The following is a 576716-nucleotide window of genomic DNA, read 5'->3' on the forward strand; positions in this document are numbered from 1 at the left end:
GTTAATGCATAGAGCACACTCAGCCTGGTACCTGGCACATAGAAAGTGCTCACTGAATGGTAGCCATTGTGACTGCTTTGTTCTCATCTGTTAAATGGGTGTAATAACTGTTTCATCCATCTGTTAAATGGGTATAATAAATACCTTTTTATTTTCTGGGGTTTTTATGAACAGCAAATAAAATAATCAATTATAGTGCCCTGAAAAATAGAGAATTGAGCTAATATCAGGGTCATTTATTATTTGAGTAAAAAGCACCTCTTAATTGTTCACCTTTCCTAAGATAGTCTAGGTTCTAGCTACTAGATTCCTTGTAGAAACTCTGCTATGAAAGATTCCTTTGGGCTATGGTGAAATTAGAAACATGGTCCATTCTTCACCCAGCTTGCCTTGTTGTTCGAAGAGATCACCCCAGTGTCTGCAGTCACATAACCCCAGACCACTTTTACTGAGGTGCGTCTGTGGTTGTACGGTTGTGCTGATGTAACTATGACTTGGTTGACGTGTTAATTATGCACAGTCATTGTCCATTGTTCTCTAACCTTCCCTCCATTGTCTAAGAATCAAAATCTGTGATTGTTCCTTATGGTAAACACCTAATAAAATATGACAAATGACTATCACTGAGTTGGGGGCTGAAAAATGCCTTTCACAGCCTAGATGATGTCACATCCAGTTATCCAGTCAGTGAGGCCACCCACTGATGTGTCATCAGAGCAATAATTAGTGTGTCAAAGGGCGACCAGTCACATAAGCATATTTGTTTATTGGCTTTGAGAGTCTGTAGATCATATTACATTGTGCAGTCAGCATTGAACCACCCATGTTGGGATGCTGAAAAGCAGAAACCAAGCAGAAGGAAACGGTAAGTAACGCATGGCCATCCAGTTCTGGCAGAGAGCTAATACTCCTTTTAAATTAAAATAATGTCATCTTTCACTTGAGAGAAAGACAGATTTTATTTTCTTTCTAATGACAAAACTTAAGTAATCACCATGAGAGCTAGCTACTTTTCTCCGACTTGATGGGAATCCGTGGTTAAAACTGTAGGTTTTCTTCTGAAGTACATAGTAAACAGCTCAGGGAAATGATTACTGTCTGGTTTAATACTAATTTTAGGCCAAAAGAAATAAAGAATCCTTGAATTTTGTTTCCTTTGCAACTGTGAGAAGTTTCCTAAAGAAGGGAGTGGTTTTTTTTTATTTTGTTTTGTTTTTTACTTTCTGTTTCACAGGTTCTGTAGATAACATGTGGACGGTTGCTTTGAAAGGTGTTAAATGAAGCAAAATACTAAAGGTTATTACTGTTTATCATCACTCTGGGTTCTTTTAATACTATCTGTGCTTTTAAATATCAGGGTAATTTATATTCAGAAGACAAATCGACCATTTGTCTCATTCACATATGATTTAAAATTTCTGTGGCAAATATTATTGCAAATCACAAGCTCTATTGCACTAATATACTCTTAGCCTTGACCAAACATGATGCTGCTCTTTCAAATGGCAGTTTTACTCACTTTAGTATAATTGGACAGATGATTTCGTTTTAGCTAGTGATTCTCACTTAAAGGAGAATGACCGTCATTTTCCAAGGTAAAGAACAAGGCAGGTGGGCTCCTCACAGGGCAGGCATTGACATGCTTATCGAGAGTGCAGAAGCAGTGGTTTTTCCTGGTGAGGTGTGCATCATTTTTCCGTGGCAGTATTTGATTTGCAGTTTGTTTGAGTGCTGGGACCTTCTCCTGTCTTTGGGCATTCAGTTTTTCACCTATGATGGCGCTCGTGGGAGGAGGTGGGTAATTTTCCGTAGGCAGGAATCTGAGCATGGGCTGGGCTGTTGCTTTGTCCTCCCAAAACAGAATCTACACTGGATGACTTTGTGGCTAATGGTGCAGTTAACTTACAACTTCTGAAGGGAGACCATATCTTCAGTCGTCTTAGTCCATGACCTCCCCTCATTGTGAGGATTTAGTCATGTCTTATTAAGTAAGTGCTTTCTCGATTTTTCTTAAAACCTTGAATTTTTTTTTTTCTTTATAAAGCTCTGTGGTTTAGCGTGCAATATTTGATTCCATGTCTACTCTGAAAAAGGAGTCCTGGTGGCATAGTGGTTAAGTGTTCGGCTGCTAACCAAAAGGTCAGTGGTTCTAAGTATTTCGATCTCACCAGTGGCTCTGTGGGACAAAGATGTGGTAGTCTGCTTCCGTCAAGATTTATAGTCTTGGAAACCCTGTGGGGCAGCTCTACTCTGTCTGTAGGATTGCTATGAGCCGGAATCAATTCAACAGCAATGGGTTTGGTTTTTTTGGTTGCTCCTCTGAAAAAGTACAGCAGACTGAGTGATGTTCTCTTTTATATGAAGTTACCTAATGGTTTTCTGTATTTTGACAGCTAAACAGTTAAGCATTGAAGCAAAATAAATAATAAATGAAGAACAGATAATACAGAAATTTTATATAGCTGTTTAAGATCATATAGGAATTACAATTTATTAGTATGTCTTTTAGGAAGTATTTTAGTTCTCCAGCATGTATTCAGAGAGCTAGGCACTTAAACTGAATAAATTTCATTAGCCTGACACACAAGTCAGGCAGGTATGCCATTTGTTTTCTCCATGTTTGATTCTGTTGTCTTCGGTCAGTACGTGCAACATGTTCACACCAACTGTAGCTTGTGGGTTAGTGGGATCTGCATGTGTGGCATTTATTTTGATTTTCCCTGAAGCTTAAGTGTTAAGTCAGAATTTAGCATTTCAACAGAAAAATCACGAGATATGTACGTAAAACTGGTTGAATGATATAACAAAGAAAGACACTCTGGTGCGTGTTTTGGTCAGGAATGCCTTGGTGAACTCCCATAGCTGCTCCTCAATGGCTAATGGAGGTGAGTGCTTCTATGTTATAATATGAAAAGACAGGTTTCCTGGCTCTTAAATGAAACCCCATAGTCTGGTGCTTCACTCACCAAACAATATTTATATAAGTACAATATTTATATTTAACAAATTGTTATTTTCCTGTAGTTGTTTAGTAAGTAGTATCCTATTACAATTTTAACCAGGTACAACTCAATTGCTAGCAAAACATGTCATCAATAGTTTCATTTTTCTGTTATGTATTTAAGTTCTATTCTACACACAAACATATTTCAACTAATTTGACCATGATGAGAGAGTTTGGTTCTCAAACCAGATAGTTTACATAGAAATATAACCTTGGGTAAATCATGGTCATACTGCCCATCTGAATACAATCTCATCTTCAAAGATCTTAAATCTCCCTTTCTTTTTCCTTTCCTCCCTTCATTCATTTTCCTACAAACATTTACTTACCACCTACCATGCGCCAAGCAAGGTGGTGGGCTCTGGTGATGCAGTAGTGAACAGGATAGATGCAGTCCCTGCCTTTAGAAGGCTTGGAATTTGGTAGGACAGTTGGGCATTATGAAAATAATTACACAAATAATTCAGTTATCAAGTTGGTGGGAGCTAACCCAGTGCATAATCATAACAACCCTCCCACCTTCTCCTGAGAGCCGTGGGTCACCCCCACCTCTCTTCATTTAATCAAGACATGATTAAACCTATCATTCCAGGTAGGAGTTTGTTGTGGGCCAGGGATTTATATTCTGTGTGTGTGCTCATCCTCTCTGATGTACAATGAACACTTCCCTTTTCAAGGCTCTGTATTAAGTGATAGGAGGGGGATGCAAAAATGAATGACACATAATCCTTGTCTGAAAGATTGGGAAATAACATATGTGCAAAAAAACAATGTCTACCTATTTATTTATCCATCTCTCTTAGTTATCTAGTCCTGCTATTACAGAAATACCGCAAGTGGATGGCTTTAACAAACAGAAATTTATTTTCTCACAGTTTAGGAACCTCGAAGTCCAAATTCAGAGTGCCACCTCTAGGGGAAGGCTTTCTGTCTCTGTTGGCTCTGGACCAAGGTCTTTGTCTCTTCAGTTTTTGCTTCCTGGTTCCTTGAAGATTACAGTGTGTCTTGGCATCCATCTTTCCCTGGGTCAAGGAAATTCTCAGTGCAGGGACCCCAGGTCCAAAGCAGACTATTTGCTCCTGGCTCTTCTTTCTTGGTGATGGTGAGGTCCCTCTCCTCTCTGCTCACTTCTCTTTCCTTTTATCTCTTGTAAGGCAACGGGTATGACTCAAGGAAGGGTGTGCCTTGAGTAAGGGCATGACTTGAGTAAGGCAGTGGTTTGAGTAAGGGTATGATGTGACTTAAGATACACCCCACCCTAATCCCATCTCATAGAGATTTTAGGATTTACAACACATAAAATGGAGAATAGTTACGTAATATTGGGAATCACGGCCTAGCCAAGATGACGCGTATTTTCAGGGGACTCAATTAAATTCATGACATTCTACCCTTTGCCCTCCCAAAATTAATGTACTTGCTACATGTAAAACACGTTTACACTATCATATCACAAAAGTCTTAAATTGACTCCAAGTCCAAAATCTTATCTTCTGAATCATCTAAATAAAATATGGGTGAGACTTTAGGCATATTCCATTCTGAGGTAAAAGTCCTCTTAATCTGTGAACTTGTGAAATCTAGATTACAAGCTATCCATTTCCAAAGTACAATGGTGAAACAGGCACAAGGTAGGCATTCTCATTATATATGAGAGAAATTGGAGGGAAAGAAGGAATAACAGGTACCATGAAAGCCCAAAACCCAGCAGAAAAATTTACATTAACTCTCAAAGTTTAAACATAGTCCTCTGCTCTCTAACACCAACTGGGCAATAGCCCTGCCCTCCAGACTCTGCGTGTTGGCCATGTTCTCTAGATTCTGAGTAGAGACCTCTCCACCCTGGGCTTCAGCTCCGCCTTCCTGGCTCACTGGGATGGCAGCTCTGCTTCCTTGTCTTTGTGCAGCCCCATTCTCTTAGTCCATCCAAGTGGTGACCCCAACCCCTCAGCCCTGGCAGGCCCCATTTTTCTGCCCCTTGGGCATGGCAGCCTAGTCCATAGGAGTGGAGACCGCATCGCCTCGGCCTGGCAGGCCCCATTCTTTTGCTCATTGGGCACAGCAGCTCCACCCTCTCTGCTTTGAGTGGCAGCCCCATCCCCCTGGTACACCTTATTGGCAGGCCCACACTCTGCAACCAAGTTGGTGAAGATCTGACTCTTTGAAACCTAGGAGGGTACGGCCCCACCTTTTGAGATTCAGGAGACCATGGCCCTATCCTTTGAAACCCTGGAGGCCATAACCCCACACTTTGATTCTGTTTTCATTTTGCGCAGTTCATTTTTAAGTCCATCTTCTTCTGGCATTTTACTATAAGCAGTTAGAAGCCACATGGTCCCTTTAAGATATTGCTTGGAAATCTCCTCAGCAAAATATCTAAGTTCATCATTTACAAGTTTTACCTTCCACCAAACATTTAAACGTAATTTAGGCAAGTTCTTTGCCACTGCATAAAAAGTATTGCCCTTCCTCCACTGTCCAATCACATGTTCACCATTTTCTTTTAAAGCCCCAACAGAAGCATATTTAATGTCCACATTCCTAGCATCATTCTGTTGCTGGTGCCATATGTATTCTTTAAGATGATAGACTTTCTCTGTAGCTCACCCCACTTCCTTCTGAGCCCTCATCAGAATTGCCTTTAATGTCCATAATTCTACCAACAGTCTCTTCAAGGCAATCTAGGCTTCTATCTCTTTGAGCCTCTACCCGTTACCCAATTCCAAAACTGCTTCCACATTTTAGGTATCTGTTAGAACAGCACCTTACTCCCAGTACCAAATTCTGTCTTAGTTATCTACTGCTGCTATAGCAGAAATACCACAAGTGGATGGCTTTAACAAACAGATTTATTTTCTCAGTTTTGGAAGCTAGAAGTCCAAATTCAGAGTGCCAGCTCTAGGGGAAGACTTTCTGTCCCTGTTGGCTCTACAGAAAGGTCCTTGTCTCCTCAGCTTCTGTTTCCTGGTTCCTTTGAGATCTCCATGTGTCTTGGCATCCATCTTCCCCCGGATCTGGAGGTTCTCATCACAGAGACCGCAGGTCCCAAGAATGCGCTTCGCTCCCGACTGGTCTTTCTTGGTGGTAGGGAGGCCCCTCTCCTCTCTGCTTGCTTCCCTCTCCTTTTATCTCTTGTAAGACAAAAGGTATGACTCAAGCAAGGGTGTGACTTGAGTAAAGGCGTGGCTTGAGTAAGGCGGTGACTTAAATAAGGATGAGTAAGAATACAGTACGACTCAAGACACCCCCCAACCTAATCCTGCGTTATAGAAGTTTTAGGATTTACAACACATAAAATGAAGGATAGTTACATAATACTGGGAATTATGGCCTCGCTAAGTTGACACCTATTTTGGGGGGACACAATTCAATCCATGACACTATCTAATAGAGGTTATGATTAATTAATTCAAGAATTCTTAGGAAGGTAAGAAAACATCTAGTTTGGGTGGCTTTTTAGCTAATCTATAAAAGGTATATTGGATTTTGATAAGGACTACAAGTTCCTGGGTTGTGTAAACGGTTAGCATACTCAGTAGCTAACCAAAAAGTTAGAGGTTCTAGTCCACCCAGAGGCACTTCAGAAGAAAGCCCTGGTGATCTACTTCCAAAAAAACAGCCCTTGAAAATCATATGAAGCACAGTTCTAATGCTCTGATGCATGTGGTGTCGCAGTGAGTCAGAGTCAACTCGATGGCAAGCGGTACTAGCATAACCGAAAAGGCATCCAGGTAAAAACAATCAAATAAACGAAGGCAAGAAGGTGGGAAAATTCAAGGCGTATTGAAGGATTGACCCAAGAAAGGAAAACAGGAAACAAACCATCCAACAACAACAACAAAAAAAACAGTTATATGGAAGTAGAAGGAAGTAAGTTTAGGAGGATAAATTGAGGCCAGATTGTTGAAGGTTTTAATACCTGTTTAATTTAAAGATATATTGGAATTTACTTGGTAGGTTCCATATGTTGTTACATGCCATTGAGTCAATCCTAACTCATAGTGACCCTATATGACAAGAGTAGAACTGCACTATAGGGTTTCCTAGGCGACCGGAGCTTATTGCCCGGACTTTTCTCCTGCAGAGCTGCTGGGTGGGTTTGAACTGCCAGACCTTCAGTTAACAGCAAGTGCTTAACCATTGCACTACCAAGGCTCCTTGGTCCCATATGGTCACTCATAATATTTGACCTAAGAAGCCTCTTTAGAAAAAAATTAATTGATTATCATTAAGGAGGGTGAGGAAAGCCAGCTAGGTCTGTTTCAGTAGTCTAGGTGAGAGGTCAGGAAGGCCTGAATTGTTGCTGGTTCATCTGTTAAGCCTCTGTTTTTGGTTTGAAGCAAATTTTTGACAGTGCCTTGAAATTTCCCAGAGATCATCTCAAGAATAAAGAAGCCATTAGGCCTCTCCTCTTAAGTGTCACAAAGTAAGTGCTTTCTAACCGGCTTAAAAGCCAAGTTGTCTTAGTCTGTTAAGAAAGACATCCTGGCCTCCAAGAGCACTTACAATACAAATATTTAAAATGGAAAAATCATAAGGATGGCAAAGCAGAAAGATTTTGCTTTACCTTGCTACAAATATTTCTGAACTGATTTTAGCCGATTTATGAATAAATGATTTTTCCAGTCTTGAGAGTTAAATATTTAAAAGTTAGCTCCCTTTTAGAGTTCATGTATAATACAGGGCTAGTTTTCTGTGCTACGGACTTCTTTCTACTCTTCATTTCCTTAGTACCTTATAATTATTATTCTTATTCTATCCTTTTTCAGCACCCTGCATGAAAATTATTTAAACATTTCACAGAAGTCTTTTGTGAAAGAAGAAAAGAAATTCAGTTTGTGGGTCTCAGCAGGAATTAAGCTAATGCAGATTAAAATAATGCCGAAAAAGAAGTGCTTATCTGCAGGCAGAGGGCCCCTGATTGTCTTCCTGTGCCAGATGATTAGTGCGGTGGAAGTACCTCTTGATCGTAAGTATTAACGTTTTAAAACTGTTAGGCCCAGGAGTCAAAACCTCCCCGGCATTTACCATCACTCTGAGCTGTGTGAATGGAGAGGGTCTCTGTGATGCTGAAAAGCTAATCACAATTAACTGGGCTTTTACCTTCAGCACCTGGTGTTTATCAAGACTCACACCCTAGAAATGGCCATGGAAATGGTTAGACTTATTGTTCTCTCCCTATCATTATCCTCCTTCCCCATCAGGTGCCTTTCGTGTACCTTGTGGGGGGCTTTGGCCTGAGAAGGAGTGAGTTTTGAGGCTGCCCTGATCCTCCCAACAGGCAGCTCTTTATAGAAGCAGTTCTGCAAGAAAATAATTCCAATCACTTTAAAATGGCCACTTCACCCTCTCTCTTCAGAGTGTCCTGGAAACGATTAGGGGATGGTCACTCTGCCAACCCTCCACCCCACTGTATCCCCAAGCCACCCATAGCTCATTTCTCTGGATTCAGACAATGCAAATTTCACATTTTAATTATGAATTTTAGATGAGTCTAGGGCTAGGAAATGTATCTTACCTAAATCCTAGCGAATAGACTTCTTTGATTTAAAATCTGTGATCAAAGACCCAGATGCAAATTTTGAGAATAAGACAAGTAATCTGCAAAAATACTGTTTCAGATGGAGCAAACAACAGCTATTGTATTAGCCTCCTCTTTTCCTAACAGTAAAGTGTGTGCTGCACTTCTCCCTGGTCTGGGGGAGTCTTTGTGACAAATGAAGTTAGTTCAAGGTTCTAACTGGTTGCTTTTCCTGCAATGGAAAGCTGAATTTCAAATCTGGACAATTACTGTACTTCCGAATTGATTTATCCTTTATCCCTAATCTGTACAACCTCTTTAAATCCATTAGCTTCCTGAATAGAACATCTGTTTGGCAAGCTTTCCAAGGTGCAAGGAAGATAGTACTTTCCTAGGGCTGTCCAATTGCTGGGATGTCATTTTTTGCCACAGAGGCTGTAACTGCCAGTAGGAAGGCATTAAGAAGAGAGGTGATTTGCCCCACATTTAGTTGACTTCCTTTGCTGTGCTGTTATAATCTAAAGTACAATAAAATGCAATTTTTTATTTAAAAGAATATTAATCCAATAACCTTAATTTCAATGTTGTGCATATAAAAATATATTAAATATTGTACATAATAAATATGTATATTTTATATAGTATCTCTATATTATATATAGATACTATTGCTTAAGTCCATTGGAGTAGAAATGCCTAAGCAAGCATTTGCCCCAGCAGAAGCCCGGAAAAGAGAAGCAAGCTCTTGAGAGAAACGTTTTTGTTCTCTCTTGGGTTAAATATATTCTCCCTTAATCTGACTGCTCAATCTAACAATCAGAGGGAAACAGTTACCCAGGGCTAACTCGGTTATCGCTGCTAATGGAGAAGAGGCACAGCCATGATGAAAAGAAAGTCGGGGCTAACCCGGCAGTCTTGCATTAACCTTTGCAAGGAGTAAGGACAGGCAGCACTGTGGAACCATTTGAACTGCATGCTAATGTGATTTCTCCCCTGCCCCTGTCCCCCTCACCCCTTCTCCAGTCCCTAAGCTGCTCCTTGGCGTGGGCACCAGCAGCACCTGGGAGGTTGAAGAATTCTGAAGCAGAAATATGCTAACAGTCTGAAAAGTTCAATTATGGAGTTGGTGATTTTTTGTTGTTGTTGTTATAGCAACCTAAAAATTTAAATTCATTGCTGGACTTGCCTGAGATGGAGCATTGTAGCAATGTCCCATTGTTGGGTATTATTACCATGTGCATAGTGATGGCTGGGATAATAGGATCAGACACTACACAGTATGTGACAACTCAGATTAATTGTAGATTTCAGCTGTTTTTCAAATTGAACATAATTACTTGTCCAGCACGACATGTATGGAATGGAATTAGCCGTTCCTCTTCCTGGAAGGATCGTCTTTGCCTCCAGCATTGCTTTTGTTCTCCCATATGTTTATGTGGATAAATGCTATAGGACCAAAACAAAAAGCAAACCATTAATGCAAGTTTCTTTCTCTTGCAACTTCCCAACTTCAACCTTCGCTATACTTTTTTTTTTTGTAGATCAAATCAAATAGACGAGATGCACCTTTTATCTTCAGGGTTCTAACGTTCTTATTACTAACATATGGTTTTCTTTAATCCTGTTTGCCCACTCACCTGCTGATATTGATGGGGGAAAAGCAAAACTACTTGAAGATTGTAAGTGTCTTTCTACAAATTACTAGGCAGTGTGAAAAATTGATCATGTCTTTATTTTTCTAATTACTACTGTGAATTAAAAGCACAACGTTATGTTTTGTGACTGATGTCTTCTTAAGCATATGTGTTTACTGTGGCTAAACCTTGTGTTTATACTACAAAGCAAACTTAATATATTACCTGCATGAATTCTGAAGACTCAGGTATTGCTCTTTTTTCTTTTGCCCGTATGCTGCTTTACTCATTTGTGACCGTTTATTCACATCTGATGTAACTCAATGAGAAAATTCACAAAATTTAGAAAGAATGACTGTCTGGTTCTAAATGCTGTTAAGTGCTTGCTGGAATGAAGACATGTCTTTTTGGTATCTTTTAGAAGGTGGGTGCATGCAGAAGCCACACCTGAGTCAGAAGCTAGATGCCCTTTTACACTTCTTGAGCCTTCAGGCTGTGTAGACTAGGTTTCTGGGTGTCATCAATACAGTAGCCCAGCAAATTTGACTGTGGTTTGATGCAAAAGACAAGCAAGCAGGCCCTGCTGTTATCATTTCTGAGCGGCTTCCTCTAAGCAAGAACTGCTGCTGCCTGTGACAGATGAGCCACCTCTGTCATCTGGCTACAAAACAATTAGTCTATTTTCCAGAACCTGAAAATTCTTTTGATACTGGATCAACCGGGAAAGTTCTGTAAAATCCCCTTTTCCCTTATTACTGCAAAGCATTTGTTAGTTGCCAGGCAAATCTAAGCACTATTGGAAGGTACCTCCAGATGGTAAACTCCTGGCAGGTGGGAGTGGCCTCTCAGCCAGCTCTTCTGTAGACGTGTGAATAGACGGTCCGAGTTTGAAACCACCATGTCTGCACTTCTCTTACTCCCAGCAAAGCCCAAATCAGCCTGAATAGCTCCTAAGAATATCCTTACCCACTCGCCCACGTCCACCATTTGCTGCATATGGCGTACCCCGCAGCCTTCCTTTATTTCAAATATTATACTCCCGGAGTCTCAGGATCACTTGAAGGTGAAACTGGTCCAAATAAATAAAATCACGATAATAGTGCAAAAAATAGCTGACACCATTGTACTATAGCATTGGCATATACTAAGAATTTTATACGAATTATTTAATCCTCCCAGCTACCCTAGGAGATAGGCACTACTTTTAAACTCCATTTCGAGAGCTTACAGAATTTAAGAAACTTGCCTTGAGGTCTCACAGCTAATAACAAACAGATTAGTTCTTAACCAACAAAACGAACTGCTAACTAACAATGGAAACTGCCAGGACTAGAGGAATGAAGGTTCCGTGTACAGTCATGGAGGCTGGGAAGAGCAACTGGCTTATTAGCTGGAGGACAAGGAGGAAAAGATATTGCTAAAGGGAGGGGAAATTTATACTGTCCAGTATCCTACTATTACTACTACTAGTAACAGTAATTTATTGGTACACAATAAATGACAGCAATGATGAGCTTAGCTTTTGATCTATTCTTTATGTGTCGTCTGGATAGTTAGTAAGAGATGCCTGGTAGACAGCAGTAAGACTGACAAGAAGGCAAGAGAACAGAACCATGTTTACAGACATTGGATGTGGAGGTGCTGGGTTAAGCACTGTAACAATTAACTGCAGAAAAGAAGGACAAAAGCAGAGGGCAATGACTAAGTTTTGGAAGATGCTTGGTTGGCAGGTACAAGAGGTTGCAGAAAGGAAGTACAGTTCCTGGGTGGAGAGGAAAGGGCAGATCCAGATGATGAAAAATGAGCTGACACAGCAGTAAAGGAAAGGAGAGTGAGAGGCCAAGAGAGAGCCATGGGAGAAGTTGCATGACGCAGGAGAAAGCTACTGGGGCAAGGCCACCGCATGGCACAGTTTCAGGGGCACCACTCACACCATGGTTGGTGCCGTGGTTTCCCAATGGCGGCACTACTGACATTCGTTGACAGAATCTTCTTTGTTGCTGGGAGCTGTCCTATGCATTGAAGGGTGTTTAGCAGCAGCATCCCTGGCTCCACCTGCTAGATGCCAGTAGCACCCCCAGTTGTGACAGTCAAAACTGTCTCCAGACTCTGCTCCCAGTTGCGACCCACCGGTCTATGTAAATGGCTGTCCCTGGAGTTGGGCATGGCGCTAACTCTCTACTAGGAGCCAGCTGGGAGAGTTTACTTCTCTTCTCTGTTTTGTGCCTTCCTAGGCGAGTTGTTTTGCTGTGCTGAGCAGAAGAGGAAGTAGGTATAGATTATTTCTCACTCCTTTTCTGCTCTAACACTCTGATTTTGACCTGTTAGAGCAATTTCAGGAGAGATGGAAGCACAGATGCCAGGTTTCTTCAGATCAGATTGTTCTGGGTCAGAACCATTTTCCCCCTAAGATTTGATAGTAGACAACCAGATATCACTTTGGAAAGTGCAGTGGAAACATAGACTCCCATAATAAGGACCTTCCTCAAGCTGTTTATCTTCTAAATAAAATTGTTTTGTCTTTGTTCCTAATTCACCTACCTTCTGCCTTTAGTAAGACATGTCAAGTTTCCAATTTAACAATCTTTTTGATATTAACTTCCCAAATTAATTTTTTTGCCAAAGTATATTAATTTACATTACCTCATTCCTAAGAGAAACACACATTTACCTCCTAACTTACATTTCATTGAAAGCCATTGTTTAAACCAAAGTACCCATCAGAGGAATTTCTCATCGTTACATCAGAAAAGAAACTGTCTTAATGTTCGGCTTGTGCTGGCAATTATTCTCCCAGACTTTCGGTGTGAAAAACAGTGTTTGTGAGTGCACATAAAATTACCAAAAAAGGCAGTTCTGCCTTGACTTCCCAGCTTTAAGTGACTTTTAGTTGAAAATCTACTGAGCTGTGTGCCGCCACAGTGGAAATTACTAAAAACATTTGGAGCATATTTAGTCTACAGTAAAGGATTTTTCTATGGAAAAAAAAAAATGCTTGCTATTATGATATTAAACTTTTTTTGTTTTACGTTGTCCTTCTTTCTACAATTAAGTGGTACAACCTCCAACCATCACCCAACAGTCTCCAAAAGATTACATTATCGACCCTCGGGAGAATATTGTAATCCAGTGTGAGGCAAAAGGGAAACCTCCTCCAAGGTGAGTATGCCTTCTGCTTTGTTGTAGTACTGGAACCCGTCAGGGGGAGTCTCTGAATATAGAAATAAATTCAGAAATCCGTGTAGAATAAGTTAGGCCATGTAGAACACTTTCTTTCTTGGCTGGATAGTTCTCAGTGCAAACGACTTCAGATTACCTCTAAGTACATCTAGCCAACTCCGCTGGTCCATTTTAGCCCCTCAAAGATATTAATTTCTCAGGTCCTGCATATCCCTAAAGTATCATTTGAAAGTTCATTGTTTTGTCTATAGGTTTAATTAAAATCAGTTTTTTCTTCTTAAAAACCTGGATTCCTGCATTTCCATACTTACATTCTCCTGCAAAATGCGCAAATATGGTGGAGAGATGGGGAAAGAGCCTTCTAATTGTGGTTCTGACATTAATGACCTAGTGACATGGGTAAACCCCTTTTCCCTGGGCCTTATTTTCCTCATCTGTAAAACGAACAGGTTGAATTTGAAGATTTCTAAGATCTTTTCTAGCTCCATAGTGGTCCTAAATGGCTTTCCAAACTTGGCAGTGTTCAGTACTCAGGAGTCTCCATGTGGACCTTGATGTAAGCACAGCGTAGTATTGGAGAGTTGGGAGGAATGTAGAGATAATCTTGCCCAACCAATATGTTTTACAGATGAGGAGACTGAAGCCCAGTTATGTTAGGTAATTTGGCCAAGGCCATACAGATAGTTAATGGGCAATCTGTAACTTGTCCAGTAATACATGGGAGTTTAGGAGAGTTGGATTATCATTATTAAAATAAAGAAGTGAAAGTTTCTAAATATTGGGTATCTGAGTTTGTCTGTTATGGATCTGGTTAGACTATCACAGATTATCACCTGAAAAAGAATTACTCAGTCCCTAGGTAGCATAAATGGACTACTGGACTAATACCTAAAGGTTGACATCTCAGACCCACCCAGAGGTGCCTCAGAAGTAAGGCCTGGCAATCTGCTTCCAAAAGGTCATAGCCTTGAAAACCCTATGGAGCAGTTCTACTCTGTAATGCAGGGGGTTGTCATGAGTCAGAACTGACGCCACAGCAACTAACAACAACAAACAACAAATACCTAAGTATGTCAAAAACTTTCATCAAAGATTTGCTTCAAAACAATACGTTCTGCCATATTATTGGAAACTCTCTATTACTCAGGCTCTAATGTGGCATTACCCATCAGATTCACATTTAATTTAATACCTCCCCTAAATACGTAAATCAGGGTTTCTCAATCTCCAAAAAAAAACCACATCAAACCCGTTGCCATCTAGTCGATTCCAATGCATAGCAACTCTATAGGAGGGTAGAACTGCCCCACAGGTTTTCCAAGGAGCAACTGGTAGATTCAAACTGCTGACCTTTTGGTTGGCATCCAAGCTCCTAATCACTGCACCACCAGGGCTACTTCTTAACCTCAGCACTATTAATATTTGGGGCTGAATATCTCTTTGTTGTTGGAGGTTGTCATGTGCATTACACTTAGCGGCATCCTTAGCCTCTACCCACTAGATGCCAGTAACCACCACCATCCCTGCTCCCAAGTTGTGACAACCACTGCTTATCCAGCAGAAGAAGCAATAGGCAGGGAAATCCAGGTGGGCCTGGAAAACACAGTGAAGTTTAGAGATCCATGCCTTCATATGAGCATGGCCATTGTTGATTCATGACTAGTTTGGAAGTATTTAATTACATGAGTGCTGTGACTCTAAAAGCAACCTTTCACTTAAAATGAGAACGAATAACCTCAGCTGACAATTGGAATACTTCCTAAGGAATTCACAAAATCATTTCTAGAATTTAAAACTCTCAAAATATGTATTATATAGAATCACCATTTTTAATAACCAATATTTAAAACAACAATGAACTCCTATCTTTTTCTCTCCTTCCAACCTATGCTTTTCATTTTGGTAACTTGAAACTAGTCTGATCAATTATATATATAGATATATGTACAAATACACATATATATCACGCAGAGGGCTTTCTTGTCACATTTCAGCCTGGAGCAAAGTTTTATAGACAGGTTATCAAGTCAATGAACAATGGAGTTTACAATAAAAATGCTAATAAAGCTCTAAGAGCTTATGCCTGGGAGACCTGCTCCTTTTTTTTTCCCTTTGAAAAATAACAGGCACTTTGTGTGTATGATTTTCTTATTCAGTCAGATTTGGGCCGGTTCTAATGAAAACATGCCCCTTAAAAGGTACAACCAACACTTTTTCTAAGTCATGATTCAATGAAGCGTTTTAGATATGGGGGCCTATTGCTCTTTTACCGAATATTAAATCTAGTCCTTATTTCTAGAAACCTACAAAACTTCTAGGAATTTGTTAACAAAATAAATAATCTTGTTTTTCTAGACCATTAACCAGTTTAACCCTTTATGTGTTGGGCAGCTTCTCCTGGACACGTAATGGGACTCATTTTGACATAGATAAGGACCCTCTGGTCACCATGAACCCTGGCTCAGGAACCCTCGTAATCAACATTATGAGTGAGGGGAAAGCGGAGACCTATGAAGGCGTCTATCAGTGTACAGCCAGGAATGAACGCGGGGCTGCAATTTCTAATAATATTGTCATCCGTCCATCTAGTAAGTGAGACTTGTCAACCAAACGTCATGCTTTTTAAAGTATTGCTCCAAGACTCAGCATCTGTTACAGCATCCAAATACTATTACTAGAAAATAATGGAATTGCTTCCAATATTCTGACTTTATTTTACATTAAAATTATTCCTCTTTTCTACTTTGTCCTAACAAGTGCCTCACCCTCATGCTTTGCTAATCCAATGTGCCTTCGATACAGGTACTGAGTGAAAAAGCAGGGTTGAGAAAAATGTTTCTTCCCAGAATTAATCTAATTAGCTATTTCTCATGTATTTTATGTACGAGCAAACTTCCCCTAGTCAGGTGGAAATAAGTTCAGGATGGAATGGGTAATTGAGATCTAAGTGCTGTTTCAGTAAACATTTTTGTTTTCAAATTTCACGAGAAATAGAGTGGCCTCAATACCTTGATATTATTTTGGCTTTTTTGCACTGGTCATTACGTAAATGCTCTCAACAACCTTGGGATGATGTATTAAAAGAACGGTGACCATTTGCAGTTCTGGTCATTTAAAAAATTTTTTTTACACTTCAGCCAAAGATTAGACAGGCCCATAAAACAAACAATAATACATGTAGCTCAACCATGTATACAAGATTAAGTGGGCACACCAGTCCAGGAGCAAGGACAAGAAGGCAGGAGGCGACAGGAAAGACGCATGAATGGAAATGGGGAATACAAGTTCAAGAAGGGGAGAGTGTTGACACATTGAGGGGTTGGCAACCAATGTCACAAAACAGCATGTGTATTGTTTAATGAGAAACTAATTTGCTCTGTAAACCTTCACCTAAATCACAATTAAAAAAATTATTACATGTAGAATATGTATTCATTATAGAAAAAATTAATTTCAAATAAACCAAAAAGAAACTGAAAAATTACTCGTGAATCCTAATCGCTGCTCAAATTTTTGTTTCCATTTTTTCCTAGGCAGATATGTATGTATGTATGTATGTGTTTAAAAGGAACTCATTCTGAAGTACTATTTTATAACCTTTCTGACATCAGTGTATCATGTATATTTTCATGTTAATCTTATCAGTAGGTATACTTACATAATATATATAATGCCATACAGTATTCAAAGGTGTAAATGTGTGATTGTTTATTTAACAAATCTTTTGACATTTAAGTGTTTTCTGTTTAAAGGAAAAGAAAATGCTTGCAGCAAAATTCTTATGTACCATTTGAATGATTTAGTTAGTATAAATTTCTAGACTTAGAATTACTGAGTCAGAATTTATACTTTTAATGGCAATGAGTGAGAATTGTTATTTGTCTTACATTTATTTTACTTTCCAACCCTGTATATATTTTTAACCCTGTATATAAAAATTTTGTAGTTATTTTAATGTGCATAAATTCTAAGTTATTATTTCCCTAAAAGTTTAGAAAAATGAACTTTTTATAAAATGTATCTTTTTATAAAATGTCTTTATTTTTCAAAGCAGAGAGAACTTTAGCAGTTAATATTATATTTAATAGGATCACCATTGTGGACCAAAGAAAAACTTGAACCAATGATACTTCGAAATGGTCAGCCTTTAGTACTTCCCTGCAGGCCTCCAATTGGATTACCACCACCTATAATATTCTGGATGGATAATTGTAAGTTTTTAAAAAATGAACTTTTCTTCAAGAGTCTTATGATTATTGACTTGTTATGATAAATTACTGCCTTTTGTGATTTATAAAATGTTTTAGAGATGCTCAGGAAAATAAATGCTCACTGAAACAAATAACAGCCATTTCATTCACTGACTCCACCGGTATTATTGAGCACCTACCATATGCCAGGCACTGCTTTAAATAAACAATACAAATTCCTTGCTTTCATGGAGCTTATATTCTTGGCAACAGGGGTGTGAGAGGGAGGGGCAGACAATACATGCATTTAGTAAATATGTGTCAGCTGAGGATAAGTGCTCTGAGGAAAAATAAAACAGAATTAAGAGGAAAGAGAGTGATACTGACGGGCACTGCTTTAAATGTGGTAGTGAGGGAAGACCTCTTACCAAATGTCCTTTGGAAACCTGAAAAAAATGAGTGAGCATGCCCATGGCCCTAGGTGTCTGCCCTAAGGCAGGAGCCTATCCAGTATGTGTAAAGACCAGCAAGGAGGCCAGTATGGCCAGACCGCACGCGGCAGGGGACAGTGACAGACCAGGTCAGAAAGGCCACAGGCGCTCAATAGAAAGGACTTTGGCTTTTACTCTGAATGAGGTAGGGGGATGTGGCACTTGTAAAGTCTCAAAATCATCTGAACGTGTAACTGTTGCTTTTCCACATTGCACTGCTAGCTTTACATCCATTTTTAGGTTCTTGGCAAAACACCTTGAATTTTCAAGTGGAATTGCACCTGGAATATGAGAAAAATTCAGATCAGTATAGCATTCTACTTGCAAGATGACATTACATAGTTATCCACATCTCCTTGCACTGTTTTCATATGTAATGCAAAGGAACTCAAAAGGCAAAGTGTCCCCCTGGTGCAGTCCCATTTTCTTTAATCTGATCTACCAACATTCATTCAACAATAAAAGGACAAAAGGAGAAATGGAAGGGACGACAACTCTTCATATTCATTAAATTAATATACATTATTTTTCTGAATTATTTTTAAAACACTTCTTTCCCTAAAGGTTAAGCAACTTAAACCCATTAATTTATGACCACTAATCAAACGGGTTCTGGGTTTTTTTTAAGCAAACCCCAGAGCTCTGGTGCTTGCAGTGCTTAAGAACTTGGCTGCTAACCGAAAGGTTGGCAGTTTGAGTCCACCAGCCACTCCTTGGAAATCCTATTGGGTAGTTCCTATAGGGTTGCTATGAGTTAGAATAGACTTGATGGCAATGGATTTGGGTTTTTTTGTTTTGTTTGAATCAAACTCCCATCCTGATCAAAAAATTGGTTAACTTTCTTTCAAATTCTAACTCCATGTTTCCCTCCCTTTTCCTGCCACAGAAAGAGTGCAGGCTTTTAACCATACTTTTACATTTTTGTGAAATACAGACGAGGCACCTGTGGCAGGAGAAGCACAACTGCTGGAGTCTAGCTGGAGAAAGAAATCCTTCCAGGATATAACACCTGGCTTGAGGGATGTGCGGCGTCTCCTAGTTCTCTCACTTCCGGGCTCAGGAGTTTCCACAGTTAAGCTCCACGCTTATGTTAGCCAGACAAGTGTAAACTCACGCACAGATCCTTGATCCCACCTCCCTGCATTCTTAATCCATTTAGAAAGTCTTTCCCTGTGCCTAAGGCTAGATGGTTTCTTAGCCGGATGTGACGGAAAATAAATTGTCATGCTGGAAACTGGAAAGGCAGAGGGCTGGCAGCCAGTCATTTAATCCTGCTGGAGTATTTACGGTGCCTCTATTAAGGGCCAGGCACTGTTCCAGTGTTAGAACAGTGGACAAAGTAGAAGAAGGTCTCTGCCCTCCTTTGCTCAAATTCTAGGGTAGGGAGGCAGGCAATAAGCCATGAATATGATAAGAAGTCCCTGAGCAGTGCAAATGGTTAACAAGCTTGGCTGCTCACTGAAAGGTTGAGGTTCGAGTCCACCCAGAAGCACCTCAGAAGAAATGCCTCGCAATCTACTTCCAAAAATCAGCCACTGAAAACCCCGTGGAGCACGGTTCTACTCTGACATACATGGGATCACCACAAGTTGGCAAATCGACAGCAACTGGTTAACTGGTTGGTTGTTGTTGTTGGTTGCTAGCAAGTCGATTCCGACTCATGGGGACCCCATGTGTACAGAGTAGAACTGTGCCCCATAGAGTTTTCAAGGCTGTGACCTTTCGAAAGCAGACTGCCAGACCTGTCTTGAGAGGTGCTGCTGGGTAGGTCGAAGATAAGTAAAATTTACAGTATGTTAGAAAAACCAAAAACCAAACGCAGTGCCGTCGAGTCGATTCTGACTCATAGCAACCCTATGGGCCAGAGTAGAACTGCCCCATAGAGTTTCCAAGGAGCGCCTGGCAGATTCAAACTGCCAACCCTTTGGTTAGCAGCTGTAGCACTTTACTACGCCACCAGGATTTCCAGTATGTTAGAAGGTGACAAGTAATTCAGAAAAGAAAGAGTAGAGACTAGAAGTGGGAGGCAGGTCACACATTAAATATTGCTATCATTGTACCCTATTGTTAATTGTTCATTTTATTGCCTGACGGCTCAGACAGAGCAAGGTCTCTGGTATGCCTAACACCTAGCACAGGGCCTAGCTCACGGTTAAACCAAAAAAAAAGAGAAAAGAAAACCAAACCTGTTGCCATCGAGTTGATTCCAACTCATAATGACCCTATAGGACAGAGCAGAACTGCCCTACAAGGTTTCCAAGGAGCGGCTGGTGGATTGGAACTGCTGATCTTTTGGTTAACAGCCTGAGCTCTTAACCACTGTACCGCCAGGGCTCCAGTTCATGGTTAGGTACTCTCAGAGTATTTGGTTTCTAACTATGGTGTGTAGATAGTACCCATGGTAAGTATCCTTCAAACCAAAAAACCAAACCCAGTGCCGTCGAGTCGATTCTGACTCATAGTGACCCTATAGGATAGAGTTTCCAAGGAGCGCCTGGCAGATTCGAACTGCTGACCCTCTGGTTAGCAGCAGTAGCACTTAACCACTACGCCACCAGGGTTTCCTAAGTATCCTTAGAAGCTTCCTTAATGCATTTTCTAAGGCATGTGTGTCTATGTGCTTAACAACTGGGTAATAATTTAAACATGAAGAAAAGCCATGCCAACTCTGTTTGTAAAATTTTTTTTCAATTTTCACTTGATTAATAAAACACTTGACTACGTAACTCTAATCTCATCTCTGCCTGCATGCAGAGAAATTGGGGTCAGACAGGTACAGATGAAGTTTTAATGTGTCATTTTTTTTTTTTTTTTTTTTTTTACAGCTATTTGCTTTTATTCAAAGAGATTTAGAGAGAAAAGAATTATTCAAGGGAAGTTCACGGAACTATTAATGAAAGAAATGTTTATACAGATACATTCATCTCGCCGATCTGCAAAGTGGCTATTTTATGATGGAATGATTTTTACCTTGTCTCTTTGCCTTTCTCTAGCCTTTCAAAGACTCCCACAAAGTGAAAGAGTTTCCCAGGGTCTAAATGGGGACCTTTATTTTTCCAATGTTCTCCCAGAGGACACCCGCGAAGACTATATCTGTTATGCCAGGTTTAATCACACTCAAACCATACAGCAGAAGCAACCTATTTCTGTGAAGGTGATTTCAGGTAAGACTTCAGCTTCTTGAATCTCTCTTTCAATGACACTTACAAGTATGAGTAGAATATATTAAATATTAACTATGATTAAATCCTTAATACTACCCACTTTGAAGTAAACGGGTTCATTGCTCAGGAAACTACCCGGCAAAGAAAAGAGTAAGCATACCCTAAGTATTGTATTTTACTCTTTTGTTGTTGTACTTATTCATCTTTTATGGCCACTACTGGTTTTGAATTAACCTTCAGAATATACTTGGTATTCTGAGTATTTGGGTGTGCTTTATGTCACAGGATACCTTTTACTTGATAGTCCTGCTACTTAAGTTATGTCGCATATTGCCGGTTGGGGGTGGCTGAGTGAATGAGCGAGTTAGTCATGTACAATGTGAAGCAGTTTTTACTTCGTAGGGATGAGACTTCATCAGCATAGCTGTATTCACTTGCTTTTGTTGCCCAATATTTTTTTGACCCTCCTCCCCTACTTTGTGCATTCTTCATGATATTCTGTTTATTTCAGTGGATGAATTGAATGACACTATAGCTGCTAATTTGAGTGACACTGAGTTTTATAGTGGTGAGTTCTGGTGATTGTAACCGACACTCTCTCCTTCATTGTAGAATTTAGTTCACTAACTTCACCTCCATGGCTATTTAACCTTATTTCTTGATGAAATTTCTAATTACATGTTTAATACTACTAGTATAAATGTATGTTGTATGATATTGTAGTTGTAAACCTTCAAATATATGTCACTAAAACATTTTCCATGGTGTATGTATAATAATGAGAATTATTTCTAACTGTTTTCATGTAAAGAACCATTTCGCGTGGTTTGAAAAAAATCTTTCATGCACATTTGGAAATATAGTTTTTGTTTTTTGTCCTTTCCGTAAATGTTTTCTTGTGAGCTAAATAAAAATAGGCAGTGTGTATTAACCTGCTAGATTACTAACTCTCAAACTCTTAGTAACCTTTGACAACTAACATTAAGTGCAATTTCAAAATAAATCATCACATTTCCCATCTGTTTTCACATGACATTATCAATGTAATGAGCAATAGTATTTCTCTTAGTTTTGTTTAAAATCAAGTTATTATCTTGAGATATTCTTAAATATATATAAAAAATATACATAATTTAATTTCACTCTTTTAAACAGAAAAGAATTTGATTTCCTAAAGAGAAATCCAAAGTGTAGAGTCTGTGAATGAAAATGGCAGGCTCTGGATACTGGGCCATCTTAATTATCTATAAGATAGAATACCTGCTGTATTAGTTTTTCATCCTTGAGATGTGAATTAAAAAACATTAAAGTGCCTTCTATGAACAGAGTAGACATGCCACACCTCCTGCCTTTATTTTATTTTAATGTACTTCTGAAAAATACAGGCCCCAAAGAGTTCCCAAAGTGGTTTCAGAGAGATATGGTTTCCCCCCAAATTTTTAACATCTTAGGAAAACTCTGTTGTCTCTGAAGTAACCTTCTCTGGCATTCAGGTTTTTGGTTTTTTCCTGAGAAATGGAATAATTCATAGATTACTTTTTTATTCAGTATCTGTGAGCATCAAATAGACATAATGCATGAAAGTGTTTTGAAAACTGTCAAGGGCTTTAGAACCTTAAGATGGTATATTTTCCACTTCAAGTTTTTCAGAAAGGCCATCAGGAGATAAGGTCACAGATTGAAAAAAAAAAAAAAACACACACACACACCAAACCCACTGTCCAGCCAATTCCGACTCATTGCAACCCTATAGGACAAAGTCGAATTGCCCCTGTAAGGTTTCCAAGGAGCGCCTAGTGGATTTGAACTGCTGACCTTTTGGTTAGTCGAATTCTTAATCACTGTGCCAAAAGGGTTTCCACCGATTGAAAAGGCCTCCATAAAAAGGAATGTAGCTTATATAAATCTTCCTAAGATCTCTAACTTCCAAAATAGCTTCTTCATATCTTGGGGTCCTCTTTATTTTTTCATTGAGGAAATCAATTTCAATGTATTTAAAGCCACCATGATTTTAATTTATGGAGTACAATTTCCAGATCTCAATCAGCCATTCTCTAGTTTTGTTGTCCATAAAATGTACTGTTCGGGGTCTTGATGTGTTAAGTATTCCCCACAGATTTACTGTATTTTTGCACAAATAACACTCCCATGTAAATAACACACCCACACATATAACAGGCGGAAATGATGAAACTAAATGAAATAGTGCTGGCATACTGTGGTTGGCAAAAAAAAAGTATAATACATGCTTTATTTGCATGAAAATATGGTATCTCCATGATTAATCTGGCAAAATTGACGATATCATTGTCACCAGTATAAACCAAAATAAGTTTTCCATAATCGTATCTTTCCTAAAAGTCTTAACGTTTTCCAGATGATTCAAAAAAAAAAAAAAAACCCGTTGCCATCGAGTTGATTCCGACTCATAGTGACCATATAGGGCAGAGTAGTACTACCCTGTAGGGTTTCCACTGAGCAGCTAGTAGGTTCAAACTGCCGACCTTTTGGTTAGCAGCTGAGTTCTTAACCACTGTGCCACCAGGGCTCCTTCCAGATGATAGTTAATTCTTACTTTGACCTGAACCATAATCTTATGGGACATGTAGTTAGATAACAGGATTTTCCTCTCTTTCTACATTTTAAAAATACTTCAACCCATAGAAAATCCATAAAAACCTAACCCAAATTAAGAAAATATACCAAAGGAAAACAAGGCCTTACTATCAGTGCTCATATAACCAGAATTGCCTCTATTCCTCATTCACTGCGTGAGTGATGGCTATTTTCAAGGTAGAGTGTGTGTATGTGTAGCTTAACAAATCTCACACTCAATGTTAAATGGTTTAGAAAAGGGCTGAAAATTTTAGACAGCTATTTTGACAGTGAGCTGTGTTTCTAGAAATATTCATAACTAGAAATTCATAACCTTTAATGCATATTGATTTTCTTCTTTGCAGCTAAACCAAGTAGAGAGAGGCCACCAACGTTTTTAACTCCAGAAGGCAACGCAAGTCACAAAGAGGAATTAAGAGGAAATGTCCTTTCACTAGAGTGCATAGCAGAAGGATTGTGAGTTAACATTTTGCTTCCTGGTGTACATTTCATATACAAATGTAGTAGGTTGATAAAGAGCGTTAATATCGTAGAGAAAGAGTTGTCTTATACTGCTTCCATAAGCATCAGGAATGTTATCAGTGATCACCTTATGATTGCTATGATTGTAATTAGGGTGTGTCACCTTGCTATTGTGGTGTAATAAACCTCACCAAAACCTAGTGGCCTCAAAATGTTAGCTATTTATTATTGACTGTTTATCTGCAGATCTGCAGGGAAGTTCTGAAATACGCTGGGTCCATCTAATCTCTCTTGGGCTTGTTCCTGCATCTGCCAGGTGGCTCAGCTAGGGGTTCAGGATTCTGAGGATCTGCTGGCAGTCACCTGGGGCAACTGAGCTCTTAGCCATTAGTTTCTTACATCCCTCTAGCAGACAACAGAAGCTCACAAAGACTCTTAAGGCCTAAGCTTGGAACTGGCATGCTGTCATTTCCACTACTTCCCATTGGCGAGTCACAAGACTGACCCCACATTCTTTGCAAATATCTCAACTGTGCACACCCCAAAACTGATGTGCCTTTGACATGAGTTGCAGAGAAGCCTCAGCTGAGATACAAGAAGAGCATCCTCAGAGTCTATCTCTTATGCCTGGCACAGAACAAGTATTATTGATATGGGCACATCTGCTGAAAACCTTGAGTGAAATCTCAGAAACCTGCTGCCCTCCCAGGCTGTGACCTGTGCTGTCCTTGACCTGGACACTCACTGGTCTCATGCTCTTTCCCAAAATAGGCCTCCATGAATAAATTGACTTCAGGAGGCACATGGAGACCTCTGCTGGCCAAGATAGGAAATCACACTACACTCAACTCACTTCCTGAAGTAACTGAAAACTAGTAAACCCTCTTTTAAAGATATTTTAGATTTCTATCTTTTCCAATACAATTTTTTAAAAAACTTCCAATTTTCTTCTTCATTATGTTAGAAAGTGGTCTAATCTACTGATCTCCAACCTTTTCAGAGCGGAGGTACCTATCATAGTTTCCTAGAGCTGCCATTAGCAAAATACCATACGGTGGGTGCTTTAAAGAACAGAAATTCATTGTCTCACAGTTCTGGAGGCTAGAAGTCCAAATCGGGCTATCAGCCATTTCATGTCCTCCTGAGGCTCTGAGAGAAGAACTGCTCTGTGCCTCGCTCCCAGCTTCTGGTGGCTGTCACTGATCGTTAGCGTCCCTTGGCCTAATGATGCGTCTTCACATAGTGTCATCCCCTGTGCTGGTCTCCTCTTTTATAACACACCACTTGAGGGGGATTAGAACGCACCCTACTCCATCTTAAAAGGCCGTATTTCCAAACAAGCTCATGTTCACAGGTACCAGGGGTTAGTACTTCAACATATCTTTTTTGGAGGACACGATTTAATTCAGAACAGAACTCATTCTCACAATTTGTTGACTCCCCTTTCCACAAATGATATACTTCTTTAAAAAACCAAAATATGGTCAGTATTTGGAAATTTCACAAAACTCCTGCAAGAATTTTAAGTGCCTTGGAATGTTGTAAAACCAAGACTCTTTTATCATTACAAACCAACAGGCGTTAGACTCATGGAATCACAGTATTTCTAATTCTTAACAGCTACTCAGTGAAACAGGCCTCGAAAATAATTCATGGCTTTGTGATGTGTAAAATATGGTGTTCATGCTTCCATCCCCATCTTCTCAGGTTCAGATCATGACAGGCTAATTAGTCTAACTGTAAGGAAACATCACAATGTTATCAGATTCCTCATGTGTACAGTATCTTCAGTTCTTAAAAATAATTTCACATCTTCTACCTCTTTTTATATTCACAGCATGTTTTAATTTTAGCAGCTACCATTTAATCAAATAAATATGTTCAATTACTTTCATTCAGCCAAACAAACCAAAAACAATTCTGTAAATAGTTCCACTTGCATTTCTGATGACAATTATTGTAATCTTCCTGAGGGCCTAGATAATATGTTTTTGTCTTTACCTTCCCAACACATAGCTCAGTACTTGGTATATAGTTCAGCACTTAGTAAATGTTTATGTTGAACGAATTTTTTATTTTACTGTCATGAAAATCTTCTGAAGTTGTTAGAACCAGTCGAACACTATTGTCCCCATTAAGGGAGATAAAGAAACTGAGGCTCAAAGAAGGCAGGTATCCAAAGACAGAGATCAATTTAGGGACAGGGCTGGGTCTTTCAAGCAGGTCTTTTACCTCCAAGCATGTGTTCTGGCATTTCATCCAGGTCCATATTTCATAATTTAATAAGAAATGTAGGTAGGTGAGAAATAGTGTAATGGATGAGTTTGATCTACTCTTGTTAATTGGTATAATTATTAAAAATATCCTAATAATGAAATTAAGGAGAAAATCACTATTCCTCTCATTACTTAATTCATGTGATCATATAGCCGGTGGTAAAATTGATGTGGAAATGCATGTAAAAGTTCAAGGACACAGACATGTACATCAGCGCTTTCTCTGTACATTTTTAACTTAGCTGATGAAAAATTATACCTCAGTATCATTAATTTCAGAAAGGAGCCCTGGTGGGACAATGATCAAAGTGCTCAGTTGCTAACTGAAAGATCAGTGGCTCAAATCCACCAGGTGCTCCATAGGAGAAAGATGTGGCAGTCTGCGTCAGTAAAGATTAAAACCAAAACCAAAACCATACCCATTGCCTTTGAGTTGATTCCAAATCATAGTGACCCTTTAACCTTGGAAACCCAATGGGGCAGCTCTACTCCATCCTGTAGGGTCACTATGAGTAGGAATTGGCTCAGTGGCAGTGGGTAGGTATCATTAATTTCACGGGAATTGTTTTGACTGACACAGCATGTTCATTTAAATTTTTCCAAGAGGAGTTCATTGATCAGAACTTGGAAGAAGATAATCAGGCCCCTTCAATAAAGCAGCTCCTGCTAGAATTTTCACTGCATCATTGAAGTCAAAGTTTAGGGTGTGCCATAAATTAGCATAGTCCTGATCATGTGAAAATGCTAACTTACAGACTTAAATGCTAACTTACAGAGTAGTATTTATAAAAGTGTGATGCTTATTAAAAATATTGATATATTTGTCATGATCTCTATATAAAATAATTTATCATAAACTTGCATGAAAATTCATACCTCAAAGCAGTCTCAAGTGAACTCTTTTTTTGTAACCTTATTATTTGTTTATCCTACCAGGCCTACCCCTATAATTCACTGGATAAAAGAAGATGGAACATTACCCATCAACCGGACATTTTATAAGAATTTTAGGAAAACACTGCAGATCATTCATGTTTCAGAAGCTGACTCTGGAAAATACCAATGTATAGCAAAAAATGCCTTAGGAGTCATCCATCATACCATCTCTGTTACAGTTAAAGGTATATCATTATTTAAAATGCATTGCCCTTGCCTTCATGAGAGGCCTTATAACTTCAATTAAATAGGCCTTTGATTATGTTCTTTAGTAATGAATATAAGTTTATATCAACATTATGGTGCCTTGACTCTCTTCTCATTGTTATCTATACTGAAATCACATCAGGTTAAAATTTTTCTCCCTCAAATCTTCATTTCAAACTGGATGGTGCCTGGCTACCATTACTGAATATTTTGATCAAAGATTCTATAGAAGAATCCTGATCAAAAGGCGGGAAATGCAGAACAGAATTTAAAATTCTCATGGGCTCCAGACTTTCTGGAGTCACGGAGTCTGGATGAACCCCTGAAACTATTGCACTGAGATAAACTTTAAACCTTAAACCAAAAATATCCTGTAAAGTCTTCTTAAAACAGAAAACAGTTTAGTTAAACTAGTAAAAATGTCTGCCTTGAGCGTTACGGTCTTTTAAGAACTATCTATATGGGATCAAATAGAAACAACTTGAAAGATTAGACAGGAACCATAGGGGGCAGTGAGTTTATGTTAATGGAGGAAGAACAATTCAGATAAGGAGGGTGAGAATGGTTGCACAACTTGAAGAATGTAACCAGTGTCATTGAATTGTACATGTAGAAACTGTTGAATTGCTATATGTTTTGCTGTGTATATTCTCAACAACAAAAATAAATAAAAAAATTTTTTTTAATCTTCCTTCCAGAATAATTCCAATTAAATAAATGTAGAAGGAAGGATGTGAATAGAAAGCTGCCATTAAAAAAAAAAAAAAAGCCATTAGAACCCCTATAATAATTACTACCTGCAAGAGCCACTGATAAATCTAAAATACGTGGTCAAAACTTTAACGAGAAACAGAGTATTTGGATAGCCTCAAAGTATTTCTCTCAAAATATTTATTAATTACTGTTGTGGTTTGGTCATATGCCCACAAATTCTTTGACGCTTTGCCTCCAGGAAGTGGTGCTTAACTTCTTTCCCCATGAGTACAGGCTGGACTTAGTGACTCACTTCTAATGAATAGAATATGCAAAGGGGAAAACAGTAACTTTACAGTGGAGAAACCTGGCAGACGCCACCTTAACCAAGCAATCAAGGTTAACATGACCAATAAATCATGTTGACGTCATGAGCTCCATGATGTAATGTGATGAGAAAGTCCATCACCTCTGTTGTATTTTTCTCAAAAACCCATAACCTCAGTCCAATCATGAGAAAACATCTGATAAACCCAAGTTGAGAGACATTCCACAAAATAAATTGTCAGTACTCTTTAAAAGTGTCAAGGTCATGGAAGACAAGAAAAGGCCAAGAAAGTGTCAGATTGGAGGAGACTAAGGAGACATGGCAAATAAATGTAGTGGGGTATCCAGGATAGGATCCTGGGATAGAAATAGGACATCAGTGAAAAAACTGGGGAAAACCTAATGAAGTCCAGAGTCTAGTTAATAGAATTATACCTGTGTTAATGTCTTATTATTTTTTTTTTTTTAAGGAGTCCTGGTGGCACATGGTTAAGCACTTGGCTGCTAACTGAAAGGTCGGTGGTTCAAAACCACCAGCCACTCCATGGGAGAAAGATGTAGCAGTCTGCTTCAGTAAAGATTAAAAACAACAAAAAACTGTTGCCATAGAGTTGATTCCGAGTCATAGTGACCCTATGGGACGGTAGGACTGCCCTATAGGATTTTCAAGGAGCAGCTGGTGGATTCAAACTGCCACCTTTTGGCTAGTAGCTGTAGCTCTTAACCACTGTGCCACCAGGGCTCCTGGGGCTCTTCTACTCTGTCCTGTATAGGATCGCTATGGGTCGGAAACAACTCAATGGCAACAGGTTTCAGATACTATGGTTACCTAAGATGTTAACATTAGAGGAAGCTGGGTGAAGGGTATATGGGAACACTTCATACTATCTTTGCAACTCTTCAAAAGTAAAATTTTTAATTGCCCCCTAACTTTGTAAATATATGTATTCTACAGGGCTCAGAATTTAAATTCATGTTTCTTAGCCCTACCTATACCTGTAAATTGCTCTACACCTTTGATAAATCTGTCACCTCTTTGATGTCTGACTAATTTTAATAAAATAAGCTGATGATATTTGTATCAAAATGGTCTAGAAATAACACATACATGTTATTTACTTTGTAAATATATGTAAATAATACATCCTTCCAACATTCTTTTGAAAATCTAAAGTGGTACTTGAAGCATTGCTTAAAAATCTATTCACTCTAAAAAAAGACTAATAAATGTTTTACAAAATATTGTTAAAATAGTTCAATATAGTCTTCTGCTAAAATAATTGATTCAGATTGGTGTTTGGTTTATTTCTTCTCTCAATAAAGCGGCTCCATACTGGATCATGGCACCTAGAAACCTCGTGCTGTCCCCAGGAGAAGATGGGAGCCTGATCTGCAGACCTAATGGCAACCCCAAGCCCAAGATTAGCTGGTTAACAAATGGAGTCCCAATAGAAAGTAAGTTGGCTTGACTGGCTCCAGTAGCAGTAAGAACATGTCTACATCTGAACAAATGGTGATAACATAACTTGGGTTAAGGAAGGAAGCCATATATCAGTTGAACAGAGGAACCAAATGTCTTTAGATGATATCATATTTATTATGATTTTGAGTGGTTAGTTTATGTTGTAAACATAATGATATGTGTGGATTGGGACTTGGCAATATTTCCTTTGGTTTTTTATATGGATCATGGATAAAATGACACAAGCGAAAGTAAACATCACTGAAAAGTTTAGATTATCTTCTTTGTTCAAAATATCAAGTGACTTATGGCGGTCAAAGGAATGGATGGGGAGAATAGGAGTAGAGCTAGTGGATATGACAGGAAGAAGCATACCTGTCTTACTTTAAAGAGTTTTCATTCATAGATAGATAGATGGATGGATGGATTGTTGGATGGATGGATGTTGTAGAGTCAGCTCCAACTCATGGCAACCTTAATGTACAAAAGAATAAATTGTTGCCCAGTTCTGTATTACCCTCATGATTGCTGGCATGTTCGAGTACATCCTTGAGGCTACTGTGCTAATCCATCTCACCCAGGGTCTTCCTCACCCTTGCTGGCCTTCTGCTCACCAAACATTATGGCCCCCTCTAGCGATGGATTCTTCTGATGACATATCCTAAGCAAGCGAGTTGAACAATGTTCTTTTGTAATCCATATGGTTTTCATTGGATACTTTTAGGAAATAGATTGCCAGGCCATTCTTCCTCATCTGTCTTAGTCTGGAAGCTCCACTGAAACCTGTCCAACATGATAGACCCTTCTGGTATTTGAAATACTAGTGGAATATCTTCCAGCATCATGCAACACACAAGCTACCACAGTATGGCAAACTGACAAGTAGGTGGTGGTTTCATTCCTAAGTATAGCCTAGATGTTCCCCAAGTTCTCTGGTCTTCAGAGGTCACTATCCCATTTACCCAAAGAACAGCATGTCCTCTGACCCCCATCACATGCAGAAAGCCCGATCTCTTACCAGCTTTTCTGTTCTAAGATTATCCTTGAGCAATGCTGAGCTATTCCTGGCTGCTGCCCGTCACTTTGTTCAACTACCCTCCCTGCACTGCTGACCCACTTCCTGCCAGCTTCTCCAGGCGGCTACCACACTGCCCATCACAGTCCCCACAGTGTGGCCACAGGCCCTCCTTTAATCTTTTATGTCACAGCAAAGATCAGTTTAACAAGCTTTTGGTTAAAGGGTTGAGGATAGTAGATGGGAATTATAGCACAGAGAAAAGAAAAAACAAAAACTTAAAACAGGAGATTGCGCCTCTCTGCTCCATAGAGACACACTAGCTCTGCTCTTCCTAGACCACGCCCACCACCAGCTGCCCCTAACCCAACAATCTTTGACCATTTCCCTCTTCCTGGAGCCCAGATCTTCTCTTAGACCCAGAGAGAGAGAAAACCAGTTACTGCTTCAAACAAACCCAGCCTCAGTTCACCCTCCTGGTCAATAGCATCATAATCTGCAGAGACATTTTTTTATTTATAATAAAGACAAGCTTTAGGCTTATTAGATAGAGCAGCTTGGCTCCTCATTGCCTCCAAGCCAGAATCAAATATTGGTCCTACTTTTTAAATTGTCTTTCCCCCAAACAAAGTGCAGTGTTCCACTAAAACGGGTTCAAAAACTGCTGGCAGATTTAGTATGGCACAAGCCGTGCTTCTCGCTATCAAGGTTTCACAATTGCAGGCCTAGCCTGAGTAATAGCACCCTGTCCCCTGAGTGTTCGGGGGAGTTTGTTCTGCTCTGCACAGTATTATCAGATACTTTGAAGCAGACAGGCTGTGTTTACTGTAAAAGAAAATATGTTCCTGGAAGAAAACAGACTCTAAAGAGGCCAGCAAATGGGGTTTGGATGTTTCCACTCCCAATTTTAACCATGATTCGATTGGGATCAGGAAAAACTGAAGAGAGCACTTTGTGGCTTGGTTTTCGGAAGCTGCTGCCACTCTCGGGGATATCTGAGTAAAAACTAAGAGAACAAGTGGAAGAGAGCCCAGAAGTAAGAAAGAGGCTGTATTGTGCATTTTATGATTTTCTTAGAAATGCACAGAGAACAGTAATAAATGATGGGACATGCTCAGCACTTCTGCACCCTACTTGGCTGCTCAGAGGTTCTGTGGGGATTTATGGGAGGTTAAACGTGCACCTGGGATCGAGACTCAGCAGAACTGACAAATGGGAAGGACCATCCATCTAGCCACTCTACAGGAAAAATGGGCTTGCCAGGGAGTGTTGAGAAGACAGATCCTTAAGCTGAGCAGCCAGGGAAATCAGAAGCCGGAATATTGAAATAGAAGTGGGCCGGTGACACAAGACTAAGGGGAAATTAAACAATAAGGGCAAGCTTTCCTTTTGCTTTGGTCTGCTCACCACCCTTTGAAGCTTAGCATAGGCGTCATCGCTCAGAGGACCACGTGACTAGTTATATAAAAAAAAAAAGAGCTTCGAAAATGCTCCTGATAGGTAACAAACAGACAAAAACACCCAACTAATAGCCATCCAGTGGAAGCTGACTCGTGGCAACCCCACCTGTGTTACAGAACTGTGCTCCATAGGATTTTCGATGGCTGATTTTTCAGAAGCAGATTGCCAGGTCTTTCTTCTGAGGAACCTCTGGATGAACTCAAACTTCCAGCCTTTCAGTTAGCAGACAAGTGTGTTACCATTTTCACTACCCAGGAAATTCTCACTAATACACACCCACGAAAACCCGTCGCCATTGAGTCGATTCCAACTCATGGCAAGAGCAACCCCATGTGTTTGGGTGGTACAAACAGTTTCCTCTTGGAACCCACCCAGCACTGCTGCAAAAGAAAGACCTGGCAATCTGCTTCCGTAAAGATGACAGCCAAGAAAATCCTGCGAAGCTCAGTTTTACTCTGTAACAAATGGGGTAACCACTAATAGATATTTTCCTTTTAAATAAAATATTTTGAGGATCATCTACAAAAGGTCTGCTTTGGGGAGCAGTGGTCTCTTGGAGAAAAGTTAGGCCCTTCAGTGGTAACCCCAAATTGAATCATTAGGCCCACAGCAGAAAGAGTTGGAACAAAATTTTTCCAACCAGGTTCCATCCAAATGGATTGATTTCTTCCATCCCCAAATATTTTTAAGTCCCATGGGAAGGAAAAGAAGGAGGCAAAGCAAAGATATGTAAGAATTCTACAGTTTCTACAGATCCGGGGCCCCTCGGCCTCTTGTGTGCCTCAGAGCAGTCACTCAAGTGGACAAGCAAATAGCAAAACACCGCACAGCATGGCAGCAAAGCAAGAGGCCCTGAACCCTGCCAGGCTGGCCCCTGGTTCTGAGAGCAGACACTGTGCTTCCATATTTATACCAAGATGGCATAAAATCAAAACATGCTTCCCCAAAAGGTACCTTTCTCCACATCTGGTGGCCAAACTAAAAGTGCATGGATTACAGTTTGAACAAATCATAGCAGGTGACGGACCTCACTGCTACCTGCACAAAGGTACTAGAGAAAGACAGCTGTTCCCTGCCTCTCACCCTGAGCACGCGCTCTACCCACAGATTCTGCTAAGTGGTCTCTTGGGTGGACACAAAATCTTACACAGCTGCATTCAAAGAAAGCCCTACCTGCCCCCACTTTCTTTTAGCCTCCATTGATCCAAAATAAAGAGGGAATGAGGAAGAACTGTCAAGAAATAGCTAGAAGTTTGAGGAGCTTTTGGCATCTTCCTTTTCCATCCTGCTTTTTTTTTTTTTCCATGAATTTAGAAGCCCCCAACATTGCCTGTGAGGTTTGGGGACAATTCTGGAAACAGGGGACTGGTGAGTGTTTCCCATCTGCAGCCTGCTGAGTTGTGCACTGCAGAGATGCACCCAGCAGTGCCGGGGCTCAGGGGAAAGATGACACAGAGATGCTGAGAGATGAGGCTAGGCAACAGAGAGCAAAATCTGCCTCAGGGTACAGTGGCAAGGAGTTGGCATGGTTAGGATTCCTAACGTTCATGGAGCCTACAATAGGCCACAGAAGTTAGCTGGGAGCACGAGCTGACTTGCTGACAACGCCCTCCACCCAAGGGGCTACAGAAACTGTGGGTGGACCAGCTGCCAAGGGTGGGAGCAGGGAACAGCTGTGCTTCTGCTGCATCATTCTGCAGCGAGCTGTGGGTGTCCCAACCAGGTGCCTGAAGCCCATCATCAGTGCCAGCAGAGGCGCTGTCAGGGGACGGTATGACCAGATACACAGCCTTCTCATTCCTGACTCATGGGTGACCACCTACGGACACACCCTGCTCCCTCTCTGCAGGCTCTGGCTGCCAAGCAAACATAAATACTGGAAAAGGAGAAATGGGATCAGGGAAAGTGAGGGATGAGACTTGGGTTCTGTTAGCAAAATACAATGTCATTGATTTGCGACTGTGCAATTGAGACCTGTAGCCTTCTGTTTTACAAAGTGGAAGAATTGACTCAAACGGCATCTGGGTTCTTATTCCACTGCCTTCTAAAGCTCTGCCCCCCTCCCCCTGTCCCAGGACTGACCAGGTTACTTTAAACTTTCCTTGAAGCAAAACACAGGCTATATTAAATGTGGAATTTGCCCAAAATCACCTAAAAAATTTTTTTTAAAACAATCTTCACAAGTCGGGAAAAAGAACACAGCTGCAGAGAACCTGTGCTGAAAGAGCACTTTGATTTTATTGTATGACCTGCAGTGTCTGGGAGGGTGTGGAGGTAGAACCCAGAGCCAGAAAGGAATGGTCTCAGCAGGATGGGGCATTATTCTTTCCATGAAAGACCTTTCAGACCTTTAGAGTCAGCCTTAGATGACTGTCTAGAAATTCCTTCTCCTTCCCATCTGCCTTCCCAAACGTTTTTTAGAATATTCTGGTGTGAAGTGCCTAAAAGACTTCTAGGTTATAACTATGATAGAATGTGTGGTGGACAGAATAGTGGCCCCCAAATATGTCCACGTCCTAATCCTCGGAACCTGTGAATATGTTACCCTAAATGGCAAAAGGAACTTTGTAGATGTGATAAAAGTTATGAACCTTGAGATAGGGAGATTATCCTGGATTATCCTTTTGATCCCAATCTAATCACAAGTCCTTAAAAGTAGAGCATCTATTCAAGCTGTTGTCAGAGGGAAACGTGACTGTGGAAGAATGGTTAGAGAGATTCAGTGTTGCTGGCTTTGACGATGGAGAAAGGGGGCCACAAGCCAAGGAATGTGGGCTCCTCTGGCAGATGGAAAAGTTAAGGAAACAGACTGATCCTTAGAGCCCCCAGAAAGGAGCACAGCCTTGCTCACACCTTGGTTTTTGCTCAATAGCTCAGACATGTTGGTTTAGCTCAATGAGACCCATGTCAGAAGTCTAACAGACTTCAGAACCGTATGATAACAAATGTAGGTTGTTTTAAGCCTCAAAATTGGTAGTCATTTGTTATAGCAGCAGTGGAAGGCAAAGACAGAATGAATGTGCACAATACTTTGGATATGGAAAATAAAACAAGGATGAACAAGTATAATTTATTTTCATCAAAATGGATTAAAAAACCATAGATAAACAAAATGTTTGAGATTTTTAAAGTAATAAAGGCAACTAAATGCAGTCATAGACATACTTTTTCTACCACCCAAAAGAAAGAAAATGTATTTAGAATGAAATTAAAACCTACTTAACTGGTTCAAATTGCAAAAGCTGTTTCAGAGAACGTAATATTATTTACTTTGGATTTCCACGGACATGCTAAGACAGATGCCTATACCCCTTTCAGAGTACTTTCAAAGCAATATCAAGTCATAACGTAATGGTTAGCATTCATAAAAAGGAATTTATCTCCAATAGCTCAGCAACTCCCAATAGTTGGGCATCCTCTGGAGTAAATTCTCACATATTATATTAACCAACAAGTTACATTTCACGTCAGCAAGCATCTTCCTGGTCTTAACATTTTTTTTAAGTACTTATGAGATTTAGCTGAAAACACTGTCTTTAAGAGAAACTTTACACAGTTTATTTATTATACTTCAATATGGGAATTTCCAAAGAAGAAAAATAAATATTTTCATATTTAAATATTAACTCCATTCATTTATTTCATTACTTCTTAAAGAAAGCAGATTTGGACAAGCTACAATGTCTCTATATTTTTTTACTAGCTTTTGCAATTCTTGATAATTAACTTGCTTCCTCATAGATAATTCCTGTTTCTTGATGAATTAGGCAATATTTCCTGAATTTGTATTATAATTTTCACCTAAATTTATGCTTTTTTTCTGTATCTTTGCTATGTCTGATAATTTTCAGTTCTACAGAATCAATCCACGTAAAACTAAATGAAAATGGAGCATATACCCATGCTGATAGATGATAACTAAATCCTGAGGAGGAAAGAGTTATGGGTTTTGAGTTCTTAGTCTTTTTTTTTTTGGTCTATACCTAGATCAGTCTGTATTTACGGGGTTGCTATGAGTCGGAATCGACTTGACGGCAATGGGTTTGGTTTTTTGGTTTACTTACTATACGTAGGCCTCGAGCTTTACAAGTTTAATATACATCTTTTAAGCAAAATGGACTAAATACGTACTTTTTATTTTTACACCCAGTTGCTTCTGATGACCCCAGCAGAAAAATAGATGGCGATACCATTATTTTTTCGAATGTTCAAGAAAGATCAAGTGCGGTTTATCAGTGCAATGCTTCTAATGAATATGGATATTTACTGGCAAACGCATTTGTAAATGTGCTGGGTAAGCGTTCCCTTCCTTAAAGTTTTATGAAAAAGATGGCAGATTAAATTAATGACTGCCATTAATTCCCATTCATTCAGCAAGAATATACTGAGCAGCTATTATGTACAATGCACAGTACTAGGAACTGTAAGGGATACATGAAGAAGGATAAAGAGACAAACCTTACCCTAGAGGATATTACAATCTGGTCTTAATGTTCTTTCATAACACAGTTTTTGAACTGACAAGTTTTTCATTGTATAAATAGCCAAATAGGCTGTTCTACTCACAGATGGCTAGACTACGTATCAAACCCCTCAAAAGGAAAACAACATTTGTCTGTGATAATAACTGAATGTTACTGCCATATCTGTCCTTGGAAACTGACAAGTTGAAATAACAATTTCATGATTCCAGTTTTTCAAAAATAAATCATTAGTCATACTGCTTGGCCTTTATTCAATTCATAGCAGTACATTTATTTATTTATTTGTAACAGCATATTTAGAAAACCATCAAAGATATACTCAAACACATTCTGAAATGGATGGTTTGCATGAACATTTTATTTTTCATATTCTAATAACAAAATACCAAATTTGTTAAAATTTTTGTGAGAATTGTTTTTATGGTGCCAGAGATTTCTATTTCAGCCCTTGAAGATTAGTATGCTCCCTTTTCAAGCAAATTTAAAATTAAGAAGCCAACAAATATTTGGTGTTTTTCCTTCAAGCTTGAAATGGAAGTCAGAAATCACGTGAAGAGCTTAGCAGTTAAAGCATTGACGGGTGTTTAGGAAGCAGTTTGACTTCCGGTTCTGTTGCTTGGTAATCACACTAATCAGCTCTCTGCTCTTTTCTGCCATCTTGCGATTCCCACCACTCCACCAGCCCATCCCCATTATAACCCTAGTGTTATGATGGGTCAGTCATTCAACAAAAATGTACTTGGCCATTGTCTTTTTTCCAGACACTGTGCTAGTTTCTGGGGATAAAATGATTTAAAAAAAAAAAAAAAAGACATTCTCTGCCAGCAAAGGACTCACAGTATAGTAGAGAATACAGATGAATAAATCAACAATTAAAAATTCTGCCTCTTTTTTCTAGAATTGATAGCATTTGAGGTATACATTTGTATGAGTTTGTCAAATGTATATACCCATCTAGGTACTACCACGCTTAAGTTATAGAAGACTTTCATCAGCCCCCAAAATTCCCTCATTCCTGCTTGCAGTCAATCCCCCCTTACCCTTACCTTGGGAAACTAATGGTACGCTTTGCTCTAGAAATCCCTATAACTGAATTTATATAGCATGTAGTCTTTTGTGTCTGGCTTCATTCACTTAGCATAATGCTTTTGAAATCCTCCACGTTGCTTGTTAAAAAGAAAAAACAAAACTGTTGCCATTGAGTCAATTCCGACTCATAGCGATCCTATAGCACAGAGCAGAACTGCCGCATAGGATTTGGCTGGTGAATTCAGACTGCTTCACACTGCTACCTTTTGGTTAGCAGCTGAGCTCTTGTTAGTTCATTCTTTTTTTTCCGAGCAATATTTTGTCATTTCCAGTGTACAGGGTTCACACATATTTTGCTAAATTAATCTCTACATATTTCATCATTTTATTGCTATTTTAAGTGTTGTTTATTTTAGCATTTTATTATTTAATGCTGCTAGTCCTAGTGGCGTAGTGGTTAAGTGCTACGGCTGCTAACCAAAGGGTCAGCAGTTCGAATCCACCAGGCGCTCCTTGGAAACTCTATGGGGCAGTTCTACTCTGTCCTATATGGTCGCTATGAGTCGGAATCAACTGGATAGCAACAGGTTTGGCTTTTTTGGTTTAGTATATAGAAGTACAATTGATTTGAGATACTTACCTTATATCTTCCTCTTTCGCCTCGCTAAATTCACTTGTTTAGTTCTTGTGGTTTCTTCATAAATTCCTTAAGATATTCTGCTATACCACCATGGTTTCTGTGAACAAAGTCAGTGTTACTGAAAGAAAACACAACAAAACACTATGCCCTAGAACATAATGAAAGTAATTAATGTCATTGAATTGTACATGTGAAAAATGTTCAAACAGCAAGTTTTTTGTTTTATATACAGATATACGTATAGATATAGATATTTACCACAATTTTTAAAAATAAATTAACTAAAAAACAACGACAGTGCCACTGTGCCCTCGTAAGTCCTGGCAAATAAAGTAGCATGGTACCTGATGGGGAATAGAAGGGGGGACACATGTTAGTTGTGCTTTACTGTCAATTCTAATGGCCTTGAAACAAGTGCGGTAAATACACTGTGAGCCTAAAATGTATTTTTTATTTTTCATGTTTATTCTGCCTTTAAAAAATTTTTTTAGCTGAGCCGCCGAGAATCCTCACACCCGCAAACACACTCTATCAGGTCATTGCAAACAGACCTGCTTTACTGGATTGCGCCTTCTTTGGGTCTCCTCTGCCTACCGTTGAGTGGTAAGTAATGGTCCTATTTTTCGTTTAATACTTTACATTTGCTAAAGCCCTCATTATCTAAATATGTTGTGTTTTTGTCAAAGAAGAGAGACAGGAGAGGCAATGAAGAATCCATCACCCTGTTAATTATTAAATCCATCCATTCATTCACAAATATTTATTAATTACCTGCTCTGTGCCAAATACTTTCACATACATGATCTATTTAGCAGTGCACACCGTCAACCACAGAGCTGGATGTAAATGTTTAAACACAAATCTCAGGCTGCTGTATCTCACAGTGCCGTGGGCATCCCCTGGGACTTGGTGAATGGTGATTGGAGGGTATGGTTGGGGGGCATTCCTTGATAATAAAATAGCATTTGGGGTGGGGAGGAGGTAACAAAGATTAGTCTGGGCTCTATAACCTCAACAACAGATTTTATTATTCCCAGCGTTTAGTACATTTCCCACCTGATCTTCCTGACTTGGATCCAGCCGGGCTCTCCTGTGTCCTTTCACTTCCCGTGTTAGACCACCCCCTTCATATAGGTCTCCTGATATAAGTCCTTCACAGCTCCCCCCCTCCGACACCGAGCATGCTTACTTTAGCTTAAGCTGGGGGAGACAAGCCTGGGATAGGCAACAGCACAGAAAGAATGAGTAAAAGAACATTAGAACATTCGTTTATTGATCATCTAACAGCTGCCAGGCGCTGTGCTGGGCTCCGACAACTGATGTGCGAACAAAGACAGGTTCAGGATTTAAGGAAGGAGCCCTAGTGGCACAATGGTTATTCACTCAGCTACTAACCGAAAGGTTGGTGGTTTGAACTCAGCCAGCTGCTGCGAAGAAGAAAGATCTGGCCATCTGCTTCCATAAAGATTACAGCCAAAAAAACCCTATGGGGCAGTTCTACTCTGTCACATGGGGTGGCTATGAGTCAAAAACCAACTCCACAGTGCCTAACAACAAGGATAAAGGAAAGTCTCCTTCTCCCACCTCAACCACAGAGGAGCAGACTGATGCTTGTGCACGTGATTTCCTAGTGAAGGCGATGGGGTTAACGCTTAGATTTCCAGGTTGACTTTCTGTCATTCCTTTTCCTCTATCCTTACCTGTCCTATCTAACACTCTCCAGGAAGCTGAATGTTTACCTACTATATATTCTTTATTTTTTTCTCCTCTGGTTATTTCCCTATTCATACTTTCAGAAGTACCACCCTTTAACCTTGAAATCAAAATCTCTTTTAAGAATTGTAGCCTGCATTTACAGTTACATCACGGGTAATGATGTATTTATTAAATTATGGGGTAATTTATTAAATTATGGATCTCTCATAACAAAAATTCCGATTTAAAGATTTCGTATTGTCAGCCTAATTATACAAGCACCATTTATCTTTGAATTCTCCAGCGTTACACCTTGTCTTTAAATTTATCCCACTGACTTATAAACATGCAACGTGCTTGTGTTGGTGTCTCTGAATTTGACATTTTAATATTGTGTTGACCTTGAAAATGGCATTTTATATCTGGCTTTGAATAATGAATCTTGTTTTCTCATTGGGGTAATTTCTTTAATGAAGGTTTAAAGGAGCTAAAGGAAGTGCTCTTCGTGAAGATATTTATGTCTTACATGAAAACGGAACTTTGGAAATCCCTGTGGCCCAAAAGGACAGTACGGGGACTTATACATGTGTTGCAAGGAATAAACTGGGGGTGGCAAAGAATGAAGCTCGGTTAGAAATCAAAGGTAAAGCAGAGGTCATGATTTCTTTTTTCAACTACTATGTGACTTTGATCAAATTCTCCAGCTTTGGCAATGGATAACAATAACATTAACTTTCAGATCCAACGAGGATCATTAAACAGCCTGAATATGCCGTTGTGCAAAGAGGGGGGACAGTGTCCTTTGAATGCAAAGTGAAACACGATCATACCTTAATCCCCACTATCATGTGGCTGAAGGACAATCGTGAGTTGCCCGATGACAGAAGGTATTTGAAGATGATTTCTTTCCTTTCTCTTCTTTCTCTTTAAGCTACTATTAAACTAAAGATTTATTGGATAGGGACTCAGCAGTGAGTTTTTTTTTATGTTTCTGAAGCCTGCTGTCTCCAAAATAAAGAGATAAGCATTTTCTCCCTGCTGTAAAGTGTTAGGACCTAAAAAGCTATCATGTTATTGAAATAAGACACTGAGAATGTTTGTCGATCTTTGTGTGTTGGTCTCCTCTGTAACTTGGGATGGTAAAATCCTTCAGGCCTTGGACAATGTCCATTGTTTTGTTTTGCACAGTGAAGTCTCAACAGATGTTTTCATTATCATTCTACAAAAAGCAGATCTCACCAGAGTGCGTCTGGGTCCTTGTCAGTATAGGACTCTAGCTGTTATTTGGATAGTGACTTTTATTTTGATTTTATCTAAAGCCAGTGAAAGGAAATGGACAAAATAAAGAACGTAAAGCATTTAAAAGAGCTTGAGAATACTGCAGTTTGGAATGGGAGAAAGGCCATGTCGTTTTCCAGGGAGGCCCTGGAATTTGTTGAATGAATAAATTTTAGCAGTAACAGAGTGGCTACTAGGAAGAAGTACCCAGCATTCTACTTCTGAAAAGAATTAGCCAGTGAAAACCTTATAAATAGCAGTGGAACATTGTATGATATAGTGCCGGAAGATGAGCCCCCCAGGTTGGAAGGCACTCAAAATACAACTGGGGTAGAGCTGCCTCCTCAAAGTAGAGTCGACCTTAATGACGTGGAGGGAGTCAAGCTTTCGAGAGTTTCACTTGCTGATGTGGCACAACTCAAAATGAGAAGAAACAGCTGCAAACATCCATTAATAATCAGAACATGGAATGTACAAAGTATGAATCTAGGAAAATTAGAAATCATCAAAAATGAAATGGAACACATAAACATCAATATCCTTAGGCATTAGTGAGCTGAAATGGACAGATATTGGACATTTTGAATCAGGCAATCATATGGTCTGCTATGCCGGGAATGACAACTTGAAGAGGAATGGAGTTTCGTTCATCATCAAAAAGAACGTTTCAAGACCTATCCTGAAGTACAACACTGTCGGTGACAGGATAATGACCATATGCCTACAAGGAAGATCAGTTAATATGACTATTATTCAAATTTACTCACCAACCACTAAGGCCAAAAAAAAGATGAAGAAATTGAAGATTTTAACCAGCTTCTGCAGTCTGAAATTGATTGAACATGCAATCAGGATGCATTCGTAATTACTGGTGATTGGAATGTGAAAGTTGGAACAAAGAAGGGTCGCTAGCTGGAAACTATGGCCTCGGTGATAGAAAAAATACCAGAGATTGAATGATAGAATTTTGCAAGACCAATGACTTCTTCATTGCAAATACCTTTTTTCACCAACATAAAAGGTGACTATATGCATGGACCTCGCCAGATGGAATACACAGGAATCAAGTCGACTACAACTGTGGAAAGAGATGATGGAAAGGCTCAATATCATTAGTCAGAACAAGGCCAGAGGCCAGCTGTGGAACAGACCAATTGCTCAAACAAGAGTTCAAGTTGAAACTGAAGAAAATTAGAACAAGTCCACAAGAGCCAAAGTACAATGTTGACCATATCGCACGTGAGTTTAGAGACTATCTCAAGAATATATTTGACGCATTGAACACTAATGATTGAAGACCAGACGAGTTGTGGAATGACATCAAGGACATCATACATGAAGAAAGCAAGAGGTCATTAAAAAGACAGGAAAGAAAGAAAAGACCAAAATGGATGTCAGAAAAGGCTTTCAAACTTCCTCTTGAATGCCGAGCAGCTAAAGCAAAAGGAAGAAATGATGAAGTAAAAAAAACTGAACAGAAGATTTCAAAAGGTGGCTTGAGAAGACAAAGTGAAGTATTATAATGACATGTGCAAAGACCTGGAGATAGAAAACCGAAAGGGAAGAGCACGCTCAGCATTTCTCAAGCTGAAAGAACTGAAGAAAAAGTTCAAGCCTCAAGTTCCAATACTGAAAGGTTCTATAGAAAAAATGTTAAATGACACAGGAAGCATCAAAAGAAGATGGAAGGGACACACCGAGTTGTTACACCAAAAAGAATTGGTCAACGTTCAACCATTTCAAGAGGTAGCATATAATTAGGAACCGATGGTAATAAAGGAAGAAGTCCAAGATGCACTGAAGGCACTGGCGAAGAACAAGGCTCCAGGAATTGACGGAATATCAACTGAGATGTTTCAACAAACAGATGCAGCATTGGAAGTGCTCACTCGTCTATGCTGAGAAATTTGGAAGGCAGCAGGGAACTGCCAGAAATTCAGGCTGGATTCAGAAGAGGACATGGAACCAATGTTATCTTTGCTGATATCAGATGGATCCTGGCTGAAGGCAGAGAATACCAAAAGGATGTTTACCTGTGTTTTATTGACTATGCAAAGGTATTTGACTGTGTGGATCATAACTATGGATAACGTTGTAAAGAATGGGAATTCCAGGACACTTAATTGTGCTCACTCGGAACCTGTACATAGATCAAGAGGCAGTCCTTTGGACAGAACAAGGGGATACTGCATGGTTTAAAGTCAGGAAAAGTGTGTGAGAGGGTTGTATCCTTTCACCACACCTATTCAATCTGTATGCTGAGCAAATAATCCGAGAAGCTGGACTATATGAAGAAGAACCAGGCATCGTGATTGGAGGAAGATGCATTAACAACCTGCATTATGCAGATGACACAACCTTGCTTACTGAAAATGATGAGGACTTGAAGAATTTACTGACAAAGATCAAAGACCACAGCCTTCAGTATGAATTATACCTCAACACAAAGAAAACAAAAATCCTCACAACTGAACCAGTAAGCAACATCATGATAAAAGGAGAAAAGATTGAGGTTGTCAAGGATTTCGTTTTACTTGCATCCACAATCAACGGCCATGGAAGCAGCAGTCAAGAAATCAAAAGATGCATTGCACTGGGCAAGTCTGCTACAAAGGACCTCTTTAAAAGTGTTGAAAAGCAAAGATGTCACCTTGAAGACTAAGGTGCTCCTGAACCAAGCCGTGGTGTTTTCAATCACATCCTATGCATGCAAAAGCTGAACAATGAATAAGGAAGACCAAAGAAGAATCTGTATCTTTGAATTGTGGTGTTAGTGAAGAATATTGAATATGCCATGTACTGCCAAAAGAAGGAATAAATCTGTTTTGGAAGAAGTACAACCAGAATGCTCCTTAGAGGCAAGGATGGCGAGACTGCGTCTTACATATTTTGGACATGTTTTCAGGAGGGATCAGTCCCTGGAGAAGGACATCATGCTCAGTAAAGTACAGGGTCAACAGCAAAGCGGAAGACCCTTAGTGACATGGATTGACACAGTGGCTGCAACAATAGGCTTAAGCATAACAAGGATTGTGAGCATGGCGCAGGACTGTGCAGTGTTTCGTTCTGCGGTACATAGGGTCCCTATGAGTTGGAACTGACTCAACGGCACCTAACAACAACAGAATGGCTACAAGCATCGCCCCGTCTTAGAAAGAATATTGTATTCTGGTGGAAGTGGTTCCTGTGGTTTTCATGCAGCTCACCTAAACCTGTGGTCCCTAAATTGTGCTCTTTTTCTTACTGCCAAAAAAAAAAAAATCAGTTGCCATTGAGCGAATTCCAACTCATAGTGCCCCTATGTGTTGCAGAGTAGAGCTGTACTCCATAGGGCTTTCAAGGCTGTAACCTTTTCGAAGCAGATTGCCAGGCCTTCTTCTGATGTACATCTGGGTGGGTTCAAACTGTAATCCTTATAGTTAGTAGCCAAGCACTTAACTGTTTGTGCCATCCAGGGACTTGCTTATTAATAGCCCCCAAAATACGTTTGTGGACTTCTCATACCTATGCCCAGAGTTTTATCTAGTTCTGTGCTTCAACTGGTCAGTTTTATTTGTGGAATCTGCTTTGATATGGACAAGAAGGTTAAGTCTGCTAAAGGTTTCACCGGGAAATTACCCGAGCAGACATTTTATGATTTATACAGCCTCATTAAAACCACACACGGATTCCATATACATGATTTTTGACCCACTGAGTCTTTTTCATATCCACAAGTTACTTCTGTAAAACCTTAGCGGAGTTTGCTGATCTAAATCTTCCTGTTTCTAGCAATAAAGCAGATTATTATTCTTTACCTTTACCTTCTCCAATGAGCGCTTACAATGAGCCCCGGCAACACAGTGGTTAGGCGCTCGACTGCTAACCAAAAGGTTGGCAATTCAAACCCACCAGCTGCTCAGTGGGAGAAAGATGTGGCAGTCTGCGTCCATAAAGATTATAGCCTTGGAGATCCAATGGGGTAGTTCTACTCTGTCCTATAGGGCTGCTATGAGTTGGAATTGACTCAACTGCAGTGGAATGAGAGTTTATGCATTTGGGAAAAATGACATAAAATTTCTGCAGTAAATAATAAATCATTTGAAAATAATGACCTTGTTAGAAATGGAGCTGGGTGAGTGGTTTTCACACGTTCTTTAGCAGCCGAGGACTTAGTAAAGCCCTTTCTGCAAAAAGAGTTAACTGGAGAGCTGTCCCACCTCACCTCCGATGCCCCTGAGAACTTTAAGGAAGCTCCAAAGACTCCAAAGGCATGGTCAAAAGTCACTGTATCAGATAACTTAATATCCCTTCTAACTCAATATTTTGATTCAAGTATATAGTTTTCCAGCTGTAATCATTATTAAAGCAACACAGATTGTATAGATTTAGCTCTAATGCATTGCAAATCTTTATCATCTTTCTCTTTTATCAAGTTCAAGGAGTTTCCTCACCCCAATAAAGGAATCAGGTGTGGTTGGATGCTCATTTCAGCTGCTCTGAATGTGTCACATTCACAGGTTCACTGTTGACAAGGACCATTTGGAGGTAGCTGATGTAGGTGATGATGATGGGGGAACCTACACATGTGTGGCCAACACAACTCTGGACAACGTCTCTGCCAGTGCCGTGCTTAGCGTTGTTGGTAAGAACAAGCAAGTACAGCACGACCAGTTGCCCTGTATTAGACTGAAAAGAAAAATTATAAGTATGAAATATTTTCTTGTTAAATGTTAACAATTTTATAGGTAAGTTAAATATCCATGCTTTTCTTCTTTTTAAAAAATGTCTTCAAGGCAATTAATTCAGTATACATGTACTCTGTAGCAGCGCTGGGATAAAAGGGTGAATACAGACATTAATGATATTTTTATAAGAAACCTGGGAAAAACCATCTACTTTTATTTAAAATTAAGAGTTTTTCCCCCTAAATTATTACTGCATGTTTATCAATTCCATGTCTCCACAGCTAAACAGAAAGCTTAGTTTTATAATCTTAATCATGTGGAATCTTTGTCTTCTTGTGCTATCTTGCACCTGTCCATGACTAATTTTGATTAAAATCCTTTATATTAATGTCCTTTCTAGCTCCCACTCCAACTCCAGCTCCCATTTACGGTAAACTAATCTGAGTCTTCTTTCTCTATTTTCTGTCAAACCATCTCATATTTGCAGAAAAAATTAATTTCTTTGCTTTCTCCATCACATTATTATGTTTCTTTGAGGAAAAGGGCTCAGTTGAGTGTTAGGTTTTATTGCACATTTACTGCTATCAATCATTCTTTCCCTATGCCCTGGAATTTTTCACTGGGTATATTGCCTGTCACTTCTAAATATTTCATGTATTATTATAAAATTATTTCACCTAAGAAAAGTCTCTCTTTAATATAATTTCCTTATAAAGTAGCATAATGCTTTTTCAAAAGCCGTTATCCACATTTTACAGAATGAAAAAGCTACTTAAAATACCATTTCACAAATTAGGTTTTTACTTCCATCCAATAAAAGTTGTTTTGGAAAAATAGGCATTGTTTGGGGATTCCATTTTCAAAAAGTTTCCACAGAACAGAAATGGATGTTGAGGACAATATTTGGCCTTTGTATCAAAGAAAACTAATCCACTGGGTGGTAACCAAAGATAAGTCATTAAATAAAGACCAAAGGAGGGATGGTACCCATGTGTGATTTTTCTAAGTCTGGAAAATAAAGGAGGAATTACTTCCAGAAATATTTTTGTTTACAGAAACTTCATTTTACTCAGCACTTAAATAGAAAAGTTAATGTTGTGGCATAATTCTTGCTTGGATTTTACATTAAGAAAAGAAAACCATTGCCATTGGGTTGGTTCCAACTCGTCATTAATTACCTGACTCGTCATTAATTACCTGACTCAATAGCCTTTCCTTTGCAAACGTGCACTACTTCTTTACTGATAGGAAAAAAGTGCCCATATTTTTGTATGGCTTCTAGTTCCCCAAGAGCCAGATAACTACCTGGATCAAGGCTAAGAAAAGAACCAAGAAATAACTTTAACTCTCTGAATCTCAGAAACGCCATTAGAAGAGGCAGACATGTTTGGCGGCACCTTTGTCCCAACAGAGTATCTGTACCCTGGTTTCTCTGAGAGTAAACACACCTCCCCAGGTGCCTATTGTGTGGAAAATCGGCTTATGTAAGCATACTGAAGACTGCCTAGATACCATCCATTTTAGAATTCCCTTTAAAATATTAATATTCTTCAGAAACCCCCAAATCTGTAATTTATCACATTTCAGATAAAACATTTGAATTTTTTTTAAAAACAGCAAATTTTGTTTGCCTGTCTTCGTTTTTGAGCATTTGGTCTTCTCTTTTTTTATCAGTCCTACTTATTAGAAACAAAGCTTTGATATTATTTTTTATGTTTGTGCTCATTCATGCTTCTGAGGAGAAACACACTGAGCATGCTGAGGGACCACACAGCCCTGCTTCACTGATGGTGGTCACAAATGATTTAGTCCATTGGAAAAACAAGCCAGCGGGACTCAGTAATGGGTTACCTCAGGTGTTCTTGTGTGTTCCCAGCAACCTCAGTCGTTTCCATTTTGTTTCCATTGCATGCCATTGGCCATTAGCTGTGGTGTGTCTTTAAGATGCCCCTCTTGAATAGCATCGTGAATAAAGGAGAGCCTTGTGAGGACAGTGGTTAACCAAGATGTGTGTTTTTGGTGTACAGATGTCCCAAATCCTCCCTTCGATTTAGAATTGACAAATCATCTCAACAAAAGTGTTCAGCTGTCATGGACACCTGGTGATGACAACAACAGCCCTATTACAAGTATGTGGTGTCATTTGATTTAACTGATAAACTTAATGGCCATTTTTAAAAGAAATTTATAGTATGCAATTTGAATTCCTTACGGAGATATTTTCTGGCGTTCTCTCTTCTTTACCAGTAGGACAATGCTTCTATTTAATTATGGACTCTCTTCAGAGCCAGAGTTTTTCTGTTTATAGCTTCAGGCAGAAGGCACTAATTAATTGCTGAGGGTGTTAACTAAGCAAGTATACTTTCATTTTGTGTTTAAGATCCCTAAGTATCACCTTAAATTTCTACCACAATAAGAGGATGAATTGTAAATTGTTGTTGTTGCTGCTGTTAGGTGCTGTCCTGTTGGTTTCAACTCATAGTGACCCTAAGTATAACAGAATGAAACACTGCCTGGTCCTGTGCCATCCTCACAATCGTTATTATGCTTGAGCCCATTGTTGCAGCCACTGGGTCAATCCATCTTGTAGAGGGTCTTCCCCTTTTTCACTCACCCTCTACTTTACCAAGCATGATGTCCTTCTCCAGGGACTGTCCCCTCCTGATAACATGTCCAAAGTATGCAAGATGACGGCTCACCGTCTGTGCTTCTAAGGAGCATTCTGGCTGTACTTCTTCCAAGACAGATTTGTTCTGGCAGTCCATGATATATTCAATATTCTTCGCTAACACCATAATCCAAAGGCAACAATTTTTCTTTGGTCTTCCTTATTCATTGTCCATCTTCTGCATGCATATGAGGTGATTAAAAACACCACGGCTTGGGTGAGGTGCACCTCAGTTCTTATAGTGACAGCTTTGCTTTTTAACACTGTAGAGAGATCTTTTGCAGCAGACTTGCCCGACACAATGTGTCATTTGATTTCTTGACTGCTGGTTCCATGGCTGTTGATTGTGGATCCAAGTAGAATGAAATGCTTGACAACTTCAATATATTTTCCATTTATCATGATGTTGCTTATTGGTCCAGTTGTAAAGATTTTTGTTTTCTTTATGTTGATATGTAACCCATACTAAAGGCTGTCATCTTTGATCTTCATCAGCAAGTATTTCAACTCCTCTTCACTTTCAGCAAGCAAGGCTGTGTCATCTGCATATTGCAGATTGTTAATGAGTCTTCCTCCAATCCGGATGCCCCATTCTTCTTTATATAATCCAGTTTCTCGGATTATTTGCTCAGCATACAGACTGAATAAGTATAATGAAAGGATACAGCCCTGATGCACACCTTTCTTGGCTTTAAACCACACAGTATCCCCTTGTTCTGTTCAAACAACTGCCTATTGGTCTAAGTACAGGTTCCAAATGAGCACATTTAAGTGTTCTGGAACTCCCATTCCTCGCAATGTTATCAATAATTTGTTATGATCCACACAGTCGAATGACTTTGCATAGTCAATAAACACAGGTAAACATCATTCTGGTATTCGCTGCTTTCAGCCAGGATCCATCTGACATCAGAAATGATATCCCTCACTCCATGTCCTCTTCTGAATCTGGCTTGAATTTCTGGCAGTTCCCTGTTGATTTACTACTGCAGCCACTTTCGAATGATCTTCAGCAGAATTTTACTTGCATGTGATATTAATGATATCGTTTGATAATTTCCACATTCTGATGGATCTCATTTTTTGGAGTGGGTACAAATATAGATCTCTTCCAGTCGGTTGGCCAGGTAGCAGTCTTCTAAATTTTTTGTCATAGATGAGTAAATACTTGCAGTACTGCATCCATTTGTTGAAACATCTCAGTTGATATTTCATCAATTCCTGGAGCCTTGTTTTTTGCAAATGCCTTCAGTGCATCTTGGACCTCTTCCTTCGGTACCATCAGCTCTTGATTATATGCTACCTCCTAAAATGATTCAATGTCAACCAATTCTTTTTGGTACAATGACTCTGTGTATTCTTTCCATCTTCTTTTGGCGCTTCCGGCATTGTTTAATATTTTCCCCGTAGAATCCTTTAATATTGCAACTCGAGGCTTGAATTTTTTCTCCAGTTCTTTCAGCTTGAGAAATGCCTACCATGTTCTTCCCTTTTGGTTTTCTATCTCCAGGTCTTTGCACATTTCATTATAATCTTATATTAGATATTCATTTTGCCCATTACTCTGGAATAAAAGGATCGAGGAGAAGGTGCTGTAATTCCCAATCTATATATTAGGAAATTGAGAATTGGTGAGTAAAGTGACTTTTCAAATCCAGAGTTGGTAACAGAACTGGGTGTAGATATCAGATCCATTAACTTCCAACCTAGGTCTGCTTTCTTTTCATTGGACACACTACAAAATGGCACTTTCAACAATGTCAGCTCCTCACCTTGATGGCCTAAGCCTAGGGGATAAAAGCAGGTAAGAGACCATGCAATAAAGACACTGAAAGACCTTAAAAAGTTTTGACTATAGGTAATGGTAGAGTTCTAATTATGAAACTGAAAAGATCCTTAAGAGAGCAGAAACAAGTCAGAAGCCTAAAATATATTATTACCTTCAGGTAGACACTGCAGAAAAACTGAATATGTCTCTGATGACTGCCTAAGAATACTCTAAAATGATATGTGTGTTGACTTATTGCACCTCCTGGTAAAGAAGAATATTTCCAATGAAGTTCAATGAAGGCCGCCTATCTATCTTGTGTTATTTAATGCTGCTCCTTCCTCAACTGAGTTTTCAGGGTCCTTGATCAGAACATTCATTCTGCCATGCTGAGTCTTCCTGCTAATTCAATACATTGGCCAGATGTGCCTGGTTGCCTGGGATGCTCAGAGGTGCTCTTTACCTATCTTAAAACAATGCCATTAGATTTCAAACCATTTTCCCTCATTTATTCGTTCAGTTCTTTATTCAGCATGTATTTATTGAGTGCCTAATTTTAATATGTGCTAGGCTTTGTTCTAAAACAAAACAATCAAAAATCTCTGCCCTTATGAAGCTTTTATTTGGCGACACAAGATAAAATTAATTATATATATATATATACACATATATAATTATGTTGTGAAAAATGCCATCAATTATAAGGGTATATATATGTATACATATATACACATGCACACACACATACACACTGCTCAGATACCCCTCACGAAAGAAACTGCTACAAGGAAAATTAACTGACAGACTCCATCTGCTGCACCTAAGGGATCCTCAGCGTTGTTCACACTGCGGTCATGCTCTCCCAGAGCTACTTCTAGCCAGAGACTGAGCACAGCAAGGCTCTGGAGCTGGGCCAGACTTAGTGCAGGGCTCCTGTAATGGGCCACCTTTGCGCCAATGCTCCCTGTAGACTGGCTGAGACAGTCTCAGAGCTACAGTGCAGTCAGAGGCTTTTTCTGTTCACTCCTTCCTTCTCCCTCTCCTTAATCAGACATCAGATCTGTAATGTAGACTGAAGGTTCTCCCTGCCTGCAACTGCTTTTTCTCCCTATTATCATCCATGGGCATTTCTCCAAGTCAATCTCTTGCACTTCTAATTTTCTCTTGGCATCCGCTTTCTAAAGGGTTCAAATACATACATTATCTATACACACATGGTTTGAATGTGTATGTGTGTGCACACATGCACTATGCCAAAAAAAAAAAAAAAAAGCAGGAAAAGGGGATGAGGAATATAGGCAGAAGAATAATTATGAATAGAGTATCAGGATAGGCCACACTAAGAAGGTAACATTTGAGTGTGTAAATACGTTCACGAGAAAAAGGTGAGTCAGCACACTATGTAGTTATCTAAAGGAAGAACTTTCCATGGAGAGCAAAGAACAAGTGCAAAGGCCCTGAGGCAGGGGCATGCTGCTAGGAGGCTAATGTGGCTGGAGTGAAGTAAGCAAGGGGAAGTGGAGCAGGTGAGAAAATCAAAGAAGTAAAGAGTTGGTGGGCAGTGGCAGAGTGTGAAGGTGCAGGGTTGGGAAGCCGTTGGAGGGATATGAACAAAAGAATGGTGATTTGATCACTCTGGCTACTGTCTTCAAAGTGGCCTATAGGAGATCAAGAGTGGAAACAGGAAGACCAGTTAGGACCATAGTTCTCACACTGCCCTGAGATGCCCTGTGGCGTCGTAGCAGACTTACAGGAGTACCTCAGGATATTTAAATCTTGAGGAAAACACAGTGACATCTGTCAGACACAACATGAACTATTAGCTCAAGTCAGTTTGCAGTTTCAACATTATATTGCTGTCATATTTTAATAAATGTCATATTTCTGCACAGCTGTGATAAAAAGCAAGTACCACATGAAAATCATTGTGGAGCAGGAAATAAGGATGATGGTGTCCAATATATTTCCAGTGTTTGAGAAGTTGTTCAGTGCCCAATAGGTTCCAAGTTGTTAAGACATAAATTTTTATTAAGTTGTATGAACCTAATTACTTAATAAATGGAAATATTAGGTATTTCTTTGGGCTTAAGGAAGACAAAAAAAAAAACCTTACTGAGACATTAAGTGTGCCATGAACCAAGAAAGTCTGGGAATTTCTGAATTAAGAGGTTATGCAGCAATTCACACAGGAGATGACGGTGGCTTGGGATAGGCTGAGAGGGATGGAGGTGCTGAGAAATGGTCAGATGTGGGATATATTTTCAAAGTACAGAAACAGAACTATTGGAAATTTGAAAGACGGGAAGGATCCAAGAAATCCAAGGTTTTGACCTAAGTTATCAAAGGGGAAGGGAAGAAGAACCAGATCAGTTTCGGTCCTGTCCAGTTTGAGATGCCTTTAGAGACAACCAGATGGAGTTGTTGAGTCAGCAGTTGGTTATCCAAGTCTGCAGTTCAGGGGAGAGTCTGGGTTGCAGACACAAAGGTGAAAGTCATCAGCTTACGAGACTGGAGATCACCAGCAAATCAGTGTAAATTTAAAGAACTCCAACTTCAACTTAACCCTAGAGAACTACAACACATATAATACTTCTAACTTTTTAACTCACCTTTGTATCTGTAATTCACAACTTGGTACCTCCTATTATAAAAAAAAATTGGCCATCTTTTCATACATTTAAATTTTCCTAGGGATATACGGATCACTTCTAAATAGTTCTAAGTAACTAAACTCAGCATACTAGAGAAAGAATACCAAATATTATTGGATGTCAAAAAGTATTGGGGATAATGCTAGGAATCTGATATCAAAATATCTTCATAGGATTATTCTTAGGAGTAAAACAATTCATGTTTGGCTACTCTTATGAAGTCTTTTTGAGTTATTTCTAGCAACCAGCCCCTTGGATGACATTTGAATTTCCTTTTTATTTTAAATACCTATTCCTACCTTTAGAGGAGCCCTGATGGCACAGTGGTTAGGCACTTGGCTGCTAACTAAAAGGCTGGTAGTTCCAACCCACCAGAGTTTCCATCGGAGAAAGATGTGGCAATCTGCTTCCGTAAAGATTTACAGCCTTGAAAACCCTGTGGGGAAGTTCTATTCTATCCTGCAGGGTAGCTATGAGTCAGAATCAACTTGACAACAATGTGTTAACTCATAACTTTTGCCCATTTTCCACTTAGTTTGTTGGTCCTTTTCTTACTGACTTTTTGAATATGTACTTAAGGAAATTAGCCCTTTGATATTATGTGTTACAAATATTTTTCCTGATTTGTCCTTTGTCTTTTGATTTTATGGAATTTGGGGGAAGGGGCTACAGAACATTTTTACTTTTTCTGTGTTAAATTTATAATCTCTTTCCTTTTTTTCAGTTTTTTTATTTAAATAATATTTATTGTGCTTTAAGTGAAAGTTTACAGATCAAGTCAGTCTCTCACACGTAAGCCTATATATACCTTACTCCATACTCCCGCTTACTCTCCTTCTAATGAGTCAGCCCGCTCCCTCCCTCCAGTCTCTCCTTTCATGACCGTTTTGCCAGTTTCTAACCCTCTCTACCCTCCCATCTCCTCTCCAGACAGGAGATGCCAACACAGTCTCAAGTGTCCACCCGATGCAAGTAGCTCACTCTTCATCAGCATCTCTCTCCAACCCATTGTCCAGTCTCTTCCATGTCTGATGAGCTGTCTTCGGGAACGGTTCCCGTCCTGGGCCAAGAGAAGGTTTGGGGACCATGACTGCCGGGATTCTTCTAGTCTCAGTCAGACCATGAAGTCTGGTCTTTTTATGAGAATTTGGAGTCTGCATCCCACTGTTCTCCTGCTCCCTCAGGGGTTCTCTGTTGTGCTCCCTGTCAGGGCAGTCATCGGTTGTAGCCGGGCACCATCTAGCTCTTCTGGTCTCAGGATGATGTAAATCTCTAGTTCATGTGGCCCTTTCTATCTCTTGGGCTCATAGTTATTGTGCGACCTTGGTCTTCTTCATTCTCCTTTGATCCAGGTGGGTTGAGACCCATTGATGTATCTTAGATGGCCGCTTGTTAGCATTTAAGACCCCAGATGCCACACTTCAAAGTGGGATGCAGAATGTTTTCATGGTAGAATTTCTTTTGCCAATTGACTTAGAAGTCCCCTTAAGCCATAGTCCCCAAACCCCTGCCCTTGCTCCGCTGACCTTCGAAGCATTCAGTTTATCCTGGAAACTTCTTTGCTTTTGGTCCAGTCCAGTTGAGCTGACCTTCTCTGTATTCAGTATTGTCCTTTCCTTCACCTAAAGTAGTTCTTATCTACTAACTAATCAGTAAATAACCCTCTCCCACCATCCCTCCCTCCCTCCTCGTAACCACAAAAGAATGTGTTCTTCTCAGTTTATACCATTTCTCAAGATCTTATAATAGTGGTCTTATACAATATTTGTCCTTTTGCATCTGGCTAATTTCACTCAGCATAATGCCTTCCAGGTTCCTCCATGTTATGGAATGTTTCACAGATTCCCCACTGTTCTTTATCGATGCGCAGTATTCCATTGTGTGAATATACCATAATTTATTTAACCATTCGTCCGTTGATGGACACCTTGGTTGCTTCCAGCTTTTCGCTATTGTAAACCGTGCTGCAATAAACATGGGTGTGCATATATCTGTTCGTGTAAAGGCTCTTATTTCTCTAGGGTATATTCCGAGGAGTGGGATTTCTGGGTTGTATGGTAGTTCTATTTCTAAGTTTTTAAGAAAACGCCAGATAGATTTCCAAAGTGGTTGTACCATTTTACATTCCCACCAGCAGTGTATAAGAGTTCCAATCTCTCCGCAGCCTCTCCAACATTTATTATTTTGTGTTTTTTGGATTAATGCCAGCCTTGTTGGAGTGAGATGGAATCTCATCGTAGTTTTAATTTGCATTTGTCTAATGGCTAATGATCCAGAGCATTTTCTCATGTATCTGTTAGCTGCCTGAATATCTTCTTTAGTGAAGTGCGTGTTCATAACCTTTGCCCACTTTTTAATTGGGTTGTTTGTGTTTTTGTGGTTGAATCTCTTTCCTTTATGGTGTCTGCTTTTTTATGCTGTGCTTAGAAAGAAAGGTCTCTTCCTCTTCAAAGATGATTTATAAAATTCTCCCATGCTTTCTTCTACTCATTTTAGGGTTTCTTCTTTTTACATTCAAATCCTTGATTTGTTTGGAATTTATTTTGTTAAAAAGCATGAATTAGGAAAATAAGAGCTTTTTGAATTAATAATAAATATTTCTTATGATGAATATCTTTGGCAGTTTCCCACATTTGATAATCACATCTCTGCACCTTTGCATATCCTCGTCCTCTGCCTGAGACATTCCCTCTCCCATACCTTTCTCCTCATTTGTCTAACTCATCCTTCAAAACTCAGAATGAAGTGCTCAAAACCACTTAGGTGAACACTTCCTTATTCCGCCTCCCTTACTCTGGGTAGGTACCTCTGCTACGAGCTCCTATGATCTGAAGAGTCTGTGTCAGCCTCTACCACACAGTGAATATGGTAAAAGTCTGTTTCTCTCCTTGTTTTCCACGAGCTCCATATCTCCAGGGCTGAACCCAGTTCTGACACTCATGGCAGGTGCTCGTCGTTTGATGACTGTGTGAAAGAAGTGCATGGTGCAGATAAGTAACTGTCCACCACATTTATTTGGATTTTCTGAATTTTGGAAATTAACTGAAAGGTTGGTGGTTCGAACCCACTCAGCAACTCCACGGGAGAAAGACTTGGCAATCTGCTTCTGTAAAGATAACAGCCAAGAAAATCCTATGGGGCAGTTCTAGGCTGTCACCTGGGGTCGCTATGAGTCAAAAGTAACTTGACAGCATCTAAAAACAACAACTTACATGATTTAAAAAATTAGAATTTCTGTTCTCTTAAAGAGGGGAAACTTACACACGACTGACGAAGGACCCTCTCATTTCTACCAAGTAAACCTCAATGTGACAGACCACGATATTTTTCATTTGTGACGGAATAATAAGGATGCTTGCATGAGAATTAAACAAGAATCGACAACAAGGTCTGATTGATAACTACCGCACAAAGATCACATACTCAGAACCACCGAAAACTTTAAAAAAAAAAAACTCGTAGCTATTAGAATGACAACTTTCCCAAGAATATATGGACCACTTAAACAGTTTTAAGTCACTAAATTCAGCATACTAGAGAAAGAATACCAAATATTATTGGATGTTCCTAAGTATTGATAATAGTGATAGAACTCTGAAATCAAAATATCTTAATATAACTTTTCTTGTAAGTAAAGCCGCCAGTCATGTTTGGCTACTCTTGTTAGATTGTCCTATTAGTTATCCCTAGCAACCAGCCCCTTGGGTGACTGAATTCACTGTTCTGGGTTTATGTGTGTGTTTTGCCCAGAATTCATCATTGAATATGAAGATTCAATGCATGAAGCAGGGCTGTGGCACCACCAAACTGAAGTTTCTGGAATCCAGACCACGGCGCAGCTGAAGCTGTCTCCTTACGTGAACTACTCCTTCCGAGTGGTGGCGGTGAACGGCATCGGGAGGAGCATGCCCAGTGAGGTGTCAGAACACTATCTGACTAAAGCAGCAGGTAAAGTCAGGTTTCTGTGACATGAAATAAAACAGAAAAGCTTTCCGCCATTTGAAACAAACCAAAAAAAAAGAGCTTACACATGTGTGGCTGCTTAACTTCCAGAACCAGATAAAAATCCCACGACTGTGGAAGGACTAGGATCGGAACCTGATAATTTGGTGATTACTTGGAAGGTGAGCTATGAAGCCTTCAGCTTGCTTCAATATATTTTTAGAGTTTTTAAAAAAAAGTTCTTTTAACGTAATTTCTGCATTAAAATCCCATCTTACTCATTTTTGAACGATATATATATATATATACACGTTATATTTCTTTATATATTTAAGAGGCAGTATTGTTGATCGCTGAAATCTTGGCCTGTGGACCAAAATACATGGTTGCAAATCCCTGCTCTACCATTTACTAACTGTATGAACTTAGGCAAACTGTTTAACATCTCTTTTATGCATGTATATCATGGAAATAATAATAGAACAAACCTCATATGATTAAAGAAGTTAATACATGTAAAGCACCTAGAACAGTGCCTGGCACATATAAATATGCTCAATAATACTAGCTAATAGTATCATCATTATTTAGAACCATCTGGAAGGCATGCGCCAAAATACTTTTGATAGTTAACTTTTTTTATTTGTATTTTCTGAATTTTGAAAATTAACATATATTTACTTGTGCAGTTTTTAATATTATTTTAAATGGATCCATCCATTATTCATGTCCAAACATAAATACATGCACAAACAGGATAGAATGGCAGGCCAGCCTCTTGTTTGTTTGTTTTAATGGAGTAGCTTACAAGTTTCAGTCTCCAAGTAAAATGGGCAATGACGTGCTATCACGTGAACAGGAATATGTAAAAGAAACTATAAAATTGAAGTGTTTTTAAGAGTCACCCACCCTTGGCCATGGAGCTAGAGTTGGAGAAGCTTATGTGATATTTACTGCTTTATGTAATTTGCAACCTTTGAAATGCTGATCCCAAACAAGCTTTGAATCTCCTCACAAGTGAAAAAGATAAAAGCTCCCTGGAGAAAATTGTTAGGAGTTGTATTTTAGCATCTCAATACTCACTTTCTTCAGGTCTGAGAATTGAATTCACTGTTCCAGAAAAAGGCTGTGCAGTCCATCTGTTTTTAAAGCTCTGGTTATTTGGCTTTTCTTGTAGCCCTTGAATGGTTTTGAATCTAATGGGCCAGGCCTTCAGTACAAAGTTAGCTGGCGCCAGAAAGATGGCGACGATGAATGGACGTCTGTGGTCGTGGCCAATGTATCCAAATACATTGTTTCGGGCACACCAACCTTTGTTCCATACCTGATAAAAGTTCAGGCCCTAAATGACGTGGGGTTTGCTCCAGAGCCAGCTGTAGTTATGGGACATTCCGGAGAAGACCGTAAGTGTCTAATGCTGTTTCATTTATACTTTTATGAAAGTCTAGGGTTTGCCTCCAGCAAAATGAACTTACTAAGGTACATGCCACGGCCATCTCCAGAGATGCTGAGGTTGGGATGGAGGGAGGTGGCAATTATTTTGCTGACCATCTCTGGTCATTTAAATAGCTTGCTGTGTAAAAAAGAGATATTCAGAAGGTTAAAGGTGGTTACTTTAAAATATATATATATTGTTCTCACAAAGTCCAATGAGTAGATACCAGAAAATCTACTCTCAGCGCTTGAGAATCCTTAGGATAGGGCTGGGGCATGCCCCAAGCTGAAATTATGAGTGACATTTTTGCATGAAATCCAAAATAACATTGATACTTCTACCACCTCCCTGTCCTTTTCCTAGTCCCGATGGTGGCTCCGGGGAATGTGCGTGTGAATGTGGTGAATAGTACCTTAGCTGAGGTACACTGGGACCCAGTACCTCTGAAAAGTATCCGTGGACACCTACAAGGCTATCGGGCAAGTGAAGCGACACCTTCATGTTCTTTCCTCAGTAACAGAGCACCAGCATAAGCACACAGCAGAAGGTTGGAGGAGACCTCGGCAGTCATTTGGTTTATAACCTCAGGCAGGGCACATATAAGGGCCCCAACTAGTGTTGAATCAAAATCTCACTGCCTGCAAAGTTAGGAAAAAAGACCTTTCTTCGTTTTTCCCAAAGATGATCTAACATTCTGCCATCTCAAGCATTAGCGCAGGCACCAAATGGGGAAAACTAATTTTAAAAGAACAACATGTAACAAACCTGCACTTAACTTTAAAACAATATCGACCACATTTTTTGAACTCACTAAATTATCCTGGAAATAATTTAGACGTTTAACATAATTCAGATTATACTTCAAGATCATGTGGTCATAACGAGGTCATGTTATGTACATCAATTATCATTTTTTTTTAATTTTTTATTGTGCTTTAAGTGAAAGTTTACAAATCGAGTCAGTCTCTCATACAAAAATTTATAGACATCTTGTTTTTTTGCTATATACTCCTAATTGCTCTCACCCTAATGAGACAGCACACTCCTTCCCTCCAGTCTCTATTTTCGTGTCCATTTGGCCAGCTTCTGACCCCCGCTGCCCTCTCATCTCCCCTCCAGACAGGAGATGCCAACATAGTCTCATGTGTTTACTTGATCTGAGAGGCTTACTCTTCACCAGTATCATTGTCTACCCCATAGTCCAGTCCAATCCCTGTCTGAAGAGTTGGCTTTGGGATTGTTTCCTGTCCTGGGCTAACAGAAGGGCTGGGGACCATGACCTCTGGAGTCCTTCTAGTCTCAGTCAGACCATTAAGTCTGGTCTTCTTATGAGGATTTGGGGTTCGCATCCCACTGCTCTCCTGCTCCCTCAGGGATTCTCTGTTGTGCTCCCTGTTAGGGCAGTCATCGGTTGTAGCCAGGCACCATCTTGTTCTTCTGGTCTCAGGATGATGTAGTCTCTGGTTTATGTGGTCCTTTCTGTTTCTTGGGCTCATAATTACCTTGTGTCCTTGGTGTTCTTCATTCTCCTTTGCTCTGGGTGGGTTGAGACCCATTGATGCATCTTAGATGGCTGCTCGCTAAAATTTAAGACCCCAGAAGCCACTCTCCAAAGTGGGATGCAGAATGTTTTCTTAATAGATTTTATTATGCCAATTGACTTAGATGTCCCTGAAACCATGGTCCCCAAACCCCCACCCCTGCTATACTGGCCTTCAAAGTGTTCAGTTTATTCAGGAAAATTCTTTGATTTTAGTTTAGTCCAGTTGTGCTGACCTCGCCTGTATTGTTGTCTTTCCCTTCACCTAAGATAATTCTTATCTACTATCTAATTAGTGAAAGCCCCTCTCCCTCCTTCCCTCCCTCCCCCGCTAATTATTTTTGTTCTTGGGAAGCACAGAAGACTGATTCATGGAGACTTTTGATTGATAGGCAAAGAACTTTTTGCACCAAAAAAAAAAAAAAAAAAGTCACTACTTTGATTTGCTGTCCCTGACTCCTAGAGGTCAATTTTTGTACTGCATCATGTTCAATTTTATTTTTCTAACATTGCCAAATTCTATGTGTGTATGTTGATGTCTCCTTTAAAATACCTTTAAATTTCTAAGAATAATTTTAGAGAGCATCATCAACAACAATTCTGGATTAGTCATCAAAGTTAATCAGTTCATCTCTCCAAAAATTATACCTATATTTTCAATTAAATGATTCATTTTGGCCTAGTGGAAAAGCCCCTGGACTTGGAGTGGAGGATCCTTGATAGCTCTTTGGTCTTAGGCAAATCACTCAGTGGCCTGGAGCCTCTTCTGTAGTATCATAGGAGGAGTAATAATACAACCTCGCTGTGGTTGAGTCGGAATCGGCTTGATGGCAACAAGTCTGCTTTACTGTGGTGGTTGTTAGGACTAAACTAAGTGAGATATTATATATGAAGTTCTTTTAGCTCTGGGAAAAAAATATAAATATTGGATAGTAATTTTTATTTTTAGAATATTTCCTACAAGTAAAAGACACTTAAATCCTATTTTCATCCATTTGTCTCTTGTTCTAGAAAGAACTATTTGAGTCTTACGCTGTTACATTTATTTCACTTATACTCCCCCGAAAAGTTATATAACCCAGCTTTATCATGTATCTTTAACTCAGTTTTCCTTCATTATCTGTGAGCTTCTAATCCCTCTTGCCTCAGAATCAATATTCATTGGTTTTGCCAGTAATTTTCTTTTTAAGTGCACCAAGGAAATTTTCTGGAAAAAAAAAAGAAAACTTTAAATTTGTGAGCACAAGGAATTCTGTTTGTTCCTTTGTATGTGAATGACTTTTGTTCTTGGTGTTTCAGATTTACTACTGGAAGGCACAGAGCTTATCTGAAAGAAGCAAACGTCACATTGAGAAAAAGATCCTCACTTTTCAAGGCAGCAAGACTCACGGCATGTTGCCTGGACTGGAGCCCTTTAGCCACTACACAGTGAATGTCCGAGTGGTCAATGGGAAAGGGGAGGGCCCAGCCAGCCCTGACAGAGTCTTTAATACTCCAGAAGGAGGTATGGGGTAGACACGTATCTGAGATCTCAGGAACATGTGCCACAGCCTGGGGGAACTCCATGTGCCAGATATACTGGAAACCAAATGTGATTTTCCCATAGATGAATATAGTATACACGAAGATGGCAAAACATCAGTTCATATGAGGCCGAAGGGGTAAATGGAAGCCTTCAGAACACAAAATCCTGTCCTAAAATTCCCTCTCCCTTGACTTAAATTTTGTCTTCACATTTAGTCATGTTGCCTGAAACCCTGCTAATATTATGCTTATTTGGGTCATCAGCTTTCTGACCTAGAGTGAGTTATATAAGCCTAAATATGACAACATAAGAAAAACACCTAGCAAAGAAAATATTTTTTGTAAGTTGTAGTTCACTTCTGAAGTTCCTTTCTCAGAGTACCTTCATATTTATTCTGAAGTTGAGCTGTGTTAGAAGGTAAGATCAATATACAAAGATGTAGTAATGGGAAGAGGAGTTTGTGCACAGGGGCATAGGGAGCCTGAGTGGGTGGGGAGAAAGTAAGCCACTAGTGAGAAACATTTGTTGCTGTGGTTAGGTGCCATCAAGTCGATTTCAACTCGCAGTGACCCCATGTGACAGAGTAGAACTGCCCCATAGGGTTTTCTTGGCTGTAATCTTTACAGAAGCAGGTTGCCAGGTCTTTCTTCCACAGAGCTCCTGAGTGGGTTAGAACCATCAACCTTCGGGTTAGTAGCTGAGTGCTTAAGCACAAAATGACAGGATTTAGTGTCCCAGGAGGAAAAGAGGTGAGGGAGAATTTCAGGTTGACTCCCTGTTTTCTGGCCAGAGTGAATGATGCCATTAATGGGTCTGGAAATACGGTAGGTTGGGTGGGGAGGTCATGATCATGAGGGAGAGCAACCACCATCAATCATCTTCATAAAAAAGTAAGCAAAAGAAGACTGGGCATGTTTCCTCTGGAAATTTGGCAGGCTCTGCCTTAAAGAACCCTAGGCCCCTCAGGCCTCCCCCAGGGCCAGGAGTGTGGCAGCTTTGGAGCTTTTTTTCATCACCACTGGCTCCTGGCCAGCTGTCAGCTCTCGGGCTAAGAACAACTGTGCACCTGGGCAAGCTGGCCCATGACCAAAGCCCAGCAGGCAGCATATTCTGACTGTTCAGAAGACACCTGGTTTGTTGGGAAAAACGGTCCTTAATGGCTCAGAACATGGCCGCTTCAGCTCAAAGGTTTGGTTAAAATAATTTTACTAGTAACCAAACCCATTGCCGTCGAGTCGATTCTGACTCACAATGACTATATAGGACAGAGTAGAATCGCCCCATAGGGTTTCCAAGGAGTGGCTACTGGATTTGAACTGCTGACCTTTTTGGTTTGCAGGCAAATACTTAACCACTGCGCCATGATGGCACCAGTTTGCTTTTATTGACACCATCCATGAAACAACTAAGTACTTAAATATTTGATATGGATCCATATGAAAGCTAGTCTTTATGTATTAAGGGAAGATAATTTGAAGCTATGAGTCAGAATTGACTCGACGACACTGGGTTTTTTTTTTTTAATTTGAATCTAAATGAAAAATAGAGAAAGAGGTTGGCTGAATGAGTACATGTCACAGGTTTGTACTAAAGTATTTTCAGCTGCTTAGGAATAAGAATGAGTTATGGAGAACAAAACACCTTGAATTGGGTCAATATGGTGAAGTAGATTATTTTAATCGACCATGAAACATTCACAAACCTTCGTGCTGACTGTACGTTCTCGTTACCAGTCCCCAGTGCTCCGTCCTCTCTTAAGGTTGTTAACCCCACACTGGACTCGCTCACCTTGGAATGGGATCCACCAAGCCACCCAAATGGCATTTTGACTGAGTACACCTTGAAATATCAGCCGAGTAAGTCAACTGGGAAGAGGAGAAGGGAAAATATGATTAAAAAAAAAAAGTTTTTTTGTGCCTGTAGACTATATACATATACTTTTTAGTGCTATTCCAGAAGGAACTTCAAATTTTATTTTTGAAGGAAAAATTATGGGTTTTGTATGTTATTGAAAATTAAGTAATCTGTAGAATAATACAGATTTTTGAGGGTGGAGTTTAGGGGAGGGCTATCATTACCTTATGTAGGCAGTACCTGTAACTAGTAAATGCTAACAAAAGTGGTTACTTTGGCACATGGCTTCTGGAAAAAGTTTGAGATTGTTTGATAATACACAACTCCACCTGCAAAACACAGAGATAAGAAATGCTATTATGGTTCAACTATAAATTCCTCTCCCTTGTAAGCCAATGTAAGCTTTCTCTCTGTTATGCCATGTAATAACCATATATGTAAGATATATATAGGTGAGATTGTTGTTTTTTGGTGCCATTAAGTCAATTTTGACTTATAACAACCCCATGTGACGGAGTAGAATTGCCCCATAGAGTTTTATTGGCTGTAATCTTTACAGAAGCAGGTTGCCAAAACCAAACCCATTGTCATCGAGCTGATTCCGACTCATAGCAACCCTATAGGACAGAGTAGAATCACCCCATAGGGTTTCCAGGGAGGGGCTGGTGGACTCAAACTGCCGACCTCTTAGTTACCAGCCAAATGCTTAACTGCTGTGCCACCAGGGCACCTTGCCGTTTTATCGGAACTGTAAAATATTATCACTTAGTTACGTCAGGCAAAGCATGAATGTCGGTTCTGACTCATAGTGACACTATGAACAACAGAACGAAACACTGCCTGGTCCTATGCCATCCTCACAATCGTTGCTACCTTTGAGCCCATTGTTGCAGCCACTGTGCAATCCATCTTCTTGACGGTGTTCCTCTTTTTCACTGACCCTGTGCATTACCAAGCATGGTGTCCTTCTCCAGGGACTGATCCCTTCTGATAACATGTCCAAAAAAATAAGCAGGGACAGGATTAAAAAATTCAGTGTAATCCAGGTTGACACTTTTATTCGACACATGTATTTATAATAGTATTCCTGTAACAATTAATTGTGAATGCACTTGTTTGTTATTTCTTACTGACAGTTAACAGCACACATGAATTAGGCCCGCTGGTAGATTTAAAAATTCCTGCCAACAAGACACGCTGGATTTTAAAAAATTTGAATTTCAGCACTCGATATAAGTTTTATTTCTATGCACAAACATCAGCAGGATCCGGAAGTCAAATAACAGAGGAAGCAGTAACAACTGTGGATGAAGGTAAGATGGGTATGTATAAAATCCATATAATTATAAGTGTCCTAAAGCTATCACTTCAACTGAAATTTATGCTTTCTCTTTCCTTCTTAACATGGAGTATGCATCTTACCCAATTACTACAAACGCTTTTTTGTAAGTTCTCATTCTGATGTATTATAAAATCAATTATTTAATTCATATTTGGAATAACTATTTGATATTTGTTTTTCAAATCCAAGTAAAACTTTTAATCTCCCATTAAAATATTGGGGTGGGAAATTATATTTTGCCACACTTGAATTCAAAGCTCAAGGCAATGTTTTTTTCTAATCTAGACTTATATATGTATTTATATATATAAACACATATAATACACATATATATACACATACAACATACCAAAAACCAAACCCACTGCTGTCGAGTTGATTCTGACTCATAACGACCCCACTGGGTTCCCAAGGCTATAAATTTCTACAGAAGCAGACTGCCACATCTTTCTCCCACGGAGCTTCTGGTGCTTTTGAACTGCCAACCTTTTGGTTAACAGTCAGTCACTTTAACCATTGCACTATCAGGGATCCCTCTGGTTCTGATTCATTGGAAAATAATTTGCTAGTTCACATATTGATTTAGATTTTCTAGTAAGGAAATTGGAACAGTCATTAAATAGTGTGTTTGTTTTGTGTTTGAGCAACGAATTTTGTGTTTTGGTATTTCATCTGGTACAGAGAAAGCAAAATAGCCCCATCAAAGAATCTTAAAAAAGAATTTATATCATACTTTTAAAAATAATTCTGGAAATACTCAATTCAATGAAAATGATCAAAAATATTGCAAAAGGTTTTCTGTCTCTGCATGTCGTTAACTTGTTGAAGTCCTTAAGAATTATTTGTTACATTATCTTCCATGGCATAAGAAATGGACATTTCCTCTCCCCAAAAAATGGTTGGAAATATTCTTAGCCTCCTTAGATAATATGCAAGCATGAGTAATGCACCTTAAGTAATGTGTGGATTTGATTACTGGGTAGGTTTGGAAACACCAACCTATCTTTGACCCCGGGACCTGGTGTGGTAGACTTTATTCTTCTTGCATGCTTTAGCATTTTAGTAAGTGTTTTTATATCGCTATACATGCTCATGGGTGTGTTACATCTAACTATATAGTGTCCTATTTCTGTTTCCCTTCATTAAAGCTGGTATTCCTCCACCTGATGTAGGTGCAGGCAAAGGTAAAATGATTAATTTGCATGACTTTATTCATGTGTGAAATTTGCAATGTTAAACATGGGGAAGTGCAGCATGGGTAAAAAAAGAGAAAATACAATGTGGTTTAAAACACCAAATGAAAGATAATAAAAATGAGACGATCTTGGCAGATTTGGGTTTTAAAATTAATTTCTAGTCTTTTTTACAAGTAGAAAACTACACGTTGAGTTCTCCCACATTTTTCACTCGAGTTATCCCTGGTCCAAATCCTAATCTTAGCTTTGAATAATATGACTGCGGCTGAATCAGACAGGACCAAAGCTGTGGATTTGTTGCAGGTCCTCTGTATGGGCATACCACATGTGACCAGTTGCTGTAGTCAACTCTGACTCATGGTGATCCCATGTGTGTCAGAGTAGAACTGGGCTCCACAGCGTTTTCAGTGGCTGATTTTTCAGTAGACTGCCAGAGATTTTTTTCTGAGGTAGACTTGAACCACCAACCTTTAGGTTAGCAACCTTTGCACCACCCATTAACTCCCAGGGTAAAAACAGCTTATGAGGGATCAGATCAACCGAGCCTCCTGTTCTAATCTGAATTAGCCTCACTCTTCATAGACACAACGTACACTTAGCTGGCATTACACTCCACCATCCATTTGGAATTTCAGTTTAGCAATACCCTATAGCCGGCATGGAAAGAAAATTTTCCCCACCAGGATCCCCAATGAGCGAGTCTTTCAGTCAAGCCTGCATGTTCTGCTGAGTTGTGTTACTCCATCCTGTCTTCACCAAACTGCTCAAGTCTCCTCCTTCAGGGTAATACGGGGTAATAACAAACAAGCCATAATTGGTTGCTTTTGTCCTTCCTTATTTCTCACAGCTCTCTGGGTGAGAAAGATTTGTTGGGAGACTGGTGCTTGAGTGAGTTGTAATATGTCTTCCACCTTTGGCAGTCCCAGGGTGCCCACAATCTTTGACCCTTGGCTATTGGTTGAGAGGTCAGCTTCTTAGGGAGCAAGATAGCCCTACCACAGAGCACCGTTTTCACGTGGAGTACCTATGGTCAGGGGTGTTCTTGGGCTTTGACAGACTAAAAGGATGCAATGGGAATGAAAAAAAAGAAGATAGACGTGCTTTGCCCTGAATTATTCAAATCTTGTGAGCTTATGCCTGATACATTTCTTCTGTTTTCCTAGAAAATATACATTTCTTCTATTATAAATTCTATATGTTTATTCTATATATAAAATGTGTGTTTGTTTATATTTGGAGCCTTGCTAAATTGTAAAATGCAGATCAGATAGATGTGGGGGTGACTGGATGAGAACTGTAGTCGTCAGTAATCTTCATAAGTTATACATGTGTTTTTAGGCTTGAAAGAACAAAGTTGAAACAATTCCATAATATTGTAGAAAGAAGTAAATCTTTTATATGTTTGCTTTTCCCCTGGGATAGTTAGGTATCAGTTAAAATCCTTGGTTGTTTTACAATCGTCTCCTGCTGGGTTCCCCTCATAACCTTTAACTGGAGGATTCCAGTGGAAGTCCGGCCCGTTTTCCTGCTCAGTGAACAGGTCACTGTGGCTGTGCCTGGAGCTGGTAACAGTCGTGTGGGCTGCAACAGAGCTGTGCTGGCGTGCATTTGCACTTTCCACTGGCTTTTCATTTTAGAACAGGACCTGTATTCCACTGCCAAAAGACATCACCCCCTGTTTTTAATGAACTAAAATGAAAATCTTTATTAAAACAAGTTAGGTTTTACCATTTAATGTTAGCAAATTAAATTGTGAATTACTTATGATTGTAGGGACAAGCAAAAATAGGGTGTTTGAAGGTTTATTAAGCCCCCAATGTTGAGATCCAAGGATCTCAGATAAGAAGGGAAGCAGCTTACAAAATAGAGCTAAATCTGACTTTATTTTCTAATTTTTTTTCTGTTAATAGTGCAGCAGGAATTAGACATTGCTTACATGAAATGATGACGTTTTACTATGGTGAGATTTTAAACTGCTCAGGAATAATTTGTTATCCTGGGATTTCCTTCCTTAAAAATATTTCTTTTTCTAGTCTAAGAATGAATTATATCCATTTCTCTATTTCTCTTCTCCATTCGGAGTTTAGATGCTCTCTGAGAGAGGCAAAAACAAGTTTTCCAGAATCCTTCCAAATTTTAGTATTTTTTTGATATATATGTATATATACTATTTATATTTTATAGCAGCTTGTGTATTCAAACTGCCAACCTTTTGGTTGGCAGCCAAGCTCTTAACCACTGCACCACCAGGGCCCCTTTTATATTTTAATTTAAAAAATAAAGAGAATTAATAAGAGATAAATCATTGGGAGAAAATGTGTGTGATATCCTTAGCTATAGAAACATCAGCTAGTAACATGATTTTAATTCATTTCTGATCAAAGAGGGGAAGAGATGCATTTGAATTTACTTTTTCTAAATTGTTTTTTACAGAATTTAAGATATGTTAATGAAACTCAAACTTTCGGATAAATAATTACAAAAGAATTGTTTAAACCACAAAGTAGTCGCAGGGATAATTTAGTTAACCTTATTAATGCCATACTAATCCTTTTCTTACCTCATTCAATATGTTTAAAATGAACATGGAAATACTCTTGAGATATCAGGAATCATTTATTTTGATCCATTCACTTGTCTGGCTAAATCTTTAATATTTGTGTAAGAATTGTAGTTGTTTGGCTGTATTTGTTTAATTTCTATGTCACTTTTTTTTTTATTAAGTAGTTTCGGTCTGGGATTCTAGGAAAATTGCCAATAAACCTGTGGAGGTATCAATAAAAATGAACTTTCTAACACACAGATAATGGGTTTGGATTATGGTCCATAGCATTTTACTCTCTCATCCTTGTTAGCAAGGATGAGAGAGTAAAATGCTATGGACCATAATCCAGACCTGTTAGAACAATTTGTGCGGCTACTAGTTAAGGTGCAGGAATAGAGAAAATAGGGAGAAACCAGGGATAATAGGGAGAAACTACGTTGCTAGACAGGAACTGAATCCAGAATCTTGACTAATTAGCAGCCTGCTGTTCTGAGCCAGTTAGGGCTGAGGGGAGGCCAGACTCTCACTATCTCACTATCCTATCATATCCAGAGTTGTTGGCCCCACTGCTACCAGTTAGGTCAAGAAGCGAGGAAATGTTAGAGAACCAGTAAATCAAGTTTACAGTTCACGACTTTATTTGGCCTGGAAAAAAAAAAAAAGATTGCATAGAAAGTTCAATCAGTTCAACAGCAAATATTTATCTGGCACGTAAAATCTATCAGCCTTAGGCCCTGACTCTGATGTGCTCAAATCTGGCAGAAAAGATCAACACATAAAAAGAATAATAGATGCCAAACTAGTAACTCGAACAAAATTCCATCAAAGCACAGAGCAGTGAACCATTTCTTTTACCAAACAGGGATAGGAAATGCTTCACAAAGAAGTCATACTGAACTGGGCCTTGAAGGACAGATAGAATTTTGGGTGGGTGGAAGAGTGGGACATAAATTCCTGGCAGAGAGGCGGAAGCAAAGGCATGGGGTTGGAAAACTCAGAGAACGTTTGGGTGATACGCAGCAGTCCAGGTAGAGGATGTGTGGAAAAAGAGAACCCAAAGTAATTGAGGCTGTAGGCAGTGCCAGATGTGAACAGCCCTTCACAGCTATGAATGCCTTGCTAAGGAACTTGGGTTTTCCTGTAGGCAGAGGAAAGCCACCCAGGTTCAAGCAGGGAAGTGAGAGGAGTATATTTGTAGTTTAGGAGCCTAAAATGTAGGCAACTACCTACCCGCTGCCTACTCACAGAGAAAGGCTTATGATAAGGACACTAAAGCCAGACTGCTGGGAGAGCTCAGGTGAGAGATGACCTAATGGTCTCATTACCCTTCACATCAAGGTGCTCAATGGGTATATGTTCAGTAAGTGAGAAAGTGGATGGGGGGGGGGTTAAAAGGCAGGAGAGTTCGAATTCTCTATGATAATAAAGTGGTCAAACACCATAATCGTAAGAAATTGGGATATCTTCTCTGAATGTCTTCAACAATAATCTAAATACACTTCTATTAGAAATATTTCACTGTAGTTCTGTCTTGAATATCTTCCATAATTACTCCAGGACTAATTTTTTCAGTTCCATGATTCTAAAAATTTTTAAAGAAAATTTTACTTTGCCTGGGTTCTTTCTGACTGATGTCTTACACACATGTACATATTTACCGTCTCTGTTGATTGATCATATTCCTATCATTATCTATTCCTTTATAGGAAATTTTCTGAAAACTGAAGTTAATTAGGCCCACAGAAGGGTTCTGTATTGTTCAGTAATCACTTTTGCTCTAAGGTGTTTCTCTGTGCTCAGCACAGAGGGGCACACAGCATACATGTGCTATCAACTTATATTCCAGTGGTCAAGTACATTACTTTAACTTCTTTAATATGTTTCTCTTTTTGATCCTAAGAAATGCTATTTCATTAAATTTATTTCAGTAGAGGTCTTTAGCTTCTAGATTAGTGGCATATTTCAGAATTTAATTTTAGAACCTGAGTAAACCCATTGACACCTGTCTTAGTTATCTAGTGCTGCTATAACAGAAATACCAGTGGGTGGCTTTAACAAAGAGAAGTTTATTTCCTCACAGTCGGGGTATCATCTCCAGGGGAAGGCTTTCTCTTTATGTCAGCCTTCTCATCAGTCTTCTCCCAGACTAGGAGCTTCTCTGAGCAGGGACCCCGGGTCTGAAGGACGTGCTCTGCTCCTGGCACTGCTTTCTTCGTGGTATGAGGTCCACCCGCACCCCTCCCCCAGCCCCGCACCTCACTTCCCTTTCCTTTTATCTCTTGAGAGATAAAAGGTAGTACAGGCCACACCCCAGGAAGACTCCCTTTACATTGGATCAGGGATGTGACCTGGGTAAGTGTGTTAACAATCTCACCCTAATCCTCTTTAACATAAAATTACAATCACAAAATGGAGGACAACCACAGAATACTGGGAATCATGGCCTAACCAAGCTGACATGTATTTTGGGGGGACACAATTCAATCCATGACAGACACTTTCTAATTTATTATCCCAGGATTTTTTTTCCTCTGAAATAATAAATTGGCCTTATTTATTTTAACTACCCAAGTTAATCTATCTATACATATATTGTCTTTAGTTGATAGAATTGTCAGCTTCAGATACTCAAATAACATTTTTTAATGACTTTAGATGTTGTCTTTACTCATTAGTGAACAGAAAGCATCATATAGTCTCCATAATTTTGGTGTTTTAAGAAGTTGTTTAGAAGTAGCACTATTGTTTTTCAGAACATGATACGCAACAAACTCTTAACAGGTACGATTGACTTTCTCTCTTGGATGTGTCAAGTGAAATAGTTCTTGTTCCTTTTATTCTTTCTTATATTCTGTTAAAGCATATTTGGCAATTCGTTTTGCAACTTCTCTTCCAGTATACCCTAACCACCCAACATTCTCGAAAGCATGAGTTCCTCACCTGGGGTCCAAGAACTTCCCGGGGTCAGATTCTCAAAGAAGCCTATGACTCAAAACAAGTCAAAAGCCACTATTCTAAGGAGCATTCCTCCTAACTCCAACACAAATTCTTTAAAAACCCACACTGAGATGACAAATAGAACTGAAAAGCAGCCACATTGGATTGGGTTTTACCTTGCAGCCTCTGAAACTCTGTGACTTCTGTCCCCAGCATTGTTCAGTAATCCCCCTCCTGCTGTATGTCAGTTAAGGAAGACTGAGGTGTTTCCTGGGACTCTAGGTACTGCATGCCAGTTTATGTTATTTGGGACTCATAAAACAGAGCTCATAAATTGAGTTTTAGTATATATCATTATTTCGGATTGTTAATTTCTTTCCTAATTTAATAAATGAAAAAACTTTTTGTAATGAAAGTGAAGTATGAGTGAACCCTAAACTTCAGCAGTAAATTCCAACTTAATTTTTCTTGCAAATTTTCAGAGTATTTAAGCTTATATTTGTGTGTACGGTGCTGTGATTTGATTGATTGTTTTATTTTTCTATTGTATATTCAGTTCAAGCAGTAAAACCCAGGATCAGGGATCTTACTGCCGCAGCTGCTGAGACCTCTGCCAATATCAGCTGGGAATATGAGGGACCAGAGCATGTCAACTTTTATGTTGAATATGGTGTGGTAGGCAGTAAGAAACAATTTCATTACCTGATTTTTAATCTGGAGGATACATTTCAAGAGATTAAGAACATTTTTAAGAATTGGCTGTGGATCATCCTGAAAAATAGCTTGACCCAATTAAATGAATCCAATTTATCTAAAAAATTATAGTGGACTGTCAGCCTATGTATTTTACACATCACTAGGAAAACTTTTTTTCATATTATTGAAAACAAAAGAGAGAGTAAGTTCAATTGTATATGTTGTTTTCCTATCATGATACTTAAAAACTGGTCCTAAAACCTCCACATGTACAAAATAGTACTAATGACTCATTATGCGTCTAAGTGCAGTAGAAAAGAAGAAAAGTTTGTTCAAATTGGACCTTGATGTAGCAGAAATCAAACAGCTGACTTGAAAGTAGTCATTTTGCCCAAAATATCCAACAGAATTTTGCTGGAAAATGCTGAAAATTAACACTTTGGGGAAGCATAAATTGTGTTTCAACTGATGATATATTCCCAAGTCCAGTACTGTACGTACAGCCTGGTCACATGTACCAGGGGATGGGGAAGCCTTCATTTTCAGCGGTTTGTGAAAACTCAGCCCCCTACTCTTTACTGCAGAGTGCTCTGTGTATAATAAGATGGGTGGGCAGTGAATGTTTGTGACAGAATGTGGAACACAGTCCAGTTGTCTACATAGGCCTTTACCATACAAATAAATACTTTTCTCAATAACTCTGTCTTTAGGAATAGCATTACTCTGGAAAGGTTAAATCTATAAATTGATAAATTTGGAGTATTTAAGTTTACAAAAGGATTCATCCTGTCAATCTTCAAAAACAATTCTTCCCATAGTTCATTTGAGCTACTTAATGGATAACAGTTCTTTTTAGAAGCATTTCATAAAAACTCAACACTTTTATGAGGCAATGTGCAGATTAAAAAAGCTTCCTAAGTATTAAAAATAACATATAATACAATGGGAGTGTATGCAATTAATGTGCAATCTGGATATCCAGTCAGTTTTCCTCTGAGGATATTTTCGTGTAGTTTTGTTTCATTTAAATTGATTTATTTGACATGACTGGGTGTGTGGTAAACTGAAATAATAAGCCTAAGTGTTCTAGATTTTGTCTTTAGCTTATAATTTTTTCTTTCTTGAAGTATTTAAGTGACTTCTGGTCCCTTAAAATATTCAAATTTGTTGTTTTTTGCAAAATTTCCGTAGGCAAAGAAGAATGGAGGAAAAAAATTGTAAATGGTTCTGGGAACTTCTTTGGGTTGAAGGGTCTAATGCCAGGAACAGCATACAAAGTTGGTATTGGTGCTGAAGGGAACTCTGGTTTTGTGAGTTCAGAGGATGTGTTTGAGACAGGCCCAGGTGAGGCACATACCACCCCAGTCCTGGCTCACACTTGGAGGTGGAAGCCCTGAGTGCTCCCGTCTGAGACAGGGCTAGTAGAGCTGTGTTATGGCGTGGGCCACAGATATCTCTCCATGGGGCCCTATCGGGTTGGGAGTGTTGGTTTTGAATCGTCTTTGGCTCTTCATATCAAACGAATTACAGAATTAGCAAATCATCTTCTAACCACATTCTTGCCAAAAATAGAGGTAAAATAGGATTTTTAATTTACATTATTTAGATAATTCCATTTTTCATATCCCTTAGCATGTATAAACTTCCCTTCAGAGTTAAAATGAAATTTTTGAAATGCTTCTGAAGCTGAAATAAATCTTACTGACAAAGTCACAATTTTTTATTCCAAAATGGACTATAACCCAGCAAAACTTGCAGTTTGATTAGACAACAGCTGATGTAACTATTCTCAAATTCATATGGAACAAGAAATTGTACAATTCATATATTTTTATCACCCAAATTTGACCACCTTAGTAATTTGATCGTTATCAAATTAAATAGACAAATTAAATTTCCTGGAATAATTTAATTAAAATGAAAGTTCCTGGGATAAAGAAAAATGTTCATATGAAATACAGGAATATTCATATTTGCTCACAAGATTGAAAACCATCTCTGCTTCTTTACATTTAAACAAGGGTTGCGTGGTGTGTGTTCGTTTTGTGATTCTTACATCCATGTTGTGTTCAGACACTTCATTCATTCTTGAGAAAATGTCGCATACCCTGTAGAGCCCACAGTCAAAATGTGTGTTTCATGTCTTTCATTTCCCTGGCATTATGATTTTTAAAGTCATTTCTTGTCATTTAGAAAAATACAGTTATACGTGCTTTTTTAAAAAAAGAAACCAAATGTAATATTCAATAACTTATTAAATTACTTGTTAAAAATATTCACTTGCTAAAATCGTAATGTTTTAAAGAAAAAAAACTTTTTTATGTTATTCTGTTCCTTGTGTTCTTTATATTCATTTATGTAAATATTTCTGGAAAAATACGGACTTAAACTTGGAAGGGGAATAGCTAATCGATTTATGGTTACTATTACAAGATTTTTGTTTGTTCTTATTGATAGTGTTTAGCTTCAAAATGCTGAAAGCTGAAGTAGGTATCCTGTCCACCTGCCACTGGAATGCTGTAATAGTCGAATACTAACATTTAGTGGGCTCTATAAATTTTTTTTTATACCAGGTAAATGCTTTTCGTGGGTGTTTTCATTCAGTCTTTACAACAATCCTATGAAGTAATAGGCACCATTATTTGCTTACTTACACTACACATAAATACTCTCAGAAAGGTGGAGTACCTACCCAGGTCACCCAGCTAGAACGTGGTAACCGGTGGCCATCGAGTTGAGTCTGATTGACGGCAACCCCATGTGTTTCAGAGTAGAACTTCACCCCTTAAGGGTTTTCACTGGCTGTAATGTTACAGAAGTAGACCACCAGACCATTCTTCTGTGGTGCTGCTGGTGGATTCGAACCATTGGCCCTTTCAGTTAGTAAAAAAAAAAGAAAAAAAGCAGAGAGCAAACCACTTGCACCACCAGGGACCTCTAGAATGTAGTAGAGCTGAGATTAAAAGCTAGATCTTCCAACACTAGATTAAGTCTCTCACCAGACCCACAGTACAGGGACACAGAGGCCCAGGCCCCACTAGAAACAGGTTGTCCTGGAAACGACCACTCAGACAGTACTTGATAGATCTATTCAGCAATTCTGGACCTCTAAAGTCCCCTGTATTCTCACCTTGCAGGCCTAGCTAGAATTAGATACACTCTCAAAATCAAGTTTTGACCTTATCTATCCTTCTACGGGACAAAAGAAACCCTTTAGAATTTTTTTTTTCCTCAGTGCCGTTACATGTACAATTCCAGCACCAGCTTCCATGTGGCTTAAGGTGAGTAATTGTAACATGGGCGGGCCATGCCCACCTGCCAGTGATGGAGAGATTGGACAAAGCCCAGCCAGTTAGTGTCGCTTTTTACTTATAAATATTACCATTAAAAAGGTACCATAAATATTGATTGAACCTTAATGACCTTAGTTAACATTTTACCTCTATGAATAAATACTGTAGCATTCTAGAATTCCTCCATTTAACGTTAATCCAACTCCATTGTCTTCCAGTTTACAATGTTCTATCCTTCAGGGAAAAGGAGTCCTGGCAGCTCAGTGGTTAAGCTCTGGGCTGCTAACCAAGTGGTAGGAGGTTGGAACACATCAGCCGCTCCATGGCAGAAAGATGTGGCAGTCTGCTTCCATAAAGATTACAGCCTTGGAAACCCCATGGAGTAGTTCTACTCTATCCTATAGGGTTGCTATGAGTTAGAATCAACTCGATGGCAATAAGGTTTTTATCTCTCAGGGCTGCCAGATTGACTCCAGTGTGAAAGCCTTATCTTCTACGATCCTTGCTCCCCCTCCTCTCCTCCACTGTAGGTTCTGAGGTATAAGAATGTCAGTAATTGGCAAGAAAGCATATCACTCTGGCTAATTGTTTAACTCTGCATTAATGAGCCACTTCTCTGTCTGAGTTCTGCTAATTTCAGGAAGCCAGACTCAACTCGTATATATGCTTGCTTCACAAATCTTCTTAACGTGACACCATCTCTGCCTTTTACAGACTGGGTTTTTTAGTCTATTCCTTAATTTTTTCCTGTGGCACAAACTGAAAAACGAATCTAACTATAGGTGGTGTCTTAATACCATGATTCCCCATGTCCCGGTAGGCCCTCTCAATACCACCCCACCGCCTGTCCTTCGCTCTTTACCTCTCTCTCTCCATCTCTGCATCCCTTCTTCCCTCATAGCTCAAAGGAGTTAAAGCAGATAGGTTTTTATCTGGCCCAAAAGTTTTTTTGTCAGCTGCCTCCAAACTTTGGCCAAGGTTTTCTTCCCCCTTTCTAAATATTTCTGTTTTATCTAAATGAGAAGTTTTCGTATATAGGAGAGTCTTCAAAAAATATGTGGTAAGAACAAATAGCGATTTCTCTCACCTTGCCTCTCCTGTGTTTATTTGACCTGCTACCACAGAGCACAGGTCGTATTCATGGTACAACAAACAGTGTTGTGTTATTACAGAGCAGGAAGCTTTTGTTAAAAACTAATTTCTAGGAAACAAAACACATTTAATTCTTCTGGCTTATATTTTTTTTTCATGTTCTTTGTATTTGTTTATTTGTTTGGTTGATTGGTTTATGGATTACTCAAGTAATAAAAAACCAAACCCATTCAGTAAAGTCAATTCCAACTCATAGTGATCCTGTAGGACAGAGTAGAACCCCATAGGGTTTCCAAGGCTGTAAAACGTTATGGAAGCAGACTGCCACAGAGTGGCTGGTGGGTTTGAACCACTAACCTTTTGGTTAGCAGCTAAATGCTTACTCAAATAATACATGAATATAGTTTTATTCTAAAAATTGCAGATAAAGTGAAAATCAGTTTTCACTCTCTTACCCAATCCTGATTCCCACCCACTGAAACTTGGATTGAAGAAAGAAAGCCCCAAAGGCTTCATTCTGAATGTGTGTGTGAGAGAGAGATGTACAATAGTGCTCATGATTTGACTTTGTGTATATACCTGCATAAAGCAGTTAAGATAATTTTAGAGTGTCCTATAGAGATATGGAAAGCCTGATGGGGTAGTAATTAAGAACTACTGCTGCTAACCAAAAGGTCAGTAGTTCAAATCCACCAGGTGCTCCTTGGAAACCCTGTGGGGCAGTTCTACTCCATCCTATAGGGTCGCTGTGAGTCAGAATTGACTTGACAGCAACAGGTTTGGTTTTTTGGTTTTGTGGAGATAAAAAGCTTCTTCGTTATTCTGGTCTTTAGCTCCCCTCATATGGATAGGAGCCCTGGTGGTACAGTGGTTAAAGCACTTGACTGCTAGCTGAGAGGTTGGCTGTTGGAAATCACCAGTGGCTCCGAGGGAGAAAGATGTGGCCATCTGCTTCTGTAGAGATTTACAGCCTTGGGGTCAGTATGAGTCTGAATTGACTCGAAGGCAGTGAGTTTTTTTCTTATATGGATGGGAAGTCAATAGAAGCTGTTCTTTTCACTTACATAGTCTTTGTTTTATATCAATTTCTTGTGCTCATGTGTGTGAATATGTGTATGTACACACATGCACGCACCCATATTAATATATTGTGCCTGCCTACTCTTAAATATGATATCATAATGTGGTAGTGAAACTTTTTTTTTTTTTAGACTTAGAGACAAATATTCATAGTTGCATAGTTGGAGGCTGCCAGCTAGCAGTTCAGTTTTGGCAGTCACCCTCTCTGCAGGATAATGTCTCTGCTAGTACTTGAATATCTTACTGCATTTTGCCCTTATCAGTTGTGTTTAATTACATGAAAGATGTAAGTACTGATACTATTGATGACAAGGCCGTATGTCATTAAACATGCTAAAGGCTAGGACTCTCTCACTTCAATCAAATGCTCAATCCACTTATACCAGTTAGTTCTTGGCTCAGTTTTGAAGAAAAAGCACACAAAGACCATGTATGAAATGACAGAAATATATTGCCAAAGGGTATGTAATGATGGATTTTAAAAATATATTTACCTTTCTCAGAATGGAAAGTCCCTAAACATTTTATTTGCAGATTCATTGTCTAGGCATGCTTTCAGGAATGCATTATAGCAGTATAGCATAACGGCTAGTAACGTTTTCTGGAGTTAAACAAACATGGGTCAAATCCCAGCTCTCGTGCAAGTTCTTTTCCCTCTTTGAGTTTATACTCTCTGGATTTATTCCTAATGCCTACCTCAAAAGATTGCTGTGAAGATTAAATGAGATTATGCCCACGGCCCAGTGCCTGGCATGTAGTAAAAGTTCAAAATGTGCACTGTCATTGTTATTATCATTGCCTTCATCTTCATCATCATCATGATTATTATGGTATATGTATGGAAGGGGGAACTACCTATTCTCATGCTTCAGTTATGCCTGATTATGATACAGCTCAAACCCCCACAAATGAGGCACATGAAACGGAGGCATAAGCGTCTATGGGGAAAGACTGTTGGTATTTGATTTGTATTCCAGATAATGTAATTCCACTTCTCATTTATTTTAAAAACACACATACACACGTTTCTCACGTTCCTTTCCACACGTCATTTCAAGCATTTCCTTTTTCTCCTGCCACTTTGTGTAGAGAAAAAGGAGGCAGTAGAGTGCTGTTCTTACAACGTGTAGCAGAACATGGGATACATGCCACCATACTTATTTTCTCCATCCAGAGATCACATAAGCCTTACACAACCATGTTAATGTATTCAGAAGAAATCCGATCAAATTAAATGTGTGATATAGACATGCTTATCAAGTCAAAAGAAGACCTTTTACCTTGAGTAGGTTATGGTCAGAAGAGAAAAAAATAAAGGGCTTTTGAAACCAGACTCACACCAATTTATTTAAACAAATCCGCATGGGCATGTCTGAATAGCCATTGATGCTGCACTTTGTCCCATGTCCCTTTGAGTGACACTTTTGAATGATACCAGAAATGCTAATTATTTCATGGTTTTCTTAGGAGATTTGCATACTGTGACTGGTTGAATAAGGGGCTTCACATTTATTTAATTAAATAAAATAGATGAAGACTTAATGAAAACCTATACATCTGAATGAGTATTTTCCCTTCAACCCAATTACTTACTCTACTTATACTTCCACTGATCATTATATTTTGAAGTCTTTTGAATGGATTCTAAGCAGTAACAAGTAATTGATCTTTTGAGGGTGGATTCGATTTTTCAGAAATTTCCAGAAGTCATTCAGAACCCAGTCTTGTAAAAGGAGATGAAAAACAAATCTAAGTAGTACTTTGGGTGCAAATTGAGATATTTTATAAAACAACAAGGCTGGTTCTCTTGTGTAGATGGTTTTCTTTTTGAACAAAGGACTTTCAAAACATGTTGAAAAACAGCAGCATTATTGCATTGATATTTTAACCTCCAAAAGTGGTTCCTTTGAAGGAAGAATACTCCATTATATGTATACATTCTGTACTGATTAAAATTCAGTGTTATATTCTTATCATCATGCTTAACAATGTACAGTTTACCCTATAAACAGTAAAATTTTTAATTGGTTTGGGAATATGTTTATATTGAGAATGCATAGTTAATAGACATAATACATAGCTACGAACACAATTTCATGTCATTAGCATTCAGATTTCTCTATTTGAAAAACCTGAATTTTTTTAATTAATGAAAAAAAATTTAAGCTAAGTATTTATAAAACTCCTGATTGATAAGTGACAGATTCCAATATGGGGCTGAGTATAAAATTTATAAAAACTCACATGCTGAGGCAATGTTTTATTACAAGGTACTGTAACAATTCTCTCTGCCTTGACCCATTCCCACCAACACTGTGAATTTGTTTTCCAGCAATGGCAAGCCGGCAAGTGGATATTGCAACTCAGGGCTGGTTCATTGGCCTAATGTGTGCCGTTGCTCTCCTTATCTTGATTTTGCTGATTGTTTGCTTCATCAGAAGAAACAAGGGTGGTAAATATCCAGGTAAGAAAGAAAGATTAAAATTGCTTTATAATGCTGCATAATTATCCATTAAACTGAAAAGAAATCACGAGCATAATCATGTACATTGCTGTAAATATATCTTCCCAGAGTCATGAAATCAAACTTGCTGTTCAAACAAGTTTTGATCCCTTTTTATATAATAAACAATCTAAACATTCTCAAAGCTCACAAGGCATTGGGGGGGAATAAATCAATTTGTTCTCTGAAGATATCAGTGACTCTCCTTTAATCCAAAAAAAAAAACCATTGCCTTCGAGTCGATTCTGACTCATAGCAACCCTATAATACAGAGTAGAACTGCCCTAGGGTTTCTTATGAGCTACTGGTGGTTTCAAACTACTGACCTTTTAGTTAGCAGCCAAATGCTTAACCACTGTACCACCAGGGCTCTGCCACTTCTTTAGGCTCCAATAAGTCAGGATACCCAAGTAGCATCTGAAACCAACTGGGGGAGGAGGAAGAAGAGGAAGGTACACGAAGTCTTCTCAGAGAGAGTAATGCATGAACTGTGTCTTGATATTGCGATGTATAACATTGCTTTCTTCAGCTTAATGGTTCGTGATGTTTAGTGGGTCCAATGGATTTATGTTTTTAATTAGGCCATTTTCATTTTGGATTTACATTCATATAGTCAGTAAATAGACTGGTAAATGAGGTGGGAGGAGTCTTAGAAATTTGAAAATCACGTCTTCATCAGGTGAGTAGGAGACTTGGGCCAAAATGCTTAAAAGAAGTCGACTTTACACAGCCTCTGCCAGACTGAGTCCAGCACAACTAGATGGTGCCTAGCTACCACCACTGACTACCCTGAAAGGGATCACAATAAAGGGTCCCAGACAGAGCTGGAGAAAAACATAGAACAAAATTCTAACTCACAAAAAAAGACCAGACTTACTAGCCGGACAGAGAATGGAGAAACCCCGAAAGTATGACCCCCTCAGTCACTCCTGAGGTGCACCCTTCAGCCAAAGATTAGACAGGCCCATAAAACAACAAAATTAAAGGGGCACAGCAGCACAAGGGCAAGGACTAGAAGGCAGGAGGGGACAGGGAAGCTGGTAACAGGGAACCCAAGGTTGAGAAGGGGAGAGTGTTGACATGTCGTGGGGTTGGTAATCAGTGTCACAAAACAATATGTATACTAACTGTTTAAAGAGAAGCTAGTGTATTCTGTAAACCTTCATCTAAAGTACAACAACAACAAAAAAAAGTAAAAAGAAGTCAACTTTATGAGCTAACAAATGTTAGAATGCCCCAAAGCAATAAAAACATCAAACTATATGCATGGCTACATATGTAACATCAACTGTGTATAGAATTATTTTCCACTGAGGAAAGCACAGGGTCAAAAATTAATGATGTCATTTTGAAAATTTTAGTAAAAGAAAAGGAAGATGCTCATGCTGATCCTGAAATCCAGCCTATGAAAGAAGACGATGGGACTTTTGGAGAATACAGGTTAGCCTCTGCTTCTCATTTGCTCCTCCTTTCTTTGCTCAGTAAGACACTGCACTCAGATACTCACCATACAACAGGACTTGGCTAGGAATACGCTCTGCCCAGCATGTGATGCCTACCTCACATATTAGTCATAAAATTTAATTTAGAAACACTTCTATGTCTAAATGTTTACACATTCCTCATAATTAAAACATTCCCACTTTTCATTAAAAAATTAAAAAATAGATTTCCATCTTAGTCATAGTGTTGGTCGTGGGATGTTTTCCACTCTGCCATATGTTCCAGGAACATTTGCTGTATTGATCAGCCCAGCAAAGCTGGTGCGCTACAGTAAGAACAAAGCAACAAAGACCCTACAAAACCTCCGTTTCGAGAGAAACTATACTCGTCATTTCTGAACTACGCGTTTAGCCAGCATTAATGATCTTTTAAATCTTGGTTTGGAAGCTAGTTTTTCTAAAACAAGTGCCCATACCCTTGCCCATTACTCATAAAATGATGACAAGATTGTTTTAGAAGCTGTTAATTATGAAGAAGTTTCACAGCCCTCTAGGGAATGTGTTAACTCACAAAACTTTGACAATAAATTCTTGGCTTGGCTCCATCATTAACGAAATATTTTAATATGACCTGTGTGCTAAATAGTTAAAGAAAAAAAAAAACCCTTTTGACAACGATATTCTTGCATAGATGTTGTGGGTCTTTGCAAAAAAAGGTAAATGATGATTTTGTTAAGTTTGTTTAAGCACAGAAACAAAACATTTATTCATTTATTTAAAAGATTGGGACTTGGTTGTTCCAAAGGGACTCTTTAGAGGCTTTATTTACACCTTGGTTTTTCTTTCCATAAGCCTCTTGATTATATAACATATAATCTTTTAAATCTGTACTGAATCCATGTGAAGGCTCTCTTTTTTATTGCCAGAAGAAAAGGCTTTTAGGTGAAATAAAATATTTCACTATTTTGATTGCCAGATGGCATTTATAGATAATAAAATATTTGTGTTCATTTTTGCCTCTCTCTAGAGCTCATTTTTGGTATTTTCATTACGATATTACGAGGGGTGAAATAATGCCCCAGATAAAGGACTGATTGAGAAAAACCATAGATGTTCAACAAAATTGGCTTCGTACCAGTTTCCATGCAGATAGAAGTGTTGTGCTTTGGTGTCTCAGCACCTAAGCTTTTGTATTGTGATCTTCACTTCAGCAGCGATGACTATGGTTTCTAAAAATTTTCAGAATTTCTGTATCTCATGATACAGAAGAATGTTTAGTGAGGGTTGTCTTGATGTCAGATGTTGATTCTGAGGCTGAAAGTGTATGAACACTTCAGGCAGCCCCCACACCCCATCCACTCCAAAGGTTTCATCGCTCATTAGAGCAGCCCGAAGGTACTCATGGAAACCCTGGTGGCAAGTAGTGGCTAAGAGCTACAGCTGCTAACCAAAAGATCAGCAGCTGGAATACACCAGGTGCTCCTTGGAAATCCTATGGGGCAGCTCTACTCTGTCCTATAGGGTCGCTATGAGTTGCAATCAACTTGACCGCAACAGGAAGATACGCAGAACGTAGGGCAGCCATGCCGTAACACTGAATGAGTAGAAATCTTCACTAGTTTAATTAGCTTTTCCAGACATTTCTCCCATCTAGCAGGTGAGCTGGTAATTACCACATAACTTCTTACTTTTAGAGTTCTTGTGGGTAGAAACTGATGTGGATGTGCACACCCCTGCCTTATTTATTGTGATGATACTGAATTTTTATTTTAGCCTAGAAAATTGTGTATTTGCATGATGCACTTCACACACTCTCCACGTGCTGATGGCGTCCTCGTCTACATTACCGTGCTCAAATGCATCTGGCAATGTACTGCTCACCTCGTGAGTCCCAAATATCACCTTGCTATTATAGCAATGTGGAAACCCTGGTGGCATAGTGGTTAAGTGCTACGGCTGCTAACCAAAGGGTCAGCAGTTCGTAATCCGCCAGGCGCTCCCTGGAAACTCTAGGGGGCAGTTCTACTCTGTCCTATAGGGTCACTATGAGTCGGAATGGACTCGACGGCACTGGGTTTGGTTTTTTTTTTTTTTTTTTTGGTTTTATTATACCAATGTGAAACCATGATCTGATGTAAATGTAACTTTCCTAGGGTTACTATGCAGGTAATCATTAAAACCTGATTAAAATCTAGGTGGAACCTGAACTAGCTTGGAATCAAGAGACTTACTTTTATTCTCAACTCAGCCATTACCTGTGATTCCTTTAGATATGACACTTAATTTCTCTAGATCTCAATTTTTTTTTCATCTATAAAATGAGCCAGTTGTTCACTTACTAGAAGATCTCTGAAGGTTTCCTTTCTAATCCTGTAATTTCTATGGTGCTCTACAAGCTATCTACTAACAACCTTTAATATGATTTTGGGTCCTAGAGCAGTATGTAGCAAGTGGTTGGTTACTGGCCTCATGATCACCGTGTTTACATCTATTTGGTCATTTTTTTTTCAATGTTAATTCATATGTGTTATGTTTGTCCCGTGTCTTCAAATGGCTGTCTTTAGTTTATGCCTTGAGTTTCTCAGGACAGAAAAACTTTTAATTTGGGCCCATTAAGTACAAACCCAATTGGTTCATGGTTCATGTGTGAATACGTCGATCTGGGAAGTGTCAAAGGAAATAAGTTCTAATGGGTGTCTTAAACTTGAAACACAATTTGGTGATTTTTTAAACGAAGTTAAAGGTTGATAAGGACATTCCCACAAGTAAAATCAATTCCTTAAATTCCCAACCCCCCTTTGTTACTAATGTGGCTTTGTCCTGTGACGTCCTGACACTACCTCAGAATGTTTTCCCTTTGGTTTCTTTCCTATTTAAAACATTCAGAAGACCTTTAGTTTCTTCGATGTCACAGTTAATGAAAATGGTCCCAACTGTTTATTGCAGAATCCTTTTTCGTTTTTTTGAATAATACATTTGAGTGCCATTCCCTTCTCTAAATCGCCAGGGTCCCTTCTCTATCTACTTCACACCTTCTGGAAGTTTTGAGCTCTGTATTATTTATTGATTCTTACTCTTTTTCATTTCAAAAAAATAAATTAATATGCTAATCACACACAGACACAGAAAATTAGGGCTATTGTAAATGTAAATTAACTCTGTTTATGATTTGCTCATTCTCCAGCCTGAAATGAAAACAGGTTCTCTGTGATTGGCTCCATGCCAGAGGATATTTACATAGCATAAAGAGAGATGGAATTTCAATGGCCAAATCTGATTTTTTTTTTCCCATGTGCTGTAACCCTGTGCCCTCACTCCAACACCCACCCCCAAGCACTTACCCTCTGCAGCTTTCTTTGTTTGTTTCTTTAATTATACAGACAGTAGGATCTGCATCCTTACTAGCATATAGAAAAATCAGAGAAACAATGCAGCCAACTGTGTAAGTATTGTCTTATTCTTTAGATCTATTCTTTTTAAAATCAGAATGAACCTAGGTCATAAACCATATGCCCATGATGCTTGAATTCATAACTTACTATGTACATGGAGGCTCTTGTCATGGGAATCCTGTCATTCATGTGAACACAGTCCTGTTGCATGCTTGCTGACCCATGTTCATAATGCTTGAATGATGCTAAGATGTGTCACATTTGTTTTATACTTAAGCTTTAGTTTGCTCAAAACCATGAACTAGCTTATGAGCATGATAAATAATAATGGGATTTTTAGAGAGGGGGTTCAGAAAGATTGTTTGAATGTCAATAAAACTGAAGCACGGTTGGGCCAGCATAAGGTAGTGTCTACAGAAAATTCAGAATTATCACAGATTTATCCACCATTGCTGAGTTTTACTCTGTAGGCATTTAATGGGTACTTTTTTCCTGTATGCATAACCCTGATTTGGTTGCTCTTGAAAAATAAATCAAACTCCCTAAAATTTATTCTCAGGATAAGAAAAAAGAAGAAATATATTCCAGTGCTTTGTCTGACATCATAAAATTGGTTAAGAAGGAATTCAATTTTTCTCAGTGTTAGAATCCTCAGGAATTTCTAAAACACCCACTGTCTCCAGTATTGTTATTTTACAATGAATTCATTCAACCAGTATTTATTGAGTGCCTACTGCATGTCTGGCCCTGGGGATTAAAAACCAGCAGAAGATGGTCCCACATTGGGATTTTATATTCTAGTGAGGGAGGTAACAAAGAAAAAGAATAATTTCAGCATCATGTGAAAAGTGCTATGAAAAGGATACAACTAAGGTGCCAGCTGAGGGGGCTCCGGAAGCGAAAGCCAAGTAGGCTGCATAGAAGGAGGTGGAACAAGAAGTCTTCCCAGGGGAAGGAATGAATGCGGGAGCTGAGTTTTGATATTGCAATGTGAACATGTCTTTTCACCGCACAACCATCTTTCTTCATGAATATAAGTATTAATGTATTTTGTAGCTGTGTATACCATATTGTGACTTATTTTGAATTTTTAAAAATTCTCATAAAAACGCAGATGAATTTTTTTTTTGGAAAGCTTCAAATACTATGTAGCTAAATAAGCATATGACTTTCAAATCATCTTCTCTAACTTTCAAATCCCTCTCATTTGGGAAACTACCCTTTCACACTTAAACTTGACAAGGCAACTTCCCTTGGCACAATGTCAAAAGCAGTTCATTTGCTATTTCATTATAAAATCCATCTTTGAGTAGAAAAAGACAAGCACTAATGCGCTGCTCTAACAGACTTGTAGGCACTCATCACATCTGGTAAGTTCTAAGTGTGTGTGTATGTCACACACGTATTTCTTATGAAAAAAAAATCTCTCCAAGATGGGGAGCCTAGAACGGGGAGGAGAGGTGTGCCAGGAGACAGACACTTCTATTTGTTGAGTGCAAATCATGTGTCAGGCATTGTGTTCATGTCTTTCATCATTTTTTCCTCATTTAGCCAGATTCTAATTATTGAAGTACAATATTACATCATACCACATTTTTCAAAAACTAGTCTTAAAAATATATTGCTGCCTTTCAACAACTTTTCCTGGAAACACGCTATTTGTGGATAGACCACCCCACTTCCTTACTTCTCTTCCTTCAAACATGGTCTGTGCAGCTGTCAGATTCTCTGTCATCCACTATGGCCATTCATTAAGCTGGAATGAAAGCTTCCAGGGAACTTTTTTTTTGCTGGTCGTTATTCATGATTGATAGCATTGTATATGTAAAATTCACAGGAATCTGCAGACAAATATAATTAAGAAGAAACTTTAGTAATGTTGCTTAAAAAAAAAATACATAAAAGTCAATTTTATTTCTATTTACCTGTAAACAAATGAAAAATATTTTGTAATGATTCCAGTTATAATAGCAAAAAAATATGATGTAGGAATAAAGCTGACAAAAAGAGCTCCCACCTCTGTATTCCTGGGTCTAAGAGCCCTGTAGTCCGTTCCACAGGTCGATTTGTCTATATCTGCACCAAAACCATACTCTCTGAATACTACCCACCACCACCAGTAACCATCAAGTCAATTCCAACTCATGGCAACCCCATGTGTGTCAGAGTAGAACTGTGCTCCATAGGATTTTCAAAGGCTGATTTTTCAAAAATAGATCTCCAGGCCTTTATTTCAAGGCACCTCTGTGCACTTTCAAACCTCCAGTCTTTTGACTAGCAGATGAGCACGTTAACCATTTACACCACCCAGAGACTCCATCTTAATACTGTACCTTTATAATATGTCTTGATATCTGATAGGTCACGTCCTCCAACTTTGTCCTTCTTGTCAAGAGTTTCTTAGATCTCCTTGGCCCTTTTCATTTACATATAAATTTTATAATCAACTTGTCAAGGTCCACAGAAGAACCTGCTGAATTTATATTGGAAATAAATTGAATCTAAAGAGCAATATGAGGAAGGTTGACATATTTACCATATTTTAATCTTCCTCTCCATAGATTAAAGCCCTGGTGGTGCGGTGGTTAAGAGCTATGGCTGCTAAGCAAAAGGTCAGCAGTTCAAGAGTCCACCAGCCGCTCCTTGGAAACCCTATGGGGGCAGTTCTACTCTGTCCTGTAGGGTCACTATGAGTCAGAATAGACTAGACAGAAATGGGTAACAGGTTCGGGCCCATAGATTAGAATTCCTCCATTTATTAAGGTCTTCATTAATAACTTTCCAAGTTTTATTTTTTCATAGAGGTCTTACACACCTTTTTTTTTCTTTTAATAGTATTTTATTGTGTTTTTGGTAAAGATTTACACAGTAGTTTAGGTTCCCACTCAGCAATTTCTACACAGTTGTTCTGTGACATTCTCATTTTTCCACTGTGGTTGTTCTGTTCTTATATATCTTTTTGTTAGATTTGTTCCTATGTCACATTTTTGTGCTGTCATAACAGGAATCATTTATTTTATTTTATTTCCTAATTTTTTGCAAATACATAGATATATGACTGAGTTTTATGCTAATTTTGGGTCAAACAACATTAGTAAGCTCTCTTATTAATCCTAATACTTGACTATAGACTCTTCTGGATTTTTTACATGCATAATTATATCAGTTATCAATCATGACAGTTTGCTTTCTTTTTAATGCTTATGCCTTCTGTTTCTTTTACTCATCAAACTGCTTAGTATTTTCAAAGCATTGTTGATTAGAAGTGGCAATAGCAGCCATCCTTACTATCATCTCTGATGTCAAACAGAAAGCTTTTGACATTTCACCATCAAAAATAATGTTTACTCTAGGTTTGTGTAGATACCTTGATGAGAATAATGAAGTTATTTCTATTCTTAGTGTGCTAAAATTTTTATCACAAATGAGTGTTGAATTTTGCCATATGCCTTTCTGTAAATCTATTGTGATGATCACATGATTTTTCTATTTTCTTCTGCTAATATGGTTTTTTTTTTTTATGGTACATTACATGAATTAGTTTTTAATGTTAAACTTGCAGTCCTGGCATAAACCCATGCTGATGATGATATATTATCTTTTTGGTAGGTAGCTAAATTTTATTTGCTTATAATTTGAGGTTTTTTTGATCTATGTTTATAGATGAGATTAGCCTATAATTTTCCTTTCTCAAAGTGTTCTTGTTGGGCGTATCTATCAATATTGTACCAGCCTCACAAAATGATTAGGAGTGTTTCCTCTGGGATGTCAAACTTAACATGTCCAAAATTAAACTACAATCTTCCTCCCCAAATATCTCATGGTAAGGTCAATTCCATCCTTCCCATTGGTCAGACCAAAAATCTTGGCTTCATCCTTGCTTCTTCTTTTTCTCCATCATTCCACATCCAATCCATCAGAAAATCCTGTTGGCTCTACCTTCAAAATACATCCATAACCTGACCACCTCCACTCTTCCACTCTGGTCCAAATCACTCCTGGATTGTTGTAGTAATCTCTGTTAAACCCTTAGAATAGAGGTGAGCAAACACTTTCTGTAAATATTTTAGACTTTATGGGCCATACAGTCTCTGCTAGAACTACTCAACTCTGCTGTTATAGTGCAAAATCAGCCATAGACAATATCTAAATGAATGGGCAAGAGCGATTTGGCTGTAGTCTACAGATCTGTCCTCTGGAGGCTATGCTCAACACTGATGACAGACTAACACTTTTAAAATTAAGTCAGATCATGTCACTCATCTGTTGAAAACCCTCCAGTGGCTTCTCATCACATTCAGAGTTAAGGCAGAATCTTTGAAATATCCTACAAGGCCTTAATCTAGCCCTGTTACCTCACTTATCTTAACCCCTACTACCGTCTCTGTCTCACTCATTCAGCTTCAGCCACACCAAGCTCTTTGCTGTTCCAAGAACTTGCTAGGCTTGCTTCTACCTCAGGTCATTTGTACTGCTATTCCCCCTGCCAGGATCACTCTCTTACCAGCTATCCACCTGAATAACTCATCTCTTTTAAGTCTTTGATCAGATGTCACTTCTTAGCAAGGCCTTCTCTGGGCATCCAGTTTAACTTTCAACCTTCCATTCCCTCCCTAACACATTCAGTCCCCTTTTCTTGCCTCTGTATTTTCCATAGCACTAATCACCTTCTAACATACTATATAGCTAATTTTTTATTATGTTGATTATTTATTGTCTGTATTTTCCTCCACTGGAATGTAAGCTAAATAAAGGCAAGGTTTTTAATCTGTCTTGTTTGCTGCTATATCCCCAAAGCCTAGAACAATACCTGTATTAAAGTAGGCACTCAATAAACATTTATTAGATAAATGGATGGATGGATCAAAGACCCATGGATAGATGGGTGGGTCAAAAAAATGCCCGTTGACTAGAATTTCCTGTAGTATATTCCTTGGGACATTAGTTCTACAAAACAGAAAAGATTAATTATTAGAATCCAGGTTATAAAATCCTACTCGTTATTGAACTCTTCAGTGGAATTAACGCCCTCATCAAGTCATGAGCAATATTTCACAGGAATTATTCAAGAAAAGCCTAGAAGATAATGATTAAATTTCATAGATGTTATATAAGTGATTCTTAGGATAGAGACTGGTTTCTATGTCCCCTGAAGTGTCCCAAACACAGACCACCACAAGATGCTGCAATACCTCCCCAGGGGTTCATTAGCCACATTGGGAATATAGTTCATTCGGTTTGTGACAAGAACTTGTGTATTATTGAAACAGTTAATTTTTAACATCATACGTCAGTGTAGTATGAAGCTAGCATTAGTTTCCAGTCTTGAGACTTTTTCCTTGGAGAAAAATTGAAAACCCTAGTAGGATTCTTGGCCAAAGAGCTGAAATTTTTGTGTACCTTGAAACATTTGTATCTTGGCTAGAAAAAAAGACTCTCTGAAAGGGAAGGAGCAATAAAGTCCTAGCGCAAATTGCTGGGTGAAATGCTACAGCTAATGCAACCTGTTTTTTACATTAAGATTTTTTTTTTTCCAATATTGTGTATGTTTCTTCTTTTGTCTGGCATTTTTTTCTTATATGAAGGAAAACACAATATTGGATCCTGTCATTATCTTTTTTTCTTTATTTACTTTTTCACTGAATGTTACCTATTAATGAATAACAGAATGAGTATACCTGGTTACATAGCCATACAGGTAGATGTTCTAAAACATAATGATTCCTCTTCTACTTCCAGAGATTGTGCTTAGGGGATTCCATAAACAAATAAGCAAAAAAAAAAAAAAAAAAAAGCCTATAAATTTTTATTAAATTATACTCCTCAGATTCCTGGCCAACATGAACAGGCTGCATAACACACATGAAAGAAGGGAGTAGTGGGGTAAAGATGAGCACAGGAGAAGTATGTTTTTATATTTTTTAATCATTCACACTCTTTAGAATATATTGACATGCATTGATAGTTCAAATCTAAGACTTTTAAGTCAAATTGTGTCTCTTTCCAAATTAGTAAGCCTTTACCCATTAACTAAAATTCTTTCAGAAAAAAAAAAAAACAACTGTATGCTATCAGTGTAAGGATTTTGCTTTTCTTCTTAGGCTATTTTCATTTGTTTCTTCTGCATCCTTTTAATGGAATTTGTAGGTCTCTTGAAAGGTAAGGTTGAAGTTTATAAACCTGGCCTGCACTCAATAAGAAAATTATTTGAAATGCAGGATTTTGCTTTACCTTCTGGCTCAGAGGAGAAAAAAATCCATGTTTCACATTTAACCAAAATCATTTTCCATTCATATTCAAGGAATCAGAAATATTAAGCAGTTTAACATACTAACTTCTCTACTTGCTTTTACCCCATTTTGAATTCAAAATAGTGATGATTTTTAACTTTTTCCAGTTCTTCCTTTTGCAATACTTGTGATTATCTCTGAATTGCTTTCAAATCACGAGTCAGAATCTGTCGTTGAAATTGACATGTGCAATAAGAAGCCATCCACTCTGCTGAAGACTTCATGATTAAACCATTTCTGCCCCTGATTTCCATCCCAACCATATCCTCGTAATTGGAGTCAACCATACAATTAGATTTGCTGGGAGGAGCCCGGGACTCCATCTGCTTTGTCATAATTTGCATGCATGATCTTTAAAAACAAAAAACCTTACCTAAATGCCAGTCTTGACAAAAATGTTTTCTCTCTTTTTCCAGTGATGCAGAAGACCACAAGCCTTTAAAAAAAGGAAGCCGAACACCTTCAGACAGAACTGTGAAAAAGGAAGACAGTGATGATAGCCTAGTTGACTATGGAGAGGGGGTGAATGGCCAGTTCAACGAGGATGGCTCCTTTATTGGACAATACAGTGGTAAGAAAGAGAAAGAACCGGCTGAAGGAAATGAAAGCTCAGAGGCACCGTCTCCTGTCAACGCCATGAATTCCTTTGTTTAATTTTTAAGCTCTTTGCCAATATCCCATTTCTCGATAATGTTTATCTTAAGCACTTGGTTGTTTACCTTCTCATACTATGAACATAGAGGCAGAAAATGTGTTTTCTACTGTATGTTATTATTATGAGAACAGTTAGAGCAAGAACATAACTCATTCAAATGATATGTTAATATGAGCTGGAGTGCAAAGTGCATACTTTTTTGTTCAAAATGGGTATTCTTGAGTTCCTCAGAACTGAAAAAATAATACAGCGACATCAACAAATCATGTTATTTCCTCCTAAGGATACAGATCAATATGATGCATGAAAAACGCTACACATTTAAAGGACACACCTGTGTATGTTGTGAAAACATGGTTTGATACTTTGTTTATACTGTCCTCTGCCGAACCCCTAAATATGAATTCCGTTTTCATTGTCAAGAGTGTTACTGTAGTATTTTCTAGAACTTCAATGTCTTTGTGGACATTGTTGTGAAACTGGTGACTCTATGTCTAGCTGTTGTTAGTCTTTTTGGGAGACTGTTAGGAACAGTATGTACAGTATATACTTGCTAAATGAGGTAATTATGGTAGTTGCATTTGCTGATGCTTACTGAGACTCTGTTACCTGCTCTCTGCTCCTGTTATTCCGTAGCCTTCTTGATCTGCCAGGTATTACAGCAGTGCAGTGTTCTACTTTTTCCATCATCTCTGTGGTCGATTGTTCCTAGGCATAAACGGTGTGCATTGCAGTGCATTTTGGCACTTGTGCCATACTGAAGGAATTGGAAACAAACCACTAAAATTTGATTTCAAGACTTATTCCAGAAGACACAGGGCAAGATACATGCCGTGCCTTCAGACAATAAGCATTCCATAGCATACTACAATCTGTATTAGCCAGTATGCTCAGCCAGAACTCCTAGATGACTGTCATTGTCTAGAAGTCACTTTTAAAAAGCAGAGATAAGGAAAACTGCAATGCTGAAAAAATGAAATGTGAAAACAATAATAATTTTAAGGAGCATTTGTTTTTCCATAAGCACAAAAAGAAAAGCTTTTTCACCCACAAGGGCACATGATGATTTTATGGTTTTGTATGGTTTCTATTAAAACAAGTCAAATTCAGCAAGAAAGATGTCAAGTTGGTAAAAAGACAAAATTTTTTAAGTTATTCCAAAAATAAAAACATACAACAGCATGCTGACAGTCCTAAGTTATTCTCTAAGTCTTTACCCATGTGATAGCTTTTGGAACTCTCTGCAGCATTAAGCAATGTGTATGCAAATTGGTGTGGTCACATTTCAGGATCAAAGAAATCTAACAAGTGCTAACAAGGCCTACAGTCAAAGTAATTCCATCTGCAGTATCAAAAATAAATATCTATAGTCTATCAAATTCATGAATGATATATATCAAATGGTTTACCTCCAAATATGAAATTCTAGAACAACCTATGGTTGAAGGAATGCTCAGTTTCATTTGCCAATAAATTGGTTTCTCATAACTTGCATCAAGTTTAATTTTAAGTAAAGCTTTTTATATGTAGATATTTTGTTGAATTTGTAAATACACTTAAAGTGTAGATGCTATTTGCTTATAGGTGTGACATACAAATAAACATGCAAACAATGTTTATGCTGTACTGTGTAAGAAGTAAGCTAGTTAACAGAGTGCGTGGGATTGGAAAGCATCTACTAAATACTTTTTGGGTTTTTTTCCCCTCCCCTTTGCTGTGAAACTGAAATAGTGAACTATTCTATAGGTTGACAACTGGTTTCTGAAAATGAACTCTTCAGAACTTTGCCTGTGGGACACCATAGTCTGAATTACCTGGCATCTTTCATGTATGTAGGTAAAGCACAGTTTGAAGTAATTCCAGGTAACGATGGCCCTAAATACATTCAGGTCTCCATATTCACGTCTTCCAGATCAACCTGTCCACTGGAAATCCAAAAAGACAAAACAGGCTTGCCTTGTGTCAGAGAGCACAAAGAGAAAAAGTTACTTTCAATTTGCCAATGTTTTGGAAGAACGGGAATAGTTTTTACGCTTCCGTAATGGTAGATGCCATATTTATCTGTGCATGAAGGGGTCCCTTCTGTAATTGTGCAACTGATTTTGTATTAAAAATTAAATGTGGTTTGAAAAGTCCCTCTCTCTCTCATAATTTCTCACGTTCCCAGTGGAGTGTGAATGTCCAAGTAATGCTACATGTAATGGTGCAGGCAAATGTAAATGGATTTCCGTCAAAAAGTAATTATGAAACAGTCTTGCTCTCTTTGTGACTTTTAACTTTTTCACACAGAAATTTCCTAATGTTTTAAAATACTGCAAATTTGGGGTTTTTCTATTTTTCAAAGGCTATTTTTATGTATTAAATGCAAAGAAAATTAAACACAGAGCGAACTACAACATGACACGAAGTTAATAAAATAGGGTATATAAAAAATCTTTTTTAGTGAAAAGCAGAAAGAGATATTACAAGGCTTTTTGCGAAAAGGTCTGAGAAATCCGGTGCTGCCTGGAAGGCCACCCTCTCCTCCTGTCCTTGAAGCCCAACCTCCACAAGCCAAGTTCCCTGGTTTCTGCTGTTTGTCAGGACCCCTCTCTCCTGCTTGCCTGGGCCTTCACCCTCCCCAGTCCCAAGCTGCTTGGATTTCTTAACTTCTCCTGCTTAATGAGACAGCTTGGACGTTTACAGATATTACTTTCATGTTATTCACTCCCTTCTCTCTACCCCCATTCTTCTAATTGGCTCACACCTGTCTGGCTTCTTAAACAGCTGAGATCTGGATAGTTCCTGGGTGTCACCACCTGCCCCTTATTCACTGTTCCCCTGGTCCCAGCTTTCTACCCACAGAGCTCGCCTCCCTCTACATTAGTCTGATAACATCATGTTACGTAAGCAAACTGTAAAATGTGACAGAGCATAGCAGTTCTGCCGTGGAGGGCATTTCTGTCACTCAATTTAGAAAAGCACACCGGGACCACCCTCCTCCCCTCACACTGTAGGCTAGACTCACAGTCCACAAGCTGAGACCATCATCAGTCGCAGCTCTGTTTAGCAACAGGGACTGGCGAGATGTAAGCCTGACCATGAAAATACATTACTGCGTTGATGCCTTCTTGTTCAGATGGTTTATAATGGCCCTGGTTTACTCTTAATGGTTGGTTTTGGAAATGGCTTGTGGAGGCAAGGGAAAGGAATACAGGAACTGAGAATTCTCATCACCTAAAAGGAGCTCTGGTGGTACAGTGGTGAGGCGCTCGGCTGCTTACTGAAAGGTCAATGGTTCGAACCTACCTGGCCCCACAGGAAAAAAGACCTGGTGATCTGCTTCTGTAAACATTACAGCCTTGGAAACTCCATGGGGCAGTTCAACTCTGTCATACAGGGCTGCTATGAGTTGAAATCAACTCATCTGCACAGGACAACAAAGAGACTTTCTCCTCTCATAAGATTTTTCCACAAATTACCACCAGAGGGCTCCTGTGTTCTTAACCAGACAAAGGAAACCTTACTGCAGTAAAAAGAAGCTATTCAGAACAGTACATCACATCACTTCTGGTACTCTCATTGTGATCCGATAGTCTACAAAATGATTGCCTGCTACAGCAGGGGAAATGGAATTTGCAGCTTTCTGTGATGAGTTCACAACTTCCAGGGAGTAAGCTTGGGGCACTGTAAGCATCCTTGTCATTGCTACAGGTTGGTAGGATAAGGGAAACCTTAAAATGGTTTTGCCCCTTTCTCCAGAATATGATTATATCACCAAGTGTTTATGTTTTGAGATTGGATAGCATAACAAGGACATTTAAAGCATGAACAGCTTTTGTTTTTAACTTTAAAACAAAAGCAAAAATAGGGGAGTTGGAGAATACTACCAGTGGCCAATAAGTCATTTCTGACTCGTGTCGAACCCGTGTGTGTCACAGGAGAACTGTGCTCCATAGGGTTTTCAGTGGCTGTTTTTTCAGAAGTAGACTGCCAGGCTTTTCTTCCATGGCACCTCTGGGTGGACTCAAACTGCCAACCTTTTGGTTAGCAGCTGAGTGTGTTAACTGTTTATACCACCTAGGGACTCCAGGAGAATACTACCAGAGTATTTACATTAAATAAATTGACAGTTTCTAGATTGAAGTGGAAACATCACTGGACCAGAAAAAGAGCAGGGTTCACATTCCAGCTCTACCGCGAACTAGCTATGTGGTCGTGTATGAGTGAACCCCCTTAATCTTCTACCTCTTCAGGCCTCCATTTTCTCAACTTTAAAATGACAGAAAAAAGTGATTTCTAAGGTCCTTTTCTGCTTAAACCCTGTGGTTCCAAATAGCAACAACAAAAATTATCTGAGCACCACTCCAGCCAGGTATTTTACCCAGGGAGGAGGATACAAAATGAGTGAAATCAGGTGTGGTTTCTGCTCTCGTCAAGCTTACAGCCTGGTGTGAGAAGAGAGACGTTAACCAAATAACCCCCTGGTGAATGTGTAGTCCCAAACAAGATAAGAGCCGTGAAAAGAAGGCACATGGGTCCATGAAGGGAACTAATGGGGAATCCTGACCTGGACAGGGTGGACAGGAAGGCTTCCCAGAGGAAGCAGTGCCTGAGCCCAGGAACCAAGGAGGAGAAGGCAGGTCAAAGCCATTGCACAGACAAAGGCCAGAGTGCCTGGAGCAGACGCAGGGACTGGGTCATGCTGGCTCTTGTGGACCACAGGACAGGTTTTGGTATTTATTTAAGGAGCAGTGAAAAGAGGGAAGTAATTGAAAAGCTTTAAGTAAAGGGGTTATATGATCAGGTTTGTATTTTAGGGGGAACAAAATCATGGGCTTTAGTGCGGTGAACAGATTGGAGGAGAGCCAGAGAGAATGATAAGAGATCGTTGGATCACCTAGATAAGACATGATAGCGTTTGGAGTAGGATCCTAAAAGAGGAAATAGAGAGACGTGGGTGGATTGTAAAGGTATTAGGAGGTAAAATTGACAGGAGTAATGGCTTGGATATAAGGGGTTCTGACTTGCCTAAGGAGATATATGGGGTTGCTCTTCACTAAGGTGGGAACATCAGGAAACAACCAGATTTGAGAATAAGCTATGAATCCTGGCTAATAAATGATGAATTTGAAAAGCCTGTGAGACATCCAAGTGGAAATGACTAGAAGAAGTTGGATATATAAAGCTCAAAAGAAACTTCTAGGAGGATGAGTAGTTTTGTAAACCAGGGAGCATGGATGAGAGAATAAAGAAGAGGCCTGAGGACTACACCTTAAGAAACTCCAACGTATAATGGACATGAAGAGGCAGATGGACCTCTAAAGAAAGCCAATAAACAGGAGCAAAGAGTTGGGAAAAAATAAGGAGAGTGTGCTGTCTTGGAAGCCAGTGAAAGACACCATTTCAAGAATAGAGAAGGTTAACAGTGTCACATAATACTGAGCAATCAAGTTAAATGGAGATTGGGAAATATTTTTTTAATTTGAAGACATGGAAGTCATCCGAGACCATAGTAAAAGGTACTGGATGGAGTGTGGTAACAGATTGGAGTGAGGTTAGGAGTAGATGAGGAAATGGAGACTAGTTTTGCCATTACCCACATGGACAATCCATCTGTCACTGGGCTCAGTTCCTTAACATCCTCGTTTCTGCCTCAGCCTCCCACTCCTACTGCTCTACCTCCAGTGTAATATAATTCAAGCATCCCACTCTGCCCACAGCTTCTCCTCCAACCCATTGTCCCCTCTGCTTTCTCCCAACCCTTCAACTTGTTCCTTTTTTCCATCCCTTCTCCATCATGAATTCTATAGTCCACCATTTTTAAAATACTCCTTCTATCTTTTGCCCTTCTATCTTTTCTAAATACCTGTGGAGGTATCATATGATCCAGGATCAGGTCTACCGTCTGCTTTCTCCCACCTGACCTCTAGAAGCTGAGAGATATCATGGAAAACATGGATATCACTTTAAATTCATAAATATCATCAAATGGTTCAACTTTCAACACTACCCAATAACCTGCTGTTTTTCTTAGGTAAACTTACATTTTCATACTCAGCAATGACTATTTCAAATCTTCTCCACTGTCCTCAAACATTCAACCCTACCTCTTTGCGCTACCCACCTTCACAAATCACTCTCTGCAAAATGACCTTGCGTCATAATTGACTGAAAAAAAAAACATCTATTTGTGGGAATTGCCTCTTCATCTTGCTGACAAACTAAAATGCCTGCCTCAATATGCTCCATCCTCTCCTTCCTCCTTCCTGTTAAAATAGAGAAGCCATCTTTCCTCCTGTCTACTACCATCCTTCTACCTGTGTCTGGGAATGACTCTACTCCTTGGTGGATTCTTATCCATCAGGCATCTCTTCTCCTGCTCAACTGGATTTTTCCTACCACCTCCAGTTGCCATGAGTTGACTCCAACTCATGATGACCCCATATGTGTCAGGGTAGAACTGTGCTCTATAGGGATTTCAATGCCTGTTTTTTTGGAAGTACATCACCAGGCCTTTCTTCCAAGGTATCTCTGAGTAGACTCGAGTTTCTGGTGAGCAGTCAAGTGTGTTACCGTTTGTACCACCCAGAGACTTCATTTAATTCCTCCTATTGGCATTTAAACATGCTCAAGGCTCTCTTACCTAAAACAAACATTCAAAACTTTTGAATTCTTCGCCCCATACATGCCCTTCAATTATCATCTCTCCTCTTCATCTCTCCTCCACTTCATGGTCAAAAAGTTTGAAAAAGTTGAAATAATATCAAGAAAAGTCAACGAAGATAATCAAAGAAGCTACTATTTGCCAGACAATACGTTCTTTCTTCCTTCTTCAGCCATAAAACTTGCCCATCCAATCCCAATCATTTTGTCTTGTAGACAGTGTCTTCAGCTGTAATTATTTAGCTCATTGTCTCAGCAAATGACTCAACAAACTTTCTTTTTAAAGCAGAAGCTCTCAACCTGCATGTTGGACTCAATTGGGGACTTTAGCAATCCTGATGCCTGCCCCTAATCCCCAGTGTCTCTGATGAACTTGTAATTGTCTGGGATGTGGCCTGGGCATCAGGATTTTTTAAAGCTCCGCAGATGATTCCAATGTGCAGCAAGATTAAATTCAATGTAAAGAAATAACTGGTAACCACGCTATTATGTGTACACTTAAAGCATTTAATGAACAGTATTTTGAATAAATTTCTTCAGATAGCCTACTGAGGGATGTTAAATTTTCTTGTACTCCTCTCATAAAAAACTGTATCTAGAGACATTGGGCTCCTAATAAATTGCTTGAGAAGAATGTAAAATTGTGCTGCCATTTTGGAAAACAGTTTGGCAGTTTCTTGAACTGTTAAATATAAATTTACCATATGATTCAGCAATTCTGCTCTTAGATATATACCAAGAGAAATAAAAACATATATCCACACAATGACTTGTACACAAATGCTCATGGAAGCACTAATCATAATAGCCAAAAAGTGGAAACAACCCAAATTCCCATGAACTGACAAATAGACAAAATGTAGTATATCCTTACAATGAAATACTGTTTGGCAATTAAAAAAAAACAAAACTGATACATATCACAACATACTGATACATACCACAACATGGAGGAACCTCAAAAACACTATGCTAAGTGAAAGCCAGTCACAAAAGACCACGTATTGTATGATTCGATTTACTGGAAATATCCAGAAAATGCAAACCTACAGAGACTAAGCAGATTAGTAGTTGCCTGGGGCTGGAGAACAAACCCTGGTGGTGTGGTGGTGAAGTGCTATGGCTGCTAACCAAAAGGTAGGCGGTTCAAATCCACCAGGCCCTCCTTGGAAACTCTATGGGTCCTTTCTACTCTGTCCTATAGGGTCGCTATGAGTTGGAATCAACTCGATGGTAGTGCAAGCAGTTTGTGACAAGTTGCTAACCCAAGGGGTGGCAGTTTGGACCCATCCACTGGCTCCTTGAAAGAAAAGGCCCGGCAAGCTGTTTCCTTAAAGATTGTGGTTGGGTGCCACTGAGTCGATTTCGACTCATAGAAACCCCATGTGGCAGAGTAGGACTGCCCCATAGAGCTTTCTTGGCTATGATCTTTACAGAAGCAGAGCACCAGGTGTTTCTACTGCGGAGCCACTGGGTGGGTTTGAACCACTACCTTTTGGTTAGCAGCTGAAGGTTTAGCCGTTGCATCACCATTACAACCAAGAAAACCCTATGGGACAGTTCTGCTCTGTAACACATGGGGCTCGCCATGAGTCAAGGCCTGACTAAGTGGCAGCTAGCAACAATAAGATTGCAAGAGTTGGAAAATCCCTGGGTGTGCAAGGACTGGTTCTCAGCTAACCCAAAATATTCACCTTTCAAATGATCGATATCCTCCTTCCTTCCATTCTCTCAGACAGTAGAAGCAGAGCTTGGGGTAATGCTATGTATTCACTGGGTTTTAGTAAAAGAGATTGACAAACCAACTTCCCCAGGCCCCCAAGGCAAACCTACATGTGTTCTCCCTTGGCACCATTTCCCATTTTTGTCCCCCTTATTTGTGGCTTTCCCTTTGGCCCTGTTTTTTTATGTTTTCTTTGGCTAAAAAAAAGTAAATAAATAAATAAAAGCTTCTAACTCCCTAAAATGAAAAGATATCATTTAACTTTATATATGGTACTGCTGGATGTTAAGTACAAGAAAACAGGCATGGAGCAGTTTTCCCAAAGACACTATAAACAGGTATATTTTCAGAATAGGGGATTGCCACGCTGAGTGGAGCCCGTGACCCACCTTCTTTCAGGAAAATAAACAATAAAAATAAAAGCAGCAGCAACTGGCATGTTGATGCTTTCAACTGACAACTGACAAGGGAGGAAGAATGGGGAGGGTGGAGTGATAAGTGGAGAGACACACACACTCTCTGAAGGGTAAAGGCATGGGGTTCCGAGGGTTGTTTTTCTCACTCCTTCCTTCTCCTCTGCGTCTCTCACCAAACTCTCAAGGGCAGAATTCTGGTTTCTGAGGTCACTGAGGTAATATTAGAAGCCCCCTTTCATTTGCAATGAACCGTGAGAAATCTACGCAGGCCCGTGCGGGAAGGCTCTGCGCATCTCCAGTGCTGTGTGGAAATGCCAACGCATTGAATGTTGCTACCACAGCTTTCTGGTCTTCTTTTGTGGCCGAGTCCAGAAAGGCAGAAGTAGGGACAGAGGCGCTTTTAGAGATATTAATACAATTTAAAATCCCAAGGTACAAATGTGAAATGAAATGCCAAATGTAAACATGACCGCTGAATCCTTCGTAAATTATTTGATATTCTTTCACATTCCATCCCCTAAATGGTCACGCTGACCAGATCGTGTAAACAAACCAAACCAGTTGCCCTCAAGTGGGTTCCGACTCATAACTATGCCTACTAAATGCCATGTGCTTATACTAAGCAATTTATACAACGTTGCCATTTAATACTTTTAGTTATCCTGTCATGTGGCATCTCTTTTCTTTCACTGTTGAGGAAACTGAGACTTAGAGAGTTTGTTTTACTTTCCAAAGATCACACAGCTGTAGAAGAACCTAGCAGGTGAACTTCTGTGTTTGGCTCTAAAACATAAGCTCCTTCCCTCTTTAAATTATTTCTCCTTAAGCCTAAACTACATAAAAGTATTCCTCCTTAAAGCTAAACTATATAAAAATCTGATATCCGAAACAGGAGGAAAGTAGCCCTATAGATGGAGATCTGTCCAGTTAGGAAAGACTAATATTTAAAGGAAATGGAAATTCTTCTGTTTTTAAAGACCAGTAGCAATTCAGTCCAAGGTCAACAAACCCAAAAGGCTATGAAAGGGAAAAACATGGCTGCCCCCGGGTGGCTGGGTTTAGGGCTCTCTATCCAGTCTTGGGCCCCCATTTATGTCATAGCCGAGCCCCACATCTTGTTCCTTTCATGTTTTAGCACATAGAACACAAACTGAGAACAGCCACTTTTTGCGAATCATCCCAGCTCTGATGGTTGTTAGACTGCCAGATACTGCTAAAGGCAGAGCCAAAGCTTCCTTGACTTTCCCCATACTTGTGAGTGCTTCGTAAAGTCTCTTAAAGATTGTTGGCACTCATTAGAGGTTGGCAGAGGTGTGTCATGATGATTACTTTCCATAGAGATGGGAAGAACACAATGAGAATATGAAAGACGTATCTAACTCTTTATCAGCTCTACTTTGGGGAGCACGCTGCTGGGCAGACAATGACTTTAGGATCTCAGCCAAATCGGATCTTGCCTCTCTCTTAAGTGGAAAGACAAAAAGAAGAGAGGGCAATTCAAAGGTCTGGATTTGCTGCCCTGCATCTGGTTACTACATGTAAGAATACTTCCATCCAGCAGTCAATTTTTTTTATGTCTTTGAGTACATAGCCAATGTTCAGTATTTCAGGTGAGCTGGAGGAATGTCAACAATGGTCTCTGCACTCAAGTCACCTTCAGAGCAGTTAGAGAAACTAGGTGCTCTCGTGTCCAACAATTAGGGATCTAGGAAAAAGGTTATGCTGCTTTCGAGGACGCCTACTTCAGTGCAATGCTTATTGTTGTGTGTTATCCAGTCAATTTCTACTCATAGTGACCCTACAAGACAAAGTAGAGCTGCCTCGTAGGGTTTCCAAAGCTGTAATCTTTCTCCCACAGAACTGCTGGTGGGTTCAAACCATAGACATTTAAATTAGCAGGTGAGCACTTAAGCATTGAACCACCAGGCCTCTTGGAGTGCAGTGCTTAGCTCCTTAAAAAGGCTTAGTTTTCTGCAAATCTTCTCCCTAAACATATTTTTGTTCTCTAAGCTATTCTATTACTTAAATCCTGTATTAGTTAGTGAATATGAACCCTTGGCTATTATCACCAATAGCACCTTCTAGAAGTGAAAATTCAGAACAGCAGAAAGAGCTGCCAGAAAAGATGGAACCAGAGATTGTACAGAGTTATAAAATAGCTCAAAGACAATGAAAGACAGAGATAACTAGGAAGGATGCATTAGACAGGTGTTGTGTGACAACGCAATGGGACCTGAAACGAAGGTCAGCCACATCTCCAAGAGACCAAAGAAAGACTCCAGAACCAGTGATCATGACATTTGATTTATTGGGAAGCTTACTTATGGGACTGTGGCCCAGGGCAGTGGCTGGACCAGTTTAGCTAGGGACACAAGCTTAAATACCATTCCAGCTGGGACCAAGGCTCATTGTTTTTCTTCCACATCCTTGGACAGCCAGCATTCCCAGGGACTTCACGTCCAGGCCCAGATGTTTTCCTTCATGTTATTAAGGCTTTCCTCGGCCTTGGCCACTGGCCTAGTCATGTCACTCCTGGCCTTGTACCATAGCCCCGGTCCGTTCCAAGTTCATCCCCAGCAAGCTTCGAGGAAGAGCAAAGCTGACTCTGTTAGGACGGGGTGCATATAGCTGAATAGCATTACCCTACAACGAGACACCCAGGAATCCTTTTTGCTCATTTCAAAGACTTTTACAATTTTTCCTGGCACAGTTCAGTGTGATTGGAGGGAAGGGCCCTGGGGGCAGGGGCAGATTACACACTAAGTAACATACAACGGGCTTAATTGTATTTACTTACTAATCTGTAGTACACAAATTCACATGGGTTTCACCATACCCTTGATGTAGTAAAAAAACAGGTGTAATTGTGCACTACAGATCAGTAAGTGATCACAAGTAAGCCCGTGTGTACCTTGCTTAGTGGTAATCCGTCCCTGTCTGGGGGGATTGCCTTTATCACACTTTATCAGGGTAGGCTCCAATAACCTGTTCTTCCCTCCCTCTTCCCTCTGCTTCCTGGATATATCAGCTCATTTTAGATGAGTTAAAAGAAATATTGATATCTGTGTGATCATAGGCAAGTTACTTTTTTGTGCCTCAGTTTCTTCATCTGTAAAATGAGGATAATTTGGTACCTACCTCACAGGGTTGATCTGGGGATTAAATGATTTAGCACTTGCAAAGTACATAGAACAATACCTAGCTTATAGAAACAGTATTCTGTGTTTGCTATTATTATTGTTTTGGGGCTGGAGATAAGTCTAGAGAAGGAGGCAGGGGCTGGATTATGAAGGGCTTTCAAACATGACCCCTCCAGTCCTCCTTAAATAAATCCCTAAAGGTGCTGTGACTTGCATTTTTAGACCTGCGCAGATAAATACCCATCAACTCTGCCTCATTCTCCTACAAAACACTTCCATTTCTCTGGACTCACTGAAATCACTGAATGTGCTAGTGTGACATTGTGCCACAAAGTCACCAAACCAAAGAACAAAATAAGGGAAACATGGTCATCCACTATGGGTTATTAGAGTGGTAAAGATGGACAATGGCTGTGCGCTAGGGCCTAGCTTTAGGTACGTTGCTTAACTCTCCAGGTTTTCTTTTCTTCATTTTGAAGACAAAGGGTTAGACTACAATTATCTCTGAAGTTTTTGCTGTCTCTTACACACTGTGCCTCTTAGTTAACAATTTTTGCTTAGAAAGGACACAGCTTTTACACATGTAACCACAACTTAAAAATTTGGTAAATTTTAACATCTCCTATAAGCTTTGAAATGTACTTTAAATTTCTCATAGGAATTATTAAAAATTCATTGATGGGCTTGAGTCTTCTGGCTCTCTCAAGTGCCCAGTGAGCCCCACACCAGTCAGCCTGCCTCTGTAACTACAGCACTCGGGGGCAGATCCTGAGGTGGGAGAGGCCAGGACGGCCTCAGGCCCAGGCTACTGAAGACTACGTGGTTCTTCCCACTTCCTTTTGTAGGAGATCTTCTCACTGGTTTTAAAAGAAACTAAAGGGTAAATCCACCAAGGTTTCCTCCAGGTGCTAATAGCATTCTCTGCCCAGGGTCACTCTGAGGTAACACGAGGAGGTTGACATCAGTCCTGTCAGGGAGAGTTTTGCTGCTTCCTCACAGACTGAGGACACTGTAAGGCAGGCCCACACCCATCTGTCCTTTCAGAGCTTTGGCAACGTGTGTCAGCTCCTTTATGCATTGTAATTTTAGCTTCATTCAGATTCACTGAATCTTATTAAAGGCTGATTAGCTGTCTCAAGGTCTTGCTGAAACTAATCTTCCACACCTCTCGTCAGGACTTGCACAGCTCCTTGTGCCCAGAGAAAACTCCATAAACCAGTCTCCTTTGAGTCTATTCCGACTTATGGCAATTCTGTGTGTGTCAGAGCAGAACTGTGCTCCACGGGGTTTTCAATGGCTGACTTTCAGAACTAGGTTGCCAGGCCTTCTTCCATGGCACCTCTGGGTGGATTCGAACCTCCAGCCTTTGGGCTAGCAACCAAGTGCATTAACCAGCTATACCACCCAGGAAATCTGAAGACTCCATAGCTCCCATGAAAGCTTGCTGAGTCCAGGCAAGTTTCTTTAGGTGCTGCTTCCTCAGTCACACGTTTAGATGGGAAAACAGGGATGAGGCAGGTAAGGCCATAGCAGGAGAGATGCATCACACAGTTCTGGTTCAGATGTTGCACCAAGGAATTTCTTCCCAGGTTGCCTTACTAGGGAGGAGATGAAACATCTAATTCTCTCACATTTCATTTTAGTTCAACTGAATGAAGTGAATTGTACACTTAAAACAAGTGAAGTATATGCTAAGTAAGTTATACACAGTTGGATTGCCTTCAGTGTTGCCAGTTTTGAGGGCTCTGTGATTAAAGGAGCAGGCCTAGGGTTCCGCACTGCTGAGTTTTAGATATTGCTCCTCCTCAGCCTGCCCAACATCTCCCTATTCCTGAGTGAAGAGAGAGTGAGCCAGAACCAGAGACTTAGACAAGGGAGAGATCTAGAATGGTGTTCACCAAGACATTAACAGTTTTTCTGTCCAGAAAGTAGGGTTTCAGTCAATTTTTACTTTGTTCTCCAAACTTCTATATTTTATCTGGTTTTTGGTACAATGAACTTACATTATTTTTCAGGAAAGGCAATAAAGCTATTTTTTTATTTTGGTAAAGAAAAAGAGATGTTAAAAACCTTTCTTTAAGAAGACATATTGAGAGACTGTTTCTGATTAACTGATAGGCTGACCTTTTTGTTTCATGGACAAGTTATTTATCTTGAAAGTACCTTTTGTCTGAAAATACTCTAACCCTTTCCGTAAGAAGTAAGCAGTTAGGTCATTCTGAGATGGAAGCAGATATCCTAAAAACACGGCATCAATAGCCTTCAGTAACCCATTCGTGGTTATTTGAAGGCAAGTGCCTGAAATTTGAACTGTGTTGTCACTTTGATTTTTCATTATAAACTAGAGACCCATATATCAGTGGAAAATACCCTCAAGATATAATAAAATTGATCAAGAATGCAGTAAGCCTTTTAAAGTTATTCATTTCAAAAGAAAAAAACATTTTTCCCTAATACTTGAAATAAATTTAAAATATTTAGCATCTAGGATTTTCTGTTTTGCACAATAATTTAAAAGCTTAAAAGAAAATTAGTGTTGGATTAATAAGATAGATCAGCAGCTAATCAAATAAACAAACAGAAAAGTCTCAATTTCACTCAACTTCCTGCTGAACTTCCTACTTAAGAAAAAAATGTGACTCTGGTCTCCTACTCTCCTAGCTGGTGCTCTGTGGAAGAAATTGGCTTTTATTAAAAAAAAATTAAGACAAGTTATTTCAGCAAATATTGATTGGGAGGTTCCTTTGTAGTTAGTCCTGAAATGGAAAAGACATGGTTCCTATATTCTAGGAGTTTGCTTTCTTCAGCCTCAGAAATGAATTGATTGATCTGGTCTGAAGGGAACAAAATTAAAAACAACAGTGACATCAACTTAAAATATAGTGGCAAATACATAAATTAAAAACACAATTAAATCACACTTAAAAAAAAAAAAAAAACCCAGCTTCGGAAAGATCTACAAAATGAGTGGCTTGAGGAATGTTTATTGAATCCATTCTCTGATTTGTAGAAGTTGTGGTAGTGGAAGGAATAGCTAGTTTGGCATAGTTCACCACCAGGATTCTTCCATAAGGGTGTTTATTCATGAGCTTGTAGGAATCCCAGATATTTCTTTTCAAGTAACCAATAAACTTGCCCACTGAGACTACAAAGGAGATTCGAAATGGATTTATATACTGACAGGTAAGTAAAATTTAAGACCCTCCCTTAGTTCTATTCTTATCTTATAAACCTTCTTTGTAGGAGAATAGAATTCCAAACCACATGGATTCCTAAACCACTTAAACCTGCAGTCGCCAAGAATCACATGGTTTACAGAAGATGTGGCAGATATTTAAAACCATCCTGAGCCAGTTAGGTCTTGAAAGAACCATGAGAACCACGTGAAAGAAAGTATTCCACCTGGTCCCCTGGAAGAAGATTGGGGTGGAGGGCGGGGGTGGGAAAAATCACTTCCCAGTATCGTCTCTCATTTCTAAGAAATAAGCCCCTCTAATTCAGCACATTTCATAGTTGATAAGTATCAAGCTGCCTGAAAATGACCACTGAAGCATGAACTGGAAAAAATAATCCGAAATAAAACAGAGAACAAAATGTCCCTGCATTATTATCCATGGCAATTAAAATTGGCTTTAGAGAAAATGAGAAGGTCTAAGAGAAGAAAATGGAGAAAGTCTAAAAGAAGAAAAAATAAATAAAAAAAAAAAAAGGAAAATTACATTTTGTGAAGAATCCAGGCAGTGATTGATGGGAGAAATAACCATTGATTTAAATTACAGCAGGCCTTATGTAGGGCTTGAAGGAGAATTTTCTGGCTGTTCTAAGTTATTAGACACAAGAGAAAGTTGCCCGTCTCTTGTCTGAAACATTTTACATCCCAGATATTCCCTTTGATTCTCATCATCTATTTTGTTCAGTAACTTATCATGCCTGATGGAAGCCACCCTAATGCAGTTCAAATCATATGCCCCTGAATCTCTGAATTTTAGTAAGTAGCCATAAAAATTTAGGAATTTAGATTTTTCTGATGTAAAAGTTTGCCAGCACATACAAATACCACAACCAATTGCCATATAATCAATTCTGACTTATTCAATTCTTACTCATGGTGACTCCATGTGTGTTAGAGTAGAACTGTGTTCCTTAGGATTCCCAATGGCTGATTTTTCAGAAGCAGATCACCAGGCCTTTCTTCCAAGTTGCCTCTGGGTAGACTCGAACTGCCAACCTTTTATTTAGCAGCAAGCATATTAACCATTTGTACCACCCCTCCCCCCAGGACTATGTATACATATGTATACACACACACACACACACACACACACACACACACACATAGAGCCCTGGTGGCACAGTGGTTAAGAGCTCAGCTGAAAAGGTCAGCAGTTTGAATTCACCGGCTGATCCCTGGAAACCGTATGGAGCAGTTCTACTCTGTCCTAGAGGGTCAACTCGATAGCAATGGGTTTGGTTTTGTTTGGTATACACACACACACACACCTATAAAGTCTAGCATAGTTTATGCTGTTTAATGTTAACTCATTAAAAAAAAAAAAGCACCTACAGTGTGCATTGCACTGAGCTGGACATTGGGGAATACAGTGTGACATATTTTAAATTTTTAGAAAAAAGCAACACAATAAAACTAATAAGTGATAAGATAATTGTGCCCAAGTTTGTTCATCACAGTGGATAGAGGCTAAGCTGGCCTAGCTACAAAAACTGGCCAAGAAAGCAGCTTTTTAAGGAGATTTGGTTTATACTAGAAGCCTTGAGTAGGGGACAGAGGAATAGACTAGATTCAGTCTAAATCCTAGCAATGATCAGCTCTGCGCTAGCTAGAAAGGACTTAGCAGTGGAGAATCTGTGAGACTTTCAATATTGAGGGTCTGTCCACTGTGGCAGAACCATGAGAAGAGGCTGACATAAAAGGGGATCCAGTCCCAAAAAAGAAGACAAAGTACCAGAGTCCCAGTCAGAGGTGAGCGGCTGAGGATGTATACAGTAAAGGCAGTCTCCGGATACTGCACAGGCTACCTACTAGAAAGAAAAGGACCTTAACCAGAAACTTAGCTAACTCTTGGGCTAACATGAGTACAAGGGAGAAGAAAGTCTGAGGGCTGAGAACTGCTTCCCCTCAGTAGCCACTAGACTACCCAGAGTTCGGCCTTTGAGCACTAGAGCCTCGGAGGACACACAGAAGCTCACCCAGTGGAACTGGGCCATTGGTCTGGGCTCAAGAAATATTAGCAGCCCAGTTACTGGGGGCCAAGAGGGAACCATAAGGATGGGTCATCCCTATGGTCTTTGCCACCAAGTTGCTCACGGTAATGAGAGGGGGGCTGAAACCAGAAAATTACTGCAATATAAAGCACATCACCCTGTCATAGTATTTCATCAGCTGTCACTTTTACCACCTGGATAAACTTAAATAGTCCATCTTCCCCAAAACAAGCCATTTATTCCTTGAGAGGGCATTGCACCTCAGTTGATTTTGTGAACACAATGTAAGCCTTTCGTTCTTTGTGATTCTTCCTCCTTAATTCATACTGTTCAAGCAGCTGCAACTAAGCTAGACCTTTGTTACAAATTCAGTAGGAATGTTGTCCTTTATTGCTGCAGCCCTGATCTCATCTTCTTTCAGTCATTGCTTTCTGAAGTTTGGCAGGTCATGAAGAACATTTGTTGTAAAAGTGAGCCTTTTGAAGAGGCGGAGCCAAAATGGCAGAATAGACAGATGCTTCCGGCAAGCCCTCTACAGCAAAGACCCGAGAAAACAAGTGAAACGAGTATATTTGTGACAAGCTGGGAGCCCTGAACTTCAAAGGTAAGCTTAGAAAATGAACTGAGGGGCAAGGGAAGGAAGAGACCATTCAGAAGCGGAGAGGAGTAACTGGACCTGCATCGCGGGGAGCCCTCAGGCACCATTCCCAGAGCGGTGGCAATGGTGGGCCGGTACTTAAATTCAGCCGCAGTTTCGTCTGAGAGAAGCAGCCAGCCATACAGCCTACTCACACCTCCGGAACCTAGAAGAACTGCACTCTCAGCAAAAGCTAAGTACTTGGGTATATTTTACTGCGTTTCCACACCCCCAAGCTGGCTTCAGCTGCTGAATTCCCTGGACCTGAGATAGGCACTGTTTACCACCTAGAGCCATCCTCCCGGCCTTGGGGAAGGAAAAAATTTGCAATTGGGCGAAAAGATAATTTGCTAGCTCCACTAACCGGGGGAGCTCAGGACAGAAGCGGCTTCTGCCCAGGCATAAACCGTCCGTAGACTTTGAGCACCTTTCCCTTCTGCATGGACCTGTGTGGGCCTATTTCAGGAGAATAGGCCCTTGTTGGCAGACCAACCATTTCAGCCGTGTGGTTGAGCGGTGGGTGTTTGATGTTTGACATTGCTTTGCCTATTAAACAAAGTCCTCACCACATCAGGGACCTAAGGACTGGTAGCTCCACTCAGGTCACCCAGCCACCCGCCACAGGGGTCCAAAGATTACTGGTACCTCCCAGTCCTTACAACCAAAAACTTTGGGTACCCGTGGTCCCTCTGCAGAACCCACCCACCAGCACGCTCTAGGGAACAGGGATGCACTTTCCTCAGAGACACTGGGGGTCGGTTCTCAGCCCCCTGCCTTGTTCAGAGTGTGACCCCCTGCTGCAATCAGATGCCAGAATATATGTCAATCACCCCTGTCCCTCTGAGACTGTAGGACAGAGCCTGTACCACACACTTGATGATCAGCTACCTGGAAACCTGAGCTAAATTCACACAAGAAAACTGAATGGACTCCTAGACTGATATACCTGATAACAGCTCTAGCCATCTGGGGACAGGCCGTAAGAGCTTCAAAGGTGAAAATAATCAAGCTAGCTCATTCAAGCAACCCATAGGGGTATACCAAAACCAAACAAAGCAAGAAGTTATGACATAGTAACCCACCGAAAAAAAACCCGGTGCCGTCAAATGACAGAGTAAGCAAACATAAACTAATATAATAACTTACAGATGGCTCGGAGACAATAGTTAATATCAAGTCATATAAAGAAATGAACCATGATCACCTCAACAGGCTCTCAAAACAAAGAATCCAGGGATCTTCTACGTGAAAGTGCATTTCTGGAATTACCAGAGCCAGAATACGAAAGTTTAATATACAGAACCCTTTTTTCAAGACATCAGGAAGGAAATGAGGTAATACACGGAACAAGCCAAGGAACACACAGATAAAGCAATCGAAGAAATTAGAAAGGTTATTCAGGAACATAATGAAAAGTTTAATAAGCTGGAAAAATCCATACACAGACAGCAATCAAAAATTCAGAAGATTAACAATAAAATTTACAGAAGTAGACAACTCAATAGAAAGTCAGAGGAGCAGAATTGAGCAAGTAGAAGCTAGAATTTCTGAACTCGGAGATAAATCACTTGGCACTAAGGTATTTCAAGAAAAATAAGATAAAAGAATTAAAAAAAAATGAAGAAACCTTAAGAATCACGTGGGACTCTATCAAGAGAAATAACCTACGAGTGACTGGAGTACCAGAACAGGGAGGGACAACAGAAAATACACAGAGAATTGTTGAAGATTTGTTGGCAGAAAACTTCCCTGATATCATGAAAGACGAGAAGATATCTATCCAAGATGCTCATCAAACTCCACATAAGGTAGTCGTTAAAAGAAAGTCACCAAGACATGTTATAATCAAACTTGCCAAAACCATAGATAAAGAGAGAATTATAAGAGCAGTGAGGGATAAACAAAAAGTCCCCTACAAAGGAGAGCCAATAAGAATAAGCTCGGACTACTCGGCAGAAACCACACAGGCAAGAAGGCAATGGGATGACATATTTAAAAAATGCAAGGAAAAAAATTGCCTGCCAAGAATCATATATATCCAGCAAAACTGTCTCTTAAATATGAAGGCGAAATTAAGATATTTCCAGATAAACACAAGTTTAGGGAATTCATAAAAACCAAACCAAAACTACAAGAAATACTAAAGGGAGTTCTTTGGTTAGAAAATCAATACTATCAGATATCAATCCAAGACTAGAACACTGGGCAGAGCAACCAGAAGTCAACCCAGACAGGGAAATCAAAAAAAAAAACAAAACAAAGCAAGATTATAAAAATTAAAAAAAAAAAAAGCTCAAAACAGGGTAACAGCGATGTTATTATATAAAAGAAGACAACATTAAAATAATAGAGACTAAGAAATGTAATCATACACCTTCCATATGGAGAGGAAGATATGGCGATACAAAGAAATAAAAGTTAGGTTTAAATTTAGAAAAATAGGGGTAAATAATAAGATAACCACAAAGGAGACAAACTATCCTACTCATCAAAGTAAAATACAAGAAAAAAAATAGAGACTCAGCAGAAACAAAATCAACATCAACCAATAAGAGGAAAAAATATATATATAAAGATAAACTACTCAGCACAAAAAAATTAAGCGGGAAAAAGAAATTGTCAACAACACACAAAAAAAGACATCAAAATGATAGCACCAAGTTCCCCTATCCATAATTACTCTGAATGTAAATGGACTAGATGCACCAATAAAGAGACAGAGAGTGGCAGAATGGATTAAAAAATAAGATCCATCTATATGCTGCCTACAAGAGACACACCTTAGACTTAGAGACACAAACAAACTAAAACTCAAAGGATGGAAAAAAATATATCAAGCAAACAACAATCAAAAAAGAGCAGGAGTGGCAATATTCATTTCTGACAAAATAGACTTTAAAGTTAAATCCATCAGAAAGAGTAAGGAAGGACACTATATAATGATTAAAGAGACAATATACCAAGAAGATATAACCATATTAAATATTTATGCACCCAATGACAGGGCTGCAAGATACATAAAACAAACTCTACCAGCATTGAAAAGTGAGATAGACAGCTCCACAATAATAGTACGAGACTTTAACACATCACTTTCAGTGAAGGACAGGACATCCAGAAAGAAGCTCAATAAAGACACAGAAGATCTAAATGCCACAATCAACCAGCTTGACCTCGTAGACATATACAGAACACCCCACCCAACAGCAACCAAGTATACTTTCTTTTCTAGTGCACATGGAACATTCTCTAGAATAGACCACATATTAGGTCATAAAGCAAGCCTTAGCAGAGTCCAAAACATTGAAATATTACAAAGCATCTTCTCTGACCATAGGGCATAAAAGTGGAAATCAATAACAGGAAAAGCAGGGGAAAGAAATCAAACACTTGGGAACTGAACAATACCCTGCTCAAAAAAGACTGGATTATAGAAAACGTTCAGGATAGAATAAAGAAATTCATAGAATCCAATGAGAATGAAAACACTTCCTGTCAGAACCTTTGGGACACAGCAAAAGCGGTGCTCAGAGGCCAATTTATATCAATAAATGCCCACATCCAAAAAGAAGAAAGGGCCAAAATCAAAGAATTATCCCTACAATTTGAATAAATAGAAAGAGAACAACAAAAGAAACCCACAGGCACCAGAAGGAAACGAATACCAGAAATTAGAGCTGAACTAAATGAAATAGAAAACAGAAAAAACAATTGAAAGAATTAACAAGATCAAAAGCTGGCTTTTTGAAAAAATCAACAAAATTGATAAACCACTGGCGAAACTGACAAAAGAAAAACAGGAGAGGAAGCAAATAACCCGAATAAGAAATGAGATGGAAGACATTACAGCAGACTCAACTGAAATTAAAAGAATAATATCAAATTACTATGAAAAATTGTACTCTAACAAATTTGAAAACCCAGAAGAAATGGATGAATTCCTAGAAACACACTACCTACCTAAACTAACACAAACAGAGGTAGAACAACTAAATAGACCCATAACAAAAGAAGAGATTGAAAAGGTAATCAAAAAACTCCCAACAAAAAAAAAAAAAGCCCTGGTTCAGACAGCTTCACTGCAGAGTTCTACCAAACTTTCAGAGAAGAGTTAACACCACTACTACTAAAAGGTATTTCAGAGCATAGAAAAGGACGGAGTACTACTAAAATCATTCTATGAAGCCACCATATCCCTGATACAAAACCAGGTAAAGACACCCCAAGAAAAGAAAATTATAGACCTATATCCCTCATGAATGTAGATGCAAAAATCCTCAACAAAATTCTAAAATTTAAAAACATATCAAAAAAATAATTCACCATGACCAAGTGGGATTCATAACAGGTATGCAGATGGTTCAACATTAGAAAAACAATTAATGTAATCCACCACACATATAAAACAAAAGACAAGAATCATGATTTTATCAATTGATGCAGAAAAGGCATTTGACAAAGTTCAACACCCACTCATGATAAAAACTCTCAGCAAAATAGGAATAGAAGGAAAATTTCTCAACATAGTAAAGGGCATTTATACAAAGCCAACAGCCAACATCACCCTAAATGGAGAGAACCTGAAAGCATTCCCATTGAGATCAGGAACCAGACAAGGATGCCCTTTATCACTGCTGTTATTCAACATTGTGTTGGAGGTCCTAGCCAGAGCAATTAGGCTAGATAAAGAAATAAAGATCATCCAGATTGGCAAGGAAAAAGTCAAAGTATCTCTACTTCCAGATGATATGATCTTATACACAAAAAAAACCCTGAGGATTCCTCAAGAAAACTACTGAAACTAACAGAAGAGTTCAGCAGAGTATCAGGATACAAGATAAACGTACAAAAATAGGCTGGATTCCTCTATACCAACAAAAAGAACATTGAAGAGGAAATCACCAAATCAATGCCATTTACAGTAGCCCCCAAGAAGATAAAATACTTAGGAATCAATCTTACCAGAGATGTAAAAGACTTCTACAAAGAAAACTACAGTACACTTCTGCAAGAAACCAAGAGAGACTTACATAAGTGGAAAAACATACCTTGTTCATGGATAGGAAGACTTAACATTATAAAAATATCTATTCTACCAAAAGCGATCTACACATTTAATGCAATTCCGATTAAAATCCCAACAACATTCTTTGACGAGATGGAGAAACAAATCACCAACTTCATGTGGAAGGGAAAGAGGCCCAGGATAAATAAGGCATTACTGAAAAAGAAGAACAAAGTGGGAGGCCTTACTTTACCTGATTTTAGAACCTATTATACTGCCACATAGTCAAAACAGCCTGGTACTGGTACAACAACAGATACCTGGGCCAGTGGAACAGAATTGAGAATCCAGACATAAATCCATCCATATATGAGCAGTTGATATTTGACAAAGGCCCCAAAACTGTTAAATGGGTAAAAGATAGTCTTTTTAACAAGTAGTGCTGGTATAATTAGATATCTGTCAGCAAACAAACGAAACAAGACCCATACCTCACTCCATGCACAAAAACAAGCCCAAAATGGATCAAAGACCTAAATGCAAAACCTAAAACAATAAAGATCATGGAAGGAAAAATAGGGACAACGTTAGGAGCCCTAATACATGGCACAAACAGTATACAAAACATTATTAAGAATGCAGAAGAAAAACTAGATAACTGGGAGCTCCTAAAAATCAAACACTTATGCTCATCCAAAGACTTCACCAAAAGAGTAAAAAGATTACCTACAGACAGGGAAAAAGTTTTTAGCTATGACAGTTCTAATCAGTGCCTGATCTCTAAAATCTATATGATACTGCAAAAACTCAACTACAAAAAGGCAATAACCCAATTAAAAAAGGGCAAAAGGTATGAATAGACACTTCACTAAAGAAGACATTCAGGTAGCTAACAGATACATGAGGAAATGTTCACGATCATGAGCCATTAGAGAAATGCAGATCAAAACTACAATGAGATTTCTTCTCACTCCAACAAGGCTGGCATTAATCCAAAAAACACAAAATAATAAATGTTGGAGAGGCTGTGGAGAGATTGGAACACTTCTACACTGCTGGTGGGAATGTCAAATGGTACAGCCACTTTGGAAATCGACTTGGCGCTTCCTTAAAAAGCTAGCAATAGAACTACCATACGATCCAGCAATCCCACACCTCAGAATATATCCTAGAGAAATAAGATCCTTTACGCAAACAGATATATGCACACCCATGTTTATTGCAGCACTGTTTACAATAGCAAAAACATGGAAGCAACCAAGGTGCCCATCAATGGATGAATGGATAAGTAAATTATGGTATATTCACACAATGGAATATTACACATCAATAAAGAACAGTGAGGAATCTGTGAAACATTTCATAACATGGAGGAACCTGGAAGGCATTATGCTGAGTGAAATTAGTCAGTTGCAAAAGGACAAATATTGTATAAGACCACTATTATAAGAACTTGAGAAATAGTTGAAACTGAGAAGAAAACATTCTTTTGTGGTTACTAGAGGGGGGAGGGAGGGAGCGTGGGAGAGGGATATTCACTAATTAGATAGCAGATAAGAACTACTTTAGGTGAAGGGAAAGACAGCACACAATACAGGGGAGGTCAGCACAACTGGACTAAACCAAAAGCAAAGAACTTTCCTGAATAAACTGAATGCTTCGAAGGCCAGTGTAGCAGGGGCAGGGGTTTGGGGACCGTGTTTTCAGGGGACATCTAAGTCAATTGGCATAATAAAATCTATTAAGAAAATATTCTGCATCCCACTTTGAAGAGTGGCATCTGGGGTCTTAAATGCTAGCAACAGCCATCTAAGATGCATCAATTGGTCTCGACTCACCTGGATCAAAGGAGAATGAAGAACACCAAGGACACAAGGTAATTATGAGCCCAAGAGACAGAAAGGGCCACATAAACCAGCGACTACGTCATCCTGAGACCAGAAGAACTAGATGGAGCCCGGCTACAATTGATGACTGCCTTGACAGGGAACACAACAGAGAACCCCTGAGGGAGCAGGAGAGCAGTAGGATGCGGAGTCCAAATTCTCATAAAAAGAGCAGACTTAATGGTCTGACTGAGGCTAGAAAGACCGAGGTGGTCATGGCCCCCAGGCCCTTTGTTGGCTCAGGACAGGAACCACTCCCGAAGCCAACTCTTCAGACATGGATTGGACTGGACAATGGGTTGGAGAGGGATACTGGTGAGGAGTGAGCTTCTTGGATCAGGCGGACACTTGAGACTATGTTGGCACCTCCTGCCCAGAGGGGAGATGAGAGGTTAGAGAGGGTTAGAAGCTGGCGAAATGGACATGAAAGAGAGAGTGGAGGCAGAGAGCGGGCTGTCTCATTGTGGGGAGAGTAACTGGAAGTATGTACAAGGTGTATTGGAAACTCTGGTGGCGTAGTGGTTAAGTGCTACAGCTGCTAACAAAGAGGCCAGCAGTTCAAATCCACCAGGCGCTCCTTGGAAACTCTATGGGGCAGTTCTACTCTGTCCCATAGGGTTGCTATCAGTTGGAATCGACTCGACGGCACTGGGTTATTTTTTTATTAAGGCGTATATAAGTTTTTGTGTGAGAGGCTGACTTGATTTGTAACCTTTCACTTAAAGCACAATAAAAATTATGAAGAAAAAAGTGCACTCTTTCCCTCTGTAAGCAGGGTGTGTATGTGCGGAAGCCAAACCGAAGGCAAATAACTTCACAAATCACCTTTCTGGCAGGTTTTGGAACACTTCTCTTTTTTTTTTTTTTCCTACCTGTAGATGCCTCAGGGGAAACATTTTCTGCTTAAATTGACTCTCATTTTCAGGTGTGTCTTTACATGCCACACTTGCTGCCTGGGCCTCTCACCACAGACCTCACATCCTGGTAAGTCCTGTCTTCTCGCTTACTGTCCAGTTGGCAGTTCATGGATTAAATGGATGCATTCGCAAGTTCAGAATCTGTGGAGTATGCTTAAAGCCGGCATATAGTATAAAATAAAGTATAATATGTTAGACTGTAGAGTATAAGCAATACCTTTAGGGAATGATACATAACCAGATGATATTTTATACAAATACACCAGGTCATTGCTGCATAATACAGAGTTGATGGTACACCTGACGCTTAGTGCATGAGTGAGGCTCAGGCAATGTCGTGAGCCTCTCTGTACTGTCAAGAAAACTTCAAATGTAGTGTTGAAGTGGACAATTTGAAATTGTGCATTAGATGAATTCTTATTTTTCAGGGCCATATAACTTGTGACCATTTTAGAAAAGGTTCAGATGCTATAGAAAAACCACCCATATCTTCCAAATGTGTAAATAAACAAGTTTTCAGGAAAACCCAGTGTCTGCTGTAATTGAAAGAAAATTAAACTTTACAGTTTTGCGTTCTATATTCCTCGCTGTGATGCTGTATAGGCAGATGTTATTGAAATCTCTAATGATTCCAGATGTAATTTGAAGGAAGAAGCATTACACAAATAAGGAAAAGTTAAACATAAGACTTCTATGAGAATTGTCCTTTTCAATACATAAAATTTCCCACTTCACTGAAGCACATTGGAAAAAGAATTACAGACAAATATGAAAATATTTATAATGGTATATGTGCTACACATTACAAGGTAGTTTTCAGAAGGAGGGGGCAGAAGGAGAAGTGGGAGTGTACCTTTCCTGTGGGCAGACTGCTTACAAACACTCTAGGAGCCAGGGAGTTTGGCCTTATACACACTTCATATCTGCATCTCTTTCATCTAGATTATTTAGACAAAAAAGAAAACTGACAAGAAGCTGAACAGGCTGCAGCCTTCAAGCGAGGGCAAGTTAGCAAAGCCAGAAAATTAGTTATGGTCAGTTTAATATATTTTACTGTTTATTGCAACACAATATATTCTAAGGCCAGTAATTACCTAACAGAAATCTGGTGGTGTAGTCGTTAAGTGCTACAGCTGCTAACCAAAAGGTCAGCAGTTCGAATCCACCAGGCGCTCCTTGGAAACTCTGTGGGGCAGTTCTACTCTGTCCTATAGGGTTGCTATGAGTCGATATTGACTCGACAGCAACAGATAATCATCTAACAGCATTCGTGCAACAACTATCTCTGTAAATACATTTGCATGCTTCTCCTCCAAAGAAGGGATAATATTATGTTTATTAGTCCCAATGACTTTTACACATGTAACTCAAATTCACCAAATCCTGTGTAGCTCCACAAACTTCTCAAATGTCAACTCTGTTAAGCCAACCAGAAAAGCCGTGCACTGATTGAATTTATAGCTTGACAAAGGAAGGGTGTGGATGAGATTACCACAACCTCTAAAATTATGTTGATATGTGCAACTGTGGGTTTTATAATGCCTGGGTAGGGGATTTCCAATAATAAAACATCTAAAGGCTTCCAGACTTAATGTAATGCTCATCTAGTTTGGGGCTTATAGAAGATGGAGAGGAAGAACAGGAGTGAGCAACTAATGGGAATGAAGGGGGTAATAATAAGGTCCATGGTTAAGGGCACTGAAGCCACTTGCAGAGTCTCTCAAGCTCAGCACTATGGGTATTTTGGACAGAATAATTCCTTGGGGGGTGTGTGTGTGTGTATGTGTGCATGTGTGTGTGTGCGCACGCATGGGCACGTGCTCGTGTCAGGGGCTGTCCTATGCATTGTAGGATATTTATTTAACTGTATCCCTGGCCTCCACACACTAGATGCCAGTAGCACCCTGATCCCCTATGTAGCAAAATGTCTGTAAAAATGTCCTCTGTTGAAAACCGCTGCCCTGCTGGAAAGCAGGAAACCCGATAAGTTCCTGGTGTCTTCAGGGGGAGTTATAGGGAGCAGCCACAATCCATCTTCACCGATACATTTCAGGATGTAGAACTGAGCGAGGGGCTACACAAGGAACTACACGGTAACAGGAAGGCCAAGAGTCCATTTGCAAGGTGACATAGAGAAGTGAGAAAACCAGGGGTAGGTTAAGTCCCTTTACCACATTTTATTGGACCTTTTTAGGCGAGAATAATTTTAGCAGCCTGAAAACCAGAATTAGCTTACCTCTTCATTGCTCTGTGCCTCAGGCATTTCAAACAAGCAGAGATGGCTGGATTAAGGAATTTTGAACACCAGTGTTGTCATTTCTTTGGGGCCACTCCCATCACTTGAGCAGAGGAAATAGAAGCCAAAGCCCATTTTCCACCCATCATTCCACTGGGCACTGCAGAACTCCATAGAGTAAATACTTCAAGCCACAGGTCAGTTCTTCTAACCTGAAAGATGTTAGTCCTTCACTAGATGTGGGTTGGAATCAGATTGTTTCTCATAAGCTAGTTTTAAGAACAGTTCTAAAAGGAGACGAAGACCTAGAATGAATGACCTCCTTTAGAATTTTTCTGGCTATGATATATTTCGAGACTTGAAAAGGGGATTAAATATATAGCGCCCCCTTATCTCCCAGATGCTTCCTATTATATTATGTAAATCCTCAGGTTCAAAAACAGCCCTAGTTCCACATTGGGGTTATGGCAAGTAAAAAATATATATATATATGAATATGGGGAGAAAGCCACAGTACATAAGAGCAGAAAGCGCAGACAAGGCTGTAGGGAACAAGAAGGAAAAAGGTCTGCACCAGAGAGCACGCAGAATGGGCACTGGAGACAAAGATCTTGAAAATGAAGTAAAAGCAGCTCCAGTGGGGCACAGCAACACCAGGGTACAGCCATCCAAAGCCTTCAAGTAAGGGCAGGTGAGGTAACCTTAGTGGAATAGTCAGTAATCTAAAATCAAGAGTGTGCTATGCACAAGATTCATGCCAAGGTTAGACACTTACCTTAGTCATCCAGCATTGCTATAACAGAAATACCACAAGTGGATGGCTTTAACAAAGAGAAATTTATTCTCTCACAGCCTAGTAGGTTACAAGCCCAAATTCCAGGTGTCAGCTCCAGGGGACACCTTTCTCTCTCTCTTGGCTCTAGAGGGAGATTCGTTATCATCAATCTTCACCCAGACTAGGAGCTTCTCTGCACAAGGACTCCAGGTCCAAAGGACACGCTCTGCTCCAGCACTGCTTTCTTGGTAGTAAGAGGTCCCTAACTCTCTGCTAGCTTCCCTTTCCTTTTATCTCTTAAGAGATAAAAGGTGGTGTAAGCCACACCCCAGGGAACTCCCTTTATATTGGATCGGGGATGTGACCCAGTAAGGTGTTATAATCCCACCCTAGTCCTCTTTAACATAAAATTACAATCACAAAATGGAGGACAACCACAGAGCACTGGGAATCATGTCCTAACCAAGTTGATACACAAATTTTTTGGGAGACATAATTCAATCCATGACAACACTCAAGTACTTTAACATAAGAAAGGCAAGCTGCTATAAATTCAAGTCAATAAATGTTTTTTGTCATTTTTCTAAGTACTTCTGGAGATAAAAATATGAATCCTTGTTTTCATGTGTTCACCATCTGTTAGGTTTAGACAAGGTCATAATTTTTTTTTTTTGAAAGCAAAATGTTTCCACTCCTAGGTACCTACTTAAAGAAACGAGAACACTACATCCACAGAAAAACTTGTTCAAGAATTATTCATAATAGCAAAAAAGTGGAAAGAACCAACTAAATAAACAAAATATTGTATATCTGTACGATGGAATATGATTCAGCCATAAAAAGGAATGAAGTAGAGGTACATGCTACGACATGGATGAGCCTTGAAAACATTATGTTAAGTGAAAGGAGCCAGACAAAAGACCACGTATTATAAGATTCTACTCATATGAAAGTCCAGGATAGGGAAACCCATAGAGACAGAAAGTAGATTAGTTGTTTAAGGTTTGGGGAGAGAATAGATATGGGATGATTGCTAAAGTGTGGGGGGTTTCTTTTTGAAGTGACAAAACGTTCCAAAATTAGATAGTGATGATGGTTGCACGAGTCTGTGGATATATTAAAAACTAATGGATTGTACACTTTAAGGGTAAATTTTACAGTATGTGAATTATATCTCAATAAAGCTGTTATTTAAAAAAAGTGTAGAAATTGTTGAATTGGTGTGTTCTGCAGTATGTACTCTCAAGAACAAATAAAATAAAAAATTGTTTTTAAATTGTACTTTACGCCTTAAGAAATAAGAATAGTTGTGGAGATAAGAATACCCCACTCAGAGAGATGAGAAGTTTCACAAGAAAGACCTCAGGTTAGACCGAAGGAAAATTGTCTTTTACTGTTTTCTCCCTAGAAGATTATTCACAATATAAAAGTTTCTATTTTAACGGGACATCAGTTTTGCATATTGAGGGGCTAGAAAAAGAAGCCCCTCTCTGAATAAACTAAGAAAAGCGGGTACATTCAGGCAGGAATGGATCCAGTTAAGACAGAGTTCAGTGAAGGGTGTCCCCACCCACCTGCTCTGCTTGCCCCTGAGCACCACAGCCTGGACCTGCATGTAGTGTATAACTAGGGGACCACTGCCCCACACAGGCATTTAAGAAAGCACCCACCATAGAATGGGCTCTCAGAGAAGGGGCAGCAGCAGCAGCACTGATCTTCACAGTGTGGCCCTGGAAGTTACTTAGGACAACTGTTCTCAAAGTTGAGCATGTATCAGACTCACCTGGAATGTTCGAGCACCAAGCCTGAGTCCCACCCCCAGGGTGTCTACTTCAGTAGGTCCTAGGCTAGGGACCCGAAATTTGCATTTCTAACAAGTTTGCAGGGGATGCCAATACTGCTGGTCTGGTAGGGTGACCAGCCATCTAGGTTTGCCCAGGACCAATAAGGTTCCTGGGACCTAGAGCTTTTGGTGCTAAAACTGGAAAAGTCCCAAGCAAACCAGGATGAGTTAGTTACATTATTATGTCTGGAGACCACTTTGAGAACCAATGTTTAAAGAGATAAGATCAAAAGGTCTTGACAGAAATTCGGATTTGAAGGGTGAAAGAAGGAACAGGATGACCCTCAGGATTCTGGCCTGAGCAAACAGGTTCATGGTGATGTCAGTGGGTCCCAAACTTTGTTGCACATTTCAATCACCTGGGATCTTTCAAAAAAATATTGATGCTGAGTGCTCGCTTCAGCAGCACATGTACTAAAATTGGAATGATACAGAGAAGATCAGCATGGCCCCTGCACAAGGATGACACACAAGTTCGTGAAGCATTCCATACTAAAAAATATTAATAATAAAGTATGTAAAAATGCTGGTAACACCGAATGAGGGTGAAGTATGCACAGCTTGATGAAGGCAAATGATTCACTAAAATGTGCACAAGAAAAAAGAACCTTTTCATAATTGCTATGGCGTATATAATTTTGAAACAACAGCAACCAAAAAATATATGTGCCAGTATATATGTATGTACCCACTAACTCACTGCCGTCGAGTCAGTAGGTAGGCACGTATGTGTAGAGGTATGAATATGTGAGTATATATGTGTGTATTAATAGGTATATGCATATGTATATGCCTGTATATAACCATAACAATAACCATATGCATATATAGTCATACATATATAATGAAGCACATAGGAGGCACAGTTATAGATACTTCTTAGACATAACCAAACACCTCCAGGAGTTGGTTTTCTGGTTTGAAGGATTAGGACCTCCTGGGACATCTTGGTCAATTGGCATCGTATAGTTCATAAAGTTTATGTTCTATGTCCTAGTTTGGTGAGTAGTATCTGGAGTCTTAAAAGCTTGTGAGCGGCCATGTAAGATACAACTATTGGTCTCCACTCAACCAGAGAGAAAAAAAAAGGAAACTAAGGGCTCAAAGAAGAAACTAGTCTATAGGACTAATAATTTACACAAATCACAGTCTCATCTACCCTGGGACCAGAAGAACTAGATGGTGCCCAGCTACCACTACAAATAGGTAGACCCTGATAGAATAGAAGAAAAATGTGTAACAGAGTCTCAAATTCCAAAAAAAAAAAGAAATAGGCTTACTGGCCTGGTTAAGACTGGAGGACCCCCTGAGCCTATTGCCCTGAGATACTCTTTAAGCCTTGACCTAAAACTAGCCCCTGAGGTCAACTTTTAGCTAAATAACAGATCTGCTCACAAAATAAAGAATATCACCTATGAGTACTGTGCTCCTTTAAAAAAAAATCATCTCTATGAGGCCAAAACGTCAAAAATTACTTTAAAACAAAAATCAGAATGTAAGGGGCAGGGAAAGGTGATTAATGGAAATGGAACAATCAAAACAGAAATAATGAGAATGTTCACACATTGTGAGAAATGTAACCAATGTTACTGAACAATTTGTGTAGAACTTGTTGAATGAGAACCTAAAATGTGTAAACCTTCACTAAAAAACACAATAAAATATTATTAAAAAAAAAAAAGACTGATGATGGGCCTCATCCCCAGGTATTATAATTTAATTGGTATGGAATGTCACCTGGGCAGTAGAAGTGTTAGCAGCTCCCTAGGTGATTCTAAGAGACCTTGGTGGTATAGTGGCTAAGAGCTACGGCTGCTAACTAAAAAGGTGGCAGTTTGAACCTGCCAGGTGCTCCTTGGAAATTTTACGGGCAATTCTACTCTGTCCTCTAGGGTCGCTATGAGTCGGAATCAACTTGACAGCAATGGGTTAGGTGATACTAATACGGAGCAAAGTTTGGGAACAGTGGGGTTATGCCCTTCCCTTAGAATGGAATCCAGGAGGAGAGTAGGTGTGTGGGGGCAAATTAATGAGTTTTAGGTCTCTATAGGTGGGGCCCTGGTGGCGCAGTGGTTAAGAAATCAGCTGCTAGCCAAAAGGTCGGCATTTCGAATCCACCAGCCACTCCTTAGAAGCCCTATTGGGCAGTTCTGCTCTGTCCTACAGGGTCACTGTAAGTGGGACTCAAAGGCAGTGGGGTTTTTTCACTCATCTACCACTGAACTATCAGTGATTCTCAACCCTGGCAACATATTAGACTCCCCTGGGGAGTTTTTTAAACACATTGGTACCTGGACCCCACCTCCAGAGATTCTGACTTAATTGCTCTGGTTTGGGTCTGAGCAATAGTAGTTTAAAAAAATCTCCCCAGGGGATCCTAAGGCACAGCCGGAATTGTGACCAACTGATGGAAGAGGGCGTATTCAGCAGGCAGCGGTGTTATTGTTAAGCAGTATGAGTCTGTCCTTCATTTCCTTACTGAAAAACTGGTGATAATTCAAAAGTAACTATTAATAAGAGAACGTGTGTATTCTCATCCAGTTTGGGATCTTCTAGTTCCTCCCGTTCCTCTTTTCAGGGGCAGGTCATTCTTGATCTTGGTTGATTTATGCTAGTTCACTTCTTTGTACCAAGACCTTTGTTATTGCTTGAAGAAAATTCTCAAACAGACAGAGAAAATTCTCGGAAATTTATTTTTATCACAAGTGCGATGAAATGTGCAACCAGGGAAGTTTTGTGTCCCCCCACCCCCCACCCGCAAACACTCCGCAAAGGCATTTCACTTGCTACTTTACTTTTGCAACCAGCATTGGAATCCTGCCTCCTTTCTCTCTAAATCCAAGTTCTTGGAATTCTGCAATCTTCATCTCTCTCGGGATTCCAATGCTTAGAGTCCCTCCATGGATTTTAGCCCATGGTCCGTTGTTGGAAACAAGTCTTTCCATTTGGAATCTGCCCTGTGATTGGATTCCCCACTGGGATGCCATGATGTTTCCTGTGTAGCACTTTCATTAAGTACCCTCAGCAACCCCAGAGCTGGATCATTTCAAACTGCGAATTGTGGGCTATTCTCATAGATCATAATCTTACTGAGTTCAGTTTCTTTGGGTATGTTGTTGTTGTTGTGTGCCATAGAGTCGATTCTGACTCACAGAGACCCTATATGACAGAATAGAAATGCCGCATAAGGTTTCCTAGCCTGTAATCTTTACAGGACCCCCAGAGCTCCTGATAGGTTGGAACCATCAACCTTTCCTTTTACAGTCAGGCGCTTAACCATTTTGCCACCAGGTCTCCTTCTTTGGTTATAGAAAATAATATTTTTTTAAATTTTGCTTCTCTTGCCTGTTCTTATTAAAAGGATAACCACGTTGCCAATCTTTCTGCATTCCTGGACAGAATGAAGCCGTTCAGTCAGGGTTTCTGAACCCAGGACAACCTCAAGACTGGGATTATCAAAACTGTATCTGCGTAACTGACCAGAAGTTGACTGGCCTGGCCCTGATGACAAGGCAACGAGGGAGCACCACCTAGAAAAAGTGCTCGGCCCAGGTGGCTGATACAGAATAGACTTTCCTGAAGCTCTGCTCTGGATTCCCCTGTAGGTCTTCACAAGGTTTCGTACAAAGTCATTAGTTCAAAATCGTAGGTAGCCAGTAACAGAGAGAGCTCATTTTCAAATGGAGGTGCTGCAGGGGCACCATCCAGTGTGTCATTTTCTTAGAACATTGGACTTCAGAAATGAACACAGGACTGTGTAAAGAGCTTGGATCACAGCATGGGAAATTTGCTGAAATATATATCCCTGGGTGGCTCAAACAGTTAAGCACTTGACTACTGGCCAAAAGGTTGGTGGTTTGAACCCACCCAGAGGTACCTCAAAGACAGGTCAAATGATCTGCTTCTGAAAGGTCATGGCCTTGAAAACCCTATGGAGCAGTTCTACTCTGCACACATGGGGTGGCCATGTGTCAGAATCAACTTGATGGCACCTAACAACAACATCAACTATATATATATATAAAAAACAAAAAAACAAACCCATCGCCATTCTGACTCATAGCGACCCTATAGGGCAGAGTGAATATATATATGAATATATATTTTCTTTGACCCATCATTCCTACCCCATTTAATATATCCTAGGAGATAATCAAGGATATGCGCAAAGATTTAACAGAAATCAGTATAACAAAAAAATTTTAGAAACAAACTACACATCAAATAATAAGGGACTTGTTAAATTCTGGTTCCTGGATTCAGAGGAATACTATGCAATAATTAAAAATGCTAGCATAGAAGAGCAATGTATCTTCTTCCTTCCCAGCTCGCTGAGGTACACATATACTCTCATCTACATCAAGGCTTGCCACAACAATGACTCTGGGAAGGAAGGTGTCTCTCTAGAGGGGCATAACTAAATCCACAAAGGGAAGAGGTGCAAGTTTGGCTAGTAGAAGTCCAAGGTGATCCTGATGTCCTTCACTGGATTGAAAATCACTGCTATTAAAACACATTTGTTTGTGCAGAAAGATGTTTGGTATATATTAAAACGAGCATACAGTATGATAACATTTTTCAAAATATTTATATGCAAGGAAAAAAGTATCAAAGAACATATAGTAAGATAATAACACTGATTTTCTCTTGATGATATTTCCTTCATTTTGCCTATTTGAATTTTCTCTGCAATGAGTATGCATTGATTGTGTAATTTTTTTAAGGAAAAATTTCATGACGATAAAAATGGGCCAAAAATGAATTAAAATATGCTAAGGAAATTATACTAGTTTTCTATTATGTTCCACAAAATATTTTGTGACGCTACAACATGAAAAACATTAATAATAAACAAGTATTTGTAAACATTTTATACACTCTTATTTTTTAAGGAACAGAGCATTGAAAGTTTTTTGTATCCCTGAAGAACAGGAAACATCAGACAAATCTGAGGGCTTATAAATACCGTGATGGTAGCAATTACTGACTCTATTGGCAACTGACTTTGACCTATTTTTTTTTAACCTAGAAAACTTGAATTTAATCATTTCCTGACAAAGAAATGCAATTTCGGCTGGCCCTGTTTTTGCACCTTGGTGAGTATTAGTTGTCAAAATCCATTTTCTGCCTGTGTGGAATTGTCTTAAAAGATTTAATAGAGGTAATTTTAAAACATATTCAATTCTTTTTTTTCTACAATGTATGTATCTGCAAGAGGAGCCCTGGTGGTACAGTGGTAACACTCAAACCCACCAGCCCTTCAGCAGGAGAAAGATGTGGTAGTCTGCTTCCGTAAAGATTGTTGTCGTTGCTATTAGATGCTGTCGAGCCGGTTTCAACTCATGGGGACCCCATGTACAACAGAAAAAAGCACTGCTCCATCCTGCGCCATCCTCACAATCATTGCTGTGTTCGAGCCCATTGTTACAGCCACTGTGTCAATGTATCTCATTGAGGGTCTTCCTCTTCTTCTCTGATCCTCTACTTTATCAAGCATGATGTCCTTCTCCAGTGACTGGTGCTTCCTGATAAGATATTCAAAGTACATGAGAAGAAGTCTCACCATCCTTACTTCCAAGGAGCGTGGTAGCTGTATTTCTTCCAAGGTTGTAAAGGTTACAGCCTTGAATACACTATGGAGCAGTTCTACCCTGTCCTATGGGTCACTCACTATCAGTCAGAGTCAACTCGATTGCAATGGATTTATATATCTGTCTATTCTGCTGTTTAATTTTGTCAAGCAACTAGAAATTCCACTTAGTCATGGTTAGTATCCACACATAGGTACTACTAACCTAAAGGTGAACTTTCGAATCCATCCAGTAGCATCACGGAAGAAAGGCCTAGTGATCTGCTTCCGTTAAGATTACAGCCAAGAAAACCCTATGGACACATGGGGTTGCCATGAGTGGGAATGAACTCCATGGCAAAGGGTTTTCAATGGGATGTCATCATCAGCAGGTAATGCTAGTAAAATACTTTCAGATTCTTAATTGACAAATATACAAAAAATTGACAAGTAATTTTTTTAAAATAACTGCTTTGAATGTAGCAATTGTCCCAATGTTGAGTTCTTACGAAGATTTTATAGGCAAAGTTTCCTCTTCTAAACAAGCAGTAGCTCTAAGCTAAAAGGCCAAATTCTCCATGTCTCTGCTGTCTTTAATAAACTGAGAATAGTTTGCATTAGTCATAGAAAAGATGTTTCCAACAATTACTGTCTTTGATTCCAACCTTTCTACAGCTACAGCAGCCCTGCCTTTGGGTACAGAATACTAACTAAATTTCTTAGAATCTTCTCTTTAAAAATGCATGCTCAGTTTCTTCATGGAAGCAAACAAAGAATCTCACCTTTGTAATTTTGCCATTCCCCAACCCTAAGGTAATTTTCCAGCTAGTTTTGCTGATAATGGAGGAAAGAAGAATTGCTCCAGATGGTGAGCTACTCATTCTTTCTGTTGAAAATTCCCTCCCTCAGCAATGTGAGCCACAAACCAGTGGTAGCAGGTTCTTGGGATCATCTGAGACTCTCAGATTACACCTTGGTTGGTCAGAGAAGGGTGGTTATGATCTATATCTACCCTGGATTGCTCTGTGGGACTCGACCAGTATCTGAAATGAGAAGGGAATGCTGAAGGTCACTGCACCCATCTCCCCAGCCTCTATGTAGAATACCTTTCTCACACTTCCTGAAATTCTAAGCCACTCCACAATTGCTCAGACAGCCCTCCCAGACCAGGGAACCCCTCTCTCTGGAGAGAAGATCTTCACAACTAAATTAGCTTGAACAGAAGAGGCCGTACTGAAATAGGTCCTGCATTTCTAAACCTAAGCGTGCTATAATCTAGTCCAGCTCTCTAGGGTTGCCCATGGTTATGTTGTTGTTATTAGTTTCCATTGAGTCAGCTCCATCTATGGCAAACCCATGTACAATAGAATGAAACAAGTTGTCCAGTCCTGCACCATCTTCATCATCATAGTTATGCTGGAGTCCACTGTTGTAGCCACTAAATATTTTGAAGGCCTTCCAACCTGGGAGGCTCATCTTCCAGCATTATATCAGACAATATTCTATTGTGATCCATAGAGTTTTTACTGGCTAATTTTCAGAATTACATGACCAGGTCTTTCCTCCTGATCAGTCTTAGTCTGGAAACTTGGCAAAACCTGTCCACCATGGATGACCCTGCTGATGTTTGAAATACCAGTGGCATAGCTTCCAGCTTCATAGCAACATGCAAGGCACTAAAGTACAACAAACTGACAGATGGCTGGTGGCTGGTTGAATTATCAACCAGAAAATGCTCAAGCTGATTATGTATAGTTTTAAATACATATAATATGTAAAAAAAAAAATACACACACATATATATATATGTATAGTAAAATATATATATTAAAAATACTGGAGCCTATTTCATCACTTTGTCATGCGTTTTGACTGAGAAAGTTAAGGACAAAGAAGCATAAAAAATGCATTGGCCCCACGGGCTTGGGGAACTGTCTACAACGTGTAAACCTTATCTGACATGTGCTGTTTGTACCTTTTCTTGTCCATAATAACTAAATGGGTATGAGTACGTGTGTGTGTTTACATTCTCTAAAATACTGAAGGGAACTCTAAAGTGTGTGAAAGCATCTCATGTATTAAAAAAATTAATATAATGTACAAAATTATTAGAGAAATTATGAAATAATAGCTATTCCTACAAAATGACCCTTCACTTTGTAGAAGAATTTACTCCAATTTCTATAAATGACCAGATCTTCTAAATTAATTTTTAGTAAGGTTCTATCTTCAAGCTGTAGGTCATTTTTGAGGAACACATTGTCCAAAGATATAAGCATTTCAATTCTCTGAATCAACCCCCACCTCTTCCTAATGAGATCACCTGGCGGTTGAAAACTTCTGCCCAGAAAGGATTTTGCTGAGTCTGTGTTCAGGCAGGAAGGTTCAACAGCTTATGTTTCTAGACACTTTCTGCCAAGTATTTTAAACCAGAAAATTAATATTTTCACTTATTATATGGTATAATAATAATATAATAAAGTTTTTTATTATATGGATAACAGTTCAATGTCTCTAAGTCCTGGAACAGTTCTATTTCTGAAAAGTACACATCTGATCAGAACAAGTTTGGCCAAGTCAAGTTGAAAAAAACATGTTATATCTCTAAGGCAGCAGCTGCAATAAAAGAATTCAGGACGAAACTTGTCTAAAACAATAAATTGCTATAAGGGAAGTCTTAGTTAATCTACATGTAGCATGAGCAGAATACCCAAAGGAGGAATATAGTATTTCCCAAGTCCTCAGCACCCTTAAAAAAAAAAATTATTACGGTAAAAATACATATCAAAAATTTGCCATTATAACCACTTTCAAGTGTCCGATTCAGTGACATTAATTACATCCACCATGTTGTGCAACCATCACCACTACTTCCAAAAGGTTTTCATCACCCAAACAGAAACTCAATGCCCTATAAGCAATAACTCTCCATTTCTGCCTTTCCCCAGCCCTCTATGCATTTGTGTATTCTGGATATCTCATATAAGTGGAATAATACAACATTTGTCCTTTTGTATCTAACTTATTCCATTCATCATATTTCCAAGGTTATGTCATAGCGTGTATTGGAACTTCATTTCTCTTTGTGGCTTAATAGTACTCTGTTGTATGTATACACCACGTTTTATTTATCCATTCGTCTGTTGATGGACCCTTGGGTTATTTCCACCTTTTGGCTATTGTGAATAATGTTGTGATGAACATTGGTGCACAAGTTTATCTGTTTGAGTTCATGCTTTCAAGACTTTTGGGTATGTAAATAGAAGTGGAATTGCTGAGTCATGTGGTAATTCTGGATCCCTGGTGGCACAGTGGTTAAGAACTACAGCTGTTAACCAAAAGGTCAGTAGTTTGAATTCACTAGCTGCTTCTTGGAAACCCTATGGTGCTGTTCTACTCTGTCCTATAGGGTCGCTATGGGCCAGAATCGACTTGATGGGAATCGGTTTGGTTTTTTGTTTTTTTTTTTTTGGTTTATAATTCTATTCTTAACTTTTTGAAGAATTGCCAAACTATTTTCCACAGTAGCTGCACCATTCTACGTTCCCGCCACCAATGTGTAAGAGTAGTGATTTCTATACATTCAGCGTCTTTTCTTATGTAGAATCCTGTTGGCCTAGAGATCAGTTCAACACATTCCAGGGACATTTTGTAAAAGAAAAAAATGAGGCTCGAATAGTTATTACACCAAATCTACCCAGCAAGCAAAGTTTTGACCATTCATCATCCACTAGTGCATTGGCCCAATGGGTTTGGGGAGCTGGCTACAAACTCAGTAGTCCGATACATCTTTTGAACAATATTAAATAAATATATAAATGCCTTGTTGTTAGGTGCCTAAACATAGCCAATTAGCTATGCCTGACTATACCTAGGTTATTTACCAGCCTCTGTGTTTTTAATTACTCCATAATCTCCCCTGGTTTTACCTCAGATTTGAGGGAAGTATAATTTTCCTAATTTAATGTAAATCTTTTTATAGACTCAAAGGATTCCTTGTGACTGTACAATCCTTAAACTACGGTTTAGATTCTTCTAGGGGGCTTGACATCAACAGCATTTACTGTTGGTGTTTTTTCCCTCTGTCTCTAGCAAGAGATATATTTGCCTGAATATTTATAACTTATTTACAACCTGGAAACCCTGGGGGCGCAGTGGTTAAGTACTATGGCTGCTAACCAAAAAAGGTCGGCAGTTCGAATCTGCCAGGCGCTCCTTGGAAACTCTATGGGGCAGTTCTACTCTGTTCTATAGGGTCACTATGAGTTGAAATCAACTTGATGGCAACGGGTTCGGTTCAGGTTCAGTTATGCACAACCTTTCCAGGTTCTCTGCTTAGAACTCCTGATTTTTTTTTTTACTATTGCAACAAATTAAAAAAAGAGAGAGAGAGAGAAAGAAAAAAATATAGCTACTCTATGGTTGTATTTTTTCCAACCAATGGCAGCTGACTTTGAAATCACTTAAGCCTTCTCCTATCATCACTCTTCTATCAGCTATCAAGGCTGAAGTTGTGTTTTGCTTTACTTTCCACTATGACTACTACTATTTAGCAATAGTTTAGTAGGCTAAAATTTTAATACAATTATAACATACTATTAATTTTTTTGTGAAGAGCTCACCACTTTTCCAGAACTTAACCTTTGAACAAATTTACATTAAAAAAAAAAGTTTTTGAATCAAAATTTAAGAACCGTATCTCAGAGACTACATATGCAGAGTGGAGAGTTGAGGTGACAATGAGATAGTAGTTCCCACCATGATCTTATCTCACTTGTGACCAAATTGCTTTGTGACAAATCTGATGAGCATCAGAAATCAGATTTGTTCCAGGGTGTGTCTGAACCCAACAATCCAGGGATTCAATTGAATTTACATATTTTATGAGAAAGAGTTTCTTAAATGCTCCAATTTCTTTTGTACAGGTAGGAACAACAGCTATCACAGGCAGGATTGGGCATCTCCTTCCTTGGGTCTATGAATTAGTCTTCATTATGTAGGGTTGCTGTGAGTTGGAATTGACTCAACAGCAACAAGGTTTTGGGGTTTTTTTAATTTTATTTTTTTTATTGTGCTTTATGTGAAAGTTTACAAATAAGGTCAGTCTCTCATACAAAAATTTATTTACTCCTTGTTGCTCTCCTCCTAATGAGACAGCACACTCCTCATCTCCACCCTGTATTCCCCTTGTCCATTCAGCCAGCTCCTGTCTCCCTCTGATTTCTCATCTCCAGACAGGAGCTGCCCACATAGTCTCATGTGTCTACTTGAGCCAAGAAGCTCACTCTTCACCACTGTCATTTTCTGTCTTATAGTCCAGACCAATCCCTGTCTAAAGAGTTGACTTTAGGAAAGGTTCCAGTCTTGGGCCAACAGATGGTCCTGGGACTGTGACCTTTAGGGTCCTTTTAGTCTCAGTCAGACCATTAAGTCTGGTCTTTTTATGAGACTCTCAGGTTTGCATCCCACTGTTCTGCTTGATCAGGAATTCTCTGTTGTGTTCCCTGTCAGGGCAGTCATCAGTTGTAGCTGGGCACGACCTAGTTCTTCTGGTCTCAGGCTGATGGAGCCTCTGATTTATGTGGCCCTTTCTGTCTCTTGGGCTCATAATTACCTTATGTCTTTGGTGTTCTTCATTCTCCTTTGCTCCAGGTGGGTTGAGACCAATTGATGCGTCTTAGATGGCTGCTTGCTAGCATTGAAGACCCCAGATGCCACTCACCAAAGTGGGATGCAGAATGTTTTCTTAATACATTTTGTTACACCAATTGACATAGATGTCCCTGGCAACAGGTTTTTAAGGAGCCCTGGTGGTACAGTGGTTAAGTGAATGGCTACTAATCGAATGATCAGCAGTTGGAACCCACCAGCCGCTCTGTGGGAGAAAGATATGGCAGTCTACTTCCATAAAGATTTATAGCCTTGAAAACCCTATGGGGCAGCTCTTCTCTGTCCTATAGGGCTGCTATGAGTAGGGATCAACTCCACAGCAACAGATCTTTTGTTCTTTTGTTTCATTTACTCTAAAAATGACACATTAAGAATTCCCAGTAAGTAGAGGCTGCTCTTTTTTAGAGGCTGCTCAGATCAGTTTCCCTAGAAGCAGAGCTCGAGGTAGGGATTTTTGTGCTAGTGATATATTGAGAGAAAACTCTCAGGAGAAAGGGAAAAAGGGAAATGGAGAGGGCAAGATATGATTCCAGCTGGAGTCAGGCTTCAACCTGACCCCACAGGGAGGTTCTGAGCATGAATTGCACCTGAGAGTTGATCCCAGCCTAAGGCAATGGGGCCAGCTTTTTGAACCCCCTGACCATCAATCATTGGCTACAGGCTACCCCAGATGGGCACGGGGAACACAGATGGAACACCTCCAGGCTAGGTGCATTCCATCAGGCTGAGGGTACCAATAGCATGTACTAACTGGGATCTTAATGAACAACAAAAATGGTATTAAAAATAAGCAGACTGTTAACTTTCTGACTTAACCAGGTGATTCTTCAGGCCTTGTGCTGCCTTAGGCTGCCTTGCCATGTAGCCGTTCTTTGTTTTCAAGGGTTGCTCAGTTGCTCGAAAGCTCAAGATGAATGTAACAGGGGTGTCTGTCATCCTACCACTGGAGATCTCCTAGTGGGCCGTGGTGCTCAGCTAACGACTTCTTCTACCTGCAGGCTGAGAGGAGCCCAGAAATACTGCATCCTCAGCTACCTGGAGGTGGGTTTGTCCTTTGTTTACTTGTTGGGACATTATCTAATCAATGATGTCTCTTTTTCCAAGTATATCTGGGGCGGGCAACCCAGACAACTCTAAAGAAGGAGACAATATTCCTTCCTAAAGAAAGGAGACACAGGTAATATAATTCAAAGTTGAGGAAATCACAACTAATTAGGAAATAGGGGAGATCTGCTTAGTGTATATCTCTTTGTTACCTTTAGAAGGAGCCTTGGGTGTTCAACTGCTAACTGAAAGGTTGGCATTTGGAAACCACCAGCTGCTCTGTGGAAGAAAGATGTGGCAGGCTGCTTCCATAGAGATTTACAGCCTTGGAAACCCTACGGGTTTGCTGAGTCGTTATTGACTCAACAGCAGTGGGTTTGATTTTTTTGGTTACCTTTAGAGCTAGACAGCAAAGTGTTTTGGTTTAGTCTTTGACTGGAAATTATTGTACAATCTACTGGTCTACTTAGCTGCGTTACTGACTCCCATAATAATAAAAAAAAAAACCAAATCTGTTGCCATTGAGTCAATTCCAACTCGTAGTGACCCTATAGGACAGAGTAGAATTTCCCCATAGGGTTTCCCAGGCTGTAATCTTTACAAAAGGAAGCAGGACTGCCACATCTTTCCCCCGGAAACACTGACGCTTCAGATAGCAGCCAGGACTCCTTAATGATTCCCATTAAAGAAAATTGCTTTGAGTCATATCAGCCCTTAGTGACCCTATAGGACAGAGTAGAACTGCCCCTATAGGGTTTCCAAGGCTGTAATCTTTATGCAAGCAGACTGCCATAGCTTTCTCCCATGGAGCAGTTTTAAACCACCAGCCTTTTGGTTAGCAGCTGAGCTCTTAACCACTGCGTCTCCAGAACTCCTTAGTGACTCCCATAAAAAAAAATCCCATAAAAAAAAAAAAATCCCATAGAGGGGCGTAATTGACTCAGTGAAAAATGAAGATTCATAAGGGTCTCAAGGCCATTATGCTGAACATGAGTACTCACTGTTCTGCCTTAGATAAAGAGGGGTGTAGAATGTTGAATTCAGTGCATACCAACCCCACAATGCCACTTGACAATTGTATAATCTAAAAACCATAAATTCCCAGCATGAACGTATTTTTGTACCTCTAGCCTTTTCTCTTAAAGAACAGTTTATTCAAAGAACCAATAGCTTTACCATTTGTTTTTTGTTTGTTTGTTTTGTTTTGTTTTTCTCTCTGTGATCTGGGAGCAGAACAGGCATCTAAGGCCATTTGAGTGTCTTACCTGCTGAAAGGCTTGAGGAGATCACATCAACCACTTAAATGAGAGGATGTACAGGAAGGTAGTTGGACATCAGCCTAATGTTAGTGCGCAGGCTTTTCCACGAATTGTTCATTTAAGGCAATTTGTTTAGGTCTCTGGGAAACGCTTTGTATCCTAACTGTTGCCTAGTAAAGGATGATGATTATAAATAATTGGAGACAATACTTGGGTGCTTAGCACTGTTCTAAGTTTGGGAAGTATCTGTGTAGGGAAGCGAATTCTCTACATGTGCTAGGAAATTACACAGTGGAAGTTTTGCTCAATTCAAGGCCAAGTGGGGTGGATGGCTCATGTGACTTTACTAAATCCGTGTCTAGACAAGGAAGTAGTTCTCAACTCTAAGATTAGAAACTTTCCAACACTGGCAATATCTATCTTGTTCTTCAACCACTATTGTCATGAGCCAACAACTCTGATGATAATTAGAAATTGGTGTTTCTATATCTCAAAGTTATACCCCCAAAATAGAAGTAAATAAAACTGCAGAGAATTATTTAGTCTAGAGAAAAATGTAAATCATAAATTTTAGGGCTGGAAAGAACCTCAAAATATTATCAGGCTCACAAAATATTACAAGTGGGGCTACAAGTACTTAGATAAACATTCATGCACCGTGCAGGATGGGTTTTTTTTCCTCCTATTATCTACAAAGTGCAACCAAGCAAAACATCTTCTTCAAAAGCTTCAAGTCAACATTGACTCATAGTATTAACCAAGCTGGGACTCCCGCATCTAGTTCCCACAGTTAAGAATCTTCTTTGGCCAGCCCCAACGAAACTATGCCTCTAAAATGATTACAGAAAAATGGCCAACAAGCCCTGAAGTTAAACATTTTTCCCAATAATTCCTATAGTATTATTAGAAATACTTTGGAGCCTTGGTTTCTGCTGCTTTTTTAGGGTGGGTCTGAGGCAAGCTTACCCATATGCTGAATTGATCTAGCTGCCATTGCTCCTTAATTTCTAACGGGAACTTTGATTTTCTTCAAATGAAAGGCCATGGAGGCCAGTGATTTTATACTATATACTATATACTGTAGATATCTCGAATGGCTGTTTCACTTGAACAGACTCTACTGGTTGAAATAATGATTAAAATCATCATGTACTTTTTTAACAAATTTTATTGATCTTCTATTATGTACTGTCCTATGAGTTGGCAATGCATTTGTTGTGTTTTGTTTTATTACATATCAGGTACCATTCTGAGTAATGGGGACACAGCAACAAACAAAATAAAGTCCTTTCCCTTGTTCAGCTTAAATTCTAATGATGGAGACAGGCAATAAACCAATGATTATATAATGTAGTCTTTGGTAGTGACAAGGGCTTAAAAATACATAAATCAGGGCAAAGGGATAGAGAGTGTCAGAAGACCACAGGATGGGGAAGTGGTGGTATTTTAGGTAGGGTTATTAAGGGACATCTCTCTGAGAGGATGGCATTTAAACAGAGACCTAGAAGAAGGGAAGAAGAAGGAGGTAAGAACAACTGTGAGTGAGAACAGCAGGTGCTAAGGCCCTAAGGCAGGAGGGCCCTTGCTGTGCTCAAACAACAGCAAGGAGCAAGTGTGGCTAGAGCCAGGGGAGACAGGCAGAGGTAAAGGCACAGAGGTGGCTCAGGCCAGATCATGTAATACCTTGTAAGCCAAGGTAAGGACATACAATCAAATCACATTTGCCAAGTACCTACCAGCACAGTATGCCATTGTAGGCCATTTCTAGCACAGAGAATTGTAATAAACAGCCCCTGCTTCCTGGAAGTTTTGCAAAAAGCTTTTTCAGAGCCCTGCCAGTATTAGCCAGAACAACTGTGCAGGCCATTGGCAGACCTTTGGAAATCTTTGGAGAGCTCCTTAGGAGTTTTAAGTATAGTCACAAATGTATGCATTCAATAAAGCCAGCTTAAGGGTCAGGTTTTTGTGACCTTTGAAAAATCTATCCTAAGTAAAACTAGTTTCAATTCACTAAGAAGACCTTCTAGTCTGTGAAAGAAGAGGGTGGGCCTCTCTGTTGTCAGTTTAATGAAAATCTTTTACAAAATCCATGTGTGTGATACAAAGGTTTTAGAGGCTTTACTACTAAAAACTGTAAAATCTGAGATTGAAAAGATGATGGCTGCAGATAACTATGACCGAGATTGATTTTTTTGCAAAATATTCCTTTTTTTTAACCTAAGGAAGTACTTCTAACTCAAAAAAATAAAAAACAAATCCTAATTGTTCCTATATGGTTTAAAATAATTTCTAGATCATCTGCTTTCTGTATGAGAAAAAATTAGTTCTACATAAATTTGCATGTGGACACTGAATGTATAGATTTATAAATTTTCTAGGGCATGTTGAATTTAGTTTGTTACTGTATTTAAGTACCAATTGATGGAAAAAAAAGGGTGTCTTGTTATTTCCTCTGCTTCTTATTTTTAGCCAGATTGAAAGACAAATATAGCAAGTACATCTTGTTTTTGAACTGAGATTAACAATAAGCAATTACGATCCTTTATTTTTAATCTTAACTTTGGTGTTTTCCAAGAGGAGCAAAAATGCTTCATCTGTGACTCCAGGCTTCTGTATGACCCATATATCCAACCCAACAGCCACACCATTGACAATGTAATTACAAGTTTTGGACCAGATGGAGAAAAGAATTGGTGGCAATCTGAAAACGGTATGATTAAGTTCCTTTCCAAGTTTTTATTTCTTCATATTTTAATTAAGCATCTTCCTTTCTGTGTGGTTTTAATAATGTCACAGCAAAAAGTTGTACTGGAATTGAACAGTATTTACCAGGAATGTACAGCTGCATATAAGGGCAAAATTTATTTTTGTTTTAAAAAAGAATATTTTCCTTTAGAGAAATCAAAGTGTATTTTAAGCACATAATTCAGAATGTGTCACTGTTTCTACGTGGGAGGAGGAAATACCTGTGCATCCTTTTGTTCTTTGTAAAAAATAAAGAAGTTTATGAGGTGTTGGTAAGTTAAGCCCTAATATAGAACACACAGGTGAATGAATAACTGAATGAATAACTCCAGGGAAAACCTGACAGCACTATGTGCTTTTTCCTTCTGTAACACACATACCAAAACCAAACCCATTGCCTTCAAGTCAATTCTGACTCACTGCTACCCTGTAGGACGCAGTAGAACTGTCCCACAGGGTTTCCAAAAGCATACTCTTTATGGAAACAGGCTGCCACATCTTTCTCCCATGGAGTGGCTGGTGGGTTCAAGCCACCAAACTTGAGGTTAGCAGCCGAGTATTTAACCACTGCACCACCAGGGTTCCTGGGACCCTTCTAGTTTTCCTTACCCCCCCAGAAAATGATTCTACTCACCACATGTCTATATGTTGCAGTTTTGGCTGCAATCCTCTGTTTTCTTGATACCTCTAAGTGCATTTCCTTTAGGGATTCCTAGACTACTGGAGGAGAGTGTGGAAATAATCTTAATACATAAGACAGTTTAGGGCAAGATAAACATGAGGCTTCTTTTCTATGTTATCCATTTGACAAATATATGATTGGTGTCTACTAAATGCCAGTTTTCTTGTTCTTTTTTAAAAAATATTTTATTTATTTTTGATGGCAATATACACAACCAAACATACATCTGTTCACAATTTCTGCATGAACAGTTCAATAACTTTAAAGACTAAGTCACTTTGAGGACTAAGGTACACCTGACCCAAGACATGGTATTTTAAATCATCTCATATGCATGCAGAAGCTGAATAATGAATAAGGAAGACCGAAGAAAATTGATGTCTTTGAATAACGGTGTTGGCAAAGAATGTTGAATATACCATGGACCTCCAGAAGAACAAACAAACCTATCTTGGAAGAACTACTGCCAGAATGCTACTTAGAATTAAGGAAGGTGAGACTTTGTCTCACATACTTTGGACATTTTATCAGGAAGGACCAGTCCCTGGAGAAGGACATCATGTTTGGTAAAGTAGAAGGTCAGCAAAAAAGAATAAGACCCTGGAAGAGATGGACTGACACAGTGGCTGCAACAACGGGCTCAAACATAGCAATAATTGTGAGGATGGTGCAGGACCAGGCAATGTTTTGCTCTGTTGTACATGGGGTTGCTATAAGTGGGAACCAACTTGAGGGCACCTAAAACAACAGTTCAATAACATTGATGATATACTTCACAATGTGTCACCATTCTCACTATCTCTACCCATTTTGTTTCGTCACCATTAATTTAGGTTCTCTGACTCTTAGAGTTCTCTTCTGTGCTTTACATTAACTGTTGCCAGATTAAGCTCTAAATACCAGTTCACTTCGGATCCCAATTATGGATCTCCAGTTGGAATCTCCTTAATGAACACAAGGCTGTTTTTACCACAGTCACTTGTTTTCATTAACGAACAGTGTCCATTTTTTTTGAATAATTATTTTGACCCTCATGTCCAGCATTTGTTCCATGTCTCCTCAGAAGCAAATGTCCATGTATCAGAGCCAACTAGGTAGAACAAGAATTCTCCACCAGACACTTCAGAGAGGGGAAAGTAGATTTCCTTTTCTAAGGGATAGGGAGCCCCTGACACAGACCTGGAACATGATGGCCCTCCCAGTAACAGGCCCTTCCCAAGCTGTCTGGCCTGGGACTCTAAGCTGAATCCCAATTTACTGCAGCCCAGCCACTGTGCTCTAGAGATGCTCTGTCCAATATGGTAGCCCCTAGCCACATGTGGCTATTGAGCACTTGAAATGTGGTTAATCTGAATCAAGATGTGATGAAATTATAAAAACATCCTAAATTTCTAAGCCTTAAATTGTAGGGAGAAAAAGTAAAATAATGAATAACTAATTTTTTAATATTGATTATATGTTGAAATGATAATTTTGATATATTGGGTTAAATTTATTGTTAAAATTAATTTCACCTGTTTCTTATTACTTTTTTTTAAATGTGGCTACTAGAAATTTTAAAATTATAAATGTGACTCATTATATTTCTGTTGGTCGGTGCCGCTCTAGAAAGACCTAGAGAAAGCCTCAGCATGTCCAGGTTGGGGCTGACCTTCCTCGCCCACGCTAGAAATGGATCACAGCTATCCAGCTCAGTGCAAAGTCCTGATCAGGACACTTTTGGCTTCTCATCAGCCATAGACAAGCCCATAGATCTCCACTCCAAGGGGGAGATTCCAAGCTGTGTTTTATGTCAAGAGACAATAAAACCGTAGTTCAAACGACTGTTAGCAGTTGTTGGAAGAAAAGGGTGTGTTGGTTTTTAATCATGCTAAGGCTTGATAGCTCATGTTCCTGTGTAGTTAAAACTTGTGTACAAGGAAACGAGCCCTCTCTTTCCATCTGTGGAAAATGTTGTGGCACCCTCTTGGTGGGATATAATGCTGCCACACAGTGGCTGTGTATTTTACCATCAAAACGTGGGTGTGGGCACCATCAGGAGAAATCCTGTGTTACTGTCACATAGATCTTCTCCTGGGCACAGTGTGGCCGACAGCCTGGGAAAGAGTGGTGATCACCTGCCATGTGATTTCAAAGAGGCTTTATTTCATGCAAGTAGTGGGGATGGGAGGGCAGTTAACATTGATAAACAGGGGTCTCTCAAAATCATTGATTTTCTTCTTTCTGGATTTTTCTTTAGGTCTTGATCATGTCAGCATCAGACTGGACCTAGAAGCATTATTTCAGTTTAGCCATCTTATACTGACCTTTAAGGTACAGATGTACAGGCTTGCTGCCCCTTTATCTATTTACAGAATGTTTGGTGTTTACCTGGTATTTCACTTCCTTGCAGAAACCAAAAAGCTGTGTAAATCCAGAATTGAGCTGTGTATTGTGGGTTTTTGTTCTTGGATGAAAAAAAAAAAAAACTGCTTGTTAATCAAAAAACAAAACAAAATATCTTAGAAGAGTAGAAGACACAATCAAAAGGAAAACTTCAAACACTGGGGTGATAGGAACCTCAAGAACCAGAAGGATAGTTTTCAGGACAAAAAAACAGGAACTGGAAATAATTTAAGGAAATATGGAAAGACTGTGATTAAGAAGGGAATAAAAAGTAAAAGGTTTTTACTAAAGTTAGTCAGATGTCAGAGCAAATCACTGTGTCATTCTTTAATCATACTAATTTTGATGACATCCTGGTGCTATATTTTGGCAATAAAAAAATGAATATAAAGTAAAAAATGAAGAAACACCACTCTTCGCCCTGAAAGAGCTCACAGTCAAGTGATGGTTACAAACATATAAATAGAAAATTATAATACAAAGCGAAAGTGCAGAAATACAGGTATGATTAGAATGCTAAGGAAATTCTTTGTTAAAGACACTAAGTTGGCTATGGAGAATCAGAGTAAACTTTGTGGTAGGGTTTTGAAGGATGTGTAAGAGTTTGTAAGAGGAACAGCATCCTAGGCAAAGAAAGAAAAAAAAAATTGCCATTGAGTCAATTCCAAGTCATGGCCACCCTTTGGGTGTCAGAATAGATTAGAACTGTACTCTGTAGTGTTTTCAGTGGCTGAGTTTTTAGAAGTAGACAGCCAGGCCTTTCTTCCAAGGTGCCTCTGGGTGGACTCAAACTTCCAAACTTTTGGTTAGCAGCTGGGCTCATTAACCATTTGCACCACCCAGGGGACTCCAGACAAGAAGAACCACATGCAAAATGCTGTAAAACATTAATTGTATTTGCTCTTTTATTTATATGTCATCTTTCTTCAATTAATAATTCACAGAACCATAAATACTAGATTCTGAAGATAAGGTATGTGCTCATAAATACTTGCTTGAAAGAGTTTCTCAGTGTGTTTATTGTATATTTAAAAATAAAGTATGAAAAAATGAAATTAGAAAGCACAAACTTTCAACCTGAAGGATAATAAAGCTACCTTTGTGAAGCATTACAAGTTTAATTCGTTTTTGCATAGACTTTTCAGCCTGCCGCAATGTTAGTTGAGTGTTGCGCGGACTATGGACGCACCTGGAAAGTGTTGAAGTATTTCGCAAAAGACTGTGCTGCTTCCTTTCCCGACATCTCATCTGGCCAGGCCCAGGAAGTGGGAGACCTTGTCTGTGACTCCAAATATTCAGATATTGAACCCTCAACTGGTGGTGAGGTCGCAATTCCTTCCTTGGATTTCTTTTATTTAAATGAAACTTTAAAAAAATCTGGTTACTTTAGATTTTTTAAATTTTGGTAGTGTTTACTGAAACGTAACTTGAGCTATTAGGTTTTTTTTAAGAATGAAAAGTGTCCAAATTGAAATGGGTTCAGAATCCATCTCAAACATAGATAAAGAGCAAATACCACCCCCCCCCCAAAAAAAAAGACCTGTAGCTGTCAAATCGATTCCAACTCATAGCGACCTTATAGGACAGAGTAGAACTGCCCCCCGGGTTTCCAAGTAGTGCCTGGCGAATTTGAACTGTCAACCTTTTGGTTAGCAGCTGTAGCTCTTAACCACTATGCCACCAGGGTTTCCAAAGAGCAAATACATTATAGGAAATAATCCTGAAGGTTAGTGGGGGATGAAATTCAGCCCACACCCCACTCACAAGCCTGAGCACCTGGCCCAGGGCCCCTGTTCTAAACCTTGCAAAACAGCCGCATAGGCTAGCAGTAGTCCTAGTCCTGGATTAGCTGTCTCATCTCCATGACTGCTATGCAGACAGATTCTGCAAGAAATACCCTTCTGAGCAAAGCTGATGACCAGCAGAGGGTTAGAGTGAGACTGCGATTAGGGGGCAGTATTTTCTCAGGTAGAGCAGAGAGAATTGGTGGCAGAAGGCAGCTCCAGAATCCCTGCCAGATCCCAACTTAATGACAGCTTGCTGAACTGTGAGCCTTCCACTTCACCCCAGTCCAGCTCGAGAGCTCTTTCCACCAGCGGTATCACCACTTCTGTCTATATGGACCAGTTGGCCATACAGACCCAAAAGGTGACTGTTTAATCATCTTCATTCTTTTTCATTCTTGATAGTTTTGTTTATATGTTCACCCAGGTAATAATCTGTATCCAACACCAGCTAGCACACAATAGTTCAGGACTGGCATGTAATAGTTCACTTCCAATAAGGTCAGGATCTCTTCTTTAAGAGATTTTTTGACAATTGTGTTTTTGGGTAGAATACCACGAATTTACCTACATTTGTTTTACAGGTTGTTTTAAAGGTTTTGGATCCCAGCTTTGAAATAGAAAACCCTTACAGTCCTTATATCCAGGGTATGAATCACTTTATAATTTTCATATCAACTTCTTTTTTTTAATTTCATAGTACGAGGGTGTATTCCTTATTGCGTTTCTGTAGAATATTAAGGGGATATCAGCCAAGGAGGGTTCCTTGAACCAACGCAACCTCAGTTTACTTTGATTCATTATTTTCCTTTCTCTAGACCTTGTGACACTAACAAACCTGAGGATAAACTTTACCAAACTCCATACCCTTGGGGATACTTTGCTTGGAAGGAGGCAGAATGATTCCCTTGACAAATACTACTATGCCCTGTACAGGATGGTTGTTCGAGGGAGATGCTTTTGCAATGGTCATGCGAGTGAATGTGGCCCAATGCAGAAAGTGAGAGGAGATGTTTTCAGCCCTCCCAACATGGTGAGTTATGAATTCAGAAGAGGAGTTGGCCCTTCTGACTGCCCTCCACTAGCCTGGTGCTGAGTGTAGATCAGAAGTGGCAGCTTTGTATTGGGGCAGGTAGTGTCCAACCTGACCCAACAGGCCATCTAGAGGAACTTCTGGTTCTCTAAATGGATTTCCTGTGGGTTCTCCCACACATTGGGCATCCAGCAAAGACCATGGTTGTATCACTGAACTAATGAGCAGAATTTTTGATTTCAAGATAGCCCATCATTCCCTCTCTTGCTTTCTGTTTGTATTTTAGGGAATAGGGATTTGATGGGGATGAACCATAATCTCACATTCATTCTCTGACAAAAATTGATTGAAGGCTTGTTGTGTGTAATCCCTTGTGCTCAGTGATAATGTGTGTCAGTAACACCTGATATGGGGAAAATGGCCAATTCAAGTCACTTCCTTCCACTACAGAGACTGTGTCTTCCCATTGCAGATCTCTCCTATCTTGAGGCTTGTCTTAAAACTTTGAGGTAGTAAAAGGATTATATTTCTCTGCAGACCTAGTGGCTGCTAATACTTTTAAGCTATTTATTAGGCATAATTATACAAGCCTTGATGTTAAGACTATTGTACCTTCACACTCAGCTTCCTCTAGGTGTCACTGGAAATAGTTTCTCCCTTTGCAAAATGCACCGTTGAGAGCATTTTGTGAAAACCCAAAAGAATCACACACTTATCCCCAAATTCTTTCCCTTTTCTAACTCCCTATTCTCCCTTATGCTTCTAAGTCACTCCATACACACACACACCCCATGTCCTCCCCTGTCCTTTCCCTCCTTTTAGTGAGACTGCAACAGTCTGCCCTGAAACTAGAATTCAGAAAAGCTAAAAAATGTATTGTAAGTGTTCACTGAGCATCTTAACTTTTTTTGTTGTACTTTAGGTGAAAGTTTACAACTCAAGTTAATTTCTCATACAAAAATTTATACACATATTGTTTTGTGACATTAGTTGCAATCCCCGCAATGCGGCAGCGCACTCCCCCTTTCCACCCAGTTCCCTGTGTCCATTTAACCAGTTCCTGTCCCTTCCTGGCTTCTCATCCTACCTCCGGACAGGAGCTGCTCATTTGGTCTCGTGTGTCTGATTGAACTAAGATGCACACTCCTCATGTATATTATTTTTTATTTTATAGTCCTGTCTAATCTTTTTCTGAAGAGTGGGCTTTGGGAATGGTTTCAGCTCTGGGTTAACAGAGCATCTGGGGGCCACAGTTTTGGGGGTTCCTCCAGTTTCTGTCAGACCATTAAGTCTGGTCTTTTTATGTGAGTTTGAGTTCTGCCCCACACTTTTTTCCTACTCCCTCCAGGACTCTCTGTTGCATTTCCTGTCAGGGCAGTCATTGGTGGTAGCTGGGTACCATCTAGTTTTTCTGGTCTCAGGCTGATAGAGTCTCTGATTTATGTGGTCCTTTTTTTTTTAGTCTCTTGGGCTAAAATTTTCCTTGTGTCTTTGGTTTTCTTTATTCTTCTTTGCTCCAAGTGGGATGGGACCAATTGATGCACCTTAGATGGCCACTCGCAAGCTTTTAAGACCCCAGACGCCCCTCACCAAAGTGGGATGCAGAACATTTTCTTAATAAACTGTGTTATGCCAGTAGGCCTAGATGTTGCCCAAAACTATGGTCCCCAGGCCCCAGCCCCAGCTACTCTGTCCCTCAATGTGTTTGAACATATCTAGGAAACTTCTTAACTTTTGCTTCGGTCCAGTTGTGCTGACTTCCCCGTATCATGTGTTGTCCTTCCCTTCACCGAAGTTTATCTTCGTCTACTATCTACTTAGTGAATTCCCCTTCCTGTCCCTCCTCACCCTCGTAACCATCAAAGAATGCTTTTTTCTGTGTTTGAATCTTTTCTTGAGTTCTTATATAGCGGTCCCATACAATATTTATCCTCTCGGGACTGACTAATTTCACTGGCATAATGCCCTCCAGATTCATCCATGTCATGAGATGTTTTGCGGATTCATCATTGTTCTTTATTGTTCCATAGTATTCCATTGTGTGTATCTACCATAATTTGTTTACCCATCTGTCTGTTCATGGGCACCTAGGTTGTTTGCATCATTTTGCTATTGTGAACAGTACCGCAATGAACATGGGTGTTCATATGTCTATTTTTGTGACAGCCCTTATTTCTCTAGGCTATATTCCTAGGAGTGGGATTGCTGGATCATATGGTATCTCTATTTCTGGCTTTTTAAGGAAGTGCCAAATCCTTTTCCAAAGCGGTTGTATCAAGAACATCTTAAATTTTTTTAAATGTAAAAGGTAGTTAAGCAAATAATAAAAAGTAGTCGAGGTTGGTATTATAATTAACATATGGGAAACTAAGACCAAGACAGGCCCCAGGCCTCGTATTTCATTTCCCATTTAAAGAACCCCAAAGTCCTGGAAGTTAAGCCCTCTTTTACCTCTTTATTTATCACCTGATGAAGGTTCACGGTCAGTGCATCTGTCAGCACAATACAGATGGCCCGAACTGTGAGAGATGCAAGGACTTCTTCCAGGATGCTCCTTGGAGGCCAGCTGAAGGCCCCCAGAACAGCACTTGCAGACGTGGGTGACAATGAGTTCTCGGCATAGGCTGAGGGTGCTCAATGTTTCCTTCTTTTGGAGAACATTTACTTCATGTCTGTGGGCTGCAGGCAACAAAGATTGAGAAACTTTGGCTCTCGGTTCCAATTTTGTGACATCCTAATATACTCAGTTAAGGTCCCTGGATGGCACAAATGTTTTACACTCAACCGTTAACCTAAAGGTTGGTGAGTCAAACCCATCCAGCAGTACTGTGAAAGAAAAGGCCTGGCAATCTGCTTCTGTTAAGATTTTAAAAACCAAAAGCCAAGCCTGTTGCCATCAAGTTGATTCTAATTCAAGGCAACCCTACAGGACTGAGTAGAACTGCCCCATAGGGTTTCCAAGGCTATAATCTTTATGGAAACAGACTGCCACATCTTCCTCCCATGGACCCACTGGTGGGCTTGAACTGCAGACCTTCTGATAGCACCTAAGCACTTAACCACTGTGCCATCAGTGGTCCTACTATTAAGATTACAGCCAAGAAAATCCTATAAAGCAGTTCCACTGTATAACACATAGGATTACCATGAGTTGGGACGGACTCAACGACAACCACCAGCAACATCTTCAATTATTACACATGAAAAAATCACAAAGTTCTCAAACTAACTTAAAAAATGAAACAACATTCATGATGAGTAGGACCTCTTCGGAGGCGGGGGAGGGCTGACTTGTAATTATAATATCGACCCCAGGAATTCTGGGAACACAAGATTTGGGACTATTTTCCTGAATAATCATACATTTCTGACCTTAAACCCATATGTCAGATAATAGAAGAGAAACGAGGTCCATGACTGAGTTTGACATGCTGTTATATTTTTTATAAAATATTTTGGCTAAAAAGGTTGTTTTGTTTTGTTTATAATAATATCTTTGGTGCCTCCAAATTTTGATGAACTTCCAAACAAATTTGTTATCCAGTTTCTTTTCCCAGATTTGGGAAAAATAAGTTTTGAAGGGGGTGGAAAGTTCACTAGAAATACTCTCACCAAAAAAAAAAAAAAAAATCTGTGAGAACCACAGTATACAAGACCCAGGAAATATGCAGTCTGAGGTTACACTGTTTACAGGGAAAAAACCAACAAGACAAACAGAACAGACATCACCACTAAGACAAACAAACTCCTCCAAACAGACCATCTTTCCTTCCTTTCTCCTGCTGAACCCCAGGTAGGATGAAAAAGGTGTCCAGCCTTCTTTCAGTCCTCCTGCCCTGTCATGAGGGAGAAGCAGGCCCGGGCTCAGGTGTGGTCAGCAGACCCAGGTTTCCTCCAGGGCCCACACTGCCCTCCTACAAGCCCTAGCCTCCTCCTCTGTAAATTGAGGTGTCTCAAAATGATGCCTTCTCCAGTGCTTTGCCAGCTCTAAAATCTCATCTCAGGATCCCAGTTGTTATGGACTGAATTGTGTCCCCTCAAAATATGTGTTGGAATCCTAATCTCTGTACCTGTGGATGTAATCCTGTTTGGAGACAGGATTTTCTTTGTTATGTTAATGAGATCATACCCAAGTAGGGTGGGTTCTATATCTAATCACTTCTGAGTGATAAAAAGAGTAGATTAGCACAGATGGGTTGGTGGCGGGTGGGTGCAGGGAATAAAGGCCATGTGAAGATTGCCAAGGAATGGAGGAACTCGGGGCTACAGAAGCTTAAAGCAACAAGGATCTTCCCACAGAGCTGACAAAGACAGAGTCTTTCCCTAGAGCCAGTGTCCTTGAATTCAGACCCCTAGACTCCTGAACCATGAGAACATGCGTTTCTGTTCTTTAAAGCCACCCACTTGTGGTATTTCTATTATAGCAGCACTAGCAAACTAAGACACCAGTACCCAGAAAATTTGATGTAAAAAATCTAAATTTACAAAACATAAACCAGTAAAATTACTCCTTACAGAACAACAACAGAAATATTACATTGTAGGGGTTCTAGATCACCCAAGTGATATAGAAGCCTGGGTAGTCAAGTGGTTTGTGATAGGCTGCTAACCTAAAAAGGCTGGCTGCTGGAACTCGCTCAGTGGCTCCTCAAAAGAAAGGCCTGTCAATCTGCTTCTGTAAAGATTAAATGCAAACCAAACCCATTGAGGTCAAGTCCATTCCAAGTCACAGCAACCCTAAAGGACATAGATAGCCGAACTGCCCCATAGGGTTTCCAAGGAGTGGCTGGTAGATTCCCACTGCCGACTTTTTGGTTAGCATCCAAATGCTTAACCACTGCCACATCTTCTCCCATGCAGCAACTGGTGGGTTCGAACCACGGACCTTTCAGTTAGCAGCCAGCACTTAACCACTGTGCCTTCACCACTGCATAACTAGGCCTCGTCTAGTAAACCCTATAGATCAGTTCTACTCTGTCACATGGGGTCACCACAAGTCAGAGCTGACTCCCTGGGAGCTAACAACAACAACATATCAAACGTTTCAGGAACACATTTTATAGAGCGTATATGAACAGAATCATAGTGCTGGAAGGATCCTTTGAATCACCTATTTTAACCCTTCTATTTTTTATTGGCACTGGGGTTGGGGATACTTGATGTTTCTATAAAAAGAAGATGGAGTGGCTAAAATATGCCCACGATTAGAAAATGTAGTGATTAGTTCATGAAACCCCGTTAATCCCAAAACCTCAGCTAGTCTCTCAGTAACTCTCGTCCCTTCCCTGAGCGTGTAACTGTAACGGCCACTCTGACCGCTGTCACTTTGACATGACCGTGTACCTGGCCAGCGGCGGCCTAAGCGGGGGCGTATGGGAAGACTGCCAGCACCACACCGAGGGGCAGCACTGCGACCGCTGCAGACCCCTTTTCTACAGGGACCCCCTCAAGCCCATTTCGGATCCCTACACATGCATTCATGAGTCCCCAGCCTTGGATCCTGTCCTTTCCTCTTGTTGGAGCAAATCCCCATGGGCTCCCAGTCCCTGCTGCCTAACATCACCTCCAAACTGCTCTGGTTTGGGGGAATAAAACCAAACCAAACAAAAAGGCACCTGGTATAGTGGATTCTGACTCATGGTGGCCACGTGTGTTACAGAGTAGAACTGCTCCATAGGGCTGTAACCTTTATAGAAGTAGGTCGCCAGGCCTTTCTTCTGTGGCTCTGCTGGGTGGGTTGGAACTGCCATCCTTTAGTTAGGGCAATAGGGAACTGCCAACAACACTTCAGTTTTAAAAACCTTTTCTTCCCCTAGACAAAATGGGCCTAGTTCTGTCCCAGTAATCTTGCAGCAGAGGTCAGAAGCTATTCTGGATTCAACCAGGAGGAGGTGATGGTTTCAAAAGTTGCAGCAGACACCCTCAGTATCCTAGAGGGCAGCTCAGGAAAGTAGCTAAAGTAGTGAAATTGGCGAAAACGTTTTATTTGCCGTAGACAATTCAATTTGTCCTGCTTGTTTTTTTGTCTCCCTCTCCTTTTTTTTTTTAAACCTTTAAAAATATTTTCATTTTACCTTTAATTTCAGCCTTGTTAATGAAATGTTTCAAGCGTGCAAAGAAGAGTAGAGGATGATATATCAAATCTTCATCTTTTCTTTACCCTAATCAAACCTCAATCTTAGTCAAAACTTAATCTTTTACCTGATAACTTCCAGAACTTCCTTTAATAAAACACACAGGCACACTTGATGTCCCAGCTGCACGTCTGCCCTGTTTGTCTCCTTCCCAGGGATAAACTCTCATATATTTGGCATTTATTCTTAAAATGTTTTTTACACTTCCACACATTTTTGTATCCACAAACCATATACATCGACACGCTTGCAAATTTTAGACAAATGGTATCATGCCTTAAGCAACTTGAGTACTCCCTTTAGCTTAATATTTTTGAGATTTGTCCCTCTCAGGTATCATTAGTTCTTTAATTTTAGTTTTCTTATAGAATTCCTTCCTATAAATATGACAAAATGTATTTGTCCCTTCTTCTTTTGATGCCGCAATACACGTTCCTGTATGTGTGGCCTTGTGCACATGCGCAAAGACTGTCCCTGCGATATATAAACTAGAAGAGGAATTACTGAGCCATAGGGTATGCCCTTCTTCAAAGTGGCTAGGTACTATTGAATTGTCCCCTGAGCCACTGTACCAATTAAGACTCCCACCCTCACTCAGTGTACGAGAGTTCCCATTGCTCTATATTCTTATTGATGCTTGGTTTTGTTGCATTTGAATTTTTGCTGACGTTGGTTTTTCCACACTTTAATTTTTCCTAATGAAATAGTATCTCATCATTGTTTTGATGGGCATTTCCCTGCAGGACTGGGACTAAGGTGAAACCAGCAAAGCACCTAGGTCCCAAAATTTAAGGCAGGACTCACTTTCAGGGTCAGGTAAGTGCATGACTGACACTTGAACAAGCCTGAGAGAGTGCCACCTTAAATTTTGCACCATAGTTCCAGCCCTGCTGTACATTCTTGCATAGATAAGTACTCCAGCCTGATTTCAAATACCCAGTGTCGATAACTGGGTCTGAGATTTTACCCTAATTGCAAACTAATGAGTTAGCCTGATACTCTTTCATGGATACTGGCAGAAGACACTAGACTCCTGGGCCAAAGACAGGAGACTTTATCACAGCATTGCAAGTAACAAGGGCATTGGGTTGTGTAGGCTCAGGTTTCCCTTTGCTCCTCAAGTCCTGTGGGCGTTACACAAAGGATCCCAGATGGATCTTGCACACCTAGTGAGTTTGTGCCTCTGCTGAGAAACTCTGAGCTTGGAGAAATCATTGCTTTTATAGCAAAAGGAAGCAAGCCTGCTCTTTTTCTGAAGAAGAGGTTACCTCATCCCTCAAGGTTGCTTTCTGCAAACAAAACTGAGAAATGACCTGAGTAAGTAGAAGCCTGGGCCTTGTATTGTTGGCACACTCAGCAAGAATGTTCAGGACACTCGGGACCCATAGAGGGTTGCCTCTCCCAATACGTAGAAGTCCTGCTTCTTAGGCTATATCATTAATGTACGGTTAAGGAGGTGGAGGGGGGAACCTGGTATGAAACTGTAACTTCAAACTGTAAATCATCATAAAACATAAAATAGAATCTTATTCAGTAGCTACCTGTTATGAACTGAATTGTGTCCCCGCCAAAATGTGTGTCAACTTGGCTAGTCCACAATTCCCAGTATTGTGTGACTGTCCATCATTTTTGTCATCTGATGTGATTTTCCTATGTGTTGTAAATCCTACCTCTATGATGTTAATGAGGTGGGATTAGTGGCAGTAATGTTAATGAGGCAGGACTCAATCTACGAGATTGTGTCTTAAACCAATCTCTTTTGAGATATAAAAGAATCAAGCAGAGAGCTGGGGACCTCATATCACCAAGAAAGAAGCACGTCCTTGGGGTCCTTGCACTGAGAAGGTTCTCAACCAGGGGAAGATTGATGACAAGGGCCTTCCTCTGGAGTCGACAGAGAGAGAAAGCTTCCCCTGGAGCTGGCATTTGGACTTCTAGCCTTCTAAACTGTGAGAGAATAAACTTGTTTTTTAGAGCCATCCACTTGCGGTATTTCTGTTATAATAGCACCAGATAACTAAGACACTGCCAGAATGCATTTAATATCCTAGATTTCAAACTTTAAATCATTATAATGCAGAAAAAGTAAAAATGAATTTTTTGCTAATATTACTCAATAGACAGCTGATTGCACAAAATTTTATAGTCTGTTCAAAACTGACACAAAAAACTGGATTCTCAGAAAATTCACTTTAAAGCATTCTTTAGAGTCATTTCCTAATTGTCCTACAATTTTTACCAGAACTTGTAATTACACACACGCACACATACAACTTTTACTAATATTATAAAAGCTAAGTGTTTCTAAAAGAAAATGAAATTGCTCTGAGGTGGAATCAAGGAAATACAATGTTTGAAACAGATAATCTAGGAATCTGGAAAGATATTTGGAAAACAAATGTTTTCAAACACATTAAGCAAAGTCTTGTTCCTTAAGAACCACTTACTGTTAACCTTGGTGGTGCTTTTGAAGGAAAGAAACCAAGGACAGAAAATCAGTACCCCAGTCGTGAAATTTGAAAGTCATTCTTTGTGAGCAAGGAATTTTTCCATGAAAGAAAAATGAGGAACTTGTAACAAACTACCATAATTAGACTCCCCAGCATCAACTGGTTTACCTAAACACATGTCCTCTTCCAGTTTACCTAAACATACATGTGTATACAAATGACGTATATTAAGAAGACCAATTAACATTCTCACATAAGGTTTCTTGACATTGTCCTTATTTGAATCTAAATATTTACATAATCAGATTCCAGACATAAGAGTTGACTAATTTTAAATCTTCTATGATTAAAACACAGTCAAATATGATAAAGAAAAACAAAAATTTGGTGACCTCTGCCATTGATAATAAAAGTTCTCTGGAATTAGACCATGTGACACTAAGAGATTTTATTGGACTTCTATCTTAAAGGCTATGACTGAGGTTTATTTCAAACTAAAGTTTATAATCCACTCACCCACATCCCTCTTCCAAGTGATACTTCTGTGCACAGCTAAATTATACTCCGGAACTCAATGCTAACCTTTTGGAATGTCTCCCAAATAAAGCTGAGCTTTTTACTTTTGGCCACTTCTAAAATGAATCCAGCTTGTTCCTTCTTTTCAGGAAGCAACTGGCTTGAATTAGAAGAAAAGTGTGGTTTTTCCAAACTAAACAGAACCTGATACTCTTTTTTCCATAGTGCCTTAGTTATCTAGTACTGCCAGAACAGAAATACCACAAGTGGGTGGCTTTAACAAACAGAAATTTATTTTCTCATAGTTTGGGAGACTAGAAGTCCGAATTTAGAGAGCTGGCTCCAGGGGAAAGCTTTGTCTCTGTCAGCTCTGGGGGAAGATCTTTGTCTTTTCAGCTTCTGCTTCCTGGCTCCTTGGAGATCTCCATGTGTCTTGGCATCTATCTTACCCCATCTCTTTTATATCTTAAAAAAGAGATTAACTCAAAATACACCCTATACTAATCCAGTGTCATTAACATGACAAAGAAAACCCATTCCCAAGTGGGATTAGAACCACAAGCATAGAGGTTAGGATTTACAACACATATTTTGGGGGGACATAACTCAATCCATAACACATAATAAGATTTTATCACTGGTCACTATCCAGTAATAATCGAAAGACTCTGTTAGACAACTGTTTGCTTCAGTGACACCAAACAATTGATTTGACCGGGTTTTTTCCATTAAGCTCACTAAACTAAATGGTTGTTATGTACACACAACTTTTTTTTTAAGGGTTTTGTTTTATTAATCCAGAGAAGACGTGTATAAATACGGACATGAGTGTTTCTTAAAATCAGGATATCCATCTATGTTTATTGCATTCCTCAAAAGAGGAATCCTTTGGAAACACAGCACTACAAAGCTACAAGAGACCTTGGTGTTCATCTAATTGTGCAACCCTAACTGTTTGAAAGTTTTTCCTTACACTAGATTAAACTCTACCTTCGATAACTCCTACCCTCTCGTCTTTGTTCTGCTCTCTGGAATTATTCACGCTATCGGCTTCCTTTTCCATCTGACATTCCTTCCTTGAGTTGTACAAGTTCCTACTAAAAAAATGGTTGCTATTTTTGTCGCTCTTTTGCTACCGGTGAATGTTCCAGAATCTCTTCATCCAAGCTTTTGTACCACTAGCTGATTTTCAAAAAGAAAACAAGGATTTGAACATTTCTTATTGTTTTCTCCCTTTGTTTCTTGTAGGTGTTCCTTCCAGGGAGGATCAAAAAGAATTATAGTGTTTATCCTTCTGATGTATTTTTCTGTGATGGGTGTTTTAGTTACCTAGTGCTGTTCTTCAAAATACCACAAGTGGATATTCTCTTACAGTTTAGGAGGCTAGAATTCAGGGCACCAGCTCTAGGGGAAGGCTTTCTCTCTGTTGGCTCTGAGGGAAATCTTTATCCTTAGCTCTTTGGTGATCTTCATGTGGTATGGCCTTTATCTTCTCCCATCTCTGCTCTGCTCACTTGTTTAATCTATTATATATCAAAAAACATTGACTCAAGATATGCCCTACGCTAATCCTGCCTCATTAACATAACAAAAACAACCCATTCCCGAATAAAATTATGACCACAGGCAAAGAAGTCAGGATTTACAACACATATTTGGGGGAACGTAATTCAATCCACAACAATGGGAAAGGACAGATTTACTTTCTAACCTTGTTTCAAAGATTTGCTAGACATTTTTTGTGGGTTTTCTCTCTCTCTCTCTCCCTTTCTCATGCCCTTTGATGCCTTTACAGTGTATATAGACAGAAAGAGAGCCTTGGTGGCACTTGGCTACTAACCGGCAGTTCAAACCCACCCAGTGGCTCTGCGGGAGAAAAGACCTGGCAATCTGCTGCAGTAAAGATTGCAGCCTAGGAAGCCCTATGGGGCAGTTCTACTCTGTCATATAGGGTCACTACGAGTAGGAATCAACTCAATGGCACACAACAACAAATATACATATATATATTTATATAAAGAGAAAGAGAGTCCCTGGATGACCCCAACAGCTTGTGCTTGACTGCTAACCTAAAGATTGATGGTTTGAACTGCGGAAGAAAAGATCTGGTGATTTGCTTCGGTTAAGGTTACAGCCAAGAAAACCATATGGAGCAGTTCTACTCTTTAACACATGGGGTCGCCATTAGTTAGAATGAACTCACAGCAACTAACCACTATATATATATATATATATATATATGAAGGAGAGCCCTGGAGGGGCAGTGGTTAATGCTCTCAACTGCTAACAAAAAGGTCAGCAGTGCAAAACCACCCCGTTCCTCGGGAGAAAATAGGGCAATCTGCTTCTATAAATATTTATTGACTTGGAAACCGTATGGGGTCGCCGTGAGTCGGAATTGACTCAGTAGCCATGGGTTTGGGTATATATATATGTACACACACACATATATATATATATATGAAACCCTGGTGGCATAGTGGTTAAGAGCTATGGCTGCTAACCAAAAGGCCAGCAGCTCGAATCCACCAGGCACTCACTGGAAACTCTATGGGGCAGTTCTACCCTGTCCTATAGGGTTGCTATGAGTCAGAATGTAGTTGATGGCAACTGGGTATACATATACGTGTGTGTGTGTGTGTGTGTATACATATATATCCACCAGGCCCTCCTTGGAAACCCTATGGGGCAATTCTGCTCTGATCTGTAGGGTTGCTATGAGTCAGAATCAACTAGAAGGCAATGGGTTTGGTTTTTGGTTTTATATATACACTTACACACACACACACATATGTTGTTAGTTTTAAGGGCCCCGGTGACACAATGGTTAAGGGCTCAGTTGCTAACCAAAAGGTCAGTGGTTTGAACTCACCTGGCACTCCACAGGGCAATGATGTGGCAGTCTGCTTCTGTAAACATTTACAGCCTTGGAAACCCTATGGGGCAGTTCTATTCTACTCTACGGTAATGGGTTGTAGGCGGTTGTTAGTTGTTGTCGAGTTGATTCCAACTCGTAGTGACCCCATGTATGCCGAGTAGAACTGGTTCATAGAGTTTTCAAGGCTGTGACTTTTCGGAAGCAGCTCACCAGGCCTGTCTTCCAAGGCGCACCTCTGTGTGGATTTCAACCACAACCTTTTGGCTAGTAGTCAAGCACTTAACCATTTGTGCCACATTTTAGCACAGCATCCCACTCTTACCTGTCTCTTGATCTTATTCTCGCCTTCAGAGTCTTTTTCTTTTTTCAATCTATGGCTATTAACATCCAGTTTTTATAATAGCAGTCTTCTTCTGTTTCTCTTACTTTACAATCTTCTAAAAGTCTTTAAAATATATATATATGGAATTATTCAACATTTTCCATGGCCAGAGAAATCTAGGAGTCATTTCTGAACAGCCCTTTCTCATCAGTCCTATTATTTAAATAAGCTTAATCGTTTAAACAACATAAACTAGTTATACCAAAAAAAAAAAAACCCGTTGCCTTCAAGTTGATTCCAACTCATAGCGACACTATAGGACAGAGTAGAACTGCCCCACAGGGTTTCCAAGGAGTGCCTGGTGGATTTGAACTACCAACTTTTTTGGTTAGCAGCTGTAGCTCTTAACCACTACTCCACTGGGGTTTCCAAACTAGTTATAGTGTGGGTAAAATGCTATCCTTATGTTTCAAGTTTCCCACAATTTGCAAGAACTAAGACAAAAAAAAAAAGAATTTTTTTGGATTGAAGACAATGAATGTGTATGTCTGTGTCCTCAGCCTGTGAATGTGACCCTGATGGGACTTTATCTGGTGGCATTTGTGTGAGCCACTCTGATCCTGCCTTGGCGTCTGTGGCTGGCCAATGCCTGTGTAAGGAGAATGTGGAAGGAACCAAGTGCAACAGGTGTAAACCCAACCACTATGGACTGAGTGCCAGCGATCCCCTCGGCTGTCAGTGTAAGTCAACATGTGCAGGTCTGCCAACACAGATGCGTTTCCAAGCGTGGGGATGTCTCTGTCAGCCCTAAAATTCAGTAATGTAAAAACATAAGAAGAGGCCTGCCAGCCTCTGAGTTTTTAAAAATGATGCAACACCTTCTGCAAACTATAAGGAGTTAGTGGAGGAGAACTTTTCTCTATAGTTCGCTGAATTTATCATAAAAGACCAGCAGGGGGCATTCGTATTTTCCCCACTGAAACAAAAACAGGGGAAAATGCCAAGAAATGTTATACCAAGTTGTGAGACCTTTAGAAAAATGGCCTCCACCAGGGCTCTCCTGAGAGTTACATACAAATTCATCAAGTTACATTATGCCTTTCTGCATAGATTGATGTATTTTAGGCAATTTTCAAGAGCTGGTTTCTTTCATTTTATTTTAAATCATTTTTCCCCTTTCTTCTCACGCCCTTTCTAGTATTATGTTCACTGACAAAGAGAATTAAAGAGCCAAGGGAGGGGTGGGAAATAGAAAGGACCTCAGCAGTTTTCCGAGGCAAAATGGACAGACTCTTGGCTTTAGGATCACAGAAGTTTAGAGCTGCCTGAGGCCCCCTAGACTTTCAGATTCCTCAGGGAACCCTGGGTAAATCATTTCCATTTGTCATAGAGTCATGCTCCATATTTCTGCCCAGTTAATGAACTCTGGGCTATTGATATGTTTAGAGAGCAGAATTCTGAAGCTTTCAATGACAAAATGCTCCATCATTTTGAATTTGATTGCAAAATTAAATTTCATGACGATGAATTATGGTCGAGCCACTTTGTCTCACACCTTCCTGGAGTTTCCTCTGGTTTAGTGACTAACCTGATGTCCTCGGAGAACAAGCTGACTATTGTTTCTAGTTTTGTTTTTGTTTTCTTTGTTGCAGCTTTATTAAGATACGATTCACATACCATACAATTCGCCCTTTAAATTGTTCAATTCGATGGTTTTTAGTACATTCACAAAGTTGGGCAACTATCACCACATCAATTTTAGAATATTTTTATCACCCTGAAAAGAAACTCCATACTATTTAGCTATCACCCCCAACCCCCACTCCACCCCCAGTTTTAGGCAACCACTAATCTACTTTCTGACTGTACGGGTTTGCCTATTCTGGATATTTCATATAAAGGGAAGCATGTAATATATAGTCTTCTGTGTATAGCTTATTTCACTTAACGTGTTTCCAAGGTGCTCTCCATGTTATAGAATGTATCGGTACTTTATTCCTCTTTATGGCTGAATGATTACATTGTGTGGATAGCCCACATTGTGTTGATCTGTTCATCAGTTGATGGGTGTTTGGATTGTGTTCATGAACATTGGTTTTTCTGTCAAGGGAATCAGCAGAGAGCATCCTGGTAGCATCATCCCTTAGCCTTCATAACATAAGCAGGATTCAGAAATGTCTATGGGTGAAGGAGAAGTAAGGGAGAAAAAAAGAGGGGAAGAATGAAAGGAAGAAATAATAAGGCAGTAAGAAAGAGAAGAGAGAGGGAAATGATACCCGCATCTGCCAGAGAAGGAGCCATCATTAACAACTGTGACACTCAATAACCCCTGCCCCTGAGTCATCCAACCTGGCCAGCATCACTCAGGTTAACTGTGCCAGGCTCTCCAGCTTACACAACTTCCTACATTTGTTTGTCTCCTCCTAAATGCCAACCAATAGAAGAACAGGAGGACTCTGGGGGTGTCTGGCACTGGATTTCCTGTGCAGGATTTATGTAGTACACTAATCGCAGAGCCATTCAGGCAATATACTTGGCAAGGCAGGCTACTCTGTGTTCTTTGGGCCACATGTTTTGCTCAATGTGAGCTATTAAAGACAATTTCAAACAGTGGAGAAATAAGAATGAGAATAACCATGTATGCTGTGCTTTCAGCCTGCAACTGTAACCCCCTTGGAAGTCTACCATTCTTGACCTGTGATGTGGATACAGGCCAATGCTTGTGCCAGTCATTTGCCACCGGGCCACACTGTGAAGATTACACTGTATGTATTTGCCTACAATTTCCGTTTTATATCCAGCATGTCGAGTTCTACTGCCATTGCCCAGAAGAGACTTGGTCTTGTTAATTACTCTCCTTCTCCTATTGCTCTATTTCACTTTGAAGCCTGATGAGAATGATCGTTAGAAAACTTTGGTACTTTGCGATGTGCTCTTTGAGTCAAGCTTATTGGCAGCTTTTAAGTGAGCAAAGTTCGTGCTTCCTATACTTGACTGTGAGCAGTCATGACATTGGTTGGGGTGGTGTGATTGGGAGACTCTGAAGAACTTCACTTCTCATCAGGAGAAAGTACATAAATTAGGGCATTAACATCTTACCTCCCAGATCCTGCGGTCAAAGTGAGCCCATCCTTCAAGGGCCATCTCAACCGCCCTTCCTCCATGAAGCTTTTTGAAACCCTTGGATGGGATGTCATTGTCCTGTCCCTTCCCATAGCACTTTGACAAGTACCATATTCTGCTTTATATGCTATATTGCCATTATTTGTGTCAACAACATGTCCCCCACACTGTTAGACCACATCATGAACTGCCTTACCTTTCTCAGTGGTGGTTTTTAAATTAATAAAATCTATGAAAATCCTGAGTCAGATAAGGTATACCTATCTGTTATCATTACATATATATATAGAGAGAGAGAGAAGTAGAAGAAGGAGGAGGAGAAAGAGGAAGGGGAGAAGGAGGAGAGAGATATCAGTTTAATTAAATTGACTTGGCCCAGTGCTATGCTACAGCTAGCTCATACTGGCTTGCTAGAGCTGGTTATTAAACTTTCAGTTATTTTGCAAGTCAGTTGTTAAAAGTAACCATTATTAGAAATTAAGTTGTGAAATTTACAATTAAATAAATTATGTTTTTAAAAGGTACTAAATGCTGAAACACATTACTTCCAAATTGTTTTACAATATTTTGTTATTATCTGTGCTCCAATGTTATTTTTGCCTATTGTATCCATATGGTAGAAATACTGTGTAATGGCAAGCTACTATCCATCTCTTCCCACATCCTCATTCAGTGACATCGTGTTGGTAGCTTGAAATGGGCTATGGTAGGGGTATTTACACCATGGAAATCACTGAACAGTATAAACCAGCCCCTCCTACTCCCCACCTCAGAGAGCTGGTTGTTAAACATTTACCAGCATACCACTGTATTGGACTGACCCAACCCAGGCACAGAAGTCCATAGATTTATCCATTGTTTTCCTGAAGTGCCAAGCAGTAGAATAGAAGAGCATTTATCTGTCTCTTTTTGGTCCACCAGATCATGGGATCTTATTCCTACTTTCTCTGCTTAACAATATTTTGGACAAAGTCTTGAAAAAAGAAAAAAAAAAAAGCCCTTAGGCTTAAATATAATGTGGATTCCTGTGGGAAATAAACATATAAGCATGGAAATATACGAGCATATATGTTCAAAAATTAGTAGATAAAACATTCTTCACTCCATAGGAAATGTGTCATACAATTAGGGAGTTCAAACCCAACTCTTTTCTTTGTTCTCCAACATTGGTAGCCCATCATGACATTTTAGAAAGAAAAAATAAAAACTTAACCTAATAAAAGAACAGTGACCTTGATGTGTCTGAAGAAATTTAGTTGCTAAATGAGAAACATATGTCTATTAGGACTTTGTACAAATATTTTAAGTCATTTTATTGAAAGCATATTAGGATGGAGCGGGGGAGGTAGGGGAAGAAAGCAAGGATGTAAATATGAAGAAGAGACTCTGCGTAAGATAAGGCAGATAACCTAGAAGGTTTGCATAAAAGAGAGAGAGAAAGTGAGCTAGCTCTCAAAATGTTAGGTCACCCATGGCAAGCGCTATGACCATGAGTAAGAGATACAAAGAGGAATGTACAGTGGGTTAACAGGATCAGCAGACATTAAATCAGATCATTCTAGCAAACCTCAGATTCCGGGCTGACTTTTTTTGTGTATGTGGTAGCCCTCTTTCCCCTCTCCCACCTACCTGGTAACCACTAATAAATGTTGGTCTCTATACACTTGTATGTTCTAGGTAGTGCATAAAAGTGGATCATGTGTATATTTGTCCCTTTGTGACTGACTTATTTCACTCATTCAGGCTGACTTTTTTCCTTGGCCGGTTAATTGTCACACATGCAGTGCATAGGCTTGATCATGTTTGCAGGAGGAAAATAATGAGCTGGGGCAGCCCCATGGGAAACTGTTCCTCATGGCTGAGTCCAGGGCGTCCACCAGGTGTGCCACATCCACATCTATCATTGGTGCCCTGGACCTGCCCCAAGGTGACCAAAATGGCAGCCCACCCTGGCCTAGAGGGTGTTTTCACAACCACATCCTGAGTGAAGCAGTTCATGTCACTTTTTTTCCCCTAAACTGAAGTTTGGTTTTGAAAAAAGATCAAAAATTCTTAGCAACATTTTCTAACAGATTATATCACATTTAAATGTTTAAAATGAATCATTTTGAGTAAAATTGTGGGTGAAAAAACATGGATAATTTAATACGCCCACTCCAAATAACAGTTTCATGGCTATTAAAATCTAAATTTTATCTGAGCAGGTTAACTTGAGATTTAAGAGGAAAGCGTTTTCTGAGCATTTTATACTAAGTATTATCAGATTTAAAAAAAAATAGTTGTTTATATTTTACCAGCTGTTTATATTGTATAAAGGTCAAGATGTTGCAATGATAAAAATGTCTTGAGCAACAGAGCTGATTCTCAAGCTGAGGCCACATTATGCCAAGATAACTGGCTCAAAAACTAACAATTCTACTAACCTGGGATATTCATATAACATCTCAAAATCAGTTTAATTGATATTTTTATCCCAAAACATTTCAGTGTTGTGTAAGTAAAATCTCCAGAGATTCTGGTGGTGAGGGAGCCTGTCAGTGTTGTAAAAGCAGTTGGAAACCGACTGGGAAAAGAACTTCTCCTCAGATGACCCTAAACAACTCAGTTTGAGGATACATTTGTTCTGTCAGAGGAACCGTGTGGCTCCCGTTGCGTCTCCCCACAAACAGCTCTCCTGTCCCCTTCACTTGCCACCCTGGGGATGGGAAGCATTTGTCTACAGAGACTATTACCAAGTGCATAGACAAGAAAAGCTACCATCTGATTGTTCAGGTGGTTTGGCTATTTGGTATGTGTCAATTCTGTTGTGGTCATTTTAATATTATACTTCAGAACTGCGAACATCTTCCTAGATGGAATCAACTGAGCATGTTCTCTTCGTAGGTGGGATACTGGGGACTGGGAAATCGTCCCCATGGATGTTCTCCCTGTGACTGTGACATTGGAGGTGCTTATTTGAACACGTAAGTCAGTAAAATAAATGAAAAAGTTGTGGAAATGCTCCTCACTCATGTTTCCACATAAAAGCACATTTTAGTCTGATTTGCTCTTAGTCATAGGTGAAGAATTTTATTCCGTGACAAAGGACATTGATAAGTGATGACCTAGAGACAGTAACTACAACCCAGCTGTTTTATTTTACTTCAGCAATTTCCAAGGGTGAGGTAAACAATCCAACAGCCTGGATATCTCACGCTGAGGTGTGTAGAAAAAATAGTTGCCATGGAGTCAACTCTGACTGACGACTACCCCATGAGTAGAACTGTGCTCCATAGGATTTTCCACAAGTAGATCGCCAGGCCTTTCTTCCAAGGTGCCTCTGGGTAGACTCAAACCTCCAGCCTTCCGGTTAGCAGCCAACCGTGGTATCCATTTGCACCACCCAGGGATACTGAAAAAAAAAAGGAGTGTGTAAATGCCTGAAAATGTGTGACTTGACCTACCACGGACACCAACTTGTTGTCATCCTGTAAGAAAAGGCCCTACCTTCTCCTTTCTCTAGTTTTCAGGGCAAAGTCAGAGAGCTGCTGAGGAAAGAAGTGGCTACCTGGGTTCCAAGGGTCTGGATTTGCTTTTCAAGACAAGACATGCTGTGCCCATGGCCTCAGCAACCTTTTACAGACGATTGATTGATCATTCAAAGAACTGATCCAATCTCAGGAGGCATTTAGCCCAGCACCCCCCGCCCCCTTCATTTTACACTCTCCCCCTCTGCCTCCTGCCTTTTTTCACAGTAGATTTATTTTCCCTCAGGTGCTCCCTCAGGGACGGGCAGTGCGAATGTCGCCCCCATATCACTGGCCGCAGCTGCACAGAGCCAGCCCCCGGCTACTTCTTTGCTCCTTTGAATTTCTATCTCTATGAGGCAGAGGAAGCCACGCCACTCCAGAGCCTCGCGCCTTCGGTTCGTATTTTATTTACTTTCTCTACAGACTTCATTTGACGGAGTGTCAGTAAATACAGAAAGCACACCCTTGAGATCATGGTTAAGGTACTTAGAAAAGAATGCTTTTGTCCCCAAACGCAGATCAAAGTAGAGTTTATTATATCATGGAGCTGTAGATTATACAAATTCTTGAGGCAGAGCCTGTGTTTTGTTTATCTTTGTAACCCGGTTCCAGAACAGAGCCTGGTCCACGGCGGCCTGGCACATAAATGTGGGTTGGATTAAATTGTAAAGAAACAGACTTTACTTTTGCTCTTTAGAGTGCCTGTCAGATCAAATGTGTTTACCTAGCTTCTCTGCCTGTCTCCCCGACGATAATAAGCCATCTGAGGGCAGGGAGCATGTGACTCAAGTTCGCCACTGCACTAGTGCCTAACACGGGCCCTGACACGTAGCATAAACTTTATAGATATCTGTTGAATGACTGAATAAAGTATAATAAAAAAAAAAGTGTCGAATGTGCTCCCTGGCCTCCTAAAGCTGAGCTCGGATTCGCAGCTCTCAGGGAAGTTGGGGAGTGTCACAAGAGTGTGTGGTTGCAAACGTCACTTGGCACTCCCACAAGTCACAGTTCTGTAGGAGATTTCCCCTAAAAACTTTTTCTAAGAATCTTGTTCAGGGAGCAGACAAACACAGAGGACATAATTAGAGAAAATACCTGTTAGATTCATAACGTTCTCAAGTAGGACCCCAGCCATAAATAGGAACATGGCAAAGAAAATGGTAGGAAAAAAAAAAAAAGGCTTCAAAGACAGAAAACGTGGAGCCGATTGTGAAGACAGGATTCGGGTAGATAAAGAAGACAAGGGAACGCATTCCAGCTTCCAGTGCCTTACCTGTTCCTTATCTGCTGGTGGGGAGGGTGAACATGTTCCTTCGGACCCTTGGAACTTGCTCTGTTAGTGACTGGAATTAGGGCAAGAGCAGGAAGATTTCATGGTCCCTGTTTACACTTTTATCTGCAGTGCATGGAATCAGAATGAAACTGTCCTATGTCTAGATTCCTCTTCATGATTTTTAAAATTGTTTCTTTATGATGGTGACTGAAAAAAAAGCAATATTGGTAATTATGTCTAGGCCATAACTAGAAATACAGTAGTTCCTTTTTTTTAAGATAAGAGAACATGAAACAAACATAGTTATCTAAAATAAATTAGAGTCCCTGAGCGGTGCAAACAGTTGAGTTCAACTGCTAACCAAAAAGTTGGAGGTTCAAGTACCCAAAGGTGCCTTAGAAAAAAGGCCTGGAAATATACTTCCAAAAAATCAGCCGTTGAACACCCCATGGAGCACAGTTCTACTCTGACACACAAGGCGTCGCCATGAGTCAGAATCAACTCAACGGCATTTGTTTTTTGTTTTGTTTTGTTTTTATTTATTATTTATTCAGTATGCACTGTGTGGTGAGTGGTGACAAGTGATTAAATAGGATAATATCACTAACGCTAATACAGCTCTGATCTGGTCAAGCTGGGCTGTAAATAGACTGTATGAAGGAATATTGATTTCAGTTGTTAGGGGGTCAAGTTATTTTTGACATAAATCGTTACTACTCTGTCCATGACTTAAAGAAAAAAAAATTGAGGATATAGATTGATCCTAAAGGGTGTGTGAAACTGTTGAAAGCACTGGAAAGTAATATCTATGACGACATTTAAGAAAAGGAAATTCAAGGTGGGAGCGATATTAAGTATCTAAAGGATGATGTGAATAACTTTCCTCCTCCACTGGTCTTTTAATTGTGGCATAGAGGATTTCAATTGGGCACCATTTAATTATTCGTGCACTCTTTTAACAAATACTTATTGTGTGCTTACTATGTTGCAGCTGCTGATACTACTACTAATAAAACCTCCATTTATTTAATGCTTCGAGCTTAAAGATTTTGTACATTTTCTCATTTAACTCTCAAAGCAACCTAAGTATTATCGTCCATTTTCCAGATGTGGGAAAGCATGAGCAGTTAATTAACTTGCCCAAAGCAGGGTTTCGAGCTGGTTTGGAATGTTCAGTAACTGCCAGTTTAAACGAGGGCAGCATACATGTTGCGTAGCAACCATATCTGTTGCTCGTGGGATTTTGACCCCAGTATTTTTTTTTTTTTTTGGAATCAAGCAGCAGTGCCCTACTCAAAGATGGTGGCCTGAAAATTTCAGGAGCCTGATGCAGAAGTTCGGATTATTGGCAGAATTATGGAGGCTACACATGTTCAAAGTAGCGCAGGCGGCAGAGCAGGCACTGCTGTTTGTTTCCTAAACTGGGGTCAAAATCCCACAGGCAATAGATTTGGTTGCTATGCAACTTGTACGCTGCCGTCTTTTACATCAGCAATTCCTGAACTGTTCCAAATTGGCTGGAAGTTCTGGTCCAAAGTCACACAGCTAGTAGGCATTGGGGCCTGGGCTCAGTCCCAGGTGCATCTGGCACATCTGGCTTCAAAACTCTTGCTCTTAACCCCTTAACATGTTGCCCACCCATGTGTATAACACCGGCGATACAGACCTGCTAAGGTGATATTGTTGTTGTTAGGTGCTGTCGAGTCTACCCTGACTCATAGCAACCCTATGTACCACAGAGCGAAACACTGCCCTGTGCTGAGCCATCCTCACAATCATTATTATGCTTGAGCCCATTGTTGCAGCCACTGTGTCAGTCCATCTTGTTGAGGGTCTTCCTCCTTTTTCGCTGACCCTCTACCTTACCAAGCATGATGTCCTTCTCCAGGGACTGATCCCTCCTGACAACATGTCCTAAGTATGTAAGACTCAGTTTTGCCATCCTTGCTTCTAAGGAGCATTCTGCTTTTTCTTCTTCTAAGACAGGTTTCTTTGTCCTCTGGCGGTCCAGGGAATATTCAGCATTCTTCACCAACACCACAATTCAAAGGCATCAGCTCTTCTTCGGCCTTCCTTATCCCTTGTCCAGCTTTCACACACATACGATGTGATTGAAAATATCAAGGCTTGTGTCAGGTGCACTTTAGTCTTCAAGGTGGCATCTTTGCTTTTCAACACTTTTAAGAGATCCTTTGCAGCCGATTTGCCCAGCGCAATGCATCTCTTGATTTCTTGACTGCTGCTTCCATGGCTATTGATTGTGGATCCAAGTAAAATGAAATCCTTGACAACTTCAATCTTTTCCCCATTTATGTTGCTTTTAGGTCCAGTTGTGAGGATTTTTGTTTTCTTTATGTTGAGGTGTAATCCATACTCAAGGCTAGAGTCTTTGATGTTCATCAGTAAGTGCTTTAAGTCCCCTTCATTCTCAGCAAGTAAGGTTGGGTCATCTGCATAATGCAGGTTGTAAATGAGTCTTCCTCCAATTCTGACGCCCCATTCTTCTTCATATAGTCCAGCTTCTCAGATTACTTGCTCAGCATACAGACTGAATAAGTATGGTGAAAGGACACAACCCTGACACACACCTTTCCTGACTGTAAACCACACAGTATCTCCTTATTCTGTCTGAACGATTGCCTTTTGATCTATATACAAGTTCTTCATGAGCACAATTAAGTGTTCTGGAATTCCCACTCTTGACAATGTTATCCATAATTTGTTATGATCCACACAGTCAAATGCCTTTGCTGTTGTTGTCGTTGTTGTTAGGTGCTGTCGAGTCAGTTCCTACTCATAGTGACCCTACACACAACAGGACTAAACACTAACCGGTCCAGAGCCATCCTTACAATAGTTGTTATGCTTGAGCTCATTGTCGTAGCCTCTGTGTCAGTCCACCTCGTTGAAGGTCTTCCTCTTTTCCACTGACCCTGTACTTTGGCAAGTATGATGTCCTTCTCCAGGGACGATCCCTTCTGACAACATGTCCAAAGTATGTAAGATACAGCCTCGCCATCCTTGCTTCTAAGGAGCATTCTGGTTGTATTTCTTCCAAGACAGACTTGTTCGTTCTTTTCACAGTCCATAGTATATTCAACATTCTTTGCCAACACCACAATTCAAAGGCATCAATTCTTCTTTGGTCTTCCTTATTCATTGTTCAGCTTTCACATGCACATGACGCAATTGAAAATACCATGGCTTGTGTCAGGTGCACCTTAGTCTTCAAGGTAACATTTTTGCTCTTCAACACTTTAAAGAGGTCCTTTGCAGCAGATTTACCCAACGCAATGCGTCCTTTGATTTCTTGACTACTGCTTCCATGCGTGTTGATTGTGGATCCAAGTAAAATGAAATCCTTGACAACTTCAATCTTTTCTCCATTTATCATGATGTTGCTCATTGGTCCAGTTGTGAGGATTTTTGTTTTCTTTATGTTGAGGTGTAATCCATACTGAAGGCTGTGGTCTTTGATCTTCATTAGTAAGTGCTTCAAGTCCTCTTCACTTTCAGCAAGCAAGGTTGTGCCATCTGCATAATGCAGGTTGTTAATGAGTCTTCCTCCAATCCTGATGCCCCGTTCTTCTTCATGTAGTCCAGCTTCTCGGATTGTTTGCTCAGCATACAGATTGAATACGTATGGTGAAAGGATACAACCTTGACAAACACTTTTCCTGACTTTAAACCAATCAGTATCCCCTTATTCTGTCTGAACAACTGCCTCTTGATCTATGTAAAGGTTTCTCATGAGCACAATTAAGTGTTCCGGAATTTTCATTCTTTGCAATTTTATCCATAATTTGTTATGATCCACACAGTCCAATGCCTTTGCATAGTCAATAAAACACAGGTAAACATCCTTCTGGTATTCTCTGCTTTCAGCCAGGATCCATCTGACATCACCAATGATATGCCTGGTTCCACATCCTCTTCTGAAACCAGCTTGAATTTCTGGCAGTTTCCTGTCAATATATTGCTGCAGCTGTTTTTGAATGATCTTCAGCAAAATTTTGCTTGCGTGTGATATTAATGATAAACCCAAACCAAAACCAAACCGACTGCCGTCAAGTCAATTCCATCTCATAGTGACCCTATAAGACAGAGTAGAACTACTCCATAGAGTTTCCAAGGAGCACATGGCAAATTCAAACTGCCAATCTCTTGGCTAGCAGCCATAGCACTAAACCACTACATCATCAGGGTTTCCAATATTAATGATACTGTCCTATAATTTCCACATTTGGTTGGATCACCTTTCTTGGGAATAGGCATAATTATGGATCTCTTCCAGTCAGTTGGCCAAGAAGCTGTCTTCCATATTTCTTGGCATAGACAAGTGAGCACCTCCAGCGCTGCATCCTTTTGTTGAAACATCTCAACTGGTATTCCATCCATTTCTGGCATCTTGTTTTTTCCCAGTGCCTTCAGTGCAGCTTGGACTTCTTCCTTCAGTACTATCGGTTCCTGATCATACGCTACCTCTTGAAATCATGGAACATCGGCTAATTTTTTTGGTATAATGACTCTGTGTATTCCTTCCATCTTCTTTTGATGCTTCGTACATTGTTTAGTATTTTCCATAGAATCCTTCACTACTGCAACTCGAGGCTTGAATTTTTCTTCAGTTCTTTCAGCTTGAGAAACGCTGTGCATTTTCTTCCCTTTTGGTTTTCTAGCTTCAGCTCTTTGCACATGTCATTATAATACTTTACTTTGTCTTCTCAAGCCGTCCTTTGAAATCTTCTGTTCAGTTCTTTTACTTCATCATTTCTTCCTTTTGCTTTAGCTGCTCAACGTTCCTAAGCAAGTTTCAGAGATTCATTGGACATCCTTCTTGGTCTTTTCTTTCTCTCCCGTCTTTTCAATGACCTCTTGCTTTTTCATGTATGAAGTCCTTGATGTCGTTCCACAAGTGAGCTGGTCTTTGGTCACTAGCGTTCGACGCATCAAATCTATTCTTGAGATGGTCTCTAAATTCAGGTGGGATATACTCAAGGTCATGTTTTGGCTCTCATGGACTTGCTTGAACTTGCATATGAGCAATTGATAGTCTGTTCACAGTTGGCCCCTGCCCTTGTTCTGACTGACAATATTGAGCTTTTCCATCGTATCTTTCCACAGATGTAGTGAATTTGATTCCTTTGTGTTCCATCTGGTGAGGTCAATGTGTATAGTCGCTGTTTATGTTGGTGAAAGAAGGTATTTGCAATGAAGAAGTCATTGGACTTGCAAAGTTCTATCATTCGATCTCTGGCATTGTTTCTATCACCAAGGCCGTGTATTCCAACTACCCATCCTTCTTCTTTATTCCCAGCTTTCACATTCTAATCACCAGTAATTATAAATGCATCTTGATTGCATGTTCAATCAGTTTCAGACTGCAACAACTGATAAAAATCTTTTATTTCTTCACCTTTGGCCTTAGAGGTTGGTGCGTAAATTTGAATAATGGTCGTATTAACTGGTCTTCCTTGTAGGCATATGGATATTATCCTATCACTGACAGCTCTGTATTTCAGGAAAGATCTTGAAATGTCCTTTTTGACAATGAATGCAACACCATTCCTCTTCAAGTTGTCATTCCCAGCATGCCCTTGCATAGTCAATAAAACACAGGTAAACTTCTTTCAGGTATTCCCTGCTTTCAGCCTGGACCCATTGACATCAACAATAATATCCCTGGCTCCACGTCCTCTTCTGAATCCAGCCTGAATTTCTGGCAGTTCTCTGTCGATACACTGGTGCAGCCGCTTTTCAATGATCTTCAGCAAAATTTTACTTGCTTGTTATATTAATGATATTGTTCGATAATTTACGCATTCAAGGTGATGTAGAAAGGGATAAGTTAGCCCCTACCATCTAGAAGTTTCTACTATGGCTAATATATTTACATAAATAGCTCGGGATGAGACAGGATGGGGGCAGTGCCATATGACATAGGCAGTCAATAAGTGTATTAGGATTTCAGAACCATGATAAACCCCTACAGATAGGCTTAACACAGAGAATAATTTAGACCCTGACCAGAAAACAATAAGTCTTTCAATTGGTGGAATAGGTGACATGACAGTCGAGCCAGGAGAAGTATAAGCAAAGGCTGAGGAAAGAAATAAGGCTGGTGTTTTCAGGTGGAGCCAGTAGTTTATATAGGGAAGAAGTATTTGAAAAAGAAAATTAGGGTCTCCTACTATGGAAGCCAGCAACCCTGATGGCATAGTGGTTAAGGGCTATGGTTGTTAACCAAAATGTTGGCAGTTCAAATCCACCAGACACTTCTTGGAAACTCTATGGGGCAGTTCTACTCTGTTCTATAGGGTCACTATGAGTTGGAATTGACTCCACAGCAATGGGTAACTAAGGAAGCCATCTGTCAATTTGTCATACAGTGGTGGTTTGTGTGTTGCTGTGATGCTGGAAGCTATGCCATTGGTATTTCAAGTACCACCAGGGTGACCCATGGTGGACGGGTTTCATCAGAACTTACAGGCTAAGACAGGCTAGGAAGAAAGACCTGGTAATCTACTTCTGAAAATAACCAATGAAAACTTTCTGGATCCCAAGAGAACACTGTCCAATTGCTGGAGTTATTTTGATTGAATTTAATGTGGTATGACTTAATGCTAATTCCATAATATATGTCCGATTCACTTGCTTTGAACACATTATCAGGAGGGATCAATTGCTGGAGACGATCATGTTTGGTGAAGCAGAGGGCCAGCGAGGGCGAGGGAGACCCATGGTAAGATGGATTGGCACAATCGCTGCAACAAACATGCTGGTGATCATGAGGATGACTCAGGACTATGCAACATTTCATACTGTTGTATATAAGGTTACCATGAGTTAGAGTCAACTTGTCGGCAACTATCTATCTACTAAGGAAGCTAAATTTTATTCTTTGGGCAATGAGAACTCTTTGAAGCTTTCTGAGCAAGGGAATGATGTGATGAAGATTGTTTTCAGAAATTCTTATAAACTTTATCCAGCAGAAGTGAAGCCTGGATGGAAGGGAATATCAGATAAGAAGCTGTTATAATAACCTACACAGGAATAAACTAGATGCTAAATTAAGAGGTAGCAGAGAGAAAAGTTGGAGATAGAGATATGAAAGGAAGTGAATGCAAGAACATATATCTTATGAATAATTGTTTTAATGCTCAAATCGATGAATTAAGAAGAATTATAATTTTCTTGGTGGGTCTTCAAAAGGAGTTATAAATACACACACACATACGTATATATAATATGCACACATACATAGAAAGATACACATACATAGAAAGATACACACACATGCATATATACACACGTACACATACATTTAGGAGTCCTTGGGTGGCACAAACACTTAAGCACTCAACTACTAGTCAAAGTATTGGCATTGTAAACTCATTCAGAGGCACCTTGGAAGGTAGGCCTGGCAATCTGCTTCCAAAAGGTCACAGCTTTGAAAACCCTATGGAGCAGTTCTACTCTATACACATAGGGTCACCATGAGTTAGATTTGACTCAGCGACAACTCACAACAACACGTATGTTTATATTTGTATGTGTATACACATACACACATATCCTTGCTACTCAAAATGTGGCCTGAAGACCAGCAATATTGGCATTCCCCCAGAGCTCATTAGACCTGGAGGATCTCAGGCCCCGCCCCAGCCCACTGAATTAGGGTCTGTATTTTAACAAGAGCTCCAGGTGATTCATAGGCAGTGTGGGAAGCACTGGTCTATTTTCTTATAGAAACAACCTGTAGAGACAAGATGACTTAAAGTCACAAGTTATTTCAATTGAATTTAATATAGTATGAGTTAAAATTAATTCTATAATATATGCTTTCAGTATAAAATTAGTTTATAATTTTGTGTTCTAAGGTAAACACAATTGGTGAGAAAGAAAAAAAGGGTAAGCATAAATTCAGTGTGGCCCTTCCATAGGGTCCTTATCACAGTGTGGTCCAGGAACTAGTCAGAGATCATGGCTGAGAGTCTGAATAGTAAAGTTTGGCATAACGGGAGCTCCTGACGGGGGCCACAGTTGACCACAGGGTTGTTTGCTTAGCTACCAGGGTACCTGTAAAATTAAACTTGTTTGTAAAACCAACATTTGGAACAGGAGCCACACAAACCTCAGTGTCCAAAATGCGGTGAAAATTCAGAAACATGGAACACTAAGAGATTCCAACTGGGTCAGCAGTAGCTGAATAGACTAAGGAGATGATAAAAAACAGAAGCCCACAAAAACTGGAGTTGCATGACTCTATGATTCCTGTGCTTTAGTTTGGCTGATGGAATTTGGATATCCTGGTGTAAACTTTTGTTATTGTTGTTAGGTGTCATCGAGATAGTTTCGACTCCTTTCTACTCCATGCAACAGAATAGAGCTAAGCCATAGGGTTTTCTTGGAGCTGTGGTGGTGCAATGGCTAAAGCACTCGGCTGTTAACCATAAGGTCTGTGGTTCAAATCCACAACTAGCTCCAGGGGAGAAAAGACCTGGCAATCTGCTTCTGTAAAGATTACAACCTAGGAAGCCCTTGGGTGCAGTTTTACTCTGTCATACAGGGTCACTGTGAGTCCAAATTGACTCGACAGTGCACAAAAATAACAAGAATCTTCACAGAAGCAGATCACCAGGTCTTTCTTCCAAGGAGCCACTGGGTGGGTTCAAACTGCCAACCTTTCAGTGCACAGATGAGCTCTTAACTGCTTGTGCCAACACAGCTCAACACAACCTCTCATAGGGACTTATAAGACTCACTGTAAGAACCAAGAGCGGTTGGTCTTGATTACAATATCTAATGAAACTTTGAATCTCTATACCATGCTTATTGTTAATTTTCTTCAAATTTCCTCATGAGATTTCACATTAAAACATTACATTTGCCTTAAAAAAAAAAAAAACTACAAAACTGGCAGATAAGAATAAAATTTAATTAAATATTTTCTCAGTTTAGGCTTTCACTATTAAAACATCCTCTAAAAATGTGTTTGGTGCTTTGGTGAGAGGCATCTGGAGCCTTAAACGCTTAGCAAGCAGCCATCTAAGATGCATCAATTTGCCTCAACCTGCCTGGAGCAAAGGAGAATGAAGAACACCAAAGACATAAGGTGAAGATGAGCCCAAGGGACAGAAAGGACCACGTAAACCAGAGGCTCCATCAGCCTGAGACCAGAAGAACTAGATGGTGCCCAGCTACTACTGATCACAGCCCTGACAGGGAAAACAACAGAGAATCCCTGAAGAAGCAGGAGAACAGTGGGACGCAAATCTCAAATTCTCATAAAAAGACTAGGCTTAACGGTCTGACTGAGACTAGAGAGACCCTGGAGGTCATGGTACCCGGACCCTTTGTTAGCTCAAGATTCGAACCATTCCCCAAACCAACTCTCCAGACAGGGAATGGACTGGACTATAAGATAGATAATGATACTGGTGAGGAGTGAGCTTCCTGGCTCAAGTAGACACATGAGACTATATTGGCAACTCCTGTCTGGAGGCGAGATGAGAAGGCTGAGGGGGACAGGAGCTGGTTGAATGGACACAGAGAATACAGGATGGAGAGGAGGAATGTGCTATCTCATCGGGGGAGAGCAGCTAGGAGTACATAGCAAGGTGTGTATGACTTTTTGTATGAGAGACTGACTTGATTTGTAAACTTTCACTAAAAAAACAATTTATTAATTAATTAAAAAATATATATGCTTGGTGATATTACGGCCACCAAAATTTTCCCTTTTTCACAGAGAAACAAAAAAGTATAAACTGCCTGCACTTCTTCTTCCTGCACCAGAATAAGTCATGGCTGTTAAATATGAACCATGACTATCTTTTAAATTATGGTATAATCTGATATCAGAACTTTTGATGGCTACTGTCTTAGTTCTCTTGTGCCACTGTAATAGAAATACCACCAGTGGGGGGCTTTAAAGAACGGAAATTTATTTGCTCATGGTTCTGGAGGCTAAAAGTCCAAATGAGGGTCTTGGCTGTGTCGATTCCTTCCTTGTTAGTAGCTCTGGATGTTCTTGGCTTCCCTGGCTTGTAGACGATCCTTACATGGCATCTCTTTTCCCCAGTATATGCTTGCACTTCTGTGTCTGCGCTGCCATTTATATAACTCAGAAGTGATTAGGTTTTGAATCCACCCTGCACTGGTATGACTGATTGATTACATTATGTTAGCTTGCATTATGGAAGGTGATTACATTATATTAGATTAATCCACAGATGTAGGAGTTAGGATTCCAACACACAATTTAGAGGGGCATGACTCAATCCATAATTACTTAAACTGCCTTTTCTTTTCTTTTTAAGATATCAGCAACAGCTTGGCCTGACTGTGATGTCTATTTCCAGCAACAAGGAAATGAGTTCATAATTGACAAAGGAAATATAATACTGAGAAGAAATCAGAAGCAAAGCATACGTGCTGAGGAGCAGAGTGAGGTAAACCATTTTCATAAAGGCATTGTCTACTGTGTCAGAAAGGAAAAATATACAGAAAGCTCTTAGAACTGTGCCTGGTCCGTGTAAGCGCTGTCACAGTAAGCTCTTATTATCCACACAAATAGAAATGCAGGAAAGAAAGAACCACATTCAAAGTAATTAGAGCCTCTAGGGTAAAGCTTTATTCCTTCTCAAAATGAAAATTTCTGGAAAGCTGGATGCTAGAAAGATGGAGTGTCGGCAACAGGGAATTCAAATTTCTTGTCATTTTAGGAAGAAGAGGTATAGTGCTGAGGAGACGGTCCTTCTAGTTGGAAAAGGAAGGAGACCTGCTGATGTCCCCTGGGGATGGTTCTATGAATACGCTCTTGATTTCAATGTGGTTGCTGTTGGTCAGTGCTGGCATGAGTGCTGGAAAGACAACGGCTACCTCAGGGCCCGGCCACCAATGGCTTCAGAAGCTCAGAGGTGACCAGAAGGCCTTGTAGCCATCCAACAATTAGTCACTGAGAGCCAGGGCCACTTTAGGTCTGTTTGCCTACTCATCTGTTTGTTCCCTCATATATTTATTGAGCATTCTATGTGTGTATTTGGAAATGAGTATGTCAGAGAAGCAAAAAAAGCAGACATCGTCAGTCATGCTTACAAACCCAGTATCTAAAGCAGTTCCTTACATTTAATAGGGAGTCCCTGAGGGGTGCAAATGGTTAGCATCCTCAGCTGCTAACCAAGAAGTTGGCAGTTTGGATCCACCCAGAGGCACCTGGTGATGTACTTCCAAAAAATCAGCCATTGAAGACCCTATGGAGCAGTTCCACTCTTACACACATGAGGTCGCCATGAGACAGAGTCGGCTCCACAGGAACTGGTTTTTTGACATGGCACCTGCCCTCAAGACCTGTAGAGGAGATGAACCATGTACACCAACTACTAATACGTGGCAGAGGGAGTTAAGCGTCATAAAAAGAGTGCATATAACGTGACGTGGACCTCAGATTGGGAGATCTGCCTTAAGCTGAAAGGGTCAAAGAAGGCTAAAAGGGGGATGTCCTTCCCAGGAGGTCTGTGGACACCAATTGTTGCAGCTGCGCTCTTTCCCTCCTTGTTTCTGTTCCCACACCACATCCCAAAGAAGCCTTCTCGGACTCTTTAGGCTGGAAATGTCTCATAGCGACCCCATGTACAAGAGAACGAAACATTGCCCAGTCCTGCTCCAATAGGTAACATAAAATCTGCCATTTTAACCATTTTTCAGTGTACAATTTAGTGGCATTAATTACATCCACAATGCGGTACAACCATCACCACCCCTGTTTCCATGACAATGTGTTAAGAATACCTGAAATAACTCATCTAGAAAAGCTCTCCTGAAGACCCAATATGGATTTATCTTTCCTGTTGCTTCCTCTGACACCCTCTGCTCTCCCGTCTGGACGTAATGAATTGTTTCCATGTCTGGAGTCCCACAGATCAGTAATTTTTAAGCTGCAGGTCATGCCTATTAGTAAGCAGATCATAAAATCAATTTAGTGGGTCAGGTTAGAACAAAACAGAAGAATATATAATATGGGCATATTTTTGTGAAAATTTTATTTCCATTTTGTATAAGCATGTGCAAGTATGTGTGTGTGTGCACATGCACGCACAGTCACTCTTTTAGGTTGGGTGCCCTTGAAGCCTAGATTAAGATGGGGATTTGGGCACATATGTTTTAGTGAGTGAGCACTCATCAGAAAAAACCCGTATGAGAGTGAGGGAAGTAGGACAGGGAAGGAGAAACAGCGAGGCAAGGATGCCGTTTCCAGTAAAATCTAGCTTTAGCCTAACCCCCAGGGAATCTCAGAAGCACAAGGGCCAGTCTATTGTATGACTATATCAATCAACCTTCCTTCCGCTGTGGGCTGCCAGAACAGATGTAACTTCTCAGGTGAGGTTGCTCCTATCATCCAAAGACAATTTTCATGAGAAGGGGCACTTGTCAGCTATTAATCCGGTTGCCATTGATTCCATCCCGACTCCTGATGACCTCATGTGTGTCAGAGTAGAACTCTGCTCCACAGGGTTTTTATTGGCTGATTTTTTGGAAGTAGAGCACCAGTCTTTTCTTCTGCAGCACCTCTGGGTGTACTTGAACCCCTAGCCTTTTGATTAGCAGCTAAGGGTATTAACCATTTGCCAGCAATCACAGGAGCTGCTGGATGGACGAACTGGTCCACTGAGCAGGACACTGGTCTTAGGTAAAACAAACCTTGGTTTGAATCATGGGGGAGCTCAGGAGCATAAATTGCAGGCAGAGTTGTCTGCCTGGGAGACACAGTGCCAGCCTTTTATGCCCTCAAATCAGTCAACAGTTGGCTGCCAGCTATCCTGAGTCAAGGGTGGGTGGCCCAGGAGGGCAGTTCTCCAGAAAAGCAGGTAATTGTGAGCTGTTAGCAGCCACACACGCACCACCTGCGGAATGGGTGCACCAACCAGGTAAAGGGGACCTGGGAGGGGCCCCTACAGTGTCTACTGCAATCTTGATGGCATTTTTTAAATGTTTGAAAAACATCACATGTAAATAATTTTACATATTCTTCAGGTGGCACAAAAAGTTAAAGTGCTCGACTACTAACCAAAAGGTTGGCAGTTAGAATCCCCCCAGAGGCACCTCCGAAGAAATGCCTGGTGATCTGCTTCTGAAAACCCTATGGGGCAGTTCTACTCTGCACACATGGGCTTGTCCTGAGTCAGACTCGATGGCGACTGCTTTGGGGTTATTAAAACCTAGCCCGGTGGTGTAGTTAACATATACATTTCTGACTCCACTGCAAGACGCTGAACTCCTCTGTGGTGGAGGCTCTGTCCTGTTCACTGTTGCATCCCTAATCCAAAGCCTGGCTTGTAATTGTTACTAAATAAACATTTACCAAATGAAGGGCAGTTTGGGGTAAATCCCAGAGCAACTTGAACTCCAGGCTAAGTAAATTGGGCGTCATCCCGTTGGCTGCTGGAAGAGTTTGTAACGCGTCGTTGGCAATGATCTGTAACGTATATTGGACAAAGGAGAGAGTGTGGGGAATAGCCAAGGGGCTATTGCAGCAATTCAGGCAAAAAGGAACAAGAGTTGGAATGAGGGTGGAGGCTGTGAGCGCAAGAGAGGCAGTTGCAAAAACAATTAAAGAGGTATTATCTACGGGATCCAGATGGCCAAAGGCTGACATCCAGTACCGAGACCGTGGGCGATTCTAATCAATCAGATGTGGGATAGAAGTTTTGTGCTTGACATACCTCAAGCAGATAGAAGAAGAGACATTTCTCATGTTTGCATGAAAGGAATACCTAAGAAATAAATCCAGGTGGATTTTCTCATAGTCAAGCGCCATTATGCAAAATCCATGAAGTAGGCGTGGGAATATTCTCTTTCCCTCCATATTTTGGCCAGAACTCCAAGGTCATCGGTGTGGAATGTGTTCAGCTCATTAGCACGTGGGGTACTTCAAACTAAAACGGCGCTGCTTTTAACACAAGCGTTCTCTGCAGTAACATACGTCCCAAAGCTGCGGTTTCAGCACTTTGTTCTCAGCAGGATTCTGGGCTGTATCCCAGATGGAATACTTTATCCGTGGCCCAGATGGATCATATGCACATCAGGAAATACATTTTTTCCTGAATTCTTCCAGGCCTTGACTACAGGCAAAGCTATGTACATTCTCTCTCATTTCAGGGCTCGGTGATTTTTGGCCAGGCACCTGCTGTTCACATCGTTCTCGCAGAGCCAGTTCCTGGGAACCCTCATACATGGACTGGCCCTGGATTGCCAGGGTTCTCCCTGGGGCTGGTTTGAGATTTGCTGTCAACAACGTTCCTTTTCCCGTGGACTTCACTATCGTCATTCACTATGAAACTCAGGTATCCTTTAACTCCCAGCTTCTTCGGTGGTAAAAAGCTAACAGAACGACGTTTCGAACTACATGTTTCCATTTCAGCCTTGTGAGATGGGTTCATCATAAAATGATTTGCTAAAAAAGTAGAACATGTGGAAAGCATTATAAACTAAAGATCTTCTTAAAGCTATTGAAGCAACACAGTTAGCCATATGCACACACACTTTATCCCATAGAGAGAAGCTAAAATTGGAAGAATGTATTAAGGTACTAGGTTTCAGGACTAGTGTTTGTATAAGAACCATAAACAACTGAAATAACACAAATCCTGTCCTCCTGGGACTTTTTATTCTAAAAATGTAATAAACCAACACAAGTGCAGAGATGCAGACTCATAAGGTTGCAGAAGAGGCATTATTTGCATTTAGATTTTACCCTGCAGTAAGAGAAAGACTACAAGCAGTCTGCTCCTCTAGGCTGCCACTACCATGCAATCTCCTCTCCCTCCTTTTTAGAAATATCTGAGACAGTATAGAAAACAAATCAAAAAAATGCTGGATCTAGAGCAGTAGTCATAACCTTCTCTTTGAACACTCACCCTTTTGATAAGCCAATAAGCCATGAACCATCTCCCGTGAAAAGTATTGTATGTGGCTTGGGGTGAAGAGTTTTAGAGCCCCTGCAGCCCCCTGAGAACCACATTCTGGAGGGCTCCCTGTGTGTCACAGGACCAGAGCTGCGATCCACTTGGGAACTCTTGCTATGACACCACTCTGTTTCTCACAAATGAAAGCCAAGGGACTTCAGTGAATTTTAACCTGGTGAATATGACAAGAAAGTCATTTAAAAAAGAAAAATGTATTAACGTATCTGTAGAGAAAACAAGGCGCCCCAGTAGCACAGGTGTTAAGCGCTTGGCTGCGAACTGAAAGGTGGGCGGTTGGAACCCACCAGTGGCTCCACAGGAGAAAGACGTGGCAGTCTGCTTCTGTGAAGATTCACAGCCTTGGAAACCCTGTGGTGCAGCTCTACTCTGTCTTATAGGGTCACTGTGAGTTGGAATTGACCCGACGGCAGTGGGTTTGGTTTTTGTTTTTTTCAGTAAGGAGAACACATATATAACAGCTTGAAAAGCTTTTCTAAATTATAAAACTTCCAGAGTATATCCAAGAGAAAGAAGATTCCAAATTATCATTCTTTGTTCTGTGATCCAGGGAAATGATGGATTAATTGACTCCTTGGGCAAAGAGTTATAGATTAGACCTCTCAGGAGTGTCAGGGTTTTTCCAGGCCCACAAGCTATAGCTATAGCCAGGAACAATATTCTTTCTACCTGGATCACAATTCAGACCCCAGAGAACTGGACTTGAAAGTGAACCTCTAAGACCTCTTTCAACCCCAAAATTCTAGACTAAAACAAAAAAACCCACAGCTGTGGAGTTGATTCCAACTCGTAGTGACCCTACAGGACAGAGTAGAACTGCCCCACAGAGTTTCCAAGGATCGGCTAGTAGATTCAAACTGCCAGTCTTTTGGTTCGTGGCTGAGCTCTTAACCAGTGCAAGACCAGGGCTCTCCAAATGGACTAAAGTTTACAAATTCAATTCCAAGTACCATCCACTCTGTGTGTTTGTGTGTGTGTGTGTGTGTTCAGAGCAGGTTCCTACGTCCTTACACACTTTTACTAAAAGTGACATGCTTTTATTTGATGCCCATCTAGTCTGCCACTGACTGGGCTGTCCAGATTGCAGTTAATCCCCATGGAGGGAGGCAGCACTGCACACGCAAGACCCCACAAGCAAAGCCCCTGTCTTCTGCTTTACCAGCGGCTGTCAGGTACGCTTGGGACCTTTCCTCAAACATCGATGGTTTCTTAGAATTATTCATCAATAATTTATATCCTGGAACTAAGTGGGAGAAGGGATGTATTGAAGAGGACTATAACATTTACTGAGTGCTTGTTGTGTGCTCAACTATGCTTATATTTAATATCACATTTAATCTTTTTTATAAGGTAGGTATTATCTTCAACTGGTAAGGGGGAAATAGAGGAGAATATTTAAATGACTTGCCCAAGTCTACTACTAGTGTGGAACAGAACCAGGATTCCAACCCAGATTCCTGTCCCTAAATCTTGAAAGTTTCTTTTCCATTTCCCAGTCGACCTTGAAATGTAAGAAAGTGAAATGCTACAAGAATAAGAATAAAATATTTAGCTTGAGTTATCTCAAACAGCTGAGAGTCTATGAGGCAAAAAGCTATTAATTTTGATGCCATTAATTTTGCCTCCTCAGAGATTTGTAGCAAAACAAAACAGAGACCTTGTTGATATTAGCCTGACAAATAGGAGGAAGGACATCTATCCCATCCTTTTCTTGGAGCTGCCATGACAACTCATGGTCGACAGTTTCTAAAGCTTTGCTGTTTGGCACAATCTTATGGAAGAGCCATGGAGAATCTGAGCATGAGTTTACCATCCAGCCAACCCACCCATGCTGGTCTCACCTCACCCTGGCCTCGGCCCCACAGTGGAGCCTACTTCACAGCACAAGTAGAACACTGTAAAATGCTCTGGCCATTTAGGTTATATAACTGTACTTCTGACTATAAATTTGAGTTTTTTTTTTTATGTTAATACAGAATCATGCTGCTTCCCACACCGATCTGTTTAGAACCAGATGTGCAATATTCCATAGATGTCTACTTTTCTCAGCCTTTGGAAGGAGAGTCCCAAGCTCATTCACATATCCTGGTTGATTCTGTAAGTACCACAGAGTTTTGTGGGTGCTTCCTTCTACCCCGAACTCCAGTATGCTCTCTCTGGAGAAATGCCTTTTGAAAAATACAAATATATTTGTTTAGTTATAAAAATTAGTGACTATCTACTTATAGCAAGGAGCTCTGTTGGCACAGCGATTCAATGCTCAGCTGCTAACTGAAAGGTTGGCAGTTCAGACCCACCACTCCTCAGGAAAAAGATGTGGCCCTAAAGATTACAGCTTTGGAAACCCTATGGGGCAGTTCTACTCTGTCATATAGGGTTGCTATGAGTCAGAATTGACCTGATGGCAATGCGTTTGGTTTTTTTTGTTGTTGTTTATCTAGTTATAAATATTACCTAATAGCAATTGCAAATCTTATCTAATACTATGTGCCAGTAACGGTTTGAAGTATTTTTACACATTATGTCATTTCATCTTCACAACAATCCTGTGTGGAAAGTACTCTCATTATCCCCATTTTACAGATGACTGAACTGAGGTACAGGGAGCTAGGGAGTGAGGAGTCGGGAATCAGAGCCAGACTACCTTCTCTGAGCCACACAACATTGTACTAACATTACAGAAAGTTTGAGAAAGAAATGCCACCACTTTAATTATTATCATTTTCTAGTTCCCATTTATAGACAATATAATTTTATGTTATTATAGTCAAGATGCTCATCTAATTGCATATACGGATTTTTTCACTTTACGTTATGTCATGCATTTTCTTATGTTGCTATGCAGTGCTATCATTTTTAGAACCCATTCATAATGTTTCCTTGAGTAGCTTCTTTCCATTTCTTCCACTCTCAATGTTGAGCCACGGGAGTTTCTTCCAAACCGCTTGCTCTGTGCAGTCTGACAGGTCCAGGCTTGTCACTAGGTAGAGTTCGGATATTGAGTAAATTCACTTAATTTACTTATCTATTCCCCTAATTGTTATTATTTGAGTTGCTTCTATTTTCACTACAATGTATATTTGGTACATATTTTTAAATGTTTATTTTACCCAAAGTTTCATGACTCTTGATATAACTTGCCAAATTATTTTCTGGAAGGTATTGACCAATTAACTTTCAGGGTCAAGATGTATGGAAGTACAGCTGCATCTTACCATTAGCAAAATGATAGAAAATTGTGTAAGAGTTTTTTTTAATTTTATGGATTAAAAAATCAAACTGCTTTTTTATTGTATTTTTGAATATTTGTGAGAATCTCTTAATATCATGACTTAATTCACAAACTAAGGAATTCACAAACTAAGGTCCTACAAAGTTTTATTGGAACACAGTTATGCCCATTGGTTTATGTGTTATCTGTGGCTGCTTTTGAGCTGCAAAGGCAGAGTTGAGTAATTGCAACAGAGATCATATGGCCCACAAAGCCTAAAATATTTATCTGATCCTTGACAAAAAGAAGTCTGCCAACCCCGAATTAATTAGCTGTATTTCCATGTTTGGTGAATTGCGTCTTCTGAATTTAATTTTTCACCATCAAACTTTTAAAATTTATACCCTGGTACTTTGATATAGCACTCTGTATTTTATCTGGCAGCCCTAGCCAAGGTAGTCTAAATCCTGCAGCCCGAAGGATTGTGTAAGAGTTGTGGTGAGAATCTATCATATTAAATGAAGTAGAAAATAAACTTCCGAATGGGAGATTTAAATCATCATTATTTTCCTGTCCATACGATTGATCTCTGCAGAGGAACTTTAAATAGAACTGTGCCCGTAAAGCAACATAGCAGTTGCAAAAGGAAGAAAATCTAAGCCAACAGATTTAATTCATGGGCAAAAATACTAAAGGCTGGGAACCCAAGCAGAGTAAAGAATGGCAAAGGGAGAAAATACGGAAGTCCTGGGTCACTAAGGAATGTTATTAGAATAATAATAATAGTCAAACTCAAATTTATAAGAGGGACAGAGAAAAAGAGGAAGACCCTCAATAAGATGGAGTGACACAGTCGCTGTAACCACGCACTCAAGGATAACAATGCTCGTGAGGATGATGCAGGACTGGGCAGTGTTTTCCTCTGCTGTATGTAAGGTCACTATATGAGTTGAAACCAACTCAAAGGCACCTAACAACAAAAATATGCTCCATATCCTAATCTTACTGAACTCAAAGATTATACCTGTTGCTGTCTGTATTAAATGAATCCATCCAAATTATCCATTCATCATCCAGTCACTGAATATGTATGGGTCAGGAACTGTGCTGGCTCCTGGGGTGTAAAACATGGTTCCTGCCTTACGAGAATTTTCAGCCTGATACAGATGACATGCATGTTTAAAAAAAAAAAAAAAAGAACATTGCAAAGATGCTTGATAGATGCAAAAATTAAGTGGATGATTTGAAATTAAATTCAAAACGTATCTATTTGATCCTCTTGCAATCATTCTCTTGCATGTAGTTATGGGAAACCCCGAAGCCTGAATAAAAATTAAGGGAGCAAACAGATACTGGCAAACTCTCAGAACCTCAGAAGAGGCCCTAAGTCCCTGTTTTAGGTCAGATTTTCTGGAAGCAGAAACTGAGACAGGGGCTCGGGTGCATGTGATTTACGGAAGGCACGCTCCCTGGAGCAGTGAGAGGAATAGGATGGGGCAGGGGAAGGAAGAAACCAAGCAAGAGTGTGGTCTCCACTGAAGTAAAACAGAGCAGGATTGTACCGCAGAATCCATCCCACTTTGAGGCAGAGAAGGCAAACCTAGTGGAGCAGTCACTAAGCTCTTGGCTGCTAACTGAAAAGCTGGTGGTTTGGAACCCACCAGCTGCACCTCAGGAGAAAGATTACAGCCTTGGAAACCCTATGGGGCAGTTATACTCTGTCCTACAGGGTCACTATATGAGTAGGAATCAACTCGATAGCAATAGGTTTGGTTTGATTTGAGGCAGAGGGCTGGGCTTTCATGTGCCCAAGCCACTGGCTGTAGGCTCACACACACATACAGTCAGGGAGTGAATACATTCCTGGACAAGGTGGCTGAGTCCAATTTTCTGGAGAAGGACACAGAAATTTTCTGGAGAGCAGTACAGCTATGAACCTCTAGCAGGCAATGCTCACGGCAGCTGGAGGATGGTGCACCAGCCTACCAGAAAGGACCTGGGCAGGCCACCAACAATGTCCACTGTAGCCCCTGAGCTGGGATGTTTGGTCAGGGGAAGTCACTAGACATTTTATTATTGCAGATTAATGTGGCTAATTCCACACCACCAATTTTGCAGCTCTGGGAAGGGACTTGACTGTTTAGGATGTGGCCCTTTCAGAGTTCTTTCTTCTCTGTAGGCTGGATTAACCATTACATCTAAGATCAGGATGCGTTGCCAAGAAAACCAGATGAAACCTTTGTTCAACCCTGGAAGCTCCCTCTGCACAAATGCCTTTGTTTGGCAAACATACTTAGACGGTTTAAATTTGTTTTCATTCACCCTGATTATATGACACGTGCTTCCACAAAAATGTGTTTAGAGTCAAACGTGTATTATCTTCTAGAATATAATCTTTACTCTAAACACATTTCATTTTGTAATCTAGAATATAAAACTGCCATTCTTCTTTTAAACTGTGGGATGAACCATACTTGGTAACAAAAAGTCCTTGGGAGTTTCTAGGAGAGTGAGTCATGGCATCACAAAATCCCACAGCTGACAGGGACCTTTGTCATCTGCTTCATCTGCTTGATTCCAGGGTGGCCAATTCTAAACCGGCTCAGACCAGCAGCTGTAAATAATTAATCCCTGATGGGCTGCCTCACCCCAGCCCTATCCCATCTGGCTTTCTTCTACACCTCCTCCCCCGCTTGGCCTGTGTTTGGAGAATACAGATTAATTTTAGTATTCACTTAAAGATACAATAGTAGAAATGTATACACTTCTTTATAAAACAAATTTTTATTAAGTACTTACTGTAAGTTAGACATTGGCAGGCATTGGTATAAACAAGACAAGCATCATCCCTACCATCCTGGGGCTTACTGTCCAAAGAAGAGATGCAGACCATTAAATAGTCAAAGACAGCAAGGTATGAGAGGTGCTGGGTGCTACAGCAGGTCTCTGCACATGGACCAGGCATCGCTGAAGGCCTCCTAGAGGAGATGACATCTAATCTGAGCCCAGACTTGGCCAACAAAGGAGGAGGGTAAATGAGGCACAAGAGTATCAAAGACCCAGTGTGGAGATGGAGCCCCTAGGTGGTACAAATGGTTAAGACACTCAGCTGCTAAGGAAAAGTGGGAGGTTTAAGTGCATACTGAGGTGCCTTGGAAGAAAGGCCTGGGAATCTACTTCCAAAAAAGCAGCCATTGAATTTATACACTGCTAATGGGAGCATAAAATGGTACAACCACTTTGGAAATTGATTTGGTGCTTTCTTAAAAAGCTAGAAATAGAACTACTACATGATCCAGCAATCCTACTCCTTGGAATATATCCTAGAGAAATAAGAGCCCTCACACAAACAGTTATATGCACACCCATGTTCATTGCAGCACTGTTTACAATAGCAAAAAGATGGAAGCCACCAAAGTGCCCATTAACAGATGAATGGATAAATAAATGATGGTATATTCACATAATGGAATTCTACACATTAAGAACAATGATGAATCCATGAGGCATCTCAGAATGTGGAAGAATATGAAAGGCATTATGCTAAGTGAAATTAGTCAGTTGCAAAAGGACAAATATTGTATAAGACTACTATTATAAGAACTCAAGAAAAAGTTTAAACACAGAAGAAAATATTCCTTGATGGTTATGAGGGTGGGGAGGGAGGGAGAGAGTTATTCACTAATTAGATAGTACCCAAGAACTATTTTTTAAAAACCCAGTGCCATCGAGTCGATTCCAACTCATATCGACCCTACAGGACAGAGTAGAGCTGCCCCATAGAGTTTCCAAGGAGCACCTGGCAGATTTGAACTGCTGACCCTTTGGTTAGCAGCCGTAGCACTGTTATTTTGGCCTTTGAAGCATTTGGTTGCATTCAGGAAACTTCTTATCTTTTGGTTTAGTCCAGTTGTACTGACCTCCCTTGTATCGTGTGCTGTCTTTCCTTTCACCTAAAGTAGTTCTTTGGAAACCCTGGTGACGTAGTGGTTTCAGGGGATATCTAGGTCAATTGGCATAACAAAATGTATTAAGAAAACATTCCATCTGACTTTGGTGAGTGGCATCTGGGGTCTTCAACGCTTGCAAGCAGCCATCTAAGATGCACCAACTGGTCTCAACACACCTGAAGCAAAGGAGAATGAAGAACACCAAAGACATAAGGTAAAGATGAGCCCAAGAGACAGAAAGGGCCACATAAACCAAAGAGTACATCAGCCTGAGACCGGAAGAAGTAGATGGTGCCCAGCTACTACCGATCACTGTCCTGACAGAGAACACAACAGTGAATCCCTGATGGAGCAGAAGAACAGTGGGATGCAGATCTCAAATTCTCATAAAAAGACCAGACTTAATGGTCTGACTGAGACTAGGGGGACCCCAGAGGTCATGGCCCCCAAACCCTCTGTTAGCTCAAGACTGGAACCATTCCCAAACCCAACTCTTCAAACAGGGATTGGACTGGATTATAAGACATAAAATGATACTGGTGAGGAGTGAGTTTCTTGGCTCAAGTAGACGCATGAGACTAAGTGGGCAACTCCTGTCTGGAGGGGAGATGAGAAGGCTGAGGGGGACAGGATTTTGTTGAATGGACACAGAGAGGAGGAGTGTGCTGTCTCTTTAGGGGGAGGGCAGCTAGGAGTACATAGCAAGGTGTGTATAAGTTTTTGTATGAGAGACTGACTTGATTTATAAACTTTCACTTAAAGCACAATTAAAAAAAAAAAAAAGCAGCCATTGAAAAACCTGTAGAGCACAATTCTACTCTGACGCACATGGGGTCACATGAGTCACATTAGACACCATGGCAACTGTTTTTTTTTTTTTTGGTGTGGAGACAGAGCGTGAAGAGTTCAGTGTGGCCCAAGTAATGAGTCTCAACTTCATCCAACCCAGCCTCCCCTTTTTATTACAAATATTTCACTGTAGCCTTTGCTATTGTGAAATAGAATTCATAGGCATTATAGTTTGTCTGCACATATAACTTCCAAAAATATCAGTGCGATGCACTAATATTAATATAAAAGAGGAATAAAAGGAAAGTAATTTATGAAGAAATAACGGGTATCTCATTACGTATATGCACAGGCATGAATACAGGAGAGGACATAATGAAGTAGAAAGATGATCATGTACATGGAATCACTATATACGAGACAACCAGGAAAGCAAGGGTATTGCATTGATGACTCAAATATCTTGAGCTGCATCACCACTGGTAATACAATTTTCCAAAATAATAAATGTATCTTGGTAAAGTTCAAAACAAAATATAGACTTCTCTTGACTTACATGGCAATTGTATCCCTAGAAAATTCAGTTGGTATAAAAGCTATCTGAAAGATAGTTTATGTTCATGTGTTTAAAAAATGTACAGTTAAATCATTATAAACAGGGTTTTTTCCTTCATCGATGTTCAATAGAACATTCGAAAGCTGTAGGGGACATGGATGATTTTCCATTTTGTGAAATTGCTCTGAGCATTGCATAATGTCTAACATTTCTGGCCCTCACCCACTAAATACCAGTAACACACCCCACCCAATCACTGTGACAGCCAAAACCACCCCTACACATTTCCAAAATGCCCCATAGCAGGGCAGTACCTCCCCTAGAAGAATCCTGGGTTGAGGAGGAGGGAGTAGCACAATGAGATGAAGCTTAAATTTTACCCTGAGGCAATTGGAAGCCATTGAAAGTACTGAAGAAGGGGATATCTAAACAAGCTGCATTTGAAAAGATCACTATGACTAAGTTGCAATATTAAAGGATTCTATGGGCAAAATGTTGAATGACACACCATCAAAAGAAGTTGGAGGGAACATACGGCATCGAAAAGCATTGGTCAATGTTTGGCCATTTTAGAAGGTAGCATATGATCAAGAACTGATGGCACTGAAGGAAGAAGTCCAAGCTGCACTGAAGGCATTGGTGAAAAACAAGGCTTCAGGAATTGTCCGAATACCAATAGAGATGTTTCGACAAATGGATGCAATGCTGGGAAATGATCACTCACCTATGCCAAGAAATTTGGAAGACAGCTACCTGGTCAACCAACTGGAAGGAATCCATTTTTGTGCCCATTCCAAAGAAAGGTGATCCAATAGAATGAGGAAATTGTAGAACAATATTATTAATAACACGCAAGTAAAATTTTGCTGAAGATAATTAAAAAATGGTTGCAGCAGTACATCGACAGGGAACTGCCAGGTATTCAAGCCAGATTCAGAAGAGGACTTGGAACGAGGGATATCATTACTGATGTCAGATGGATCTTGGCTAAAAGCAGAGAACACCAGAAAAATGTTTACGTATGTTTTACAGACTACAAAAAGGCATTCAACTGTGTGGATCATGAAAAATTATGAATAACATTGCACAGAATAAGAATTCCAGAACACTTAATTGTGCTCATGCAGAACCCATGCATGGACCAAGAGGCAGTTGTTCCAATAGAACAAGGGGATACCTACGTAGTTTAATATCAGGGAAAGTGTGCATCTGCGTTGTATCCTTTCACAGTTTTCTAAGAGGTAGATTCGGTTTCTAGCAGGGCTTCGACCCATAATTTTTCCCCTCCCAGTTATCATTCCATTTCACCCAAATTTTTAAAATTCAGATCCATTCCAGTTTCACTTCCTCAGCCATGACTGAACCAGGCAGAACCAGTCCGAAGTCCCAGTTGGAATCGATTCCACAGCAACTAACAACAGCAACATAGATAGAGAACACCACTGTCCATATGTAATTGAAAAAAACAAAACTTTTTAAAGAATTTTGTGGCATTAGAGTTCCAAAATAATGCTTTGGGATGCACTAAGTCATATTTTTTTAATTTATCACAAACAGCCTACTTAAAAGTCTTTCAAATCTAGACAAATTTATCAGCAAGTGAAAATATAATAATAATGACAGTAAGAAAAAAAAAGGCTTATTTTACTTTCTTTATCATAAGTCAATAAATGTGAATTTTAAGTTAAAAAAAAAAAAACGTTGCCATTGAGTTAATTCTGACTCACAGCGACCCTGAAGAACGAAGTAGAACTTCCCCATAGGGTTTCAAAGGAGCAGCTGGTGGATTTGAATTTCTCTCTTGGTTAGCAGCCATAGCTTTTAACCACTGTGCCACCAGAGCTCCGAATATTTGGTTAAAGACTTCTTAAATAAATTGCAAGTCTTAAAATCTGTAGTCCTCAGCAACTTAAAGGATTGGATTGAGTCTCTTTTGAACCGTGATTCTCATAGATCACAAATGTTATTTTTCTTTTGTTACTACAATCTTGAATATCAGACTGTTATGATGATATGTCTTCTTTTCTCATTATTTCAAAAGCTTGGTCTTATTCCCCAGATCAATTCTTTGGAGAATTTCTGCAGCAAACAGGACTTAGATGAGTATCAGCTATACAACTGTGTTGAAATTTGCTCTAAAATGGGACCTCAAGTGCTCCCTGATGCATGTGAAAGACTTATAGCCAGCGTGTCTGCTAAGCTACACAATGGGGCCGTGGGTGAGTATCAGTCTAACGGCCCCTACTGAAGCACTGCAGTCTGTACAAATGCTTTTTAGAACGTGGGCAAATTGATTTAATTTATTTTAGCATCCGCTCCACACAACCAATTTAAATATCCAACACCCAATGACTAGATACACAGAGCAGCCTGTCGATGTGTTGGAATCATAATTCACAGTACGGTTAAGTGTATAAAAGTGAAAGCCCACAGTAGCAATGGAAACCTAGGCTGCTGGAAAAATGGTCCTAAAAAATACGTATGGAATCCTGGAATTTGGGGGCTGAAATGAACTGTGAACTATCTCTTTCTTCCCAAAACCTTGACTTAATAAATGAGAGAATTAGAATTCGAAGATATTATGACTTACCTGTGTCACTTAGCTATCAAGCATGGTTTCTCTACCTCGGGACTATTGATATTGTTGGCTGGACAATTATGTGTTCTAGGGTGGGCATGGTCTTGTGCATTATTGAATGTTTAGCATGCCCTCTACCCACCTGATACCAGCTGAACCCCTTCCTGCCACTTGTCCCGTAGGGGCGGGTGCTAATTAACCAGTAAGCATGCTACGTACCGGTTTACAGCAAGCAAGGCACACACAGGCTTAATTGTGTTTACTCACTAATCTGTAGTGCACGATTTCAGCTGAACAAAAAGTTGTGGTGAAATTGTACACTACAGATGGGTAAATAAACACCAGTAAGCCCGTGCATATCTTGCGTATCGGGTAATCCATCCCTGCATAGGGGGCAAAATTACACCCCTCATCCCGTTTGAGACTCACGGCTATAGAGTGACAGTTAAAATGAGAGCTTGGGCTTCCTGAGTTTTAGACAAATGCTTTTTCCATTTTGCTATAGGGTTATGAATTAAGGCTGCCCATAATCTCATGAAAGATATGAAATAGGGGAAATCAAAAACTGGTAGGTAGTAAAATTAATGAGTGCTGGCTAGGAGTTGAGGAAATATGAACCATGCTGTATTACTGGTGGGAATAGAAAATGGTACAACCGCTGTGGAAAACAATTTGGCAGTTTCTCAAAACGTTAAACACAGAATTACCATATGACCCAGCAGCTCCACTCCTAGCTATAAACTCAAAAGTCTTGAAAGCAGGGACTCGAAGAGATACTTGTAATTTTTTTGCAGCATTATTCACAGTAGCCAAAAGGTGGAAACAACCCAAGTGTTCTTCAACAGATGAATAGGTAAACAAATTGTGGTATATCCATACAATGGAATATTATTCAGCCATAAAGAGAAATGAGGTTCTGATACATGTGACAACATAGATAAACCATGAAAACATTATGCTGAATAAAATAAATCAGACACAAAAAGACAATTATTATACGATCCCACATATATGAAGTATCTAGAATAGTCAAATGGGTAGAGACAAAAGTTTATTAGTGCTTACCAGTATTTAGAAAGTGGGCAGACTAGGAGTTATTACTTAAGGGTTACTGAGTTTCTATATAGGGTAACGAAAAATGTTTGAAAATTAATAGTGATGATGGTTGCATAACATGGTGAATGTAATTAATGTCACCAAATCACACACTTAAAAATGATTAAAATGGTAAATGTTTTGTTATAGGCATTTTACCTCAATTAAAAACAAACAAACAGCAGGTATACCCCAGCAGAGTAGAGTGCAATGTAGAACATCAGCAATAGAAGTCATAATAATGCCAATAAGAATAATTAAAACAATTTATTTAAGTCTTTCATTAACTTAGATAGTTATGTTTGTTGGGTGATTCACTATGTGCCAAGCACCGTTCCAAGTACTTCAAAGTCAACACACATTTAATCCTTACGACAATACCACGGGGCAGATCATATTATTATCTCCTTTTAACAAATGAGGATATTTAAGGATTAGAGAGGTACCAAATGAAAGGGAGGAGAACTACAACCACTAACAGGATGAGGCACTCTCCCACTTCCTTCACCTCTAACTGGTTGCTTTGTTCTCTGCAGCTTGCAAGTGTCATCCCCAGGGCTCAGTTGGGGCCAGCTGCAGCCGCCTCGGAGGCCAGTGCCAGTGTAGACCTGGTGTGGAGGGGCGCTGCTGTGACAGGTGCTCAGCGGGAAGCTACGGCCTGGGCCATCACGGTTGTCGCTGTACGTACGGATAAACAGATGCAGGGAAAACACACCCTGGGAGTTTGAAGGCAGGCAAAGCGATGTGAGGAGTTTAAAAGGGAGGGGCTTACGGAAATTTGCCTACATCATTCACTGTCTACGTTGATAAAATGTACTGGAATTTTTTTCTACTGTACTTTAGTCACCCATTCAATGGCCACTGACCGTGCACAGAGCTCTATTAGGTACCATGAGTGATGAACAAAACACGGTCCTTTCCTTCTGGAAGTTTACAGTCGATATGGAATGGATTGTACTCCAGGGTAAGGAGCCCCAGTTAATGCACTTGGCTACTAATTGAGAGGATGAAAGTTCTAGTCCACCCAGAGCTGCCTCCGAAGACAGCCTTGGTGATCTACTTGTGAAAAATCAGCCATTGAAAACTCCGTGGAGCACAGTTCTACTCCGACTCTGGGTCAGAGTCAGTAAAGTGTGGGGACGCAAACCCAGCCTTATTATCTGTCACGTAACCCCTGTGGCCAGAAAGGCTAAAGCAAGGATGAGATTGGGAGGCCGAGAAAGAGGGCGACACTATTGCCACCTCCCTGATGCTGGGATTGCAGACAGCCTGGGAACTCATTTTATAAGCCACCCACTAATAAGGATGTAGTTGGGCTTCGTTCAGAGTTGATCGTTTAGGCCTCGCGGCTGTCCTGTTGAGAGTACATGGTCATCTGTCTGCAGCGTTAAACGATCAGAGAAAACCCTGCTTCCCACTAAAGCCCCCCTCAGAACCATGAGAACCTTCAGGTGGTTGATTCTCCTCTCAGGTGGGGTCAGAGAGATGGCACACCCTACTGAGCATTTCCTACCCAACATAGCACTTAGGTCCATCATTTGCTTTTTCTTTCTTTTCTTTTTAAAGAATATTGTGAAGTATTTGAGATACACGAAAGTTATATACAAAAGATCAAACGTTTGTACAACCCTGTCAAACACACAGCTCAAAGGATCCAGCAACTTAGCAGAAAAGTATTGAGACTTTACTGTCTCATCTAGAAAAAAGAAAAATCCAACTATCTTGAGAGGGGTTCCTATATATGCATGTATATATGTGTGTACATGTGCATACGTGTACATACACATATACACATACAGGTATTTTTTTTTTTTTTTTTTAGTCTGAAGATTTGAATCCTAAAATAAGTGAAAATTTAACTCATTGAAAGCATGTCACTTGTTTGGTTCTTCTGTACAGGGATGGATGACCCAGGAAGCAAGGTCAGCACAAGTATGCCATCATCCATCCCTGTCAGGGAATATAAGTTTGATAAGAGACTGATTCTGTAGCAAGGCGCTGTGGGATTGGAAGGGAGACAGACGCCAGCCATACCTAGAAGCAGAATATTTGGTGTGGTGAAAAAATGTGAAATTGTTCAGTACAGATCTCTACTGGGTAATCCGCCCTTGCCTCTGTATAAACAACAAAAGTGTGTAAGTCCCAGTTGTTCCCTTGGTGCTGTCCTATAGCCATTTATTGAATGAATTAATGAATTGTTATTTAGCAAACATTTGTCTGTACTCATTATATGTCAGGCTCTGTTCTAAGCACTTTCCAGACTTTATTTATTTTGACTGAGGTGATACAGGAAGTTAAAAACTAAAAACCATTTGCCGTGGAGCTGGTTCCTACTCTTGGCAACCCCGTGTACATCAGAGTGGAACTGGGCTCCACGGGGTTTTCAGTGGCTGGTGTTTGGAGGTAGATCATCAGGTCTTTCTTCTGAGGTGCCTCTGGACGAACTCGAATCTCCAACCTTTCATTTAGCTGCCTAGCACCACTCTGACAATTTGCACCACCCAGGGATTCCTATGGTAAGTCAGGGAATGTAAAAATCAGAGCTATAACCCTTTCGCTGCCATACCACTCACCCCTACACTCCCAACGCAGCTTCTCTTTGCTTTATCCAGCATGTCACTGCCACCCTCAAGGCTCAAAGAACTCTTTATGTGACCAAATAACGGGACAGTGCCCCTGCCATGGAGAAGTGGCTGGCCACCACTGCCATCAGTGCCTAGCCGGCTATTTTGGATTTCCCAATTGCCACCCTTGCCCTTGTAATGGGTTTGCTGAGCTTTGTGACCCAGAGACGGGGTCATGCTTCAATTGTGGTGGTTTTACAACTGGACGAAACTGTGAAAGGTAAGGAATTGATATACACTTTTTATTTTTTTTCTTTTGTTCTGATCCTGTAACATTCTCTGAAAGACCACTGAGTAGAAACTGAACAGTATTTAAGTGTGAAATGAATGCTATGGAGTGGGGGGAGGTGGAATATCATTCCATCGTCCTTCAAAATCATTTTATGAGCCAGAAAATATTTGATTAAGTTAATGACACACATTTTCCTGGCACTTTGCTTTTTATGTTCCTTGAAATGTGATATATAAATCAAGTGCTATTATATTGAGTTCAATGACTATACCGTGGGATTTTCACTATAAAAAACAAAATCCTTTCACAGAGCAAATGATCATCTCCTACAACACTGAGTTTTGTAAGTCACGCCATCCTAAAGCATAGCAAATCCACATTGGTTAATATGTGAGCTTGCCCTGGGAACATTTTGGAAAAAAGAAATTGCCTTGACAGGTGCGTCGATGGTTACTATGGAACTCCTTCTTCAGGACAATCCTGCCGTTCTTGCCTGTGTCCAGATGCTCCCTCAAGCAATCAGTATTTTGCCCATTCCTGTTTTCAGAATCCTTGGAGCTCAGACGTGATCTGCAATTGTCTTCAAGGTTATGCAGGTATGCAGCATAATGCATCATGTTTTTTCCTTCTGTCCCACTCTGCTGTCTGAAAAATGATTACATGTTCATAATGCATCTGCCTTGGACAAACGAGTGGTGCAGAATATGAGGTAAGTGAATAGCAAGAAGATAAACCAAAAAAAAAAAAAAAAAAAAACCCGTTGCCATCAAGTCTATTCCAACTCATAGCAAACCTATAGAACAGAGTAGCACTGCCCCGTAGGGTTTCCAAGGAGCGGCTAGTGGATTCCAACTGCCAGCTTTTTGTTTAGCAGCCAAGCTCTGAACCACTGCATCAACAAGGCTTCGGTAAGAAGATACACCTTGGTAAATTGCTGCTGTACTGGTTGAAGAATTGGAATGATCCAAAAACCAATGACTGAGTTAAAAACTCATTCTAGTGAGCTATAATTGTTTCTAAATGATGCTCTGAGAAACCAACTGACCAAATGAGATCAAATTAATTGGTTATTATTTTATTATGTATTAATTTATTATTTATGTATCAATGTTATTACTATTTAAGTAAATTTATATAGCAAACAATTAAAAAGTAAAAAATTTAATCAGTAAGTCTAATGTTTTTGGGATATAACACTAAGCAATAAGTTTGATATTTCAAAGATTGACCTGATTTTTTGAGGTGCCTTGAATCAATGTTTTAGGGCTTTTTTTGGCCCTGGTTGTTTTGTGTTTTGGCCCTGGGTGGCACAAATGGTCAACTGCGGGGCTACTAACCAAAAAGTTGACAGTTCAAACCCACCCAGAGGTGCCTAGCAATGTGCTTCTAAAAGGTCACAGCCATGAAAACCCTATGGAGTGCAGTTACTCTGAACACATGGTTGCCATGAGTTGACTTGATAGCAATTGGTGTGTATGTGTGTGTGTTTTGCAACACTGTATAAGTTATGATGGTGCAGTGGTTAAGAGTTCAGCTGATAACCGAAAGGTCAGCAGTTGGAATCCACCACTGTTCCTTGGAAATCCTATGGGGCAGCTCCACTCTGTCCTATAGGGTCACTATGAGCCAGCAATGGGTTTGGTTTGTTTTTGGTGAGTATAAGTCTTAATTCAGAATATGTATCTGACACTCAATCAAAAATTTTGTTTTGAAGAGTTTTAGCATAAGTGTGACATTATATTGCAAACAAGAAAATCTTATGAAGTCTACTTGATATAATTATACTTAGAAAAGATGCCATTTTTTTCTTCAGTGACAATTACCATCATGGTAATAAATTACATGGCTAATTTTTTTTCTTATTTGTTATTTCTAAGGTTATACATGTCTCTGTTTAATTCTTACCTCTTCAGCCCCTTCTCCACCCCCAGCTTGGCTTGGTTGGTCAGTTTTTAGTAACTGGGACCATGTTTGTGGGTACAAGAGCATGTCCAAATGGGATGAACCAAAACATGGGGACCGCCACAGTTTGGGCACCTAAACAATTGCAGTTGCCTAGTGATTGGGAAGACAAAGGGTATTGTATGGAAGGAATGGTTTCTTTACCCAGTGTTAATAAAAACACCTTCAAGGTGTGTGGCAAGCAAACAACACTCAACTCACCCATCTTCACTTCCTTTACTTCACTTCACTTGCGTGTCTCAGGCTGTTGCCCTCAGTCTTTTTCTTTAAGGCTGCTTCATGGTGTTCATTTTAACCATGTTACTGCTTTAGGACCGGGTGAAGGTTGGGAATCAGCAGGGAGAACAGGAACTGAGATTAGCTTCGGGTCCTGAGCACACTAGAGTGGCCTTAGTTATATAAGGACCTTGGAATCCTGTGCCCACAACTCCATAATTTTAGAAGAAAGACTGGAATCTATTCTTCATCAAGGCCTTTTCAGTTCTGAAATAATCTTTTTACTCTCTGAATGGGTAATAAAAAAATGAATATTTTGTTTTAATTTAGAACACGTTTCCTTATTCATCCCAAGTGTGCGATTTTTCATCATGCCTAGAGGAGCCCAATTATTCTCTATTTATGACAATCCCCACTCCTGCGCTCCACCCCACCCTCATCTCATCTCGTGCCCTTTCCCTGCCCACCCTCCCGCCCCGCCCCCACAGGTATTCAGTGTGAAGAATGCTCCGCTGGTTTCTACAGAAATCCAAGAATTTCAGGAGCACTTTGCCGGCCTTGTGGCTGCAATAAGAACATCGACGTGACCGATCCAGAGGCCTGCAGCCGGGTCACAGGGGAGTGCCTGAGGTGTCTACACAACACTCAGGGCCCAAACTGCCAGTTCTGCAAACCCGGTCACTTTGGATCCGCCCTCAATCAGACCTGCAGAAGTAAGTCCCAGGAGGAAATGCTGTGGTTGAGCGGCAGCTTGAAGATGTGGTATAAGTCCCTCATGCTCACTTCAGCTGGGCCAATCCCAGCAAGCAAAAGTAGCCCCCACTGGGTGATAGGGCCACTGTACTGAACTCATTAGCGGAAACACAGGATGGAAAGCCGCCACCCTAGGCATTCTCAGATATGGCCACAATGTGCTACTCACTGTTGTTATTAGCTTGCCTTTTGTGAATTTTGTCTTTAACACCTGTCCTAGTGGATTCCAAACATTGTTTCTCAGAGTGTGGACCATGGTGCACCTGTGCCAGGATCATCGGGGGGCAGGAAATGGGGGGTATTAGCATGCAGATTCCTGGCTGTGCCGTGCGGGCCCACTGCACTGGCACCTCTGAGAGTGGGGCCCGGGAATCTGCATTGTAAAAAGCTCATCAAATGGCTTTAATGTAAAATATGAGAATCATTGATTTAGAAGTCCACAAGGGTTTGAGTCTATGATAAAGAGAGGGAACAAACTGCATGTTTTTTTGAGATATCTTAAAATTTCAGCTCACCAAATCAATTTAGTACACTGTTTTTTCCAGCTCATTTAAATGAGTGGAACTTTGATGAATGGCTTGGGCAAAAAGTAAGCAATGGGTGATTCTAACTGTGGCTCTTGGAACATAGAATGTTGAACCATATGAAATAACAGTTGAATGGGCTCAATCTACTTATATTCTTTGATAAATAGTGGTTAAGAGTTTGGCTGCTAACCAAAAGGCCAGCAGTTGGAATCTTCCAGTTACTCCCTGGAAACGCTATGGGGCATTTATACTCTGTCCTATAGGGTCGCTATGAGTCAGAATCTACTGGATGTAACAGGTTTAGTTTTTTTTGGTTTTTTTTTTAATTTTGTTATATTATCAGGAGTCCCTGGGTGGTGCAAACAGTTAAGCACTCAGCTACCAGCCAAAAGGTTGGTGGTTTGAACCCACCCAGAGGTGCCTCAGAAGACAGGCCTGGAGATCTTCCAAAAGGTCACAACCTTGAAAACCCTATGGAGCACAGTTCTATCTGCACACATGGGGTCACCATGAGTTGGAATCGACTGGACAGCAACTGGAGAAATATGCAGGCCTAACAAGGCTTTTGTGTAGTTTGTTAAATCCTGTTGTTATCATTGATTTTTACCTCTAACAACTGCTTTGTGACCCCAGGATGCTCCTGCCACCCTTCCGGTGTGAACCCTGCTAAGTGTCCCTCTGGTCAGGGACCCTGCCTCTGTGACCCTGCCACTGGCTCATGCCCATGTCTGCCAAACGTCACCGGCCTGGCTTGTGACCGCTGAGCTGACGGATACTGGAATCTGGTCCCTGGTAGAAGATGTCGGTTATGCGACTGTGACCCCCAAACTTCTCAAAGTAGCCACTGTGACCAGGCAAGATACTTAAAACTTACTAGTGTGCTCAGTCTAAGAATTGACGATGAGACACAGTTCCAGATATGTAAAGTGCATTTTCTTTATCTACTGTTGTTAACTGGTGTTTTAGACAGGATCAGCCTTACCCAGGGATCGAGTTGGCATTTATCAAGGAATGAAAAGCACCAGAAAAAGAGGAAGAGTGTCTCAACATTAAGCTTTGCCTGCCTCAGTTTACTCTAGGCCTCTCTGTGACTGGGAAAGTCAGAATTCATATACAGAAAAGCACAGACAAACTTCCCCTTCGCTATTTCATGCATATAATCACAGGGAAGACCCATGAAATTGACAGTTAATCAGGTTTATTCGTCAGAATGAAAATAAGCAGATGCCTTCAGGACCCATATTCCATTTTTAAAAATTGGGCTGTCCTTCTCATCTGGCTTACCAATTGCTTTACATATGGGTAAGTGATACCACGAGACCAGCAGCCATTGTTCTGAAGAATGCAGGCTATTGTGCTCAGAGCAGATCCACAATGTTTAATGTACAACTAGTGCTCCTTAACTGCACATGGGATTTTCTGTCAATTAAACAATGTGCACAGATCTGTAAAAAGAATATAGTCTTATTTATGGAAAAAACTATTTGTTAATGTCATGATTCGTTTTTTTGGCTTAGTGAATATATTCTTTGAAACTCTTTTCACATTAATAGAGATTGAGGTAGGGGGAAGATAAGATGATTGAAAAAAATATGACAAGACATTTTGGAAAGAGTCAAATTTGCGATACAGAGACCAGGGTTTACTTGGAATCAAAACATTAACTTAAGAAGCCAGGGTCTTTCCAAGTAATGAGCAGGGCTCATCTCTCATTTCAGCTCCCGTGTTCAATTTCTTATTCCAAGGTCAAATCTTAGGTCAACTTTTGACGATAGTTCTTACACATAGAATGTGTTTTCTCTTCTCTTCATTTCTCTCCTTCCTTCCCCTGCTACACATATCCACCATCTCCTTTTTTTTTTTTAATAAACTTTTATTTTAGAATAGATTGATATACAGGAACATTATGAAAATAGTACCAAGTTCCCATGTACACCACACCCAGCTTCTACTATTATTAACATCTTGCATTAGTGTGATACGTCTGTCACAATTAATGAACCAATACTGATTCTATGTTACTAACTAAACTCCATACTTTATTCAGATTTCCTTAGCTTTTTACCTCAAGTCCTTTTTCTGATCCAGGATCCCACTCAGGACACCATATTCCATTCATTTGTCATGTCTCCTTAGTCTCCTCTTGGCTGTGACAGTCACTCAGGCTTTCCCTGTTGTCGATGACCTTGACAGTTTGAGCAGTACTGGTGTTTGTATTAGTAGAATGTCCCTCTCTTGGGACTTGTCTGATGTCATTCTCAAAGTTAAACTGGGGTAATGTATTCTGAGGAGTAAGACCACAGAGGTGAAGTGCCACTTTCATCACATCATAGCAACAGCATCACTGTTGATGCTGGTGTTGATCACCTGGCTAAAGCAGTGTTTGTCAGTTTTCTCCACCGTAAAGTTCCTCTTTCTTCCCCCTTCTTTCCATGCTTCCCTCTTTGGCAGGTCGTCACCACATGCAGCCCACACTTAAGGAGTGGAGGATTATGCTCTGCCTGCTTGAAGGTGGACTACCTACATAAATTATTGGAAATTCTTCTGGATGGGAGATTTGTCTATGCTTCCCCCTATTTATTTATTTATTCAATCATTTATTTGTGTCAGTGTGAAATCATGGATATTTATTTTGTACTTGGGTTATAGTCCAATACTAGTTTATTTTGTTGCTCAAATTTTTCCCAACTTTGGGCAGTGGGAGTGCTTTAAGTTGACACTATGTCCCTTTGACATGTTCTCATTATGTGGATTTTTTGTTTATGTTTTTTAAGCAGTTCTTCACTTTCTGGTATTACAAGATGCTCCAGACTCATCCTGTAGCTATTTCCTGCCCCAGTCCTAGAGCCAGCCATTTCTCCAAGGAACCATGATACCTTTTATTGGAGAATGGTATTAGAAACCAAGACCTGGGTGCTTGGTGACCGTGCACTTTTTTATATGCTCCCCTCCACCTGTTGGCAGCAACCATGAAACAGATTGGTAGATCTCCACATAACTGCTTGACTTCCTAATTCATGAGGGATTCCTAATATTCATGATGTCACTATCTGGCATGCTTCTCAGAACTTTTGGAAAGCATGATTCTAGCAGCAATCAACAAAGACCACAGTTCAGTCATGGAGGTCAGAGGCAGCCCATGAAACTGAAAATCAGACAGCAATGGTTTAACCAGATAGCCTCTAATGACAAGGGCACTTTGGGCTTTCTGGTCCATAGGGGATCCCTTGGTAAATGTTGCTGTCTATGATCAGGAAGCACTTTCATTGGAGCAGAGGAAACATGTGGACATTAAAATTCCCAGCTATTGAAACAACCACTGATAAATGTCTCTATGTCAGCCCGGAGGTGGTCCCTAGTGCACTCCCACAGAGAGATTCAAACATTGGTCCAATATTTTCATCAACAGTTTAGATGAAGTTGTGGAAACATGCTTATCAAATTTACAGATATTGCAAAGTTGTAAGCTAATATAATAAAGGCAGAATAAGATTCAAAATATGCCAGCAGGCTGATATGTAGGCTGGAAGCAAGAAGATAACATGTTAACAGGGCTGGGTTTTAGAAATCCATTGCATAAATACAGGGTGGGAGTAATAAGTTGGCACCGACTCAAGGGAAAAACATCAGAATTTTTGTTGTGCACAGGCTTTACGTGAGCTGGCAGTGTGGCAGGGCTGCCGCCAGGGTGATGCTAGGTCAGGCTGGAGTAAGGGGAGTGCTCTGCCCAGGTTCAGGAGAGTCATTGTTCCACACTCCACTGTACTGGCTGGGTGGCCCCAGGAGCATTGTTGTCATTTCCGAGTACCATATTTTAATATATTGACAATTAGTGTTGACAATATATTGACAAACTACTGTTGACAGTATATTGACAAACTACTATGTGTCCAAAAAGAAGACACCCTGGCAAAGTGAATAGAACTGTACTATTCTACGATAAGGGTTTGAAGGAATTAGGGGTGGTTGGTCTGTAGAAGTGAACCAAAGGCGAATTGAGATGGCCATCTCCAGCTGGGGAAAGGACTGTAAGGGGGAAGAAACGTGTTGTCTTTTTTGTGCAACTCTATAAGGCAGGACTCTGAACAAGGGGAATGAGTTACAAGGAGAGAAATTATGCATTAGTATGGTATAAGAAAGCAGTGCTCAATAATCAAGGACAACCAGGCTCCCCATAACTCCCTCTATGTGAACAGAAACTGGTGTAGCGGGAATTCCCAAGATGGGTGGAAGCTTGATAGATCCAGGCTGTTGCTTTATCCAGTTACTTATTCACTAGAAGCATAATTATGAGGTTGTTGTTTAAGCAGGTTTAGTCATGTATAATTTAGAACTGCTACAATAGTGATTTGTTTCACATTTTTCTTTGGTTAATTATTCAACCTTCTTGGTTTTCAGAAAAGCTGGTCATGAAACCCAGTTGGGAAGGTGCAGGAAAGTTCAGTTCTTTCCCAAAAATACAGTTAAATAACTGACATTAAACAATTAAGCCTCAAGTACAAAAAATGTGTTTTTTTGTCAAACAACATAAACCCAATTGAACTAGTCCAATTGGTAAAAACTACATCCTACATTTCATATTTGGAAAAATTAATTGCCAAATTAATTGACGAGTGTGAGACCAGGCCTTTGGCCTCTCTCTAGAACTCCCATAACTGTAGAGGAAAAGAATGTGGCCCATTTCCAATTATGTGTTGTGTTTTCTTTTGCATCTGTGTATGTTTCTCAATTTGGGGCCACCTGTCCTTGAGCAGCTGGAAGCAGGCGGTATATTCAAGAAGGCTAAGCCAAAACTCATTAACTCATGATTGTTGGTATTGTTGGGGTTGATTGCTGGCCGTGGGAATCATCCTTCCTCTGTCTTGCACAGCTGTATGTTCTAAATCACCGGAGGGAAAAATGTGTCCTGTTAAAGTACATTATTTTTTTTAGATCATAAAGTTTGTCAATTCCTCACCCATGTCTGTTCTCACAGCTTACAGGCCAGTGCCCATGTAAATTAGGCTATGGCGGGAAACGCTGCAATGAGTGCAAGGAGAATTATTTTGGCAATCCACCAGGGCCATGTGTTTGTAAGTATCAATAATTCTAAAAACATCTGAGTACAACCAACCTGGCCCTGCCAAGGGTATGCTTCAAACCAAATGAATTTTTAATTCCTTTATTTGGTTGTTGCTTTTAACAGTATAGGCTTACTTAGAAAATTCACAAAATTTGATCCAAGTTTTGAAAATAATATTTTTGTAGTCCTGCAAAAGAGATTATTTTGGCCATTGTTAAAACTTTTAGCTGATATTAAAATTTATAGCTTATATTAAAATTTCTCAAAGTCATCACAATGGAACTGACCTCTGGGGTCATGACTTGTAGCCAATTTTCTGCTATTTGGAAGCAAGTTGAGAAAAATAACTACTCAGCGTAGAGAAACAGGCTGGTCAATGATCACAGGAAGCCAGTAGAGGGGACATTTCCTCACAGTGGCTCTCAGGAATCCAGGTCTATCATGTATTCACTTATTCATTTCTTTAACAAATTTTCATAGAGTGCCTGCTGGGTGCTCTAGGTGAACAAGTAAGGCAAGGCCCTGGCCCCATGGAACTTGCGTTCCAGTGTCTTCATTCCATGTATTAGTGCTAGTTGTGGGATTTCGAGCAGTGCTGTCTGGTAGAACTTTCTGCAGTGATGGCAGTGGTCTACATCTGCATTGTCCAATGTGGTAGCCACTAGCCTATGTGGCTCCTGAGCAATCGATATGTGGCTAGTACAGCTGAGGAGCTGAATTTTTATTTATTTAATTTCAATTATCTTAAATTTAAATAACCCTATGTGGTGAGTGTCTACTATATTGAACAGCTTAGATTTAGTCTGGATTGGTTCTAGGAGGTAGGATTTTTGAATCTTCTTTTAAAATTAATGTCCAAAGGCAGCCAATCCAAAAAGTGCCAGCCGTGATGGTCTTTTCATTGTAGTCACCCCTACAATCATGCATTGTAGCACTTTTTTCCTCTCCGTTCTTTTATAAAGGTATTTTTGTAGCTAAAAACATCACCGTCATTTCCTTGCATCATTCAGGTGGATAACAGATTCTCAATGATTTTTCCCTGAGACCTACCTACTCCGTCCTCTATGTGGAATTGCTACTTTAAAAACCAGGAAAGAATTTAGGCTCTTGGAAAATTTGTCTTAGACAGCCTTTTCCCCTGTGTCCCTCTCGACAGTTCAATAATCTTATTTCACAGAAATGCTTTCATTCTTTATACTGACACAGCAGAAGAAATATTGCAAGTGGTCAACTCAGGCCACAGACCCCACTAAAGCTTCTGGGGAAGAGAGGCTAATGAGGGGGAAACTTGGCCTCCAGCTGGTGAGATGACATAATGCTGCCCCCACAGGGCTCCTGTGAGGCCTCTGGACCAAAGCGGAACGTGCCAGACAGATGGTACCTAGCTGAGAAGCCTAGTTTGCTAATGCATTTTCACTTGTAATGGGCATTATTTTTACTCAAGCTGTCAAATACATTTTTAAGTCACTTGTTTCTTACAATTAGTCCAAAAACCTAGGCCAATGATTCTCTAACCTTCTGGAAATTGCTGTAATGTTAATAGCTATCCCCATCCTTTAGTCTCAGGCTTAGTCAGAAACCTAGTCAATTAAAGTGTTGTATGACATCAGTTTTGTTTTGTTTTGTTTTTTATTAAGACAAAATGAATTGAATGTTGCCCCTTTGTTTGAGAATGTAGTATTTCTCCTTAAAATATGGAAGACAACGTGGGTCAGCACATCCAGTCTGGATTATACTAAGAAAAATGTGGTCATGGGAATTCTTAGAGTCTGTGACATGCTTAAGGAGCTCTGGTGGCGCAGTGGTTAAAGCGATCGAGTGCTAACCAAATTATTGGCAGTTCAAAACCACCAGCTGCTCCATGGGAGAAAGATGTGGCAGTCTGCTTCCATAGAGATTTATGGGGTCACTATGAGTTAGAATTGACCGGACATGCTTAAATCACCCCACAAGGCAGTAGCAGCAGTCACTAGGACACCATCTATCATTAGATCCACCCCACTCAAATAGGTGAAGAACACTCAGGCACACAACAAAATTGACAGCGGATATTTTCCATATATAAGCTATGGACTGATGGAATACTTTCCATATACAAGCCATGGATAGTGGAATAAAGAGAGGATTGCTGTACTCCAATGGCCACTGCACAGATCGCTGAAAGTATACTGGTTTAAAATGTTCACCCTAGAAATGTGAATTGGAGGGATTCTTAGAAGAGAGGAGAGGGCTTTATTCTTGAGCTAGTTGTAAGCAAGAAAACCTGGTGACATTCTCTGCTCTTCCTCTCTTCCTTTTTAGCATGTGACTGCAACAGGGAAGGTACCCAGACGCCCGCCTGTGACCAGAACACGGGCAGGTGCCGCTGCCGAGAGGGTGTCGGCGGCCAGCGATGCGATCGCTGCGCCCAGGGTTACGGCCAGGAATTCCCTACTTGTCTTCGGTGTCACTCGTGCTTTGATCAATGGAACCTCGTCATTTCTTCCTTCTCAAAAGTGGTGCAAGGGTTAATGAGGCTAGTTGTTAACATGGAAGATAAAAGAGGGACCCTGCCTGTCTGTGAGGCCAACTTGAAAGGCCTCAGAGAGAACATGTCTGAAATAGAAAGGATTTTGAAGCAACCCATTTTCCCATCTGGGGAATTCTTCAGAGTCAAGGATTATCATGACTCCGTTCGGTAAGATTTGTGCTCAAGTAGCAGATAGTTGAGCTTCTGATTTATCTTCAGTCCTGCTGAGCGTTAACGTCCTCGTTCAATTTAGAAATGCATCTACACTCACGTCAGGGAAATGACAATTACTCAGTAAACAAGCAAGCTGATCATCTTGTTGTCTGTCTCTTTCTTACCTATTTAAGACTGCATGTGATTTTTCCAGATGTCATCGATTATAACAAAAAGGGAGTCATTAAAAGGGTGACAGGGAAGCCTAGGAAACCCTGGTGGCGTAGTGGTTAAGTGCTATGGCTGCTAACCAAGAGGTCGGCAGTTCAAATCCGCCAGGTGCTCCTTGGAAACTCTATGGGGCAGTCCTACTCTGTCCTAGAGGGTCGCTATGAGTCAGAATCAACTCGATGGCAGTAGGTTTGTTTTGGTTTTGGGGAAGCCTAAGCCCAGCATAACTGAAAGACATGAAATTGGAAGTATGCTATTTTTTTTAATACAAATATATTTTTTTAACCACGCACTCAGAAAACTTGCTAAATCCTCCCAAGTTCTTCCATTGTTTAGAAGCCCATACATTAATGTGAAGTCTTACAACAAGTATAAAAATTCCTTTAAAACACAAGATCATTTTAATTACATTTTATTGAATCTTTTTTTTAATTCATCAGACATTTCTTGATATTAGTTTGGTTGTTGTGGGTCAGGAGTTAGTAAACCAAGAATCCAACCTACCACCCATTTTTGTAAATAAAGTTTCATCGGAACACATCTACACCCATGGATTTACGTATTGTCTGTAGCTGCTTTCCCACTACAGAGGCAGAGTTGAGTAGTTGCAACAGAGATACTAGGGCCTCTAAAGTGTAAAATGTTTACTGCTTGGCCGTTTACAGGAAAAGCTTGCTGACCTGGTCTGGGGAAAACCAGGGTGAACTTGGTATAGTTTCCACCCTTATAGAAGCACACAGTCTAGTAAGAAACCAAAAAACTGTGATTATGTATCAAAACAAAGAAACACAAAAAAGTTACCATCCAGTCAATCCAACTCATAATCATCCATTTGTTTCAGAGTAGATGTGTGCTCCACAGGGATTTTCAATGGCTGTGACCTTTTGGCGGAAGGTAGCCAGACCTTTCTTCCAAGGCACCTCTGGATAGATTTAAACCACCAACCTTTCAGTTAGCATCCAAGCACTTAACTATTTGTGCCACCCAGAGATTCCATATAGCAAAATAGCACTGTACCCAAAAAAGTTCCTGCATTAGGGAAAGTCGTTAGTTACACAAAGAAGACACAACCCAGTTGGGCTGTTCAGAGGGAGGTGAACTGCATCCTAAATGCATCCACAGGGACTGGGAGGTCAGATGACCAATTCGTGCCGGCAGGTGAGGACAGGCACACCCAGATCCTTCTAAAGACTGTTGCCCTGCAGGAAGGTGGGTTCCATGTTCCTGGATCATCCCACTTTTCAAGAGATGTCAGACATGTGGGTTTTCATGTGAAATGCCCCCATTTTTAAACACTGGCAGCTAATCTAATAGTGCTTTTATCAGCTATTAAAAATAGCACAGGGAGCCCTGTATAGGGCACAGGAAAGATGTCTGAGGGTAAGCTTTGGCCTATGGACCACTGGCTTGTGGTCATAGATATCTAGGAAAATGACAGAGAAAGTAGAACTGAGAAGGTGAAATGAGCCAGTCCACAGCGGATGTTCTAAATAAAGAGACTGTGAGAGCACAGAGCAGGGCCAAAGAAGAGATCAGGCCTGAGACATGAGGAAAGCAGGGGCACTGAGCCTCTTCAACCAGAAGCCAAAAGGCCTTCCCCTCTTGGCATCTGCTGAGCTCCTGTTCCTCTTTAACAGCCAAACAAACACCACCTCCTCCCTGAAGCCTTCCCTGACTTGACCAGAGGCAGGCTTGTGTGTCCTTCTCTGTGTTTCCACCTCTTTGTGGCTCATTCGCCACTGCCTCACTGGGGACTCCTGAGGGCAGGGACAGCCTTCTCTTTGTGTTTGTGTTCCCTGAGCTTGGTGTAGTTGTATAATACATGTTTGCTGAATAAATAACAAAGTCAAAGGGAGGGAGAGGGCAGGGAACCCAGGGTGTCTTGAGCATAGATTCAGAAGTCAAGCGACCTTGGTTCAAATCCACTTACTAGCTATATGGCCATAGACAGATTAATTTCTCCAAGCTTTGGTTTCCTTATCAAAAAAGAAGATAATAGATTCTATTTCATAGGATTCTTGTAAGAAGTACTCAAGACTAGCCACTTAGCATGATGTCTGTCACATAGTAAATGCTTAAGGAGTACCGATTATAATAATAGTTATTATATAGAGCCCTGGTGGCAATCTGGTTAAAAGCTTGGCTGCTAACCAAAAGGTGGGTGGTTCAAATCCACCAGCTGCTCCTTGGAAATCCTATGGGGCAGTTCTACTCTGTCCTGCAGTGTCGCTATAGGTCAGAATCAACTCAATGGCAATGGGTTTTTTTTTTTTTTTAATTATTTATTATTATTATTATTTGCCTAAAGAATCACTGTTATGACAGTTGGAAAAGTCTGTAGAAGGGAGAGCTAGAGGAGGACATGCTAAGGAGCATTACTCAATGCTTTGCACTTGTCCCAAGATATATTAGTCCCATAAATTTGTATCATAGTTTTCCACAACTGCACCTTTCAAGATTTGTACCCAATTTCCCCATTGGGAGGACTGTAATTAACTATTCAGTTGAACCAACTGTGTGGGCTGAACCCAGCAAATTGAAGCAGGACAAAGAAGTGCATCATCAAAAAAGAAGGTGACGGAAAAGAACACACCCATGGGTACACTCTCCAGCAAGGAGCTCTCCTTTTCACTAGTGGAAATTACAATTAAACCTGTGCAGCAGTGGCACTGACACGAATCTTGCTGATGGTAGAGGTAGTCTCAATGAAGAACTGATTTTCACCCTAGGCTGGGGAAAGGGTTTGTTTTATCATCTGTTGAAAGCCTGATATAGACCAGGCCTCTTAGATGGATTTCAATGAACCATGTCTGAATAAGTACATGCTTTTGAAATCCCAAGCGAAAGGAGACAGAGAGCGTACACCATTGAAATTAAAAGTTTTGAAAGCTTTTATTCTACTAGACCTGGTCTTCTGGTCATACTTAAATGAATAAGTGTTGAAATATTTCAGGAACTGAATTAACAGGAAAGAGATGGGTAACATACAAAACTGCAAATGGTCAAATGCAAATTTGGAGGGAAAAAAATCCCTTCTAACTGGGGATACCTAATGATGAGGGCAAGTTTTTACGTGTGCTCCCCCGCCCCAATCTATCAAATATGATACAAGTTTAACCACATATACCTTCATTTTTCCCACAGGAAACAAATCTTGCACCTAAGTGAGCAACTGACAACAGCGTATGCATTTCAAGACTGGAACAAAACAATAGTAAGACTGAGGAATGAAGCAGACCTCTTGCTGGAAGACCTTCAGGAGGAAATTGATTTGCACTCCAGTGCCCAAGTTGCAAGCATTACCGGTAAGAGAAAACGCACTTCAACTGCCTGTTTCTGTGCAAAGTTTGATGAAATCCGTAGTGCATTCCATTAGTGAGTCACTCCGTGCTTACCACCATCGTCCCCGAGCACTTCAGAAATGAAAACACACCCATTAAAGGTATGAGTTGCACATGAATATTCCAACTTTTTAAACATTGCAGAGTCTGGATACCATTTGCTGAAAATAACAAAGTAAAGCTAACAATGTCTGATACTCAACAAATACTAAAACACAAAATTATCTTCTGATGCCAAACTCTGTGAGGAGTCAAGTCATCAAAAAAAAAAAAAAAAAATTAAAAAAAAAAAAAAGTCGTCAGGCACTCAGTAATTCCAATACGGGTATAAGGAAATGAGAGAGGTATGTTCTTATCTCTTCCTGGGTATAAGTCATTCCATTTTCAGCAAACATAAATACAAAAGAATATGAGGCGAAAAGGAAATAAACACATTTCTCACAAGAACCTTGTAGGGACTGGAATCATGAAACATACCAAAACAAACCAGTTGCCATTGAATTGATTCTGACTCATAGCGACCCTTGAGGACAGAGTAGAGCTGCTGCATAGGATTTCCAAGGAGCACCTGGTGGATTCAAACTGCCGACCTTTTTGATAGCAGCCAAGCTCTTAAGCACTGCAGCACCAGAGCTCCATGATATGAAACATACTACCTGTTACCCGTTGCTGTGGAGTCGATTCCGACTCATAGCGACCCTGTAGGACAGAGTAGTACTGCCCCATAGAGTTTCCGAGCAGCGCCTGGCAGATTTGAACTACCGACCTTTAGGTTAGTCGCCATAGCACTTAACCACTACACCACCAGGGTTTCCTGAAACATACTGGAAACATACTAGAAGCCATTAATTCACATCACATAGTTCTTAAAAATGAATATGAGTCATGCCAAACACAAGATCACCTTGGAGGAGAAATGGAACCCTAAAGCAAAACTTTGACTAGCTCATCTCCTGAGACGAGATCCCTGTTATATTTGGAAATGGACAACCTCTTGCTACCAAGAGAGACAGCACTGAGCTTATTCACACCTGACCAAACCAACTGAGAGGTGAAGGGAAATATATACATGAAACGAATCTCTAGGCAAAATTGTTGACTGTTTTTCTTTATCCCATGCATATACTCCTTTTTCATCTAATCCTGAACCTAAAAGAGAAAAATCAGATGGAAATTAGAGCTCTAAAGGGAAGCCCAAATTTAGTGAAGTAAATTCTTGCAAACATCTATTGATGATGCTCAATAAGTACCATGTAAAATTTTAAAGAGTAAGGGGAGTCTCTGGATGGTACCAATGGTTAACATGCTTGGCTGCTAACCAAAAGTTTGGAGCTCTAATTCCCAGCTAATGGCCCTCATGCACAGCCACAGCTCATCTGTTAGTGGAGGCTTGTGGGTTGCTATGATGCTAAACAAGTTTCAGCAGAGCTTTGGGGCAAGGCAGACTAGGAAGAAAGGCCTGGCAATCTACTTCTGAAGATCAGCCAGTGAAAACCCCATGGATCACGATGGTCTGATCCCCTAAGAGATAAGGGGGATGGTGTAGGGCCGGACAAATTTTTGTTCCACTGTGCATGGGCTTGCCATGAGCTGGGGACGAACAACTCAATGGCAGCAAACACCAACAACAACAAAAAGTAAGGAGTTTCATTCATGATCTGGAAAGAAGGTGCCCCCGAAGGAACCCAAATCCACCAGAAGATACCCCAAGCCAGGTGGATAAAGTGAAACTGCCTCCGTGTTCATCCCGTCACACTGGCAGTCTCACAGCCGCTACTGACTCTTCTCTCAGTGCCTGACCCTGTGCTGGGAAGTAGAGACAAGGAGATGAACACAGCCAGCTCCTGCCCTTGAGTTATTCCAGCCTACTGGGGAGACAGGCATAGAGAACCTCAAACAACAGAAATACTGTATTAGAACATCTTCAAGCTGCTCCAGGGACAGAATAACAGGAACTGAATTCTTCCTGGGTTTATTAGGAAAGGCTTCAGGGACCCATCAAAAGTCTGTTGCCATCGAGTTGATTCTGACTGATAGTGAGCCTATAGGACAGAGCAGAAGTGTCTCATAGGGTTTCCAAGGCTGTAAACCTTTACGGAAGCAGACTGGCACATCTTTCTCCTGCAGAGCGGCTGCCCCGTTAGAACCACTGACCTTTCAGTTAGCAGCTGAGTGCTTAGCCACTGTGCTACCAGGGCTCCTTTAACTTCAGGGAGTAGGTGACAGTTGAGTTGGACTTCACAGGATGAAGATAAATTTGCCAGGTAAATAAAGACAGGAAATCATTTCAAGCAACAGGAACTCTTTTTTTCATGATATACGAAAAACATGATGTATTCAAAGTATGGTAGATAATCTAGTGGAGGAACCAGGAAGGTTTAAAGAAAAGGTGTGATTGTCTCCTGCCTGGATTATGGTTATGTAGGGAGTGAAAATGTGGTTCCTAAAATACGGAGTTATTGTTTAAAGGCCTCCTATACTATAATTTATGTTAAAACATGCCATATTACTTTTATGAGTTATTTTCATTAAAATATGGGAAGTACAGAGAAGTGCTTAAGAACACCAGCTCTAGAGTCAAACCATCTGGGTACAAACACAGGCTCCATCTCTTATCATCCACAAGACCGCAGGCAGATAGATCACTTACCTCATCAGAGCCTCAGTGTCCTTATTTGTAAAATGAGGATGGTCATGCTCATGCACACCTCACAATGTTCTGTAAAGATTAAGGAAGAAAATTGATGGGAAGTTCAGGCACACAGAGAACACTCAACACATGTTAGCCATGGTCATCAGCCTCAACATCTGGGTCAGCAAATCACAGACCAAAGGCCAAATCTGCCCGCACCCTGTTTTCGTAAACAAAGCTGCATTAGAACACAACCACGGCTACTTATTGATTGATTTTCTGTGGCTGCTTTCACGCTACGGTGGCAGAGTTGAATAATTACAACAGAGACACTATGGCAGGTAAAGCCTAAAACATTATCTAGCCTTTTGCAGAAAAAGTATGTCAACTCCTGCTCTATATAGTTAAGTACACTTAATTGGTTTATCACTTTACCATTCATATAGGTATTCATAATTAGTACCTTGCATTTGTGAAACACTTTAAGAGGCATTTTCATATTATCTTACATAAAAAAAAACAGTTGTCATTGAGTCGATTCTGTGTGTCAGAGTAGAACTGTGCTCCATAAGATTTTTAATAGCTGATTTTTTGGAAGTAGATCACTAGGCCTTTCTTCCAAGGAGCCTCTGGGTGGACTTAAACCTTCAATCTTTTGGTTATCAGCCTAGAGAGGTAACCGCTTGCATTACCTAGAGACGCCTTATCTCACTAATCTTCACAAATTATTATTGCCAATTTAGAGACAAAAACCGTTGCCTTTGAACTGATTTGTTCAAGGACCTACCCAGTTAGTAAGGGGTACGTCCAGGACTCAACCCCATGTCTATGAACTTAAATCTCAATGCTATTTGTATACTATATCTGTATCTATTACACCCTGTCTAATCCATTCTGCTGAAATGCAAAATCAAGGAGGAGGATGCTGAATCTTTGTACTGATAGTTGAGACCAAGACAGTAATCAAATTGTGGAATGGTTCTCTCAATTGCCAACTTATAATTTCATTTGTTTTCACAAAATTTATCTTACTTCATGTTGATGTAGATTCCTCAGAGAATATCAAGAAGTATTATCAGATGTCATCGTCTGCTGAAAAGAAAACTAACGGAACTACTTCCGTCATAAACAACACTGAAAGCACCAGGAATGACTTACCTACCATCTTAGACACAATAACCTCGACAGGAAACTTGTCTTTGGAAAAATTAAAGCAGATTAAGATACCAGATATCCAAATATTGAATGAAAAGGTAAATAACTGTGATGATATAATAAAAGTGTAAATGTAAAAAATAAAATGTAAGTCATGACTTCATTTTATTTTTTACTTTAAGAGGCTTTCTTGAGTCACGGTTTGATCAAAATCCAAGAATAAAGATTGCGGCTTAATTTTATTATTTTATTTTTACTTCATTTTATTATTTACTATTTCCAAAGTTGTATAGATTATGGACATGTATATTATAGGTAAAAGGTCATTTCTATCTTAAAAAATAAAGTTAACAAACAAAAAAAGCAAACTGCTGTCAAATCAATTCCGACTCATAGCAATGCTATAGGACAGAGTAGAACTGCCTCGTAGGGTTTCCAAGGAGCAGCTGGTAGATTCAAACTGCTGACCTTTTGGTTAGCAGCCAAGCTCTTAACCACTGCACCACCAGGGAACCCTAAAAATTTGACTATTAACCCCCAAAACTATAAGTATAAAAATGACATTAATTGATACAATAATTTAGATTTTTTTTCAGTTTTTTTTAGTGTACTTTAGATGAAGGTTTACAGAACAAACTAGTTTCTCATTAAGCAGTTAGTACACATATTGTTCTATGACATTGGTTAACAACCCCACACTCTCCTTTCTCAACCTTGGGTTCCCCATTACCAGCTTTGCTGTCCTGTCCGGCCTTCTAGCCCTTGCTCCTGGGTTGGTGTGCCCCTTTAGTCTCATTTTGTTTTATGGGCCTGTCTAATCTTTGGCTGAAGGGTGAACCTTAGGAGTGACTTCATTACCGAGCTAAAAGGATGTATGGGGGCCATACTCTCAGGGTTTCTCCAGCCTCTGGCAGGTCAGTAAGTCTGGTCTTTTTTTGTGAGTTAGAATTTTCTTCTACATTTTTCTCTAGCTCTGTCCAGGACCCTCTGTTGTGATCCCTGTCAGAGCAGTCAGTGGTGGTAGCCAGGCATCATCCAGTTATACTGGACTCAGTATGATGGAGGCTGTGGTAGATCTGGTCCATTAGTCCTTTGGACTAATCTTTCTCTTGTGTCTTTAGTTTTCTCCATTCTTCCTTGCTCCTGAAGGGATGAGACTAGTGGAGTATCCTAGATGGCTGCTCACAGGCTTTTAAGACCCCAGATGCTACTCACCAAAGTAGAATGTAGAACAGTTTCTTTATAAACTGTTATGCCAATTAAGCTAGATATTCCCTGAGACCATGGTCCCCACAGCCCTCAGCCCAGCAATTTGGTCCCTCAGGGATTATTTAGATATTTATTCTGTTACCTGGGAAACATTCCATTGGTCACCTCCATGTGCCAAGTATAAACAATTATTGAAGAAACACATATGAATAAAACAGTGCCTTGCCTCAATGAGCCTGGATGGGAAAGCCCACATGTAGAAGCTAACATCTTGGTATATAAATGCCCTCTTAGAGAGAGATACATGCTGTTGTGGGGCATTCAAATGCTAGACATAATAGATACTGGAATTTAGTCTAAAATTATAGTATATGCCATTGTTAGAGCATAGAGTTTATGGAGAATATGCAAGGCTATGTTTGAGACGAATATGTTTACTCATTATTTAAAGTAATGGTTGGCATGCCATATTGTGACATAGGACTCTGGGAACATGTTGCTCTTTAATATACATATATTCTCCCTGAAGGTGTGTGGAGGACCAGGGCACCTGCCCTGTGTGCTGGCTCCCTGTGGTGGAGCTCCCTGCAAAGGCCCTGAGGGGCACAGGTACTGCGGCGGCCTGGGCTGCCATGGTGCCCTGGCCGTCTCGTGGAACGCCCTCCAGAAAACCCAGGAAACAGAAACTGTGATTCAGAATTTGGACAGCCAGATTCAAGGGTTGAAGAATCAGGTAAATAATGTCTTTTCTTGCTTTATTTGTAAAGTTGTAGGAATAAAGAAGCACACCTGTTTGAAATTTTAAAGACTGCCCTTTACCTTCCAAGTGAAATAGGATAGATCCCAGATATTAGGTATACTTATGCCTGAAAATATAGGATAAAAATGTAGATATGAATATAAGTGTAGATTTAGGAATAGATGTAAATATTTATATATTTTCTTTTACATATATTACATATAAAATATGTATGTATGTATCTGTAGATATACCATGATTTTACACAAATAATAGGTGCCTTCTACATTTGTTTGCTCCCTCCCCCATGATACTGCAAAAAAAAAAAAAAAAAAACTTAGCATAGTACGCCACTTCATGGCGGGGTGAGAGGGGAGAGCCTGGTTGGCAAACAAATACAGAAGACTTGCGTTATTTGGATAAAAATGTGGTACCTATAAAAATGTGGTCCCAGCTGGCCTTATGTCCTTGCTTCTCTTGTTCCACAGTCCAAGTTCTACAGCAAGCAGTTGATTGACCAAGCTGGGGGGAACATGCCTACACATATTAAATGCTGAAAATTTGTATTTACATACTCACAGTTCTGTGTTGTTACATAATTTTCATTTATATATGATCCTTCATTGCTTTAACAATATTCGTTGAGTACTTATTATGTGCCAAACATTGACCTAGATGTTGGGAATATAGCAGTGAAGATCTCACTGCTGTCCAATCAATTACGACTCATAGTGATCCTATAGGACAGAGGAGAACTGCCCCATAAGGTTTCCAAGGCTGTAATCTTTACGAAAGCAGACTGCTGCATCTTTCTCCCTTGGCGCAGCTGGTGGGTTTGAACTGCAGACCTTTAGATTAGCAGCTGAGCACTTTAACCATTGAGCCACCAGGGCTCCTAGCAGTGAACATACCAAAAAAAAAAGTTGCCATCAAGTCAATTTCGACTCATAGCGACCCTACAGAACAGAGTAGAACTTCCCCATAGAGTCTCCAAGGAGCACTTGGTGGATTCGAACTGCCGACCTTTTGGTATGCAGCCATAGCAGTTAACCGTAACATCACCAGGGAACAGTGAACATAGCAGATGCAAATCCTGATCTTACATCCCAGTGGTTAAAATGAAATTTTAAACTATTCTATTGCCCTGTCTCAAAAAAATATGAGTCCTCACATTATTTAAATGAGTCCTGATTGCCACTGTATTAAGCTATCAGTTTAGAAAGATAATTCATGAAGTACATATTAGCACAATCTAGCTTAATCGGCACATAAATGGAGAACTGGAAAATGATGGAGGGGAAGTTGTCATGTTTATAAAATAGTGCACTATTTTCATTTTGATTAGAAGGGGAAGCGTGCCAGAGAGATTGGGAGAGAATTCTCAGTAGTTGACTGTGACAGAGGATGGATTACAGAGAGATGCTTTAAGAGTGAAGTAATTTAGCAATCTCTGGTTTTCTGAATATGGCATCGACTAATCTACACTGAGATTTCAGCTGTATCACTTGGTACTTTCCCATCTATTTATTTCTGGAATAGTCATTTTACTGCTATCCATTCCTAGAATGCTATTCATTTTAAAGTTAAGAAAGTTCTAAAAAAGAAGGGTGAGAATGGTTGAACAACTTAAAGAATGTAATCAATGTCACTGAATTGTATTTGTAGAAATTGTTGAATTGGTATAGGTTTGCTGTGTATATTCTCAACAATGACAAAAACAAAATAAATTATATATATATAAAAGAAAGCTCTAGAGAAGTAAAGAACAAATCTTTTAAAAAGCCAGATTTAAGGTGCATATTTTTAATCATGTAAATATTTCTTTTTAGTTTTATCATTTGCCAATGGCTATAATTAAATCCTTTTTCACAAATCCCCGTATGGCTCAAATTAACCAGCCTGCTTTTGTAGGGAAAGATAGGGCAATTTTTTTTCTAATTATATTTGATCCTAATTAGCCCTACTTCTGTCACAATTAATTTATTCAATTAAGCTCAGCTTGTTGGCAATATTGTCCTATTCTGTTTTTTTCCCCCTCCTCTCTCTACTTTGCTGGAGTTCCAAGAAAAGCCCATGACCTTTCTCAAATCACACAATCAAGGATTTGCACTTCTAAGTTGGAAGCCTTTTAGTCCTATCGTTCCTCCACCAAGTGTATAAAGTGTTTGGAATTTATCTTTGTAGCTCAGCTCAAACTCATTTATTAAAAGGTGGAATGCTTTCCTGTTAGCGTTCAAAGAAGGCACATTACTTGAATTCGAGGAATATTTAGGAGAATAGCTATTTTAACTTATGTAAAAGAAAATGCTCTCAACCTCTTAAACGTGATGATCATTGTAGGTAAAGTTCTACATAATTTCTGTGAAAATTGCTGGTGTTATAAAATGCTAAAGTCTCATTAAAACAGAATTCATGTTTTAGGTTTGTATCAGGAAAAGTCATGAATGCTAGGTCAATATTGTTTTCAAATATTAATTTCGATCACAAACAATGTTCTTAAAGATAAATTCACATTATTAAGAAATCATGACAATGAAAACAAGTAATAACCACCTTGTAAAAGAGTACTTTAAAATGAATCTATGGTTTAATTATCTATACCTCTATTTAGTTTTTAACGACAATTTTTTTTGGTTCAGCTAAATAATTAAACACCACAAAACGAGCCTAATTAGTGTCTACTTTCCTCATTGTTTTTTCTTATTCCAGATCAAAAATATAAGTAAACTGACGGAAGTCTCCAAGACCAGTGCTTTACCGTTAAGTGAGAAACTGCATAATATAAAAAACCGAAGTGAATCTGAAAAAGATAAAATGAATCTTTTAATCAAAAAAGTGAAAAACTTTTTATTAGGTAATCTTTTTAAATATTAAGACTGGTTTTTGTTTCATTTATATTAATTGAAAATGGCATGCCTAAGTCAGAAACATGATGTATGCCTTGGTTTAAAATTTCTTAATGAGAATAATCCGAAAATAAGAACTCTGTGCCAAAAAAGTATGGCTCTCTGAATACAATTAATTTACTAATAAATCCTAGAATTTAGTAAGAATCCAAACAAACAAACTCGGCATTTAAAGTTATTGTATTTGTTAAAAAAGAAAAGTCCAATGTGATGACTCTATCATTTTCCCTAGTGTCAGGATTCCATCATTTTCTCTGCTGACAGAGAACGCTGTGAGATCGAGATTTGCCAAACTTTAGTGTATCAAGTACTGTAGTGAGGTGGCATCTAAAAAACTGATAATTAACTATTGCCATTATTTGCTATTTTCCAAGCCTCTTGTTAGCCTTCTGTGCCTGACCAAAAGGAATAATTTGATTCATTATTCATTGTGCCTTATTTTGGGAGAGGTTTGTTTTAAACTTGGATAATTATTAAAGATAAATATCAAATACTGTGACTGGAAATTGACCTGAAAAGGCACTGTCTGCAAATAATGCAGCTCGGTTACCACACCACGTGGAAGTAAATTCGAAGAGGCTTGCTTTTCCATAGCCCTTTTCCAAATTCAATAATTTAACACTCTCCACATGAATTAGTTGACAACTGGGGTTTCCATTACAATCTCTGCAGTCACTTCATCTGTCTGACTTAGAGTTTGTTGTGATTATATTCACGAGATACAGGGTTTGATAAAATAGACATGAGTTTTAGTTATCTAGTTGACTTGACAGCACTGGGTTTTGTTTTTTTTTTTGTTTTTGGTTTTAGTGCTGCTATAACAGAAATACCACAAGTGAATGGCTTTAACAAAGAGAAGTTTATTTCCTCACAGTAAAGTAGGGTAAAAGTCCAAATTCAGGGTGTCAGCTCCAGGGGAAGGCTTTCTCTCTCTGTCAGCCTTCTCGTCAATCTTCCCTCAGACGAGGAGCTTCTCCACACAAGAAGCCTGGGTCCAAAGGATGCGCTCTGCTCCCAGCACTACTTTCTTGGTGGTATGAGGTCCCCACTCTCTGCTTGCTTCCCCTTCCTTTTATCTCTTGTAAGATACAAGTGGTGCAGGCCACACCCCAGGGAAACTCCCTTTACATTGGGTCAGGGATATGACCTGGGTAAGGGTGTTACAATCTCACCGAATCCTCTTTAACATAAAATCACAATCACAAAATGGAGGGCAACCACACGATACTGGGAATCATGGCCTAATCAAGCTGACACACATTTTTGGAGGACATAATTCAATCCACGATAACATGATTACCTAAAATCCACTTTCTTCTTTAAGAGGAAAACGTGCCTCCAGAGGACATAGAGGAGGTTGCAAATTGTGTGCTTGACATCCATCTACTAATAACATCACACAATCTAACCCACGAGCTTGACAAAATAAGAGAACTTCTACAATTCTGTGAAGACTACAGAACAGATGAAAATAAACTGCAAAAAACAGTGGATGGAACCCAGAAGCTGTCGGTGAAGGCAAAAGTAGCTGAGTAAGTACAGCACTAAAGTTCTCATCCCTGTCTAATAAATCATCTTCTATAAGGCCATCTGAAAAATATTTGCCTAGGGAGCTATAACATTCAAACGAAATTACCCTCCAGGAGTTTGGTGCTATATTGAGGGCTAAGCTCCCTTTGGAGGTGCCAGGAGAAGCTGGTCAATTGGAAGGCTGTGTGCAGGGATGCTTGTTTCCTGTTTTGCTTAGACTCAAATGCCTTTTCAGTGGTCTGTTATCTCTTTATCCTAAGTATATATGCCATATACTAGTTATACGCCAATAGTTTAACACTTGATGGGAATATTGATGAATTTTTCCCTTCTACTCTATATCCCCCCTCCTTTGGTACTTTTGATATCTGCTATAATAAGCAGTATTTTGAAAATCAAAAGAAGAAAAAGAATACAGTAAAAAAAAAAAAAAAAAGATATATGGTGGTGGAAAATAGAAAATGAACACACACGCTCCAGGAATGACACAGACATAAAATGATACGGGGGGAGAGGTGTTGTGAAGAGGGAGAATTCATGGACGATCACTGTACCTGTAGTGGAAGAAGCTAGAAAGGGAAAAAGATATTACCACTGAGAATAGAGGATGGGTTGGCTGGAGAAGTGGTGTTTTGCAATTTAGTTAATTTCGTTCTGGGCAAAAGCATTTCAAATTATGCTTTTGCAGAGGTCTGTCTGATTTTCATTCTCTTGGTACATTTCTTCCAAAGGTGGTTTTAACCCCATAGATCTAAGTATCTGGTGAATGTTGAGGTGAGCTTGTTTCTGTCAAATAGACGCTATCACTTGGAATGCTTGTGTATTTTAACCTCTGACTGGGCCCCTGAGTGGCTGGAATGTCAGTGAAGCTTAAATAAACCTGAATAAACACAGCCTGAAAGCACAGGCCTTTAGCTCTCTCTTTGCTCCCTGTGGAGTCTCTTGACTCTCCCACCCACTCTCTAACAAGGATTCAGAGAGTGTTGTTTCAATTTTGAGAAATTTAGGGAACTGAGATGGGCCAAAAATAGTTTTTCTGCTAAAAGATTGACAGTTATATACCCCAAACCTCTCTGCTTATGACAAATTAAGAAGAAACAACACTTCTGTGTCCTTAATTTCCATAGCCAGCCAAATCTGTATTTATTAGGTATGATATATATGTCTGTTTTTATTGGCATTTAAATACACCTGTTTCTGAAAACAAGCACTTCAGCACTTTGCCACGCTTAACCCTGGTGGCGCAGTGGTTAAGTGCTATGGCTGCTAACCAAAGGGCTGGCAGTTCGAATCCGCCAGGCGCTCCTTGGAAACCCTATGGGGCAGTTCCACTCTGTCCTATAGGGTCGCTATGAGTCGGAATTGACTTGACAGCACTGGGTTTGGGTTTTTTTTGGAAGAGTAATTTTACTTCACTTTATAAATAATTCAGTCAAGCTTTTGGTTCATTCTTGAGATGAATGAACTCTCAAGGTGAAATAAATGAATAATTTTATATTGATCTAATCTGATATGTTAATGTCTTACTTTAGGAACACATCAAATGCTCTGTTAAATCTTGACAAAATGTTGATCATGTTGCGGCAAGTTCAAATCACTCAGGGACAGGCAAATGCTACCATCACACAGCTGACTGCTGAGATAACACAAATGAAAAAGAATATACTGCAGGTATTTCTCTATCTTCTTTGAACTATCCTGAGTCAGATTTTGAGTGTGAAAGCAATACAATAGTTTTTATATGTGCCAATGTCATGCTCACCCTACCTGTCTGAAGGGAGAGTTACGAGGCTATAATTAGATTATGGAGGTATCATGCATTCAATTAATATTCTACAGAGCTTTCACAACATCATTTCATTTAATTGTCCACCAGCCGGGGAGACAAAGAAAGTGCTACCACAAGTTTTCAGATGAGGAAACTAAGATTCAGGGAGGTTGAGGGACTTGCCTGAGGTCACACAGCTAATGAAAGATAGATTTGAGGCCAGGGTTCATCCTCATTTCCTAGGTCTGCTATAAGAAATTACAAAAGCTGTGGCTTAAAACAACAGAAACTTATTCTGTCACAATTTTAGAGGCTAAAGCCTGAAATCAAACTGTTGGCAGGGCCATGTTCTCTCCAAAAGGTGGACAGAAGAATCCTGCCTTGCCTCTTCCAGGTTTTCGTGGCACCAGGTAGGTGTTCCTTGGTTTGTGACAGCATAACTCCAATCTCTGCCTCCATCTTCACATGGCCTCCTCCTCTGTATCTCTGTGTCTAAATCTCCTTCTCTTTTCTCTTTAAAGACACCAGTCATTGGAGTTAGGGTCTACCCTAATCTAGTATGACTTCACCTTAAATTGATTATATCTGCAAAGACCCTGTTTACAAAAAAAGTCACATTCACAGGTACCAGGGGCTAGGACTTAAACACATCTTCTTGGAGGACACAACTCAACACACGACACCAGGGAAAGGAATAGACCTTTCAAAGCTCACAAGCCAAAGAATTAAAAGTTTATTGTTGCAAAGTTTTTGTAAATACATTTGCATGAAATGTCATCAGAGTATCCTAAAACCCAAAGAATATCTTACTCAAAAGGAAGTGTTGCACCCAGAGTTCTGTGGGAGCAAAGCCACTGTTTAATCCACAGTGTGGACTAGGGTAGAGGAAACCTTGCACATGGAGGACAGGACAGGATCCAGTCCCATGGTTAAGCCTCTTGGTGTGAAGTCTTCTTCCTCCAAGGTCCCTTCCTTTAGCACATCCCCTTCCTAGCACATTGGGAGTTACTCAGCCTCTATTCTTCATCTGTGTTTTATATATCCAACTACATGCACCTTGAGAAGAAAAGCAGAAAGCAACAGAACAAGAAGTAGTGTACCAGTAAACAAAAAAGCCTATGAGCAGCCATCTAGGATACTCCACTAGTCTCACCCATTCAAGAGCAAGGAAGAATGAAGAAAACTAAAGATACAAGGGAAAGGTTAGTCCAAAGGACTGATGGACCACATCTACCATGGCCTCCACCGGACTGAGTCCAGTACAACTAGGTAGTGCCTGGCTACCACCACTGACTGCTCTGACAGGGATCACAATAGAGGGCCCTGGACAGAGCTGGAGAAAAATGTAGAACAATATTCTAACTCGGAAAGAAAGACCAGACTTACTGGCCTGACAGAGCCTGGAGAAACCCTGAGAGTATGGCTCCTGGACACCCTTTCAGCTCAGTAATGAAGTCACTCCCTAGGTTCACCCTTCAGCCAAAGATTGGACAGACCCATAAAACAAAATGAGACTATAGGAGCACACCATCCCTGGGGCAAGGTCTAGAAGGCAGGAGGGGACAGGAAAGCTGGTAATAGAGAACCGAAGGTTGAGAAGGGAGACTGTTGACAAGTCATGGGGTTATTAACCAATGTCATAAAACAAAATATGTACTAACTGTTTAATGAGAAACTAGTTTGTTCTGTAAACCTTCATCTAAAGTACAATAAACAAACAAAAGTTAGATATGAAGAGGTTGAGTATATAGAGGAGCAAAAAAAAAAAGGACGGGGGCATATTTTCCCTTTCCAGGCATGTGCTGTAGAGCAAGGCTCAACAAACTAAAGGCCATGAGTCAAATCCGCCCACTACCTGCTTTTGTAAACACAGTAATAAAGTCTTATTGGAATAAAGCCATATTCATTCACTTATACGTTAGCTATGTCTGCCTTTGCAGTACAACACTACAGTGTTGAGTAGTTGCAACAGAGACTACATGGACCAAAAAAGGTACAGTATTTTTTATCTAGGCCTTTACAGAAGAAGTTTGCTGACCCCTGCTCTAGAAAAACTCTTCCATATATGCCCAAGGGCACTGGTAAGGACTTTCATTTCTAAAAATATGGTGGACTAATAACCCTGAGAAACCCTCCTAGTAGTAAATAAATAAAAATGTTGGATAGGATATTTTTTTTAAACTAATTTTTATTAAGCTTCAAGTGAACATTTACCATTCCAATCAGTCTGTCACATGTAAGTTTACATACATCTTACTCCCTTCTCCCACTTGCTCTCCCCCTATTGAGTCAGCCCTTTCAGTCTCTCGTTTCGTGCCAATTTTGCCGTCTTCCCTCTCTCTCTATCTTCCCATCCCCCCTCCAGTCAAGAGTTGCCAACACACTCTCCAGTGTCCACCTGATTTAATTAGCTCGCTCTTCATCAGCATCTCTCTCCCCCCCTCTGACCAGTCCCTTTCATGCCTGATGAGTTGTCTTCGGGGATGGTTCCTGTCCTGTGCCATCAGAAGGTCTGGGGAGCATTGCCTCCGGGATTCCTCTAGTCGCAGTCATACCATTAAGTATGGTCTTTTTATGGGAATTTGGGGTCTGTATCGCATTGGTCTCCTGCTCCCTCAGGAGTTGTCTGTTGTGCTCCCTGACAGGGCAGACATCGATTGTGGCCAGGCACCAACTAGTTCTTCCGGTCTCAGGATAATGTAGGTCTCTGGTTCACGTGGCCCTTTCTGTCTCTTGGGTTCTTAGTTGTCGTGTGACCTTGGTGTTCTTCCTTTGCCTTTGCTCCAGGTGGGTTGAGATCAATTGATGTATCTTAGATGGCCGCTTGTTGGCATTTAGGACCCCAGACGCCACATTTCAAAGCGGGATGCAGAATGTTTTCATAATAGAATTATTTTGCCCGTTGACTTAGAAGTCCCCTCAAACCATGTTCCCCAGACCCCAGCCCCTGCTCCGCTGACCTTTGAAGCATTCATTTTATCCCGGAAACCTCTTTGCTTTTAGTCCAGTCCAATTAGGCTGACCTTCCTTGTATTGAGTGTTGTCTTTCCCTTCACCCAAAGCAGTTCTTATGTACTGATTGATCAATAAAAAACCCTCTCCCTCCCTCCCCCCTTTGTAACCACAGAAGTATGTGTTCTTCTCCGTTTTTTCTATTTCTCAAGATCTTATAATAGTGGTCTTATACAATATTTGTCCTTTTGCCTCTGACTCATTTCGCTCAGCATAATGCCTTCCAGATTCCTCCATGTTATGAAATGTTTCAGAGATTCGTCACTGTTCTTTATCGATGCGTAGTATTCCATTGTGTGAATATACCACAATTTATTTACCCATTCATCCGTTGACGGACATCTTGGTTGCTTCCAGCTTTTTGCTATTGTAAACAGAGCTGCAATAAACATGGGTGTGCATATATCTGTTTGTGTGAAGGCTCTTGTATCTTTGGGGTATATTCCGAGGAGTGGGATTTCTGGGTTGTATGGTAGTTCTATTTCTAACTGTTTAAGATAACGCCAGATGGATTTCCAAAGTGGTTGTACCATTTTACAATCCCACCAGCAGTGTATGAGGGTTCCAATCTCTTTGCAGCCTCTCCAACATTTATTATTTTGTGTTTTTTGGATTAATGCCAGTCTAGTTGGTGTGAGATGGAATCTCATCGTAGTTTTAATTTGCATTTCTCTAATGGCTAATAATCGGGAGCATTTTCTCATGTATCTGTTGGCTGCCTGAATATCTTCTTTAGTGAAATGTGTGTTCATATCCTTTGCCCACTTCTTGATTGGGTTGTTTGTCTTTTTGTGGTTGAGTTTTGACAGAATCATGTAGATTTTAGAGATCAGGCGCTGGTCTGAGATGTCATAGCTGAATATTCTTTCCCAGTCTGTAGGTGGTCTTTTTACTCTTTTGGAGAAGTCTTTAGATGAGCATAGGTGTTTGATTTTTAGGAGCTCCCAGTTATCTGGTTTCTCTTCATCATTTTTGGTAATGCTTTGTATTCTGTTTATGCCCTGTATTAGGGCTCCTAGGGTTGTCCCTATTTTTTCTTCCATGATCTTTATCGTTTTAGTCTTTATGTTTAGGTCTTTGATCCACTTGGAGTTAGTTTTTGTGCATGGTGTGAGGTATGGGTCCTGTTTCATTCTTTTGCAAATGGATATCCAGTTATGCCAGCACCATTTGTTAAAAAGACTATCATTTCCCCAATTGACTGACACTGGTCCTTTGTCAAATATCAGCTGCTCATACGTGGATGGATTTATATCTGGGTTCTCAATTCTGTTCCATTGGTCTATGTGCCTGTTGTTGTACCAGTACCAGGCTGTTTCGACTACTGTAGCTGTATAATAGGTTCTGAAATCAGGTAGAGTGAGGCCTCCCACTTTGTTCTTCTTTTTCAGTAATGCTTTGCTTATCCGGGGCTTCTTTCCCTTCCATATGAAATTGGTGATTTGTTTCTCTATCCCCTTAAAATATGACATTGGAATTTGGATTGGAAGTGCATTATATGTATAGATGGCTTTTGGTAGAATAGACATTTTTACTATGTTAAGTCTTCCTTGGATAGGATATTTTCAAATTTTCTTGAAATTCATACGTGATCTAGTAAGAATCTGAGGAAATCCTCAGAGGCAAAAATAACAGGAAAGCCTGAATCCAGAGAGGTAATGAAGGACCAACGCAGACAGCAGACGAGGGCATCTGCCAATCCCTGGTATAAGAGAGCTTTTGGTTTTACTGAGCACCAGACATGAGAGACAGGAAACAAAGATCACGCAAGGATGAAACAAGACCCCAAAAGGCAAAGCTCTCAGTGAGACTGTAAACTTTAGCGTGCACAGGCACACACACACACACACACACACACACATAGAGCCAGTAATGAAATGTGTCTCTGGATAGACAGGGAAAAGTCTCCACTAAGAATATCTAATCACAAACTGACTCACACGTGAGTTTGGGGCCAGACTCGCACTACTCTGCGGCCCAAAAAACTAAGCTAAAAATTTCATTTAAAGTTGTCTTGGGTTGGTTCTACACCAGGTGCCTGACAAACACAAAACCCCTCTGAAGGAGTATACTTTAAAGACAAGCCTCAAAGCGTTCCCCCAAAACACATAAAGAAACGAATTGCCATAAACAAGAGCCATCGGAGACAATAAACAATGGAGCCAGTATACCAGAGATTGTGGATATTAGCATTATTGGATACACAATATGCAACAAGTACCTTTGTTAGGTTAGGAAAGTAAGAAAAGCTATCAACATTTGACCAGAGAACAAGAGACAAGAGATAATAACAAATGGCCAGTTAGATTTTTAAAAATCCCAAATAAGACTAGATATGACAAAATAACCATTGAAATATGAAACAAGTATAAGATGCTTGTTATTGTTAGGACCTGAATGAACTGGAGAATAGAAAAATAAATTGTATATCTTAACAATGGAATGTTTTAAACTGGTAAAAATGAAAGAACTAGAGCTATGCAAATTAACCTAGATGACCGATACATGCATAATTTTGAATAAAAAAAAATCAAGTTGTAACAGTATACATTATATTTATATAATGTTAAAAATAAAAAATACTATCTACTGTTAGGAATACCACATAGTATGTAGTACAAAGAATACAGAAGCACATGAAAATGACAATTATTAGATTCCACACAGTGGTTTCTATTGGGGGAGGGAGAGGAGATTCAATTAGAAATGGTATACTGAGGGCTTAGATCACTGTCAGTGTTTTCTTCTTTAACTGGCTGGTGGGTATAAGGGTAGATGTCATATTATGTTTTAGACCCTTGTATGTTTGAAAGCCCTGGAACCCTGATGGTGAAGTGATTAAGAGCTCAGGCTGCTAACAAAAAGTGGGCAGTTGGAATCCACCAGCCACTCCTTGGAAACCCTATAGGGCAGTTCTACTCTGTCCCATAGGGTCGCTATGAGTCGGAATCAACTCGATAGCATACAACAACATGTTTGAAGTATCTCGTTGTAACATTTTTAAAATATAAATGAAACAGAAAAAGAGAAGGCACTGTGTTCTTTTCCTTTATACCCACCTTATTTTCAGAGAGGTTAGTATATCGTGTATTTTCTTGTTTGTTTCTTGTTACATAGAGAGACTTTTCCCTTTCTGGTTTTTAAATCAATAATAGACGGAAAATCAAGCCACGAAGGCTAAGAATGAGCTGGGATCAGCACAGCAGCAGTCAAAGCTGAAGGATGGACTTCCCCTGCTGCGGCCCAAGTTACAAAGGAATCGAGACCGAGCTGCCAGTGCAAAAGCTCAGGCTGAATCTGCCCTGCTCAAGGCTGGCCGCATGGCGAAGGTCGTTAGTCCCACCACTGCCACCAGGAGCAGTCAAGCAGTACTTCTGTGAAGGATAATCATTGACGTTTAGGCAAACATCTGGATCCCAGATTTTTGTGCTATTTATCAGCCTTTCCTTTAGTACTGATTCATGACGAAATGATGTATGTTCATAGGGAACCTGTTGGGCACGAAGGCACTTCTGCAGTGAAAGATGGTCTCTGTAGAAGGCACAAGTCCTCTGGCCAAATCGTGTTAGAGTGTTTCTTCCTCATCCACCCATCCTAGTATTCTTAGTGGTGTCCTGGTCTAAGAGTCCACAAATCAGTAAATCAATTTTTTCCTGACCTTCCAAATTTTCAAAATTTATGACATTTGACTACACTGTATATATTTTCCCTGTACTCTAATTAAATCACATAATGTATAAAGAAAGAGTAAATGAAAGCCACATGCCAAAGAACAGAGATCAAGTTACAAAAATCAGAGTAAGTTAATTAAACAGTTGTGGAAAGTGGCCCATTAATTTAGTTTGCTGAAAGAACCCATCAACTCATTTTCTTAGCAGGAAATCATTGGTTTATTCCATAATATAGTAGCTTAAATGAAAGGAAAAAAATGCTCAAGTGTTTTTACAATTTGTCTGTTCCGTTGCTTTTGATTCCCGATGTGCTGAGTAAACGTTCCACTGACTTAAGAACATTTTCTCTGGAACAGAGGTTGAGAAAGGTACTTCCTGCCCACTCCTCTTCACTTCCATCCCCTGTTCCTGGCTCAGACCTTTATTCATCTACTTAATATTCTAGGTTGTCAACCAGACAGGGTGACCCCAAAGATTTCCATTCTAATTCCAAGGGAAGATCTCATACCCCATACTTCCATTCCCTTCCTACATCATTTCTCCCTTACCTTTTTACCAACCAAATAATGGATACTGGCTGCCTCTAATTCTTCACCACCCACTCCCTCCTTAATCTTGCATGTGCAGCTGAACCATAGATTTGTCATGAGTAGGGGCTGGGTCATTTCTGTCCCACCTTAACATAAAACCCAACATAGCAGGGCAAATAATTGGTGCCCCACAACATGTTGCCTTATCATGGAATAATGATTGATATTTTGCAACAAAGATGTTTCTCATTGTTTAATTAACTAAAGCTGAGATTTTTTTAACCTGACAAAACAAACATGCAAATTAAAGCCCCACTGGAAATATAAGAATGATTCAAGCATAGTGACTGGATTTTGGTTTCTTCTGTATTCCTTTTATGATAGTAGCAGGAGAATCATCACACATGTGTACATGCTCTATAAATATTATCTGATGATGGGAGTGTTGATCTGTTACAGGGGTTTGTTGAGCTGAAAAAACAATTTTCTGTTCTTCAATGTAAGACAAGCAGTACTGGACTGACAAAGGAAACATTAGGAAAACTGAAACAGATAAAAGATGCAGCAGAAAAATTAGCTGGAGATACAGAGGACAAGATGAGACGAATAAAAGGAATCTATTCTTTTGGAGCCCTGGTGGTGCAGGGGCAGTTCTACTCTGTCCTATAGGGTCGGAGCCCTGGTGGTGCAGGGGCAGTTCTACTCTGTCCTATAGGGTCACTATGAGTCAGAATTGGCTCAACAACAATGGAGTTTTAGTATTCCTTTTACCCACCCCACTAACTTGACAATAGCATCATATTCTACCTTCCTGGTGGAATTTACACCAACTTCAATTTGTCATTGACCCAATTTAACCATATATGAATCAACTGATGATAAAGACGTATTAATTCGGCTTTTGTTTTTTGGCTTCTTGCTGGTTTTACCTAGAAGAGTGTTAATGAGTTAATCTACATTAACCATAACAAACTGAGATTGCCTTCAGTCACCTTGAAATGCCCTTATCCTAACCCAGGGGCTCTCAACCGGGAGTGATTTTACCCCCTCACCCCCCACCCCAGGGCATACCTGGCAATGTCTGGAGATATTTTTGCTTGTCACAACTGGGCCGGGGGGGGGCTACTGGCATCTATTGGGTACAGGCCAGCAATGCTGCTAAGGTAAACATCCTACAATGCATAGGACAGCACAAGAAACAATTATGTAACCCAAAGCGTCAATAGTACCGAAGTTGAGAAACCCTGTCCTAACTTACACTGCACTTTTTTCCTCTCAGGCAAATAACTCTTTCGTGGTCAGTATGATCTAGTATCTAGGGCACTGAGTCAGCTAGCATAAATCTGTAGGTGGTTTCGAGTCAGTTTCAACTCATGGTGAGCCTGCAGGACAGAAAAGAACTGCCCATAGGGTTTCCAAGGAGAGGCTAGTGGATTTGAACTGCTGACCTTTCTCTTAGCAGCTGAGCTCTTAAACACTATGCCCCCTAAAAAGGACCATATTCTAGACAAGGATTTTTATCAAAATGGAAATCTAGGGTACACAACTTATAGTAAACGTAGGATACATGGCATCAGAAAGTTAATCAGGACCTTTTGTTCCCCATGGTTGATATTCACAGTGATTTCTCTGGGCAGTCATCATGGCCTTCACTGCCTGTAAATCCTCAAGAAATAATCAAATGATGAATGGCATAGTTTTACTTTCGGTTTTATTTATTGTCTCCCAAAACTTGAAAATTAATTACATTCATTTGGAATATAAGTAACTCTCAAAGTATTAAAATAGCCAGACTATTCACTTATAAATACTCCTTTGTTACAAAATGAGTCTTAGGCCTTACAACCACTTATATCAACACTAGAACATGAAAAAAATGAAAATGTAGCATAAGTGTTGGCCAATGTCAGGAAAAAGATATACCAAACTAGGGTATGTTATCTAGTGATCTCTCAGAGGAGAGCAGGGAGGGGAAAACCGCCGCTTTTTATTTTTATATCAGTGTTTTTAAAGTAGTGGGTTTGTGGGTAGTTTTTTTTATTTTTTAGTACTTTTTTCAGTACCTTTCTAATAATTTTTAAAAGGAAATACCTGAAAAGATTCAGTAAGACAATCAGAGAATATGTTTTAACTTTACTCCATAGGCTATATCATGAAAATCAGTTTCTATTATTCTCCTTACTATAGGAGCAAACATATGGGGAGAATATTTCTGCCTTAGGTTTTATATCGGGGTCCAAATTGTTTCCACTTATCCCCATTGGTAAAAACTCCTGTAACTCTTGAGGTGAGGCTGGAAGAAAAGCTTAAGTTAGGGGACGTGTCAGAGAGGTCGAAAACAATGCGTTCCGCTGCTTCTTTTTCACATTAAGGGTATTTTCAAAATTCAACAAAACAGAAAAATAAGACACTGATTTGGCTGTCTTCTCTGTTCTCCTGCCACTGTGCTTTACTCTTTTCTCTTGGAAAGAGATGCCCATGAAATCCCAAGTGGGGCAGCACCAAAGTTAAGAGAGTGAGAATGGGCCCCAGCCTACAGACAGGGCTCTGCTGTGTCAGTCAGGGTTGCAAGAAATAGAAAGCATACTCAAGTGTGTTTAAATGTAATGTATTTATAAGCTGCCAGATGCTCCTTGGAAACTCTATGGGGCAGTTCTACTCTGTCCTATAGGGTCGCTATGAGTCGGAATCGAGTCAATGGCAACGGGTTTGGTTTGGTTTGGTAATTATACACAGGGTTGTCTCAATTATTTATTTACTCCATAACAAACCCCTACCCCAAAATTTAATGCCTTAAAACAACAGCCATTTTTCATGATTGCGTGGGTCGCCTGGGCGGTTCTTTGCAGGTCTCACCTGGGTTACTCAAGTGGCTACATGCTGGCAGGCCAACACGGGGCAGGAAGGGGCTGGATTGCTGCGCCTCTCTCTACATGGTCCTTCATCCCAGGCTGCTTTATAGCCCGGTTGTTTTCAGGAACCCATGAGAAGAAGAGCAGAAGCTGCAAGTCCGCTTGAGGTCCCACAACATTCCCACCACTTTCTTTTAACCAAAGCAAGTTTCAAAGACAGCCGAGGTTTGGGAGGAAAGGATAAATGGACTCTACTTCTTGATGGGAGGAACTAGAATGAATATATGATGATTTTTAATTTCCCAGCAGAGTTAAAGGAACCAACAAGGGGTAGCAAGGTACTGGATGACTAGCTGCAGGCAGCCACCATTAGCATCCCTAGGACCGAAGGTGTAAGGGAGTAAGGGGAAGCAGGAGTGTTACCAGAGCCCTGTGAGAACGCCAGCATTAGGAAGGAGGCCACTCTGCAGGAGCTGGAGTTGAGAGATGTAACAACGGCCAAAACCAGGCATGGTGACTGCTCACTCTTCCCACCCTCTGGTCACTTGTCAGTACCATCCATTGAACAGATGTGAATGAAGGCCAGCGTGCAAGGGGGCCCAGCTGATGCCATTCTTGGCTTTCCAGGACATAATACAGGATGAAATCTGGACCTGGTGGGGCAAATGAAAAGTAACCAGCATAGTCATTTGATCTTACCTGGTAGAAACCAGAGCTTCAAACCGGTTCATTCTGATTCAAACCCCTGCTGAGAATTTACATTTTTAAGAAGTTCCCAGGAAATTACATATAAGAATCACCTGGGGATCTTGTTAAAACGTAGATTCTGATTCAGTATATCCAGGGCAGAAATGCAAATTCTTATGTTCTACTAGAGGAGCAGAACCTGCAAGTCCTTTTGAGGTCCCACAACATTGCTGCCACTTTCTATAGGTCAAAGCAAGTTTCAAAGGAAGCCCAGGTTTGGGAGGAAAGGATAAACAGACTCCACTGTTTTTGTTGTTGTTGTTTTCTTTTCTCTTTATTGTACCTTAGCTGAAGTTTTACAGGGCAAAGGAGTTTCTTCTTAAACAGTACATATATTGTTTTATGACATTGGTTAAGAACCCCACGATATGTCGACACTCTCTCTTCTTGACCTTGGGTTCCCTATTACCAGCTTTCCTGTCCCCTCTTGCCTTCTAGCCCTTGCCCCTGGACTGGTGTGCCCCTTTAGTCTCATTTTGTTTTATGGGTTTCTCCAATCTTTGGCTGAAGGGTGAACCTCGGGAGCGACTTCATTACTGAGCTAAAAGGGTATCCAGGGGCCATACTCTCAGGGTTTCTCCAGTCTCTGTCAGGCCAGTAAGCTGGTCTTTTCTTGTGAGTTAGAATTTTGTTCTATATTTTTCTCCAGCTCTGTCCGGGACCCTCTATTGTGATCCCTGTCAGAGCGGTCAGTGGTGGTAGCGGGGCACCGTCTAGTAGTACTGGACTTAGTCTGGTGGAGGCCATGGTAGATGTTGTCCATCAGTCCTTTGGACTAATCGTTCTCTTGTATCTTTAGTTTCCTTCATTCTCCCTTGCTCCCGAAGGGGTGATACCAGTGGAGTACCTTAGATGGCCATTCACAGGCTTTTAGGACCCCAGACCCTACTCACTAAAGTAGAATGTTGAACATTTTCTTTATAAACTATGCCAATTGAGCTAGATGTTCCCGGAGACCATGGTCCCCACAGCCCTGAGCCCAGCAATTCAGTCCCTCATGGAATTTGCATGTGTCTATGGAGAGTCCATGACCTTGCCTTGGATAAGTTGTGCTAGCATTACCACTTACCTATTGTCTAGTATTTTTCCATCCCCACTCCTCCCTCGTAACCATCAAAGATTGTTTCTTTTTGTGTGTAAACCTTTTCATGAGTTTTTACTTAGACTGTACTTCTTGATGGGAGGAACTAGAATGAAGGTATGACCTCTTTTAAACTACCAGTAGAGTTAAGGGAACCAAAGAGGTTCTACTAGAAACATAAGAGTCTTTTTTTTTTTTTTAAGTTCCAATATGCTTCCAATGCTGAATTCCCTTTTCAATTCCAAATAGCCTATATGTGAAAGTTTTCCGTGACAGAAATCTCACCACCTTCTACAGCAGCCATTTAGTCTTTGAAGAGCCATAACTACTAGAAAGTTCTTCTTTATACTCAGACAAAATCTTCTTTCATGTAACTTTCACCTGCCAGTTTTCATTCTATTTCCTCAGGATGACAGAGGACACATCTACTCTGCTTTCTTAAGCTGGCCCTTCAAATAGCTACACTGCATGCCTGGAATCTTCTTTTCTTCATTTGGAATATCACCTGTTAATTCAATATTTGTTCACAGCTTCAAATTTCTTCATTAATCTCGTTCTTCCCTCTAAACATATGCCAGTTTGACAATTACTCTAAACCAAACTCAGTATCCAGGTGTTATCTGACCAAGTAAAGTAGGACATTCCCCTTCCTTTTTCTAAAGGTTTCACTTCAGCCTAAGGTCAGAGTTTCTTTTCTGAAGGCCACCTTACTCTGTTACCTATAGCTCTCTTTACCTCGTCTATCCATTACTCTATGGCCTCTTGCTAAGGTTTGCTAAAAATCCCAGATGTTTGTGGAATAAAGAATGAATAAATGAATGCATGCATGGATATGGATAGATGGATGTACGGACAGACAGACAGACAGACAATCAGGTAAAAGTGAAGCCAAGAAAGAAATCATTCTGCTTTTACTGTTCAGGGACTTCGGTATCAGCAAAGGAGACTGAAGAAATGAAAATATCAATCCTTTTTACAGAAAGATAAGGAAACTTTAAAGTGATGAACACAAGTTAAAAAATGAAGTTAAAAGAGCAAAAATGAACCTTTGCAAATATAGCACTTTACCAAAACCAATCAAGGCTCATCATCTGTCTTTTCATTTCTAATCAGTTCTAACTAACAACAGATGTTTATAAATGCCCTTAGAAACATTTTTAGACAAAAACATCAATCTGTCTGCTCTAATTTCTGTGAAACCCTTAAGAAAATCTAGTGAAAATAAATCTTTTATCCATTGACCCCAACCACAAAAATAAACATATTTTTATAAGACATACAAATCCCTGTGTTGGTATAACATGGGAATCCATGTGGAACCTATGAAATAGGAAATATATCATTTCTTTCATTTTCTTCTTTCAGGTTTAGAAAAGAAGATTGAAGATTTGAATCTAAGCAAGAAAAAGCTGATCAACTGAGATGTTTGGAAAATCAAGTCACTGCCATCAAAAATGAAATTGTTGAGCAAAAAAATAAACATGCTTCCTGCTATACTTTGGCAGAGTCCAAGTACAAAAGCCAGTGCACTGGTTTCTGGCTTCCAACAAGCAAACAGGCAGAGCTGTGCTGAACTTGTGAAGCAGACCATCAGCCTCCTTGCCTTCCATTTCCAGCTGCTCTCCTTGCAGATCTGCTTAGGGTGGTTGGAAGGCAGAACTGAGGTCAAATAAATGTCACTTCATATGTTATGGCAAGGCGAGAAAAAGAGATTGACTCTGGTTTCAGAAAGCCTTCCTCTTGCCTTCCTTTTCCTTTCGTAATTTAAAAATAACTGGCTACATACGATGAGTATAAATTTAAACAACAAAAAAAAAAAAACCCAAGCCAACTGCCATGCAGTCGATTCTGACTCATAGTGACCCTATGTAACAGAGTAGAATTGTCCCATATGGTTTCCAAGGAGCAGCTTGTGGATTTGAACTGCCGACTTTTTGGTTAGCAGCTGGAGCTCTTAAACACTATGCCACTATTTGCTGATACTCAATACAGTCAAATGAATCTAAACTTTTAAATAAATATCTCTAATACTACCAGTTGCCATTGAGTTAATTCCAACTTATGGTGACCCCATGTGTGTCAGAATAGAACTGTGCTCCATAAGGTTTCAATGGCTGATTTTTCAGAAGCAAATCACCAGACCTTTCTACTAAGGTACCTCTGGGTGGACTCGAACCTCCAACCTTTGGTTAGCAGCCAAGTACGTTAACTATTGCACTACCCAAGGTTCATCTCTAATAATACTAAAAAAAATAATAATAATAATACTAGGATGGAATAAATATGGATGGCATGTACTAGATGGTCCTTTTTTTTTTTTTTTTTTTTTTTTTACTGGGGTTTGCTTTTATTTGTAAAGCTATTGTTCTATTATGAATGAAATACATACAGTTCAAAGTGTAACACATGTTCACACCCACTTTTTTCTTTTTTTCGACCAGAGGATTCTGTCTTCTCCAAATGGCATTGGATCAATATTAAAAAAGAAAATATTAAACTACTGCAGGCATTTTTTGCTGTAAAATCTGATACCTATTAAAAAAAAAAAACTAGCAATCAATTTTTATTCTTCAGTATAAAAGATCAGATTGTCTCACTTGCAAATGGATCTATGACTTTCTTTTAACTGATTTTGCATGTATGTTACAGAATAGAGCATATTGCTTCTGTTTGTGAAAGCTGTCCTTCAGAGGGATTATTTTAAGGGAGTTTGGCCTTACATATTTGAATAAGAAATAATATACATTGACGCTGATGTATGAAAGGGGGAATGCAGCTGGGACCATTTCTACTAAGAACTCAGAATAAATGGATTTAAAAGTTCGACAAAGGGACTTTAGGATTACACACAAATATGAAATTTCTTAAAATGTAGGTTATTGAGAAAAATTGCAGAATCTATTTCCCTGGAGATCCTGAAAAACAGAGTAAAACTTTTCTACAGGAAGGACAAACCAAGAAACCTGTCTTAAAAAGTATGTTGTAATGTCCCACATATCCAGCACTGAAACTTCTGGAAACCTCCACCAATGGTCCATAAAAAGTCCCGGAGAGTTGAAAAAAAGTTAACTGTCACAAGTCTAAGTACTCCAAAGTAGAGGGTGGAACCATACTCTAACTTTCCTATCAGGATGCTGACTTTAAGCTTTGTATAAGCGATAGACTTGATTTTATAAGCTTGGTTATCTGTTTGCAATACCAACGTTCAGTTGTTCTTTCTTTTCAGGCAAGGGGGCATGGGAAGGGTTAACAAAGGAAGGGTTTCTGTTGGCTGACTGGGAAGACTAACTGCTGGACAGTTCTGGAGAGACAGAAAAGTAACCAGCGATTAGGAAAACACAATAATGTGAGGAATCAAGTTAAAGGGCAAGATGTACCCGATCATCTCAGCAGCCCCCAAGGCTTTGCAACTTGATGAGGTTAAAGTCAAACCAGGTGCTGTCAGATTGACTCCAGCTCATGGTGACCCCACATGTGCAGAGTAGAACTGCACTCCGTTGGGTTTTCAGGGCTGTGACATCTTTTGGGAGCAGATTGCTAGGCCTTTCTTCTGAGGCATCTCTGGGTGGTTTCGAACCACCAACCTTTCAGTTAATAGTCAAGCACCTAACCATTTGTGTCACCCAGGGAATCCTTGATGAGGTTAGGAAGTATGTAACGTACTTCCCAGAAATTGCAATTAAAACTGGTTTTGCAGTTAAAACTTTGTTGATTAAAATAATAAGCTTCAGTTATCTAAAACGTACATACGCAAAAAACCTAATTTCTCAGTAATGTCAGATAACTTCTATTACATTCTGTATCAGTTGTTCAAGGTGTGATCAAGGCAGAGACTCATAATTTGTCTGCGGGCATTTTTTGCTATAAAATCTGCAAAGTACATTGCAAAGTACTTTGACAACATGTAGCAAGTATACATTGCAAAGTACTTTGACAATGTGTATCCAGATCTATCCTAAAAGCCACTGTTGATCCTGTATGTTAAGAAATTAATTTTAAATATTAAAAAAAGCTTTGTGGATAATTCATTGCAGGACTGTGTATATTAAAAATAGAAAGAATCTAACAAACACTAAAAAAAAAAATTGAATATTATAATTTTACCAGTCTGAGTTCTTGGATATAAAAACTAAAAGCTAATTATAGCTTATTAAGCAAGAAAGGAATTTATTAAAAGAATATAGCATACAAAATTGAAAAAAATGGGTGAAGATAATGCAACTAAGGACAACTGCGTATCTGGGAATATAGCTAAGTACACACATCAGTAACACTCAGGGTAGGAGGCCAGCGCTGGCCCTGCTGGACACGATTCACCATTCCAGTAGCGCCAGCTGTGTCTGCACCTTGGTGCACCCCCTCACGACTCAACATCCCTGGTGGGAACATTCAGCTGGTTGAGCCTCATGGCATGGCTTGGCTGACAGAGAGTGAGAAGAGTGACTAAGTGCCACCTTTGGCTTTGGCAGCGGGAGGAGGGTTTTGCTTCACCTACCTTTGGAATTCCTCCAAGATAGGAAAGACGGTTTGGCGGCAGACATAAAAAAAAGTTACGAATGTCCATTATAGTTCACCTCTTTGACTTCCTAATATCAAAATGCCTTCTACCTTCCATTTCTCCTTCCAAACAAAAATAAATGCTTCCACCAAACATAATGTAACAATTACTCTGTCAACTAAAAACACATCTACTTTGTCTTCAAGGGAAAACAGCCCAAAGTCTCATCACCCACTGAGGGCATCCAGCTCTAAAGCTGTGGGTTCCCGCTGAGCTCTATTTGTTTTTCACTTCTGTTCCAATTCGTTCCTGATACACTGCAACTTGATATAAATTTAAAGTTACCACCAACATACACCAAGTATAGAACAGCGGGGAGAAGGAAGAGGAGATGAAAGGAAATTAAAAGTATTTTAGACTTTATAATTAAAAATACAAATACATACAAAACATAGCAAGTACTAAGAAGTACGGATTGAGGCTGCAGACTTCATTTCTCTGTTCAAAAGGGTATAGCTTGGATTTATGATCTTCCTTCTTTATTTTATAGTCCATGTTCCCTCTGCCTTCAGGAAGCATCTCTTTACCAGGAAGGGTGACTCAACCTTCTCTCCAGAAGATTCTAAGCCTTTGAAGGTCAGCAGGCATAAGGGTAGAGTGCTGTTACATAACATTTTCCCCATGAACATGGCGGAACTGGGGCTGTCTAGATTCTAATCCATTCCTCCTTGCTCCCACTGTGCTCTAGCAGACTCGTTTCCCTTACATAGTTGAGATCAATTATCCCAGCCAAAATTATAACCCTCCTTTTTGCCTGTTTATCCTTTAACACAAGGAGCCTGGATAACTGAATATTGGTTATGCATTCCAATTCGGTGGAATAACTGTTGTGTCATTTAGTGAAAACAAACCAGAGCCCAAAGTCACAGGTAAGGGAAGTACAAGTTCGCCTGTGAGCCATTTTGATATAATTGTCAGCAGTGTCACATATAATTCCATTCTTGGTTCTTAGATCTATGTATTCTGTTTATAGGATGCTCCACCAGCTTTCATTATAGAAGGCATGGCCCTGCCTACCGTCTATTTTAGAAAGAGGATTTGATATGGGGAGCCCCCTTCCCCAGAAAAAAAGGAATTTAACCAATTCAAGTATGCAAAGTACCATACATAGTCAATAGATGCTACTTTAGAAAATATGATTAGCAGATATATTTCCATTCTTCATATGAAATATTTACATATATCAACATGCATTCATTTGTCTTTATCTCTGTTATCATTGTTCTAATACTTTCCTGCTCACAAATAGAGTTAGCTTTGGTGACACACACCAAAGGCTAGGGAATAGATGGTTGGCTGCATTTTACCTTATACTCACTAGGTGGCAACGAGTTAAGAGATCAAAGATCTCTCCAGTCATTCCAACATGGTGCCAAGAATTAAAATCTAATCTTCAGGACTGTTACTTCTTACAGCGAGGCCTTGGAAATACAAACATTTAGCCAGCAAAACATTCACAGTAAAAAAACTTTAACATTAACTGGTTGAAGAAATTACCTCTGATGGGAAAAGATATAAAATGTGTCAGAAAAATACTAGACACAGCTAGGCAATTCACAGAGACACCAGATGCAGGCATGACAGGGGCTTTCATCTGATTTACTCCCTGATGTTGCCTATTGTTCAGGAAAGATATTTAAGAAATTTTTAAATATAAGAGGTTTAAAGAATTCCTTAGCCCGATCCTCTCATTTTCTGGAGAATACTAAGTGAGGTTGACTGACCTACAGCCAGTTGGTAGAAATGCCAAAGCAGGTGTCATGGGAGGTGTATCCTGTGGCATGAGCCATTCTATTGCACCAAATGCTCTTTCAAGACAACTTGCTCTTTAAACTGATCTTAAAACTAAAACCAAACCTGTTGCCGTTGAGTTGATTCCGACTCATGATGACAGTGTCATACGGAGTAAAACTGCCCCATAGAGTTTCCAAGGAGCACCAGGTGGATTCAAAACTGCTGACCTTTTGGTTAGCAGATGTAGCTCTTAACCACCACACCACCAGGGTTTCCCCAACTGATATTAGTGGCCTTTAATGGCCTTATTTAAATGTAACAAAGCAGGTCATTTTCTCAAAAATGACTAAGCAATTTCTTACATAAACCATCTATGAGGTAAATATTTTGAACATGTCAATGAAAAAAAACTTCACAGAAAGGACAAAGTAGCTAACCAAACAGAAATACTTTATCCTTGAAATGTTATTGAACAAAAATGTACAATCTTTTGGAACTATTATGCCTTTTGAGAATAGCCAACTAAGCAAGCATACAGCTGTAGTTATTAAGCACATTCAACAGAATTATTTTAAGAGTCCTCAAAATTTCCCATGTAGTTTTTTAAAAAAAAAAACCTTATAATGTAACTTAAAAATAACAAGATGAGGCAAATTTTAGATATTAAGTTTTATGATACATATTTATTCAACAAATTTCATTGATTATGTAGGAAAACAAAAATAAGGCTAACTACTCAAATAACTACTTAGTTGGGAAGACTGGATCTCTATGATATATAATCAATTCCTAGAATTTTGTAATAATAAATAAGACAACAATCCAGATTATTACCTCTGTTAAAGTGAATATCTACTTTAACTCAAATCATTCTCTTGATTCTCAGATTATTGGGCCAATTAAAGGTATCACCTCACTGAACTTCTCAGAAATTAGAAATGGAGTTAAACCTGGGCTGCAAATCTAACAACCAAACCAATGTTTGAAAATTCCAGAGATCTGTACCATGGGAAGAAGCTCAAAGCTTGGAAAAGCTGTATAAACATTCCATATCTAAAGATAAACACTTGGGGATCTTTATGACATTCAGGTTTAGCTTTGTGTTGGCCATTCTACATTATGACTCATCTAGGGAAGGCAAAATATAAATGGAAAAGATCAAATATTCAAGATTAAGAGAACAATCGCTTTCATTTGGAAATAGGGAGTCTAAAATGTCTTACAAGTAAATGTAAAAAGTCAATCTATTTAAACATGACTAATATGGCTTTTTAAGTATAAAGCTTCTTCTATAAAATTCCAGTTCTACAACTCTTCAGACCACCATCATACATTCTATACAGCAGACAGAAAGACACACATATACTAAATTTCCTCCCTAACAAACTTAATTTTCTTTCAGCTTTTCACTTTGGAGGCAACTCTGATACACAAACAATTTGAGAGATCTAAATGTTTACATTGGAAACGCCAGTGCCATTGTGGTTAAGAACCACAGCTGCTAACCAAAAGGTCACCAGTTCAAATCAACCAGGCGCTCCTAGGAAACCCTACGGGGCAGTTTTACTCTGTCCCATAGGGTTGCTATGAGTCGGAATTGACTCAACGGCAACGGGTTTGGTTTTTGGTTTTCAAACGTTTATATGAACACGTTTCTCTTTAAGAAAAAAAAAATCAGCTTTCTGTCGATGCTGAACACAACTTCCCATATTTGCATCAGAACATGGTAGCAAAGGAAGTCTTTAGTAAAAATTAGTGGAGCCTTGGTGGCGCACTGGTTAAAGAGCTCAGCTGCTAACTGAAAGATTGATGCTTCAAAACCACCACTTTCACAGGGAAAAATGTGGCAATCTGCTTCCGTAAACATCACAGCCTTGGAAACCCCATGGGGCAGTTCTACACTGTCCTATAGGATTGCTATGATTAAGAATCGACTTGATGTCAACAGGTAACTGTACATTTGCATCCAAAACCAAATAGACCGTAAGACTTCCTACTCAACTCAGACAAACTCAAGTTGTTATAAAGTACCTGCATGCTTCAGGAAATGTCAGTAAGCTTAATTTGTTTTTCCCAATTTTTTCGGCCAGAAGACACAGGCTCTTTTCTCTGGAATGTGAACATTGTCTGCCATATGTAAATTCCAGAGTCTAATGAAGTGAGCTTGTACACATAAAAGGTCGCATTTGACAGTGAAGTCACAGGAAACTTTATTTTTTTTTAATTTTGAAATAATATTTTATTAGGACAAGAGCTACACATACTCACTATAGAAAAAAATCATAAAATAAGAATAATCATCATTTAATACTTTAGGTCTGTATATACAATTTCTGAGTGGTCCCTCCTTTTAGTCCCTCAAGTATTATATAATACATACATAACGTACTTTTTTTTTCATAATTGGAGTCTATTTTTTTCTCACTTACATCATGGAAATAGGTCTCATCTTTTTATGCAAATGTTTATTATTCCATGACATAGATCTAGCATAATTTATTTCACTAATCTCCTATTGATAGTCATTTAAATTATTCTAGGTTTTTTCCTCCTGTTAACAATATTGTAAACATCTTTATATGCATAATTTGTCATGTTTTCCCAATTATTGCCTTAGGTTTAATTTCTTTATATAGAATCAAAGCCATGATTATTTAAAATTTTAATACATATTTTAGGTTGCCCTCCAGAAAGGCACAATTTTACCTTCCCAATAACCGTTTCTGCTAGTGCCGTCAAGCACCTTGCAGCTTCTAACATGACTGTGAACATGTGGTCACTTCTCGGTGATTCTCAAGCACATTAAAAAGTGCAGAGCAGTCACTGAACAAGTTTATGATGGGTTAATACCTATATACTAATTAGCATTGTATGTATCTAAATCACAGCAAACTGTTCACTTTTTAATATTTCCTACTGAGTATGCTACATGCTTTTTAAAGTCCTAATGGGTATTGCGTATGACTCATTTTAGCTAAAGAATTACCTGTCCATGATTTTCCCCACTGTGAGAACCACAGGCATAGTTCCAAGCATTTAATCCCTCATTCCTGAATTTATTCAACAAATATCTGGTAAGTATCTCCAGGTGCCGGTTCTGCTCAGTGCTGGAGAAACTAAGGTGTTCTCAAGGCTCTTGCAATTTAGCACATAAGAAAATTATGTACATATAAAAAAACGTACATATATTGACCATTTATTTGACAAACACTCATCGCACTGTGCTGGTGCTGGGATACAACAGGGAGCACCAGAGGCAGAGTCCCTGGCCTCGTGGCACATTCCTTCTAGAACAATCTAGCAAGACCACCTCCAATAGATATGAGTCCTAGTATTGTGCCTGGGCAGTGAGGTTGAGAGATTTCATACATGAAGTGCCATCAGAGCTGGGCTTTGAACAGAAGCAAAAGCTCACACCGGCAAAGAAGAAGACAGCCCAGGCAGAAGGAACTGTATAAGACAAAAAATGGGGCTTAGGTTTTTGAGATGGAGGCTACAGCATGGCCAGGGAGGTGGGGTGGGGGGCAGATTTCAAAGAGCCTTGTGTACTGTGCTAAGGCACCTGAACTTTGTACTAGTTTCACATAAGGAAACTGAGGCACACAACGGTGATGTGACTTACCATGTTCCCAATTGGTTATTTTAAGAGCCTTGTCATGTCTGTCAGTAAATCCATTACTGACTATGAATAAATAAACCAAAAAGACAAACCCGTTGACAATGAGTCAATTTCAACTCATAGTGACCCTACACAGTAAATTTTAATTTCACAGGCCTTTGAATTTGTATTTCAAACTAAAAACCCCATCTTAGCTGACATTTATAGTCCACTTTATTCAAAGCCCTGATGACGTAGCAGTTAAGCATCGGGCTGCCAACCAGAAGATCAGCAGCTTGAATCTACCAGCCGCTCCCTGGAAACCCTATGGGGCAGTTATACTATGTCCTATAGGGTTGCTATGAGTCGCAATCAGCTCGATGGCAATAGGTTTGGGTTTTATTCAAAGAAGTATAACAAGTATTTATACTTCAAAACAGACTCTCAGAATTTTCATGTTTGGTTTTACACTGTTTATAGACAAATACATTATCCTTATTTAAAAAAAGAAGTTAAAACATTACAGATAAGGACAAATCCCCTTTTAGCCCCTACCCAGACCTCAATCCTGTACCTTCCCCCAAATTACCCCACTGTTTGCTATGTTTCGTTCTAGAACTTTGCCATTGTTTATTCATATATGTGTGTTTACTGAAAATAGAAAACCATAAAGTTCTTCCTTCATCTTAGATTTTAACCCTTATTGATTATCACCAACAGTGTGTGCACTTAAGATAAGCCTGGCCTTCCCTAAATATAATAGATACCATTAGAGCTAGCATAATTCCTGGCACACAGTAGGTACTCAAGAAATGCTTGCTAAAGAATGAGAGAAATAGTGCTTTTAAAGCTTAAGGTTCTAATTAGATAGGCGGACTTGGCCAAGTCAAATGTCAGCCAAATAGTGCTGATATCACCACCTGGATTAAAAAGTCCTGGGTCAATGACCGGATTGTCAACTCCATAGTTCTTGATTTTCAAATAAGATCGCTGAGAAATCATTTAGCCCTAGACTCTCGCTAGAATGCAGGTTAATAACTGCATTTCATTAACCATCTTGAAAAGAACAAAAACAACCTGCAACATCTTTATCTGGCAAACAGCCTAATATTTGAACTAGCACCAAGTCCTGGGGTGAGACCTAGTGCTGACTTGTTTCTGATGTGATAAAACGCTGCCGCCCGGCTCTGGGTGGGCTGGCCTTCATAAATCTGATTAGCAGCCTGGACAGCTGCAAGCCAGCAACCCTGATGAGATAAATGCTTTCTTTCCAGAAGAGCAGGCTTATTCTTTTAGAAGAACTGCAGTTGCAGAGTTAACTCATTTAGAAGGCCAAGGGCATTATGTTTGGGAGAGATGAGGCAACACTGCTGCTGTCTGAAAGAAAGGACAGCTTTTACTAGCACTTCCATCATCTCTGCAACGTGCTCCTATCAAGGATCCCGCTTCCCAGAGTAAAACACTGGGCTGGGAATTAGGATCCGCTCCCAGTATAAGCCATGAATAGCAGCAGTACATCTTAGTTTGCTAACTAAATCCAGTTCCCTGGCTCACTCTAGGTAATAATTAACAACCCAGCCCAATCTATTCTCTTACTGCAAACCTTGAGCCTCTGATACAAAGCTGTTACCTGAACCATAAACCAAAGCCAAACCCTTTGCCATCGAGCTGATAGAGACCCTATAGGACAGCAGGGTTTCCAAGGAGTGGCTGGTGGATTTGAACTGCTGACTTTTTGGTTAGCAGCTAAGCTCTTAACCACTACACCATCAGGTCTCCACCTGAACCTTAGTAGGTTCAAAATATAGATAAAATAAAAAAGCATTTTTTCATTCAACAAACGTTTCCTACCTATGTGCCAGGCATGTGACTAGGAACTCATCAGGAGACGTGGCGAGATCCTCAGAGGCAAACTGAGAGCAAACTTGACCTTTGAAATGGAGAGAGACAGAAGGAATCTGGATAAAAAGATAGTGTAAAGAAAGTTTTTAAAAATTAAAATATTGGAATAAAAAAGATTTTTTTCCTCCACTGGCTTTACTGAATTTCAGCATCCTTATGAAAATGGGGCAAGTAACCACCATCAGCTAAAACAAAATTTTCAAAATAGTCTTTAAAATGCATTTTTAGATGGATTGCTATAAGAGAAGGACTGGGTTTAATTACCAAGTGTTTCTAAAAATAAGCATCAGGCACTGAGTGTTAGCTGCCTACTCGATTTGAAATTGGAGTTTTTCCATGAGGAATCCCTGGGTGGTTCAAACAGTTCATGTGCTCAGCTGCTCACCAAAAGTTTGGAACTTCGAGTCTACCCAGAGGCACCTCAGAAGAAAGGCCTGATGATTTATATCTAAAAAATCAGCCACTGAAAACCCTGTGGAGCCCAGTTACCAACTACCAGCTGTTTTGATCAGGGCCCCAGTGGATGGATCCTTGCAGAATGGGAGAAAAATGTGGAACAGATCTCAAATTCTTAAAAGTCCAGACTTACCGGACTGGTTAAGTAGAGGACTCCCCGAGACTATCGCCCTGAGATACACTTTAAACCTTAAACCAAAATTATCCCTTGAGGTCAGCTTTTAAATAACTGATTGACTGATAAAATAAAGAATATCACCCATGAGTAATAATCTCCTTTAAAAAGTCATCTTCGGGAGGCCGAATGGTCAAAATTACTTAAAGCAAAGATGAGAAGGTAAAGGGCAGGAAAACTAGAGTACTAGAAATGGTAGAACCAGAACAGAATGAATGAAAATGATGACACATTGTAAAAAATGTAACCAATATCACGGAATATTGTGCAGAAATTGTCAAATGGGAACCAAATTTGCTGCATAAGCTTTCACCTTAAACACAATAAAATATAATTTAAAAAAGAAAAAAAAAAAAAAAACCCTATGAAGCACAGTTCTACTCTGACACACGAGGTCACCATGAGTTGGGTTAGACTGCAGGCCAACTGGTTTTTGGGTTTTTTTTTGTTTGGTTTGTTTGTTTTCAGTAAACATGGTGATTCTCTTACCAGTGAAGGCGAAGAAAATATAATATGTCAGAAAAATAAAGCTTGGGTACATAAGTTGTAGCCAAGTCTCATGGTGTTTAATTGACTATATTTAAATTAATCCTGCATGAATCTGATAAAATTTTCTTTAAAAGAGCTTTCCTAAGGCTCTCAGGCCCTACTTCGATGTTAATCTCTCTCCCACTCATTTTTGAAGTGCCAAGTTAGTAACCAGGTGCAAAAATCCATAAACAAAGAATAAATAGTGAACTGAAAAAAAAAAAAAAAAACTGCCCCATTTAGAGGTTTCTATGGCATTCCTGTCAAATATAGATCAGAATTTAGATGGGGGGAAAAAAAGGTTTGCAATGAAAGGGCATAAAACCAAAAAACCCGTTGGTGTCAATTCTGACTCATAGCGATCCTATAGGACAGAGTAGAACTGCCCCACAGAGTTTCCAAGGAGTGGCTGGTGGATTTGAACTGTCGACCTTTATGGCTAGCAGCCATAGCTGTTAACCACCATGCAACGCAGGGTCCCGTGGGCATAGATGGGTAGAAATAATGTGCCATCCTATCCCCTTCTGGATCAAAAGCATCATTTTGCCAACTTCTTGGGACCCCTGCAGTGGTTATGCAGCTGTGCAGAAAGCAAGGAAGGAACTTTGATGAGACCTTCTTACACCTACTTTAGTGACTATTTTAAAACATTCTAATAGAAATTTGTGACATCTCTTGTAAGATATTTAATACATGTTGTTGTTGCTGTGTGCCATCAAGTCGATTCCTACTCACAGGTACGCTACAGGACAGAGTAGAACTGCCCCACAGGGTCTCCTAGGCTGAAATCTCTACGGGAATAGATCACCAGGTCTTTTCAATAGATCACCATTTTTAGGACAGTGTTGATAAAGGACTTACCTGCATCAGGCAGGATAAGCTAGGTTATATCGCAGTTAAATAATAAAAATAAAAAACCTCACAAATCTCAGGCTAAAAACAACAAAAGTTTATATCTCCCTCATGCTACATATCCAGAAAAATTTACTGGGTAATATAATATATACTAGCTTCAGGCATAGCTGGATCAAGAAACTCAAGTGTTATCCTTGGGGATCTGCCCTTCTGTATCCCTCAGTTCTGTTTTCCTTTGTGTTGGCTCTAGTCTCAAGCAGCCTCCACCAGTTCCAGGCTGATCCATATAATTCGAAATCTAGACGAAGAGAGTTTCGCCTCCCAGTAATTCCCACAAAAATCTCAGAAGTCACCCTAACTGAAAAATTTGAGTTGCAAACCCATTCCTGAACCAATTCTACAATGAGGGAGATGGAAATGTACTGGTTAGCCTAGAGCTCATGGAAGGATTTAAAAAAAAAAAAAAGAGAGAGAGAGAGAGTTGCTACTGAGTGAATTCTGATTCATGGTGACCCCCTGTGTGTCAGAGAAGAATTGTGCTGCATAGCATTTTCAATGACTCATTTTTCGGAAGTAGATACCAGACCTTTTTTCCAAGGTTCCTCCGCGTGAACTCAAACCTCCAATCTTTGGGTTAGCACCACCCATGGCCTCTCATGGAGAGATTAGTTCCAATCCAATTATGTCGGCTGGAAATTGGAAAGGAAGTAGTTCCCTTCAGGAAAATCCAGGGGATGTTACCAGATCAAAGGAGAATGGATGTTAGGCAGGCCTAACAGTTTCTATTATATAGTCAAAGACTTAAAGTGCCGTGACTTCTTGCCCAATTCAGGCCCCGATAGTTTCCATATCACAGGGTATAACAGTAATGATACCTATGTGCTCCCTTAACTGTTAGAACAAAGGGTTATCCCACTTTATTTATTCACTCCACATGTAGATATTGAGTGCCTACAATATACTGGAAACTCAGCCACCCAATGCGATTACAATATCCAATAAGATATAGTCCCTGCCATCAAAGAGCTCCTGGGAAAGAAGGCACTTAACATATATAACTACAAATTATTGTGCTATATATTATAAAAGAAGTATGTACAAAGTGCTATGATGTAACATTTGTCCTGAATTTTACTAGTCATTGAACTCATTTTTCTAGATCAATTCCGAATCTCACAAAGAACACTTAAACCAAATTTTCAAAACAGCAAAAATGTACTATTTTTCATGAGAACAATGTTATGTAATAGGCAGGTTTGGGGTTCTAAAGATCAAAGACTAGAAAGTGACTTCTTTGTTGTTTCCCTGTCAATCAAGGATTTAAAATGAGACACATAAAGTGGCATTCTAAGGCTGTGTGGAAGTTAGGGTGACCTTGAAAGCATATCTTGTTTTTTTCAAACAAAAATAATGAATGCCTCAGGGAGATAACCGTCACACACAGTCTTTGCCAGGAACAGCCAACAATTCGCAATCCCAACTGTCATTCAAAATGTGGCAGAACTCTCCAGTAAAGACTGCCTTATGCTGAAGCAGCTAGTCCAGGTGAGCGCCAGTGAGGAACAGAGAGGGTCTTGTCATCAGCTGTAGGGAAGCCTAACCTATTGCCATCGAGTTGATTCTGACTCATAGCGACCCTGGTGCAGTGGTTAAATGTTCGGCTGCTAACCAAAAGGTCAGCAGTTTGAATCTATCCGCCACTCCTTGGAAACACTGTGGGGCAGTTCTACTCTGTCCTAGATGGTCGCTATGAGTCAGAGTGAAGCCAAGATAGATTTTTTTTAAAAAAGGAGCAGATTCGTTCATCCTAAATTTGTACCACTTCACCCTAAATTTCTTCAGAAATCAGAGGAAGTTGTATGGAATATAACAGAGAGGCAGACACTGTGAGTGAAATTTGGAATTATTCCTAAAATGAACTCAAGTCAGGTGGTGATATTTCTTTTTATCCTTGACCCAAAAGAAATTCATGTTAAGTAGAAAGTGCACATTTTAAGTTCATTTTAAAATCTAAGAATAAAAAACAGACTAGTCTTTATTTACCTTCATTCCTGAAACATTTATTGAGCACCTACCATGTGCCTCATGTAATGTTCAGCAATGTTTATACAAAAATGAATACTACACAATCCTTGTCCTTGTCTCGCTGTCTACTGGGGGAGATAAGGGCATAAACCAATAGTTACAGCATTATGTCATGTGTGCTGCAACAGGCTTCCGCAAGGTGCTGGAGGGCAGTAGGGTGTGGAAAGGGGGGAGGGAAAGCCTTCGCAGAGAAAGCCACGTTTAAGCAAATTCTTCAAAGACGCATGGTTGTTCACTAAATTGACAGGGTCACAGGTAGCCCTCCTAACACAAAGAAGATTGCAAAGGCATGAAGGTATAGAAAGTATGTTGTGTATCGGGAACTTCAGGAAGATCACACAGGGTGGGGGGTGGGGGAGCATTAAAGGCTGAGTGACATGATCAAGGCTATGCCTCTGGAAAATCCGCCTGATGGTATTATGGAGGATTAGATGGAGGCAGGAACACTAGCCAGAGAGTTCCTGCTGGCGTTCAGACCAGAAGTGAGGACAACTGAATTCAGGCAGGGCAATGAGGCTGGCACAATGGGGACATGCCAGCTAGTTGCTAGGAAAGTAGAAATGGCAGGACATTGTGATCCATTATAGGTGGGGCAGGGGGGTATGAAGGAGAAAGAAGTGTCCAGCATGATTCTTAGGCAGGCTCGGCTTTATAGGCTGGAGATTTGCTCAGTTGCACAGGGCCCCCCACTCAGAAGGGTCCCACACTTGGTTTAATGCTCTGTTGGCATTGTCTTGAAATTCTTAGTAATTTTTGAACAAGGAGCCCCATATTCTCATTTTGCTCCGGGCCCTGCAAATCATAGCACTGGTCCTGTTCCCAAGTTTCTGTCTTGAGTTAGTGGGTGGATCATGGTGCCAATAATTGAAATCAGAAACAGAAGGAGGAAGTTTTATTCTATGAGAGCTGGCTGGAAAGATGAGTTCAGTTTTGCACACATGAATTTCATGTGCCTGTGGTTCATCAAGGAGCCCTGGTGGCACAGTGGTTAAGAATTCAGCTGCTAACCAAAAGGTTGGCTGTTCGAATCCACTAGCACTCCTTGGAAGCCCTATTGGACAATTCTACTCTGTCCTATAGGATTGCTTTAAGTCATAATCAACTTGATGGCATCCTATTTGGTTTTTTTTGTGGGTCATCAAAGAAGAGATATTCGATTGGCTGTTAGAGAGTCAATGTAAAATCCAAGCAAGGTACAGGCTGGAGATACAGATGTAAGGGTCACCAAGGCCAAGGTGGTAGCAGAGACCCTGGGTATGGATGAAAGTATGCAGATGAAAACGGAGCTGGAGACAGAACCTTTGGGACACCAATGTTTACAGACAAGAGGACAACAGAAATGGAAAAGGAGAAACCAGTGTCCTGTGAAGAAATTCCGGGGGACTGTGTCCTGGAATCCAAGGAGAAAGGAATCTCAGGAAGGAAGGCGTGATCATCTGAACCACAGGTCACAAAGCGATCAAGTGAGACAACAATGTGAAAACGTCCATTGCATTTGGCAATTACAAGGTTGGTGGCAATGACACAGCAATGGTGAAGATGGACGCCACGCTGCGATGGGATGAAGAAGAGAATGGGAGAAAGCAGAGAACCTAAGTGCAGACTATCCTTTCAAGAACCTGAGGTATGAAGTCACAGGGAGCAAAAGAGTAATGTAGATGATATACAGGATAAAGGCAGGTTGTGTTACTCAAGGTGGGGGTGAAATTGAGGTTTGTATATTAGAGGGAGAAGCCAAGGAAGAGAGAGCACACAGAAGAGAGAGGCAGGAGTTCCTAGGTGAGACGAAGGCACATTTCCAGGACAGAAGTGATAAAGGTAGAAATGGAGATAGACAAAACCCTAGCCAGAGTGGTCAGAATGTGAGTGAACGTTATGCATACCCCCCTTACACATACACAAATTAAAAAACAAACAAAACCCCTCTAAGTTCTTCAGCAGCATTAGGCTTACCTACTCAGAGTGCGGTAGTCTGGAGAGTGACGGGCTTTAGGAAGGTGAATTTGCACACTGGGAGTGTCACTGACCAGGGGCTAGTATACCAAGGAGCATGGAGAGCTCAGCTGCAGTGAGAGCAGAAGCCAAGGTCAAGGAGGCAGAGCTGAAGATGCTTGCAATTTTTATGGATGAAAAGCCATAATATGCAACTTTGGCCGAGGGCACTAAAAGCTTGACAAGAAGAGATCTGCCTTTGAATATTTTTATTTTAATTAAGTTCTGAAGACCTTCCATTGCAATATTAGACACTCCCAACAGGGCAGGCTTTCTCAGTGCTCTCTGGGCTGCTTAGCCAGCACTCAGAATTCTGAATACCCTTTGAGGCAAAAATGTCAGGAGGCCGAAGCAGGGCATGTGCTGATTTGGTGAATAATTGATGCCTCACCAAGGCCTAAGGCTCCAGCCTCCCTCAGCCAAGTGGGTGTTACAAACTCGTAAAGCAGCATAATCTAGGATCTAATGATTAAACTTCCCCGGACTTTATTTCATTGCAGCTAAGTTAAAAACTGACCAACTAGCCTCTTAAACCCTTAGAAAACAAGCAAAATCTCCAGACTGGACAAACAAACTAACTATACTCCCCCGATTCCAGGCACATCTGCCCAGAGCAGGACTATAGAGCTCAAGCGTCAGCTCCATCCACTGCTAATCCGGCAGGACTGAGCCAATTCACAGAAAGGATGGTGAGGTCCCCACCAACCTTTTTTCCCTCTCCAACCACCAGGAGATTAGTGCGTTTGTATTTATCACTAATTTAACCACACAGGTCACACTCAGAACTGTTTGAGATCCATGAGAGGCCCTCTCCCCCACCTCACCATCTGTAGACTACAGAGTCCTTCTCTAGAATCGTCGACGTTGTGATTTATGGTGAGGGGCGGCTCATGAGATATCTTCAGCTGCGCGGCTGCGCCTACCCTGTCAAGGTGAGATGGGAAAAGGAAGAACAAAGATTAGTGTCACTCGAGACGTTAACTGAATTAAAGCCATCGTCTGGGTTCGAGTAAGAGGTAGACTTTTAAAAACTGGATTAGGTGGATAATTCGATGCTGTGATCTTTTCGGTGACAGGGACCAGGGGGAGGTCCTGAATAAATGTGTGCGCAAAGAATGCAGAAGGAATAGTACTTCCCTTCCTTCGTGTGAACACACTGTAGATGTCGCGCACTCTCACACTCTGTGACACCGAGGGGTTCACGTCTTTCGCAGGAGTAAGCCCGGCAGGTCAATCCTCTTTCGAAATGGTTAACCTGCCCTCCCGGTGCGCGCAGTGCAAGAGTTTCTAGCCTCGAGCACCTTTTCGTGACTCACATCTCACAAATGTAAATGCACGAGTCCGCGGTAGGTTCCCGAGCAGCCCCCCCCCGCCCCGCCTCGCTTCCCTATCTGAACACCTATCTCCGAGACCAGCCCCGCCACATCCTGCCTCCCGCGCTGGACAGCTCGACCCCTCCGCGCACCCCGGGGCGGCCCAGCAGCCCCTCACAGTGAACTGGAATAGCAAAGCCCCGCAGCGAGCACCCGCAGACGCGGCCTTAAAACAATAGAGGAATCCCCGGAGGGTTGGCCCGAGACCTCACCCCCTCCTGGCCAAGCTGTGGCCTCCCGCCGCCCGCCCCCTCAGCCCCTGCCCGCCGTGTGCGCATGAGCGGAGGCGCCTCCCTTGGTTCCTCCCTAGGCGAAACTTTCTAATTCCCTTCTTTGGGCTCGGGGCTGCCCGCAGCTGAGTGCGCGCTCGCACCGGGGGTGAGCAGAACAAAGTGGCTGCGCGATTTCCCCCTGTCCCCACCCCCCTCCCTCGCTTCCGTGGGAGCGGCAGGAAATAGAAGGGCCCCTCTCCTCTCTCTGAACGTTTTTGCCTTTTTTCCCCTCCACCTCTCCAGAAAGGAAGACGGGAAAAAAGGTCAGGCGGCTCGCCGGGCGTGTTCTCCCCTCCACTGCCGGGTCCCCTTGGCTGCAGGGACCCCGACATGGAGCTACTCCAGGTGTTCGCTTTCGGTTTCTTAGGTAATTCTGTGGGAGCGGTGGGGCAGGGGAACGGCGGGCTTGAGGGAAGAAAACCTCAAAGCCGGTTGCTCCAGAGTCGTGGGAGTTCGGCAAATTGGAGAGGTACTGGGGAGGAAATTCTGCCCCTGGGATTAAACGCCACCGTCCTGGCCTCGGTGGTGTCTGGGAACCGCGCGCGCGGACCCGCATCCAGGGGTTTCCGCGGCCGTCGCTTGGGTCTTTGCACCTTCGGCCCCTTAACGCTGGGTTTCCCCACCGCGCGGGGGCAGGCTCCAGGGGTGCAGGGCCTCGCCACGAGGACTCTTCCGGAGCCCGTTTCACGGGAAAGTGCCGAGCTCAGTGCAGGCTTCGTCCTGGGAACCGATTGGGGCCATGTGGCTTTAATTTACTCTCGCCGTTTGCCTCCGGATGGCACCAGAAACAGCTAGACCCGGAGCTTTCCTGGAATGGCGAAGCGTGCAAGCCACTCCAGAGCCGCAGGGATAGTCCATTCGCCCCTCGCTCGGAAAAGCGGCCTCAACTGCAAGCTCCGCACTTGGCTCCGGGCCGAACGCCCGGAACCGTCGCGCGCGCGCGCGCACACCCACCACTCGAACCTCCGCGTTCACAGATGTCCGCGGGCACACACACGCACTCTCATACCGAGGATGCACAGGCTGCTGCGAGCACGCGGGTGTGCGGCGTTGGGCGGCCCGCATCTCTGGGTCCAGCTCCCGGCATGTCAAAGTGGCGGTCCTTACAGCCACATTTTGTGATGAGAGCTGCTACCCCGGGCGGATCAGGGTGGGCGCAAGCGTCAGTGGGTTTCCCGGGAGTGATGCTCTCGAATGAAGGACAACCGTGATGACGTCTCTGTTTTTCTTTCCGCATCGTCCTCCTCACCACATCCCTGCCTTCCTGGCCCCTTCCTCGCTCATCTTTCCATTGTGTCTCTCTCCCTTGTGTGCATTCTGCTTTCTTGTGAATCTACTCTACCCCTGCCCCTCCTTGTTCTTGCTCTCTGCTCGTGTCCCCAACCCTGTCACCAACCCCGCCTGCAGCCCTGTGCGGAGCCCTAGTGCGCGCTCAAGAACCTGAGTTCAGCTATGGCTGTGCCGAGGGCAGCTGCTACCCGGCCACGGGCGACCTTCTTATCGGCCGAGCGCAGAAGCTCTCGGTGACCTCGACGTGTGGGCTGCACAAACCCGAGCCCTACTGTATCGTCAGCCACCTCCAGGTGAGGGCGGAGAGACTTGCTCACGGCTCAGCTCGCGCCGCCTCCGGTCCAGACCTGAGGGGCAGGCCCAGGGGACTCCGCATCCTGCTAGCTATCCAGATAGGAAGCGCGGCCAGTCAGGGAGTCCCGGGATCAGGCTGGTAGTTCGCCCTTCTCCCCATCTCAGTTTGCACAGTCTCATCCGCCAAACATTTCCTGCCGCTTCCGCGCGCTAGCGGCGCGCCTTAGACCTGACCCTGGGACTCCAAAAGGACCGATTTTTTAAAAATCTTTTCTTTTTGGAAGTGTTTCTTAAAAGCAGTTTTATCTTTTCTTTTTTATACTGAACAATGATCTTGGATTTTCCCCGGAATTATCACTTGGTTAAAGGGTATCCACTCACAGACGCCTTGCACGGTGACCCAAGTCACTGAACCTATTTTTCTTACTAAGTGGTGTTTCCACCTACCTGTATTAAATATCAGGATCAGATACTTTATTTTTTTTTAAATGCCCTGGTTCCATGGTACCCTGACAGAAGAGGACCAAATGACATTTCAGCTCAAGCCCATTGCCGTCTGGTCAATTCCAGCCCATAGCGACCCTATAGGACAGAGTACAACTCCGTAGCACTTAATGGCTACACCACCAGGGTTTCCTGACGTTTCAGGGTGTTTCTAACAGTGTGTTTTTCAAAAGCAGTTTGCTAAAAGTGGATCCAGATTTTAGATTTCAGAGGTCATGTTTTACAAAGTCAAAACTAATTTTAAAAGATGGCAGGAAATATAAAGTATCCAGAATCAGAATGTCTTTCCTTGATTAAAACAAAAAGAGAGAAGCTGATATCTGGCCTCTAACATAAGCTGAAGGTGTTAGTGTCACATGCAGGGCAAGCTCCAGGCCAATTGCTCTAATTTTGGTCACTCCACCCATCTGTAGATCTGCCCTTCAGAAAGACAGAGTGTTGTGTGGTTTGCACAGGAGATGCCTTAAATTGGAGTCACTTTTACAAAATGTTAAGAGAACCCATTCTGGAGACCTGATATATTAAACTGAAGGAATGTGGTAAAGTGGATTCTACTTATTTGCTTCCAGGTTTATACAAAGATGTCTAGACTGCTTCCTTCTGATTAGAAGGGAGGCTATAATTACACTTGCCTTTTTTTCGAAGTTCTGGTAATTGTTCCCTGTACTAGTTTCCTTGACTACAAGTTAATGAAGGCAGCTGATGTTATCTTTTCTAATATTAACATTTAATTTTTACCTGAAATATTGTGCTACCATTCAGAGACCTAAACATCCTGTAAATGAATCAGCAGGCTCTGAAACCAGCTTCGACAAGAATGAGAATTGGACTAATTGTCTTAAAAGCAGGTAGAGCCAGACTCTCTTGTTTTTATAATTAACCATGAAATCTTGGAGTGTGTTTTAATTTTTCACAGATAAAAGGACCTAAAAGAAAGGACTGGGCAGCCACTTTTCTCAAACATTTAATGGGTACAAAAATTGAGGCAGGGAGGTTGTTTTGTCCAGGGTGCCACTGCATCCCTGATTGTCCGGTCTCTACTTTTTAGTTCAGAAGCCGTGGTGGTGCAGTGGTTTAAGCACTTGGCTGCTAACCAGAAGGTCAGCAGTTCAAACCTACCAGGCACTCTTGGGGAGAAAAGACCTGGCCATCTGCTCCCATAAAGATTACAGCCTAGAAAACCCTATAGGGCAGTTTTACTCTGTCATACAGGGTCTGCTGTGAGGTGGAATAGACTCAAAGGCACAGAACAACACTTTTTAGCTAATATATCTTGCCAGTCTCCAAATCCTTTTTGGAAGAAGATAATAACTAACAAAATAATAACTAACTAGATAAATACAAATTTAAAAGTGCAGTCTTGAAAGAATATCACCCTTGCTCAAGCACCATTTCTAAGATGTATGCAGGTCTCTCTAGATTTCACCCTTAGCATTATTTTCAGACTTAAGAAAAATCTGCATTTCAGGAAGTCAGACATAGACCAGAACTCCATGTGAAAAAGGGAACTAGGAAGCCATATTGTTTATTGTTCACTATGATGAAGTGTGAGGAGGGTTCCCTGAACTCTCCTGACCCAACTGCTAGGGTGGCTGTGGTTCCCATTTTGGGGAAAAGGAAAATGAGATGAGAAATTCAGAGCTACTCTGAAACTTAAAGTCTACACTGTGAGTCAGAATTCGCTTGATGGCAGTGAGTCAGTAAAAAAAAAAAAAAAAAGTACAGTACCTTAATTCTGAAGTCCGTGAATGTTGCAAACTCATAACACATTCAGCTGCTAACCAAACAGTTGGAGGTTCGAGTCTACGTAGAGGCACCTTGAGAGAAAGGCCTGGCAATCTACTTACAAAAAAAATCAGCCATTGAAAACCCTGTGGAGCACAGTTCTTTGACACACGTGGTGTCGCCATGAGTCAGAATTTACTCAGAGGCATCTGTTTTTTTTAAATCATAATTCCAGGAGTAAAGGTACAATTCGAGGCTTCTTGGGTTGTCCCCAGGCTATGGCAGTCCCCAGTAGAGCAGGACAGCCCAATACCACCTTCCCCAGATTTTTTGAGCAGTGTGTAGGTTAGCGTTCATGCTGCCACCTCTGATTCACTGTTTGAGCAGATTAGGAGCTAGGAACTCTTGTTCTCTAAATCCCAAACCCGCTGTAAATACTTCTGCGTTGTACTTGATTTCTGCCTTATTTAAAAGGTTTTGGAAAATCATGTTCTTTTTTTTTCTCTCATTTTCAGTTTGCTTCGTATCAGCAAAAATTCTCTAATACCTCTTTCACCTTTTACTTTAGAGTAAGCTTCTCTAGCTATTTATTGGAATTGAGGTTTAAGCCTAAAAATTTGATTTTGATTAAATTAATAGTTTATGGAAACAATGCCCTCTTTTACTTTTGACCTTGACTTTTCAGAGAGGAAGGAATTCTTTTCAGAAGTGTTTTAGACTTGGTAAATTAAAGTGATAGGCATGTGATGAGGTAAGTCATTTTGCCACATTCATTTTTCTTGATGCAGGTAGGCTAAATCTTACACTGTGGGTTTGATGAGTTGTTTTTGTCAACTTGTGAGATTCCTTACAAGACTCATGAAATTAACTTTGTTTTCAGGAGGATAAAAAATGTTTCATATGCGATTCACAAGATCCTTATCACGAGACCCTCAATCCTGATAGTCATCTCATTGAAAATGTGGTCACCACATTTGCTCCAAACCGCCTTAAGATTTGGTGGCAATCAGAAAATGGTATGTGGTCTGTGTGGGAACAAGTTCCATGGGGTGTGATTGGATGGTAACCTGGTTGGGGGTTACAGGCTCTTGAGTGTGTGTAATTACCAGTGGATTCTTTGTCCTGTAATTACGGCCTTTGACAGATTTATTGCCTAGGGCACTAACTTCTCTTGGTAAAATCTGATACTCCTTCCTGAAGCATGCACTTCCTATAAGAAAGCCGTCTTTCATGCTGGACCAAAGAAGTGTTTGGTAGTCTTCATCCTGAGAGGAGCTTTCAGGGAGTGTGTGTATGTTGGTGAGCAGGGTGCAGTCCGGGGAGGGCGTGGGAAGGCCCTGTACTATCTCAGGCCTTTATTCTTCCGCAAAACATAGCATCTTTCATATTGTTCAACCCCGAAGGAAAGGGCAGATTGACAGTCCCCCAGCCCCCGCTTCTGTCTAAAGAAAATTTAATACGGTACTGTGAAGGAGACTTTGATATCATTTTTCAAAGACTCTGTCAACATGAACATGACTTAGTTTCCCCAGTGGCCCCTTTTCCTTTCTTTGTCCTTTGGATCTTGGTTTAATAAATTCACCAAGTAGGGTAAGTTACTATTGCAGTGAAAAAATGAGCCCAGATTAATTTCACATTTGTTTCACACTTGAATGCTGAAATTTGGACAATAAATGTATAGTATGTTTGTTAATTAACAAAGTATCATCAAATTAAAAAAATTATGAGAACCTCTCTCAAAGCATTAAAACTAAACCTGGCCGTAAAAAGCATTGGATACCGCTAGATCATTTTATTGTAAGCCCTATACCTGAAAAGCGTTTGGATGCTTGCAGTCATTTATCATTTTTAAAGAAAAACTCCCTCAATAGACTTTATTGTCATTGACTGTTAAATTGCACCTGTTTTCTAGAAGTCTCTTGGTTCCTAGCAAGGGTATTCATAGGTTGGTCTTGGGAATCCATTGGTTACAAACTTGATTGCGATAGACTGCTCCGGAGAAAGCACGTGTCATTTAGAGCTGTGTTAATTCTTACAGGAGAATATGTGGGTTGATAGTTAAGTGTGAAGCAGAGTTTTCTATAAATCTGCACTTGAGTCACAGAGGACTTCTGAAATAGCATAGCGCTTACTGTAAGCAGGGACTAGAAGTAATTCCTGTCTGCTCACGTTCTTCCAGTGAAATGGAAAGGCCATTAGAAAAATGCCTAAAGGGTAGGATCAAGACCGTTCCCACTTTAGTCGATAGACAGTAAAACATTTTTTCACGTGCTATAGTTCCATAGCACATGAAAACCCTGGTGGTGTAGTGGTTAAGAGCTACCTCTGTTAACCAAGAGGTTGGCAGGTCGAATCCACCAGGCACTTTTGGAAACCCTGTGGGGCAGTTCTACTCTGTCCTGTAGGGCCCCTATGAGTTGGAACTAACTTGATGGCAGCGAGTTTAATTTTTGGTTTTATAGTTCTATAGACAGATTTTTCTTAATTATGCAACGAGCAAATTGATGACTACACCTTTGAATTTGTGGGGCAAAAGAGGCCAAATGCTAGAAAGAAGGAATTTTTAAATAAGAGGGCTTGAGTTCTCTGCCACTTTATCATAGGAGATTGGATGAGGTTAGTCTTTAGAAAGTCAGGCTGATTGTTACTGTATCCCGTCATCTTTCAGTTGCCTGATAGTTCACAATTAAAGACTTCCTTTGTTAATTTGTTTCATCTATTTTCTGTGTGTTTTGTACAAGTTGCACTTATACATGGCAGCACTAAATTATCAGTGCTCAGGCACAAAAATGTACTGGGAGTGTACAGGTACTTTTAGCATACCTTTCACAATGATCCATTTCTAGGTTTAACATAATCAAATGTATTATAGAAGAATGATCTTGTTTCTCTTCTCTGTGTATTTTTCTCCCCATATTTAAAAAAACAAACCAAAAAACTGTGGTCCTTTATCAGGTTATCAAACCTAAAATGCTGTGTGTTTTTGGTGAATGCATTGCAGCCTATGTTCTTATTACAGAAATGGCGCTAGCCTTGCTTTGTACTTTAGATTATTTCCTTATCTCTTAATTTTGAACAAATATTGCAGGTTTTTAAAAGCCTGGCAGAGCAGAGACATATTGCTGCTTAGCTTACATTTTCACTCAAAAAATAAATGTCCAGAGTAGGTTTGTAATATGGGTCTTTTAATAAGTTAGATAAGGTTAGTTAGTATGATAATAATTTTTTTTTTTTTAAACATTCCAGCTAACTCATATCCGTTCCAGTGACCACTTTTCCCCCCAGTGGACTTGGCAGTTGTCCAGCAGGAGAGTTTATTTCAAAAAGTCCTACTGATTTCCTGAAAATACACCATTCTGTGACATGATTCATTCTGACACATTCCTGTCTTCCTGCATTTAAGACTTCTTTGGCTGAGAGATGGACCCCAAATGTTTTCTCAAACACAGGAAACGTGGAAAGATCTCCTTTATCCTACAGTCAGGCTTGAGGGCCATAGAAATTGGGGAGGGGGTGCTTTCCATTGCTGGAATTCCAGTGGCCTCTTTAGTGTGTTAAAGCTGGGGCAGGTTGACCCTCAGGGCATGGTGCAAAGGCTCATTTGTTTGTTCAGGCTTTGGCCTGAAAGGGGAGATGTTAGTATTTGTTCTGGACCAGTTTATTTATTTGGCCGACTCTTTGTCCCTTTGGCATCGTTTTTCAATTGTGGCAGTGCATTCAAAGGCTTCCCCATTCTAGACCGGTTTTTCTAAATTGGAATATAGCTACCATATGTGGTAGGCTCTTATTTATTTTCCTTGCTGCTGCAGAGGAAAAAAGGAATATTTGTGTTTCTACTGGAAGAGGATTGTGTCCAGTGCTTCAGACTGCAAGCTGACCCCCTACTGTGCACAGGAAGTGCCTCCCGCCTTTCCTCTTTGGCTCGGGGGATCTAGAAGCTGTTTCATTTCTTTCTAAGCAAAGGATGTCTTTCTTGACAGCAACGAGAGGCCTTCTGCCAGACATCTTGCTCTTAGGAGCAGACTCAATTATGTGGAACTCCAGAAGGATTTATAGACACTGAAGAGTCAATCTGACTGGAGCCTTGCCACCTGAATCAGTGCAGTGGTTTATTATCTTCACCTTCTGCCTAAGGTAGAATGCAAAGAGGATTTCCAGGAAGAACCTAAAGATCATTTTAAACAATAGCTTCAGCTGTTCACAGCTGTTCCTGTTTACCTTACTGTTTCCTTTTTCTTTTAATTTTTTGAAATTTTTAATCTCCTGTAGGTGTGGAAAATGTAACAATCCAACTGGATTTGGAAGCAGAATTCCATTTTACCCATCTCATAATGACTTTCAAGGTAAGGAATCCATAACTTTCTCCCAAATGACATGTGAGAACATTGTGTAATTCCCCTTTTGAAATGGATGTGTGAATTGACCTAAGAACTTGAATATTATCATTTCCATAAATTGAGATAATTGAGCAGCTTTTTAAATGCGGGCATGGATAACTACAGTTAGGAAATACTCTATCTTCGTGGCATTAAGTAGAGAGAGCCACTATGCTGAGGTAATTCAACTGTAAACTTTTAATTAGATGTCTTTTTATTTCCCCATGGAGAGAGGCAGCTTTGACTCTCCCCCAGACCACAATAAAACATCTGGAGAGTAAATCCCTGATCCCTTGTGTTTATGTGTTAATGCTGAGTTTGGTAACTGAAAAGGAAGCATATTATCTTTGGTTTTCAGGGTGTTGCAAAATTTGTGGGAACAGTTATACTGTTCCTTAAAAAATGCACACGCCTTCTTAAATGTGGCTTTTCTCACCGTTTTTCTTTTAGAAATGTAAAATGACTCCAGGACTAGGGAATTTCTCTGTACAAAGTGCCTTTGTTTCTTCTGAAGCAGCTGCCTGGAAATGACAGACTTCACATGGCTTAAAGTACATGTTGCTGCACATAAAACCCATCATTTACTTATTGCTTCTCAGATTAAAATCACTTTGAATAGTTTTTTCAGTTGGAGTTGGGGGTCTCATTTGCACCCTCTCAGGTTAGGAAAAGTTGCCAGGGATAGATTTACCATATGGGCAAGGGGTGTCGTTAAAAGTCTCAAAAGTGTCCTCTACCAATGCCTGGGAGGCCAAGGAGCAAGGGTGGCTCTGGAAGTCAGAGCGTAACCAGGGGGGACATTGGGACTGTGCAGTTCCTAGTCCTGAGCTCTTCATCCCTGTGTCCACCCCCCAGTAATCTGCTGTCGTGCCAGGGCAGGAAGGTTGCGCCGTGACCTTGATGCCTGATAAAAAGAGTGGTGGGGAGGGCCTTCATGAAACCTCTGCATTTAAGACTTCTTTGGCTGAGAGATGGACCCCAAATGTTTTCTCAACACAGGAACTGTGGAAAGATCTCCTTTATCCTACAGTCAGGCTTGAGGGCCATAGAAATTGGGGAGGGGGTGCTTTCCATTGCTGGAAATGTGTCCTTCAGGTCCGAGCTCGTGCATGAAAAGCACCTTTGCGGTTGGACTCCTTGTCACTCAGACCCTTGTCTCACTCATAACCACACGCTCAACCCAGCGGTTAGAATTTAAACTCAGCCTCACGTAGGGATTCTCATGCTAAACAACACCTAAAAGTACTCAAAATCACCTTTGTTAACATTTTTTGGTCCCACCTTTTGGACTGACATTTTACTTTGGAAAGGACATCTCTTAGCATACATGGGTAGTTCTGAGTTCATTTATATTCAAAAGTCCTCTGGGTCCGTGTTCTGTAGTTGAATACTCATTTCAGATGAAAACAGTGGGCCAGAGATGTAATTGTGCATGTAAGTGCCAAAGGCTTACTAGAGGAGGTGGTGATTGAACTGAGACTCAGGAATGGGCACAAGAAATCAGACATTAGTTTATGGGAGGAAATGTGTCCTTCAGGTCCGAGCTCGTGCATGAAAAGCACCTTTGCGGTTGGACAGACTTGGGTATGAGTCCCCATTCTGCTCCTTCCTGGTATGTATCACTGGAGCTTTGGCTTTCTCACTGCTAAAGTGGGAATAATACCTAGTTTACAGGGTTCTGTGCGATAACCCTCTGAGTTAGGAGTAGGGAGAACCTTGCTGCCGTGGCGTGTAGTGGAGACTTGATGAATAGTTCTTATATATGCTGATGCTTAACATGTAGTGATTGCTGTATACATATGAGTGAGTGAAGTGAGTGGATTAATGAATTCAACAACCTTCTGTTTGCAAGAGACTGCCCTCACCCTGTGAAAGAGCATGATCACTGTTCTCCAGGAGCTTCCCGTGTTACAAAAGAGAAGGATATACTTGCAGATAATTTGTAATACTTGACAGAATGTGCTGGCTGCTATAACAGCAGTTCAGACAGTGAACATTGTATTAGCATGGAGGGAGGTGGGATTAATTTTCACCTGGGAAAAGGAGACAGTCTCACAAGCAGAGGACTAGGCTTGCATTTGATCTGGGCCAGGAAAAATGAGCAGGATTCGGTGTGAGGACATGGAGGGATATGCCATTCTTGGCAGAGGAAACAATCTGAGAGCAAAGTCGTTCGTGGTGGTGGGACAGTTCAGAAAGCATTTGCTTAGCGAGTACTATGTAGCTATTCCTCAAGTGTGAGGTAGTGCTGGGAAGAAAGGGAGGTAAACGTGAACAGCAGATTAGAGTCAGAAGGACCTTGACTCCATGCTGATCAGTGTGAGCTTTATAGGAAGTAGGGAGCCATTGGCAAGGAAATGTGAACTAGGAAATGAGAGGAAGGTAACCCAAGAGGAAATGAGGAGGGACTGGGACAGAGAGAAGAGAGGGCAAGTTGGGAGGCTCTTGTTGAGGTAAGTGTGAATGGAGGGCTTGACTTAGGAGAGGGCTGGTGTTAATGCAAAGGCTGGCTGTGATTCTCAGGTAGGAGGGCACTTGCTCCTGCAACCCAGGAGTCCTATCGGTATTACTTGGAAATATTTTGCAGATCACACATATCCCCTCGTTGCCAAACTTTGATAACCTCTGCTACAACTGCCTATGGGAATCATTGCCGTGAGGAGCCCCTGTTTTCTAAGGGCAGCCAGTTAGGTCCTTTAGAATCAAAGATTGAGCCATGAACTGGAAAGAGCATAAATTCGAAAGATTAGAAGCAGAACAGCTGAAAGAAGAGCTGGATAAACTAGGAGGTTGGTGATACTATTAGTAGTAGTGAGGACAAGAAGAGAATAGAGGTTGGGGTGAGAATGAAGAATACTTACTCTTACCCGTAGTTGTCAGCAAAACTCATAGGCTAGCAAAACTCAGTATATACAGTATGTGTTTGTGTAGTAGCTAGATGTTTCAAAACTCATAGCTCTTTTATTATAAATTTGGAGACAATTGTGCAGAAACTAAGGCCTGAGAAGGTTGATGAATAAACAAAGGAGAGTAGAAAGACTTTTGTTCTTTAAGTAAAATGTGTTCCAGTTTCCAGCAGCTTCTTAGCGCCACAGGAAATTGAGTAACTCATCAATGGCCCTTTGGGACTTGGAGGTTTCCAGAAGGGTGGGAGAAGGAAGCACAGCCAGGACTAGCTTGAACACTTTTCTTCCTTACTCCCTTTTGACCCAGAGACACCAGACAAGGCTTCCCTCCCCAAGTCTCTCCCTAAGTACCCCACCCAAGAGCCTGGCCTTATAGGGAGTTCACCATGCTTCCTTGGCACATGTCATTCAGTTTTTTTACTTTTCCTTTTAAAATTCTAGTCTAATATTCTCTTAGGTTTAGTAAAGTACCCTTTCCTTATATTCCTGAATAGGTGGAAAATTAAGAACCTGAGCAATTAGTAAGCAAGGAAGTCCAAAATCTATCAGAATGTGATCTCCCATTTTCTTATCCTTGACTACTTTTATCAGAGAAAAGACCAGCAGGGTTCATAAGGAAGGGAAAAGTGGGCTCAGGCATGTACTAGTTCTCACTATTAGCTCTCACTTAAATTTCTATTAAGCATTGATTTTAATTGAAAAGTAAGTGTCTTTATTCAGGTTCTGTCTTCCAGGTCAGTTTAACTCATTTGCTCTTCCTCCATTGTAATTGGACTTCCGCTTCCCGTAATGCACTCACCGTGTTCATCAGTGCTGAAGCATTTGACCATTTGCCTATTTTTAGTGCTTATTCTGCTTCGTCCCGTGAGGATTAAATGAAAAAATGTAATTAAAGTTCCTGACATCACTCTCTTTCCTTCTTTGTGTAGCCTCTCATAAATACTTTTTCCTAAAACTCTTCTTTGGCTCCCTTTCATTCTTGTTTTTTGCTTTCGGGGGGAAATTCCATACTTGGAGGTTTCAATACTGTGCATACACAGTGACTCCCAAGTCCATATTTCAAGCTTCGTTCTTGTACCTGAGTGCCATACCACTATTTCTAATTGTCCTGTGGGCGTTGCCATGTTGGTAACCCTGGCACACCTCACTTGTAAAACCAAAACCAAATGCCTTTGCTCTTTTCCCATGTCTTTGTTATAGGTAACACTGTCCACCCAGCTGCCCAAGCTAAGATGCCTGTGTTCCTTCTCTCTCTCACCTTTTCCACTGAAATCTAATTGTTCACCAAGTGTAATTCAATATACCCTGTCTCCCTTAAAGTCTCAGAGCAGTCAATCCCATCCCTTTCTTCCTATCCCTGTGTAATTACTTGAATTAAGACCTTCATCTTTTTTTCTATTGTAATCACTTCCTACTTGGTTTCCCTGCATCTTATTTTTTCCTTGTCTGAAAACCCTACCACAAGAGTTATTTTTCTAAACTAATCTGAGCATTTCATTCTATCTGCTTAAATCCTACCGTGTTCCTCATTTATTGCAGATAGAGTAAATCCCTTACCATGACAAACAAATTCCTTCCTATTCCGGCCCAGCCAGCCTCTTGTGCACCTTGCAGCTGCCTTCACCCCCTACCTGGACCCTTTTAGGATCCAGCTTGATGCCATCTTCTCTGTGAAGTACTCCTCAGCTTTTTGAGTTAGTAGTTCCTTCCTCTTGTTTTCCCAAAGCACCTGCATGTGACCCTGCTGTGGCTTTGACGTACTGTATTGTAAATGATGTATAACCATATCTGTACCTTTACTGGATTGTCTGTAGCACATAGAGAGCATATAGACCACCGTCTGGTACCAAGTAGGTAATCATTACACATCTATTGAGTGAATGAATGAATGAATGAATGAGCATTCAGACTAACCAACTGTATTGTGGACTTAATGACTAAATATAACAAAATTTGTTTGCTGTTAAGGCCAGTTTCTGAACAGCTTCTAAAGAGAAGCAGAGCTTAAGAATCTCATAGGGTGGGAAAGTGCAAAATTTAGAGGCTAAACACTTTTCTTTGCAAAAAGAGGCTTCATGGAACAGCTTGAAGTATTTGAAATCCAGCCACAGTCTGAAATACCAACCACATGCAGTCAGAGCTTGTGGCACACAGTTGAGTGATATTTTTAAGTAAGATTTTAAAAAATACAGATTACTAGTAAAAACGTCAAACATGCCTCTTTCTTCCTGCTTCTAGACGTTCCGGCCAGCTGCTATGCTGATAGAACGATCGTCTGACTTTGGGAAAACCTGGGGTGTGTACAGATACTTTGCCTATGACTGTGAGAGTTCGTTTCCAGGCATTTCAACCGGCCCCATGAAAAAAGTTGATGATATAATTTGTGATTCACGATATTCTGACATTGAACCTTCAACGGAAGGAGAGGTTTGCTTTTTTTTTTTTATGTTCTACTTGCAAACTGACCTTTTGATCTTTGCAGAAATACCAATTACTCTTATATCTATTTTTAGGTGATATTTCGTGCTTTAGATCCTGCTTTCAGAATAGAAGATCCTTATAGTCCAAGGATACAGAGTAAGCTTGTTTTCAAATAAAGGCTTTGGTGGGAAATGACAGTCGCAGAAGAACTATTACCCAGAGCACTAGTACCCAGAGTCTAAATATTCAGTGCTAAATCCGCTCTCTTCATTGTCTTCCGTCCTCTGCACTACCCTACCTCAGGTTCTTGAAATTATTACTAACCAAAGTCCTCACCCATGGGGACAGTCTTGATAAAAGTTTTATGTCATAAGTACTCGAACAATTTCTGTGACCATAATTCTTTCTTTTATTGCTCAGTATATTAATTAGGGTATAGATTAAGCTGTTGTGACAAAATATCCCCTAAAAATACAGTGTCTCGAAGATAGAAGTTTATTTCTCTCTCACAAAGTCGCCCAGAGGGGTTTCCAGAGAACCGTAGTTCTGTTGCCGCAAGTAGGGTTGCCGGTTCCGATGCCACATGTCGCGCTGAATGCACTTATAAAAGTATTCGTTGTTTATCTGAAATTCAGATTTAACCGGGTGTTCTGTATCCTTAGTTGCTACATCTGGCAACTTCAGCCATAAATTCACCCGGGTTGCCAGGCTTCTTCTCTCTTATAGTCATAATCCACATGGTCAGAGCTAGACCACCACACCATGGTCTTGTTCCAACCTATGAGAACTGAGGAAGCGGAGGGCAAGCAGCTTCCATGTAAAGATGAGGCATGGAAGTTGTACCCATCTGTTTGCATCCTGTTGGCCAGAATTAGTCACGTGGCTATACTGCCAGAGTGGCTGGGAAACATCTCTCGCTGGGTGGCCATGTGCACTGCTGAAAGTCTTGAGGGTTCTTATTGTTAAAGGAAGAAGGGAAGAAATAACGTGGCAAAATTAGAAGTCTCAGCCATGCTCAATAAGATGAGGTCTGTATTTCAATTTCACAGATGAGTAAACTGGTTAGAATAACATGGATAAGGTGATATGGCTGTTAAATAGCAGAGTTAGACCTTGAACCCATGTGTTCTGATACTCAGGTCAGAGCCCTTTTCTGCGTTCAGCAGCTATGCATATGTTGTTACAGAACTACATTTTGATTGGGAGGCAGAGTGTATCGTGGTTAAAGAATGGGCTTTGGAGTCAGATATACCTGGTTTTGAATCCTAGTTCTGTCTTACGGTAGTTTTGTGATCTTGGGCAAGTGATTAAACTTTTTTTTTGAACCTCTTGTTTTTCATCTGTAAGGTTTGTAATATTGACCTTAGCATTCCTGTGGAGGGAAAATGAGTTAATGTATGTAAACTAGCTATCAAAGTGCCTAACAAATAAAAGGTGCTCAGTAAATTGAAGCTGCTGTTAGTTGTTGATGCTGATGTCATCAGCTGTGCCTTAGGTCTTGAGTAGCACTGATACTGTATGTCCAAGTGAAAAGATGGGACAGCCTCCTCTGCTGTTAAGGTGCAATCAATCAGATGAGCAGAGGCAAGGGTGATTCTTTCTGGTCTTTCCCAGCTGTGCGTGGCTCTGCCAAGGCCCCATGGAATAGCTTGAAGCATGGAAGAGCGGGAGAAGCCCAGGGAATATTGCCAGTAAAGTGCTGCGTCCCCACTTAAATTAATTTTACATGTGGCCCAGACTGTACCTAGTCTATAATTCACTCCCTCATTTTATTGTAAAACAAATATTTAATGGCATGTCCAGTCCTCTGCCAGCTTCTGAGTTGTTCCCCAAATCCAACTGGGAGAAATGTTCACATGGGCTCCATGCAGGACTTCAAACCCTTTTTGTTCTGGTTCAAGCCACTGCTGAGAATTTGCATTTCTAACAAATGCCCAGGTGATGCTAAGGCTGCTGGTTAGGGACCAGTTTTGAGGGCCACTAGTAGAGCAGTAGTTCTCAAAATTCATCATACATAGGAATCATCTTGTTAAACAGTCGATTCTGATTCAGTATATCTGAGGTGGAAATACAAATTCTCAGCAGGAATATTAAACCAGAATGAATTGGTTTGAAGCCCTGGCTCCATGACGAACACCTCCTGAGTTCCTAAAAAGGACTCACCATCTGCTCCTTTTTGGGAGAAATTTGTGGGACTTGAGAAGTGTGTTGCCATTGTATCTTTTTGTCTTCTTGTTGGTTGGCTTCAGAAAGTCCATTTCTACATTAAGGAAGCATCCATTTTAGCCAGTCATGCTTTTGATTTACTTTGTAATGAAAGGAACAATGTCTTTTTAGTTGTCCTTATTGTTGAGACCTCTGAGACTCACTTCAAAAGTGAATTTGCCTCTTAGAACAGCAGTCAGTGTGAGGCCGAGCTGTTATTTGAACTGTCATTAAACATGGTGGGAGTGAGTGGGGGAAGCATATTGCCCTTCTGAGGGCGTCCACAAAGGTCAGTTCAAGAGTTTCTAAATACTCCAGCTGCTCTTCAAGTTTGGTTGTTTGGCCTCTTCTCAATAGACACTTGTACTCGTTTTGTGCAGGAGGAAATGTTGGCATTCATAAATTCCATTCAGCTAAGTAGTACCACGGTTTCTGTGTTTAGTTTTTGATTTTACAAAGAGCCTAAGTTTAATGCATGGAATTTCTTTTTCAACCCACAGCCATTTTTATAGTCTCCATTGTAAATTATTCATACAAGTATTTAAAGTTACATTTGGGCTTTGGAAATATCTGATGCATTGGGCCGCTATCCTGTTGTCTTGTGTTGTAAATTATTAGAACGCATTAACATAAATGAAAGTAAAGCTTAGAAGCAATTTCAGGCCTCAGAGCTAAATAAGAGGGCAGATGGACTAATCTGTCTTTTGGGATCCACTTAAGCAAGAGCAACTTAGTAATGAAAACACCATTGGAGAAGGTTGAGTGGATCTTGTTTTATCAAGTTACTATAAACTGTAGGAAACCCTGGTAGCATAGTGGTTAAAGTGCTACAGCTGCTAACCAAGGGCCGGCAGTTCAAATCCTCCAGGCGCTCCTTGGAAACTCTATGGGGCAGTTCTACTCTGCCCTGTAGGGTCGCTATGAGTCAGAATTGACTCAGTGGCGCTGGGTTTGGTTTTTTTGTTTATAAACTGTAACTGATAGCTTAACTTCTGTAATAAGCCTCGTTCTACAGACCTAGGAAGAACAAGGAAAAGTAAGATAAGAGGAATTGGTCTGAAGTAACTCATAGTTGGGAAAAAATAATTTGCCCCAACATCCTAGTATTAAGCTCCTTTATCCTTAGCAACGTTTTGTAAAACTATAATGAAAAAGTTATAGATTGAAATGTTCCTTAACAGTCATCCCTAGATTGTGGCTGTTCTATAGTGTTAAATCTATTTTAGTAATTTGGATTTCATTTTAGTGGTGGGCATTTTCAGGTAGTATTTTCCTTACCAAAAACAGACACAAAGGTGTGCTTCTGTCTGTCTTACAATAATAGTGAGAGTCGAAGTGCCTCGATAAACCCTTTCCCACCTGAATTGAAGTTTCTGACTTTGAGAATGACACTGATTGCTCTGGGAACCAGATGGCATTGCAGTAGTTTAGATTTCTGTATGCCAGTGGATTCCAGCAGCTGTGCACTTCCATTCTTACAATTTCTCCACTTCCAGCCCTCCCCCTAAAACACTGGCCTACAAATAAATCTACCACAAAATAAACCTTCTGGTTAAAGTAATGAGAAAGTCACCTCTCCTCCTGCCAGGGATGGTCATGTTATGTTAAGGTTTACTATTCCAGTCATCTAAATCACACGGGGTGGTAAGCTTGACCTAAGCCATTTTCATTTGCCATGCCTTTCCGTAAAGAGAAATGATGTTATATAATTGCAAAAGAATTCTTGCTTGTTTAACCAGACTTTTCATCTTCTTGATAAACTTCATAGATCTATTAAAAATCACCAACTTGAGAATTAAGTTTGTCAAACTGCATACTTTGGGAGATAACCTTTTGGATCCCAGAATGGAGATCAGGGAAAAGTACTATTACGCAGTTTATGATATGGTGGTTCGAGGAAATTGCTTCTGCTACGGCCATGCCAGTGAATGTGCCCCTGTGGATGGATTCAACGAAGAAGTGGAAGGGATGGTAAGCACGTGCTCTGTGAGGCTTTCTCCTTCGTACAAGTGATTCTAAAAAGCAAATGGAAGCTAGTCTTACCTTAAACTTTTCACGTTTGTCAGGGGTTCTAGTTTTCCAAATTTACATTTAGCCCTTTGCACCATATTGGTGTTTGATTGTTGGTTTTCTCTTTGGTGAGTTTCTTGGAATGTGAGAATGTAAGAACGCTGAATTAATTTTTGGAACTTGGTGCTGCAGGCTGTTGCTAAAGTAGATATTTTAGTCAACAAGGTTTAAAAAATTGTCTAAATAACAATCACATCTGCCTTTACGTTAGGGAAGATTAAAAACCGCAAGCATGCCAGTCTTAGTGCAGAAGGCATAAATTAATCCAGCCCAAAGATACTGGAAATTTTAAGCCACACTGGTAAGCTGCATTTAGGGATCAGACTTCATTTGTTCCTATCTTATCTCATTCAAATTCCTACCCCATTGTATGCTGTGTTTTCAGATTATATACCTTTTTAAATTCTGAATTTGAATGATTTGTCAAATGGATAGAGGGAGGGTTAGCGTATTTTACCAGTTCCTAGGGCAATTCTTATAGACCCACAGAATTTTAAATCCAGAAAGGACTTTAGAAGGTCACCTAAACCAGCCGTCGTTGTTGGGAAAGACCAGTGACTAAGTAATTTGCTAAAGGGCCCTAAAATAAATGCACGGCAGATGGGAACTCAACTCTAGCTGGCCGACTGCCCTAGTGTACCTTCCTCCTTCCTTTTCATTTTTTTGTGTCATTTTTAATATATATAGCATAAATTTTGCCTTTTTAAACATACAGTTCAGTGGCATTAATTACATTCACAACGTATGTAACCATCATCACTATTTACAAAACTTTTTCATCATCCCAGACAGAAACTTTGTACCCATTTAAGTAAAAACTCCCCATTACCTCTGGTGCCTCTAATCTACTTTCTGTCTCTGTGAATTTGTCTCTTCTTAAGCGCTCAGCTGCCAACTAGAAGGTCAGGGTTCAACCCTACCAGAGGCGCTGTGGGAGCAAAGACCTGGTGATCTGCCCTAGTAAAAAAAAAAAAAAATTTTTTTTTTTTTTTTTTTTTTTAAGTACAGCCTAGGAAATTCTATGGGACAGTTCTACTCTGCACATAGGGTCACTATGAGTCAGAATTGACTCAATGCCACACAACAACAGATACTTCATATAAATAGAATCAGACACTATTTGACCTTTTCTGTCTAGCTTATTTCACTTAAAATGTTTTAAATGTTTATCAGTGTTGTAGCATGTATCAGGGCTTCATTCCTTTTTATGGCTGATTCCATTAAGGTGCCCTGGTGGCATAGTAAGCGGTTAAGCACTTGTCTGCTAACATAAAGGTCGGCATTTCGAACCCACCAGCCGCTGCACAGGAGAAAGATGTGGCAGTCTGCTTCTGTAAAGATTACAGCCTTGGAAACCCTGTGGGGCAGCTCTATTCTGACCTGTCGGGTCGCTATGAGTTGGAATCAACTCGATGGCAGTGGGTTTTAATATTCCATTGGATGGATCTGCCACATTTTGTTTTTCTGGGTCTCTCTTCCTGATGAAGAGTGTGCATTACTTACTTGCTGTTTGCCTTTTCAAAGATCATTAGTCCTTGACAAAGAAGGTACAAGATTGAGTGTATTCAGCCCTTCTAAAACAAATGCCTTGCCTTTACTCCAGTTAAAATTCTTATCGCATAGTTGAATTTTTAACAGAGCTTGAAGGGAGGGCTGTGTCTCTCCAATCTTGTTGCCGCATCTTTTGGAGAATGTAGGTTATATTTACCTTGAAGTATAACCAATCTGGTGTGTCCTGTCACTATCAACGCTTCTCGCAGTATGTTATATCCTTTACTCAGATACCACAGTGTGTGGTATGTGCTTTGGAACTGCCTTTCATTCTGTGTTAAACCACCCTGTAATCAGAGGATTTTAGTCGTCTTCTGGCTGCACAAGGTGGCCCAGGCGGACCTGTCTGCCCTGTTCCTGAATTCCATTCTGTAGAAAGCACTGTTAAAATAAGGTGCCTGTGCACACGCAGATTTCATGGGCCAAAAGCGCTTATTTATCATTTGTATGTCTCAGGGATCTTAAGCATGTCTTATAGTGACACAATTCAAAATGGTGAATCATGGACCCTTTGATAAAGCAAGTTGATTTGTATCTTCTGCTGAGATGTTTGTATTTCCTTACTTAAGAGAAAAAAATAAATGCAAATATGGTAAATGGTTAATTTTTAAAAATCTCATTTTGGTTAAAAGTCTTTTTTGTGCTGTCCCGAAAGTTAAAGTCAAAACAAAAATAAAACCAACAACAACCTTTGTGTTGTATAGCATAGCAGTAAAATTTGCAGTCATGTAACTTGGTTCCCATCTGATATGTATGCATTTAGTTCTGCACTATAACGTTTATAGACTTCTATTACCAAAACAAAAAAATTTTTTTTAATGTTAAGTAACTGGTTTTATTTTTTCAAAAATTCTTAGGGAACTAATTTTGTTCATCTGAGTTCTTTTCATAGATACTTTGATAAAATACTTATTGAGCATCGGTTATATAATAATTCTTCTAGAGACTGGAGTTACAGCCATAAGCAACACAGATAAAACTCACTGGGGCCAGGGAGAAAGGACAAATAAAAACAAGAATCCCTCACTGTGGTAAACTAGAGATTAGTGTGAAAAGAAGGGGTTTATGTTTTTCCATTGATTATGGAGAAAATCTGGCCATTCGCACAACTCTTACTTTGTCCTGTGTTTGTGACTTTCAGGTCCATGGGCACTGCATGTGCAGGCATAACACCAAGGGCTTAAACTGTGAGCTCTGCATGGATTTCTACCACGATTTACCTTGGAGACCTGCTGAAGGCCGAAATAGCAATGCCTGTAAAAGTAAGTGTCGACAGAAGGGACATTTTGAGTCAGTTAGGACCCCAGGATCCATTTTCTGACTCACAGCGACCCTATAGGACAGAGTAGAACTGCCCCATAGAGTTTCCAAGGAGCGCCTGGCGGAGTCGAACTCCCGACCCTTTGGTTGGCAGCCGTAGCACTTAACTGCTATGCCACCAGGGCTCCATTTTCTGATTATAATAGTACACCATTTTGCAGTGGGAAAAAACTTACTCTTCTTTTCCCAGCTTCAGCCCAGTACTCCTTAGGAGGCCCACAATTGTATACAATTAAATTAAAAAATAGCACTTACCGAGCACAACTATGTGTTTAACGCTGATTGGGGTGCTTTGGCTTTTATAGTAAAAGCCTGAGACGTTGTCCCTGACTTTGTACCTGGTTGTTTTTTTTTTTTTAAGAATAAAAAGGTTTTCCTTTATTTACTTATTTTAGTTTCTCGTTCAGAAATTTGTACACAAATTGTTTTGACATTGGTTGCAGTTCCCAAAATATGTGAGGACGCTCCACCTTTCCCTGTAAACCCTGGGTTCCCTGTGTCCTCATCCAGTTTTCCTGTCCCTTCCTGCCTTTTCCTCTAGCTTTTGGGCAGGTGTTGCCCATTTGGTGTCTCATACCTGATGGAACTAAGGATTACATTCCTCACATGTGTTGTTTGTTCTATAGGCTTGTCTTATATTTGGCTAAAAGGTGGACTTTGGGAGTGGCTTCAGTCTTGACTTAGCAGGGTGTCTGGGGGCTATAGTCTCGGGGGTTTCTCCAGTCTGCCAGACTAGTTAGTCTGGTCTTTTTTTGTGAATATGAATTTTATTCTACATTTTTCCCTTCCTCTGCTGGACACCCTCAGTTGTGATCCTTGTCAGAGAGATTGGTGATGGTAGCTGAGCACCATCTAGCTCTCCTGGGCTCAGGCTGGCGGAGGCTTTGGTTCATGTGGTCCGTTAATTATTTGGACTCATATTTGGCTTGTGTCTCTTATTTTCTTTATTCTCTTTTGTTCTCAATGGGATGGGACCAAATAGATGTGTTTTAGATGGCCACTCCCAAGCTTTTAAGACCTCAGATGCTACTCAACAAAGCAGGATATAGAACATTTTCTTAATGAACTATGTTATGCCAGTTGACCTAGATGTCCCCCGAGACCATGGTCCCCAGCCCTCAGCCCCAATAGCTTGGTCCCTCAAGGTGTTTGAATACATCTGGAAAACTTCTTTGACTTTGCCTTGGTCTAGTTGTGCTGACTTCCCCATGCTGTGTGTTGTCTTTCCCTTCACCAAAGTTAACAGTTGTCTACTGTCTAGTTAGTGATTCCCCAACCCTCGCCCTCCCCCTCCTTTCTAACCATCAAAGATTAGTTTTTTCTATGTGTACACCTTTTCTTGGGTTTTTATAATAGTTGTTGTTGTTACGTGCCGTGGAGTGAGTTCTGACTCATAGCAACCCTATGCACAACAGAACGAAACACTGCCTGGTCCTGCACCATCCTTAAAATTGTTTTTATGCCTGAGCCCATTGTTACAGCCACTGTGTCAATCCATCTTGTTGAGGATCTTCCTCTTTTCTACTGACCCTTTGCTTTATTAAGCATGATGTCCTTCTCCAGGGACTGATCCCTCCTGACAACATGTCCAAAATATATATAAGATGCAGTCTCGCCATCCTTGCTTCTATGGAGCATTCTAGTTGTACTTCTTCCAAGACAGATTTGTTCGTTCTTTAGGCAGTCCATGGTATACACAATATCCTTCACCAGTACCACTGTTCAAAGGCATTAGTTCTTCTTTGGTCTTCCTTATTCATTGTCCAGCTTTCACATGCATGTGATGTGACTGAAAATACCGTGACTTGGGTCAGGCACACCTTAGTCTTCAAGGTGACATCTTTGCTTTTCAGCCCTTTAAAAAGGTCCTTTGCAGCAGATTTTCCCAGCGCAATGCATCTTTTGATTTCCTGAGCACTGCTTCCATGGGTGTTGATTGTAAATCTAAGTAAAATGAAATCCTTGACAACTTCAGTCTTTCCTCCATTTATCATGATGTTGTTTGTTGGTCCATTTGTGAGGATTTTTGTTTTCTTTATGTTGACATATAATCCATACTGAAGGCTGTGGGCATAACGCAGGTTGTTAATGAGTCGTCCTCCAATCCTGATGCCCCGTTCTTCTTCATATAGTCCAGCTTCTCGGATTATTTACTCAGTGTACAGATTGAATAGGTGTGGTGAAAGAATACAACCCTGACTCACACCTTTCCTGACTTTAAACCAATCAGTATCCCCTTGTTCTGTCCAAACAACTGCCTCTTGATCTATGTAAAGGTTCCTCGTGAGCACAATTAAGTGTTCTGGAATTCCCATTCTTTGCAATGTTATTCATAATTTGTTTTGATCCACACAGTCAAATGCCTTTGCATAGTTAATAAACCACGGGTAAACATGCCTCTGGTATTCTCTGCTTTCAGCCAGGATCCATCTGACATCAGCCATGATATCCCTGGTTCCATGTCCTCTTCTGAATCTGGCCTGAGTTTCTGCCAGTTCCCTGTTGATATACTGCTGCAGCTGCTTTTGAATGATCTTCAGCAAAGCGTTGCTTGCGTGTGATATTAATGATATCGTTTGATAATTTCTGCATTCCGCCCGATCACCTTTCTTGGAAATAGGCATAAATATGGATCTCTTCCAGTCCGTTGGCAAGGAAGCTGTTTTCCATATTTCTTGGCATAGACAAGTGAGCACTTCCAGTGCTGCATCCATTTGTTGAAATATCTCAATTGATATTTTGTCAATTGCTGGAGCCTTGTTTTTCGCCAACGCCTTCAGAGCAGCTTGGACTTCTTCCTTCAGTACCGTCGGTTCCTGATCATATGCCACCTCTTGAAATGGTTGAACATCAACTAATTCTTTTCAGTATAATGACTCTGTATATTCCTTCCATCTTCTTTTGATGCTTCCTGCATCGTTTAATATTTTCCCCATAGAATCCTTCACTAATGCAACTCAAGGCTTGAATTTTTTCTTCAGTTCTTTCAGCTTGAGAAACATGGAGCGTGTTTTCCCCCTTCAGTTTTCTATCTCCAGCTCTTTGCACATGTCATTATAATACTTTACTTTGTCTTCTTGAGCCGCCCTTTGAAATCTTCTGTTCAGTTCTTCTACTTCATCAGTTCTTCCTTTTGCTTTAGCTGCTCAACTTTCAAGAGCAAGTTTCAGAGTCTCCTCTGACATCCATCTTGGTCTTTTCTTTCCTGTTTTTTCAAAGACCTCTTGCTTTCTTCAAGTATGATATCCTTGGTGTTGTTCCACAATTTGTCTGGTCTCCCGACATTAGTGTTCAACCCATCAAATCTATTCTAGAGATGCTCTCTAAATTCAAGCAGGATATACTCAAGATCATATTTTGGTTCTCATGAATTTGCTGTAGTTTTCTTCACCTTCAGCTTGAACTTGCATGAGAGCAATTGATGGTCTGTTTTGCACTCGGCCTCTGGCCTTGTTCTGACTGATGATATTGAGCTTTTCCATCGTCCCTTTCCACATATCTAGTCGATTTGATTCCTGTGTGTTCCATCTGGCGAGGTCCATGTATATAGTCACTGTCTATGTTGGTGAAAAGTTGCAATGAAGAAGTCGTTGGTCTTGCAAAATTCTATTATTCAATTTCCAGCATTGTTTCTATCACCAAGGCCATATTTTCTAACTACCGATCCTTCTTCTTTGTTTCCAGCTTTTGCATTCCAATCACCAGGAATTATCAGTGCATCCTGATTGTATGTTCTATCAATTTTAGACTGCAAAAACTGATAAAAATCTTCAGTTTCTTCGTCTTTGGCCTTAGTGTTAGGTGTGTAAATTTGAGCAATAGTCGTATTAACTGATCTTCCTTGTAGGCATATGGATATTATCCTGTCACTGACAGCGTTGTACTTCAAGATAGATCTTGAAATGTGTTCTTTTGTAATTGATTTATTTCACTCAGCATAATGCCCTCCATCCCCACGTGCATGTCAGCTTATCATACTGTGGGAGCTTGCATGTTGCTGTGATGCTGAAAGTTGTGCCACCGGTATTCAAATACCAACAGGGTCACCCATGGTGGACAGGTTTCAGCTGAGCTTCCAGACTAAGACTAAGACAGTAGGAAGAAGGGCCAGGTGGTCTACTTCAGAAAAGAATTAGCCAGTGAAAACCTTATGAATAGCAGCGCAACACTGTATGATATAGTGCCGGCTGATGAGCCCCTCAGATTGGAAGGCACTCAAAAGATGACTGGGGAAGAGCTGTGTCCTCAAAATAGAGTCTTCCTTCATGATGTGGTTGGAGTCAAGCTTTCAGGACCTTAATTTGCTGATGTGGCAGAACTCAAAATGAGAGGAAATAGCTGCAAACATCCATTAATAATTGGGACCTGGAATGTACAAAGTACGAATCTGGGAAAATTGGAAATCGTCAAAAATGAAACGGAACGCATAAAGATCGATATCCCAGGCATTAGTGAGCTGAAATGGACCAGTATTGGCCATTTTGAATCGAACAATCATATGGTCTACTATGCCGGGAATGACAACTTGAAGAGAAATGGTGTTGCATTCATCGACAAAAGGAACATTTTAAGATCTTTCCTGAAGTACAATGCTGTCAGTAATAGGATAATATCCATATGCCTACAAGGAAGACCAGTTAATACTGTTGTTCAAATTTACACACCAAACACTAAGGCCAAAGATGAAGAAATCAAAAATTTTTACCAACTTCTGCAGTCTGAAATTGATCAAACATGCAATCAGGATGCATTGATAATTACTGGAGATTGGAATTCGAAAGTTGGAAACAAAAGAAGGGATCAGTAGTTGGAAGATATGGTCTTGATGATAGAAATGATGCCAGAGAGCGCATGGTAGAATTTGCAAGTCCAATGACTTCTTCATTGCAAATACCTATTTTCAACACCATAAATAGCAGCTATATGTGTGGACCTCACCAGATGGAGTACACGGGAATCAAGTTGACTAGGTCTGTAGAAAGAGACCATGGGAAAGCTCAATATCATCAGTCAGAGCAAGGGCAGGGGCCGACTGCGAAACAGACCATCAATTGCTCTTATGGAAGTTCAAGTTGAAGCTGAAAAAAAATATGTCCCTGAGAGCCAAAGTATGACCTTGAGTATATCTCACCTGAATTTAGAGACTGTCTAAAGAATAGGTTTGATACATTGAACACTAATGACTCAAGACCAGAGGAGTTGTGCAATGACATCAAGGACATCATACATGAAGAAAGCAAGAGGTCATTAAAAAGACAGGAAGGCACAGGACAGGAACCATCCCCGAAGACAACTCATCAGAAATGAAAGGGACTGGTTAGCGGGTGGGAGAGAGACGCTGATGAAGAGTGAGCTAATGATATCAGGTGGACACTCAAGATTGTGTTGGCAACTTTTGTCTGGAGGGGGGATGGGAGGATAGAGAGAGAGGGAAGCCGGCAAAATTGTCAAGAAAGGAGAGACTGAAAGGGCTGACTCAAGAGGGGGGAGAGCAAGCGGGAGTAGGGAGTGAGATGTATGTAAACTTATATGTGACAGACTGATTGGATTTGTAAACGTTCACTTGAAGCTTAATAAAAGTTATTTAAAAAAAAAAGACAGGAAGGAAAGAAAAGACTAAAACATGTCAGAAGAGACTGAAAATTTCTCTTAAACGTCTAGTAGCTAAAGTGAAAGGAAGAAATGATGAACTAAAAGAGCTGAACAGAAGATTCCAAAGGGCAGCTCAAGAAGACAAAGTAAAGTATTACAATGACATGTGCAAAGACCTGGACTTAGAAAACCAGGAGGGAAGAACACGCTTGGCATTTCTCAAGCCGAAAGAACTGAAGAAAAAGTTCAAGCCTCAAGTTGCAATATTGACTGATTCTACACGGAAAATATTAAACAATACAAGAAGCTTCAAAAGCAGATGGAAGGAATACACAGAGTCACTATACCAAAAAGAATTGGTTGATGTTCAACCGTTTCAGGAGGTAGCATGTGATCAGGAACCTATGGCAAGTGAAGGAAGAGGCCCAAGGTGCCCTGAAGTCATTGGCAAAAAACAAGGTTCCTGAAATTGACGGAATACCAGTTGAGATGTGCTGGAAGTGCTCAATGCCTGGAAATTTGGAAGACAACTACCTGGCCAACTGACTGAAAGAGATCCATATTTATGCTTATTCCAAAAGAAAGTAATCCAAAAGAATGCAGAAATTATTGAACAATATCATTAATATCAGGTGCAAATAACATTTTCCTGAAGATTATTCAAAAGCGGCTGCAGCAGTATATTGATGGGAAACTGCCAGAAATTCAAGCTGGGTTCAGAAGAGGGCATAGAACCAGGAATATCAATGCTGATGTCAGGTGGATCCTGGTTGAGAGCAGAGAATACCAGAAAGATGTTACCTGTGTCTTATTGACTATTCAAAGACATTTGACTGTGGATCATAACAAATCATGGATGACATTGCAAAGAATGGAAATCCCGGAACACTTGATCGTGCTTATGAGGAAGCTGTACATAGATCAAGGGGCACTCATTCAAACAGACCAAGTGGATGCTGCCTGGTTTAAAGTCAGGAAAAGGTGTGCGTCAGGGTTATATCCTTTCACCGTACTTACTCAATCTGTATGCTGAGCAGATAATCTAAGAAGCTGGACTATATGAAGAACAGGACATCAGGATTGGAGGAAAACTCGTTAACAACCTGCATTATGCAGATGGCACAACCTTGCTTGCTTAAAGTGAAGAGGACTTGAAGCACTTATTGAAAAAGATCAAAGACTATATAGCCTTCAGTATGGGTTACATTTCAACATAAAGAAAACAAAAATCCTTCCAACTGAACAAGTAACATCGTCGTAAACGAAGAAAAGATGGAAGTTGTCAAGGATTTCATTTCCCTTGGGTCCACAATCTACACCCATGGGAGCAGCAGTCAAGAAATCAAAGGATGCATCGCATGGGCAAATCTGCAAAAGACCTCTTTTACGTGTTAAAAAACAAAGGTGTCACCTTGAAGACTAAGGTGCGCCTGACCCAAGCCATGGTGTTTTCAATTGCCTCGTGTGCATGTGAAAGCTGGACAATGAATAAGGAAGACCAAAGAAGAATTGATGCCTTTGAATTATGGTGTTGGGGAAGAATGATGAACATACCAGGAACTGCCAAAAGAACGAACAAACCTGTCTTGAAAGAAATACAGCCAGAATGCTCCTTAGAAGCAAGGATGGTGAGACCACATCTCACGTATTTTGGACGTGTTAAGAGGGATCAGTCCCTGGAGAAGGACATCATGCTTGGTAAAGTAAAGGGTAAGTGAAAAAGAGAAAGACCCTTAATGAGATGAATTGACACAGTGGCTGCAACAGTGGGCTCAAGCATAACAAAGATTGTGAGGATGGTGCAGGACCATGCAGTGTTTATTCTGTTGTACATAGAAAAAAGAAAAATACATAGGGTCGGTATGAATTGGAACCGACTTGACAGCACCTAACAACAACAATATCCTCCAGATTCATCCATGTCATGAGATGTTTCATGAATTCATCATTGTTCTTTATTGTTGGGTAGTATTCCCTTGTGTTTATATACCCTAATTTGTTTATCCATTCATCTGTTGATGGGCACTTAGGTTATTTCCATCTTTTTGCAGTTGTGAATACTGCTGCCATTAACATGGCTTTGCATACGTCTATTTGTGTGACAGGTCTTATTTCTCTAGGATATATTCCTAGGAGTGGGATTGCTGGATCGAATGGCATTTCTATTTCTAGCTTTTTAAGGAGGCGCCATATCTGTTTCCATAGTAGTTGTTCCATTTTACATTTCCACCAGCAGTGCGTAAGAGTTCCAACCTCCCCACAACCTCTGCAACATTTGTTATTTTCTGGGTTTTTTTTATTAGTGCTAGTAATATGGGGTGAGATGGCATCTCATTGTAGTTTTGGATTGACACAGTGGCTGCAACGGTGGACTCAAGCATAACAAAGATTGTGAGGATGGTGCAGGCCTGGGCAGTGTTTCGTTCTATTGTACATAGGGTCGCTATGAGTCGGAACTGACTCTACGGCACCTGACAACAACAATGGCTGATGATCACAAGCATTTCCTCATGTGTCTGTTAGCTGTCTAAATGTCTTTTTTTTTTTTTTTTTGAGTGAAGTGTCTGTTGATGTCTTTGGTCCATTTTTTAATTGGATTATTTGTCTTTTTGTTGTTGAGGTGTTGAAGTATTCTGTAGATTTTAGAGATTAGACCCTTATCAGCTATGTTTTAGCCAAAAATTTTTTCTCGGTCTTTGGGTTCTCTTTTTACTCCTTTGATGAGCATAAGTGCTTAATTTTTGGAGCTCCCAGCTACCTAGTTTATCTTCTGGTATTTGAGCATTGTTAGTTATGGTTTGTGTTCTATTTATGCCATGTATTAGGGCTTTTAGCATTGTCCCAATTTTTTTTTCCATGATCTTTATCATTTTAGGTTTCATATTTAGGTCCTTGATCCAGTTTGAGTTAGTTTTTGTGTATGGTGTAAGGGATGGATTCTGTTTCATTTTTTTTAACAGATGGGCATCCAGTTTTGCCAGCACCATTTGTTTAAAAGACTGCCTTTTCCCTGTTTAATGGACTTTGGTCCTTTGTCAAAAATCATCTGACCATAGGTGGATGGATTTACATCTGGTTCTCGATTCTTTTCCATTAGTCTATGTGTCTGTTGTTGTGCTAGTACCAGGCTGTTTTGACTACTTTGTTCTTTTTCTCCAATAATGCTTTGCTTGTCCAGGGCCTCTTTCCTTTCCACATAAAGTTGGTGATTAGCTTTTCCGTTTCATTAAAGAATGCCGTTGGTATTTGGATAGGGTTTGCATTATTTCTGTAGATCACTTTGGATAGAACTGACATTTTCACAATGTTGAGTCTTCCTATTCATGAACATGGTATGTTTTTCTATTAATTCAGGTTTCTTTTGGTATCTTACAATAGTTTTTTTGTAATTTTCTTTGTATAGGTCTTTTACATCCCTGGTTAGATTTACTTCTAAGTATTTTATCTTTTTAGGGGCTATTACAAATGGTATTGTTTTCCTGATTTCCTTTTTGAAGTTCTCTTTATTGGTATATAGGAATCCACTTGATTTTTGTGTGTTTATCTTGTATCCTCCTATTCTGCTGAATCTTCCTATTAGTTTCAGTAGCTTCCTTGTGGAATCTTTTGGGTTCTGTACGTGTAGGAGCATATCATCTGCCAATAGGGATTGTTTTACTTCTTCTTTTCCAATTTTGATGCCCTTTATTTCTTTTTCTTGTCTTGTTGCTCTAGCTAGTACTTCCAGCACAGTATTAAATAGGAGTGATGATAAAGGGCATCCTTGTATGTACCTGTTTTTAAGGGAAGGTGATTGTGAGAGAAAAATGAAAAGAAAATGTGGCATGGCAGATCGACATGGTCTAAGAGATATGGAGTTGACTTTAAGAGTTTGGCCTTATTTCCAGGCTACCCCAGCAACGGCCTCTGACTTATTTCCATCTACCCATATATCCATCCCAGGGGTATTCTCTGGGCAGAGGTGTGGTTTGTCACTGTCTTCCCCCTCAAACACAGACACAGTGGTTCTGACATGGTTTTCTCCCCTTGAGGAGCATGCCTACTTCTGTCCCCACTGGAAGACTGTTGGAGAAGTTCAGAAACTAGTGAAGACTAACGTGGTTGGGTAGGTAGGTGGGAGTGAGCTGGCCTTTGATAAATAGCTATGGGTGTTGTTTAGGTAAAGAGGAGGGGAGGAGGGGAGTTCAGATAAAATGAACAACATGAGTCACGGGACATTCTCGTGATCACCAGAGCACTAATGCTGGGAATGGATTCAGAGGTTTAAATTCAACCAAGGTACTGAGGACCAAATTCTGCTAGGCACTGAAGGTACAGTAGTGGATAAGACACAACCCCTCTCCACAGAATGTTCTATTCCAGGGGAGAGGGCAGCCAAGGTGGGAAGGCCAGTATGTAGAGCCCCATGAGAGCCAGGCTGAGTTAAGATTTGTTGTGAGAAAAGAAGAGGAATTGACTTGGATTGCTGAGCATGAGAGTGAGATGAGTAAAGCATGCTGGGGCAAGATGACTCTTGCAGGTGTTCAGAGGAGGCAAGAAGAACTGCTATCAGGAAAGCTGGCTAGATGGGCTGTCAAACAGACCTTAATTATTACTAAAGAGCCTGGTGGTGGGAATGGGGAGGAAGGGACTCAGTCCTTCACTTGCGGTCCTCAAAGCAGGGAGCCCTAACAGGCTTTCCCAGGAATATGTCACCCAGAAAGTCCTTTGGAGTAATGTCCTTCAATCCAGCACCATTCTGGGTGAACTCCCCAGGCATCCTCCACAGAATGGCAGCATTCCCCTTACTGATAAGCTTTCAGAGGAACTTTCTTGAAGGGTTTTCAATTTTTAATAGCCCATTCTCTTCCAAAGAGAAAGGCTTTCCTTGACATTGGTCTCTTCACACAGAGTGTAACTGCAATGAACATTCTGGCACTTGCCACTTTGACATGGCTGTGTACTTAGCAACTGGAAACGTCAGTGGAGGAGTGTGCGATGATTGTCAGCACAACACAATGGGGCGCAACTGTGAGCAGTGCAAGCCATTCTACTACCAGCACCCGGAGAGAGACATCCGAGATCCTAATACCTGTGAACGTATGTCGGGGAATGCCACTATGTGGGACCTACTTCTGGTTGTCGTTCAGATAGAATACTCTGGTAGTTAACACCCTTCTCTCAGAGTTCATACATAGCATCAAACCCTAAATTGTTATTTTAATTGCTGCATAGGATTCTGAGGATAGAATTTACTTGGTAGTCAAGCCTTCTTGAGTCTATTCTTGTGAGATTTGGAGAGATGAAGGGAACATGTATACTCGTACAAACACATACGTTGTGTTTCCTGATGCTTTTAATCTGGTGCTTTCCATTCTTAGGATGTACCTGTAACCCAGCTGGTTCTCAGAATGGGGGAATTTGTGATAGTTACACTGATTTTTCTGCTGGTCTCATTGCTGGTCAGTGTCGGTGTAAATTATATGTGGAAGGAGAACACTGTGATGTTTGTAAAGAAGCCTTCTATGACTTAACTGCTGAAGATCCACTTGGTTGTAAACGTAAGTATGTTTTGCTAAAAAGTTTGGGGTATACATGTGTACACATGCACACACATATGTACTTGTATATATGTACGTATTTTATAGTCTCGTATGTAGATAATTCACATTTTACTTTCCAATTCTAAATCGTACACTGCTACTTCAGACTTACTTGGTTTGCTTTTCTTTCTTCTTTTTGCCTTTAATAAAGCTTGTGCTTGCAATCCTCTGGGCACGGTTCCTGGCGGGAATCCTTGTGATTCTGAGACCGGTTACTGCTATTGTAAACGTCTGGTGACAGGACAGCATTGTGACCAGTGTCTGGTACGTAAATCTTAATTGCCCAAGTCAGGTAGTTTGTGAATGTCACACTTTTAATAGAGAATGCTTTTTTGCCACTGGATTCTACCATCAGTGTTAAAAAGACATGAGTAGACAATTCATAAAAAGAAGGATTACTAATTAGTAATTTGACGTGTTCACCATCACTATTAGAACTATAAATGAAAACCACAGCGGAATACAATTTTTACAGACAAAATTAACAAAAAATTTTTAAAAGTTATATTGCTTAACGTTAGTGATAATATACTGAGGTTCTGGTACTTACATGCTGCTGCTAGAAAATGCAAATTGGTTCACCCTTTGGGACAAGCATTTTGGAGGTAGGTATCAGTAGCCATTAGAACTGTACATATCCTTTGATCCAGTAATCCCACTTCTGGGATTCTGCCATAATGAAATAATGAGGAATTGGACAAAGATGTATTCACCATGAGATACATTACATACTTTATTAATCAGAGCTAAAGGCTTAGAGGAAACCCTGGTGGTGTCGTAGTTGAGTGCTACGGCTGCTAACCAAAAGGTCGGCAGTTCAAATCCGCCAGGCACTCCTTAGAAACTCTATGGGGTGGTTCTGCTCTGTCCTGTAGGGTCGCTATGAGTTGGAATCGACTGGACAGCAGTGGGTGTTTAGTTTTTTTGGGTAAAGGCTTAGAAGCAACAGTGGGAAAATAGTTAAGTAAATTTGGGGGCTCCTGTATGATGTGATATTTGGTTGCTGTTGAAAATGACAATAACATGAGGAAATGCTTATGCTGTTATGGATAAAAAACACAGGATGTGAATAGAATCTTAATTATGTAGGGGGAAGAAATGCATCAAGAAAAACAAAATCTGGAAGGAAATACGCCAAAATATTCACAGTAGTATTCTGGGTGGAGTAATTACGGAAGTAATTTTAAAAATTTTCTGTGTCTTTTATAACTTTCTTGTACTGCTTTTTTTCATTTGGAGAAAAACATTCACTGGCTCCAAATGATGCTTATGACCACTAAATATGTATATTTTCTTGCATACATCCTGATAGATTCTTACAGTAGATTTCTGGAAGTCTAATTTAAATTGGTGAACCTGGTTTATATCTGCTCATTAGGAAATATGTATTTGTTGAGGTACAAAAGGATCTTCTCCCCTGTATAGATTCTGTCTCATTGCTTGTTATTTCTGTCTCTGAGGCTGCCAAGACTCAGTAATCTCTTCACCTTCCAGTTGTGAGACTAGTCCTAGCTTTATGCTGTGTTTCCACGTAGATAAATCCTGAAGGGTTTTCCTTAAGGGCTTTATGACAGACTGAATTAGGAAAATTTAAACACCTGCCAAATATTTGCCAAAATATATCTAACTGCCAGAGTAATTCTAATGAAGAAAATCAGCATCTTTCCTGCTTGCTCATGTTAATTATTGGATGGGGGCTATCTGCAGGGCAAATACACTCTGTGGTCTGGCATTTTCATGTGATTATGTATATCCTTCTGGCTCCAGTGCCACAGTTTGGGTTTATTTCAGAATAATTATTCCTTTTGTTAACTTTCTGCTTTCACAGTGAAAATGAACGTTTGGTAGAACAACCAAAACACGCCATAACTTGCTTCTTGCTGAGTCTATTATGTGTTTACAGGAACCTGCTTTTATATGTTTAATCTTTTGTTCTGTAGCCAGAGCACTGGGGTTTAAGCAATGATTTGGATGGATGTCGACCTTGCGACTGTGACCTCGGAGGAGCGTTAAACAACAAGTAAGTGGAGCTTCACTTAGACCCTTGTACTTAGTGACCGTGGAAAGCCTTCGTGACCGCTAGTGAAGTGTGAAGTTTGTCTCTTAAGACGATAGTGCAGAGTACAGTCATCTTTGCTTTGAATGTCAGATAATCAATCATGTTTACCTGAGGTTTCGATGTTTTAAAAAATTTATCCATTCCAAGAGTTAGCTTTGAAGACTTCAGTAGGTTTATGGTTCTGGTTTTTAATATTGTTGTTGTTACTTGTTTTCGTGCTTTTACTTTTCAGTATTTTTTAAATTATGGAAGCAATGTGTGCTCATAGTTTTAAAAACTTTCAGACAATTCTGACAGATATAAAAGTGGAAAGTAAAACTGTTCCTTCTCATGCCCTTTGCCCTGAGTTCCACTGCCTAGAAGGGCCACATTAACAATTTCTTGTGTCTCTCTAGAAATTAATAGTGCTCTATATATTTTCTAAAAAATAAACATTTTTTCTTATTTCTTTTTAAATAACATATTAAGTCTTTTAAAACAGGCAAGTGCAAATTAAACAAATACATAGCCCATGATTTCTCCGTTTAGCTTTACTAATGTTTCTCGAAAATAAAAGTAAATAAACATCTACACATTATCTTGCAACTTACTTTTCTTACCTGGAGCGCTTTTTCAGTGTCGGCATGTATTCATGTCCCTCTTTCTTTTTAATAGCTTTTTGATATTCTCTCATGTGGAAGTGCCATGATTTATTTGATTATTATTTTTTTTTTGTAAATGTTGTAGTGATAATCCTTGTAGTCGTTTGTAGACTAGGTTCCCAGTGATGGAGATGGTAAGTCAAAGTACTTGTGCATTTTTCATTTTAATAGAGAATGTCAAATTGTCCTCCAGAGAAGTTGTACTAGTTTATTTTCTTAACAACCAGTTACAGAAGTATCTTTTCCTCCAACCTCCCAGCAGCTGGTGTCATCAAGCGTTTAATTTTTTGCCAGTCTAAGAAATGGAAAGTAGACTCTCATTTCAACTTGTGTAGAAAGTCTTTTCATTTTCTTCTTTTTCCTCTCTTTTTTTTCAACTCCCAAGTCCATTAATGAAAATTACATAAAATAATTTTTAGTTACTTAATAAATATGTTTGTATTCCTTGACTAGATGAAACATGAAACTACCAAGAATTTTCATATGTACACATTTGGCAAGATGGAAAATTTGAGAAAGATTAATGAACCACCTTTGGGTCAAAGGGAATTTTGGTCTCTGTTTGTTACTGGATCACAGTCAGAACATCTGGTAAAGATAGTATAAGTGACTGCTGAGAGAATAGACAGATGTTTCCTTGTAGCCCTGAATCTTCCCTGAGAGAACATGCTGAATTCATTGAGCAGGCTTCATGTACTCAAAATTGGATACTCTTACAAGATTATTTCTCAACATCATAGTAGTCTGCTGGGAAGGAATGATATTTTATGTCAAAAGAGCATGTTCAGTTTGGCCTCTTTATTTGTGTTTGTTCTGTTCCAGATTGTAGAATGGATTCAATACAGCATGTAGCCTCTGAAACTCCAGGGTGAATTTCTGTTCTTAGAAAACCTCCAGAGGAAAGGAAGCTAGGATAATTCTGTAAAAGCAGAGCAGAGAGACACACTGCTGGTCTGCTCATGGAATCACTTCTCCGACTTTGTCACTCCCAGAACACACGTTGGTTCTTTTAGAAACTGATTCAGTTTAGAGCTGTCTTCACTCCTAAAACCCTTGATTAAATGAAAGTGGCGTACGTATTTCTCCACATCCTGTCATAAACTCCGGAATGTTTATCTCCCTGTATTTTACGATCCATTCTGCGAAATGGCTCCTATTTCCTACACATCTTTATTTTCCTGTATTTCACACGCTTTCTGTCTCTGTCTTCACCCACACACAGCCTCTGTCCTGCCCTCTGGTCTCTCCCATAAGAATTTATCAAAACCAGAATGTGTTAACCAAGAGAATTCATGAAACAAATTTTTTAGTGAGGGTTTTAAAGCAGGTAATCATCTGATCTTTTGAGCATGATTGATGAGATGCCCTATCTTTTGGCATCATGGGTGGGAAAACAAGAACATTGAAAAATGCCCTGTAGTTCTGTGACTGTACATCATTTTATGGTGACCCTTTTCAGTGCTTTATGGTTTCTTCCCAAGAGGAATTTCACTGGGAGTCCCTCTGGGGTTGTGGAGGCCAGGTCTTCTGAAGTACTAATTCTGCTAGGCGAGCGCTTGGCACATAGGTGGCCCTCAGGAAATATTTGCTGAATGATTGATTCTTTGCAACCACTGTATAAATATCTTTCATACCTGATAATATTCCTGACCTTTGGCTTAGACACGTAATAGGTATTGAGTAAATCTTGATTGAGTAAAGAGTTTGAGAAACAAAAGATCTTTAAGAAATCTGTATTAGTTCCCTGTGGCTGCCAAGACAAAGTACCACAAGGTGGGTGGCTCTAAACCACAGAAATTTATTACTTCTCAGTTTTGCTGACTAGAAGCCCAGATCAGCGTGTCAGCAGGGCTGTGCTTTCTCTGTAGGCTTTAGGGGAAAACCCTCTGTTGTCTTTCCTGGCTTCTGGTAGTTCCAGGCATTCCTTGGCTTGATACTGCAGCATAACTTCTTAGACACGTGGCATCCTTCTGTCTGTCTACCTGTGCCTTTTCTTTTTTAGGGCACCACTCAGATCGGATTAGGACCCACCCTACTCCAACACGGTCTCATATTAACTTAACTGATAACATCTTCCGAGATCCTATTTTCAGACAAGGAAGATAGGATTCATCTGACTGAGGAGACTGGGGAGGTTTTATGAAAGAAGTAGTCCTGAAGGTTGGAGAGGATTTTGACAGGCAGAGAGAGGACAGCAATGACAGGAGCAAAAAGAGGTGACGGAGGAACGTGGGCAGAGATGGTGCCAGAAAGGCAAGATCAGGGAGTTTCCGTGTAGACAATGGTTATTATGGAAGTTTTTAAAGAGCAGAAGGGCATGGTCTAACCAGCATTAGAATGTTAACTGCAAAGCTGGTGCAAGACAGACACAATAATAATAAATGGCTTTACACTGGTCCAGGGGAAAATCCAACAGGATCTGAGCCAGCGGTCTGAGAGCGGCTGTCCCCTGAAAGTGCCACACATGCATTCCCATCCTTGTGCCTTCACCTGTCTTTTGCCTCTCAGCCCAGAACGCCCTCCTGCCCACCTGTCTCATTTATTTAAATCTCAGTCATCTTTCAAAATCAAGCTCAAATTCCATTTCCTCCACAGTGAGACTAAAGATTTATTACATATAATTATTCTTCTAAAAATCATATTTCATAGAAATGGTGTACCTTACCATCTTATATACTCCCTCCATGAATTTCCCTGTAACTAGACACAGATTCAGTATATGGAGTCAGTAAGGTAGAATAATGGGCTTACCAAGGAAGTAAAGATTGATTCAAAAGAAAGTTGACAATGGACTAAAATGTGAGTGTATGGACACCAGGAACGTAACTTCCAGGGCCAATATTTGCACAGTAAATACTTGCTGGGGAGTGTGACTTGTCTGAAAGCAAAGAGAGAGGGCACCAGAAGAAGCAGTTGTTTTCATAGGATGGCTTATGGAAGTTGCTGGAAGCCAGGCAGAGGCACCATGACTTAATATAATGAATAAGAAGAAACAATTGTGAGTTTCTGTGAAATGATGAAAGTAATGCCATGGGAAGAGTGGTCCGGCAGTGATAGACAGGATTGACTGGACAAGGGAGGGAGAAGAGTTTGAGAGATTAGTTTAGGAGGTTGGTGTAGAGTAAGAGCATTGGGATAATGACGTACTGGATTAGGACAGCAGCAGTGACAAAAGGGAGGAAGGTCTTAAGTTGAGAAACATTTTGAAAGTGCAAAACTTGGTTATTGGGGATAAAGGAAAGGGAAGGTATATCTTACCTACAACACGAGAAGAATTTTAAGCCTGCTAACAGAAATAGTAGAGTTGAGGATAAGAAGTCAGCGTGAGAGAGGAGGAGCAGTTTGGGACAAGATGGATTGGAGAGATGACAGCTGGACAAACCATGGAAATGTTCCATTGGTAGCTGGATTTACAGAACAAGAGCTGAGTAGCCAGTGCTAAGAGCTGTAGGTGTGAGGGCCACTGTTGGTGTGAGGGCATAAGGGGCAGGTAAAGCCATGAGAATGAGCTCACTGGCATGCCTGTCACTGACAACAATTCTGTTGATACTAGAGTTATGTGATTGCCAGGACTGATAGTAAGGAAATTCCTTTTACATGGTCAGGTTCTCATGGAGTTGTTTCTTGTTTAGAATTGTGCTGCAGGTAGAAGGCAACATCAGGAATCTGCCCAATATCTGTATCTTCATTTTCATTGGCCTTTTCAATCAGAAGAATCTGGTTGTTTTCTTCTTCAGCAGTTCATGTTTTGAACATTTGTTCCCTCAGTAAACATCTGCTGAGGAGGAAAGAAGGGTTTTCTTTTGTCTGCGTGATGTAATGTCTGATGCCTAAATTTCTATAAATGGCTTTTGTTGGTGGACTGTGCCAAAAGAGTTGGAGATCCTAATTGGAGCAAGCTTTCCTCTCCTGGGAACTGGCTATGGGATGTTGAGAATTCCTATTCCTGTAGGACGATAATCACTCACATCACATACAGGAAGAGGACTTCAGCTGGACCATGACAAGGCTGTCTGAGATGTTTTTAATAAACCTCTGAGTGTTAAGTTTTCCTGTGAGTTGTAACTTGCCTTGGATACTTGGTTTAAAATGAACTTTGGGAAGGGGTTTAAGGTGATGATTCCAAATGATATCTTGACTTTAATGAAGTAACAGTAGATGGATGTCATTCAGTTTTACCTTGTACACAAGGTCATGATTAAGGAGAAAGAGAGGCATAGGCTGAGACCAGAAGGAGTACCTTATAGTTTATCCCGAGGCCTTTATTACCTGTCTTAGTTAGCTAGTGCTGCTATAACAGAAATACCACAGATGAATGACTTTAGCAAACAGAAATTTATTCTAATGGTCTAGGAGGCTAGAAGTCTGAATTCAGGGCGCCAGTTTCAGGGGAAGGCTTTCTCTCTCCCTCAGCTCTTGGGGAAGGTCTTGGCATCAGTCTTCCCCTGGATCTGAGAGTTTCTCAGCACAAGGATCCCTGGTCCAAAGGACCCGCTCCACCCCTGGCTGTTCTGTCTCGGTGGTAATGAAGTCCCTGTCTCTCTCTGCTTGCTCCTCTCTTTTGTATCTCAAAAGGGATTGACTCAAGATACAACCTAATCCTGTAGACTGTGCCTTGCCTCATTAATTTAGCTGCCTCTAATCCTTCCTCATTAACATCATAGAGGTTAGGATTTACAATACATAGGAAAATTACATCAGATCACAAAATGGAGAACAACCACACAATACTGGAAATCATGGCCTAGCCAACTTTACACACATTTTGGGGGGGATACAATTCAGTCCATAACATTACTTAAAATAGTAATGACTAATAAAAAATTGTTTTGTTATTTATATTAAATCTCTTATTTTTCCTTTTTTGATTTTTTATTCTGGATACATAGCCTTCACACATTTATTTGTTCACCCATTGTCTCTTGAGTGTAGCCTGAGTGGAGCGCATGGGGCCAGGCCCCAAGGGGGACTACTGAGATGAATAAGGCACAATGAAGCCCTCAAGGAGTTTACAATCTAGAAGGGGATTGCATAGGTCTGTCAATATTTATACTACAACGGAAAAAGTGATAAACATCATAAGAACAATACAGGTAAGGAACAGTTGAGGTCTCAGAAAGCACCGCTTGAGAAAGCAAGAAGGAGGGAACCAAACAAGACTTGATGAAAGTTGAACTAGGCTTTGAAAAATAAGTGGAATTTGAGGACACAGTGACTCAACTTTAATGAGCACCTACTATATGACAAGCTTTGTTGTAGGTATTGGGAAGAGAGGAGTAAATGAGATATAGTTAGTTTCCCTCTCAAGGAAGTGGTAGCATGAGGAGGAAGTGGTTCGTCCCTTGGCGTGGGGGTGGTGTGAGCTGAATCTTGAAAGAAGGATATGTGGATCTTTGCTGGGTAGATAAGGGCAGAGGGCATTCCAGGCCTCAGGAAAAACACGAGCAAAGGGAAGGAGTCATGAATCACCTAGTGCATTTGAGAAATTGCAAGTAGTTCAGTATGATTAGAGGGGTGTGGGCAAAGATGAGGTTGGAAAGGTAGAGAAGGGCAGATCATGGAGGACCTGGAGCACCTCCCCAAGGCCATTATGCAGGAAAGTGGTATAGTAAATGCTTAAGAAGATCACTGGGGCAGCTGTGTGGAGGGTGACAGTTTGGCTTGGAAAGTAGGAAGACTGGCAACAAGGATGCTAATTCCAAGACTGGTGCTTCTTCCTGTGAGCAAGAGAGAGAAGTGAAGCAATGGCATAGACAGTAGAAAGAGATGAACAACATGCTAACTGCTAAAAATCACAGATTTGGTTCCTGATTGGATGACGAAGGAATCTAGAGAATACCTTCTAGGTTTCTGACTTACTTGACTCAGTGGGTGGTGGTGCTTTCACCCCAGTAGAGAACAGGGGAGAAGAGCAAGTGAAGGTACAGGAAGGATTGAGTGTTGCCGTTTTGGATCTGTTGGTTTGGAGTGCCCCTGGGACAGCAAAGTTAGAGATATTCATTACCAGACCAAAACCAAACCAGTTGCCATCAAGTTGGTTCATCAGGTTTAATAGAACTGCTCCGTAGGGTTTTCTTGGCTATAATCTTTATGGAAGTAGATCTCCATGCCTGTCTTCTGGGGCACTGGGTGGGTTTGACCTGCCAACTTTTAGGTTAATAGTTGAGTGCAAACCTTTTGTGCCACCCAGGGACTTGAGATGTTCAGTAGGGAGCTGGATGTTTGAATGTGAGGCCAAAAAAAGGGCTTGCGGATGGAAATAAGGCAAAAAATACAAGACACCAAAGCAGGAAAGTTTGTGATGTCAACAGAAAGCCTCAAGGTGGTGCAGATGGAGCATAAGTGAAGCAAGGGTGATAGAGATAAAACTAAAATGACTAGGTCATGGAGAGCTTTCAGTGTCATGCTTTGTGGTTTGAGATTCACAGTATTTTTTCCACATATTTATTTTCTGAAGGAAATTAGAAAATTCTACATGAATATTTCTCTCCATTTAATATTTATGGCAAGCGTAGATATGCTTCCAATGAATTATTTTCTGTGTGTGGTGAACACAGCTGATGTGGCTCTCGTCTCTCTCAGCTGCTCTGCAGAGTCCGGCCAGTGCTCCTGTCGACCCCACATGATTGGACGTCAGTGCAATGAAATGGAATCTGGTTATTACTTTACCGCCTTGGATCACTACATCTATGAAGCAGAAGAAGCCAACTTTGGGCCTGTAAGTAGGGAAGCGCTTGGCACTTGGTAAAGCAGCATTTTGTGGGCAGTAATGGAGCCGCGGTAGTGCAGTGTTTAAGTACTTAGCTGCTAACCAAAAGGTTGGTGGTTCAAAACTAGTGGCCACTCCACACTGTGGGAGGAAGATGTGGCAGTTTGCTTCCGCAAGGATTACAGTCTTAGTAAACCTGGTGGCAGTTCTACTCTGTCCAGTAGGATCACTATGAACCAGAATTGACTCAGCAGCAGTGGGTTTAGTTTTGGAGTTTTTAATGGTGTACGTATACTTTGTAAAGAGCATACTTGAGAAACATTCTTATAGCTTTTGTCAGTGATCAGGATCATGCCTTCTGGAGAATAGTCACAGTGAAAGCTCAGTAAACCTACATACAGCTTACAGGTAGACTTTGGCATGTTCGTTAATAAGGCTTTGGTGTGCTTGTTTAAGACATTTATTTCTATAAGGAAACTTTTTTTTGTTGTTCTTCTTTCCATTTGTAACTGCTCCAGAGTTGTTGTTGATCTTGCATCATAGATACTTAGTCAAAGGTATTGTTTCATTTATTGCTAAAATAACACACAGGAGCCCTTGTGGCGCAGTTGGTTAAGTGCTCAGCTGCAAACTAAAAGGTCGACAATTCACACATACCAGCTGCTCTGCACGAGAAAGATGTGGCAGTCTGTTTCTGAAAAGGTAATGGCTTTGGAAACCCTATGGGGCAGTTCTACTCTGTCCTGTAGGGTCGCTGTGAGTCAGAATCAACTCGATGGCACTGGGTTTATTTATTTTTTTTGTTTGCATAACACACCATCCTAAAATTTAGTGGCTTAAACGTACATCTGGCACTGTAGTTGGGATGACTGAAACAGCTGGAGGCTGGTCAAGCATTTCTCTCCTCATGGCCTCTCCAAGTAAGTCTCTTGAGCTTCCTCACAGCATGGTGGAGCCAAGATAGTGAGACTTCTCGTATGGCTCTAGCTTCCAGGAGGGAGGAAACAGAAGCTGCTAGGTCTCTTAAAACCTGGGCCTAGAAGTCCAAAACTGTCATTTTCTCACATTCTCTTGGTCAAAAGTCACAGAGCCAGCCCAGATTCAATAGGAGGGTAGCATAGGTTCCACCTCTTGATGAGTAAAGAAACACCCACATGCCCACAGAGAGTGAAGGAGTGGATCTCTATGGGTGTTATGTAATGAACAAAAACACATGCTTGAGTTAAGCAACTCAAATTGATTCAGTCTCAGTGGCAATCACCTCCCTGTAGTCAACATTCATTATATCAAGTTTCTTCACCTGTACTTGGAGCTTGAAACTAATGCCAGTGAAAGAGACCGCTAGGCATAAACCCACTAGATACTGGAGAAGCCTTGTAGAAAATTTGGGAAATGTCTCAGCACTCCTAAACTTGATTATAATAGTACTTGGGCTGTTCTCTTTCCTTCTTTATGCTTATCCCCCTGGTCATAGCATATAAGGTACATTCCAACTTTTGAGTCCCATCTCTAATGTCCCAAGACTACCCCAACTACAAAACTAAAAAGAAGTCAATTTCCTGTTCACGTATCAAAAACATTTTTTTACAATCTACTAGGAAGGAAAGTGTGACTATAAAAAATAGATATTTCCACGGTTTCCGACATTTGGGTGACTTCAGATTTCTTTGACTATTGGAGTTAACTGAATTCCATTTCAATTACCATTCCTCTTGTCCTCAGGGGGTCAGCATAGTGGAGCGGCAGTATATCCAGGACCGGACTCCTTCCTGGACTGGAGCAGGCTTCGTCCGAGTGCCCGAAGGGGCTTATCTGGAGTTTTTCATTGACAATATACCATATTCCATGGAGTATGACATCCTAATTCGCTATGAGCCACAGGTAAAGAAACCCCTCAGTGGGCCATCAGTGGGATGGGAGGGTCACTGGTGGCAAAAATTTTACTTCTAATGGACATTATATATTTTTGTAAAATTTAGAAGTAGCATCTGAATAGATCAACTTCTGACTTTCTAACCTCCTTCACGGAAGTTAAAATGTATATTTTTGTTTCATTTAATTCAACAAACATTCAGAGAACTCTTGCTAAGCACTTAACTGTGCTGAGAACTGAGGTGGTAACAAGAATGTGTAAGATCTGCTCTTTCCCCTCACAGACAGCTCAGCACAGTGATGGATGCATACCCCTAACCGTAGTAAAGGCAGAAGGGGGAAAAGGCAACAGCAAAGATACAAACGGTGGGCTGGGCTGGGCTGGGCTGGACTGGGCCGGGGCGGGCCGGGCCAGGGGCTACCAAAATGTTCCGTGAAGAATAAGATCTAGGCCCAGGGGCGCATTACCCAGTAAGCAAGGTAAACACTGGCTTCAGTGTTAATCTGTAGTGATCAATTTTACCACATCTTTTGGTGAAACCTATGTGAAATTGTTCACTACAGATTTCTAAGTAAACGTGCTTATCTTGCTTACGGGGTAATCCGTCCCAGTCAGGGCTTGTAAATTTGAGAAAGGCTTTGATTCTGTAGGAAGGTTCTGTGGGGTTGGGAGAGATAACGTGCCAGCCATACCTAGAAGCAGAATCTTTGATATGGTGAAAAAATGTGAAATCGTTCACTACAGATGATCTAGTAAGGAAGGTAAGTACCGTGCTTACCTTGCCTATTGGATAATCCACCCCTGTGTAGTCCTTACAATGTAGAGGGAATTTTCATAAAATGACACAAAAAGGGAAGGGAATCTGGAAGTAAGGAATAGCATGAGCAGAGGAGAGGGGAGAAGGAGAGTGTTTTGAGAGTTATTCCACGTAGCTAGGTAAGGGAGATGGTCGGAGATGCTGTTAGGAGAAACACGAGGCTCAGGAAAGGAGTATGGACTCTGTATTAACGGCGCCTGGGAAGGCTTCCAGGGATACCACTGTCTGCAAAACAGTTGAAGGATTTTGAGTAGGGGGTGGTTGTTATCTGAGCTGTACTTTAAGGACTGAAAAGGACCTTGGGGAAGAGGCAAGGAGAGCAGTTGGGAGGCCGTTTCAGTGTCTAGGTGAGAAGGATCAAGGCTGGAGCTGGGGCAGCAGCAGCAGAAATGGTCAAGAGGGAGGGAAAAAGCACCCTGTTTCCCATTTAAACTTGGCAAATGGCCCGTTTAGAGACGTCTGTATAAACAGATGGGCAGCAGTAGACTAAAGCGGATGATCTTTTCGATTGCTTTTTATTCTAGTTACCCGACCACTGGGAAAAAGCTGTCATCACAGTGCAGCGACCAGGAAAGATCCCAGCCAGCAGCCGGTGTGGTAATACGGTACCCGATGATGACAACCAGGTGGTGTCTTTATCACCAGGCTCGAGGTCAGCGTGACAGTGGTTTGCAGCTCAACAAAGCTCCCATGCAAATTAATTTTTCCTAATGTCTTGCCTTGCAAGTTGTAGTTACAGCTTCAGAGCCAGATGTTGACTTTCTCCTTTTGGGATTATCAGCGTAGAGTCGTTTTGTTTTTTTTGTTATTTGTTTTTTTTCTTGATGCTTCAAGGTTGACTTTTTGTTGTTGTTGCTTTTCTGTTTGTTTTGGAACAGATATGTCGTCCTTCCCCACCCCGTATGCTTTGAGAAGGGGGTGAATTACACAGTGAGGTTAGAGCTACCTCAGTATACCTCCTCTGACAGTGATGTGGAGAGCCCCTACACACTTATCGACTCAGTAAGTGGAAGACCCTTTCTGACAATGCAGGAAAGGCTGGGCAAGGAGCATTCACCTGCTTCTTCAGAGCGTTTTATTCAGGGTTAACGTTCAGAGGTTAAGTGGAATCATTCTTCCTTACCTCAGAGGCTATTTTGCTGATTTGTTTTAATAAATTCCACCCTGTGGAAAGGATTTATTCAAGTTGATTCCTTGTGGAAGTAGGAAGTGACTTCAAAAAGTACCGTTTCAAAAACCATCAAGCTGTGTAAAGTATTTCTAAACTTGTGCTGGCAAGTGTATTTAAGAATGGCGAGGTTTTTGCTTTGTTGTCTAATGAGTCTAGTTTTCTCTTTCCAAGTATCAAAGAAGCGTTGGGGGGTTTTATGCATTTACTTGCTTTAACTGATGATATGGGACAATACCATTTTGCTGTTCTTGTTTCGTCATAGCTTGTTCTTATGCCATACTGTAAGTCACTGGACATCTTCACTGTTGGAGGTTCCGGAGATGGGCTGATCACAAACAGTGCCTGGGAAACCTTTCAGAGATACCGCTGTCTGGAAAACAGCAGAAGTGTTGTGAAAACGCCAATGACAGATGTTTGCAGAAACATCATCTTCAGCATTTCCGCCCTGTTACACCAGACAGGCCTGGGTAGGTAGTGCTTAGAGCTGCAACTGCTGCTGCTTCATTTTCTTCCTTGAGAGCCAAGAGTATGGTTGGTACCTCATGGTACATCAGAATGCTTGCCCTGTCACAGTCTGTCATGTTTTCTAAAATATTCTAGTGGTAAAGGATTGTTGGAAATGAAATCGATTTATAAGAAATAACAAATAATAGATGACTAGGGGAAAAAAATCTATGAGAATATATGGTTTCTATCCAGAGTGGGGAGTTGGGATGGAATTAGAAAAACGTCAAACAACCGAAATGTATGTTTTTCTGTTGGAAAGGTCAGACCAACCCCTGGGCTTCTGTCAAATGTCCTGTGATATTTGAGCTTTGAAGGCCTGGGGGAAAACCATAATGACCTCCTGCCTAGAAAAACTGCTTGTTCTCTGCCAACCCTGCCTCCCGTTTCTTCCGTCCCACTCATCGTAAGGATGGTATTGTTTTAAGTCGGAATTCTGAATGAGCCATAGTGGTAAAGGAGAGTCGGGGGAGCCCAGGAAAGGGAGCGGACCAGTCAGAGGCATGTGCGATGTGCCGCGCTGATTTAACTTGCAGGGTCAGCTGCTCAGTGTCTTAGATTCTGGCCTCTTTGCCCTGCAGCTTGTGAATGCGACCCTCAGGGTTCATTAAGTTCTGTCTGCGACCCCAACGGAGGCCAGTGCCAGTGCCGGCCCAACGTGGTTGGAAGAACCTGCGACAGATGTGCTCCTGGCACCTTTGGCTTTGGACCCAGTGGATGCAAACGTAGGTTAATTGGGAGAAAAACTTGTAATGTGTTCATGAGCAATACTGGTGTGGGTTCCGTATCTCAAAAAGGCAATGCTTCACTCCTGAAAATCAGTGGTGAGAGCCCATGAGCATTCTGAACTGAGTCCAGTTGCCCACTCAAGCACTTGATGGGACAAGGGTGCTTATAAACAAGGGTGTTTTTCCATTCACTGAGTTTCTCAAGGTGGTTTTCCTTGGTTGCCTGTTCTGTCAGCTTGCGAGTGCCATCTGCAAGGATCTGTCAATGCCTTCTGCGATCCCATCACCGGCCAGTGTCACTGTCTCCAGGGGGTGTATGCTCGGCAGTGTGACCGCTGCTTACCTGGGTACTGGGGCTTTCCGAATTGCCAACCCTGCCAGTGCAATGGCCATGCCGATGACTGCGACTCAGTGACGGGGGAGTGCTTGAGCTGCCAGGACTATACCACAGGTCATAACTGTGAAAGGTACGTGGATGCTGCCTCTTGAAAGTAGAGAGGAGAAGGTAGTCCTTGGCTGTGCAAACATTTTAGACAAACCACAGACTTAATTTCCACATGTTTCAGTCATTTCTGCCCACTTAAGTATTTTCTAGAAATTCATTCATGTATTTAATTAGCACTTCTATGTGCCAGGTGGAGCCCTGGTGATGCAGTGGTTTAGAGCTCGGCTGCTAACCAAAAGATTGGCAATTTGAATCCACCAGCTACTCCTTGGAAACCTTGTGGGGCAGTTCTACTCTGTCCTACAGGGTCGCTGTGAGTCAGGTCGCAGCAGTGGGTTCTATGGGTATGTGCCAGACACTGTTCTGCTGCTAGTGATAAGAAAGAGAGCAAAACTGGCATGAGTCTCTGCCCTCTTGGGGGTATACTCCAGGGTCACCATAGAACTGTATAGAAATCATATCCCCATCTCAGATTTCTGGCCTAGGATGAGGGTTGTGAAATGGGAATGCCTAATTTGGGTCAAAGTAGAAACCAAATCCAAATGGGATTAATCATTTTAAATAGCTTTGTATTTTAAAAGTTTATGCAACTGCAGTTTCTAGGAGACCATATACAATGTGAAAAATAGGTCAGTTCTCCAGTTTGCAAATGTCGATTGAATAATTATGGCTGCAAAGCACTGCAGTAGGTATGGTAAGAGTAGGGTATAGAATATTGCCTCTAATAGCATTAGAGTTTAGTCCAGTACGTAAGAAATTATCCATATGAAAAAATTACATGCTCACTTATATTATTCATTACTAATTAAGAAATGCAGACATACTAAAAAAAAATGTTGCTGTCATGTCAATTCCAACTCAGGACATTACTATTAGACCTTTTTTTCTGGGGTGAAAATCTCCACCTTTCCAAGTCAATAAATTTTCATCTCTTCTAATACACAATCCATTGTATATAAAATGTTTGTTTTAAAAAGCCACTTGTGAAACATTTTGGCAAATGCTTCAGTCAGTACAAAAGGTGCTCATCAGATGAGAGAGAAATCATTGGCGAAAACTGAATGGTGATTAACTTCCAGCATGAAGATGAGTACAGGAGCCAACGCGTGACTCTGGCTCTGGTTCTGTGCTAGAGTAGCAGCCAAGAATTTGGAGGTTCCATTGACGCCTGCTTTTATTAGAAGTTATTCCTTCCAACCCCAAAATTGTATTGTAGAAAGGTAACATAGAAGCAGCTATAGAAGATTTTAAGGAGGAGATTAATATATTGCTGTCATCTTTTGTTTGTTTTCTTCCGTTAATTTTTTATTACTGTTCTTTCACTGGGAGATGGAGAATGAGTAAGAGAGAAGGAGACAGATGAGAAAATCAGATTAAAAAGGGGAGAAGAGCGGGTGGATGAACATAGGTAAACAACAAAGGTGGTTGTCCACAATACTGGTTCGAAATCAGTCACACTGTGGAATGTATTTGAAAGAACGCCCTGTAAGAGTGGCTTGGTTTGTATCTGTGACTCCCTTTTTGATTTTATTCATAAAAGGGTTTTGATTTCTTCAGAAAGAGAATAAGAAAGGGCATGGGAGAAGGAGAGATTTTTAGCCCTAGGTTGGATAACAGAAATTTTTTATTAGGTATTTGAAATTCTGCTATCTACTTTAAGCCAATTTCTCATCATTCTTTTTCTCATTCCAAGATGATCAGTTTCATCCCGTGAACTTGAAAAAAGAAGTCTAGGCTCACCTTACTCCCAAGGGGGGAAGTGTACGGGAGACAGGAAATGAACATGAATTTCCGTCATAATGTATTTGGACTTACTTCACCTAGAAAAGTCCCGTAGAAAACTTTCTCGGAAACTGTTGTACAAAATTGCTTCATCCTTATACCCCAGCACATTATTAGGGAACATGTCCTTGTATTATATCTTAGGACTGTGTCTAATTAAATTAACTTCCTTTAAACAATTTCTCCTTATATTTCTTCCTCCCTCCCTCATTTTTTTAAAAGTGGAGTAGTACCTCTGCCTCAGAAGAACTCGAGAAGCAAACTGAATGGGAAATCCTTAGACCCGAGTGCCAGGCTCAGTTCTTCTTTTCACTTGCTTTATAACCTCCCCGAGTATCCATTCTTCTGCCCTAAAATAACTAGGTTGAATTAGATCATCTCCAAATTTCCTTCAAGCGATTACATTATAGAAAGTAAAAAAAAAATTAAGCTAATTACTGTTCATCTTGAGAAGCAACGTGATGTAGTAAAAGAACCCCTTGCTTAAAAGGAGGCTGAATTCAAGTCTTGACTTCTTATTAACAAATCTTGTTAATCACTTAGTCTCCATGGATTCCTTATCTGTAAACGAAGAGGCTGGACCTGTTGATTTTGGGGGTCGATAACTGGCACCCCTCTTCCCTGCCCAAGTTTGGCACTACCTGAGGGATGGATACAGGAGTCATACGGCTAGAGATCCCGCCTGTTGGCTCTTTTACTGGTTAAAGATGGATTGCAGTCAGGGCTTTAGATCTGTGGCCACCCTGAACTTGTGAATACGTCACCCCACCCAGCCCTGGTAGAGTCACACAACTTCCAGCCACCCCCACAAGGACAGGTCCTTTAACAGAGTAGATCAGAACAGACAGGTGACAGGAGAATGCAGACAGGAGATGTGTCGCCCCATCTGAGGCGGAGTGAGCGAGGGGCTGGGCCAGGGCGTTACTCCAGTGCTGTGGTTCTGCAGGTGTGGTCCCCAGACCAGCAGCAGTAGCGGCAGCACCTGACAACCTGTTAGAAATGTACATTCTTGGGCCCCTGCCCAGGACCTACTGAATTAGAAACCCCAGGGGAGGAGCCCAGCAATCTATGTTTAACAGGGCTTCTCAGTGATTCTGTTAGGAGCTAAAGATGAGAACCGATGCTGTCATGGAAAATCATCCACGTGGAAACATAAGCAATGGGGAATCAATGCTCCTAAAAGGAGATGACAGTTTCTAAGACTTTTTCAAGCATCTTAGAACTGGGGTTCATGGCTCTTTCTCTCTTATGATCGGTCTAGGTGCTTGGCTGGTTACTATGGTGACCCCATCATTGGGTCAGGAGATCACTGCCGCCCCTGCCCTTGCCCAGATGGTCCTGACAGCGGACGCCAGTTCGCCAGTAGCTGTTATCAAGATCCTGTTACTTTACAGCTTGCGTGTGTCTGTAATCCTGGATACATTGGTAAATAACGTGCATACTTTTGGTGGCAAAGAGGGAGGAAAAGATGTTAACGAAGAAAAAGGTGTATGAGTTAGCTAATGTAGTTTCATTTTTATAATCCTTACTTGAAAGTAAGGGGATCTGAAATATAAAAATTGCTCTTTTCCTATTTGGCACATGGGGCAGAGTCAGTTTTTGAGTCTCTATGTTAATAATGTTATAGTATAGAGCAAGAATAGCAAGCTTATTTAAATCCATCAGTAAAACCCTATGAAACGCTTTGTACTTTCTACTGTTTGTAGAAAGAGCAATTTACGTTTTACTTTTCCCTTCCTTTATCCAACTCACAAACAGCCCTGGTCTCGTAAACGGTTAAGCGCTTAGCTACTAACTGAAAGGTTGGCGGTTCGAACCCAGCTGGCTCTGCAGGAGAAAGACCTGGTGATTTGCTTCCTTAAAAATTGTTGTTGTTGTCAAGTGCTACCGAGTCGATTCTGACTCATAGCAACTCTGTGCACAACAGGGTGAAATACTGCCAGGTCCTGCGCCATCCTCACAGTCATTGCTATGTTTGAGCCCGCTCTTGCAGCCACTGTGTCAGTCCGTCCGTTGATGGTCTTCTCTTTGCTGACCCTCTGCTTTACCAGGCCTGATGTCCTTCTCCAGGTATTGGTCCCTCCTGACAACATGTCCAAAGTACGTGAGATGAAGTCTAGCCATCCTTGCTTCTAAGGAGTATTCTGGCTGCCTTCTTCCAAGACAGATTTGTTCATTCTGGTATATTCAGTTTTCTTTGCCAACACCATAATTCAGAGGCATCAATTCTTCTTTGGTCTTCCATAAAAATTACAACCTAGAAAACCCTATGGGGTAGTTCTACTCTGTCACATAGCATCTCTATAAGTCGAAATTGACCCAGCACCACCAAACAACAACAACAACATCCAGCTTGTAGCAGAAGTGTCTCAAAGCAGTGAACTGGCCAAGTGGTGGGCAGAAGGAAGAAAAGACTATATCATCCAGGGAATCCCCAGATAGCTAACTCAATCAAAGGTAGATATATTCTTCATTGTTTGTTACACGCACATTATCTGTCATCACTCAGTGACTTTAGCTGGTTGTGAAAATAAACTCCCTTTTATTTCATCCTTGATATCATGTTTCAAATACTAGTTATGACCCTCCATAGCTCACTAAATATTTGCACATGATTTCAGGATTTCTGAGAAAGGGGAATTGAACATCATTAAACTAGTGGCCATTGAGTTGATTCCAACTCACGGCAGCCCCACGTGTGCCACAGTAGGACCGTGCTCGGCAGCCCCACGTGTGCCACAGTAGGACTGTGCTCCGTAGGGTTTTCAATGGCAGATTTTTCAGAAGTAGATCACCAGGCCTTTCTTCTGAGATGCCTTTGGGTAGACTTGAACCTCCAAGCTTTCAGTTAGCAGCAGAGCACATTAACCATTTGTACCACCCGGGGACTACTGATCATTATTAAGGACTCCGTTTTTCAGGTTGCTCACAAAGGAGCAGTGGCTTTTCAGTTTATATAATCACTGGATTAGAATTCTAGTATCGAGCTAAACTTTACATTGTTAAAGCATTATTTAGCTGGCGTCCCATGTGCTGAAAGAAAACTCTTAGAACTGTCCATGAGACACTGTGGCCCCTGCAGCAACCAGTCTGTGGCAGTGCTGGTGACTGCAGGATACTTCTTGCCCTTGACGACGAGAAGCCTGTTCCTTGCTTGGAAGAAGTGGTTATCGTTGCCCCATCAATACTGTAGTAAAGGAGCACATCGTTGCCCTGGCAGCTGGCTGTTTCCTAGGCAGGAGTGTCAGGTGACTGGTGAGCATTTTAGTCAACAAGCTGAAAGTGTTGTTCTTGGTTTTATCCGACAATAGGCTCCAGATGTGATGACTGTGCCTCGGGATTCTTTGGCAACCCCTCAGATGTGGGCGGGACCTGTCAGCCTTGCCAGTGTAACCACAACATTGACACGACGGACCCAGAAGCCTGTGACAAGGAGACAGGAAGGTGTCTCAGATGCCTGTACCACACAGAAGGGGAGCATTGCCAACTGTGCCGATTTGGCTACTATGGAGACGCCCTCCAGCAGGAATGTAGAAGTAAGACGAATAGTTCCCACCTTCTGTTCATAATCGGGATTGTATCCTTCGTGTATTTATTTTGTTTGGGAAAACACATGTTCAGAGAGAAAATTTCACCCTCAACCAGAGAAAAATGGGACTAACGTTTTTTTTCCTTTAAATCATCTTCTGGCAGGACTAAAGTCTGAAGATGTGGCCCAGTGCCTCAGGGAAGACAACCAAAAGGAAAAACTATGTAGCTGTCACCATGATAAATGTTACCCAGATAGAGTTTATTGATTTTATGTTCTGCTCATGAACTTTCTGATTGGATGGGACTTATAGATTCTAAATACCCACTTAGGTCCACAGCTTTTCTGATGCCATTGATGGAGTAGAGCCTTCCAACTGAAGGAGAAGAAGTACCATCTCTGAAATCTCTTTCAGAACTCCTTATTTCTCTCTTTTCAAGAGATCAGCCAGCATTTCCTCCTGGGCTGCTGCCAAGTCCCCAGGCCCCCTGTCTTTGTTTATAGAAACATGTCTGGAATGTTGGGGACCAGCAGGACTAGATTCCTCAAGGCCTTACTAGCTTAAAGGGCTTCCACCTGCTATGTCCGACACATTCGTTACTGCTCTTCTCTGCCAAGAATTTGAAATTACTAGATTTCTCTCAGTTCCCACTGGCATCTTTCTTATTATTTTCACTTAAATCCTCAAGTTTTAACATGATTCACCTGCAGCTTGTTAAGTCTGTGTATTTTGAAAATACCACTAGGCAAAATGTGCCATTGTGCATATCTGCCTGGGAAGTGTCAGCTCTCTGTAGTGCATCCTAAGGACTTCAGAGGAACAATGGTTTTGGGGTTGTGGGTTTGCTTTGTGTGTGTTTGTGTGTTTTGTCACCTCTCTTCCTTTCTCTACTTTTTTGCATGTCAGGGTCGAGATCTGGAGAGGAGGGGTAATCTCAGCTGTTTGCTGTAACTGAGTTTTGCACTATCTGTATATTGGTGAATGTGAAGATAAGTGAATCTGACCCCATTGCTCTTTTTCAGAGTGTGTCTGCAATAACCTGGGCACGGTGCATGAGCACTGCAATGGCTCTGACTGCCAGTGTGACAAAACCACTGGTCAGTGCTTGTGTCTCCCGAATGTGATCGGGCAGAACTGTGACCGCTGTGCGCCTAATACCTGGCAGCTGGCCAGCGGGACTGGGTGTGATCTATGCAACTGTGATGCTGCCCATTCCTTCGGGCCATCATGTAACGAGGTGAGGGGCTGTGGCTGGGGGTGTGGCTGTTAGGACATAAGGAAAAATGCCCTTAGGAAGGAGCCTAGGGGACAGCTAGCCCATTTGGTGGCTTTGCCCCAATTAGAAAAAGGCACCTTCTCTTGGTGGATGTAGCCCTGCACCAGGGCACACAGTTTGGCTGGCACAGCACAGGCTGGATTTCAGCTCTCACCATCCCCCTTGGCTGGAACTACCTAACTGCAGAGAGGCCCTAGCTGACCCTGCACAGCATGTCAGTGTGTTGCCCTGGCTGCTATGCAGACTCATGTCAGAATGGACAAGGGTATGGTGCCTCTCTTCAAAACCTGGCCACTGAATCAGACTTTCTTCTTAGCTATGCAGCTTGGAAGGAACCAAATAACCAAACACAGCACTATAAAAAGTTTAATTGTGCCTAACATGCACTAATACGCAGTGCTCCCTCAGGCAGGTGAGTCACAGGTAGGCTCAGGTGATCTGTGTGGAAGAGTGAGGAACCCTGTGAGTAACATGGGATGTGCTGTGGACCGTCCCAGTTGCAAAAGAGTAGTCAGGAGAGGAGATGCTGCATGGGGTCCTCAGCACCTAAGATCAAAGGACAATTCCATTTTCCTAGTCAGGAGGTGAAGGTAAACAGCTCAGTCCCCCTTCTGCCCTGGAGCCTGCTTGACCGAGCTCTGTTCTCTGGCCACAGTTCACGGGGCAGTGCCAGTGCATGCCTGGCTTTGGAGGCCGCACCTGCAGCGAGTGCCAGGAGCTCTTCTGGGGAGACCCCAACGTGGAGTGCCGAGGTGAGGCCATGGCGTGCCAGGTGGTGATGCTCTCAGCTGCCCAGAACTTGGTCAGAGGGCATGGGAACAGATGTGTACAAGGGAACAAGTGTGGCGAGAGCTTTTTGTAAACTCTAAAGTGAGGTGCAAATTAATTTTCTATAAGAGCTCTATGTTTAATTACGAAAGAAAGTCATGCTCGTTGTAAAAAAAAAAAAAAAAAGGCACATCTAGCCTTATAAAAGCATAAGTAATAGAAAGTGGATACGCTTACCCTCGGGGTAACACTTGTCTCTGCACAGACACACACACCACAAATGCACAATTTTTTTTTAAGTGCTTTTAACCAAAATGGGCTCATATTAATCATATAGTTCTGCAAATTGATTTCTTCCCCCCGAACAGTATTTTGTGGCCAGCTTCCTTGCCAGCACATGCAGAGCTAAACAGTAGATTCCCTAAGATCATTTGGTTCCCTGCATCAAGCACACCTTGCTGATGGGGAACGCTCTTAGTGGGTGTGCTCTAGTGCAATGTTCCCGCCAGTGAGAACTGGGGGGTGATGTCGGCCTAGGGTCTTCATGCACCAGGGGAATACATGGTAGGTGCTCCTCCCAGGCTGTGAAATGTGAATAAAACCCAGATTCTCATTTAGGCTTATGATAAAACTAGGACCGTGAGGGAAAACTTGACATTTTCTTAATTAAAAAAAAAACTCATTAAAATCATGTGAATCATAATGATTGCTTAATCTTTATGCTGTTGTAAAATTTTTTGACCTGCCAAATTGCTTTTCAGATCTTAAAATAGAAGGATTTATGGGAAGGATTTAATAGGCTGTTTCTACTCTTTTTTCTATTCTTTCCTTCCTACTTGGGTTTTTGCCCTATGTTTTTAATTTTTAGCAATGGATAAATATTGTCCGTAGTTTATTTGCTCTTTTATACATTTTCTTTGATGCACATAGTCTTAGTTATCTACTGCTGCTATAACAGAAATACCAAAAGTGGATGGTTTCAACACAGTCTAGTAGATGGTCTCTCACAGTCTGGTAGGCCAGAAGTCCAAATTCAGGGCATCAGCTCCAGGGGAAAGCCTTCTGTCTCTGTCATCTCTGGAGGAAGGTCCTTGACATCAATCTTCCCCTGGACTAGGAGCTTCTCAGCACAGGGACCCTAGGTCCAAAGGACACCTCTTCTGGGACTACTTTCTTGGTGGTATGAGGTCCCCGGTCCCTCTGCTTGCCTCTCTCTTTTATATCTCAAAAGAGATTGATTGGCTTAAGACACAACCTAATCTTGTAGATTGAGTCCTGCTAATCCCAATTCTGTAACATCATAGAGGTAGGATTTACAGAACATAGGAAAATCACATCAGATGATAAAATGGCAGACAATCAATCACACAATACTGGGAATCATGGCCTAGTCAAGTTTACACATATTTTTGGGGGACACAGTTCAATCCATGACACACATCTGAAATTATAGGTCACTATATTTTTTTTCTTTTTTTATATAGAGTCACTGTGAGTCGGAATCAACTTGACGGCAGTGCATTTGGTTTTTTGGCTCTTGGACTCTTAAGAGGCCCAGGTGCAACAGTGGTTAAGCATTTGGCTCCTAACCAAAAGGTTGGAACTTTGAATCCACCAGCCACTCCTTGGAAACCCTATGGGGCAGTTCTCCTCATTCCTATAGGGTCACTATGAGTCGGAATTGACTCGATGGCAGTGGGTTATTAGACTCTTAAGGAGCCCTAGTGGCACAGTGGTTAAGCACCTGGCTGCTAACCAAAAGTCAGCAGTTTGAACCCACCAGCCACTCCACAGGAGAGAGATGTGGCAACGTGCTTCTGTAAAAATTTACAACCTTGGAAACCCTATGGGGCAATTCTCCTGTGTCCTATAGGGTCACTATGTCAGAATTGACTCAACGGCAATGGGTTATTGGACTCTAAATAAAGTATGATTTTTGGGCGGGGGGAGGGGGGAATATACTCTTGTGGTGAGAAATCATACAGCTCTTCAAGTTAGCAAGTCGTTCAGTATCCCCTATAAAAAGATCAAAAGCTTAGATACTAAGTTACTTTAGTGCCTAAACCCATCTCTTCTTTAGCTGCAGGAAAATGTCAAACAATAGACAAGACCAGAACACATTGCATATGATTTCTTTTTCAAATTGAGGCTTAACCAGAGGGGTTTGTACCCACATTTTAGATTAGATTATGGCTTATTTCGTGGAGAGGGATGTTGTGTGCTGTGTCAATAAACAAGTTCTTTGTCATTCATCATCCTCCAGTCCAGATGTTGGTCCTTAATGGGTTGACTCGCTCGATACTCAGCAACCACTTCTATTGGAAAGGGATGTGACATCCAATGGACCAGTTGCTCCAAGATGTCTCTTGAAAGTAAAGCCCTTCTTGAGATCTGGTTTCACCAGAATTTTAAGTACTTTTCTGTTAAATTCTTCAATCTTGTAATGCCCCAAGGGCTTGATTTTTCTCAAGATAATGGTTCTGTCATCTTATTCCATGACATGTGGAATAAGCATGTGTCATTGGTAAAGCTGTTTTGGCTGCCAAAGCTCTCTGACCTTTTGACCCATTTTAGCTTTTTAGCATGAAAAGCCTGCTACCCAGAATGGACTCAATCAGAGAATTGTTCATTTAGTACTTAGAACTTTAACCCTTACCCTTTCATCTTTTCTTTAAACTGACAATCAGGAAAAACAAAGGAGCAATGCAAAACGAAAACTGAATACCCTGCAAAGAAACACTGATTTGCAGAGGGAGATTGGATAGAAACACAACACGTGTGAATACTTCTTCCTTCCTGCTCCTCCCTTTGGTATTGCATTTCTTTATTTAGGGTAATCATAGTTCTAGTTAATGAAGAAACTCTGAAGATCATTGGACTTTATGGGTTCCACATGGTGCTCGCTGGATCCCCGTGGCTCGAGGTCTGTGGGTCCATGAAGAGCTCCCCTAGTAAAGAACGTAGGTTCTGGAGCCAGGCTGGCTGGTTCAGATCAAGCAATACTTACATATTAGAATAAAACTAAGTCTTTCCACCCAGCATACCCCTCCTCCCTTCTCTGTTTGATATGAATCTTTCTAGTCCTTTTTCTGGGCATTTACATACATATATTGTACACAAACATATAGTTTTTAAAAATATACACATTCAAGATTTGCTTTTTTTTTTCTTATTCTCTTTCAGATCATTCCATATTCATGACTCTAATATTATAATTTGCATATTTACAACCATTCAGCCCCCTCCCATAAAATAAAAAGTTAGCTTCAAGCCCTTTGGAGGTATGATAAGCCTCTCTCTAAGAAAGAACTAAAAATACCCCTAGAGCAATTGTCAAGTTCTAGATCTTAGGGGTTCCATTATTCGCTTGCTTTCCTACTAAATTCTGTCATCTCTCCACCTCCATCTGTAGGCTTTTTTTATGGGAATCAGAAAGCTCCTTTCTCCAAAGTGTTAAAATCTAGGGTAAGGGTAGCTGGCCTATTGCTAACTTGGCCAATTCAGAGGTATGAAATGTTGATGCATCTTTTGGAGTGTTAAGCTCTATACCGTCTCTCCTTTGTGCCTGCACTGGCTGGGCTGGGAGCATTTGGAAATGGGGGAATAGGAAAAGCATTTTGAATCACCCCAATGAAGGTTGCTGTAAGCCCTCAGTGGCCAGGAACCAAGGACACTGCATGTCCAAAATGTCCTGTGGCAGTCTGTGGAGGAAGCTCACCTACAAAGCACCCAGAGAGAATTTAGATTGACTTAACAATGGGGGGTTCATCTTTGTGCATACAGATGGCCAGGAGCAGGATCTGTACTGTCTGGTGAGGGCAAGGGCAAGAATGCAGAAACAAGACTTCAGGAGTACATTCTTATACAGGAATGTAGTCACAAATGGAAATGCAGTGATGAGAACTCGAAGGGACTGGGTCTAGAGATCAGGGGGGATAAGAAGAGGCGTCATTCCAAATTAGATGGAACTATGAGAAAAGAAAGGAGCCCTGGAGGGGCAATGGTTAAGCGCTTGGCTGCTAATCCAAAGGTCAGCAATTCAAACCCACCAGCGGCTCCTGGTGAGAAAAGACCTGGCAATCAGCTCCCATAAAGATTACAGCCTAGGAAACCCTATGGGGCACTTCTACTCTGTCATATAGGGTTGCTGTGAGTCAGAATCAACTTGATGGCACACTACACAACACACTGAGAAAAGAATGTGAACTCTTCTCGAATTGTGTAATTAATTGCCAAACATTTCTTCAGTTTCAAATCTTTTTTTCAGTTGAATTGGTTTGTTAGAGGGCACAAATTTAGACTTTCTGGTGCCACCTACTTAACAATATCCTTATAGAAAGACATAAGTCATAGCTAAGTATTCTCCTTATGGAAAAAAAATGTAGTTATATAAAAGACAAATGAGTTGAGCCTCAAACTTACAATTGGTTGAATGTTCCTATTGTCCACCCGGGTTAGGGCTCTTGGCCGATCATGCCAAGTTTGAACAAGCCCACCACTGTGCTGGGATGGGGAGAGGATATCGTCCACCCACCACCGAACATGCTGGAGAAAACCTCAGCGTGCAGCTCTGCATTGTGCCCTTCAGGAGTCACAGGGTGGGCATGAGGAATCTTTCTGTTGATTCATAGATAGCAAAGAGAGGGTAAAGTTTTCATGTGGGGCCTCGGGCTCTTAGAAAAAGCTAGTCTGTCTAAACCCTGGCAGATTGGAAATGTGGGGCATAGGCGACAGGCTGGCGGGTCCTCATGACAGCTGGTATCTGCAGAGGAAATTACTTTCCTGACTAAGGGACTATAGGACATGTAGAGGCAAGGCTATAGGAGGTGACCTCAGGAAACAGACATAGCTGGAGAGTCATGGGGGATTTGGTTTCAAAAGTCAGTTAAGACCAAATTATGAAAAGCCTTGAATGCCAGGCCATTGAGGGTAGACTTTATTGGATGAGCAGAGACGAGCTGGAGGAGAGAGTAAAGGATATAAAGTAAATAGAAAAGCTGTTTGTATCTGATAAATAGGTACCTAAGCTACTAAGGAGCTTTGGTGGCACAGTGGTTAAAGCACTTGGCTGCTAACCATAAGGTCCGTAGTTCAAAACCACCAGCTGCTGTGGGGAGAAAGATGGGGCAGTCTGTTTCCATAAAAATTACAGCCTTGGAAACCCTGTGGGACAGTTCTACTCTGTCTTATAGGCTACTGTTTCCCATTCTGGCATTGACTTGCTAGTGTTTTCTTTTGGGCCTCAATATCTGTAAGGTTGAGTGCAATAGTCATCTTTTACTTATCTCTCAGGGACTGTATTTTAAATAATGAGAACACTTAGTAAAAATAGAGGAAACCTGCTGACCTCAGAGAGTATACTTACAGATAAAAGTAGAATCCTTATGGCTCATTGCAATGATAACTGTCGTATTTTGAAAATGTGATTGTTCACCTTCATGATTTATTCATCTTAAAGACAGGCAACAACTGAATGCTACGTGCACTCTTACACTCTTCTTTTCAAGAGACAGCCTTTGACCCTCTGCCAGATAATCCCATTTCCTGAAGCAGCACTGTGCTGCCAGTCCACCTGAATTCCCTTCTCCTTCTCTTAAGAGAAAAACCGCTGGACCTTGTCAGCCTGCACAGTTTATGATTTTTAGATCTCGATGCGTGAGAGAGGTGATTGGAGAATCTCCTTCATAAGTTTAGTGTCTGTGAAGTTTTAACTTGTTAGTTGCAAACCATGCTTTCTGCTTCAGCCATGTGAGTGTGGGAGTTTCACAGGAAATACTGTTAGGGAGGTCTTTTCACCAGGTTGTAAATGCGGCCCTTCAGTGCTCCCCTTCCAGGTGACGCCCATCAGAGAAGCAGTTGTTGAAATCTAAAGGCAGGGAAGGAAGCACACGTCCACAGGGGTTTTAGCAGTTTCCCAGCTTCACTTTGAAGTAAAAACCTGATGCATTTTAGGGGGGTCATTTGGTGTCCTTCTAAAGAAAGTTCAGGATCGACTTTTTCAATGATGAAACAACAGTCTGTGAAATCTATTTTCATTTGGAGAGAAGGCCTGTTGGTCAGTGCAGCTGAGCTGGTCGTTGTCTTCTAGAGAGAGCTGAACCTCTGCCTGCCCTTTGGAATGCTGGCCTGGCCTAAACCCCCAGCGCCGGATGAGGAGGAAAGCTTTAATGCAAGCGCTTCTCTTTTAAATGCTACAGTGTCAGGCTAGTATTTTCCCCTCAAAGATGTCCATGACAGAATGAGAGCAAGACATGCCTGTAACAATGAAATAAATTATTTATTATAGAAAATAAAAATAAATTCATCATATGCACACATCTCTCTTGCCTCAAGCACGAATCTAGTCAAAGCTTGTTTAGGACTGAACTAAAGCGTACCTTTGCATTGCCTGTGGGAAGAAATAATTTTCTAAGCAAACTAAAAGCATGTACACCATCTGCCTTGGTTTTTCCAAGCTTAAGGGAGATGGAGTAAAGTAGGCACAGGCTTGCTGTGCCTGGGCCCCCTTCTGTAGGGCCACCCACCTCTGACTAAGTGGCTGGGTGCCTGGGGGGCAGGAGCAGACAAAGCCATCTAGCTTCCTGCACATGGCATCACTTTTTCCTCTGTTTAACAGAAGATTTTACGTTTGCGCATCAGCCTACATTACTGAACTCCCAAAGCCCCAACTCCCTGTTCCAGCTCCACCTTTTAAATAGTGAAAAGAAAAGGGGAAAAAATTAACATACATAAAGAAAACTGGAACAGCTAGAAAAATAACACAGTATTCTTCAAAATGGGGTCTGCTGACTCTCAACATCAGCATCACCTGGGAACTTACTAGAAATGCTAATTCTTAGGCCTCACCCCAGACCCACTAAATCAGAATCTGGGAGTAGGGGTAGGGGTGGCAGCCTGTGTTTTCAGAAACGCTCCAGGTGATTCTGGTGCATGTCCAAGCTTGGGAGACCCTAACATAGATGACCCAGGCAACTTTTAGCTTTCTGGAAAATGACTGAATTTTACCAAATGATACGGAAATCTCTTTCCAAAATTTAAATAACAAATCCCTTAGGTCCACCATTATCTACATTTTTCTCGTCGTGTTCTTAGAAATTGATGTAGGTTTTCCCAAGCCTTTCCCGTTCTGTCTGTGCGGTTGCATAAGAGATTACACTTAAAAAAAAAATCCCATGGTCAATTGAGTTTGCTGTACAACTGGGTAAAAACAAACTGAAACAAGTTCTTTTCCTGCATAATACCTGAGTTTTAATATGCTGATGTATGTTTTGAATCTTTAAGAGAAGGGTATAGAACACAGCTGCATTTCCAAAACTTAGCTATTTTCAAGGAGCTTCTCCTAGAACTAATTTTCTGTGGAACACAAAGTGATCCACAGCTCACATGATTCAGTATGAGAACACCCAAGAACACAGGATAAAGGAAACATGCCTATAGTGCCTAGCAAGAAAAACAATCTTTAAAAATAAAAATAAAAGGTTGATTTTTGAAAACTCAAGGCATCAAGGGAATACTGTGCGTTTTAAAATCCTGAAGGTAGAGGACTAGAATATTCCAAACTTTAAATATTTGAAGAATTGTGATGTTGTAGGCAAATATACAAAGATGAATGTAAGGCCATGACAACTTGGTTTTGTTTCTTTTTTTCCTTTACCTAATAGAAATGTGAGCAAGCAACATTCTCGGCAGGAGACCACCAGACAATTTGCAGAGACATAGAAAGTGATGAAATGATAATAACGAAAACTAGCATTCATTGAGTGCTTATTATGGGCCAGACACTCTTCTAAGCACTTCATAGTTAAGATATTTCATCTTCACAGTAATCTTAGAAGACTGATGTAATCACAACCCTTTTTACTGATGCAGAAACCATGACTCAACTTTCTAACAGCCCAGGGTCACATAGCTGGGGTGTGGGAAAGCCAGGATTCAAAACCAGTCAGCCTGAGTCCCCATCTTGCCACTGGAGAACTTGGAATGTAGTTGGTGAACAGAGGCAATGAAAAGATAAACTAACACAGCAAGGCAGAATGTGGTAGGCCAGTTGAATGGCACAGGCTACAAATACATCTCTGTGGGTTAGAAGGAAAGGAAGTATGAGCAGCAAGCAGGGCCATCAAGGAGACTAGTTTTGGAAGAGGTTCCTTTAGAAAGTCTTCCAGGGATAGATTGTAGCTGCTGACCCAAGAAGGTTTTATAAAGATATCAGAGAGCGAGTCTGTCATGCTTTACTGCAATTGACATTGCACAGTTCTTTTTTAAGGGTATGTGAAATTGACAAAACAACACCTAACAACAACAACAAGAGTACCTGCGTGCCCGTCCTCAAAATGAGTTCAGGCCTCATTCAGCTAAGACTGTAGAACTCCAGTTAACAAGTTAACCCTGTGCTAGGTGCTGAGCATGGAAAACTGGTTTAAAATGTGTCACAGCCTAGTTAGGGAAATAAGATACAGTTGGCCCTCTGTATCTGTGAGTTCCGAACCTACAGATTCAACCAACCACGGATAGAAAATATTCAGGGGAAAAAAAAAATGTTCCAAAAAGCAAAGCTTGACTTTGCCTTGTGCCACGCAATGTGCTGAATTCACACCAATCGGGTGGTGTGTAGAGTCCCCTGCTGTAGCCCCCCACCATTTCACAGACCCTCAGCCTCTCTCCAGTGCTCCTTGTTTGAGCATTGTTCGCCTTGCATCTCGTTCATTTGCTACTTGTGTGTGCCCTTTGTTTCTGTGAAAAAATGGCTCCTAAAAATCAACTAAGGGTTCAGAGCAATCTCTCAAAGGCTAAGTGTGATGGGGTTGAGGAGAGTGAGAGGAAGGAGTTGAGGGCTAGTAAAGGAAGGCTGGGTAGCCTTGTAAAGTGCTGTAGACTGGGCAACTTAAAGATCACGGGCAAATCGTTCCCAGAGGAGCTCAAGAAACAGAAGAGAAAGGCAACCTTCCAGAGCACTTCTTCAGTTGTGATGAAACAACTATTTACATAGCGTCTACCTCGCAGTAGGTAGTATAAGTGATCTTGAGATGATGTCACCCTTTCAGGACCACTTAGTTTTTGTACCTCTGGGGTTCACTGGGAAGCTTCTGTTCCATTGACAGTAGGTGCTGTTGGCAGGCAGGGCCCTGTGTAACCGTTTGAAACTGTAAAAACAGGCAAACCCTGCAAATCACTCTTCTACAGGGTATTATATGAGGTGGTGCTGATCACTGAATTTTCGGTAGGAAAAAGATGAATTTTGAAAATTTTTATTTGGTACACATATGTAGCTCTGGACTCTGGGGGTAGAATTTGTGGAACGAGACATAAAACAAAAACCATATTACTTACGAAAAATTTAGACATACTCAGTAATTCAGCATGCCCTCCATTACTGAAAACACATAGTATAACCCAAAATAATACTACTAATAAAACACATAGTATAGTATGAACAAAAAATTAAAAGGAAAAAATAATTGGGTCAGGAAAGGGTTAAAGTATACTGGAGGATGTGTGTAGGTTATATGCAAATACTACGCCATATTCTATAAAGGACTTAAGCATCCCCAGATTTTTGTATCCAAGGGGAGTCCTGGAATCACTGTAATTATGTTTGGTTTTTCATTTATTTATCCCCACCTTTTCTGAGAAGGAAACCCTGGTGACATAGTGGTTGAGAGCTACAGCTGCCAACCAAAAGGTTGGCAGTTCGAATCCAGCAAGCACTTCACTCTATGAGGCAGTTCTACTCTGTCCTATAGGGTCGCTATGAGTCGGAATTGACTCAATGGCAGTGGGTTGGTTTGTTTTTTTCCCAGAAAGGACTTAAGGCTGTAGATAAAATATGTCTATACAGGTTTACAGGTTTTTGTTTTTCACATACTTGTACAAATACTGTGAAATGTCAAGTGTTGATACAAAAATATCAAGCATTGATATAAAAGATTTGGAAACCTGGTGGCGCTGTGATTAAGTTCTGGGCTGCTAACCCATTGGTTGGGGGTTCAAACCCACCAGCCGCTCCATGGGAGAAAGATGTGGCACTCTGCTTATATAAAGATTTATAGCCTTGGAACTCCTATGGGGCAGTTCTACGCTGTCCTATAGGGTCACTATGTGTTGGAATTGACTCAATGGCAATGGGTCGTGTTATGGGTAAGCCAGAGTTCAGTGGCACAGCCATTGTGGTAAGTAACATCAGCCACAGCCATTAGCCAAGAAAACTGATTTAACTCTGTGCCATTTAGCTCTGCATAGGTTGCCAGCCCAATGGGGCCAGTGAGAGTTGGAGACCGAATGTCTCCCAAGGTCCATCTATCACTTCTGACATTTTATGAGCCTGTTGTTTTGTATTGCTGAGGGTGGTTATCACAAAGACAGGGACTCACAAATTAGATTCTACTTAGCTAAAGGCCAGTAAAGCACCAGATACTTAGAATTCCTTTAATGTTTTTCTGGTTCAGTTTTCTTTCTGTCAAATTAGTGTATTTCACCAAGTATTCACCCTTCTGTTTGTGGCTCAGATGGGGTCAGGTAGCTAGGAGCTGCTTATCAGTGTTGTACCTTGTCCCAGGTGCCCCGTGTCTTCAGAACGTACACCTGAATTGTCTCTGCTGCTGTACCCTGCAGGGAAGTCAAATTCAGAGGGAGGTGGAGGAGGGAGGCAGAGACAGAACAGAGGTCAAGAGCATAGCCCACGAAGTTGCAAAGTGATGAATTAGAATCCTGGCTCTGCTGTTTCCTTGCTCTAAGACTTAGGCCAGGTCATGCAATTCCTCTCAACCTCAGTTTCTACATCTATAAAATAGTGGTAATTATAGCACCTATCCCATATGGTTACTGTGAGGGTTAAATGAGATGGTGCATGTAAAGAATTACTACAATGCCTGGCGCACAGTAAGTGGTCAATAAGTGTTAATCTTTTTTTTTTAATATTATTTTTACTATTAGTGTTACAAAGTGGTTAGCAAGGGTTGTGTGTGAGCTGTAGGAAGCTGCTGCAGCCTTTCCATAAGCCTTTGGTAAATTGTTGATGGCTGATACCTTCACATTGTGACAGTGACTGAGGGTTCTAAATGCCAATCTTGTCATTAAAGTTTGTGATCTAGCAGGTCAGCTGGCATTGCCGTTTCTCTTCTAGCCTGTGACTGTGACTCCAGGGGCATTGAGACGCCACAGTGTGACCAGTCCACTGGCCAGTGTATCTGCGTTGAAGGCGTTGAGGGTCCACGCTGTGACAAGTGTACTCGAGGGTACTCAGGGGTCTTCCCCGACTGCACGCCCTGCCACCAGTGCTTTGCTCTTTGGGATGTGATCATCACTGAGTTGACCAACAGGACCCACAGATTCCTGGAAAAAGCCAAGGCCTTGAAGATCAGTGGTGTGATTGGGCCTTACAGGGAGACTGTGGACTCAGTGGAGAAGAAAGTCAATGAGATAAAGGACATCCTGGCCGAGAGCCCAGCAGCAGAGCCACTGAAAAACATTGGGAATCTCTTTGAGGAGGCAGAGTAAGTAGTTAATGAGCCAGAATAACAATTCACAATATTTTTGCAACTTCGTGAATAAATAGCAAAGAGTTCCTGGCATGGTGCTGACTAACTGTCCTTCCATCAGGAGGCATGGTTAGTCCTGTGAGTGAAAACAGATTCTGGGCCATTCATTTTCCAGCAGTCTTTACTCTGGGTATTTGGGTGAGTGAACATTTGCACATCATTGGGGACCGGAATTCTTCAGCCTGCAGTATTGAATGTAACCATGTTATAGTCAGCGGTCTCCTTGAAACTAATGCTCTGAGGCAGTAGAGTGGGAAGAACACTGGATCTGGAGTCAGAAGAGCCATAATTGAGTCTTAGCTCTGCTCCTTGCTAGGCTTATGAATTTGGATAACTCAATTCCCGAGCCTCTCTTTTTCTCTCCTGTGAGTGTGTGTGTGTATTTGGGAGAGGGTAATAATAATTGCCCTTACCTTACAGAGTATCAAAAGGATTGATGTATGAAATGATCCTGTAGTTTCAAAAACATTATAAATTGCTGTTATTACAAGTTTTGCTGCTACTGGGGAAAATCCGTTACCACAGATAGGACTCCTTATTTCCAAGTTCCTTAAGCTGCTCAGCCATTGGTCCACTAGACTAGTGCATCATTCATCTAATTATTGCAAGTTCGCTGTAATGAAAAATCCCCTTCCTAGCTCTTGTTTAAGAAATTACCTCTCAGACTGGATAGTGTTTGTTTTGCCAGTGAAAGCAGAGAGAATTGAGCTGAGTGATGCTGAACTTCTCAGGGATAATTTTTCCACCCTTTCTCCTATCCTCATCCATTCTAATTACCCTTGCCAAAAAAGGACCCTAAAAACCAACACAGTAAGATCTAGGAGCTGAAGGAAAAACCAGAAAAGGTATGAAGCATTTGTGATTCTCCAAATGCTATTTTTTCTTTATAGATTTGCCATAGAGCCATGAGTGATGACACTTTTTCATAGCTTAATCCTGTACATCGAGAAAGTGATTTTACATTATGACAGAAGACAGTAATATTTCTTTGTGTGATGGGACTTTAATCAGCATCTCTAAGAAGACAGACAGGAGTCCCTGGGTGGTACAAATGGTTAAGCACTTGACTACTAACTGAAAGGTTGGCGGTTTGAACCCACCTAGTCCTGGTGGCACAGTGGTTAAGAGCTATGGCTGCTAACTAAAAGGTCGGCAGTTCGAGTCCACCAGCTGCTCCTTGGAAACCCTATGGGGCAGTTCTACTCTGTCCTGTAGGGTCACTATGAGTCGGAATCAACTCCATGGCAATGGGTTAGGTTTTTTTTTTTTTTTTTTTTGAGGCACCTTGTAAGAAAGGCCTAGTGATCTGCCCCCAAAAGGTCACAGCCTTGAAAACCCTATGGAGCACAGTTATATGCTGCAAAACATGGGGTAGCCATGAGCTGGATTCAACTCGATGGCAACTCGTTTGTTTGTTTGTTTTTTGGTTTTAAGAAGCCAGACAGACCTTTCATCTCAATATTATGTCAGCCTCCTAATGTTCTGCGATCACAAGTTCAGAAGGCAGTAGTCTGTGTGTAATACCACTAAGGAAACAATTCTTGGCCTGCTTGCCATACATCTCTGGGGGAAGCAGAAAATCTGGTGTCCTTTGAGAGCCTGCCAGAGAGAGATTCCATTCATGAAATAGCTCTGTGTTGCCTCAGTATACATTTAGATAGATAGCTTTTAATCATCTCAGGAAAACTGGTTTCATTGATCTTTTTTCAACCCAGTGCCCTAGGATGATGCATGTTTTAGGGTCCCCAGTGGCCTTACTTTAAAATGCGCAATATTAGATTTGATTTTTTTTTAATTGTAACATTTTATGAGACCTGAAAAGAAACGAAAGCCTTGTGTGAATCAGCAGATTAACAAAAGCAAAAAGAAACTGTGTATTATAACATCCTCAGGAAAAAAATCACTGGGTTTTGAAAAGGTAATTTAATCTACCAAATCAGATGATCTCTTTAAGTCTTTCTTTGAGTTGAGTCATGGCATTATCGCCTTGAAAATCATGTTTCTAGTGGCTCCCAACCCTTCAGCATCTCCAGATTTCCCAGGTTTTTATACTGACCAGTATATCTTTGAAAAGACACATCAGTTAGATGATCTAGTAATACGAGCTTTAAGGTCTCAAATATTACTTTCTTCATGATTTTATATATATGTAAAAGCATCTTTTACTGTGCATATAGTAACATACAATATACTATGCACAGTAATATACAAACAGGTACCTAAAATATGGCTTTAGAGATAGATGAGATACAGAACAAAACAGGTGGGTTTAGCTTTCAAGTAAATATTATGAAAGCTAAACATTTATATTTCATTCTCACTAGATACTACCTTCTTTCTTATGAAAAAAGGGCTGTTTGTTGGTAGAAGGAGGTTCCTTTGATGGAACCTTGCTTGAAGGGGAGTGTATGAAAAGGTGACTTTGCTGAAACCCCCACTGTCTACCTCGTGGGCTGAAGGGCTTCCTCTCTACATGTTCCATCTTGAAGGAGATCCCTGAGGCTCAGAGAAGAACATATTTCGTGGGTTGTGGGATTATGTGGGCTTGAAGCTGTTTACATATGAAGCTGCAGCTCCACACTCTGACCTGTGCACATGTTACAACAGAGATTTGGAATCCCTCAGATGGCCTGTTCTCTACAGCACAGCTGAGTGGTACTCTGTGTTTTTCTTCAAAATCTTTGAAGAAAGAAAAATTGTTAGATTTAATATAATGTCTCTTTGATAAGGAAAATAAAACCCATACTTAGAAAGAAATGAATTCTTACCAATTACTGAATTTATTTGAAATTACACAGAACAATGGATACAGTATTAGTAGAAAACGTAAAAATGACACTTTAAAATTCCTATTTGGTTTATTTTACATGGGTAAACTTACTGTTCTCTTTACAGGAAGTTAACCAAGGATGTTGCAGAAAAGATGGCTCAAGTAGAAGCAAAATTATCTGACACGGCGTCACGGAGCAACAGCACAGCTGAAGAACTAGATACTCTGCAGACAGAAGCAGAAAGGCTAGACAACACAGTGAAAGAACTTGCTGAGCAACTGGAATTTATCAAAAACTCAGATGTTCAGGGTGAGCGTTTTTGGTGCAAATATTCACACGTGGACAATGGATTTAACCATCTGTCTAAACATTTAACACAGCACTATTAGAAAAAAATTAAGTGCTTTGTAATAGTTTCTAAACTTTTGCTCAGTGAGTCTCTGGCACAAATGAGGATTAAAGTCCCCATTTTACAAATGTGGGAGCTAGGGCCTAGAGTGACTAAGTGGCATAGCACAGGTACCACAGCGTGAGTGGCAACTAGTTGCATTAGAATGGCATCTGCTTTCTGATTATTCCAGAGAGTGGGTCAGCCCCTCCCCTAGGCTTTTGTTGAAAAGGGGCCCTCTTGAATACTTAAGAATTTAAGTGGATAATTCTGTAAATCCTTTTATGTTGGAATGTTGCTTGGTCAGGGAATAATATCGTAAATCCTTCATTTACTGATGTCATAGGCCATATACGGGACCCTCCCTCAAAAAACAAAAGCAAGTAGAAATGTCAGATCGCACTGTCTATCCTTGTTTTGTGCACGATTGCTTTATTTTTTTGGCTCGGTCCCTAAAGCCAAAACACATCATACTGTTTTATGTACACCCTAGCCATTTGAGTGGGTTTAGTTAAAAGAGTGAGAAAAGGGGACAATCACTTGGATTGATAGGCTTCCAGAGCACAGCTCTCTAGGAAGAACTAGATATTTGCTGTGTGTAGGAATAACATCTGTGTGACTGAGTTATTTTTTCACTTTTCATCCAGATTTGTGGCCTCCTCCAGACCCAGACTCAGTGCTAAGGGGACAAAATATATTCATTGATTGTGAGAGAAAAGATATACTACTTCATAAAGATTTTCTTTCTTGAATTTTTTAAAACAAAATTGTACAGTAAATTTAGGGTTTCAGACACCAAATATTTGTATTGCTTGGTGAGGAGATCAGGTATAACAGGATTAACTGTGGGCAATTTAATTTCATGCCATAGGCGCCTTGGATAGCATCACCAAGTATTTCCAGATGTCTCTTGAGGCAGAGGAGAGGGTGAATGCCTCCACCATAGGTCCCAACAGCACTGTGGAGCAGTCGGCTCTCACTCGAGACAAAGTAGAAGACTTGATGATGGAACGAGAGTCCCAGTTCAGGGAAAAACAAGAGGAACAGTCTCGCCTTCTTGATGAACTGGCAGGCAAACTACAAAGTCTAGACCTTTCAGCCACTGCTGAGATGGTAAGGTTTGGGGGCTAGGCCTTCCTGATTGCTATAGTATGAAAAACAGCCTGCTTTGTCTGTAATAAAGGAGCCCTGGCGGCACAGTGGTTAACCAGAAGGTCAGCAGTTTGAACCCACCAGATGCTCCATGGGAGAAAGGTGTAGCAGTCTGCTTCTGTAGAGATTACAGCCTTGAAAACTCTATGGGGCAGGTCTGCCCTTTCCTGTAGGGTTGCTGTAAGTTGGAACCAACTCCACAGCAACAGGCTCAGGCTTATCTTTTATAAATTGTTCACGTTACAAGTGAGTCAACAGGAGTGAAACTCCCAGGCTCAGGTCTGTGGATGTGACAGTATGGGGTATCCTTGACGAAGCTGGATTAAAAACAATAGTGCACATGTTTCCAACTTTCCCTTTCTTCTAGCTGTTTCTCTGTGGTATAGGCAAAGAACTATGTCTAGGTTCCCATACTATTGTATTGACCCAGTGACTGCTTATTTAAAGTTGATCCTTTTTATATTGTGTACATTCCGTTTTTACTTTGTTCTCATTCAGAGTGCAAAATCCATCTCAATGGAGGAATTCAAAATTATTCTGGGAGGAACTTCCTAAAAAAATTAGAGAGAGCCAAGGAATTTTTTTTCATGGGTGTTAGCTAAAATGTTCCTTTGTTCCGGTAACTTTACCTCGTGAAGATTAACCCTGAGAGCAGCCTTGAAAGTAGATTCATTTCCCAGAAGCTTTTAAAAAGTAACCCTGGAGCCAAATGGAATTAGGTAGTGAGATTAATGAAAATCAGGCAGAAGGCCAAAAAAAGCCAAACTAAGCCTGTTTCTTCCTCTTGTTTCCTTTTTGTTTTTCATGAAAAGGGTACCTATCTGAGAGAATTTGGAGGGTATTTTTTGTTGACTAAGTCTTGTGTTCGCTTGGCTAGAACACAGGTGCATAAGATACTGTGAAGAGTTGAAACTTTGTTACACTTTTGTCTTAGTGATAAGGAGTTCTCAGAGAGAAGAACATGCTGTCTGTACTGTATTGTGACTGGTATTGATGGCTACAGGGTTTTATATTCATTATCTCATGAAACTTTACAGTATCTGTGGAGTAAGCACATCTCTTGTCACCATGAAATAGAAAGCAAAATGGAGACCCAGGTGTAAATTGTACCTAACAGTAGACAAAATTGTTATAGACAGGAAATACACATTCTCTCTTAGTCTTCTTTCAGTACTGATTCCATCCTCACAAATTATAATAACAATCAGTAATCGCAAAGAAAATCTCTGCAAACTAAAATGAGGAGCTATACATGTGAGAGGATTCTTGCTTTGCAACAGAAGGCATCTCATGAACTGGTGGGAGTAGTAGGGGGTTCCTTTGATCCTTTCCTGTGCTTCCTTTTCCACCTGGTAAGCTACCTAGGATTAGCCAGCTTCTTTAGTTCTCTTATCTTTATTTGCTAATTATTCAGTGAGAACTCCCCTTATAGGTTCCATACTGCCATTTCCTTGAGTAAAGATAGATTTTTGCCCCTTTGCGTTTTTCAGGTACCTCCAGTCCTTTATCTTTGTGTTTATTTAGCTAGAACCATGCTTTTCTGATGCCCCTGTCTGCTAAGACAAAACAGATCTTCTAGTGTCCGGTCAGATTGTTTTTAGAAAGCACCCCTGAAGTCTTACCTTTCCTTCTCGACTAAGATTCAGGTTCTCCTGTTGCATTCAGGATGAACTTTATTTTCTGAAGCTTTTTATGTACTGTAAACCACATACACGAAAAACTATTTTAGTTACTAATTTAAGATGTAATAGGCTTATAAACGTTTTAAAATTATTAGACTAAAGAGTTTATTCAAAAACAGTATTTTCCTTGTTTTGGAGTATTATGTTAACTACTTTTCATTTCAGTAAACACTTTGCCTCTTTTCAGCATGGGCATTTTCCACAAAAGGATAGCTCTACATATAATTTTTTTCCTGTTCAGCCTTCTCCATAATATAACACACTTGTAATTTCTAAGTTTGTATTTGTATGCCATGTCCCTGCATGATCTTTGAGAAGCTTCTGGTAGATTAAAAAAAGGATGAGTATGTGTGGAGAGAGTCTTTGGAAAAGCTGTATTCCCTGTTGTTAGTACTGTTTCCTCCCTTTATCTCATCACATCTGGAATGTTCTCCCTCTTCCACTGCTTAAATCCCACCAGCCAGCAAATCCTCCCCCAACTACTACAACCCTGTCGTCTCACTTTCTGCTCTCCTTCATACTTACTGCATCTGACTTTTACTGGCTGGTTTATGGCGGATGATCCCATCTTCCTAAATAGATGGAAGGTTACTAAAAGGGTAGATAAAGGGCCTCTTATGTCACTGTAGTCATCAGAGCAGTTAACATGGCACTGGACCCAAAGAAGTTTCTCAGTAACTATTTGTTTAATCTAACTGGTTAGCAGAAATGGAGACATCTGTTGGCTCTCACATTGGAAGAATTCACCTTGATATAGCAGATAATATTTGCGCCCTGGGCAGAGCCCATATGGTATTCAAATTCATTAGGGCAAGAGGTACTGACAAGGGATTGCAAACCTTCATTATGTCCTTGGTAATAAGCAGATCAAAAAAAAAAAAAAATTTTTTTTTTTTTTAATAAGCAGGTTAGCTTATTCCTGAGCTCTTTTCTTTGTTCCTCTCTCCATCCTGCCTCCTAATTCTGCTTTCAAGCACCCTTGCTGAGGACCACCTACATGCTCTCTGGGGCCACCCAGGCCCTGCACAGCTGTTACATTGCAGCAGACTCACTATCTGAACCCTTGTGCCTGACCCTTGGCTGTTACAGACCTGTGGAACGCCTCCAGGGGCCTCCTGTTCCGAGACTGAATGTGGCGGTCCAAACTGCAGAACTGACGAAGGACAGAAGAAGTGTGGGGGGCCTGGATGTGGTGGTCTGGTCACTGTTGCACACAGTGCCTGGCAGAAAGCCATGGACTTTGACCAAGATGTCCTAAGTGCCCTGGCTGAGGTGGAACAGCTCTCCAAGATGGTAATTCTATAGATGACCTCAGTTGCTTTTGTTGTCTGTCTGCTCGCTTTAAGTTGTGGACTGGAGAATCTGAAAGGGAGAAATCAATTCTAAATGCTGACTACAATGGAAAGGGAATTCCACAATCAAGTATGAAAGTTTGTGTTTTTATGAGATCAGCGAAAGAGATGGGGAGGTTTTATTCATAGGTAGTTGAAGATCTCTTTTACTCCCAGGAGGGAATAACATGTGCTTTAGAGCAAGAAGCTTGAATCTTAGACTGCCAATTACTTGATATAATCATGTTACTTATCATGGGTCCAGAATTATGAATACATCCAGCTGTACCAAATACATTCTGTACTAAGCAACTGAGCATTTATTTTTCTAAAGTGACATATACTGTTAGCTGGGATATTTATGTTGCTCCCTGAGACAAAGACTAGGGAACATTTTATAGGTCACCAAATGTTTTGGAGGAGTTAAAAAAAACCTTGAAAAATTTTTGTATGCTAAAAATTTTTATATGCTATATTAGCCTTGGTGGCGCAGTGGTTAAGGCATTCAACTGCTAACCTAAAGGTCAGCAGTTTGAACCCACCAGCTGCTCAGCAAAAGAAAGACGTACCGTCTGCTTCTGTAAAGATTTACAGCCTTGGGAATCCTGTGAGGCAGCTCTGCTCTGTCCTGCAGGGTCACTATGGGTTGGAATTGACAAGACGGCACTGGGTTTAGTTTATTATTATTATTTTTGGTTTGGCCTGTCTACATAGGAATATTGTGTAGGAATCCGTCTACTGAATACTTTCAGTCTGTATAGGAATAGTCTTTTGTTGAATGGAAGAAATTTGTTTCCAGAAGCCCATGATTCCAAATGCTTTAGTTTTTCAACATCATTTTATAGACCATTTCTAATATTCTCTTCTTCTCTATGAAGAGTGAAACTGTTCCATGGGTAATTTATTCCTCATATTCAGGTCTCTGAAGCAAAACTGAAAGCAGATGAAGCAAAACAGAATGCTCAGGAGGTTCTGCTGAAGACAAATGCTACCAGAGAGAAGGTGGACAAAAGCAATGAGGATCTGAGAAATCTGGTCAAGCAAATCAGAAACTTTCTGACCCGTAAGGAAATTCTTCATTGTTACTTTACTTTTGGACATTTGTCTCTGTTTGGAAGGTCATGATTCAAACCTATATTTTAGATAACAATCAATTTCTGGCAAAGATAACATTTCCAAATAAGAAAAATTTCTGTAAGAAGTGTTCCCGTATCTTAAAAAGCTATGTACATGCATACAAATAGCCTTCTCCAAAGTTAATGCAGATACAGGTTAAGTAGCAGATCAACAAGTCAAACGTTTATTTTGAGAATTGGATTTGGCGTTTATATTAGAGATTACATATAATGGCATTAGAACTTTATCTCAAAGAATTGGAATTTGTTATTTTGTCATTGCCCCCAAGCTTTGTAATCGTATTATTTCTAACATATTATATCTATGGTTAAACTCTGTAGCATACGTATCCCCTGGAGAAAATCTAGAAATTGTGATCCAGTTCACAAATGCTGCTGGTCAGTTTGGGTATTATCAATAAGGATAGTTTTGGCTGCAAGTTACAGAAAACCCTCTATTGAAATTCAGTTAATCAGAAAGGATGTTTATTATCTCACTAACAACAATTCAGTCACAGGACCACTGCATGGTTCAGGGAACCATGTATTTTACATCTTCCTGCTCTGCCATTGGCTTTGTTCTCAGGCTCATGGTAACATAACTTCACATAAAAAACACAATATCTAATCAAAGAGGAGACCCCCTACGTATTCCTTTGCTCTGTTTTTTTTTTTTAAGAGAGGAAACCTTCCTAGAAGCCCTCAAGCCGTCATCTTATAAATCTCACTGGGCAGAAATGAGTCACATGCCCATGCCTAAGTGTCACTGGCAAATGAACGGGATTGTCATAATTGGCAGGCTAATCAGGATTTAACTGAGGCGATAGTTACTTTATGTTAAAGGTAGATGCCTGAACAAAATCAGGTTTCTGCTAGCATGGAAGAAGAGGAAATGGCTAATAAGTAAGGAACCAACAGTACTTGCTGTGAATACCTTAAGGGATATCCTGTAGAAGCCATCATTCAATCCCATATTTTCCTGGTATTAAATGCATTGGGATCCATATTTTTGTTGACAGTTAACAAAATATAAAAATGAGTGGTCTGAGGTATTTGAAGCTTAATTTCATCATCTTTTTTTTGACCTTTCACATTTTACATTTGCAGCTTCTTGGTTTCTATCCTGGTTCTCCAATTTCTTTGCCTTGATCATCTCCCTTCCTGTCATTACCTGAACTAGATAATTTATAAGGAATATCAACTCCTGTGCCTGCATTTACAATAGTATCTTAACTATTCTTCCAGCCTCAATCAAAGTTTTCATTGCCTTTTAAGATCAAGCTTCAACCCTGGTCTCTCTGGTTTTCCAGTCTGAACCCATTCACTCAACTGGACTTTCACGTAACGTGCTTTGCCTGTACTGTCTCTCCATCCAGATATCTCTTTTCTTCTTTCAAATCCTATTTATTCTTCAAAACCCGATCAGTTCCCTCATCCTCCATGAGGCCTCCTCTCACTCACTACCCCAGCCTATCACAAATGCCAGTAGTACTCATTGTCTGCAGTTACTTTTTCACATATGTAGGTCTCATCTCCCCACTGAATTAGATTATAAATTCAAATGGGAGGTGCGTATCTCTTGGTCTAACCCCAGTGCTGTTCACGTAGTAAAGATGCACCTATAGGCAGCTGAATGAGTGAACCCATCTTTGCTTTTCACAGAGGATGGTGCTGACCTGGATAGCATTGAAGCAGTTGCTAATGAAGTATTGAAAATGGAAATGCCTAGCACCCCACAGCAGTTACAGAACCTGACAGAAGATATTCGTCAACGAGTTGAAAGCCTTTCTCAAGTAGAAGTTATTCTACAGCAAAGTGCTGCTGACGTTGCCAGAGCCGAAATGTTATTAGAAGAAGCTAAAAGAGCCAGGTATCTGAAGACATTATGGCATTTACATGGCTTATTTTGAGTAGTTGGCATGGAATATACTTCTTTAACCAATGAAATCTTTAAGAGTGACCTGTGCGATTCCCTCTGGGTCATTTGTGGAAGGCTAGTCTTTAAAAAGAAATGTCCTTTGTACTCAGAGGAAGTACTTTTTCACACTCACGTATGTTTTCTCATTCTTTGACTCAGCAAAAGTGCAACAGATGTTAAGGTCACTGCAGACATGGTAAAGGAAGCTCTGGAAGAAGCAGAAAAGGCCCAGATTGCAGCAGAGAAGGCAATTAAACAAGCAGATGAAGACATCCAAGGAACACAGAACCTGCTGACTTCGGTGAGATATTACAATCATTGATAGGAGAAAACACATATACTCACTTATCAGAAAAGTAAGTGCCATTTGATACGTTATCCAAGAAGAAAAATTCTTACAGTGGAACATGAAAGGATTCCTTTAATTTAAATGGTTGGCAGTTGGAATCCACCAGGCACTCCTTGGAAACCCTATGGGGCAGTTCTCCTCTGTCCTATAGGATTGCTGAGTTGGAATCGACTTGATGGCAACGGGTTTGGTTTTTTTTTTTTTGTTTACTCCATTAACAGTCACTAAAAGTGAGTAGACATACATTTTCAAGGAAAAAAAAAAATTCTGAAGACCCTGGAACACTAAACTTTCATTTTCTCCCCTACAAGAAAGCCTAAGAGAGGTAAACACACGTTGACTCCTGTTCTTTCAGAAAATTTACATAACTATTCATAGTATGACATATAATATTTATTTCAAAATCCAGTTTTACGAAAAGGCAGCCTACACAGCATCTCAAGATTTTTAAGGTGATCGCTCACAAAAATTTTATTAGTTTTGAAAACCACTGGAAAGAAACGAAGGTAAGAACGTCTGTCTCTGATGCCTGATTCTAGAAGAACCTAACAGAGGCTAACAACCTGTTCAGAATTAATGGAAAACAAATTTTATAAGCAAAATACTTAGACTACCAGATATTAAAGGCACTCACTAAGTAAGTTTTCACGTGGCTTTAGTGCTTTATTCCAAAAATCCTAATAATTTTAATTCTGTTTTATCCTTTTATTTTTCAAAAACCAGTTCTATAAACAAATCTTTTTTCTTCCAATTTTAGAGAAAGTTCATTTGTTTTTTCAAAAATAGGTGAAGAAAACTGGCAAGTCGTCCAGTCCCTCTCCATGTTCTAAGAGTAACTTTGAAACTGCACGCTCCCAGTACTCTGTGCTGTCAGCCTTCTTAGGTCAATGATCCCTTCTGTGTAAATTCTGAGATGGTTCTGAAATGTGCTTTTCCTACTGTTAGTTGATAGAAACCTCTCGTATACCTGTTCTTCAGTGAAATGAAGCCTGACAGCTCCACAGCCACTAACTTCTTCAATCTTGAGCATCTATAAGGCTCTTTCTTCAGTCTATCTGTTCAATTTTAGAAAAATTGTTTTTGTCCACCAGACTGTTTATGTTCTAGCCCTTTAATTATTATGGGATTTTTCTACCTCAAAGTTTTTCAAATTTCTCCATGCACTGTTAACATTTTAGTGAACTTTACCTATTTTGGTCACTTTTTAAAAATTACGATGTTTTGAAAAGCAAATTCAAAAACATTAACTACATTATAGGTGAGATATTTGGCTTGATGGTACAAGTTAATATGGTGGGTTTGTTTTTCACAGACCTGGGTGAGGGTCAAGAAGTGTGTTTAGGTTAGTAACAATAGAGAACCTCTAATTAAACAATGCTAATGAAAGCCTGCGAGAAACTGTTCACTCATTTAAAAATAAAACGATAAAGCTTATCTTCCAGAAACTGTAACCACTCTCTAAGAGTATTTTTCTAATATATGAGAGAACTTTATTGGGTCAAGAACTGATTGGTTTAAAATGTTTGCATATTTTAGCATGTCTATGCTGACCCATTAGTTTAATTAGGACACTATTGTTACTCAGAGTTAATTCTATGGAATAGACCCATCCTTCAAGATCACTTTGAAGAAATACTGAATGTCCAATGAAAATCAATTCTGTTATGGGACAGACTGCTTACTTTGTTGTTGTTGTTGTTGTTAGGTGCCGCCGAGTTGATTCTGACTCATAGCGACCCTATGCACAACAGAACGAGACACTGCCCGGTCCTGCGCCATCCTTACAATCATTATGCTTGAGCTCATTGTTGCAGCCACTGTGTCAATCCACCTCGTTGAGGGTCTTCCTCTTTTCCACTGACCCTGTACTCTGCCAAGCATGATGTCCTTCTCCAGGGACTGATCCCTCCTGACAACGTGTCCAAAGTATGTAAGACGCAGTCTCGCCATCCTTGCTTCTAAGGAGCATTCTGGTTGTACTTCTTCTAAGACAGATTTGTTAGTTCTTTTGGCAGTCTGTGGTATATTCAACATTCTTCGCCAACAATTCAAAGGTGTCAGCTCTTCTTCGGTCTTCCTTATTCATTGTCCAGCTTTCACACGGGTATGATGTGATTGAAAATGCCATGGCTTGGGTCAGGCGCACCTTAGTCTTCAGGGTGGTATCTTTGCTCTTCAACACTTTGAAGAGGTCCTTTGCAGCAGATTTGCCCAATGCAATACGTCTTGATTTCTTGATAGCTCCTTTCATGGCTGTTGATTGTGGATCCAAGTAAAATGAAATCCTCGACAACTTCAGTCTTTTCTCCATTTATCACGATGTTGCTCATTGGTCCAGTTGTGAGGATTTTTGTTTTCTTTATGTTGAGGTGTAATCCATACTGAAGGCTGTGGTCTTTGATCTTCATTAGTAAGTGCTTCAAGTCCTCTTCACTTTCAGCAAGCAAGGTTCTGTCATCTGCATGACGCAGGTTGTTAATGAGTCTTCCTCCAATCTTGATGCCCCATTCTGCTTCATATAGTCCAGCTTCTCGGATTATTTGTTCAGCATACAGATTAAATAGGTATGGTGAAAGAATACAACCCTGACGCACACCTTTCCTGACTTTAAACCAATCAGTATCCCCTTGTTCTGTCTGAACAACTGCCTCTTGATCTATGTAAAGTTTCCTCATGAGCACAATGAGTGTTCTGGAATTCCCATTCCTCGCAGTGTTATCCATAGTTTGTTATGATCCACACAGTCGAATGCCTTTGCATAGTCAATAAAACACAGATAAACATCCGTCTGGTATTCTCTGCTTTCAGCCAGGATCCATCTGACATCAGCAATGATATGCCTGGTTCCACGTCCTCTTCTGAATCCAGCCTGAATTTCTGGTAGTTTCCTGTCGATATACTGCGGCAGCCGTTTTTGAATGATCTTCAGCAGAATTTTGCTTGCATGTGATATTAATGATATTGTTCTATAATTTCCACATTCAGTTGGATCACCTTTCTTGGGAATAGGCATAAATATGGATCTCTTCCAATCAGTTGGCTAGGAAGCTGTCTTCCATATTTCTTGGCTTACTTTGGCTACCTTTTAAAGATCAACGTTTATTGATTCCACTTTTAAGAGACGAAATGTGGATCCTCACCAGTTGCCCTTACCAGTTGAGAACTCTTCCCATAAATAACTTTGTATGTTTATAGCTTTCAGCTGTAAATTTCCCAGATTTTATGCTAACTTTTCAGAGTTTTGAGGACCATTACTCGTTTCCATGTCTTCACCAGTTAGCCAGAAGCATTCAAATTAACTTCCCAGGTAGTTTCTGAGGTGCAGTAACCTCTATTACTGGAGTTTAATATTTACAGCTGATAGGAAAAACTAAAATGGTGGCAGGAAGTTATAAATCATATGTTCCCACCCACATTAATTTAGAAAATTTATGTGGAAATCCCTCTTCTCACATCTGCTTATTTGTGAACGTTCTTCAGCCAAAGTTTGCAGGTGTCCCCAAAATGCTTTCTCAACACATTAAGCTGCCTGAGTGTGGCTCTTCCTGTCAGCAAGGAAAATTTTTACATGAATTTCAGCCTAGATCATCAGAAATACCAAAAAGGATAAATACATGAGATGTAGCAAAGACTAGTCAGGCACTTTTTATATAAACTTTCTTGAAATTGTTTTCTTTTTAGCAGTGCTTTTAGTCTAGAGCAAAATGGCATAGCAGCCTTTTAAATCTACCTCCAAACTTGTAATCCTTCCTACTATTTCTTACATTAATGGCTTGCTGGATGACTGACATGGTATTTTCATATTAGATTGAGTCTGAAACTGCAGCTTCTGAGGAAACCTTGAACAACGCCTCCCAGCGCATCAGTGAGCTAGAGAGGAACGTGGAAGAACTTAAGCGGAAGGCCGCCCAGAACTCTGCGGAGGCAGAATATATTGAAAAAGTAGTATATACTGTGAAACAAAGTGCAGATGATGTTAAGAAGGTAAGTAGATCTTCGTAATTTTTCAGTTATAAAGCAGCAACTCACCTCCTCATTGCCTTCCTTGGAATTAATAAGGGACATGGATAAACCTAACATGGTTTTTCATCAGAAACATCTCAAAGGACCTGTTTTGAAATAGCAGTCTTCAGAGACACAAATGAAAAGGACTGGAAGTGGCTACGCAAGTGTCCAATAAGCATGACCTAAGGCCCACCCTCAAATCCAAACTTAAATAAGGGTTTAAAAGAATGAAATTAATTTAGCTTAGAGGTAGACGTCTTTAAGATAAGCATTTGAGCTTGTACTGCTTCACTATATTTCAACTAGGAAGATCTTTATGAATCTAGTTACCTGGCCATTTGATAAAACTTTAAAAAGCAGGATGGAAAAAGCTTGAAGAGTTCACTACACAAAGTAGCTGGCAAGAAACCAAATCTCAGCCATTCCAGACTCATTTTGGATTAACCACCCCTCACTTCTCTTTGGAAGACTATATCCTTTGCAGAGAAAATTTCACACCAGCTAGAAGCTAAGTAATCGTTGAAACACACATTCAGTTTCTTAATTTGTATGGGCAAATGTTCATCTCCAAAGAAACCTTTTTAAATCTGGAAGGGAGGTTGCCCAGCTACCACCACCAACCATTCTAACCAGGGTCACAGAGATGGTCCTGGACAGAATGGGATAAAAATGTAGAATACCACTCAAATTCTTAAAAAAGGCCAGGTTTTCTGGACCAATTGAGACCAGAGGATTCCCTGAGATACTCTTTAAACCTGGAACTGAAACTATCCTGAGATCACCTTTTAGCAAAATAACAGAATGGCACACAGGTGTAAGTATGGTGCTGTGCTAAAAAACCATCTATACGAGACGAAAAGGTCAATGTTTATGCTGACACAAAGATGAGAAGGTGGCAGGGGGAACTAGAGTACTAGAAATGGAACAACCAGAACACACAATGTTGACACATTGTGAAAAGTTTAATATCACTGGATAGTTTGTATAGAAATTGTCAAGTGGGAACCTGATTTACTGTGTAAACTTTCACCAAAAAACATGTTATTTAAAATAAAAAAAAAAACTTTGGAGGTGAGGTATTGAAAGGGTTAAATGACTGAATTTCAGTTTTAATTTCATACTATTCAAGATTTTTCCCAGAAAATCCTGTAGTTTTTAGGCATCAAATGAGGGTAACATTCTACATTTCTGGGTCAGGAAAGAGAATAAGACAATGTCATTGCCCCAATATCAGTTTCTTTCCCATTGTGGTTTGTAGTTTCCTACAGTTCTAAGGTCATAAATCTCCCAAAAAAGTCTTCTTACAGAGCATTTTCCATGAATATGACATTACAACAAAAAAAGACTGAAATCCCTAAAATGAAATTTCCATTCTTATTGCTTTTGTTTAAAGTGTTTCTCAAAAGAATCGTTTGCAACTAATTCCACACCCAATTTCTCCTCTCACCCACCTTTTGAATATGGTACAACCTTGCCCTTCCTAAATCTTTTTCCACCCTAATTTTCTGATATCAAGACTTCTTAAGTCCTAAATTAGTTAAGATACAGATGGTCCCCCTTGTGTTTCTTCAAAAAGGACCTTCTTTGATAGCTAAATGCTTGTATCTCAGCGTATCTACTTCTGAGAACATCTGCTTGGGTTTAGAGTAGTGCTGTAAACTTCCCCATAGAGAACTGCTAATCAGCAGAACAGAGAGGACCTAGTCCTAGAGGCCTGCTGCAACTCTGAAATTTCCTTGAAATGTATATTTTTAAAAATTGTGCCAATTTTGTATCCAATCCGGTTTCACTACCATTGAGTAACTTTGATGAAGCCTGAGTACCCTTGGTGGCCCTTAGTCTAGAATGCTTGGTGTGCAAGTCAGTATGTATGTGATCCAGGCTTGCCACGACTATACCGTTGCTCATACATGTGCTTGCTTACACACCATCACCACTTTGTTTCTAAATGTGGAACTGCAGACTCTGGATGGTGAACTCGATGAGAAGTATAAGAAAGTAGAAAATCTAATTGCCAAAAAAACGGGAGAGTCAGCTGATGCCAGAAGGAAAGCTGAAATGCTCCAAAATGAAGCAAAAACTCTGTTGGCTCAAGCAAACAGTAAGCTGCAAGTGCTGAAAGGTAGGTATTTCCACTTAGGCTCATGTTTTCATAAACTAATTTTAAAGTTTTGGCATCCACAGAGTTTTTTATTTAAGAGATGGAAATCCATTCACTTTGTTTCAGGCAGTTAAGTGTTAAGTAAGGCCTTACAGGCAAAAAGGACCAGTTTTAATTTTGAGATCACTGTAGGAAACCCTGGTGACATAGTGGTTAAGTGCTACGGCTGCTAACCAAAGGGTCGGCAGTTTGAATCCACCAGGCGCTCCTTGGAAACTCTATGGGGCAGTTCTACTCTGTCCTATAGGGTCACTATGAGTCGGAATCGACTCGACGGCACTGGGTTTTTTTACTGGGTACTATAAATAACCCAGAATAACTTTTTCACATTTTATCTCCCACAGATTTAGAAAGAAAATATGAAGACAATCAAAAATATTTAGAAGATAAAGCTCAAGAATTAGTGAGACTGGAAGGAGAAGTCCGCTCACTCCTAAGGGACATAAGCCAGAAAGTTGCTGTTTATAGCACCTGCTTATAACAGAAGAGGAAGGGCTATAAGATGGCTGAGGCGACCAAAGTAATAATACCTACATTTTAAAAACTGACTTAATGATCTTCAGAACACTCTACCTATTTAATGTTTTTAATTACCAGATTTTGTATGGAGCTAAATAAAATACAGTGCTTTTGTATAAATATCTACTTAGTATAATTCTTAAGTTCATTGTTACTTTCACTGATTTAGTGTCCGTGAATCTCCTTAACAGAGAATGTTATTTTTGCTGTAAAAATGGATTTATAAACAAGTTTGCTGTCTCCCTGGAGACCCTACTTTCTACTGTGTCTATAAGCAAGCTATCACTCATCTGCTTGATAGATCAACATCCTCCACAAATCCGTCCCCCAAATCACCTCCCAGTAGGGTTCCCTGGCTGAAGTTAAGAAGGTGGAATAATTTAGCCAGAGCTACCTTCGCCACTTCATGACTGATTAGTCACTCCAATCTCCCAAACTCCTAGTGGTATTCCCTTATTCTAAGAAAGACAACATAAAGAGCAATTTCTAGAAAATCAGGAGGATGAACTGTAGACTTTGTAACTGTTACCATCTAGAATGAGTCTATTGTCACTGAGGGGAAGGTTTAAATTAAATCCAGCCAGTTTCTGGACACTGCCTTTGCCAATGCAACAATACTACTAAGAGTACAGCCTGATGCTCAGTTTTTGTGTTGAATTTTGTTTCACTACTAGAATTTCTCTGCTATAAATCTGTAGGTTTAACCAAAACAATCATACAACAATCACTTATTCCACAGGATAAAGAAAATAGGTGGAATGCAATAGGTAAGCCTGTGTCAATGTTACAGATGAGCCAGCCCCTAAAAGTGTTTTTTTCACATTCTTCTTTGAGCAAGACTATTGTGTGTACCACTTAACCACCTCCCACATACCCAACACAGCTGCACTTGAAGCTGGGTCTGGACCAGGTATGTAAACAGCTGTAATTTAAACAATAAGGTTACTTTCCTCTGCTCCAAACCAATTATTTATCACTTTTATTTTGGTAAGAATTCTACTAACTAGCAAAATGGTCATGCCTCACCACTACTACAGCAACTGTTATTTTTCCATAGTTATAAGTAGTTGATTTAAAATGATAGAAACGCTCATTACTCCCCATTCCTTCCAAGCTTTTTCTTTTCCTGATGCCTAACTCTTCACCTGTTCTTTCCTGCAAACAACTAAAAATCTCACTTTGAAACTTGAAATCAGCACAATGAACTGGACAACCCAGCCCCATCCTTCATGATCCAAGAGAATATTAAAAGTATAGTATATAATACAAATGAACATTTAAAACTTGCTTTATCCCTAGAATTTTATTCCCCATCTGGATATATTTGCATTCTCATGTTGAGTGGGAACCCTTAAAGTTGGGTTTTGCTATTTTGTGTCTCTCTATAACTAGGATTTCATATTAAAATACAGTTCACTGTTCCCTAATTAGAAAGGTATTTCCTCAGAGTTGGGGGACAGGTTTGAAGTTTAAACTAGCACTTCACATATTAGGATTTCAGAACAGATTTTAAAAAGATGCAGAGCTCACTTCTAATAACAACAAAGCATGTCTCAAATCAACCCTCCTGCTGATAACAATTGTAAACTCTGAACAACAGCAAAAAAAAAAAAAGTAAAGGCACTGGAGAGCAACCAAAAACAGGCAGGAAGTAGAGATGTGACACCTTGAAGACGGGTGAATCTCCCATTTTAACAACTTTTCATTTGAGAAGAGGCTCCAGTAAGCAGCAACTTGGATAAAAACCCAGTCTTAATGGTGGATACATGACAGAGGTAGGAGAGCAACTAGAAAGTGAGGGGGAAATCCAAGAAAGGAGAGCACCTCAGGAGATGGGCCCCCAAATACTGTACATACTCTGCCCATCTCTGGCTGATCCTTGACTACACACACACACGGCAGACTTCACACGACCCAGCTAAAGCTAAAACAACTGAAACATTGACTTCAGCTGCTGCCTGCTGCAAGGAAGAGTTTGGAGTTTGATTCAGCCAAGTTACTGCCTGCTGAAACAAAAATTCAATATTCTTCAGAAGTACAAAACAGAATCCAGTCTTTACAATGTATCGTTCATAATAACCACAATACAACCCAACATTACTGGACATCATGAAGAAAAAGGAAAATGTGACCCAGACCTAATTCAATTAAAACCTGACAACTACAACTATGATCCAATGATGGCATCAAGAAAGATGATAATAATGACCTCCTGAATGCTTTGATACTGTCCTACAATGTGAAAAACGATAAATACTAACATTCTGAATTACATCTTAGCCCTATAAAAGCAATAAAGAGTAAGAATAAGAATACACACGAGAGGTAGTCCATAAAGAAAAATTGAAGGACCATCTTGACATTGATTCAGAATAACCAGTAAATGAAAGACCACATTTATTTCCATATCTTCATTCCCCAGTGTAATATATTTGAGTGTCTATTTGAATTCTGTAGATAAACCCCATTAACACAGATAACTATATAATGATCCTTCAGACTTGGAGACCTCAACGGCGGCACCTTAAAAATCTCTTAAAACACAATAAATTCTGCCTCTAAGCTGCAAAAACTTGGGGGTTAAATAAAACAAGTGAGAACATTTTTTATTTACATCAGTTCAGTTTACGCATATTTGACTCGTTTTAATGACTAACTTCTGTTTCCAATATGAAATCCAAGTTTAAAATAACTTGATCACTTTGCTTCAAACACGCTGTTCACACACTGTACTCCAGTTCCATTGTGTAAGTAAATTCAACTTTACTGTATCAGGAATAAAAGCTACTTAATATAAATTCAGTGAAGTTGAAACTTTCATAAACAGCATGAAAACATGGGGTTGATGGAAATTTTCCAGGATGCTACTATAAGTAGATTTTTTTCTGCAATATTAATGCACTGAAATAAAATAATTAAGTATATTTAAAATATAGATGTGGGATTACTCCATTCTGTCCAAACCTATTAAATACCTTCCAAAAGTTTAATACAGTCCTAGAAATTCTTGGAGCTGTAAGCATTTCCTGTTCAGAAATGTGACTTCTACAAAAGCTCTCAGGAGATTTCAGGAAAAAATATATATAATCTTCTAATTTAAAAGTTGATTGATTTGCCAAATGATGCAGCCAGGTTTGCTTCTCTAAAAGCTTCTGATAAGGTCTGCAAGAGAAGAAATTAAAAATCAAAGACAAAGTACTTGTGGGTCAGGAAATTTTAGTAACCATTATTTCTGTATGCGTTATAGTTACCGGATGCGCGTGACAGACTCTTGCTATATCTTCACAGGATGCTCCATATTCCAAAGCAAGAGCAGCTTCATTTACCATTTCTCCAGCACCCTTTAAAATAATAAGCCAAGAAGTAATTTTGTTTCTATGGCAAAAACAACTACATGCTAATAGAATACCAGATGGTTAAGAGAGCAGGCTTTTAAATCTTAAAATTGCCTAAAATTTTTTTGTTTGCTGTTACAACCTGCCTCAAGAAATGCTTAATAGATCAACAACAACCAAAAGTGTGTGTGGTTAGACAAATATACATACAAGCATATATGCATATGAGTATGAATAAACGGATACATATGTGTGCACAGATAGATGTACTGTAGGTATATGTACGTACGGGTGTGTGTGCATAAGTGTATATTCACATATGTAATAAACCACCCATGAGACACAGTTACAGATACTACTTAGACATAACCCAACACCTTGGGAGACTGGTTTTCTGGATTTGAAGGCTCTAGACCAGTCTTGTGGGACAACTCAGTTAACTAGCATAATACAGTTCATGAAGTGTTACGCTCTATATCTCAATGCAGTGAGTAGTGTCTGGGGTCTTAAAAGTTTGCAAGCAGCCATCCAAGATACAACTACTGGTCTCTACTTATCTGGAACAACAGAGAAAGAAGGAAACCAAAGGCTCAAAGAAGAAACTAGTCTACACGACTAATAGTCCTCAAAACCAGAGTCCTCATCTACCGAGATCAGAACTAGATGGTGCCCGGCCACCACGATAGATGGATCCTAATAGAATGGGAGAAAAATGTGGAACAGAACTCAAATCCTTAAAACGTCCAGACTTGACTGGTTGAGACTAGAGGACTCCCCAGGACTACAGCCCTGAGATATTCTTTAAACTTTAAACCAAAATTACCCCCTTGAGGTCACCTTTTTGTTAAATAACAGACTGGCTCATAAAAAAAGAATATCACCCTCGAGTACTGAGCTCCTTTAAAAAATCGTCTATATGAGGCCAAATGGTTAAAAATTATTCTAAGTAGAGCAGGGAAATTAAAGTACGGGAAATGGTATAACCAGAACAGAATGAATGAGAATGATGACATTGTTAAAAATGTAACCAATATCACTGAACAGTATGTGTAGGCATTGTTAAAAGGAAACCTAATTTGCTGTGTAAACTTTCACCTTAAACACAACAAAATATTTAAAAAAAAAAAAAAACTTAACAGAAGTTAAGAGCTTGGGCTCTGGAGTCAGAGGGGATGGATTCAAATCCTACCACTTACTAGCTCAATCACTCAGTGGTTCTTTCTATGTGCTCCATTCAAGCACACAGAAGAATTTCTTTATCGCTAAAATGTTGTGAAAATGAAATAAAGTTAATGAAAATAATAAGATCACTGTTACATAACTGGGACATATACTTTAGACTGAGTGGTCAGGAAAAGCTTCTCTTCAAGGCAACATCTGAACTAAGATCTGAATAATGAGGCAGCCATGCAAAGATCTGGACACAAAGAATTCTAGGCAGAAGGAACTATAAGCACAGAGCCCTAGGATATGAATAAGCTTGTTCTAAAACTGCGAGCAGGCTTATGTGGCTTGGAATTACTAAGCAAAAGGAGGAGAGCAGAAAGAGATGAAGTCAAAAATATATGAAGAAGCAGATTCAGTGGGGCCTTGAGTGCCAACAGTCAGAACTTGAGATGCACCAATGGAGGTTTTTAAGCAGTGATATGACCTGGTGTATGTCTTAAAGGAATAATCTTAAAACTTTTACCAGTAATTAATAACCCCACAATTTAAGTACCAGGTGATTTAAAATTAATTTACCAAACGGCAAAGCCTTCCAGAAATCCTAATGGCAATTCTCTAGTTTTACAATACTCACTGGTCCTAGAATATGTGCTCCCAATACTCTGTCCGTTGATTTCTGCCCAAGAATCTTCACCATGCCATCTGTGTCAGCGTTAGTCTTAGCTCTGCTGTTAGCAGCAAATGGGAATTTCCCAACTTTGTACTCAATAGCCTGTGAGACAGAAAATGACAACTCACATCAGCACTGGAAAAGTCCGTGCCCAGTGTGAAATCATCTATCATTTGTTCAGAAAATAAATCCCAAGGAGGCAATTCTTCATAGACTATATATAAGGAAAGACCAAATACTGACTAAATCAATCTTGGGTGCAAATGCAAACAAATGCAAATGTCTATTCATCTGGTTATATTTCAAAGCCAAATTATAAAAGTTTTGGAATTACTAATTTTTGAACTACAGGCAACTTATCCTTCTCTACACTGTTGTTGATAAATCTAAGGAGTGAATGATCCCCTTTATAATGTCAACAAAGGAAAAAAAAGGATAATGGCTTCAGTGTCAATTTTGCTGTATGTACTTTCAACCACAAAATTATTTTAAAAATATATATAAAAACTAAACTATAATGTTCTACAGTTATTAAAATACATTGATGCAATAATAAAAATGCTTTTGCTCAACCACCAATGTCATTAGCTTAATTTACAGATCAGCATAAAATCGCCCAAGTTCAGAATTACCTCTTCTTTCAACTGCTCTTCTGATTTGCCAACCCAAGCAACTTCAGGGTGTGTGTAAATCACTGAGGGCACACAATTGTAGTCAATGTGCACAGCACCACCTGCCATTCCTTCAACACAGATAATGCCTTCATCCTCTGCTTTGTGAGCCAGCATTGGACCAGCAACCACATCACCAATAGCATAAATACTACCACAGGGATCAAAACAAACAGTGAACTTTTAAAATCTTAGATACAGTCATCTTCAGTTATACCATGGTAACAAAAAAAAGTTTCTAGTTACAAAAAAAAAAAACTAGATCACCAAAAATGAAGCAAATACAGCTCTTCAAAGATCTATGAATGAGTTCAATCTCTAATCTCTGGTCAACGAAAAAATTCAATTAATTAGTTTTTATTTTATACTTGTAAGTTTACTATCCTTCCCCAAAGTCAATGCATTTTTTACATACGACAAGAGTCTATTTTCAAAAAAGTGATATTTGAAATAAATTCTAAAATTATTGCAAATGCAGATAATTATCCAACTTACTTTGGAATTTTAGTTTGGAATCGGGTATTCACTGGAATTCTACCTCTGGAATCTAGGTCAATTCCAAGCTCTTCCAGTCCTAAATTCTGAGTAAAGGGTCGTCGGCCAATGCAAACCAAGAGTACATCACAAGTGATAACTTCAGCTTTCCCACCAGAAGCAGCTTCAATACTACATAATGAACAGTGTATTACTGTTAAATACACATCTACATAAATAGTTCATTTAACTAGAAATTTAAGACCAGAGACTTCTCAAGTGTTGATATTTCTAACAAAGTTTATTATAAACATAACAAGGATTAGGCAATGAAAAAACACACACACCCACTAGAGATCTACCATTAAAACCAGGGCTTCAAACCAGTTCAGTTATAGCCAATAAAGCAAAACCGGAACAGATTCTAATTTTTACAATTTGGATAACCGGAATGGGAATAATTATGGGCTGAAGACCTGGAATGGAAAACTTGTAATGATGCATGAGACTGGATTATTGGCAGGAATGAGGAGGGCAACACATATTCAAAGCAGCACGGTAGGCTGAGCAGGGCACCAGTGTTTCCAGCTGTGCAAAATTCATTCAAAGGGCAAGAGATTTGGTTGCTATGCAACATGTATGCTGCCCTTGTTTCCTAATAGGGAGATTAAGTTTTTAACAGGGCTTTGACCCAAAATTTTTCCCATTCTGGTTATGGTTCCAGTTCACTCAAATTTTACAAATTCGGGTCTGTTCCAGTGTCACGACTGAACTGGTTAAGAACCAGTTTGAAACCCTGATTAAAACCTCACAAAAACAGCTTGTAAAGCACAGTAGTTAAAAACATAGGTCAGGGAGTCAGAAAGACCCACATTCAAGTCCTGGCTCTGCAACTCACTAGCTGAGTAACTTTAGGCAAATTATTTCACTGAATTATGTAAGTATTTAAGAAATAGAGTGCTAGGCACATACCAGGCAATCCAATTAATACTAGTCATTATTACGGATTTCTCCATATAGCTGCCTAGAAATATTTAATTAATCTTACTAAATGTTGGGAGTTTGAAAATTTCAAATGTATACACTGAAGAGATACATTACAATAATAACAACAATGGTTTAATTTTTCTACCATCAACTTAATCATGTACTTCAACGGACTAATTTGATAAGCAACATTAAGCTATGTTAAGCAGTAGCACGGTCTCGAGTTACCAAAAAAATGAAATTTGTTAATCTGATTTTAAAACTTGTTTTTCTTAAAGAAACACACAGACAAGCATATATCAAAAACAAATGCAGTGTACTTACGAAACATCAATTTTTCCATCTGACTTCTTGGTAGCACCAGTAACCTTTGTATTCAATTTAAATTTAAATCCCTGTTTTTGAAGGATGCGTTGAAAGTTTTTAGATATCTCCATATCAATTCCAATTCCACCAACATGACCCAAAAACTCAACTGCTGTCACATCTGCACCAAGTCTTTGCCAAACTGAACCCTGTAAATAACCATAAAAAAAAATTATCATTAAAAACAGAAATAAAGATTTCTATAGCAAATTTTTACTAAATCATCTTCAGTAATGATATTTTCTTATTTTGCTAATATGTTCCTATTAGAAGCGCTGAGGTTTAAAACTAACACTGTAACAAATATATATAACTCAATATATTCACTCAACATTTATTGAGCACCTACTATGTCCTGGAGCCCTGGTGGCACAGTGGCTAAGCACTCAGCTGCTAACCAAGACGATGACAGTTGAAACCCACTGGCAGCCCCAAGGAATAAAGATGTGGCAGTCTGCTTCCTTAAAGATTACAGCCTTGGAAAGCTCTATAGGGCAGTTCTACTCTGTCCTATAGGGTTGCTATGGGTCAGAGCTGATTCAACGGGAACGATTTTTGGTTACTGTGTCCTAGGCATCATTATTTGGTGCTAGGGATACAAAAGTGAACAAAACAAAAATCCCTGACCTCAGGGATCTTATATTCCGATAGGGGAGACAGACAAGTAAGTACAATTCGTGTCAGAGGATAATAAAGTGCTATGAAAAAAAAAAAAAAACAGAAGTGTAGAAGAGAATTAGTGAAGGGAGAAGGGTTGCAATTTTCAACACTATGGTCAGAGAAAGTCTCACCGGGAGTGACACTTGTGCAAAGACTTGAAACGGAGTAAACTACAGGCATTCCCCGGGTTACGAACGAGATCCATTCCTAACTGTCTTTAAGTCTTTAAGAGCTGAATCTGTAGGTAAGTCAGAACATGTGCATATGGTTCTTATTTAGCCTTACTTTAGTGCAAGAAAAGCCTCGAAGCCTTTTTCAATCACTTAAAAGCTGCACACGCAGCAAGCGAACGTGACTGTGATGAAGAATTTGTCACAAGTAGAGGCTGAGTAAGGGTTGGTTCGATCATTTCAAACTGAGGACAAATTTACATAACAGTAAACGGCAAGCATGAGTCGTAAGTCAGACATTCATAACCCAGGGACTGCCTGTATACAGATAATTGGGGAAAGAATGTTCCAGGAAGAGTGGAATAGCAAGTGCAAAGTTTCTGAAGAGGAGGAAGTAGGCTCTTAGTGGTACTAATTACTTATGTTTGTAAAATATTAAACTTGCTTTGTATTTTATTTTCTCAAGGAGGTAGAAATATTAATTTTTTTCATTCAATTGTAATTTTAACTGAGAATATCTTTTTTTTTTAATTAACAATCTTCATTAAGGAATTACGTTACAAGAATTACGTTATGCATATCAAAGAAGTACTCTCCACGATTCAGAGTATTTCAGACTGATCAAAAAGGATGACAAACTAATGGATCTGGTATCTACAAGATCTAAGTACTAAGCATTAAGGCAGGCAATGGAGATTCAAATATCAATAAAATTCAATTCCTGACTTCAGGGAGCTCATGGTCTTATAGGAGATACACACATGAACAGATAAATGCAACATATTGTTATTATTAAGTGCTACAGAGATGGTGACACAGTATACTAAGGACTGGAAGAAGGAAATACCCAAGCTTCTCTAGACAGAAGAAAGAAGTCTTCACTAAAAAAGTAACTTCTAAGTTTTTGGTATTTATTCTGTCAACAAATGTTTATTGAGTAGTAATAGTAATAACAGTAATAAGAAGTAGCATGTGAGTACTTCTTATTCTCTATCAGGTACTATCGTTGTTGTGAGGTGCTTTCGAGTCACTTTCGACTCATAGTGACCCCATGTGACAAGAGCTGAACTGCTCCACAGGGTTTTCTAGCCTGTAATCTTTACAGGAGCAGATTTCCAAGTCCTTTTTCTCATGGAGCTGCTAGGTGGCTTCGAACCACCGACCTTTCCATTATCAGCCAAGCACTTAACCACTGTGTCACCAGGACTCCTTATCAGGTACTGTGTTAAACCCTAGATATAGAGTGAAACAGCATTCTCTCTGCCCTCACAGACTTTATGATTTAATGAACAGGTAATATAAAAAAAGTGAGAATAAATACGAAGCACTTCAGTGCAATGCAGCTGAACACACAGCAAAAGCACCTAACACCTAGGTGGTCTGGGAAGGGCTCACAGAAGTACAGGACTGGTGGAGGGGAGGAAATGCTCCAAGCAGAAGGCAGGCCTGCAGGGAAGAGAGAGCAAGACTTTTTCAGGAACTGATATTTTGATACACCCAGACATAGTTTGAGGGGGAGAAGGCTAGAAATGAGGCTAGTGAGATAAACTGGGTCAAATCATGTTGGCTTTTAAGCAACAATGAAGAGTTTGGATTTATCCTAAATGGAACAGTGAGCCACTAAAGGATAAGCAGGGAAAGGACATAATTAAATGTGTGTTATAAGAAGATCACTCCAGCCACTATGGGGAGAATAGATTAGAAAAAGATGAAAAAAGCCAGGGAAAGCTAGGGCAAGACACGGAGCTGGCCTGAGCTAGGGTCTAAGTAGTATGAATGAAAAGAAGTGGGTATATTCACATCAGGACCCCAGTGACTGAATGTGGGGCATAAAGCCATGGGCATCAAGTCACATATAACTCCCAAACTTCTCGATTACACCCCTACATTGATGGTACCAATCACTGAGATGGGGAATGTCACATAATAAGGAGGTTCTGTTTGTTTGGGGGGGTTAAGTTATATATTTACTGAATCGAGCACCTGTGAGACATACAAATAGAAATGCTGGTAGACATTCAGATATAAAAGTCCAGAGACAAGAGAGGAATAGGATGCAGGTATTTGTGAATCCTTGGGTAACTGAGGTGGGGGTGAGGAGAATATTCTGTGGAAAGACAAAAAGGATCTGGGATAGAACCCTAGAACAGAATCTCGAGTAATGCTAATAATGATAAGGAAGGCTGAGAAAGGGGCACTTGCATAGAAAATGGATAAGGGTCACCCCAAAGGGTAGATGTAAGACCAGCACAGTACAGAATCAGAGAAGATGAGGAAAGAGTTTCAAAACCAAGAAAATGAGCAATGCTGATTATTTCCAAATACAACAGTGGAGAAAACAGTCCAATGGATTGACCAATATGTCTATCTGTGTCCTTGTCATGAGTAATTTAATGGCACAAGAAGCCATGAACTGAGGAGTGGAAGTTCATGCAATAGAGTGCGGACAGCTACTTCAAGAAGTTTGGCTGTGAAGCGGGGAGAGGGAAAAAGTAACTGGAGAGGAACGTGGAGTAGAGAGAAGGATTCTTTATATGTACACAAACCTGCGCCTGAGTGTGAATGCATCTGAGCAAGTGTGCGTAACACAGACACACACATACAGGCATGCTTAAATGTAAATGAGAAAGCAGTAGAAGTTTGAAGACTGAAAAATAAAAGAAATAAAGACTATAAATCATAAAACCAAGTCTCCGAGATGGCAGGAGATGATGTCCAACAAAGAACAGGTAGGAAGATCAAAAAGAACAAGTGTAACGACAGGTAAGACATTTTCAAATCCAGGGCATCAGATTGAGGAAGCTGTCACCTGATATGTCATATTTTGTAATATTTAAGAGACAAGGTCATCTGTGGGCAGAGAAAGACAGCGCAGTGGCAGAAGTCTGAGAAGAATGGGAAATGAAACAGCCATTTCAAGGACCAGGAAAGGGTACCAGCTAGAAAAACAATGAGATTGTCAACAAGGCTGAGTTCCTGACCAAGAATTCATACAGGCACCAACCTGCAAATTGCATGTTTTTCTCCAGGGGCAGTCAATAGCCTGGGTACAGTATTAAAAAATGTAGACAGCTAAATTCAACCAGGACTGGAGCTATGTCAAGGAGGTGAGTTAACGGTGAGGCAAACGACTCAAGGACACTTGAAAAAAAAGTGGTTAAAGTAATGGACTATGGAATCTAAGCTGATCAGGAATGTAGTATTAAGGTGAGAAAGGGCAAATACGGGAAAACTAGAGGGATCTATAGACTAGAAAACCTAGTAAACTGAAAAGCCTGTGTACGAAGAGTAACTGAGCAAAAGAGAAAAGAAAGGTTGTGGTTACAAAGTGGAATGTCTGAATTATACCTACTCCTTCCTCACTTACTATCTCATTCTCTGACATTTCGCATCTGTGACAACAGTAAAAAATCCCCTCTCTATTTTGTGCATTACCCAGGAACCAAGGCAAGAGGGGGAGGAGGAGGGTGAGGTTTGTGAGGTCACGTGGGCCTCCAGGTGTCTGTACTACCCAGGTTGGGTGAAGGAGCCATGCTGGCCTGCGAGTACAGGGCATGTGGGCTGCACAGGAGGCACGGAGGCTGGGCAAGAGCAGCAGAAGCCAGGGCCGCAGGAATTGGGCGAGGGACTCGGAAGTCTCTTCTTCCAAAGAGGCCTCTCTGCTATCTCCACAGCCTCTGCCAGGCCCACGTGGCCAGGCCTCACCTGCCAGCAGACCCAGAAGCCGCCCATCGCTGAGGCCCGTTTCTGGGGCCAAGAGAGCAGAACGGTGGCGGCAAGGTGTGAGGGTCCATGTGTAGGCCTGGAGCACAATGCTGGTTTTCACATAACAGCCTGGCCTTTGGAACCTAACCATACCAATAAGTGAGGACTAGGTGTAACTATTTCAGAGGCAGAGCAATGCAATCATTAAGGTACAACTGCCCTAGGGAAGACTACTAAAATGGAGGGAAGAAGAGGTCATTAGAAATTTAAGTTGCCATATGAACAAGAAGGGAGAACACTGCAGGAAGAAGAGAGAAACAGCATGGAGTATTCAGGGAACTGAAAATAGTCTGACATTTCTAAAGCCAAAGTCAAGAAGGATTTAGATGAGAATGGAGGGGAGCCAGATCATGTAAGTCAAAGTAAGGAGCACAGTCTTTATCTGGAATGCAGTTTGCTCAACCTAAGAGCGGTCTTCAAATATCTGAAGGGCTGTCAGGTTAAAAAAAAAAAAGAGGAGACTAATTATATGGAACAGAAAGAGTGGATGATAGAGGGAAGTAAATTTCAAACAAAGAAAAACACTCTAATGATTTAGCACATAAAGTTTTCTTGAAAAAAGGTGAACTCTTCATTACTAGAAGTGTTCAAGCAAAACTGAATGTTGACCTGCCTGAGATGTTAATAAGCAAAAAATTAAGAAGACGACCTTTCAGTCCCTTCCAACTCCATGGAGATAACAGCGGACAGAAAGAAGCCACTTACCAATTCTACACCTATTACTCCTGCACCAATGACAACCATCTTCTCTGGAACTTTTTTTAAAGACAAAGCACCTGTAGATGACACTATCGTATCTTCATCAATCTATAAGGAAAACAAAAGACACAATCAATACTACTTGGAAAAACTTAACAACTGTAATCTGTGACCTCATGTAGTACAATCACTAAAAATATTGTCATTTACTTGTTTTGAGATATTTATCTCCGACTTCTATCCGTATGCCAAATTTTGTCAAATCCCATTAAAATGATACTTTTAAAATTTTATCATTTGGTGTTTCAAAACAAAATGGCCAATTTTAACTTCACGTTGAATTCAAATATATCTTAACACAAAGTATTCTATATCTGGTCCAAATCGCTGCAGAATAAAGACAGGCAACTCCCCGAAGTGACTGACTGTCAAAATACAGTACTTCAGTCAAAAATCTCTCAAAATTCATAAATAGCATATATTAATTTACAAAAATGTATTTTTAAAGGAAAGTTGTAACAGTTGTAAATTATAAAGCATAAATACCGTGATTCCAGGAAAGGGAGTAACTTCTGAACCTGTAGCTATGAGAATGTTCTTTGTATCAATAACTTGAGTGCTCCCATCAGCCTTAGAAGCAGTGACCTGATTTTTGCCAGTTATCTTCCCATATCCATTGACGTGAACAACCTTTATAAAATAATGTTTATAAAATCACAAATTTTAAACTATTTTTTGGTAAACATGAATAACAGGAAAATTTACCGTATTAAATAAATTTATCAAATACAAAATGCTTCCTTCTTTAGTAACGCTACACATTGAGCAGCAAAAAACAAGCCTTATATATGTCAGAGAAAGCTATTTCAGGTTACCACAGTGTTGTAAATTAAAATATCCCCTAGCAGTCACAACCAAATACCATCACTCTATTAGCACAGAGCAATATTTAATGTGCATATAAAATAAACCAGAAATCGGAACATTAAACACACTGACCTTATTCTGTTTGAATAAGTGAGCAATTCCACCTGTTAAAGCTTTTACTGCAGTACTCTTCTGCTCCATCATCTTCTCTAAATTCAAGCGAACTTCAGGCACTGTAATTTGTTAAATAAATTTTTAGTCTTTATCTAAATTCTTGAAGCTACATGTGATATTTTTCCCTAATCGGGGTCTGGAAAATTTATGCCTAACGCTTTTAGCCAGTTACTATAGATCAGTCAATTCCATCTCACGGCGCCTCCTCACGCGTCAGAGTAGACCTGTACTCCACAGGGTTTTCAGTGTCTGATTTTTCAAAAGGAGATCACCAGGCCTTTCTTCTAAGGCACCTCTGGATGGACTCCAACTGCCAACTTTTTGGTTGGCAGCCAAGTACTTAACTGTTTGCATTACTCTAATGTTTACAGAACTGTATAAAATGCAGTATTAATTTTTTTTAATTTAATAAATGATGTAATTATCATAGCTGAAAAAAGAGCAACAGCCTATCAAAATTAATGAGACCTATCAAACACTGTAAGAAATCCACTTGCAGAAGAAAAGCAATCGAAACTAAAACAGTATACACTACTGTAACAACACAAGAAGCCCTGGTGGTGCAGTGGTTAAAGTGCTCAGCTGCAAACAGAAAGGTCGGCGGTTCAAACCTACAAGCCACTCCACAGAAGAAAGATGTGGCAGTCTGCTTATGTAAAGATTTACAGCCTTGGAAATCCTATGGGGCAATTCTACTCTGTTCTGTAGGGTTGCTATGAACTGGGATCAACTCGACAGCTGTGGGTTTGGAGGGTTTCGGTTACAAAATAGTCTCCAAACACCTTACGATGGTGAAAAGTCTAGAAGAGGTTTAAGTAGAAATGGCAAAGTATCACCTCAATTTTAAATCATGACAAATGCTAAATTTTATGAAATAAAAACTAATAAAAATACACATTTGAAAAATTCCAACGGAGAAGCTTAATACAAAAGAATTTATTTTAATAAACTAAATTTTAATTACTCATTTAACTCAGAAGAGAACTCCAAAACAGTAATGTAAGATAAAAATGCTCAATAGAATTTTAAAGGTAAGTAGGGTATCTTCGAAATCAGCTCATGCAAACGACGCTGACCTCAGAGATGAGAAACAATGGCCCTGAGAGATTTCTGCTTTACCCAAGGACACAGAGCTTGAAGATGAAGCCCTGCCTACAATGCAGGGCTCTTGACTACCCTTCTCTCTCTTCTTTCCTTACATCATTTCATTTTTCATCTAATTTAATATATCTGCTTTAGTGCACATGCATCTCCCCTCATCGACTGGACTGCTTATACTGCAGCTCCTTCTTTTGGAAGCCTACTCATGCAAAAAAAAAAAAATGAAGGAAGAGTAATACTCCAAGGTGTGTTTGAGACCCTCTCTGGAACAGACTGCCTTTTTCCAAGTACTGGTCAACAGCAACAGCTGGAGAGGAAAGATGGAAATGAAAACAGCCCAAAACGATGACAGGAAATGTTCTTGTTAGGTGCTGTGGATCGGTTCCAACTCATAGCCAACCTATATACAACAGAGCGGAACACTACCCAGTCCTACACCATCCTCACAATCGTTGTTATACATGAGACCATTGTTGTAGCCACTGTATCAATCCATCTCGTTGAGGGTCTTCCTCTTTTTCACTGACCCTCTACTTTACCAAGCATGATGTCCTTCTCCAGGGACTGATCCCTCCTGACAACATGTTTGAAGTATGTGAGATGTAGTCTCACCAATCTCGATTCTAAGAAGCATTCTGGTTGTACTTCTTCCAAGACAGATTTGTTCATCCTTTAGGCAATCCATAATATATTCAATATTCTTCGCCACCACCACAATTCAAAGGCGTCAATTCTTCTTCGGTCTTGCTTATTCATCGTCCAACTTTCACACGCATATGAGGCAACTGAGGACACCATGGCTTGGGTCAGATGCACCTTAGTCTTCAAGGTGACATCTTTGCTTTTCAACACTTTAGAGAGGTCTTTTGCAGCAGATTTGCCCAGTGTAAACTGTCTTTTGATTTCTTGACTGCTGCTTCCATGGCTGTTGATTATGGATCCAAGTAAAATGAAATCCTTGACAGCTTCAATCTTTTCTCCATTTATCATAACGTTGCTTATTGGTCCAGCTGTGAGGGTTTTTGTTTTCTTTATGCTGAGGTATAATCCATATTGAAGGCTGTAGTTTTTGATCTTCATCAGGAAGTGCTCCAAGTCCTCTTCACTTACAGCAAGCAAAATTGTGTCATCAGTATAACGCTGGCTGTTAATGAGTCTTCCTCCAATCTTGATGCCCCTTCTTTATAGACTCTAGCTTCTCGGATTATTTGCTCAGCATACAGATCAAACAGGTATGGTGAAAGGATACAACCCTGACGAACACCTTTCCTGACTTTAAACCACACAGTATCCCCTCGTTCTATTTGAATGACTGCTTCTTAATCTATGCACAGGTTCCTCATGAGCATTATTAAGTATTCTGGAACTCCCATTCAAGAACAGGAGATAGATATACCAAATTAAAATGTTATAAAATGTACTATTTCTTTTTTCACTATACCTCACCCCTCTCTCCTCTGCTCTTTTCACAACCAAGAACTGAGAGCTTTCTTCCATTATCTGTCCCTATCACTTAGGGACCCAGCCTTCCAAGTGAACTCGAGGATTCAGGAAAGTGAAAACTGACTCTTCAGAAAAATAAAGTGGAATTTCGTGCATGCAAAAGTAGCCATAAGACAGAAAATGTCAATGGTGGAAACCTGGATTTCAGTCATTAAGTGGCTCTCTCTACATTTTCAAGATTCTTTATCTTAATCTTCTCTCGCTAAACATATATCACACATAAACATAAGTCTTTAGCCACAAAGTCAAGTCAAGCATAGCTGGTAAAAACCAAACCCGTTACCGTCGAGTCAATTCCGACTCACAGTGGCCTTACAGGACAGAGCAGAGCTGCCCCATACGGTTTCCAAGGAGTGCCTGGTGGATTCAAACTGCCAACCTTTTGGTTAGCAGCCCTAGCACTTAACCACCTGGCCAGCATGGCTGATAATAGTGTTAAATATGAAAAGTACACTTACTTTCAATTCCCCTGGATGCAAAATCTTTTCCATGAGCCATGTGGTAAAGATGAGAATTATTCAATAAAGCCTAGAGGAAATAAAAAGATAAAATTATCGAACGTTCATAAGCAGACTATACACAATCAAAAACAAAAAAAAACACTTATGACATTCTTTCTGTGAAATAGTACACAGGACTACATACCAGTTTTTGCTCTTAGGTAATTAATCTAACACAAACAATAATCATGTAAAAGATAGTCGACAAACAAAAATGAAGACTTGTTGACTTTCTGAAAAATCAAAGGAATAAGCACATACTTCAGGGTGGCGCATGAAAAAGGCAATCACGTTTACATACATAAAGGAAGGACCTAAAAGAAGAATTTACTACCTAATTCTTCGCACTGGTAAAGGGAAGCTAAAGAGAAAAAATTGGAATGTCAGTGTTTTTCTGAATGGAAAGCCCAGGCAGTGAGATAAGGAACTATTTCAGGAATATGTGGCAGGCTGGAGAGTCTAAGTTTTATAAAGGAAAACTGTTTTTATCATCTGTGAGTTTGTTTTTTAAATAACTACATTATTCATTCTAGCTTCAACATATCTTTCTAGCTGGTAGCTAATGAAACACTGCTGCACTGTACAAAACATATGCTCACCTTAGAAGGAATACAACCAACATTCAAGCATGTTCCACCAAGTGTATCATTTTTCTCAACGCAGACTGTCTACAACCAAAGAAAACATTTAACAGCACAAAACCTATAATGTTCCCGTCCGTTAAAAATTTCAAATGCATTTTCCTTAACTCTTCTGCAAAACATGCTTCTCAAGCTGTGTTTTTCAGTGACTAAAATATACAGCCCTTTATAATTTATCATTTGAATTATACTAAACTCTTTCAGGCTAATTCAAAAGTAAGTTACTCTAATATATATTTCTGTTTAACGTTACCGAATGCCACTTTTAGTTCTAGCACTGTATCTTCCAAAGTGTGATTAGAAAAATAATAAGTATTGGGAAGAAGGAAAAAACAATGGATCTCCTTTCCATCCCATGAAAATACTACAACCAAACAAATCCTCTTTCCATTAGTCTCAGGATTAAACATACTACAGAGAGTTAAGGAATTATCTATTATACTTTCACCTATGAAATATTTTGTGAACATGATCAACTCCGTCTAAATAAAAATGAATCAACATCTAGTGTGAGGGCAGACCTTACCTTGAAGCCTAACTGCGCAGCTTTAATAGCAGCAACATATCCTCCAGGACCAGAACCTATCACTGTTACATCGGCATCAACTACAATAAAAGCAAATTGATATAAAATACTAAATTGCTTAACATTTACTAAAAACAGCTCACTTGAAAAACAAACAAAACACCTTCTGATATTTAAACCTCTAAGTAAACACAAATAACCTACATTTTCTACACAGTACTACTTCATTCCTAGGTATCTGATGTTCTTTGATGCTACTGAAAATGGCATCATTTTTTAAATCTCATTTTCCATTTGTTCATTACAGTATATATAAATAAAACTGAGTTCTGTATACGTGCCTTGAATCTACTGACCTTGCTAAATTCTGTAGAGGCTTGTTTGTTTTGTCTTGTCCGTAGTAAGTTTATACATAACAAAATACTAGGTGTTTCAACAATCTTCACGTGGACAGTTCAGCGACATTAATTATGTTTATCATGTTCAACCATCACTCTTACCCATTCTCAAAGTTTTCCATCGCCCTTAACAGACGCATTGAGCATTAAACATTGAGTCTTCCTTTCCCCCTCCCTCCTGCCCACCCCTATCAACCACTAATAAACTTCGGTTTCTATACACTTGCCTATTTTAGATGTTTTATGTAAGTGAGATCATACAACATTTGTCCTTTTGTGACTGACTTATTCACTCAGCATAATGTTTTCAATGTTCATCCATGTTGCATGTAGCACATATCAGGACTTTATTTCTCTTTATGGCTGAATAATATTCCACTGTATGTATGTACCACATTTTGTCTCCCCATTCATCTGCTGAGCTGTATAGGTGTATTTAAGGATAAATGACAGGCATTGAGTGACACTAACCCTCCAGAAAACAGCCTGAATAATGGGAAGAGCCTCAGCTTTAGAATCTGATATATCTGGCTTCAGATCGCAGCTCTACCACTTCCTAATCATGTGACATTGACCAAGTGGCTTCACTTTTCTGTAATACAAGAATAATAATAACACTGCCTTAAGTGACTGATGTTTGGATTAAATAATTTTATATAATATCTTTGTGTTTTAAATAAATTTTAGACCCCTTCTTCCCTTTCAGGTCCTTAACTTCTAAAATACCAGAAAAATAAGCTTCCCTATATTTTGAACATTATTTGAATATGAATCAATTTTGTATATCTTGAGATAGTAGGCTAGCCAGAATATTTAATTAACTATCCTAGGTATTTAGCATATAAAGATAAAATATTAAAAATTAACTTTCATCAGCAGCCTACAAATATAAGAATTGCAATACAAATGTACGAATAAGTTCAATTATTCCCTTTCTTGATTCAACTTCAAATAAAGCAACAATGACTTTTAAGAATTGGGAGACAGTTATATCCCTCATCCTTTCCTCTTCTTAGCCTTACAACCCCCATTAGTCTAGCATTTAGCAGTTTATAACACACATCCACATATGTTCTCATGTTTGATTCTCCAGAACTTCCTATGAGGAAGGTAAGGGCAGTGTAAATATGATCATTTCACAGATAAAGAAATAAGAGGTTCAGGGAGTTCAGTTAACTTGCCCACGGTTATCTAGCATGTAAGTGGCAAAGACAAGAAAGAAATCAATTTTTTACTCTACTTCCAGTGGTTTTCCCATTATTCAGTATTATTCCACTCCTTAATTTCAACCACCATAAACCAAAATCCTCAAGTGCAATAATCAAGCTTTATAATTACTAGCTATGTGACCTTAAATGAGTTATTTAACCTGCCTCACCCTTCAGTGCTTTACCTGCAAAATAAAGACCACAAAAAATCTGTTTCACACAGTTGTAATACAGATCAAATCAGATAATTTATGTAAATAGCTTGGTACCTGGAACATACATAGTATGTACTCAAGCATGTGGCAGATACATTCTGACCTATGAAGATGACAATTTTAATTCTGTACCCCCACACATATACCACTCTCTCTCTCTCCGTCCTAAGGGCTAGGAGTGCTGGCAGCATTCAAAAACATCTGTTGGCCTCCTGAACAAAATCAGAGCCTCTACCAGAAGACATCTAAGTTATTCAACCCAATTATCCATAAACCTAAGAATTCTGCTGAATAAATGAAAGTACTGATTCTCCTTGGTTGAGATACCGCGTAATAATTAGGATTACCCAATACATGAAAAAAAATAAAGTCAGTCCAACACATGAAAAAAGTATTACATCAATTTTTACTGATCCATTTGTGATTTTTGGCCACCCTGCTTGGTTCCTTCATTCATGTGTAGAAATAAACATATAAAAAAATTTATTTCTTATTTTTAAAACTTGAATGAAATGATGACCTACACAATACCCCTTCATTTGAGTTCCAATTTTTAACTTCATAGTAATGTAAATACAAGCTACAAAAATGGGTTTCTTTACTGAATTTTAACATCTTTTCCGATTAAAATATATAGGTTTATTGAAACAAAAAACACAGAAAGGCAAAAAATAATCATAATGCCTTATATCCCAGAGAGAACCATTTTTAGAGATTCCTGCCAATCTTTTTAAATGCCAATTTTTATAAAATTTAGATTTTGTCATAAAAATGTTATATTCTTAAAAAAAAATTATATTTTGTTTTTGGTGCAAGTTTACATATTAGACTAGGTTCCCATTTGACAATTTCTATATAAATTGTTCAGTGACATTAGTTACACTTTTTACATTGTGTCAATATTCTCTTTAAACGTATCCTGGCTGTTCCATCTCCGGTACTCCAGTTTCCCTGCATCCTTATCTTTGTTTAAAGTAAACATTAACCTTTTGATCTCATATAGATGGTTTTTTAGAAGAATACAATACTTACAGGTAGTATCTTTTATTTTGTACGCCACTTTGCTGTTTTGCTGAAAGTTGATCTCAGGAGAATAGTTTTGGTTCCAGATTTAAACAGTGTCTCAGGGTGACAGTTTCAGGGAATTCTCTGGTCTCGAGTGGTACCGCTAGTCTGACCGTTCTTAAGAACTTGAGTTTTGTTCTACATTTTTATCCCATTTTATCCAAGACCCTCTATTGTGATTCTGGTTAGAACGGTCAGTATTGGTACATGGGCACCATCTAGTTCTTCTGGTGTCAGGGTAGATGAGGCTGTGGCTCATGTAGGCTAGCAAACTAGTAGACTTGTTTCTTCTCTCAGATTTTGGCCACCTTCTTACTCTTTTGCTCCTGACTAGTAGAGACCAGTAGTTGTACCTTAAATGGCCACTTGCAAGCTTTTAAAGACCCCGGATGCTACTCACTCCACTAGGATGCAGTACAAGAACTCTGTGAACTATATTATGCCAATTGACTGAGTTGTCTCACGAGACTAAGGTCCTAAGCCTTCAAATCCTGAAAACCAATCTCATAAAAGTGTTTGGTTTTGTCTGAAGAGTATCTATAGTTGTGTCTTCTATGAATATATGTGCCTGCATACATATGTCTGTACTTAAATGTACATATAGATACTTCTTTCTGTGTACACATATATAAATATTCTTCCCACATTTCTATAACAAGACATTATATATTGGTATAATTTGTATGTATTTGCTATTATAATTCTTCAAAAACATTTTAATGACTACATAACTGAATTAAATATTTTAGATTTTGAGCTTTTGAGTAGGTATTTTTATTTTTAGTCATTGATATGCAAATATACATAACCCATGGTACTAAAAATGAGCAATACATTTAGTTTAGAAAACAACTTATTTTAGTAAGCAAAGCCAGGAGAAGTGAACAAGAGATAAAAGAGAATAACCAAGAAACTAGGGTTTTATTTTCTAACTGATGGTGTAATACTGGATTTTCTTTTAATATAGAAAGTATCAAAAACTCAAAATAGTTCACCTCTCAGTGAAGATACTTAATGTACCATTCCATCATAACACCATGAAAATTTTTGGAAGCACTAAAAGGAAGAAAAAGGCGCAGAGTCTGTATCTAAAGATTTTTCAGCAAAGAATACATGAGAGTGTGATCTAGTGACCCCCATTTAACACAGGGTGGAAAATAAGGCTGGGAGCAGCTAAGTAACTTGCACAAAGCTGCACAACTAGTAAGTGAGGTAGCCAAGATTCAAACCAAGACCTTTAAATCCTGAAGCCTATGCCTGTATACCATTATGTTCTACTGCCTTCCGAGAAGACTCAGATGATCCCATAATCTCCAGGGTCATCAGGAACTCCAAGTAAGACAAGAATATGCTGTTTTACTATCAGAATGAAATCAATAAGTAATTTATGAATGTCTACCCTATGAGTAACTCTTCACTACTTTCAATAACCTTACAATACAGTTGGGAAAAACAGGTACATATCAAAATGCAGATAAACCAAGATAACTTTTAAAAATAAATTTTAAAAAATAGAAAAAGAGATGAAGATCAGGAAAAGAGATACAAGAAGTTATCATGAATTACCAAATTCACTAAATGAATGTAAGAGATACTTAGCAAGAGCAGTACATATCTGGTAGAATGGCCATGTGGATTAAAGACTGTGCCTGAGACAGAGCCCTCGGTGCATCAGTTATTATCTTTGTTGCAGAGTCCTTATTTTGTGCCGCACCATACTGGCCAGAGCAGTAACTAAAACAGACATGGTCCCAGGGCTTATTTACTCAATAAATATGTACTGAGTACTTACTGTATGCCAGAAATCATATTAAGGGCTAACAAAACAGACATAATCTGGGCCCTGATAAAGCTTCCATTCTTGAGGAAGTAACAGCCATTAAATGAACACCTCAGATAAATATAAATATGTATATAAAATGCTTGTTACTTTGTCCACCCAAAAGCTTTACACACTTTATATATATGGGTACTAAAGGATTTACAATTTACTCGATGTCAAAGGATCACTAAACTGACTCAGGAGCGTTCAATTAGCCTATTCCATTAAAATCTAAGTTCCTGCTTGGGACTGTCTATAAATAGTAGGTACCGAATAAATCTTTTTTGAATGATTCCAAACGTACAGATTTAGTCATGGCAAGTCTTTAAATTGTAGCTATGAAAATGAAAATCTAACATTTCTCCTGCTCTGTGAATTGAAAAGAATAAATAACATTCCCATCAATTAAAAACACACTAGAGGAAATAAGTATGTTGTTGTGTGCTGCTGAGTTGATTCCGAGTCAGAGCAACCCTACAGGATAGAGCAGAACCATCCCAAAAGTTTCCTAGGCTGTAATCTTTATGGGAGATGGCCAGGTCTTTTCTCCCACATAACGGCTGGTAGGTCCAAACTGCTGACCTTGCAGTTAGCAGCTGAGTGCTTAACCACTGCTCCACCAACCCGTTGCCGTCAGGTCAATTCCAACTCATAGCAACCCTACAGGACAGAGCAGAACTGCCCCAGAGGGTTTCCAAGGAGTGCCTGGTAGATTTCAACTGCTGACCTTTTGGTTAGCAGCTGAGCTCTTAGCCACTGCACCACTAAGACCCCTTAAAAATCGGTACACTAGATCCAACTTTTTTCCCCATTGTCAAACCAGTATTTTTTTTAAAAGGATTTCTTGACCTGTTCAAAGCTAGGATAAACCACTCACTCATTGCTGGTCAATGGTTAGCAGAATCTCACCACCTTCTTCTAAGAGTAAAATATCCAAAATGCTAATGGTTTGAAGATAATTAAGGATACAGGATAAAATTATTTCACAGAATGCAGGGAGGGTGATGGTCATGGTTCATCCCAGTCAATGGTTTTTATGATAAAGCTTCAAGCCATCATATGCAATTTTACTAACAACCTATATGAGTGAATCCAGTATGTCCAACAGATAATCTCAACAACCAAAATCAGTATCTTTGGTAGCAAAACCACCAGTTGCCGTCGAGTCAATTCCAACTCATGACAGCTGCATTCGTGCCAGGGTAGAACTGTGATCCACTGGGTCTTCCTGACTGATTATTGGTATTCCTCAAACTTCACAAGCTAATTCCCCACTCGGACCTTCTTACTCCTATTTCCCTCTGCCTGAAATAGCCTCTTTACTCTCCCACTTAACTCAGATCCCTGTTCAGACATCATCTCCGCAGAAAGGTCTTTCCTGTCATCCTATCAAAAATAGTCTCCTCTGTGGGATACAGACCTCAAATTCTCATAAAAAGACCAGACTTGATGGTCTGACTGAGACTGGAAGGACCCCGGAGGTCATGGCCCCAAGACCAGAACAACCATTCCCAAAGCCAACTCTTCAGACAGGGATTCGACTGGACTGTAAGACAGAAAATGATACTGGTGAGGAGTGAGCTTCTTGGCTCAAGTAGATGCATGAGACTATGTGGGCAGCTCCTGTCTGGAGGGGAGATGAGAAGGTAGAGGGGGACAGAAGACAGCTATTTGGAAAAGGGAATACAGGGTAGAGAGGAAGGTGCTATCTCATTAGGGGGAGAGCAACTAGGAATACATACCAAGGTGTATATAAATTTTTGTATGAGAGACTGACTTGACTTGCAAACTTTCATTTAAAGCACAATTTAAAAAAAAAAAAAAAGTCTCCTTTCCCCCCAACGACCTGCTTTAAGTTTCACTTATCACTTCCCAAAATATTTATCTGTACTTTTGTATTGTTAGTCTCTTACCACCATACTATAAGTTCCAGAAGAGCAGGGCTTTGCCTTGTTCACTGTCTGGAAAACACTAGTTGCTCAATAAACATTCAAATGAATATATGAACAGATGAATTCTAAAACAGATCATTATTAGTTTTTCTAATATTCACTTTCTTGTTCATTTAAACACAAACGAACTATCAACTAATATGAGAAAAAACAGTTTTACTAACAAAGTACTTACTTGGTTGATCTGCGTAAGTTCTCAGAGGCACTGCAGAAACTCCCTGTAGGCCATGAGATGTTCGACTGAAATGGCCTCTCTAGAAGACAGAAAATAAAGTTCCTACCATGTAAAATATAAATTCAAAACCGATGACTACTATACAGGATAAATGAAAACATAATGATTTTAGGCAAACCTAATAAAAATAAGGATTGTTATGTTCCATTGCAATACAGAGGTTATACTATCAATTTCTCCTTTGACAGCAACAATCATTTAAACTTTTCAATCTCACTTGCCACACTATTTTTATTATGAAAATTCAACAAACCACTTCATACTTGCCCTAATAAGAAATGTATTCAACGGTGTAACTTTTATTATGTTTTCAGAAAGCATGACTACTTTTTAGTGCCAGTAATCATTTTAATGTCATAATTAAAACTCTTAAAGTTTTAAGTTCTAAGTACCTGAATAATCTACATTTATGACAACCCTCTCGTACTTGTCGTTTTTGTTTCCTAACTCTAATCTCCCATGTACGTACAGTCCGTATTTACCTAGACCAATCTATTAATGTTCCATAGCCAGCAACTAACCCGCTGCCCTGGAGTTGATTCCAACTCATGGCAACCTTATAGGGCAGAGTAAAACTGCCCGAAAGGGACCAGCTGGTAGAATTGAACTGCCGACCTTTAGGTTAGCAGTCAAGCTCTTAACCACTGAGCCATCAGGGCTCCAACTTGGAACAGAAAATTAGACAAAGTAACTTTAGAAAATAATGTACTCATATTCTGGCACTACTATAGTTTTACAATTTGCACCATGATCTCTACAACAATCTCTACATGTGAATGGCAACAGTTTCCTAGGAACAGTGAGGTACAAAGGAAACAAATAGTTCCTATCACAGCAGGTAAATGGGAGGCGATGACAAAACCTACACTGATGTACTAATGCCCTCTATTTCAAGGCAACGCCGGTACGTGAGGTGAGGACAGAAGATCTAAGATCAGCAGATTAAATGTCAGTCCTGAGTTTTAGTCCCAGTTCTGCCTGGCACTAACAGCGTGACCTCTAGCTGTTAAGTTTCTGGAACTCTGGCTACTCACTTTTGAAACAAGCGGGTTTGATACCTACATTACCTGTAAAGTCTCCATCAATACACCAGCCAACATCTCATATACATACAATGTGGCTGTAGTTGATACACTGATGAAACGGAAAGTTGTCATGATAGTAACACCCTGCAACTAAAAATACCAGTCTCTTGGGCGGCCTGAGGGATAGCAACGGACTCAGTCTGAAATCTCAAGCAATGAAGGGACTTCAGAGAATTCCAAGGACCATTTTTTCTGTCGGGGCTGACTGTGTCTGAGCCTTTTAAGCAGTGGCCCCAAGGCTGCCCACTCACGGCAGAGAGTTACGTCACTCCAGGGCCTGGATTGAGATTAGAAAGGGCAGAAGATATAAAGAGGCAGGCAATACGGGGCCAGGACGGCTTATATTTCCTCCGCCAAGGTGGAGCGGCCTGTGTGTGCGCCGCCTGCTCCCTCGGCTCGGGCTGAGGGGTGAGATGTGTGTGACTGCCGGTCGTAATGACTCTCCACAGCCCCGTCTCCCGCCTGCGGCAGCCGAAAAATGAGCCGTTTCCTCCCAGCCGCGGCTTTGGCTGAGCCGGTACAGAGGCGGGGTCGGGGGTGGTCCCGCCAGGCCGCCGGCCTCGCCTACCACCGCCAGAGTTAGGCCGCGTCCCAGACCTCGTCAGCGGACGTCTTTATACCTGTGGCCCTGCACGACCCCACCCAGTCGGCCCTCACCTTGGCCACAGAGTAGTACACACGGCTCCAGCTCTGCATTTTTCCCCTTGCCTTCCCTTTCAGCCAATGCTTTCACCTCCGCCGAGCACCTCCGCCACCTCGCCAAGGTCTCCCCGCCCTGCGCATGCCCCGGCGCAGCCTGACGTCATCGCCTGCGGACAGCTTGATTGGTCCGCGCGCTCCTGGAGGAGGCCTCCGGACGAAGCCTGCTAGTCAGGCTTGGCGTCGTGCCTGTCGTAAAGAGCCTAGTGCTTTGTGGCTGCATGGCATTGCGGGAGCATTTTAGGGGGTGGTGTCAAGAGGTGACATGTAATCTTATGCTTAAAAACCCGTTGCTGTGGAGTGGATTCCGACTCATAGCGACCGTATAGGACACAGTAGAATTGCCCCATAGAGTTTCCAAGGAGCGCCTGGTGGTTTTGAACTGCTGATCTTTTGGTTTGCGGCAGTAGCTCTTAACCACTATGCCACCAAGGTTTCTGATCTTTGCTTCGAAGAGAAAATAAATAACCAAATAAAACTGTTGTTGTTGTTGATAGGTGCCGTCGAGTGGGTTCGGACTCATAGCGACCCTATGCACAACAGAATGAAACACTACCTGGCCCTGCGCCATACTTAAAATCGTTATGCTTGAGCTCATTGTTGCAGCCACTGTGTCAATCCACCTCGTTGAGGGTCTTCCTCTTTTCCGCTGACCCTGTACTCTGCCAAGCATGATGTCCTTCTCCAGGGACTGATCCTTCCTGACAACATGTCCACAGTATGTAAGACGCAGTCTCGCCATCCTTGCCTCTAAGGAGCATCCTGGCCGCACTTCTTCCAAGACAGATTTGTTCATGCTTTTGGCAGTCCATGGTATATTCAATATTCTTCCCAATACCGCAATTCAAAGGCGTGAACTCTTCTTTGGTCTTCCTTATTCATTGTCCAGCTTCCACACGGGTATGATGTGATTGAAAATGCCATGGCTTGGGTCAGACGCACCTTAGTCTTCAGGATGACATCTTTGCTCTTCAACACTTTGAAGAGGTCCTTTGCAGCAGATTTGCCCAATGCAATGCGTCTTTTGATTTCTTGACTGCTGCTTCCATGGCTGTTGATTGTGGATCCAAGTAAAATGAAATCCTTGACAACTTCAATCTTTTCTCTGTTTATCGTGATATTTCTCATTGGTCCAGTTGTGAGGATTTTTGTTTTCTTTATGTTGAGGTGTAATAAATACTGAAGACTGTGCTCTTCGATCTTCTTTAGTAAGTGCTTCAAGTCCTCTTCACTTTCAGCAAGCAAGGTTCTGTCATCTGCATAATGCAGGTTGTTAATGAGTCTTCCTCCAATCCTGATGCCCCTTTCTTCTTCATATAGTCCAGCTTCTTGGACTATTTGTTCAGCATACAGATTAAATAGGTATGGTGAAAGAATACAACCCTGACACACACCTTTCCTGACTTTAAACCAATCAGTATCCCCTTGTTCTGCCTCTTGATCTATGTAAAGGTTCCTCATGAGCACAATTAAGTGTTCTGGAATTCCCGTTCTTCGCAGTGTTATCCATAGTTTGTTATGATCCACAAAGTCAAATGCCTTTGTATAGTCAATAAAACACAGGTAAACATCCTTCTGGCATTCTCTGCTTTCAGCCAGGATCCATCTGACATCAACAATGATATCCCTGGTTCTACATCCTCTTCTGAATCCAGCCTGAATTTCTGGCAGTTCCCTGTCTATATTCTGCTGCAGCTGTTTTTGAATGATCTTCAGCAGAATTTTGCTTGCATGTGATATTAATGATATTGTTCTATAATTTCCACATTCAGTTGGATCACCTTTCTTGGGAATAGGCATAAACATGAACCTCTTCCAGTCAGTTGGCCAGGAAGCTGTCTTCCATATTTCTTGGCATAGACGAGTGAGCACCTCCAGCACCACTGCATGTGTTTGTTGAAACATCTCAATTGATATTCCATCAATTCCTGAAGCCTTGTTTTTCGCCAGTGCCTTCAGAGCAGCTTGGACTTCTTCCTTCAGTACCATAGGTTCCTGATCATATGCCACCTCTTGAAATGGTTGAATATCAACTAATTCTTTTTGGTATAATGACTCTGTGTATTCCTTCCATCTTCTTTTGATGCTTCCTGAGTCATTTAATATTTTCCGCATGGAATCCTTCACTATTGCAACTTGAGGCTTGAATTTTTTCTTCAGTTCTTTCAGCTTGAGAAACCCCGAGCATGTTCTTCCCTTTTGGTTTTCCATCTCCAGCTCTTTGCACATGTCATTATAATACTTTACTTTGTCTTCTCGAGAGGCCCTTTGAAATCCTCTGTTCGGTTCTTTTACATCATCAGTTCTTCCTTTTGGTTTAGCTGCTCGACACTCAAGAGCAAGTTTCAGAGTCTCCTTTGACATCCATCTTGGTCTTTTCTTTCTTTCCTATCTTTTCAATGATCTCTTGCTTTCTTCAGGTATGATGTCCTTCATGTCATTCCACAACTTGTCTGGTCTTCCATCACTAGTGTTCAGTGTGTCAAATCTATTCTTGAGATGGTCTCTAAATTCAGGTGGGATATATTCAAGGTCATATTTTGGCTTTTGTGGGCCTGCTCTGATTTTCTTCAGTTTCAGCTTGAACTTGCATACGAGCAATTGATGGTCTGTTCCACAGTTGGCCCCTGGCCTTATTCTGACTGATAATATTGAGCTTTTCCATCGTCTCTTTCCACAGATGTAGTCAATTTGATTCCTGTGTGTTCCTTCTGGTGAGGTCCATGTGTATAGTTGCTGTTTATGTTGGTGAAAGAAGATATTTGCAATGAAGAAGTCGTTGGTCTTGCAAAATTCTATCATTCAATCTCCGGCATTGTTTCTATCACCAAGGCCATATTTTCCAACTACTGGTCCTTCTTCTTTGTTTCCAACTTTTGCATTCCAATTGCCAGTAATTATCAATGCATCTTCATTGCATGTTCGATCAATTTCAGACTGTAGCAGCTGATAAAAATCTTCTATTTCTTCATCTTTGGCCCTAGTGGTTCGTGCGTAAATTTGAATAATAGTCGTATTAACTGGTCTTCCTTGTAGGTGTATGGGTATTATCCTATCACTGACAGTGTTGTACTTCAGGATAGATCTTGAAACGTTCTTTTTGATGATGAATGCAACACCATTCCTCTTCAAGTTGTCATTCCCAGCATAGTAAACTATATGACTGTCCGATTCAAAATTGCCAATACCAGCCCATTTCTGCTCACTAATGCCTAGGATATCGATGTTTATGCATTCCATTTCATTTTTGACGATTTCCAATTTTCCTAGATTCATACTTCATACATTCCAGGTTCCGATTATTAATGGATGTTTGCAGCTGTTTCTTCTCATTTTGAGTCATGCCACATCAGCAAATGAAGGTCCCGAAAGCTCTACTCCATCCACATCATTAAGGTCGACTCTACTTTGAGGAGGCACCTCTTCCCCATTCTTCTTTTGAGTGCCTTCCGACCTGGGGGGCTCATCTTCCAGCACTATATCAGACAATGTTCCGCTGCTATTCATAAGGTTTTCACTGGCTAATTCTTTTCAGAAGCAGACTGCTGGGTCCTTCTTCCTCGTCTGTCTTAGTCTGGAAGCTCAGCTGAAACCTGTCCTCCGTGGGTGACCCTGCTGGTATCTGAATACCGGTGGCATAGCTTCCAGCATCATAGCAACACACAAGCCCCCACGGTACGACAAACTGACAGACACATGGGGGCCAAATAAAACTACCCTTTGCTTAATGGGTGCTACAGAAGTAAAGGCTGGCAAGCTGTCATTTGTGCTAGGCATTCTCCATCACTTTTCAGGCTTCATCTCACTGCATCTTGATGGCAGTCGTATTAAGTAATGAGATTTCTGTTTCTTGGCTGAGGCCCAGATTGCTTAAGCAGTACTACCAAGGACTCCCAGGGAAAAGATAACTGCAGCCCTGAAGCTAAAGCTTTTGGTCTTAACTACTGCTTAATTATTTAACTATTGCCTCTCAAATATCATGTTTGTAATATGTATGCCTTTTTTTATGCCATACATGTATATGCCATACGAGAGATGAGACCACAGACTTTGACATCATAGCATCCTACCCTAAGTGAGTGAGGCAACTGGAAATATGTAGAAAACACCCTACTTTATACCCCCTCAGTTGGAAAACACACCTCCCTGGTAGAGCAAATTAAAATGAGAGGAGTGGTAGATGAGATTTTAGGATTTCCATAAACGATGGTAAGTTTAAAAGGGTTGAAAACGTTGTCTTCAAGATTGAGCATGGAGGTCTAGTGTGTGGTTCTTGCTTTGTGGTAACTGTATATAGTGTGGCTAAAACTTAAAACCACTTGGTTTCCCAAATGTCATGGATTGAATTGTGTCCCCCCAAAATATGTATCAACTTGGCTAGGCCATGATTCCCAGAATTGTGTGATTGTCCACCAGTTTGTCATATGATGTGATTTTCCTATGTGTTGTAAATCTCACCTCTATGATATAAATGACACAGGATTAGAGGCAGTTATATCAATGATGCAGAACTCAGTCTACAAGATTAGGCTGCATCTTAAATCAATCTGTTTTGAGACATAAAACAGAAGCAAGCAGAGAGACCTAGGGACCTCATACCACCAAGAAACAAGAGCCAGGAGAATAGTGCATCCTTTGGACTTGGGGTCCCTGTGCTGAAAACTCCTCAACTGGGCAAGAATGATGACAAGGACCTTCCCCCAGAACCAAAAGAGAAAGCCTTCTCCTAGAGCTGGCACCCTGAAGTTGGACTTGTAGCTTCCTAAGCTGTGAGAGAATAAACTCCTCTTTGTTAAAGCCATCCACTTGTGGTATTTCTGTTATAGCAACACTAGATAACTAAGACACCAAACTTTCAAATGAGGGGCTACTAGGTCACTTCTAGCTATAAAGCCTATGGTACCTTCACACTGAGTTGCAGAGATGGTTTATGGAGAACCAGTAGTGGCCGTAGCTCTTAACCACTATGCCACCAGGTTTTCCAATAGTCACAGTAGCTACTTGTAGATGTTTGTTACTTTGGGGGCTGCACTCCATTTGAACCTCCTTTCCATGTTTGAGGATTCCACTACAGTGTAACACCAGACCCCACTAGGAAGCCCAACTGGTCACCTTTGCCTCTCCTGGTCCCAGCAGCTAGAGCAGACTTAGAGCTTAAGCTCTGCCAACCAGATACTCCCACTGGGGCATGAATCCAGAGAGCTGGCACAAAGAAACTGTGACAATTTAGAATTCATCCCACTGGCAGCAGCAGGGGCCTCCAATGTCGAGGGCCATTGGTGGTAACAGAGGTGTCCTACGCAGTCCCTTTCCGTGGAAAATATTAGTGGAGATTTGGACACCTAGCTTCCTGTCAGTTTTCCAAGCCTGCGTCACACTGATTCTGTCACTACTTGATAGCCTGTCAATAAACTCCTTTTCTGTGTAAGCAAACCAAAGATTATTTCCCAGATTATTTGCTATCCAGAACTCTGATTTGTACACTACAATTTATTGAAAAGCTAGTATGTGCCAGACATGTTAAATGAGCTATTTTTTTAATTTCCTAACACTGAAAGACAGGTATTATTAACCCCATTTTATAGGAAAGGAAATGGAAGCTCAGAAGGTTAAATAACACACCTAAGATAATGCAGTCAATAAGTGGCAAACTTCAGTTTATCTGCCCTTGCTTTTTCCACAATTCCATACTACTTCTGTTCATGCCTGGCTCTTTTTCTCTACTACCTCATACCTCCTGTGGTGGAAGACTTCTGATTACTTAATCCAGGTTTCCTGGGGTTGAATTTCCCCATCTGTTTGTTATGGGACAAATTGGCCCAAACGGTTTTCAGATTTACTGCTGTACAGCCCTCTCCCCTAGATACTTTGTGTTTTATTTAGGAAATAACCTACCTCATTTCCTGTATCATCTCCTTTTTTTTTGGAGAATTTTCATTTTCTTAGATGATGCTTAAACAACAAAACAAAATTGTACCAAAATGCTAATCTGAGTGTTTGTTGTTGATTGGTAAGTACTGTGTATTGCAGTTACAGTGTACTTAATGTGTAAGTAAACAGAATAATTTAGTTAAAAACAGCAAATACTTTCTTCCCAGAAGGGGGCAGTGTTCTCTCTTACTTGATCACATCCTACAGTTACTCCCAATAAGGCAGCAAACTCAATAAAGCCAATGTGCATTTCCAGGTATTAAGGCAGGGATTTACCATTATGCTTCAAAATGATTAAAAATACAATGACATCAGGCCGTCCATGTACCATCATCAACAAATCAACGATTACTATATATTGTTTGTTGAGCACCTAAACAGTTGTTATCCAAAACCAAAATCAAACTCATCGCCATGGAAACGTTTCCACTGTTTAGTGACCCTATAGGACCAAGTAGAACTGCCCCACAGGGTTTTCAAAGAGTGGCTGGTGAATTCCAACTGCTGACCTTTTGGTTAGCAGCTGTACCTCTCAACAACCACACCACCAGGGCTCCAGTTAGTTGTCATCCAGTGGATTCTAATTCATAGTGATCTCGTGTGTGTCGGAGTAGAACTGTGCGCCACAAGGTTTTCAGTGACTACCTAAGAAGTACAAAATATCATGCAGGACACTGAAGGCAATGCAAAAACATTATCAGCAAATTTCCCTGGTTCCAGAAAACTCACCATTTAGTTGAGGAAATCAGGCATCCATGTGAGCAGAACAGAAGTAGCAGAAAACAAACCAGCCCCAAGCTGGCCCTTCTGTTCACCACCTCCCCCGCCCTACTCCTCACCAACAACCATTAACCAAAAGACTAACTCCCTTGCCTCCTTTAAGTCTTTGCTCAAAGCTCATCTCAACGAGGGCTGCATAAAATTACAATCCACCCTGCCTCCACCCTGCATGCTCATTCTCCCTGACCAAGTTTTATTTTTTTCCACAGCAGTTATCATCTGCTAACATACTGTATAATTACTTTATTGTGTTTATTTTACAAAGTTTTTTTACTGACAGTAGGATCTAAGCTCCACAAGGGCTACGATTTCTGTTTTGCTCACTGATTTATTCCCAGAACCTATAAACAGTGCCTTGCATGTTATAACCTGTTAAACCTGTTGCTGTCGAGTTGCTTCCGACTCATAGCAACCCTATAGGACAGAGTAGAACTGCTCCATAGGGTTTCCAAGGAGCAGCTGGTGGATTTGAACTGCTGGCCGTTTCGTGAGCAGCCGTAGCTACTAACCACTGCACCACTAGGGCCCTTTGCACATTATAGGCAATCAAAAAAAAAAAAAGTTGAATGAATGAAAGTGAGTAGAAAATAAAAAAAAAAAAGATAAAAATGCTGAAGGAATTCAGCAGAGCTTCAAACAGCTTCATTCTAGTTCAAACCCCTGCTGAGAATTTGCATTTCCACCACAGATAAATGGAATCAAAATCTATGTTTTAACAAGATCCCAAATGTAGATTCTGATTCAGTATATCTGGGGTGGGAAGGCAAATTCTCAAGAGGGGTTTGAACTGGAATGAATTCATTCGAAGCCTTGGAATTTAGAGACCACAATGGGCTGTGGCCCTGAGGGAACGCTTCATGCAAGACATAATTACTTAAATTGGCTTTGAAAGGTGGGTAGGATAAAACCAGGGAGAAAGCTTGTGCCATTGGACAAATTTTCTCAACTCTCTAAATTGTTTCCTCATCTGTAAAAGAGAGATAACAATTGCAGATGTGAAAAAGAATTAGAGAAAACTTAAATAGTGTACCTGGCACATAGTAAAACCAAAAAGCCAAATTCATTGTCATCTAGTCAATTCCGCCTCCTAGTGACCCTATAGTTCAGAGTAGAACTGCCGTACATGGTTTCCAAGGAGCGGCTGGTGGATTCGAACTGCCGACCTTTAATGGTTAGCAGACATAGCTCTTACCACTGTGCCACCAGGGTTCCTAGGGCCTTAAAAATGGAAAGTAATCCCGAAGCCAACTCTTCACGCATGGGTTGGACTGGACAATGGGTTGGAGAGGGGTGCTGGTGAGGAGTGAGCTTCTTGGATCAAGTGGACAGTTGAGACTATGTTGGCATCTCCTGCCTGGAGGGGAGATAAGAGGGTGGAGGGGGTTAGAAGCTGGCGAAATGGACACGAAAGGAGAGTGGAGGGAGAGAGCGGGCTGTCTCATTAGGGGGAGAGTAATTGGGAGTACGTAGCAAGGTGTATATAAGTTTTTGTGTGAGAGACTGACTTGATTTGTAAACTTTCACTTTAAGCACAATAAAAATTATTAAAAAATAGATACGGAATATTGGTCAGTGGTAAAGTATAATAATGGTAACAGCAGTAGTAATAACAGTAGTGATGAAACAAAATTTGTAATCAGTTAAGGTGAGAAGGTTATTTCACTTAATGATAGTTTGGGCAGTTAATTATTATGGCTTCTATTTAGGATATGCGATTGTGAAGACCGGAAAAAAAAAATCCTAATAGTCTTTTATGTTGTCACTTACCTGAATCATAATAAAGGGTATAGTAAAGTTTCACTTAAAAAAAAATGGAAAATATTACTACGACGGCAACAAGTTTGGTTTTGGATTTTAAGAAACAAGAAACTGGACCTTACTCTTGGCTTAAAGGATGTAAAAAGAAACATAGGAGCAGGTTTATGAATGAACTAGATGTAATAAGGTTAGATGCAAGTGGATCCAAGAGATGTAACCTTTGTGGAAACATGGCTATCCCTGCCAATATTAAGTGGATTCTCTAATGTTCTGTAGCAAAGAACATAATCATCATCTGCCACAAATCACACATTTCTTTGATTACTGGCCACAGGCAAAGTGGGTATTTTCTTCATTTGTTTACTAGAATCAAGAAGAGAAGTGCTCAACAAAGTAATTTCTGCAAGTCACCCTTCGGCATCTTTTGAAGAACTACAAATATTTTCTGTGCCAAGGAATCTCTGCAAGTCACCCTTTGGCATCTTCTGAAGAACTACAAATATTTTCTGTGCCAAGGGTGTTACACTTTATTATTATTTTTCTGACAAAATGACATTTTTTAGCTTGTTAGGCTGGAACATGCACCCATCTAACATTTTTTCTGGAAGCAAGTACAGCCAATCCTTTTAAGGTCATCCTTTTTTTTTTTTTTTTTTGTTTCAAAGACAAGAACAACACTCTCTCCCCAAAAGACAAAATTCTCTCTTAGGATAGCAATCAATCAACAAATCAACAAGCAGTGCCCACAGTGTGCCCAGCACTACATACCGTACTGTGAGGGATATAAAGACTCGTTCTTCTTTTTCCTTATTTAACTTGTATGGAAATTTTCAAACACACACAAAATAGACAAAATAGTACCATGAATCATCATACACCCATCACACAAACTCAACACATACCAAATCATGGCCAATATTATAGGTTCACCTATGACACCACCCACTTCCTCCTCCTGTTTTATTTTGAAACAAATCGAAGTAATCATATCATTTCATCCATAACAATTTCATTTTGTATCCTTAAAGTATAAGGATTGTTTTTTAAAGCATAAGGATTTTTTTTAACAGAAAGTAAAATTTAATTCCTTAATATCCAATCACTGTTCAAATTGCCAGTTGAGACTTCTCATTCTTGACCTCACTTACAGAATTTTTCATATATATCAGGCACTGTGACGAACACTTTTCACTGTAAGCTGTATGCAATTTGATCTTCCTAACACCACCATAAAGAAGGTAACACTATCATCCTATGTTTTAAAACTGAAGGCACTAAGGCTTAGAGATTTTAAGAAATTTGTTCTGGTCACTGATTTTAGAAACTGTACATGAATAGCAGGAGAGTCAAAACCTGCAGAAACAGAAAACAGGAATAATAACAGTAGATTATTACAGATATGAGTAATAAGGATTTAAAAGTGGGAGAAATCTATGTGTGCTATGGCAGACAGAAAAACCACCCTAGTAGACATAGGTCTGAAAATCCATAACACAAACTGTTAAGATTTTCCATGGTCTTGAATGAATGAGAATTCCAAAGCAAAGTTATTTTAAGACGAAGTTGAGGAGGTGAGTTCTCAGAATTGTCAAGGGCTCACAAATGATCAAAACTTGCTTTTATTTATGTGGCTGCAATATGTATTACAACCAACAGGTAGCAGCAACATGCCGACAATACTAACCCGATGCCATCTATTCTGACTTACAGCTCCCCTACAAGACAGAGTAGAACTGCCCCATAGGGTTTCCAAAGCTGTAAGTCTTTACAGAAGCAGACTGCCACATCTTTCTCCTGCGGATCGGGTGGTGGGTTCCTCACTAGGGCTGGTGTTTACCTTGTGCAGTAACTCATGGTGTCACCCCTTCCCATGGGCCTCCTCCTGTGCCAGACCATACAGAATCCTTAGTTATTTTTTTGTACTAATCGTAATTCCCGTGTATCACTCCTTCTTTTCCCTTAATTACTACTTCATTCTAAAAAAAATTACTGATACAAGTTCACAAATACTAACTACCACAATTTGTAGCTGAAACACCAAAAAATATGCCAAAATCAGTAACTATAAAAACACCGTCAGTAATTAAAACAACAGCACATGATTGTAGATTGTGTAGCAGAAACTACGTGATTCGAAGTGTCATTATAATTAGCTAATATTGACAGCTCTGACCATAGGGCATTAGAAGGTTCAAAAAGCAATTTAGCATAGAGCTTTAGACTTAGAGGTATATTGACACAAGTAAGCTAGGACCAGAGCCCTGGTGGTACAGTGGTTAAGAGCTCTGCAGCTAACCAAAGCATCAGCAGTTCAAATTCACCAGCTGCTCCTCGGAAATCCCATGGGGCAGTTCTACTCTGTCCTGTACAGTCACTACGAGTTGGAATCAACTGGAAGGCAAGGGGTTTTTTTTTTTGTTGTTGTTGTTGTTAAGCTGGGACCAGTTACTGGAGAAGGACTCATACTTGGTAAAATAGATGGTCAGCAAAAGAGAGGAAGGCCCTCAACAAGATGGATTGACACAGTGGCTACAACAATGGGCACAGGACCAGGCAGTGTCTCCTTCTGTTGTACATAGGGTCACCATGAGTCAGAACCAACTCAACAGCACCTAACAACAAGCTGGGCTTACAAAAAGTGTTTTTGTGGTTATAACTATAAGGATATTTTTATCAAAAAACAATACCCTTCTGCTGAAACACTGCACAAAAATTTTATAGGCAGGTCATTTTGGTGTTAGCCCCTCTGACAGTGTCACCCTGCGCAGTCCAAACCCCCCTAGTGATGTCACTGATGGGTTCGAATCGCCATTTGCCTAGCTCTTAACCACTGCACCAGCAAGACTAAATGTCTTTAATTCTACCTGTACTCTAATCAGTAACAGCCTTGCCTTCAACTCTCAACGGCTGAAACATATTTCAGCAGATCTCTGAGTACTCTGACCAAAGGTTATTTAAGGAACACAAAAGAAATAAAGAGGCCCTAGAACAGTATTTCTCAAAGTATGATTCATAGACACACCCCTCACACACATTATCATCACTTAGGAGCCTTGTTAAAATGCTGATTTTGAAAACTTAGCACAAGAGAAGGTTTTAAAACATCTCACTACTAATTTTTAATATTGATTGCATGTTGAAATTATTTTTTTTTACCTACTGGGTTAAGTAAAGTATATCATTAATTTTAGTACACTTTTTTTTTTTTTGCTTTTTTAAATGTAGCTACTAGAAAATTTAAAATCACTTACGTGGCTTACATCTGTGTCTCACACTTGTGATTCCCATTATATTTCTATTGGACATCTCTGCCCCAAAGCCTAGAGATAAAGCATGTGATTCAAGTCTGGCCAATCAGAGCAACACATTCCCACGCCATAGTGATTCTTTCAGGGACTTGGGACACAACTGGAAAGAGTGAAACACAATCTTGTTCCTCTAGACATTCCTCTCAGTGAATATAGGAATGAAAGACATTGTAGCCATCTTGCCCAATGCATGGTCCTAAGATGGAGCACACATCAAGGAATTAGAGCCAATAAATGACATCTTGGTGATATCATTTGAATCCTGGGTGAAGCCACGCCTGTACTTTTTTCTATCCTTGGGCCGTTCAATTATATGATCCAATACATTCTCTTTTTGGGTTAAGTCCACCTTGGTTGAAATTTCTATCCCCTGCAACAGAAAAATTCCTCATTGGATTCTTTTGGATTTGGCATTGGTGATCTCTGAGAGCAAATTGGAGTGAAAAAGAAATGGAAGCTACAATCCAAGTATTGGAAACTGAATGTAAGGAAATGCTGGCAGAAATGTAAACATGACATTTGGTAGTTAAAAAAAAAAAGAAAAGATAGGATAGGATTTGCTCAAAGGAGGAATGAATCAAGGAAAATAGGTTTTCTGTTTGTATTTTATTTGTTTCCTTTGACTTGGGGAGAACTGGAATACCCTAACTGCCTAGTTTTCTCTGGCTTTGGGATCAACAAGAACAAAACATCTTCCCATCACCTTTTGAAGACTGTGGCCTTAAAGTCTGAGCTTTCCTTACCCTAGAAGAGAGTTAAAGCATCTTTTCAATTAATCCATATAACAAGTGACAAAAGCCTAAACTATGTTAACAGAGGTGCAGAGAAGAAAAAAGATTGAGGAGATTGTAAGAGCACACAACTGAAGGGCTAGTGTTTGACAAGAGGTAAGTGATGAAAAAGGAAAGACAAGAATGATGCTCAGTTTCCTTACTTGGGAAACTTGGTGTATTGTTATGGTGCCTTTCACCTACAAGGGAGTATAGGAGGGAAAGCAAGCATTATGGAGGTTAGACGTGTTAGTTCAATTCTGAGTTCTCTAAGGGCCACAGGGAACTGTGCTGGGGTTGTCCTCTAACCTTTTCTTCTCACTCATACTACAGCACAGTCCCTTCTCACCCTGTCAGAAGGACTACTCCAAGAAGCCCTCTGCCTCTGGAGAGCTCCAGGCAAAAATTGGACACAATTTGTATCTCTGACTTGCAGTCTCTGTTCTCAACAAGTCTTCTGGGGGACTGTTGCCGCTGAACCTCAGACCACTGGCTGGAATGGTTACCCTTGTCCCTAGCCCTGTCAGAGTTTTCAAATATTTATTATGACTAGACTCCCAACATTAATTTGTCACGTAGAATCTCCAACCAACCATTTACCACCTGTTCTCTCTCCTCAAGAAAAAGCTTATCCTCTTTTCAGATAGTCACCAGCCTCTAGACATTGAGCTCTAGCTCTATAAATACTGGCTTTCTTTCCCTGGCTTTACCTCCCAAGTATCTCCTCCAATTTAGGGGCTTCTCTAATTGCCTGACCCTCCTTGTCTGAGTCGATGAACCTATATATGAAGAGAGATTCTAGCTCTCTAATCATCACCAAAATGCAAAATAAAAGAATTGTGAGATATTTCTCATATTTAAGATTATCAGAGATTTAAAAGACTGTCAAAATTCTGAAAAAAAAAAAAAGCTGTACTCCATTTTCAGGCATTGTTGGTGTGATTAAACTGGTATGACCTTTCTGACATGTTTACCATTGTGTAAGTAAACTAGCAACTACATTTCCAGTTTCCAGTTATTTATACTAAGAAGAGATTTTCACAGGTGTGAAAAGATTTATGAACAAAGATGTCCACAGCATACTATAACCCCGCTTGTATAAAACTACATGCGTATATCAGTATGTACATATTGTTGCATGAAAAGTTAATTACCAAAATGCTAACAGTGAAAATACCCCTGTATCATTCTTTTAAAAATATTTCATTTGGAAAAAAGATTTAAATGTAATAATGCAAAACATATTAAAAGAAATATAAATGTAAATATGTATTTTTATGTCTTTTATATTCCAAAAACTAATTATACATTCAATCATACATTGACTACATAAATCTTTGAAATTTCTGTATGGGATTAATGCCATAAAGTCATAGAAAGGCAAAGGAAAAACAGGAAAATATTTGCAAAACACATTGACAAAGGCTTAATATTCCTACTATTCAAAGAACACTTAGAAAACAATTTTAAAAAGAATATTCCAATAGAAACATTGGTGAATAACTACAACAAAAAGAAAAATAGTTCACAAAGGACAGAATACAAAAGGTCAGAAAACATGTGAACCTTCTATTGAACTATAAATCCCATGAAACCCTCTACTGATTCATATTTGTGGGGTGAAGCTTTTCAAGCTCATCTTCAAATCAACTTATTTGATCCTCAAAATGAGACTATGGGTATTATTATTTTTCCCATTTCATAGATAAGGAAGCTGAGGCATAGAGAGGTTGACTACTTGCCAGAGGTCAACAGCTAGAAAGTATTGGGCAGGGATTTAAATCCAGGTAGTCATATTCTAGAGCCCATCCCTTAACATCACATCATATTTAAGTACACATCTCCAAGCAACATCTAAGAATGTTACCTGCCTATTCATACTCATTTCATTCCGCTATCCCCCAGTTCCATGTTCTCCAGCCACACTGGCCTCGTTTCTGATCCTCAAACATGCTAAGGCCTTTTCATGCTGCAGGATCTTTGCATGGCCGGTCCTTCTGCTCGAAATACTCTTTCCCAGCTCCACCAAGTTTGCTTCATTCATTCATTTATGCATTCATTCATACATACATTCAAACTCTATGCCAGGACCTGTAGTAGGGGTCCAGAATAGAATAGTAAACAATTCAAAAGTAAATTCTGGTTCATTCTCATCCTTCAAGGTTCAGACCAAATGTTATCTCTTAGGGAAGCCTTCCTCGACCACCACTTACAACGAGACTTCTGTTCTCAAGTTACTTATCATTCCCTGAAAGAGCCCTGGTGGCACAGTGGTTAAAGCAGTTAGCTTCTAACTGAAAGGTCGGTGGTTTGAAACCACCAGCAGCTCTGAGGGAGAAAGACGTGGCAGTCTGCTTCCACAGAGATTGAGAGCAATGGAAAAGTTGATTCTACTATGAGTCAGAATCGACTCAATTAGCAGTTGGGTATCGCTCCTTGCAATTACCTTGCTTATTTATTTTTATTTTCTCATTATCAGTCCCATCAAGAGGGAAGCTCTAAGAGGGCAAGGACCTTGTCTACCCTATCCCTAGATACTTGATAGTTACTGAATAAATAAACAATGAGAGAAAAGAGTTAAATAACTTCTTTAATGTTTTAGAAATACCCTTTAAGCTTTCTTAGGTTGACTACCCTCTCCTTCTTTGTTCTCAAGAAAAATATTTAAATCAGATTAATTTGAAATGGTTCCAACTGGCAAACAGGATACCATAAACACAGGTAACACTCCAGGATCAATTGAGTCCTTTTACATCCATTTTTGTCTTTTATTTATTTAATTAGGAAAAAAAAAAAAATTCCAGTTCTGCAGAGCAAAAGTCAAGGGTCAGGAAAAGGCCAAAGATTATAAATTACATAACATAGCATAAAATAATCTCATGTTTACTTTACAGTTCATGTTTTCTTTAAACAGTATCAATAAACATTCATTCAAACAAGTTGTTCTCCCATTATATTACACACCTAGTACACAAAGATTGATTACAAAACACGATAATGTTTTTTAGATGAAACAGGAGTCCTGATTTTTTTTTTCTTCTGAGTCAGCCTTGGCTGAAGGGTGTTCAAAATAAATTAGAAACTTCTGTTCTTTGTCCAGTGTAAGCTCAAGAATGGGCTTGGCTTAGAGTAGAGGCACAGGAAATGGCAGCTCTCAGGTCACACCCAGACAGTAAAGTTGTTTTACCAATTATCCAAATTTCTTGATTTTTTTTTTCTTTCTTTACAATCTTCACCTCCCCTTAGCAACGATCAGTTGGAGCTAATTACTGTCGTCTTTAGATGATTGTTGGAAAACCAGTGTGGTTAAGTGCCATGGCTGCTAACCAAAGGTTGACAGTTCGAATCCACCAGGTGCTCCTTGGAAACTCTGTGAGGCAGCCCTGCTGTGTCCTATAGGGTTGCTCTAAGTCAGAATTGACTGGATGGCAATGGGTTTTGGTTTTGGTTAGATGATTGCTGAGCTTTAAAATTCGACATGAACTCACTAGTCTGTGTTTTTTTTCCCTCAGCTCCTTCCCTTGTTTTTCTCACTTGTTTTTTTGGTCCCTATAAATTCCTGAGTTTGAAATCCCCGTCTTAAAATAGAAATCAAAATGTCCTAGTTTAATACCATATTAAAGTCAAGATGGCTTTCAGCCAGTATGCATGGGTGTGGCTTTATCTATTATTTATGCCAATGACCATTCTGATTGGTCGGCACCCATACTGTACTTTGAACATAATTCTTGCCTAAATTTCTTCTAGTCATATATTTAAATTGGACGTGTATTTTAAGTTGACTGTTTGAGTTGATACATTGGACATTCAAATAAATGAAAAACTTTACTACATATGGAGGCCAAAAAAAGGCTTCTAGGCAAAGAATTTAAACCCTGTTAAATCAACCTGTGGGTGGACAAGTGAAAATGTTTACTAAATGAAAAGACCCTAAAATGTATTTATTTAATTCTTTAGGTTAATCCTGTTCACTCTTATCCATGTGGTAAAAAAAAATATTACTATTTAGGATATAACTGATAACTCAGTCTTGAGACTAAATTTCATAATCACAACATATTTTCAGTGATACAGGGTGGTTTCACTTACTTGGTTTGGTTTCATTATTGTGACAAAGCTCTTCGTAATCAATAAATGTGTGCTTTTGTCCTATATCTTTACTAAATGAGTTGAGGGATGAGTTATGTTCCATGTTTTTGCTGCATTAGTTGGTTCTAAAGACGAGATATCCCCAGCACTGTTCACAGGAGTCCCTATGGTCTGTTCATCAAATCATTTCCTAAAGAACAACTGTTTACCTCAACTCCAAATTACACATTATTATTGGAATGTTGGCTATCTCCTTAAAACTCTGTCTACTAATAAATTTCAAGGCTTTTGCTATGCATCAAACATCCTAAAGAATGATTCTACTGTTGAATGTTGCTATTCTACATTTTATCAGGAAAAATATGAGTGCTTTAAAGAGTTTTTTTCTTCTAGTATGTATCGATCTATTATTAACTTTTGAATTCATAGCTGGGATCTTTCTACGGGCTAAGGTGCCTGATTCTGATGTTGATCCCAAACTATTTCTACTTCTTGTGAGCCTTTGTCATAGCCCCGCTAGGATCAGAGTCGTAAGAATGGACCCTGGGCAATAGAATACCAATCCTAATGATATAAAATAGGGGAGGGGTGTCCAGGCTCCTCCTCTTTCATGTTAGTGTAAGTAGCTTAACAGAGCTTTCAGATGAACTGGAGAGATACCTACATTGCCGTGGCAAATAGGAAGGAGGCCTCTACCTTTTCTCTTCACCAGGAATTCTCAGTCCTGTTTGCAGATTTGGGAGCCCTGGTGGCACAGTGGTTAAAGTGCTTAGCTGCTAACCAAAAGGTCTGCTAAATGAAAGGTTGGCAGTTCCAACCCACCAGTGCTCTGTGGGAGAAAGATGTGGCAATTTGCTTCTGTAAAGATTACAGCCTTGAAACCCCAATCAACTTGTTGGCAATGGGAGTTTCTTAAAAATGTTGATGCCTGGGCTCAACCCCCAGGCATTTACAAGTCAGTAAGCCTGAGCTGGTGCCTAGGCATGGATATTCTTTAAACTCTGCAGGCGATGAAATATTAATAAGTTCATATTTTCTAGAGCTGCATTTAGCAGCTAACTTCTGGGTCTATCAGGATGCAGTTTTTCCTAGAAGCAAACATCCCACTCAGCCTTATTAAGGTTCTTCATGGCCCTCAGTGGTCCTGGCCAGCACCATCTCTCCCACGCTCAACAGTCCTGAACTCCGGGCCTCCAGCTGAGAACTTGCTCAGGAATTTGAACAAATTCCAGATGGCCTCTTAATAAAAACACTAGCCCTGCTTTATGGTTTCCCCTGTGCCCTCTGTATGATGTGGGAAGTCTTCACATCTAGGCAAGAATTTGAGTCTCTTTATTTTTCACAACCAGGTGTAAACTTTACCCACTGGTATGCCTGGAATTTAAACCAGATGGGATTTAAATTCAGAATTTCAATCAATAACAGAATTTCTACACTTCAGCACCTGCCAAGGAATACAGCCTCATAATATGTGCTCTCTAGTATCCAAATAAAAGTCTGAATGAAATCTGAATCGAAGTTCAAGGTCCATGCCAATCTCTCTCTGAATTAGACTCTGTGTACTCCATCACCGCACAGAGCTAAGTAAACAGATAGCACCACACCTGCTCTCCATTACTTTAGATTTTTCTCGAAATGTCACTACAATGCCAACACTTAATTTTATAGCTTTGGCTTTGTATGGCAAGCCACAGGAATTTCACCCCCCAATTTTAAGAAGAACTACATTTGAAGACCACCACTTATTTGTCAATTTGTTGTACTATGGTGGCTTATGTGTTGCTGTGATGGTGGAAACTATGTCACCAGTATATCAAATATCAGCATGGTAACCCATGGTGGACAGGTTTCAGCAGAGCTTCCAGACCAAGACAGAGTGGGAAGAAGGATCTGGTGGTCTACTTCTAAAAAAACTGACCAGTGAAAACCTTATGGATAGTAGTAGAACATTATCTGATATAGTGACAGAAGATGAGCCCCTTAGGTTGGAAGGCACTCAAAATACAACTGGAAAAGAGCTGCCTCCTCAAAGTAGAGTTGACCTTAATGAAGTGGATGGAGTCAGCTTTCAGGATCTTCATTTGCTGATGAGGCATGACTCAAAATGAGAAAAAACAGCTGCAAACATCCATTAATAATTGGGATGTGGAATGTACAAAATACGAATTTAGGAAAATTGGAAGTCATCAAAAGTTAAACAGAACACGTAAAGACTGATATCATAGCATTGAGCTGAAATGGACTGGCGTTGGCTATTTTGAATCACACATCGTATGGTCTACTGTGCCAGGAATGATAAAATGAAGAGGGATGGCATTGCAGTCATCAACATAAAGAACATTTCAAGATCTATCCTGAAGTACAACACTGTCAGTGATAGGATAAAATCCACATGCCTACAAGGGAGTCCAGTTAATACAGCTATTACTCAAATTTATGCATACCAACCGCTAATGCCAAAGATGAAGAAATTGAAGCTTTTTACCAACTTCTGCAGTCTAAAATTGATCAAACATGCAATCAAGATGCATTGATAATTACTGGTGATTAGAATGCAAAAGTTGGAAACAAAGAAGAAGGATTGGTAGTTGGAACATGTGGCCTTGGTGATAGAAATGACACCAGAGATCACATGATAGGATTTTGCAAGACCAACAACTTCTTCATTGCAAATATCTTTTTTTCAACAAGATAAACAGCAACGATACACATGGACCTCCCAGATGGAATACGCGAGAATCAAATTGACTACATCTGTGGAAAGAGACAATGGAGAAGTTTAATATCATCAGTTAGAACGAGGTCAGGGGCCCACTGCAGAACACACCATCAGTTGCTCATATGCAACTTCAAGGAGAAGCCAAAGAAAATTAAACAAGTCAACAAGAGCCAAGGTACAACTTTGAGTATATCCCACCTGAATTTAGACATAAACTCAAGAATAGGTTTGACACACTGAATGCTAATGATGGAAGACCAAATGAGTTGTGGGTTGTTATTAAGGACAAACATGAAGAAAGCAAGAAGTCATTAAAAAGACAGTAAAGAAAGAAAAGACCAAAATGGATGTCAGAAGAGACTCTGAAACTTGCTCTTGAACATAGAACAGCTAAAATGAAATGAAGAAATAATGAAGTAAAAGAGCTAACAGAAGATTTCAAAGGGCGACTTGAGAAGACAAAGTATTATAATGCAATGTGCAAAGACCTGGAGTTAGAAAACCAAAAGGGAAGAACACGCTTGGCATTTCTCAAGTTTTTGAATTTCTGAAGAAAAAAATTCAAGCCTCGAGTTGCAATGTTGAAGGATTCTATGGGCAAAATATTGAATGATGCAGGAAGCATCAAAAGAAGACAGAAGGAATACTCAGAGGCACTATACCAAACAGAGTTGGTCAACATTTCAGGAGGTAGCATATGATAAAGAACTGGTGGTATTGGAGGAAGAAGTCCAAGCTGAATTGCATTGGTGAAAAATAAGGCTCCAGGAATTGACAGAATGCCAGTTAAGATGTTTCAACAAAAGGATGCAACATCTATGTCAAGAAATTTGGAAGACAGCTACCTGGCCAACGGATTGGAAGAGATCCATATTTGTGCCCATTCCAACAAAACGTAATCCAACAGAATGTAGAAAGTATCGAACAACATAATGAATATAACACACAAGTAAAATTTTGCTGAAGATAATTCATAAATGATTGCAGCAATACATGGACCAGGAACTGCCAGAAATTCAAACCAGATTCCGAAGAGGAACTAGGGTTATCATTGCTGATGTCAAATGGGTCTTGGCTGAAATCAGAGAGTACCCAAAAGATGTTTACCTATGTTTTTTTGACTACAGAAAAGCATTCGGCTGTGTGGATCATAACAAATTGTGAATAACATTGCAAAGTATGGGAAACCCAGAATACATAATTGTGCTCATGTGGAACCTGTACGTAGACCAAGAGGCAGTTATTCAAACAGAACAAAGGAATGCTGCATGGTTTAAAGTCAGGAAGGGTGTGCATCAGCGTTGTATCCTTTCAACATACTTATTCAATGTGTACGGTGAGCAAATAATTGGAGAAGCTGGACTACATGGCATCAGGAATAGAAGAAGACTCATTAACAACCTGCGATATGCAGGTGACACAATGTTGTTTGCTGAAAGCGAAGGGGCTTGAAGAACTTACTGATGAAGATCAAAGACCACAGCCTTCAGTAGGGATTCCACCTCGACATAAAGAAAACTAAAATCCTGACAACTGGACTAAAAAACAACATCGTGATAAATGGCAAAAATATTGAGTTTGCCAAGGATTTCGTTTTACTTGTATCCACAGACAATGCCCATGGATGCAGCAGTCAAGAAATCAAACAATGTATTGCATTGGGCAAATCTGCTGCCAAAAAGATCTCTTTAAAGTGTTAAAAAGCAAAAATATCACTTTGAGGAGTAAGATGCACCTGACCCAAGCTGTGGTATTTTCAGTTCTCTCACTTACATGTGAAAACTGGACAATGAATAAGGAAGACGGAAGGAGAACTGATGTCTTTGAATTATGCTGTTTGCGAGGAATACTAAATAATATCACAGACTGCCAGAAAAAAGAACAAATCTGTCTTGGAAGAAGTACAACCAGTATGCTCCTTAGAAGCGAGGATGGTGAGACTTTGTCTCACGTACTTTGGACATGTTATTAGGAGGGACCAGTCCCTGGAGAAGGATATCATGCCTGGTAAGTAGAGAGTCAGCAAAAAAGAGGAAGACCCTCAAGATGGCTGCAACAATTGCCTCAAACACAGCAATGATTGTAAGGATGGCACAGGACGGGCAGTGTTTCATTCTGTTGTACTTAGGGTCTCTATGAGTCAGAATCAACTCAAAGGCACTTGTCTTAGGCAGGGTTCTCCATAGAAGCAAAGCCAGCAAAGCATACACATATAAATATACAGAGAGAGAGAGATTTATTCGTATCAAGAAAATCGCTCCTGTGGTTGTATACGCTGGAAAGTCATAAGTTTATGGATCACACATCAAGCTGGAGGCTTCCCTTGACTCATGTAGTTGTAGGGGCTGACAGGGGCTGACAAATCCAGGATCAGCAGGTAAGAACTCAGTCTGTCTCCTCACAGGCTACAAAGGTAGACAAATCCCAAGATCAGCAGGCAAAATGGCAAGGCACTTGCTCAAGACCCAAAAACTGGAGACCAGATGATGACGAGCCAGATGCAGGACAAAGAGCAAGCAAAAGCCAGCAGCTTTGCCAGAAAATCCATATATATTGGATACAGGCCGCATCCCCAAGGAAACTCCCTTTCAGCTGATTGGCTGCTCATAGCAGATTTCTTCACGGAGGCGATTACATTATGTCAGATCTCATCGTGAAGGTGATTGCATCATCACTGCCAAGCTACACCATAACTGCCAAACCACTGAGAATGATAGCTCTGCCAAGTTGACACACAACCTTAACCATCTGCTGTACATAGGGTCACTATGAGTTAGAACTGAATTCATGGCACCTAACAACAACAAACATTTAAAGACAACATCCTCTATTTTGCTCAGTGGATGATAACAATTATTTTGCTGGTTTTATTCAATCATCAAACGTTTATTCAGTACCGCCTTTGGACAGACAGGTCCTGGCCAAATATAGATGAATAAGATAAACATCTGCATTTCCAGGAATTCACAGGCAAGTGTAGGGAACGAACTTGTACACAAATAATTACAACACAACAAGCCAGGTGCACTAAGAGGGTTTAATAGAGGGGCAGTCAGAGAAGAAGGCCAGAGCAGGTGAGAGAGGAGTAGGCAGGTGGGCATGACCCTCTAAGAAGAAGGTTTGCATTTAAATATTGGAAAGGTAATTCTGGAAGAAGCATGGAAGTGAATTTATTTAACAAACATATTGCATAACACTCACCAAGACCCAAGCACTGTTCTAAATACTTATGTGTAGTAACTCATTTAATCCCCTCAATAACGCTCTGAGGTGGGAACTATTTTCATCTCTATTTACTCATGAGGAAAACAGGCACACAGAAGTTAAGCAACTTGATTGAAGTTGTATGGCTGTTAAGTAGCCAGACCAAGATTTAAATCCAGACAGGCTCCAGAGTCCATGCACGTCACAATTATGCTATACTCCCTGTTGGAGAAGGAGAGAGAAGATGGAGGAGGAGGTGAGAGAGAGAGAGGCAGAGAAGGAAGAAAAGGAGAGGGAGAGGGAAGAGCCAGATGGACCAGCTAATAGTCCAGGTGAGGGATGATGAAGGTCCAAACCAGAGACTTGGTGTGAGCATAATTCCAGGTACCTGCCTTCAGCAAGAATGGAGGAGCTGTGTCCTTCCTTTTTCTGGCATTTGGCATAGTCAAGGGTAGGGGGACAAGCCGGCCAGAGCTGCTTGCAACTAAGAAATCTTAACTGAAACAGACTGCTGGTAAGTGGTGAAACCGAAATTCAAACCCTAGCCCATCTAACACCCAATCTGTGCTTTTTCCACTACAGCAGGCTGCTCCCATAGTTTCTGCACCCAGAACGCCTATGCATGGTGATTGTTCTAGAAAGGTTCAATATGAAAGCCTTTCTACAATCCATTAGATGCTTGTTCCAGGTGACTAAATATTTTGGTCAGGCAATTAAATAAAATAGATTTATTGAGGTATCATTAACATGCAAACATTTCATCCTGTTTAGTGACCAGTTCTATGGTATTAACAAACACATATGGTCAAATAACCTCCATCAAAATCAAGATATAGAAAGATTCCATTACCCAAAAAAATTCCCATCTGTTCCCTTATAGTTAATCCCCACCCCAACCTCAGCCCCTGACAACCACTGATCTCTTTTCTGTCCCTTTTCCAGGATGTCATATAGGTGGGCTTGTACAATATGAGTCTTTTGAGCCTGGCCTCTTTCACTCAGCATAACACATTTGAGAGTCATCCATGTTGTTTCATGATCCTTAGTTCATTTATCAGACGCAGTTTACAGAATGTTAAATATGTTAAGTTGTCAGACAATAAGTATGCTAGGCTAATGTACATGTGTAATTTACGTATATCTTATACTTAAAGTTGCCATGGGTCAGAGCCGACTGAATGGCAACTAACAGCAACAACAGACAATGTTTCAGGTTCTGGGGGTACAGCAGTGACTGAAAAAATCTGAGTCCCTGCCTTCAATGAGCTTGTATTCTAGTGTTTGTGCTGGGGGTGAGGAGGGGGAGGGTACAGAGACAGGCAATAAACGCATGAACAGATCTTTAAAAATAAACTACTTTCAAGCCTGGTAAGTTCCAGGAAGCAGATACAAGAGAATAATGGGATAAAGTGATAGGGTGGGTGGAGGCTGCTGATTTATCTAGGGTGGTCTGTGCAGGCCTCTGTAAAGAGGAGATGTGAATTGAGGCCTGGATGATGAGCTGGGGGCAGCCATGCAAGGATCTGGGGAAAGAACAATCCAGCAGAAGACCCAGAGATAGCCCATGCTTGGTGTGCTCCAGGGACAGAAAGAAGGCTGCAAGGACTAGAGGGCTGAAGACCAGGGAGCATGTTAGGGGCTAGTTGGGAGAGCCAGGCAGGAGCCAATCGGGTAGACTTGGTACGCCCAGGCAGGAGTATTGATTTTGTGCTTTAACAAGTTTAAAACTACCTTATAAAGATACCTCTGGCTGCCATGTGGTGGGTGGGCTGTGCAGAACAGGGGGTGGAGTAAGAGTGGAGGCAGGAAGATGTGTCTGGAAGCTTTTTTCAGTGTTTAAGAGAGTACAAATGTTGACCTGAAACAGGATTGTGGTGAGAAGTGTTGGGATTTTCTACTTTTGAGGCATGACAGAAAAGAGAGAAAAATAATCCCCAAAGTTGTTAAATTTTAGTATTTATTTTTAAAGCTTTGACCTTAAAAAGGTCTCATTACTGCAAATGTGGAAAAATACACAAAACTTTCCATACAACCTAAAATATACTTGGTGACATCTGAACAGCAAAAGGAGTCTTAGTGGTGCAATGGATAAATACTTGGCTGCTGATCGAAAGGTTGGCATTTGGAATCCACCAGCAGCTTTGAGAGAGAAAGACCTGGTGATTTGCTCCTGTAGGAAACCCTATGAGGCAGTTCTACGCTGTTACATGGGATCACTACAAGTCAGAAAAGACTCGATGACATAAAACAACAACAATCTGAACAGTACAGTCTTGATAATTCAGGTCAAAATATCCTAAATTTGAGGAATTTATGTTTAGATACACTGTATCCACTGACTAAATTAAGCCATTAGTTCACTGTTACGGGTTGAATTGTGTCCTTCAAAAGGCCACGTTGAAGTTCTAATCCCTAGTACCTGTGAACGTGACCTTGTTTGGAAATAGGGTCTTTACAGATGTAATCAGTTAACATGACGTCATACTGGAGTAGGATGGGCCCTAATCCAACATCACTAGTGAACTTACAAAAAGAGGAGAGATGCAGGCAGACACAGTGGAAAGACAGCCTTGTGAAGATGAGGCAGAGAGTGGAGTTTGCTAACATGAGCCAAGGAATGCCTGGAGCTACCAAAAGCTGGAAGCGACAGGAAAGGATCTTCTCCTAGAGCCTTCACAGAGAGCCTGGCCCTGCTGACACCCTGAATTCAGACTTCTAGCCTCCAGAATTGTGAGAGAATAAACGTCTGTTGTTCTAAGCCACCCAATTAGTGATAGTTTGTTAAAGTGGCCCTAGGAAAGGAAAACACTTTGTGTTCTGAGAAAAGCAGGCAGTGAGCACAGAAATGTCACACCCACATTTAAACAGCCATAATTCGTTGGTTGGATTCCGAAGTAAAAGGCATAGGAAAAGACTCATTGCTGAGGCTGTACCTGATCAAGGTCACAATACAGCCACACTTTCAAACCTTTCTATTTAGTGATAGAAAAGATTGTAAAGTTGAGTCAGACACATGGTGAGGCTCTAATCAGAGTAAACAGTTACAAATTCATGTTTTCCTACGGGCTTCGTTTTTATTTCTCCTCTACTGTCTCCATTCCAGCAGGACATTGAAGCCCATGCAAAACACACGAGGTGCTATGTTCTGAGATTTTCGCTTTGAGGTTATCATTTTGATCTACATCAGACCACCATTTTTCCAGCCAAGACCAGCCTCCCTTGTAAATAAAGATTTCAGTTCAGAGAATATGAAGGAATACATATTAATGGAGTGTTCTGTTCTTTAGTTGTTCAAAGGATTTGAGGGACTTGTTTATTTTGCAACAAGTAACTACCCTCATCCAACCATAGTCCTAATCTCACAGGACAGCCTGGCAGGAAGTCAGACCTACCAAACAGTGGATGACCTAGGCGAACTCTCTATGGTTGTCCCACTTCATCCTTGCCTTGTTTTTTGTTTGTTTTGTTTAAGACAGGTTGAGCTGAGGTGGACTAGACTTCTATGAGATCCAGAGGAGAGGAAGTAGATAGGGGTGAGGCGAGAATGGGTGTGCTTTTAGAGAAAGAAGTTAACTGAGAGGAGTCTTGAAGGACAAATAGAAGCCAGCCAAGTATGTATCAGAGTCTTAACTGCAAAAACAATGGACTCTGGCCATTTTAGGCAGGCAGAGAATATATGAAGAGGACATCTGGTGGCTATGTGGTTTCTGGGAGGGCTGTTGTTGTTACCATGTGCCCTTGAATCGATACTGACTCATAGCAACCCTATAGGACACAGTAGAACCCCATAGGGCTTCCTGGGCTGTAATCTTTACAGGGAAGGAGCCCTGGTGGTGCCGTGGTTAAATGCTCAGCTGCCAACAAATAGGTCAGATGTTTGAACCCACCGGCTGCTCCATGGGAGAAAGATATGGCAGTCTGCTTCTATAAAGATTTACAGCCTTGGAAAACCTTTGGGGCACTTCTACTCTGTCCTATAGGTTGCTATGAGTTGGAATTGATTCCATGGCAATGGAATCTTTATAGGAGCAGATCACCAGGCCTTTCTCCCACAGAGTGGCTGGAAGGGTTCAAACCACTGACCTTTTCAGTTCGCAGCCCACCCGTTGCACCACCAGGGCTCCTTCTGGGAAGGCTAGAGAGCAAGATTTGGAGAAGTGATGACATTGGTGGTATGGACATCACAGACTGTCTTTGGAAACCATATGCTGCTGCCCTACCACCACCATGGCCAGAAGAGAGTTGTCCCTGCCCTGCTTCTTTTTGTTTATTTGTCTTTTCAAATTTTATTTATTTTGTTGTTGTTGTTGAGAATATACACAGCAAAACATACACCAATGTAACAGTTTCTACACATGCCATTTGGTGACGTTGATTACATTCTTCTAGTTGTGCAACCATTCACATCTTCCTTTTCTGAGTTGTTCATCCCCTATTAACATAAACTCACTGCCCCTTAAGGTTCCTATCTAGACTTTCAAGTTGCTATTGTCAATTTGATCCCATATAGATAGTTCTTCAAAGAGCATAATGCTCAAGGCCTGCCCTTCTTGTTTATATCATTATGCCCAAAGTCAACTTCCCAGACAGAAGCAGCTGATGAGCCATGCCTAGATTACCCGCCTGCATCTTAGCTCCCAGGATAACTGGGACATTATCAGGTCATTTCAACTTCTGTAAAGAAAAACAAGTGCTACCTTCCCCAACATGGCAAAGAATACTGAATATACCACGGACTGCCAGAAGGATGAACATATCTGTCTTGGAAGAAGTATAGCCAGAATTCTCTTTAGAATCAAAGATAGTGAGACTTGGTCTTTGGACATATTATCAAGAGGGACCAGTCTCTGAGAAGAACATCATGCTTGATAAAGTAGAGGGTCTTCAAAAAAGAAGACCCTCCATTTACACAAAGCCAACAGCCAACATCACCCTAAATGGAGAGAGCCTGAAAATATTCCCAATGAGATAGGAAACCAGACAAGGATGCCCTTTATCACCACTTTTATTCAACATTGTGCTGGAAATCCTAGCCAGAGCAATTAGGCTAGATAAAGAAATAAAGGGCATCCAGATTGGCAAGGAAGAAATAAAAGTATCTCTGTTTGCAGATGATACGATCTTATACACAGAAAACCCTAAGAAAGCCTCAAGAAAACTACTGAAACTAATAGAAGAGTTCAGCAGAGTATCGGGATACAAGATAAACATACAAAAATCAGTTGGATTCCTCTACACCAACAAAAAGAACATCCAAGAGGAAATCACCAAATCAATGCCATTTACAGTAGCCCCCAAGAAGATAAAATACTTAGGAATCAATCTTACCAGAGATGTAAAAGACTTATACAAAGAAAACTACAGTACACTTCTGCAAGAAACCAAAAGACACTTACATAAGTGGAAGAACATACCTTGCTTATGGATAGGAAGACTTAACATTATAAAAATGTCTATTCTACCAAAAGCAATCTATACATTTAATGCAATTCTGATCCAAATCCCAAGGACATTCTTTAATAAGATGGAGAAACAAATCACCAATTTCATGTGGAAGGGAAAGAGGCCCAGGATAAATAAGGCATTACTGAAAAAGAAGAACAAAGTGCGAGGCCTTACTTTACCTGATTTTAAAACCTATTATACTGCCACAGTAGTCAAAAAAGCCTGGTACTGGTACAACAACAGATACATGGACCAATGGAACAGAATTGAGAATCCAGACATAAATCCATCCACATATGAGCAGTTGATATTTGACAAAGGCCCCAAAACAGTTAAATGGGGGGAAAGACAGTCTTTTTAACAAATGGTGCTGGCATAACTGGATATCCATCTGCAAAAAAATGAAACAAGATCCATACCTCACTCCATGCACAAAAACTAACTCAAAATGGATCAAAGACCTAAATATAAAATCTAAAATGATAAAGATCATGGAAGAAAAAATAGGGACAATGTTAGGAGCCCTAATATATGGCATAAACAGTATACAAAACATTATAAAGAACGTAGAAGAAAAACTAGATAACTGGGAGCTCCTAAAAACCAAACACTTATGCTCATCCAAAGACTTCACCAAAAGAGTAAAAAGACTACCTACAGACCGGGAAAAAGTTTTTAGCTATGACATTTCTGATCAGCGCCTGATCTCTAAAATCTAAATGATACTGCAAAAACTCAACTGCAAAAAGACAAATAACCCAATTAAAAAATGGGCAAAAGATATGAATAGACACTTCACAGTAGAAGACATTCAGGTAGCTAACAGATATATGAGGAAATGTTCACGATCATTAGCCATTAGAGAAATGCAGATCAAAACTACAATGAGATTTCATCTCACTCCAACAAGGCTGGCATTAATCCAAAAAACACAAAATAATAAATGTTGGAGAGGCTGTGGAGAGATTGGAACACTTATACACTGCTGGTGGGAATGTCAAATGGTACAACCACTTTGGAAATCGATTTAGCACTTCCTTAAAAAGTTAGAAATAGAACTACCATACGATCCAGCAATCCCACTCCTTGGAATATATCCTAGAGAAATAAGAGCCTTTACATGAACAGATATATGCACACCCATGTTTATTGCAGCTCTGTTTACAATAGCAAAAACATGGAAGCAACCAAGGTGCCCATCAACGGATGAATGGATAAATCATGGTATATTCACACAATAGAATACTACGCATTGATAAAGAACAGTGAGGAATCTGTGAAACATTTCATAACATGGAGGAACCTGGAAGGCATTGTGCTGAGTGAAATTAGTCAGTTGCAAAAGGACCAATATTGTATAAGACCACTATTATAAGAACTTGAGAAATAGTTGAAACTGAGAAGAAAACATTCTTTTGTGGTTATGAGAGCGGGGAGGAAGGGAGGGTGGGAGGGGGTATTCACTAATTAAATAGTAGATAAGAACTACTTTAGGTGAAGGGAAAGACAGCACCCAATACAGGGAAGGTCAGCACAATTGGACTAAACCAAAAGCAAAGAAGTTTCCTGAATAAACTGAATGCTTCGAAGGCCAGTGTAGCAGGGGCAGGGGTCTGGGGACCATGGTTTCAGGGGACATCTAAGTCAATTGGCATAATAAAATCTATTAACAAAATATTCTGCATCCCACTTTGAAGAGTGGCATCTGGGGTCTTAAACGCTAGCAAGCAGCCATCTAAGATGCATCAGTTGGTCTCAACCCACCCGGCTCAAAGGAGAATGAAGAACACCCAGGACACAAGGCGATTATGAGCCCAAGAGACAGAAAGGGCCACATGAACCAGCAACTACATCATCTTGAGACCAGAAGAACTAGATGGTGCCCAGCTACAACCGATGACTGCCCTGACAGGAAACACAACAGAGAACCCCTGAGGGAGCAGGAGAGCAGTGGGATGCAGACCCCAAATTCTCATAAGACCAGACTTAATGGCCTGACTGAGACTGGAAGGATCCCAGTGGTCATGGCCCCCAGACCTTCTGTTTCCCCAGGACAGGAACCATTCCCGAATCCAACTCTTCAGACATGGATTGGACTGGACGGTGGGTTGGAGGGGATGCTGGTGAGGAGTGGGCTTCTTGGATCAGGTGGACACTTGGGACTGTGTTGGCATCTCCTGCCTGGAGGGGAGATGCGAGGGTGGAGGGGGTTGGAGGCTGGCGAGGGGGACATGGGGGGAGGGGGTGGGGGGAGGGAGTGGGCTGTCTCATTGGGGGGAGAGTAGTTGGGAGTGTGTAGCAAGGTGTGTGTGAGTTTTTGTGTGAGAGACTGACTTGGTTTGTGGACTTTCACTTGAAGCACAATAAAAATTATTAAAAAGAAAAAAAACTTAAAAAAAAAAAGAAGACCTTCAATGAGATGGATTGACACAGTGGCGGCAACAATGGGCTCAAACACAGCAATGATTGTGAGGCTGGTACAGAACACCTTGTTCTGTTATACATAAGGTTGCTATGAGTCATATCTGACTCAATGGCACCTAACAACAACAGCAGCCTCCCATCAAGGCTCATAAGGTGAGGAATATCCTTATACACAGGGAGAGGACTCAAAAGCCAAAACATGACAAATGTCTTCTATGCCAGGTGCAGAGGGAGAAAAGGACTTTCAGGCAGTGGGGATAGCATATGGAAAGGCCTGAACTGGGGGTGAGAGACAGCACAATGCATTTGGAGGACTAAGGTAATTCAGTGTGTTTGAAGCACGGAGTGTAAAAGGGAGATATCAAAAAATGAACCTGGAAAAGTAGATAGAGCCTGGGTCAAGGGAAAACATTTTATATTTTACGCCTGCTAAGGAGTTTGGCCTTTATTCTGTGACTGGAGGTAGTATAGGGTTTTAAGTTTGGGGGGAGGGGCAAGTGGTGATAGAGGAGGGACTGGGATTGGCAGAAATCAGATTTTTGAAGTTTGCATTGTGCTTTCAACAGTCTTACTAGAGAATATCTTCTTATCAGAGAATATCTTCTCCACATTGTTAGTTCAGGTACGTTTATTTAATTTTTTGTGGTTATCTCAACCATGGCTTTTCATTCTGCCTTTTTTTGTCATTGGAAGCCTTGGTGGTGTAGTGGGTAAGAGCTACGGCTGCTAAGCAAAAGGACGGCAGTTCAAATTCACCAGGTGCTCATTAGAAACTCTATGGGGCAGTTCTACTCTGTCCTGTAGGTCCACTATGAGTCAGAATCGACTCAATGGCAATGGCATAAGGTAGGTTTACCTTTCTCAGATTGCAACTATCACAGAAGTCATTTCTGAGCTATAAATTCTTCTTCCATTTGAGTGAAATGTAGACACAGGCAGGTGAAAGCTGGCTGGGATTATAGGAATTGTATTTGTTCAGATCCAGCCCAGTTAAACTCTTGGGTACAGCTACATTTTCACCAGGGTATGAACTCTGGACTAGACCACGGAGACAAATCACTAAAAACAGGCAAACTTTTGGTCTTCTAGGAGTCCCTGGGTGGTGCAAATGGTTAACATACCCAGCTGCTAACCAGAAGATTGGAGGTTCAAATCCACCCAGAAGGGCCTTAGAAGAAAGGCCTGGTGATTTACTTCTGAAAAAATCAGCCATTGAAAACCCTATGAAGCACAGTTCTACTTTGACACACATGGGGTCACCATGAGTCGGAATCAATTCAATGGCAACTGGCTGCTTTGGTCTTCTAACCCACAGGAGAAAAGTATAATATGGAGATGATGTCTGCAGATGTCACAAAGTAAACAGAAGGTGTGGTGACAATCTGGTTAACTTGGGGCAGATGTTCTGATGGAATTTGTAGGCTTCCATAGGAATTTAGAAATAGAAAAGGAATTTTCAGGCATTGCAAGTATCGATGCTCTCCAGCTCTCGGGCCAGGACAAGCCATGGGAATCAATGATGTTCAGGTGATGCAATGCTTTCATTGAGGCACCTGAGTTGCTGCAGTCACAAATACTGCTGTCTGCAACACTAGTGGGTAAAGGCGAAAGGGAAAACCCATCTCCATGCTCTTGGGCGGGGCAGGGGGGGAAGAAACAGTAATTTAGACCTAGTTCGACCTCCTCTTCTAGCTCACCACCTCTCCCCTACATTCCGCACCACACCTGCCCACAGAATGAACCAGTGCAGCAATCTCTGTAAAATCCTTGCCAGCCCAGGAGAAGGGGATGCTCTGAGGTAAGGGGTTAATGAGCACAGGAATGAGAACACCCCAAACTAATGATAGCCTTTTCAGTAAGCCCCCTGCCCCCAGCAACTGCCCCTGCCCATCTCATCCTCCACCACTGAAGGCAGTCACATTTTTAATGCCTGGAATTCCTTCATAGCGACAGACAGTAACAACAACAAAAAAATACCCATTGCCATCGAGTCGATTCCGACTCATAGTAACCCTATAGTACGGGGTAGAACTGCCCTATAGGGTTTCCAAGGAGCACCTGGTGGATTCGAACTGCCGACTTTTTGGTTAGCAGCCATAGCTCTTAACTACTATGCCACCAGGGTTTCCTGACAGACAGTCGGATCACAATAAGTGAGGGTGATTCTTACACAGTCCTTGACATCGCAATTTGGAACATACAAAACCTAGTGATTTGTTTGTGATTTTCACAAAAGCTTACTGTGAAAATACTTTGCGTGGTTACTTGGCTACATGTTTCTGTACAAGTTTAGAGTTATGTATTTTAAAGGATTTTTATAAGTTAAACCAGGATTTAAAAATAATGAGTAGTCTTTCCCAGAATAATGTCTTTAGCTCTGAGCGAATTATCTGGATAGCTAATGAACCTAGCTAATGGGTACTGGGAAAAGTATTTTGGAGGGGGTGGGGCATGAATTACTTGCTTGGTCCCTTATGTAAACTACATTCACTAGATAGCTGCCAGATGTGCACTTCAATTTATTTGTTGAGGAGCACCTTGAAAAACCACCTACAAACAGATAGTGAAAATAATCACCAGGCCACATTGCCACGGGTGTGGGGTAGAGAGGGGCTTATGGAAATTTTGGGACCCCTGTCAAAACACATTACAATTACCTAGGGGAAACTTTGTTTTTTTTCACTAGTTGCCATCAAGTCGACTCCGACTCATACTGACCCCATGTGTGCCAGAATAGAACCATGATCCATAGGGTTTTCAATGGCTGATTTTTCAGAAGTAGATTGCCAGGGCTTTCTTCTGAGGTACCTCTAGGTGGTTTCAAATCTCTAATCTTTTGGTCAGCAGCCAAGCGTGTTAACCATTTGTACCACCTAGGAACTCTTTGGAGGAAATGTAGCTGATGGAATATTTATGCAGGCACAGTTTTGGGGACAGCCACGGTCTCATGAACAGGGCTGTTCCTTTTTTTTCCAGCATCAGACTAAGGGTCATTCTCTCCTCTAGAACACTCTGGCTGTGCCTCTTAATTTAGAGGCCAAGTCGTCTGTGTACCCTTCCCCACCTTATACAATTTTATGAAAACCTGAGTTTCAGGAGAAAATGTTGCCAGCCCCCTGGTTTTTTCTGTTCCTCAAGCCCACATGGCTTTTTCTTAGCCCAGCATCTTTGTACTTGCTCTTCCCTCTTCTGGAATGCTCTTACCAGCACATTACATAATTCGTTCCTTTGTGACATTCAGATATCAGTTCAAGTGCTTCCCTACCCCAGTCCGAATTAATTTATCCTGTTGTTCTTTTGCTGTCTTAGACTGGGTTTTCTAGAGGAGTAAAACCAGTGAAGCATATATGTAAATATATACAAAGAGATTTATTTCAAGGAAGTGGCTCATGCAGTTGTTGATGTTAGGTGCCATCGAGTCGCTTCCAACTCATAGCAACCCTATGCACAACAGAACGAAACACTGCCGGGTCCAGCTCCATCCTTACAATCGTTGTTATGCTTGAGCTCATTGTTGCAGCCACCGTGTCAATCCACCTCGTTGAGGGTCTTCCTCTTTTCCGCTGACCCTGTACTCTGCCAAGCATAATGTTCTTCTCCAGGGACTGATCCCTCCTGATAACATGTCCAAAGTATGTAAGACGCTTCTAAGGAGCATTCTGGTCGCACTTCTTCCAAGACAGATTTGTTCGTTCTTTTGGCAGTCCATGGTATATTCAACATTCTTTGCCAACACCACAGTTCAAAGGCATCAATTCTTCTTTGGTCTTCCTTATTCATTGTCCAGATTTCACATGCATATGATGCCATTGAAAACACCACGGCCTGGGTCAGGCGCACCTTAGTCTTCAAGGTGACATCTTTGCTTTTCAACGCTTTAAAGGGGCCCTTTCCAGCAGATTTACCCAATGCAATGCATCCTTTGATTTCTTGACTGCTGCTTCCATGGCTGTTGATTGTGGATCCAAGTAAAATGAAATCCTTAACAAATTCAATCTTTTCACCATTTAGCATGATGTTGCTTATTGGTCCAGTTGTGAGGATTTTTGTTTTCTTTATGTTGAAGTGTAATCCATACTGAAGGCTGTGGTCTTTGATCTTCATCAGTAAGTGCTTCAAATCCTCTTCACTTTCAGCAAGCAAGGTTGTGTCATCTGCGTAACGCAGGTTGTTAATGAGTCTTCCTCTAATCCTGATGTTCTGATCTTCTTCATAGAGTCGAGCTTCTCAGATTGTTTGCTCAGCATACAGATTGAATAGATATGGTGAAAGAATACAACCCTGACGCACACCTTTCCTGACTTTAAACCACTCAGTAACCCCTTGTTCTGTCCGAACAACTGCCTCTTGATCTATGTAGAGGCTCCTCATGAGCACAATTAACCGTTCTGGGATACCCATTCTTCGCAATATTATCCATAATTTGTTATGATCCACACAGTCAAATGCCTTTGCATAGTCAATAAAACACAGGTAAACATCCTTCTGGTGTTCTCTGCTTTCAGCCAGGATCCACCTGACATCAGCAATGATATCCCTGGTTCCACATCCTCTTCTGAAACCAGCCTGAATTTCTGGCAGTTCCCTGTCGATATACTGCTGCGGCTGTTTTTGAATGATCTTCAGCAAAATTTTGCTTGCATGTGATGTTAATGATATTGTTCTATAATTTCCACATTCTGTTGGATCATCTTTCTTGAGAATAGGCATAAATATTAATCTCTTCCAGTCAGTTGGCCAGGAAGCTGTCTTCCATATTTCTTGGCATAGACAAATGGGTACCTCCAGTGCTGCATCCTTTTGTTGAAACATCTCAAATGATAGTCCATCAATTCCTGAAGCCTTGTTTTTCGCCAATGCCTTCAGAACAGCTTGGACTTCTTCCTTTAGTACCATCGGTTCCTGATCATATGCTATTCTTGAAATGGTTGAATAGCGACTAATTCTTTTTGGTATAACTACTCCGTGTATTCCTTCCATCTTCTTTTGATGCTTCCTGCGTTATTTAATATTTTCCCCATAGAATCCTTCACTATTGCAAATCGAGGCTTCAATTTTTTCCTCAGTTCTTTCAGCTTGAGAAATGCTGAGCATGTTCTTCCTTTCGGTTTTCTATCTCCAGCTTTTTGCGGATGTCATTATAATGCTTTGCTTTGTCTTCTCGAGCTGCCCTTTGAAATCTTCTGTTCAGTTCTTTTACCTCATCATTTCTTCCTTTTGCTTTAGCTGCTCGACATTCATGGGCAAGTTTCAGAGTCTCCTCTGGCATCCATCTTGGTCTTTCCTTTCTTTGCTGTCTTTTCAATGACCTCTTGCTTCCTTCATGTATGATGTGATTGATGTCTGTCAGCTTGTCATACTGTGGGGGCTTGTGTGTTGTTGTGATGTTGGAAGCTATGCCACCAATATTCAGATACCAGCACGGTCACCCATGGGGGACAGGTTTCAGCTGAGCTTCCAGACTAAGACAGACTAGGAAGAAGGACCCAGCAGTCTACTTCTGAAAAGTATTAGCCAGTGAAAACCTTATGAATAGCAGTAGAGCATTGTCTGATATAGTGCTGGAAGATGAGCCCCCCAGGTTTGGAAGGCACTCAAAAGATGACTGAGGAAAAGCTGCCTCCTCGAAGTAGAGTTGGCCTTAATGACATGGATGGAGTAAAGCTTTTGGGACTTTCATTTGCTGATGTGGTACAACTCTAAATGAGAAGAAACAGCTGCAAACATTCATTAATAATCAGAACCTGGAATGTATGAAGTATGAATCTAGGAAAATTGGAAATCGCCAAAAATGAAATGGAACGCATAAACATCAATATTCGAGGCACTAGTGACCTGAAATAGACTGGTATTGGCCATTTTGAATTGGACAATCATATAGTCTACTATGTTGGGAATGACAACTTGAAGAGGAATGGTGTTGCATTCATTGTCAAAAAGAATGTTTCAAGAGCTATCCTGAAGTACAACGCTGTCAGTGGTAGGATAATATCCACACACCTACAAGAAAGACCATTTAACACAACTATTATTCAAATTTACACACCAACCACAAAGGCCAAAGATGAAGAAATAGAAGATTTTTACCAGCTGCTGCAGTCTGAAATTGATCAAATATCCAATCAGGATGCTTTCATAATTACTGTTGATTGGAATGTGAAAGTTGGAAACAAAGACGGATCGATAGTTGGAAAATACAGCCTTAGTGATAGAAACAATGCCGGAGATCGAATGATAGAATTTTGCAAGACCAACAACTTCTTCATTGCAAATATCTTCTTTCATCAACATAAACAGCAACTATACACATGGACCTCACCAGAAGGAACACACAGGAATCAAATTGACTACGTCTGTGGAAAGAGACGATGGAAAAGCTCAATATCATCAGTCAAAATAAGGCCAGGGTCCAACTGTGGAACAGACCATCAGTTGCTCGTATGCAAGTTCAAGCTGAAATTGAAGAGAATCAGAGCAAGTCCACGAGAGCCAAAATATGACCCTAAGTATATCCCACCTGAATTTAGAGATCATCTCAAGAATAGATTTCACACATTGAACACTAGTGATGGAAGACCAGACGAGTTGTGGAATGACGTGAAGGACATCATACTTGAAGAAAGCAAGAGGTCATTGAAAAGAAAGGAAAGAAAGAAAAGACCAAGATGGATGTCAGAGGAGACTCTGAAACTTGCTCATGAATGTTGAGCAGCTAAAGCAAAAGGAAGAAATGATGAAGTAAACTAAAGCATGCAGTTGTGGAGGCTGGCAAGTCCCAAATTCGTGGATCAGGCATCAGGCTGGAGGCTTCACCTGATCCACGTCATTAAGGTTGACTCTACTTTGAGGAGGCAGCTCTTCCCTAGTCATCCTTTGAGTGCCTTCCAACCTGAGGCGCTCATCTTCCAGCACTATATCAGACAGTGTTCCACTGCTATTCATAAGGTTTTCACTGGCTAATTCTTTTCAGAAGTAGACTGCCAGGCCCTTCTTCCTAGTCTGTCTTAATCTTGCAGGGGCTGATGAAAGCAAAACCAGCAGGTTAGGCAGAAGTCTGCTGGCTCACAGGGTTGTGTGAGCTGGTGAATTCCAAAATCTGCAGGTCAGGCGGCAGGATGCTGGCTCACTTCCCAAGAAAGGGATGTCAGAGGATGACAAGTCAGATGCAGGAACAAGAGAAAATGAACTTTGCCAGAACATTCATATCTATTGGATGCAGGCGACACCCCCAAGGAAATTCTTGTCTCAACTGATTGGCTATTCATATCAGATCACAGAATGGAAGACGATATCTGCCAAGCCACTGAGAATCATGGCTTAATTAAGTTAAGACATAACCATAAACTTCACAGTCCACTGCTTGTCAACTTGGCACCTGTACACATCTCCTTAAACCACACATAACCTCTAAATAAAGACAACTATAAGGTCATACTTGCACCTAATATGACAAAACTAACATGTAAGACCGAAAGCACACTAACCCCTTTATATATTATATTTTATAATAAGTAGTAGAATAAGAGAGGAAAGAAACAGGGATATTATACACACACACACAATGAAACAAGGAAGAAATACTAAAAACAATTACATTGCCATTTCTGCAACTGGTCACATGGTCATAAATGGTACTTAGAACTACCTTCTTCCACCATTGATTTCATATTCCCTTTGCCCTCAGAAAGCACCTCAGCTGGTCGTGGTTCTTCACCTGGTGGGGTGACCCAAACTTTCATTCCTGAAGGGTGTGGGCCATTTGTAGTCATGACAGAATTAGGTTGCTGTCGTTTTCCATTGACTTTTCACAGGGCATGGTAGTACTGAAAGGCACCCTAAAGGGTCTCCTGTATTCCAGATATAATCTTCTTTATCACTACTACGTAATATCAATCCTATTTCCCCTTGGTAATCAGGATCTATCACACCAGCTAACAGAGTAACCCCCTTCTTTGCCTGTTGATTCAAAGGCATGAGAAGCCCAAAGTGGCTGGGTAGCATTCTTAACTTCCAGTTCAGTGGAATCAGTGTTGTGTCAGTGTAGTGGGAGCATTCTTCCCTTTGGAACTAAGACACAAGGAGCATAGGGTCATAGGGATAGAAAGCAAAAATTTTGTGAGTGGGTCACTAAGAGCAATAGTGAGCAGCGCCACTCCCATTCCATCCCTTGATTCCTGGACCCATGCATTCTGGCTATGGAAGAAACAGCACTATATATTGGATGCCGCTTTAGAGCATATACAACATCCTGGGAAACTGCCCCAATCCTGCAAGGTATTGCCACTTACCTAATGCCATAATTGTGTCTTTAGAAGGCCATTACGTCATTCTATCAAGCCAGTTGCTTCAACACGATGGGGGAACATGGTAAGACCAGTGAATTCCATGAGCACGGGCCCATTGCTGCACTTCGTTTGCTGTGAAGTGAGTTCCTTGATTTGAGACAATGCTATGTGGGATACCACGATGGTAGATAAGACATTCTATAAGTCCACAGATGGTACTTTTAGCAGAAGCATTGCATGCAGAGAAGGCAAATTCATATCCAGAGTGTCTATTCCAGTAAAACAAAATTCTGCATTTTCCATGATGGAAGTGGTCTACTTAATCAACCTGCCACCAGCTTGTTTGTTGAATGCCACTGGGAATGGAGCCATATCAGGGGCTCAGTGTTGGTCTCTGCTGCTGCCAATTATCAGTGGCTGTAACCAAGTTGGCCTTGGTGAGTGGAAGTCCATTTTGCTGAGCCTATTCATAGCCTCCATCCCTGCTACTGTGGCCACTTTTTTAATGAGCTCATTGGGCAAGGAAAAGAGTGGCTGAGAAAGAGGCTGACTAGTATGCATAGAATGCATAATTCTATCAACTTGATTGTTAAAATCCTCCTCTGCATAGGTCCCCCCTTTAGTGAGCATTCACATGAGACGTGGCCCATTTAGAGAGGCCTTTCCACATGCTTCTTCCCCATACCTTCTTGTCTCCAATTTTCCAATTGTGTTCCCTCCAGGTCCCTGACCATCCAGACAAACTATCAGTATACATGAATCAGTATACAATTGTACATTTGGCCATCTCTCCTTCCAAGCAAATGAACAACCAGATGCCCTGCTTGAAGTTCTGCACACTCAGAGAATTTCTCTTCACCACTGTCATTCAGAGAGGCCCCAGAAAGGGGCTGCAATGCTGCCACTGTCCACTTCCGACTATTGCCTGCATACTGTGCAGAGCCATCTGTAAACCAGGCAAGGGTTTTCTCTTCCTTAGTCAACTGAGTCATAAGGAACTCTCCATGGGGCAATATGTGCAGGAACGGAGAAGGAAAGAAATGTGACATGGGCATTTGGGTCACTTCCTCAGGTAACTTACTTGTCCCTTCAGGTCCTGCTTGAGTCCATTCTCATATATACCACTTCCATTTAATAATAGAGTATGGCTGTGTACGTCTGACTTCATGATTCTGGGTCAGACAACACCCAGTTCATGATGGGAAGCTCAGACCACATGGTTAAGCATACAGTCTCTGCTAAGGACCAATAACAAGCCAAAAGTTTTTTCTCAAAAGGAGAGTAGTAATCTGCAGAGGATGGCAGACCTTTGCTCCGAATTCCCAAGGGTCTGTACTGTGATTCACCATTAGGGACCCACAAAAGGCTCCAAACAACATCTCTATCTGCCACTGACATTTCAAACACCATTGGATCAATCAGATCATATGGTCCGAGTGGCATAGGGCTTGAACAGCAGCATGAACCTGTTGCATAGCCTTCACTTGTTCTGGGCCCTGCTCAAAACTAGCAGCTTTTCAAGTCATTTGATGAATAGGCCAGAGTTGCACACCCAAATGTAGGACATGTTACCTCCAAAATCCAAAGATGACCACCAGGTGCTGTGCCTCCTTTTTAGTTGTAGGAGTGGCCACATGTAACAACTTATCCTTCACTTCAGAGGAATATCTTGACATGACCCATACCACTGAACCTCTAGAAGTTTTAATGAGGTGAAGGTGCCTGAATTATTGTCAGGTTAATTTCCCACCCTATAGCACACAAATGTCTTACCATTAAGTCTAGAATCGTTGATACTTCTTCCTTACTAGGTCCATTCTGCATAATGTCATCAATGTAATGGACCTGTGTGATGTCTTGTGGAAGAGAAAGTGATCAAGTGCCTGCAGACTAAATTATGACATAAGGCTACAGAGTTGATATACCTCTGAGGTAGAACAGTGAAGGTGTATTGCTGGCATTGGCTGGTGAAGGCAAACTGCATCAGGTGCTCCTTTGAAACCAGAATTGAGAAAAAAGCATTGGCCAGATTAATAGCTACACACCAGGGACCAGGAGATGCATTAATTTGCTCAAGCAATGAAACCACAACTGGAACATCAGCTGCAATTGGAGTCACCACCTGGTTAAGTTTATGAAAACATACTGTCATTCTCCAAGATTTCATCTGTTTTTTGCACAGACCAAATAGGTGAGTTGAATGGGGATGTGGTGGGAATCACCACCGCTGCATCCTTCAAGCCCCTGATGGTTGCAATAATCTCTGCAATCCCTCCAGGAATGTGGTATTGCTTTCGGTTTACAATTTTCCTAGGTAGGTGCAGTTCTAATGACTTTCAGTTGGCTTTTCCTACCAAGATAGCCCTGATTCCACATGTCAGGGATCCAGTGTGGGGATTCTGCCACTTGCTGAGTATGTCTATTCCAATTATGCATTCTGGAACTGGGAAAATCACTACAGAATGGGTTTGGGGACACACTGTGACACTTTCCTGAACTAAGACTCTGTCTTAGTCATCTAGCACTGTTATAACAGAAATACTACAAGTGGGTGGCTTTAACAAAGAGAATTTTATTCTCTCACAATTGAGTAGGCTACAAGTCCAAATTCAGGGCATCAGCTCCAGGGGAAGGCTTTGGAGGAAGGTCCTTGTGATGCATCTGTCTTCCTTTGGTCTGGGAGCATCTCAGCACAGGAACCTCAGGTCCAAAGGATGCACTCTGCTCCCGGTGCTGCTTTCTTGGTGGTATGAGGTCCCAAATCTCTGCTTGCTTCCCTTTTCTTTTATTTCTTGTAAGATAAAAGGTGGTGCATGTCATACCCCCATGGAAACTCCCTTTAAATTGGATTAAGGGTGTGACCTGGTAAGGGTATTACAATCCCACCCTAACCCTCTGTAACATAAAATTACAATCACAAAATGGAGGACAACCATACAGTACTGGAAATCATGGCCTAACCAAATTGATATATGCATTTTTGGTGGGACATAATTCAATCCATGACTTTCCACCCATTGGCCCCCCAAAATCACATTCTTGCAACATGCAAAACATACTCATCCCACCCTATCATAGCAAAAGTCTTAACTCCAAGTCCAGAATCCAGAAATTCCTCTTCATCTGTGAAATCTAGAATACAAATTATCTGTTTCCCAAGGTATAATGGCAGAACAGGCTTGTAAGCTAGGCATTTCCGTTACAAGTGGGAGAAATTGGAGGAAAAGAAGGGACAACAGGCATCAAGCAAGGCACCAGAACATGTTACATTAGCCCTCAAGGCTTTGAAAATAATTCTCTGTTCTCTGAGACCATTTACACAATGGCCAGCCCTCCAGACTCTAGGTATTGGCCACAGTCTAGATTCTCTGGCACTGGTCTCCTGGTTCTGCTGCTGCCAGTTCTCTGCAGCTGTTTCTCACCATCTGCACCTTCTCTGGTGTTAACAGTTCTCCTCACTTCTTTCTGAGTCTTCTAACCATTCACAATTTCAAAACCTCTTCCACACTTTAGGTGTCTGTTAGAGCAGCATCCCACTCCTGGTACCAAATTCTGTCTTAGTCATCTAGTTCTGCTACAACAGAAATACCACAAGTGGATGGCTTTAACAAAGAGGAGTTTATTCTCTCACAGTTGAGTAGGCTACAAGTCCAAATTCAGGGTGTCAGCTCCAGAGGAAATCTCTCTATCTCTGTCGGCTCTAGAGGAAGGTCCTTGTGATGCATCAGTCTTCCCTTGGTCGGGGAGCGTCTCAGCGCAGGAATCTCAGGTCCAAAGGATGTGGTCAGCTCCCAGTGCTGCTTTCTTGGTGGTATGAGTTCCCCATTCTCTGCTTGCTTCCCTTTCCTTTTATGTCTTGTAAGATAAAAGGTGATGTAGGCCAAACCCCAGGTAAACTTCCTTTACATCGGATCAGGGAAGTGACCTCGCAAGGGGGTTACAATTCCACCCTAATCCTCTCTAACATAAAATTACAACCATAAAATGGAGAACAATCATACAGTACTGGAAATCATGGCCTAACCAAATAGATACACACATTTTTGGGGGGACATAATTCAATCCATGACAGACTCCATTATGCCTCTGGTCAGACTGGTGGGCCACAGTGACATTTTGGATCTCCTGGAATTAGTGTCAGTTTAGAGCCAGTGTCCAGTAACCCCTGAAAATCTGATTATTTCCTTTTCCCCAATGAACAGTCACTCTCACAAAAGGCCATAGGTACCTTTGGAGAAGTTTGGAAGCAAGATTAATAATATATATTTTTTGGCAGTGCAGTAGAGTTTTTCCTCAAGGAGACCAGGCCTCCCCTTCATTCAAAGGGTTGTAGGTTTATAAACTGGCTGAAGTCTGGGAATTGTTTGAGAAGCTGTGATTATCTATTCTGGAGTTTCAAGTTAGACAGCTGTTCACTTGACCTAGAATTCTTCTGCCTATACCAAAACCAAAAACCCACTGTCATCAAGTTGATTCTGACTCATAGTGACCCCATACGGTTTCCAAAACTGTAATCCTTTATGGAAACAGACTTCCACACCTTTCTCCTGTGGAGCCACTGGTGGTTTTGAACCACGACCTTCAGTCAGCAGTTGATTAATTTAACCACTGCACCACCAGGGCTCCGCTTGTACAGATCAAGTAAATATTTGTAGATTTCCCATCTACTTCTCTCCTAGGGACACCATGACCAAAGAGATGGATTGACACAGTCACTGCAACAATGGGCTCAAATATGCCAACAATTGTGAGGATGGTGCAGGACCAGGCAGTGTTTTGTTCTGTTGTACATAGGGTCGCCATGAGTCAGAACTGACCTAACAACAACAATAAAGCAAGCTCCATCTGTTTTGTTCCCTAGTACTTAGAGTAGTGTCTGACCCTAAGTCAGTATTCAACCTGTTAAATGACTGAAAGACTGAACTAATGACTCTGGCACTTAAAGCACCAGTGTATGTTCCCTATAAACAGAGCTTATTTTAAGTCAAGCACATAGACTCAGGGTTATGCTTCTATTTTCTTGAGTTTGCATCCTTATATTCTCTCCTCCTTCCCATACTTCCCTCCTAATTTTCCAAACCCTAATTACAGTTTAACCTCATTTAAGTGAGTAATCCTAAGCCTCTGGTTGAGGGCCTCACCCATGTTAAAGTCCGTCTGGTGCACACCTGCCATACTGCCCTACCCACACTGGAGAGGCTCAGGCTTTGGAGGAGGGAAGTGATTTGAAAGGTGACAAAGCCAAACATCCTAGTACACAGGGCTTCATGGGATGATTCCAGAGTGAAATGAAGAAACAGCAAATCTTCCCCCATGTGTTCACATTTTATTATAGTCATCAGCTGGAACAAGGCTTGCTTCTAGCTGGGATAGGTCAAGGAAGCCATCAGGCAGAAAAAACCAGGGGCCATCTGAACTGTTCTTCACTCCAGTTTCTGTTCTCATACCACGATACCTTTGACAATGACATGCTTGTGGCCTGCAGAGCAGGGCAGAGGTGTCCTACAGGTGGGGGCTGGCTGTGAAGTACTTATGAGGGGAGGTGTTCAAAGAGTTCTGTGTTATCAGGAAATGTTTGCTATGTATCAAGGCAACAAATCTATGTTTAGCCCTTTAGGTGTTAGTGCCAGAAAGTTTCATTTATCTATTGCCAGCCCCTACTGATCCAAAAGACCACAATCCCCAGGTCCTACGGTAAGGCCGAAGACATAGATCCCACTCACCATGGGTGATAAGTGGTGGGTGAGGTGAGTGAGAAAGAACGTTCATTTCTTACAGCATAACTTTTTCTGAGATAGGGGCTTTACTTGACCTCATTTAATTTACCTATAATCATCACACAGTTCTTTAGCCACAGACTAGAAATCATCTTTAGCCAGCCATACTGTAAACACGGGTCTTTGTCTCATGGGGTACTGGGAAAAGTATTAATTCCAATGCATCACTCCTGGAAAAACTGTTCAAGGTATGGATTTGGAGGTGTTGCAATAGCATCCATTTTATCATTATTATTAAAGTAGAACATTATCCAACTTGTTTGCTTTGGACACATTATTAGGAACAATCAGTCACTAGAGAAGAATATCATGTTTGGCGCAGTAGAGGGCCAATGAGGGCAAGGGAGGTCCTTGATGAGAAGGATTGGCACAATAGCTGCAACGAAGGACTCAAACATGCTGATGATTGTGAGGATAACGCAGGACCAGACAGCATTTCATTCTGTTGTACATGAGGTTGCCATGAGACAGAATCGACTTGACAGCTGTTGACAACAACACTAAAAGAATGATACCTGAGGAAAAGAACATATGCTTTTGGATGATTTCACCCTAAACTATGAGATTACTTAATGAATTTACTCATATATGCCCCTTCCCATAACCACCACCTCACTTTCCTTTCTCTTCTTTGTTTTCTCCACGAATCAGGTTGCTGTGATTATTAAAAGAAGTGAGAACTCCTTTAAAGTTTTGCTAAATTATTTGAAGAGACATAAACAATCTCATTTTCCAGAAATAAAAGCAAACATTCTCATATCTCCTCAATTACTCAGACCAGGTCTTCTCCAGTTCTGTTAACCAGGGTACTATACTCTTCAACTGCAATGCAATATAATGGGAACAACTCACTGTTCCTTTAACAGTTTTTAAAAATAGCCCAACTGTATGTTGGGTGGTGGGGTGTATGTGCAGAAATCATACAAGCGAGTGGTAGTTATGTCTACACCTATATTATGACAGGATATTGCCTGATGGGTGTATCTACCTTCCTTTGGGGAGACATATAGAAAATAAGACAACACATACTTGAGTTTGGTATAGTTTGAGTGGTCAATGGCTTTGTCTTTCAAGCATTATTTAAAGTGGATATTTTAAGGATTTCTATTACTGAGTCATTTAAATAGAAAATACAATTAAATTACTCTTATTATTTGGAATTTCTTCAACAAGAGTTGTTGAGTTAAAAATATCTGTTAATTATGGATACTTAGTAAATGTTTGGTGAACCAAGGTGACTAGACATCAAATCAACAGCAGCAAAAGTTGACCCAGCATTGTGAATATCTTCAAAACCAGGTGTTGTTACTATGACATAGTCACTGAAGCTTAACAGTGCTGGTACCACGCTTCACTGCACTGAAAACCAAGCTATTATGAAACAGAGTATCCACAGATGCATTTCCACTCTGAGTTAAAGGGCTTCTTGGGTGGGTTCCATGATGTTTGGGTGCAACCACATAGTGTCTCTTGTGCACTAGAACATAGTGATGATCTGCATATGCTCACAATTCCTTTGTCCTCTGTAATGCACAGAATGAACTCAAACACCACTTAGTGTCTTGGATATCCAGCGCTGCTATAACAGAAATACCACAAGTAGATAGCTTTAACAAACAGAAATTTATTTCTTCACAGTAAAGAAGGCTAGAATTCCAAATTCAGGGCGTCAGCTCCAGGGCAACACTTTCTCTCTGTGTCAGACTTTTCATCAATTTTTCCCCCAGACTAGGAGCTTCTCCACACAGGAACCCCCAGTCCAAAGAATGCACTCTGCTCCTGGCACTGCTTTCTTTGTGGTATAAGTTCTCCCTCTCTCTTCACTTCCTTTTCCTTTATATCGCTTGAGAGATAAAAGGTGGTGCAGGCCATGCCCCAGGGAAACTCCCTTTACATCGGATCAGGGATGTGACCTGGGTAGGGGTGTCATAATCCCACCCTAATCCTCTTCAACATAAAATTCCAATCACAAAATGGAGGACAACCGCACAATACTGGGAATTATGGCCTAACCAAGTTGACACATATTTTGGGGGTGACACAATTCAATACATGACAAATAGGAAAAAATCTGTTTTGATCAATACATTATGCAATACCTCCTCAAAGTCAGTAAATTATTAATCAATAAGTTAAAGCCTTTCTTAATGAAAAAGCGATTTAAAAATAATTCCCTGCCTAAGCCATAGTCCAAGACTCGAATATTGATTCCTTCTCTGGTGATTACAGGCCAGAAGTTTAAATTGTAGGCTTATCTATTAGCTAAGTATTTATCCTCCTTGATCAAAAGCTATGCCTACAGGAACCACCAAACTGAACATTTCTTACTCAGGGTTTTCTTAACCGTACGTCATTAATTTTTGTGTACTGGAGCCTTGTACCCATTATTCCTTCTGCCTGGAATACTCTTATCCCAATGTCCTCATGGTTTACCCTTTCACCTCCCTTGAGACATTGCTCACAGGTCACCACCTCTATAAACTCATCCCTGACCACTTAAATCAAAATCATATCCATCACCCTCCCCACTCCCACTCCCTATTCCCCTTCCCTGCTTTTCTCCGTAGCTCTTATCTCCATCTGACATACCATTGGTGTTACTCATTTATTTTGTTTATTCCATGTCTACGCCCCACTAAAATGAAAGCACCAATTTTACTACTATATCTCTGGGGCCTACATAATAGATGACTAGTAAATATGTGTTGGAGGACTATAGATTGATGCAATTTATTATATCAGCCACTTAATACTCCAGTAATGGTGGTAATCATATTCTGCTCCATTTCCCCTCTAGATTGGATGCATTTGTCTTCTCACTTGGCTGGTATTGGCGTATGGCAGGTCATAGCTCAGGAGCTGCAAAGAGTATAAGGTGCAACTAATATTTATTGGTTACTTGAAGCTCCTGAGCTATAACCAAAACTAAACCCATTGCTGTCGAGTCAATTCTGACTCAGAGTGACCCTATAGGACAGAACAGAACTGCCCTGTACAGTTTCCAAGGAGCGCCTGATGGATTCAAACTGCCAGCCTCTTGGGTAGCTGTAGCTCTTAACAACTACACTGCCAGGGTTTCCTCCTGAGCTATAGGTACACATCAAATTTTATTCTAACATTTTCAGCACAAACCAAACAAGTATCAGGTGGAGGCAACATGATGGAAGGACCATTGTCCTGAGGTCCAGGACTCACTAATGCTGTGTATCAGGCAAATCACTTAACTCCCTGAGTCTCAATTGCCTCAGCTATAAAAAGTGGACAGTACTAGCCCTGCCTACCTTATCAGAAATGAGAACGCCTTCTCCACCTCCTGCCCTCACAAACATTTCTCCACTCTTTGCCCTACTCTGTTACAAAAATCTGATTAACTAATCAGGACTAATGGGTATCAATGGGTTAATATGCCTGGGTTTTTTTGTTTTTTTTTTTTAATACATTTCATAGAGATTTTAAGAGACCCTAGGCCCTAATCTGAAACCCTGGTGTTGTGGTGGTGTAGTGGTTAAGTGCTACAGCTGTTAACCAAGAGGTCAGCAGTTCGAATCCTCCAGGTGCTCCTTGGAAACTCTACAGGGCAGTTCCACTCTGTTCTATAGGGTCACTATGAAGTCAGAATTGACTCGACAGCAGTGGGTTTGGTTTTGGGTTTTTAGTCCCTAATCTGAGAGAACAATTGCAAATTAAATGAAAAAAAAAATTTTTTTTTCAGAATTTTAGCTAGGATGTGGAGGTAGTGGTTGTTTGGGGAGCAGAGTTCCTTTTGGCATGCCCTAAATGGGCTCAAAATGATCCAGGGAGCAATAGCTGCAGGCCCTGAATAATTATTCATTGGATTATGCTATTCAGCAAAATGTCCTGAGCACTTACTACGTACCTGGTACTCTGTGAACAGGAGGCCACACCCTGTTACCCTACTTTTGCTATATACATATGCTTCCTAAGGGACCACTAATGTTCCAGTGTTTAAAGCCTATTATTTTCCTGCTGCAAGATAGCAAAATATAGGACGCTGAGGGAAAAGAGCCCCTCCCTGCCTTCAATAAACCCTCAGTCTTGTCTCCAGATTGATAGGCATTCTGTCTCCAGCCCTGAGGAGTACCATAGCTATCATCATACGTCTGAAGATACGCTGATAAAAATTTACTTACTAGCTTCTACATTCCCATCCTTTGTGTCATGTCAACATTCTCCTTCCCTTCTGGCTGTTTTCCTCCTTCACCTATACCAGCAGTGATTTATGCTGGGAAGAATGTGGTAAGGTGGTGATGGGCATCAAAAAACCATTATGAACTGCCCCATTCTTCCTCTGTTGAAATCTCATCGAATTTTTGTGTGCTGTTGGGTTCAGGGTTGGGCTTATCACATTCTTGACCAGCTCAGGCCATGCTTTAGCAGGAATATGCCTGATTGGGTCTGTGATAGGTATCCCTCACCTTTATTAATCCTCCACAGAACAAAATCTTCTGAGACTTCCGCTGAGAGAAAAGTTTACAGGAAAAAATGCATTTTCTCCTCTCTGGGCTCTGAGACTTTGCTTATGGGAAAAACAATTATTTTTTAAACTGTGAATGTTGCTTTCTGTCAAGACTTTTTGACTGGTCTCAAAAAAGTGTAATCTTGATATAAACCAGTTGCCATCAAGTAACTCCAGCTCATGGTGACCCCGTGTGTGTCAAAGTATTTTCAATGGCTGATTTTTCAGAAGTAGATCACCAAAGCTTTCATCCAAGGTGCCTGTGGGTGGACTCAAGCCTCCAGCCTTTCAGTTAGCAGCTGAGTATGTTACCTGCTTTCATCAGCCAGGGACTCCAATCCTGATATACGGAGCCTTAAAACCTAAGTTCTTTCATGCATTCAACAAAAATCAATGGAGATCGTCCTATATACCTGCAGATAAAAGAGTGAATAAGACAGCATGGTACATGCCCCCCTGGAACCTTCTGTGAAGGAATCTAGCAATTAATAAACCAAATAATCAAACAAACAAAAAAATAAGACCAAATTGTGTTAAGTACTGAGAAGTGAAAAATCATGATGCAGCAAGAAAGAAAAATAGAAAGAATTAATGTTAGAATTGGGGAGTGGGGATGAGAAAAGTCCACTCTGGGGACATGAGCTGAGTCCTGAGAGTGGGAGTCAGCCTGGCAAGAGGGAAGGCTTTAGACTGAGGAAACAGCTTTCATAAAGTCTCTGAAAAGGAAGCAAGTGAGGCAGAAGTTCCAGGAGCTGGGGCAGAGTGGGGAGAGTCAGGACTGGAGGGGGATCAGGTGAGGCCATGTAGGCTCTCCAAAGTGCCTCCAAACTGCTACCATAACAACTGACTTGTTTGCAGGGTCTGTAGGTGATGGCAAGTGTAGTGTGACAGAGCGGTGCCCCCTCCACTCCCTTTTTCAGGGCAACATTGACCTCTTTCCTCAAAGTTCTGGTGCTGACTGATTAATCAACAAGGACAAAGAAGAACCACAGAGTACAGAAGATGAGAGATGGGCAAGAGGGATTTCTGATGCATAAAGAGGAATCACTAGATCAATTCCAATGAAAAAGCCACTTGCCATCTGTCTTAGTTATTTAGTGCTGCTATAACAGAAATACCTTCCAAAAGTTCTGCTGATCTCCAAGCTTCTTCAGGGATGGTCCTTTTCTTTTCTTGGGTGGCTTAAAAAAATGAGTTTATTTTCTCACAGTTTAGGATGTTAGAAGTCTGAATTCAGGGTACCAGCTCTAGGGGAAGGCTTTGTCTCTCTTTTGGCTCTGTAGAAAGGTCCTTGCCTCTTTGATGTTCTGCTCCTGGTGATCTTCATGTAGCTTGGTATCAATCTTCTCCCATCTCTGCTTCTTGCTGGCTTGCTTAATCTCTTATATCTCAAAAGAGATTGTTTCAAGACACACCTTACACTCATTCTGTCTCATTAACATAAAAAAGACAATCCCTTGCCAAATAGGGTTATAACCACAAAATTAAAAAAAATAAATAAATAACCACAAGCATAGAGGTTAGGATTTAAAACATATGTTTTGGAGGGACACAATTTAACCCATAACATTCCACCCTTTGGCCCCCCAAAATTCATGTCCTTGCCATATGCAAAACACTTTCATCCCCTCACATCATCCATCAACTCCAAGTCCAAAATCTCATCTTCTGAATCATCTAAATCAAATATGGGTGAGATTTTATGTGTATTCCATCCTGGGGCAAAATTGCTTTTTATCTGTAAACCTGTGAAATCTACAGTACAAGTTATCTGTTTTCAAAGTACAATGGCAGAACAGGCACAAGGTAGACATTTCCATTACAAATTGGAGAAATTGAAGGGAAAGAAGGGATAACAGTCACCAAGCAAGTCCAAAACTCAGCCGAACAATTTACATTAGCTCTCAAGTCTTGAAAATAATTCTCTGTTCTTTGGGACCATCTGGGCAATGGCCCCACCCTCCAGACTCTGGGTGTTAGCCATGTGCTATGGATTCTGGATGGAGGCCCCTCAGCCCTGCACTTCAGCTCTATCTTCTAGGCCCACTGGGGTGGCACTCTGCTCCCTTGGCTTTAGGCAGCCCCATTCTCCTAGCCCATCTGAGTGGCAACTCCACACCTCAACCCCGACAGGCCCTGTTCTTTTGCCCCTTGAGTATGGCAGTCCCACCCCCTCAGATTTGCATGGTGGCCCCTCCCCTTGGCACACCTCAATGGTATCCCACACTCCGGAACTGAGTTGGCGAAGATCTGGCCCTTTAAAACCTTGGAGGTTGTGGCTCTATCCTTTGAGATCCAGAAGACCATAGCCCCACCCTTTGAAGTGGAACAGGTCCTTCTTCCCCTGCTTCTTCCAACAGTTCTGATCTCCAAGCTGCTCCAGGGTTGGTCCTTTTCTTTTCTCGAAGGAAAACAGATGCAGTTACTTTGGTCTGCTTCTTGCTTGTAGAATTCCAAGAGGCCGACAACGTTCTTTCCTTTCATTCTTTCTCTGTCCCTTCAGTCTAAGTCGATGGGTTTTCCGCTATGGTAATTGGTTAGATCTATCAGTCACAGGCTTAATCTCTTTAACAAAAGATTGTGTAGCCATATCCTTGGTGAAAATTATGGGCATGTGTCCTTAGTTTGTACAACAGAATTTTCCAAATCTTTAAGTTCTGTTTTCATTTGCATGGTTCATTTTTTTTGTTGTTGTTTTTTTAAATAATTTTTATTGTGCTTTAAGTGAAAGTTTACAAGTCAAGTCAGTCTGTCACATATAAGCTTGTATACACCTTACTCCATACTCCCACTTACTCTCCCCCTAATGAGTCAGCCCACTCCCTCCTTCCAGTCTCTCCTTTCATGACGGTTTTGCCAGTTGCTATGCATGGTTCATTTTTAAGACCATCTCTTTCTTCTTGCATTTTACTATAAGCAGCAAGGAGAAATCATGTGGCCCCTTTAAGATAGTGCTTAGAAATCTCCTCAGCCAGATATCCAAGCTCATCACTTACAAGTTCTACCTTCCATGAAACATTTGAACATAATTCAGACAAGTTCTTTGCCACTGCATTAAAAAGCATCACCCTTTCTCCATCGTCTAACCACGTGTTCATCACTTTCTTTTGAAGCCTCACCAGAAGCACATTTAACCTCCACATTTCTAGCAACACTCTGTTGTTAGAGCCCTACGTATTCTGGAAGACTGTAGAGACTTTCCCTATAGCTCTCGTCGCTTCCTTTTGAGCCCTCACCAGAGCTACCTTTGACATCCATAATTCTACCAACAGCCTCTTCAAGACAATCTAGGCTTTTACTATCAGGAAACTTAAAACCCTTCCAGCCTCCCCTATTACCCAATTCCGAAACCGCTTCCACATTTTAGGTGTCTGTTAGAGCAGTATACCACTCTCCTGGTACCAAATTCTGTCTTAGTTACCTAGTGCTGCTATAACAGGAATATCACAAGTGGGTGGCTTTAACAAACAGAAAGTTATTTTCTCACATTTTAGGAGGCTTGAAGTCTGAATTCAGGGTGCCAGCTCTAGGGGAAGGCTTTCTCTCTCTGTAGACTCTGGAGAAGCGTCCTTGTCTTTTTGAGCTTCTGCTCATGGGCAGTCTTCATGTGGCCTGGCATCTCTCTTCTCCCATCTTTGCTTCTCACTTACTTGTTTAATCTCTTTTGAATCTGAGAAGAGATTGTCTCAAAACACACTCTACATTAATCCCATCTCATTAACATAAAGAAAACCCATTCTCAAATACAATTATAAACACAAGCATAGAGGTTAAGACTTACAACACATATTTTGGGGGGACACAATTCAATCCATAACACCATCCAATCAATTCTGTCTCTTGGTGATCCCATATATGTCAGAGTAGAACTGTGCTCCATAGGGCTTTCAATGACTGATTTTTCAGAAATAGATCACCAAGCCTTTCTTCTGAGGTGCCTCTGAGTGGCCTTAAACTTCCAAATTTTCAATTAGCAGAAGAGCAGGCTAGCCATTTGTACCACCTCAGATTCCTGATCTCATTTAAGACCAATTTAAACCAGTGTAAACCAAAACCACACTGCTGACCCCAGGGAACTAGACACCTGCCCCTTGTACTACTATATATAACCTGGATTTCTCCCTTTCTGCTTCCTCAAGCTCCTTCCACACCCCCAATAAATACGTTATCATTTTCTTTCCACTCTGGCCATCCCTTTAATAGTGGTATTACAAGTACATAAAAAAAAGTTTTAGAAGTTGGAATGCCTCACCAAGGTCAAAGCCCTAAAGAAATGACAATCCTTGCCTGCTCACTAGACCTTACTGAAGGACATCACCAGAAGCAGAAGCCAACTTAAAGAGAGAGGGGATGCTTCCCTGGCTAATGCTTTCACTAGACCAGCTGGGTGGCAGAACTGTAGGAGCAATGGAATAACAGCTCCATCATCTCCCACACCCGAGTTTGGACTTAGCAAGTGTTAGCAACCCTCCTCCCTGGAGATTAGCTTCAAAAAATATTCGTCAGGATTCCTCACACCCCTTGGGCAGCTCAGGCTTCCACATACAAAGTGGAAGAGGCAGATATTTAGTAATAAAATTTAAACAGTTGTTCAAAGCTAATTGGCATGTACCTTGAAAGCAGTTCATGAAGGCTGACCTGACACACAGTAAAACACTTTAAAAGATAGCTATATCCTGATAAAGTCAATGTGATTCACACATTGCTGCTTTTACAACAAATTCGGTTTCTCCTGCACATTGGGAAAAGTTCATCCTTTGTGGGGTTGGTAAAAAGATTTTCTCTACAGCCAGCCTGGACTCCACCTTAGCCCTGATCTAGTGAAAAGAATAAAGCAGCTGCTCTTAGCTTCAATTCATGGCGACCCCATGTGTATCAGAGTAGAATTGTGCTCTTTGGGGTTTTCTTTTTCTTATTGTGCTTTAGGTGAAAGTTTACAGCTCAAGTTAGTTTCTCACACAAAAACTTAAACACACATTGTTATATGGTCCTAGCTTCTATCCCTATAATGTGACAGCACATTCCTCCTTTCCACCCCAGATTTCCTGTGTCCATTCAACCAGCTCCTGTCCCTTTCTGCCTTCTCATTCTGCTTCTGGACAGGAGCTGCCCATTTAGTCTCATGTATCTACTTGAAACTAAGAAGTATACTCTTCCTGATTATCATTTTATGTCTTATAGTCCAGCTTAATCTTTGTCTGAAGAGTTGGCTTTGGGAATGGTTTTAGCTCTGGGTTAACAGAGAGTCCCGGGCCATGTCTTCTGGGGTTCCTCCAGTCTCAGTCAGACCATTTAGTCTGGTCTTTTTACTAGAATTTGAGTTCTGCACCCCACTTTTCTCCTGCTCTGTCAGGGACTCTGTGTTGCATTCCCTGTCAGGGTGGTCATTGGTGGTAGCCAGGTACCATCTAGTTCTGGTCTCAGGCTAATGGAGTCTCTGGTTTATGTGGCCCCTTTTGTCTCTTGGGCTAATATTTTCCCTGTATCTTTGGTGATCTTCATTCTCCTTTACTCCACATGGGTTGGGAAAGATTGATGCATCTTAGTTGCTTGCTTGCTAGCTTTTAAGACCCCAGGTATCACTCACCAACGTGAGGTGCAGAATATTTTCTTAATAAACTTTGTTATGCCAATTGACCTAGATGTCCCCTGAAACCATGGTCCCCAGACCCCCACCCCTGCTACACTGATCTACGAAGTGTTTGGTTGTGTTCAGGAAACTTCTTAGCTTTTGGTTTAGTACACTGGTGCTGACTTCCCCTGTGTTGTGTGATAGCCTCCTGTTCACCTAAGGTAATTGTTGCCTACTATTTTTTGATCTAGTGAGTAAACCCCCCTCTCCCTCCCTCCCCACCCTTGTAACCATCAAAGAATGTTTTCTTCTGTGTTTAAAACTTTTCTTGAGTTTTTATAATAGTGATGTCATATAATAATTTGTCTTTTTGTGACTAATTTCACTCAACATAATGCCTTCCAGATTCATCCGTGTTATGAGATGTTTTATGGATTCATTGTTGTTCTTTATCATTGCATAGTATTCCATTGTGTGAATATACCGTAATTTGTTTATCCATTCGTCCATTGATGGGCACCTAGGTTGTTTCCATCTTTTTGCTATTGTGAACAGTGCCGCAGTGAGCATGAGTGTGCATATTCTATTCTTGTGAGGGCTCTTATTTCTCTAGGATATATTCTAAGGAGTGGGATTGCTGAAAAAAAAATTTTTTTTTTCTATTTCTAGCTTTTCAAGGAAACACCAAATCAATTTCCAAAGTGGTTGTACCATTTTACATTCCTACCAGCAGTGTGTAAGTGTTCCAGTCTCTCCACAACCTCTCCAACATTTAGTATTTTGTGTTTTTTTGATTAACGCCAGCCTTGTTGGGGTGAGATGACATCTCATTGTAGTTTTGATTTGCATTTCTCTAATGGCTAATGATCATGAGCATTTCCTCTTGTATCTGTTAGCCACCTGAATGTCTTCTTTGGCAAAATGCCTGTTCGTATCCTTTGCCCATTTTTTAATTGGGTTGTCTTTTGTGGTTGAAGTTTTGCAGTATCTTGTAGATTTTGAAGATTAGACCCTGATTGGATACGTCACAGCCAAAAATTTTTTCCCGGTCTGTAGGTTGTCTTTTTACTCTTTTGGTGAAATCTTTTGATGAGCATAAGTGTTTGATTTTTAGGAGCTCCAAAGTATCTAGTTTCTCTTCTGGTGTTTGTGCATTGCTAGTTATGTTTTGTATACTATTTATGCCATGTATTAGGGCTCCTAGCATTGTCCCTATTTTTTCTTCCATGATCTTTATTCTAGTCCTCAGTGACTGATTTTTTTCTGTAGCAGTTCACCAGGCCTTTTTTCTGAGGCACTTCTGTATGGACTTGAACCTCTACGTAGCCAAGCTTGTTAGCCTTTTGCACCACTCAGGGACTCCAATGAAGAGAATGTTGTTGTTTTTGCTAGTTATTGTTGACTGAATTGCAACTCATGGTGACCCCATATGTGCAGAGTAGAAATACTCCACAGGGTTTTCAAGGCTGTGCCATTTCAGAAGCAGATTGCCAGGCCTGTCTTTTGACTACAAACCTTTTGGCTAGTCGATTCCTACCTCCACAAGTTGCACAAGTTTTGTGTAGAAATTGAGCAAGTTTGATAGCTCCTCCTTGTTTTATTCTCCCTTGTATCTAAAAGGGGATGGTGATAGCGCCTACCTCATAGGACTTTTACTGAGAGTCAAACACTTAGCCATTTGCATCACCCAGGGATTTTTTTAGGGATTAGTTAAAAGAATAACAACTGTTTATTGACAATTTACCATGAGTCAGAGCCTGGGTTAACTATTCTGCAAGTATGATCTCATTTAATCTCAATAAAAATCCTATGAGGTAGGCGCTATCACCATCCCCTTTTAGATACAAGGGAGAATAAAACAAGGAGGAGCTATCAAACTTGCTCAATTTCTACACAAAACTTGTGCAACTTGTGGAGGTAGGAATCAAACTCATGTAGTTTGGCTCCACAGCCATGTGGTCATACCCCTAAACTATTTTGTGTCCTTTAGTTGTTGACTAACAGCCCTGGTGGTACAGTGGTTAAGCGCTCGGCTGCTAGTTGAAAGGTCATTTGTTTGAACCCACCATCTGCCTGTGGGAAAAAGATGCAGCAGCCTGCTCCCATAAAGATTACAGCCTTGGAAACCCCATGAGGTCATTCTACTCTGTTCTATAGGGTTATGAAGAGTCAGAATTGACTTAATGGCAATGGGTAGTTTTTGACACTACAGGAGACCTGTCAGGTACCATGATTCCTTACAGTACTCTGAGCAGGGCAGTAGAAAGTAAATAGGAAATGGTAGGAGACTACACATTACCTAAAGGCTGAAAGAGGTGGAAAGAGGAGCCTTTTTTGCTCCCTCATTGCAGGGAGTATAATTGCCATGAGAAGTTCTCCACATTTATTCATGGATGTTGATGTTTCTCCTTGGGCTTTACGACTTTTGGGTTGTAAGAATTGTGATAATATAGAAAGAATGGCTTTTTTTTTTTTTAATCATAAGATTTGGTTTCATGCAGCTAATGAATTGTGTGAAGTGGAATTGTGTGTGTGTGTGTGTGAATATGTATACCTCTACTAGTTAGGAAAGGGAGAAAAATACGTCCCTCATTCTTTTAATCCATATTCTGCACTCAAATCACATACAAGAGGATGGATCCCACAGAGATTTCCCAGTTGTTGAGCTTTACTAGTATTGACTTTAATTTCTGTCCTCTTAGATCTCTCTCCTGGGTTGCTGTTTTAATCAACATAGCCATCCATACGCCAAGTCTACGTTCCAAAAAGTTCTGAGCTTTTGAAGCTGTTACAAAGTTAACTAGAAAGCTATTAGATCACTTGTAAGTGCTTCTAGAATTACCTTGGAGAAAAACAACCTATTAAACCTCCTCCTGCATGGTTCTCCATCTGTTTGACCCAGAACCTACTGAGATCAAAACATGGATAGTGGGTGGAAAGAGCCTGGTCCAAATGGGCTTAGACAAGCCCTGGTAGAGAAATAGGAGTTAAAACACAATAATTTTCGCACCATCAGCTCCATCCGCAGCATCTGAAGGGTTGAGAAAAGGTAAGCAGATTCAGTTCACGTCTTCCCTAAGCCAAGAGCTGTACTAGGAGCTTTTACAAATATTTACAATGTAATGGTTACACTTTTATAGCTGATAGATAATATTATCAAGCACACTGTTTTAAGTGCTTTACACGTATAGTGAAAACTGTGACAGCAGGAACTTAATGGGACTGCCTTGTTTTCTGGTTCTCACAAGTTTTCCACCTGTGACAGGGCACAGTCTTACCACTTTTCTATTCCAGTCTAGTAACCTGATGCTGTCAAGTCGATTCCGACTCATAGCGACCCTATATGACAGAGCAGAACAGCCCCATAGGGTTTTTCCAAGGAGCAGCTAGTAGATTTGAATGGCTGACCTTTTGGTTAGCAGCTAAACTCTTAACCACTAAGTCACCAGGGTTCCATCGTTATTAGTGAAAAATATTTGAATTTTCCTCATCTGACAGGTTTCCACCTTACACAGGTTTCGGCTTTCACAAGTTTTACTGTATTAACTCATTAAAGAGTCACAACAACTCTATAAAGCAGATCCTATTATTACTACCATTTTAAAACTTGAAATTGAGTCACAGAAATGTTAAGTTACTTGCCCAAGGTGGTGCAACTGGTATGTGGCAGAATCAGGGTTTAAAACCAGCTCCAGAAGCATGGCTTTTCACCTCTACACCATACTTCTTCTTGGGATGAGGCAAATGAAGCTCAGAGAGGTTACCTGGCTCAAGATCACATACCTAGAAAGGGCAGAGTCAGAGCTCAGAATCCAGGTTTACCTGACATCAAAACACATGCTTCCCTTATGAGTGACCATCTAGGATACTCCACTGGTCTCACCCCTTCAGGAGCAAGGAATAATGAAGAAAACTAAAGATACAAGGGAAAGATTAGTCCAAAGGACTAAGGGACCACATCTACCACAGCCTCCACCAAACTGAATCCAGTACAACAAGATGGTTCCCTGCTACCACCACTGACTGGTCTGACAGGGATCACAATAGAGAGTCTCGGACAGACCTGGAGAAAAAAGTAGAACAGAATTCTAACTAAAAAAGAAAGACCAGCTGACGAGAAGATGGCGGACTAGGGAGACGCTACCTCGGATCCTTCTTGCAACAAAGACTCGGAAAAACAAGTGAATCGATCAAGTACATAACAATCTACAAACCCTGAACAACAAACACAGATTTAGAGACAGAAAACGACGGAATACGGGGAAGCAGCGATTGTTTTCGGAGCCTGGAGCCAGCGTCCCAGTCAGCGGACTTTCTGGAAAAACTAGTTTCCCAGTGATGGCTCGGAGACAGCAGTCCATATCAAACCACATAAAGAAGCAGACCATGACAGCTTCTACAACCCCCCAAACAAAAGAATCAAAATCTTTCCCAAATGAAGATACAATCCTGGAATTATCAGATACAGAATATAAAAAACTAATTTACAGAATGCTTCAAGACATCGCAAACGAAATAACGCAAACTGCAGAAAAAGCCAAGGAACACACTGATAAAACTGTTGAAGAACTCAAAAAGCTTATTCAAGAACATAGTGGAAAAATTAATAAGTTGCAAGAATCCATAGAGAGACAGCATGTAGAAATCCAAAAGATTAACAATAAAATTACAGAATTAGACAACGCAATAGGAAGTCAGAGGAGCAGACTCGAGCAATTAGAATGCAGACTGGGACATCTGGAGGACCAGGGAATTAACACCAACATAGCTGAAAAAAAATCAGATAAAAGAATTTTAAAAAATGAAGAAACCCTAATAATCATGTAGGACTCTATCAAGAAGGATAACTTGCATGTGATTGGAGTCCCAGAACAGGGAGGGAGGACAGAAAACACAGAGAAAATAGTTGAAGAACTCCTGACAGAAAACTTCCCTGACATCATGAAAGATGAAAGGATATCTAAACACCAAGACATATTATCATCAAACTCGCCAAAACCAAAGATAAACAGAAAATTTTAAAAGCAGCCAGGGAGAAAAGAAAGGTTTCCTTCAAGGGAGAATCAATAAGAATAAGTTCAGACTACTCAGCAGAAACCATGCAGGCAAGAAGGGAATGGGACGACATATACAGAGCACTGAAGGAGAAAAACTGCCAGCCAGGGATCATATATCCAGTAAAACTCTCTCTGAAATATGAAGGCAAAATTAAGATATTTACAGATAAACACAAGTTTAGAGAATTTGCAAAAACCAAACCAAAGCTACAAGAAATACTAAAGGATATTGTTTGGTCAGAAAACCAATAATATCAGATACCAGCACAACACAAGGTCACAAAACAGAACATCCTGATATCAACTCAAATAGGGAAATCACAAAAACAAATTAACATTAATTAAAAAAAAAATACTTGTAACAGGGAATCACGGAAGTCAGTATGTAAAAAATCACAATAATCAAAAAGAGGGACTAAATACAGGAGGCATAGAACTGCCATATGGAGAGTGATACAAGGCGATATAGAACAATACAGGTTAGGTTTTTATTTGAAAAAATAGGGGTAAATAATAAGGTAACCACAAAGAGGTATAACAACTCCATAACTCAAGATAAAAGCCAAGAAAAACATAATGACTCAACAAACATAAAGTCAAACACTACGAAAATGAGGATCTCACAATTTAATAAGAAAAACGTCTCAGCACAAAAAAGTATGTGGAAAAATGAAATTGTCAACAACACACATAAAAAGGCATCAAAATGACAACACTAAACACTTATTTATCTATAATTACGCTGAATGTAAATGGACTAAATGCACCAATTAAGAGACAGAGAGTCACGGACTGGATAAAGAAACACGATCCGTCTATATGCTACCTACAAGAGACACACCTTAGACTTAGAGACACAAACAAACTAAAACTCAAAGGATGGAAAAAAATAGATCAAGCAAACAATAAGCAAAAAAGAAGAGGAGTAGCAATATTAATTTCTGACAAAATAGACTTTAGACTTAAATCCACCACAAAGGATAAAGAAGGACACTACATAATGATAAAAAGGGACAATTGATCAGGAAGACATAACCATATTAAATATTTAAGCACCCAATGACAGGGCTGCAAGATACATAAATCAAATTTTAACAGAATTGAAAAGTGAGATAGACACCTCCACAATTATAGTAGGAGACTTCAACACACCACTTTCGGAGAAGGACAGGACATCCAGTAAGAAGCTCAATAGAGACGTGGAAGACCTAATTACAACAATCAACCAACTTGACCTCATTGACTTATACAGAACTCTCTACCCAACTGCTGCAAAGTATACTTTTTTTTTCTAGCGCACATGGAACATTCTCTAGAATAGACCACATATTAGGTCATAAAACAAACCTTTGCAGAGTCCAAAACATCGAAATATTACAAAGCATCTTCTCAGACCACAAGGCAATAAAACTAGAAATCAATAACAGAAAAACTAGGGAAAAGAAATCAAATACTTGGAAAATGAACAATACCCTCCTGAAAAAAGACTGGGTTGTAGAAGACATCAAGGAGGGAATAAGGAAATTCATAGAATGCAACGAGAATGAAAATACTTCCTATCAAAACCTCTGGGACGCAGCAAAAGCAGTGCTCAGAGGCCAATTTATATCGACAAATGCACACATACAAAAAGAAGAAAGAGCCAAAATCAGAGAACTGTCCCTACAACTTGAACAAATAGAAAGTGAGCAACAAAAGAACCCATCAGGCACCAGAAGAAAACAAATAATAAAATTTAGAGCTGAACTAAATGAATTAGAGAACAGAAAAACAATTGAAAGAATTAACAAAGCCAAAAGCTGGTTCTTTGAAAAAATTAACAAAATTGATAAACCATTGGCTAGACTGACTAAAGAAATACAGGAAAGGAAACAAATAACCCGAATAAGAAACGAGAAGGACCACATCACAACAGAACCAAATGAAATTAAAAGAATCATTTCAGATTATTATGAAAAATTGTACTCTAACAAATTTGAAAACCTAGAAGAAATGGATGAATTCCTGGAAAAACACTACCTACCTAAACTAACACATTCAGAAGTAGAACAACTAAATAGACCCATAACAAAAAAAGAGATTGAAACGGTAATCAAAAAACTCCCGACAAAAAAAAAGCCCTGGCCCGGATGGCTTCACTGCAGAGTTTTACCAAACTTTCAGAGAAGAGTTAACCCCACTACTACTGAAGGTATTTCAAAGCATAGAAAATGACGGAATACTACCCAACTCATTCTATGAAGCCACCATCTCCCTGATACCAAAACCAGGTAAAGACATTACAAAAAAAGAAAATTACAGACCTATATCCCTCATGAACATAGATGCAAAAATCCTCAACAAAATTCTAGCCAATAGAATCCAACAACATATCAAAAAAATAATTCACCACGATCAAGTGGGATTTATACCAGGTATGCAAGGCTGGTTTAATATCAGAAAAACCATTAATGTAATCCATCACATAAATAAAACAAAAGACAAAAACCACATGATCTTATCAATTGATGCAGAAAAGGCATTTGACAAAGTCCAACACCCATTTATGATAAAAACTCTTACCAAAATAGGAATTGAAGGACAATTCCTCAACATAATAAAGGGCATCTATGCAAAGCCAACAGCCAATATCACTCTAAATGGAGAGAACCTGGAAGCATTTCCCTGGAGAACGGGAACCAGACAAGGATGCCCTTTATCACCGCTCTTATTCAACATCGTGCTAGACGTCCTAGCCAGGGCAATTAGGCTAGACAAAGAAATAAAAGGCATCCAGATTGGCAAGGAGGAAGTAAAATTATCTCTATTTGCAGATGACATGATCTTATACACAGAAAACCCTAAGGAATCCTCCAGAAAACTACTGAAACTAATAGAAGAGTTTGGCAGAGTCTCAGGTTATAAAATAAACATACAAAAATCACTTGGATTCCTCTACATCAACAAAAAGAACACCGAAGAGGAAATAACCAAATCAATACCATTCACAGTAGCCCCCAAGAAGATAAAATACTTAGGAATAAATCTTACCAAGGATGTAAAAGACCTATGCAAAGAAAACTACAAAGCTCTTCTACAAGAAATTAAAAAGGACATACTTAAGTGGAAAAACATACCTTGCTCATGGATAGGAAGACTTAACATAGTAAAAATGTCTATTCTACCAAAAGCCATCTATACATACAGTGCACTTCCAATCCAAATTCCAATGTCATTTTTTAAGGTGATAGAGAAACAAATCACCAATTTCATGTGGAAGGGAAAGAAGCCTCGGATAAGCAAAGCATTACTGAAAAAGAAGAAGAAAGTGGGAGGCCTCACTCTACCTGATTTCAGAACCTATTATACAGCCACAGTAGTCAAAACAGCCTGGTACTGGTACAACAACAGGCACATAGACCAATGGAACAGAATTGAGAACCCAGATATAAATCCATCCACGTATGAGCAGCTGATATTTGACAAAGGCCCAGTGTCAGTTAATTGGGGAAATGATAGTCTTTTTAACAAATGGTGCTGGCATAACTGGATATCCATTTGCAAAAGAATGAAACAGGACCCATACCTCACACCATGCACAAAAACTAACTCCAAGTGGATCAAAGACCTAAACATAAAGACTAAAACGATAAAGATCATGGAAGAAAAAATAGGGACAACTCTAGGAGCCCTAATACAAGGCATAAACAGAATACAAAACATTACCAAAAATGACGAAGAGAAACCCAATAACTGGGAGCTCCTAAAAATCAAACACCTATGCTCATCTAAAGACTTCACCAAAAGAGTAAAAAGACCACCTACAGATTGGGAAAGAATTTTCAGCTATGACATCTCCGACCAGCGCCTGATCTCTAAAATCTACATGATTCTGTCAAAACTCAACCACAAAAAGACAAACAACCCAATCAAGAAGTGGGCAAAGGATATGAACACACACTTCACTAAAGAAGATATTCAGGCAGCTAACAGATACATGAGAAAATGCTCTCGATCATTAGCCATTAGACAAATGCAAATTAAAACTACGATGAGATTCCATCTCACTCCAACAAGGCTGGCATTAATCCAAAAAACACAAAACAATAAATGTTGGAGAGGCTGTGGAGAGATTGGAACACTTATACACTGCTGGTGGGAATGTAAAATGGTACAACCACTTTGGAAATCTGTCTGGTGTTATCTTAAACAGTTAGAAATAGAACTACCATACAACCCAGAAATCCCACTCCTCGGAATATACCCTAGAGAAACAAGAGCCTTCACACAAACAGATATATGCACACCCATGTTTATTGCAGCTCTGTTTACAATAGCAAAAAGCTGGAAGCAACCAAGGTGTCCATCAACGGATGAATGGGTAAATAAATTGTGGTATATTCACACAATGGAATACTACGCATCGATAAAGAACAGTGACGAATCTGTGAAACATTTCATAACATGGAGGAACCTGGAAGGCATTATGCTGAGCAAAATTAGTCAGAGGCAAAAGGACAAATATTGTATAAGAGCACTATTATAAGATCTTGAGAAATAGTAAAAACTGAGAAGAACACATACTTTTGTGGTTACGAGGAGGGGAGGGAGAGGGTTTTTTATTGATTAATTAGTAGATAAGAACTCCTTTAGGTGAAGGGAAAGACAACACTCAATACACAGAAGGTCAGCTCAATTGGACTGGACCAAAAGCAAAGAAGTTTCCGGGATAAAATGAATGCTTCAAAGGTCAGCGGAGCAAGGGCGGGGGTTTGGGGACCATGGTTTAAGGGGACTTCTAAGTCAATTGGCAAAATAATTCTATTATGAAAACAGTCCGCATCCCACTTTGAAATGTGGCATCTGGGGTCTTAAATGCTAACAAGCGGCCATCTAAGATGCATCAATTCGTCTCAACCCACCTGGAGCAAAGGAGAATGAAGAACACCAAGGTCACACAACAACCAAGAGCCCAAGATACAGAAAGGGCCACATGAACCAGAGACCTACATCATCCTGAGACTAGAAGAACTAGTTGGTGCCCGGCCACAATCGATGACTGCCCTGACAGGGAGCACAACAGAGAACCCCTGAGGGAGCAGGAGATCAGTGGGATGCAGACCCCAAATTCTCACAGAAAGACCATACTTAATGGTCTCACTGAGACTAGAGGAATCCCGGCAGTCATGGTCCCCAGACCTTCTGTTGGCACAGGACAGGAACCATCCCCGAAGACAACTCATCAGACATGAAAGGAACTGGACAGTGGGTGGGAGAGAAATGCTGATGAAGAGTGAGCTAATTATATCAGGTGGACACTTGAGATTATGTTGGCATCTCCTGTCTGGAGGGGGGATGGGAGGATAGAGAGAGTGGGAAGCTGGCAAAATTGTCACGAAAGGAGAGACTGGACGGGCTGACTCATTAGGGGGAGAGCAAGTGGGAGTACGGAGTAAGATGTATGTAAACTTATATGTGACAGATTGACTTGATTTGTAAACGCTCACTTGAAGCTCAATAAAAGTTAATAAAAAAAAAAAAAGAAAGAAAGACCAGACTCGCTGGCCTGACAGAAACTGGCAAAACCCTGAAAGTATGGCCCCCAGACACACTTTCAGCTCAGTAATGAGGTCACCCCTGAGGTTTACCCTTCAACTGAAGATTGAACAGGCTCATGGAACAAAACAAGACTAAAGGGGCACACCAGCCCTGGGGCAGGGAGTGGAATGCAGGAGGGAACAGGAAAGCTGGTAATAGGGAACCCAGGGTTGAGAAGGGAGAGTGTTGACATGTGGGATTGTTAACCAGTGTCATACAACAATGTGTGTACTAACCGTTTGATGAGAAACTAGTTTATTCTGTAAGCCTTCACGTAAAGTAAACCAAAAACCAAACCCACTGCCGTCGAGTTGATTCTGACCCATAGCAACCCTATAGTACAGAGTAGAACTGCCCAATAGAGTTTCCAAGGAGCGCCTGGCGGATTTGAACTGCCAATCTCTTGGTTAGCAATTGTAGCACTTAACCACTACATCACCAGGGTTTCCTCATCTAAAGTACAATTAAACAAACAAACAAACAAAAAAAACACATGCTTCCTACTACATCACATTGTTGCCTTGCTCCTGTCATTGCTGGAAATATCTCATCCCATCTTTTAGAAATGAATACAGATAAACGTTATCCTCTTCTATTTCTCTGTTCTTTCTCCTCCTTCCTTCTATTTCTTCATTCATTCTTTTCTTTCCCCCTTTCTCTTCCTCTCTTCATTCCCTTCTATGCTTTCCCTCCTTTTTCCGCATTCCCTTTATGTGGTAGCATGGTCACTTTTATAGGGCTTTTCTTACCATGGTCTTGTAACTTATATCAAAAGATTGGGTGGGATTATGCAAATAAAATGCTTGTGGCTCACCAAGGTGATTGGATAGCTTGCTAATGCATGTCACCCTTGTGGGAGTGGGACTGTGCAAATAAGTTGTATGGAACCCTAACAAGGGGATTGGTCAGTTTTGCCATCCCACTAGGCTTAAAATGAGCCATCCCAGAAGTGAAAAGTGGGGACATCACTACCACCAAGAAGAAGAAACGGGAGTGGGACACATCCTTTGGACCCAGGATCTCTGCGCTGAGACCCTCCAAGACCCAGGAGACAAAAAGAGAGAGCCGTAAACCTGGAGATGGTGAGACAGCAAGAAGCAGCAGCAGCAGCAGCAGCAGCAGCAGAGAAACAGCAGCAGCAGAGGAAAAAAAAAAACCAGAAGACTGGCAGGAGATGGCACAGTTTGCTTCCCAGCCCGTGAAGTGAGAAAGCTGATCATGTTAGGGTAGGAGGTTTCCTGGTGGAGTGGAGTGCCTCTGGGCACTTATTGGAGGAGCTAAAGAGCTTTGTAACACCAGCCTGGGCAGGGCAGAGAACCAGGCGGGGGGGTGGGGTGCAGAGGAGGCCTGCCTGCAGTCACGGCTGAGAAGAGGCTGTTCTGATTAAAGAACTGTATCCTGAGTCCTTCTGATCCAGAATTTTAACCAGTTAAAAAAAACTCATTGCTATCGAGTCAATTCCGACTCATAGCAACCCTATAGGACAGAGTAGAACTGCCCCATAGAGTTTCCAAGGAGCGCCTGGCAGATCTGAACTGCCGACCTTTTGGTTAGCAGCCGTAGCACTTAACCACTACGCCACCAGTTACTTTCCTAATAAACACCGTAACTGAGTATGGTCTGTGAGTTCTGTGTGGGCATTGCAAGGAATTATTCAACCCAGCAGAGACGTAGAGAGTGCCGTGGGAGGGAGGGCTGGTGTCAGAATTGGTAAAAAGTTTGGAGGGTGGAGGTATGTTTGACTTCTGCCTCATAGGAAATCAGCCTTGGGCTGCTGATCTTGGTTCACTTTCCCCCTTGTAAGTTAGTGAAGGTCAGATGCTTCTGCCACGCAGTTTTTACAGTTGGAATCAGTGGCTCCAGACTCATGGAAGCATGGGACTTTGTAAAAGAAAGAACAAAGTGGTGTGGAAAGTGAAACTTTTGATTCTTGGATGGTTGCTTTTGTTGTTATCTGTAATGGCTGAAAGGAAAGTAAGGGGTGTTATGAGAAGCAAATAGGAAAATGAGGCTAAAAAAGCCACCTCTGGAGTAGCTTGGGGCAAAAGCTAAGCCATTTAAGCAAGATGATTGATAGGGGCCAGGGTCTTTGGTTTCCACCCAGCCAGAGGCAGGAGGCCATATGCATATGAATGGGGAGATAGTCAATGTATGGAGAAGAGAAGATGAAACTGGAATCTTCCAAAAACGGTTACGTATTTATTTGAATGTACTATGGATAGTGAATGTTTTTTCTACCTAGTGTCGTAAAATGGACCTGTATGTATGATGGAAATGGATATTGGGTATTATAGATAACAGAGAGCGGGTAACTCCGCCTTCAGCCAATGTTGGATTGGATATGCTAAAAGGGGAACTAGGACTTGCCTGAGAGAAACACAGGCTGATGGTTTGAATGCAGCAGCCCTGTGTATAGAGTATTGTGGGCTTAGGTCAAGGATGGCGAAGGACAGGGCAATGCTTTGTTCTGTTGTACATGAACCAAAAAAAAAAAACCGAACCCGTTGCTGTCGAGTCAATTTGGACTCATAGCAACCCGGTAAGATAGAGTAGAACTGTCCCATAGGGTTTCCAAGGAGCACCTGGTGGATTCGAACTGCTGACCTTTTGGTTAGCAGCTGTAGCAGTTAACCACTATGCCACCAAGGTTTCCCTATTGTGCATAGGGTCACTATAAGTCAGAATCGACTTGATGGCACCTAACAACAACATTGGGATTGGTTAACAACAACATGTCAAAAACCTGAGCTACACCCAAACCTTCGGAGTCAGGAAATTTGCGTTCGAAAAAACATTCAGACCCACTTAGAACTGCTGGGAGAACAGGAGATTTGCATTTGAAGGAAGGACCTCAGGGAAAAAAATGACTGTTTTGCTTTTTGAATTTTGAGCAAGCCAGGCAGTTTGCCTCTGGGTACAATGAGGCAGGAAAAGTCAGTGTCCATCAGAACCCCCCCTTTCAGGACTGGGAGTTAAAGGGAGGCAAAGAGTATTCAACCTGCTTATTCAATATTCAATGTGCTTGCTAGTGGTGGCCACCTGAGTCCGCTCGATGAGCGGAAGTAGGGGCGATACTGCAATGAAGAGACAGGCTGAGTTTGTACATGTTCCATTGGCACCCGTTGACCTAGCCCATGAAGGCTAGGGATAAGGCAGAGAGGGTTGGCTGGTCAAAAGTGCAGGGACTTAGGTGGATTTCTGAGCCTACAGGTGGTGCCCATTGACCTAGCCCATGCTGGATAGGGCTAAGAGAAAGAGAGAAAGGCCTGGCTGGTCAGAAGTGCAGGGACTTATGTGGACTTCTGAGCCTGTAGCTGGTACCCATTGACCTAGTCCATAGGGGCTAGGGATGAGCTGACTGAAACCTGACCAAATGAAGAGAAAGATGTTTGACACCACTAGTTGGCATAAATCGCTGCAATTTGATGGCTTGCTCTGGACTGGACTTATGGATACAGATGCCCAAAGTTCCAACCACAACAAAAGATTTTTCGGATAAAGGAACATGCTTGTCTCCTCAAAGTACTGGTTTGATTAAAAAAAAAAAAAAACGCATTGCCATCAAGTAGATTCCAACTCATAGTGACCCTATAGGACAGAGCAAAACTGTCCCACAGGGTTTCCAAGGAGCACCTGGTGGATCTGAACTACGGACCTCTTAGGAGCCATAGCACTATGCCACCAGGGTTTCAATAGTGACTGGTAATTTAAACATTGGCTATCTAAAACAGGTGAGATAAAGGCATGAAGTGGCTGGCTTACATGCTTTTCTGGGTGTGCTTAGACTCAAAACGAGGACAAGGGAAGGTCCCCACTAAATAGATTCTTCTTTTCCTTATGGGCCTGGGGAAGAGAAGAAGGCAGAAGATGCTGATAGGATTATGTGATTCAGTTGTGAGAATTGGTTGTTAACAGGGTTAATTGTGATTGTGAAAAAGGTAATTGTAGAAGCAGTAATTGTGAAAGAGTGGACTAAGGGAGAGGCACTGCTGGACTGGAGTACAGTGGCCAAACCTAAAGTCACTTAAAGGATTTGCTATGCTGATAACTCATAAGGCTCAGACCAAGGCAATAGTCCTCTCTCAGTTAAATTTTATCAGAGGCCAGAGAGGGTGAAGCTGAGACGACTTTTGGAGAACCTGACCAGATCAGATGGATACATGCAGCAGACCTGAGTGGCTGGTACCTGAGTAACTTCGTCCGAGGACTCTTTGCCCTACTGAAGGACTAATTGTTAATGACTATTTTGGACTGGTAAAATGATTGGGAGAGTGAAGTTATCCTCCCAGTATGAAAGAACCATGGCTAAGCCATGGCTAGAAAAGCCAGGGGGGTGGCCTACAGTGCAGTGAATTGCTTTTATATGGATTTTCTCACCATGGTCTTGTAACTTCCATCAAAAGATTGGGTGGGATTATGCAAATGAGGTACTTGTGTCACACCAAGGGAATTGTATAGCTTGTTGATTATGCAAATAAGGTGCATGGCACACTTGTGGAGGGTGGGACCATGCAAATGGGGTATGGAACCCCAATGAGGGGATTAGTCAGTTTTGCCATCCTACTCGGCTTAAAATGAGCCATTCCCAAGGTGGAAAGGGGGGACCTGATTACCACCAAGAAGAAAAAATGGGAGCAGAGCTCATCCTTCAGACCTGGAATCCCTGCACTGAGACCCTTCTAGACTCAGGAGAGAGAGAGAGAGCTGTAACACTGGAGACAGCAAGGCAGACAGAAGCAGTGGCAGAGAAAAGGCAGCAGCAGAGGCAGCAGAACCAGGAGACCAACAGGAAATGGCATGGTGAGCTTCATAGCCCAGGGAGAGAGAAAGCTGAGCATGTTAGGGCAGGAGGCTTTCTGGCAGAGTGGGGCGACAGAGCTAAAGAGCTTTGTAACACCCAAGCAGGGCAGAGGCCAGGCCAAGGGACCAAGGGCCAGAGAGAGGCCTGCCTATGGGCATGGCTGAGAAGAGGCTGTCCTGAATGATGAACTGTAACCTGAGTCCTTCCTGATCCTCAATTGTAACCAGTTATTTCCCTAATAAACCCCGTAACTGTGAGTATGGTCTGTGAGTTTTATGTGGCCATTACAATGAATTATCAAACCCAGCAGAGAAGTAGCGAGCGCTGTGAGAGGGACAGCTGGTGTGAGAATTGGTAAAAAGTTTGGAGGATGGAGGTATGTTTGACATCTGCCTCATAGGAATCAGCCTTGGGCTGTTGATCTTGATTCACCTTCCCCCTTGTTAAGTTAAAGGAGGTCAAACGCCTCTGCCACACCATTTTTACAGTCAGTGCCATTAAGGCTTCAGGTCTGCCAGTGACACTTAAGACAAGCAACAAAGACTCAAGAGGTTACCAAGCCCCAATACTCATTAATTTTAAGCATAACTTGTATAAGCTTAAGGATTGTTGCCAATCTGGCTGGAAGCCTGTTAATAAAAGAAAAATTAAATGCTTATCTCAAGAAATGTCCTTACGATGAATTGGTCCAATTGTTGTGACAAAGGGGCATTTTCGATTCTCATTAACGGTCAACCTTTTGACCAACTAGATTGCATCTTTAACTGCTCACTGGATTAATTGTTTAATAATTCAACCAAGGGTTTGGTTATTGACGTAGGTGTTCAAGTTAACCTTAACACAGCCTTATCCTTAGGCCAGGTCCTAGGAAGTCAAAAGGCCCAGCTGCCAGCAAACTTCCAGTGAGGTTTCAGATCCTGGGAGAAGCACATGTTTCTAAGAGATCCAAAAGTCTTTCAAATAAAGGGACTTACAGAAGTTGTGAGTGCCTCAAAGATTCCAGAAAACTCATTCACTCTGGTGGTGCTATGGTTAACAGCTCAGGCTGCTAACTAAAAGGTAGCTCTCCTATTCAAGTTCTAGTGCTCTCCAGGACTCTTACCTTGGTCCTCTTCTTGAGTGGCCTGCTCATCCCTTCCAATGCCTTAAAGTCCTATCTCGTAATAAAGACTTCAAGATCCATGTCTCTAGAAAAGACTCTCAACTGGTATTTTTAAACATCTCTCCAAAATCTCTGCTTGGCTGATTCTCGGGGAACTCAAATTCAACTGGAACTCAATTCCTTGACCTTTCCCCATACAATACTGTTAATTCCTTGACCTTTCCCCATACAATACTGTTCTCAGCCACAGGAGCTAAAACCCTTGATTCATCCTTGAGTTTTCCCTCTCTACACCTCACATTCAGTTTATACCATGGACATGTCTTTTAAATCTCCCCACTTCTCTGTCCCTACTGCTACTGCCTTAGTCTATTCATCTCTTTTGGGATCATTGCTACAGCCTTAGAACAGGTCTCTGGGATAGAGTGTGTATTTAATGCGCTCTCTGTTTTTCATCGTGGTCTGTAGTCTCCTTAAGGGCAAGACCTGCATCTTATTCATCTTTAGATACAGTTACTAGCAGAACTGAGTGGGTCTCATTCACTTCAGTCCATCATTCATGTTGCTGTGCAACTGAGACAGGGAAGAGATCAAGCTGGCTGAATTAAATAAGGGCTACATTTCAAGGCCCTGTATGCTTGACCAGCTATAAATTACTGATAATCCTTCTAAGTTGTTTTTCAAGGCCTTACCAGGTGCAGAGTGTGTGCAGTAAAGATCAATGTGGTCTATAAATGACCTTCCACATGAGACAAATATGAGCAAGGACCCCTTGCCAGGGCTTGAACCAAGATCCAGAGGCATAATGCATGCACAACATCCCAGAATAAGTCCTGTTTGACACCCGGGCAGTCTTTGTGACAGACTCCATCTTAGTTCCAACAAACTCTGCAAGGAAGTCCATCTTGAATTCTAACTGAGCATGCATTTGATTTTCATAATCCCTCCCCTTCTCCTGGAAATCCCCACCCATCTAATGAATAAAGATAATGCCTTCTTTACATCTAAAAACTTTTATAAGCCCTAAGAAATCCTTTGTTCAATGAGAGACTGGAGGCTAGCGTAGGTGGAAATCCCTCTCCCTCGAAAGCCTTTTACTTTCTTTCTGTCACTAATAAACCTTTGTTCTTGTGGAACCTCTAAGCCTCTCCTGGTCATTCTTGGTCAGAAGAAGGTAAGAACCTAGGCAGGGCTTAGTTCCAAGCTGATAATCCTTGCCCTGTAACAGAGCTTCACTTTCTCCAAATCGGTCACCCTTATATTTCCATTAGTTCCCTATTGTCTACAGAATAAAGGTTAAATACATTAACATGGCATAAAAGGACCTTTTTGGTCTAGCCACAATTTAATTCTCTACCTCCTTATTTGCCTCCATTCTTCTCAATCTACCTGACACTCCAGTTGAACCCAGATGTCCCCTAAAAGTGCTGTGCTCTTAAGTGCACCCATGACTTTATACATGCAGCTGCTTTTGCCAGGAACTACCTCTCCATGCACTGACCCCAATGCTGCCTGGAAAACCACTGCTTCTCTTCTAAAAACCAGCTTAGTGTCTCATCTTCTAGGACATCTTCCCAGACTTCCCCCAGATAGCTCTTTCCTCTGCAACCATATACCGCTCAACTTTTATCTCCATTTATGGTGTTGTTTTGCTAGGATTTCTTCACTTGTATCACTGACCGTACTAGTTTCCTGTGCTGCTGGAATAAGTTACCATAAAATGGGTGACTAACAATAGAAATTTGGTCTCTCACAGTTCTAGAGGCCAGAAGTCTGAAATCAGTATCACTGGACTGAAATCAAGGAGTCAGCAGGGCTGTGCTCTCTCCAGATGTTCTAGAGAGGATTGTTCCTTGCTTGCCTCTTCCAATCTCCAGTAGTCACCAGCATTCCTCCACCTGTGGCCCCATCATTCCAATCTCTGCCTCTGTCTTCACGTTTCCTTCTCCTCTGCGTTTGTGTCAAATTTCCTTCTGCCTCTCTCTTTATGAGGGTACATGTGATGGCATTTAGGGCTCACATGGATCATCTAGAATAATCTCCCCCCATCTCAAGAGCTTTAATTTAATCACATCTGCAGAGACCTTTTTTTCCAAAAAGGTAACATTTGAAGCCTGGAACTTTGGGGCCACCATTCAGCTCACTTCATTGTCCCAGTTGACGCTCACCTCCAAGAGGGCAGGGGTTATATTTTATTCCTAGCACTTAACACTAACAGACATTCAAATATTTAATGTGTGGTTGGAGAACAAATTAATTAAACACTATCATTGGACAGAGTAGAACTGCCCCATAGAGTTTCCAAAGAGCAACCGGTGGATTCAAACTGCTGACCTTTTGGTTAGCAGCAGAACTCTTAACCACTGAGCTACCAGTGTTCCATCCAGTGTTCCATCTTACAGGTATGACCTATTAATTCATTTGACAAGCATTTAATAGTCATTATTATATATCAGATCCTGCACTAAGCACTGGAAATATAGTAACAACACAAAATAAACACGGCTCTACTTTCCCGGGCTTACATTCTAGTAGCAGAATCAAGCATTTAAAAAAGGGGCACACATAAATAAATATACGAGCATAAGCAAGATGTGAGGGCATTTGTGGTTCAGTGGTAGCATTCTTGCCTTCCATGCGGGAAACCCAGGTTCAATTCCCAGCCAATTTATCTCATGCACAGCCTTCACCTGTCCATCAGTGGATGTTTGTGTGTTGCTGTGATGCTGAACAGGTTTCAGCAGAGCTTCCAAACTAAAGTGGACTAGGAAGAAAGGTCTGGCAATCTGCTTCTGAAAATCAGTCAATGAAAACCCTATAAATCACAATGATCCAATCTGTAACCAATCATGGTGTTGGTGCAGGATCAGGTAGTGTTTCATTTCACTGTGCATGGGGTCACCATGAGTTGGGGGCCAACTTCATGGCAGGTAACAGCAACAATGACAAGCAAGATATGGGACCAGTCTTATATATTATTTCCACTGATTCCTTAATTAATTATTTCTGATTCAATCAATACAAATGGAGTTAATCGTGCCTTCAGCTATTCATTATTTATAATAAACAAATATTTATCTAGAACTTACTTCATACTCAGGCACTAGTATAAACATTCTGCATTCACTATTAGTTTTACTTTCTCAAATACCCTTTAAGGTAGGTATCACTTACAAACTCATTTCACAGGTGAGGAAAATGGAATGGGGGGTAGGTACCTTGGCCCAGGTCACAGTGCAAAGTCTGGATTGGAACCCAGGCAGTGTGATTCCAGAATTCTTGCTCTTAAAACCACTAAACTATACTGTCTACTCCTTATTTTTAAGGGAATTATATTTTACTTGACATCTTGAAAAGAAATAGGATATATAATAACAAATGAGGAAATTAAAGTTCTTCTGTCTCAAAGTTTCATTAAGATCCTCCATTTAGAAATTTTTATAGTCTTTTAAAAAAAATAATCAGGTTATAACCCAAAGAATAAAACAAAAATATGAGTCCATACTGATATAAATAAACAAATAATTGGAGAAGAAACAACTCTTCCTTGCAGTAGCATTCCAGTTAATAATTGTAGAAGGAATGAGGGAAATAGGAAATCACTGTTAGAACTCCAGAGGAGTAATTGCTGTAGATCCACCAGTAGATGCTAAAATTAGAAGGCAAAAGTCTGAGAAACAGGATATTTGCATAGTCTCAAAGTATCTCCCCCCGCCCCGCCATTTTATTCATTGCAAAGGAAAAATGGTAACTACATAGTGAAGAAACCTGGCAGACACTGTCTTAACAAAGTAATAAAGGTTAACACCAGTAATAAGACGTAAACAAACACACGTGTGTAATATACCCCAATTTGATGCACTGAGAAGGTACATCACCTCTATGGAAGATTACACAAAAATACATAATGTCCTTTTTCTGTTCTAGGGTCCCATCAGAAACCCTGGTGGCATAGTGGCTAAGTGCTATGGCTGCTAACAAAAGGGTCGGCAGTTCGAATCTGCCAGGTGCTCCTTGGAAATTCTATGGGGCAGTTCTACTCTGTCCTATAGGGTCGCTATGAGTCGGAGTCGACTCGACGGCACTGGGTTTGGTTTTTTGGTTTAGGGTCCCATGAAGCATACCACATTACATTTAGTCATCATGTCTCTTTAGGCTCCTCTTGGCTGTGACGATAATACATAATCTAATCATGTGAAAACCTCAGGCAAACCCAAGCTAAGGGACATTCTATAAAAGAATGAACCAGACAATCTCAAAATTCTCAAGGTCATGAAAGACAAGGAAAGACTGAGTAACTGTCACAAATTAAATGAGACTAAAGAGATATGATGATTACTTGAGTCCCATTCTGACTGGATCCATCTCAACTTCAAATGAGAAAAACATCCAACAAATTCCAGTTGAGGGACATCCTACAAAGTACTTAACAAGTATTCCTTAAAATTGTCAAGGCCAGAGGAGGAACCAACATGGCACCATAGACAGAAGTGCAATGTTGTCTCTTTGCAGCAAAGACCTAAAAAACTAAGTAAAACAGATACAAATGCCAATCCTGTAATTCTAAGTGCCAAATGAAGGAATAAAGAACTCAATTAAGCACTGAATTGAGTAAGAAACTGAAAGAGACCTGGGAACAAGAAGAGCTATGGAGTGGAGGTTCCATACCACCTAATGTGGCCAGATCTGCCATCTTGGGCTACAGCCACCAAAGAATTCAGACAGGGAGTACAGAAAGGCAACTTCATTGTGCCCCCAACAGGGGAGAGAGCACCCAGTAACCAGGGATATACACTTTACCACCACCATGCTTCTTCTGTCTATGCAGCCTCTGCTGCTTGCCAATGGGCCACTGTTGCTTGGCTGGAGAGACACTACTAGCTTACTGCCACTGGATGTCCATCCTGGCCTCACTGGCAGGCCCCTTCATTGCCATTTCTTGGGGTCTGCCAGTGGGGGCAGTACAGAGCCCCAGTGCCATTTTATATTTTTGTTTGTTTTTTGCTTTTTGTTGTTGTTGCTTCTTTTCCTCTCCCTTCCTTCCTTTCCTTTCTCCTGCCCAGCTAGCCCCATGTGCCATCTCTTCCTGTTGATGGGTTGAGATTTTTTGGTTTGTTTGCTTTGTTCTTTTTTTTTTTGGTTAGGTTTTTTTTTTTTTAATTTATTTTATGTTTTGTTTTGTTTGGTTTTCTTTATTGCTTCTCTCTCTCTTTCCTTTTCTTTCTCCCACCCAGCTAGCTCTGTGTACCATCCTTTCCCCTTCTTGACAGGCTGTGATTTTTTGGTTTGCTTTGTTCTTTCTTTTCTTTTCCTCCTTTTTTCTGTTTCTTCTCTCTCTCTCCTTCCTTTCCTTTCTCTCGCCCACCCAACTCTGAGCACCACCCCTGTCCATTCTGGAGGGGCTGTGCTGCACAGCTCAGTTGGAGAGTCACAGCACAAGGCCTCCCCAGGTCTGCACTGCCATCACTGACTGGCTCCCTCAGCACCATTTTATTTATTGTTTGTTTTGGCTTTTTTCTTTTTTGTTTTGTTTTTTGTTATTGTTTCTTCTCTCTCTCTCTTCTTCCTCCCTTTCCTTTCTCTGATCCACCCAGCCCCATGTGCCGCTCCCAACTCTTTGGTATGCTGTGTTGTACTGCTCAGCTGGAGAGCCTCTGGTACATGGCCTCCCTGGATCTGCACTGACCCCAGGCCATCTCTCTCAGTGCCATATTTTTTTTATTTTTCTTTATCTTTCCCCTTCTCCTCCCCACCTAGGCCCTACACTGCTTCCACGCCTTCCTGATGAGTGATGCCATGCCATGCCACGAGGGAGACATCAGCTTGCCACCACCCAATTCCACCCAACCCCCATGGTTGCCACCCCCACCACCATATTTTGTTGTTGTTTTTGTTTTTTTATTATCTTTTATTTGTTTGCTTAATTGCTGATTTCTCTCTCTTCCCCTTCTTTCCTTTCCTTTCTTCTGCCCACCTACCCTAAGTGCCACTCAGGAAGGCCAAGCCACACTGCTCAGCTAAACAGTCACCAGCACACAGCCTCGCTGGGTCTGCTCCACCCCCACCCGCCGAATCCTACTACACCATCATTTTATTTACTTTTTTCTCTTTATTATTTTTTGTTACTTCATTTTTTGCTTTTCTTCCCCTTTGTTTCTCTTTCTTCCTTCTTCTTTCACCCACTCACTTAGCTCTGCACATCATATCCTCTTCTTTCCCTCTTGTGTATCTGCACCATGTACTGAGTGTCATGCCCCCAAGTAGTACTGATACAGTCCCCTGGACCCTGCCCCGCACTCTTCCCCAGCCCCTCCATACTGCCCCCAGTTTGTGGCACAAACTACCCATCCTACCCTTCCACCCCTGCTGGACCTGCCCTACTGCACCATAGCTAAGTGATGGGCCCTGCCCATCTGAATAAGATGGTGAGAAGTATCATGCCCATGGATGAGCAAGCAACAAAACACACCCTGCTCGCCTGCTCAGACATAACCAAATATAACAAAAAAGCAGGATGAAACAATCAAATCTACAATCAATAAATGAAGAAAATAATTTCTGAATATCCCGGAGACAGCAGAAAATATTAACACATTTTTTTTTTTAAAAAACGGGAGAGGATGGCTCCAAAAAGTTACCAAAATAAAACACCAGATGACCTTCTACTAGAAGAAAAGGCACTGGAACTACCTGATAGGGAATTCAGAACTCTAACATTCAGGGTTCTCCAACAGATGAAGGAAAATGCAGACAAAAACAAGAAAAAAATAGACAAAAATAATAGAAAAGACAAAACAATGGAGGAGATCAGGAAAATAATACAGGGAAAAAAATGTCCAAATAACTAAGCAACTAGAATTCATACACAAAAAGCAATTAGAAATCTAAAAGGTAAACAAGATTTCAGAAATTGATGGTGCAACAGAAAAGTTTAGGAGCAAATGTGAAATAATGGAAGACAAGACCAGCAAAATTGAAGACAAATCCTTGGTTACCACATTGTTTGAGGAAAAATCAGAGAAAAGAATGAAGAAACGCTGAGAATGATGTGGGATACAATCAAAAGCAAAAATTTGCATGTGACATGTGATCAGAATTCCAGACCAGGGGAAGAAAACGGAAACACAGGGAGGATCATTGAAGTTTTGCTGACAGAAAACTTTCCTAATATTATGGAAGATGAAAAGCCAGATATCCAAGAAGCTCAGTGAACCCCATATAGGATAGATGCCAAAAGAAAACACCAAGACATATCATAATCACACTCGCTAAACCAAAGACAAAGAAAGAATCCTGATCCTAGACCCAGTTAGCAGCTTGGAAAAATGAAAAGTCACATACAAAGGGGAAACAATAAGAATAAGCTCTGATTACTTGGTAGAAACTATGCAGGCAAGAAGACAACGGGATGACACATATAAAATCTAGAAAGAAAGAAACTGCCAACGAAGAATAATATATCCTGGAAAACTCTCGCTCAAATGTGATGGCGAAATTAGGACTTCTCCAGATAAAGTGAAGTTAAGGGAATACGTAAAAAACCATACCAAACTTACAAGAATTATTAAAGGGAGTCCTTTGTTAGAGAACCAACATCAGGCAACAACCTGAATCTAGCACATAAGACAACATCATCTAGATTCCAACCTAGATAATGAACTCTCAAGGATAAAACAAAACTAAAAAATTTATGGTAAGGAACCAGAGACGTCAATCTGTAAGTGACAACGTCAGAACAATAAAAGAGGGAATAAATGGTGTAGGTATAGAACTTTCAAATGGAGAGGTAGTCAAGGTGTTATCAAGTAATAAAAGACTAGTTTAAACTTAGGAAGATAGAAGTAAACTTCAAGGTATCCCCAAAGAAAGTTAAAAAACCTACTCATCAAAACAAAGAAGAAAAACAAAGTTTCAATAAACACAAAATCTAAAAAAATGAAAGAAATGAAAAAAACACAGACAAAAGGAATTCAGCACAGAAGAGAAAGAGGGACAAAGAAAACGTCCGCACCACAAAAAAGCACTACAAAATGACAGCAATATACTCACACCCATCAATAATCATACTGAATGTAAATAGCTTAAATGCACCCATAAGGAGAAAGAGAGTGTCAGAATGGATTAAAAAAACAGCACCCATCAATATGCTGCCTACAAGAGACACACCTTAGAAACAAAGACATAAACTTATAAAAAATCAAAGGATAAAAACAATATATCAAGCCAACAGCTAAAAAAAAAAAAAGGAAAAGGGCAAGAGCAGCAATACTAATCTCAGACAAAATAGACTTTAAAACAAAGTCCACCACAAAAGACAAAGAAGGGCATTATGCTGTTGTTGTTGTTAGGTGCCATTCAGCCATCAAAAATGAAATGGAATTTATAAATATTGATATCCTAGGCATTAAAGAGCTGAAATGGACTGGTATTGGCTATTTTGAATCACATAATCATACGGTCTACTGTGGCAGGAATGACAACTTGAAGAGGAATTGTGTTGCATTCATTGTCAAAAAGAACATTTCAAAGGGACAAAATCAAAACCTTAGCTACACAATTCAAACAAATAGAAAGAAAACAGCAAAAGAAACCCACACCTCCTAGAAGAAAGAAAGTAATAAAGATCAGAGCAGAAATAGAGAATAGAAAAAATGGAAAGATTCAACAAAACCAAAAGCTGACTCTTTGAAAGGATCAACAAAATCAACAAACCACTGGCCAAATTAACAAAAGAAAAACAGGAGAGTATGCAAATAACCCAAATAAGAAATGAAATGGGGGACACTACAACAGACCCAAATGAAATAAAAGGAATCGTAACAGAGTACTACAAAAAACTATTCTCCAACAAATTTGAAAATCTAGAGGAAACAAATTTCTAGAAACACACTACCTACCCAAACTAATAAAAAATGAAGTTGAAAATCTGAACAGACCCATAACAAGAGAGCACAATGAAAAGGTAATAAAAAAAAAAAAAAAAATTCCCAACAAAGAAAAGCTTTGGCCCAGATGGCTTCATTGGAGATATCTACCAAACATCCAGAGAATAATTTACACCAGTACTACTCACTATTTCAGAACATAGAAATGGAAGAGATACTTCCAAATTCATTCTATGAAGCCAGCATAACCCCAATACCAAAACCAGGCAAAGACATAACACACACAAAAAAAGAAAATTACAGACCAATATCTCTCATGAATACAGATGCAAAAATTCTGAACAGAATTCTAGCCAATAGAATTCAGCAAAGTATCAAAACATAACACACCTAGATCAAGTGGGATTCATACCAGACATGCAAAGATGGTCCAATATTAGAAAATCAATCAATGTAATCCACCACATAAATAAAAGAATCACATGATCATCTCAGTCAATGCAGAAAAGGCATTCGACAAAGTCCACCACCCATTCCCGATAAAAACTCTCAAAAAAATATGCATAGAAGGGAAATTCCTCAACATAATAAAGGGCATCTATACAAAACCAACATCCAACATCATTCTTAATGGAGAGAGGGTGAAAATATTTCCCTTGAGACGAGGAACAAGACAAGGATGCCCTTTATGACCACTCCTATTTAACATTGTGCTGGAAGTCCTAGTTAGAGTAGTAAGGCAAGAAAAAGAAAGAAAGGGCATCCCAATTGGTGATGAAGTAAAAAAGTATCATCCCTATTCATGGATGATACAATACTATACAATACTATACACAGAAAACCCAAAAGATTCCACGAGAAAACTATTGGAACTAATAGAAAGATTCAGCACAGTACCAGGATACAAGATAAACATACAAAAGTCAGCTGGATTCCTATACACTAATAAAGAGAACTATGAAAAGGAAGTCAGGAAAACAATACCATTTATAACAGTCCCCAAGAGAATAAAATACTTAGGAATAAATCTAACCTGGAATGTAAAAGACCTATACAAAGAAAACTACAAAACACTAGTGCAAGAAACCAAAAGAGATCTACATAAATGGAAAAACATACATGCTCATGGATAGGTAGACTCAACATTGTGAAAATGTCAATTCTACCCAAAACAATCTACTGATATAATGCAATCCCGATCCAAATACCAACAGCGTTCTTTAAAGAAACGGAAAAACTAATCATGAACTTTATATGGAAAGGGAAGAGGCCACAGGTAAGTAAAGCACTATTGAAGAAGGAGGATAAAGTAGGACGACTCGCAGTACCTGACCTCAGAACCTATTATACAACTACGGTAGTCAGAACAAGCTGGTGCTGGTGCAACAACAGACACATTGACCAATGGAAAAGAGTTGAGAACGCAGATGTAAATCCAACCACTTACGGTCACCTGATATTTGGCAAAGGCTCAAAGTCTATCAAATGGGGAAAAGACAGTCTTTTTAACAAATGGTGCTGACAAAACTGTATGTCCATCTGCAAAAAAATGAAACAGGACCCATATCTCACACCATACACAAAAACTAATCCAAACTGGATCAAAGACCTAAATATAAAACCCAAAACTATAAAGACCATAGAAGAAAAAATAGGGTCAATGCTGGTGGTCCTAATACATGGCACTAACAGGATACAAACCATAACGAACAATATACAAACACCAGAAGATAAGCTAGATAAATGGAATCTCCTAAAAATTAAATACTTATGCTCATCAAAAGACTTCACCAATAGAGTAAAAAGAGAACCTCCAGACTGGGAAAAAACATTTGGCTATGACAAATCCAACAAAGTTCTGATCTCTAAAATCTACAGGAAAATCCAACACTGCTACAACAAAAAGCCAACTAATTTAATTAAAAATTGGGCAAAGGATATGAACAGACACTTCACCAAAGAAGATATTCAAGTGGCTAGAAAACGCACATCAAAACCACAAAGAGATATCATCTAACCCCGGCATTACTGGCACGAATCAAAGAAACAGAAAATAACAAATGTTGGAGAGGCTACAGGGAGATTGGAACTCCTATGGTGGGAATGCAAAATGGTACAACCATTTTGGAAAACAATATGGCCCTTCCTTAAAAAGCTAGAAATAGAAATACCACAGGATACAGCAATCCCACCCCTAGAGAAATAAAGGTGTTACATGAATAGATATGTGCATACCCATGTTCATTGCCCCATGTGTCTGTCAGTTTGTCGTACTGTGGGGCTTGTGTGTTGCTCTGATGCTGGAAGCTATGCCACCGGTATTCAGATACCAGCAGGGTCACCCATGGCAGACAGGTTTCAGCTGAGCTTCCAGACTAAGACAGACTAGGAAGAAGGACCCAACAGTCTACTTCTGAAAAGCATTAGCCAGTGAAAATTTTATGAATAGCAGGTGAACATTGTCTGTTACAGTGCTGGAAGATGAGTCCCCCAGGTTGGAAGGCACTCAAAAGATGACTGGGGAAGAGCTGCCTCCTCAAAGTACAGTCGATCTTAATGACGTGGATGGAGTAAAGCTTTCGGGACCTTCATTTGCTGATGTGGCACGACTCAAAATGAGAAGAAACAGCTGCAAACATCCATTAATAATCGGTACCTGGAATGTACGAAGTATGAATCTAGGAAAATTGGAAATCGTCAAAAATGAAATGGAATGCATAAACATCAATATCCTAGGCATTAGTGAGCTGAAATGGACTTGCATTGGCCATTTTGAATTGGACAATCATATAGTCTACTATGCTGCGAATGACAACTCGAAGAGGAATGGTGTTGCATTCATCGTCAAAAAGAACATTTCAAGATCTATCCTGAAGTACAACCCTGTCCGTGATAGGATAATATCCATACGCCTACAAGAAAGACCACTTAATACGACTATTATTCAAGTTTACGCATCAAACACTAGGGCCAAAGATGAAGAAATAGAAGATTTTTATCAGCTGCTACAGTCTGAAACTGACCAAACATGCAATGAAGATGCACTGATAATTACTGGTGATTGGAATGCAAAAGTTGGAAACAAAGAAGAAGGATCAGTAGTTGGAAAATATGGCCTTGGTGATAGAAACAATGCTGGAGATTGAATGATAGAATTTTGCAAGACCAACGACTTCTTCATTGCAAATACCTTCTTTTATCATCATAAACAGTGGCTATACACATAGACCTCGCCAGACGGAACACACAGAAATCAAATTGACTACATCTGTGGAAAGAGACGATGGAAAAGCTCAATATTATCAGTCAGAACAAGGCCAGGGGCCGACTGTGGAACAGACCATCAATTGCTCATATGCAAGTTCAAGCTGAAACTGAAGAAAATCAGAGCAAGTCTACGAGAGCCAAAATATGACCTTGAATATATCCCACCTGAATTTAGAGACTGTCTCAAGAAGAGATCTGATGCACTGAACACTAGTGACCACAGACCAGATGAGCTGTGGAATGACATCAAGGACATCATCCATGAAGGAAGCAAGAGGTCATTGAAAAGAGAGGAAAGAAAGAAAAGGCCAAGATGGATGTCAGAGGAGACCCTGAAACTTGCTCTTGAGCACTGAACAGCTAAAGCAAAAGGAAGAATTGATGAAGTAAAAGAACTGAACAGACTTCGAAGGGCGTCTCGAGAAGACAAAGTAAACTATTATAATGACATGTGCAAAGAGCTGGAGATGGAAAACCAAAAGGAAAGAATATGCTCGGCGTTTCTCAAGCTGAAAGAACTGAAGAAAAAAATTCAAGCCTCAAGTTGCAATAGTGAAGGATTCCATGGGAAAAATATTAAACAACGCAGGAAGCATCAAAAGGAGGTGTAACAAATACGCAGAGTCATTATACCAAAAAGAATTAGTTGATATTCAACCATTTCAAGAGGTGGCATATGATCAGGAACCGATGGTACTGAAGGAAGAAGTCCAAGCTGCTCTGAAGGCATTGGCAAAAAACAAGGCTCCAGGAATTGATGGAATATCAACTGAGATGTTTCAACAAACAGATGCAGCACTGGACATGCCCACTCGTCTATGCCAAGAAATATGGAAGACAGCTTCCTGGCCAACTGACTGGAAGAGATCTATAAAAAAAAAAAAAAATTATATTTATGCCTATTCCCAAGAAAGGTGATCCAACCGAATGTGGAAATTATGGAACAATATCATTAATATCACACTGAAGCAAAATTTTGCTGAAGATCATTCAAAAACAGTATATCGACAGGGAACTGCCAGAAATTCAGGCTGGATTCAGAAGAGGATATAGAACCAGGGATATCATTGTTGATGTCAGATGGATCCTGGCTGAAAGCAGAGAATGCCAGAAGGATGTTTACCTGTGTTTTATTGACTATGCAAAGGCATTCGACTGTGTGGATCATAACAAACTATGGATAATATTGCAAAGAATGGGAATTCCAGAACACTTAATTGTGCTCATGAGGAACCTTTACATAGATCAAGAGACAGTTGTTCGGACAGAACAAGGGGATACTGATTGGTTTAAAGTCAGGAAAGGTGTGTGTCAGGGTTGTATTCTTTCACCATACCTATTCAATCTGTATGCTGAGCAAATAATACGAGAAGCTGGACTATATGAAGAAGAACGGGGCATCAATATTGGAGGAAGACTCATTAACAACCTGCGTTATGCAGATGACACAACCTTGCTTGCTGAAAGTGAAGAGGACTTGAAGTACTTACTAATGAAGATCAAAAACCACAGCCTTCAGTATGGATTGCACCTCAACATAAAGAAAACAAAAATCCTCACAACTGGACCAATGAGCAACATCATGACAAACGGAGAAAAGATTGAAGTTGTTAAGGATTTCAGTTTACTTGGATCCACAATCAACAGCCATGGAAGCAGCAGTCAAGAAATCAAAAGACGCATTGCATTGGGCAAATTTGCTGCAAAGGACCTCTTCAAAGTGTTGAAGAGCAAAGATGTCATCCTGAAGACTAAGGTGCGCCTGACCCAAGCCATGGTATTTTCCATCACATCATATTCGTGTGAAAGCTGGACAATGAATAAGGAAGATCAAAGACGAATTGATGCCTTTGAATTGTGGTATTGGCCAAGAATATTGAATATACCATGGACTTCCTAAAGAACGAACAGATCTGTCTTGGAAGAAGTACGGCCAGAATGCTCCTTAGAGGCAAGGATGGAGAGACTGCGTCTTACATACTTTGGACATGTTGTCAGGAGGGATCAGTCCCTGGAGAAGGACGTCATGCTTGGCAGAGTACAGGGTCAGTGGAAAAGAGGAAGACTCTCAACGAGGTGGATTGACACAGTGACTGCAACAATGAGCTGAAGCATAACAACGATTGTAAGGATGGCGCAGGACCGGGCAGTGTCTCGTTCTGTTGTGCATAGGGTTGCTATGAGTTGGAACCGACTCGACAGCACCTAATAACAACAACAACAATGTTCATTGCAGCATCGTTCACAATGACAAAAAGATAGAAACAACCTAGGTGTCCATCAACAGATGAATGGATAAAAAACTAAGGAACATACACACAATGGAATACTACACAATGATATAGAACAATGGTGAATCTGTGAAGCATTGCAAAACATAGGTGAATCTGGAGGGCATTATGCTGAGCGAAATAAGTCAATCTCAAAAGGACAAATATTATATGGGACCACTACTATAAAAACTCATGAAACGTTTTACACAAAAAAGAAACAATCTTTGATGGTTACCAGGGAGGGAAAGGGTGGGGATAGGAAAACACTAAATAGACAACAGGTAAGTGGCAACTTTGGTGAAGGGTAAGACAGTACACGATACTGGGGAAGCCAGCACAACTTTTCAAAGGCAAGGTCATGGACTCTCCATAAACACATCCAAATTCCCTGAGGGTCCAAATTACTGGGCTCAGGGGTGTGGGGACCATGGTCTCTGGGAACATCTAGCTCAATTGGCATAACACAGTTTATAAAGAAAATGTCCTACATTCTACTTTGGTATGTAGTGTCTGGGGTCTTAAAAGCTTGGGAGTGGCCATCTAAGATACCCCAATGGTCTCACCCCATCTGGAGCAAGGGAGAATGAAGAAAACCAAAGACACACAGGAAAGATTAGTCCAAATGACTAATGGACCACATCTACCACAGTCTCCACTAGACTGAGGCCAGCACAACTAGATGATGCCTGGCTACCAACACTGACTGCTCTAACAGGGATCACAATAGAGGGGCCTGGACAGAGGTGGAGAAAAATGTAGAACAAAATTTTAACTCACACACACAAAAAAAAAGACTAGACTTACTGATCTAACAGAGACTGGAGGAAGCCCTGAAAGTATGGCCCCTGGACACCCTTATGGCTAAGTAATGAGGTGTCTCCTGAGGTTCACCCTTCAGCCAAAGATTAGAAAGTCCCATAAAACAAAGCTAGACTTAATGGACACACCAGCCGTAGGGGCAAAGATGAGAAGGCAGGAGGGGACAGGAAAGCTGGTAACAGGGAACCCAAAGTTGAGAAGCAGAGAGTGTTGACATGTCGTGGGGTTGGCAACCAATATCATGAAACAATAAGTGTATTAATTGTTTAATGCGAAAACAGTTTGCTCTGTAAACCTTCATCTAAAGCACAATTAAAAGAACATGTAAAAAAAAAAAATTGTCAAGGCTGTCAAAAACAAGTAAAGTCTAAGGCTGTCACAGCCAAGAGGAGACTAAGGACATGATCACTAAATGTGATATCCTGGATGGGACCCTAGCGCAGAAAAAGGACATTAGGTGAAAGCCAAAGAAATATGAAGAAAGTATGAACTTTACAACTCATTGCCAGTGTGTCAACTCCAACTCATTTGCAACCCTCCAGGACAGAGCAGAACTGCCCCCATAGAGTTTCCAAGGCTGTCAATCTTTACGGAAACCGACCACCACATCTTTCTCCTGTGGAGAGGCTGGTGGGTTCAAACCGCCGACCTTTTGGTTAACAGGTTAAGTGCTTACCCACTGTGCCACCTGGGCTCCTTTTATGAACTTTAGGGAATAAAAATACATCAATATTATTTATTAATTGAAGCAAATGCACCATACTAATGCAAGATGCTAGTAACAGGGCAAACTGGGTGCCAGGTATTTGGAAACTTTATCTTTTCAATTATTTCTGTAAATCTGAAGCTGAAAATAACAAGTTTTTAAAAATCTATATACAGTATATATAGTCCACCCTTTCCAAAGAACCAAAATAAAGTTTGCATTCAAACATATCTTCCACAGGGCTATAGCTATCATGCTTTCAACAACAAAAAATTAATATAAAATATAAATAAAATGTTAATATCGACATAAGAAAAATCATGGTTTACAGTAATATTTAGATCTACTTAAGAGATCATTGAATGAAAGTGACAAGAAAAATCATTTCAGAGTTTAGGACCCAAAGAACCTCTTCATTAAATGTTTCTGCATTATATCTAACATGGTTCTGTCTTCTTGCCTGACACAGAGCATGTATGTGATCAAATGTGCCTAAAGGAGCCTATAATTTTAGACCAGGCAGAAGAAATGCAGACACAGAAGGTTTCAAGTCAATGGTAGCAGTGAGATCAGACACTCACTGGAAGCTATTGCTGGGCAAGCTCTGAAAAGGAAGCTGAAACTAACCTCTAAGCCAGGTCTTGGCCCATTTCAGGAACCAGAGGAAAGGGTGAGATGACAAGCAGATCAAGGTCCAGGGAGCCACAGGCAAACGGATATTTTAATTACCATACAGTATCATCTTACTTTTTCTTTAGAATGATAGATGCTGAATTTTGGGAGATAATGAGAGGGATAAGGAGAGTAAGAACGTTAGCTTTCAATTACCTAATGTTAGAGTAGCAAGAATAATATTCTGTGCCTGGAATCAAAATTTATATTTGGATGGGACCTTAGAGATCACCCACGTCCTTGCCCAGATTTGGAAGATTAAAATAAGTGACTTCCCCACCGTCACAAAGCAGTAAGAAATAGAGGTAAGATTACAGCCAGATCTCCAGCATCTGGTCCAGTATTTTTCATTGCACTCAGCTACCTGTCAGCTCAAAGTCTAGCTCAGTGCTGTTCAGTGGAAATACAATTGGAGCCACACATGTACATTTTAATATTCTAGCAGCCACATTTTAAAAAAGTGGAACAGGTGAAACTAATTTTAATTATATAGTTGATTTAACCCATTATGGCCAAAATAGTATCATTTCAACATAAGATCAATATTTTACCATTATTAATGAGATATTTTACAATCCTTTTTTTTTTTTTTTTGGTACTAGTCTCTAAAATCTAGCGTGTATTTTGTACTTAACAGCATCTATCAATCCTTTTTATCAGTCCAGACTAGCCACATTTCAAGTCCTCAGTAGCCTCATGTAGTTAATGGCTACCCTATCGAACAGTGCAGTTATTCAGGGTTGAATTGTGTCCCCCCAAAATAACGTGTGTCAACTTGGCTAATCCATGGTTCCCAATATTGTACGATGGTCCACCATTTTGTCATCTGATGTGATTTTCCTATTTGTTGTAAATCCTACCTGTGTGATGTTAATGAGGTGGGATTAGAGGCAGCTACGTTAATCTACATGATTAGGTTGTGTTTTAAGCCAATCTCTTTTGAGATATAAAAGAGAGAAGCAAGCAGATATGGAGACCTCATAAACCAAGAAACAAGAGCCAGGAGAATAGCATGTCTTTTGGACCTGGGGTCCCTGTCCTGAGAAGTTCTTCAACTGAGGAAGATTGATGACAAGGGTTTTCCCCAGAGCTGACAGAGAAAGAAAGCCCTCCTCTGGATTCAGACTTCTAGCCTCCTTAGACTGTGAGAGAATAGATTTGTTTGTTAAAGCCATCCACTTGTGGTATTTCTGTTATAGGAGCACTAGATAACTAAGACAGCAGTCTAGTTAAATAATTAGTGGCTAAATGCATTAGGAAATTGGGCCTGAGTGCAAGCCCTCCACCTGACCAATGAGAAGAATAACCTGTTATCTTTTTCATCCATGGCTTCTTAAAAGTGGAGATTTCTTCTTATATAAGAATACAATATCAAGGTGGTGAAAGTCAGTTGGAAAATCAGTTTTGACTGTTATCATCCAACATGTCTTTAGGCTGGCTTTCTCAATGCCCTGGTAGAAGTTGATACTTACAAACTGGATTTTTCTCTTCAAACGATTATTACTTGCATTGCCTTTTGAGCTTCCATACTTGGCTGATTCCTTTTCTCAAGTCCACCCAAGTAGCCATGATGTTAGGCCAAATTTTTAATAAAGGGAGTTTGTCTTTTATGCCACCAAATTTTACCCCTTAATCCAGCTTTTCTTCTTATCCACACTCTTATAGCACCTCTTTCCGCCTAAGAAGACTTGGTTATTGTTAGTTCCCATCTAGTCTGCCCTGACACATGGTGACCCCATGCACAGCAGAACAAAATGTTGGTATAATCTAGTCCATTATTGTGGCCATTGTGTATTTTAAGTGCTTTGCAAACAAGGGGCTCATCTTCCAACGTTATAAACCCATAACCTGTTGCCGTTGAGTTGATTCCGACTCATAGCGACGCTATAGGACAGAGTAGAACTGCCCCCTAGAGTTTCCAAGGAGTTCCTGGTGGTTTCGAACTGCCGACCTTTTCATTAGCAGCTGTAGCTCTTAACAACTGCGCCACCAGGGTTTCCTCCTATATTGGACTATATTGGACAATACTCTGTTGTGACCCATAGGGTTTTCATTAGCTTATTTTCAGAAGCAGATCACCAGGTCTTTCTTCCTAGTCTGTCTTAGTCTGGAAGCTCTGCTGAAATCTGTCCACCATGGGTGAACCTGCTGGTATTCAAAATACCAGTGGCATAGCTTCCAGCATTATAGTAACATACATGCCACCACAGGACAACAAATTGACGGAGAAGTTGTGGCTGAGAAGATTTAGGGTCCTCATAATTTCTCCTTGTTAAAATTTATTAAGAATCAAAAATTTGTTAACTCTAAAATGCAACTGTTAAGACTAAAAACAACTCATAGTGTAGCTTCCCCAAGGAAAATTTTTATTTATTTATTTTTAACCCCTAAGCTAAAGGAAAGGAGCCCTAGTGGGGCAATGGTTAAGTGCTTGGCTGCTAACCAAAAGGTCAGCAATTTGAACCCACCCAGCGGCTCTGAGGGAGAAAGACCTGGCAATCTGCTTCCATAAAGATTACAGCCTAGAAAACCCTATGGGTATTTCTACTCTGTCACATGGGTCACTATGAGTTGAAAATCTACTCCCTGGGACCCAACAACAACAATAAAGCCAAAGGAATCAAACATTCATTGTAGAATTACAGGGTTTTGGCAGAGGCAAGAAGATCCCTTGGTGTTTCTGAAATTAATTCTATACGTCAGGGTTCAGCAAACTATAGCCCTAGAGGTTAAATCAGGCCACATCTTTTTTTGTTGTTGTTCAGCCCTCACTTTTAAATAGTTGGGAAAAATAATAATAATACCTCATGACAAGTGAAAAATTATGTGAAATCCAAGTTTTAATGCCAACAAATAGTTTTATTGGAACATAGGCATGCTTGTTCATTTACATATTGTCTATGGCTGCTTCTGGTTACAGTGACACAATTCAGTAGATTCAAAAGACTGTATGGCCCACAAAGCCTAAAATACTTACTATCTGACCCTTTACAAAAAAAGTTATGGCTTTCCCTGACATAGGTAAGAGCCCATATCAGGAGGTGATGTACAGCTGTGTATTTAAAACACTGTGGATCTAAAACATTTATAGTTCTTAGAACTGCAAATCTTGTCTGTATTAGTCAGAGAATCGTAATTGCATTGCAGAAGCTTGGGAAACCTATTAATTGAATGAATCATGTAAGAAATCTAAATTGCCCATCAAATAACCAGACTGCTTCTGCATTATGTGTTCCTTCACTGTAGTGTGTAGAAGAATTTGTCTACAGAAGAATTACACTGGCCTTCATACTTGTCAGCAAGCCAGTATCAAAGATTTTAGTAGATGGCGCTGCTTGAGTCTTCCTCCCTCCCCACCCATCTCCCCACCATTTCCATCTTCCCTCCTTCTACTCTTCTCCCTCCCTCCTTCCCTCTTTGTCCCTCCTTCCTTCCTTCCTTCCTTCCTTCCTTCCTTCCTTCCTTCCTTCCTTCCTTCCTTCCTTCCTTCCTTCCTTCCTTCCCTCCCTCCCTCCCTCCCTCCCTCCCTCCCTCCCTCCTTCCCTTCCTTCTTCCTTCCTTTCTTTCATATCTAGCTTCTCCACAGCTCAAAGCAATGAATGACCTACCTCCACCAGATAAAGATAACCCTAAAGATTCTAAGACTCTGCAGCCTGTAAAAATTGGGACTGTTAGGAAGCAAAATGCTGATAAATGGGTTTAACAAGTCATCGAGTAATATTTTCTTATAGTAACAATTCAGTTGAATTTATGTAAATACAGCCACTCCTTTGGAAACCCTAGCTCTACTCTGTCCTATAGGGTCCCTATGAGTCAGAACCAAGTCGATGGCAATGGGTTTGTCTTTTTTTCAGTTTTTGAGCATAGACTAAATAACTAATTGAAGAACAATATATATAGAATCATTAGCAGGTACGTTCACATCTCAGGGGCTTTACTGAGTTTGTAAATGGATTAGCAGGAATGTGATAAGACATATATGTTACTAATATAATAAGAGCACCTACTATGTGCCAGGTACTCTGCTCAGTGCTTTGTATACATTACCTTATTTTATCCTCACAAATGTATAAAGTAGATACTCTTGTTTCTTTCTGCGCTACAGATGAAGAAGCCAAAGCTTAGAGATGTTGACCTACCCAGTGGCACACAACTAAAAGATAGCAGAACGAGGGTTCTAATCTAGGTTTGTCCGTGTCGTGGGGTAACCTTATTAAATATATTAACGTGTCTCCTCCGCTCCCCCCATATCTATTTTCACGTTGTCTGCTTTTCTCTCGAGTCCCTGGGTAGTGCAAATAGTTAAAAAACTTGGCTGCTAACCACAAGGTTAAAGATTTGAGTCCAACCAGAGGCATCTGGGAAGAAAGGGCTGGTAATTTACTTCCAAAAAATCAGCCATTGAAAGCCACATGGAGCACAGTTCTACTTTAATATGTATGGGGTCGCTATCTGTCAGAATCAACTCAAGGACTTTTTAAAAAGTACTTTTCTCTTAAATATATACGGCCATCCCCCTAGAGCACCTCAGCCATCCTCGGAACTTGGGTGAGCTGGGGAGTGGGTGAGGGTGAGAGGTTAGGATTGTTGCAGCAGAAATGAAAACAAAAACACAAAGAGCACGTTAATATTCAGTTTCTTGCATCCAAAATGGGATTTTCTATTCCTTAGCAAGACAGTAGACTTGAAAGGCAACCTTTGCCAATACAGAAAAGGATTTTTCTGAATTCTCTTATCTCCTCTTTTACCATACCAAGAGCCAAGCCTGGAAGACTTGATGAGAGACTTTTATATAGGAGAAGTCAAGGTAACACAGAAAAAAACCACCAGCTGCCATCAATTCAATTCAATTCAGACTCATGGGCCTGAATAGAATTGTGCTCCACAGGGTTTTTGATGGCTGATTTTTTCAGAAGTAAATCACCAGACCTTTCTTCCCAGGTGCCCCTGGGTGGACTCAAACCTCTATTCTTTTGGTTATCAGCCAAGCATATTAACCATTTGCACCCCCCAGAGACTCCAACTCACAAAAGCCGTCCCCTCTTTCCTGTCTCAGTGGTCTGTAGAAAGAAAGCAGCGTTAGAGAGACAGGGAGAGATATGTGTCCCAGTCATCCCTCTGTGCTAAACCCCTTGAGTGAAAAAGAGTACTTGATAAGGTAAAGGCAAAGCCATGTTGAAGTATATTCAGAATGAGCATGATTAGGCAAGGGGAGGCTCACACTTTAGTTCGGCTAAGCCATCCTCAGCTCACACACAGCAGAGGGGGGCAGTGCAATATAGACATGGGCTTGGAGTCTGACTGGGGAATTTACCAAAAACCTCTCATGAAAGTAGGGCTATGTGTCTGCGGAGTTAGGGAAGAAAACAGAGACCTAACCAAGAGAAGACCAGAACCCCACCTCAGCTGTAGACAGCAGCAGAATACCCAGGGACTGAACTAGTCACCCCTAGTTGAGGGAGTGGCTCAGAAGGAGGACCTCATAGTTCCCTACCATTCACACTTCTTTTCCCCTCCTTCTAATCCTGCAAAACACCCGGCACTACCCATGGGAGGGCTACAGACTGGTCATTGGCTGCAAAGAAATGGCATTGAAAGAGACTAAAGTATTGACTCACTAAATTTCCCCAATTAGACTGAAATGTAGTTTTATCTCACTAACAAATACCACGGCAGTTAATAAAGGATACCATTTTGGTTACGGGCAAAACTCTGCATTTTCTCAGTGAAAATCTCCAGTCAAAATCTGAGCATGTTGTTGTTAGGTGCCCTCAAGTTAGTTCCGACTCATAGTGAACCTACGTACAACAGAATGAAACACTGCCCGGTCCTGCACCATCCTCACAATCATACTGTTACGCTTGAGCCCATTTGTTGCAGCCACTGCGTCAATCCATCTCCTTGAGGGTCTTCTCATGATGTCCTTCTTAGGGGACTGGTCCCTCCTGATAACACGTCCAAAGTATGTGAGATGAAGTCTGGCCATCTTAGCTTCTAAGGAGCATTCTGACTGTACTTCTTCCGAGACACATTTGCTCGTTCTTTTAGCAGTCCATGTATGTTCAATATTCTTCACCAACACCATAATTCAAAGGCATCAATTCTTCTTCAGTCTTGCTTATTCATTGTCCGGCTTTCAGATGCATATGAGGTGATTGAAAACACCATGCCTTGGGTCCAACTCACCTTAGCCCTTAAAGTAACATCTTTACTTTTCAACACCTTAAAGAGGTCTTTTGCAGCAGATTTGCCTAATGAAATGTGTCATTTGACTTTTTGACTGCTGCTTCCATGGGTGTTGATTGTGAATCCAAGTAAAATGAAATCCTTGACAACTTCAATCTTTTCTGCATTTATCATGATGTTGCTTCTTGGTCCAGTTGTGAGGATTTTTGCTTTCTTTATGTTGAGGTGTAATCCATACTAAAGGCTGTGGTCTTTGATCTTCATCAGTAAGTGCTGCAAGTCCTCTTCACAAACAAGGTTGTGTGATCAGCATAACACAAGATGTTAATGAGTCTTCTTCCTATCTTAATGCCCCATTCTTCTTCATAGAGTCCAGCTTCTCAGAGTGTTTACTCAGCATACAGATTGAATAGTATGCAACCCTGACACACAGGTTTCCTGACTTTAGACCACGCAGTATCCCCTTGTTCTGTTCAAGGACTGCCTCTTGGTCTACATACAGGTTCCTGATGAGCATAATTAAGTGTTCAGAAATTCCCGTTCTTTGCAAAGTTATCAATAATTTGTTATGACTCACACAGTCAAATGCCTTTGCATAGCCAATAAAACACAGATAAACGTCTTTCTGGTATTTTCTGCTTTCAGCCAAGATCCATCTAACATCAGCTTTGATATCCCTGGTTCCTCTTCTGAATTTGGCTTGAATTTCTGGCAGTTCCCTGTCGATGTACTACTGCAACAGCTTTTGAATGATCTTCAACAAAATTTTACCTGTGTATGATATTAATGATATTGTTTAACAATATCATTTCCACGCTATATTGAATCATCTTTCTTTGGAATGGGCACAAGCATGGATCTTTTCCAGTTGGTTGGCCAGGTAGCTGTCTTCCAAATTTCTTGGCATACGTAAGTGAGCACTTACCGGAGCTATATCCATTTGCTGAAATATCTCAATTGGTATTCTGTCAATACCTGGAGCCTTGTTTTTTCACCAGTGCCTTCAGTGCAGCTTGGACTTCTTTCAGTACCATTGGTTCTTGATCATATACTCCCTCCTGAAATTTCTGAATGTCAACCAATTCTTTTTGGTACAGCGATTCTCTGTATCCCTTCCATCTTCTTTTAATGCTTCCTGTGCTGTTCAATATTTTAATATGCAACTCGAGGCTTGGATTTTTAGTTCAGTACTTTCGGCTTGAGAAATGCCGAGCCTGTTCTTCCCTTTTGGTTTTCTAATTCCAGGTCTTTGCACATTTCATTATAATACTTTACTTTTGTCTTCTCGAGCCACGCTTTGAAATATTCTGTCAGCTCTTTTACTTCATTATTTCTTCCTTTAGCTACTCGACATTCAAGAGCTAGTTTCAGAGTTTCTTCTGACATTATTTTGGTCTTTTCTTTCTTCCATGTCATTTTAATATTTAAGATTTACTCATAATGATTATCATAGGATTTAGGAAAATGCTGAAGTGAAGACGCATTGTAAACAATCAATCAATGTTAGATGGATGGATGATGAGAGACAAATCACAGTGAAGTTTTTAGAAAATTGCACAAAAGGGTGAAGTGTTAATTTTTGTTATATGAACCAGGCATCTTACAACTGATACTCCCGAAACTCATAGTCTTTTTAGAATCTACTCATGGTGTGTAAATTTGCCTAAGCTATATTCTGAGCATATTTCTGAGCTGAAGTGGGGGCAGAGTCTATATCACATGTCATAATAAATAATAGTAATATCTTTCGCATTGGGTGGTTGTGAGAATTGGGAGTTTAGAACAAAGCCAGACAATAAGTGCTATGTGCTTGCTTTTATTATTATTATTCTTTTCCATGGTAACTCTAATGGACACTGTTGGCAGACTCCCTAGCATTTGCATATCCCTTCTTCCACCCTATGGCAACCCTGCAGTTTAAATTGGATTGAGCTCACCCGCAGCTCCAGGGGTAGAATCCTGAACCCATAAGAGTAATCTAGCTTCCCTTGCCACAGTGATTGGTATAAGGGTGGACACAGATTCTAAATTGACTCACCCAGAGTAAAAGCTGGCACTTTGACAGTTTGGGGGACAAGAATTCTCTTTTACTCTCTCTCTCTCTCCTAATCTAGTGTTACGAGTGAACTTGTGGTCTAGGACTGCCACAGCCTTTTTGCTGTGTTATTTAGGCTGTTAGCAATTCTCAAACTTTGTGGTCTGAGGATCTTTTTGTGTGTGTGTGCTTTAAGTGAAAGTTTACAAATCAAGTCAGACTCTCATGTAAAAATTTGTATATGCCTTGCTATATACTCCTAGTTACTCTCCCCCTAAGGAGACAGCACACTCCTTCCCTCCACTCTCTATTTTCATGTCCATTTGGCCAGCTTCTGACTCCCTCTGCCTTCTCATCTACCATCCAGACAGGAGCTGCCGACGTAGTCTCATGTATCTACCTGATCCAAGAAGCTCACTCTTCACCAGTATCATTTTCTATCCCATAGTCCAATCCAATCCCTGTTTGAAGAGTTGGCTTCGGGAATGGTCCCTGTCTTGGGCTAACAGAAAATCTGGAGACCATGACCTCTAGGGTCCATCCAGTCTCAATTAGACCATTAAGTCTGGTCGTTTTATGAGAATTTGAGGTCCACATCCCACTGCTCTCCTGCTCCCTCAGGGGCTCACTGTTGTGTTCCCTGTCAGGGCAGTCATCGGTTGTAGCCAGGTACCATCTAGTTCTTCAGGCCTTAGGCTGATGTAGTCTCTGGTTTATGCAGCCCTTTCTGTCTCTTGGGCTCATAATTACCTTGTATCTTTGGTGTTCTTCATTCTCCTTTGCTCCAGGTGGGTTGAGACCAAACTACACATGATTTATGGATTCCATCCTTTCTGTATCTGTAATTTTTAGAACATAGTGAAGAATACATTAAAATTGGCAGTACTTGTCTAATCAATCTCTTCACAATGAATTCAACAAACATCCAATGACTATAAATAGTTATAGTAGGACAAGCAGTCCTTAAGCTTACACTGAGTTATATTACTCAAAAAGGTATAATCACAAGATTGTGAGCCAAATCTGACTTTCCATAGGAACAATAATGTAATAACAGTTGTGTTTGTAACCAAATGGCTGATGCCATGCTTTTTTTCCCCAGAAATGATCACAAATCTCATTTAATCAATTTTGAATTGTATGCCTATATACCTTACAATAATATACTTTTAATGCAAACATAAATCAACTACCAATGAAGTCCAATAAGCAAGAGTAAAAATTTTATTTATTTAAGAGGTCCAATGGAGAATTTTGGAAACCCTGGTGGTGTAGTGGTTAAGTGCTACAGCTGCTAACCAAAGGTCAACAGTTCAAATCCACCAGGCGCTCCCTGGAAACTCTATGGGGCAGCTCTACTCTGCCCTAAAGGGTTGCTATGAGTTGGAATAGACTCGATGGCAATGGGGTTTTTTTAATGGAGAATTTTAGGGTCCCTGGTTGGCGCAAATGAATGGTTTATGCTTGGCTGCTAACAAAAAGGTTGGTAGCTTAAACCCATCCAGTAGTACCACTTAAGAAAGGGCTGACTATCTGCTTCCATAAAGATTACAACCAAGAAAATCCTATGGGGCTCAGTCCTACTCTGTAACAGATGGAGTCGCCATGAGTAGGAATTGACTCAATGACAACAGGTATAGTTTTTGGTTTATGAAGAATTTTGGCAAGATGAGTAGGGAACTGGGAGCTCCTAAAAGTCAAACACTTATGTTCATCCAAAGACTTCACTCAAAGATTAAAAAGATTACCTACAGACTGGGAAAAAGTTTTTGGCTCTGACAAATCTGATCAGAATCTGATCTCTAAAATCTACATGATACTGCAAAAACTCAACAACAAAAAGACAAATAACCGAACTAAAAAATAGGCAAAGGATATGAACAGGCATTTCACCAAAGAAGACATTCAGGCGACTAACAGATACATGAAGAAATGCTCACGATCATTAGCCATTAGGGAAATGCAAGTCAAAACTACAATGAGATGCCATCTCACCCCAAAAAGGCTGGCATTAACCAAAAAAACACGAAATACTAAATGTTGGAGAGGTTGTGGAGAGACTGGAACACTTACACACTGCTGGTGGGAATGTAAAATGGTCCAACCACTTTGAAAATCAATTTGATGGTTCCTTAAAAAGCTAGAAATAGAACTACCATATGATCCAGCAATTCCACTCCTTGGAATATATACTAGGGAAATAAAAGCCCTCGCACGAATAGATATATGCACATCCATGTTCATTGCAGCACTGTTTACAATCGCAAAAAGATGGAAGCAGCCAAAGTGCTCATTAATGGATGAATGGATAAGTAAATTATGGTATATTCACGTAATGGAATACTACACAACAATTAAGAACAACAATGAACCCATGAAACATCTTATAACATGGAAGACTCTGGTCTGGAAGGCATTATGCTGAGTGAAATTAGTTGCAAAAGGACAAATATTGTATGAAGCCACTATTATAAGAACTCAAGAAAAAGTTAAAACACAGAAGAAATATTCTTTGATGGTTACAAGGGTGGGGAGGGAAAGGAAGAGGGATATGCACTGATTAGATAGTGGACAAGAACGATTTTAGGTGAAGGGAAAGACAACACACGATATAAGGGAGGTCAGCACAACTGAACTAAACCAAAGATTAAGAAGTTTCCTGAATATGACCAAACATTTTGAAGGCCAGAGTAGCAGGCATGGGGGTTTGGGGCCCATGGTTTCAGGGGACACCTAGGTCAATTGGCATAACAAAGTGTATTAAGAAAACGTCTGCATCCCACTTTGGTGAGTGGCGTCTGAGGTCTTAAATGTTAGCAAGTGGCCATCTAAGATGCATCAATTGGTCTCAACACACCTGGAGCAAAGGAGAATGAAGAACACCAAAGACACAAGGTAAAGAAGAGCCCAAGAGACAGAAAGGGCCACATAAGCCAGAGGCTACATAAGCCTGAGACCAGAAGAACTAGATGCTGCCAGGCTACCACGAATGACTGCTCTGACAGGAAACGCAACAGATTACCCCTGATGGAGCAGGAGAACAGCGGGATGCAGACCTCAAATTCCCATAAAAAGACCAGACTTAATGGTCTGACTGAGACTAGAGAGACCCCGGAGGTCATGGTCTCCAGATCTTCTTTCAGCCCAAGACAGGAACCATTCCCGAAGCCAACTCTTCAAACAGGGATTGGACTGGACTATAGGACAGACAATGATACTGGTGAGGAGTGAGCTTCTTGGCTCAAGTAGACACATGAGACTACGTTGGCAGCTCCTGTCTGGAGGCAAGATGAGAAGGCAGAGGGAGACAGGAGCTGGTTGAATGGTCACAGGGAATACGAAGTAGAGAGAAGGAGTGTGCTGTCTCATTAAGGGGAGAACAACTAGGAGTACATAGCAAGGTGTGTATAAGTTTTTCTATGAAAGGCAGACTTGATTTGTAAACTTCCACTTAAAGCACAATTAAAAAAGATGAGTAGTGAAGCTCTAAAGAAACAGTTGGCACACTCCTAGACATGATCTCGTTAGGCTTCAAAGGCAAAGTGGTTACTGGGAAATGACCAATGCACAGAGGAAAGAGGAGCCTTGAAAGGTTAGAGTCAAGAAAGGTGAAGTAAGCCCATGGGTCAGCCTCATAGGCTAGAAGGGGAGGTCTTAAATACCTGCTTGCGCCAGTGGTATCTCCTTTTACCCAAGCCTTGCCTGGCTCTGGGTACCTCCAATACAAAGCTTCTGTGCTTGCTCATGTTAGCTGTTATTTGCTTCCAGTTCTTCTGTTTCACATTAGGAAGGGCAGTGCCTACCTGTTCTATAAGTGCATCCTGAGAAAAAATGGTATTTTTGCCTTGCATCCACAAAACCCTTTTAAAATCTTCAAAGGTCAGCGCTAATTAAACAGACACAAAGAGTAGAAAATTATTATAGTTTCTCTTCTCATTTGAGTCTATTGACATGATCAAACTTCTAAATTAATTCTTAATTTTGATTGTTGACAAGTAAAATTGGGGTGATGAAAGAGGACTTTGATTTTTACTCTGTACATTTCTATAACATTTGGTACTTTTTTTTTTTTTTAAGATGTGTAAATTTCATACCAAAAGAAATAAAAATAGAAAATTAACATGGAAAGGACAGAAGAGAAATTGATTCACTGGAGTAAAATTAAGCGGAAGTAAAAAAGAAAAGGAAATAGAATAGCTAATCATGTAAGGCCTTGAATATCGAGTAGAAAATTGGGGGCCTTACCTGTTTGTATATTGGTTTAACTGTGGAAGACTTTCCTTCAAAAGTAACCCCCAACTCATAGTGACATTGGCAGCACCCCCTTTCCTTCCAGAAGAAATTCTCCAAAAGCCTCAACTGATCACCAGATGCACTGATGCTGACTACTTGTCCGGTCTGTAAAATTCCAGGGTACAGTCATAACACAAAAGGCAGTTAACAAAGGGATTCGATGATAAGAACAGTGTCCTCTGAAAAGTAACTTTGTGGCAGCACATAGTATGAATTAATGGATTCAGTAGTAATAGAAACCCTAGAGAGAAGGGAGAAAATAGCATTTATCATTTTTTTTAATGTTTTCTTTTTTTTTTAATTTTTATTGTGCTTTAAGGGAAAGTTTACTAACCAAGTCAGTCTCTCATACAAAAATTTTTATACACCTTGCTATATACTCTTAGTTGCTCTCCCCCTAATGAGATAGCACACTCCTTCCCTCCACTCTCTATTTTCATGTCCATTTGGCCAGCTTCTAAACCCCTCTGCCCTCTCATCTACCCTCCAGACAGGAGCTGCCCACATAGTCTCATGTGTCTACTTGATCCAAGAAGCTCACTCTTCACCAGTATCATTTTCTATCCCATAGTCCAATCCAATCCCTGTTTGAAGAGTTGGCTTCGGGAATGGTCCCTGTCTTGGGCTAACAGAAAATCTGGAGACCATGACCTCTAGGGTTCTTCCAGTCTCAATTAGACCATTAAGTCTGGTCGTTTTATGAGAATTTGAGGTCCACATCCCACTGCTCTCCTGCTCCCTCAGGGGTTCACTGTTGTGTTCCCTGTCAGGACAGTCATCAGTTGTAGCCAGGCACCGTCCAGTTCTTCTGGTCTCAGGCTAATATAGTCTCTGGTTTATGTAGCCATTTCTGTCTCTTGGGCTCGTAATTACTTGTGTCCTTGGTATTCTTCATTCTCCTTTGCTCCAGGTGGGTTGAGACCAATTGATGCATCTTAGATAGCTGCTTGCTAGCGTTTAAGACCCCAGATGCCACTCTTCAAAGTGGAAGGCAGAAAGTTTTCTTAATGGATTTTATTTATGCCAATGGACTTAGAAGTCGCCTAAGACCATGGTCCCCAAACCCCCGCTGCTGCTACACTGGTCTTCGAAGAGTTCAGTTTATTCAGAAAACTGAAAATAGCATTTATTAAACACATACTATGTGCCAGAAACTTAATATTCTTTTCTAATTTAATCCTAAATTAACCGCCCCCCCCCCATTGGAGGGGTTATTATTCCCATTGTACATATGAGGAAATGAAATAGTAAGTGGCTTGTCCAGGTTCTCCCAGCCTGTAAATGGTGAAGAATCAGGCCCAAGACAGAGGCAGCCTTCATAGAGAGGGAAGGATGAAGCTGAGAGACTCTGTAGAGAAGAGGATTTGCTAACGCTACAGGAAAGTTAAAAATAAACGAAGGCTCAAGAGACTTTCCAGGTAATTGGCCTAATAACATATTTAGTGCTTCTGTTCTACCTCCTAGTACGCTGAGTAATGTCTGAGGTCTTAAAAACTTGTAAGGCCATCCAAGGCACAACAATTGGTCTCTATTCACCTGAAGCAACAGAAAAAGAAGGATCAGGAATAGGGAGAATATATAGGACATGTGGCTAATGGCCTCCATGAACAACTGTCCCCTTTGCTATGAGACCAAAACTGGATGGTGCTTGGCTATCACTACTGAACATTTTGATAAAAGATTCTGTAGAATAATCTTGATCAAAAAAGGGGAAAATGCAGAACAGAATTTCAAATCCTCATGGACTTCAGACTTTCTTTAGCCATGAAGGTTGGACGAACCCCTGAAACTATATCCCTGAGATAATCTTTAAACCTTAAACCAAAAAATATCCCCTAAAGTCTTCTTAAAAGCAAACAATAGTTTAGCTTAACTAGTAAAAAATGTCTTTCTTGAGCATTAAAGTCTTTTAAGAACTACCTATATGGGACCTAATTATCAATAAGTAACTGAAATATTAGATAGGAAACTTAGGGGGCAGTGAATTTATCTTAATGAAGGAGGAAAAACTCAGAAAAGGAGGGTGAGAATGGTTGCAAAACTTGAAGAATGTAATCCCAAAAACCCAAGCCCAGTGCCATCAAGTCGATTACGACTCACAGCGACCCTATAGGACAGAATAGAACTGCCCCACAGAGTTTCCAAGGAGCACCTGACGGATTTGAACTGCCGACCCAAGAATGTAATCAGTGTCATTAAATGGTACATGTAGAAACTCCTAAATTGGTGTATGTTTTGCTGTATGTATCCTTTTCTTAGTTATCTAGTACTACTACAACAGAAATACAATAAGCAGATGGCTTTAGCAAACAGAAATATATTCTCTCATATTTTAGGAGGCTAGAAGTCTGAATTCAGGGTGTCAGCTCCAGGGGAAAGCTTTCTCTGTCATCAATCTTCCCCAGTTGAGGAGCTTCTCAGCATAGGATCCCCAAGTCCAGAGGACGTGCTATTCTCCTGGCTCTTGTTTCTTGGTGGTATGAGGTCCACCTGTCTCTCTGCTTGTACTGTCTTTTATGTCTCAAAAGAGATTATTTTAAGACACAGTCTAATCTTGTAGATTGAGTTCTGCCTCATTAACATAACCAACCCTAACCCCACCTCATTAACATCCTAGATGCCGTGTTTACGACACATAGGAAAATCACATTAGATGACAAAATGATCGACAATTACACAATACTTGGGATCATGGCCTAGCCAAGCTGACACACATTTCGGGAGGACACAACTCAACCCATGATTATTCTCAACAAAAACAACAAAATAAATAAAACTACCAAAAAAAAAATTAATCAAGGCTGATTTCAAACGACCTCATGCCAGGATGAAAAGAGAGTGATGTGGGCAAAATGAGGACAACCAGGAGATGATTTTATAGGAAAGAAAGAGGTGGGTTTTTAAAACCGTTAGCGATAAAACTGCAAGTATTAAAAAAAAAAAAAAGCAATAGAATATGATATATATTAAAAAGTAAAACTCTTTTTCTCAATCTCACTCCAAAAATAGTGATTATTAACCATTTCTTGTGTATCCTTCCTTGACAGTTTCCTTTACAAATATGTGATCGTGTTATTTGCATTGCCTTTGTTGTTGTTGTTAGGTGCCTCTGAGTCGATTTTGACTCATAGCCACCCCATGTGACAGTAGAACTGCCCCACAGGGTTTTCTAGGTTGTAATCTTTGTGGGATCATACACCCAGGTCTTCCTGTTCCAGAGCCACTGAGTGGGTTGGAACCACCAACCTTTTGGCTAACAGCTGAGCTCTTAACCATTTTGCCTCCAGGGCACCTTTAATAATATATTCTAAAGACAGAGCTTTCCACGTATGCCTTATTCTTTTTAAAAGCTGCATAGGATTCCATTGTATAGATGTGTTATATTTAACCAGTTTTTTTTTTTACTAAGTATTTTGACTGTATTTAATGGAATTGTTTCTGTAGCGTGTTGTTGCTGATATTGTTGTTTGCAACTACAAAACATTGGTACAATGCAAATTCTTGTATACAATTTTTTTTTTTTTTTTTTTTTACATCTTTATGACTGTGTAGCTCTGAGATAAATCCTTGGAAGTGGATTTTATTCTTCATTTTAAGAACTGGTAAAATAATATGTTTCTAAATTTTAATAAATATCTGTCTTAGACTGTGTTCTTTAGAGGAGAAAAACCAGTGAACTGTGTACATATAAACGTATATAGAGAGAGAGATTTATCTCAAGGAACTGGGTCATGCAGTTGTGGTGGCTGGCAAGTCCCAAATCCACGGGTCGGTCATCAGGCTAGAGGCTCCTCTTGACTCGCGTGGTTGCAGGGGCTGATGAACACAAAATCAGCAGGTCAGGCAACAGGCTGCTGACTCACATCCCAAGAACTGGAGGTCAGAGGATGATGAGTCAGATGCAGAATCCAGAGCGAGTGAGCTTTACCAGAACATCCGTATATATTGGATGCAGGTCACACCCCAAGAAACTCCCTTTCAACTAATTGGCTTTTCACATCAGATCATAAAATAGAGGATGATTACATCATTACACAACTGTCAAATGACATCATAACTGCCAAACTACATTACTACATAACTGAGAACCATCACCCAGCCAAAATCACACACAACCTTAACAATCACAGTCCACACCTTGTCAACCTGGCACCTGTACACATCTCATGAAACCATAAACAATCTCTAAATAAAGGCAATTACTAGGTCATACTTGTGCTTCACATGATAAAACTAACATGCATACAACTGATAAAGCACTAACCTCATTTACATGTCATATTTCATAATAAGTAATGGAATAAAGGAGAGAAGAAAACAAAGATATTATATATATATATGTATATTTCAAGATCTATCCTGAAATACAACGCTGTCAGTGACAGGATAATATTCATATGCCTACAAGGAAGACGACTTAATACGACTATTATTCAAATCTGCACACCAACCACTAAGGCCAAAGATGAAGCAATTGAAGATTTTTATCAGCTTCTGCGGTCCGAAACTGATCAAACATGCCATCAGGATGCATTGTTAATTCCTGGTGATTGGAATGTGAAAGTTTGAAACAAAGAAGAAGGATTGGTAGTTGGAAAATGTGGCCTTGGTGATAGAAACAATGCTGGAGAGCAAATGATAGAATTTTGCAAGACCAACGACTACTTCATTGCAAACACCTTTTTTCACCAACATAAATAGTGACTACTCATGGACCTCACCAGATGGAACACACAGGAATCAAATTGACTACATCTGTGGAAAGAAATGATGGAAAAGCTCAATAGCATCAGTCAGAACAAGGCCAGGGGCCGACTGTGGAACAGACCATCAATTGCTCATATGCAAGTTCAAGCTGAAACTGAAGAAAATCAGAGCAAGTCTACAAGAGCCAAAATACGACCTTAAGTATAAAAAAAAAAAAATTTAAGTATATCCCACCTGAATTTAGAGATCATCTCAAGAATAGATTTGACGCGTTGAGCGCTAATGACCGAAGGCCAGACGAGTTGTGGAATGACATCATGAGGAAAGCAAGAGGTCATTGAAAGGACAGGAAAGAAAGAAAAGTCCAACATGGATGTCAGAAGAGACTCTGAAACTTGCTCTTGAAAGTCGAGCAGCTAAAGCAAAACGAAGAACTGATGAAGTAAAGAACTGAACAGGAGATTTCAAAGGGCAGCTCTAGAAGACAAAGTAAAGTATTATAATGATATGCAAATTGCGGGAGATAGGAAACCAAAAGGGAAGAACATGCTTGGTATTTCTCGAGTTGAAAACACTGAAGAAAATATTCAAGCCTCGAGTTGCAATAGTGACGGATTCTATGGGATGCAGGAAGCATCAAAAGAAGATGGAAGGAATACACAGAGCCATTACACCAAAAAGAATTAGTCGACGTTCAACCATTTCAAGAGGTAACATATGATCAGGACCGATGGTACTGAAGGACGAAGTCCAAGCTGAATCCTGGCTATGGCAGAAACACCACGATATATTAGATACTGCTTCAGAGCACATACAGCCTCCTGGAGAATATTCCCCCAACCCTGAAAGGCATTGACACCTAGCTGGCAGCGTACTTGTGTCATTAGAAGGCCATTCCATCGTTATACCAAGTCAGCTGCTTCAGGATGATGGGGAACATAGTAAGATCAGTGAATTCCATGAGCCTGGGCCTATTGCAAACTTCCTTTGCTGTGAAGTGAGTTCCTTGATCCGAGGCAATGCTGTGTGAGATACCATGATGGTGGATAAGGCATTCTGTGAGTCTATGGATGGTAGTTTTGGCAGAAGCGTTGCATGCAGGGAAGGCAAATCTGTATCTGGAGTGTCTATCCCAGTAAGAACAAAATGCTGTCCTTTCCATGATGGAAGCAGTTCAATGTAATTACCTGTCAAGACATTCCTGGCTGATCGCCTCGAGGAATGGTGCCATATTGGGGACTCAGTGTTGGTTTCTGCTGCTGGCAGATTGGGCACTTGGCAGTGGCAGTAGCAAAATTGGCATTGGTGAGTGGAAGTCCATGTTGCTGAGTCCATGAATAACCTCCATGCCTGCCACCATGGCCACTTTGTTCATGAACCCATTGGGCTATGACAGGAGTATGTGGGGAAAGAGGATGACTGGTTTCCACAGAATGTGTCATTCTATCTACTTGATTGTTAAAATCCTCCTCTGTGAAGATCACCCTGTGGTGGGAATTTACATGCGACATAAATATTTTCACTTATTTGGCCCACTGAGGGAGATCTATCCCCACATCTCTTCCCCATCCTCCTTGGCACCGATTTTCCAGTAACATTCCTTCCAAGTCCCTCACCATCCAGCCAAAACACTGACCACAGTCTATGAATCAGTATACAATCACACATCTGGCCATGACTCCTTCCAAGCAAAGTGAATTATCAGGTGCACTGCTCAAAGTTCTACCCATTGGCAGGATTTCTTCTCACCTGTGTCCATCAGGAAGTTCCCAGGAAGGGGTTGCAGTGCTGCTGCTGTCCACTTTCAAGTGGTGCCTGCATATCACATAGAACCATCTGTAAATCAGGCATGAGTTTTCTCTTCCTCAGTCAAATGATCATAAGAACACCCCATGAGGCCATACATGCAGACTGTGAGAGGCATGGTAATGTGACAGGAGTGGAGATGAGGGGCATCTGGGCCACTTCCTCATGTAACTTACTTGTACCTTCAGGTCCTACTTGAGATGAATCTAGTATATACCACTTCCATTTAATGATTGAGTGTTGCCATCCATGTCCCACTTTATGGCTCTGTGGATCAGACAACATCGAGTTCGTGATGGGCAGCTCAAGCCAGATGATGACTTGGTGGCTGTCTTAGGCTGGGTCCTCTAGAGAAGCAAAACCAGTAAAGGGTATAAATACATATAAAGATTTATGCCAAGGAAATAGCTCACACAGTTGTAGAGGCTGGAATGTCCCAAGTCCATGGTTCAGGACAGTGGCTTCTCCTGATTCACGTAGCTGTAAATGGCTGGCGAACCCAAGATTGGCAGGTCAGGGAGCAGAGCTCTTGCTCACTGGCAGGAAAGATCAATGAATCCCAAGATCCACAGTCAAGATCACAGGTAAGCTGCTAGCTCAAGTCCCAACAACTGGAGATCAGATGAACAGGAGCCAGCTGCAAGATTCAAAGCAAACAAAAGCCCCAGAGCCTTGCCAGAATGTCCATGTATATTCAACACAGTCCACATGCCCAAGGAAGCTCCCTTTCAACTGATTGGCTACTCACAGCAGATCCTATCATGGAGGTGTCCACATTATATCAAATCTCATCATAGAAGTGATCAAACCGTGATACGACTGCCAAACCACTGAGAATCATTGCCCAGCCAAGTTGACACACAATCTTAACCACCACAGTGGCCCATGGTTAAGCGTTCAGTCTCTACTAAGTCCCAGTAACAAGCCAAAAGTTGTTTCTCAAAAGGAGAGTAGTTGTCTGCAGATGATGGCAGGACTTTGCTCCCAAATCCTAAGGGTCTGCGCTGTAATTCACCAATGGGGCCTGCTAAAGACTCCAAGCAGCATCTCTGTCTGCCACTGACACTTCTAGCACCATTGGATCAGCCAGATCATATGGTCCAAGTGGCAGAGCAGCTTGTATGGCCGCCTGAACCTGCTGCAAAGCCTTCTCTTGTTTTAAGCCCAACTCAAAACTAGGAGCTTTTTGAGTCATTTAGTAAATAAGCCAGAGTAGCACACCCAAATGAGGGATATGTTGCCTCCAAAATCTAAAGAGACCCACGAGGCACTGTGCCTCCTTTTTAGTTACACGAATGGGCTGGTGTAACAACTTACCCCTCACTTTAGAAGGAATATCTTGTCATACCCCCACACCACTGTACTCCTAGCAACTTCACTGAGGTAGAAGGCACCTGAATTTTTGTCTGATTAATTTCTCACCCACTAGCATGCAAATGTCTTATCAATAAGTCTAGAGTCAATGATACTTGTTCCTTACTAGGTCCAATCAGTATAATTTCATCAATGTAATTGACCAATGTGACACCTTGTGGAAGAAAAGACCATCAAGGTCCCTTTGGGCTAAATTAAGATGGGGCTGGAGAGTTGATATGCCCCTGAGGTAGGACAGTGAAGGTGTATTGCTGGCCTTTCCAGGTGAAGGCAAACTGCATCTGGTATTCCTTTGAAACCAGAATGGAGAAAAATGCATTGGACAGATCAATAGCTGCATATCAGGTACCAATAAATGTATTAATTTGCTCAAGCAATGAAACCACATCTGGGACATCAGCTGCAGTTGGAGTCACCGTCTGGTTAGTTTTATGATAATACACTGACATTCTCCAAGACCCATCTGTTTTTTGCACAAATAGGTGAGTTGAATGGGGATGTGGTGGGAATCCCCACCCCTGCATTCTTCAAGGCCTTGAAGGTGGCACTAATTTCTGCAATCCCTCCAGGAGAATACTATTGCTTTTGGTTTACTATTTTCTTAGATAGAGGCAGTTCTAATGGCTTCCACTTGGCTTTTCCTACCATAATAACCCTTATTACACATGTCAGGGATCTAATGTGGGGGTTCTGCCAGTTGCTGAGTATGTCTATTCCAATTATGCATTCTGGAACTGGGGAAATCACTGTATGATGGGTTGGTTTGGGGACACACTGGACACACTGTGAGATGGACCTGAGCTGAGACTCCATTAATAACATGACTTCCATATGCCTCTACTCTGACTGGTGAGGCACAGTGACATTTTGGGTCTCCTGGAATTAGTGTCCGTTCAGCTCCAATGTCCAGTAATCCCTGAAAAGCCTGATTATTTCTTTCCCCAGTGAACAGTCACTCTCATAAAAGGCTACAGATACCTTTGGGGTAGGCTAGGAGCAAGATCAACGATATAAGTTTTTTGAAATTCGGTGAGGTCTTTCCTTCCTTTCATTCAAGGGGTTGTGAGTTTGTAAACTGGTTCAAGTCTGGGAACTGATTGAAGGCCCATGAATCCCTATTCTGATGTTTCAAGTTAGACTGCCATTCACTTGACCTAGAATTCTTCTACTTGTTCAGATCAAATGAAGTATTTGGTAGATTTTCCATCTATTTCATTCCTAGGATCACCATGACTAAGAAACCAATGCCATAAGTCCATATGAGTCACACTATTCTGATTACAGCTCTGAGTCTGCTGTCCATTATAGTAACCATGCCCACCCTGTCTTTGTAGATTGAGTACCACCCCTTGGCCCCTACCACGAGGGGGTCCAATCAGCCCCATTGTAGTCAGGAGTCTGAATTTAGTTACGGCAGTTCCCACTGTCAAATCTGACTTACATAAAATAGCAATCCTAGCAGTCTTCAAGGATGCTATGGCTCCCTTCACAAATTTGTCCCTCACCATTGTGGTAAAATGTGTGTCCTCTGGACACTTCCATAGGTGGGTCTGTGGGTCCAATCTGATATATCCACTCTAACGTGCCAATTTCCCTAAGCCTTGGATACCTTCTTCTACAGTATCCCAAGACATATATGGCAGTTCAACTTGATTTCGTGTAGGCCACCACTTAATCCATGCTTCAGTGAACCATCCAAATAAGCTATTAGACCCCTTTTCTAACCTCTCAATCTGAAATACCGAATGAGGAATCTGTACTCAGTGGGCACATATCAATAAAACTTTGACTGGTCCAACTTTATATTCTTTGTACCATTATCCCACACCCTTGATAGCCATTCCCACACGTATTCCCCAGGTTGCTGTTTATACATATTAGAAAAATCAAGCAGTTCTTTTGGAGTGCAGCATGCCTCTTTCTGGGTCACACTTCGTACTTCACCTTTTGGGGCTCACTGGGATGTAAGCCAAGTTACAGGTATAGAAGAAAAAAAAAATGGGTGATGGGAGTTAGTCCTGGGAACATTCAGGAACGTCTTGCAAGGATTCTGCCTTCAGTGATGCCCCAGGCAATGCCCCAGACACCACCCTACGTGATATCTCAGGCAAAGGCTCTTCAGACACTGCTGGGTTAATCTCATCAGATGAGAGCGGAAGGAATAATGGTTTTACTAGGGAAGGTGGCTTATCCAAGGAAGACAGAATAATCTCTTCAGATGGTAGTAAGAGAGCTGATTCTGTTGGCAGGAGTGATCAGTGTTCCCAGCTTCCTGATTATCTGCCCATATATCCCCATCCCAAGCTTCAGGGTCCCATTTCTTCTCAATCAATGTCCTTACTTTAACTTCAGACACCATTAGAGGCTGAGAATTCAATTGGCATTGTAATTCAGCCGATCTTTAATAAGGCTGTATGTTTGTTTTCAGCCATATCAGCTTTGTTACTACAAGAAATGAGACTTTCTTTCAGGGCACAGTGGCAACTTTCAGGTTTTTTATGCACTCTTGAACTGTGACTCTGAAGCCCTGAGCTCATCTCTTTCTTTTACCATTTTGTTTAGTAAAAGCAGAACAAACCAACCAGCTTGTTTATAATTTTCATTCTGACAAACTTGTTGAAAAGTATCAAATAAGCAATCACCCAGAGCCTTGTTTCTCACAAATATTTGATCAATTTGTGGTGATATTTTGCTTATTTCTAGTGCCACCTCATGCCATAGATTAGCAGTGCCCTCTTTACTACTGGAAGCAGAGTCATCAGCGCCTTTAAGACTAGCCAGACTTGGGAACCCATTTACAAAACTCATCCTTATGATTTTGTTTCTCTAGAACGACTCTTGGTACCAAATGTCTTAGGTTGGGTTCTTTAGAGGAGCAAAACCAGTGAAGCATGTATACATACATACACACACACACACACACACACACACACGTATACAGATAGAGAGAGAGAGATTTATCTCAAGGAAATGGGTCACAGAGTTGTGGAGGCTGGTAAGTCCCAAATCCTTGCATCAAGCATCAGGCTGGAGGCTTCTCCTGACTCGCATGTTTGCAGGAGCTGACAAATCCAAAATGGGCAGGTCATGTGGAAAGCTGCTGGCTGAAAGGGATGCAGAAGCTGGCGAATCCCAAGATCTGCAGGTCAGATAACAGGCTGCTGACTCATGTCCCAGGAACCAGAGGCCAAAGGATGACCAGTCAGATGCAGAATCCAGAGCTAGTGAGCTTTACCAGAATATCTGCACATATTGGATGCAGGCCACACTCCCAAAGAAACTCCCTTTTTAGCTGATTGGCTGCTCACATCAGATCACAAAATGGAAAATGATTACATCATTACATAACTGCCAAATTACATCATTATATAACTGCCAAACTACATTATTATATAACTGCCAAACCACTGAGAATCATGGCCCAGTAGTTGACACACAAACTTAACCATCACAATATCTCTTAAATATTGGTAAATATTGGCCAATTCACCTTCAAATAGTTTCTACTAATAAATACCTGTACTCACAGAACACAAGGGGGGCTGTGTTATTCACTGTCATTAGAATAAATATTTTCAAAGGTTTTGCTGAGCCAGATTCACATATGAAGAATGTTGCTGTATTATTGTTTCAAGTTGCTATGTAAAATTTTAGACATTCTGAGTTGGAGGAGCTGCAGGGTCACTTAAAAGGAGCATTTTTTTAAATTGTTGTTGAAACTATACACAGCAAAACATACACCAATTCAATAATTTCTACATGTACAATTCAATGACATTGATTACAGATTCCAAGTTGTGTAACCATTCTCGCTCTCCTTTTCTGAACTGTTCTTTCCCATTATCATAAACTCTCTGTCCCCTAAGCTTCCTGTCTGACCTTTCAAGTTGCTGATGTCAACTTGATCCTATATAGATAGTTCTTCAAAGGAGCACAATGTTAAAGGCAAACATCCATTACTAAATAAGCTAACTTACTTTTTGGTTTAAAGAAGACTTCAGGGGATGTTTTTGGTTTAAGGTTTAAAGATTATCTTGAGGCAACATTTTCAGAGATTTGATCCAGCCTCAATGGCTCCAGAAAGTCTGGATTCCATGAGAATTTGGGATTCTGTTTTGCATTATTACCCCTCTTGATCAGGATTCTTCTATGAGTCTTTCATCAAAAATGTTCAGCAATGGTAGAAGAGCACCATCCAGTTCTTGTCTCATGGCAAAGGAGGCATGTGTTCATGGAGGCAAGTAGCCACACATTTCATATTTCCCTCCAATTCCCGACTCTCCTTCCTCTGATGATTAAAAGGAGCATTCTTATAGGCATCTGGAAACATGGGATCTGTGTTGGAATAAATGGGGAGGAATATTGATGCTGATTTGCAATCAAGAGCATAAAGAAAATACAGTTTTCTAAAAAGTGAGTGTACATTTAGAAGAACGGAGGGACAAAAATAAGCCCTGGAAACCAGCGGTGACGGCAGAAAGCAGAGGAACCAGCTGTAAGGAGACCGATGAGAAAGGAGAGTCAAAGGAAATTAAGATTACAGAAGGCAAAGGAGGAGAATTCCAGGATGAATGTGAAAAGTGTTAACATGTTGCATCAAAATTAGGAAAAGGCTGGAAAGGAGTCATTTGATTTGGCAGAGAAATGAAAATGGATTAATTCAGTCTTATTATTATCCAGATGTCAGGATTCATGTGGCTGATAGCCTATGTTAGAAATTTTACTAGAAACTTCCACCTTGATGGGGCTGTGAGAAACACAGACAGCTCTTTAAACTCCCCCAAAGATGAAGTTGGCCCACTTTCAAAATGTTAAATAACGTTGACAATAAAGTGGAAGGTAATTTCAAAATGAGCAGTCCAGTCATCCCATCCCACTGCACTCTGCACACCCATTATTTTCCTGGGAGTCCCACCTTTTAAATGAACACTCTAGAAATGGGAGGGGGCCTGAAATGATGAGGGCAAAGGGTTATAATGTTATATTTAAACATATAAAATTTCATCCTTCATTCCAATATTGCTGTAAGAAGTCTTATCATACTGCTACACACAATAAAATGAATTGAAATAACAAGAAGCAATAAAGGAAATTTGATTTGTTTGGAATGAGAGTCATGAGCACCAGGTGACTGTTTTCAGATTGTACAAAGTTTACTTCCTGCAAATGTTTCAGCAACACCTTCCACTCCCTCCCTTATCCAATCCTCCCATCCCCTTCACATGCATCTGAGGTTGACTTACAGTCCACTATAAAAAAATTATTGCCAATGAGCTGATTCAATTCATAAAGACCCTATGAGTAATCTTTATGGAATCAGACTGCCACATCTTTCTGCTGTGGAGCAGCTGGTGGGTTCAAACCCCCGACCTTTGGAGATCACTGTAATTTAAACTCTTCCAATCGATGGGGAATGCCTTAAAACTGTGTTCTACAGAATTGTTTCTTGTTTCCCCTTTGCACTCATTTCTGAATCAAGACTCAAGTTTGAACAAAATAAATGAAATCAGTAAGTTTAATTTGTTTCCGGTTGGTAATTACTGGCTCTTTTTTCTCCATTCTGAAATTTGAGTTTCTATTTGATGTACCTGGGCTCATCTTGATACTAAGAGGAGTTAAAAGAAATTCACAATTAAACTGGAGAATAATTTTCCTTGATGACTTGGAACCCTTTTGGGATCAGTTTTATGAAGTGCTGCTTGTGTGTTGGATCACTTTCCTATGGCCTTTCTAGCCATGGTCTTGAAACTCCCACGAAATGATCGAGTTGTTTTTTTTTTTTTCTGTTGCCATTGAGTCGGTTCTGACTCATAACGACACTATAGGACAGAGTAGAACTGCTCCATAGGGTTTCCAAAAAGTGGCTGGTAGATTTGAACTGCCGACATTTTGGTAGCAGTCAAGCTCTTAACCACTGTACCACCAGGGCTCCCTTTTGGGGATAGGGCCATGCAAGTAAGGTGTAGGGCATTGCTAGGCTTAAAATGAGCCATCCCAGAGGGAAAACAGGGGGATCTGACTACTACCAAGAAGAAGAACCAGAAGTAGAGCACATCCTTTGGACCCAGGGTCCCTGAGCTGAGAACCTCCTACACCCAGGAGACAGAGAGAGTTGTAACATTGGAGATGGCACAAGACATCGAGAAACAGTAGCAGAGAAACAACGGCAGCAGAACCAGGAGACCAGTGCAAGATGGTACTTTGGGCTCTCCAGCCCAGAAACAAGGCGGTTATAGTAGGCTTGCTGACCCACAGAGAACTAAATGTCTTCAGGCAGGTGGCTTCCTGGCAGAGTGGGATGCCTCTGGGCACTAATTAGCAGACCCAAAGAGCTTTGTAACACTTGCCAGAGCAGGGGAGAGGCCAGCCTGACGGGCCTAGAGCTGAGGGAGAGGTCTGCCTGTGGAAACAACCTAGGAGCTGTCCCGATCAAAGAACTGTATCTTGAGTCGTTCCTGATCCTGAGTTGTAACCTGTTACTTCCCTAATAAACCCCATAATCATGAGTATGGTCTGTGAGTTCTGTATGGTCATTGCAATGAATTATTGAACCCAGCAGAGGAGTAGAGAGTGCCATGGGAGGGATGGCTGTCGTCAGAATTGGTAAAAAGATTGGAGGATGGAAGTATATTTGACCTCTACATCACAGGGATCAGTCTTAGGCTGATGTTGATGGTGATTCTCTCTTCCACATTTGTGAGGTTAGAGGAGGAGGTTGATGACCCTGCTAAAACGCCATTTTTACAAATACTTAAAAATAACTGTCTTATTTCTTAACTTCTCAAGGAAGCAGAAAAAGAGGCTCTGAATGGGCATAATTGGCCTTTGAAAGGGCAGCCTGGGGTCTATTAGAAAAATCGGTACGGTTTGAAGTCAATACATAACAGTAAACCTAGGAGACGTGAAGTTTTGTTGATATCTCCATGACTGAGAGATTTGCCCCTGGTGCAATTTCTGCCCATTTTATCAATGATGTCTGGGAATGTACCTGCATTATGCCAGGAAATTTGTTTCGATCTATTCAAACACTGAATGGTCAACTCAGAAAGAAAAAAAGAATATATATCAAGTTAGTTATTTAAATGAGTCCACTGATTTTTTGTTATATGCTAATTGTCATGCACACCCATACACACATATGTGCAGAGCTTAATAGATTCTCTGAATTGTAAACACAAATTCCCAGGGATGCCCAAATAGGCACTTCATTTACATTTAAATTACCTCTGAGTCATGAAAATTTTATCCAGAGGTTCTTACTCCAAACAGAATCCAGTACAGCTGGAAGGCTATGCTTTCTAGTGGCAAGGACGAGGAACAACTGGAATTCTCATACATTGCTTGTGGTAGTTGAAATTTGTCCAACTACTTTTGGAAAATTGTTTGGAACTTTCATATAAAATGAAACATCTCTATCCTATGACCCAGCAATTATTCTAGGGATTTACCCAAGAAAAATTAAAGCATATACACAAAAGATTTGTACAAGAAAGTGTGTGATAGTTCCAAACTGGAAATTCATCAGCAAGAGAATGTATAAAGAAACTTTGGTATATTCACAATAGAATACTACTATTTAACCACAAAAAAGAATGGGCAACTGATAGACATAACAATATACGGGTAGTCCGCAATTTAGGACGAGGTTCTGCTCTGATGACTCTCCTTAGTTGTTTCTGACGGAAGTCGAATACCTCTTTTTTTTTTAGTTTTCATTATTATTGCCTTTTATTATCAATATCTTTATAAATCCTGTCTTTATTTGTCTTTGGGGGTTGAAAACATTACATATAAACTTACAAATATATTTTAACAATACATACATAAAAAAATATACAAATCATAAAAATTTACTCCAGTGATGAAGAACAGTTGGATGACATTGGCATTTTTTCAGTTTTGATAATAACTCCACTTGTGGAAGGTCCTGGATCACCTGGATTATCCCTGGGATGGGGATGACATTTCTAGTTAGAAAATTAGTGGGAGTTGTCTGTATGGTCCTTTTCTTTTTTTCTTCATATATTTCACAGTAACACCTCACTGCTTCCCAAATCTGCCTATCAACTGTAGCAAAGCGATCAGCGTTTGGGTCCACTTTTTCAAGCAGCTGAAGCCCGTGATTTAGTTTAGAGAAAACTCCAGCTAATGCTTTCACTGTAAAATTTTTTGACAACTCTCTTTCTTCTTCCTCATTATTTCTTTCTTCTTCAGCATTTCTTTACTCTTCGAAATCCATTAAGTCCTGTTGTGTCAATCCCTATCCTTCGGGATTGTTGATATCAAGTTCTAAATTCAGCATTCTTGCCATATGAATGATTTTTCCACCGATCTGCTCCATCACGTTATCCTTAAGATTGTGTTCACATAACTCAGCAATTTTTTCCATATCTCCTGCATGTATTTTCCCATACCTTCCTCCCAGGAAGAGGTAATGTTCCAGATACACTGACGGTCTCCAGAGCAGTTCGTCATAACTCATATACGTCATAAGTCAGGGACTGCATGTAGATGAAACTCAAAAGCATTATGCTATGAGAAAGAAGCTAGATCAAAAGAGAAAATACTGTATGTCCCATTTATCCGAAGTTCTAGAACAGGCTAAACTAGTCAAAGATGATAGCATTCAGAACAGAGATTGCCTCTGGGAATGGGCCAGGGTTGACTGAGAGGAGGCACAAAGGAATTTTCTAGCAGGGTGGAAAGGTTCTAGATCTTGATGGTATGGGTGTTATACAGTATAGTAGACAGTAGACAGAATAATGACCCCTAAATACATCTGTGATTTTTTTCCTTAGAAACTGTAAATATGTTACCTTACATGGAAAAAGGAAGTTTGCAGATGTGATTAAGGTTAAGGACACTGAAATAGGGAGATTATCTTGAATTGTCTGGGTAGGCTGGATTTAATCATATGAGTTTCTGAAGTGCAAAATCTTTCCTGGCTGTGGTCAAGGAGAGGTTGATGACAAAAGAAGGGACAGAGAGATGTAATGTTTCTAGCTTTGAAGATGGAGGAAGGGGTCATGAGCCAAGAAAACTAGGTCATCTCTAGAAGAAATAGATTCTTCTCTAGAGCCTCAGAAAGAAACACAGCTCTGTCAATACCTTGATTTTATCCCAATGCTACCCATGTTGGACTGCTGACCTCCAGAACTGTAAAATAATAAATTTGTGTTCTTTTAAGCCACTAAGTTTGTGATAATTTGTTGCAGCAACAATAGCAAAATAATTCACATGAGTGTATGCGTTTGTCAAAACTCACTGAAACATATATTTAAGGCCTATGTATTCCACTGCATTCCCTGCATGTAAATTATACCTCAAATATAAAAAAAAGAAGAAATCTGCAATAATGAAAAGAAACATTATGGATATTTGAAGCCCTCTTCATAGTTTTTTTTTTTTTTTCATAGTTATCCCCAGTAAATTTCTTCCCTCTCTCCAGGTGGGCTATCACCATTCTGAATTTCTGATTCCATTTCATATTTTTATTAGAAAGCAAATGAAACTTAAGTTTTAGGACGCTTCATTTATAATTCCGTTTTCTTTCTCTTAGAAGAAGCTCCCCAAATTGCATAATTCGGGCCCTACCAAATCTGGCTCCACACATGCTGATGGATGTGAAATGTACTTCTCTGATTAGTGTGGAAATTAATCATCTCTTCATATATTTATCAGCACTTCAAGTTTTCTCTTGTGCCAGTTGACAGTTCATGTTGAGTTTTGGCCTTTTTTGTCTTTTATTGATTTGTATAAATTCTTTATATTCTGTGTGCAAATCCTTTTTAAGACTTAATTGAAAGTAAATACCTTTTCCAGACTGGAACTTCTCTTCATTATAGGGTATCTTTTCATTTTTTAATTTTAATGATACGAGATTTATAAATCTTTTCCTTAATGAAGTGTATATTTTTGTGACTTGTTAAAAAGTGCTTTTATCCCAATATTATGATGGTATTTTTTTTCTTCTAAATTTAAAATTTTTTCCTTTTTAGATGTGTGATCTGCTCCTGTAAAGATTATAGCCTAGAAAACCCTATAGAGCAGTTCTACTCAACAGCACCTAACACAACCACTGTAAGTGTGGTGGAATAAATTATTTTATATGGCCTTTCTACCTGTGGTTTTCTAACTCCCACAGAATGATTAGGTGGGACTATGCAAATAAGGTGCATGGAATTTCGGGAATTGGACAGTCTGCTAATGCAAATAAAGTGCATGGAAGCCTTGCGGGGGGGGTGAGGGCAGGTATGTAAATGAGGTGTCTGTGGCCCACCAAGGGGATTGGTCATTTTTGCCATCCTGCTAGGCTTAAAAACAGCCAATCCCAGAGGTTGAGGGGGGACCTCACTGCCATCAAGAAGATGAGCCAGGAGTGGAGCACGTCCTTTGGACCCAGGGTCCCTGCACTGAGAACCTCTTAGACACAGGAGATAGAATTGTAACATTGGAGACAGCGCAAGATGGCAACAAGCAGCAGCAAGCACGGCAGAGTCCAGCAGCAGAGAAATGGCAGCAGCAGAACCAGGAGACCAGCAAGAGACGGCGTGATGGACTTCCAGGCCAAGGAGTGAGGTGGCTACAGTGGGCTTCCCAGCCCACAGGGCAAGAGAGGTGAGCACCTTCAGGCAGAAGGCTTACTGGTGGAGTAGGGTGCCTCTAGGCACTTATCAGGGAGCTAAAGAGCTGTGACACCTGCCCAAACAGGGCAGAAGCCAGGCCTGAGCAGGACCTGGCAGCAGAGGCCTGCTTGTGGGCACAGCCAAGAAGAAGCTGTCCTGATTAAAGAACTGTACCTCCAAGTCGATCCTGATCCTGAATTGTAACCTGTTACCTCCCCAATAAATCCTATAATCGTGAAAAAACAATTTTTTTTTCCTTTTTAAATATAGGTCGTTATTCAACCTGAAGGGGCCCTGGTGGCACAGTGGTTAAGTGCCTGACTGCTAACCGAAAGGTCAGTGGTTTGAACCTATCAGCTGCTCTGAAGGAGAAAGACATGGTAGTTGGCCTCCGTAAAGATTACAGCCTTGGAAGCCTTAGGGGGCAGTTCTACTTTGTCTTATTGGGTCACTAGGAGTCAGAATCAACTCAATCACACGCGACAACAACAGTCAACCTGAAATCTTTTTTGTGCATATGGTGTGAGATAGGGATCTAAATTTTATTTTTTCTATGTGAATAACCTATTTTCCCAGCACCATTTATTGAATAGTCCATCCTTTCTTTACTACGATGCAGCCTCTATCATATATCAAGTTTCAATATATGTTTCTGAGCCTTCTGTTATTTTTTTAAATATAATTTATTTTATTTTTTGTTGTTGAGAATATACACAGCAGAACATATACCGATTGAACAATTTCTGCATGTACAATTCAGTGATATTGATTACATTCTTCAAGTTGTGCAACGATTCCCACCTTCCTTTTTCGAATTGTTTCTGGGCCTTCTATTCTGTTTCACTGGTATATTTGTCTCTTACAACACAAATATAGCACTGTCATAATTACTATAGCTTTATAATAAGTCATTATATCTGGCAGAGGAAGTCTCCCTAATTTTTCTTCTTCAAAATTGTCTTGACTATTCTTGGCCAGGAAACTCTGGTGGTGTAGTGGTTAAGTGCTATGGCTGCTAACTAAAAGGTCAGCAGTTCAAATCCACCAGGCACTCCTTGGAAACTCTATGAGGCTGTTCTACTCTGCCCTATGGGTCGCTGAGTTGGAATCAATTCAATGGCAATGGGTTTGGTTTGTTCTTGGCCAAAATCATCTTGACTGTTCTTCCATTCCAAACGTTAGAACAAGCTTGTTCAGTTTCCATGGTTGGTGGCGGGGGGGGAGGGGGGTTGGGCTGGAGAAAGACTTTTAGATTTTTATCACAATAGCACATAATGTAATAGACTTATTTGGGGAAAATATTTTTATGACATTTAGCCTTTCACATCCAAAAGGATAGCATAGTTTTGCATTTTTTTCTGGTCTTCTTTTTGCCTCTTAATGACATTTTGCAACTTTCTCCATAAAGTTCTTATACACCTTTTCATAAGACTTATTCCCAGTTATCTTTTAGCTTTTTTTTTTTTCCCCAGTATTAACAATGGTATCTTTCTCTCTATTAAATTTCCTACTTGGGTATTGTTAGTATATAGGAATGCTATTTGTTTTTGTTGAGCTTATATCCATCAACTTTGTACAACTCTCATTTTTTTCTAAAATAAACAATTTTAAATCTGATCAGTGATTCTGAACTCTACCTTTATACACAACATTTTTCAGTTCTTTCAGAAGTCAGACTTAAAAACTCGATTTGATCAGTGCACCATGGTTCTGAATAAATGCTGTGTATTTGTTAAAATAGACAAAAGCAGTATTACATAGTAGTTAAAAATGTGACAGCTGGAATTAGGTTTTCTGGGTTTTAAGTGACTCTACCACTTGGAGCAAAACTCCATATACTCATTTGTAAAATAGGAATAAAATACTATGTTTTATATGGCTCTTATAATGATTCAATGAGATAAACCCAATAAAGTACATTGCACAGTTCCTGGTCCATAGTAAGCACTGAATTAAAGTTACCTGTTAGTAATAAAAGTATGAAATAAATGCTGCCACAGCTAATTCAATTACACAAGTAGTTCAGGTGTAGGTCAGATTTTAAAATATATTATATTTATTTATAACAAACTCTAGTTTTGTCCAAATTCCTTTTGGAATTGTGCTGTGTCAAATACAATTCATTCATTTATCCATCGTTTAACAAATATTTATTGAGTGGCTGTTGTGTCATAGATTCATTCTAGGTACTCGGTAAAATAGTGAATGAGAGAGCAAGATATTAAAATAGTTGCAAAAATGATGTATTATAAAATTATGATGCTATGTTAGAAAGACACAAGATGCAATGAGAGAATACCACTACTGGGGTTAATTTAGACTGGGAAATCAAGACAGTTCTCTCTGAAGAAGTTAATCTGAGTAACAGCCAGAGAGAGAGAGAGAGAAAAGAACATTTTTAAGCAAAGAAAACAATGCATGAAAGAAGCTTGGCAAATTCAAGGGACTAAAAGGAGACCACTGTTGCTGGAGTTGAGAAAACAATAGTGAGAGTGGGGCCGGATGAGGTTGGAGAGTTGGGCAAGGGGATATCACGCAGGACTTTGGAAGCCTTTTATCCTAAGTGTAATCATTAGCCCCTGAAGAGTTTAAAAGAGGAGTAACATTTAAATATCATTCTGTTGGGTGATGAAGAGACTGGGAGAGCTAAGAAAGGAAACAAGAAATACAACAAGCAGCAGTTATTATAAGAGATGGTGTGAACTAGGCTAGGGAGGTAAGAGTGAAGATGAAGAAAAGAGATGGCTTTGAGATATATTTTGGACATAGATTCAACAGGACTTGGTGATGGATTGGCTGGAGGTGGGGAGAAGGTTCTGATATGAGTGAAGGGGGTTGTGTTCTTTATTGAAACGAAGAAGACTAGAGATCAGCAGATTGGCCAAGAAAGATCAACAGTTCAGATTTGGGTGTGTCATGTTTGAGATGTCTCTGGCATCAAGCAGAGATGTTGGGTAGGCAGTTAGATACATGGGTCTGGAGCTGGAGACATCATGCCAGGACTGGAATAAGAAATATACACGTTGTTTGAACAGTGTGGTAGGAAGCTCAGGGTGAAGTGAGTTTATGCCAATGGGGAGGAAAAATTCAGAAAAGGAGGGTGAGAATGGTTACACAATTTGAAGAATGTAATCAGTGTCACTGAATTGTGCATGTAGAAATTGTTGAATTGGTATGTATTCGGTTGTGTATAATTTCAACAACAAAAACAATAAAATAGATTTTAAAAAGAAAGAAAGAAATATACATGTTTCTGTGAGCCACAGCTCTTAATTAGGGTAAGAAGGTAGGGAGAGAGAAAAGAAGGGAGCCCAGGACAAAAATTTGGGAAATGCCAAGGAAAAATAAGAAATGCTGGATAGAGGAGGAATTGGCAAAGATGTATGAGATGAGAAACCAAGAGAAATTTGGTAAAATTTTTAAAACATTTTGGAAAGAGAAGATTTCAAAGAAGAGTAGTTAGCAGAGTCCAATGCTTAGAGGTTAAGATCAGAAATTGGCTTTAGCGACATGAGATTTATTGCTCTTAGCAAGAGCAGTGGTGGGGACAGAAATTAGTGTGCAAATAGGAGCCTGTTGCCTGGAGTTGGGAAAGCTTTCCTAAAAAGGACCTTTATCATACCAGGATTTAACCTGTACACCACTCTTTTGCAGCTCATAGGGGTTCCATGCAGTTATCCAGCCAAGAAGCAATTCCTCTGAACTCTCATCTAAACTTGTAATACTGGTAGGTAAAATGTCAGGGACATAACCCTTGCTGAGATTTTTTTTTTTTTGTACTTCCATGTACACATCTGCTGCATAAATCTCTGCAAACCAATGAAATCCACACACACACACAAGTGCAATGAGTGGTTTAATCTCACAAGGAACTTGAGGAAGCTGTTGTCATCATCACTTCTGCTGGTCGGAGTCTCAAAGGTCAAGACCACACTGGAGTCTTTGCATTGTTGTAAAAGTTAATGAAAGTTAATTATTAAAGCTGACAGAAAGGTAATTTCAACCAATGCCTTGCATACCCTATATATGGAGAAGCTTATATATATGGATGCATTCAGAGTCTATATATCTGAGTGGATTGACTGTCTCTTAGCAATACTGCACTACTTTATCTTGAAAATTTTCCACTGTTGTGAAGGGCCTCACTGACCATGTACCAGGTAGGAACCAATTTTATGAACATTTTATTCAGACTTTTTTTTTTTATTATTTCTTTAAAACAGTGTATTTTCTGAAATCAAAACCTACTTAGAAGTTACTGGTATATGAGTCAGAATCAACTTGATGGTGATGGGTTTGGTCTGGGGTTTTATTGTTGTTGTTGTTGTTGTTCTGGTGTGTTTTTAAGGACCCATGGTGGCACAGTGGTTAAGCACTTGGCGGTCTGAACCCACCAGCCACTCTAGGGAGAAAGATGTGGCAGTCTGCTTCCATAAAGATTTACAGCCTTGGAAAGCCTATGGGGCAGTTCTACTCTGTCCTATAGGTCCTATAGGGTCACTTGGAGTCGGAATCTACTTGATGGCAGTGGGTATGGTTTTTGCTGCCTTCTTGAATTTATCCCATGAGCATTAGATTTTGAACCATTCCACTAACAATAGGTTAAAATTTTATGTCTGGAGCACTAATAATGTGAAGTAAATATTTGAGTAGTCTTTAATTGGACCAATTAATAGTTGTATGGATTGTTTAGGCTTTAACAGCCTTTTCAAAGATAACGAAGGTTTTTGCCTTCATTATTCAAATAATTCTTTTAGTTCTCCAACTAAATCTGCCTTCATAGGTAGATCATCTGTCCTGAAGTTTGAGAAACAAAGCAAACTTTTTGGAAAAGGTTTCTGCAGGAAGAGAATCATCTGTTAGAAGGGCCTTAGAAAGGCCATCTGGTCCAGAAGTAAGAGACTTATCTTCCAGATACCTCTGAAAGTCCAAGTTAAGAAAAAAGGGGGAGAGGAGAAAAAGGAATAGAAGCAAGAAAGACAGAGAGTGAAAGAAAAACAAGGAGGAGAGAGAGAAAAAAACAACTGTCATTGGAATATGGCAGAGTACCCTATGTCCACAGTAATACTAGATGATGCAGGGATACCTATCCCATAGATTAACAGCCCTCACAAGATAATTTATTTTGTTCTTTAAAATGTCAAGAAAAGACTTCACAATGTTCTTTAAATGTGCACGTGACAAACGATTTATAAATCGTTGGATTAAATAATTCTCTTTTCTAAGATAAATTTGCACTTCAGAAAAACAGAGTAGTGAAAGTTGATCACAGAGAGATTATTCCTACTGAGAAATTATGAGGCAACTATCTGATGTTCAGAAACAAGTAGTTTGCAGTGATTTAATAAATGAACAAAGCACAAACCTACTAAATAACCTATGCTTGACAAAGAACATGGGTTTACACAATGAGAATGAATTTTTTTAATTACTGAAATAAATAATAACTTAGTCCAGCTTCTCTCCACAGTGAAGGACTTTGATTCTCCAAACAAAGAGAAAAGGGCCTCCTCTGGCCTCTCTTTCACTTTGGAAAGAAACGAAGGGAGAATAATCCATGTCACATCAAACAGATTGAGCCCCAGGTTATCCAGGCTTGTATTTTGTGTGTGTGATGTTTAGAATTTGAGTATGGGTAAGGGGATGCTTATGCTCAAAGGAGACGGCACTGAGGTTCCTCATTTGTGGCTCTTTTCTCTTGCCCGTCTCTCTTGGGGATCAGGGCTAACAGGTCCCCCACATTAACATCCCAGAACATAGCAGAGAAGAGTGGATGGTGTAGAGTCCGACAGTCTCTCACAAGGCCCGGCTTCTACTCCTGGTTCTGTGACTTGCTAGCTGTGAGACTTCTCTGAGCTCCTTTTCTTCACCTGGAAGGTGGTGATAATAATGCCTACCTTCTCTATCTTGTTATTATTGTTAGGTGCTGTCAAGTCGGTTTCAACTCATGGCAACCCCATGTAACACAGTAGGACTGCCCCATAGAATTTTCTTGGCTGTAATCTTTAAGGGAACAAATCACCAGGTCTTTCTCCCGTGCAGTGACTGGGTGGATTTGAACTGCCAAACTTTCTTTTAGCAGCAAAGGACTTAACTAATGTGCCACCAGGGCTCTTGCCTTCTCTACTTCTTCATGAGAAATAAGCGAAAGTGACTTGAGAGCCATAGAGGCATACAGAAATGTAAGAGATTCTATTTATTCTTACATGAGCCTACTAGGTCGGAAGCACCTTGCTATGGCACATCTTACCGTTTCTTTAATGGTCTAGCCTCTTCTCCAACAAAGCCTTCTGGTCCAGTTTTTGGATTCCTCACTACTATAACATGGAGTAGAGTTGGCAGCAGTAAAATTTTCAGACAGTTCACTTTTGTCATGTAGGCACGGTTGTAAATAGGGTCTACATAGTCAATATTAAACTCAACCCTGGAGTCCCTAGGTGGGACAAATGGTTAAATGCTTGGCTACTAACTAAAAGGTTGGAAGTTTGAGTCCACCAAGAGGTGCCTTGGAAGAAAGGCCTGGCGATCTGCTTCCAAAAAATCAGCCATTGAAAATCCTACAGAGCACAGTTCTACTCTGACACTCATGGGGTCCCGATGAGTAAGAGTCAATGGGACAGCAAGTGGTTTGAGGTCATTACCTAGAAAATCAAGGTTAAGAAGGCTCTCTTTACACATCTTGCGTTCAATCTTGACAACAGCCCTACCAGGAGGGTAATGGCATCCCACTTTTACCACTAGGGAAACAAAGGCTTGAATCGCTTGCCTATTGCAACACACCTAAGCAGTGGCAAAGCAAGGATTAGAAGCCAGGTCCACTTAACTGCCAAATTCTCCCTTTATTCTGTTGTGCCCTAACTAAATTAGGCTTGATTTGGTTTTACATACTATGGAAATAGTAATGATAGTAATAGAATTGACTTTGAAAAAATTTAATGTCTGAACTAAGATTAGGCTAACAATGAGCTAAATTCCTAGAAGATGTTATATGGCCACTATAAATTAAATAAGCCACACAAACAGAGTTCTTCAATTAGCAATGCAGGTCACATTTTATGTTCCTGCCCACAATGGCTGTGAACTAGAGCTGTGTGAAGTATCCATGTTATTTTGGGGGAAAAAATCCTAAACTTTTCCTTTCACCACCTTGCCTTGGGACTCTGTGGGGCAACTGCCTCCACACCCTTAGGATCTTCACCCCAGTCCCACCACTTGTGAACCCTTTCTACAAGTCAGCTTATCCTCTCTCTCCAGGGAAAGACTCTGGCTTCAAAAATAATCTGGAAGGGCTTGTGAGGATGCTAACAGCTTCCCAAAATCACCACTACCAAAAACCAAAACCGTTGTGCTGCTAGGTGAGTCTAAACTGCCTACTTTTAGCATAGGGAAAAACAGAAGTGTTTTTCATGTTCTAAATGATTATGGGTTCATTTATTTCTCCTGTGTTTTAAAAGTGACTGAAGCACACAGGAAATCATTGCCTGCCCAGCCCTAGACCCCTTCTGACCTTTCTTCATCAGTATCAGCACTGAGACCCACTTCACCCTCCAGTTAGCCCTAATCACCACTCTGGCCTGCTCTGATTTTGGTACAAGGGTTTCCCTGCTTTTAGCCAGCTTGACACCAACGAGAATGTAGGGCTTTTTGTGCCCTTGATTTCTAATCTCTCTTCAGCTTCTGTTTGGGGTCTCTCTCAAGGTACTCAAGGGAATAATTTTGTTTGTTCTCCTACCTTTCACCCCTTCCTCCAAGTACAGTTGTCAGGAGACTGTTGCATTTCTCATTGTCCAAGGACTTATTCATGAATAGAGTTGGCTGACCTCTTGTTTTTCCTGACTGGCACAGGGGAGTTCTGAGATCCATCAAAGGAGTAGTGTTTTCAGCAGATCTCCAACATAGCGTGGCATTTTTAGTGGCGTTTCTATGAAGACCCTCCTTAACTTGAAGAGCTAATGAGGGGTGGTGTCTTTGAGAGGCCACCTGCTACAGGAGCGGTGGACGTGTCTAAAACAACTAGGGAAGGGCTCGGAAATGCTCTTCTGCGAACCTTTTGGCCTCCTGGTTTTAAATTACAATTAATTAAAGACAAACGCTAATTATCAATTATGAGCTTCTGGGCTCAAAATAGCTGTTTCCCAGGAGAAAACAGACCCCTGAAAGACTAGAACACTGAATAGATAAATGTCGAAGAGCAGAAAGGTCAGGGCCATAAGACACTTCTCAGTGGAGTGGGGCCAGCAGAGTGGAGATTCTCAGGCAACTGGAGGCCAGGCGTGGGCTGTAGGTTGGAGATAGGTGGAAATTGGAGTGAGTGGTATGTACATGGCCATCCCTAGAAATATCTAAAAGTTATTGGAATAGTTAAGTTGAGAAAACCAAACTTCAGAAATTAATCCCAGGATTAAATTTCTGCTCAGGAGAAAAAAAAAAAAAAAAGCAGAGAAAGACAAATGTGTATGACTAACCCACAGCACTGAGGTATATATGTATATGTATGTGTACGTGTATGTATATGTACATAGATTCACACACACACATATATATAATCATAAAAGCTAAAAAAATTAAAACGAGCACATCATAGGAAATGAAATAGAAGTGGGAATATGTGCAAGAAAGAAAATAAGCCTTGGACTTCTAAATCTCCCTGAGGGTAAATTTCAATCCCCCCAAAGTCACTAACACACTAAGGACACCAGAGAAAAATTTAAATCAAAAAGATAAAATAGAATATGAAAAGGCACACATTAATATGGGTGTAATAATTGAAAATGGAGTTGTGATTCTAGAAACTGGAAAAAAAAAATTTTTTTCCCCAAGAGTTGTTGGGGAAAGATAACTTGACCAGATGAAAAAAAAATTAAGAAAATCTCTTTGAATTCCTAACTAAATTAGGTCATTCCCAAGAATCCCAGAAATTATGAAACGGAGAGTGACATTAATTTATGACCATCTGGAGCTTCTCTTTGGCAGAGGCACCACCAGGGTGGTCACTTCAGGGGCTCGCTTGTTACACATGGAGGATGAGGCAGCAGCTTTTAGGAACATGGATGGGAGCTAGGAAAAAATTAAAAAGGACTGGAAAGTGGCCCTTAAAGTTTCTCTCTCCAAATTCTGGAAAGATTTCTAAACTGCCCTTTGAGCCCTTTCCTTTTAGGCAGTGCTTGAGCACAAGGAGGGGGTTTGTCCAGGTCTCTGCCAGGATAAGCAGAGCTCAGGCCCTTGTTTCAGCTGTAGGCATGAGGGGCTCCCTAGAGAGTAAGTTATGGTCATTCTCAGAGAAGGAAGTTAAATAGAAATGGAGTTATTCCTGCCATCACTGTCACTGGCAAAAAATTAGACCATGACTTAAAACACACAACAGCAAAAGGAAGAAAAGAAATACCTTCAGGGCCTTTTATTAGGAAGAAAACTGATGAGTTTACTCAAATTCCTTGGTGAAAATATGAGCAAAGCAACCAAGGAGTGGAATCTTTTTGATGTTGTTGTTCATGGCAGGTATAAAAATATTCAGTGCTTCTTCACCTTGAGGTTGGCTAGGTTGGATACCTCACAGAGTTAAAGCTGGTCTTGAAAGATACTCTGGAGAGCTTTAGCAAGATATCCAAGATGTCAGGAGTCATTGACACGGGTTAGATCGAATGTTAATGACCCAGCTGTATTGCTGGTAATTGGTAAAAAAAAAAAAAAAAAAAAAAGGGCAAAACCCCAGGCCATGCATAGTGATGGGCAAGCCAACTCTACTTCAAGAACAAATTCTTCTGATAATGGTAAGTGCTATAGAGTTAATGGAAGGTGGCACCTGGATCTAGGGGTGGGAGGGAGAGGGGATAGAGATGGGAGACAGAGAAGACTAGCAGCTGGGGGCAGGAAGCTCCTCAGAAGGAATAGCTAGCCAACCAGTGTGGATCTAGATGTCATAACAAAGCTCAGAGGCTCAAATTCTGGAGGTCAAGCCAGAGGGTGGGGCAGAAGCACTACAGTACTGTCCAAGACAGGCAGCGCAGGGAAAGCTAGAGGAGGCTAGGGAATGGAACTGCGGAGAGAGGTGGGTGGTCAGAGAGAGATCAGGCAAGGCCAGGAGTTGGAGCCAGCTTCTGATTCCTGCCTATAACTTTGAGCTCTGCAAACAAGCTAAAAATCCCTTGATCTATGAGAGAGCACCGAGTAACAAGGGGCGATCTAGTGTGAGATAATTTAATAACTGTGGTGGAGGTCAGGGAACAAAACTCTGGACATTATTGGTGGTAGGACAGAACCAGGATTTTTTTTTTTTTAAATGGTAACAGTTGGAATGTTCCTCAGTTATATTCATGTCAGTAAATAGAAAAGCCAGGTGTTATAGAAAAATAGCAAAGGAAGTCTGAAAATAGAGTTTCATTTTTGACAGCTGTATGACCTATATGAAAAATTCCTTTTTTTTTTTTAGGTGGGGGGAGTGTGGTAGGATTTTCTCATTTGTGAGAAGAGGAAAATAATAATAATGATGTATAGTAAGTGCCTCAAAGAATTGTGAGGGCTAAACAATAATGTGCATAAAAAGGTTTTGTCATACTTTGTAAAAATGAGTTTTTTAAGTATAGTAGCAACAGAATTGAGACAAGAGTAAAAAAGTTAAACATTTTGTGCAGAAAATGCTAAGAGTTAAAATAATAACTACCATTTAGTGAATGCCTGTATTCACTTCATGTCATAGTTTCCTCAACTAGAAATTGTAAAACTTTGTAACTCCCAGAAACAATAGGCAAATAACTCAAATGGACAATATCTTTGAGTTTCATGAGTTAAAAGTATTTTATAAGGTATGACAAAGATTGTTGTGGTTGTTAGGTGTCAATTTTGACTCATAGCCGCTCCACGAGACAGAGTAGAACTACAACTGCCCCACAGAGTTTTCTAGTCAGTAATCTTTATGGGAGCATATCGTCAGGTCTTTCTCCTTTAGAGCCACTGGGTAGGTTCGAACCACCAACCTTTCAGTTAGCAGCCAAGTACTTAACTGTTGCCCTACCAGGACTCCTTATTACAAAGATTACAGCAGGTAAATTGGAACACCTTTGATTGGAATTAGGGGCAGTGACTAGACTTTAAACCTAATCTGTTCCAGTACTCCAGTGCCAAACTTTGGATACTTTTCTAGAAAAAAAAAATTAAAAGAAATTAAAAGCAAATGCCTTTTCGTGATGAGAAGAGCTCACTTTACAAGCAAAAAAAATTAACTTAACCCAAACCAGTGCCGTAAATGGAGTCCTTTTTTCTTTTTTTTTCTTGCTGGCAATCCTTTTTAAAAAGTAAAATAAAAGGTCTTTCTTACTTACCCAATGGAGCTCTGTCCAGCTCATTGGAGTAAAAAGTCCTATCACTGTGGTAAAACACAATCTAGGTCCCTTAATCCTTCCTCTTTTGATCTCAAAAGGTGGTAACATTCAGTTCGGAGCTCACTCATCTGTAAATTGCATCACATTATCTCTGAGTTATTTAAGAAGCGAGCTCTGTTTGGTTTCAGGCATTTTAACCTTCCAAAGGCAAGAAGAAGTGTTCACAATCGTTCCAAGGGTCTTCCACTTGCACAGCCACCAGAGAAGGCAAAATGATCGAACCCTTTGGGAATCAGTACATTGTGGCCAGGCCAGTGTACTCTAAAAATGCTTTTGGGGAAGAACATAAGAAGAAATGCAGATCTCATAAGACATTTCTGGATCATCTCAAAGAGTGTTTTAGGTAAGACATTTTTTAAGATACTAGCCTTAGGAATAAATGAAGCACTTTCTCCTGAATTTTCAAGATTTCAAGCTCTCCTTCCTGGCTCTAGCCCACAGCCCACAGATTTTGCTGGTTTCCCACAGATTCTTTTCATCTTTAGTTTCCAAACCTCCCCCTCCCTACCAGAGTTGGGAAGGTAGTCTCTAAAACGAACACAGTCTTTTCAAATCAGAAGACTTATAGATGGGGACAAATTCTCAATTGAAATATTCCAGAATTCAAGCTGACAAATCAGCTCTGTTACAGCTGAAGACAAGCAACACTTTTCTTTAAAAAATCCTTTGGTGGTATCCAGGGAGCGATTGACATGGGTAAGGAGGTGAATATTAGTGTGAGTGAAAGTGCTAATTAATGTATTAATCATTAATATATTATACTCTTTACCAATGCACCTACCAATTCTTCCAGTTTTCCACCTACAATTAGGTACTAAACTTAAAATTCAATATTAGTTGGCTGATCTGTGACTTTCGATGTTTTCAGCTGCTCCTCAAAAAAGGCCAAGAGAATTGCCCTGTCTTTGTTCCCCATAGCATCTTGGTTACCAGCATACCGGATAAAGGAATGGCTACTCAGTGACATTGTTTCTGGGATCAGTACAGGGCTGGTGGCTGTACTGCAAGGTAATTTTTTTTTTAATTGAGATATAATTCACATACCAGAAAATTCACCCTTTAAAATGTACAGTGGTTTGTAGTATATTCATAAGGTTGTACAACCATCATTACCATCTAATTTCAGAACATTTTCATGACCCTCCCCCAAAAACTTTTACCCATTAGTAGTCATTCCCCATTTCACCCCATGCGTCCATCCCTGGCAATCACTAGTCTACTTTTTATTCTATGGATTTGCCTATTCTGAACATTCCATATAAATGAAATCATACAATAGATGGCCTTTTGTGTTTGGTTTCTTTCACTCAGCGTGTTTTCAAGATTCATTCGTGTTGTAGCATGTATCAATACTTCATTCCTTTTTATGGACAAATAACATTTTATCGTAGGGAAATACCACCTATTGTTTATCTTTTCATCAGTTGATGGATTATTTTCTTTTGGAGGCTATCATGAATAACGCCATTATGAACATTTATGTGTAAGTTTTTGTGCGCACACAAGTTTTCAATTCTCTTGGGTATACACCTGGAGTGGAATTGTTGGGTCATGTGGTAAAATTTTGAGCAATTGTCAAACCGTTTTCTGTAGTGGTTGCAGCATTTTGCATTCCCACCAACAGTATATGAGGGTTCCAATTTCTCCGCATCCTCACCAACACCTGTTATTCTCTGCCTTTCTGTTTATAGCTATCCTAGTAGATAAAAGATAGGAAGAGGTATTTCAGTGTGGTTTTGATTTGTATTTCCCTGATGACTAATGATGTTGAGTAACTTTTTCATGTGATTATTGGCTGTTTATATATCTTCTTTGAAGAAATGTCTATTGAAATACCTTTGTCCATTTTTAAATTGGGATATTTGCCTTTTTGTTGTCAAATCAGAAGAGTTCTTTATACACTGTAGGTACTAGACCCTTATCAAATATTTGATTTGCAAATATTTTCTCCCACTCTGTAGGTTGTCTTTTCACTTTCTTGGCGGGGTCCTTTGAAATACAATTTTTTTATGAAGTCCTATTTATCTGTATTGTTCTTTGATTGCTTATGATTTAGATGGCATATCTAAGAAACTGTTGCCTAATCCAAGGTCACAAAGGTTTTTACCTATATTTTCTTCTAAGAATTTTATTTTTTTTGCTCTTGGATTAATGTCTTTAATCCATTTTGTGTTAATAAGGTAACCTGTTTTTAAGACCCAATCTTAAATACTTTAAGAAAGAAAAGGGAACTTTTCTGATTCCCCTTGCACAAAATAAGGACTTGACTGCTTGTGTGTTTACAGGTCTGGCATTTGCTCTGTTGGTCAACATCCCCCCAAGCTATGGGTTGTATGCAGCCTTTTTCCCAGTCATAGTCTACTTTTTCTTGGGCACTTCTAAACACATATCTGTGGGTAAGTGAGTTACTGAGCTGATTAATATTCACATTGCTTTTTCTTTATGAATTTCATTAGCCACTAATGCTATCAACTCCAAATCCAGGAGAAAAGTCAAACATTTCCTGTAAGAATTAGGACTGGAGTTTGGGAAAGGAGGCCAGAGTTACAGACAGCAGCCTTTTTGCATGCTCACATTGTGGCTGAAAGACAACTATGCTTTAGGAAGGCATATACGGACCACGACTCATCCTCCGATGTTAATTAGGTCCATTTCCGGTTCTGAGTATGATGGTGGGAGCAGTAGTTGTGAGAATAGTTCCAGACATCAGTGAATCTGCTGTGGAAGTCCCTTATAACTCAACGAGTAATGGCACAACACTGGACGAACAGAGGGTGTTGGTGGCTGCAGCAATCACAGTCCTTTCGGGTATCATCCAGGTGAGTACTTTATCATGAAATCTATCACCCCCAATCTGCTTGTCCTGACTGGTACACATCTTTCTGATTTTTTCCCCCTCCTGCTAGCCCCCCCATTCTTCCTTTTGGTTGGTATCTCTTTTTTGGTGCCCTATAGCCAAGTAATTTAAGAAGGGTCACTCACCACTACCAGAAGTAGAGGGGCAGATCTACCACGTTGCAAAGATGAGTGAATGCAGGTATGGATAGGAGGAAGAATGGGAACAGGGAGGCACATATGGTGAGGAGGAAATGCCCAATTCAATAAAATACCTGAGGATTGATGGTCACTAAAAATAACTATATGCAGGAAATAGTGACAGGGGAGGCTTTGAAATGTTTTTCTCTCTAATTCTTTAGAAACTGTAAACTAAATGAAAGGGGTGAGGACTTTGTACTTTAAGCTACGCACATCAAAGATTTGGCAGAAGCTGACAAGGACTGTGGAAGAAATTAAAGCCTCACTTCCAAGCCACACCTGACACAGTAGTTGAATAATGAAAATTTCATAGACACTTTAGGATGTGGCCTAAGTTTATGGTTAGTGATATTATTGCATAAGATAGTTCCCTAAAGAAAGAAAAGGTCAATTTCTACAAGGACGTAGTGGGGTTTCCTATTGACTAAACAAGTGGTCAGGTCTTCAGAATACATTTCTGGACCTAGTGCTTTTGTGTCCCCATAGCTCCAGCTGCATTCCATGAGACTTGAGTGGAAAGACAGGCCAGGTATCCACAATTACGGCAAAACACCAATATTGTGGGGGAATTAACCACCTCTGTCCCCCAGTTAAAACTGAGTACTTCTAATCTCCAGAGTACACTTAATGATGTTCAGAGTACACCATTAGATATCTCATATGCAAGTCAGCAACTTGTTTGAGGGAATATGAATGGACACTTGCCCACACATGCTACAACAGCTAGAGAGTGTAACTTAACATCATGTGGGCAAATGTATGAGGGCCGATGCTAGATAAAATTCTGCTATACAAGGTTTATGAATGAGCTTCTAAAGATATTGCACTTCAAAACAAAAGAGGGGCGGGAAGAATAAACTTGTTACTTCTTGGGGCCCTACTAGATTTACATCCTACTGAACACCATGCAACATTCTGTGGGCATGGGGAGAGCCCTGAATAGGACTCCAGGAGGCAGGGGACCTGCTTCTTCAAGGCATATAAGTGCAGGTTGAGCTTTTACATTTTAAATCATTTAAATTGCCTATCCTTGGCTTTGCTTAAGTGTCCTCATAACAACGGCCTTTGTCCTTCTCTTCCCAGTTGATCATGGGGGTTCTGCAGATTGGATTTGTGGTGATATACCTATCCGATTCCCTAATCAGTGGCTTCACCACAGCGGCTGCTATTCACGTTTTGGTCTCCCAACTCAAATTTATGCTTCAACTGACAGTCCCGGCACACACAGATCCATTTTCAATTTTCAAAGTAAGTATTCCTTTCCTTTAAAAAATATTGAAATATATGAAACTTACTATTTTGATTCTGAGGACCTTTCCTTAAATGCTTTTCCTGTGGGTCTCACCTACAACTTGCAAGAAATTAATGGGTTGTGAAATTTTTTCAGGTCAAGAAAAAGTAAGTGGCAAAGAGAACAACACTGAAAATCAACCACCTCTACCATACAGCTAATGGTAGCAACAGCGATTAAGTGGCACTTCTTAGATTTGACTCTTAAGTACTTTAAAAATGTCTAAGTACATTGTTAAAAGCTTTAATATTTTGTCCCAATTTTTAAAAATTTTCCCGTTTGAAAATTTGAAATAATTTTGCTAATTGCATTATAATATTTTCCTACGTCTCAAAAAGCAGGTCTTGTTATTTTAGAATTGAAGTTCTTCTGAACCTTGCACAAGTCCCTGTTTATGAAGCAAAAGGAAACGGGCCAATGTGTAAATGGAGCAGATCCTGTTCTTAGCACTGCTGTCAAATAGTCTCTGGGAGTTTGAGCAGAGCTTGCTTCAGCCTGGAACCAACTTTCTGCCCCCATCCAGAGCTGCTCCAGAAGCAATTTGGGAGTTAGCTTGGACCTGCCTGAGGTGTCCTGGGCCCCAGGGGTATGGAAGTCAACTGGTATCTAGAAATCAGACTATGCCCAGGGTACAGTTAGCCAGAAAATCATTTCCAAAGGTGACAAAGTATGTCAGCTAAGAAATACAAAGAGTCTAGACCTAAGAGGCCAGGAATTAAGGGGATGCATGCTAAGAAAAAAACTATCAGGGACCAGAGGTTATTCCCTGGACAGAGCAATAGTGATTACTGTGAAATAAAGAAATGATGACTCTCTTAGTTATTTAGTGCTGCTATTATAACAGAAATACCACAAGTGGATGGTTTTATCCAACAGAAATTTATGTCCTCATAGTTTAGGAGGCTACAAGTTCAAATTCAGGGTGCCGACTTTAGGGGAAAGCTTTATCTTTCTCTGTTGGCTCTGGAGAAAGGTCCTTGTCTCTTCTGAATTTCTGCTCCTGGACAATTGTCATGTGGACTGACATCCCTCTTCCCCCATCTCTGCTTACTCGCTTGCTTGTTTGATCTCTTTTATATCTCAAAAGATATTGACTCAGGATACACCCTACATTAACCCTTCCTTATTAACATAACAAAGACAACCCATTCCCAAATGGGATAATAACCACAGGTATAGAGGTTAGGATTTACAACACATATTTTGGGGCAACACTATTCAATCCATAGCAATGACCAAAGGGACCTAAGAGCAGAAGAGAATAGTTGTAAAAATGGGAAAAACTATCCAATAAAATTTGGCATTAGCCTAAGAGATTCCCAGCGAAAATGCCAGAAGTACCCTTAAACCAGTGTGGTGCCCACACTATCTTTACTTTGTTGTTGTTGTTGCCATCAAGTCAGCCTCCACCTCATGGTAAACCAACGTTGTGATCCGTAGGATTTTCCTCGACTGATTTTCGGAAGTAGATTGACACACCTTTTTTCCTAGTCCTTCTTAATCTGGAAGCTTCACTGAAACCTGTTCAGCATCATAGTGACACACAAGCTTCCATTGACAGATAAGTGGTAGCTACACATGCAGTGCATTGGCTGGAAAGCAAACCCTGGTCTCTCACATGGAAGGGGAGAGTTCTGCCGTTACCCACCACTGCCCTCTCTGTGCTTGCTTAACCTGCTCACAACTACATGCTGGTCGCTACAATCTCACATTCATGGTTAACGCGAGCAAAACTGAATCGCTATCAAGAGTTAATTTTTATCTATTTGGAAATAATTAAGTGTTGAATACAAATTATACATTAATATAGGACTTGAGTGGTTTTTGTTTTTATAATTTTAGGTTCTACAATCCGTATTCTCACAAATAGAGAAGACTAACATTGCAGACCTGGTGACATCCCTGATTATTCTGTTGGTAGTATTTGTGGTTAAAGAAATAAATCAGCGCTACAAAGCCAAACTTCCAGTGCCCATTCCAATTGAACTAATCATGGTAACTGAACGTCTTAAGACTTTCTTTCATAGTTCACTAGTCTAGGGTGTTTACATTGAAAGTCCTTCACCATTTGTAGATCAGGAAGTTCTTGTGGGACTGAGATGCCATCTCTGCAATTTCTAGACATAATGTTTAGTCATTCAGAATTTAATAACATTCTTTTACACCTTTCAATTTGTTTTTACCATGTAAGACATGAATAGTGCAGAGAGCAAGACCTCTGAGAGGACGTGGTGATAGGCTTATTTGAATTAGAGCTGTGGTTTCACGACCTTGCACCACTACCTTGGAATTGCCAAAAACATAGCAAATTAAAACCAGTTGCCCTGAGCCAACTCTAACTCATGGAGACGCCTCTATAGGGCCTTCAATGGCTCATTTTTGGCAAGTAGATCACCAGATCTTTCTTTTGAGGTACCTCTTGGTAGACTTCAACCTCCAACCTTTCAGTTAACAGCCAGGCATGTTAACCATTTGCATCGCCCAGGGACTCCAGAATTTCCTCGAGACCTTGTAAAAAAAGTAACAAAGCTTGGGCCTCTAGATCCTTATTTAAAAGGTCTAGGGATGGGGCCTGGCAACAGTATTTTTTCAAAGCAAGACTCTTCATTTCATCTCAGATTTCTAATTTGGGCAATTTTGCAACTTTGCAGACTGTGATCGCAACGGGTGTATCCTATGGCTTTGACTTCCAAAACAGGTTTAAAGTGGCAGTCATTGGGGAGATGCCAAGTGGGTAAGTGAGTCTTTCTTGATGGTGTCTCTAAACACTAATCAGAGTGTAAGCAGTAGTTACTGAGAGAGTCTTAGAACTGAAATGCATGAACCCATGTCAGAACTCTCTCTGCAACAGCCGTCTGTGAGAAAGGTTTGTTTTTGTCCTGGGAAGGGGCCACGAAGAAGGTAAAAGTTCATAGTTCTTAATATCAGAAAGTTTCTCCTTGTGGAAGAACTCACATGCCAGACTACAAGCAAGCACTCACATTTGAGTAAAAATTAGTGAAAGTAGAAAAAATAGGCAACATAAACCCATTTCTTCCCATAAAGAAATACCAAATGAAACCAGATTTCCTCATCCGTAAATTACTATAAACAATAAGCAGTGTTTCGTTTGGGGTTACTGGAGCCAAGTTCTGAAAGTTCAAAAGAGATCCTGAAGGAAGGCCCGCAGAGTGCTTGAATAGTTCAGAGAGGCACGCTCTGTCCTTTCTTATGATCGCTTTCAAAACAAGACGAAGGCAACTTACTGCTGCGAAATGTTGGGAGGCCAGTGTGTACAAGGAATGTGAAAATGTATTTCATTACATTTAATGGATTGAGATGGGTGAGCCAGTTTTGTGCCTACTTCTTCCTCTTTGCCCTCTGACCAGAGATAGCATCAGTTTCTTCTTATTTGCTTACCAAGGAAAGGTTGCTTTCCTGTTTAAAAACAAAAAAAATTCTCTCTCCCTCCACTACCCCCTACCCTGCCTTAACAAGCATTTGAGAATTCTAGAAAATCAGCATTTGTATATATTTTATTAGGTTGATGTTAAAATACCCAAATTCTTTTAAAAGCAAATACCAATTTTTTTTGGAAACCCTGGTGGCATAGTGGTTAAGTGCTACAGCTGCTAACCAAAGGGTTGGCAGTTCGAATCCACCAGGTGCTCCTTGGAAACTCTATGGAAACTCTGTCCTAATAGGGTCGCTGTGAGTCAGAATTGACTCGACGGCACTGGGGTGGTGACCCATTTTTTTAAGCAAAAAACATTTTTGTCACCAGCTCTTTGTGTGTTATACTTAATGAATATAAACCATCACTTTAAAGAGTTTTTAAGTGGAAATTAGGCTGATTTTTCAGGCTGAAGCTGAAAGACAATTTCAAAGGTTTCCGCCTTTTAACTTTTAAGTGATTATAATTTAGTTAAATGTATTGGGAGACATAAACTAAATGGGAAAAAAAATGAGTAAATACAGGTATAATTAAAGTGGATTTTGTCAGAAGGGTTTTGAAATAAAAAATAAACTTAACATCACTGAGTACTTAACATCACTGAGTTATAATCTTAGAGGCCCTATTTAGCACATATATTTTAAACATCAGTGACCTCTTTCTACAAGATGCATGGGTAGCAGGAAGGGGCAGTTCACATTTGTTAAGCATTCCACTCTACAGACAGACAGTGTCACCTAGCAGATAAGCAGCATATTCTAGAAGCAGGGCGCCTGGGATTTATTCCTGACTCACTTCATAACCTTGAGCAAAACTAGTAAACTCTGTGTGTCTATGGCCTTGGCTGTAAAATAGAGCTGAAAATAGTAGCTATTGCAGAGCATTCTTATAAGGATCAAATGAGATAATACATGCGATGTGCTTAGAACAGTGCCTGGCCTATAATAAATGTTCAACCTTCCTTACTCCTATTGCTGATTTAGCACCTAAATTAGGTACTAGGAGCTTTACATGCTTTCTATGCTCTAATATTTTCCTGGTTGATAATTGTGGGCATCTTACATTTCTGATCATTGCAAATAGAATATAACTGAAGGTAATGGTTATTAGTTATTGCCAATCAGTGGTTGGAACCCACCAGCCACTCCATGGAAGAAAGATGTGGCAATCTGCTTCCATAAAGATTACAGCCTTGGAAACCCTATGGGGCAGTTCTACCCTGTCCTATAGGGTGTCACTATGAGTCGGAATTGACTCAATGGCAATGTTTTTTTTTTTAATCTGCCATTAATGAGTATGCCACCTTAATAGTTATTTTGTGAAGTCACACACATTGAATGAAAATGGCAGAAGGGAACCAAGCATTGAAAGGAAACACAAAGAATAATTCAGATTCCTAAGGAATTCTATAATACTTGCTAACAGGCACATTATATTTTATGGTGTATAAATAGTATTTGCATTCTTGATTTTATCTGACCCTCCCATAAAACTACGAAGAAAAGAGAACAAGTGTTATTGTTTTCACTTTACAAATGAGGAAACTGTGGCTCAGGAAGAGAAGAAGCAGAGCCAGGAAATAAACCCAAGTTTTGAGACTGTAAATCTCCAATATATCACTCTGTCTATGGTGTTCACTGGTGGCGTACTGGTCAAGAGCTACGGCTGCTAACCAAAATGTTGGCACTTGAATTCACCAGCCGCTCCTTGGAAACTCTATGGGGGCAGTTCTACTCTGTCCTATAGGGTCGCTATGAGTCGGAACCAACTCGATGGCAATGGGTTTGGTTTTTTGGTTATGGTGTTCAGAGGCCAGAACAGAAGAATAATAGTAGTAGGCTCCTTGTTGTCGTGGTATAAAATGCAAAATTTAATTGTATTATCAATTTCAAGTTAAAAAAAAAAAATTCCAAGCTAACTTTTTGATTTATGGTAGCAGAGGCGTATGGGATAGTAGTTGTTGTCGTATGCCATTGAGTCTATTCCAACTCATAGAAACCCTACAGGACAGGGTAGAACTCCCCATAGGGTTTTCTTGGGTATAATCTTTACAGGAGCAAATTGCCATGTCTTTTCTCCAATGGAGATGCTGGTGGGTTAAAACCACCAACCTTTCACTTAGCAGCCAAGCGCTTGACCACTGCGCCACCAAGGCTCCTTGAGATAGTAGTACTTCTTAAAAATTAGAGCTGAAATTTCATTAACATAGACATTCACAAAACCTGGAGTATTTCAGGAAAAAGTTGAATGGATTCAATTCACCCTCTTCTAATAAGTTTTAGATCAGAGATACATGTTTACAGGAGCTGAGCGTTTCAGTAAATGAATGTTGAGTTTGAGATATTTGTACCTTTTGTCATACAATTAGTAAATATCATTTAACTGTTGTAAGTTCATGAGGCATAAACAGAGACTCATTCTCTATGAGTTGGAAGTTTCTCTGACACTCTATCACTTTAAACTGGGACCCACTCTTCATCAGAGCTACAGTTGGCTCCAGCACAGGGCAGAGTCCAAGGCCCATCTGTTTGCCAGGGTTTTCCGTGAAAGGTTATTGTTTTCAATAGAAGGAGGACTTTCTTGCTTTCCTTGTCTCAGGATTGTATTTGCTCAAAGAAACATCAGCCATGGATAACGATTGGAGGGATTGTGGGTACTGCTTTGCAACCCCACATAACAATACGAGTGGAATCTGATATTTTGCATGAGCTTTTATGGGGATATAAATGCACATTATAATGTGGTTATACTGGTGAAAACATAGATTTACCACTACCATTGGACTGGGTTTATAATCTTGTATCTAATTCAGGCAGTACGGCTTTTCAACAGATAGCAGATTCCAAAGTTTTCAGCAGTACTAAATGCTTTTAGGTGATACCTAAAGTATCCAAAGTGAGGTACAACTCAGTCTAGATTTTGCTCATTGCCCAACAGTCACCTACTATATGCCAAGAAGGGTGTCTGACCATTGATGTAGTATAGTGGATCAGACAGTCACAGTAACTCGGGGGAGAGTTACTTGGGTGTGTGTGGAATACCCAGCAGGAGCTGGGGAAGCACAGACGATCTCACCTAACCCTGAATTTATGGTCAAGGAACACTTTCTGGACAGAAGGATGGGGATCAGGGGGATGGTTCAGACAGATGGAATTGGAAATTAGAAGGCTCCAAGGTGAAAGAGTGATACCTTCAAGAAACAAAAAGAAGCTTAGTCTGGCTGGAGCATAAATTTGGGAAATGGTAGCAATTAAGCTGGAGAGGTGGGGTTGAGTTTGGACTTTTCCTAAGAGCAAATAGTTGCCACTGAAGAACTATAAGCAGGTTGGTGACATTCAGGATTGCTTAATTTCTATTTTAGATTCCAGGCCCCTGTTCCACCTGACGTGAAGGTTTTCCAAGACACCATAGGAGATTGCTTCGCCATTGCAATCGTTGGCTTTGCGGTGGCCTTTTCAGTTGCCAGCGTCTATTCCCTCAAATATGATTATCCGATTGATGGCAATCAGGTAAGTATACAATCTACACTGGATCTCTTATAAAAAAAAAAAATAGCCAACTTAAAATAATATTTTGTGTACGTAATAGTAATGGTGCCACTTCTAAAAGTTCCCTCCTTGTTCTTCTGTCAGGAGTTAATAGCCTTCGGATTGAGTAACATAGTCTGTGGATCCTTCAGAGGCTTTGCATCCAGCACTGCCCTCTCCAGATCAGGGGTTCAGGAGAGTACAGGAGGCAAAACGCAGGTACTTCAAGGTCGTTACTGTGTGACGATCCTAGCATCGCTAACTGGACAATCTGAGCCAGGGAAAATGCCAAGTTTGTGACGAGAATTTTTTTTTTTTTTTTGTCTTTTCACAGATTGCTGGGATTCTCTCTGCCATCATCGTGTTGATTGTCATCGTTGCCATTGGATTTCTCTTGGCGCCACTACAAAAGGTAACACTTTTCTCTCTTTGGATAATATCTCAGTCCTTTGGGTAACGAAATCAAGGACCCTGATTCTTAAACTCAGGAGACTATTTGCTGTTGGTCCAGTTGACTCCAACTCATGGTGACTCCTGGTGTGTCAGAGTAGAACTGTGCTCATAGAGTTTTCAATGGCTGCTTTTTTCACAAGTAGATCACCAGGCCTTTCTTCTGAGGTGATTCTGGGTGGACTTGAACCTCCAACCTTTCAGTTAGCAGCCAAGCAGGCTAACCATTTGCACCACCCAAGTACTCTTTAAACTGTGGAAACACAAGCTAAACTAAAGAAAATGAGGTAATTACAACTCTCAAGTACTCGTCTTACTCAATATACTATGGGCCAAAAATATTTATTTTCCCTTGGCATTTTATGAATGTTGGGAATGCAGATGCCCAAACTACCTTATCTGCTCTACTCTTCGCATGTTTGTAGCCCCAAATATAATTAATGTTTAAACAGGAAGGCACCCTGGCACCGGAGGATGGGCTGAAATGAAGATTTTCCTAAAGGTTGAGGCAATTAAGTTCTCTATCTAATTCAGGGAATGGTGCTACCAGCCACACAACCAATCCTTGGGAATATGCCCCACAGCTCTCATAGCTTGGTTTGACTCCAAGACCAACACTCAGATTGCAAGAAGGGAACCTGATTTCCTGCCCGGACATAGACCTCACACCTCCCTGCCACATGTTACTCATCCACGTTTCCTGAACTGTAGTTTTTCAGGGCTTAGTCTAATGCTGTGTAAACTTCTGCAGCACTCATTTATAAAATAAAATATCAGTAGACAGTGGAAAACATAGGACCTCTAGGAAACCAAACCCATTGCCATTGAGTCAATTCCAACCCATGGTGACACAGTGTCACTGGTTAGGTGGGTGGGTTTGAAGTGCCAAACTTTAGGTTAGTTGTCACAAAAACCATTTGCACCACCAAGGGACTCCTCTAGGAAACCAAAACCAAACCAAACCCATTGCCATGGAGTCAATTCCAATTCATAGTGACCCTATAGGACAGAACAGAACTGCCCCATAGGGTTTCCAAGGAGCAGCTGGTGGATTGGAACTGTTGACCTTTTGGTTGGCAGCCAAAGGCTTAACCACTGTGCCATCAGGGCTCCTCTAGGAAACTAAAAAAAAAACAAAAAAACTAGACACTGGTAAATACATTGTTCTTTGTGATTTTAATATGGTTTGAGGCAATTCACAGAGCACTGGCTCTGGAAGCCTGTAGACCTAGTTTGAATCCTGCCTAAATTTGCTTTGGGGTATATTCCCTAACGTCTCTAAACCTCAAGTTTCCATTTGTAAAATAGGGGTGGGAAATAGTATCTACCTTACAGACTTGTTATGAAAATTAAATGAAAGGATGCATATGAAGTACTTACTCAGGGCCTGCCACACGATAAGCACTTGGTAAATCATAGCCATTATTGTTAATATCGTTATCATCATAACACAAATATTCTATTTCAATTCTCATGTAGAGCTATGATCCAACCAACCAATGTCTTTCAGTTGTTATCGAGGCCTTTTTTCCTGGTGGGTTGGTAACTGAACTATGAACTTGGTCCCTGGTTTCTGGACTCCCAAGTGTGGTTATTCCAAAGGAGCCTCACTGGCAAAATTGAGCTCAAGCAGGGCAGAGTTCTGTTTGCCAAACATGCGTGTTCTCCATACGCTAAACTACTAATTTCAAAATGAATGGCATTAAGGGAACCAAGAAGTCACCACTAATGGAACAGAAGAAAGTGTATTGCAGTAAAAACAAATGCACGCACACTCACCTTGACGTAGAGATGAATTCCACCCTGGCGTGCTCCTTCGCACGGGCGCACTTGGGCACTATGCAGCCAATATCCATTTAGAGAAATGAAAGAAGCAATTACTATTTAATCCTAGCTCCCTCCTAAATAAGCCACACATGAGGACATCGTGCATGGTGTTAATCAAAATCCTTTCTATAAAAGATCAGAGTTTGGGAAACCCTGGTGGCATAGTGGTTAAGTGCTACGGCTGCTAACTAAGAGGTTGGCAGTTCAAATCCACCAGGTGCTTCTTGTGAAACTCTATGGGGCAGTTCTACTCTGTCCTATAAGGTCGCTATGAGTTGGAATCAACTCCATGGCAGTGGGTTTTGGTTTTTGAGTGATAAGCTCTCGTGAGACCATTTTGTTAGAAATGTCTTTGTTTCAACTAAATAACTGGTTTGCTTCTGCTTATCACTTGAGGACAACATAGCCCACAATAATAGTTAGTCAGAATTTTTGTCGAGGGCTTACTAAGCATCGGCAGAGTTCTAAGCACATTATATGTATTTAATTCTTTACATCAATTGCAGAATGGATCCCAGGTTACTGGTGAAATTGTACCCCTTTTCCTTTCTACAGTTTCTCAATGCTCTATAATCTTTTTTTTTTTTTAAGTTTTCTTTTCCTTTTAATTATTGTGCTTAGATGAAAGTTTAGTCTCCCATTCAATAGTTTATACACAAATTGTCTGGTGGCATTGGTTGCAATCTCCGCAATTGTCAGCACCACCACTCCCATCACCACCCTGAATTCCTCACTTCCTTTCTTCTGGTTCTCCTGCCCCTTCCTGCCTTCTCATCTTTGCTTTTGGGCCAATGTTGCCCTTTTGTTCTCATTTAGATGATTTTTATAATGACCACGCTCCTCATGGGTGTTATTATTTTATAGGCCTGTTCATAATTTGGCTGAAATGTGATCTCTGGGAATGGCTTCGGTTCCAAGTTAGGAGGGTGTCTAAGGGCCATAGTCTCAGGGGTTCCTTCAACCTCTCTTGGACCAGTAAATCTCATCTTTTTTATGAATTTGAACTATGTTCTACATTTTTTCCCACTCTAACTGGCACCTTCTATTGTGATCCTGGTACCGCCTAGTTCTTCTGGTCTCAAGCTAGCAGAGGCTGCGGTTCCTGTGGTCCATTAGTCCTTTGGACTAATTGTTTCCTTCAGTCTTTGGTTTTCGTCACTCTCCTTTGCTGCAGACAGAGAGACCAATAGTTGTATCTTAGACGATGGTTCTCAAGCTTTCAAGAGCCCAGACGCTACTCACCAAAGTAGGGATGTAGAACATTGTCTTTATGAACTATGTTACTGCCAATTGACCTAGATGTCCTCTGAGACTAAGGTCCTTAGACTTCAAGCCCAGTAACTCAGTCTCATGAGATGTTTGGTTATGTCTAGGATGTTTCCATGGCTGTGCCCCTTGTGTGCTTTTATATATATGAGTAAACATGCAGCACATACAAATATGTACGTAGAAATAGCCACAGCCAAACCTATATATGCACGTGGGTGTGCTCCCGTACGTTAAAGCACTCGCTCGGCTGCTAACCAAGAGGTAGGCAGTCAAAGGTCAAAAGGTAAGCCTTGGAAACCCTGTGGGGCAGTTTTACTCTGTCCTATAGAGTCGCTATGAGTCAGAATCGACTCGGTGGTAGTGGGTTTTTTGGTACTCCCATACACCATGCTGTGTACTTGCCTTTCCCTTCACCGAAGTTAACACGCATCTACTCTCCAGTTAGTGATTTTCCCTCCCTCTCCCTCCCATCCCTGGTAACGATCAAAAAATGTTTCTTTCTGTGTGTAAACCTTTTCTTGACTAATTAAAATAATGATCTCATATAATAGTTGTCCTTTCGTGATTGACTTTTTTCACTCAGCATAATGTTCTCCAGATTCATCCATGTTGTAAGATGTTTCCCAGGTTCATCATTATTCTTTATTGTTGCATAGTGTTCCATTGTGTGTATATACCACGGTTTATCCATTCATCCATTGATGGGCACTTAGGTTGTTTCCATCTTTTTGCTGTTGTGCATAATGCTGCAGTGAACATGGGCGTACACATGTCTATTCTTGTCACGACTCCTATTTCTCCAGGATACACACTTAGGAGTGGGATTGCTGACTCAAATGTTCTTAAAGGTTTCTGTTGAGCATTTTGTTATAAACTGTTTCCAGTTGTTTTTCTATGGAGTGCTGATCAAGTGGGAAATAATGCTAAATGAAAAGAAAGATGATGTGTCTCTAACAGGTGGCATTTAACATGTTTTATATGAACAGTAAATTTCCCCAAAGGAAAAACCTATTGTCTGAAAGGATAAAGATACTAATTTTTAATTATGAGTTTGCTGTTGCAATTCCTTTTTATTCTTTTTTAAAACTTTTCATTTTGAAATAATTATAAAAAAAATTATTTTATTTTTTTTTTTTAGGAAGTTACAAAAAATAGTACACTCAGCTTCCCTTAATGGTAGTATCTTAATAGCTGTAAAAAAAAAAAAAAACTAAACCTGTTACCGTCAAGTTGATTCTGACTCATGGCAACCTCATGTTTTTTCAGAGTAGAACTGCACTCCATAGGGTTTTCAATGGCTGTACTATTTTCAAAAGTAGATCACCAGGCCTTTCTTCCAAGGCACCTATGGGTAAATTTGAATCCTCAACCTTTCTGTTAGTAGCCATGTGCTTAACTATTTGTGCCACTCATGGAACCATTATTCAGTAAAATCTTCAAAAACCCGAACCTGTGTAAGGTGGAAACCTGTCAAAGAAGGAAAACTCAAATATTTCCCACGAAAACAAGCAACAGAAAAGTGGTAAGATTGCACCCTGTCAAAACTAGCAATCTTGTGAGACCTGGAGAAACAAGGCAGTCTCTTTTAGCTCTGGCTCTCGCAGTTTTCACTGCATAGCTATGTTGTTGTTAGGTGCCACCGAGTCAGTTCTGACTCCTAACAACCCTATATACAACAGAATGAAATATGCCTGGTCCTGCACCATCCTCACGACCTTTGCTATGTTTGAGCCCATTGTTGCAGCCACTGTGTCAATCCATCTCGTTGAGGGTATTCCTCGTTTTTGCCATATTAAAACCAAGAAATTAATGTTGGTAGAGAACTGTTAACTAAACTACAGACCTTACTCAATTTTCACCATTTTTTAACCAGCATTCAGTTGTGTGCTATTTCTTTTTTAAAGTCACTTAAGATAGTATTTTCTTTGAAATGATGACCTTCATTCTCACAATGAGTAAAATTGTTCATTGGATAGGTATAAAATTGTAAGTTACTTATGAAAACCAAAAATACCTAAATCAGTTAAAACTATCTTAGAGGTATGAATATAAAAACTATGTTTTTTTGTTGTTGTTGTTAAACTGTGCTTTTATGATACAAAAGCAGTCTATACAAATTTCAGAGTCCATTCAGAATGGAACAGCTTTAACTGGGAGACAAATCCCTACAATTGTGTTAAAATCTAAATGAGTCAGAAAGTATACTTAGCTATTCAGCATTTGCCGTCTTAACTATCCTAATTCCTGCAAAACAAAACGTCTCATTCTGGCACATGACGAATCAGAAGTCTGAGATGCTGCTGGGGCAGAGCTGAGTCTACCACCCGGACTGTCCTTACTGAACCACCATTCAGTGGCGCCAGTATCAGGGCTTCTTAAAAAAGGCTGTGTTCCTGAAGGGTTAGTAAATGGTGTGGGACATGTTAAGTCATTAGCTCATTCTCTCACTCACTGAACAATTATTAAGCCCCTCCTATATGTATTTTGGGGTCCCTGGTTGCACAGTGGTTAAGCGCTCGGCTGCTAACCAAAATGTCGGCAATTCAAAACCACCAGCTGCTCCTTGGAAACCCTATGGGGTAGTTCTACTCTGTCCTATAGGGTCACTATGAGTTGGAATTGACTAGATGGCAACGGATTTTTTTTTAATGTGCATTTCGAAGGAGTCCTGGTGGTTGCGATGGTTAAGTGCTCAGCTGCTAACTGAAAGGTTGGCAGTTCGAACCCACCAGCCACTCTGCATGAGGGAAGACCTGGTGAATTTGCTCCTGTAAAGACTCCAGCCTAGGAAACCCTATGGGGCAGCTCTACTCTGTCCTATAGGGTAGCTTTGAGTCAGAATCGACTCAACGGCACACTGTAACAACATCATTTGCATTTGGGAGTCCCTGGGTGGCACAGTTAAGTGCTGGACTACTATCTGAAAGGTTGGCATTTTGAACCCACCCAGAGGCACCTTGGAAGACAGGCCTGGCATTCTGCTTCTGAAAGGTTATAGCCTGGAAAATCCTATGGAGCAGTTCTACTCTGCACACATGGGGTTGCGGTGAGTTGGAATCGACTCAACAGCAACTGGTTTTTATGGGCGTTTGACCACGGTAGTTTCCAGGGATACCACAGGGGAAGAGATGAACAGGGTTTATGCTGTCCCGGAGAGTCTGCATCAAACCTTTGTTAATGGCTCTGTGATCTTCAGCTTCCTCTTCCAAAGTGGCATGATTGCTGCTACTCATCAAAAGTTTGAATTTAGACCCAGGTTATTTTTTACAGACAGCAGCCCCTGCCCCCACCTCCAATAAACAGACACACATTAGACTGTGTTTAGGAAGGTCTGCCTCCCTCTGTTCCAAGTTCATGGCTCCTAAGTGCCACCAGATCATCCAGGGAAGGTCAGCCACTATCACTGTGTTGGGAACAAAGCCACGTAAGGGGACAAGTCAGAGTCCCATTTCTCCAGTGTCTTGCTTGGCCTCTGCACACTGGACAAGGGTGTATTCTTTGATATGCTTTGAGGCCCTTTAAGGGACTCACTTATCTACAACCTTCACCTTTGCTTCTATATGGTTTATTTGACTAACTTAAAGTACATCTGGTGTGTATGTTTTTAACAGTCCGTTCTGGCAGCTTTAGCACTTGGAAATTTAAAGGGAATGCTGATGCAGTTTGCTGAAATAGGAAGACTGTGGCGAAAGGATAAATACGATTGTGTAAGTAGTGGTAATGGTATATTAAAAGAGAGATAAATCAGGGTGGCATTTTAATGCTGATATAAAGTGCATATTAATATTTGTAAGTCAAGTGAAATTTTATTCCTATATCTGTTCAAAGCAATCTTAGTTTTAGTTGCTGGCTGTCTTTAAACTGCATATTTCTAAAGAACACTCTCTGGAATTTCAATTTAAAAGGATGGGCAACTTGCAAATACAGAACTTTCTTAGATCTGTCCTAGAAGTTCTTGCAGTCATTCTGAGCACCACAGAAACTCTGAATTTTAGGGTATGCATTGCTTCTGTTCTTCATTACACAATATGTTAGTTTCCAGAGAATCTGCAACTCATAGTGACCTTATAGGACAGAGTAGAACTGCCCCACAGGGTTTCCGAGGAGCGGCTGGTAGATTCGAACTGCTGACCTTTGGTTAGCAGCTGAACATTTAACCACTGCACCACCAGGGCTCCACGAAGAACTTAAATTCTAAACCTTCCTTTTTGGACATACTTTATAAAGGTTCCCCCTTGCTCTCAGTCAGCATGCCTTGCTATAAGAAACAGTCCATAGTTATATCAGAGTCAAAATCTGTGGCATAAAAACCCTCTTAACACATCCTATGGTACTTAACAGGTGTCAAGTAATAATGTTACACTTGGTTTCCTTTTGTTCCCAGTAGATTAATTGTTGGAGATGTGAACACCCTTTTGGCATGCTAAAATTTTTGTAGAGATAAAAACCAAAAACAAACCTGTTGCCATCAAATCAATTCCAACTCACAGAGACCCTATAGGACAGAGTAGAAGTGCCCCACAGCGTTTCCAAGGAGCAGCTGGTGGATTCAGGCTGCCAACTTTTTGGTTAGCAGTCAAACGTTTAACCACTGTGCCACCAGGGCTCCTTTATCCACTGCCGTCGGCTCCTTTATAGAGAAATCAAAACCAAAAAAACCAAACCCATTGCTGTCAAGTCGATTCAGACTGATAGTGACCCTACAGGATAGAGTGGAACTGCCCCATAGGGTTTTCAAGGAGCAGCTGGTGGATTTGAACTGCTGACCTTTTGGTTAGCAGCTGAGCTCTTAACCACTGCACCACCAGGGCTCTTTTACAGAGACAGTAGCCATTAATTAAACCGATAGACCAAGAATAAAAGGTTAGTATAGGGAACAACCAAGAAAAGGAGAGTGGGAATGATTTCACAACTCGATGTAATCAATGTCACTGAATTGTACGTATAGAAATTGTGGAATTGGTGTATGTTCTGCTGTGTATAGTCTCAACATCAACAATAAAAATAAAATAAATTTTCAAAAAAGAGGTTAGTATAGGGTCTACCAATTAATTTTGTAGTTTTAATGAACAGCAGCTGGTTCTGGAATTCTAGCTGTGACAGAAACACAATCGGTTCTTTAACTGGGACAGACACAGGATTAGAAATACACTCTGTGGCTCATTCTATATATGCTTGTGTTTCTGTGGCTCAGAACCTGAGGCAGGTCCCTTCTCCTTTGCACTTTGCTCCCTGACCCAAGATTACAACTTCCAATCTCTGTTTTTGGCCCTAGAATGTTATGCTTTCTTACAGTTCTGGACCTAAGACATTGTACTTTAATCAAAGTAAATTGTAGTGTATGTGTTGTTTTCTTTTTAGCTCATTTGGATCGTGACCTTCATCTGTGCCATCGTCCTGGGACTTGGTTTAGGACTGGCAGCTAGCATTGCATTTCAGCTCCTAACCATCGTGTTCCGGACACAATTGTGAGTGTTCACTGTGCCCTGCATCCTTGCAGGCTTTGACCTGACCAAATCAAGAGAAAAAAAACAGTCACTGCTTATGAGAAAAGTAGTTTTGTTGATAATCATGCATGTCCATTAAGCTTGGCCAGTATATTCCTCCTCAGTCACACAAAGACCTGAAGAGTAAAAGAACGGCTTGGCTTTAGAAAACCCAGCCAGTTAGCATACCTGCTGTTGGTCTGCTCCCTGCTTTGACACCAGTTCCAAGAAATTATATAAATCTCTGAGTCTGTTTGCCCAGCTGTAAATCAGAAGTAATTATATTCTAAGAGGGTTTAATGTCTCTACCTTAGACTTGTTAAACATGAGAAAGTGTTAGGGATTCTCCATGTATAGTGGAGGATTCCCTTTATAGGTAGATTGTAGTCCCACCTTAAAAACATGGAGCTGGAGTGCAGAACTTTTCAAAGGCCCCTCTTGTCCTAAAATTCCACAAAGATAGACAAATGGTCAAATTCTTGGATGGATGGGTAGACAAGACAGACAGACAGGTAGATGGCTGTCATTGAGTCAACTCCAAGTCCTAGAAACCTTATGTAAATAGAACAAAATGTTGCCTGATCCTGTATCATCCTCACAATTGCTGGCATGTTCAAGCCCATTGTTGCAGCTATTGTGCCAATCCATCTCACCAAGGGTCTCTCTCACCCTCGTTGGCCCTCTGTTTCGATGAACATGATGTCCTCTTCTAGTGATTGATCGCTCCTGACGATGTGCCCAAACCAAGCAAGGAGCACAATGTTCTATTGTGATCCACAGGGTTTTCATTGGCTAATTTTCACAAGAAGATCGCTAGGCCTTTCTTCCTATTCTGTCTTAGTCTAGAAAAAACTACTAGAAGCTCTGCCAAAACCTGTCCATCATGGGTGACCCTGCTGGTATTTGAAATATTGGTGGCATAGCTTCCAGCATCATAGCAACACACAAACCACCACAGTAAGACAAACTGACAGGTGATTAAAAAAAAAAAAAAAATTCTGTAAAAGCCAACAGAATTCTTTATAGTCATCCAGTCCAAGCATCTTCTGGATTCTTAAATCTCTGCTGTAATATCACCACCATGTGGTCACTCAGACTATGTTGGCTTACACGGTGTGTCAGAGAAATAAGGCTCCTTGGGAACTAAAGAATTTGAGAACAGAAAGTATTATCATAGTTAAAGCTAATCCTTGACCGATGGAACACACTTGTATTAAAATGTTATGTTCCCTTACTCTTTTATTCATTCCCATTTGCACTCATTTCTCTACTGGTGACCTATCAAATGTTGAGACAAACTGAGTGGTCAGAGGCAAGTCGTTTTACTTCTCCATGTCTTCATCCATAAATTAGCATCTGCCTTACCTCACCAAATTTTCTGATATTCAGAACCAAAATGGCAAAAGCATATGGAAGTTGTTTTGTAAACAGTGACATGGTAGGTGCAAGGCATTGTTTTAGCAGCTGTGTGGGAGGACACAAAGATAAGTAAAACAAGGTGCTTGCCCTGTGGGCTCTCTGAAGGCATAATGATTCACCAACCTTCCAAATTTTGAAAAGTGAGCCTGCTCTGGTATGTGAGGACAAAAATCAGTGTTAGCCTTCCAGACCTAACAAATATGCATGAATGATTCATTTGGTGTTGATTTTCCCTACAGTCCAAAATGCAGCACACTGGCTAATGTTGGAAGGAGCAACATCTATAAGAATAGAAAAGATTACTATGATGTAAGGAAAATTCTTTTTTTTTTCTTTGACTTGCTAAATGATGTTAATATGAGTTTGATGGACACCATCTAATCTTACTTCTCTACTTTGTAGACGTATGAACCAGAAGGAGTGAAAATCTTCAGATGTCCATCTCCTATCTACTTTGCAAACATTGGCTTCTTTAAGCAGAAACTTATTGATGCTGTAAGGTTTGGGGTTATTTAATGTGTGTATGTGTGTGAGAGAGAGATTCCACTGAATACCTAGGAAAGAAATTTTTGTTCTTAAACAAGAGAGTCACTGACTTCACATATGTTGGGATGGATTTTGTCGTGTTTTTGTGTTCCATGTCCCAAAGTAGATGAGACTAACTTATAAAGGGTTTGTTGGTATATGGAAAATAAGCCTCTTTCTATGAGGTCAAGGTAGAGTCAGCTTTTACCAAATTCTGTTGTAAAGATATCCGGGGGTGCTAGCTTTTATAGATCGTATCCTACAGATTTTCTTCGGGCAAGTTCAAAAACAGTGAAGGAGCATTTGATATTTGAATGCATTGTTGAGGAGGTTGAGAATAACAATTATAAATGAATATTTAACACTATAATAACTATAAATACTATGTGCCTGATAAACCGGAGATAACAAGGAACCGGTTTTCAAAATTAAGAAACAACATGCCTTTTGGATTGCTCTGTACGTTGCATAGAGCTTCTGCCTTAAACCCTTAACTATTAATATTACTTTGGTATGCATCGGATATTTTTCTTCTGTTCACTTTGTTCCCTGGCCCAAGATTACAACTTTTTACAAAACGGGACCATATTATATATATGGCTTTATATACTGCACTTTTCACTTAATCTATCTTTTCATCTGACTATAATTTTTGTTAAGATTTTTTTTACATGATTTGATCCTCCATATTATTCTAGAGCTAAATATTGCACCAATAAGAACACGTGTTTTGAAAAAGGGAAAATAAGAGTTACTCCCAAATCTAGCACTAAAATTATAAAGTAAAAGCATGCAATATCATAAAATAAAATCATATAATTTTAATATAGTGAAAATTATACAGAAGCGGAATACTAATTATAAACCCATTGCCATCGAGTCGATTCCGACTCATAGCGACCCCATAGGACAGAGTAGAAATGCCCCATAGAGTTTCCAAAGAGCGCCTTAATGCCTCCCTTATTCAACAAATAAAAAATAAAATTTCCTAAGACTTATGTAGGCCAAAAATGCAAGCAGGTTTAAATAGAGTTAACATACATAAGCGGATGGTTTATGGATAAATCCTAGACTGTACAGGGTTTTAGGGCGTTGATAATCACATACAAGCTGAGCAGACCATAGTTGTGACACAATGTTGTCGTTTTTACCACTTTTAAATTTTATCAAAAATATCTTGATTATTGGTCCTAATCCCTCAAACCATCTAACTAAAGTTATTAGAATTATACTATATAAGTACCAAAATTATCCGGAACTCTTGTAACACAGAAATGGGCTTTTCAGATTGGCTTTAGTCCACTTCGAATTCTACGCAAGCGCAATAAAGCTTTGAAGAAGATTCGAAAGCTACAGAAGCAAGGCCTGCTACAAGTGACACCAGTAAGTTTCTTGGTCACATTAATGTGCATTATAACTAAGAGCTTAGTAAAATATAGTTCCGTGTGCTAGTTCCATTTCCTTAAATGAAATGCCGGCTAAATAAGGTATCTCTTTGTCATTTAATGTCAATATTTTTAAATGGTGTCTTTGAAGGTCTCCTTAAAATATTTATTCTCCTGGAAAAAGTACCAAAGAAGACTCTACAACCCCATTGCTTGGCCCAACTTTGAATCTGTCATTGGTTACCTGACATACACGATTTTTTCTTGGTCAGAGTTATCATGTTTTCTATCCCCTTCTACAGAAAGGATTTATATGTACTGTTGATGGCTTAAAAGATTCTGATGAAGAGCTGGACAATAATCAGATAGAGGAACTGGATCAGCCCATCAATACCGCAGACCTGCCCTTCCAGATAGACTGGAATAGTGATCTTCCTGTCAATATTGTGGTCCCCAAAATCAACCTCCACAGCCTCATTCTCGATTTTTCAGCAGTGTCATTTCTTGACATTTCTTCAATGAGGGGTCTCAAAACGGTAATTTCTTTTTTCTTAATGGAAACAACCAATCGGGGACTAAGGGTAAAAACTGTATTTGTGGCAGGATGCTCCTTTCGATAATACACGCTTAATTAGAAGAAAATTATAATCTCAGAGTATTCCATGGTGGCGGGGGTAGCAGGGGTAGGAGAGAAGGAGATATTCGGTGAGCTCTTTAAAAGTGCATTGCCCATGGGACTGCATGTAATTTTGAAGGCAACGACAACTACAATCCTAATGGATGCTGAACCTGCTGCTAGGCAACTGCACTCACACGCCTATCAAATTTCAGTTCTGTGGTGTCTTCACATTCTTATGGGCATTGTACCTAAACCGTCCTGAAATCAGAGAAGATTGGGAAAGCCTCTGGGGAAAAGTGGAATCGTTTTTACCTTTATTCCTATGAGCAGATAAAATTTCACTTGGCTGTTTAACCATCTGTCTCAAAAAAAAAAGAGCCAAGTAGATATATAAAAGAATCAATGTTTCGTGTGATTTAAAAACAGGACTGAAACAACCAGGTTGAGATCTGCTTTATTTCCATAGTTTCGTCGGCATTCCTAAAATAGTTTCTAACAGAAACGCAGAAACAGAGGTAAAGAACATTTAAGAAATTCTACATTTGCCCCTCTTTCTTTGGGGTTTCCACAAAAATCTGCCTAGGTAGGAGCTGAGCTAAGAATACAAAATTAGAAAATGGGATTAGTTTCCTTAAAGCTTCTATTAACATCGCATAACTCTCAAGCCTGCTTACTTTTTCTTTTCTTGTTTCTGTTTCTTTGAGCTGAGAAGGGAAAAAATGTACATGCCCACACGGGCACTCACCCACACATACACCCTTGGTTTTTAGTCCTAGCAATACAGCACAAAAGATAAGGACGCTAACTTGGGTTTCTTTAGAGCCTTAATTCTTAGTTCTGTGCCTAGTAGAGGTTCTACAAGTTTATTGATGATGACGGTATCAATGATCATCTAAATTGATCAGCAGCAAAAGCTGCTTTCTTACCTTTTATGACCTAACTCAGCATCACTGCTGGTATTTTCTCTTAGCCTAAACCAAACCCATTGTCTCTGAGTTGATTCAACTCATAGTCACCCTGTAGGATAAAGGAGAACTGCCCCATAGGGTTTCCAAGGAGTGGTTAGTGGATTCAGACTGCCGACCTTTTGGTAAGCAGCCCAGCCCTTAACCACTGCGCCACCAGGGCTCTTCTGTTAGCCTAGAGACCAGGAAAAAGTGTGAAGGTACGTTGGTGCTACGTACGTCTGGTCACTGTGGAGAGAAATGCAATAATGAAAAATTTATGAGCCATAGGTTTTCTTGTTGTCTTTTTTCCTTTTTATATAGAAATCTCTAGATCATCTTATAGAAGGTCTTATTTTAAAATTAATTCAGAGTTGATTTTGTGACTTTGAGGCAGAACATTTTTCCATAATACTTGCCTGAAGAATAAGCATTTTAACTGCTTACTGAAAAAAAGGGCTCTTTCCTTTGAGTTTCTTTCTGCCATAGATCCTCGTTTTGAATATTGCTACCTCTTTATATGATTACCTTCTCAAAATGTAAAAGGATTTTGGAAAGCAACTTATCACCCATAAGCTGTAATTGTGATAGTTTATGTTTCTGACAAGTAAAACTGTTCCCTAAGGAAGATGTCCTTCCTTTTTAACAGATTCTGCGAGAACTTCTCAGGATCCAGGTGGATGTGTACATTGTGGGAAGTGATGGTAAGTTGTTCTACTTTAATTTTTATGTTCTGACAATCACTTCAGGCTCACTGCCAATTCACAACATAAACCCAAAAAACCAAACCCACTGCCATTGAGTCGATTCCAACTCATAGTGAACCTACAGGACAGAGTAGAACTGCCCACACGGTTTCCAAGGAGTGCCTGGTGGATTCAAACTGCGGACCTTTTGGTTAGCAGCCGTAGCTCCTAGCCACCACACCACCAAGGTTTCCATTTGCAACATAGACAATCTCAAAACAGGTATTTTATATGGTCATCAAAAAGGTGATCTAATTGAGAATTGAGCCTCTAAGCATCCCTATGGAAATAGCATTTATATATTAGTTGTACTGATATATAACTTTACAATTTGATTTCTAATAGTCAGCAGAAGAGTGAATATGCAACTTCTTTTTTACTCTAAACTTCCTCAAAAAGTAGCCTTGTCTTCTGTCACTCTTCCTCTTCTCCCACACACTCCTCAGCCCGTAACAACCGGGTTTCTGCTTTACTTCATTGATGGAGGCTACCCGTGCCAAGATCATTAGTGATGTCCAGACTGCCAAGATCAACTGCCTCCATTCCAGCCTCATGCTATCAGAGATGTCCTTTGCATTTGTATTTGAAACACTCTCCTTTCCTGACTTCTACAAGACCATTCTCTTCAGATTCAACTCTTGCCTGATAGCTCCTCAATTTCTGGTATTAGCTCCTCCCTACCCCTTAAGAGTTGGTCTTCCCCAATCTTTAATCTGAAACCCTGTGGTTTTATTTAGTTCCGTGGACTCTTAAATTCCATGGACTCCGTCTAGTCAATTTCCTACATATTTATGAGTTCAAGTGTATCTGCATGTTAATGAATCCCCAAACCACACCTCCAGTCGATTTCTCTTGGTTTAAGACTCACGTATTCAACTATCTGGATGTCCCCCAAGCACCTCAGATACACATGTTCCAAACTAAACACATGATCCTCCCTCCCAAAACTGCCCTTCTCTTTTCCCATCTCAATCACCGCAACCCAGTTGCCCAAAGTAGAAACCCTAGAACCATCTTTAATTTCTCCCTCTCTGCTTCCCTTTATACTCAGCAAGCAACCCACCAGGCCCAATAAATATTTCCTCTGAATCGGTCTCTTCCTCTCCATTTCTACAGCCTTAATCCAAACCCTTATCATTTTCCCCTGGCCGTCTGGAAGAACTTTCTAACGAGCGTCTTTGTTTGTTTCTAGAATGGTCTTCCATTTTGATTAGAAATCTCCCTTGAAAATTTATCCTTTAAGGACTGTGAAAAGTTCCTTGCTTCTTAGGCAGAGTACTGTGCTCTTGAGGCTTTTGCATGTGCAGAATACACACACATTCCATTATTCTGCAGTTGTGTGTTTGTGTCCCTACTAGACTATAATCTCTTCCAGGGCAGGTACTGGTCTTTTTTACCGCTTTATTCTCTGACTCCTAGTTCCTAGCATCACAGATGTTCAATAAAGACTTAGTGCGCACCTACTCTTTGTCAGGCACTTATTCTGGGTGTAGAGAATAAGACAAGCCCCTGCCCTCATGGACCTTATAGTCTAACAGAAATGCCAGATAAAAAGCAAATACAAACACGCTTTTGGGTAGTGATAAATGCTGTGAAGAAAAAAGCAGAGTTAAAAAACCTAGTGCAAGTGAGAGTGTTATTTTAGACAGGCAATCAAGAATGCCCAGTAATGTGACATTTGAGCTGAGTGGAATAAAGGGAAGGAGTCAACCGTGACAATATCTTAGGGGTCAGCATTTTAGGGAGAGGGGATGGCAAGTGAACAGGTCCTGAGGGAGGCATGAAATGGGCATCTTTAATCCTTCTCTGTCCCTTGGTTCCTACTCTTTAAAACTTACAGTATATTCTAGCTTCAAGGCTTCCTTATAATTGAAAACATTCTCTTGATCCTGTTATTGATACCTGCCATTGAGTCAATTCCAATTCATGGTGACCTTCCCTATGTGTTTCAGAGTAGAACCGTGTGCCATAGGTTTTCAGGGCTGCGAACTTTTGGAAGCAGATTGCCAGGCCTGTCTTCTGAGGTGCCACCAACATTTTGGCTAATTGAGCACTTAACCATTTGTGCCACTCAGGAATCCTAGTAACCCCTTAATCTACTAAGTAATTTTACTCTATCATCTCAGATCTTGAAAGTGTCTGTTCCTGCCATCTTTGCTGCCTGACATCCCCCTCAGTCTTTGGCTAAGATCATCACCTCCATCCCTGGCTCTTGTGGCCACAATGCCCTACTCTCTCTGCGTCCGTCACTGCTAGGTCCTGTCAATGTTAAGACGCTTACCTGTGAGCAGACTTTCCCACCTTCATGCTTTCCCTCCTTTTCTCCCTCCAAATCCTAGTCATTCTTGTAAATGCTATCTGCTTTGTCAAGTATCCCCCAATATTCACCAACAAGAAATAATCTTTACTGACGTTCTCAGAATTTTCACAGCACGTGATCTGTACCTGTCTTACTCAACGAAAGTGTGAGACCCTACTATATGGTGGGCATCATCTTAAGAAAAAAAGATCGCCCCTGTGCTCATTGTTATACAACTCTTTTCCTTTTAGTTCTATAATGATAAATATATATAAATATTCTACCTTCCTTATGGGCAAGATGCATGTCTAATTTATCTTTTGATCCTTTATATTACCCAGCCAGGGATTTACGGATAGCAAGCACATGGTAATATTTGGTTGGGTGATCTATGCAAGTGCTAGTTTAGTGCTTGAGACCCCTCAAAGATGACTGGAAACGTAACGCAAGGTGCAAAGATGTTTTCTGATGGAACCTAGCAGCTTTGAGAAAATCGGCTACTGATAACTGGCAAATACAGGTCCGACGATCAAGAATCACAGTGTATCTCTAGTCCATAAGCATGTGTTCTATTCTGGCAGAATCCCAGGGTTTAATAATAAGCCAAACTTGATGCTTCAATCTAATAAGCAGGAAGATTAACACACGGGGTTCCTGTCTAACGGGGAGTGTATTGGTTTTCTTCTAGGAGCTACTACAGTTTTTCTCATTTGAAACTTTTTCTTCTTCCTTTTAATGAGCATTAAATATATATTATTAGAAAGGTATCCTTCCAGAAGACACTGTACTAATACTGCACTGGTATCGTACACCATCGCAAGCCACAAACACTTAAACAACCAACCATGAAATGCACGTTCGCAAACAGAAATTCAAATCATCAGCCTCACAGAGAAATCTGTGGCCAGTTACTTCTTCCTAAATGTTATTCTCTTCTCTTCAGATGATTTCATTGAGAAGCTTACTCGGTGTGAATTTTTCGATGATGAAGTCACTGACTCAATATTTTTCTTAACAACCCATGATGCCGTTTTGCATATTTTGATGAAGAAGGATTACAGTACTTCAAAGTTTAGTCACAGCCAGGTACCAGCTCTTTGATGACTTTCACATTTGTATATTCAATTACCTGCACTTCTTAAAATTTCCCTTATTTTTCAACATTAAAAAAAAAAATTGATCCTAGCCCACAATTCCATTCTATTTATCTTAGGAAAAAGAAATGGAACATGACTTTACCATAAATACAAATGGAGGATTACGTAATCGGGAATGTCAGGTAATACTCATCAACATTCTTTAACCAGACCCCACAACAAAAAAGCCTCTTCCAATATGCTGCAGAAAGCTCAGCACTCATTTGAGCCTCTGTTCCCCATCCCTGAAAAATGCCAATCAACCTCATAGAGACTTTGGGGGAAAATAAGATTAGTACAAAAAAGGAAAATAGTGATACTAGATCTCTATTAATGCAGTACTGAGCATGTATACAGAATTTTTTGCTTTTCGAAATACTGAAAACCATTGTCTTTTATGGCCTTTTAATTATCCATGAGGCAGGGAAGCTATTGCTATTTCCATTTACAGATGAATTAGTGATGGAGCTGAGAAGCTAACATACATCTCCTGACTCCCAGGTGCATGGCAAGTATTTAGCAGTGCCTTGCCCAGCAGTTTTTTTTTTTTTTTTTTTGCCCAGCAGTTACTTCCCTTCCCTACTAGAATAAGTTGCCAGATCATCACTTACCTGGATAGATTTCATTCTAGAACATTCATTTCTAGACTATTCCATCCTTTAAGGCAACGTTTCTAGTTTGGAAGAAGCAGGATCACAAATCAAAATGGGTATCCACTGTAGACCAGGTATGTGGTAGGTGCATTACATTTATCTTCTTAATCCTTACAACAATATACAAAGACGATATCTTCATTTTGCAAGTAAGGAAACTAAGAAACACGTTCATGAAGGTTAACTAATTTGCTTAAGGTCACACTCTAGGTAACAGCAGCAAGATCTGAACCAAGATCTGTCTTACACCAAGACCCATGCTCTGTTTATTATGCTATACCACCTCCATCCTTTGGTGAAAGACTGCTGGAATTGTGGGTCCTGAAAAGAATCTAATGACTGTCTCCAAGCATGGGAGGTGGCTGGTGGCACTTCTCTGTTAGCTAAAGGTCTAGTAAGAAAGCAAAAGGAATTTCAATTATGAGTGAAGAATTGCATACCATAATGCTGGACCATTATCCAGAAGAAAAAGTTTAGATAAAAAAGACATTCCCAAAAGTTCAATAAAACCAAGGGGAAAGGAGCACCTACATGAGCCCCATTGTTTCCCATGGCTGCCTTCCAGAGAAACCTAACTCTCCATCTTGCCTGAGCACCCTACAAGAACCTCAGACCAGAAACTGTCTCCCCAGTAGCTGGATCCAGAATTGTCATCAAGTTTTAGGGTATAAAGGAAAGGAACAACATTTAAGCCTGGTGTCTGGTCAGAGCTTTAGAGCCAGTCTAACAGAACTTGAAGTCAGCATTATCCTGTATCTGTTTTCCCATTCTGGAAAAAAAAAAAAAAGGAAAATTTAACAACTGCTTTTTGCCTTACTTAAAGGAAGATAAATGAGCATTTGTGGATAGGCCGCCTCTGGTGATTCCTGCAAATGCTGAATATCAGAAGTGCCTGGCTACCACACAAAGCCCCTTAGAGTTCCTTGGGTGGCCCCGAGACTAATGTGAACAAACTGCTACAACAGAATGTACTGTTATTTTAAGTTAAATGAGATCTTTGAAAGACACAGTAAAACTACAACATGGTTATCACATGGGTCTAAGTTAACCAAGTAGCAATGGAAGATATTTAATCACTAAAAAAGACAAAATATTGATGACTGGTAAATTTTCGCTCCTAATTCTGATCAGATTGGCCAACTTAATTTTTTTAAATATGACTTAACAATTTTTTTTAACTTCTAACTTTATCTGCTTTCAGGTACCACTTGAAACAAGATTTTAATCAAAATGTAATTCAGAGGGATCATCTGACCATCATATAAAAAACTTTACGCCCAAGAAGTTGATACATTCATACATTGTATGAAGAATATTTTTATTTCACAGAAATATGTCTCAAACTTTGGAACGAGATTGTTCTAGCATGGTATATTTTTCATGTATCTGGTACAAAATTGTGTAAATACTCTTTAATTTTATATCTTGTAGATTTACCAAAGGAAGAAAATTCTGTCTATATGTATTTTTGTAGCAGAGCAATTTCCATCCAAGTCACTACGTTGACACGTTTTGCAGTGTATTTACGCCAACGCTTTGGATCTTGTAATTTATAAAGTTCTTACTAATATATATTCATTTTAAAAAATAGATTACGTTGTACAGTGGATGTGTCTTGTTTTGTTAAATTTCTTGTTAGCGTGCTGGAAAACGCCTGCGTGTGGATCCTCTTTATAGTGGTCCAGCTGGAAGCATGCTTCAGGAGGATCTTCTAACAAACCCTCTGTAATGAGATGTCCTTGCCCAGATTTTATATGGTCATCATTCCAGCTTCTTAAAAGCATCCTACCTCCTATCCAGATTAGACACAACCCTTCTAATGCCAAATGTTACTATAACTAGTTTTTGATTCAAATCCTTCTCCCCCCACCCCCATATAAAAACTGTAAGTTAATGGAGCTGTAAAATAAAAAAGCAAGAAGATTGAGTCGTAAAGAGCATGATGGGTAGCCAGTTCTTGGACTCACTGGGAAGAAAATCGGTATTAGGAAAAGTCATGATTCTTTTTTTCTTCACCACTGGTCATTATTTGCCACTCATAGGGCAGAGTAACAGCACTAGGACTCAGTTTAGCTAGAGAATGGGATTCAGCAGACAAATCCTTCTCTTATTTCACTGGCATATTCTTGGTGCAAACAGCATCAGCACCAAGAGAAAAAGATTCAGTGGCCTCTCTTAAATATCAAGCCACTTTCTTAACTGGAAAAACTGTTCCAGTTGCTTTAGAGCCCACCTCTAAACGTTGCTGTCAAAGGACTCCTCCATCCTTTGTACGTGTCTATTGAGAGGGGTTGTCTGTTGGACTTAAAACCAAAATACAGGTTTATTTACACAGCTAATCTTAATGAAAAAACTAGAATAGCCACACTTTTTATAGCAGTGTTTCTTAAACTTTCTGAGTCATGGACATCATACATCTCATGTACCCTACGGACTTCAGGGGGAAAAAATAACACACACACATACATACATTTATATATAATGTCCTATAAGTTTCAGGTTAAGAGCTCTTCCTTTATAGAGAGCAGGGAGTGGAACTGAACACATACATGAGCCTATTTAATTGATCCATCTGGCTTCAAGTGCAGCAAAAGCCTTATATAGGATTGGTGCTGATGCCAGCATTCTCCCATACAAAGGTGTCCCTTTACAATTCCTTACCAACCAAAATAACATGAACCAGGAACAAGCCCTCCAATTCTTATGCCCACATCACAATATATTCAGCCTTAATATCTTAAAGGTTCATTTATTCTCATCCTTAAATGTTTTTTCTCTTATGCCTCTAGGATGGATAACTCTGGATAATGGGAATACATGGCCTCTACTCACACCTCGAAGTAAATACTGGAAATTTACTAGTACAAAAATCTGATCCCTGATTTAGGAAGAGGGCAAGAGACTGTGTTGGAAGACAAAAATAAAGCTTATATAAACTAGAGCAATATTAAGGGAGAGAAGATATCCAAAGGTGCAACTGAGACAACTTGGGAAGAGATTACTGAAATTATGAAAGTAATACATGCAGAACAATTTATCTCTAAAAATCATTTTCTAAATAGTTCTTTAAACATTTGATACATATTCTTGTCGAAACACAGTAACTTACCACTTACAAATGCAAATGAATGGTTTTACACATAAGCCTGACTCTGCACTATACGAACAAGAATTAAAAACAGGGACGTTTAACTCTTTTTTCTGGTATCTCCATCTGGATGTCCAAAACTTGATATACAGATCTTCTCCCCCTAATCTGCTCTACCAGTACCTTTTCTACCTCAGTCAATGACAAAGTCCATTTTTCCAAAAGTCCTAGAATCATCCTTGACTGTTTTTTCTCTCTACCTCACATGCAACTCAGGAAATTCTATTGACTTACCTTTCAAACAGATGTAGAATAAATTCATTTATTTCTCAAAATAGCCCATATGAGGCAGGTACTACGATTATCCCGATTTTTCAGAAAAGCAAGACAAGTCAAAGCTCAAAGAGGACAAGTAGCCAGTCAAGGCTATATAGTTCCAAGTAGCAGAACCAGAATTCCATCAGGACAGTCCAACTCTAGAACCCAGGCTCTAAATTAAGAAACATTACCTCCCCAAGAAAGTAAAGCCTATCTAAAAACTGATTTATTAGTTTCATCCATTACAGTTCCTGGGCATAACTAAACCCAGGGACAATATACAGTTGCATTCTACTGATTTGTTCCAGTGTCACCAATTTGCTTATTTATCACTGTACAATGTGCCCAGAAAAGCTATTAGGAAATATTAATGTTCAGACATAAATTTAACATCTCTCTCATCATGGTTATGTGCATGTATCTGTGTACTGGTAATATATTTTCAAATACAATTTTCCCCCCGGCCACTATGCTTTGAAAAAGAATGTAAGAAATTCCTTCGAAGAATACTTAAGGATGACAATCAAGGACAATTCCTAGGTAAGTTAGAATATAAGCTCCTAAAGAGCAGGAGCTGTACCCGTTTTGTTCATTAGTATGTTCCCACATCTAATATATAATAGGTTTTTTTTTTTTTACATACATATAAAAGGATATTCTTCCAAAAATGATACCATGTCTTGTGTAGATTAACAGCCTCCTGAGTGGTCTCCCTGCTTCTACCTTTGCCTTTCTCCTAACACACAGCCAGACTAATCCTTAAGAGCCAGGTCATTCCACTCCTTTGCTCAGAACCACAGGATTGTTTCCCAGGTTAATCACAGTAAGGTCAAATCCTCACAGTAGTCTACAAGGCCTTTTATGGTCTCCCCACTCCCTCTATCATTACCTCTCTCCAGTCTTCTGTTCCTCAGGAGTCTTGCTGTTTCTCAAGCACAGCAAGTACAATTCCACTTTAAGGCCTTTGTGTTGGCTGTGCCCTCTGCTTGGAAAGCTCTGCCCCCAAGCTGTCTGCATGGCTAATTCTTACATCTTCTTCAAAACTTTGCTCGAATGTCACCTTTTCAATGAACCCTACCCTGACCACTCTATTTTATCACATTTTTACATTTTATAGAATTTAATGATATTATCTCTAGAGATTGGTATATCCTAAGTGCTTAGAACAACGCCTACCACATAAATACCTTACTTACATAAATTCAACATTCTCTCTCTCATTACGGTTATGTGTGTGTGCGTTGGTAATATATTTTGAAATGTAAAATTTTCACTTAGTTTCTAGGCCACAATTTAACAGATTACACATAGTACCAAATCAATGAAGAAAAATAAATCTGCTTCATCAGAATACAGCATGTCTTAGTATGACTACGTCTTACTTCCATTAACATCAATATGCTAACTTGCTGGCTAATCTATTAGAGAGATATATTTTTGTTTTAGGTACTTATGAGTTTTTTCCATGTTCTTATAATACAGAGATTTTCCAAAAAGATGAAAGAAACTCTTCCAATATATCAGAACAAAGCTTAATGTAGCTAGGAAACAGTCACTTATTGTGAATTTTAAAAATATGTTCAAATATATTTTCCATTTTTCTTTCAGGGTACCTAATTAGTATTTACACAAAAAAAGTTTTTAATGACCAAATAGATATACAGCACTGTTTCTTATAGTCTTTGCAGCTGCTCTCTTCCCAAGTACTCTATTATACTCTGAATAAAAGTGCCACTGAAGAAATACAGTAACATTCAACGTGATGACTTTCATCTTCAAAAAAGGAAATCTAATTTTACTATAGGAAGTTGTAGCAACATAAACATGGAAAATTCTGTACTCTCCCAAATGTTATCATTAGATAAAAATTCATCTAGGCAAAATAGTATTTATGCTTCCATTTTATTGTTTTTAAGAATTAAACTGCCACCTCAGTAGTCTTAAGAGCAATATAATGAAACATACATACATTGAATTTAGACTTACGTCCATCATAGCTTCAAAGGCTTCCCTGAAATAAGGCTGGGATTCACATCTTTTTCCTTAAGGAAAGAAACACTAACAGTAATTTTGTTATTCTTCTACCCACCCACACTCATTCAAACAAAAACTGGATGAATTCAAGTCTAATACCATTTAAAACTTTTGTCTGCTACAACACATTCATCTGATATGCCTCCCTGCATGACATATATCTCTTAAACCTAATGGAAAAGAAATTTTTTTTAAGTCTACTTCTCTTAAAATGTGGAATTTTATCATGATACTGACTTTTTTGTCCAATACACAGGCTGGCTAAGGGGTTTCACACATTCAACCCTAGTGAATTTCGACAGAAACAGGAGAGCTCTTTACAATTGAAAAGCTCTTAAGTGAATTTGACTATTTCCTTATTACATGAAACAAAGAATGGTATTGGATTTCAACAGTACTATTTTAACAGCTCCTAAACGGGCATGAAAGGGAATCAAGTCCAAGTACCTACAGCAAAATGACAGACGTGCTCAACCACCAACATTTCACATTATCTCACTCCTATGCTTCTAATAACAAGAGCTTCTTAATAGAAATATAGAATTAACATTTGGACTCCCAAATTGCTAGGTGTGAAAAACCACTTTTCATTTTTTTTGTTTGAAGTGTCTTAGTTACTTGGGCTGTCAAAGGTTGAAATGACCTTTTATTTCTAACTTCAGCCCTAAGCTCAGATGTGCCTTTTCATCTGATCATCCAGGATGGGAATCTGTTTTGTCTGGACCTGACAGAATAAAATGGTAAATTAGCAATGAGTTGATCCTTTGCCAAAAAGAAATATGTTCTAAATTTGTTACTACAAACTATCTAATAAATGAAATCTGTATACTACACATTTCATGTTTATATTATGCACCATTTTAGGGGGGAGAAAAAATTTCAGAGGGGTTTATTCAAAGGATATATAAGAATGTCAATTTATACATATGAGTTCTGTATAAACTGTAAGTGGTTATCTTAGCTGACTATAACAAGCCCCCTTAATGCAAAAGCTGACTCTAAAGGCACCTTATAAAGCACTGAAATTCACAATTCAGTCATTATTTTTCTCCAGTACAAAATTATGTGGTAGTCTTCACTGTTAACTTCATGCTAAAATGTTCCAAGTTAAGTCTGCTCCAATAAAAAGAATAAGAAATAATAGTTTTTAAATTTCAAGTTAGAGGAAAAACCTTTATCATAGAGTAATGAGACCTTAGCAAATACAAGTTTGTGATTACAAGAATGCCTTTCATTAATACACTATCCAAATTCCTCTACTGGCATTCAAATTATAGTTTAAACCCAATAAACAAGAAACCACTTATGCACAGGATCAAACTCTACCACGAGATGAGGCATAATATCAAGCCTATTTGGCCCTCAATATTTAGTTTATGACAATGAGCAGGGCAGGACACATTTCAACTAAAGGATACCGTTTAAACAGTAATAATGTTCCTTAAGATTAGGAAGTGTGGTACATTATGTGATTCCAACCATTCAAGAAAAAAGCATCCCCCACCAGTTTGGAGCCTACAGAGTCAGTTACTTTTGCCGTATCCTTCCAACTAATTAGTAATGCCTTTTAATTTTTAATACTACAAACGTACATGTATCCTAGTACTGGAATTCCAATGTATTTTGGTGCTCCTGAGGCAGCCTAAAAATGAAAAGGTGTCCAAGTGAAGTGCATTATATACTTACTATACCTCAAAATTTCAGTGCCTACAATGTGTAATAATTTTCTGCCATTTAACTGCCTGCCTTACAGTAAATTCTAGTAGATTTTTACTTTGAGGATTTTATTGTAACTTTGGGAAATTAGTGGTAAAACATGGTTTTAAAAAACAGCATGTGGCTGCACTTAAATTCCCGTGAAAATAGCACTTTTACATCCATATTGAAATTTAATCCATTTACACAGGTTAACAAAATGTATCACAAGAAAAACTAAACATTGGGTTTAACAAAAGCAATACTTTTCCAAGTGGAACAATGAAAATTTTTTTCAGAAAATATTACAAATGGTCACCTCTGGGTCGTTTACCACACTAGGAGAACGAAGTTGTTAAAATATAGCTGTGCTCAGCTGGGCCACTTCTCTGCACTACAATATAATATTTGAAATCAGTCCTAAGGTCAAAGTTTAAAACCATTTTAAGAGACAAGACCCTAAAGTGTTTTATAGCCCCCTCTGTAAGAGGTGCTTTTCCTTCCCCAAACAGTCAAAGCTTAATTAAAAGGATGACTATACATAAGCTGGGTTTTTTTTTTTTCTCCTCATCATATCTTCAGTTCAAAATACTATCATTGGTAATAAGGTCTATATCTTGTCTGATCTGGATGATGTGGTCCAGGAAGTGGGGTTTGAGAAGGCGGACCCTGCATTCGTGGAGGAGGAGGCGGCCCTCTTGGTGCAGGCCATATACCAGGACTCATTCCCCCTGGTTGTGTAAATGGAGGACTCAGAGTTCCTTGATCTTCAGTGAACTGGGGTAAAGAGTTAGGATTATAATGGTGAGGAGGGGGTGCACTGACAGGTGGACCACCATGTTGAGGTGGGGGAGGTCCTGGAGGAGGATGATTCATATAAGGTGGCATCTGGGCAATAATATGTCCAGGGGGAGGGGTTATTGGTGGTGGAGCAGAGGTCATTGGTGGAGGTGGAGCTTGGCTATAAACCAAGTGAGGAGTACCTGCAGCCTGGGGAGGATGTGGCATTGGATGGCTTATTGGTGGTGGAGGAGGTGGGGGTGGTGCATAATGTTGCTGTGGAGGCATAATATGATGAGGGTGCGATACCACTGGTTGACCCTGATATTCAGGATGATGGTGAGCAGGTGCTGGGGCAGGAGGTGGTGGTTCTCTAGCACCTGAATTTGAGTCATCCTGAATAGGGACAGTTATTAAATTGCTGTGTTTTCTTGTTGAAATACGAAAGGTTTCCTGACTGACCGAACGAGGTGGAGGTGGAGCCATGGACAATTCTGCTGGAGGAGCACGAATATCCTCATGTGGTTGATTATAGTGCTCGTGCGGCACGTGTTGCAAAGGAGGTGGTGGCATCATGATGTGCTGCTTTGGCGGAATATGGCTCATATGATGCTTGTCTGGCGGCATTATAAAACGATCAGGGATTTCAGTTGGTGGTGGGGCAATAGTAGGATGAACATTTTCAAGTGAAGCACGGGTAACAGGTTTTCCAGCTCTCATATGGCGATGGTTGATATGAGCCTGCAAGTCTCTCTGAGACAAGTACGTTCTCTTGCACCCTTGAACAATGCTACACATGAAGAGAGAACCTCGTGTACACTGCTCAATTCGCTGCACAGGATCACTACAGCTAAATTAGAAGGGGGAGAAATTGGATTTACTAAGAACAAAATACAAAAATAATGCACTTAATTACAGAGATACTCCTATTTTTAAAACTTGATTGCTGAGTAAAACATAGCAGAAGTCCACAATTGAAAATTAGCTATCGTAGTGAATTTTTAATCTTCCCCACTTTGTCATCTGCTATTAAACATGAGCATTTCTATCAACCTCAGAACTCTTAATACAAGAATAAGTGATAACTATTTATTAACCAGAGTACATTTTAAGAAAAGACTTTATTCTTCCCAAGACCTAAAATTTATCTAATTTTCTCAAACAGTTCTATGCTTTCCCTCCATTTGCATCCAGGAAGGACAAACCAGAGATCTATCACTTACAGAATTCAAACTTGAGCAGTAAGTATCTATTGAGCAAACACGTCTAAGTGGAAGGTGCTATAGGAAATACAGACATGAGTAAGATCATCCTAATGATCCGAGTTCTTAATATAAACAATATAAATTTAAACTCTATTAAGAGTCCCTTAGGACTCAGTCTTTCTGAATTGTCAGACCAGTTTACTACTAAAAAGGATTACACCTTTCTACCTTTTAAATTGTGAGGACTAAATTTAACTAATCTTTTCTTAATGACTCCAGATCAGTATTATATATATTTTTCACTTCACTCCATAATTCAGTCTTTGCCATCAGGGTCTGGTTGGTATAGCGGCAAGAGGACTGAACTGGGAATCAGAAGAGCTGGGTCCAGTATGGGCTCTGTAATCTTGGAGAAGTCATTTAATCTAAGTTTGCTTCTTCATCTGTAATATGAAGTTAAAATGTCTATGCTACCTAACTTACGATCTGTTTATATCTATTTCTTCTTACTTAAAAGGGTACCCTTAAGATCGAATGAAAGTGACAGTAATCACCCGTTGAATACTATAATCATGATAAGCTATTATCATTTGGTATGTCAAGCCATTTGAAACTGTATTAAATGGGTCCATACTCTTGATTTTGAGTTGTGTCTCTTTTCCACCTTTGCTACTATAAGGCTGGTACTTCTTGTTGATACTAATAGGCTTCCCTTTAGTAGTCATTTGGCACACATCTCATCATAATTTGCCGTAAGCTCAGAAATACGATCATGTTAACAGGATATGATGTACTTTAAGTGATGCTTAAAAGCAATAAAACCAAACCCACTGCCATCAAGTCATGCCAACTCATAGTGACCCCCTAAAGGACAGAATAGAACAAACTGCCCCAGGGGGTCTCCAAGGAGTGCCTGGTGGATTTGAACTTCCAACCTTTTGGTTAGAAGGCGTAGCTCTTAACCACTACGCCACCAGGGTTTCCAAAAGCAGCAGTATATAATATTTAACATCAACATTGGTATGGCTGTCATGGGGATTTTTTTTCCTTTCCTTTCCTTTCCTGATTTGGGGCTATTAATCCCAATAGACTTACATTCTAAGACAGATAAGGGCCATAAAAGAAACTACTTACTGGAGTTATTTAATGCCTTGAAAATATAACTTCCCTTTAAATATGAACATCATGTAAAAGGGGAAAACCTTTCAATCCCCTCTACACAGTGTTTTATCACATCTGAAATCCTTTATTTCAATGAAACAATCAAGTTTGCCACATAATATAAAGTTAATATGCAGTTAGAAAATGAGGCATTAAAAAACTCAAAATAAGTGAATATACACTTTTAATTTCCCAGAATTATAATTCTAGGGAGGAAACATTCATTAAACTTACGGTATAGAATTTTTAACAGATTAACAATTCTGACAGAATCTGTTACTTTAAAAGTCTATGTCAATATACCAAGAAAATTAGTTGTTACTGAGCTGTCAATAAATTATCACTGTCTTTCCCATTGATGCCAATTTTCCCCTACGCCATAAGACAGTCATCCCTGACAATACCCCATAGATTTGCTATCAGCCACTACTACAAATCCTGGGATAGTTTCAAGTGCAGGTCGTAAGGAATCTAGGAAGCATACAGTGGTTCAGGAAAGCCTCTCTCAAAGCTTCCCTCAAGCCTTCCTCATGAGGGGTTCCAAACTGATATAAAATATTCTAGTTTATGCCAGCTCCTTCAAGAGCATTCCAAAATAGACTGGTATCAACCAATACCTCTAGCTCTTCAAGGCTTGTCTGAGTCTATGCCATGAGGGTGTTTTAAGATATACTCAAGACATAATAATCAGATTTAAAGGTAAAAAGTAAAAATTTATACTTACAGCGCTTACTATATGCTGGGTACTATACACATATTAACTCATTCAATCCTAATAATAACCTCAAGAAATAGGTATTATTATTATTACCCCATTTTACAGATGAAGAAACAGCCTATATCACACAAAAAATAAAAGGAAGAGCAAGGATTTGAACCCAGAAATTCCAATCCCAGAGTTTTTACTCTTCATCACTATGCCATACTACCCTTCTAGTGTCCTGTCAAAATAGAAAGAACTGTTTTGGGTCTATAACACTATGATTTGTCATTACGACCAACCTAAAGTGACTGGTAATGGCTACCCAGCTCTACCATTAGGAGAATGTTATGGCCAGCTCTGGGTACACAGAGAAAGACTAGCCTCATCTACACATCTGACACCCTGTCTCTAGTTTATATCACATCCTGGCTTCAACCTAGATTACAAATCATTACAGCACAAATTTTATTATTTAAAAATGTAATGATGCTCTTACCCTGGACACATCTTATCTCCCTTTTTTTCATGTAAAATAGCACAATCATAGCAAAAAACATGTTTGCATGGAATCTGTGAACAGAGACATATTACAGTTAAGCATATTAGAAAACTTAAAATTTTCCCATAAGAAATAACAGCAAACACAGTGGCCTACACATAGAAGACCCTTCAGAACTTAGTAAATGAATATTTATTATAAATAAATGAACAACTATTAAGTTAACCAGTAATATAAAAACAATGCTGGCGTTTTTAGTCACAATGATCTTTGAGAATCTCATGAAAGGCTTTGGCCCTTTTCCCAAAAATGTATACATGCACATCTGCTTACTATCTCTGGAGGTGTAAACCCTAAAAAGTGTCATCCATGGGCCCCACGGGTTAAAAGCTCCTGATGAAGAATACTGTAACTGCATTTTATCTTGTTTCTCCTGAAACTATTCCAAAACAATAAAGTAGCAAATATCTCCTACATTTAACTAGCATTTTCCCCAGTATTCTTAAATGAACCCCAAAAATCTGAAAATATTTCAGAAGGACAAAGTAAAATGTTAAAACTGTTAATATTATAGTGCAGTATGGTTATTTTGTTATGATATACAGAAAAGAAATAATGCATAATCCATACCCTCTACTTTACACGCAATCCTCACTTATCAACTTGGTTAGGATCCAAAGACCAGGTAGTTAGGTGAAATGCAGGATTTTTTGTTTTGTTTTACAATCATCCATTTGTCTGATTTTTTTTTAATTTAGAATATATGATTATAGAAATACTAACAGCTAAGATTTACTGATGTGCTCATCACTGTGACAAGTCCAGTTACAGATTATCCCCTGTGGAAAAGGGAGCCTGAAGGAGACAAAGATGGAGAAAGCTGGTCTGTGTGACTGGAGGACTCATGGCTTAAGCACTTCACCTTCCTCCTGTGCTGGGTCAGAGCTTCCCTCAGGGAGCTGCCCGCAGGGTTCCACTCCCACCCCCGGGAGCCCTGTATTCACAGTCCAGGAGCCTGCTTTGCCCTCCTGGTCTTGTGAGTCGCCAGGGATCGGAGCTGGGAGCCTGTCCATACACCCAGCCCCGGCAAGGCAGAGGCTTCAGGCCCAGTTCAGCTCACTTTAGGATGTCATTAAACTTGCACACATTTCTTCCAAATATACTTTCCCCTGCCTCCTCTTTCCCTCTCTTCCAACCCCACAGCAATTTTGAGCTACAGAACCTTAGGCCACATAGGAGCTGGAAAGCCACAACAGGCACCTGCCGGCTCAGTGCTGCCTGTGCTTCCACCCAAAGGCCATGGCCATTGAGGAGGCCAACCCAACAAAGCAGCTAGACACAGGAGGAGGGAGCAGAGGTCACTGGACAGCGCAGCCCAGCTTCCCGGAGGTTGCCTGGAGACCCTTCTCAAAGGAGCGGATGCTCCATAGCCGTTGCCGCCATGTCCGCTACCTCGTTAATGCACAAAACAGTCGGATAGTAGATCGTTTACTACTGTCGTAAATGAGAAATGCCAAATAATAAGATAGTTGATAAGTGAGGAGTAGGTGTATTGAATTCAATTTTTTTCAAACAAACATAAAACTATCTTTTCCTGAGGAAGAATATGTCGAAATTACTGTAAAATTAGGGTTATACAAAACGTTTTTTAAATTACTGTAATTCAATTTTCAGAAAATTATACATGCTATTTATTCAGTTTTTTATGTGAAAAGTTATTACCTTCAGAAATTAATAACCAATTTCATTCTGTTAAGAAAAAACTTATTTTTCCTTATAAACTAGAATAAATTGTAAGCTAACAGGTACCAAACAGGCCAAAGAAATTACTTAGTTTTCAGAAGCTAGTGTTCTTAAGTTATTATTTTACTAGCAATTCAAGAATTTATCAAGATAATTGTACTAAATTTGTATCATCCCAGAATTTCCCTTAGCTATTTCATACTTACTTAAAATGTCACAAATTTGAAGTCATTAACCAATGATAAAGGAGCAATGGTGGTATAATGGTTAAGCACTTGACTGCTAACCTAAAGGTTGGCTGTTCAAAACCACTCAGGAGTTCTGCAGAAGAAAGACCAGGTAACCTGCTTCCACAAAGATTACAGCCAAGAAAACCCTATGAGGCAGTTCTACTCTGTCACATGGGGTCACTGTGAGTCAGAATCAACCCACTGGCACCAAACAACAACAACAAAACAATGATAAACCTATCTACTTAAATTTCAGAATCCTACCTCTATGCAAATGCTCACATTTACAAATACAGAATTTAATTGAGTTATACTTACCATTCGCCCATAGATTTTAATAGGTAATCCACATTTGTCACAGAAATGAACTGGTGTATCATCCTTTTCACCTAAGATGTTTATCTGTTGAAATGAATAATTAAAATTTCCTTTTAATGTAATTCTAAATTTTATTATCTATAATTCACACAATAAATTGCTACTATTTTACAAAAGTCGTTAAAATAATTACAAATAAGGTTTCTTGGCATAATCCCCACCATTAGCCATAAGTGTCCTTGTGTTTTTTAAGTAGCATTAATGGTTGTTGATTTTACTTGACCTTACTTACTATAATTTACCTCAAATTATTTTTGAAAATAGTGGAAATAGAGCATTAATAAACAAATGATTTATGTGCTGAAAGCCATAGCTATAACAGAGTTCATACCAGACACTCTTCATGTATTCTGCAATGTTGTAATGTTTTAATTTTTATTTATAGTTATACCTGAAAGTCCCAAAAAAGGTGTCCAGGAAATCTTCGCTGATTTCCAAAGTGTTCACCCCCTTTACAGTCATACCGCTCTTCTTCATTATAATTAAATCCTTCTGAGAAAAGAAAAATGTTACCCATTAACTTTCAAATGCCAAATTTCATTATGAGGTATATACACATGGCAAAATACAATTGTTCACCGAAAAGCCCATTTAATTCCTTTCAAAGCTTTTCTGAGAACAAGCTAATTTAAAATATCAGCTAAAAGTGACCTTGGAATCACCTAGTGCAAATGTCTTACTTCAAAACTGAAAATACTGTAGTGTGGAGACTTGCAATAGCTCAACACATAGATTACTGGCAGACCCAGGAACAGACTTCCAACCAAAGGCTTTTATCAATTCACAATTGTACTAAACGTCTCTAATACAAAACTTTACTTTTTACCATCATGCTTGCTGCACACATTTTTAAGACACTGATCACCATTTATTCTAACCTATCCATAAAAGTGGTATCATGTTGCATGTGTCATTTTATTGCAAAAAGAAAATAATGAAAACAAAGAATTCTACAGATTTTTTTTATGACTGATTAAATCAGGCATCCTCTTCTTCAACCCCAACCTGAGCCTGACTTTAGACACATCAACATAGTCCTACTTCATACTTTCAATTAAAACCTTTCCCTGAATATCTGGCTCAGTTGGCGTAACATAGCTTATAAAGAAAATGTTCTACGTTCAACTTTGTTAAGTAGCACCTGGAGTCTCAAAAGCCTGCAAGCGGCCATCTAAGATCACTGGTCTCACCCCTTTGGGAGCAAGGGAGAATGAAGAAAACTAAAGACACAAGGGAAAGATTAGTCCAAAAGACTAATGGACTGCAAGTATCATGGTCTCCACCAGACTGAGTTCAGTACAACCAGATGTTGCCCAGGTACCACCACTGACTGCTCTGAGAGGGATCACAATAGAGAGTCCCGGAGAGAACTGGAGAAAAATGTAGAACAAAATTCTAACTCAAAAAGAAAGACCAGACTTGCTGGCCTGACAGAGACTGGAGAAACCCTGAGAGTATGGCTGCCAGACACCCTTTGAGCTCAGTAATGAAGTCATTTCTGACGGTCACCCTTCATCCAAAGATCAGACAGGCCCATAAAATAAAACGAGACTAAAGGGGCACACCAGCCAGGGGCAAGGACTAGAAGGCAGGAGGGGACAGGAAAGCTGGTAATAGGGAAGTCAAGGTCGAGATGGGAGAGTGTTAACATGTCGTTGGGTCGTTAACCAATGTCATAAAACAATATGTGTACTAACTGCTTAGTGACAAGTTAGTTTGTTCTGTAAACCTTCATCTAAAGTACAATAAAAAAAAAAGAGTAAAAAAAAACACTTCTTCCGGGTTTATTACCCAAAGACAGGAGCCATATGAGATCTACTTAAAGTATCTTCTAACATGCCACATATATATAAATACAAGAAAACATGAAGATTAAATGGAATCAATTTTTCTGGCCTACTAAAAAAGTTGCTGGCAATTCTCCCAATACTCTCATACAGAACAACAGAAAACCAATGAACAGTCTGATGAGAATTCTGTGTTGAATCTAATTACCTAAAGAGAAGACAAATCTATCTCTCCAAGGTGCCAGGCTTCTCATGGCACTTTCGGCCTGAAAACTGGTAAAAAGAGTAGCCAAAGCATCCAGCTTTACCCACATGGCTAAATTACAGCACCAGTGTACAGATATCTATACATACACATGCACACGCATATGTACGTGTACATGTGTATATCTATACATATAAATACGTGTGTGGGTACACAAGCACATACACACAATGACAGTTTAAAGTTGATACAGAAACCCCCAACACAAAAGGAACAAAGAACAGCTGTAGTGCAAAATCAAGGTTTTTTTTAAGTTACTCATGGGTGTCCTATAGCCTCTTATACAGCCTGATTACACCTTATTAAAAACTGTGTCATCTAAAACTTAAAATAAGGAAAATCAATTTTTCAAACCCAGAAGATTACTGAGCAGATCAACAGCCAAGGAAATAAGAAGCACATTATCATTTTCAGAACAGTTCAACTTGCACTCCCATCGTTCAACTATATGTATTCGTACAGATAACATACTGGCATCCAGACTGAATATTCTGATCAATGCCTAGGAAAAAAACCTTTTTTTTTCCTCCAGGGTATAGGTGAATCTAAAGTACCCAACAACTGTTCTCAGCCTTAACGCCCTAACAGCAGTTTCCTGGAAATGGATGGGTGAGTGGAGGGGATTTGAGAGGGAAAAGGTAGAAGGGGATTTTAGCTTTTTTGCATTTGGGGTGGGGGAGCAGGATTATTACAACAAGAATGTGACTGCACATTACTTATGTAATTAAAAGGAAAAAAAAAGTAAAAAGGAGGGGGAAAAAAACACCTAGGTAGTTACAGTGTAGCAGCAGCCCTAGGTTGCTACTATCCACAATTTATGACGTTCTGACTTCAAATATACATGGTGGGGAGAGAAAACTTACCATAAAACAAAACATATTGTAAAGTATAATAATTAGTTTAATTCTAAAAAAGAAATATAGACAGATTGCTGTAATAGAATAGAAAGTCTAAAGGTACATACGCTTTCAGAAATAAATAACAATGATGGCATTTCTATTCACTGAGGAAAAAATAGATTCATTTAATGGTTGAAATAAATGGCTAGCTACTTTAAGAAAAAGCAGATCCCACTCTTTGTTTTTGTTTTTTTAAAGAATACCTACCCATAAATGTTCAAAAGGAAGGGTCAGCAAACTTTTTCTATAAAGGGCTAGATAGTATATATTTTAGGATTTGTGGCCATAGGGTTTCTGTCACAATTATTCAACTATGCCATTATTGTGTGAGAGCACACTTAAGCGAATGGGTGTCGTTGTGCTCCAATAAAACTTTATGTACAAAAACAAGGCCAAATTTGGTCCATAGGCTGCAGTGTGCTGAGTCTTGTACTAAAGCATAAGATAGGAAAACTGCTTTATAGTCATAAACAGGGGAATGCCTCTTTAAGAACATCATAAAACCCAGAAATCATAAAGGAAAAGAATGGATATATGGCTACATAGAATCTTAAGCATATCTCTAATAAAATTTTATATACAAAATTCCAAAAACAAATGGGGAATATATAAAACCAGTTACCATCGAGCCAATGCCAACTCATGACAACCCCATATGTGTCAGAGCAGAACTGTGCTCCAGAGTGTTTTTAACAGTTGATTTTTCAGAAGTAGGTCACCAGGCCTTTCTTCCAAAGTACTTCTGAGTACACTTGAACCTCCAACCTTTTGGTTGGCAGATTAACCATGTGCAAAATGAAAAACCAAACCAACCCACTACTGTCGAGTCGATTCCAACTCACGGCAGACCCTACAGGACAGAGCAGAACTGTCCCATAGGGTTTCCAAAGAGTGCCTGGTAGATTCAAACTGCTGATCTTTTGGTTAGCAGCGTAGCTTTTAACCACTATGACACCAGGGTTTCCAGGGACTCCAAGGGCCAATTTTATTAATTTACAAAGAACTTATAAAAATCAACAAGAAAGATAAATAACCAAAAATAAATGAAAAGGGAGATTCAGATCAAGTAGACTATGTGGGCAGCTCCTGTCTCGAGGCGAGATGAGAGGGCAGAAGGGGTCAGAAGCTAGCCGAATAGACAGGAAAATAGAGAGTGGAGAGAAGGAGTGTGCTGTCTCACTAGGGGGAGAGCAACTAGGAGTATATAGCAACGTGTATATGAATTTTTGTATGAGACTGACTTAATTCGTAAACTTTCACTTAAAGCACAATAAAAATTACAATGAAAAAAAAAAAAAAGGGAGATCCCGAAAAAAGAAATGACCAATACTATAAAAGATACACAACCACACTAACAAAGAAACTTATAACAATCTTAAAAGCTTAACAGAAGCCAATGCTGGTGTGAGAATATAAACTTGATACACCATTTTTGAAAACAAATTTTAAAATACCCAATTCTAAAATGCTCAATTATCCATCAAGCTCTAAAATGCCCAAATTTACACAAAGTCTAAATTTTACAAATTATACATGCTAAGATATATGTAAAAGGACATTCACCACAGCACTGCTTATAATGGCAAAACACTCCAAAAAATGTTAAATAAATTGTTACATCTATAAAATGAAATACTGTTACTTTTTTTTTAAATAAAGTACATCTGTACATATGTACTGCTAAAGCAAAACCTCAAACGCATATTCCATGAAAAAAAAGAAAGGGTTTCACACAAAAAGTAATACTTCTGTATTTAAAAAAAAAAAAAAAAAAAGATCTTAAGAAAGATTGCCCTTGGGGAGAAGGACTATGGGAGAGGAGCAAATTTTTAATGTTATGTCTTTCTGCAGCTGTATGCATTTAAAAAAAGGGGGGTGATGTTACTGTCAACAAAAAAAGAAATTAAACCAAAAATATTTCTAAAGGGAGAGAAAAGTAGAACCTGCCAAAATCAGAAGTCAAACAAAAAGACTTAAGGATGAACAGAATTATCTAAGATTAAAAAAAAAAAGAGGTACAAGTAAATGCAATCACATGAGTTATCTGGTGGAATCTGATGCAACAGAAATACTGCTGGACCTGTTAGTGTAAACAAATTACCTTCATCACCAGTAGGAGCCTTTGCAGGCATCCTGTTTACAGTCCTTGGAGTTCGGGGTGCAGTTTTGGCTTTGTTCGCTTGCTTGGAGATGAGCTTTATGGGAATTCGTCTGCGAACATCAAGACCACCCAATGATCCAGAACTATTAGTGCCTTGTAACTCATTGTCTATGTTAAAAAAAAAAAAAAAATTGTAATTTCTTTCAGTTTTGCTTTTTGAAGATTATTCTGCCACGGGTAGAAAAGCAATATGTCCAACATTATCAAGAGTTGAAGATTTACATTCTGATTTTAAATATTATACATGTTTAACTATTAATTTTCTCTATACTGAATTACCCTTAAAGAGTGCTTCTTTAGCCCTTTTTGAAACACAGATCCCTTTAAGACGCTGATAAAACTTATAGAATCTCTCCTTACATAGGTGAACAACAAAATTTCCTATATAATTCCAGACTGGTTTACAGACACATCAAACTCTCATGAATCCAAGATAAGAATCACTACCTTCAAGTGATTAGGAGTTTTTTTAAGAAGAAAAAGATTGAGTAAGGAGGAGAAGAAAGAAAACTATCCCCATCTCCATGTCTGATCATCAAGCATGTAAAGGAGGCACTCAACAGACATGCTAAACTGAACTTACATCAGGACAATCAATACAACTGGGCATGCAAAATTAACGCCGACAATCGCAAAATTAAATGAAGTTAGTTTTAAGGAAGTTAATTAGCATTCCCGTAAGTTTAAAATAGCTCTTCTAAAAAGCATTCAATATAATAAAAACTATTAACACCATTTAGTACTAGAAATATGCAGTAAGTTATTTGTTCTATAGCATTTCTAGAGAGACAAACGTAACTAAGTTGCTCTTAGCATTGTAAATGGAAAATTATAGTTTAGGACAAAGAAAGGTTTCTGCATGTTCAACTAGGCCTAAGCCACCGACATTTTCTAGTTCCTGAAATTTCTGCTTCTTTTTATCTCTGAAATAAATTGCTAATACATGCCTCATGAATAATAGAATTATTTCATAGAGCTGACTCCATTTAAAAGAGTAAGAGCCACCTTTTTTCAAGTATATAAAGATATTATAATACAGAAAATATTAAATAAGTATATGAAGAAATTGTAATAGACAAAAAACTCTACCTACTAAAGACAAAAAAGAAAATTGCCCTAATAGAAAATGCAAAAAAATTTTAAAAATTGTAATGTTTTGAACACGGCAAATTATCGAGCAAGGCTGTGTAACTACTCCTGTAGGAAATATTGCAAATCAAGATCGACAGCCAAACTGTCCACAGTAAATTAGGTAAAGCCAAATCTGAAGTAGTAAGTTAGTACTAACGATCTCCAAGACTCCTAGAATTATAGACACATATAAAACTCACATTCATTTGCACTCTTTCTGAACAATACATGGAACAAAATTCAAAACAGGTCCTTAATAACTGAGTAATTTAAAATGTCCTGCCATCTACTTTCTACAACTACTTTTATAATAACTAATCCCCCCAGAATGGAAAAGGGATTACATAGATAGATAAAAATCTTGTTTAATAAGCCCACCCAACTTGGTTAGCTTTCAACACTTCACTAAATGTACTAATGAGCTGACTGATGTATTTCATCTCATGCTGATGAAATTCGTTTACTTGGATTTTATCCACTTAACAGTACTAAGAAGCAATTCACTCTAGTTGCTTATCCATGGAGCAGTACTTAGAAGCAATGCAATTACCAAAGGTAGATATGACAGAATGACATCTTTTCCTGCTCAAAAGCTACTTCTGACTTTAAAAAGGAAGTTGTTGTAGACAGTTACTGGTTCAACACTGTCCTTCAGATATTAAAAGGACTCCTAGCAGTTTTACCTTTGTGAATGCGGAAAATACCACCACTTCATTACTACAAGTTCTTTACACACCACCCAGAACACCTGATGTAACTACTGTTGCCTGCACAGTCCACCACTAATTTCAAAAGCCTGCTGCAAAAATGGGCTCAAACATAGCAATGATGGTGATGTTGCAGGACTGGGCAATACTTCATTCTGTTGTACAAACGGGGTCGCTATTAGCTGGAACCGAATGGAGAGCACCTAACAACTGCCTCTTAACACCCTGCAGTCTGCCTCACAGACTACGAGTTCATCAACAAAGTACAGCATTTAATAACGACACTGCGTTTGCTTGGGAGAGTTTTTTTTGTTTTGTTTTGTTTTTTAATTAAGGATCAGAGCATACTACAATATGCAAATCTTTCACCATAAAGCACAACTTCCTCTTGAATATCTAAATACATATACCAAAACCAAACCCACTGCCGTCGAGTCAATTCCGACTCATAGCCACTCTATAGGACAGAGTAGAACTGCTCGAAAGTTTCCAAGGAGCACCTGGTGGATTCGAACTGCCAACCTCTTGGTTAGCACTTAACCACTACGCCACCAGTGTTTCCCAATACATACAGCCTGTAACAAAAAGTTCTTGTACATTACACAAAAAGTCATCATTAACTAAAGATAATAAATAGGCCACTTAAGGTGAATCCACTTTAAAAAGGGATACTTTGATTATATACAGTTTTTTTATTAGTATTTTATTTTGAGAAAAAGGAACTAAGAAATATTTTACAAAGTTTAAGTTAGTTATAACGAAGTGCTAATTCTTAGAATGACCAAAGAATGAATTCAATGTTAACTGGGAGTTTCTTGGAATAATTCTTCTGGCAAATTTTTATTATAGCACCACAGGATAGCCTTCATTTTACGTGTATTTTTTTCAGCGTGTTCATTAGGTGGGCCATTTCTGCATAACAGTCGAGGGTTTCATCAATTTTCCCAAGGGCCTCTCTTAATCCTTTGATATTAAAATCATTCTTCTGAAATGTCTACCCAGTCATGATGTCTTCACTTAACTGGCTAACTGGCATTTCCTCACTAGTCAATGGCTCTATTTGTGATTCAAATAGTTATCGAAATTCAAGTTTATGCATTTCATAAAAGCCTGTATGTTTTGCAAGGTTTGTAATTTTTCCCAACGATTAAAGAACAGCATTTCATGTTGTCTCCTAATATGAAACATCAAGAAAACTGACTCACAAAGAAATTATCTAAAAGAATAGATGCTAGTATTAAGCAGAAGAAATATTTGAGTAGCAACTAATTGTTTAAGTAATCAGCTCATTAGGGAAGATTTCCATGCTAGATGACTTACTATGCTCAGATACCCACCCATTCATATTACAATTTTCTAATATAGCATCCTCTGAATTGTGGAAGGGACTGGATTCCCAATTCCAAAGGTTCAAATGAGTAATATTTTGCTGATATTCAATGCTTGCTACTCTAACACCCAGATCCTTGAATTTCAACTCAGTGAACTGTTCAAAGACTGGAGTTCCTTAGAGCCTGGTTGTGGAACCCTCTCTCTTCTATATTAGCTCTCCTTTAGTGATCACATCCATCCCCATGCCTTAAAATATAAGGTATTGAGTCTCAAATATGTATTTTCAGCCCATATCTTTCCGCTGGTCTCCGATTGCCTATGTGACATCTCCCCTTGTATGTTTCAATACACATCTCAAATTTTAGCAGTATGAAACCAAACTCTTGTTCCTAAATTTCCATTCCCCACCTCTATCCCTAAAAAACGTCTACTTTTCTCTCATGTTTTCCCCAACTCAATAATGGACACTACCATCTACCCAGCTGCTCAAACCAGAAACCTAGGCATTTCTCCTTTTTCTCATATACCTCCAAACCAATCTATGAGCATGTCATTGAGTTCCATCACCAAAATACTTATCGACTAGACCTACTTCCATTCATCCTCGCTAAGCCAAGCCATCATCTCTTTTGGTCTACTGTAATCTCCTAAATCGTTTTTTTACTACCCTTGCCTCCCACTGTTAACTCTTTCTTCCTAGAACAGCCTATTACATTTTTTAACAAGATCAGATTCCTCCTCTACCTGTTCAATAGCTTCAGAAACCCATTGCTGTCGAGTCAATTCCAACTCATAGCGACCCTACGGAAAGAAAAGAACTGCCCCATGGAGTTTCGAATGAGCTCCTGATGGATTTGAACTGCCGACCTTTTGGTTAGCAGCCTTAGCTCTTAACCACTACACCACTAGGGTTTCCAATAGCTTCACAGTGCACTTAAAATTCAAATCTTTATCATTGCCTTTAAGGTCCTACACCATCTGACTTCCTCTCCAACTTCATCTTAAGGCTCTTTACCTCTTGTTAAGTAGGCTTCAGCCAATTGGCCTTCTCTAAGTTTTCCTAATCTCAGAGCCTTTGTACTTACTTGATGGAAATACTCTTCATTCTGCTTACTTCATGGTTGGATTCTTCTCATCTATCAAATCTCAACTTAAATATTACCTTTCCAACAAAGACCTTCCCTGACCGTCCTCTCTAAAGTTTCCTCCCATTTATCTCTAACACAGTACCCGTTTACTTTCTTCAAAATACCTTCATAATCTGTAAATATTTTAAGTTTTTTTTAGAAAGTCTGTTTACTATTTCCCCCAATAGAATGTAATCAAGGTGATGGCAGGAACTCAGCCTTGTTTTAACATTCCAACCCGAGGCTTTAAAATAAACACACACACAACACACACAAATATTTCATGATTGAGAACACACATCCCAATTACCACCTAGACCGGAAAATGTATTTTTCCCTACCTGTGACACGATTAACATAACTGCATGGAGCGCTTCCTAACTTCGAGTGCGCTTTATTTTAACATTCACGAACCAATGGAAATAAAAGCAAAAAAAAAAAAAAACCACACATAAAAAAGTAATGGAGCCAGTCTTACTTGGAGAAAGAGATGAGAACTCCTTGATTTTAAGCTTTCCTTAGGAAATGGTCCGAAATGACGAATAAGGACCGCAGCCAAAGCGTGGGGCATGCTTTAGGTTTAGAGGTAGAAGCTGCTCCGAGTATGATTACGAAAACTATATCCGACTCCTTTCTCCAACTCTAGCCCACGAAGGACGAGAGAGACAATAACGACAGGAGCACCCGCCCAAAGCCGACTGAGACGGCAGGAAGTCTCCAACCTACTCTCGCCCAACCACTCCCAGCCGAAGCGGAGAGCGCAGAGAGGCTTCCTCCACTTAAAAATTGGAATCTATCCGCCAGTCCGCAAACGCAGCTCAGAGCACCCGGGATGAGGGGAAAAAAAAAAAACCAGCGCTCTCCCCTCCCCCGCGAGGCCCGCGCAGCCCGCCGTCCCGAGTCGGAGCCCAGCAGTGCCAGAGGAAAAGCGGCTTTTGCCGGTATTGAGGCTGTAGCTACTGCACCGGAGAGTAGGCCGGGAAGCAGCAGGCCCCGGCCGGGCACGGAGAGAGATCTGTGATATTTCTTTCTCACCACCACACCCCAGTGCTTTGGGGCGAACGTAAGCCCTCTATGCCCGCTAGGCGACTGATCCCAGACCGGCCAAGGGGGCATGGAACCGGGACCCCCACTGCCTCCGCCTCCTTACCAGTGTGATCCATGATTCGGCTCGCAGGGCACAGTGGGAGCGGAAGTCAACTGCACCGGAGTCGCATGGGGCGCGTGCGCGCTATCCCCGGAGTCCGGAAGGCGGAAGTGCAACCAGTCTCCTAGCTTTGGCTTCCAAGGGCTACCTTTTGTCGCCTCCCCAACATAGTTTGGGCAGAAGGGAGAACGAGCGAGTACGCGAAGAGCTTCAGTGTCGAAGTTGCTAAGGCAGTTCCTCATAGGCCTCAAGAGAAAGTAGCCTTTAACTGTGGAAAGGAGACCCATGGCAACACGGGAGGGGGAGAGCGGTACTAGCCGAAAGAATTCACGGCAGGTAAGGCGGCCTCCCGCCCCCTCGGAGCGTTGCCTTCTGGGACTTGTAGTGCGCAGGACCCCGGAGTCAGCCAGGCCTATTGCGCAGGCTTGGCCGTTGGGCTGGCCCCACCCCGGCGGCGGAGTAACGGTTTAGAAGCCCCGAGGGTCTGGGAACGTCAGTCTCCACCGGTTCTAGGAAAAGCGTAAACATCGGCGCTCCGGAAAGCGTCCTCCCGTGGGAGGTTGCCAGGGGATGGTTGACCTGTTAGAATCCTCTAGCTAGACGAAAAGACTCTGCTTCTTATTGTCTAAATTTTGCTTTGTCGTGGTGAGCTACATAGCCCCAAGTAGAACAGACTTGGTGTATGCCTACGTTCCCACCTCTTAAGTTTCTACCAGTTGAAACATACTTACATCATGCTTTGCTACCACTCATTTTCTGGAGAAAATGCGTGTGGCTCTAGGTTCCCCTACAACCTCTCCGCAGGACTGGCGGACGCCGCGCAGCTACATCTTATTTCATGGGACACCTAGCACTAATGTGCAAAGAAGGGGGCCGCAGGAAGGGTGCATAGAAATGGAGTGAGGTGAAGAGATCGTTAGGGCCTGGTCGGAAGGGAAAGGTGAAAAAAGAAAGGCCTAAAATGAGGAAGAGAGTTACCACAATAGGCAGTACCTAGTTCCAGTTCTTGGTCCCAGGGGTTTGTGGTTGCTGCTGCTTTCATCTCCACAGCCAAGAGAAAAGGAAAGTGCCGAAACGTGATGCCGTAGGACCTTCAGCGCAGTCTCCACCTGGTGGACTTTGCTCATTTGTGTCCACTCCCTTCTCCAAAGCTTTACATTTGATGCTCTCCGATGAGTAGAAAGGAGCACAATTAGTGGAAAACACAAGCTTGGGAGTCAGGGGATTTGGGTTCTATTCTTGTCGTCCCTTGGTGACGACATCATTACCTTGTGTCATTCACGCTTTCAGTGCCAGAGTTCCTAGATCAAGAACAGATTATTGTACTGACCTCTTACAGAATTTTCTTCTCGGTATTGAAATCCGAATAAAGTATGTGTAGTAATGTATCCGTATAGTTATGCAGCAATGACTTTGAATAATTCTATGATGATCAGTACTATTTATTAACATCTTTTTGAACACGTATCACTGTGCAGATTTATAAACAAGTTTTTAGGTGCATTCACAACTATGAACATTTGGGAATCAAAATTACCCTTGCTTTTGTTAAAATGAAAGTTCTGTATTACTAAGTGGCTTTCAAGATGCTTGCAGTTGCTGGAACTGTTTTTGTTTGGGCGAGGGAGAGAAGCTTAACCTTTCTCCTGTACTTTGTACCCCTATTTCTCTAAAAACTGCTGATGTGGCTGAGCACTTGTCACCAATTTGGGGTGTGAAGGAAGAGCAGTTTTCATCCAGGAAGTGCTTTTTTTTTTTTTTTTTGTATCCTCATATTTAGCTTATTAGCTAAATTTCAGATTAATGCAAATCCAGGTTCAGGAAGCCATTGTTGGGCATAGAATGTTTTGGTTAGTCAGATATCCTGATTATTATTAATCTCTGCTGATACTAATATTTGGAGCCCTGGTAGCACAGTGGGTAAGAGCTTGGCTGCTAACCAAAAGGTCAGCAGCTCGAATCCACCAGCTGCTCCTTGGAAACCCTGTGGGGCAGTTCTACTCTGTCCTATAGGGACACTAGTAATTGAAATCAGCTCAACAGCACTGGGTTTTGATACTATTATTTAAAGATTTAGAATAACATATGATACTTTCAGCCTGCATTTTAGAAATTTTAGTTTGTAAATCAGAAGTTTTGGTGGTATTTTATGGTGCATCAAGTTATGCAAATTAATTTACTGAGGGAAGACTCACTTATTTTAGATTTCCTGTTGATAAAATGTCAGATACACCTTTATTTTATTATTTGACTTGGCATTTGTTGCTTTCAAGTATTGCCTCATTATCTCTGCTCTATACCCATTTTCTTCCTTAACTGTAGTTGCATTGCTTTACCAATACAGTAGCAGTGTGACAAATTAGTTTAATCTCTTTGCCTAAACTAAATGAAACTGTACAAAGATTTATATTTTATTACTGCCTTCTAGTATTGCTTTTTGGTGACCAGATGCTGCCAACAGTGACAATTTCTTTATTTAAACTTGATATTATATTTACTTAAATAGCATGGTACTGATCCAAGGTTTATAAAAATGAAAAGCTGTAGTAATAGGCAATCTGAAGCACTGAAGTGCATATTTTCATTGTACTGACAGGCGATCTGTTAGCCTGTGAATAACAAGCTAGTATTCTTCAAAGCCAGCATACTCGAAGATGTTTTAATAGCTTTCATTTACATAGAGCAAGATAAGATTTGACAGTTGGCATTAAGCTCAGAGAGTTGTTTTTCCAAAAGCCTGTTTCAGGCTCCTTAGTACTAACCAAAAAACAAACCAAATCAAACCCATTGCCATCGAGTCGATTCCAACTCAGAGTGACCCTATAGGTTAGAGTAGAACTTCCCCACAGGGGAAGATTTTATAATAAATCTTTACAGAAGCGGACTGCCAAATCTTTCTTCTGCAGAGCAGCAGGTTTGAATGACCAAACTTTCAGTTAGTAGACAAGCACTTAACCACTGTGCCACCAGGGCTCCTACAATACTAACGAGTTGTCACCAAGACACTTCCAACTCACGGTGCCCTCGTGTGTCCGAATAGAAACCCATAGTTTTCAGTGGCTGATTTTTCAGAAGTACGACACCAGGCCTTTCTTCAGGTGACTATACATGGACTTGAACCTCCAACCTTTAAATTAGTAGCCAAGTGCATTAACCATTTGCACCACCCAGGGACTCCGCTTAATACAAGGTCAGGATAATAACCATCATCTTAATGTTCTTTCAACTGTATAATACTACTTTATTAAGAGTGCTTCTTGTTGTTGTCAGGTGCTGCCAAGTTGGTTCCGACTCATAGTGACCCTATGTACAACAAAACGAAACGCCGTCCAGCCCTGCACTATTCTCACATTGTCATTATGCTTGAGCCCACTGTTGCATCCATTGTGTCAGCCCATCTCGACGGGGGCTTGCTGTTTTTCACTGACCCTCTACTTTACCAAGCATGATATCCTTCTCCAGGAACTGAGCCCTCCTGATAACATGTCCAAAGTATGTGAGAAGTAGTCTCAACATCCTTGCTTCTAAGGAGCATTCTGGCTGTATTTCTTCCAAGACAGATTTATTCTTTTGGCAGTCCACGGTATGTGCAATATTCTTCACCAATACCATAATTCAAAGGCATCAATTCTTCTTCAGTCTTCCCTTACTCCTTGTGAGTTTTCACATGCATATGACTGAAAACATCGTGGCTTGCGTCAGGCGCACCTTAGTCTTCAAGGTGACATCTTTGCTTTTTAACACTTTAAGGAGATCTTTTGAAGTAGATTTGCCCAATGCAATGCGTCGTTTGATTTCTTCAACGCTGCTTCCATGGACGTTGATTGTGGATCCAAGGAAAATGAAATCCTTAACGGCTCCAGTATTTTCTCCATTTATCATGATGTTGCTTATTGGCCCAGTTGTGAAGAATTTTCTTTTCTTTATATTGAGGTGTAATCCATACTGAAGGTTGTAGTCTTTGATCTAGACCAGTAAGTGCTTCAAGCCCTCTTCACTTTCAGCAAGCAAGGTTGTGTCATCTGCATGTCGCAGATTGTTAATGAGTCTTCCTCCAATCTTGATGCCCTTTTCTTCTTCATATAGTCAAGCTTCTCAGATTATTTGCTCAGCATACAGATTGAATAAGCATGGTGAAAGGATATAGTCCTGATGCACACCTTTCCTAGCTTTAAACCACACAATATCCCCTTGTTCTGTTTGAACGACTGCCTCTTGGTCTATGTACAGGTTCCTCATGAGCACAATTATCTGCTCTGGAATCCCCATTCTTCACAATGTTATACATAATTTGTTACGATCCACACAGTCAAACGCCTTTACATAGTCAATAAAACAGGTAAACATCTTTCCGGTATTCTCTGCTTTCAGCCAGGATCCATCTGATATCAGCAATGGTATCACTGGTTCTATGTCCTCTTCTGAATCTGGCTTGAATTTTTCGCAGTTCCCTGTTGATATACTGCTGCAGCCACTTTTGAATGATCTTCAGCAAAATTTTACTTGTGTGTGATATTAATGATATTGTTCGATAATTTCTTCATTCTATTGGATCACCTTTCTTTGGAATCGGCATAAATGCAGATTCTTCCAGTCAGTTGGCCAGATAGCTGTTTTCCAAATTTTTTGGCATAGACAAATGTGCACTTCCAGCACTGCATCCGTTTCTTGAAATATCTCAGTTGGTATTCCATCAATTCCTGGACCCTTGTTTTTCACCAGTGCCTTCAGACCATCTTGGACCTCTTCATTCAGTACCGTTGTTTCCTGATCATATGCTACCTCCTGAAATGACTGAATGTCAATTAATTCTTTTTGGTATAGTGACCGTGTATTATTCCTTCCATCTTCTTTTGGTGCTTCTTGCATCGTTTACTATTATCCCCATAGAACCCTTCAGTATTGCAGCTCGAGGCTTGAATTTTTTCTTCATTTCTTTTAGCTTGAGAAATGCCAAGTGTGTTCTTCCTTTTTGGTTTTCTAACTCCAGGTCTTTGCACGTGTCATTATAATACTTTGCTTTGTCTTCTCGAGCTGCCCTTTGAAATCTTCTGTTCACCTCTTCAGCGTCATCATTTCTTCCGTTTGGTTTAGCTACTCAGCATTCAACAGCAAGTTTCAGAGTCTCTTCTGACATCCATTTTGGTCTTCTCTTTCTTTCCTTTCTTTTTAACGACCTCTTGCCTTCTTCGTGTTTGATGTCCTTGATGCCATTCCACAGCTTGTCTGATCTTTGGTCATTAGTGTTCAACACGTCAAGTCTGTTCTTGAGATGGTTTCTAAATTCAGGTGGGATATGCTCAAGGTCATACTTTGGCTTTCGCGGACTTGTTCTAATTTTCTTCAGCTTCAGCTTGAACTTGCATATGAGCAGTTGATGATCTGTTCTGCAGTGGGCCCCTGATCTTGTTCTAACTGATGATAGTGAGCTTTTCCATTGTCTTTTTCCACAGTCACTGTTTATGTTGTTGAAAAGACGTATTTGCAATGAAGAAGTCGTTGGTCTTGCAAAATTCTGTCATGTGATCTCTGGCATTGTTTCTTTCACCAAGGCCATATTTTCCAACTACCGATCCTTCTTCTTTGTTTTCAACTTTCGCATTCTAATCACCAGTAATTATCAATGCATCCTGATTGCATGTTCGATCAATTTCAGACTGCAGAAGTTGGTAAAAATCTTCAGTTTCTTCATCTTTGGCCCTAGTAGTTGGTGCGTAAATTTGAATAATAGTCATGTTAACTGGTCTTCCTTATAGATGTATGGATATTATCCTATCACTGATAGCATTGCACTTCAGGGTAGATCTTGGAATGTTCTTTTTGATGATAAATGTAATACCATTCCTCTTCAGTTTGTCAATCCCAGCATAGTAGACCATATGATTGTCTGATTCAAAATGGCCAATACCAGTCCATTTCAGCTGCCTAATGCCTAGAATATCAATGTTTATGTGTTCCATTTCACTTTTGGCGATTTCTAGTTTTCCTAGATTCATACTTTGTCCATTTTACATTTCAATTATTAATGGATGTTTGCAGCTGTTTCTTTTCATTTTGAGTTGTGCAACATCTGCAAATGAAGGTCCCGAAAGGTGGACTCCATCCATGTCATTAAAGTCAACTCTACTTTGAGGAGGCAACTCTTTCCCAGTCATATTTTGAATGCCTTCCACCCTGAGGGGCTCATTTTCCCACGCTATATCAGACAATGTTCTGCGGCTGTTCATAAGGTTTTCACTGGCTAATGCTTTTCAAAAGTAGACTGCCGGGTACTTCTTCCTAGTATAAGTCTGGAAGCTCAGCTGAAACCTGTCCGCCATGGGTGAGCCTGCTGGTATTTGAATACTGGTGGCATAGCTTCCAGTGTCACGGCAACATGCAAACCTCCGTAGTATGAGAAACTGACAGAAGCGAGGCGTAGTGATTATGCACTCGGCTGCTAACCTAAAGGTCAGCAGTTCTAACCCACCAGCCACTCTGGGAGAAAGGTGTGGCAGCCTGCTTCCATAAAGATTACAATTCTACAGGGCAGAATTGCCTCAAAAGCAACAGGTTAAGACTGCAGAAGGGAAGAGCTGTATAAATAATGGTATCTACCTCAAGGACCGTACAGACTAACATTTATAAAGATAATTGCAAACATACAATTCTGTTCAAAGTGTTTAGAAGGAATGCAGTACTACCTACATTCAGAAAAAATAATCATCATTGAGACTGAGGGAAGTTGGGTAGGTTTTATAGAGGGATTTAAACTGAGCCTGGATGAACAAATAGATTTTGGAGAGGTGGAGATCAATGAAAGAGGTACAGATGTGCCTCATTTTATTATGCTTCACTTTGTTGCACTTCTCAGATAGTGTGTTTTTTACAAAATGAAGGTTTGTAGCAGCCCTGCGTCAAGCAATTCTATTGGCGCCATTTTTTCAACGGCATGTGCTCACTTTGTGTTTCTGTGTCACATTTTGATAAGTCTCAAAATATTTCAGATTTTTATCATTATATCTGTTATGGTGATCTGTGATTAGTGATCTTTGACATTACTATTGTAATTTGGGGAGGGGAGACGCTACATACTCCACCCATATATGATGGCAAGTTTAATCCATAAATGCTACGTGTGTTCTGTCTGCTCCACCAACTGGCTCTTCCCTTATCTCTCTCCCACTCTTCGGATCTTCCTATTCCCTGAGATACGACAATATTGAAATTAGGCCAATTAATAACCCTACAATGGCCTCTAAGTATTCAAGTGAAAAGAGGAGTCGTACATCTCTCATTTTAAAACCTAGAAACAATTAAGCTTAGTGAGAAGGGCATATCAAAAGCAGAGATAGGCTCAAAGATAGGCCTCTTGTGACAGTTAGCCAAGCTGTGAATGCAAAGGAAATGTTCTTGAAGGAAATTAAAAGTGCTTCCTGAACACAGGAATGATGATAAAGCAAAACAGCCTTATTGCTGAAAATTTTAGTGGTCTGGATAGAAGATCAAACCCCCACAACAGTCCCTTAAGCCAAACCCTAATCCAGAAATAGGCCCTAAGTCTCTTCAATTGTATGAAGGCTGAGAGAGGTGAGGAAGCTGCAGAAGAAAAGTGTGAAGCTAGCAAAGGTTAGTTCATGAGGTTTAAGGAAGTAAGCTGTCTCCGTAACATAAAAGTGCGTAACATAAAAGTGCGAGGTGAAGCATCAAGTGCAGATACAGAAGCTGCAGCAAGCTCTCCAGAAGATCTAGCTTAGACAGTTGTTGAAGGTACTGCACTAACCACAGATTTTCAAGGAAGACAAAACAACCTTACCTCGGAAGAAGATGGCATCTAGGATTTTCGTAGCTACAGAGAAATCAATGCTTGGGTTCAAAGCTTCGAAGGACAGGGTTACTCTCTTGTTAGGGGCTAATGAATCATTCATGATTCATAGGAGGAAGTCAAAATATCAATATTAACAGAAGTTTGGAAAAAGGTGATTCCAGCCCTCATGGATAACTCTGAGGGGTTCAAGACTTTAGTGGAGGAAGTAACTGCAGATATGTGGAAACAGCAAGAGAGCTAGAATTAGAAGTGGGGCCTGAAGCTATAACTAAATTGCTACACTCTGATGATAAAACTTGAACATATGAGGAGTTGCTTCTTATGGATGAGCAAGAAACATGGGTTACTTGAGGTGGAATCTACTCCTGGTGAAGATGCTGTAAACATGGTTGGAATGCCAAAAAAAAGGATTTAGAATATTACATAAACTTAGTTGATAGAGCAGCGGCAGGGTTTGTGAGGATTGACTCCAGTTTTGAAAGAAGCTCTACTGTGGGAAAATGCTATCAAACAGCATTGCATGCTACAGAGAAATGCATGAAAGGAGGAGTCAATTGATGCAGCAAACTTCATTGTTGTCTTATTTTAAGAAATTGCCACAGCCGTCCCATCCTTCAGCAACCACGCCTCTGATCAGTCAGCAGCCATCAACATTGAGGCAAGACTCTCCACCAGCAAAAAGGTTACAACTTGCTGAAGGCTCAAATGATGGTTAGCATTTTTTAGCAATAAAGTATTTTTTAATTAAGGTATGTACATTTTTTTTTTTAGACATAATGGTATTGAACACTTAGTAGGCTACAGTATAGTGTAAACATAGCTTTTATATGCACTGGGAAACAAATTCTTGGACTCACTTTATTGCGATATTCACTTTATTGCAGTAGTCTGGAACTGCACTCACAATATTTCCGAGGTATGCCTGTATATCAAACAGAAGAGCAAGAGCACAGGTGTGAGAATTATTATGGCTTTTGTAAAGGACAGTGATCAGCTTGACTTGTAATGTTGATCCATGTTTAGGAGTAAAAAGTCAAGGTTATGATTAAAAAAAGATTTCAGAGTAACAGCTATGAAGCAGAGCTCATAAAAAAAACTCAGCATGATTTATTCACATAAAACTGCATAGCCCAGCAAGATATATTCAGAAACAATGAGCAAGTCTTAAAAAAAAAAAAAGAAAGTGCATTAATACTGTTAACATCTATAGAAGAATTGACTATGATGGTCAAAATGCCAGCCAGCAAGTATAGATGAATTGTTAAAGAAGATCTGATCGGGATAAATTATGCCCACTACATGTTAAAAAACTTTATGAGTAGGAATATATGGGAAAGGCAGTAGAATACAGTGGGTAGACACATTGTTTAAGGAGGAAAATCTGTTTGAAAGAACTTCATATGCTTTCACACTTCTTGTCACCAAGATTCAAGTGTGTCAATGATAGTGTAGTATGTAGTTATGCAAAATTGATCTCTGGCACTCAACGCTTCTGGAGCATTTCCATCATTTACTTCTTTCTTTCTAATGCTTCTGTGATGGCAAACTGCTTGATAATCAGTATTTGGCAGTATTTGTTATGTTGTGTTTTCAATGTTTTCAAAATCTTAAATTGTGTAAATACCCCGTTAATGACTTAGAGATCTGTGCATGTCTTTAAATTCTGAATCTTGGAGGACTTGACTCATTTGATGAAAATGCTGCAATATATTATTCCATATAACAAAGATAAATACATACTCTAGTGTTTGCATTTTGTTGTTTTCAGCTTCTCTTTTGGTATTTCCTTTCTGTGTCAGATCTTCAGCAATATTTTCTAAGGCATCTAGAATCTGAGTGTACAACTCCAGGATTGCACTCGTTGCTACAGCATGCACTTACCAACATGTCTTAGAAAGACATTTTATGCACTTCAGCCAAAGATTAGACAGGCCCATTAAACAAAACAAGACTAAATGGGCACACCAGCACAGGAGCAAGGACGAGAAGGCAGGAGGGGACCAGAAAGCTGGTAATGGGGAACTCAAAGTCAAGAAGAGTGTTGACAGGTCATGGGGTTGACAACCAGTGTCACAAAAAAAGTGTGTATTAATTGTTTAATGAGAAATTAGTTTGCTCTGTAAACCTTCATCTAAAGTACAATTTAAAAACAATTACAGACTTGGAAACTCTAAGGAGCAGTTCTACTCTGTCCTATTTAAAAAAAAAAAAAAGACATAATACTTGATCATTGCCTAAATATATTTTAAGAACTGCCCACTGGTGAGTAGAGGCAGCAAAAAATGTATAGAGTGACTGAAGAGTAGGAAAAAAATAACTGCTTCTGTACAGCAATCTACTGCACTACAGCCTACAAGACTAAGTGAATGTGCAGCACATGGTGTGAAAATGGCATATTCATTATGGTCTCGAATTTTCTGTTGAATGTCTTTATAACACCTGACATATTGGCAGCATCATCATAGGACTGGCCTGTGCACTTAGTAAAATCAATTTTGCAAACTTCACATAAATAGTGAAGTACTTGATTTGCAATTTCTTCACCATATGAGTTTTTAAGCTAGTAAATGTGATGAATCGCGCCACAGGTTTTCCATCTGTTGGAGGTACACATCTTAAAATAATAGCTGATCTGTATGAGAAAGATCTGACATGTAATCTACAGACAAACTGAAGTGTCGAGCTATACTTATTTCACTGAAAATAGTTGATTGAACTTTATCACTTACTAAGTTTATTAATTCTTCACACATTGTTTTAGACATAGACAATGGGTTACCCTTTCCTGTGTTACCATATTTTAAGACGTGGCCTACTAAAAATGTATCAAACTGAGCAATAAGTTCAAGTAAATCCCCAAAATTTCCATTTTGTGGGAACCCAAACACTTCATTTCTTCTTGGAGAAGATAGCCCACATTCAGCAATTGTTACAACGACAGCAGCAGTGCATTGCAGAACTGCTCTCCAGTACTGACGTGCTTCATTACTTTATGTTTCTAGTTCGTGAGTTATGTCAGAACCATGTCTTTGGTTTAAATATGACAGTATTCATTCTGTGAATTGAAATGTTTATCAGTCATGTTCAAGTTGGCCAGTCACTAAATACATCTGTAGCAAATTGAGAATTAAATGATTTAGGACTGAATAGGTTACAAATAAAACAATATACAGAGCCGATTAATAAAGAATACAGTAGCCTCTCCCTCTTACAATTTTCATCATTGGCTTTGCACCCTAGAAATATATTCTGGCTACAGAACCTTGTTTGTTTACCATCCAGAAATTTTCGACACGAATTTTCAAATGGTCCACTGTGATGTTGGCACTCATTTGGCCCTATCTCAATCTAATAATTTCTATCTTTAGAAGAAAAATTATTCCACAAAGCAGGATCTGTATTTCTGTTATTTATGGCGTCTGCAGATGCGATGATTTCACATTCTAAAATAGTTTCACTTTCTATACCCTTATTAATTTTTTTACTACAGCAAGGAATGGATGCAGAATTTGGAAAAAATTCTGTTATATTCACGTTACTATTAATAATTTCAGCACTGACGATACTAGTCCATGATTTGCACCCATTAAACTCAAGCATTCAACAAAAGAAGTCTCTTCTGATTCATTATGTTTAAAAAGGAAGTCAATTTTGGAACTGTCTTGAGGGATTCACAAATCCTTTTTATCTTCTTAGAACTTGCATTTTTGTACTCCGCTTGGTTGTTGACATTTTATTTTACCTGGATATAAAATTATGTCACTTTTGAAATTTGTTTTTACCATAGCAAACAAATTTGAGTAATTGATAATAAAATGTATAAAACAGGCAAAATTTATAAAATAAAATTTACATTTGAATTTGGACTTCAACATAAAAAAACTTGGTGAAAATTAGTAAGTAAAAAAATTGATTTAGAACATGTAATTTTGTTTCTCACGTCTGAGATGGTCAAAAGAAATAGTACTTACAAGGCATCAGAAGTAATTTCATTAATTTGTCATATAGTGTTTGTTGGCAGCCCTTCGCATATCTCCATGAGTGTTTTTTGTCTTGAAATAATACTTAAAAACTTGCGCACTCACCTCCCATCATTTGATGCTGCATCTTTACAGTTTATTGGACTTCTGCTGACACCCGATGCGGGTGAGGGCAATCACAAAGAGCATGATAGAGATACAACAGTTTGCTCAATCTGAAGATGCATTTTGGTTCACTTTGTGCAGGCAGGACCAGATATGTCACAAGTCACATGATTATAGTTTCACTGGCGTGTTCTTATGTGGTCAGTGAGAGAACAGAATGTGAGATTATGCCGGATTGGCCCAAAATGAGAAAGGAAAATATAATTGTTATCATATACAAAATTAATAAAATGTGCATTTTATTTCTTTGTGGAATTATTCAACTCACGTATTTGGAGATATGTATATAACTGATGTTAACAATAGCACCACTTCTCGACAAGCAAGTTTGTTTCGTGAGTCATAACAGTAACAATCAGTTTCTTAAAAGAAAGTCAGTCTAAAGGGACATGGAAAATAAAACACATTTATGTAATTTTTATTTTCTAAATATGCATTCATTTCCTCAAGAAATTGTTCAGTTTCCTTACATGGAGATATGTAAATATTCTGATATAAATGTAATGTTCTGATGAACACCGTTTGTTGCTTTCTTGGAAGATGAATTTAGAAACACATTGTTGCAAAACAAACATATTTTGCACTATAAATACTGAATTTTGTATCTTGTTAATGTGCCTAATACCTCATTTATTAGTATATACAGAGTAATAGGAAACCCTGCTGGCGTAGTGGTTAAGTGCTATGCCTACTAACCAAAGGGTTGGCAGTTCGAATTCGCCAGACGCTCCTTGGAAGTTCTATGGGGCAGTTCTACTCTGTCCTATAGGGTCGCTATGAGTCAGAATCGACTCCACAGCACTGGGTTTGGTTTGGTTTTTTTGTTTTTTTTTTTTTGGTATAGAGTTATAACAAGCACTGTGTTCCACATATCAGACAAAAAAAAAAGTTCACTCGATACATAAAACTTTCATGTTACATAAGTATTAATATTTCCAGTATTTTTTGGAATAGTATTAAATTATTACCTATGTTAATATATTAAATGTATGCTAGATTGTGTCCATGTGTATGCCAAACATATTTTAAAGTTATAATACTGTTTGCAAAACTTAGGGTGTAACTGTACATAAATGCTATATAGTTAAAAAGTAACTTGTTTGAGTTTATCACAATGGTCGACTCATTTGCGTTCCCTTACTTTGCACATCATCTGGGACTGGAGTTCCCATTGGTTGTTTACAAGACGTGTGCAAGAGCATAACCCTTGTGTTGGTATTACAGCAAAGAGCATTGCTGGCCCTCCTGGCTGGAGTTGCTGGATCAGCAAGTGTGGATGTACAGTGGTTCTTTCAAAAAGGATCAGAGCCCTGTTCTCTATTAATATAATCTGCCTTTGCCCAGTAGCTGCTCATGTTGGATCCAGTTGCATATTGGGTGAATGTAGCAAGAGTTAGACTCAACAGCTATTATGGATTGAATTGTGTCCCCCCAAAATATGGGTTGTCTTGGTTAGGCCATGATTCCCAGTATTGTGTGGTTGTTCTCCATTTTGTGATTGTAATTTTATGTTAAAGAGGATTAGGATGAGATTATAACACCACCTTTACCCAGGCCACATCCCTGATCCAATGTAAAGGAAGTTTCCCCAGGGCGCGGCCTGCACCACCTTTTATCTCTCAAAAGATAAAAAGGAAAGGGAAGCAAGCAGAGAAATGGGAACCTCACACCACCAAGAAAGCAGTGCTGGGAGCAGAGCCGTCTTTTGACCCTGAGGCTCCTGCGCTGAGATGCTCCTGGACCAATGAAAGACTGATAACAAGGACGTTCCTTCACAGCTGACAGAGAAAGCCTTCCCCTGGAGCCGGCGCCCTGAATTCAGACTTCTAGCCTACTGGACTGTGAGAGAATAAATTTCTCTTTTTAACAGCCATCCATGTGTGGTATTTCTGCTATAGCAGCACTAGATAACTAAGACAACAGCCCACCCCCACCTCTTGTTTTTTAGAAAGAAACAATGTGTTCCCAAGAGACCCACCAAGATAAGGCATTTCAATTACATGGGAGGGGACCATAGGAGACAGATATCAATAAAGGTGTTGAAGTAGCAGGGGCCTCATAGCTTAAACAACCTTGGTGTGGGCACCCTCGTGACCCTGTGTGAACTTTATTTCCTGCCAGCACATTCTCACACACTGGAGATTGTATCAATTTTATTTACTTTTTGTTTACCTTCTACTGCAGTGCTCACTTTTCCTTGTGTCATGTCTGCGTGGTACCTATGGGTCTTTGCTTTGGACCAGTTGTTGTTGTTGTTAGGTGCCGTCAAGTCAGTTCTGATTCCTAGGGACTGCATGTACAACAGAACAAAACACTGCCCAGTCCTGTGCCATCCTCACAATCCTTGTTATGCTCGAGCCATTGTTGCAACCACTGTGTCTGTCCATCCTGTTGAGGGTCTTCCTTTGTTTTGCTGACAAGTGGACAAGTGGTGCCCCTATTTTGTTGATGCCCTAAGCACGTGCTTACCTTGCTTAGGTGGTCTGTCCCTGCCAAACCACTGGGGCCCAGAGGAGACATAGCTGCTGTGAAGACCAGACCCCTGGCTTCTCCCTTTCACCTGCTCTGCAGTCTCCTACCAGTCTTCCATTGGTTGACCCCAGTCAGATGACAGCACAGGAGCCAGGGAAATGCAGCTGCAGGGGCCAAACCATGTACAGATAGAGCAGAGGCAGGAATGGGTCTAAGGATTCACAGGCCTTGCGTTGACACCCTATTTTTATAAAAGTATTGTTACTTATCTACTCATACATATAGAGAGCTGGGCATGCTGTTCACTTGGCACTAATAGTTATTTCTCGATAGACTGGTTTGGGGTGATTCTTAGAATTCCATCTTTGTATTTTTATTCATTTTTTGAGAATCATTTTACTTGGCTTTTTTTTTCCCCCACCCACATTTTGTTGAGTTGAGCCATTGATGAGCATAAGTTTAAAACTATGGTAAATTTAGGTAGCGTTTCAGAATTATGAACATATAGTGTTTATTAAGGGTTATCACTGTGAATATTAACTCAATATATTAAACTCTGCAATTGATGAACTTTTTGATTCTACTCAGGTAAGAGGTTTAAATTCAATCTGAGGTAAATTAATTATGTACTGTATTTTTTGACAGCTTTTCCTCTGTCCTACTGGTGAATACTTGGCATGAATCTCTAAAGATAATATAAGCACATTAGGTGCATTATCACACCAAAAAAACAATGATAATAATTTCTTAATATTATCAAATATCCAGGCAGTTTTCAGTATTCCAGCTTTTCATAATGTTAATTTTTTGTTCACTTGTTTAAGATCCCTAGGTTGTGATTGGTTGTTATGTCTTTCAAATCTCCTTTAATCTGTGAACTCTCCCACCACCTTTTCTTTCTTTCTTTCTTTCTTTCTTTCTTTTTTAATTGTTGAAGAAACCTGGTCTGTAGGGTTTCACCATAATCTGAATTTTATTCATCTCATCTCTTATTTGAATTTTTTAAATAATGCGATTGTATTATCTTAATTTTAAAAAATAGTATTATGGTTTGAATTCCAACCCAGTGCCGTCCAGTCAATTCTGACTCACAGCGACCCTATAGGACAGAGTAGAACTGCCCCATAGGGTTTCCAAGAAGTGCCTGGCAGATTCGAGTTGCCGACCCTTTGGTTAGCAGCCGTAGCACTTAACCACTACGCCACCAGGGTTTCCATGGATTGAATTATGTCCCCCTAAAATATGTGTTGCAAATCTTAACCTCTATGCCTGTGATTATAATCCCATTTGGGAATGGGTTCTGTGTTACCTTAATCAGGTAGGTTTAGTCTAGGGTTAGAAACAGCACAGAAGATGGCTTTTGTTAGGGTGAAAACGGAGCTAGCAACCAAGGAATCATACTCAAACCTGAAGCCAGGCATTTCAGATCTTATTAAGTACCTCAATTTTTTTTCAATTCTCTTACATTTCCCTCCTTTTGATAAAGTATTTTGAAAGAAATTCTTTAATCAGTTCACTAACCGCTATTCTGAAAGAAGGCTTTCTTCTATGTGGACTTTGAGCATATTTTTATTCTGGGTGGCTGCAAGTCTTTAAGATCTCAGATGCTATGTGTGTGAAGAGGTTGTTATTATTGCTAGGTGCCATCGAGTTGGCTCCAACTCATAGTGACTCCATGTACAACAGAACGAACCCATGCCTGGCCCTGCACCATCCTCTCTCCTAAGGAGCATTCTGGCTGTACTTCAAGACAGATTTTTTCCTTCTTTTGTAGTCCACTGCACATTTAATATTCTTCATCAATACCCTAATACAAGGGTGTCAGTTCTTCTTCAGTCTTATTCACCATCCAACTGTCATGTGCATATGAGGTGGTTGAAAGTATTATGGTCTGGGTCAAGTGTACCTGAGTCCTCAATGTGACATCTTTGCTTTTTAACATTTTTAAAAGGTTTTTGCAAATTTGTTCAGATTTACTTATAAACATGTTGTTTGAGTTTTTGATTGTTGTTTCCAGGGGCACTGACTGCGGATTCAAGGAAAAGGAGATCAGATTATGAATTACAGCTATCAATAGTAGCAGGATATTGTGAAAAGGTAGCTAGGCACTGTTTGACATCTTCACCGTACCATAGCTTTAGCCTCTTCTCTGGTTTTACTGTTTGAAGGTTAGTGTAGGGCAGGTCACATTAGAGGAATAACCTGACATCTGAAGGCTTACTCAAGGAGTGGGCTCGAGTTCATCTGAAATATAAGCACTGTCAATGTACGTTATTCTTTTCATAGGCATTAAATTGGTCTTCTGGGTAATCGCATTTGTCAGAAGTTTCATATAATATTTAATAATTCCTATAATTATTACACTGACAATGAGTGTTATCAGTCTGGTTGACAATATGGACTTAATTGATAATCCAGCACCTGAGGGTAGCTAGTTGAAAATATCTAGAAAAGGGAAGTCTGAGGGTGGAGGTATATGGAGCCAAGTAGCCTTCTGGTGAATTAGTTTGATATTTTGTTCTACCTCTCCAGAGGTGTGGAAACAGGTGCAGCAAGAGGTGGTGGTTATGGCGCAGAATCTCCTTGCTGGGCTAACAGGAAATCTCGGACAATTTGATTATTTAAAACTGCTTCGGCCAGTGAGTTCAGTCATTGCCCTTGAGCAGTCATAGCATGGGCAACATCCTTCTGGGATTCTGGAGATGTTAAGAATGGCATATTCAGCTAGGAGTACATAGTAAGATGCGTATAAGTTTTTGTATGAGAGATTGACTTGATTTGTAAACTTTCACTTAAAGCACAATAAATAAATAAATAAATAAATAAATAATTTTTTAAATGGTATGTTCTAAATCTCCTACTGTGTACCAAGGGAAGAATATCCTCAAAAAACTATAACCTAAACTAGGGAACTCCTTTAAGGAGTTTCCTCCATTTCTCCCTTGCTGATCTCTTGATCATTTGTTTCTCCTCCTTTCCAATAGTTTCAGGCGATCAGTCCAATGTAAACCCTTATTGTAAGAATGACTGTCTAAAGGGATTCGTATATGGCCTAAGATACATTGACTTGTCATATTCCAGCCATCCAAACTAGATAAAGCCCAGGTATAGGACTCATTATTTGGATTCAAAATGGCAAAGTTGGGATATCTTGATCTTCCACATAAAATATGTCTCTATATAGGGCACATATTATGCCATCTTTACGTGGGAGAGAGATGGTTTGATTCATCTCTTCAAGTCAATTCTCTATTAAGGAGTTGTTGCAAACAGTTGTCCTAACCTTAGTCAATTCCACATTTGGACACAAAAAGACTTTTTTTCCCTATAGACATGCTGTTAAATTTCCTGTAAAAGCCATGTTCCAATATCTGTAAGAGGCATTATATGAAATCAAGGGCTCATTTTCACAATCTGAAGAGGCAGTCCAGGGCATTTTGGAACACTCTTTAACTATAACTCAAGTCAGATTGAATCATGGAACCTGGGGTTGAGTTGGTATCTTGGGAGGACACCACAGTCTCACACGTATGGCTCACCTAGAGGTGATGTTAAATTGATGGTATCAGGGGAAACAAAACTGTAATTCAGTATGGGAGTAGCTAATGGATATGAGTTCTCATATACAATTTTGGGTAAAGGATGACAGATCCAGCACTCAGAAGATTTGTGGATCGTACAGTTGCCTGAGTGAGCTTCACAAAGGCATTCTCATGCCAAGAATTAACAGGGGCTGTGATGAGCAGCAGTATGGGCAGAAAGTCTAAGAAGGGCTTCATGGTGGAGAAACATAGACTAAAAGAAATAGACAAGGGCGACTAGCATATAAAAAAAAAAAAAAAATTTAGCATATAGTGATGACAAAATAAATTTCAGCAGTGAATGCTATAAAGGAGGATAAAAATGCTACTAACCAATATATAATAAAAATAGAATGCTAATGATAAAAAGATACAATGTTATTTCAACATTCCTGTGTCTTACTAAATTAAACTGTGACTGGCATTAATATCAAGAGTTAATATAAATGGTTGTAACAGTTATAAAAAATGTGATTAGAATTTAAAACAAAAGAACTAATATGGATTCCAATTCCAGACAGGTCATAAGAAATACAACTATTCTCTAAAAGTGGTACTTATAAAAAGAGGCCTTTTTTTAGGTTCTCTACTAAGATGCAGTAAAAAGCCAAAAGCTGTTTCTCAAAAGGAGAGTAGTCATCTGCATGGGGTGGCAGGACTTTGCTCCAAAATCCTAAGGGTCTGTCCTATGATTCACCAATAGGGGCTTGCCATAGACTCAAACAGCATCTCTGTCTGCCACTGACACTTCAAGGCACCACTGGATCAACCAGATTATATGGCACAAGTGGCAGATCCATTTGAACAGCAGCCTGAACCTGTTGCAGAGCCTTCTCTTGGTTTGGGCCCCACTGAAAACTAGCAGCTTTTTTGAGTCACTTGATACACAGGCCAGAGTAGCACACCTGGCATTGCCAGCTGAAGGTAAACTGCTTCTGGTGGTCCTTCAAACCGGTGTGGAGAAAAAGGCATTTGCCATATCAACAGCTGCACACCAGGTACCAGATGTATTAATTTGCCCAAACAATGAAACTACATCTGGAACAGCATCTGCAATTGGAGTTACCATCTGGTTAAGTTTTCGATAATCCACTGTCATTTTCCAAGACTCATCTGTTTTTTGCACAGGCCAAATAGGCTAATTGAATGGGGCTGTGGTGGGAAACCCTGGTGGTGTAGTGGTTAAGTGCTACGGCTGCTAACCAAAGGGTCGGCAGTTTGAATCCACCAGGCACTCCTTGGAAACTCTATGGGGCAGTTCTACCCTATCCTATAGGGTTGCTATGAGTCAGAATTAACTCGACAGCACTGGGTTTGTTTTTTGTTTTTTGTTTTTTTTGGTGGTGGGAATCACCACCCCTGCACCTTCAAGTCCTTAATGGTGGCAGTAATCTCCGCTGTCCTTCCAGAAATGCAGTATTGTCTTTGGTTTGCTGTTTTCCTAGGTAGAGGTAATTCTAAATGGCTTTTCCCAGCATAATAGCCCTTACTCCATTTGTCAAGGATCCAGTGTGGTGGTTCTGCCAGTTTCTCAGTGTATCTATTCCAATTATGTATTCTGGAACTGGCAGGATGGGTTCAGGGACTCACTGAACCTACTGTGAGATGGACCTGAGCTAAGACTACATTAATAACTACCTCCATATGCCCTCACTCTGACTAGTGGGCCACAGTGACGTTTTGGGTCTCCTGCAATTAACATCAGTTCAGAGCCAGTATCCAACAATCCCTGAAATTCTGATTACTTCCTTTTTCCCAACGAACAGTCACTCTATAAAAGGCTGTAGATCCCTTTGGGTAAGGCTAGGAGAAAGATTTACAGTATCAGTTTCTCGCAGTTCATTGGAGTCCTTCCTCAAAGGAACCCAGCCTCCTTTTCATTCAAGGGATTGCGCGTCTTTAAACTCACGCAAGTCTGTGAATTGATTGAGGAGCAGTGACTCTATTCTGAAGATTTGAGTTAGACTGAGGTTCACTTGACCTAGAATCCTTCCACTTGTACAGATCAAGTAAATACTTAGTGGATTTCCTATCCATTTCACTTCTAGGGACATTATGACTAAGTAGCCAATGCCATAAATCCATACAACTCAGGCTATTCTGATTACTGCTTTCACTCCGCTGTCCATTACGGTAACCACACCCACCTTGTTTGGCAACTGTCACCACTTGGGCCCTACCACCAGGGGGTCCAATCAACCCATTGTAGTTAGGTGTCTTAATTCAGTTAGGGCAGTCTCATCGTCAAATCTGACACGTAAAATAGCAATCACAGCAGTATTTAAGGATGCTGGGGCTCCCTTCACAAATTTGTTCCTCACTGTTGTGCTAAAAGGTGTGTCCTCTGGGCACTCCATATGTGGGTCTGTGGGTATGATCTGATAAATCTACTCTAACGTGCCAATTTCCCTAAGCTTTTGGATAGCTTCCTCTACAGTATACCAAAGCAGGTCTGGTATTTCAATTTGATTTAGCATAGGCCACTGGGTAATACATGCTTCAGTGACCAAATCAAAAAAACTATTAGATCCTTTCCTAACCTTTTGAGCTGAAACATTGAATGAAGAATCTGTGCTTTCTAGGCCCATATCAATAAACTCAGACTGATCCGTCTTTATGTTCCTTGCACCATTATCCCACACCCTTAATAACATTCCCACACATACTCCTGAGATTTCTGTTTGGACATATTAGAAAAATCAAGCCTTCTTTTGGAGTATAGCTTACCTCCTTGGTCACACTTTGTACTTCACCTTTTGGAGCTCGCTGAGATATAAGTCTAAGAGGTTTAGAATCCAAAATTGGTGGTGAGGATGTGTTTTTAGAACATTTACCATCGTCTTGTAAAGCATCTACTTCAGCTGATGCCCCAGGCAACGGCTCAGGCAAAGGCTCTTCAGACATAGCTGGGTTAATCTAATCAGATGGGAGTAGAGAGGCTGATGGTTTTACTGAATAGGGTGGCTTGGCAGACAAAGATGGAGTAATCACTTCAGATAGGAATGAGAGGGCTGGTTCTGTTGGTAGAAGTGATTCAATGGACTTTAGGAGCTTAGTGTCCCCAGTTTCCCAATAATCTGCCCATTTGTCCCAATACCGTGTCTCAGGATCCAATTTCTTCCCAATCAATGCCCTCACTTTAACTTGAGACACCACTCAAGATTGGGAATTGTGTTGGTGTTATAATTCACCCACTTTTATGATGAGACTCTGGGTTTGTTTGTTTGTTTGTTTGTTTTTGGCAATATCATCTCTGTTACTAAAAGAAATAAGGCTTTCTTTCAAGGCACAAGTGGAAACTTTGAGATTGTTTATGTGGTGCTTAAACTTTGACTCTGAAACCCTGAGCTCATGTCTTTCTTTCACCACTTTGTCTAGTGAAAGTAGGACCAACCAATCAGCTTCCTTAAACTTCTCATTATGACAAAATTGTAGGAAGATATTAAACATGCGATCACCCAGAGCCTCACCTTTCACCAATACCTGACCTATTGGTGGTTTGCGTATTTGTATTGCCACCTCATGCCATGCCCTAGCAGTGCCCTCTAAACCACTGGAAGCAGAGTCATCAACATCTTTAAGACTAACCAGACTTGAGAACCAATTTAGAAGACTCATCCTTAGAATTTTGTTTCTCTAGAAACACCTTCAGTACCAAATGTTCTGGGCTGGGTTCTCTAGAGAAGCACAACCAGTAAAACATATAAACATATATAGAGAGAGATTTATATCAAAGAAATGGCTCACATGGTTGTAGAGGCTGGAACATTCCAAGTCCCTTGATCACGATAGAGGCTTCTCATGATTCACGTAATTGCAGGGGCTGGCGAACCCAAGATTGGCAGGTCAGACAGCTGGACTCTTACAGTCTGAGAAGATCAAAGATCGATGAATCCCAAGACTTGCAGGCAAGACGGCAGGTATGCTGCTAGCTCAAGTTCCAAGAACCAGAGATCAGATGAACAGGAGCCAGATGCAGGATTCAGAGAGAGCAAAAGCCCGTGAGCCTTGCCGGAAAGTCCATTTATATTTGATGCAGGCCACACCCCTAAAGAAACTCCTTTTCAACTGACTGGTTACTTACAGCAGATTCCATCATGGAGGTGATCACATTATATCAAATCTCATCATGGAAGTGATCACATTATCATATGACTGCCAAACTAAATCATAACTGCCAAACCACTGAGAATCATGGCCCAGCCAAGTTGACACACAACCTTAATGATCACAAGTGACTAAGTGTGGAGTGTTTTCATTTTCCCAGTCTAATTTGTGGCATTTGACTAACTCACTAAGCTCCAGTGAGGTCATTGACAAAAAGGGAATTGAAAGCCATATGGGATCTAGACTCCGCTAACTTTAAACTGGAGTGTTCTTGAAAAAGTTTAGTCAAATGGTCCCTATAATCAAACATTTTCATCTTCATTTTGTTTGCAACCCTGAATCTTGGTCCAATCTATTTTTGGGGGAAAACTCTTTGGGATAGCTTCAATAAGGTTTGTGACAATGGTTCTGGTCTGTGCTATTAGTTCCATGCCAGGAATGATAGGTTGGATGCTTAAAAATTCTGTAAAATTTTGCATCAGGCTTTTTCAATCCACCTTTTAGTGTTACCTGGCCTTATCAGTGAATTTATTAAATTATATAAGTCTGCCAGACCAGGTTCATAGGTATCAGCCAGGATTCTAAATTCCTGAGTGAATTTTTAAGGATCTTCATGAGGGTTAGGAAATTCCTTAACAACAGCCCAAAGTTCTGCTTTTGACACGGAAAAAGTAACTTGTAGCTTCTGAGCATCTTCAGGATATTTAATTTCAAAAGGCATTTCACAAACAGGCTTTACCTCTTCTAGAGGTTCCTTGAGATAATAGGGAAATCTAGTAGGGGTGGTTTCAGTGGAGTAGGTAGGCAAAGAGGGGCACAGAAAAATAACTGCTGGAGGGGCAAAAGGAGAGGAAGGGAGCCGGGCTTTGGAAGCTGGGGGTGGACTACAGATGCTGAGAACTTCACCATTTTGGGAAACAGAGCTATTGTGGGAAATGAAATCATTTTTCAATAGACAGCTATTTTGAGAAAGGATGCTATTTTGGGAAACGGAGTCATTTTGGGAAAGGAAGATATAGGGACTGCTCCAGCCTAGGTAGTCATTGAGGTTACAGAGCTCTGACGCTGTAATACTTTAATTTGTTTAGCTTGTTTTGAAGCATCTCCTGAAAAAAACAAAACAAAACAAAAAAACAATTGCTGTCAAGTCAATTCCTACTCATAGCAACCCTATAGGACAGAGTAGATCTGTTCCATAGGATTTCCAAGGAGCAACTGGTAGATTTGAACTGCCAACCTTTTGGTTAGCAGCCATAGCTCTTAACCACTGCACCACCAGGGCTCTGTCTCCTGAAAGGAGGTGAATTTATCATTATGGTTTCTTTTGGAAACTTCCAAGTACAATTACAAACTGCCTTCCATCGTTTTAGTTTTATTTGTAAGCCCTTAACCTCTAATTTACTGTGCAGAAAATTTAACTTAGTTAAACAACCCCCACAATGGCCACTGATCTTTTAGATTTCCCTCTTTAAGTGTATGCCAGTGACCTAAGTACCAGACTGAACTGGGGTCAAAATGCTTAGTCATATAATCTGCAGGAGTTCCTTTAGGGGGATCCTGCTTCAGTCTGTGATGCGGCATTCCTCAACTTATGGAGAAAATTGCAAGTATTAGACCTACCTAAATGCACACAAAAACCTTATGGTGCACCAGAAAAAAAAGGGAGGGGGGAGGAGTTCAGTGAAATAGACTGGTCATGAGATGGCAGTCCCACCAAACTTAATTTGGTAATGAATCCAGCAAGATGTTCAGGAGATGAGCATAAAATGAAAGTATAGAGAAAAGGTAACCAATAAATCTCTCAAAGAGCCATCTTCACACTAAGTGGAGGCTCCAATCTGAGAGGCTTACCTCCAGCAAACCCAGAAAATTTGAGGAGGCAGTGCTGGGCACAAGGGGCCCTTGCTGGTACCAAGGCAAGCTGGTTTCACAACTTCCCAGGAATGCAGAAGATAATATTCCTTCAGAATCCTCATGATTACAACAAATCCTGCAATTGTATGCCAAAGAATGTCTAAGGGTAGTTACCTCTACTCTGATTAAAGTAAAAGTGAGAGATTCGTTGAAAATAAACAGCTTGAGCCAGAGACAGACTGAATTCCATATGGTAGAACCAAGTAATCCAAAATGGTGACACATGAAGCACATTACTTGTTTGGTATTTACAAACTTAGATCATCAAAAGACATTACTTGGTTGGTAATTATAGGCTTATATCATTGAAAGACATTTCTTGATTGGTAATAGATCATTGTAAGATGGGACTTCCTATGGCAGGAACTCATAAGGCAGGACTTTCTGTATCAGAAGTTCATATGGCTATTTGCCTTTCCTAGATTGGTTACAGCGTGGTGATTACAAAGGTATGTGACGGGGGTTGAGGGGGCTGCAGGGTAATTATATCATCATTACCAGACATTTCTCTCTTAGAAAGAGCATGGAAGGTTGCTGTTGTTAGGGTGTAAATGGAACTAGAACCAAGGAATCGTACCCAGACATCAAGCCAGCCATTTCAGATCTTATCAGGTACCTCAACTTTTTTTTAATTCCCTTATACAACCCTGTGGAACATAGTTCTACTCTCACATACGTGGGATCACCATGAATTGGAATTGGCTCAGAGGTAACTTGTTTTAATTTGATCTGGGAGGGAGGACTGTCAGTCTTTGCCCTGCCTTAGGTTTCCCATTTAATGTGAATGTTTGCATATCTTCTACAACAAGAGGCAATAAGATGGTGGCCTAGTCCACCTTCATCCTTGCCTAGGGCAGCAGAGGAAATCAGAATGAACCTTGTCTGTTCAATGTCCAATGCAGAACACTTATTTGGTCCCTTCTGAATACTCCAAAGGACAAACAAGCTGCTTCCTTGGAACCTGCTAGTACTTAAATTATTTTCAACCATCTCCAGGGAGTTAAACTATACTGTTAATATCCATTCGCCACCCATCGTACAAACACACTGTACTGATTTCTTTCATTAATAAAAGTGACTGAATGTTTTGGCATAGTAGTTAAGAGCCTGGAATCTGAAATTTTAACTCTGCCGCTTACTTCCTGAGTGGTTTTAGGCAGCTCACAACTTTTCCTCATCTCAGTTTCCATTATCTGTAAAATGGCGACAATTGCTCCCACCTTATAATGCTGTTTTGAAGATTAACTTAGCAATGAGTTTAAATGGATTAGCATCACACCTAACCAAACGCCTAACAAATAATACCCATGAAATTAATTTTTTTTCACCGTTATTAGCACCATTGACGCGTAGGTAAAAATCCTAGACTCAAAGCTGTTTATAAGATGAGTCCACTAGGTGGCGCCAGACATAGGTAAAGAAAATCTCCCACTTTAAAGATTTCGATGAAATGCAGTGTAAATCATAAAAGACAGAAATAAAGCCGAAATGCTAATCAGGCATTGTGCAGCTATAGATACATTGTGACCTGAAAACTAAGCGTTCTATTTGTAACAATTACCCATAACTACCTAACCAAACCAAACCTGTTGCCCTGGAGTGGATTCTGACTCATAGACACCCTTTAGGGCATAGTGGAACTACCCCTTAGGGTTTCCAAGGAGCAAATGGTGGATTAGAACTGCCAACTTTTTGGTTAGCAGCCTGAGCTCTTAACCACTGCGCCACCAGGGCCCCATAACTACCTAAAGCGTGTCTTAAAAAATCACAAGCCAAACACGTCCTGGTTTATGATTCTCAGGCCCCAGGAGATTCCGCTGTAGGAGGTCAGCTGACAAACTTTGAGAAACTGTCTTATTCTGTATTTAGGTGTAGTAGAGTGACACTAAACTGTGGCAGAGGCATAGGCAGGTGCGGTTAGATTGGGGCATTTGCCCCCGGGTACAACTCCAAAGGGGCTCCAGACTTGGCTGGCCAGCGAATCACCCCCTTCATGGACAAAGGGAGATGGGAGGGCGAAAACTTAGAGATTGCGGCTGGGCACTTGTTACCCTCACTATGCGTCTAAACTGTGGCCTCTAGAGCATAATTAAGAAATAATGGCTATCAACTGGAACTTTTGTTTTGCAGAAATTGCTTTGTTTCCTCCAGGTTTTGTCTTGCCTGACAGAGTGTGATTTAGAGGTGCAGCCTCCCATATCAGGCCAGAGATTTTGTGGCTAAGATGCTTTGGGGGAAGACATTTGCGGGGGAGAAGAGAAAAGGGACAGCAATTTGGTCAGAAGAATGGAGACGTTTAAATAGGGTCTTTAGGAAATTTTTCTATGTAATAAGTCGTACCGACAATGCTTTTGCAGTTAGATACACTTTCTGAGATCTGAGAAAATAGTCTCAAGATAAGGCAAGGACATCATGCTTGGTAAGGTAGAGAGTCAGTGAAAAAGAGGAAGACCCTCTATGAGATGGATTCACGCAGTGGCTGCAACAATGGGCTCAAACATAGCAAAGATTGTGAGGATGGCACAGGACCGGGTATTGTTTCTTTCTGTTCTAGTAGTGTTGTTATGAGTCAATCGACTGTACAGCACCTAACAACAACAATATGTGCTTGGAGCCCTGGTGCCACAGTGGTTAAGCGCTCAGCTGCTAACTAAAAGGTCAAAAATCTGAACCCACCATCTGTCCTATAGGGTCACTATGCGTCAGAATCGACTCGAGGGCAAAGGGTTGACTGCTCCACTGGAGAAAAATGAGATTCTGTTTCCTTACGATTACAGCCTTGGAGACCCTGTAGGGTAGTTCTACTGTGTCCTATAGGGTTGCTGTATCACAATAGACTCAATAGCAATGGGTTTGGTTTGGTTTGGGTATACTTGCTTAACCCCCCTCTTGTCTCTTGTCCACATGCTATCAGTTATCCCCTTTTGCACATCTTCAACTCTTCTTTCAACTGCTGGTTCTATTCACTAGACATAAAAAAAAAAAAAATGCTGATGTCTCTACCTGTTAAAACAAAACACTCCCTTCATCCTATGTCTTCTTGTAGCAACTACTCTGTTTTTCCTTCCCTGTGTGACCAGCTTCTAGAAAGAGCAGTCTCGCTGGCTTTGCTTTCTCTCCTCTCTTTCTGTTCCTCTCTTAACTCCCTGCAATCTAGCCAGTTTTGCCAATACTCAACTCTAAGTGCCCACACTGAGGTTACCCATAACGTGCTTGTCAAAATCACTGAGTGCTTTTCAGCCTGAATCTAACTAAGCTGTCTGTAACATTTGCAACTGTTGACTTCAGAATCATTTATTCAATAATTATTGAGCACTGACAAACTATTTTGATTTTTCTGGAACCCAGATTTCTGGGTTCATGGAATTGAGGTGATCCATCCAGGCCATCTGCCCTTAGGTGTTCTTTTGAAACTTGAGCTTTTAAGTGGCTGTTTTCTTAAAGTCACCTTCAAGTCAAACAATACCCTAGCAAGCAGCTTAGCTGAGATAGTTTTTGCCTTAGGCATTGAGCTCTTTTAGAGAACTATCTACATGCAGCCAGTTTCAAGAAGCCGGAACCCAAGTCTGAATGGAAAATATATGGCACATCCTTAGTGACTGTTTCTCCAACCACCTGGACCCCTGCACATGTTCTGACAGTATCTCCTGAGAAATTAATGTGATAATGACCTGTTACACAGGCAATCTCCACCTTATGATATATTTGAGTTATGACAAACCTCACTTACGACCTTCCTTTTTTTTTTTGTACATCTTATCACTGGAAAAAAAAAAAAAACCTGTTGCGGTTGGGTCCATTCCAACCCATAGCGACCATAGACGACAGAGTTGAACTGCCCCACAGGGTTTCCAAGGAGCGAGCGGCTGGTGGATTTGAACTGCTGACCTTTTGGTTAGTATCACTTAACCACTTCACTATCAAGGCTCCATCTTGTCATTAGTAATATGTATTACATATAATGTTGCAGCATGTAATTTGCTGATGTTACCATTCTCATGCCAACCCTAAATACAGAGATCCGATTTATAAAGCTACTACTAATAAAAGGCAATAATAATGAAAATTTTTTAAAAATGAGGTATTAGACTTACATCAGAACCGATTTAAGGCAGAATTGTCAGAATGGAACACCATTGTAATTTGGGGACTACCAGTAATGCGTTTTCACTGTCCCCTCTTAGGAGTGCCTTCCTGATATGTTCGGGTTGATGCTGCCTGATTTCAATCATATCTACTCACAAGAAATACATTGTGTTACACTAATTTTTGGTGTTCCTCTGCACATTTAGGTTTTTGACAGCACCTTCTATGTGCTTGACACTGTTTTAGGCACTGTGATGTATAGATGATGAGGTCCCTGCTCTGAGGGGGTAACCAGGTTATAACAGCAGGGGTATATATCCTAGGGCCAGGACGAGGGGAGTGGTAAGCCTAACAATTTTGGTTGGTAGAATAGCAAGCACTTAAAAGGTACCACAGTTTAACTAACTTTTCTGCTTGCATCAGAATCTGAATTTCACATTGTTTGCTCAATATTTTTTTTATCATAGTTACTAGCTACCATATAACGTACTATCTCAAAATTAGTGGAAAGGTGACACTTTGGGAGGAAGTAACCACTCCTTGTGCTCTCTAACCCTCCCCCAGCTATGCCTTCCTCATATACCCTTGGAGCTTACTTTTTTGTGGGGTAGAAATGTTACTGGATGGAAACCCCAGGCTTTGCTCAGCATAACTCAGATTGGCTGATAAATGAGAGACTGAGGTGGGAGAGCAGGAAAGGCATCTTTATTTCATTGTGCAAGGAAAGGAGTTAGTTGGAGCTGCTGCCACCAAGACTGCTCTCTGAGGGCGAGGAGAAGAGTTACTTTTAAGGGGTTTACAAGTAGGGAGTT

At 40.2% G+C, this 576716-nt stretch overlaps 6 protein-coding genes and 1 non-coding gene across 12 annotated transcripts; 5 read left to right on the forward strand and 2 right to left on the reverse strand.

The window, feature by feature from the left end:
• The first annotated feature begins 7800 nt into the window (after positions 1 to 7800).
• On the forward strand, positions 7801 to 93177 carry NRCAM (neuronal cell adhesion molecule). 2 transcript variants are annotated; one of them, XM_064289827.1, is made up of 29 exons: positions 7801 to 7973; positions 10187 to 10204; positions 13213 to 13318; positions 15731 to 15927; positions 17428 to 17550; positions 21014 to 21184; positions 21696 to 21752; positions 24145 to 24256; positions 27475 to 27659; positions 30025 to 30156; positions 36790 to 36933; positions 39284 to 39395; positions 40964 to 41130; positions 41227 to 41374; positions 46265 to 46389; positions 48460 to 48561; positions 57270 to 57467; positions 57573 to 57643; positions 58639 to 58864; positions 59260 to 59375; positions 61736 to 61940; positions 63695 to 63817; positions 64952 to 65137; positions 66306 to 66341; positions 72392 to 72517; positions 73723 to 73875; positions 80329 to 80460; positions 81861 to 81939; positions 92040 to 93177. In XM_064289827.1, the coding sequence occupies exons 1-29, from the start codon at positions 7868 to 7870 to the stop codon at positions 92275 to 92277; spliced, it is 3894 nt and encodes a 1297-aa protein (XP_064145897.1). In that variant the 5' UTR covers positions 7801 to 7867; the 3' UTR covers positions 92278 to 93177. The 2 variants fall into 2 exon arrangements, with proteins under 2 accessions (XP_064145897.1, XP_064145898.1); XM_064289828.1 differs by lacking the exons at positions 10187 to 10204; positions 66306 to 66341; positions 72392 to 72517; positions 73723 to 73875 and having other exon boundaries at positions 64952 to 65128.
• Positions 93178 to 123114: 29937 nt separating this feature from the next.
• On the forward strand, positions 123115 to 123221 carry LOC111749774 (U6 spliceosomal RNA). Its single transcript, XR_002784967.1, has one exon. It is a non-coding gene; the product is annotated as a U6 spliceosomal RNA (small nuclear RNA).
• A 4565-nt stretch (positions 123222 to 127786) lies between these two features.
• Positions 127787 to 235278, forward strand: LAMB4 (laminin subunit beta 4). Its single transcript, XM_064290398.1, is given in 36 exon segments — positions 127787 to 127820; positions 134847 to 135004; positions 138701 to 138703; positions 138844 to 138976; positions 141933 to 142006; positions 143215 to 143403; positions 144447 to 144510; positions 144681 to 144895; positions 147371 to 147491; positions 150186 to 150374; positions 157756 to 157935; positions 159851 to 159960; positions 163202 to 163281; positions 164072 to 164222; positions 179261 to 179348; positions 179351 to 179445; positions 181141 to 181256; positions 182061 to 182181; positions 190632 to 190809; positions 192800 to 192943; positions 194876 to 195107; positions 195558 to 195715; positions 197786 to 198010; positions 199211 to 199431; positions 203553 to 203649; positions 205941 to 206316; positions 209677 to 209837; positions 213553 to 213758; positions 215399 to 215602; positions 218318 to 218462; positions 219839 to 220046; positions 221577 to 221715; positions 227980 to 228153; positions 229485 to 229635; positions 235068 to 235106; positions 235109 to 235278. Coding segments are annotated over 36 exon segments (5349 nt in total).
• A 17972-nt stretch (positions 235279 to 253250) lies between these two features.
• LAMB1 (laminin subunit beta 1) lies at positions 253251 to 336422 on the forward strand. Of its 3 annotated transcripts, XM_003407211.4 has the most exons (34): positions 253251 to 253339; positions 253477 to 253600; positions 254641 to 254816; positions 257927 to 258062; positions 261316 to 261389; positions 266567 to 266755; positions 266842 to 266905; positions 270723 to 270925; positions 273717 to 273837; positions 284378 to 284566; positions 284848 to 285027; positions 285221 to 285333; positions 287010 to 287089; positions 294352 to 294487; positions 296201 to 296359; positions 297693 to 297820; positions 298047 to 298170; positions 298602 to 298806; positions 299425 to 299568; positions 299807 to 300038; positions 303060 to 303223; positions 305110 to 305334; positions 306351 to 306565; positions 307260 to 307356; positions 318495 to 318864; positions 321805 to 321989; positions 322940 to 323181; positions 325992 to 326195; positions 327152 to 327296; positions 329011 to 329218; positions 329426 to 329567; positions 333423 to 333599; positions 335583 to 335742; positions 336126 to 336422. In XM_003407211.4, exons 2-34 carry the CDS (start codon positions 253564 to 253566, stop codon positions 336260 to 336262), a joined length of 5361 nt encoding a protein of 1786 aa, XP_003407259.2. In that variant the 5' UTR covers positions 253251 to 253339; positions 253477 to 253563; the 3' UTR covers positions 336263 to 336422. The 3 variants fall into 3 exon arrangements, with proteins under 3 accessions (XP_003407259.2, XP_023400304.2, XP_064145900.1); XM_023544536.2 differs by lacking the exon at positions 253251 to 253339 and having other exon boundaries at positions 253462 to 253600; XM_064289830.1 differs by lacking the exons at positions 253251 to 253339; positions 254641 to 254816 and having other exon boundaries at positions 253507 to 253600.
• Positions 336423 to 339043: 2621 nt separating this feature from the next.
• DLD (dihydrolipoamide dehydrogenase) lies at positions 339044 to 363347 on the reverse strand. Its single transcript, XM_003407210.4, has 14 exons — positions 363214 to 363347; positions 361412 to 361490; positions 354577 to 354656; positions 354009 to 354077; positions 353368 to 353437; positions 350264 to 350364; positions 349811 to 349954; positions 349271 to 349372; positions 343929 to 344119; positions 342639 to 342809; positions 342105 to 342294; positions 341437 to 341574; positions 339552 to 339641; positions 339044 to 339462 (listed from the first exon to the last, which is right to left on the reverse strand). The coding sequence occupies exons 1-14, from the start codon at positions 363250 to 363252 to the stop codon at positions 339397 to 339399; spliced, it is 1530 nt and encodes a 509-aa protein (XP_003407258.1). The 5' UTR covers positions 363253 to 363347; the 3' UTR covers positions 339044 to 339396.
• A 130133-nt stretch (positions 363348 to 493480) lies between these two features.
• On the forward strand, positions 493481 to 524627 carry SLC26A3 (solute carrier family 26 member 3). Its single transcript, XM_003407209.4, has 20 exons — positions 493481 to 493700; positions 494226 to 494365; positions 495643 to 495753; positions 496004 to 496176; positions 497477 to 497641; positions 499527 to 499679; positions 500336 to 500418; positions 504479 to 504626; positions 504750 to 504863; positions 504979 to 505056; positions 511802 to 511897; positions 513552 to 513658; positions 515335 to 515404; positions 515498 to 515590; positions 516908 to 517003; positions 517308 to 517541; positions 519218 to 519272; positions 522557 to 522699; positions 522827 to 522892; positions 524604 to 524627. The coding sequence occupies exons 1-20, from the start codon at positions 493570 to 493572 to the stop codon at positions 524625 to 524627; spliced, it is 2280 nt and encodes a 759-aa protein (XP_003407257.1). The 5' UTR covers positions 493481 to 493569.
• Positions 524628 to 531084: 6457 nt separating this feature from the next.
• Positions 531085 to 548111, reverse strand: CBLL1 (Cbl proto-oncogene like 1). 3 transcript variants are annotated; one of them, XM_064289832.1, is made up of 6 exons: positions 547796 to 548111; positions 542289 to 542456; positions 537628 to 537725; positions 537177 to 537260; positions 534883 to 534956; positions 531085 to 532167 (listed from the first exon to the last, which is right to left on the reverse strand). In XM_064289832.1, exons 1-6 carry the CDS (start codon positions 547806 to 547808, stop codon positions 531132 to 531134), a joined length of 1473 nt encoding a protein of 490 aa, XP_064145902.1. In that variant the 5' UTR covers positions 547809 to 548111; the 3' UTR covers positions 531085 to 531131. The 3 variants fall into 3 exon arrangements, with proteins under 3 accessions (XP_064145902.1, XP_003407256.2, XP_064145903.1); XM_003407208.4 differs by having other exon boundaries at positions 537628 to 537728; positions 547796 to 548106; XM_064289833.1 differs by lacking the exon at positions 547796 to 548111 and adding an exon at positions 547124 to 547390 and having other exon boundaries at positions 537628 to 537728.
• Between the last annotated feature and the right edge of the window lie 28605 nt (positions 548112 to 576716).

Source organism: Loxodonta africana, chromosome 8 (genome assembly GCF_030014295.1).
Source record: "Loxodonta africana isolate mLoxAfr1 chromosome 8, mLoxAfr1.hap2, whole genome shotgun sequence".
Taxonomy (NCBI): domain Eukaryota; kingdom Metazoa; phylum Chordata; class Mammalia; order Proboscidea; family Elephantidae; genus Loxodonta; species Loxodonta africana.

Excerpts from the sequence above, each read along its gene's own strand:
- NRCAM (XM_064289827.1), top strand. The coding sequence starts at position 7,868 with ATGCAGATTAAAATAATGCCGAAAAAGAAGTGCTTATCTGCAGGCAGA. Across the intron at positions 24,257-27,474 it reads GAGTGCATAGCAGAAGGATT|GCCTACCCCTATAATTCACT; the intron begins GTGAGTTAACAT and ends TTATCCTACCAG. Across the intron at positions 63,818-64,951 it reads CACCTTGAAATATCAGCCGA|TTAACAGCACACATGAATTA; the intron begins GTAAGTCAACTG and ends TCTTACTGACAG.
- LAMB1 (XM_003407211.4), top strand. The coding sequence starts at position 253,564 with ATGGAGCTACTCCAGGTGTTCGCTTTCGGTTTCTTAG. Across the intron at positions 306,566-307,259 it reads TCGGGCCATCATGTAACGAG|TTCACGGGGCAGTGCCAGTG; the intron begins GTGAGGGGCTGT and ends CTCTGGCCACAG. Across the intron at positions 326,196-327,151 it reads TGGAACAGCTCTCCAAGATG|GTCTCTGAAGCAAAACTGAA; the intron begins GTAATTCTATAG and ends CCTCATATTCAG.
- DLD (XM_003407210.4), bottom strand. The coding sequence starts at position 363,252 with ATGCAGAGCTGGAGCCGTGTGTACTACTCTGTGGCCAAG. Across the intron at positions 349,955-350,263 it reads ACTTATTCAAACAGAATAAG|GTTGTTCACGTCAATGGATA; the intron begins GTCAGTGTGTTT and ends TATTTTATAAAG. Across the intron at positions 344,120-349,270 it reads GAGTAATAGGTGTAGAATTG|GGTTCAGTTTGGCAAAGACT; the intron begins GTAAGTGGCTTC and ends GGTTATTTACAG.
- SLC26A3 (XM_003407209.4), top strand. The coding sequence starts at position 493,570 with ATGATCGAACCCTTTGGGAATCAGTACATTGTGGCCAGGCCAGTGTAC. Across the intron at positions 505,057-511,801 it reads TCTTGGCGCCACTACAAAAG|TCCGTTCTGGCAGCTTTAGC; the intron begins GTAACACTTTTC and ends TGTTTTTAACAG. Across the intron at positions 517,004-517,307 it reads GCCTGCTACAAGTGACACCA|AAAGGATTTATATGTACTGT; the intron begins GTAAGTTTCTTG and ends CCCCTTCTACAG.
- CBLL1 (XM_003407208.4), bottom strand. Across the intron at positions 537,729-542,288 it reads GGCTCCTACTGGTGATGAAG|AAGGATTTAATTATAATGAA; the intron begins GTAATTTGTTTA and ends TTCTTTTCTCAG. Across the intron at positions 534,957-537,176 it reads TTAAAATCTATGGGCGAATG|ATTCCATGCAAACATGTTTT; the intron begins GTAAGTATAACT and ends CTCTGTTCACAG.